Source organism: Geotrypetes seraphini, chromosome 10 (assembly GCF_902459505.1).
Source record: "Geotrypetes seraphini chromosome 10, aGeoSer1.1, whole genome shotgun sequence".
NCBI classification, from domain to species: domain Eukaryota; kingdom Metazoa; phylum Chordata; class Amphibia; order Gymnophiona; family Dermophiidae; genus Geotrypetes; species Geotrypetes seraphini.
This window is the reverse complement of record NC_047093.1, coordinates 18,848,331-19,417,590: the sequence shown is the minus strand read 5'-3', so window position 1 is coordinate 19,417,590 and position 569,260 is coordinate 18,848,331. Positions and strand designations below refer to the sequence as shown.

Sequence of the window (569,260 nt, the reverse complement as noted above, 5' to 3'; positions counted from 1 at the left end):
TGCCCACGGAGGGATTCCCCAAACCGCCGACGGTCGGGTTTTAGAGGATTCCCTCTCAGCTGATTTTTTGACAGCTGATGCCGGCTTGCCTGCTTTAGCGGCTGAGACTATTCAGGTTTCTCAGCCGCTTCAGGCTATGGAGGGAGCTTTTTTGGCGGGAAAACCGCCATCTTCTCTGTCTGGCCCCTCCATTTTGTCTTCCACCTCAGGTGACCTTCCCCCTGTTTTGACTATGCAGGGGCAAGGTTCTGCTGGGTCCCCTGCTGTGGCAGGGAGTCCCTTGGGACCCTCGGGGGGTTTTTTCTCCTGAATTTTTCTTTTCTTTATGCAGAGCCTATTTTCAGGCGGCTGGGGGTCCCGGTTGCGCCCAGGGGGTTTCGGGGGGTGGGTTTTCCTCCGCGCTCCCTGCGGCTTTGCCTCTCTCGTCTGGCGTGACGTCCCCTCCGCCGCCTCCCTTGTCCAAGCGTCCGCGGGTGTCGTGGGACGAGAATTTGTGGTCGGAGGAACGGGTCGGTCTGGAGGAGGACCTGGACCCTTCTGAGGAGTTCCAGGACTCTCTGGAGGGGACGGAAGCTGGCGGTGGGTTGTCGGATTTCCCGTTCTCCAGTGACGAGGCGTCCGTGGTGCGCCTTTTTCAGAAAGATGAGCTGCCTGACCTTATTCAGCAGGTTTCTTCGGTTTTGCGTTTTGAGGACGCGCCGCCGGAGACTCCGCGTGTGGGGGACCCCCTGTTACGGGGGATCCGTTCCGTTTCCCGCTCTTTTCCTATGCATCAGGATATTCGGGATATTATTCTGGAGCAGTGGAAAACGCCGGAGACGCCGTTTCGGCTGGCGCGCAGCATGGCTCGCCTGTATCCCATTCCTGAAGGGGATCGGGCTACGTTAGCTTCGCCAGTCGTGGATGCGGTGGTCTCGGCAATTTCCAAGCGGCATACCGTGCCTGTTGAGGGCGGTTCTGCCTTGCGGGACTCTGAGGAGCGCAAATTGGAGAGCATCCTTAAGCAAAATTTTCAGGTCTCTGCCTTTGGGGTCCAGGCGGCTATTTGTGGGGGACTGGTCGCTCGCGCCGTGTTTCGGTGGGCGGAGCGGGTCTTGGATCGAGAGTCTGACGACTGGTCTCTGGTGGATCAGGAGGTAGCGAAGATTGAGATGGCGGCTTCGTTCCTCTCAGATGCTCTATAGGACTTGGTGCGGATCTCGGCTAAGTCTATGGCTTTTGGCGTGGCCGCAAGGCGTGTGTTGTGGCTGCGCGCTTGGGCGGCGGATGCTGCGTCCAAAGCTAAGCTTACTAAATTTCCCTTTCGGGGGTCGTTTTTGTTTGGAGAGGACTTGGATAAGTTGATTCAGACTCTGTCGGACTCGAAAGTTCCCCATCTGCCGGAGGACCGTGCCCGCCCGGCGTCTCGGGGGGGTGCGGCCCGGGGGCGTTTGCGGGATTTTCGCAAGTATCGCCCTGGGCGTGGGGCTGCTTCTTTCCAGTCTCCGGGATTTTCCCGGGGTCGGTTCTTCCAGCGCATGCAGCCCTTTCGGGGGGCCCGTCGGGGGGCAGGGAATCCCTCCGCCGGTTCCCCCGCTTCCCGTCCTGCACAATGACGCCTTGCCGGCGCCCCCTTTGGTTCCGGTGGGGGCTCGGCTGCGCGAATTTTTCCCCAAATGGGCCGAGATCACGTCCGATCAGTGGGTCCTGGAGGTGGTGCGGGACGGTTATGCCCTGGAGTTCGCCCGCTGTCTGCCGGATTTTTTTCCTCGCTTCTCCATGTCAGACTCCGGGGAAGACGCAGGCTTTTCGCCAGACCCTTCAGCGCTTGCTAGATCTCAGGGCAGTTGTTCCGGTGCCCTCTCCAGAGTGGGGCACGGGCAGGTACTCCATTTACTTTGTGGTGCCCAAGAAGGAGGGGACTTTTCGGCCCATCCTCGATTTGAAAGGGGTCAACAGGGCTCTCAAGATTCCCTCTTTCCGTATGGAAACTCTGCGGTCGGTCATTCTGGCGGTTCAGCCGGGGGAGTTTCTCACTTCTCTCGATCTGACGGAGGCCTACTTGCATGTTCCCATTCGGGCCTCTCATCAGCGTTTCCTGCGCTTTGCGATCTTGGGTCGGCACTATCAATTCTGTGCGCTTCCCTTTGGGCTGGCCACGGCTCCTCGGACGTTCACCAAGGTGATGGTGGTCGTCGCGGCAGCCTTGCGGTCGGAGGGCATCCTGGTACACCCCTACCTGGACGACTGGTTAATTCGGGCAAAGTCGTTGCAGGAAAGCTCCCGGGTTACTGCTCGGGTGGTGGAGTTTCTCCGGTCGCTGGGCTGGGTGGTCAACCTTTCCAAGAGTCGGTTGGTCCCGGCTCAGCGTCTGGAGTACCTAGGGGTGCTGTTCGACACCTCCTTGGGGAGGGTCTTCCTCCCAGAGGGCCGGGTGAGCAAATTGCAATCTCAGATTCGCCTGCTTTTGGCGTCCAGGTGTCCTTGGGCGCGAGATTTCCTCCAGGTCTTGGGGTCGATGGCGGCGTCCCTGGACGTGGTGAGGTGGGCGCGGGCCCACATGCGTCCTCTCCAGTATGCTCTGCTCCGGAGGTGGTCTCCCCAGAGGCACGGGATGGATGTTCCGGTTCCCCTGCGAGGCTTGGCGCGCTGCAGTCTGCGTTGGTGGCTCCAGACCCCTCACCTGGTTCAGGGGGTGGGTCTGGATCTCCCGCAGTGGACGGTGCTCCTGTCGGATGCGAGTCTCCTGGGTTGGGGGGCTCAGTGTTTGGGTCACTCAGCTCAGGGCACCTGGTCCGCGGAGGAGGCCGCCTGGTCGATCAACGTGTTGGAGACCAGAGCGGTCCGTCTGGCGCTGTTGGCTTTCCACTCCCTGTTGCTGGGCAAGTCGGTCAGAGTGCTGTCGGACTATGCCACGGCGGTGGCTTATGTCAATCGTCAGGGGGGCACCAAGAGCACTCAGGTGGCGCAGGAGGCGGCTCTGCTCATGGTTTGGGCGGAGTCCCATCTGCTGGACCTCTCGGCCTCTCATATAGCCGGAGTAGAAAATGTTCAGGCAGACTTCCTCAGTCGTCACTTCCTAGATCCAGGAGAGTGGTGTCTCGGCGCCGAGGCGTTTCAGTTGATAGTGCAGGCTTGGGGGCAGCCCCTGATGGACCTGATGGCCACGGGTGGCAACGCCAAAGTGCCCCGCTTCTTCAGTCGTCGCAGGGACGGTCTGGCCGAGGGTCTGGATGCTCTGGTCCAGCAGTGGCCAACGGAGGGGCTGTTGTATGTGTTCCCTCCTTGGCCGCTGGTGGGCAGAGTGCTTCTTCGCATTGTTCACCATCCGGGTTTGGTGGTGCTGGTGGCGCCGGATTGGCCTCGCCGTCCGTGGTATGCGGATCCTCTTCCTCTGCCTCTCTCGGACGACCTTCTGATGCAGGGTCCCATTCCCATGTTCGACCCGTCTCCCTTCTGTCTTACGGCGTGGCTCTTGAAAGGGGTTGCCTTAGCAAGAAGGGATATTCAGACAAGGTGATCTCTACACTGTTGGGGTCCCGGAGGCTTTCTACCTCTCGGGCTTATGTGCGGGTTTGGCGTCTCTTTGAGGAATGGTGTCGGGCGCGGGGAGTGACCTCTTTTCGCGCTTATCTGCCTAACATTCTGGAGTTCTTGCAGGATGGCCTGGATAGAGGCCTGGCTTGGTCTTCTCTCCGGGTTCATCTTGCGGCCCTGTCGGCCTTTCGAGGGTTGGTGTCAGGTCAGCGTTTTATCGGCTCTTCCTGATGTGATTCGGTTTTTGCGGGCGGCCAAGTTGCTTAGGCCTCCCCTACGGCCCTCGGTTCCCTCTTGGGATCTTAATCTGGTTCTCTCTGTTTTGGTGCGTCCGCCTTTCGAGCCCTTGGACGTCTGTTCTTTGAAGGACCTTACTTTGAAGGCGGTCTTTTTGGTGGCCATTACTTCTGCTAGGCGTGTTTCTGAGCTGCAGGCTTTCTCTTGTAGGGCTCCCTTCTTGGAGTTTTCTAGGGAGCGGGTCGTCTTGCGGCCTGTTCCTTCCTTTCTGCCGAAGGTTGTTTCTCCTTTTCATGTCAATCAATCGGTGGTTCTCCCGGTCTTGGGTGGTCGGGAGGGCTCTTCTGAGCAACGGCAGCTGCGCAAGTTGGATGTCGGTCGGGTCCTTCGCTCTTATGTGCAGCGGACCCAGGAATTCCGGAAGTCCGATCATCTCTTTGTCCTCCTGGCGGGTCCTCGTCGGGGAGCTGGCGCTTCTAAGGCTATTATTGCGCGCTGGATCAAGGAGACGATTGCTTCCGCTTATCTTCTGAAACAGCAGCCTATTCCGGAGTTTCTCAAGGCTCATTCCACTCGGGGTCAGGCGGCTTCTTGGGCTGAGTCGTCGCTCGTGCCTCCAGTGGATATTTGTAAGGCTGCGGTTTGGTCCTCCTTACATTCCTTTGTTCGTCATTATCGGGTTGATGTGCAGGCGCGTCGGGACGCGGTGTTCGGTGAGCGTGTACTGGTATCGGCCCTTCGGGGGTCCCGCCCGTGAGAGGGACTGCTTTGGTACGTCCCATTCGTAAAGTTAACCTCTACTGGTCTGGAGAGTGCTAAAGAAGGAGAAATTAGGTTCTTACCTGCTAATTTACTTTCTTTTAGCTTCTCCAGACCAGTAGAGGTCCCCACCCTGTCTGTTGTTGTTGTTGTTGGGGCTGTTGCGCGGGCAGTTTTTGGTTTTTGCTGCGGGTTCTAGTATTTTTCTAGGGCCGGGGAGAATTGAAGAACAGCGGCTGTGGCTCGGCTGACTTAGCTGGCGAGCTGTGGGGACATTCTTCCTTCGGGAATTTCTCCTCTGCATTTTCCAACAGCATTTTGGGTATGTTATTTGTTACTCCTTTCGGAGTATTGTTTTTTCTCTCTGTTTTTTTCCAGTTCTTGGTTCTGCTTGGCTATTCGGCAGACTGAGGGAAATAGAGAGGAGGGGCTAGGATATACTGTCCCAAAGTTTTGTTTTCAGTCTCCACCTGCTGGTCATGATTAGATATATACCCATTCGTAAAGTTAACCTCTACTGGTCTGGAGAAGCTAAAAGAAAGTAAATTAGCAGGTAAGAACCTAATTTCTCCTTACTGACTCCCTGCGGGAGTTGCTGTTAGACTCCCAGCATGCTCCTTCTACTTGGTATTCTATCCTGATAATGAGTGTTTTCGTCATGTAGCACCAAGGGCTTTTTAAAGGTAGCAAAGACAGTGACTAGCTGTATCCTGTGGCACAGGAGTGTCAACAGATGTTTGCTCAGCCTAAGGTGGATTCCTTAGTTGCTCAGGTAACCAAGTGCATTCCCCTACCAAGTGAGGGAGATGTAGTATTAAAGGATACACAGGATCACAGAGTGGATATGGTACTAAAAAGGCAGTTTGAAGCTTTGGCCTTGGGGTCAAAGCAGCTGCAGCAGCCTCTTTAGTGGCATGCGCTTGTCATACCAAGATGAGCCTCATCATACAGGATGAGCCTTTGCCCCAGCTTATATTACCAGGGGTGGATTATGTGGTTGATGCTCTTTACGACATTGGTCATAAGCATAGTCTCAGCTTATTCCATTTCAGCTCGCAGAATGCTCTGGATCAAGCAATGGGCAGGAAATGCAAGGTCATGCACGTGGGGAAAAAGAACCCGATGTTCACATACAAAATGGGGGGAACATCACTAGGGGTCAGCAACCTGGAGAGAGACCTGGGAGTGATGGTAGATGAAACACTGAAGGCATCAGCACAATGCGCCACGGCCTCAAGGAAAGCAAACAGAATGTTGGGTATCATTAAGAAGGGTATTACAACCAGGACGAAAGAAGTCATCATGCCGCTATATCGTGCAATGGTGCGGCCGCACCTGGAGTACTGCGTCCAGTACTGGTCGCCGTACCTCAAGAAAGACATGGCGGTACTTGAGGGAGTACAAAGAAGAGCAACTAGACTGATAAAGGGAATGGAAAAACTTCCATATACCGAAAGATTGAAACAGTTGGGACTTTTCTCCCTGGAGAAACGAAGACTTAGAGGAGACATGATAGAAACCTTCAAGATCCTGAAGGGCATAGAAAAAGTAGACAGGGACAGATTTTTCAAATTAAGGGGCGCCACAAGTACAAGGGGGCACTCGGAGAAATTGAAAGGGGACAGGTTTAGAACAAACGCTAGGAAGTTCTTTTTCACTCAGAGGGTGGTGGATACGTGGAACGCGCTTCCAGAGGCTGTTGTAGACAAGAAAACATTAAATGGTTTCAAAGAAGGTTTGGATAGATTCCTAGAAGAAAAAGGGATTGAGGGGTATAGATAGGTATAGACCATTGCTCAGGAAATGGGCCTGATGGGCCGCCGCGGGAGCGGACCGCTGAGCAGGATGGACCTAAGGTCTGCCTCAGCGGAGGCAACTTCTTATGTTCTTATGATTCCACCTCCAAGGCTACTCTTAGTAGACTCCCTTTCAAGGGACACATGTTGTTTGGAAAGGGTATGGACGATCTAATGGCCAACGTGCAAGTTGCCTGACTGTAAGCAGACCGTGACCCTCTACAGGCTCTAGGCAGTCTAATCAGAAATATTTATGGTGCTCAAACATTCCTCCAATATGTTATAGCAATAGAATATTCTTCATATCCTTAAGGTCTGACATCAAAGTCAGTTTTGTCTCGAACTTGCTAACTGAGACAGGCAGAGAAATACTATCAAGGTGGGGTTTCAGAATGGCACAACTATCTACTAGAAAATATATTAGCATGATAAGAACCTAATTTCTTTTTTCTAGTACAATAGGTGTGTCATTCTGGATAGCAGGGATGTACAAAAGCAGACCCAGAAATCTAGAATGGGACTTCTGCGTCTGCTCGTAACACTGAGGACCCAAAGACGATGTCCTCTTGTGCTGCCATGTTCACTCTGTAGAACTTGGAGAATGCATGCATAGTGGATCAGGCCACTGCCCTACAAATCTCCTTGGGCAAAATGGCCCAAGCTTTACCCACAAAGAAACTATGCTTCTTGTAGAATATGCTTTCAAAGAGATTGGCGATTGCTCGCCACTAGCAATATACCGTATGCCTAGATGGCCATCCATATCCAGCTTGAAATGGCAGTCTACCACATCTAGCCTGATTGGTAAGCACAAATAAGATGATACAACGGTCGGAACACATTGGCGACCTCTAGCTAACATAGGACTCTTCTCACAACAGCTTCCTCAGAAACCAGTTCTTTTTCTTTGACCCTGTAGTCTAGAATGCTGGCAATCTTACCTCTTGATTGATATGAAACGTCAAAATGGACTTTGGCAAAAAGGATGGAACTGTACACAAGAAAACTCCCACCTCCATCACCTCCGTGATCTTGAGGAAGGGCTCCCTGCACTAGAGAATGACATGGGGACAAATTTGTCCCTGTCCTCTCAGGAACTCAATTTCCAACACTCTCCACACCTGAAATCGGCAGAGGGATGCTCACTCCCTCCTGCCTCACAACACTCTTCGACGCCCTCCATACCCAAAATCGACAGGAGGGATGCCCACTCCCTCCTGCCTAAAGGACCATGAACCCCCCTCCCCCCTTACCTTGACTGGAATCTGGAATGGAATGAAGACAGTCAAAAGTTGTAATTTACTTGGATTTCAGCAAAGCCTTTGATACAGTTCCTCATAGGAGGCTGTTGAACAAACTTGAAGGGCTGAAGTTAGGACCCAAAGTGGTGAACTGGGTCAGAAACTGGCTGTCGGACAGACGCCAGAGGGTGGTGGTTAATGGAAGTCGCTCGAAGGAAGGAAAGGTGACTAGTGGAGTCCCTCGGGGTTCGGTGCTGGGGCCAATCCTGTTCAATATGTATGTGAGTGACATTGCTGAAGGGTTAGAAGGAAAAGTGTGCCTTTTTGCAGATGATACCAAGATTTGTAACAGAGTAGACACCGAAGAGGGAGTGGAAAATATGAAAAAGGATCTGCAAAAGTTAGAGGAATGGTCTAATGCCTGGCAACTAAAATTCAATGCAAAGAAATGCAGAGTAATGCATTTGGGGATTAATAATAGGAAGGAACCGTATATGCTGGGAGGAGAGAAGCTGATATGCACGGACGGGGAGAGGGACCTTGGGGTGATAGTGTCCGAAGATCTAAAGGCGAAAAAAACAGTGTGACAAGGCAGTGGCTGCTGCCAGAAGGATGCTGGGCTGTATAAAGAGAGGCGTAGTCAGTAGAAGGAAGAAGGTGTTGATGCCCCTGAACAGGTCATTGGTGAGGCCCCACTTGGAGTATTGTGTTCAGTTTTGGAGACCGTATCTGGCGAAAGACGTAAGAAGACTTGAGGCGGTCCAGAGGAGGGCGACGAAAATGATAGGAGGCTTGCGCCAGAAGACGTATGAGGAGAGACTGGAAGCCCTGAATATGTATACCCTAGAGAAAAGGAGAGACAGGGGAGATATGATTCAGACGTTCAAATACTTGAAGGGTATTAACGTAGAACAAAATCTTTTCCAGAGAAAGGAAAATGGTAAAACCAGAGGACATAATTTGAGGTTGAGGGGTGGTAGATTCAGGGGCAATGTTAGGAAATTCTACTTTACGGAGAGGGTAGTGGATGTCTGGAATGCGCTCCCGAGAGAGGTGGTGGAGAATAAAACTGTGACTGAGTTCAAAGAAGCGTGGGATGAACACAGAAGATTTAGAATCAGAAAATAATATTAAATATTGAACTAGGCCAGTTACTGGGCAGACTTGCACGGTCTGTGTCTGGCCGTTTGGTGGAGGATGGGCAGGGGAGGGCTTCAATGGCTGGGAGGGTGTAGATAGGTTGGAGTAAGTCTTAACAGAGATTTTGGCAGTTGGAACCCAAGCACAGTACCGGGTAAAGCTTTGGATTCTTGCCCAGAAATAGCTAAGAAGAAAAATTTAAAAATTTAAATTGAATCAGGTTGGGCAGACTGGATGGACCATTCGGGTCTTTATCTGCCGTCATCTACTATGTTACTATGTAAAAGTGATGCCTTCTCTCTTGCCGGCAGGCCTGTCTTCCCCTTCCCAGTGCTAACTGGGAAGCACTGGGAGTGGTTTAAGGCCCTGATTAGCCTAGGAGGGGCCTTGGCCACCTGGGCCACCTCAGGGAAGGCAGGCCTGCCGGCGAAAAAGAAGGCATCACTCTTGACAGTCTTTGATCCATTCCAGATTTGAGACTCTAGTCAAGGTAAAGGGGGAGGGGGGTTCTGGGGTTTATGGTTGTCCAGGCAGGGGTGGGGTTTGGGGGATGTCCAGGCAGGAGGGAGTGGGCATCCCTGAGGGATGTTGTGAAGCAGATGCGAGTAGGGCATCCCTCCTGCCAGTCTTTTGTTGATCCTTTGAGGTGGAGGAGTAGGTAGGGGGATGTCGTTCAGGCATGAGGAAGTGGCATCCCTCCGGTCGATTTTGGGTGTGAATGGTGTCGGAGGGGTGTTGTGAGGCAAGAGGGAGTACTAGGGGAATATTGTTAAAGGACGATGGGGTGTTTCGCATTGTGGTGGCAAGGATAGTTACTGTTCTTGCGGGCAGTTTGAACTTTGATCACCGTTCCCAAGGAGAGGAGGGCATTAGCATTTCCATTGCGGATAACCTGCGGTCCACGTTCATCGTGGCATTCTCTTATTTTGAGTCTCTACAGTAATTAAAGCTGCAGTCTGAGCAACCTGTCGCTGCAGAATGTTTCCTCTTGAGTGAACAGAGGCCGCAAGCCGCCTCTTTTACTGATCATCCTGACCTCGTTTGGATCATTACGGACACATGTGAGACTCCTGAGTAGAGAATGACATGGGGACAGGTCGTCCTATAGGAACTGAATCCCCCTCCCCCGTCCTGCAGGAATTCAATTACCCCATCCCATCCCCGCGAGTTTTGTCCCTAACCATGCCCATGCCCCATTCTTGTAAGCTCTGCTTTAACTGCACGGATGTGCAGATGTGAGGAGAATGGGGCAGGGACAGGAAAATGAGTCCCCACGGAGACAGGGAAAAATTTGTCACCATGAGGGTCCCTTGAACTGTGCTCATGCCAAGATGCAGCATTATCCCATGACTGATGCCTTTAAGAAGTGCTTTGCTTCTCCAAAGGTGGGTTCCTCAATGGCACAGGTCACCAAGCGCACTTCTCTCCCCAGTGATGGGGGTGTAGTCCTGAAGGATGTTAAGGACCGACAGGTGGATTTTGTCCTTAAGCATCTGTTTGATTCAGTGGCCGCTAGTGTTAAGGTGGCATGACCTCTTCTTTCGTGGTAAGGGCATGCCATTCCAAACTGCGCCATGATCCTGACACTGTGGTGCTTCGTGACTTGGATTTTGTAATCTCGGGAGTGGATAACCATACTCATTTCTTACTCACTTTTAAAATGACAATCTCTTTTTGGTAAGATCTTTTTATAATATACTTCCTTGATAATTCTTTTGTAATCCGCCTTGAACTGCAAGGTAATGGCGGAATAGAAATCCCAAATGTAATGTAATTATATGGCTTGAGGCCTTGTATGAAACTATTGAAAACCATTTGCACAATATCAAAAATGGACACTACTTCTATATTCCAACTTATTAATTAGATTTACTACTTAAGTAATTGGATTTAATAGTATGACTGTTGACTTTTAATCACATTACATTAATTAACTTCTAATGGGGACAAGCCTCAGACTTAGGAGAACATGTTTCCCAAAATGGGATTACTTAAAGAGAGAAACACATTACTCTCTTATCTCCTTATAACATCACCGGCTATTACTCCACCTCCCTACCAATATAGATAAATTAACTATTTTATTCTAATTCTCTATTTTTTTTTAATACATTACATTAATTTTTATAAATAAAAAATTCTAAATACTATGTCTCCTCTTTTATTAATTTGAATCCTTAAAAACTTATTAAATTAAACTACAAAAACTATTTTGGTATGGGATATATATTACTTGAAATAGATCAGCATGCCATTTTTGAAACTCAGGACCACCTCATATCAAACCATATATATTACTTAATCAAATTCAATCAAGATATCTCATCTCAAATTCTTATTCAGTTTCACTGCAATTCATTTCCTCTTATTGTTAATTATAGTTCATCCCATTATTTTCATCAATTCATGTATCTTACATATTTCACTAATTACCACAAAATTTTAACAATGTTACTAATACTTAAAGTGCATAATATAAAGTTCTCAGTGAAAGTGCTTCAGTATTATACAATAAATACACTAAAATAATAGAGAATTAGAATAAAATAGTTAATTTATCTATATTGGTAGGGAGGTGGGGTAATAGCTGGTGATGTTATAAGGAGATAAGAGAGTAATGTGTTTCTCTCTTTAAGTAATCCCATTTTGGGAAACATGTTCTCCTAAGTCTGAGGCTTGTCCCCATTAGAAGTTAATTAATGTAATGTGATTAAAAGTCAACAGTCATACTATTAAATCCAATTACTTAAGTAGTAAATCTAATTAATAAGTTGGAATATAGAAGTAGTGTCCATTTTTGATATTGTGCAAATGGTTTTCAATAGTTTCATATTTTGTGTATATAATACCATCTGAAGTTTGTATTGTTTTGTTGATGCCTTGTATGACATCTTGAAAGTCTTTGCTAAGCTTTCCACCTATTCTGTTTTGGCTCACAGGATGCTCTGATACGGCAGTGGTCTGATTCATCTTCTAAAGTGACATTAAGCCGGTTGCCCTTTTAAGGGACAGCTGATGTTTGGCCAGGGTCTGGATGGCCACTCTGCAGGATCACAAGTCTAGGTCGTTGCCCATGAATAGATCCCGACCTTCCAGAGATTCAGAATGTTATAATTTACGTCCTTTTGGCACGCTCGTCCATACTCGGGCCCGTCTACGGGCTAGTGGTCCTCTTTGTCCGTCAGACCATGCTTTGGCAGTTCTCGATGTCGGCTATCCATGGGGAGTCGTACAGCGGCTCCCACAAAGAAGCAGTTCTGACGCTAGGCCGGTGCCCCCCAACACGCATAGGTTGTCGGCTTTTCTGGCGGAATAGCTGGCCATTACTTCCGACCGCTGGGTCTTGGAGGTTCTCAGGGAAACTGGAGTTTGTCTTCCCTCTGGAATCCCCTGCGGGTCACCACGAGAAGGCGGTTCGGTTGCAGTCTGTTGATTATTTGATATTGCGGCCATAGAACCCATTTTAGAGTGAGACCTAGGCTCTGGGAAATACTTGATATACTTCATTGTTCCAAAGAGAGGCTCCAACGATTGGAGACCGATTCTAGACCTCAAGGCAGTCAATGCGGTGCTGAAAGTACCTTGCTTCCGCATGGAGACGGTGTACTCAGTGATAGCATTGGTGGTGCCGGGGGAGTTTTTAGCCTCCCTGGATCTGATGGAGGCATGTCCACAGTCCCATTTTTCTGGACCATCGGAAGTATCCACGTCTTGGGGCAACATTTCCAGTTTACAGCGATGCCTTTTAGGTTGGCAATGGCACCCAAAACCTTCACCAAAGTGATGGTAGTGGCAGTGGCCCATCTTTGTATCCTGGGTGTCCTGATTCACTCATATCTGGATGACTGGTTGATCAGAGCTCCCTCGCAGTCTGAGGGGTGTCGGGCTGTTCATCAGGTGGTATAGTTGCTGCAGTGCCTGGGCTGGGTGATCAACTTCAGGAACAGTTGCCTCTAGCTGATGCAGGATTTGAAATACCTGGAAGTTCGATTTCACGCAGGGCAGAACAGTGTGTTTCTCCTTGTCTCCGATCAGGAGAAGCTTTGACAAGTTGTTGGGACCTTCTGGCCACTCCGGTCCCAATGGCAATGGCATGGCAATGCCTCCAGGTTTTGGGGACCATGGTGGCGGCGCAGAAAACGAGGATGGGAAACTGACAGGGATGTCCGGTCAGTCTAGAAGAGGTATGCAGGCAGGTTGATAAGCTTAAAAAAGATAAATCCACGGGACCGGATGGCATCCATCTGAGGGTAATTAAGGAACTGAAAGGGGCTATAGCTGAACTGCTACAACTAATAGCCAATCTGTTGATCAAATTGGGAAGGATTCCGGAAGACTGGAAGGTGGCAAATGTCACGCCGATCTTCAAGAAAGGTTCGAGGGGAGATCCAGGAAACTACAGACAGGTGAGTCTGACCTCAGTACCGGGAAAGATGGTAGAGGCGCTGATAAAGGACCGCATCATTGATCACCTTGACGGACACGAGCTGATGAGGACCAGCCAGCACAGCTTCAGCAAAGGAAGATCTTGCTTGACGAACTTGCTGCACTTCTTTGAGGGAGTAAACAGGCAATTATACAAGGGTGAGCCGGTCAACATTGTATATCTGGATTTTCAGAAGGCGTTTGACAAGATCTTGCATGAACGACTACTTCGAAAAATTGCGAGCCATGGAATCGAGGGCAAAATACTCATGTGGATGAAAAACTGGTTGGCGGATAGGAAACAGAAAGTAGGACAATACTCGGACTGGCAAAAAGCAAAGCACAAACTGCAGACTATGTACAGGATGCAGGTATTGTTTATTAAACCAATAAAAAATGCAGTGAATATGCAACCTTATTACCAACCAAGGTTGTATATTCACTGCACTTTTTATTGGTTTAATAAATAATGCCTGCATCCTGTACATAGTCTGCAGTTTGTGTTTTGTTTTTTGCCCGCTGCTTGGTTAACCGCAGACTACGTTGGATTCCCTTTTTGTGCAATACTCGGACTGGAAAAGCATCATGAGTGGAGTGCCACAGGGTTCAGTGCTTGGGCCTGTGCTCTTCGACCTATTTATAAACGACCTGGAAACTGGTACGACGAGCGAAGTGATTAAATTTGCAGACGATATGAAGTTATTCAGAGTGGTGAAGATGCAGATGGATTGCGAAGACCTGCAACGTGACCTAAACACACTCAAGAAATGAGCCGCCACATGGCAAATGAGGTTTAACATAGATAAGTGTAAGGTGATGCATATCGGTAACAAAAATCTTTATTCACGAATACAGGATGTCTGGTGCGATACTCGGAGAGATCCCCCAGGAAAGAGACCTGGGAGTACTGGTCGATGAAACAGCGGCGGCGAAAAGGGCAAACAGAATGCTAGGAATGATTAAGAAGGGTATTATGAGTAGATCGGAGAAGGTTATCATGCTGCTATACCGGGCCATGGTACGCCCCCCACCTGGAATACTGCATCCAGCACTTGTTGCCTTACATGAAGAAGCAAACAAACCAAAACTGCAGATATGTACAATGATGTAGGCAAACTTTATTGTGACAATCAAAATGTAATTAAAAACCTTTTTACCAAACAAGGGACCCAACACGGTCCGTGTTTTGGACAACCTTCATCAGGGGTCCATGGTAGAAAAGGGAAAAAACATATGTCACAAAAAATACAGTAGAAACAAACCCAAATTGGCTCGTGCCCTGTGCTCATATGGTGAAACAGGAGCTTGGTATAGCGTCCTGGGCTGGGGAACTGGAACTCTGGAACTGCCCCTTTGGCAAGTAGCTGCACTCTCTCCATTAGAGCCAGCTGACCCCCCTCCTTTTTTCCTTTGGGATTTGTTGCTTACATGAAGAAGGACACAGTACTACTCGAAAGGGTCCAGAAAAAAGCGACTAAAATAGTTAAAGGGCTGGAGAAGTTACCGTACAGTGAGAGATTAGAGAAACTGGGCCTCTTCTCCCTTGAAAAGAGGAGACTGAGAGGGGACATGATTGAAACATTCAAGATAATGAAGGAAATAGACTTAGTAGATAAAAACAGGTTGTTCACCCTCTCCAATGTAGAGAAAACAAGAGGGCACTCTCTAAAGTTAAAAGGGGATAGATTCTGTACAAACATAAGAAAGTTCTTTTTCACCCAGAGAGTGGTGGAAAACTGGAACGCTCTTCCGGAGGCTGTTATAGGCGAAAACATCCTCCAGGGATTCAAGACAAAGTTGGACAAGTTCCTGCTGAACCGCAACGTATGCAGGTAAGGCTAGTCTCAGTTGGGGCACTGTTCTTTCACCTAAGGGCCACCGTGGGAGCGGACTGCTGGGCACAATGGACCACTAGTCTGACCCAGCAGCGGCAATTCTTATGTTCTTATTCCTTGGGCCAGAGCCTGTCTGTGTCCGCTGCAGGATGCTCTGCTTTCGTTCTGAAATCTCCAGCGGGACCCGTGCACCCCTTACCTTGGATGACTGTGGCACGGAGTAGTCTTGCATGATGGTTGCGACCTCTCTCGCTGTCCAGGGGTCTTCCACTCCAGATCTTGGATTGGGTGATTCTATTTATGTGTGACTCTCAAAGGCTGGGGAGTGGGGTGTATGATCATCCCTGTTCAGGGCCTGTGGGTGCCCTTAAAGTGCAAGTGGTTGATCAATCGCTTGGAGCTTTGGGTGATTCAGCTGGCTCTTCTCCATTTCGAGAGTTGTCTTCAGCATCACACGGTTCATACATGCCTTCTCAGATAATGCCACGGCTCAGCTTTTCTTTTGGTGGGCGGAGAGACACCTTGAGGCACTGTCAGCGGCACAAATGGCAGGAATGGACAACGTTCAAGTGGATTTCCTTAGTCGTCATTCTGGATCCTTGAGAGTGGTCTCTGTCTCAAAGAGCATTCGATTGCATAGTAGATCAGTGGGGGCATTCCACATTCAGTCTCTTGGTGACTGCAGCCAACAAGAAAACAGATCAGTTCTTCAGTTGCCATTACGAGGCCAGCAACGAAGCCCTAGCCACAGGAAGGTCTCCTATATGTCTTTCCACCGTGGCCCATGATAGAACATCTGTTGAGACAGCCACCCACGGAGATCTGGTGATCCTAGTCTCAGATGATTGGCCAAGGCAGCCATGGTATGTCAACTTGGTTCAGCTCCAGCTGGATCGGGGGCTCCAGCTACTTTGTCATTCTCTCCTCTTCATGCAGAGTCTGATCTCGATGCAGGATCTGGACTGCTTTGGTCTTACGGCATGGCTCTTGAGCACACAGCCTTGACTAGCCAAGGCTATTCTTCAGCAGTGATTGGCACATTATACACAGCAAAAGGAAATCCACAGTGGCTGCCATGTGAAGTCTTGGAGATGTTATCGGGCATGGTGCGACTTGCAACAGGTGGACCCGTCTGTTCCGTCAATCTCTCGTGTCCTGGAGTTCCTTGCATGGGCCCTCCTCTGAGGGGCTCATTGGCATCTCATCCAGATGTGGCTCATGTTCTGAGGGGCGCTCTGCGGCTTAGGCCTTCGTTGCGACTTCCCTGTCCAACTTGGGATCTTAACCTTGTTTTCCATTCTCTGGCTTGCCCATCGTATGATCCTCTGGCCCTTATGGATCTCACAATCAAGATGATCTTCCTGGTGGCTATTACCCCAACCTGTAGGATTTCAGAGCTTCAGGCCCTTTCCTGCACACTGTTCCTTCCTTTCTTCCCAAAGTTGTTTCCACTTTCCATGTGAATCAGTAAGTCTGCCTTACTGCTTTTACTTCCTCTGGTTCAAGGGAGCAAGATCAAGTGTTGTAGTCCTTGAACGTGCACAGGATCTTGTTGTGGTACTTGGAGGTCACCAACAAGTTTTGCCTCTCTGACCACCTGTTTGTTTTGGTGGATCCTTCTTGCAAGGATAGGCCAGCTTCTAAGGCCACCATTTCCAGGTATATCCGTATGGCCATTTCCACAGCTTACGTGGCAGCTGACAAGAAGCCCTCCCTTGTGGTGCAGGCTCATTCTACAAGAGGTGTTTCGTCCTCTTGGGCAGAGTCGTCAACTATTTCTCTGGATGAGATTCACAGGGCTGCTACCTGGTCCTCCATGCATACTTTCACCAGGTTTTACAGGATCGATGTGGTGGCCAAGCAGGATTCTGTTTTGACAACGAGCTCATCGTTCCCACCCTGAATTTTTGGGACTGCTCTGTTAAGTCCCACTTATTCCAAAATAAAGTGGGATTGTACAAGAATGAAAGATTAGGTTCTTATCTTTGCTAATCTTCTTTCTTATATATCTACACTTTATTCCAGGAACCCGCGCTATACCTTGCTGATTTGCCGATTGTCTGCCTTTACGTGTACTGATAAACTGAATTTCTATTTTCTGAACAGCCTTTCTAAGAGTGCCATGGGTTTAGCACTTAGTTTTGGGGTGTCCATAGTTCAGGCGCCCTCTTCTTACAGTGCAGGCTGTGTCTCCTTGTTACATTATTTTGTTGTTTCCAAGTTTGTTAGATTTTTTTCTACCCCATTCCTTGGTGAGAACCTTCAGGGCGGCTTCAGGTTTTATGACCTGTTCTCTCGTGTTTCATTGTTGCATTTGTTGATATGAGCAGAATTGTTTGTCAGGGGGTGTCCCCATTCTCCTTTCTTATTCTTATCCCCTACAGAAGTTCCTGGCTGCTTTAAGACTAACTGATGTTCACAGGGACAGTGATGAGGTAAGGAGGGGGGGAAGGGTTTAAGCCTCTGAAGTTTGAGGCTTCCTACAAAGTCTTGGCAGTAGACGGAAATAACCCATTGGTCCCAGAATAAAGTGTGGATTTACAAGAAAGAAGATTAGCAAAGGTAAGAATCTAATCTTTTGATGTGTTATACTTTCAGAACAGATTTGTAGTTGGGGAGTCTCCCCATACCCCCTTCTTCATATTGGTTTCTTTATTAGGGCTGTTACCTGCTGTGGTACAAACTGAAGGAGGAGTTGTAGACCTAGAATGGATTCCTTTTGCATGGCTTATGAGCATGGGGAGAGTCCATAATGACTAAGGTAAGAACCTAATTTCTTTTTCTATAGCATCCTTGACAGGCACAGACGAATGGGTTTACGCACCTCTACCAGCAGGTGGAGACTGAGAACAAATGACCAGTAATAAGTATAAGTGGGGGTCTCTTCTCAGTCTCCAGTAGGTGGAGGTGGTAAGTCTGTGCAGTCCCCATCTGTGCCAGTCTGGTTAAAAATTAAAAAAGGCTTATAATTTTGTCTGTTAAATTTTTTCTTTAGCTGGACAGAGGCAGGGGCCCACAGGTGTCCTTTGGCCTCGGGGGTGCTACAGTCGGGTGGCCGAGTCTCTTCTCCCATTCCTCACCTCCACAATTCCTTAGAGGTACCTCAGTTCCTTGTATTTGTGTAGCCAATTTTTAAATAAGTTTATGAATGAGAGTTGTAACTCAGTAAAGTACAAATGTGCATAAATCCAGTACTTTTAAAATTGAGGATATTTAAACAATGAGATTGCTGAGGAGGTTTCTGTGTATTGGGGTTTTAAATAGAGGGTAGTCCTCTAACAAAACCACAGTTTTTAATGGTTTGTTGAACTTTTTTTATATTTAAGAAATATAGGTTTGGTTTTTGGGTTGGGTGTTTTTGTAAATTCATGTCCATCATAACTTGCCAACTGAGGGCATGGAAGTGGCACTGATACAAAATTCCATTATTAAACTTCAGAATATCTTATGTCGGGCACTTGCTGTTCTAATATTTGTACTGGTCTAACTGCTGTGTGATGAAATACAAGCCACTAGGCAAAGGGTGGATGTTTTAATGGCTGATTAGATTTAATTGGCATTGCTATAATACCTTTGGTCAGCTATGGAAACAGTGTCCAGAGACCATGAAACATTATTCCAGTGATCAAGTGGTAAACTGGGGATATTGCTGAAAAGCTTATTACAGGTTAGAAATGTTTGTTTTAAGTAACTATGTAGTTAGGATGGAACTAGAGAGCTTAAGTGGTTTGCTTGATCAGTGGAATTCATTTCAATGCATGTTTTTTAGTTGAGAATAATTGGGTTATGTTTTTCTAAAATTTAAATTTTTCTTCTTCCTATAGCCCTGCCATAGGACAGGCTGAGGCTGAGTCTCAGTGTTGCCCTGTTCAGTCTGAGGCAAGTGGGATTTATTTTATTCATTCTAGGGGCTTTCACAGCTTTAGGGCTGTTGGATATTTATGTCCCCAAACTTGCAGCAAGTTTGGTGAAAGCTCCTAACTTTTATATATAAATATATATAAATATTAGGGTATTTTTTTAAAATCTTGTTAAGAGTGGCTCTATATTAATATTTGTGCTATTCAAACGTGGCATTATGAAGTAAGCTTTGGTTTTTTTTTTAATTGATGGAACTGCTTGCCTATTTTTTTTCAACGCTTGTCTTTGAAGGCAATAAAAAAAAATCAAAAGTGTGTGTCTAAAAACACCCATGATGATTGTGTTTTATCAAAATCTTGTAATTTTTAAATATGCACTCTCCTTATTGGATGCAGCTATTTTTAAGGGTTTGGGCTGTGCCTCATATAATGGCATTATTTGGCAATAATATTAACCCACTTCCTTATCTTATAAATGTTATTTTGTTGCTTATCTGAGAATTTTTTTTTTTTTTAAATCATTAGTCTGATTGAATATAACTGATCTAAACAAACATGCCATGGATATAACTAAGTGCCATTGCCATTTTTTATTTTCTAGTGCCACTTAACTGATATGCTGTGCATGACATCCCTTAGAGAGAGGATGAATCTTTTTTGTTCTAATATATCTTATTTCATGCAACAAATTGCCACATTATAGCAGTGTTAATGTGGAGCCATGTTAACAGCAGAAAATGCAATTTAAGGACATGAGTTGATAAGTGCTTTTGGGTGGAGATAAAAATCTATGGAATTTGTAAATCTGTATGGGAAAATTTTACAGAACAAAATTAAATTGGTGCTGGTCAGTCAGAATCCCTCAAGTTCAGAGACTGTAATGGTAAAAGCTCACTGATTCCCGCTGCTGCCACCACTGATAAAAAATTAAAAATAAATTTAATATAAATGAGAAATTCTCAGTACCGATAAGTGCTTATGGTAACACAGTATTTGATCAAGTTTGCAATATTGTTGCATGACCTCACTGGCTCGGGACATCTGTGATCATGGGCAATTATCTTTTAAAATGCCATTTTTCATGGGCACTGCCTTTTCCTTGTGGCAGTGTTCAGATGCTCGCAAGTAAGAGGTCAACTTTTATTAATAAGGGTAAAGAACCACTAGAATGTTTTTATTTGTAAAAGTAGCCTTTCTTAGGAAAAAAGACATGGTTCCTGTTGAATTTAAGAAGGACTTGAAAATACAACTAGGAGACAGACCTACCTTCATCTTATGCCATGTCCTGAGTCATCATTTGGGAAACACTTCAAAAAGTATTGAATTTGTGGTCCAAAATAAATTAGTCGAGACAGATCCTGGACCTGCTGTATCTGTTTTCTGTGCTTCATAAAATATTTACACAGAAAGCTAAGGGGTCCTTTTACTAAGGTGCGCTAACAGATTTAGCATGTGCCAACTGTTAAAAAGCCCATAGATATAAAATGGGCTTCTCTTAGCATTTAGCATGTGGGAAATCTGCTAGTGTACCTTAGTAAAAGGACTCCAGGGAGATATTTATTTATTTATTTTTTTTAATTTGCAGCAAATTTGAAAATATGGGTGGGATACAGAGTTGCTTTCAAATTTCAGCCCCTTAGGATTTAGTGGATCTCCTTTGAAACAACAGGACCATCTAAGAAATAAGTGTTCTAAAGACGCACTGTTTATATGATTTTCTGGCTGACACTTTTCATATAATTTTTCCCCAGTAACAACTTTTTTTCATTATACCAATAATTGTAATTCTTAACGAACTAACGAGAAATGTTTCTTAAAATGTTTTGCTCACCTTGGGATATTAATATGGTTGACACATATGAATTTTCTTTTAATCCGTTGGTTTGTCACCTATAATATTGGGCTTGATGCCAGTCAGCTAAATGAATTAATGTGGACACATTCCCTTAATGTACAGAAAATTTAAATCTGTTTCCTTGTGATCATTTTTAAAATTTTACACTTCTGACTGATGCTTGCTTTAGCCTGTAGTCCTTGTGTGTGTGTTGTGTATTAAAGCCATTATTCAGCTTTTGTGTTTTTATACTCTTAATTCATTGCCTGCAGCATCTTTCTTTTGAGTTATGCCAGGATATTAACAGGGGTGACAATTATTTTCTTTAATATTGGTTCTATATTACACACACTTTCCCAAACCTGCTGCTATTTGATATTCTAACCAACAGTGAAGGATAAAATTAAGATGTTGTTCCATACATATTGTATAAAGACTATGTCTAGTAGAATGCTTAACTGGCATTTCACAAGATTTCACTTGCATTTATAAACACTGTATATTTTCCTTACATTTTCATGTATTTAAATGTGTATGTATATTTAGATGTTTAACTTCCTTTATCAGTTCTGCAAAGGTTGATACCTTTCATAGATCTATTTTCTTAAATTTCCTTCTGTTCTCCTCTTCCATTTCTTATTTTGGGGCTGATATCCACTGAGCATTCACATATCTAATCTTGACCTTTACTCAATTTTCTACAACTGCAATGCACCTTTTCCTTGAACAGAAAATGCCACAAAATAGCTAGCAGTCATACTTTGGATGACAGGAGGAATGGGTAGTCGATATTAGTATGTCTGTGTTGAAAGAAATGCTATCAAACCCTAGTGGTCACCATTAGTGATAGATAGCTCACCCTCTTTAAATGTAGCTTTTCATTTCTATAATGCTTTTGGGCCATAGGGTTGAAAATGCTTTGAAGAAACGTGTGTGTGTGGGGGGGGGTTTCCCCTGCTATTTGCAGACCAGTAGCCATGCATGAAGAAAGATCTGGTATTTTATGAAAATAACCAACAAGTTGGCCATTTGTAAACTGCTACAACTCTAGGTTAAACTGTTCTTTTATTGGAGTGACCTTTTTTTCCCCAAGGGCTACTTTTAAATTAATTCTTAAATATTTAATCCAGCAGAAATATAATTTATCAAAATATGGATCTTTTAGATATTTTAGAGTTAGTAGCAGAAGTAAACCTATAATTGGATCATAATGTTACAAAACAACCAAAATTTAAACTTGTCCTTTTCCACACAATAATCCCATAAGTGCATCTGTCCTTTTGCTTTGGTGTTACAAAACTGTTGAATGACTTTTAGAATAACTGTCAAGAGTTCTGATAAAACTGAGGGAAGAGGGGATATCTGGGATCTTAAAGGGCAAGCCATCATAGGTGATACAGAACAAAATAAGAAATGCCATTAGCCTCACCATTACTTATAAAATGTGATGTGCTTTGCAGGTGGATTTAACTAGAAACAAAGATTTTAATTGGTGTTGGGACAACAATGTACAAATGTTCTGTTTTGTGTTCTTTTAATTAAATCACATTTTTCATGGGAAGGTTTCTATAAAAGTCTGATTTATTGCACTGAGAAAAGATTTCCAGTTATTTGAACATTTCTTAAAACAATATCAAAGTAACTAAAGAACCATCCTAAATTAATGTATAAGTTCCACCTTCTGTTATTTTCTTAATGCAGTTGTTATAAACCCAGTCCTCAGGACACACCCTGCCAGTTAGGATTTTAGAATACCCCTAGTGAAATATGTATGAGACAAATTTATATGCAGTACCTTCTTAGTATGAAACTTATTGGATGCATATTCATTGAAAACCTGACTGACTGGATTTGTCCTGAGAACCCCTGCTTTAGTCGTACTTCTTTAAAGAACACTTGTGATGGTAATTTCCCCACTGGTGTTTAAATTGTATATGTGGGGGGGGGGTTTCTTTTCTGTAGTGAAACTCAAAACATTTTAACAGCAGTGTTAATATTAAGGCTAGTATGTTTGGGGAAGAGGGGAATAGATTTAAACATTTTCAGTCTAAACCTGTATGTACTTCCATGTAATTTTAGTATGGCCTATCCATACTTGAGTTCCAGATGATTTATGCGCTTCATAGTCCATGCTTTTTATAAAGTCCAACATCTGTTGTCCCTTATCCCTTACCCACGCACTTCACCCTTTCCTCTGCTGGATATTTCAGTAGACAATCCAGATGTCATGTAGATGTCATCTAATTATTGCCTGGCCATTCACCCTAATGCATGTGTATCTGATCTTAAAAACCTATTCACATCATAATGGCAAAAGCAAGTATGTCTCACACCCTCTCCATGTGCCTATCCAAAGCATTGGGCTTATCAAGAGTATTTGTGGGTTCTAGCATACACCACACTGAATGTACTCTCCTTAAAGGCCATTCTGAAATGCTTGGAGCAGAAATTGGGGGGGGGGAGGGGGGAAAGCTGCTTGGCAAGAAAACATGGCATGTAAACCCAACCCCTTCCCCCTCCCCCCAAAAAAGGAGTCATTGTACAATTTGCTTCACCAAGACAAAGATGGTCCTTTTCAATCAAGAGATCATTAGTATGAAACAGATTGGATCTTCCAGGCTCTGTGATACTTTGGAAAACATCTGGGGTAAGCCCAGTTGCTAACCTTCTAATGCCTGAATCTGAAGTCTTGCCCATACTGCAGCCCCCCAAAAAACTGGAAGGCAAGACCTATAGCCTCAAAGGGGAAGTGCAAGTAAAATAGGACGACTGTTTCCTGTCCTAAAGAGAAAATTTAATTCCCCCCAGCCTTGTGGAGACTCCCATTTTACCACAAGCATGACAAGGCTAAAAAGCCATCCTTACTCCTATGCAATCTGGCATACCTTAGCAAGGTCAATCCTTGCTGGTTATAATACCGCTCTCAGAAACCTGTGCTGTCCTCACACTACAGTGTTCGGAACCATATTCGCAGGTAAAGGATATCTTTCTTTGAGTCGGTATTTTTTATGCAAGAACCATAATCACGCAAGCTCGTATAAAGTGCTGAGTGCAATAAATAAATGACTTTAAAAATAGATATCAAAAAACTTTTTGCACTTATCTTATAAAGAGCTGGCTTGTAGTTCTTAGTTGTTCATTATATGGCTGAACGCCCTACGGGACCCGTTTCACCACAAATAAAGGGCTTCTTCAGGGGTCTTATATTATAATTAGAAATGTGCTACAGTATTAGTATTAACACAAAATGGCGCTGTGTTAATACTAATACTGTAGCACATTTCTAATTATAATATAAGACCCCTGAAGAAGCCCTTTATTTGTGGTGAAACGGGTCCCGTAGGACGTTCAGCCATATAATGAACAACTAAGAACTACAAGCCAGCTCTTTATAAGATAAGTGCAAAAAGTTTTTTGATATCTATTTTTAAAGTCATTTATTTATTGCACTCAGCACTTTATACGAGCTTGCGTGATTATGGTTCTTGCATAAAAAATACCGACTCAATGAAAGATATCCTTTACCTGCGAATATGGTTCCGAACACTGTAGTGTGAGGACAGCACAGGTTTCTGAGAGCGGTATTATAACCAGCAAGGATTGACCTCTGTTTTAGTCCTCCTCTGCGTTGGTTGGATTTGGTTTTCACATGAGGACTTGTTTGCCTAATATAGTGGTTGAGTATACCTTAGCAAGGGTCAGACACTTGCAGCTCCTGCAGAATATGGTACAGACCAGTCTTACAGCAGGGAGATACTATCCCAGGCTGCTTCAGCAATTCTCAACCATGTCAAAGCTTAGAGCCACACCTGATGTTGCCTACATTACACATACTCGCCAAAAGTGCCTCCTTAACTCTGAGGTAGCTAGAAATCTCTTATTGCAGCATCTGTTATGTTCTCGGAGGAGAGGAGGGACAGGGGATATATGATACAGACGTTTAAATACTTGAAAGGTATTAAAGAGCCAAATCTTTTTCAGAGAAGAGAAAATGGTAAAACTAGAGGGCATAATTTGAGGTTGCAGGAAGAAGACTCAGGAGAATTGTTAGGAAAGTATTTTTCATGGAGAGGGTGGTAGATGCCTAGAATGCCCTCCTGAGGGAAGTGGTGGAGAGGAAAACAGTGATGGAATTCAAAAAAGCGTGGGATAAACATAGAGGATCTCTAATTAGAAAACGAAGGATGTAAAGTAAAGAACTAAGGCCAAGATAAAAAACTTTAAATCAGCAATACAATGTCCTTTATCATACCAATGTTCAACGAACGGCGCAGACTGTACATTTCTGCTAATGCAACTCCTATGCTCAATTAGTCTAGTTTTGATCATACGTTTTGTTTTACCAATATACCATTTATTACAAGGACAAATGATAGCGTAGATGACTTGTGATGTCTGACAATCACTATATTCCTTTAGATTAATTTTAATTCCGGTGATTGGATGTTCATAACTCACTACCGTCATACTGTGTTTACAGACGGAACAATGTCCAACCGGAACATCGCTAATAGATGGAAATTCTGGTAAAGCAGATGGTACTAGAATATCTCTCATTTCTATTTCTAGAGTATGCTATTACTGGTTCAATTTTTCTAAAACAATCATGAGACTGTAGAATATGCCAGTTTTTTCTAATGGTACTTTGTATATCACTAGAGAGGTATGAAAACCTGAGAGTGCAAACTAATTCTGGTTTGGATATAACAGCAACTTGATGTAATAGTTAATCTCTATGTTTCATTTGTGCTTTCCGGTAACACTCGTCGACACAATCTTTGGGATATCCTCTGGCTATGAAATTATTACGCATTAGTGGGGCCTGTTTTTCAAATTCTTCAATATCTGTGCACAGTCTACGTAATCTTAAGAATTGTGAAAAAGGAAGGTTTTTTTTAAGACTCCTATTGTGAAAACTTGTAAAATGTAAATAGGAATTCCTATCAGTATCTTTCCTATAGATGGTAGTTTTTAGTCCATAGATGGTTTTAAAAATTTTAATGTCTAGAAAAGAGAGAGATTCTCTGTTGTATTCCATTTTAAAACTCAAATTCTCATCACAAGTATTTAACCACTGATGAAATATGTTAAGTTCTTCACTTGTTCCTCTCCATAGTATAAAAACGTCATCAATATATCTTTTGTATAGAACCACGTTATTCTGAAAGGGATGTGTTTGTAAAAAGACCTCCTCAAAATTTGCAACGTAAAGGTTAGCAATATCCGGAGCCATGGACGACCCCATAGCTGTACCCTTAATTTGTTGAAAAAATTGGCCTTGAAAGCAAAAATAATTATTCGTCAATGCTATACTCGCCAAAGTTAATATGAAATGATTTGGTATCCTTTTTTGTGTCTCTTTTTCTAAGTGTCCTTTCAATGATCTCCAATGCAGACAGTTGTGGAATATTTGTATACAATGATTCTATGTCCATAGTAACCAATATAGTATTTGACAAAATTCCTTCGTATTCTTCAATACATGATGGTGCTTCTGGGTCACATTGCCTCCACAGTACACATGACTCCTTTTGCCAGACTTCACCTCAGAATTCCTCAATGGAGCCTGGCATCTCAGTGGACGCAGGTTTGCGATCCTCTTTCTCAACACATTATAGTCACTTCTTCTTTGAAGAAGTCTCTCCGTTGGTGGATGTTCTCTTCCAATCTTTCCAGAGGCTTGCTTTTTCAAACGCCCCCTAATCAGAAGGTCCTCCCGACAGACTCGGCGACCTATGCTTGGGGCGCTTATCTCAATGGTCTCTGTACTCAAGGTTTCTGGACCAGTACGGATCGTCAGTGTCATATCAATCAGTTGGAACTCAGAGCGATCCTCAAAGCTCTCCATGCTTTTCAACATCTCCTTCACGAAACAGTAGTCCTCGTCCGCACGGACAACCAAGTTGCCATGTATTATGTCAACAAACAGGGAGGGACAGGATCTGCCTCCCTTTGTCAAGAAGCTCTGGAGGTTTGGGACTGGGCAATCCGTCACAACACCTGCCTCAAAGCAGTCTACATTCAAGGGGCTCAGAATTGCTTGGCGTAGAACTTGAGTCGTCTCCTGCAACCTCACTAATGGTCTCTCCATTCCTTATCTCTTCATCACATTTTCTCACAGTGGGAAATGCCTCAGATAGACCTCTTTGCAGCTCCCCACAACTACAAATTGCCTCAGTTCTGCTCCAGGATATACTCTCCTCACCACCTCGAGGCAGATGCTTTTCTTCTGGAATGGACAAATCTGTTCCTCTATGCTTTTCCTCCATTCCCTCTCATTCTCAAGACTCTAGTCAAATTGAAGAACGATCAGGATTCTAATCGCTCCCTGGTGGCCGAGACAACCATGGTACTCCCTTCTACTTCAACTCAGCAGCAGGGAGCCATACCTTCTACCAGTTTTTCCTTCTCTGCTTACACAGAGTCAAGGATCTCTGCTTCATCCTAACCTGCAGTCTCTGCACCTGACAGCCTGGTACCTCTCAACATAACACCTCTTCAGTTTTCTCGATCTGTAAAAGACGTTTTAGAAGCTTCTAGAAAGCTTACCACTCGACAATGCTATCACCAAAAATGGACTAGATTTTCTACATGGTGTTTTTCTCATCATAAGGAGCCTAAACATTCCTCCTTATCTTCTGTTTTAGATTATCTTTTGCACTTATCCAACTCTAGTTTCAAGTCTACATCCATACGAGTCCATCTCAGTGCAATTGCAGCTTTTCATCAGCCTATTGAAGGGAAACCCCTCTCTGCTCATCCGGTGGTTTCCAGATTCATGAAAGGACTTTTCAATGTTAAACCTCCTCTCAAACCGCCTCCTGTGGTTTGGGACCTCAATGTTGTCCTTTCTCAACTCATGAAGCCTCCATTTGAACCAATTGATAAGGCTCATCTGAAGTATCTCACTTGGAAAGTGGTATTTCTCATTGCCCTCACTTCTGCTCGACGAGTCAGTGAGCTACAAGCTTTAGTTACTGATCCACCATTCACTGTGTTCCATCATGACAAGGTGGTTCTTTGTACTCATCCGAAATTCCTACCTAAAGTGGTCTCAGAATTTCATCTCAACCAATCTATCATACTTCCATCTCACCCTGGAGAATCAGCTCTTCATACTCTGGACTGTAAACATGCTTTGGCCTTCTACTTGGAACGCACCAAACCTCACAGAACTGCTCCTCAACTTTTTGTCTCTTTCGATCCAAATAAGTTGGGACATCCAATTTCTAAATGCACCATCTCCAACTGGATGGCAGCTTGTATCTCTTTCTGCTATGCCCAGGCTGGATTACCACTTCACAGTAAAGGTCACAGCCTATAAAGTCAGAGCAATGGCAGCTTCTGTAGCTTTCCTCCGATCAACATCTATTGAGGAAATTTGCAAGGCTGCTATTTGGTCCTCGGTTCATACCTTCACTTCTAACTATTGTCTGGATACTTTCTCCAGACGGGATGGACAGTTTGGCCAAACAGTATTACAAAATTTATTCTCCTAAGTTGCCAACACTCTCACCATCCCATTCTGGTTAGCTTGGAGGTCACCTATACGTGAGAATACCTGCCTGCTTGTCCTGGGATAAAGCACAGTTACTTATCGTAACAGGTGTTATCCAGGGACAGCAGGCAGCTATTCTCACAACCCACCCACCTTCCCTGGTTGTCTTCTCTGCTAGCTATCTGAACTGAGGAGACGTGCACTGGGCGGGAAGGCACCTCACCATGTGCGGTGCGGGCGACTCGAAACTTCTAGTTTCTTCAAGCAAGTCTCCTTGTGAGGCGTCCGCATCGGGGCTCCATCAGATGAGGTCACTCATATGTGAGAATAGCTGCCTAGTGTCCCTGGATAACACCTGTTATGGCAAGTAACTGTGCTTTACCAAGTCCTGACAAGTTGCAACTGTTCATTACTTATAGTGGAAGTAGCCCTAAGAAGGGTAAAGAAAGGCCAAATCCCTTTCCAGCATTCTACCCAGAAAAGATCCAAAACTTGTTTGCTGTAAGGGTATACCAGGCAGTTTTATTGTACTCCAGAATTGCATCCCATTTGCATCACCAACATAACGAGGTGGAAGAAACACTGACACACACATCTCAGCCCATAACTCTTGGAAACTGATCCTTAGCTCACTCAAGTTCCACCATATGAGACCACTTTTCACCTTATTTGATCAATATATGATGGCTACAAAATCTCTACCGGGTTAGCTGTAGTAGCCATAAAGGCTAGATGAATAGTATAACTCAGGGCCTTCAGGAGCCCTTTCACAAGTGAACTAGCAGATACTGGGGATAATCTTGTCAGAGACCAAGAGCTAGATTCACTAAACTTACCGATCTTGTAACGATGATTGCAAAACCAGTTTTACTGACCCTGGCCCAATTCACTAAACTGCTGCCCGATCAATCTATTCGATCCAATCCAACCAATGCAAATTAGTAAAACCCCATGCAAAATAACCAAGCGATTGATTCACTAACAATTGCTTGGCTATTTTGAATCGGGTTTTACTATCCTAAAACCCGACTGCTGCAGACCTGTCGGTAACCTTTACCACAAGTACTACCTGGCTGTAAACTTTCAGTAATGTTCTTTCTTAAGGCTACATTCACATATGTCAGTCAGCCAGCCTTAAAGTGCCATACTCAAACCTCAGCGGTGCAGCTGGTATGAGTATTAAACTTTGTTCACATTCTGCAAATCAGCACAATATCATCATTGGTCTCATTTTTTTATTTTAAATAAATATGCTTTTAAATATATAATAATCTTTAAATAGTTTCAAGTAGAAAAAATACTTTTAGAGTAAATTTGTACTAATTTTAGTCTATGCGGATGGGGGGTTATCACTCCGACATTAAAAAAAAAAAAATATGAATAAAAGACAGGCAGACCTGTCAAAACAGTGCGCCCCCTGACAAACATGCCTCCCCCCAAGACACAGAAATGACAGGAGGGATGCAGACTCCCTCCTGCCTTCGGCGCTCCCCCAAACTGCAATCAAAAAAAATGGCAGGAGGGATTCTGAATCCCTCCTGTCAACGGCGCTTTCCCCCCAAAAACAAAAACGTGGACCTCATTTGTTTTGCCAGTCAGGGACTTCCTTCAGCTCAGCCCTAAGGAAATCCTTGATTGGCTCAGGCCCCTCCCAGTGGAGGAGCCCAAGGCACCTGAGCCAATCAGGGCCTTAGGCACCTCCCCGTGCATCGCATGATGTACTGGGGTGGGGCCTAAGGCCAGCAGTGCGTCAGGAGGAGGACTTTGCTGTTCTTCCTGCTCCCAAAGAATGCACTTGAGGCCTAAGGAGCAGGAGGGACTGAGCACCCCTCTTCCCAACTTTAGAGGTACGGGGAGTGAGGGTTCGTGGTTTTTTTTTTTTTTTTTTGGAGGGGGGAAACACCGATGGCAGGAGGGAGTCGGCATCCCTCCTGCCATTTTTTGGGGTTCAGGGAGGGGAAAGGGAGGGAGCATTTTGTTGGGGGGGTGTCTTCCCCCCATTTTGTTTATTGGCCAAATAATTTTGCATGTGTTATATACGCAAAATATCTGCCATTTAAAAAAAAAAAAAAACCCGGCAGAAGCAGTGACAGGAGGCTGCTTCTCCTGTCACTACTGTCAGGGCTCTCCCCAACTCAATCGCTCATTAAGCAATCGAGTCGGGAGTTTGCATGCAAATGATTTGCACCTCTGGGCAAATCATTTGCATGTAAAAAAGATAGTGAATCAATCGCTGTTTTCATATCAGCCAGGAATCAGTCAACAGCGATTAAATTGCTATCTTTAGTGAATCTGGGCCCAAGTCAAGAACAATGGACTAGATTCACTAAGGGTACGGATTGAATCCGATCCATGAGTGATCTGATCCGTGTCCGGGGGACTGATTCACAAATTGCCCTAATGTAAATGAGGGCAATCGGAATCACGTCCACCAACCGACTGCAGGCATTGCTGAATAGCGATCCCGACGCATGCGCAGACCATCTGTAGATGGACTGCACTGCGCATATGCTGGCCCTCTGGCCAGCAGAGCTTTTTACTTTTTTTTTTTTTCACGAGCCTATGGTTTTAACCCGCTTTAAACCCGTGGGTTAAAACCATGGGCTTGCACTGCGGGGCACAGAGCAGCACATCAGGCTGAGAGCAGAGAAGCGGAAGGCAGGGCAGTTGGAAAGGACCTGAGTGACTGGTCCTCAGCAGTCACTTATTTTTGGATCGGTCAGCCCAGTCGGTGTCCCTCTTTTTTTTTTTTTTTTTTAAAGTTAATCACTTCCTGCCTACATTTGAATACCATTCCCCTCATTTGCATGCATGGATCGGAGGATGATTGGGACAGAGGTTAGTGAATCGGGTCGTAAAGGGGTCGCTAAGTGGTTGGAACTTGATGGGTGGGCTTAGTGAATCTAGCCCAATGTATCCTTCATAAAGGAGCACTGCTCAGTACCGTACGGACAACACCCACCAGCATCATCAAATCTTTTATGTGTTTCTAAGGTGCTTTTGTCACCTCACTACCAATCATATTACCAGTGCCAAAGATATCAGCTCATCTCAATCACATGTAACAATTCAAAACTACTCAAAGGCAGAAACAGAGAGAAAAGAAACATTTATTGTCTTCCACAAGCACAGGCAGGTTTTTTTTTAATTTCCCCTCTAGATGGGGAGAGGAATGTCTCTTCAGAGCTGTGTGAAAAAAAGATGAATTCTATGGATCACCAATTGAGGCTACAAGATAGTTTCTAAATTTCTGCCTCTGTTGCCAGTCATCTTTCAATAATCAAGTATCTGTAGTTGTATGGGGAAATAGGAACTCTATTAAGGGGAAATCGCATAGAACAGGTACTGGATTATTTATTTATTTATTTTATATACTGTTCTCCCAGGGGAGCTCAGAGCGGTTTACATGCATTTATTCAGGTACTCAAGCAGTTTTCCCTCTCTGTCCCGGCGGGCTCACAATCCAACATACCTGGGGCAATGGGGGGATTAAGTAACTTGCCCAGGGTCACAAGGAGCAGCGTGGGTTTGAACCCACAACCTCAGGATGCTGAGGTTGTAGTTTTAACCACTGCACCACACTCTCCCCACTGAACAAAGGTGGTTACATATACTTCCTAAATCCTGGGGATTCTGGCCCATCTTTTGACCTCAGCGACCTGAATTTTTGTTTTTTCAGTAACACATTTAAGATTAACTTGTTCAATACCTTTCTTTCTGTCCTATTCTATGTTCCGATGTCTGGTTGGTGTCTCTGGACTTAAAGCAAACTACCTCTTTCTCTTCTCGGAATAGCAATCTGTAACTTGAGTAATCCCAAAGTCATAATTTTCTTTAGTGCATCCTTGTAATGTAATGTCTTCCTTATATTTCCTGCAATGTTCTAAACTGCTATCCTTGTCTTAATGTAAGTCTTCTTGAACCTTTATAGGCATAGTGTGATGCACAAAGATTAGATTCCAGTTCATCCCTTCACATTCTGGGGCGATCAGTTGGTACAATGTTCTCCCCTTGTAAAGGTGGATAAAGCAATGAGGCTGAGTCGTGTACGTGTGAGAATACTTAAGGAGTTAAGGGAAGTTCTGGCTGACCTTTTCAATGCTCCTCTAGTCTGGAGTGTACCGGAGAATTGGAGAAGGGCGGATGTGGTCCTTCTCCACAAAAGTGGAAGTAAGGAAGAGGTAGGGAACTAGAGGCCTGAAAGTCGACTTCTGTGGTAAGTAAATTTAATGGAAACACTTTTAAAACAGTGAATAGTAAAGTTTCTGCAATCCAGTGGATTATAGGACCTAAGGCAACATGAATTCATTAGAAGCAGGTCTTAGGCAAATCTGATCAATTTCTTTGACTGGATAACCAGAGAATTGGATAGAGCAGACATGGGCAACTCCGGTCCTCGAGGGCCAGAATCCAATCGGGTTTTCAGGATTTCCCCAATGAATATGCATTGAAAACAGTTCATGCAAATAGATCTCATTCATATTCATTGGGAAAATCCTGAAAATCCGATTGGATTCCGACCCTCGAGGACTGGAGTTGCCCATGTCTGGGATAGAGGGAGAGTGCTAGATGGTGTGTATTTAGATTTTAGCAAAGCCTTTGATAGTGTTCCACACAGGCATCTAACAAATAAACTGGGTGCCCTAAGTATGGGCCCCATAGTGATGGACTGGGTGAAGAACTAGTACAGTGGAAGGTGACAGTGGGTAGTAGTCAGTGGAGATCGCTCTGAGGAAGGGGGTGTTACCAGTAGTATGCATCAAGGTTATGTTCTTTGGCCTGTTCTTTTTAACATTTTTGTAAGTTGAAAAGGTAACGTCAAAAGCTAGAAGGATGCTAGGGTGCACAGGGCGAGGTATGGCCAGTAGGAAAAAGGAGGTATTGATGCCCCTAGAAGGATACTAGGGTGCATAGGGAGAGGTATGGCCTGTAGAAAAAAGGAGGTATTGATGCCCCTGTATAAGACTCTGGCGAGACCTCATTTAGAATACTGTGTATAATTCTGGAGACCGCACCTTCAAAAAGATATAAACAGGATGGAGTCGGTCCAGAGGAAGGCTACCAAAATGGTCGGTGGTCTTCAGCATAAGTAGTCAGACTTAAACATCTCAATATGTATACTTTGGAGGAAAGGTGAGAGGGGAGATATAATAGAGATATTAAAATATCTATGTGGCATAAACGCGCATGAAGTGAGTCAATTGAGAGGAAGCTCTGGAATGAGGGGACATAAGATGAAGGTGAAAGAAGATACATTCAGAAGTAACCTCGAAAAATACTTTTTCATGGAAAGGGAGGTGAATGCTTGGAATGGCTTCACAGTGGAAGAGATGGAGAGTATCTAAATTCAAGACAGCTTGGGATAAGTATGTTGGATCTCTAAGGGAGAGAAGGGGATCGTGGATGGATGGCATGGTTGGGCAGACTAGAAAGGCCATATGGTCTTTTATCTGCCTTCATTGTTCTGTTTTCCTGTATTTCATGCTGGTCTCCACCCATCTTTGCATATGAGGAGTCTGTTTTTCCTTATTTAGGCAACTAGCTGAACCTTCCGGATGAAATCATACATTCATTTAAGACATACCATGAATGCTCTATAATCACTAGGCTTCCTCATCAACAGAGAAATCATCTCGCTCTTAACGTAGTTCCTGAAATTCATTAGTGCACAATTTCTGACTCCCTAAGCAAAGGCATTCCTCCATGATGCCTATCTGCAGGCTGTCCTATTGCCTAGCTAGCAGCTGCACATCCTCTGTAGTTTTTACTACAACCAGAACAGTTCTTATGTTTGTGGGGCACATGGTGATGTTGTGGTGATCATCTCTATCAAAGCTGCAGATTACACCTTCAATGGCAACTCAGATTCTACTGGCATCTACTGCTGCTGCTGCTACTACTATGTATTTCTACTTCTAGGTGTATGATGTGTTGTGCACAAAACATGTAAAAGTCAAACCCTGCTTGACAGAGCATACAATCAGGACAAATAAGGGATTAAGTAAGAAGTCATTTGTTTTGGGAATGATTAAAACAAACATGGCTACAGAACAGGTGACTAGGGTGTTAAAAGTATGATGTACTGACTCAGGAAGTCTACCCCAGGCATATGGCTCAACAAGGTAAAAGGAATGAAGTCTGAAGTTGACAGTGGAGGAGAAGGGTACAGATAAGAATGACTTAACAGATGGCATTCTCATGGGGGAAGAGAGATACTGAGGAGCTGCAGAATGAGTATCACTCAACAGGCACTAGAATGGTGAATCCAAGTTGTGCTTTGCATAGGGCAAGCCTTATTTTGGGAGTAGCCTCAAATGAGAAGCAAGATTTTGTTGATCTTGGTACCAGCTGATACTTGCCACCGATGCATTCTCATGTTTGGTTATGCACCGAGAAGCACATTCACAAGAATCTGCTGAAGAGCCATCTATGCAATCTGGGCATTCAGAGCAAGGATCATATCCAAGATCCTCCTTTGAATTGAAATCCAATTTACTTAAGACAAATTTAACTCATACCCTTTGCCAAGAAGCAGCCAGAATATGAAATGTGGCATTTGCTGCCAGTCTCCTTTTAAGCTACCAACTTCATAGGGACTTATAATCAGTTAACAGCAACAGCTGAAAACCTGATTTGCATGAATTAGTCCCTTTGATACGAAGGTAATTCACAGCACCTTCAAATGCTGAGGTGCTCCAGCCATAGATTTGGGGGGGGGGACTATCAAACATAACACCAGTGCCCTGTGATCTGCTTTAGGAGATCACTATTTGGATTTAGTAAGCGCCTTGTTCAGTAGGAACTTAAGGGGAATTTTATATAGTTGTAGTAGTTATTTCCCAGCACTGGGGGAGCTTGCAATCTAAGCTTATACCTGAGGCTGTAGAAGCAGTTGCCCAATATCACAAGCAGCAACAGTGGGATTTGAATCAGTCTGGTGTTCTAACCACACTGACAATTCAGCTCCTGATGCTTTCTTCTTACCTTGGAGTTCTGACTTCTTAGATATTCTCCATCCATTCCTTTTGATTTATAAAATCATCCAAAGGATCCTGCTGGTCAGTGCCACTATCATACTGCTTGATCCCTACTGGCCTTGTTCATTTTAGTTCCCATAACTTTGCACCCTGGCACAGGGGCTAAATTCTTCCCTGGTCAAAGCTTGCACTTTCTTGTCCTTACAACTTGGAAATTAAAGGTAAATATTTGCCAATGTGCTACTATCATAGGATGTCCAAGAAATCTTAGTGGCTTCTCAAAAATTTGTTATAAAGTCTTAAGACTAGAAAGTACTTATTTTGTTCTCTATTGTGAATCATAGCTCTTTCTTCAGCTGTCTTTACTCTCTTTTTATATACCTGCTTTTAGTCTTTCACTTGGTTGTAAACTAACTCCATCAACTTCATCTCCATACCTTTCTGGCATACCACAATTTTGTGGAAGATGGACCATGTTATGCTTACACTTTTAGTATTCAAATTCATAAGGGGATTAATGAATACTTGATCTCCAATCTGACGCCCATCTCAGAATCTAAATGTTGTTCTAACACAGTTGATGTTGGCACCTTTTGAGCTGATTGTAGAAACACTTCTCAAACTCTAACCTGGAAGACTTTATTCTTAATTATGCATCATATCATCCAGAAGAGTCGGTGAGTTACAAGCACTTACTCAGTACTTACCCTGTATATATTTCTACCCAAATCTCGTCATCTGGGATGTAATTCTGGTGGTATTTGTGAAACTGCATACTCATTCCCAGGAAATTGCCCTACATTCCTAATACTGTAGGTGAGCTCTACTCTAGTCCCCACTGCATCAGAGATCAATTGATTTTCTTTCCACCCTTCCCATTACAGTGCTCAAGTCCCCAGGGTATGGCAATGGATGATGGACTGGATTGAATTCTTCCATCACTAAGCAGATATATATTCACTGAAGTGGCAACACTGCATCAGACACAATTTAAAACAACTTTATTGACAATCTTAGATTAGCTTTCTTAATTGATATACTGTATGTAAAGATGTTATATAGGCCTCCATCCATGCCTTTACAAAACACCATTGCCTTGATTGTGTCCAGGTTGAATAGCACCTTCAGCCATACCTATTCAAAGTCTACACAGAGCAAAACTGACCCTCAGCTTAGGTACCTAGTATGTGGCTGTATTCAGGCTATCTATGGAGAAAGTGAAGTTGCTAATCTGTAGTGGGTTCTTCATGGACAGCTATCCCACTCATCATTACCCTTAGTGCAGAGACTTGAATAAAGACTCCTGTCAATTACAAAGCTAGCTCAGTTTGGCAAGAGCTGTGGTAGTGGACATTAGAGAGGGAACCACGCATAATCAGTAAAGCCCTGAGAATGTTCTGAATTTTCAGAGGGTGAATCTCTGTCCAGGAAGCTGGTGGATAATGTCACCCACTCTGTGTGCATTGTCCTGCTGTCCATAGAGAGCCTCCATTACTGGTAGGCAACTTTGCTCACTGGTTGAAAAGTCTCAAACTACCATTTTAACATGTTAACATTATGTGGAGAATCTAGCACATGACCATACAAACACTGAAAATTCATGCCTGATATTTGAATATTTAATACAGCTAATAAAAATTTTTTAGTGTTTTGGAGGGATTCCATTTGAATTCTAAATGCTTTAAAGAAGCTATTTTCTTGCATTGGTAATAACTTTAGGTCTGTTGTATTTAGGAATAGTAACAGGATTTGATACAGTAGTTAATCCCAAATTATGAGCCATCTTTGTGGTTCAGTTGGAGTGCCAGGTCTGCCATATAGAGGACCTGGGTTCAGTTGCCAAGTCAAGACTCTCTCTCTTGGGATGATATGGAGTTAGACTTGACAAACCTGGTGGATAGAGATGAGGGATTCATTGTTATGGTGCCACCTAGGGTCCTGGTGCATGGTTGAGGATTGTCACTGCAGTGACCAGACTTATGTAAGTTCGGAGGAGAAATAAAATAGTAAGGAATTATTTAGTTGCAAATGAAAGTGTATGGCATCTGATTCTGACCTTTCCTTTGAGCTGGAGGAAATTGCTAGGCCAAGGAAATTGTAAAATGTCAGACTTTTGATGGAAATTATGCAAGATATAACATTTTATATAAAAAAAAAAAAAAAAAAAAGCATGGATGAAACTCTTTAGTTTAATATAATTTATGTTTCTGTTAACTAGCAGCAGAATTTCAGATACTTTCTGGTAGAGAAGAAAAATCCAACAGCACTGCCAGTACAGGTTAGTTTAATCTGTAAGTACCTGATGTTCCTGTTTCTCACTATTGTGACCGGGGTGTTTGAATGGAATAACTCCAGTTGCAAAACAGCTAATAGTGTAATGATTTAACAACTGGCTTATTTATGCCACAGCTGCTCTATTTTTTCTATAACAGTAGTTGAATGCAGTATATTAAAATAAATACAGCTGTTTAAGAAATATGCCAGAAGTGCCAAAGTGCTCTCAAGTTCAGGGGCAGTTGATCACCTATGATTACCCTTGCTTCTGATGTTGCATTTCTGCTTATATGGTGGTGGGGTTTTTTAAGGTATGTATGGCAAATATGCATGAAATGCATTTGCATGCACTGCCTTTATTTGTATACATGTGCATCTCATGCATACTCATTGTGGATACCCTAAAAACCCTTGTGGCTTGCAGCTCACAAGAACCAGATACCCACAACAAAATATGCATAAAATGCATTCACATACAGCAGAGGCAATCCATGCAAATGCATTTTGTACATATTTACTTTGGATGTCCTGCGCTTGCCTATTCTTCTCTAAAACAGTGTTTTCTAATCCTGTCTCAGATGCATCTAACCAATCTGATTTATTTATAGCAAAATATGCATATGAGAGTTGCTTACTTTGGTCTCTACTATATACAAAACATATGCATATTCATTGTGGCAATTCTGGAAACCTGATTAGATGGTGTGCCCCCAGGAGAGGGTTGAGAAACATTGCTTTAGATCTGCACGTTTTACTTATAATATTGGCCTCAAGTGAAACATGACCATGCAGGGTAAGGAACAGCAAATTTCAGAGACACAAGATGACAGCCTGCAGTCTTCAATTTGTGCATATGGGTCGCATGCTTGCTGGTGTGCTATGTGATATAAGAGTTTGCTCCTTCTGCAAGCTTCCTGTGTAGTAGACAATTGGTAGGAAGAGGGACACAATAGGGGGAAGAAAACAGAAAGGAAAGATGGCTTTGGGTTGGATAGAGAATAGGATGAAAAACTGGAAAGGACAAAAAGGGAGAATACTAGTGTTTTTATTCTGCTTCAGCTACTGCAGCCTGTGACCTGCCTGATTGCAGTTCTAATGAGATGAGAAGCTTTATCAATTTCTGTTAGCTGGGGCTTAGCTGCTGAAAAATTGGGAACCAGTGACACAATGCTGGAGAATTCTTGCCTCCAAAATTTGCTATACAGGAACACATTTAATCAGTTTCTTTAATGTCTTGTATTTAGTTTCTGTCCCTGTGGATGTTTGTCTTCTGTTTTCTTTATTTTCTTCATGCTTATGAACAGCATTTTCTTCCGTTGTAAAACCTCAGATTGATGTAGTTTGTTTTCATAGATATATTTATAAATATTAACAGTTTTATTTTGTAAAATATGCCCTTGTTTTAAGTATAGCATAGGGGTATGATGCCTAAGCAATACAAGGTAAGATAATGTTTTGTAGTCCTCCCTAAATCTGGATTAGTGAATGTTTTGCCGCCTTCAGAAAGAAAAAAGAATATATAAGCTGCCTTGTTTTGAGCTGCTTTTTTTTTTTAGTTGGGGTATGCAGCTTTTTAGTGGTATATCAAGTCCCATCCCCTTACATCTCTTCCTTTTACATTTTTTTGAGGGTGAGGATTTTGTTTTAATTTTTAAAATGTATTTTATTATGTGCTATTTTACACATTCACAAGCATTAAGGACAAGTAGTACAAGCCAAATACAAAGCTAAACAAAATAGGAAAATAGCAATATTTGTGAAGAAAAATTAATGAAAAGTTCATGTTTTTTTTATTAGCCTGACCCTGTGAGATTCAAAAGGGGAAAGAGCAATCCTCAGTTACTCTTACCCTGCTGTCTTCCAAAATTGTGCCAGCTGAACTAAACCCAGGACATTTTGGAACATGGCACTAAGAGGTCAGGAAAAACAGAATTGCTCTTGCCTGGAGCATCATTATCATTGGGCCCACAAAGCTGGTTCTCTGAATCTTATGTAAAGCACCCTTAATCTTGCCCATTCAGCCACCAAGCTGTGACATGAGAAGTGCAGGTGAAGATCCCCAGGTTCTGCCAGCTGCAAATCCAAGAAGGGTGCCTGAAGCCTTCCACTGGTTGTGGACTACATTGTCTGTGTAATTAGCAAGAGCTAGGTGGAGAGCAAATGTGGAGGTAAGGGGGGTTGAAGGAAGAGCATGGGAATTGAATAATAGAAGCAAGTGGGGGAGAGCATGGGAGCTTTAATGGAGTTCACAGGTGAGGGGTGAATAAGCAGGAAGTGAGGACAGAAGAGATCATGTAGGGCATTACCAAGTGGAAGAAGGTGGGAAAGATTGGGTGAGGTGAGAAGAATTTTAGAGAGGTGAAATGGATGTAGCTTTGTGGGATACTAGCATAATACATTTCAATCCATGAACACCTTCATACCTTTCACTCACCCCCACCCTCTTTACATAAACACCCACCCATCTAGGAGGAATTGCAAAATATACTCATGCTTGTCATAGTAAAGAGTATTCTTCAAGTTGTTGCTATGCTGCTGCCTTGTGCTGTGCTTGAGAGCCACATCTACCCCCCAGCCTATATGAAGCTGCTGCTGCTGAATTTCTTTCCACCCCTTCCTTGATGTTGCATCCTGCTGCTACTGAAAAGCCACAGGAGGTAGAAAAAGAGAATAATCATTTTTTGTTAGCCTGGGTGAAGTGACTAACATAAAGTAGCACTGTAAAACAAGGGAAGATGAGTGGGAATAGGGGGGAAGGATAAATTGAGCATTATAGATTGACTGACTGAAACCAGAATTCTCGGTTTTGACTGAAACTGAATCAACAGCTGAAATTTGCTCATTGATTTCAGCTGAAACCAAAAAGGGCACCTCCCTTCCCTACCCCCACCAGAGATTAGGTTCTGCCAGGCCAGCCCAGTCATCAAGCCCTGCCAGAAAAGAGCAGGTGACTCCTAGCCAGCTCCTATGACCTTCCTAAGGCTCTTTCCAGACCTAACTTTAATTGACCCGGTGATCTGATGGCCTCTTTGGGACAGGAGTTATCCCAGTTGTTCCTGCCCCTGCCAATTCCTCCATAATAATGGCTGGTGAGAGTTTCTACAGCAATCTTGTGAGCTTGCTGCTGGAACTCTTGGCATCCATTTTTATAGAGGAAATATGGGGGGGGCATAAGTGACTGGGATAGCTCCTGCCTGAAAGAGGTCACCAGAGTAGTTAAAGGTAGGTAGGGCCAGGGAGTGCCTTAGGCTGTTCATGGGAGCTGGCTCAGCTTCAACAAAGAAGTTTACCTAACTATCACTGCTGCTTCTAACTAAACCTGATTCCAAGAGAGAGAGAGAAACTTACAGGTATTTTGGTGACTGCAATAATGTCACTGTGGTATGATGGATAATCCAGCTCATTGGAAAAGCAAGATTTTACTTTATTCTCATAGCACAAAGATCAAGATATTTTTAACACAAAAATAATTATTCCCTGCTTCAGTTTATAGCATTTGCATGCTTTCTCTGAGGACAAGCAGGCATATTCTCTGGGTAACGTTATCCACACTGCCAGGTATACTGTCACTTTAAATCTTTGAGACCGTGCCCCTACCATGCATATGCAGGTGTCTTCCTGCCTGACAACATGCAGAACCATCAGTCTTTAGTTTTCTGTGGAGTTGTGTTTTTCAGTCTTAACATGTCACACTTAATATTTTTGTGCCTTCCCTGTACTTTTTTTTCCTTTATATCATCTTCGTTATTCTTGGGGGTTTTTCCTTTTATCAGTATTTTTTTTTTTTTTTAAATCGGTATTTTTCTTGAGTTTGACCAATTTTGACTTTTTGGGCCTTTGGTCAACTTGAAGCCTTTTTTTATGTCCAGGAAGCATTGATGGTTTTCAGTATACTTTTTACTCAAGTTCCCGGGCCATTGAGCCCTTTGGCTTTTTCTCCCTCCTTGTCAAAGAGTGCTGAGTAGCTTTAAGAAATGTGCTTGTTGCAAAAGAACCATTTCAGGCTCTGACCCCCCCCCTAACTCGTGTCTGGGCCCTGAGCATTGGAACATTCACTGTGAATTCTTGTGTATGCAAAATACATCACTTAAAAACCTATAGAGCCAGTGTGACAAATGTTTGGATCTGTATTGATATTGAGCATGAAGGGAAAGTCGGGACCCAATGCTCAGCCAGCATTAACAATGTGTGCACTGACATTAGGCTCACTTCAGAGACTGAACTCAATGTCCTCTTTGTCCATGTCTCGTGCATTGAGGGATGCTTCACATAAGGCTAAGAAGCACAAACATTTTTCTCCTTCTAGGCACTGGTGTCTTTCCGGGTGTCGGTGTCCTCGATGCATGGCAAGCATTGACACACTGAGGATTGTCACCATCGCTACAGATCATGTTTCTTACAGTCATGCCTCAATATTGAGGTCTCCCACACCCAGACAACCCTACTTCCATGCCAGTGTCTCATCAGGTACAGATGCTGACTTTCCAGGAGTAGCTCAAATTATCTTTCCCCTCACTAAAAGGCATTATCTACATTGGAAAATTAGGGAAATATCTTCACTTCAAAACTACAGAGCTTTGGATAATTTCCCTGCCCAGCTATGCAACCTGGGCTCTTTCCAACTATTCTGAAAACACCTGAAAAATTGGCTATTTTCAAAAGTAAATTTCTGCTTCTCCCTACCACCAACTCCCACTGTACTTCCCTTTTAATTTTTGTAAACTGTGTCTAGCTCTATATTTGTAGAGAAGATGTAGTATATAAACTTAAGGCTTAGTTTAGATCTTGGCTATGCTCAGACAAGAGCTTTTGGGTCTACTGCAGTCGCAGACTTTAAAGGCTATCACACCTAGCCTAAGGATATGTTGGAGCATTGATGAAAGTGATGGTTACACACACTTGCTTGATGTCTAGATGGATGCATCCGGCATGTGTGTCGTCATTGACAGAGGAGTTAACCTCCTGGGTCAAAGGCTTGATCCCTACCTTGATGCTCTTCCACATAGTCAGTACTCTTTCGATGCACTTTGCCTGACTCCCCTAGAAGAGGATACTTTGACACCTCAGACCAGGATCTGCCAGACTTTTCTGCTACAGCGTCCTATGGCATACCTGGCGTCTGTGTATGGCCGTTTGGAGGAGGATGGGCAGGGGAGGGCTTCAATGGCTGGGAGGGTGTAGATGGGCTGGAGTAAGTCTTAACAGTGATTTTGGCAGTTGGAACCCAAGCACAGTACCGGGTAAAGCTTTGGATTCTCGCCCAGAAATAGCTAAGAAGAAGAAAAAAAAAAAAAATTTAAATTGAATCAGGTTGGGCAGACTGGATGGACCATTCGGGTCTTTATCTGCCGTCATCTACTATGTTACCTTCTGATCCTTCTCCACCTCTGCCAGAAAATATATCTTTTACTGGCTTGTACATCAGCACAAACCATATCTTTCAAAATGAAGACGGTTGAAGAACCTTGCTCTAAACTTTTTGAGCTCCTTGGCTATGATTCTTCATTGGAATGTATAATAGTGCCTTTTATATTGGATCATGAAGGATGCTTTCAAAGAATTGGGGAGGACATGCCCCCTATCAATTCAGGTAGCTCCTAAAAATAAATTGACATGTTTAGGATACCAAAAGTGTCCAGGTTTTGATAGAACATAATTCCTTCAAGAACACCTTTCTGATGTTCCTTATAGGAGTGATAATTTATTTGGAGGCATGGTTGAAGTGGCCAACTTGATTTTAAAACATGCAGAAACCATTACAACTTTATCTAAGCTACAGACCTGCAAGTCTTCTTCACCTTATGATATACAGCTCCATCTAGATACTCATTACTGCACCTGTACAGTCTCCACAACCAGGGAGTATGGGCTTCACAGGAGAGAAATTTCCATCTTAGTTTCTTTGAGTTGCGTGCTAAAGGGAACGTGCTCAAGATGTCCCAGGATCATCTATTTCACTGGGTAGTACTCATATATGGCAAATTGTAACCTGTTAACTGTATATTATTTATATTAATCTGTGACCTATTCTGAGCTCTTTGGGGAGAGAGGGATAGAAAACAAATTGAATTAAATAAATTATTTCATTGGGTAGTACTCATCCATATGGACAACGAAGTTGCCATGTACTGTCTGAACAAGCAAGGGAGAGAAAAGTACCTTACTCTCTTTGCAAGGAAGCAATTCAGATTTAGTCTTGGGCCGCAGCTTGGGGAATATTTCTCAGATGATTGTTGGCATTCCTTTCCTACAGATGTGGTTGGTTTTATTTGTAAACCGTTTGTACTTCTTGCTAGTTAAAAAGCAGTATATCATAAGAATTGTTATACTGGTATAGACCAAAGGTCCATCAAGCCCAGTATGCTGTTTTCAATAGTGGCCAACCCCGGTCCCAACTAGTAAAGCAGATTTTTTTTGCTGCTTATCATAGGAATAAGCAGTGGATGTCCCCAAGCCATCTCAATAATGGCCTAAGGACTTTTCTTTCAGGAAATAATCCAAACCATTTTTAAACTCTGCTAACTAACTGATTTCACCACATTCTCCGTCAATGAATTAATTACACACTTATTTTCTACAGTTTGTTTTACATCTACTACTTAGTAGATTCATCGTGTGCCCCTCTATCCTAGTATTTTTGAAAAGCGCGTGCCCCTCTATCCTAGTATTTTTGAAAAGAGTAAACAAGTGATCACGTTTCCCTTTCCATTCCACTCAGTATTTTATAGACCTCTAGCACTCCTGAACTGTCTCTTCTCCAGGCTGAAGAGCCCTAGCCCCTTTAGCCTTTCCTCATAGAGAGGTCATCCCATCCCTTTTATCATATTCGTCGCTCTTCTCTGTACCTTTTCTAATTCTGCTATATCTTTTTTTGAGATACGGCAACCAGAATGGCACACAGTATTCAGAGGCACAGCCGAACCACAGAGTAATATACAAGCGCATTATAACATTTTCATCTTTATTTTCCATTCCTTTCCTGATAATTCCTAACATTCTATTTGCTTTCTTAGCAGCCGCTGCACATTGAGCCGAAGGTTTCAACGTAGCCTCAACGATGACACCTAGATCATTTCCTGGGCAGTGACTCCTAATGAGGAACCCTGCATCATGTGGTAATAATTCGGGTTCCTCTTTTCCACATGCATCACTTTGCACTTGCTCACATTAAACGTTTTCTGCCATTTTTGACACCCAATTTCCCTGTCTCGCACGGTCCTCTTGTAATTTTTCACAATCCTTGCGATTTAACAACTTTGTCATCATCAAATTTAATTCTCACTAGTTATCCCCATCTCTAGACCATTGATAAATATGTTAAAAAGCAGTGGTCCCAGCACAAACCCCTGGAGAACCCCACTTTTTACCCTTCTTCATTGAGAATATCGACCATTTAAATCTTTTTTTTTGTGTCTTTCAACCAGTTCTTAATTCATAATAAGACGCTGCCTCCTATCCTATGACTCTAATTTCCTCAGCCGTCTTTCATGAATTACTTTGTCAAATGCCTATTGAAAATCCAAATGCACTACTAGGGGCATTTTCTTTAAAAAAAAAAAAAATCTTTATTCGTTTTCATATCTTACAACAAGTGTGTAATATTCAATCAAAAATAAATTTTACAAATCACTTGACATTCTTACTTATAATCATCAAAGCATAAAAGAATCCCCCCCACCCATTAATAATAAACCAGTTAAAACAAATATCATATATCCCAATCCCACCCTACTTATAACCATATATAATTAAAAAAAAAGACAGCTCTCCATATTGATTTTCAAGGGAATAGATATCTTAAAATGAAACATCTGAGTTAATCTGTGCCAGGCATTCTATATAAAAAACTTTTTGGGAACATCCATGATATACCCTATTTGTTCTATACTATACAGTAGTTTGGTTTGGGTAGGATGACTATATGACAAAGAAGCTCTCTCCTTTTCTCTAGATCTGTGAAAAGCTTTCTTGGCAACAAGAAGGCAGACAGCTACACACAATTAGTAGAGGATATGCTCTTTCATTTCAACAGGCTGTTAAAATCCATTATCTGCACAGTCACTTAGATTGCTTTCCAGAGAACCTTGGTGACTCAAGCGAAGAACAATGCGAGAGATTTCACTGACATAAAAACAATGGAAGCCAGATACCAAGGAAGATGGGATGCATACATGATGGCAGTCTGTTGTTGGAATCTTATGTAGGATTGTCCTGGTAGATCCCACTCTCAGAAGTCTTACAAAAGGAGCTTCTGTATGTTGATTGATTGGAAAGGTTGTATCATAAACTTGTGCTTTTGGTATGAAATAAGTAGATTTTCATGTTGTACACTTTTCTTTTAATTTTTGATGTTTCCTTCATGCTTAAAAGATATCCTGATTTTTTTAAATGGGCGAGCAGAGTGAAGAGTTGCATATGGCACATGTTCTGTATCTCAAAAACTAGAGCTGATAGGAGAAAACCGGTACCATTTTTTGAATCGGCAGGTCAAATATACCCGGAAACAGGTCTAACATTTGAGGCACCAAAATGAGTGAGCAGAGATGGACATTAGTGGTTTAAGTATTGCATAATGGTCAGGTCATTTACCAGTCACTGGCTTATATCTTATGTACAGTGAATGGATTGTATATATTAAGATTAACTTTTAATTTTGTTAACCTGAAAACAAGACATGGATGCCTGCTTAGCATGCCATTTTTCCTCACCATAATTAGGTGGAGACCTAATTTAAAGACAATTTTGTCAAAGCTATTTGTGTAGATAAACTGACTGTTAGAAGATAGAGGGAGGGATGTGGAATGGTGTCTCACATCTTCAGTTCTTGGATATTTTCAAGAAAATCCTAGGACAAAACACATTCTGTTTCCTTTTGAAGGAAAAAGGCAGCATGGTATCTTAAGCCTACCCTTTGCAAACAGGTAGGCAAAAGGGGGAGAAGTTGGTACACCATACCTTCAACTTCTCTATTTTTCTAGTGTCTGGCTCCAACTCTTACTGATATTATGCTTTAAATTTTTTGTTCTAGATCTAAAGTACTGATAAATACAACTTTAGATCCAGGACAGAGATAATATATAATTTTATTTATATATTTATAATGTTCTTTATTGAGAGGCTGGAGTTGGTACATTTTTACCTTCTCTGCCTCCATAGCCCTAGTTTCATTGCAAATGCCAATATTGGCCCAATTAGACTGAAAGTTAATCATGCTCGATATTTGTTTTAGTTTTGAATATTAAGTTTTAATAAAAAGCAAAATTCATCTCAAACAGGTTCTGTTGTCCATGGCATGATGTGTGTTTGGAAAGCATTTTTTGTCAATAAAATAATTGAAATCACTGCTGTTTGAGTGTATTTTGTTAGTTTTAACAAAAACAGTGCTCAGTTGTTACTAATTATAGCAATTAAAGTCTTATCTCTATTGCTGGAGTCTAAAGTGGCACCCAGAGACACATAGCGAGGAGATCTTCAGGGGCAAAGTGATCCTATTTGCAATATGGTAGCCTCTGTACTGCCTTAGAGGAGTAAGGTCTCCTAGAAGAGCATCATCTTGGACCTAATTCTTTGTCAAGGATCTATTCCCACCCCCTAGGTGTACAGTATCCCACTGGGCATGTTCTCTATAGGGACTGGTTAGACCAGCCATTAATTTGACTATAACCGTGTAGACAGTGGGGTGGGCTATTGGATATAAGGATAGTTTGGTAACATGCCTGCTAGGGCCAAGGATGGCAGATCTCCGATGGCACTTGGCTGAGATTTTAGACAATGTTGGGAAAGATCCAGTTGGACTAATAATACAGGTGGGTACCAATAAAATATAGGAAGATTCTGGAAGCCAAATTTAAACTTGAAACCTAGAACCTTCAAGGTAGTATTTTCAGGCATAGCTTTTCATGGTGCAGGCAGAGCAATGGAATGTGTATGCATGGATGTAATGACAGTGAGAATTTGACTCTGCCCCCATAGATAACCATCCCGTGTCATTCTTTAGTGTCTGTCTCAACTTCAGTCCTACACCACCATTCTTCAATGCAAGTATGCGATGCTGTATGAGCGTTTTTTAATACAAATTTTGAGAATGTTTGAATTTTTATTTTCATATTTTAATTGTAATGCTGGATTGTGTATGTAATTTTGCTCCTCGCCTAGATTTGTGGATAGGCGGGTTATAAATAATTTTAAATAAGTCTTGAGGGTCAGTGGTTGTGCCCATTTATGCTCTGATTCTTCCCTCTTTCCTTAAATAATGACATGGTGATGGGGTTCCGTGGTTGTCCACGGGGATGGTGACAAATTCTGTAACTGTCATTCTCTATGAAACATTTGGTGTAAGGAAAAACTAGTTTGAAAAGGCTAGGCTGTGCAATAACAGAAGTTGAGCATGGCTGTAAACATTCATTTTTTTTTTTTTTTTAAATAAAAAAGGCCAGAGAGGAACTTTTAAAACCAGAAGCTGCGTCAGAGGAGAAGCTTCCACCCACACACACACGCGACTGCAGGCAGGCTCAGCCGGCTTTGAGCAAGTTACTTTATTAACGCTGCAACTCGCCACGAAGGTAAGAGGGAGGGAGATGGAGGAGGAAGGGGGCTGCGTGCGATCAGTGACTGCACACGTTCCCTTCCTAACTGTGGGGATAAGGCCATTCATTGCTCCACGGGGCAGTGGATGGCCTTGTCCCCGTGCCCGCAGTGAGCACTTTTTCCCTCTCTACCATTTTGGCGGGTTACCCGCGGCTACCTGTGGGGAATCCACCGTGTCATTCTCTAGTAGGAGGAGCCTGTTCTGCTTGTGTTTATATTTTCTTTAATTTTGGGGTTTTATCCAGTCAGGCATTTCAGTGCTGCTCGATTCAGGAAAAAAAATTTCGATTCGAGGGAGAGATGCTGGATGAAAGGATAGTTAAGAAAAGGAGAGAAGGTGGATCTGGGGTCCATCGCTGCAGCTGCAGGGATGGAAATGGGGAAAAAAAGAAAAGATGCCAGACATCTGGGGGAGGGGAGGGAAGGGAAGGACAGAGATGGTAGATGGATGGTTAGAATGGAGAAAGAAGGAGACCCTGGCAAGCGAGTTATCAGAAGAAAACCAGAGCCTGGGACCAACATGATTTGAATAATGACCAGACAACGAAAGGTAGAAAAAATAATTTCATTTTCTGTTTTATTATTCCAGTTAGTCAGATTTGAAATGTGTATCCTGCCAGAGCTGGTGTTACACTGTGAATGTGAGCTAGGATTTAACAGAGAGGAAAAGTCTTTTTTGTTTGTTTACACCACAGCGCCAGTGTGGGTAGGAGAGGGCAAAGGGGGTGGGATGGGTGAAGAGGCTATAAAATAAACCCACCAGGATGTTTGAAGAAGAAAAAAACAAACACACACTGAATTGGGTAGGAAAATCAAATCGAAAAATTGATTCAGTAGGCTAAATCGAATCAAAAAATTGTTTTCCCTGAAATTGGGCAGCACTACTCCACATCTTTTATACTGCTGGAGCTAGAGGGTAGGAAAGGAAGGTGCTGGACTAGGGAAGATGCCGGAGCAGAGTACAGAAATGCCAAGGGTGGCCCATTCCAAAGAGTGAGATTAAAGTCCAATGAGTTATGTTTTTCTTGTGCATTTAGGCTATTAGGCACACTGAGAAAGTTCTGCTGGCTACTTCTATTGAGAAGTAACACCTTCAATGTGAACCTAAAAATGTTTTTTCTCTATCATGACATGTTAACCTATGAATTCTGCAAGAAAAAGGAGAAGCAATAGTAAAAATTAGAACAACTGCTGCAAGAACTGGGACATCCACCACCATCTAATACAAAGGCAGAAGAAAAAGTTTCACAAGTCTTCTATAGAGATAACCACCTCAAGAGACATCAGATCCTTTGAAATGTTCTAAAATCCCACCTGAGTCACTAAACTTAATGTTTTGATGTCATCTCAGAAAGGCCAACAAAACACTGGACAAACATGCAAAAACATCAAAACCTTAACAGCACTACCAGGATTAAATCGTATTTACATATACCTATTAAGAAAAAAGATGGTCCTACACCAGAAGCAGAGGAGGTATTACCTCAAAAAGTAGATGACTCTTTAAATGTTACAGAATTATTAGAAACTACATTGTCTGAATCTACAGAGATGATGTAAATGCTATTATGAGATTGTATTTTTGTAACCCTCAAATTTTGTTCCATGGAAAAAAAGTTTAGATGTTCCCCAACGTCACAAGAACCACACAAGCGGAGAAAATTATTTCTCGCAATGAGAGCTGTGACATTAACTCTCGAGGCAACATTTCTTTTAGCATACCCATGCAAATGCTTGATAAAATACCTGGGATTAAAATATGTCTTCTATACACCAGATCAGTTATGGGCCTTTTTGGACTTGAAAAGTCTAGCAGCTGGGAAGGTTTAATGAACAGCAGTTAGATTAAGGGGTTATTGCTATTAAGCCTATTCTTTGGAGTTTTGCTTTTTTTTTTTTTTTTTAATTCTTTATTCATTTTTAAACTTTCAATAAGTGCAGTACAATAAAAAGAAACAATTTACACTTTAACATCACTTACTATACTACCAAATTCTGATGCACATGAAAATACCCCTCCCTCTCCCCTACCCATCTATTATTTTCAGGCATAAAGATTAGTAATAACTCACCCTCCCTACCCCCCACCCCCCCAACTTTGGAGTTTCTTTTCACTTTATACTTCTCTTGAGTTAGTAGTGGTCTAAGAAAGATTAACCTATTTTCTATTTTTTTTAGTTTAGCTGTAAAATTGCTGAACTGTATTTCAATGTTTTTTCTTGTACAAGAATACACTTGTGAATTATGTTAAAATTTCAATAAAGTTAAAAAAACAAAACAGCACTACCAGGACAAAAAGTAATAACCAAAAAGGCAGCGTTAAATATTACACCAGCCCTAAGATATCAATTCACCACTTAGTAAGAAAACAGAACAAATAGGACAACTACATGCTAACAGAATATTGTATCTTAGTCACAGGCACAAAACACAAATCCTTAACAAATTTAAAACAAAAGACCACAGATCAGTAATAGAAATAAGGGAGGGAGGGGGGGAAGGATCAGAACCTTAAGAAATCAGACTCTGCAAATACAGCAAACCGAGAAATAGAAACTGAAATGGAAGTTATCAGAGATGTCATTGTCAAAAACTAACCAAAAAGTGCCAAAACTGGTGAACTACAAAGAAAAAATTTGGCAAAACTTCAGATCCCCTCACAGAACAAACATGGCAATAACCATGCAGTTAATAAATAATAGGACAAATCAATACGGACCAAACGTTTAATGTGAGTACTGGAAGGGGAAAAAAGGAAAAATGACATCATTTTTCCTTCTTTCCCCTTCCAGTACTCACATTAAACGTTTGTTTCACTAGCAATTTTGATTGCAATTTTTGCATTGGACTAGATGTACATAAGAATTGCCGCTGCTGGGTCAGACCAGTGGTCCATCGTGCCCAGCAGTCCATTCACGCGGCAGCCCTTAGATCAAAGACCAGCGCCCTAACAGACCAGCCCTACCTAAGTACATTCTGGTTCAGCAGGCACTTGTCTAACTTTGTCTTGAATCCCTGGAGGGTGTTTTCCCCGGAAGAGTGTTCCAGTTTTCTACCATTCTCTGGGTGAAGAACTTCCTTATGTTCATTTTGAATCTATCCCCTTTTAACTTTAGAGAGTACCCTCTCGTTCTCCCTACCTTGGAGAGGGTGAACAACCTGTCTTTATCTATTAAGTCTATTCCCTTCATTATCTTGAATGTTTCGATCATGTCCCCTCTCAGTCTCCTCTTTTCAAGGGAGAAGAGGCCCAGTTTCTCTAATCTCTCACTGTACGGCAATTTCTCCAGCCCCTTAACCATTTTAGTTGCTCTTCTCTGGACCATTTCAAGTAGTATTGTGTCCTTCATGTATGGCGACCAGTGCTGGACGCAGTACTCCAGGTGAGGGCGCACTAAGGCCCGGTATAGCAGCATTATAACCTCCGATCTGTTCGTGATCCCCTTCTTTATCATTCCTAGCATTCTGTTCACCCTTTTCGTTGCAGGGCAGGACTTATTTAGGTTTATTAACCTGGTGCTGGTCACCTATAAGTTTCCTGCCTGGGGCCTTAAAAGTATTTATTTAACTTTCTGGCCCGTACTGATTTGTCCTATTATTAACTGCCTGGTTATTGCCATGTTTGTTCTGTGAGGGGATCTGAAGTTTTGCCAAATTGCCAAGAACTGACTTATTCCAATTAATAAATTCAAAATAAATTGTTTCCCTCTCCCCCTTTTTTCTACCTTTGTTGTTTGAGCATTTCATTTTTCTTTGTTTTTCTCCTGTCCTCCCCCATGTTCAGCATCTGCCTTTTCATGTCCCTAGCTCTCCTCCTGTGCCCAATATTACCTCTGTGTCCCTATTTATTTAAATTTCTTTTTGCCCACTTACACCTAAGCAGTTCACACAAATACAAACATAATTATCAAACAAAAAAAGAGACATATAGTTCAGATTCATCAAAGTTCTTCAATCATTTAAAAAAAGAAGCATCTACAAATAAAGTTGTCTTTAAGACCTTAAATTTCTATAAATCAGGTAACAACCAAAGAGATCCTGTCAAATACACCTCTTTCACCTCTTTTCCAGCATTGCCCCTCTGTGTCTCACTGTCCCTCCCTCCTCCCTGGCCAGCATCACTATCCCGCAAATTTTTTGGCATTGCGACACACTAAACCCAATGCTGCAGCTGGAAGGCATCCAGAAGTGTGCAGACATCAATGCGATGACATCACATGCAAGTGTGATGTCATCACATTGATGTCCATGCAAGAGCAGAGGCCCTCCGGATGTGACCCTGAACCTGCCACTTTGCAGGTGGGGGGATCATGGAGGAGGGAATATGCGGGAAGAGGAGAGACGCCGAAGAGGAGAGTTGGCGCCATCTGCCTACAGGACGTGCCTCTCGCTGCGAGAGGCACGTCTTGTAAGCAATGAGACAGCAACGGCACCTCTCCTTGCCGGCATCTAATGGCTCACCTGGAATCTGTCACACACAGTTTGCGATACACTGGTCTATATGATCCCTTCCTGCCCAGGAATCTCTTCTCAGTGGCAGTGATTAAGACAGGCTGCCTCCAGCCAGTGCTGGGGCTTTTCCTCTGTAGCATGCCTCCTACACAGAAACAGAAGTTACATCAGAGAAGGCAGGATGGTACAGACTGAGTGAAGGCCCTAATGCTGCCTTAATTGCTGCCAGTAACAGACGTATGGAGGACTACAGGGTGGGGGAGAGGAAGAGCAGGGAGAGGAGAAGAGAGAGAGAAATATCGGATACAGCCCAAATTTATCAATGAACAACAGGGCAGCCTTTATGTAGGGGTCCAGGGCAGCCACTTCCCTTTTTCATTAGTAAAAGCAGCTAGTAACCCAAGAGGGCATTTCATATGTTATTTATTTATTTAAAAAAACTTAATATACTGCCTGGAATCACAGTGGTTTCCAAATAAACATATATAGATCAAAAACAAAAGCAATACAAATCATTCATCAAAATAATATCAATACATGAAAACAAAACCTACAAATTCTTCAATAACATATTAAAATGGTACAGAAATGCCCAAACAATGTTAGGAAAGACAGATCATAAGTGCGCATCTACAAACAGCTTGGTTTTCAACAATTTCTTAAATTGCACATAATCTTAATTACCCAGTAAGCTTGTTCCATTATATTCCAGCAATGGAAAACATTTGAAGTTGAGTTGCCACATATCTTACATTATCCCAGGACAAGCAGGCAGCATATTCTTAACACATGGGTGACGTCACCGACGGAGCCCTCGGTACGGACCTTTTTAACTAGAAGTTTCTAGTTGGCCGCACCGCGCGTGCGCGAGTGCCTTCCCGCCCGACGGAGGAGTGCGTGGTCCCCAGTTTCTTCGTTTCCGCGGAGCGAAGAAGACGCGTGTGTTTTTTCAACGGCCGTTGAAACCACTTTTTTGCCTTCCCGCTCGCGCTTTTTTCCTTATTTTTTCTTCCTTTACCTTCGGGTTTATTTTTCTTTGATTTGCAAAAAAAAAAAAAAAAAAAACTTTGCTTTTTCCCTTTTTCTTTCGTTTTTGCCCCGGCGGGGCCTGTTGCCAGTATACAGGCCTCGGGCTTCGATTTTGCGGAGGCTATCTTCCCCTTCATGCCCCCGCAGGTCGGTTTTAAGAAGTGCCAGCGGTGTGCACGCCCGATCTCCATCACTGACCCACACAATTGGTGTTTGCAGTGTCTGGGTCCGGAGCATCGGGCGGACTCCTGCACCCGCTGTGCTACTCTTCAAAAAAGAACCCTTAAAAACCGAAGAATTCAGCAAACTCTCCTCTTCGGCACCGAGTCGGCGATGGACTCCTCACCTTCAACAGCGGTACCTCAAAAATCGGCACCGTCGTCCTCGACACCGACTGACCCCGCATCGGCGTCACTGGCGCCAGGTAAGCCGGCTAAGAAGCCTTCCTCTTCCCTCGAGCGCCCTCCGGCTACGGTGGCGACACCGTCCCTACCGGCATCGCACCGGTCCCGCAAACGCTCCGCCCCGATCTCGGTGAGTGCCTCGTCATCGGCCTCCTCATCGCCGGGGCGTGGAGCGGCATCTAAGGAACCGAAGAAAAAGAAAGCGGTTCCGATGCCACCCCTAGATGACCGTATCTCGGCCATCTTAAAGGCTCAACTCCAAGAACAGTTGAAGAAACAACTTGAACAACTGTTGCCCACTATCCTGGCACCGCTCCTTCCGGTACCAGACCGGCCCGAGCCCCGTACCGAGCCCCCGGTGTCCACCCCTTCGGTACCGGTGAACACATCCATGCCGATCCTTTCGGCCCAACAACTTCAAGGCGATCCGGTGGTTCATTCTCAGGCCACATTGGATCCTCCTCGGCACCAGGCGGTACGGCATTCTTCTCGGGACCGAGATAGACGCCGGTCGTCCTCCCCTGGTACCGTTTCGGTGCGCTCTGGAAAGTCCTTGTCCAAAACTCGACATACCGCGCCCTCCACCCCGGTGTCTCGACCAGAAGTCAGGGACCCTGACTTATGGGAGGAAACTCCTCTCGGTACCGAGGAGGATCCCTCCTCATCTGATGAGGAACCATCGGCACCCGATGCCACCTCTAAACCAGAGCAGTCCTCATTTTCTAAATTTTTGAAAGAAATGTCTGCTGCCCTATCCCTTCCTCTGGAATCGGACTCAAAAAAGTCTCAAGCCTTTCTAGAGGCTCTAGACTTTGAGCAACCTCCTAAGGAGTTCCTCAAGCTTCCCGTGCATGACATTCTACGGGAAACGTTCTACAAAAACTTGGAAAATCCCCTCACGGTACCAGGAGCCCCCCGTAAACTGGACAACCTTTACCGTGTCATTCCCATTCCTGGATTCGACAAATCTCAATTGCCCCATGAGTCCCTTCTGGTTGAATCCACCTTAAAAAAGACTCAGGGCTCCAGTGTCTATGCCTCTACCCCTCCTGGCAGAGAAGGTAAAACCATGGACAAGTTTGGCAAGAGGCTTTACCAGAATGCCATGCTTGCAAACAGGGCAAACAACTATTCCTTCCATTTTTCCTTCTATCTCAAACATTTGGTCCAACAACTGTCTGCCCTCCAAAAGTACCTTCCTGAGCGCAAGGTCCCGCTATTCCAACAGCACATCTCTGGCCTTCTCCAAATGCGCAAGTATATGGTCCGCTCGATATACGACTCCTTCGAGCTCACCTCTCGGGCCTCTGCCATGGCCGTAGCCATGCGTCGCTTGGCCTGGCTCAGAGTCTCCGACCTGGACATCAACCACCAGGATCGTCTGGCCAACGCCCCCTGTCTCGGGGATGAGCTTTTTGGAGAGTCACTGGATTCCACCACCCAGAAACTCTCTGCCCATGAGACCAGGTGGGACACCCTGATCAAGCCGAAAAAGAAGGCACCGCCTACCCGACCTTATCGGCCACAAACATCTTATCAACGGAGATTCTCAGCCAGGCCACTCAACCCGCCTCCCCAGCAATCTCGGCGGCCCCGTCAACAGCAACATCATGCTCAGGCTCGATCTCAGGCCACTCAACCCTCTAAGCCTTCTCAGCCTGCTAAACAAACTCAGCCCTTTTGACTCTTCTCTCCAGGGCATAGCCAGTCATCCACCCTTGCTACCTCTTCCACAACCCATCGGAGGTCGTCTCACCATTTTCTCCAGCCGTTGGGAAGTCATCACGTCGGACCAGTGGGTCCTCAACATCATCCGCCACGGCTACTCTCTCAACTTCCAGACTCTACCTCCGGACAACCTTCCCGTAGAGTCTGCTTCAAACTCATCTCAAACCCCCCTCCTCCTGAGGGAGGTTCAATCCCTCCTCCTTCTCAATGCCATCGAAGAAGTACCTCCAGATCAAAGGGGTCAGGGATTCTACTCCCGCTACTTCCTGGTCCCCAAAAAGACGGGAGACCTCCGTCCCATTCTCGATCTAAGGGACCTCAACAAGTGTCTAGTCAAGGAGAAGTTCAGAATGCTCTCCCTTGCCACGCTTTACCCTCTTCTTTCTCAACACGACTGGCTATGTTCCCTGGACCTCAAAGAGGCCTACACTCACATCTCCATCAACCAGAATTCTCGCCGCTACCTACGGTTCCAGGTACTGCACCACCACTATCAGTACAAGGTGCTACCGTTCGGCCTAGCTTCCTCACCCAGGGTCTTCACCAAGTGCCTTATAGTGGTAGCGGCCTTCCTCAGGTCTCACAACCTCCAGGTCTTCCCCTACTTGGACGATTGGTTGGTGAAAGCACCTTCATCTCAACTCGTGCTACAAGCCACTCATCACACCATCTCTCTCCTCCACCTCCTGGGGTTCGAGATCAACTACCCCAAGTCGCACTTGCTTCCCACCCAGCGACTTCAATTCATTGGAGCAGTTCTGGACACCACGCTAATGAGGGCCTTTCTCCCCTCCGATCGCCAGCGGACCCTGCTCCATCTCTGCCGTCAGGTACTCATGCACCCCTCCATCCCTGCCCGACAGATGATGGTCCTACTGGGTCACATGGCCTCGACGGTGCATGTCCTTCCTCTGGCACGCCTCCACCTTCGTACGCCTCAGTGGACTCTCGCCAACCAATGGTCACAGACTACGGACCTTCTTTCTCATCCCATCTCTGTGACATCATCTCTTTAGCAATCTCTCCAATGGTGGTTGAACTCCTCAAATCTTTCCAGGGGTCTGCTTTTTCATCTGCCCCCCCACTCTATGATCATCACCACAGATGCGTCCCCCTACGCGTGGGGAGCTCACCTAGGAGATCTGCGCACCCAGGGACTTTGGACCCCACAGGAGCGTCGTCATCACATCAATTTCCTGGAACTCAGAGCCATGTTCTATGCCCTCAAGGCTTTCCAACATCTCCTCTGCCCTCAAGTCCTCCTCCTTTGCACGGACAATCAAGTCGCCATGTACTACATAAACAAGCAAGGCGGCACCGGATCTCGCCCCCTTTGTTTGGAGGCTCTGCGCATCTGGACCTGGGCCACGGACCGCAATCTTTTTCTCAGGGCGGTCTATATCCAGGGCGACCAGAACTCTCTGGCCGACAATCTCAGTCGCATCCTTCAACCCCACGAGTGGACGTTGGACCCTCCGACTCTGCTCTCCGTCTTTGCTCGATGGGGCACTCCGCAGGTGGACCTCTTTGCAGCACCTCACAATCATCAGCTGCCCCAATTCTGCTCCAGACTCTTCTCTCCTCACCGTCTGGCCCCGGATGCATTCCTGCTCGATTGGAGGGATCGGTTCCTGTATGCCTTCCCTCCACTTCCTCTGATGTTGCGGACCTTGTCCAAACTCCGCAAAGACCACGCCACCATGATTCTTATCGCGCCTCGGTGGCCTCGCCAACACTGGTTCTCACTCCTGCTCCAGCTCAGCTCCAGGGAACCTATTCTACTTCCTGTGTTTCCTACTCTACTTACGCAACAGCATCAGTCTCTGCTACATCCCAATCTGTCTTCGCTCCACCTGACAGCTTGGTTTCTCTCGGGCTGACCTCTCCGGAGAATCTATCTCAACCGGTCCGCCTCATTTTGGACGCTTCCAGGAAACCGGCCACTCTCCAATGTTACCATCAGAAGTGGACCAGATTTTCCTCCTGGTGTCTCCGGCATCATCAAGAACCCACCTCCTTAGCGGTGGAAACTGTCTTGGAATATTTGCTTTCACTGTCCAACGCTGGCCTCAAAACTACCTCCATCAGAGTCCACCTCAGTGCCATCACTGCGTTTCATGAGCCTATTCTCGGAAAACCCCTCACGGCTCATCCTCTGGTTTCCAGATTCATGAGAGGACTCTTCAACATCAAACCGCCTCTCAAGCCTCCTCCTGTCGTCTGGGACCTGAATGTGGTTCTCTCAGCTCTCATGAAACCTCCGTTTGAGCCTCTTGCCACAACTTCTCTCAGGCTTCTTACCTGGAAGGTGCTTTTCCTAATTGCCATCACCTCTGCCAGGAGGGTTAGCGAACTGCATGCACTGGTTGCCGACCCACCTTTCACTGTTTTTCACCATGACAAGGTTGTTCTGCGTACCCACCCTAAATTCCTTCCCAAGGTGGTCTCAGCTTTTCACCTCAACCAGTCCATTGTGCTGCCCGTCTTCTTCCCTAAGCCTCACTCGCATCCTGGGGAACAGGCGTTGCACACGCTGGATTGTAAGCGTGCCCTTGCTTACTATCTTGATCGTACCAGAGCTCACCGAACAGCCCCTCAGCTCTTTTTGTCTTTCGACCCCAACCGTTTGGGTCGTCCTGTCTCCAAACGGACACTTTCAAATTGGCTTGCTGCCTGTATTGCTTTCTGCTACGCTCGGGCCGGTCTCTCACTGGAAGGAACTGTCACGGCCCACAGAGTCCGAGCTATGGCTGCTTCTGTGGCTTTCCTCCGCTCCACGCCCATCGAGGAAATCTGCAAGGCGGCCACTTGGTCCTCAGTTCACACGTTCACTACTCACTACTGTCTGGATGCGTTCTCCAGACGGGATGGACACTTCGGCCAATCTGTGTTACACAATTTATTTTCCTAATGGCCAACCATCCCACCTCCCTCTTTGTTAGCTTGGAGGTCACCCATGTGTTAAGAATATGCTGCCTGCTTGTCCTGGGATAAAGCACAGTTACTTACCGTAACAGGTGTTATCCAGGGACAGCAGGCAGATATTCTTACGTCCCACCCACCTCCCCGGGTTGGCTTCTTAGCTGGCTTATCCTAACTGGGGACCACGCACTCCTCCGTCGGGCGGGAAGGCACTCGCGCACGCGCGGTGCGGCCAACTAGAAACTTCTAGTTAAAAAGGTCCGTACCGAGGGCTCCGTCGGTGACGTCACCCATGTGTTAAGAATATCTGCCTGCTGTCCCTGGATAACACCTGTTACGGTAAGTAACTGTGCTTTATCAACTGTCAGTGCTACCAATTTCATTTTCCCCTCAGAGCGCAATGCCCTCGGAGGTTTTTAAATCTCCCAAAGAGATTGAAACCAAAGTTGTACAGTATGAAATACTATTTGATGTACCGGGGACAACACTTTAAATTGGATTCTTTGCTCTATCGGTAGCCAGTGTAGATTTTTCAATATTGGGGTTATATGGGCTGTCCTAATTCATATACACCTGCAAAACCTTCAATTTTGATTTTGGCATACCCAAGAACAAGGAATTACAGTAGTCCAATCTTGTCAAAAGCAAAGATTGGGCCACAGTTCGAAAATCATATTCAGAAATGGATTTAACCTATACAACTTATGAAGTTGAACATAGCCTTTCTGAATAATACACCCAAATTTGCTTCCCCATAGTCAAAGCCGAATCTAAGCAAACACCTTTATCTCTTCTCCCAAAATATGAATGTAGTTTTAGGGAATGGAGGCAGTTGTGCAAGCCTAACATCAATTTTTGTTTCACATTTGTTCAGCAAATGCAACTCTGTGAAGCCAAACAATAATATTCTTAACTAACTCTGACGTTTTTAATGCACTCATTTGTACATAGGACCTTTCTGTACTGTATAATTAGGGATTTGATTCCTAAGTGATTAGTTGTAGAATAAATGTACTATTTATAATTAGGTGTTTTTTTGAAGGAACCAAAAAAATGAATCCAGGTACTATTGCCTGGTATCTTTTTTTCTGGTGAGATCAAATATGTACATTTATATCTCTTAGAAGTCAGTATAGAAAAGGCATAAAAATTAAGTAGAGGCTATAAGACAAGCAAGGAAAGGGGTGCTTTTCTAGTTTATCCATTATAAAAAAAAATATATACAGTATATATATTACTTTTGCATCGAAGGTACTTAATTGGTTAAATCTAAAAATCCGAAGCCCTTTGTACAAGTTTGGCATTAGTTTGTATCTTTCTACAAGTTCACTTCTTAATTAAGGCAGATAGTTTTCCCTTAATACCTTGGAAAATACCAGAATTATGTGCAGCTTTGAGCGTAGAATCACAGGAAACGTGCTGCCCCACCTTTGTAAGGACTCTGTATGGAGTTCTTGATCTTATTTTTGCTCTGGGTGTCTCTTGCTCAGTTTGTAGGAAGCTTGGTCACCGCCTCTATCTCGATAGACAACCAAGCTCCCTACAAACCGGGAAAGAGACACCCAGACCAGAATCTGTAATCACTCGGTTCTTCTTACAATATCATCGCAGGAGACATAAACTTACACCTAGATGAAGAGGACAATACAAACGCGAAAGAATTTAAAAACTTTCTATCCCTACTCAATTACAACCTCCCTCTACCCACACAAACACATGAAAAAGGCCATCAGTTAGATATGGTAGCCATGTCCACAAAGGACATCCCAAACCCTGCCATCTCTATATGTAAAGGCACCTGGTGTCATGATATCTGGTCTGATCATTTTACTTATTATTTCAAGCTCATGTGGTCTTATTCTAAATCTAAAACACGCCCAATAATAAAAAGAGAACATCACACCAGAGGCTATATTAATCCAATAGATTTCTGGTCACAATATGAATTGCAATCAGAGATAGAAGAAGGAGTCGATTTCTGGGATCACTGGATGACAACCAGCACATCCATTTTAGATAAAATCGCCCCTATACGCAATAGCAAAAGCAATGCAAATAAATATAACAAATGGTTTGACACCGAACTTCTAAAACTGAAACAACTAGCTAGAAGACTAGAAAGAACTTGGGAAAAAACAGGAGAACTAACAGACCATAACAAATGGAGAGCTAACATAAAAATATACAAACAAATGATAAAAGACAAACGTAAAGCATTCTACTCAATTAAAATCAATTCATCTTGTAATGGTTCACAAGGAATCAATACAAAAGAGCTATTCAACCTGATCACAAATTTATTTGACACCGCTCACTACACCACACCCATACATAACTCTAAGTTACCCTCTGCAAATGACTTAGCACTACACTTTGATTCGAAAATTAAAAACCTTAGAATTCATTGTTCAACAAACGACCCTAGTGATCATCCGATACCTATCACCCAAGGAAATGATACACCGGCAGACATGATCTGGAGCTCCTTTCAAGATTTAGAGTGGAACAATTACAACAGACTATATAACAAATACTCTAAATCATATTGCGTTCTGGACTCATGCCCCCCAGAAATCATGAAAGCGGCACCTTTAGCATTTAAACTATCGTTGATGCAATATTTGGCTCATAACCTAAAAACTGGGAAGTTCCTCTCTAATAATGGTCGCATAATAATAACAACCCCAATTCTAAAAAATCGAAAAGAATCTTCAGCTATAATATCCAACTACAGACCAGTAGCATCCATTCCGTTTATTGTAAAAATTATGGAGGGATTGGTACACACCCAACTGATGGATTATCTGGATCAGTTCTCTCTCCTACATGAAACTCAATCCGGTTTTAGACCGTTATTCAGTACTGAGACAGTAATTGCGGCTATTTTAGACGATCTGCGCCTACTGTTTAGTAAGGGCCTTAATGCCCTGGTTATGCAATTCAATATGAGTTCTGCCTTTGATCTAGTAGACCATGGGAAATTGCTGCAATGCCTAGATGCCATTGGTATCAGGGACGAGGTGTTGAATTGGTTCTGTGGCTTCCTTATGTCCCGCACTTATCAAGTACGTTTTAATTATGAACTTTCAGATACCTGGAGCAATCCATCCGGTGTGCCACAAGGGTCTCCGCTATCTCCATTGCTCTTCAACGTCTACATGTCCTCACTAGGCACGCAGCTAACCCAGTTAGGGATAAAACTATTTAGTTATGCAGATGATTTTACGATCATCATCCCATTCGTTAATTCTATCTCTGAAACTATTCCTAAAGCTTCAGAAGCCATAAACGTGATGGAGCACTGGATGACAACCTATAGGCTCAAACTTAATTCAGAAAAGACAACTTTCTTCGTTGCTTCGCCACATCCGCTTGACACCAAATCACCACTATGTATCAATAATCTTAATTACCCTATCCAACCTACCATAAAGATACTAGGTGTAACTTTGGATCAGTGCCTAACCTTGAGAGACCAGGAGGACTCCTTGATCAGAAAGGGATTTTTCACTCTCTGGAAACTCAGATCCATTAAAGCTTATTTCGATACAGCGGCATTCAGAACCCTAGTCCAATCCCTCGTACTGAGTCTACTTGACTACTGCAACATCGCCTATTTAGCAATTTCCCAAAAGAACATGCAGCATTTATAATTGATGCAAAATGCAACGGTCAAACTGATCTTTGGGCTGAGGAAGTTTGGCCACGTGACACCCTACTACCGGCAGCTGCATTGGCTGCCAATGGAGGCGCGCGTAAAGTTTAAATTTGCCTGCTTCTACTTCAAAGCACTACACGGACTTGCCCCTAAATATATAACTGACCTTTTCGTCTTCTCAGCCAACAGACACAAGAGAAGCTCACATTCCAACTTTGTTTCCCCCCCAGTGAGAGGTTGTAAACTGAAAAAACACCATGAACATCTTCTCGCACCAAGCAGCATCATGGGGTAAAGACCTAGAACAATTGCTTTCGCCCACTACTTATGAGGAATTTAGGAAACGTCTGAAAACACACCTGTTCCTAAAGTATCTAGACAACTGATCCTCTCTTCTCTCTCCCCTCTATAGCGATTAACTTGTTCTATTGATCACTCTCTCCTCAAAAATGGATTTCCTGTCCTATTAACCCTCTTTCTTCCTCCCGTCTTAAAGTCAATCAATTTGTACCTTTGCTTAATCTTTATAAACCACATAGAACTTCACGGTATTGCGGTATATAAGCTGTTGTTATTATTATTATTATTATTATTATTAATATCAAGACTTGTTGTTGTTAGGTGCCATCGACTCGTGCTCCAGTCCTGGTGACTCGATGAATTGCGGATCTAAAAAGAAATTGGTTTTCTGCTAGTCCGGAAAGGTCCTCAAGACTATAATCCTAGATATAGCCAATCTTCTCTCCAAACTATATGCCATAATCATATCCATATATGTTAATACCGCATACACGTCCCAGATCCCTATGTTCGACCGATCAAAACCTTCTCTCTATACCCTCTTTAAAGATCATTGGAACCAGACATAATGAGATCTTTTCTGTCATCGCACCAGTTATGGAACTCACTTCCCGGCTAAATTAGAGATGCTTTCAGAAATTAAAACCATCATATTCAGATAATCTTACCATTGGAATAAGTATTCTTTATTTTATTTTAACAAAATTACCTACTGATTTTTTTTTTTCTTTCCCCACCTATCATATTATTACCCTCTTAATGTTGCCTCTTTCTGAAACCATTGTAGTTCAACTCCTTTTCCTCTTGTTTCCATGTGTTGGTCTTCAGAATTTGTCCTTGTCAGTATAATTATGAGTTTCTGTTACTCCTATTTTATTATACGTAATTCGCTTTTAAATTTTATTATAAGTGTTAGAATCAAATTTTAATAAACTTAAACCAAGTTATCTGTGTCATGAAACCTAATGAAATCCCTGGATATGACCAGGCTCTTCTAAATTGTAAATCACATTGAATTCCTTCTGGGGCATATTAGCAATCCAGAAATGCTAATGCCATAATGCCAGAAATGTACTTTTGTATAAATAACTCAGACAAAGTGAAGAGCCAATCGTAATTTGCAAAAACACATTCACAATGGCAGTGCAACAAAAGTCCATCGCTAAGCACGAGTTAGGAACAGACCCAAACGAGAGGAAAAAGCCTCGGAAAAGCCCTCCCACCGCCACAGCAGTGGCTTAAGGTGTTCAGGCGGGAAACCTCATAGGCACAAAAAACCTGCGGGTCTCTCAGGACTCTGTGCAATGTGATAAAACTGTGGGTCAAAAAAGTGATCAGTGATACGAGTGAAATTAACTCTGACTTATCTTAGTGAAGCTCGGTCGGAACACCAACGATGGCTAGCGTTTCACATCAAACTGCCTCAGGGCGTGCCTCCGATCATGAGCTTTCAAAACAGGACACGAACAAGTGTATTTCTCTACACATACAATTTTGTACAGGATTAAAGCCAAAATGGATTTATCTGATGCAAATCTTGCCTCATTTATTTATTTAATCATTTATTTAACCCATCCTCCTAAAGGAGCCCAGAACGGGTTACACGTGTACATTCACAGTAAAATGGAAGAAACTTATTATTTCAAAAGGGTAGATAAATGTGGGTACAGATAAGCCGGTTGATATTATGTATTTGGCTTTTCAAAAAACATTTGACAAATTACCTCGTGGATGACTCTTGAGGAAACAAACAAAAAAAGTAATTGGGATAGTAGGAAATGCCCTAGTGTGGATTAAAAAATGGTCACATAGAATAGGGTTAACTAGTCAATATTATCAATGGAGAAGGGTAACAAGTGGGTTCCCCAGGCATCAGTGCTTGAGACTGTTGCTTTTTATATATTTCTAAATGACCTGGAAACACAAAGTAATCAAATTTGCTGATGACATAAAATTATTAGACTTACGCTTAGACTTTGTCTTAGTGGGGATTGTTGAAGTAGAAGAGGGCTCTAGCTCAGAAATAATTTAATTTGTGCCTGGCTCCTTTTGCTGTCGAAGAGTAGCGGTGGGGGAGGACCGTGAAGCCGAAGCCTGACCTGTGGGGAGCCTTCCCTGACTGCTGAGGCTGCTTTTCCTTTTGAGAAGACCTCGAGTCCGCTGTACGCTGAGGGGCTGTTGAGGCGGAATGATCTTAACAAGTGCATTCACTCTGAAGCCCCCTGATATCTCTCTTCATTTATCTCCCCCTATGTTCCTCCCCGTGATCTCCATTCGTCAGGCAAGCCCCTCTTATCTGTACCCTTCTCTTCCACTGCCATCTCCAGATTCAGTCCCTTTTTTCTTGCGGCGCCATATGCCTAGAACAGGCTGCCTGAATCAATACATCGTGCTCCATCCCTGGCAGTGTTCAAATCCAAGCTAAAGGCCTACTTTTTTGAAACTGCTTTCAACTCTTAACTCCCCCTCACTGCTGTCAGATACCTATACCCACTATAACCTCCCCAACCCTGAAATGTCCTGTCTAAATTAGATTGTAAGCTCTTCTCAGCAGAGACTGTCTATTGTATGTTAAAATGTACAGCTCTGCATACGCTTTTCAGCACTATAGAAATAATAAATAGTAGTATTCAAACTTGTAAAATCATCGGGCTTGTAAGAAATTGCATAATCACCTTATAAGCCTAGGAGATGACATCCAAATGACAAATGTAAAGTGAGAAAATGCAAAGTGAAGAACAAGGAAGAGCAACCCAAACTATAGCTACATGATGGATTCCATATTAGGAGTCACTACCCATGAGAAGGAACTGTATGGGTGTCATCAATGGTGATATGTTGAAATCCTCCACCTCTTTCTTGGTGGCTAAGAAAGCAATTTGAATGGTAGGAATCATTAGGAAAGGAACAGAGAATAAAACAATATTATAATGCCTTTATAATCACTCTATGGTGCAACTGCACCTTGAAATTCTAGTCACCATGCCTCAAAAAATACAGAATGGAATTACAAAAGGTACGATATTTGTTTTGAAAACTGCTTTGATGTTTTTATGAGTTTGTCCACAAGTATGGTATATGTTGATAGAGAAGATGAAATGATTCCTTGTGTGAGTGATTGTAACAAAGTAGTAAAAACAAACAAACAAACAAATAGGAAATTTGGGTTCCCATGCTATTGTAGATCCCTCTTTGTGTCTCATGCAATGACACAGCTGGGCTGAGTTCAAATGAAATGGAGAGGGAGAAAAAGATTGTGTGGCTTAATAATCCTGATGCCTGCAAAGAACTTTAATTACAAATAAAAAACCTCATTTTTTCTATTAACAAGTGGTATAGATGCAACCACACAAATGGTGACCAGCAAGCTGAGGCTTTACCCTTAGTTGTGTCAAAAGTTCTTGGTAACTTGGGTATTAAAAACCATAACAAATACAAAACAAAGGACGGTCCTAGGTTAAATGAAGTAGAATTGCTCATACAAACAGATTCTGTAGAAAAGTCTTTCATAAGGCACCATCCAGCTTTGAAGTTAGTGGAAGCAGTAATGTTTAGTGAAGGTGTGAACCCAAGACACATGAGTGTAGGGGTTTGAACCCAGGGCCCTTTCTTCCAGAGACTGCTGACCTGCAGTGAGCCATAGCTGCTACAGTCTTGATCCATCTCAAACTTCTCCAGCCATGACCCCATATTTGCAGATGCAGAAATGCCCACAACCTTGCCAAGGCACATCATAAAGATGCACCTGCATAGGGCCTGCCAAGGTCACAACTCCAAAAATAGCAGGCATGCCCCGTTTGGTGTCTTGGCCCACAATTCAGGAAGCATTGGAATTGAGTGGAGGTAGTACAAAGTGATCCCCACTCTCAGACCACTGGACCAGCCAGGGGTATGTCCACCATATATAATGGAGAAGTCAGCCCACCATAGTCTAACTTGTATCCAGCTCTGCCTTTTCACTGTTACTAGCCGCTTAATACCTGCTTACTTACCTACTGTCCAACTGGCCCTTTTGTTCTTGCTTCCTGCTGTTTATCTTGCTAGTAATCGCTTTGCTTTTTGTCCTGGTTCTTGCTCCCACTCTACCTGCCATCCTTCTGCTTATCTGACCATCTTGACCTGCTTGGAAGTCTCTCTACATGCTCTGGCTCAAGCCCTGATAGGAAGCAGGATGGTTGCAGATGTCCTAGGAAGGCTGATTTGGCACACAGCTAGTGCAGCCTGACTTTGTGTGGGAATGGGGATGCAAACCTGCCTATAGCAGAAAAAAAAGCAGCTCGATATCCAGTTGGAAATGTCGCATTTTGTGGCCGATGTACTGAGTCTGTTAACATCAAATGAAATTAAATGGTAGGTAGTATTTTATGTGCGTAAACTGATAATAGAAATAATCCATGCAACAAAAACATTATAAAATTTGTTTATTTTGAATATAGTTTATATGTTTTTATATTTTAAAAAAATACACTGGAGGGAGTAGTTACAAATTTAAGTGCCGTAGAATTTCACAGTTCTCTACTTTACCACATGATCTACTCCTAAGCTACCACAAGAGAACAGCTCACTAGTAGCAGAACTAACCTGCGGGAATCCTGGGTTTAATTCCTGGATAGGGCTTTCACTCATCTCTTTGGCTATGACTGTGACAGAAGTAATGGTCGCAGCCCCCATGAGGTAGTATTCTTAGCTGAGTTCACAAAAGAAATGCCTATAATTTCTTAATGGGTTTCAAGAGCATCCTTGACTACAGTGATAGTTACAATTTTATTTACCACTAAGCTTAGGCTTATAAACTAGATGGGCCTTAGAATATGATAGCATATATAGAAAAGTAAAATAATAAAAAAGCAGAAGCTTTTGATCACAATAAAGTTATATTGAAAACACAAAAGCTCTTCCACAGCCCTTCTGGAAGCATCTGGCATAGTATTGTGAAGGCTGAACTTAGGATATGGACCAGTGAAATATGTATTTTATAAAAGGCAAGCTGTAAACTATTCAAATGGTGATGTGAATAGGACCCAACAAGGTCTGTGTTTTGGCACTTATTGCCTTCCTCAGAAGTCCTCCAAAGAACGATCTTCTAAAATATCACATCAAATACATTTGGAATATATGATTTCATGATAACAAAACAACATGCTACGAAGTGAATATCAAAACATCACTTATCATCATCTATTCTTGTGGACAGTGTGATAGCTAACATCAATTTTGATTTTTATAATAATCTTTTGTTAGTTCATCTGGAGACTTTGTTTTTATCCCACTTTATCTTGTGTGTCTTGACCTTAGTATGGGTACTCTTGTCCCTCCTTTTTTTTACTTGCTCTGTACATCATAAGCGACAGGGCCCCTGTAAGAAAATCCCAAGTAGAATGAGACATTCTCATTTCCCTGAGGTACTGAGGCATAATATAGAGGCAACACATCAATCTTACTTTTTTGACCATGGCCACGTACAAACACCTTCCCATCCTCTGTCCATCCATCAATTCGTTTCAGTGCTTGTTGAATACAGTGTGTTTTCCAGACCTCTCCATTTAGCCACTTCAATCGCCATTCATTTAAGGAGCCTTCACTTAGCTTATCAATCCTACTTCTGTGTATTATCTTTCTAAGCCCATAACCATTTCCCAAGAAGAACTGCGTATAAATTCTCTTTTTTCTAACAGGTACATTTTTAATTTTTTCGTCATGCTTTTGCTTCAGACTATCTAGTGCTACTTTTAAAATATCATCTTTATCAGGATCAGATCTCTTGTCTTCTGCATTATCAGGCCAGTAGAGTAAAATGAGTAAAAAATAGGCACTGGCTGGAAACAATTTTCTCTTCTGAAAAAAACTTTTGCTAAGTTCTCGAAGTTCTTGAAATGATAAAAGATTTGGAGATGATGGAGATACACACCCCAGAGAAATGTGGCATAGTATGTAGTTGATACGACTACTGACCTCAAGATTTGTTCTGTCTTTTGGGTAAAGGTTTATTATTGTTTCTAATTTTCGTGCTGATCTTTCATCTTTTAAATCCGACAGCAGTGAAAGAATCGTGGTAGGATTCCCACCGCCATGCTTATAAATATTCATTGATTTCATTAATTGTGTCATAGAGCTCTGATCTCTAGATCCTTCATTAGTTTCTCCAGAAAGGAATTTTGAAGAAAAAAATTTTGCAAATACTTCCGTCTTTCTTACCAGCCATTTTCTGGGATTGCATACTTTTTCTTCCACTTTACTCTTTTGTTCTTCATCTTCACTTTTATCAGTTTGAAAGTAACTCAGATCTTCTGAAATCCAATCTAGAGCATTGTAAATATTCTTGTGTAAGCCTTTTAAACGGCCATGAAGCTTACTCCAAGGTTTTTTAATGTCAGCTGGAATATAGTCTGTGATCAAATAACTCACTAGTTCACTGTTTACATTCTCCTCATTTTTATGAAATATTTCAAGTGAAGACAGCAGTTGTAGCAAACGACACCCAACATCTACTTCTCCAAAAAAGCCAGAATTGTTAATGTTGTCAGGCTCTGCTTTTGCAGCACTTTGGGCAGCTCTGAAGCACTCCATGGCCTTTAGGGCCATTTCTATCAATTCAATTATTTCTGAAGGTTTAAGGTCAACATTGCCTTTATTGTCCACTTGAACATTAAACCATTTTTTGTACACTTGCCCTTCAGTATCCAAAATGAAAGAATCACGTGGCAAATGTGATTTGGCTTTTTCTGCCCAGATTGTAGCATCTTCAAATTTTTCATACTTGCAAAGTAATCGGGCCAACAGTTGTGCAAAAAAAGCATCTTTTCCAAAGCATTCATATGCTTTTCTCAAGAGTTCAACAGCTTTATCACAGTGTTTTTCAACTTCACAAATGTGCTCGACAAGTGGCGAAAACAAGCTATCGACATTGTCTCCTTTACTCTTTTTAAAACGACGCAAGAACAGATCTCTAGTGAACCGTATAAACTCATCTCTTCCAAATCGATGCTGAAAAAGAACTGTTTCCTGTAGAAGATCCATAGCAATTTTGCTATGAAGTTGGTTTTCTGAAAGTTGATGTAAAATTTCCTTTGCAACAAGTGGATGTATTATAGACACCGAAGAAATCCATGTGGTATTTTCTCTTAATTCAATGAACATGAATCTTGCTTGTTCAGTTAAACAATTTTTAAAATTAGACTGTCGCAATATATTTTTTTCATTATCTGTATACGCTCCCAGTCCCAGAAAAGCCTCACAATGGGACAAGGAAATGTATGAATTTTGTACATAGAAATTTAGTAACGCAACATATTTCATTAAACTCGTCACACGAGATGAGCGGTCAATGCCTTGCAGCACATTATGTACAACGTCACGGACATACTGTTCGTTAAATTCTTTACTCATTAGAACAAATGTAATTATAAATTCTGGTGGGAACTGCTGTTCAAGCTCTTTAGCTTTACTTTCAAACAACACTTTCTCAGCATCTTTCAGTTTGTGAGTGACTGCAATTGTGTCTAATGGAGAAGCTTTACAAAGTTTTTCAGGTGTGTTCGATCGGTTACAACTCATGAGAATGAAACATGGCTTAGAGCAAGTAATGTTTTTAGCTGTAATGACAGTTGCTAATTCATGTTTTAAATCATCCAGATATTCTTCATCACAGTCTTCTACTAAGAGGAGGACTGAGAGACATTGACTGAAGTCTTTCTCTTCATATTCTCTAAATTTAATTGCATGATCACATACTGTTGAGACTGGACATGATAACTTCACAACTGCGCATCTTAATTCCTTTCTGGTTTTCCAAAGAACTTGTCGTGCAACAGTGCTTCCTCCACTGCCAGGCTGATGAACTATTTTTATTCTAGCTACGGGAAGTTTACATGTGTTTCTATGCAAAATCTCATTTAAAATTTGTCGAACCTCTTCACATGCCTCACGCTCAATAACTTCACCACACCGTTTCTTCTCAGCAAGCCAAAAATTTTTCCAGCTAACTTTTCCACCTCGATAAAATGTACTTTCTATTTCCTCTATTTGCTCTTTATTTATCAGATCCAATTTTATATCGTTGCATTCATCTACACATAAAATTTCAAGTGAAAACATTCTTTCTTTCTCAAGTGTTCTGAAAACACACTGTCCTTTAGTGGAAACGGGTATATGACTGGCATAATCTGTAAAAGGTAACATGTCTTGAACAGTGCCATCTACATGACTGAGTTTCATACCAACAATACTTATCTGATCGAGCTTTTCACGATTAGGACATGATAACTGAGCTCTATTTGCCCACTTCTCGTAATTTTCTTGAGACTCAGCAATACAAATGATATTTTCCATACCATTCATTTCTTCATAGAATTCATTGAAAGTATCCATAATTGGTTTCTCTACAGGTGACAACAATAAAAAAATTACAATAAAAGAATCTTTTGGAAGAATTTCATCACAAATAATAGAAACTGCTTTCTTTAAGGACTTTTTTTTTGTTCTGATCCAAGTGTCTTCATCACAAGGATCATCACTTCCTAGATAACCAGTACGTCCATTGCAGAATATCCAACTAGTTTGATCAAATAAATGCAACTGTTTTATCCAATCACTTGTGCTCATTGTCTGGTCCTTAGAATAACTTTTCAAGGAATGAAGGTTTGTAGCATGATGTTCTTTGTATTTAGAGCAAAGTCCCGAGCATTCAGAATTTGCATCAAAATCAAAAGCACAAAATATATTCATCCGCATTAAAAAATTACTGTGTTGCAATTCTTCTCTCCCGCATCCATTTGTGACAAGTATATACCACAGTGACTCATCAAAAGATTTTCTGCCATTTGTTAAAAGAACAGATAACTTTCTCCCCAAGTCTTCTGTAGTTTTTGTAATGGCTGTATTTCTTGATTCTGCCTCTTTTCTTTTTGCATCTCTACTTGCCATTTCATCAATAAAGGCTCTATACTCTTCATTTGTAACACTTTCAGACTTGGTTCCCACTCTTCGATAAATAGCTTGTTTTTCACGATAAACTTTATTGGAACGTTCATTAAATTTTGGAAGAGTTACTTCAAAATGCTTTCCATTGACATTGCTGTATAATGGAATAATGTCAATTTCAACAATAAAGTTCTTGTCTTCAGTGTCCTTCTCAATCACCTCAATAAATTGGGGAGGACGAATGCAGTGCCGTGCAAGTTCACATTCAGATGAAGCAAAACATGTTTCAATGTAATCTAATGCATCCACATACACAGATCTATCTTTTACTTTAATTCCAACAATTTGTCCATGTTCCCACTCCTTGTTTTCGACACTGTCCACCACACCAAAGTGTATGGTGCCATTTGTTCGAACATTCATGCAAGCAGAAGCAAATCGAATAACCTCGTAGGCGAATTTTGCTTGCAGCCTTGTTCTATCCAGTGCTGAAGCAGTAATAAAGGATTTGTATTCATGGCAAGGTATAATCAGGTCTTTCAATCCCGTCTCCGGTGGAAGGACAGTGTTTTTCACATACTTAAAATTATTATCTTCAATAGCAAATGGCCGAAATTTGCTCACAGTTGAAACTTCATCTCTATTTCTTTTGCTGTAAGGATGTGGTTTACTTAGACACTTGTTAACACTATCGACAGTCAAAACTGATTTCTCATTTCCTTGATGCTTGCTTTTTTCTGCCTGGCTCATGATCTCCTTATTTGGTGCTGCATTTATTTGAGAGTTTACTTCTTGCTTTGGTCCATCTTCTTGAGGCCTTTGTTTTCCACGCGTCAAAGCTTTGATTTCCTGGATTTCAGTCTCTGCTCCTGCACCCATAAGATCAGAAGTTGCTACATCTTCAGCAGAAGCAGCTGTTTTGCAATTTTCTGAGGACTGAAAGTTCAGTTGGGCAATTTCATTTCTTTTTTTTATAAGGAGTTGGATTTGCCCTTCTTTCATACCAATTTTTCTGAGAAAATTTTCATCGATCTCTTTAAGCGCAGGCCCAGTTACCTCCTCTTCAAATAATTTCTCTACATATTGTTTTTTAATTTGTATAGACTCTAACCAGCACCTCACATTGCTTTCATTCCATTCTTCCAAAGGCAGTTTTTGGTATTCTAAACAAAATAGAGAAGTATGTTTTAATATAAATGTCGAACACATGCAAACAAACTAAAAAAATGCCAAAAAAAGAAAGCTTACCCATTTTCACAAGACTGCAGTTTTGCTCCGACAGTGATAATCAGGTTCTAAAACAAATTATATGTATATTTATTGCAAATGTTCACATTTTCTATATTTACTGTCTAAAACAAGTTATGCTTTTTTAACATTTAAACCTACATTTGCAAGTCTACTTACACAATTCAATTTTTCTTACTGGTTAGTTAGTTATTACAAAACAGGATTAAGACCTCAAACTATCACTAGTGATGTTATAAGCAGTTATACTACTTTGGGGTTGGTTTTTTTTGATGTTATATTGTCTTAGGGGAGGGAGGTGTTATAAACAAAAATTTGCATATCAAGGAGGCAGTGTGTGCCTGGATTGTATAAATGGTGCCATGATCTGCAGGTGCCCACAAACGCAGTGCCAACTGTATGCCAATCATGTGGCAGCGCCATTCATAGAATTGCAGCTATGTCACAGGCTTCAGAAATGTAGGCCAGGGTTTTCAAGGACTATATTTCTGGCACCTATCTATGACAAGAATTGCAACTATGGAGGCACTTACCGAAACCTATGGATACTTCTGGCGTTAACCACGCCCATTTTACCCTTAGGCGCCAGTAGGTACTTCTGTAGTTGTGGTTCTGACACTGTTTGTGAAAGCGCCGTCTTGTTTTAATGATATTTTAATTGCTTTTGGGGCAATTGGGGTTAGACAGGTGGGTATAGGGTGTTTTGGGGGGGTTCACCATAACCTATAATGAGTTGTGGTGAGATGTTCACCCTGTAAGGTGCCCTGCTGCTCTGTTGCCATGTCTGGATGGCCAGTCCATCACAATGCTGGGCCCTCCCATGTCCAAATGGTCTTGTTCTGAGCGTTTGGGACTTGGACAAATTTTTGGTTGAAAATGTGGTATAAAGATAGACGTACTGGTGGTCTGGATGATCAACTGTCTGCATATCTAGATAGATGATTTAAAAAAAAAAAAAAAAAAATTCTAGATGTATTTTCCGAAAATGGACATTTTCCCCCTGCTGAGTTTAGGCGTCTAGTACCATACGTCTGAATCAGACTTAGATGTATCTTTTGATTTATGCCCCTCCATGTACAGTATAAAGTCTGGGGCATGGACCTGACATGGTCCTTATTTTGGTATAAAAGAGCCTTCTTCTGGGGTCCATTCTGGTTGAGCCACAACAAATAGAAATGCTAAAATGTATTCAAAAATACTGTGTGATAAAGATGGAACGCAGCCAACGCAGGAAGTCTAGTAATTGTACTACTTGGATTTGTCAAGTATTTGCTTCGCTTTTATTTGTGAAGACTTTTAATTGCTAACAATAAACCTTTTTTTGAGATCATCACTTCCACAGTTCTGTTTTGCTTGTAAGAACCCGTCAAACAATGCCGAAGCTGCAACCACCTGTAATTAAAAGACAAACCCAAATCATATTCCCTACTCAAATCCACAAAAGATTTAAAATCACCCCCACTCAAAAGCTGAGTACTCCAGATACCCTTATCCTGCCAATCAACCCAACTTATCATAGTTCCCTGGTTTCTTATATCAGGATTATGTCATATGGAAACAAACCATCTGCCATAAAGAAAAAGGTACCACCAGAAGAACCTGTATTGTATATGCAGCACCCAAAGGAATTGGGGATAGCAAAGCCCTCTCCATCTGTAGCCACCATATGTTCCCCCTCCAACAGAAACCAAGCCACTGCAGCTGCAACCAGATAAGCATAATGATATAACCTGAAATCTGGAAAATTAACACACCCTCCACCCTTAAGTTTACACAAAGCAATTGTTGGAGGTTTGTTCTGCTAAAGAAAGTGCATAATCTTAACCTCCAAACTTTTATTAAACAAATCCAACATGGCAATGGCATCATATTCAACATAGAATTTATTTTAGAGGTCAATACCATTTTAATCACTTCCAATCTACCCCACCATGACAAATATAGGGGAGACCAACGAGTAACTAGCTCATCTACAACTGCAAGTAACTCTTGTCGATTAAGCTCCAGAGTGGCCTCCATATTAAACCCCTAAACACTTCAATTTACTTGCAGCCCATACTAATGGAGGTTCCCCCATGTCCTCTACGAGTATGAACATTTAAGAGCATAGCCTCTGATTTTCCCCAATTCACTTTATACCCTGGCTGACACAGCGAATAATTTTTCCAACAAAGAAAATAAAGTGTGAGAGGTTGATGCTTTTAACCCCCCCCCCCCATCAGATTCATCTGCATATGCTGAGAGCTCACAAAGCACACCACCACACTGCACACCTGTCATACTACTCTACCTAACTGCAATAGCCAATGGTTCCAGGGCCAGATTAAACAACAGTAAAGATAAAGGACGCTCCCGTTTTGTACCACGGAAAAGCCAAAAATGCCAGACAAGCTTTAGGCATACTATACAGCAACTGTAATAATTTCACAAATGGTGCACCCACCTCAAACTTTTTCAACACCTAAAACAAGTATACCAACTCTATCCTGCTTTCTCTGCATCTAATGACAAAGCTAACAAAGGGTCAAGTAGTTGAGGAGCCATAGACAGAACTGTCCAAAATGTATGTGAATTATCCATAGTTAACTGCCCCTATGTAACATCACTCTGATCAGAATGAATCAGCAAGGGCAAAAACTTAGAAAGGCGCATTGAAAGAACCTTTGCATACATCTTACAATCTACATCAATCAAAGAAATAGGTCTGAAATTCTCTACCTAAGTAGAATCCAGTCCCGGCTTTGACAGTACTACAATCCGAGACTCTTCAAAGCAATCTGCACTCTTACCTCCACTGTCCAACAAGGGCTGATAATACAACACCAAATAAAACTCTATAGGTGACCCTCAGGGTCAGGAGTCTTTCCACTTGAAAGATTTAAGCACCTCCTAAATCTCTCCTGCCATCACACTACCACCCTAAACTTCCTGCTGCTGCAACATAAGCTCTGGATGTGATAAATTAGCTATCCAGAAGCCAGAGAAATCCACTTCAGACTTATATAGACAGTTATAGAAATCCTTAAATTCTTTAGCAAAATTGACATCACTAGTAAGACAAGCACCATTTCTACCCACATCCAACAGGACCTAACCTCTGCTCTTCCTTCCATGCAAATACTGTCCCAAAAAGTATAAAGTCCTACGCATAAAACTGAAGCGCCCCACTTCTTTACTTAATAAGGCATTAGAAGCATATCCCGCTGCACCCCCCCCACACCTGTTCCCTTTCCCCGTACCTTTTTAATTTTTCTGGCATGTGCAGCATGCCTATGTCGGTGTTGGCTTACCCTTTGATGTTATTTCCTAGGCACAGGTCCCGGAACTGACATCAGAGAGAGCACTGATGCCAATGCAGGCAATAATCTTGCGCCGGGGAAGTAAAAAAGGTATAGGGGAAAGTAAGGGGTGCAAGGAGAGGAGGAGGGGTGCCACGCCCATAGCAAGATGGTACCCAGACGGACCGCCCCCACCCCTTACTACACCACTGAGTATATCTAATTTTTTGTAACTTACCCAAATGATACCTTGAACCAGTATTCAGACAAACCCTTTCCGATTGCAAAATATTTCCTTCCAACCTGCTCAACTCTCTCCTCCTCTCATTTGCTTTACAACAGCAGCATAATTTATCACTGTGCCCCGAAGTGTCGCTTTTTATGCTTCGTACCACACAAAAAGGCGAATAAGCAGCCAACAGGTTATACAGGAAATAATCAGCCGTAGCAGTTTCAACTACCTCTTTGAAAGTGTCATCCTCAAGTAAAGCCACAGAAAAATCACCATCCATCTGAACCAAAACACCCGCATGATCTGAGACAATAATTCCACAAATCCGTGAATCCACCAAAAACTACAGAAGAACCTTGGGAGATTAAAAAGTAATGGACATGTGGATCGGTGAAAAAACACATGTATACTATCTCATACTGGGATGTTGTACACACCATGAATCTATTAGACCCAACTGTTGACTAATCGAAGCAATAGTCTTACCAGCCCTGGTTTGGGCCCTCCGACTTGTTGACTGCTTATCCAAAGAAAACCAAAAAAACTCTGTGGAGTGACAATGTTCCCAAATGGACTTTATTTGAAAGTATCAAAGTTCCAAAGGTACACTAAAATCATCCACATAAAATAATTCCATCCACATAAAAGTAAATCATCCACATAAGAGCCTTAAAGGACCTAGTCCGCTAGGGATACAGGATCCAACACGGTCCGCGTTTCGACAAAAAGTCTTCTTCAGGGGTCCCTGGGGGTCCTATAAAGGTGAGTACGTGGGAAACAATTGTGTGGTGAACCGGAAGTGAGACACAGAGTTTTTTTGGTGTTCTCTGGATTTTCTTCTTTGTGGATATTTTGGGGTCAATTCCTTTTGTTTTTTGCTTATCCAAAGAAACATTTTGAATTTCATTAAAATCCCCATCTAAAAGATAGTAAATGAGAGCAGATAAAGACCTGAACGGTCCATCTAGTCTGCCCAACAGTCACACTCATTATACTTTCATGTTTAAATTGTGTTTAATATTTCTGGGCAATAGACCATAGAAGTCCACTTGGTATTGTCGTTAGGTTCCCACTGCTGGAGTTTTAATTGAAGCCTACTCCAGCCTATCCTAACCATCCTGTCACTGGAGCTTCTATCAAAGCCCACCCCAGCTCATCCTAAACCAAATCACCATATACGGGACACGGACTGTGCAGGATTGCTTTAGTTTTATATCATTCATTTTCTAATTAGAGATCCTCTGTGTTTATCCCATGCTTTTTTGAATTCCGTCACCATTTTCATTTCCAGCACCTCCCTCAGGAGGGCATTCCAGGCATTCACCATTCTCGCTATGCAACCTTACTTCATGCCATACCATCTTACTTTCCCTGGAAAAGATTTGTCTCTATATTAATAACTTTCAAGCATTTAAACTTCTGCATCATATCTCCCCTGTCCTTCTTCTCTATAGTATATATATTCAGGTCTTCCAGTCTCTTCTTGTATGTCTTTTTGCGCAAGCCCCAAACCATTTTCATTGCTTTTCTCTGGACTACTTCAAGTCTTTTTACATCCTTAGCCAGAAACAGCCTCCAAAACTGAACACAGTACTCCAGGTGAGGCCTCACCAATGACCTGTACAGGGACATCAACACCTCCTTTCTTCTGCTGGTTATGCCTCTACAGCCACTGCCTTGTCACACTGTTTCATCACCTTCAAATCCTCAGACACTATCACCCCAAGGTCCCTCTCCCTGTCCGTGCATATCAGTCTTTCACCTCCTGCCATATATGGTCCCCTGGATGTCTACTCCCCAAGTGCATCACTCTGCAATTTGCATTGAATTTTAGTTGCCAGAAATTAGACCACTGTTCTAATCTAATCTAATCCTTAGGTTTGTATACTGCATCATCTCCACGTTCGTAGAGCTCAGCGCGGTTTACAGTGGAAGAAATAGGAAGGAACTACAACAGAGGGTTAGAGGTAGAAGTGTGAAGAAAATTTAGAGGACTTCGGATGCCAAGTTATAAGAGTTTCCTTGATTCCTAAATTGGAGGGAGATTTACATTTTTGTGAAAAGCCAGGTTTTCAAATGTTTGCGGAAAACTTGGAGGGAGCTCTTCTAACGTTTGCAGATCCTTTTTCATGTTTTCCACTCCCTCTGGGTGCCAACTCTGTTACAAATCTTGGTATCATCCACAAAAAGGCAAACCTTACCTTCGATCCCTTCAGCAGTGTCGCTCACAAATATATTGAACAGAATTGGCCCCAACACCGATCCTTGTGGCACTCGACTACTCACTTTTCCTTCCTCCGAGCAAATTCTATTAACCAACACCCTCTGGCTTCTGTCTGTCAACCAGTTTCTAATTCAGTTCACCACTTTGGGTCCTAAATTCTGACTGTCAATTTATTCAATAGCCTCCTATGTGGAACCATGTTAAAGGCTTTGCTGAAATCTAAGTAAATTACATCTAGTGCACGACCTCGATCCAATTCCCTGGTTGCCCAGTCAAAGAATTCAATCAGATTTGTTTGGCACGATTTACCTGTAGTAAAGTCATGTTGCCTTGGATCTTGTAACCCATTGGATTTTAGAAAGTTCATGATCCTTTCTTCAGCAACGCTTCCATTATTTTCCCAATAACTGAAGTGAGGCTTACTGGCCCTGTAGTTTCCCGCATCATCTCTGTGACCACTTTTGTGAAGAGGGATGATATGCACTCTTCTCCAATCTTACAGAACCTCTCCCATCTCAAAGGGGTTATTGAACAAATCTTTAAGAGTACCTGTCAGAACCTCTCTGAGCTCCCTCAATATTCTGGGATGGATGCCACCTGGTCCCATGGCTTTGTCCATCTTCAATTTTTCAAATGGTTCATAAATACTTTCTTGCATAAGCAGTGCAGTATCCACTCCATTCTCATGTGTAACTTTGCCAGTCAATCACAGTCCTTTTCCAGGATTTTCTTCTGTGAACAGAGAGCAGAAGTATTTGTTTAGGAAGTTAGCTTTTCCTCATCAGTTTCCACATAGCAGTTTACAGCTTCTTTCAGTCTCACAGTTCCATTTCTTGCCCTCCTCCTTTCATTAATAAACCTAAAAAAATTTTGTCACCTTTTTTTTACATTTTTAGTTATTTACTCTTCTGTTTTCAGCAGATTTCTCTCTCTCTCGGCTTCTTTCAATTTCATCCAGTATTCTTTCTGTGTGCCGCCTCTTGAGGTTTTTTTTGCATTTCACAAATGTCAACACTTTTGCCTTTATTTTCGCCATCACTTCTTTGGAAAACCATATTGGTTTCCTTTTTCTCTTGCTTTTATTTTCGTCATATAAAGGTCGGTGGCCAATTTTATTGCTCCTTTCAGCTTGGACCACTGTTTCTCCACTTCTCTTATATCCTCCCATCAGCTCTTTCTTCAGGAACACCCTCATTTTACTAAAGTTCGTACGTTTGAAATCCAGGACTTTGAGTTTTGTGTGGCTGCCCTCCAATTTAGCTGTTATATCAAACCAAATCGTTTGAAGATCACTACCGCCTAGGTGGGCACCAACTCAGATGCTAGAGACACTTTCCCCATTTGTGAGCACCAGTTCTAATCTAATCTAATCTTTGGTTTATATACCGGGTCATCTCCCAGTGGAGCTCGACTCGGTTCACATATAATTAAGACTAGAGTACATAGCAGAAAACATAGGTGAAGGAAGAACTAATTAAAAACTAAAGTACATAAGAAAAATAACTACAATATTATCATTTCATTGAGGCTGTAGTTAAACCATTTAAAAATTGCGAGAACAACAAAGTTTTCAGGAATTTATGAAATAATTGCAGCTGGCCTAAAAGCCTAATGGGGTCAGGAAGTTCATTCCAGATTAGAGAGTTGCACGGGGACAGAAATCCCACCCATCCCCGCCCGTCCCCACCAGGATCCTCTCCGTCCCCACCCATCCCTGCCAGGATCCTCTCCGTCCCCACCTGTCCCCGCAAGGAATTACCTCCATCCCTGCCCGTCCCCATAAAAAGCAGCAATTACTTCTGATAAGATCATCAATTCCACAGTTTCTTTTGTGTTTGCGCTACTGTTTTCCTTGTGGAATCTCTTTGGTGGAACCCTTTTTTTGTTTTCTGTTCAGGTAATTAACTTATAAACCCCCTCTTTTACTAAGGCCGACGTGTTCATTATATTATATGGACGAACCCTGCTTCCAAAGCCTTCCATCACCGTGGGAGTCCCTTTGGCTAGAAAGGGGCCCCGTGAGAGTCCCGTGGGCCAGAGGGGGGTCCCCGTGGGAGTCCCGTGGGCCAGAGGGGGGTCCCCGTGGGAGTCCCGTGGGTTGGGGGGATTCCCATGGGATTCCCGCGATCCCCGTTCCCGTGCAGACCTCTATTCCAGATCTCTACAAACTTGTAAACAAAAGATCGACTGAGCTTCCCAGCAGATTTAATTCCCTTAAAGGAAGGGAAGGCTAACTTATATATTTGTGTGTTTTTCAAATGGCAAAGTCTAAGGGTATTCCAACATAAGGGGACAAAAGGATCAAATATTCCATAGAGAAGCTTGAAGATTATGCATGCGCATTTAAACTGGATCCTAAAGCGAACTGGGAGCCGCTGCTATTTAATATATTCATAAATGATCTAGAAACAGGAACGAAGAGTGAGATAATAAAATTTGCGGACGACACCAAACTATTTAGTGGAGCTCGGACAAAGGAGGACTGCGAAAAATTGCAAAGGGACTTGGACAAATTAGGGGAATGGGCAGAGAGATGGCAGATGAAGTTCAATGTTGAGAAGTGTAAAAGTACTGCATGTGGGAATCAGAAACCTGAGGTACAGCTATACGATGGGAGGGATGTTATTGAATGAGAGTACCCAAGAAAGGGACTTGGGGTAATGGTGGACATGACAATGAAGCCGACGGCACAGTGCGCAGCGGCCGCTAAGAGAGCGAATAGAATGCTAGGTATAATCAAGAAGGGTATTACAACAAGAACGAAAGAAGTTATCCTGCCGCTGTACCAGGCAATGGTGCGTCTGCATCTTGAGTACTGCGTCCAGTATTGGTCACCATACCTTAAGAAGGATATGGCGTTACTCGAGAGAGTTCAGAGGAGAGCGACACGACTGATTAAGGGGATGGAAAGCCTTTCATACACTGAGATATTGGAGAAACTGAGTCTCTTTTCCCTGGAGAAGAGAAGACTTAGAGGGGATATGATAGAGACTTACAAGATCATGAAGGGCATAGAGAGAGTAGAGAGGGACAGATTCTTCAAACTTTCAGAAAATAAAAAAACGAGGGCATTCGGAAAAGTTGAAAGGGGACAGATTCAAAACGAATGCTAGGAAGTTCTTCTTTACCCAACGTGTGGTGGACACCTGGAATGCACTTCCAGAGGACGTTATAGGGCAGCGTACGGTACTGGGGTTTAAGAAAGGATTGGACAATTTCCTGCTGGAAAAGGGGATAGAGGGGTATAGATAGAGGATTATTGCACAGGTCCTAGACCTGGTGGGCCGCCGCGTGAGCGGACTGCTGGGCACGATGGACCTCAGGTCTGACCCAGCGGAGGCATTTCTTATGTTCTTATGTTCAGTGAAGCTTTATCAACAAAGGGGAAACAGGATCATACTTTCGTTTCCCAAAAAATGAGCTTAGCTGCAGTATTCTGTATTAACTGAAGTCGTTTTAGACTGCTCTTCTTAATGCCCAGATAAACTGAGTTACAATCATCTAGCTGAGACACCATTTGCCTGAGGAGAACATTTTGAAAGGCATCCATGATCTCTCTGCTTCTGATTCTACAGAAGGAACTTTCCAATCCACATCCGACAGGTTGAAATCACCCAGCAGTAGAACCTCCCATTTCTTTCCCAACTTCTGGATATCTGCAACCAAATCTTTATCAAGTTGCTCAGACTGTGTCGGACGTCTAACAACCATGTAGATAAAAGTTCCATCTTCTCTTTTCAAAGCGACCCTTATCGCTTCCCTAGGGCCCCCCACATTTGGCTATTATTCTTCACATTGTTCTTCACTCCTCCACCTTTTCAGCCATCTCTATCCTTCCTAAAAAGATTATAGCCCAGTATGCTAGCATTTTATCCATGGGAATCACTGAACCATGTCTCTGTGAAAGCAACAAAGATATTGTTGCCTCTAATATCAGGGGCTGGAGATCATGAACTTTGTTGCTTAGACTGCGAGCGTTTGTAGTCATTGCTTTCCAGCTACCTTTCATTTTTTGCATAGTTTTTTTGTCTAATCTCACTTCCTACTGCATTGCTAAGAAATTAATTGCTAAGATTGTTGTTTACACTGCTATCTTTACCACTGTAACATCTTGTCTTTTGCTTGGGGCCACCAGAAGTGACCTGCATCCATATACCACCCCCACCTTCTAATTTAAATGCCTGGAAACATCTTGTCTGAATTTCTCAGCAAGGATTCTTTTTCCTTCCATATTAAGATGCAATCTATCATTACAATAAAGGCTTTTGTTTTCCATGTATTGCCTCATCCTCCTATGTACCTAAAGCCTTCTTGATGATACTAGGCTCTGAGCCACCCATTGAAGTTCTCAGTATTTTGTAATCTTTCCTCGCCCTTTCCATAAGTAGCCAGCACTTCTGAAAAGGCTACAGTATTTACAAAAGGTTTTAACCCTTCTCCGAGCTCCCCCACACTGTTAGCTTTGACATGGAAAAACTCTGGTGAATTTATATTTGGTGCATAAACATTAACAAACACAAATATAACTAACTTCCCCTACTTGATAGAATAGGACAGTCTTCTTCAACCGCTGGTCCGTGGACCAGTGCCGGTCCACAGAAAATTAATGCCGGTCCGCGCATGGCCGGCGATCGGATTGGGGCCATCGGCAGCGTCTGGGCTGCAACGGCGATGAGTGGTATCGGCAGCCCCCCTACGACGCAATTCAAGTTCGGCAACGGGCCTCCTTCTCCCCCGGCATCAACAGCACTTCAGATCGGCAATGTGGTACTCAATCCAAAGCTTCCCGTTTCCGCCTAGGCAGTTCGAGTCAGAGGGAAGCTTTGGATTGAACACTGCGTTGCCGATCTGAAGTGCTGTTGATGCTGGGGGGGGGGGGGAGAGAAGGAGGGGTGTTACCGATCTTGTTGCCAAAATTGGAAAGAAAGGTGAGAGGAAGGGAGAGAGATGGGCCTGTGGTGGATGGAGAGATTGAGAGAAGGGGGAAGATGATGGAAGTGGGGGGAAAGAAGAGAGAAGGGGCAGATGATGGAAGTGGGGAGAAGGGAGAGCAAATGCTGAATGGAAGTGGAGAAAGAGAACACATACTGGATGGAAGGAGGGATAAAGAAAAAGGACATATGCTGGATGGGGGAAGAAGATAGAGTTAGTGAGATAGTGGAGGGGTGAAGGAAAAGAGTGGCATGCTGTGGGTAGACACAGTGAAAAGAGGGAAACTGAGGACTGCATAGTAAGAAAGAATTTAATTTAGACGGAGGCAGAAAATAAAGAAGGGAGACCAGAGAAGGAAAGGGAAGAGAGAGATGCCAGAGAATGGGGAAGGAGACAGAGATATCAGATCTGAGCGGAGGAAATGAGAAGAGAGAGATGCTAAAAACCACAGGGGGGAGTTAAAGAGAGATGAAAGGAGAAAGATGCCAGACCATGAGGGAACAGAGGGAAGATGATGGATGCCAGACCAAAGGGGAGGGGTCTAGAGGAGAGATGGCAGGGGGAGACAGACAGTTTCTGGAAGGGGCAAACAGTGGATGGAAAGGGCAGATGCTAGATTGAAGAGACAGGTCAGACGCTGGAAGGAAAAGAGTGAAAAGAAGATGAAAGCAGAAACCAGAGCAACAAAAGGTAGAAAAAAAATCATTTTATTTCTATTTTGTCATTAGAATATATCAGATTTGAAATATATATCCTGCTAGAGACATAACTGGGGACTGCAAAGCCCAGACAGTGCTTCTTTAGCTTCCAGCTGGCTTAGGGCTCTCTCTGACCAGGGGGCACTCCCCTAACACTATTCCTGTCATGTGTGACTGCAGTATTCTGTTAGCATGATATTTCTGTATAGCATTCCGTAATAACTTGGCTTGTTCAGTTTTCTTGATAATAGAAGGAATATATGTGAAGGGGAGGGGAGACTGGGGTTTTGTTGGCCCTTGCTCTGTATATTTGTATTTATAAAATGACAATTGTACAGAATATTGTTTCTTTTTATACTTTAATAAAATACGTTCAATATAAAATCATAACTGAGGCTTGTGCGGATGGGATCAGATGGTTTGCAGGGACTGAGCTCGCAGAGATGGGGCGGAAATGTTGTTTTTTTAAATTCCAGTCTTAATAGTTTGCCGGTCCACAAAATAATTCTTTTATTTCTGCCGGTCCACGGGTGTAAAAAGGTTGAAAAACATTGGAATAGGACACCCATCTACCCTCTCCATCAGAAGCATGTGCGAGCACCTCATATTCCATGCACCAATTAAAACCCCATCCCCCCCATGAAGGTGAAAAGGGCACAGTCTCATATGTAGAATCTCCAAAATTCTTCAAGTCCTGGTAGGACTACTGAGTTTCCTGAAAGAATGCAAAATCCACTTGTAAATGCTGAATGTACAGAAGTAATTTTGTCCCGTTATATGGATTATTCAGTTCCTTAGTGTTCAAACTAACCAGCCTTATATATACCCATACTCATCCTGAAATGTCCAGTCTAATAAGGTTTTCCAGAAAAGCCTAAAGTTGGAAAAACTGCCAGCTGAAGTTTTTCACATGAATTTGATAGTGCTTGATCAGAAAATAAGTTTTTAAAGCACATCCTGGAGTCCCTCAAAGCCCTGATTAAATAAAGCTCTATTTTTCTTAAAATTTGCTATTTTTTTTGCTTAACGGAGCAAATTGCTTGGTATTATAGCTATATAACTTTTATGTTTTCACACTCAGCAACGATACATTGATAAAAAAGACATTTTGTGCAAAAAAATCTAGCAGTATTTTATTTTACTAAATGAACCTCTGCACTTTATTGTGGAAAATAACAGAAATTTTACATACTTCACCAATAGCTAAACAAATACACTTTGGTGTAGTGATCTACCGATGGTATTCCAAACACTAAGGGCTCCTTTTACTAAGGTGCGCTAGCGTTTTTAGCGTACGCAAACCACACGCTAACCGAAAAATACAACGCAAGCTCTATGGAGGCGTTAGCGTTTAGCGCATGCGGCATTGTAGCGTGCGCTAAAACCGCTAGCGTACCTTGGTAAAAGGAGCCCTAAAGCATTCAATATCTTCTTGAGATAGTCAAGATGGAAATGACTTAGAAAAGTAATATAAGTCTGCATTTATGCCTTGCAGATCATTTTTATGTTCTGAAAAAAAAAAAAAATGATGAATTTGATAAGTGCAGAGCAGAGCTGTGGAGTCGGAGGAAATTTCGGGTACTTGGAGTCGGCGTCGGAGTTGCCAAACAATGCACCGACTCCGACTAAATTTAGATTGGAATTAAAAAAAAAGCAAGTTTAAATGTCCCAATTTACAAAAAATTATCATTAATGACTTCTCTACTGTAAGAATAAAGACCAATGCATGCAGTGCCTCACGTAACCGCAAAACGAACACGTGCTTCACTATATGGCACGCAACGCACAATTCGGAGCACCAATACTTATAAATGTATTCTCCCTTGTTGTTTACAACTTATTTCCAACGTTCAACAAGGTTTTCAATACCTCGTTGGTAGAAATCACCTGGTGTAGACTCGAAAAATTCATCCAACCAAGCTCTCCCACCATACGCACAACATCTTTTTACGCGGATGAAGATCTTGTTTCACGCGCGGGGTCGTTTGTTTACCGGAATCGGAGTCGGGGAGTCGGAGTCAGAAGTACAAAAAACTGAGGAGTCGGAGTCGGAACATTTATCTACCGACTCCACAGCCCTGGTGCAGAGCTTGAGAACTGAATCAGCCAGTTTCAGAAATGTCAAAATGGGTCACTTAAATTTACTAAGAAAACCTTGTATATTTTCTGGAGGGGAAGTTTTCCTGGTCTTTCTTATCTTTGAATTTCATTCAGGTTGAATGTTTATTATTAAAAATCCTTGCAATGGTCTTGGAGAATGAGATGTACAGTGTCAGCATCTATGAGCAAACTTGGTTCTTTTTGTTGCATAGAGCGTTTTGGTCCCCAGTTCGTTTACAAAAGTTAGATAGCTCTAAATCTAATAGATGCTGGCACTGTAATCTGGAACCAGGGACATTGGACCATCTACTTTATTAATGTCCCTGTATTAAGTTATTTTGGAATTCAATTTGGACTCAAGTAAATTCTTTATTGGAAAACCATGTTCAAGTTTCAAGTTTATTATTTTTCTTGATTAATCGCTTAATCGGAATTCTAAGCGATGTTGCGCTTTCCTATGATACTGTTTTATTTGGAATGGTTATGAGAAAAAAAGAGTCAAATATCATCACACAACAACAAACTTTTATTAATTATGACAGGGGTTGCCATTCAACATATTACCAATAACTGGAAAAATTACAAAAATCTTAATTACACATTCTGGTGGAATTCGTTATGTCATATTTTTAAGATGGAACGAGCAATAGCGTTGCAAAAAGGGAATTATAATAACTTCGTAAAGATTTGGGGGCCATTGGAAAAGTATTGTAATGAATAGGCATCATTTTTTTCTGCCTTTTTTAGATTTATTATATGCACACTCAGGGGGGAGGGAGGATTTAGGGAGGAAATTTTTATAACTATGTTTATAATAATAGTATAATATATTTTATATAGAATAATTGATGAAGGGTAGGTGGGTAGGGTTTTATCATTAATGGTATATTAAGATTTAATGTGTTAGATTTTATAGTGCTATATTGGAATCAGTTTATGATATATTTTTGTGCACTTGTTGTTTGATTTAAAATGAATAAAGAATAAAAAAAAAAAAAAAATCCTTGTAATGTAATGTGTTCTTAACTACTCTGGTCATAGAGGTGGTAGATCCAGCCCCTGCCAATTAGATGTTTCTTTTTTTACACTCTTTTCAACCTCTACTGACTTCAATGAGTCCCTGCACATGGCCCCACATCCTTTTGCACCCCCAGGACCATTTCTCAAAGCTGAGTAACTCGTGGCTACAAGGATGGCTCTGCCTAAGGCAGTGGTCTCAAACTCAAACCCTTTGCAGGGCCACATTTTGGATTTGTAGGTACTTGGAGGGCCGCAGAAAAAATAGTTAATGTCTCATTAAAGAAACGACAATTTTTGCATGAGGTAAAACTCTTTATAGTTTAGAAATCTTTTTTTTTCGGCTAAGTCTTAATAATAATATCATTTATAGCTAAAGAGACATATGATCAAGAAACTTTTATTTTACTTTTGTGATTATGATAAACATACCGAGGGCCTCAAAATAGGACCTGGCGGGCTACGAGTTTGAGACCACTGCTATAGGCTAAGGCTCTTTACACCTGCATTGTGAGGTCATAGAACTTTATGGCAGATAAAGGCCAAATGGCCCATCCACTATCTCCTCCTCTCCCTATTGGCTAAGGCTCTTAACATTTGCATTTCCTCTCCCTATTGGCTAAGGCTCTTTACACCTGCATTGTGATATCATAGAACTTTATGATTATAGAAACATGATGGCAGATAAAGACCAAATGGCTCATCCAGAGCATCCACTATCTCCTCCTTTCTCTATTGGCTAAGGCTCTTAACATTTGCATCTTCTCTTCCTATAGGGCAGTGGTCTCAAACTCAAACCCTTTGCAGGGCCACATTTTGGATCTGTAGGTACTTGGAGGGCAGCAGAAAAAATAGTTAATGTCTTATTAAAGAAACAACAATTTTTGCATGAGGTAAAACTCTTTATAGTTTATAAATCTTTTTTTTTTTTTTTGCTAAGTCTTAATAATAATATTGTCATTTATAGCTAAAGAGACATATGATTAAGAAATTGTTTTATTTTACTTTTGTGATTATGATAAACATACCGATGGCCTCAAAATAGGACCTGGCGGACCGTGAGTTTGAGACCACTGGCCTAAGGTGTGGTGGCAATTAGTGTCCGAGTCTGTCTGGCACAAAGGTACAAAAGAAGAACTGATGCTGGATCTGGGGAGGGTAACAGAGGGAAAAGAGAGAGAGAGACCTGGACCCAAAGGGGATGGGGCTGGAAAAAGAAAGATATTGTCACCATGGGCTGGATGACATGCCTTCTCCTTCCCTTGGCCCAAAACTCCAAGAAAGTGGTCCTTCTCTCCTCCATCTCACTTGGGGAAAAAAAAGATGACCTCAGATCTACCCGCCAAAATTCTGGTTCTCTTTATTCTAAATCTTAGTCTGGAGAAAAGACTGCGAGATCCGTCTTAGTAAGAGCAAAAATCTGAGCTGGGGAAACAGAAAGGTGTTTTATGGCCTAAATTCGGTTCTCCAGTTCCCCTCAGGGCTAGATTGCTAAAGGGTCCCCCTCCACCACCTAGTTCGCCAGCCTTTAATTAGTACGGGAAGGACTCAACAGGCGAGGCTTCTGTTCCATGCATTAGATTAAAAAAAAATAAACTAGAGATTTGATTCCATGTAGAACATCTGTAGAGCTATCGGGCACAGTTTTGTGACCACATCCATTATATAACATGACCCCCCCCCCCATGAAGCTAAATTAAAAGACTATGAAAGCGTCTGAACTCACCCGAATGCAGTCGACCTCGTCTGGGCTGGGTTTTGGCTCCTTCCTCTTTCCTTTCGGCAAAGAAACACGAAAGTGAAACTCTGTTTCGGAAAAGCCCGTTCTCGTTCGTCTGGGCTCTGGTTGGCTGAATGATGCTCTAATCAAGTCAAGAAGTGGATGGAGCCTGTTTGATGGAAGAAGCTGGGAGGCAGGGAGAAATGGAGAAACCCAGTGGCATGCGGCAGCCTAGCAAGGATCCAAAGCCATGCACCCCCATCCCCCCCCCAAAAAAAAAGGGGGGAGGGGAAACTCCGGTTCCCAAAGATCCCTGTGCACGGGGTTTGCTGGGAGCAATCAATATATGTCTGGTGAAAACTCCTGAGGATGTCTGAGGGCCCAGAAGAGCTGCCTAGAAATAGGGTGCAAGATGAAGGTGGGGGCAATGGAGCTTGTGAGTTTAGCAGAGAAAGAAGAGATGCAAAAATAGAAATAAGAAATTCGTATTTCTTTAAGATTGAAACAGAAATGCTTTCAATCAGATTACAAGTAGAGGTCTGCACGGGAACGGGGATCGCGGGTATCCCCCTAACCCACGGAGGTCCCCGATCCCCCTAACCCACGGGGGTCCCGCAGGGACCCCCCTTTGGCCCACAGGACTCCCACAGGGATGGAAGGCTTTGGAAGCAGGGTTCGTCCTTATAATATAATGGATATGTCAGCCTTAGTAAAAGAGGGGGTTTATAAGTTAATTACCTGAACAGAAAACAAAAAAAGGGTTCCACCAAAGAGATTCCACAAGGAAAACAGCAGCACAAACACAAAAGAAACTGGAATTGATGATCCTGTCAGAAGTAATTGCTGCTTTTTATGGGGACGGGCAGGGATGGAGGTAATTCCTTGCGGGGATGGGTGGGGACGGAGAGGATCCTGGCGGGGACGGGTGGGATTTCTGTCCCTGCACAACTCTCTAATTACAAGCCCAAAATACAGAATGCTTGAAATCAAGTTGCTGTGCTCTTGGCTTTGAGAATCAGCATTTTTATTTTTCCTGTTCTTTTATGTGTTTTATTGATTAATCATAGGGGGGAGGGGTTATGTATAATTGAGTTGAACGTGCTTTTGTTGATCAATTAAATGTAATATATTTGTGTAATGCACTTTTGAAGTTTGAAAATCGAATAAAGAATTTAAAAAATAAAAATGCAGTGGGTACTTATATATATGACACCTGGGACAATCATTTTCTAAACTCCCTCCTAAATGGGTTTTTTTTTCATTATTGATTTTATTAAACATATCAAAAGTGCAACAGAAATACATTCAAGAATTCAAAACAACAGCACTTACATACTTGCAAATTGCTTAAATCTCATTATCTATCCCACCCATCCTGGATGCATGGAACTAAAATCAAATCTGGAAGTAATATTAAAAAAAAAAAAAAAAAAAGATATTTAACAAATGATTCCAATGGACTCCAAATTTCCTTAAGTTTCCTAAGCTGCCCTGATTGGTCTGCTAACAATCTTTCATAACGCTAAATCAAAAGACTCCTTCTACGAAGGTGCGCTAGAAGTTTTAGCGCACGTACTGGATTAGCGTGCGCTAGCTGAAAATCTACCGCCTTCTCAAGAGGAGGCGGTAGCGGCCAGCGCACGGGGCAATTTAGCACGCGCCAGTCCGCGCTTTAAGGCCCTAGCGCACCGTTGTAAAAGGAGCCCAAAGTGTTTCCCAGCAAAAAGTAAAAATTCACCCTATCCCAATTCTTCCAGTTCCTGGTGATTAATTGTATGGCCACCCCAGTCATAATAATAATAAGTATATCTTTATTTTTGTCAATTGGACTTTTGGATTGTAACAATGTCCCAAATAAGCGGGATATCAACACCTAAGACACAATTAATTTTACTCCAAATAGTTTTCCAAAAAGTGAATATTAATGGACAGTAATATAAAAGATGATCCGTCCCCACTTCAAGATGGCAATGGTGTTATCTAATTTTTGTAATCTGACTGGTGTCCAAAATCGTCTATATAATAGAAAAAAACAGAGTTTGTCTCATAGATGCTGACACAGTGCAACACCGCTGTCGAGTCCAAACTAGAGAATGACATGGTGACAAAATTCATCACCGTTCCTGTCCCCGCGGATAACCGCGGGAAACCATCTTCATGTCATTCTTTAAAGAGAGAGGGAAGAATCAGAGTATAATTGGGCACAACCACTGACCCACAAGCTTTGCTTTGAAGAATGCTGGTGTAGAAGGATTGAAGTTGAGATAGGCACTACAGAATGACAATCTCTGGTATCCAGAGCAGATATTGTGATGTCATAATGCCTCATTCCACCAGTGCCTAAGAACCAATCACATCAGTAATATCACAATGGCTTCATTATCCTTGGCTCACATAAGAATGAGAGTATGAATGGCCACAACCACTGACCTGCAAGCTTTGCTTTGAAGAATGCTGAGATTGAGCAGCAACATTCCAGAGCAGATATTGTGATGTCATAATGCCTCATTCCACCAGTGCCTGAGAGCCAATCACATCAGTGATGTCACAATGACTTCATTATCCTTGGCTCCCATAAGAATCAGAGTATGAATGGCCACAACCACTGACCCGCAAGCTTTGCTTTGAAGAATGCTGGCGTAAAAGGACCGAGGTTGAAATAGACACTAGAAAATGACATGGGATTATTTCCCGCAGTTATCCGTGGGGACGGGAACGGTGATGAATTTTGTCACCATGTCATTCTCTAGTCCAAACCCGTGGCCATTGAGTAATAGAGATATTTTGCTGTATTTCCATAGACCAAATATCTCTCAAACTTGATTTTGGTTTCTTTGAAAGATATTCATATATGCCTGGTGACCATGAGCCTCCACTTGGAAACATATGGTCGGCAAGCTATGCTGATTTATTAAAGCACGCCATGCAGGGAACCCTTTCTGAATGGCCGGCCTTAACTGTGTCCATCTATATCCTTGAGATTTCAAAATTCCAAACGATTGTTGTAATTGAAAAAAAGAAGCCATTTTATCATCCTTAATGACATCACTTGGGGCTCCTTTTACTAAGCTGCGCTAGCATTTTTAGCGTGCGCTAACCCCCGCGCTACGCAGAAAATATCAATGCCAGCTCTATGGAGGCGTTAGCGTGTAGCGTGCGCTGAAAACGCTAGCGCAGCTCAGTAAAAGGAGCCCTTAATGTTCAAATGCCTGCTTTTAACCAACGCTTCCATAGGATTTTAGAATTGCCTACTAATATCTTGGAATTCAACCATAGGGACTGACCGGTGGTTTTATGTATTGGGACTGGAATTAACTGATCAATAAATTCTAGGGTTTTTAGCGCATGCACAAAATTACCGCGTGCTATAGTGTGCGGTAGCTGAAATCTACCGCCTTCTAAAAAGGAGGCGGTAGTGGTTAGCATGCTCAGGAATTTAACACGCGCTATTGCGCACCTTTGTAAAAGGAGCCCTCAGTGTTTTCCATGTTGACTGAAAAATCATATTATTGTTATAGTCCGGGAAGCTTGATACTCAACACATGGTTGAGATGAAGTGGGGCTATAAGATGGACTTTCCAGAGTCAACCAATCCGGCAGATGTTCCATAAGTTCAGGAAGAATCCAATACATACCCTGACGCAAAATAAAAGCTTGATGATATCTATAAAATTTTGGAAAATTTACCCCTCCCAATGATTTAGATTTCTGTAGTGATACTAAGGCTATTCTAGGATTTTTACCAAGCCAAATAAATTTTAAAAGAATCCCAAAATAAATTGGTAACAAACTGCAGGCAAAATCATCATTTTGATAGTTTGGACTCTCCCCCGCCAAGAAAGATTTAATGGATTCCATTGCTCACACATTTCTTTGATCTTCAACAATAAAGATCTTTCATTTACCATCATTGTATCTTCCAGCGTCTTTTGAATCATTACCCCTAAATATTTTATTCTCTCTTCCTTCCAAAGGAAAGGAAAAGAGTCAAATAATACCTTTATACAATGAACATTCAATGGAAGCACCTCTGATTTATTCCAATTTATCTTATATCCAGAAAATTTTCCAAAACACTCTTATCAGTTGTAACAAATGAGGGATAGTTACTTCAGGATTCATCAAATGAAGCAAGATATCATCCGCATAAGCCGAGACTTTATAGAAATTCCCTGTATCTCCTCCGCCTCTGAATAGCTAACAACAAGAGTTCCAAAACAATATCAAAAAACAAAGGAGACAAAGGACAGCCTTGCCGAACATCCCTCTTTAAAGAAAATCTCTCCGAAAACGTATTATTAATATAAATTCTAGCTGAAAGGGAGCTATACAAGGTTTGAATCATTTGAATTAATCCATTCCATTGCTTGGTACATGAAAGACCATTCTACTCGATCAAAGGCCTTCTCTGCATCCAAGGATACAGAAAAGTCCGGATCATCTATTGTTATTGCCAAGTTGAGCATATGAAGTGCCAATCTAGTATTATTTGCAGAATATCTTTGAGCAACAAAACCCGTTTGGTGCATTCCAATAATATAAGGGAGAGCCTTAGCCAGCCTCAGGGCCAATAACTTAGTCAAAATTTTTCCATCCACATTAAGGGCTCCTTTTTACTAAGCTGTGATAGCAATTTTAGCGCACGGAGGATTTTAGCACGTGCTAAACCCGCGCTACGTGGCAATTCAATGTGTGCTTAAAACCGCTATCGCAGTTTAGTAAAAGGAGCCCTAAGTAAAGAGATTGGCCTGTAATTGTAAGAACCTCAGCCCTTGTACCTAATATTTGACCTTTCACCAATTGTGATTGATATAATTTGAAAAGATGAGGCAACAACAACTTTTGAAAAGATTTAAAGACCTCCACTATAAATCCGTCACTGCTTGGAGATGATCCTACTCTAAGAGACTTCAATGCTGTTTGGATTTCCGAAAAAGATATGGACACATCAAGAGATTCTTTTATATGCTCTGGAATTTTTAGGCCCCAGAATAGACCACAAGAAGTCTTCTCCTTCATTCCCATTATTTGAGTTTAGCTCAGAAAAGGATAAAGATTTATAATAATCCAAATATTGGATTAAAATATCAGTTGTATGGGCAAAAATCTTACCCTTATCATTTTTAATGGCCGCAATCTTTACTCTCCGTTTTTAGCTTTGAGATAATTTGCCAAAACTCTCCCCGCTTTATTCGAATTTCAATAATACACCGCTTGCTGAATAAAAAATTCTTTCCTAGCCAATTGTGAGCTGATGGCATTATATTATTTAGCCGTCATCAAGGCATTTAAAGTTACTTGATCCCACTTTAAAGCCAATTTTGATTCGAAATCAGAAATAATTTTTTCAAAATTGGAAAACTCCATTCTAAGCAATTTCTTAACATGAGCCGAATAGGATATAATCTGCCCTCTTAAAGTTGCCTTAAAGGCATCACAAAAATTTGTAGTAATAGGTATGCGCAACTCACAAATAGAAGATTAAATTAAATTAGATTAGATAATAATCCAGAGTCGCACAACAAGGGTGCACCTAGGAAAAGGCAGTATTTTAAACACTGTAGTGAGCACTAGAACTTCAATACACCCATTGTAAAAAATAAACAGGACAGATGAGTATAGATCATGCTGCACAGTCAATGCTAACAGAATTCATATCTTTTATCTACACATAGAACACAGATACTCCCTTCTCCAGTATGGAATAAGTAATCACAAACTAAATATAGAAAATTGAAGACAAAAGTTATTCTAAACCACCAAGAAGCCAGACTCTACATATAATGCAACGCAAGAGAAACAGTGAAGCCGTCTGCGCAATGCTACTGCGGTGGCGAAAAGGGCAAACAGAATGCTAGGAATGATTAAGAAGGGGATCACGAACAGATCGGAGAAGGTTATCATGCCGCTGTACCAGGCCATGGTACGTCCCCACCTGGAATAATGCGTCCAGCACTGGTCGCCGTACATGAAGGAGGACATGGTACTACTCGAAAGGGTCCAGAGAAGAGAGACCAAAATGGTTAAGGGGCTGGAGGAATTGCCGTACAGTGAGCAATTAGAGAAGTTGGGCCTATTCTCCTCTTTGAAAAGAGGAGACTGAGAGGGGACATGATCGAAACATTCAAGATAATGAAGGGAATAGACTTAGTAGATAAAGACAGGTTGTTCACCCTCTCCAAGGTAGGGAGAACGAGAGGGCACTCTAAAATTGAAAGGGGGTATGTTTCTTTACAAACATAAGGAAGTTCTTCTTCACCCAGAGAGTGGTGGAAAACTGGAACGCTCTTCCGGAGGCTGTTATAAGGGAAAACACCTTTCAGAGATTCAAGACAAGGTTAGACAAGTTCCTGCTGAACCAGAATGAACGCAGGTAGGGCTGGTCTCAGTTAGGGCACTGGTCTTTGACCTGGGGGGCCACCGCGTGAGTGGACTGCTGGGCAATATGAACCATTGGTCTGACCCAGCAGCGGCAATTCTTATGTTCTTATAAGTCTAATATTGTACAAAATATAAAGAAAGCAGATGTAAATTTGAAAAAAACTGATAATCATCACTTTACAAATTAACAAAACAGAAATAAAAAATGGAAACTAAGAAAATGCAATTTTATTGGACTAATACAGTACATTTTTCAATTAGCTTTCAGAGGCCAAAACCGCATTCCTCAAGTCAGTACAAGTATACTGCTGTTATGGTATCCTATCCTACGATTTAGTGACTCATCAAACTTTTAATAAAACTTGAAACTTGAGGAGGATGTTGGTCTCCAAAAGTTAGTAAAAATTGTATTAAAATTAATCCAATGAAAATATAACTTTATTTCTATTTATAAACATTTATCAATACAAAACAAAAAAAATTGTTTCTACCTTTTGTTATCTCTGGTTTCTGCTTTCCTCATCTTCTCTTCGCTCTCTTTCCATCCAGCCTCTGCACTCTTTCTCTGTCTCTTCCATTTACTGTCCACTCTCTTTATCCCCTTCCATATGGCATCTTCCATCTTTCTATGCCCCTTCCATAAACTATCTACCCTCTCCCCTTCCATCCAGCCTGTGCCCCTTATCTCCTTTATGCATAATTCATTTCAGCTTCACTTCCTCCATTATTTTCTCTCCTGTCTCCACACTTCCCCCATGCCCTGGCATCTCTCGCTTCTCCTTTCCTTCCTTCCTTCTACCCCACCCCATGGTCTGGCATCTGCCTCCTTTCTCCCCCCCCCCATGCCCTGGCATCTCTCTCCATGGTCTGGCATCTCCAATCTTTCCTTCCCCATGGTCTGGCACCTCTCTCTCCTCCCTCCCCTAGTCTTTCTTTTCCTCTCCGCCCCACTTGTAACGCGTTCTGAGCTTATGGGAGAACGGGATAGAAATCGAAATAAATAAATAAAGTTAGAAGGGAAAAGATTCTATACAAATGTAAGGACGTTCTTCTTCACCCAGAGTGTGGTAGAAATCTGGAACGCTCTTCCGGAGGCTGTTACGTATAGGGGAAAACACCCTGCAGGGATTCAAGACAAGGTTAGATAAGTTCCTACTGGAATAGTACATATGCAAATAAGGCTAGATTTAAATAGGGCACGATGAGTGGATTGCTGGGCACGATGGACCACTGGTCTGACCCAGCAGCGGCAAATAGTATGTTCTTATATAAAACCTATATTCAGACAATATACAATTGATGAGCTATAATCTTCAGATTTAGCAAGGAATTATTTTAAACCTTTTTCCTTTGGTGTCTAATGCCCTTCCCTAGAGGACCATATACATGAGCTCTAGATGATTTACTTTGCTTTAGTGCTGCTTCCAAAATTACTGACTAGTAGGAAAGCCAATGTTGATCATGCCCAGGTGCTGCTAACATCTTGTATCTGAGTTCTGGATGTGTGCTATATGGAAAAAGAAGCTCGTGCCCTGGCAGGCTACGGACTTTAGTCACAGTGCAAGATTGAAGAATAAATTTGAAGCCTGTTTTATTATCTAGAGCTTTAAGGTGGTCCCAGGAAAACCGCTTTGAAAATTTTTGAAAATAAATTATTCAGAAGGAAGAATGCTCAGGGCTCAGATGTAACTGGAAAGCACAGTTACTTACCGTAACAGGTGTTATCCAGGGACAGCAGGCAGATATTCTTAACGCATGGGTGATGTCACCGACGGAGCCCCGGTATGGACCTTTTTAACTAGAAAGTTCTAGTTGGCCGCACCGCGCAGGCGCGAGTGCCTTCCTGCCCGACGGAGAAGTGCGTGGTCCCCAGTTAAGATAAGCCAGCTAAGAAGCCAACCCGGGGAGGAGGGTGGGACGTAAGAATATCTGCCTGCTGTCCCTGGATAACACCTGTTACGGTAAGTAACTGTGCTTTATCCCAGGACAAGCAGGCAGCATATTCTTAACGCATGGGTGACCTCCAAGCTAACAGAGAGGGAGGAGGGATGGTTGGCCATTAGGAAAATAAATTTTGTAGCACAGATTGGCCGAAGTGTCCATCCCGTCTGGAGAAGGCATCCAGACAGTAGTGAGTAGTGAACGTGTGAACTGAGGACCAAGTGGCAGCCTTGCAGATTTCCTCGATGGGTGTGGAACGGAGGAAAGCCACAGAAGCAGCCATAGCTCTGACCCTGTGGGCCGTGACAGCACCTTCCAGTGAGAGACCGGCCCGAGCATAACAGAACGCAATACAGGCAGCAAGCCAGTTGGAAAGCGTCCGTTTAGAGACAGGATGACCTAGACGGTTAGGATCGAAGGTCAGAAAGAGCTGAGGGGACGAGCGGTGAGCCCTGGTACGGTCAAGGTAGTATGCGAGGGCACGCTTACAATCCAGCGTGTGCAACGCCTGTTCCCCAGGATGAGAATGGGGTTTAGGGAAAAAGACAGGCAACACAATGGACTGGTTGAGGTGAAAAGCCGAGACCACCTTGGGAAGGAATTTAGGATGGGTACGCAGAACCACCTTGTCATGGTGAAAAACAGTGAACGGTGGATCGGCGACCAGTGCATGCATCTCACTAACCCTCCTGGCAGAGGTGATGGCAATGAGGAAAAGCACCTTCCATGTTAGAAGTTTGAGCGAAGTTGTGGCAAGAGGCTCAAAAGGAGGTTTCATGAGGGCTGATAAAACCACATTCAGGTCCCAGACGACAGGAGGAGGCTTCAGAGGTGGTTTGACATTGAAGAGGCCTCTCATGAACCGGGAAACCAGTGAATGAGCCGTGAGAGGTTTTCCGAGGATAGGCTCATGAAACGCAATGATGGCACTGAGGTGGACTCTGATTGAGGTAGACTTGAGGCCAGCGTCGGACAGAGAGAGTAAATAGTCCAGTACAGTTTCCACCGCCAATGAGGTGGGATCGTGATAATGCAGTAGACACCAAGAGGAGAACCTGGTCCACTTCTGATGGTAACATTGGAGGGTGGCCGGTTTCCTGGAGGCATCCAAAATGCGACGGATAGGCTGAGACAGATTCTCTGGAGAGGTCATCCCGAGAGAAACCAAGCTGTCAGGTGGAGCGAAGACAGATTGGGATGTAGTAGAGACTGATGCTGCTGCGTAAGTAGAGTAGGAAACACAGGAAGAGGAATGGGCTCCTTGGAGCTGAGCTGAAGCAGGAGGGAGAACCAGTGTTGGCGGGGCCACCGAGGAGCGATGAGAATCATGGTGGCCCTGTCCCTGCGGAGTTTGGATAACGTCCACAACATCAGAGGTAGTGGAGGAAAGGCATAGAGGAACCGATCCGTCCAGTCGAGCAGGAATGCATCTGGGGTCAGACGATCAGGAGAGAAGAGTCTGGAACAGAACTGGGGCAGCTGATGGTTGTGAGGAGCTGCAAAGAGGTCCACCTGCGGAGTGCCCCAGCGAGCAAAGATGGAGTGGAGTGTGGAAGGGTCCAGAGTCCACTCGTGAGGTTGAAGGATGCGGCTGAGATTGTCGGCCAGGGAGTTCTGTTCGCCCTGGATATAGACAGCCTTGAGGAAGAGATTGCGGGCTGTGGCCCAGGTCCAGATGCTGAGAGCCTCCTGACAAAGGAGGCGAGATCCGGTGCCGCCTTGCTTGTTTATGTAGTACATGGCGACTTGATTGTCTGTGCACAGGAGAAGAACCTGAGGGCAGAGAAGGTGCTGGAAGGCCTTGAGAGCATAGAACATGGCTCTGAGTTCCAGGAAATTGATGTGATGTTGACGCTCCTGAGGGGTCCAGAGTCCCTGGGTGCGTAGATCTCCCAGGTGAGCTCCCCATGCATAGGGGGAGGCATCCGTGGTTATGATCATGGAGTGAGGGGGTAGATGAAAGAGTAGACCCCTGGAAAGATTTGAGGAGTTCAACCACCATTGAAGAGATTGCTGAAGAGACGATGTCACAGAGATGGGATGAGAAAGAAGATCCGTGGTCTGTGACCATTGGTTGGCAAGAGTCCATTGAGGTGTCCTGAGGTGGAGTCGCGCCAGAGGAAGCACATGGACCGTCGAGGCCATGTGGCCCAGGAGGACCATCATCTGTCGGGCTGGAACGGAGTGATGAAGGAGCACCTGACGACAGAGGTGGAGCAGGTCAGTTGACGGTCGGAGGGGAGAAACGCCCTCATCAGTGTGGTGTCGAGAACTGCTCCAATGAACTGAAGTCGCTGTGTGGGAAGCAGATGCGACTTGGGGTAGTTGATCTCGAACCCCAGGAGATGGAGGAAAGAGATGGTGTGATGAGTGGCTTGTAGCGCAAGTGGAGACGTAGGTGCTTTCACCAACCAATCGTCCAAGTAGGGGAACACCTGGAGGTTGTGAGACCTGAGGAAGGCCGCCACCACAATAAGGCACTTGGTGAACACCCTGGGCGATGAAGCGAGGCCAAAAGGTAGCACTTTGTACTGATAGTGACGGTGCTGTATCTGAAACCATAGGTAGCGACGTGAAGTCGGATTGATTGGGATGTGAGTGTAGGCCTCTTTGAGGTCCAGGGAACATAGCCAGTCGTGCTGAGAGAGAAGAGGGTAAAGCATGGCAAGGGAGAGCATTCTGAACTTCTCCTTGACCAGACACTTGTTGAGGTCCCTGAGATTGAGGATGGGACGGAGGTCTCCTGTCTTTTTGGGAACCAGGAAGTAGCGGGAGTAGAATCCCTGACCCCTTTGGTCCGGAGGCACTTCTTCGATGGCATTGAGAAGAAGGAGAGAGTGGACCTCCCTCAGGAGGAGGGGGGTTTGGGAGGAGTGAGAAGCAGACTCTACGGGAGGATTGTCTGGTGGAAGAGTCTGGAAGTTGAGAGAGTAGCCGTGGCGAATGATGCTGAGGACCCATTGGTCTGATGTGATGACCTCCCAACGGCTGAGGAAGATTTGGAGGCGACCTCCGATAGGCTGAGGAAGAGGCAGTGATGGTGGGAGACTGGCTATGCCCTGGACGAAAAAGTCAAAAGGGCTGAGATGGTTTTGACGGAGGTAGAGGCTTGGCAGGTTGGTGAGACTGTGAGCGAGCCTGAGATTGATGCTGTTGACGAGGTCGGCGAGGCTGCTGTTGAGGCGGGTTGAGAGGTCTGGCCGAGAACCTGCGCTGGTAGGAAGACTGCTGTCTGTAGGGGCGAGCAGGTGGAGTCTTCTTTTTAGGTTTGATCAGAGTGTCCCACCTGGTCTCATGTGCTGAGAGCTTCTGGGTTGTTGAGTCCAGGGACTCTCCGAAGAGTTCATCACCCAGACAAGGTGCGTTCGCCAGGCGGTCCTGGTGGTTAATGTCTAGGTCAGAGACTCTCAGGCATGCCAAACGGCGCATGGCCACCGCCATGGCAGATGCGCGAGAGGTCAGCTCAAATGAGTCGTAGATGGAGCGAACCATAAATTTCCTGAGTTGGAGGAGGCTAGAAATATGTTGCTGGAAAAGAGGGACCTTACGTTCAGGAAGATATTTCTGTAAGGAGGAGAGTTGTTGCACCAGATGCTTCATGTAGAAGGAGAAGTGGAAGGTGTAGTTGTTGGCTCTATTGGCTAACATGGAATTTTGGAAAAGGCGCTTACCAAATTTATCCATGGTTTTTCCCTCTCTGCCAGGAGGGGTGGAGGCATATACACTGGAACCCTGAGATTTTTTCAAAGTAGATTCCACCAGGAGGGACTCGTGGGGCAATTGAGGTTTGTCAAACCCTGGGATTGGAATAACCCGGTACAAGCTATCCAATTTACGAGGGGCTCCAGGAACAGTGACGGGAGCCTCCCAGTTTTTATAGAAAGTTTCCCGTAAGATGTCGTGGACGGGCAACTTCAGAAATTCTTTGGGAGGTTGCTCAAAGTCTAGGGCGTCGAGGAAAGCCTGAGACTTTTTAGAGTCGGACTCTAAGGGAATGGAAAGAGCTGCTGACATCTCCCTAAGGAATTTGGAGAAAGAGGATTGCTCTGGTTTTGATACAGTGTCAGTCATGGAGGGTTCTTCGTCAGTTGACGAAGCGTCCTCCTCGGTACCGTGAGGGGAGTCTTCCCATAAGTCCGGGTCCCTAATGTCGGGGTGCATACGTTTGGACATCAGTGTGGAGGGCTCGGCATGGGGGGTCTTTGAAAGAGATTTGCCTGAGCGCACCGAGGCGGTACCGGGTGAGGAAGACCGATGTCGTTCCTGGGACCAGACAGGGTCGGCAGCATCACGGGTATGCACTGTAGGTGTTTCTGCCAAGAGCACCGGCATGGAGGTATTAATCGGTACTGAGGGGGTCGACACCGATGGGACAGTGTGAGGCTCGGACCGATCCTGTACCGGAAGGTGCAGTGCCAGCAACGCCGGCAACAGTTGCTGGAGCTGTTGTTGCAGCTGCTCCTGTAACTATGTTTGGAGTATGGCCGCGATGCGGTCATCCAGGGGAGGCACCGGTACCGCTTTTTTCTTCTTCGGTACCATAGGTGCCGCTCTACGCTCCGGCGATGAGGAGGCCGATGATGAGGCACTCACCGAGATCGGAGCGGAGCGTTTGTGGGGCCGGTGCGGTGCCGGGAGGGCCGGTGTCGCAACCGTGGCAGGAGGGCGCTCAAGGGAAGTGGGAGGCTTCTTAGCCAGCTTACCTGGGCCCAACGACCCCGAGGAAGGGTCCGGTGGTGTCGATGTTGTCGGTGCCGACTTTTGGGGTGCCGTCGACGTCGCAGCCGGTTCCATGGCAGATCCGGTACCAAACAAAATATTTTGCTGGATTTGCCTATTTTTTAAAGTACGCTTTTTAAGCGTAGCACAGCGGGTGCAGGTGTCAGCCCGATGCTCTGGACCCAAGCACTGGAGGAACCAATTGTGCGGGTCGGTGAGGGAGATCGGGCGTGCACACCGCTGGCACTTCTTAAAGCCCGGTTGAGGGGGTATGAAGGGAAACACGGCCTCCGCAAAATCAAAGCCGGAGGCCTGTATGGTGGCAACAGGCCCCGCCGGGGCCGGCCCGAAAAAATAAAGAAAACTCGACGAGTTTTTTTTTTTTAAAGAAAAGTAACGGGATCCGAAAGGAAAAAAACTGAAAAAATGAAAAAAGTACGCGAGCGGGAAGGCAGAAAATAGTTTTTCAACGGCCGTTGAAAACACATGCGTCTTCTTCGCTCCGCGGAAACGAAGAAACTGGGGACCACGCACTCCTCCGTCGGGCGGGAAGGCACTTGCGCATGCGCGGTGCGGCCAACTAGAACTTTCTAGTTAAAAAGGTCCGTACCGGGGCTCCGTCGGTGACGTCACCCATGCGTTAAGAATATGCTGCCTGCTTGTCCTGGGATAATAGATCTACCTGAGAATATTGTAGTAGAAATGGTGGATTCTCTGAGGCTTGGAGCTTCAGTCTGTAATGAAGAAAAATCTAGAGACGAGGTTCTCAACTTTTGTTCAGTTGAATTTAAAAAATCCCTGTTTCCCATCAACATACACATTTCTCCACAGAAGTTTAGTTTAGATGCCATCGACTCGTGCTCGAGTTCTAATGACTTGATGAATTTACAGATCTGAAAAGAGATCAGTTCTGTGCTAGTTCGGTAAGGTCCTCCAGCGTCATCCCTATGGTTGTTTTCAACATGTCCAGCCATCTGATTGCAGGTCGCCCTCTTCTCCTGGTTCCTTCAATCTTCCCACACATAATGTCCTTCTCCAATGATCTTTCTCTTCCAACAGCGTGGAAGCTACTATACAAAATTACCATGGAAGTTTTTGCTGATAGGTGCCATCGACTTGTGCTCTAGTCCTAGTGGCTTGATGAATTGTGGATCTAAAAAGAAATCGGTTTTGTGCTAGTCTGGAAAGGTCCTCCAGCATCCTCCCCATGGTTGTTTTCAACCTGTCCAGCCATCTGATTGCAGGTCACCCTCTTTGCCTGGTTCTTTTGATCTTCCTAAACATGATGTCCTTCTCATGTTAACTGATGAATAACATAAATCTCACTATTATCAGACACACTGTGAAATATAAAACCTAAAAAATAACCTAGCTCAACATACATGTAGCTGGAGTTTTTCACCTACAGTCTTGCCAGTGGGGGGTGCTGTTTCACTATCATAATTTTCAATAATGAGGGACAGGAAAGTTCTGCAGGACACCAGGGAACCTGCCTTTCTCTAGCGATTGGAAACACAATATTGAAGCATCGCCCCCCCCCCCCACACACTAGCAGTAATACAGTTGGAGGTCTCCTGATCAGCTTATAGGAACATAAGAATAGCCTTACTGGGTCAGACCAATGGTCCATCAAGCCCAGTAGCCCGTTCTCATGGTGGCCTATCCAGGTCACTAGTATCTGGCCAAAACCCAAAGAGTAGCAACTTTCCATACAGAATCTCAAAGAATAGCAAGATTACAGAACTCCAATGAGAGCAACATTCCAGAGCTGAGATTGTGATGTCATAATGCCTCATTCCACAGTGCCTCAGAGCCAACCTCAACAGTGATGCTACAAAGGCTTAATTGTCCTATACTTGGCTCACGTAAGAACATAAGAATAGCCTTACTGGGTCAGACCAATGGTCCATCAAGCCCAGTAGCCCGTTCTCATGGTGGCCTATCCAGGTCACTAGTACCTGGCCAAAACCCAAAGAGTAGCAACTTTCCATACAGAATCTCAAAGAATAGCAAGATTCCGGAATCCCAGAGAGTAACAAGATTCTAGAATCCTAAAGAGTAGCAACATTCCATGCTACCGATCCAGGCAGTGGCTTCCCCCATGTCTTTCTCAATAACAGACTATGAACTTTTCCTCCAGGAAATTGTCCAAACCTGTCTTAAAACCAGCCACGCTATCCGCTCTCACCACAACCTCTAGCAATGTGATCCAGAGTTTAACTATTCTCCGAGTGAAAAAAATATTTCCTCCTATTGGTTTTAAAAGTATTTCCCTGTAACTTTGTCGAGTGTCCCCTAATCTCCTATTAGTTTTAAAAGGGAACAGTAACATGTAGCAAACCTAACATAAAAATGCCTCTGCGCACTGGAAGTAAAAGCCTGCTAAGTGGGACATTCCTATTTATGTAAATTTTAATAGATAAAATTTTAATAGATAAAAATGATGTAACTTTTCCCTCCTTTCCTACCCAGTCATGTTATTTTTTGACTGTTTCTTAAAATTTTGACTATGCTTTGTATTGTCTGTAATAAGTCTAATCTGTCAAAATTATATGTGAAACCACTATCTGTGGCTTTTAGAGTGTACATCGCCTAGATATTACGATAGGCGATTCATAAAATGCTAATAAACTTGAAACTTAATAATAATAAACTTGACATGGGGGTTGTGGTTCTTGTAGCAGTGTCTCCTGCCACTGAGTTGCGTTTCCTGCTGCTGCTTTCCCCACCTACACTTTGCTGTTTGTGCTGGTTGGCCCTGCGACAAACCTCCTGGGTAGAGAATGACACAGGGACAAAGATGTCCTAGTCCCACCCCGCCCTATACCCTTGAGCTCTGTCCCTGCCTCTCACCCTGTTGACTCTGTCCTCATTTGCACAAGCCTCAAACACTTATGATTTTATATTTAAATCTTTTTATTAAAGTATAAAAAAGGACAATATTCTGTACAACTATTTATAAATCACCAAGATTCCCAAAAATTCAGTTGCCTATGTTTTCAGATCATCTGGGAAGGTAATTGGATTATCTTTTAGACATGGGTGTAGAAAAGAACCTAAACTGTGAACTGGATGAACAGGAAAATAAGGCTCGGATTCTATAAACAGCGCACTAAGTTAGGCGGTGGTAGGTGCCATACCACTGCCTAACTTAATTGGCTTAATTGATTTTAATCGGGACATTAATTGACCGCATCATTTCAAATCAATTTTCTCATTTAAAAAAATGGAGGCGCCTCCAGCAGTGAAGCCATTATTCTGACTACTGAGGCGCTTATGGATGCCTAAGGTCATAGAAGGCGTGGTTACCTCCACAAGTGACCCTCACAGTTGCGATTCCCTTCAAAGATAGGCGCCAGAAATGTAGACTTTTAAAACCCTGGTCTACATCTCCGGCACCTAGTTCTGCTGTGGACGCAATTCTCGAAACGGCATCATTGCGTGACTGACACGTGATCGGTGCTGCTTTTTTAGGCAGCCATCGTGAATGGCGCCATTTTGAGAATCTGGCACTATGTGTCTATTAATTGTTAGAAATGTTCCTTCATACCAGCAATGATAGATGAATCCGTTGCAGTAACCGTGAGATGCTTAAGCAGCTGGGCACATGATGGAAGGACGTTGCAGATTACAGAAAAAACACAAATGATGTCATTTAACAGTAGTTCATTGAAATTCAAAAGCAGTTTTGCAGGGGTTTTTTTAATCGTTGAATTCAGTTGCCAATTGTCTAAGACGTGTTAAGTTTTTACATATTGTTACTAGTCTCAAGGTTTTAGAGAATGACACAGGGACAAAGTTTGTCCCTCTCCCCATCCCGTCCCTGATGTACCCGTCCCCATGTCATTCTCTACTCTTAGGTGCTAGCAACTCACCAGTTGAGAACTTGATCTAGAAAAAAAACAAGCAAACTTGAAGAGGACTCTGGATTCTGCGGATAACCAGTGGAGTTTCTGATAATAAGGGGAAATGTGTTCCCATTTTATTAAAACCGTGGATTAGTCGGATCGCGGTGTTCTGAATTAATCTCAGCTTGTTGAGGTTCTTTTTATAAGGGAATTATTCTCTTTATCATACATTATAAATAAAATATTATAATAGATGATATTCTTACATGAAAATAACGTAATAAAGGGAGGGGGAAAAGGTTCATATTTAAATAATAATTGATAAAATCATTACAATATATATATTGTATAACTTTATAAGAAAAATAATTACAATTATATGATATATAAAACCATAAGAAAAATAAGACAAGAAATGTTATATATAAAATATATTATAAAAATATCAAGTGTATTGTTAAGATAATTGTATGAAAATTTATGACACTTGTTGTTAAATGGAAAAAAAATTCAATAAAAAACTTAAACAGAGAACTTGATCTAGAGACTTTCAAGTTCATAATTTTCCTATAATTTTAGAGTTTGCCAAGGGAAGTGCACCAAATACTGCTCCAACACCTTCGACAAACTCCATTTAACCTATCCGAAACTCGTATTTGAAGTACAAGTGGATAAAACGCGCTCTGCTGTTTGTTTTTTACATAACTTATACAAAAAAGCTGGCCGGATGTAACAAACTGCATTCCACTGCACCACTACCCTCAACACGCCTTTAACACCTTCCTCTGCTTATGGCAACCGAACGCATGCTGCGTTTTATTTGCATAAGTTCCAAGCATGACTTTGTCTCATGATGCCTCCTGGATGAGACAGTTTCAGCTTTATGGGAAAGAAGAGAAAATAAAAATGTCCTATAGAGTTACTTTTATTTATTTTGGTACACGATATCATACTTTAGCTGAATTAGAAAAACTGTACATTGTAGGTAGAAAAATAAGAAATATGTTTTGAATTACCTTTAGGAAATCTTAAAATCATTCTCAAGACATCAAATGTACAAACTGTAACTTACACAATTAGACAGCTTGCCTTCATTATTGACTCTCAAACCATTTAAAACAAGAAAAAGTGATAAAATAATGCTTCTATAAAGACCATGACATCAGACATCTAAATTGGCAAAGACTTTAAGTTATTACTGTAAAACAGACATTTCCATAACCTTCTAGGCTTTCCCTGGATGAAAGGATTTATCTGCTAAGCAGATGAATGGCAAATGCCAGATTACCAAAAAAAACTCTGTGGAGTGACGATGTTCCTAAATGGACTTTATTTGAAAGTATCAAAGTTCCAAAAGTACACTGAAATTATCCACATAAAATAATTCCATCCACATAAAAGTAAATCATCCACATAAGAGCCTTAAAGGACCTAGTCCGCTAGGGATACAGGACCCAACACGGTCCGTGTTTCGACAAAAAGTCTTCTTAAGGGGTCCCTGGGGGTCCTATAAAGGTGAGTACGTGGGAAACAATTGTGTGATGAGCCGGAAGTGAGACACTGCTTGCATTTGCAATGGAAAGGTGGACCGTGTTGGGTCCTGTATCCCTAGCGGACTAGGTCCTTTAAGGCTTTTATGTGTCCCATGTATTCACCTTTATAGGACCTCCAGGGACCCCTGAAGAAGACTTTTTGTCGAAACGCGGACCGTGTTGGGTCCTGTATCCCTAGCGGACTAGGTCCTTTAAGGCTCTTATGTGGATGATTTACTTTTATGTGGATGGAATTATTTTATGTGGATGATTTTAGTGTACCTTTGGAACTTTGATACTTTCAAATAAAGTCCATTTGGGAACATCGTCACTCCACAGAGTTTTTTTGGTTTTCTCTGGATTTTCTTCTTTGTGGATATTTTGGGGTCAATTCCTTTTGTTTTTTGCTAAATGCCAGATTACCTTCACTCAGAGATGCAGGATAACTTTCCTCTTTTCCAGTTATAAAGATGGCGAGGAATACAAAACACATGATGGCCTCAGATTTGGCATTCTTTTTTTTTTTTTTAAACAATTTATATTTGGTAAAAGATTAATTTGTAAAATATTAAATAACAAATAAATATTTAAAATAAATAAATTGCAAAAGAAGTAAAAGCTAACCCCCTCTTTTAGTAAGGTGCGCTAGCTGATTTAGCACGCGCTAATCGCTTGAGTGTGCGCTAATCAATTTAGCGCACGCTAAATGCTAACGCGCCCATTATATTCTATGGATACGTTAGCATTTAGCTCACGCTAAATCAGCACGCGCTAAATCGGTTAGCACGCCTTAGTAAAAGGACCCCTAAGGGCTCCTTTTACGGAAGGCGCGTTAGCGGTTTAACGCGCGTAATAGCGCTCGCTAAACCGTCGGCCGCGCTAGCCGCTACCGCCTCCTCTTGAGCAGGCAGTAGTTTTCCGGCTAGCGCGGGGGGTTAGCGTGTGATGAAAAGTCACGCACGTTAAACCCGCTAACGGCCTTCGTAAAAGGAGCCCTAAGTGTTATAACTGTACCTGGCTTTTTTTTTTTTTTTTTATAATTAATGCTTCAAGAAGAGTAATTACTCTTGTCACATTTTTAAATAAACCGAAAAGGAATACTTGCATCCTTGTAAAAAGAAATAAAAAGGTTCAGTTTTAAACCCACACTAGGTGGGCTCTGTCTCTGCTCCTTATGCTTACATGTCACTGACAAGATGCCAACAAGAAATCCAATTTCATTATTTTTTACCCTGTCTTGTAACCCAGAATTAGTGATAAAATGTTCCATTCAGTAATAAGAATTAAATTGCGATTTGAAAAATGGCTAATAATAATTCCCCCCCCCCAAAAAAAACTGATAAGTCTCACCAGGATAGCTCATTGCTTCCTTTCGAATAACCTCCAGTTTGGAGCCTCAAATCAACCACTTCCCCCCACTACAACATATATCAGAACTAAGAGAAAATTCCACAAACAGGACGTTACACAATCCCCAGAAAAATATCCCTCACAATGAACTGCTGTACTGCGCACTTGTACAGACTCAACATTAAGATAAGCCCAAAACATTTGTCTAATGTTACTACATCAGCCAAATACTGGAATTGCATTACAATAAATACATTTGGTTGAAATTTTCCATTTGTATCTAATACTGTATTCTACCAACTTGCAGCTCACTGAGATATGGTGGTTTCACAAACGCAAACTATGACGTTTCAAAAAGCCACCTGTTTTAGGAAGGGACAGCCCTGCACTTGACTTCTTTAAAGTGCCTCTGAAACCGTGTCCCCTCCTTCTTTTGCCAAATGTTTCTTTGACTCATCAGGCAAAAAAACAAACTATGCTCACCTCTGTTTGAAGAAACTGCAAACCACCTGTATACATTCTGTTAATGCTTTGGCTTCTTTCTTTATTTTTCCCTTTGGAACTAGGTTTTAAGAAAACTTTCTAAAATTCAAAATGGCAGTACCAGACGAAAAAGACCGGAAACTGCTGAAAATATTCCTTGCGGGAGCAACAGATGGGAAAAACAGTAAATGCTACATGTGTTTCTGTTCAATGTCATCACCATTCCCATGATTTAAAAACATTTAAAAATAATTTAGTAAAAACGCAAATATGTCCGACAGTAAAGCGAGGCGCCCACACACGTCTTCCTATTTCAGCTTCACTTTTCACTCTGTGTAGCAGCTTCACAAACGATTATAAGCTATTTTTTTTTTTCAGGCCTTCACAAGTGCCTCTGGGGGGGGGGGGGGGCTCAAGGCTACCGTTTGTCACAAAACCCGCAGCAGGCAGTACAAGGCACTTGGTCGGAATTCTCGCGCTCCCCCCTTCGTCACACTGTTCATGCTGCTGCATTTTGCTAAGCCCTGCTAGCTTTCAGCCCTGCGGCTGGAATGTTTTGCCTTGGAGAATGGAGATCCCTCTGTCAGACCTCATCACGGGGCATTTGGAGAGTTGCATGTCTTGGCTCTGCCGATTCCTGACAATAGTAAGGCTGGAATAGTCTTTCCTGGCTGCAGATTTGCATAGCTTTGTAGGTGTGCAGTAAGAGGCGGGGGAAGCGGGATGTGAAATAAAGCACAAAATCGTCTGGCACGGACCCTAGTGTCTCTTGTACGTCCTGCGGCAGTTCTCTGTAGTGATGCTTCTGAGAATGAGAAACAAAATAACCAGTTAGCATTAAATCCTTTTTAATAAAATGTATTAAATAGTTGAAATATAACGGTATTAAATATAAAACTGTATAGAAATAAGAAGACTCCAGATAGTACAGAATACTGCAATAAAAATTATATTTAACGCAAAAAAAATACGATCATGTTATTCCCCTCATACACAAAGCACCCTGGTTACCGGGAGAACATAGAATCACCTATAAAATCCTTTTACTAACATTCAAAACCCGACAAAACAACCAACCAGAATTCACTGATAGACTTCTTATTCCATATAACCCCTCTAAGACCCTTCGATCTTCGGCTCAGAATCTTCTTTCTATCCCGTCCGTTAAAGTATATAAACACAATGAGGTCGGCCATCTTTACGGTGACTGCTCCCTCACTATGGAATCTTATCCCGGCTTATTTACGCGAAGAATCAATTCTTAGGGCTCCTTTTACTAAAGTGCGCTAACGTTTTTAGCACGCGCTGCAGATTAGCGCGCGCTGCCCCCTCACGCTTGCGTAAAAATTGACGCCAGCTCAATAGCGGCGTTAGTGTCTAGCGTGTGCGGCAACGCAAGGCACACTAAAACTACTAAGCGCAGCTTAGTAAAAGGAGCCCTTAGTCAATTCGAGACACAGCTAAAAACATTTTTATTTCTTGACGCCTTTGAGACCTAACTGCCCTTGTAAGGGTGACCCAATAGGATTTTACCTTCAGCAAACCTTCCTACTGTTTTTCCCCTATTTATTCCCTTTTACTTTGAAAGATAGAAACTGACGGCAGAAAAGGGCCACGGCCCATCCAGTCTGCCCACACTAATGACCCATCCCCTAACTTCCTCCGTGAAGAGATCCCACGTGCCAATCCCATTTTTTCTCGCCTTCTTACCCTCTGTTCCTGTTTGTCAAGGTTTTAATGTCTTTGAATGTACACTTCCCCCTCCATATTTGCAAATTCCATATTTATAAATTTGTTTATTCGCGGTTTTAAACCAAAATATGCATTTTCATTTTTCAGGCTATTTTAAGCCCTGTAAGCCCCCTCCCCCCCCCCTCTTAAGCCTTACCTGGTGATCTACGGGAGCTCAAGGCAGCCATTTCCTGTGAGCGATCTGCAGGAGTGTGGGAAGATCGCTCCTGCCTGAAAACCCGCTAGACCACCAGGTAAGGCTTAAGGGGGGGCTTACGGGACTTAAAATAGCCGGGGAAGCGGGGGTTAGGGGCAGAACCAGCCCGAATATTATTCAAGGTTTTTTATATTCGCAGGCCGGCTCTGCCCCTAAGCCCCGCAAATACGGAGGGGGAAGTGTAGTAGTCATCCCTAGCGATACCTTGTCATTTTAAGTTTGTATTGTAGCCAATCTATGTTTTTATGATTTTGTACACCACTTAGAACTTTGATGAGGTGATATAAGAAATTTTAAATAAACTTGAAACTTAATAGTTTTTTACAAACTGTATTAAACAAAAAAATTAAAAAAAAATCAAATTAACAGACTCACACTGGAACGTCATGATGAGAAGTCATGATTGCATAGTTGCAACCCCTAATGATAACCCTACCATATATATAGTAACACTGTGAATGTTAAACTGTGTAACCTGGTCTGGGCCCTCTGGGGCGGACGGGATGCAAGATCAAATAGATAAAAGAAATGTAAGGCTGGTATACTGAATAAGATGCAAGGGGTACGTTGGAGTGCGTGGAGTTGGAATCGTATATGTTCTTATGGTGGATTTTCAGGGCACAGTCCTTTAGCTTAAGCAACCTCTGATGTGATAAGACTGCCACCTACTGGACGTTTTTGCCCCCAAGGCAGGCACTAATGCCGAAACACGGACCATGTAGAGACTGTTTTAATGGGTCTACAACACAGTTTAATTTGATATACAACAGGGACTGTTTTATTGGTTCTTAGTAAATATTGATTCATTGGTTTTATCTCTGACGTGTACAATTCCAGCCCTACTTTGTCATTTTCTGTTTGTACTCCGTGGAATTTATTTCCTTGTTTTCTGTTTTGTATTTTTTTATTTGTATTTATTCAATTTTTCTATCCCGTTCTCCCAGAGGAGCTCAGAATGGTTTACATGCATTTATTCAGGTACTCAAGCAGTTTTCCCTCTCTGTCCCGGTGGGCTTACAATCTATCTAATGTACCTGGGGCAATGGAGGGATTAAGTGACTTGCCCAGGGTCACAAGGAGCAGCGTGGGTTTGAACCCACAACCTCAGGGTGCTGAGGCTGTAGCTTTAACCACTGTGCCACACCCTCCCTTGTATGTTGTGAACGCACTTTTATTCTGGACAGCATTTCCCCGAAGAAGCATTCCGTGAAATGGAGGACCCCACTGGGATTTTTCTCAAAGCTAAGTACTATCTTATTTTGTGAGATTGTTCTGACTCAGATCAAGTGAACTATTCATTTAAGCCAGGGGTGTCCAATGTCGGTCCTCGAGGGCCGCAGTACAGTCAGGTTTTCAGGATTTCCCCAATGAATATGCATGAGATCTATTTGCATGCACTGCTTTCAATGCATATTCATTGGGGAAATCCTGAAAACCTGACTGGATTGCGGCCCTCGAGGACCGACATTGGACACCCCTGATTTAAGCGATTTATCCAGAACTAGCAAGACGTTTTCATATAAGGAGATTTTTGTGGTTTGAGAAGTTGAATTAAAAGAGAGGTGGTGGAGAGGAAAACGGTGACGGAGTTCTTCAAAGAAGCGTGGGATGAACACAGAGGATCTAGAATCAGAAAATAATATTAAATATTGAACTAAGGCCAGTACTGGGCAGACTTGCACAGTCTGTGTCTGTATATGGCCATTTGGGGGAGGATGGGCTGGAGAGGGCTTCAGTGGCTGGGAGGGTGTAGATGGGCTGGAGTAGGATTTGACAGAGATTTCAGCAGATGGAACCCAAGCACAGTACCGGGCAGAGCTTTGGATTCTTGCCCAGAAATAGCTAAGAAGAAAAAATTTAAAAAAAATCTAAATTGAATCAGGTTGGGCAGACTGGATGGACCATTTGGGTCTTTATTTGCCGTCATCTACTATATTACATTATTTTGGGGGGAGATTTTGACTAAGGATTGAGGATGTGGGATGTTTTGAGTACTAGATAACTAGCCCCGCTGAGGTCTTTTTCTCCCAATTAATTTTGATCCTACAGCCACTTCATTCCACACCTCTGGAACCAACTCCCCCCCCCAACTTAGACAACAGAACTCATTATTAACATTCCGTAAATCGGTAAAGACCCTCCTCTTCAACTAAAGATCTCCTCTGTCTTCTCCCCCCCTTACGCCCCACCCCTCCACTCTCCTATCACCCTCCCGAACTCCAGTATAACCCTCTCTTACTCTCTCCACTAACAAATTGTACCTAAACGCATATAACTTTCCTTAAACTAAACTACTGTATTTCCCCCTTCTCTCTTTCTGCTATACTCTCCCTGAATTTAATTCTCTCCCAAATCTATAAATCCAGTCACTAAACCTGTTGTACTACTTATATGTCTAGTTACTCCCCACTGTGTATGTTCATTTGTAGACCGTTCTGAGCTACTGGGAGGACGGGATAAAAATCCAAATAAATAAATAAATAAATTATATATTTATTCATAATTTGAACAGTATTTCACTACTTTTGATTTTCTTTTTAAGATCTGAGTAGTAGTGGAAGTTTCACACTTTCAGATTTTGGTTATTTATAACCCCAGAGGGGAGAGTGTGACGCAATGGTTAAAAGTTACAGCCTCAGTACCCTGGGGTTGTGGGTTCAAACCCACGCTGTTCCTTGTGACCCTGGGCAAGTCACTTAATCCCCCCATTGCCCCAGGTACATTAGATAGATTATGAGCCCACCAGGACAGACAGGGAAAAATACTTGAGTGCCTGAATAAACTCATGTAAACCATTCTGGGCTCTCCTGGAAGAACAGTATAGAAAATTGAATAAATAAATATCACTTATTTGTCCCAATAAAATATTCAGCTGTAGCCCTTTCAATCTGGATAAAGTTACTTAGAGCTTACAAAAGGTTACATAAATTTGTCCATAGTTCTATTAACTCTATATAAAAATTATAGGGGTTGAAAACGTTTGGCTGACCGCTGCAGCATTATTCCCAGATATCCAATGCTGGTCCATGTCCTGGATTTGGCATTGAAGCCAGTTAAGTCAATGTTCAGAATGTAAGCAGTTCTGGGTTAGCACGTAAAGACAGGACTGTGATTTATGCGGTACCATATACCTGGTTACCTTGGCCGGTAAGTGATCAATATTTGCACTTACCTGACCGACCGTCGACTACTTCTGAAAGGCCCCCCCCCCCCACCCAAAAAAAAACCCACAACAAATAGCCCAGATTTTCTTTGGCAATGCTAATTTTCAGTGGTGAGAACCAGTTAAGTACCACTGAAAATTAGCAGATACCCCCAAGCAAATGATTTAAATCATCAATGGCTGTTTGTAGCCGGTTAAATTGTTTTGAATTTCAACCCAATAGTGTCCATTCCCAAAGTGAGAACATCCTATGCTCAGCATAGATATGAGACGCTGGCAGTCCTGCAAGCTGATGAAAGGACCTGGGGGCCTTCAGCAAGGCAGACATGGGACCCCAGACCCCAGGGAAGGCGCTTGGCTCAAACACACACGAGAGGAATAATGGACGAGGCAGAGGAGGCGGTTGTAAATCGCTTCCTTCCACTGGTTTCTAAACCGAACAATAACAGCAAAGAGAAAATCCCCCATTTTTCTGTTGGCTTGCCTCTCGTTATTTACCTTATTTCTCAAAGCACGGAGAAGATCTCTTACGGAACCTCCTTTGTAGCTTCTGAATTTACGAAGATCTGCAGACATAAAGAATGAAATGAATACATCAGCCTGTGGGGACTTCTCTGCTCATACAGGGACATCCTTCAGTTTCACGAACGATGCAATGCATTCACCTGGCCGAACATCCCTACTGTTCTCTCACCCCCACTAAGGTTATAGAAAGGTAGCATACCTGTCTGAAGTGGGACCGTGATGTGTTCCCTCCAGTCCATTTTCACTACTTGTCTTCCTCCTTTCTCTAACTGTTTTACCACTGGACCGTCAAGCGATTCCTTTTCTATTCTGTCGCTCACATCCTGCAAAAGAAAGTCAAATGGTTTTCAAATCCTGGCGCGGCATTTCAGGAGTGCCGGAGCATGAATCCGCACATCATTCCTGAACAAGTCCCCGCTTTCCAACTTCTTTGCTTTTTACTTTCAAGTGTGCATCTCGGCACCTAAAGCCGTTTTGTGCTGTGCCTATAAATTCCTTGTTAAGCAGTCATGGTGGATGGAAACCCCAGCCCCAGGTGTAGGTACAGTTATAACACTTAGGGGTCCTTTTACTAAGGCGTGCTAACTGATTTAGCGTGTGCTAACCGATTTAGCATGCGCTAAATGCTAACGCATCCATAAAATATAATGAGTGCATTAGCATTTAGCGCGCGCTAATCGTGGCCCACGAATCAAAAAGTTTGCTCACCCCTGGTCTATACGCTGTATTACAGAAAAGCATTAGCGTCATAACTATGTTATTTGAATGTTCTTCATAAATTTTATGTCTCCTTTTTAGTATGTATGTATTATACAGTAAAGGCAGTTCCTGTTTTGCGAACATCTAACTTACGTCAGACTCATAGTTACGAATGGGGGGGGGTCCTGTTCTAACTTCAGTGTCCCAATGCACCCCCCTCGCTCCCGAGATCCAACGTGACCCTCTCCCTCCCTCCCTCCCGCCATTCTTTGCCCCAAGCTTCCTCAGACATCAGAGGGAAGGCTTCTGGCTCAGCCGCAGGACACATGTAGGAGCTGCCGCTCACGGCTTTGTGCAGAGAAACAACTACGGTTGGAAGGAGGAGGGAGCAGGCCAGAAGAAGGTAAACACCCACTGGAGGGAGGCACAAAATGAAGGGCGGGAGAGAGAGGGGCGCACTGGGACTCGGGAGGGAGCACAAACATCAGCAAAAGATGGAAGGAAGGAGGGAGGGGGCATGAACTTGGGACATAGAATGGAGGGAGGGGAGCATGAGCCATAGGATGGAAGAATGAGGGAGGGAAAGAGATGCTGAGGTGGGGGAGGGAATAGAAAAGCACACTTGGGTGTCTGAGTGAGAGGGAAAGAGAGATGGTGCACATGGGGAAATGAAGAAAGAGGAGAATTGCTGGGCATAGGGAGGGAGAGAGAATTATTGGACACGTTGGTGGGAGAGGAGCGAGGTAGAGATGCATGGGGAAGAGAGAGATGAGAGGGAGTAATGTTGGTTGTGGTGGTGGAAAGGGAACAGTGGGATGAATGGAAAGGAATATAAGAGGGGCCTCAAGGAGGTGGAGAAGGTGGGAAGAATACTAGGGTACAGGTTACATACAAATTCAACTTAAGAACGGTTTAAAAAAATGGAACCCATTCTTAATCCGGGGACTGTCTGTATTTATGTTTATAGTTGGTCTTTTTACTACTGTTTTGCTGTTAACAAAATTGTAAGTTTTATGTTGAAGAGAGAAAGGATAGGGAAATTGAAGAGGTTACGTCAGAACCTGATTATCTATTATCTGATCCACAGTTTTAAAATTAGGATTTTTTTGATGATACTAGGAGAAGACTTGTAGATACTAGACCAGGGGTGGGCAACTCCGGTCCCCGAGGGCCGGAATCCAGTTGGTTTTTGGGATTTCCCCAATGAATATGCATTGAAAGCAGTGCATGCAAATAGATCTCATGCATATTCATTGGGGAAATCCCGAAAACCTGACTGGATTCCGGCCCTCGAGGACTGGAGTTGCCCACCCCTGCACTAGACCTCAGTTAAGGATAAATCTATCCAGTGTGGTGCTGCTAAAAATAATGTACGCCTGGCATCAAATACACATTGTATATTTTATGTTGCCCCAGTTCCTCTATTGTGGAAGGTATTTTATAAGACAAACGAGTGCCTGACATCAAATATATTAAAAAAATAAATAAATAAAATGCATGAAAGAACAAACCTGAAAAAACTGGAGCTGTTTTTCTAAATTCCAAAAGAACGGATGCTTCAGCACACATTTGGCTGACGGACGCTTCTGAGGATCCATATTTATCATCTGCTCTATTAGTTCATGAGAAACTATGTCCTCTATAGTAAAATGAAAAAAATCATCACTGTGTTAATTATAAATTCCCAAATCAATTCATCTAGATTTTTAATTGCTCTGAATGTTTTGAAGAAGCCATTTAGATGCGTTCAGAGTTGTCTTCAAAAACACTCAACACACATAGTAGTAGTAGTTTTGAAAATGAGATAAATAAAATTAGAACGTAACACAAATTCTAACCAGTGTAATAAAATTACATACACCCACAATGTCAGGTCCCTGAAGTTAAACTGTGTTCTCTCAGTTTCCAGCACTGTCATTAAATCAGGGAAGAAACAATATGACAGCCATTTTAATGCTTCAAAGTAAATAGAGAAGACACAGGGATAAATTTTTCCCTGTCTGCACGGGAACTTATTTTCCTGTCCCATCCCCGCAAGTTCTTTTCCTGTCCCTGCTCCATTTCTGTAAGCTCCGCCCTCATCTGCACAAGCCTCAAACCCTTTAAAATCCTAAGTAGCGACATTCTAGAGCTCAGATTGTGATGTCATAATGCCTCATTCCACCAATGCCTGAGCTCTGTCCTCAAATTCACAAACCTCAAAAACTTTAAAATCATAAGTGTTCGTGGCTTGTGCGGTTAAGGCAGAGCTCGCAGGAATGGGGCAACGACAAAACTCACGGGGACAGGATGGGGAAATTGAGTTCCTGTGGGGACGGAAAAAAATTTGTCTCCGTGCCATTCGCTATACTGCACCACTCTAGAAATCAAAATGTAGTAAAAGTGAGCCAAGTAAAGGACAATCAAGCCATTGTGACATCACTGATGAGGTTGGTTCTTATTGGTGGAATGAGGCATTATGACATCACAATACCTGCTCTGCTTAGCAGAGGCTGAAGCTTTTCACAATATTTATTTATTCAGTTTTCTATACTTTTCTCCCAAGCAGAGAAAGACACGGGGAAAAATTTTTCCTTGACCCCATGAGTTCTTTTCCTGTCCCTGCACCATTCCTTCAAGCTCCGTCCTCATCTGCACAAGCCTCAAACACTTTAAAATCATAACTGTCCAAGGTTTGTGTGGTTAAGGCAGAGCTTACTGGAATGGGGCAGGGACAATGACAAAACTTACAGGGATGGGACGGAGAAATTGAGTTCTTGCGGAGATGGGGAAAAATTTGTCCACATGTCATTCTCTAAAAGCAAACTCAATTTTATGTAACAAACGCCTGTCACTTGGCTCTATAAACATTTGTCATCCAAAACAGAAACATAATTCAGTGATATCAGTAAGAGGCAGATTTTAGAACATGGAGGGGGGGTTCACACCTCCAGGTTGAGTGGTGGAGAATTCCCATAGTAGTTAACAAGAGGCACCATACCATCAATCGACAAAAAATACATATATAAAAAAAATAATAATAATAATAAATAAAAAAAAAACAAAAAAAAAACCTGGAACCTAATTCACCCTACCGAAACCGATCCCTACCAACGTATGGAAACAGAATATTTGATATGTATAGTAATGTAACCTGATTTATCTTCCATTGTTATTATGTCTACACACTCTCTCTGTCATTAGTCTATACCCTCAATCTGTATTCTCCAATGTCATGTACCCTCCTGGAAATGTCCAGCTCTCTTCTTATGTAATCCGCTTTGAACCGCAAGGCACAAGCGGAATAAAAATCACTAATGTAATGTAATGTAATGATTTGTGAAACGCAGGGGCATATATCTCCACATCCCGTGGGACACTGATTTTGAAAAGCTGTATGGGGGAGGAGAAAGAACCAGACATAATCCTCACACATGTAGGAACAGTTTTTCCCTGCTCCCATATAGCCCTAGCTAGTGGCACTAGTTCCTCCACCCCAACTGTTTTCCACCCCATGTGCCACTTCTGAAGCATCAGTTCTTTCTCCCCTCCCTCTCCCCCCCCCCCCTGACCCAATCCCCATCCCTGGCTTTTCCTTGGTCCCTGATATTTAGTGGGAGCAGAAACAATGCTTAGTCCCTCCTGCTTCTCCAGCTCATTCTTTCATGAGGGCAACTGTGACACCTAGTGGTTATCCTGTGGTATTACCATTAGAGGTCTAGGTGCCAAATAAGGACATTACTCCTGATCCAACTATATCAGTCTCTCTCAAACTGTGTGTCAAGGCACAGTGGTGTGCCTTGAAGAGATTCCGGGTATGCCACAACAGGTTCCAGAATTTTACTTTAATTTTAAAAATTCCCTTCATAAGTATACACTAGAATAGATGACATATACGTCGTGTATGCAAGAGTCTGTCAATGTTATGAGCATCTGTGTGTGTAAGGATACAACATAAGAACATAAGAATTGCCGCTGCTGGGTCAGACCAGTGGTCCATCATGCCCAGCAGTCTGCTCACACAGCGGCCCTTTGGTCAAAGACCAGCGCCCTAACTGAGACTAGCCCTACCAGCGTACGTCCTTGTTCAGCAGGAACTTGTCTAACTTTGTCTTGAATCCCTGGAGGGTGTTTTCCCCTATAACAGACTCCAGAAGAGCGTTCCAGTTTTCCACCACTCTCTGGGTGAAGAAGAACTTCCTTACGTTCGGAATCTATCCCCTTTCAACTTTAGAGAGTGCCCTCTTGTTTTCCCTACCTTGGAGAGGGTGAACAACCTGTCCTTATCTACTAAGTCTATCCCCTTCAGTATCTTGAATGTTTCGATCATGTTCCCTTTCAATCTCCTCTGTTCAAGGAAGAAGAGGCCCAGTTTCTCTAATCTTTCGCTGTACGGCAGCTCCTCCAACCCCTTAACCATCTTAGTTGTTCTTCTCTGGACCCTTTCGAGTAGTACCATGTCCTTCTTCATGTGCGGCGACCAGTGCTGTACGTAGTACTCCAGGTGAGGGTACACCATGGCCCCCGTACAGCGGCATGATAACCTTCTCCAACCGCCCAGACAAGCATCATTCTTTGACATGACTGGTCCTTCAAGACAAACTATTTTTTAAGCAGTAGCTATCCTAACTTGAGCAACAAAGCAATCAAGACTTTGTTACCATTTGAATCTTCTTATCTTTGCGAACTTGGATTTTCAGCTCTGACAGAAATTAAATCGAAAAGAGAGCGACTACAGATGGTGGATGATGAAATGCGTGTTTGCTTGTCAACTATCGAGCCACATTTTGAGTTACAATAATTTGCACTCAAAAACAAGCATATCCATCGCACTGATTAGCAATTCTATTCTATTTACTTTAGTTCTACCATTGTTACAATTACCCATACATAGCTTAAAGAACTTTAAATAAATAACTCTCAAATTTAATTTTTTATTGGTTTTGCAATTTTATAATTTCAATTATAAAGTGCTGTGAAAAATATTTGCTCCATTTAGTGTGCCAGAGCTAAAATAGTTTGAGAGACACTGCACTAAATTCATGGACGAGGGGGGAGGTGTCTGATGTTTTGGGGGTTCGGTGTGGGGCAGCCAAGACCTCAGCCTTTACGCCTGCCTTCCATGTAGACACTTATGCGGACCCTGGGGTGGGTATAAATGCTGATGTCTAGCTTTTTCACATTAACATGTATTCCTCTTGTATGATGGGGATTCCACACCAATGTGTTAGGTCTATGCAAAACACTCCATATCCCCATCTCTATCATGCCTCTTGCTACTATTTGGGTTTCTGCTAGGTACTTGTCACCTGGATTGTCCTCACCACCTATAAATGAGTTTCAAGTTTATTTAAAATAAGGGAGGGGGTAATATTTTATATTATGATGATCAATTATAGGATTTCAAGTGTTTGAATGCTTAATTGATAAATTTCAATATTGTACTTGATTTAAGATTTGAAATGAATAAAGATTTAAAAAAATAAAATAAAATAAAATTTGATAAACCACTTATCAGATATCTAAGCGGTGTACGTACTAAAAATTATATAAATATGGGTTAACAAATATTAACTGATAAAGAAAACAAATTATTCACACAAGCGGGAAAAAGGGAAGAAATACAAAATTCGATAGGACGGAGATACACAAAAGGAATGAACAGTAGGTGGACAATTAAATCTGATTAGTAGTAATCATATCTGAATTAAAAGGACTTGGTCTTATCAGGATGATTAGGAGTTAGTCAATATTCACAAATCAAATGCATCTTTTTTTTAAAGTATTTATATACACACTCTATCTAATGTACCTGGGGCAACAGGGGATTAAGTGACCTGCCCAGGGTCACAAGGAGAAGCACGGGGTTTGAACCCACAACCTCAGGGTGCTGAGGCTGTAGCTCTAACCACTTTGCCACACACTCTTCAAATAAAAATGTTTTAAAGCTTGATTTAAATTTGTTTATAGAGCCCTTCAAAGTCCAAGCCGGCCATGTCCATTTTTTGCATTATTTCAGCTATGCACCGATTCATAGCCTCTACGGCCTAGAGACTTAGAAGAGAAATGTCCACACTTCCCTATATACATATTAAACCAATTCAGGCACACCTTGTTCTTTTTATTGAAATGGGTACCTCCCAATATAGAAAGTAGACTTGGCCCACTTTTGTTTGCATGAGCTCAAATGGCCCCCATTCTGAAACAGCATTTACATATGTAGTCCATCCATGTGTGGATACTATCAGTTCTTATTTCTGTAGCGCTGTACATGAAACTTGTAAGAGCCAATCCCTGCTCGATAGAGCTTACAATCTAACCCAGACAGACAAACAGGACAAATAGGAGTTAGGGATTTGGGCAAAGAGGGAATGATTAAACAGACGTCGGTAAGAGTTAGGAGTTAAAAGCAGCCTCGAAACCAATGCTGGTGGTCAGTGGATGTGCCCGACTTCTCTTCTGAAAGCACTTTGAAAAGTCCAAATACTCATTAGCTAATCAATATTGTCTTATCGATAGTTTTATGAAATTTTTATGAATGCATTTGATATTGGAAACAGCCTCGATTCTATGCGCTATATTAATGTGTTACTTTGTTGAGGAATTGGACTTTATTTGTTTGATGCTTTTAAATATGGACGTCTACAACATTTCCATACTATTTGGGACATTTATCAACAATGGAGAGATTCATCATTTTTATTTCCCTCTTAGCGGGGATTCTTTTTGTGAACAATATCTGTAGCCGTGCCCCTTGGACCTAATGCATTCTTTTATAGGTGATGCTATAGTGGGGTTTTCTTTTGGGGATTTTTTTCCCATGCTTTTGGTTTGGGGATTTAAGTTCTTTGCACTGTTGTAATACTATAATTGTGATATTTGATTGTTTGAGTGAAGAGCTTATGTGCATGACAGAAGAGCGGGACTTGGGTATGATTGTATGCGATGACCTTAAGGTGGCCAAACAGGTTGAAAAGATGACAGTGAAAGCTAGAAGGATGCTAGGGTGCATAGGGAGAGGTATGGCCAGTAGGAAAAAGGAGGTATTGATGCCCCTGTATAAGACTTTGGTGAGACCTCATTTAGACTATTGTGTACAATTCTGGAGGCCCCACCTTCAAAAAGATATAAAAAGGATGGAGTCGGTCCAGAGGAAGGCTACTATTTTTATTAATGTTGTATCTCGCTTAGTAAAACTAAATAAGCGATTTATCAAACTAAAATAAAACTTGAAACTACTAAAATGGTATGTGGTCTTCATCATAAGGCATATGGGGACAGACTTAAAGATCTCAATCTGTAAACTTTGGAGGAAAGGCAGGATAGGGGAGATTTGATAGAGACGTTTAAATACCTATGTAATGTAAATGCGCATGAGTCGAGTCTCTTTCATTTGAAAGGAAACTCTGCAATGAGAGGGCATAGGATGAAGTTAAGGGGTGATAGGCTCAGGAGTAATCTAAGGAAATACTTTTTTACAGAAAGGGTGATAGATGCAGGGAACAGTCTCCTGAAAGAGGTGGTGGAGACAGATTCTGTGTCTGAATTCAAAAGGGCCTGGGATAGGCACATGGGATCTCTCGGCAAGAGAAAGAGATAATGGTTACTGTGGATGGGCAGACTGGATGGGCCGTTTGGCCTTTATCTGCCATCATGTTACTATATTTCTATGATTGTAATGTGCTCAGTTTCCTTTTTGCAAACATAAAATAAAACAATTTATAAATGTGTGTTAAATAAATAAAAACGGCCTCTACTGCTCCTTCTTCTATTTAGAAAGAGAAAAAGCAAGATGGATTACATGTCCCTTTTCAGCTAACATAGTGCATGACTGACAAGTGGGAAAGCCTGGAATATAAAAGGTTTTGTTTTGGAAGGGGAAGGTTCAGAGGGTTTTCAAGTAATGGGGCTCATAATCAAAGAAAAAAACATCTAAAAAGTGGCCTAAATGGGTACTTGGACAATCAAAAAAACATGATCGTCCAAGTACCCATAACCAAAGCTGGTTTTAGACGTATCTAAAACCAGCTTAGGCCTTTCCCCTGCCTCTAAACGCATAGAGCGAAAAGAGGTGTTTTTAGAGGAGGGGAAAAGGCGGGAGGTGGGCCGACCTACACATAGTCGTACAGCAGGTATAACCAAAACCAAAAACAGGCCCGTATCTTAGTGGGGGTGGAGGGTAGGGGGTTTCAGCTGTGCAGGAGGGGTTGGCCTCTCTCCTGTCCCAATCGTTTCCAGGGGTGGTGGTGGTGTCACTGGGGCAGGACCGATTCGATCGGGGAGGGGGGGGTTAGATCATGGCAGAAGAGATTGGCTACCTCTCCTGCCACGATCGTTGCTGGGGGGTGGGGATTCTGTAACCAGCGTTCTTTTTGACAGACACCGGTTACAGAATCCAGCTTTTAGACGAAGGACCGGCTCCTCCTTTGCCTAAAAGCTCTTGTGTTGGGCGTTTGGGACTTAGGCTTTTTTTGTTGATTATATGTTGTTAGTGTAGACGTAGTGGTGGTCTGGGCGTTTAAACAGCTGAATGTAGAGGTAGGTCATTATAAAAAACAAACAAACCTCCTTTTGGACGTTTTTTTTTGAGAATGGACATTTTCCCTGCTTCTACTTTTAGCGTTTAGGGCCTAGGCCAAAAGGGGACTTAGACTTTTTTTTTTTTATTATGCCCCTCCACATGTTTACCTACTTTAGCACTTACCATGCTTATCTAGGTTTAGACAGTCAAGGCTGTAAGAGCCCAAAAGTATGTTGGCTTGCCGCTGCAGGGACTTGCCAAACGGATGGCTGCCTTCTGATACCACATAGTAGAACATGCAACCAGCTGAAAAAATGTCCACTGTGTATGTCTGCAAAAATAAAGATAAAAACACAGCTGCAGTGATCAAGTCTACTGTATGTAAATTTCCAAAAGAGATCTAGGGCTCTTTTTACTAAGCTGCGGTAGCATTTTTAGCGTGTGCTAACCCGCCTCGCTATGTGGAAAAACTAACGCCAGCTCAATGGAGGCGTTAGCGTCTAGCACGTGTGCTAAAACCACTAACGCAGCTTAGTAAAAGGAGCCCCTAATCTAATCTGGATTTTTATATACTGTTAATTATCCCCAAAATGGGTTCTAGAGACTATAATCAATATCATATAACAAATTCATTATCAAAATTTACAGAAAATCACAATGATAAAAATATCAAGCTAAAAATCTCTGAGATAATTCTGTCTTAAGACTCTTATGGAACATTTCATAACATAAAAATTTAATTTAAGAAATAAAAATAATTTTACGTTACTACAATAGCTGTACAATACTTTGGATCGAAAAAAAATTCATATGTTCTGTTAAATATTTTTATATAAATTTCTATACTTCCTTCCTGTTCTAGTCATTCAAAGTGATTTACATCCATAAAAACACTATCCGCAATTATTCAGTCTCTCAAAATAGGCTTCCTGGTACCCCAATTCCTGTTGTACTTCCCGAATAAACAGGGTAGAAAATAAAGTCTAGCTTCTTGCTGAAAATCAGGATGTTTCCTGTCTTAGGTCCAAGGGAAGGTGCTCCACAGCCAAGATACCACTAGCAAAAACACTTTAGAGCTCAATCGTTCCTTCCAAATCAGTGTTCTAGAGGGACTGACCAGAAGGTGGCTGCCAGATGAGACCACTCCAATATACTAGTCAGACAGATAAAGATGCTGTTTCTCGTTACCTTAAAAGGCCATAAGTAGACATTTTTATTTCATTCATTATAGTTTTATGAGAGAGAGTCTAGCATTTCTGCAGCCTCTCAAACTACCCTCTTCAGATGGTTCATATATAAATCGTTACGATAACCTAGTGTACTCTGAATCAAAGCCTACATAGTGGATTGCGAAAAGGAGAAGATGTCAATTACTTTACCAGCTGCAGATAACATTTGTACTTTGTGATACTCATCTAAGTCTCCACAGCACCAGTAGACGATCCAGTGCTACTCCCAGATCATACACTTCCCCCTTTGATTTCTGTCCTATTGACGGCAACTACAAACCAGCTGCTGATCCAGCTCCCCAAACTTTGCTTTCTAAAGGTTGAAAACCACTCCTTGCTATCTAACTGTCATCCAAGTATCTGATTTCCTAGTGCTTAAGTCAGGGTTTATACCCATGGCACCAATGTTTGCATCTTGTCAGCATATAAATAGGAAGGCCAGAGGATCAATCCGCCCTAGCAGTTGTGAGCACACCCTATAGGGATAGCAACAACCCTTGTAGTTACCATTTGAGGCTGATGAGGAGAGGACAAAGCAGCTCCAGACTGGGATCTAACCTTGTTCAGCCATTCTGAAGAGGCGGGTCTGCCGGCTGGAGGGAGTAGGCATCCCTCCAGCTCAACTTTCTTCAAAAAGGTATGGGATGGGTGTTGCAGAGGGCTTAGGAGTGCCGGGGTGGGGGGTCTTGAGGTTTGGGAGGGTATCAGGGTGAGATTTTGAGGCTTAGGGAGGTGTTGGAGGTTGGGAGGGGATGTCAGTAGTTTGGGGGGGATGTTGGTAGGGAGTGGGATCCCTCCTGCCAGGCTACAATGGGGGATGTCAGCACTTTGGGGGGTCGGCAGGAGGAAGGAGTGTGCATCCCTCCTACCGATTCTGGGGTATGTGTCGGGGGAAATTCTGCCGCAGCCGGCTCAACTGATCGTGAAAGTTTATGCAAAGAGATCCCTAATTCAGAGAAGCATATATCAGCCCAACCAACCTCTCCCAAAACTCCTCAGCATCCTTCTTAAACCAATCTAGATTCTATGGGTGATATTTTTTTAAGGAACTTAGAGGCCACTCAAGTATCTTGTCAGAAACATGACAGGACTAGAGCAGCCGAGTTCATTAACTTACAGGATTCTCTTTGCAATCTTCGCTCAGGATCTCCGGTGCAATCCATCCTTCTGTACCTGGCACGCCTGACCGACGGCTAAAGCTGTGCCTTCCCACAGCCAGCTTCTTGCACAAACCAAAGTCAGAAATCATGGCTTTTACTTTACCATGAGCATTTGGCATGGAAATGAGAATATTGTGGGGCTTCAGATCCCTGTGAACTAGAGCAGAAGACACAAACATTTGGCTTTTAGCAGGGGCTGTTTTCTCTAGGAGGATGCTAAAATGCATAGGAAGAGATATGGTCAGTAGGAAAAAGGAGGTATTGATGGCTCTGTATAAGACTCTGGTGAGACCTCATTTAGAATATTGTGTACAATTCTGGAGGCTGTATCTTCAAAAAGATATAAATAGGATAGATCGGTCCAAGTGTAGGTTGATCTCTGGTCAATCTCTCCTACAGAAAACTGCACGTAAACACTCCTATACCCAATTCCTCCCCAAGCTACGGAACTCACTGCTCACACAGATCTGGTCTCTGGAAAGCCTGATGGACTTCCTCTTCCACTGACCAACCATTTTTCAGAGTTCTCCATAAGAGTGTCCCCTGAGCAAGGTGTCTCGATTGGGACATTTCTTAGCAAAGACTCTGGCCTTGGCTGAATAAAGACTCTTATCATTGGTTGAAAAAGACATCTCCCTTGCCTTTTGTTGGACTGTCTGTATCTTAAGGTGAGGTGTTTTTCTTTTGCCTGTCAGGTGTCATTAGAAAATTAACAAGCTTCAGATGCCTGTAAGGAGAAGTGGGAAGGTACGTGGAGAAGCATAAGAAGCTATCACTCTTTCATTAAAGGCAAGTAAGAAGCCCAGCTGCTGGCTCTTAAGCCCTGCACAATGAAACATTTAAATATCGCTTTGGAAATGGATTCTTACCAATATTAAGAGAGTGCAGATAAGCGAGACCAGACATAGTCTGCTGCAGTAAAGTAATAGGCTCTAGCCCATGACGATCAAAGTCCTTTTCTTCCACATACTGTAGAACACGAAAAATAATCTACATTATACACAAGATTTTACAGTATCTTCCTTATTTTAGCATATTACTATAATTAAGGAAATTTAAACAAAGTCATATCGGAAAAAAAAAACACTGCAACTTATTTCATAACTTTGCTACACAGGGGAGAATAATCAAGTCGCCTGCATTAATTCCACCACCAACACAGGTATTTATTTTATTGGTGCAAAGCGCAAGGGCAATCAAGGAAAAACTAGGTATGCATTTGGGGGTTCTTTTTTTGCGCTGGAAAAATGATTCTACAGAGATCTGCGCCTGATTTTTCCGAGAGCACTTTTTCTAGGCAAAACTACACACCCTGTCGTCTCCTCCAATCTAATTCTTCCCCCAGGACTGCCACAGCACTGTGGGGGGCAGAAGTGAACACAACCAGATTCACCTACAGAGTTGGGCAGTTCCAAAAAGTCAATTTTCCTGGTAGAATGATCTTTTACTTGTGGAGATCGCTTTCAATTTCACCTTCTCTTTTCTCATTATACTGCGCTTGGTCACTCTGTAGGTGAGATCCCCCCCAAAAAAGGGAACAAAGATAAACCCTACATATATCAACATGAGTCCAAAAAATAGGACTGAAGAGATGATTCCATTCCTGGGTGCAACGTACAACAAATCCAATTTATTATATCAATTTAAGCAGACAACTAACCCAACATAGTACCATGTTTTGGCATCAAGGATGCCTTCTTCAGGGGTTAATGATTGTAATCCAATGCTGTTAATATTTTGCAGTTCCATCAGACATCCTGTATTTGTTTATCGTCATACAATATTGGATTACAATCAGTAACCCCTGAAGGCGGCATCCTTGATGCCGAAACATGGTACAGTAAAACCTTGGTTTGCGAACATAATTCATTCCGGAAACATGCTTGTAATCCAAAACACTCATATATCAAACTGAATTTCCCCATAAGAAATAAAGGAAACTCGACGATTCGTTCTACAACCCAAAAACTTTAATACAAAATACTGTACGTACTTGTATTGCAAGACCTCCCTTGTTTGGAACAGTCACTACACTCCCGTAGTGTCAGAGAGAGAAGAACCATCGTCTCAGTTGTGATGACATGACCCACGTATACTGTACGTACTCGTATTACAAGACTTCACTCATTTATGAAGTTAAAATTTAAAATGTTTTGCTCATCTTGCAAAACTCTCGCACACCAAGTTACTCGCAATCCATGGTTTTAATGTACTATGTTAGGTTGGTCGTCTACGTAAGCTGATATAATAAATTGGATTTGTTGTACGTTGCACTCAGGAATGGAGTCATTTCTTCAATCCTACTTTTCTTAGACTCTCAGGGCCGGATTCTGTATAGGACGGCCTAGGAGAGGCGTCCTATACAGAATCGGGCCTACACTAAACCCCAATTCTATAACCGGCGTCCATGTTACAGACGCCGGTTATAGAATCGGGTTAGTTAGAGTAGACGCGGCCACTATACTTATCGCGGCAAGGGATCTCTCTGCCGCTATAAGTATAGCGGTCGCGGCTGCTTGTCCGATTGCCGGCAGGAGGGTGCCCAACCCCTCCTGCCGGAAGATGCCCTCACTCCCCCCGACACTACCTACATTGTAAGCGTCTCTTCCTCTACTAGGGAGACGCATAGGGCCGTCTAGGTTCGCCTAAAGCCCTTAGGCGCGCTTAGGCGTCTTGCGGGCTTCCCTAGGCTCCCAGAGGCGCCTTCAATATAGGCGGCCTTCCTGGGGAGCATTTTTTTTTAAAACGTGCATCCCGATTGGCTGATTAGACAGCTGTAGGACGCCTACAGCTGCCTAAAATCGGGACGCACTTTGTAGAATCAGGGCCTCACTCTGTAGGAGAATCAAGCCAAAGTTGTTGTTTTTTTTAAAAAGCTCTCTGTGCAGAAGTAGCAAGCCAGGCCTGCCTTTTCTTTACCTCCTGTAAGGTGGCTGCACAGAGTTCTATGGCAATATACTGGAACTGCCGGTCCTTTTCGGTGCAGAAATAGCGAATCACGTTGGGATATTCATCTGATTCTCTCAGCAGCTGCACCTCTCTGTCCGCAAAGCTGAAGCATTCAGGGAGAATTCTTTTCACGGCAACATCTCGGTTATCAAACTTTCCTCTGCAAAAGAAATCCGGCCCAGAAGAAAAAATATATATATTGTATGGTACATATCTTTAAACTTAACAAAAAAAGTGAATTAAATTATTTAAAGTAAATCTTATAGTATTAAAAATAATTTATAGAGTGCTCAGTGTGATATCTTATTCAAAACCAACAGGTTAATAGAATAAAGATGTATTAACATTACATCATTGCACTCACCTACCTACCAGCCCTAAACATTTAGTTAAATTTAAGTTGTTCAAACAGAATAATAATGGTGAAGATGTATAGATGAATACTTAGCTGAATATGATTGATGAAAAACATATGCAGATCTTCACTATCAAGTGTGTCATCTCAAGATAAACAAAAGTGTCCTTGAGATCTGCTCGTTGGTACTGGGAGTTGATGACACACTTGATAGTGAAGATCTGCATATGTTTTTCATCAATCATATTCAGCTAAGTATTCATCTATACATCTTCACCATTATTATTCTGTTTGAACAACTTAAATTTAACTAAATGTTTAGGGCTGGTAGGTAGGTGAGTGCAATGATGTAATGTTAATACATCTTTATTCTATTAACCTGTTGGTTTTGAATAAGATATCACACTGAGCACTCTATAAATTATTTTTAATACTATAAGATATACTTTAAATAATTTAATTCACTTTTTTTGTTAAATTATTTAATAGGTGAATAGATTTATAAAATATTTTTTCTCCCATTTATTTAACACATCTTTAAACACCACATGAAATAGACAGAATTTGTCTAGACAAATTTAGAAGACAACTGTGTTTTGGTTATTTTTTCCACCCTTAGACAGAACCACCGCCCAAGGTGGTTTATAATTATCAAGAATACAATATGTCATTACATCAAAGAACACCGTTTGCAATAAATAAACAATAAGAAAGAGAATGCATCGGGTAAATCCACTAAATCCATAAAATAGCTCTGGAAGCCTAATTTGTGGCCTCTTTTACAAAGCCGTGCTAGCGGCTGCCGCGTGGTAACAGCCCCGAAGCCCTTTAAATCTCTATTGGCTTTGGGGCCATTAGCACAGCGCAGCGGCTTGCACAGCTTTGTAAAAGAGGCCGTTGGTCTTATCTAGACTTACTAGGGCTGGGCAAACCATAACTGCAACAATCCGATCTAACATCATGTGGGTCTGAGGTTTCACAATAAATAAATGAAGAAACATACAGAAAAGAAAACCAGCTGTACCTTGTAACTGGTATTGAGGGATATTTACCTACCCAAACTGCCAGTCATGGTCATGAAGGGGTTAATTAATACTACAACAGAGAACCTAGATAGCGCATTTACGGAACAACATATGACACTTTTTAAGTGCATAATGGGTGCAAAAATGTTACAGAAAATTCACCCCAAAGAAGATAATTTTGTAACGGCTGCTTAGGTGTGAATGACTATTTCTTGCCCATTTTGTGCTTTTATAAAAATACTAGGGGTAAGAAGACATTGCAGTTACACTGAAGCTGCAAACACGTAAGGGAGCAGTGTAAATGTCAGTACACCTCCCCCTCCGGTATTCGCGGTTTCGTCATCCACAGTTTTTTGTGCGCAGGCTCCGCCCCCCACATTTACATCACAGGAAGTCACTGCTCCCAGCGATGCACGGAGAAAATCACTGCACTTTCTTCACAGGAACAGGTAATGTTATTCGCGGTTTTGTGTCTTTTTACAGAAAAACCACGAATAACGTACAAAAAATTATTTGCAGTTTTTCTGTATCCGCGGCCATGCTGATCCCCTATCTCCGCAAATACAGAGGGGGAAGTGGTATGTAGCTGGCATTACTACACACAGAAGTGGACATCTTAGGGTTCATAGACAAAACCGCCGAAGACAAAGGCACGCGCCGACAACTGAGCGCAAGATAGAAGCACGCGCTGAAGAAAAAGAGTGTTTTTAGGGGCTCCGACGGGGTGTTTTGTTGGGGAACCCCCCAATTTACTTAATACAGATCGTGGCGGGGGGGTTGTAACCTCCCTCATTATATTGGAAACTTAACTGTTTCCCTGTTTTTTAGGGAAAAAGTGAAGTTTTCAGTAAAATATGGGGGGTTACAACCCCCCAAACCCCCCACAACGCGGCGCTATCTGTATAAAGTAAAGTGGGGGGGTTCCCCCCCACCCACCCCCGTCGGAGCCCTTTAAAACAGTCATTTTCTTCAGCGCGTGCCTCCACGCTGCGCTCAGTTGTCTGCACGCGCCTTTGTCCCGGCGCGCTTTTGACCTGACACCCATCTTAGTGGCACCCTGCTACTTTTATACCTGTTACCCCCCCTCCCCAGGGGATTATTTCCAAATGAAGTCATTTTCACACCATCTACACTGACACTGTGGGCTAGATTCACTAAACCTTCCGATGTTCCAGTTTTATTGGTTTTGCGATCGTTCCCCCAACCCCGATCCGATTCACTAAACTTCTGCCCGATCAATCTCCTACCCGATCCGATCTGCCCATGCAAATGAGGGCAAATGGCATGCAAAAGTAGGAAGCGATCGATTCACTAAGCAGAAGAAGAAGAAACACCAACTGGGTTTGCCGATCTGAAAAGAAGCGACTGCTGAGGACCAGTCGCTTACTATCCTTGCCGACTCTCCTGCCCTCTTCCGCCCTGAAATATCAGTATCGAGGTTACAATCCCATATAAAACCACCATCAAAATAAAAAATAACTGTAAATTAACTTTACATATGTGTAAGAATTCCTTTTTTATATATTCTGTAAAAAGCGCATTGCGAGCCCGTGGTTTTAACCCGCAGGTTTAAAGTGTGTTCTGTTCGATAATCTGGATTCACTGCGTCAGTCACAAATCATTCCTGCAGGGCGCGCGTCTGATCAGATTATTTGCTTGTAGAATCTGTTGTGAATCGGTCACTCGGCAGAAATCGGCCAAGAATCGCCCAACACCGATCCAGATCGGTAAATTTAGTGAATCTAGCCCTAATTCTCAAAGGGGAAGAATGTGCAAGATTACCCTGGGGAAAATTTACACCTTGTCAGGAGCAGGGCAGACATTGAGATCTGATTTTTCTGGATATACTTTATCCATAGAAAACCTAACAGGTTTGGATGTGAAAATGCGATCTACACGTACTATTCCCCCCCCCCCCCCCCCCAATTGTTGGAAAAGCCTCCTCTGAATATGAGTAAACATAGGCACACTGTGGAACATGACCAGCTTTATTTACACAGACCCCTCTTTTGCCAAGGTATTGGAAGGCTGAGGCCCGGATGCACTAAAATCATTGCTAAACTCTGGTGGGTCGCTGTGGGGCCAACAATTGTCCAATTTTATTAACAGCGATCGATGTTCAACTGACTTTGCATGAAAAATAGGTTTGCAGAGGTCAGCTGAAATCTCACCCTATCAGTCATAGGAAAAGCGACTTTCACACATGCACAGAGCTGGCAGGGAAAGCCCCATAGGAGGGGTCTTAGGAACCTGGGCCAATCAGGGCCTTAGGCCCCCTTCACAGTGCATCCTGAGATACACTGGGAGGGGCCTGATAGTTTCAGATATTTTACCCATGGGGGAGGGGTAGGTTTTTGTGTGTGGGGGGGGTTTGTTTGAAAGATCAGTTGATTTCTTTCCACCATTGGTTTAATTCCTGTCACTCTAACCATCCAGTTTAGTTTTTCTTACCATTCAAACAGGATTTATTTTTTGGATGTTTAAGTAATTAGGGATGGAGATAAATCTGCCATACAATATTTCCTAGTAAATTTTTATTGCTCAACTTGAATATATTAGAAGTGGGTAACATGGTGACTTACATATATAAATACATTTGAATGCAAAAAGTATACCTTAGAGTAGACTTTCAATATAATCATTATCACTTCTTTTTGGGGAAAAGGTTATTAAAGACTTGCTTATGAGCTTACTTGTAAACTATTGTTCCTTCCGCTCCATGTCCAAGAACATCTTTTGGACTGAATGAGATCTTTCCAACATGGACTATATTTGGGTCTTCATCTAAAAACAAAACAAAACACAAATTGTACCGAATAAATAAATCAGAACAGGATGAAAAGAAGTTATTAAGGCTCATCTGAAGTGTTTCCGCAAGAGCATTCATCAATGAAAACACTCTGAAAGAGGTCATTTGCTGAAGGATGGAATAAATCCCACAAGCCAAGACTTCAGACAGTCTGAATCAACTTGAATGCCAAGACTCAAAGGTAAATCCCCCCAAGAACATAAGAATCGCCGCTGTTGGGTCAGACCAGTGGTCCATCGTGCCCAGCAGTCCGCTCCTGCGGCAGCCCCTAGGTCAAGGACCTGAGCCCTAACTGAGACTAGCCCTACCTGCGTATGTTCTGGTTCAGCAGGAACTTATCTAACTTTGTCTTGAATCCCTGGAGGGTGTTTTCCCCTATAACAGCCTCAGGAAGAGCGTTCCAGTTTTCCACCACTCTCTGGGTGAAGAAGAACTTCCTTATGTTTGTACGGAATCTATCCCCTTTCAATTTTAGAGAGTGCCCTCTCGTTCTCTCTACCTTGCAGAAGGTGAACAACCTGTCCTTATCTACTAAGTCTATTCCCTTCAGTACCTTGTACACCTGTAAAGCAAAGTTCATATCCGTTTCAGATATTTTGAAGCAAGCAGGGTATTGGAACTCGCAAGTGGAGTGCCATCACCCAACAGAGTGCTCAACTGAGCATGTGCAGACCAATGCGCCCTCTAAGGACTGACCGGGTACGAGCAAATTTTCTCTCATGTAACTGACAAGTTCTAAAACCCCCAAATTTTAGAGATTTGCAAGTATATTTTGTGAGTGACGCTCCTAGAATGTTATAAGCAATTGCTCATGTGCTCTGCTCAAAGGGAAAATGGGCGTAGACCCACTTTAGTGCGTTCATGGGGGACAACCTTATATTTTATACAACTATAACAAGGATCGGTCAAATGGGAGGCTTTGGTGAAGATTGACGTGCTGCAGGTCTCAGAGAACACCTGTTACAGGCCAGCAGCTTTGGCTCATTGGTTGAGCTGCTGCCTATGCACCAGATCAAATCCCGGTGCTGCTCCTTGTGACCCCGGGAAAGTCACTTAATCCTCCAGTGCCCACTGCTTTGAAATGCCAAAGCAACAAAAAAGGCAGTATACAAGACCCCGTTCCCTTTCATCAAGCCCAGTATCCTGTTTCCAACAGTGGACAACCCAGGTCCCAAGTACCTGAAAGAATCCTAAAGAATAGCAACATTCCAGAGCTGAGATTGTGATGTCACAATGCCTCATTCCACCAATGCCTAAGAGCCAACCTCAGCAATGATGTCACAATGGCTTCATTGTCTTATACTTGGCTCACATAAGAATTGCTGCTCTGGGACAGACCAAAGGTATGGCTCACTGGTAGAGCTGCTGCCTCTGCATCCAGAGGTTGTGAGATCAAATCCCGGTACTGCTTCTTGTGACCCTGGGCAAGTCACTTAATCCTCCAGTGCCCACCGCTTTGAAATGCCAAAGCAACAAAAAAGGCAGTATACAAGACCCCATTCCCTTTCATCAAGCCCAGTATCCTGTTTCCAACCCAGGTCCCAAGTACCTGGAAGATAGAGATGAGCTGGTTGTTATTGTGTATTTGGATTTTCAAAAGGCATTTGACAAAGTACCTCATCAAAGATTTCTAAGGAACTTTGAAAATCATGACATAGGAGGTAATGGCCTATTATGGTTGAAAGACAGAAAATAGAGAGTAGGTTTAAATGGTCAATATTCTCAATGGAGAAAGGTAAATAGTGGGGTTCCCCTGGGGGTCTGTGCTGGGACCGCTGCTTTTTAACATATTTATCAATGATCTAGAGATGGGAATAACTAGTGAGATAATTAAATTTGCTGATGACACAAAGTTGTTAATTCACAAGAGGACTGTGAAAAATTGCAAGAGGACCTTGCGAGACTGGAAGTCTGGGCGTCCAAATGGCAGATGGCGTTTAATGTGAGCAAGTGCAAAACAATGCATGTGGGAAAGAGGAACCCGAACTATAGCTACGTGATGCTGGGTTCCGTGTTAGGAGTCACTGCCCAGGAAAAGGATCTGGGTGTCAGTGTTGAGGATAGGTTGAAACCCTCAGCTCAATGTGCGTCGGCAGCTAAGAGAGCAAATAGAATGTTAGGAATTATCAGGAAAGGAATGGAAAACAAGGCTGAAAATGTTATCATGTTTCCAAGTTTCTTTATTCTTTGATATACCGTTTATCAACAGGTATCTATATGGTTTACAAGGAAAACGAACTAAAATGAAAATGTACCAAATACAGGTAGAATAAAAAAAATAATAATATGAGAGGAAAACGTAACAAGTGGACATAGTGGAAACAAAAGGATGGAGGGACGTGGTAAGTAAAGAAATACATTGAGATAGGAAATAAAAATAAAGGGAGAGGGGGAAAGTACAATGGGGTAGGGTTCGCTTCAAGAGAAGCGTTTTTGGAGATGGCCATGTGCAGTTCTGGCCGCTGCATCTCAAAAAAGATATAGCGGAATTGGAAAAGGTACAGAGAAGGGTGACGAAAATGATAAAAGGGATGGGACGACATCCCTATGAGGAAAGGCTAAAGTGGCTCAGGGGTGATATGACAGAGGTCTATAAAATACTGAGTGGAGTGGAAAGGACAGATAGTAACATAGTAACATAGTAGATGACGGCAGATAAAGACCCAAATGGTCCGTCCAGTCTGCCCAACCTGATTCAATTTAAATTTTTTTATTTTTTCTTCTTAGCTTTACCCAGTACTGTGCTTGGGTTCCAACTGCCGAAATCTCTGTTAAGACTTACTCCAGCCCATCTACACCCTCCCAGCCATTGAAGCCCTCCCCAGCCCATCCTCCACCAAACGGCCATACACAGACACAGACCGTGCAAGTCTGCCCAGTAACTGGCCTAGTTCAATATTTAATATTATTTTCTGATTCTAAATCTTCTGTGTTCATCCCACGCTTCTTTGAACTCAGTCACCGTTTTACTCTCCACCACCTGTCTCGGGAGCGCATTCCAGGCATCCGCTACCCTCTCCATAAAGTAGAATTTCCTAACATTGCCCCTGAATCTACCTCAAATTATGTCCTCTGGTTTTACCATTTTCCTTTCTCTGGAAAAGATTTTGTTCTACGTTAATACCCTTCAAGTATTTGAACGTCTGAATCATATCTCCCCTGTCTCTCCTTTCCAGATGTGAATTACTTGTTTACGTTTTCCAAAAATACTAGGAATAGGGGGTATGTGATGAAGTTACTAAGTAGTAGAGTTAAAACAAACTGGAGAAAATATTTTAAGAATATAAGAATTGCCGCTGCGGGCTCAACCAGTGGTCCATCGTGCCCAGCACTCCACTCATGCGGCGGCACTTAGGTCAAAGCCCAGTGCCCTGAGTCTAGCTTTAGCTGTGTACGTTCTGGTTCAGCAGGAATTTGTCCAACTTGTCTTGAATCCCTGGAGGGTGTTTTCCCCTATAACAGCCTCAACTCGTAATTAAACTCTGCTGCCAGAGAATGTGGTGAAATCAGTTAGCTAAGCAGGGTTTAAAAAAAAAGTTTAGATACTGGGCAGCCATTTCCAAAAGCTGGCCTGTGGAATTTGGAGTACGTGAATCAGAATGAGCAATGAATCTCATGATACTGCATTAGCATTTTCGGTTGGCCTAACCAATATCAGCAGAGGCCTATGGGACATTATATCAATCTGAATCTGGAATGTTGATGCAGATAGACCCTAAATGCTCCTGCACAGAATTCATATACATTAAGCATCCAGCCAGACTGGATTGTTTATCAAGGAGATATGTTACTTGAATGGGACAAAGAAGCCAGAGACTACCTAATCTCATCTACAATGGGCAGATATAAGATGAACCTAAGCTTTTTAATCTGGAAATTCAAGTAGAATTTTCTGTACCTGTGCCTCCTATTCTGCTATTACCATCTGTACTAGAGAATGACACAGGGAAAAATTCTATCCCCGTCAATACCCCGTCTCCGGACCACCATCCTCTTCACCGCCCCGTCCCCGCCGTCCCCTTCACCACCCCGTCCCCGTCTCTGCTGTCCCCTTCACTGCCCCGTCACCGTCCCTGCTGTCCCTTTCACCGCCCCGTCCCTGTCTTCAGCATCTTCTCCTCTCCATCCCCCCACCCCCAGCACCCTTCACGCGGTCCAGCAGCTCCCTCCCACCGGCCAGCCATGCATTTCTCTCCCTCCCTCTTACCTTCTCTTGTGGCAAAACTGGCAATTTGTATAAGGCTATGCGCTGTATTACAGCCGAAGCCTTGAAGTCGCGTCGGGTTGCCTGCTAGAAAAGTCTCATCCGATGCAACCGGAAACAGGAAGTTGCATCAGAGGAGATTTTTCCAGCAGGCAACATAATGCAACTTCAAGGCTCCAGCTGTAATACAGCTCATAGCCTTATAGAAATCACCAGTTTCAACAAGAAAAGGTAAGGGAAAAGGAGGGAGGGAGGGAGATGCATGGCCGGCGGGAGAGAGGGAGCTGCCAGATCGAACGCTCATTTACCGCGCGTGCTAACCATTCACTGCTCCACGGGGCGGTGAATGGCCTTGTCCCCGTTCTCGTGGTAACCTTTTTTTTTTTGGTCACTGTTTTGGTGGGTTACCGCGGATAGCCGCAGGTAACAACCACCGTGTCATTCTCTAATCTGTACAAGAGGCTATGTCTAACATCCAGATTCTAGCCAAAGCAAATCTCTGTTACAACATTGTATTGATACAGAATTTTTAGCCAATCATTTGCACATCGTAGCGGACCACATAGAAGCTACTACAGCCCATCATAGGTGGAATGCATTTTCAGGGTGGAGTGCTACTGGTCTTAAGGTCTTTTTACATCCCCTTCTTTTCATATTATTAGGAATTTTATTACTTACCTTTTTGAATTGTGGCTTCACCTGGTGCACTTATAACTTTGACATTCTCAATAAAGTCCATCTAAGGAATATTGTCACTCCACAGTGCTTTTTTGGTTTCTCTTGCACTTATAAATGAACCACTACCTCTGTATGAATTACCTCCTATCAATCTGTTGCAGACTCCTGAGAAGGAGATATACTAAGATGGAAAGGCAAATGGCTGGAGAACAGAAGGCAGAGAGTGGGCATAAATGGGAAGTTCTCAGACTGGGAAAATGTGACTAGTGCCCCAGGGCTCGGTACTTGGGCCCATCTTATTTAATATTTTCATCAACAACCTAGAGGATGGAACATCCAGTGAGATCATCAAGTTTGCAGATGACACAAAGCTATGTCGGGCCATCAAATCGCAGAAGGACAGTGAGGAACTCCAGAGTGACTTGAGCCGATTGGAGAATTGGATAGATAAATGGCAGATGAAGTTTAATGTGAAAAAATGCAAAGTGATGCACTTAGGCAGAAAGAATAAGGAACACAAGTATAGTATGTCAGGTGCAACTCTGGGAAAAACCGAACAGGAAAAGGACCTGGGAGTATTAATCGATAGGACTCTGAAGCTGTTGGCGCAATGCGCGGCAGCAGCGAAGAACGCGAATAGAATGCTAGGCATGATAAAGAAGGGAATCACGAGTAGATCGGAGAAAGTTATAATGCCGCTTTTTAGAGCGATGGTCAGACCACACGTGGAATACTGCGTCCAGCATTGGTCTCCATATCTAAAGAAGGACATAAAACTGCTGGAGAGGGTGCAGAGACGAGAAACAAAGCTGGTGAAAGGTATGGAGAACCTGGATTACGAGGAACGACTTAAGAGACTGGGGTTGTTCTCCCTTGAGAAAAGGAGACTGTGAGGGGATATGATCGAGACTTTCAAAATACTGAAAGGAATCGACAAAATAGAGCAGGAAAAAACATTATTTACAATGTCCAATGTGATACGGACAAGAGGACTGAAGCTAAGGGGGGACAAGTTCAGGACAAATATCAGGAAGTTCTGCTTCACGCAACGAGTGGTGGACACCTAGAATGCTCTCCTAGAAGAGGTAATAGCGGAATCCACCGTTCTAGGATTTAAGGGTAAGTTAGATGTACATCTCATTATGAGTGGCATAGAGTGACATGGGTAAGGGTAAGCTAGATGCACTTCTCTTTACGAGAAGCTTAAAGTGATATGGGGACTAAAACTATGCCAGGGTAACCTGGAAGGGCCTCCGCGTGTGCCGATCGCCGGACTTGATGGACCTAGGGTCTGTTCCGGAGATGGCACTTCTTATGTTCTTATGATTCAAGGGTGGAATGTGCAGTCATTTCCAAAAGCTGGCTTGTGGAATTTGGTGTAATCAGCATGAGCAATGAACAATGAATCTCAGGATACTTCATTAGGGGGTTGGAGGCTGGAATCTTATCTTGGCTTAATAAATATCCCAGCCTGCCGTATACTGCAGAAACACAGGGGAGAGCATAATAGTAGGCACATAGCAAGTAATGTGAAGTTAGTCACGTAGCAAAACTTGATAAAAGAGGGAGCAAGCGTGGGACTTTCCTCGGAATCCATCAGCGAGCTGTAAAGGGAGAGTTCCACGATTGACCCGGTCCAATTTCTGCCTGATAAGGGGGAATTCACGGCCATGAGGAGGGTTGTTGCTGCAGTCATGGTGAAGTTGTTCTAAATCGTTTGTGTATTACTGCTATGCAATTTATGTAACGATTAAATTAGTATAATAAGCATTACCTTGTGTATGTCTTTTTGTATGCCGTGAAGTGCTGACTACCTAATGAACTTGGCATTAGATACTTTCCTAAAAGAGAAGTCCATAGGCCATTACTCAGATGGTCTGGGGAAACCACTGCTTATTCCTAGAATAAGCAGCATAAAATCTGTTTTACTAGTTGGGATCTAGCTAGATACTTGGGACCTGGGTTACCACTGTTGGAAACAGGATACTGGCTTTGATGGACCTTTGGTCTGTCCCAGTAGGACAATTCTTATGTTATGTTCTAATGCAAAACTGTTGATGGAAGGATAGTAAATAAATGTTTTTGAGAGGATAATATCAGTTCAATACACAAAGGAGATGGTATACTGTAAACCAACACCAATGAATCCACTCAAATAAATTAGTCTTCAGACCCTCAGAAATGCCACCAATATATATTAGATGGATGAATACAATTAATGTGAATTTACAGTTTACAGCCACGTATAACATCATGCAAATTGAATTTTTGGACATTTTAGTATTCAGAGAGGGAAATCAGTTGAGTACTAAGCTTTTTAGAAAGCCAGTGGCCCGCAACACCCTGTTGCATTTTTCAAGCTTTCACCCACACAAACTCAAGTTTAACCTTCCGGTGAGCCAATTTTTAAGAGCCAGAAGGATTTGTTCCGATTTGGGGGGGGGGGGGGGGAGTTCAAAATTGCTGCCAAGGATATGAAAGATCATTTCCGTCAAAGGGGCTATCCGAGTAAAGCTATCCAGCAAGCTTATTTGCGAGCCCGGTTTGCTAACCGGGATTTGCTCCTAAAAGAAAAGGATAACCATTCAGAGGTTGAGAAATCTAAACTTGTTTGTGTTTTACCTTTTTCAGATGCAACTAAGACCCTGGTAGGCTACATTAGATCTTATTGGCCTATTTTGGGGACTCTGCGGGGTCTGGTAGAATTCCCTGTGATAGCATACACAAGGGGGAAAACTATAGGGCAAATGTTAGAGAGACATGAAAACCTCTATTGAGAAATCAGGTACTCATACTCAATGTTCTCGATGCCAATGGTGTCAGAATACCATCGTAGGAGATAGTTGGCAGGACCCCCAAACTGGCTGGAAAATCCAAGCCAGGGAGAATACCAACTGCAGATCAGATTGGGTTGTCTATATAATAATTTGTCCATGCCCCCTTGTTTATGTCGGTCGCACTAAACGCCCGGTATACTTGCGTTTGAATGAACATAAGTCCCGCATCAATACCCAGTCGTTGACAGCCCCTCTGGTCCACCATTGGATTTCTAAAAAAACATGGAGTGGATCATCTCAAATGGAGGGTGATTGATCATTTGACAGTTGAGGGGGTGGAGGGGAACCTAGAGGCCAAACTAAATTTTCTGGAACAGAGGTGGATATATAGACTGAACACGGTTACCCCTAAGGGGTTGAACCTTGAACTAGAATGGTCATCTCTCCTATGAGTTCCTGCTGGGGGTTTGAAATCTTTATAATCTCTCAATCTTTCATCTTCAAGATGGGAGTGTTTGAAAATATACTTTTGAATAGTTAGTTTAACAGCTATCCCTCCCGTGTGATGTGTTTGGTTTGCCCCTGGGAGGTTGCTTCGCATTGGCCCAGAGACAGCCAGCACACCCACACAGGGAGATACTTAAACCAAGCTTGAGCACGCCGTGGCCATTTTAAAATTCATGAGTGGTCGCGTTGTGGGTAACCAATTCAAACTTAGAGGTAAGCACTCTATTTCTAATGAACGGTTTTGGTGTTTGGTAAAGGTTTTAATAGCAACAGTAGTTATTTATATTATTTATTGTTATTTATAGGGATCGGAGCCCTGATGAAACCCAGTATAGGGTGAAACATGTTGGTGATAGATCCAATAATCTTATTATAAAGTATTAGCTTTATAATAAGATTATTGGCAAAAGAGTCGGAGCAAAGTTCTTTCTTCACAATAGATTATAAGTGACCCGGTGAGGATATAATGTGTAAATCCAACCACTTTTGAAACTAAAATGGAGTGGATGGTGGTATTTCTGAGGGTCTGAAGACTAATTTATTTGAGTGGATTAACTGATGTTGGTTTACAGTATACCATCTCCTTTGTGTATTGAACTAATGCAAAACTGGCCATATCTGGGGGCATTCCTGGGACAGAATCAGTTCTTGGCCATTTAAGTACTGATATTCACTACTTAACCAACCAAGGTAGTCGAATAAGTAGAACCACATAAAAGTCAGTGCCTTACAGCTGGATATTGCGCTTAACCAGTTATGTTTACACCATCAGCATATACCCAAAAACCCAACGCTGGAGCCTGGACATGGCCTGGTATTGAATTTCTGGGTATAACACTGGCAGTGGTCAGCAAAATTGCTGTTGCGCCACCAGCTGAATTTCGGGCCAAAATGATCACTTTCGGGTGGCCCCGTGCAATTGCATAGATTCCAGGCATTCTGCACGTGCTCAGCTGAACATTCCTGAACGTTCCAGTGCTTTGTAAGCCTTGCTCTGCCTTCAGGCTCTGCTGGATGTTACCCCATCTGCAAGGACTACATATCCTATCTGTGCTCAGAGAAGCTCGTCTTCATTACTAGGAACCCAATGTACTTTATTTGATATTCTGGACATAATAAAACAATTTTTTAAGTATACAGAGGAACCTTGGTTTGCGAGCATAATTCGTTCCAGAAGCATGCTCATAAACCAAAGTGCATGTATAATCAAAGCAACTTTCCCCATAGCAGTTAGTAGAAACACAGGCAATTTGTTCCACATCTCCAAAAGACCCTCCCCCACCCCCGAGGCTACTGGCGCGCTTCCACCCCACTCCTATAAACCAGCTTCGTCCACCCCACCCCACCCCCGAGAAACGGCATCGCCCCCCCTCCCCCCAAACCCTTACCGTGATCGGGCACCGGCACGCAGCACCAACCCACAGGATGTGCCGGTGCCGAAGGAGCCTGCTGCCTACCAGTGATCTCTGCTGGGCCTTGAACATCTGCTCATGCTCAAGGCCTTCTGGCTTTCACTCTCCCCGAGATTCTCTGAGAAACCCGAAAATCTCATTGGAATCTCAGAGAGAGCAGGAGCCAGGGCCTTGAGCATGTGCAGATGCTCAAGGCCCAACAGAGATCACCGGCAGGTGGCAGGCTCCTTCGGCACCGGCACATCCTGTGGGTTGGTGCTGCATGCCAGTGCCCGATCGCAGTAAGGGTTTGGGCGGGCGATGTCAGTTCTTGGGGGTGGGGGCTCACAGATCGAGTCAATGCTCGGTTTGCGAGGCAAGATTTGCAAGAATATTTTGCTCATCTTGCAAAACACTTGCAAACCGCATTACTCGCAAAACGAGGTTTGACTGTACTTAAGTCAGAGATTTTGTAACAGTTTGTCATATTGTTATACCTCACCAGTGGATAGGAAACCCTTCTCCTGCACAAAATGGATCACAACAGTGGCGTAGTAAGGGGAGGTGGGGGGAGGGGCAGTCCGCCCTAGGTGCCATCATGGTGGAGGCGCAGGCAACCCCCCTCCTCACCGCTCCCGTCTCTTCCCCCCACCGTATGCGTGCCCCTCTTCCCTTCCCCCATACTAGTTGTTCACTGCGGTGAGTGACAACTTCCAACGCACTCCTCGCAATGGCTCACTTTTGGGGGCCGCGCCTAGGAAAGGACGTTCGAGGGAGAGCAGGCATGGTTTAAAAGAACACGTCGAAGCTACAGCACCTCTCCGCCACCCTTGCCTTTTACCACTCCTCCCCTCGCCGAACACGCATTCCCCCTTCCCTTCCCCCGTACCTCTAATTGTTCACTGACATGAGCGACAACTTCCACCGTGCTCCTCACGACTGCATTGGCTCCTGCCGTCACGTCCACGTGCTGCGCACTGGAAGTGATGTCAGACGGAGAAAACACGGTCGCAAAGAGCACATTTAAGTCGTTTGGTCACGGCACTGAACAACTAAAGGTACGGGGACAGGGGGCGCGTGTGTGGCGGGGGGAAGGGTCGGAGACGAGGCCTCTCACCCTCGCTACGCCACTGGGTCACAACACAGACGACGTAGGTCAGTGGCTTCAAAACAAAAGGGTCAATTTACCTCCCTCAAGCTCCGTGGAGACGGTACTTCCCACGTCAGACACAGATAAGTTTGACGGCACCGAGTGGTTCGACGCCTTCGGAGATATGTTTGGCGTGCTGGTGGCGGAGCCCTCTGCTCGGACGCAGGTGGCATCCAGGAACTCTGCATCCTGCGTCATGTCGCCAGGTGAAGGGAAAGTGGTGTTCTGCTGCTGTAACAGCTGGATCTTCTCCTCCAGCTGTTTCTGGAACTGCTGATGCTGCAGCTGCTGCTGATGGTGGACAGTCTTTAAAAGCAAGAAGATATTTATAGTCAGTAAAATGAATTCAGTTCTCCAAGCAGTAGAGGGAATGTCACGGCGCGGAAAGCCGTGAAGCAGCCCGTTCGGAGCACTGCCAGCGCTGTTACTTTAGGAGGCCTTGGAGCGGAGGTATGTCAGGTCTCACCAGGGTGGGGGTGGGGGGTCTCTGAATCAACGAGTTCGATTTTTTGGGGGCGAATCGGACAGCACTAGTGTCAGGGATGGAGTCAGAGAGTATCGGGGACATTCGGGGGTGGGGGGGCTTCAGGGGTCTATCTTAACTAGGGCTTAATTTTGGGGTAGGGCTTATATTAGGAGCATCTTTAAAAATCATGCTAGGCCTTATTTTCAGGGAAACACAGTAGTTCTATACGGAAGAAGATGATAGAGTGAGACATCCATCAGGTCTCTTAAATTACCAAAGAACATGCTCGCCTTTTCGTGCTGAGCCCTAACTTACATGACCAGAGATCTCAATTATTTATCCAATGCATTTATTTAATTGGATTTAGCTCATGCCTTTTTTTTTTTTCTTCAGTAGCTATTTAAGGCAAGTTTTACTTTTGGGTGCAGCACTTCTCCGTCCCCAGAAGATGAGCAATCAATCAAAGTACGCATCTGAGGCATCGGAAGGCTTGTTGGCTTGCCCAAGATCGCAAGGAGCCGCCACGGGATTCCCTGGTTGTCATCCTGCTGTCCTAACCACTGAGCTACTCCTCCCAAACGTTTTCTAGAAACATAGAAACATAGAAAGATGACGGCAGATAAGGGCTACAGCCCATCGAGTCTGCCCACCCTATTGACCCTCCCTATTAAGTCTAATGACCCCCTTGAGTATGATTGTAATTATACTTCCACTCTACTGACCCGCTCTTTCAAGTCTATACCCTAGTGACCCTATCCCTTGGCATGACCCTCGTAGGGATCCCACATAGGTATCCCATTTTTTCTTGAAGTCTGAGATGCTGCGTGCCTCAATCACCTGCACTGGAAGCTTGTTCCAATGCTCAATCACTCTTTCCGTGAAGAAGTATTTCCTGGCGTCTCCACGAAACTTCCCTCCCCTGAGTTTGAGCGGATGTCCTCTTGTGGTCGAGGGTCCCCTGAGAAGAAAGATATCATCTTCCACCTCGACCCGTCCCGTGATGTACTTAAATGTCTCAATCATGTCTCCCCTCTCCCTACGCTCTTCGAGAGTGTAGAGTTGCAATTTGCTCAGTCTTTCTTCGTACGGAAGACCCATTAGCCCCGAGACCATCCTGGTGGCCATCCGCTGAACCGATTCAATTCTGAGCACATCTTTACGGTAATGTGGCCTCTCTTTACGGTAATACGGTAAAGGACACCTCCCAAGAAATCATGTATATAAAAATCAGAAGTGTGGGCATTTGCTGCAGTAATATAATCTGTAAGCATAACGAAAGGCTAAGTAACAGCTTGTTCAGTCAGAGGCACCATGTCCCAGCTCAACAGCTGTCCAAGCAACAGAAGGCAAGTAATGGGGGCTGGTCCGTCTGCCTGGAGGCTATGAGCGCTGCCCAACTCCACAGAGACTGCATGCATCTTCCTCCAAAGGTCTGGAAAAAAACATTTTAGGTCACTTTAAGGGGGCCTTTATGATGCTTTTGCCAACATGGAAACTCAGCAAACACCGACTCGGGTTATCAAGCTTACGTTTTCCACATTTTGGTTTACGGCAAAAATATTTATAGGATAGGGAGAAAATGCATGCTGTTAAAATGGTAATGTTTAGCTAGCGAAGTTGGTCTGTAAGCCAAAACCCTGCCATTGTAGATGATTGAAAGGCTTGTTTTTCTGATATAACCCCCCTTTCACAAAACCGTAGTGCGTTTTTTAGCGTCAGCCACTCCAGTAACAGCTCCGACACTCGTAGGAATTCTATGAACTAAAAACCGCGCTACGGTTTTGTGAAAGGGTGGGGTGGGGAGATAAGAGATTAAATACAAAATGCAAACAAATTTGATCATCTATGTAAACAAATAGCATATTTTAAACAGAAATATTCTGCCACCATGGAGAACAGCTACAGAGTACCAAACATGCCCCCCCCCCAAATTCCATTAAATGCAACACTATGAGCTAGAAGTAAGCTCCCAGGCATGGCATGCGTGCCCCTTCCTTAAATTGCCGCTGGTTTTATAGATTGTGGATGAAAGGCCCTTGCCTCGGGTCTAGACTTGCCAAGCTGAGGGGTTGATCCAGTCCTGCTTCTGCCTTACGGGATGCATGCAGGTACTCGCAAGTCTTGCCTTTTTAGGGAATGCAACCGCAAAACCAGGAGCCCCAAGTCCAGGAAAAATGAAACGCGAGAATAGAGTGGAATTTGCCGAAATCATCTCTGAAGCTCTTTCCTAACGATCTTTATCGTTTTTGCACAATGTGTTGGTGTAATTCTCCTAGCAAAGCCCTTCTGCATGAAGGAGAAGTTTTACAGTTACCATCGTTGTTTACTGAGCTTCTTGACTGCTACTAATGACTGGGATGCCATTTCAGAGCGGTTTGCATGAGCTTCTGTAGAGGTGTTACAATACAGAGTTACAAAGAGCTTCTGCAAGGTGTTACAATACACGGGCTCTATACAGGGTTACAGGGGCTTCTGTAGTGGGATTACAATACAGAGTTATTAAGACCAGCATGAATATGGCATAATAAGTCATCCTTCAGTGACACCACTGCTGAGGTTGGCTCTTAGGCATTGGTGAAATGAGGCATTATGACATCACGATCTCAGCTCTAGAATGTTGCTGCTCTCAGGTACTTGGGACCTGGGTTGGCCACTGTTGAAAACAGGCAATTCTTATGTTTTTATGTGAATCAAGTATAGGACAATGAAGCCATAATGAGATCACTGCTGAGGTTGGCTCTTAGGCATTGGTGAAATGAGGCATTATGACATCACAATCTCAGCTCTAGAATGTTGATGCTCTCAGGTACTTGGGTCCTGGGTTGGCCACTGTTGAAAACAGGATACTGGGCTTGATGGACCTTTGGTCTGCCCAGTATGGCAATTCTTATGTTTTTATGTGAATCAAGTATAGGACAATGAAGCCATTGTGACATCACTGCTGAGGTTGGCTCTTAGGCATTGGTGGAATGAAACATTATGACATCACAATCTCAGCTCTAGAATGTTGCTGCTCTCAGGTACTTGGGACCTGGGTTGGCCACTGTTGAAAACAGGATACTGGGCTAGATGGACCTTTGATCTGTCCCAGTATGGCAATTCTTATGTGAGCCAAGTATAGGACAATCAAACCAGTGTGACATCACAGATTAGGTTGGCTCTTAGGCATTGGTAGAATGAGGCATTATGACATCACAATCTCATCTCTGGAATGTTGCTATTCTTTGCGTTTCTCTCAGGTACTTGGGACCTGGGTTGGCCACTGTTGGAAGCAGGGTACTGGGCATGATGGACCTTCGGTCTGTCCCAATATGGCAATTCTTATGTTCTTTAGTGAGCCAAATATGGGATAATGTTTATGTTTATTGAGAGCGTCTATACCGCTACTAATGACTGGGGAGTCAATTCAGAGCAGTTTACATGAGCTTCTGTAGCAGTGTTACAATACAGAGTTATTAAGACCGGCATAATTATGGCACAAGAAGAGAAGATATAATCTAACTGGTGCAAACAACATATTACCTTGGGATAAGTGATAACAAAAGCTACCCATCCTGCTAAAAGAAACGTGCTGAATATGATCGTGGCCATATCTTTCAGCATCGAGTCAACGGGCGCTTCAGGCTTGGGCAGAAATCTTCCAGGCGTTTCTTTAATATCATTTGGAATGGTCGCGTGTATGTCTTCCGAAGGCTTATCAGCAATATCAATCACCTGTAATAAAAAAATAAAAAGCACACAATTCCAGTGAAGAGAAAGAGGTTACATTACATAGGCAGTAGCTCAACTAGTCTGTTTTCAGGAGTCCGAATGCCTTTTACCCGTTTAAAGTGATATAGTAGACTCTCAGTTAACCGACACCCATGGGGATTGGTAGATGCTGGATAAATGGAGTTTCTGGTTGCTTGAGAGCTACTATTAAAAATAGGCCTAACTACCAGTAGCGACAGGGGTCTTCGGGGAGACTCAAATATAAACTGAGATTTCTGGCCCCAAAATGGGGGTCTCCTGAAGATCACTGTTGCTTCTGTCTTCCCACTCCAAACTCTCCCCACCTCCCTCGAGGCCACTGGTGCTGCTACCCTCCACTTCAACTCCCCTATCCCCAAGGACACTGGCGCTGCTATCTTCCACTGCAACCTCCCCCTCCCCCCAAAGTCACCAGCACTGCTCTCCTCCCTTTGCGCCCAAGACGACTGGCCCTGCTGTCCAACTCCTCCTACCACTGACCGGCACTGAACTTACCATACACATGCTGGTGCTGAAAGAGCCTGCTGCTGATGTCCTACGCTGGACCGCTGCGGGCCCTTGAGCATCTGTGCATGCTCAAGGCCTTCCAGCTCCCACCCTCTCTGAGAATCTTATGAGAATCCCGGAAGGCCTTGAGCATGTGTAGATGCTCAAGGCTCTGCATCGGCATAGAACATCGGCAGCAGGCTCTTTCAGCACCAGCATGCGTATGGTAAGTACAGTGCTCGTCAAGGGGGGTAGAGAATGACACAGTCCTAGGCTTCAAGGGCAAACTAGATGCATATCTCCTTGAGAGAGGCATATAGAGATATGGTTGGCTATAGGGTAAGCCAGGTGTATACCTGGCAGGGCCTCCGCGTGTGCGGATCACCGGACTTGATGGACCGAAGGTCTGATCCGGAGATGGCGCTTCTTATGTTCTTATGACAAATTTTTCCCAGTCCCCGTGGGAACTCATTTTCCCATCCTGTTCCTGCAAGATATTTTACTGTCCCTGCCATTCCTGCAAACTCTGTCCTCATCTGCACAAACCTCAGACACTTTAAAATCCTAAGTAGCAACATTCTAGAGCTCAGACTGTGATGTCATAATGCCTCATTCCACCAATGCCTAAGCTCCGACCTCATCTGCACAAGCCCCAGACACTTTAAAATCCTAAGTAGCAACATTCTAGAGCTCAGATTGTGATGTCATAATGCCTCATTCCACCAATGCCTAAGCTCCGACCTCATCTGCACAAGCCCCAGACACTTTAAAATCCTAAGTAGCAACATTCTAGAGCTCAGATTGTGATGTCATAATGCCTCATTCCACCAATGCCTAAGCTCTGTTGTCCTCATCTGCACAAGCCTCAGACACTTTAAAATCATAAGTGTTCTAGACTTGTGCAGTTAAGGCACAGCTTACAGGAGTGGGGCAGGAACAGGGACCGCGACAAAACCCGCAGGGACGGGATGGGGAAATTGAGTTCCTGTGGGGATGGGGAAAATTTGGCCCTGTCTCATTCTCTACACTGCACCACTCTAGAAATCAAGATGTAGCAAAAGTGAGCCAAGTATAGGACAGTCCAGCCATTGTGACATCACTGATAAGGTTGGCCCATAGGCATTGGTAGAATGAGGCATAATGACATCATAATACCTGCTCTGGTTATCAGAAGCTGTAACTTTTTACACTATTTATTCAATTTTCTATACTGCTCTCCCAAGTAGAAAATGACAAGGGGACAAAATTTTCCCCGTCCCCGTGGGAATTTATTTTCCCTTCCCGTCCCCACGAGTTTTGTCCCTGTCCTTGCCCCATTCCTGCTAGCTCTTTCTTCATCTGCACAAGCCTCACAAACCTTAAAATCATAAGTGTTCGAGGCTTGTGCAGTTAAGACAGAGCTTACAGGAATGGGGCAGTGACAGTGACAAAACTTGTGGGGACGGGACGGGGAAAAATTTGTCCCCGTGTCATTCTCTAAATGGGGAGAGTGTGTAAGTTGACCAGCTGAAAATTCATGTATAAATCTAAACTAACATATCTAATTAAATATATACCTGTTATTTTTTGTGATTGGAGACAAAACACAAGCTATCCATTCAGTGGCTGAATTTCAACCATGACAGAAAATTTTGGATGCTATACCTCAGGGGTGTCCAATGTCGGTCCTTGAGGGCCGCAGTCCAGTCGGGTTTTCAGGATTTCCCCAATGAATATGCATGAGATCTATGTGCATGCACTGCTTTCAATGCATATTCATTGAGGAAATCCTGAAAACCCGACTGGACTGCGGCCCTCGAGGACCGACATTGGACACCCCTGCTATACCTGGTCTTCCCTGACCTCGATAGCTTTTATCTACATGGGAAGGAGTGGTGCAAAATTCCCTTTCTGCTTATACCCACAGAGACGATGATGGCACCACACCCACACTCTTTCCATCTCCAAGCACTGCTCTGCATATTTCTTGATGATAGTCACAGATTTGCCAATTCCTCCAAGCACCAAAACTGTTATCGATAGGGATGTACAGTTGTTAAAATCAGTGTGTGCAAAATTCAGTAAATATGCGTAGAGTCAATTTGCATATGATTAAATTCTAACATGGGTTAAAAATTCTTTTGAAAGGAGCCAAGAAAGACGATGCATTTTCCCCCATGCAAACCAACCTTTTCAAAGCTCTTTTTTTCAGTACCAGCCGTTATCACATTTTCTTGTCCCTTTGGAAGATTGCTAGGAAATTTCTCAAGGATCTTTGTTGGTGCCGATAATGGAAGTTCATGATGTCCTTTGAAAAATAAAAGAAAATATTTTCATTTTTTTTTTTTCTTTAAAGAAGAAATTGTTTCAGGTTTAAAAACAGATCTATTATATCACAGGAAAGCAAAAGCAAAGGCTTCTGTGAAAAGTACAATAGAAATTTCTGTTCAGTTTCTGATTAAGGAACCAAAGGAGCCCAGGAATGCCTCATAATCTCTGGTGGTCTACCAATAATTCAAATGATTTATTATTTTATTAGAAAACATATGCTTTATTTTGTTTGAATTTTATCATGAGCCACAGCCAGAAACACATGCCTGAGATGTGATTTTCACAGTACTGACACCTCTGGAACAGTCGGTGATTTTTGCTCGCCAAAAAGCTGGCACCGCGCTTGGGAAATAGAGAATGGCCCAGAGTGCTCCTTTGAATATTCATGAGCCCATTTTACTACCTTTTTAATATTAATGACCTCATTGTACAACATTTGCATGGCAGAGTCAAAGACTGCTAGAGAGCTCGGAAAAGACCAGGGCGAGCCGTTTTCATAACCGGCCGCTAAAATACTGGCACGCCAAACCAGCTGGAAAAGGTTCAGCGACCATGGTTAGGGCACGGTAAGTTTTGAGAGCTCTGTTCTCGGCATCGGGTCAGTGAGGAATTGACATTGTTCCTTCACTACAGTTCAGTAAACAAAAAGGGTGGAGCACGAGGGAAGTTTGGCAGAGATGACTGTGCTAGAGGCTGACCAAAACAGCCACCAACTGTCTGAACGCTTTCAGCTGAAACAAAAGCTAAGTTTCGTTTTATTTATTTATTCAATTTTCTATACCATTCTCCCAGGGGAGCTCAGAACGGTTTACATGAATTTATTCAGGTACTCAAGCATTTTTTCCTGTCTGTCCCGGTGGGCTCACCATCTCTCTAATGTACCTGGAGCAATGAGGGGATTAAGTGACTTGCCCAGGGTCACAAGGAGCAGCGTGGGTTTGAACCCACAACCTCAGGGTGCTGAGGCTGTAGCTTTAACCACTGCACCACTCTAGAAATCAAAATGTAGCAAAAGTGATCCAAGTGTAGGACAATCCAGCCATTGTGACATCACTGATGAGGTTGGCTCTTATTGGTGGAATGAGGCATTATGACATCACAATACCTGCTCTGGTGATCAGAGGCTGAAACTTTTCACACTATTTATTTATTCAATTTTCTATACTGTTCTCCCAGATGAGCTCAGAATGGTTTACATGAATTTATTCAGGTACTCAAGCATTTTTCTCCTTGTCAGTCCTGGTGGGCTCACAATCTATCTAATCTACATGGGGCAATGGGGGGATTAAGTGATTTGCCCAGGGTCCATAAGGAGCAGCATGGGTTTGAACCCACAACCTCAGGGTGCTGAGGCTGTAGCTTTAACCACTGCACCACTCTAGAAATCAAAATGTAGCAAAAGTGATCCAAGTGTAGGACAATCCAGTCATTGTGACATCACTGACTCTTATTGGTGGAATGAATCATTATGACATCACAATACCTGCTCTGGTTATCAGAGGCTGAAACTTTTCATACTATTTATTCATTCAGTTTTCTATACTGTTCTCCCAGGGGAGCTCAGAACAGTTTAAATGAATTTATTCAGGTACTTAAGCATTTTTCCCTCTCTGTCCTGTGTGTGTGGGGGGGGAGGGGGGGGAGAAGCGCTCACAATCTATCTAATGTACCTGGGGCAATGGGGGGATTAAGTGACTTGCCCAGGGTCACAAGGAGCTGTGTGGGCTTGAAACCACAATCTCAGGGTGCTAAGGCTGTAGCTTTGCCACTGCACCACACTCTCCCCCAGTGAGGGCTGCTGGGGATTGTCAGAGCTTGCAGTCTGCATCCCTCTGTTAAACCTACAGAATCCAAGCCAGAATATAATTTAAATAATGAAAGACTGCATTTTTCTTCCACAGAAAACAGTAGGACGAAGATATACTGGATGCTTCATAAAACGAGGGAGGTTTTTATGACTAATGATGGCTCATTAGGTCAGGAATGTTTTTCTGTTCCAACTTTCTACCTCTCTGAGCTCTTGAAGTCATTTCCTCCACCCAATACAAAGTAATGTAATGTAATGTAATTTATTTCTTATATACCGCTAAACTCCGTTAGGATTCTAAGCGATTTACAGAAAAAAACAGGCAATAGGGTGCATTAAAATTATAAGTAAAATAGGTACTTAGATATTCCCTGACTGTCCCGAAGGCTCACAATCTAACTAAAGTACCTAGAAAAATGACAATTAGTAGAGTAATGAAAAAATTAAAATAGAGATAGATGAGAAAAAATGAGAAAATAAACATTCTAATAAGACTACAATGGTCTAAAGGACTTTGAAAGGTTGAAAAAAGAGGGGAGATAGGAAATAGAAGTAGGAGGGAGAACCGTTGAAACTATAGAATACTTGGTAAATTTAAATGAAATTTAAATAATAAAGTAGGAAACTAAAACCAAGTGGCAAAACAATGAATGAGATTTAAAAATAAAATATCATAAACTAAAAAAGAAAGTGAAAAAAAAAACAACAAACAGTCAAGACTACTACTATTAATTATTTCTATAGCGCTACCAGACGCGCACAGCACTGTACAGAGTCACAAAGAGTAAGAAAACAGTCCCTGCTCGAAAGAGCTTACAATCTAAACAGCCAAGACGGACAAACAGGATGTCATGGATACAGTTAAGGGGAAGTTGTTACATCTTATATCTCAGATGGATACAATTTAACCGCTTTCCACCTATATGGTTATTCTGGGTCTTTTGTAGACATTTTCTTTCCATTAGCCATTTAGGCCGAGGTAGATTATATGAAATTCTGGAAACTGCTTAAAATGTGGGTTGCTTTATTGGGGTGTAAAGATCCTGCTGGCCTTGTGTCATGGGTTTGATGGTAATGAAAATTTGTTTTAGTACACTTCCCCCTCTGTATTCGCGAATTCCATATCTACGGATTCGCTTATTTGCTGTTTTAAACCTAAAAATACTTTTTCTTTTTTCAGGCTATTTTAAGCCCTGAAAGCCCCCCCTTAAGCCTTACCTGGTGGTCTAGCGGGTTTTCGGGACATGAGTGATCTTCCCACGCTCCTGCCCCTTGCAGATCGCTCACAGGAAATGGCTTGAGAGACTACGGGAGCTCATGGCAGCCATTTCATGTGAGCGATCTGCATGGGGCAGGAGCGTGGGAAGATCGCTCCTGCCCCGAAAACCCGCAAGACCACCAGGTAAGGCTTAAGGGGGGCTTACAGGGCTTAAAATAGCCGGGGGAAGCGGGGGTTAGGGGCAGAACCGGCCCGAATATTATTTGCATTTTTTAAAATATTCGCGGGCCGGCTCTGCCCCTAACCCCCACGAGTATGGAGGGGGAAATGTATGTGGATGGGATAACTAGACTTTCTTTTATGCGATGGTAATGAATGGTTGGATGAACTTATAAAGGTACAGTAATTGAGTTTTTTACATTTTTAAATTATATTTTACTAAGGGCTCCTTTTACTAAGGTGCGTTAGGGCCTTAATGCGTGGAATAGCGCGCGCTAAATTGCCACGCACACTAGATTTAACGCCAGCATTGTGCTGGCGTTATTCTAGAAGCGTACCGCACGGTTTAGTACGCAGTAATTTTGTGCGTGCGCTAAAAATACTAGCATACCTAAGTGTACCGCATTTTCAGCAATTTAACGGGGCATGCTATCAAATCAATTCAATAACTTAATAAAAGGTCTTCCTTACCAATCAAAAGCCAATGGTTGCGCCAAAAGTTGAGTTTGTCCTTTTCCTTTAGACCAGATGGAAATTTTAAATCGGTGCTGGGGGTTATCACACATTCCCCGCCATCTTCAATCGTTACACCTTTGGTTTTCGGGCCTTCCAGAAGAGGGATGGCTCTGCCCCTCGGCTGCCAACACAATTAGAAGAGCTATCAGAAAAATGTCTCCCAAAATGATGTGCTTTAAGCACTTTGGAGTTTTCTTTTCTTGGTTAAAAAAAAAACAAAAAAAAACACATTTACACTTTATCCAAAAATCCCATATTAACGTTTGATTACATAATAATTTTCCCATCTCCCAGCTGCATTTCTGTCACTAGTACTAGTTGTGGGCATTAAACAGAAAACTACACCTCAAATTGGACTCCTAGATTTCCCAAAGGCATTCTCGTCACTAATTTTGATGCAGAAATTTGGTTTGGCTGTACCCATAGAAAGGCAATATATCAAATCCATGATTCTTTAAGTTCTAAAGGCACTCAGTTCTATTTTTTATGGGCGTACATTCAGCAATAGCTGCTAAGAACATAAGCCTTACTGGGTCAGACCAAAGGCCCATCAAGCCCAGTAGCCTGTTCTCAGGGTGGCCAATCCAGGTCACTAGTACCTGGCCAAAACCCAACGAGTAGCAACATTCCATTCAGAATATTAAAGAATAGCAAGATTCCAAAATCCCAGAGAGTAACAAGATTCTAGAATCCCAAAGAGTAGAAACATTCCATGCTACCGATCCAGGGCAAGCAGTGGCTTCCCCCATGTCTTTCTCAATAACAGACTAGGGACTTTTCCTCCGGGAACTTATCCAAACCTTTCTTAAAACCAGCTACGCTATCCGCTCTTACCACAGCCTCTGGCAATGCGTTCCAGAGCTTAACTATTCTCTGAGAGAAAAAATATTTCCTCCTCTTGGTTTTAAAAGTATTTCCCTGTAACTTCATCGAGTGTCCCCTAGTCTTTGTAATTTATGACGGAGTGAAAAATTGATCCACTTGTACCCGTTCTACTCCACTCAGGATTTTGTAGACTTCAGTCATATCTCCCCTCAGCCATTTTTTTTCCAAGCTCAAGAGCCCTAACCTTTTTAGTCTTTCCTCATATGAGAGGAGTTCCATCCCCTTTACCACCCTGGTCGCTCTTCTTTGAACCTTTTCTAACGCCACTATATTTTTCTTCAGATAAAAAGACCAGAATTGAACGTAATATTCCAGATGAGGTCACACCATGGAGTGATACAGGGGCATTATAATATAAAATCAAAACACACAATCCTAGTTAAACCACTTAGCTACACGAATGGTTCATAGACAGCCCCGCGAAAGACAAAGGCGCGCGCTGACAACTGAGCGCAAGACGGAGGCGCGCGCCAAAGAAAATTACAGTTTTTAGGGGATCCGACGGGGGTTTTTGTTGGGGAGCCCCCCCAGTTTACTTAATAGAGATCGCGCTGGCGTTATGGGGGGTTTGGGGGGTTGTAACCCCCCACATTTTACTGTAAACTTAACTTTTTCCCTAAAAACAGGGAAAAAGTGAAGTTTTCAGTAAAATGTAGGGGGTTACAACCCCCCAAACCCCCCCCAACGCCCCCACAATGCAGCGCGATCTCTATTAAGTAAAGTGGGGGGATTCCCCCCACGCCCCTCCGTCGGAGCCCTAAAAACAGTAATTTTCTGTGGCGCGCACCCCCGCGCTGCGCTCAATTGTCTGGGCGCGCCTTTATCCCGGCGCGCTTTTGACCTGACACCACACAAATAGCAGCTAAATATCACCCCTATACATACAGGAAGTGAGGAGCACGTCCTACATATACTCGATACCACCTTCTATTCAGATTAACACTGCTGAATATGCATTTAATTAAAGCACTGTGGCCAGCATTTTAGAAAAAATGCTTACAGCCGGGTGCAAATATTGATTCCATTTGCCCGTATTCTTTTTTTTTTGTTTGTTTGTTTCAATCATTTTTTTATTTTAATTATTAATTTTTATTTATTTCTTTTTAATTTATTTATTAATATTTTAATTAAAAGTAGAAACAAGATGTTAAAGTCCATCTTGAAGAAATTCAAGCACAATGGCAGAGAGAGGAAATGTATGCAATATTTCTCGTCTAGGATCTCAAAAGGTGAAAACAAGAAATAACACAGAAACATCCCCCATCCCAAGAAGCTTCTTCTTAAACGTATTTTCCCAACCTCCCCCCCAGCCCCCTCGGTTTTTCCCAGCAGACAGATTTAGGTGTTACATATAGCATCAGCTTTGATTACTTTGTAGCATCTACACATGATGATCGGAAAGTGAAACATACCACGACAGCCACGCCTTCGTGCACCAAGGACGCTGAGGCATACAAACTGGTGGAATATTTTCCCACGTAGAGCGTTGGCCTAGAAGGATAACATTTTAATTATTGCTTTTACCACTCCAATTACAAACACATCTATAATCTGATTTGAAAGATAGTCTATTATTGTTTCCCCGAAAATAAGACCTATCCCGAAAATAAGCCCTAGTTAAGATCGAACCCCGAAAACCCTCCTGAATGTCCCTGACACTCTCCGACTCCATCCCTGACACTAGTGCTGCCCGATTTGCCGGTGGCAGTGCTTTCTCCCCTCCCCCATGTGCAGCATCTTTCTATCCCTCCTTCCCATCCCTCCCTTACCAACCCTCCCACTGTGAGACTGATGATGTCATCAGTGATGCGGCAGAGGGAAGGGCCCCGGTGGGGAAGACTGCGAAGCAGCTTGTTCAGAGCTGTTTCTGGAGGCCTTGGAGTGGAGGTATAACAGTCTCATGGTGGGAGGGTTGGCAGGGTTCTGCTGCACAAGGGGATGGGTGAGAGGGGAGGAAAGATGCTGCACATGGGGGGGGGAGGGAGGAAAGAGGAGGAATTGGAGTGGAGGAGGAAGGGAGAGATGATTGACATCCCTGAAAAGAAGCCCTAGTGTGTTTTTTTGGACCCAAAATTAATATGACACTGTCTTATTTTCAGGGAAATACGGTAGTTATGCATTTCTATAGAAGATCAATAATTTGAAGTAACAGGGTGGATGTATTTGTACCATGTCTGGTTATTCTGGAACAGTATTGCTGGTTATTTAACAGATTCAGCTGCAGTCACAGTAATATTGTTGGGAGCAGGAGTGGTGCTCGCTCCTTCCTGCTCCACGCCTCCTCCGCCGACGATGCGCAGGGAGAGGCCTAAGGCCCTGATTGGCTGAGGAGCCCAACTACTGCAGACTCTCCTGCCTGCCCTGCTCCGCCCCGATCTCTCCTGCCTGCTCGTCCCTACTCTCCTGCTCTCTGCCACAGTGCAAGCCTGCTTTAAAAACACGGGCTTGCATTGCGGGGAAGGGCGGCAGAAAGCAGGAGAGATCAGGGCAGAGCCCAGACAGCAGTGACAGGAGGCTGCTTCTCCTGTCACTACTGTCAGGATCTGCGCATGAGTGGGAATCGCACATTTGCGATCCCTGCTCACAAATGGGGTTGTTCCTCTGATCGCCCCCATTTGAATATTCTTCCTTAGTGAATCCCTCGGATCTGCCCGAATCAGAAACGGATTGGTCCGATTGGGGCAGGTTAGTGAATCTAGCCCTTAGCCGGGTAGTTTACTATTCCCTTCCTTAGGCATTTTTACTCCCCCACCCCCCAGGTACTCTTTTACCAACCATAGGTGGAAGAATGGCTGAGTTGGCCAGATGTTGACTATCTAACAGAAATACCAGTGTTGGATTCAAACTCAGGCTGTGGGTGCAGTAAGCAAGAAACCTACCAATTGCACCAAGAGGCCTCCTGGTAGTTTCCTTGAGATTAAAAACAAAACAAAACAAGAACAACAAAAAAGAATTGTACTTTCAAGTCTAGGCACAAGGAACATTTTGACTATCAAAGACAAAAATTGTGCATCTATCTTTAGCTACTAGGAAATGATAAAAGATTTGGGACGACTTCCCCATGAGGAAAGGCTAAAGCGGCTAGGGCTCTTCAGCTTGGAGAAGAGGCAGCTCAGCGGTGCTATGACAGAGGTCTATAAAATACTGAGTGGAGTGGAAAGGGTAGATGTGAATCGCTTGTTCACTCCTTCCAAAAATACTAAGACTAGAGACATGCGATGAAGCTACTAAATACAGTACTCTCCCAAAATTCATGGGGGTTGTGTTCCAGGAGCACCCGCAAATTTTGAAAAACCGCAATAATTGGAGGCGGTTTAGGAGCGGAGATCAGAGGCGGGAGAGGGCTGCAGGGGCGGCTGCAGCGAGTGCCAATGTGGGTGGTGGTGCTGGTTCGGCAAAATGGATCGGGGGCCAGAGGAAGCACACGGCAGTGTCCCGAGTCGCGGAAGAAGTGGACAGAGGATATTTTTCCAAAGGGATAAAAAATTGAATAACGGGACGCGAACACTGAACCGCGAATTCGCGGGGGAGTACTGTAGTAGATTTAAAACAAACTGGAGAAAATATTTCTTCACACAATGTGTGATTAAATTCTGGAATTCGATGTCAGAGAATGTGATTAAATTAGTTAGCTTAGCAGGGTTTAAAAAAGGTTTGAATAATTGCCTAAAATGGAAGTCCATAGGCCATTATTGAGAAGGCTTGGGGAAATGCCGTACTTATTCCTAGGATAAGCAGCAGAAAATCTGTTTTACTCTCTGGGATCTTACTAGGTACTTGGAATGTGGGTTGGCCACTGTTGGAAACAGGATATTGGGCTTGATGGACCTTCAGTCTGTCCCAGTATGGCTGTTCTTATGTCAAGAAGCTAAGGGTCCTTTTACTAAGGCGCACTAATTGATTTATCGCGCGTTACATGCTAAGGCGCCCATAATATTCTATGGGCGTCTTAGCATTCAGCACACGCTAATCTTTAGCGCATGGTAAATCAATTAACGCACCTTAGTAAAAGGCCCCCTTTCTTTTTTGAAGTTGTTGGGCAAAAGGTCTGGGCTCGCGAGCAGAAAATAATGGTGTTTTATTTCTAGCTGGTCTTCACTCTATATTTTGCTTTGTTGAGAGAGGAATTACAGCAGACCCTCAATATTCGCGGGGGTTAGGGGCAGAGCCGGCCCACGAATAGGGAAAAATCGCCAATAATTTTTTGGGGCCGGCTCTGACCCAGCCCCGCTTCCCTCCTGTCTACGTCCCCGACCTTACCTGGTGGTCTAGTGGTGACGCGGGGCAGGAGCCGATCTTCCTATATGCTGCAAGTTCTCGTGGTCTCACGAGACGACAACGGAAGCTCCCGGGACCACGGGAACTCACGGCACGGGTGCAAGGCACGGCTCTGTGCGGGGCAGGGGCGTAGGAAGATCGCGCCTGCCCCGCGTCGCCGCTAGACCACCAGGTAAGGTCTGGGGGGATGTCCGGGGCAGCGCTTCTGAATTAAAAATCAAGGCGCAAAAAAAAAAAAAATTGTAAATAACCGAATTCGCGATTGAGGAAACCGCGAATCGGGAGGGGGAGCTGTACATTGAAAGAAATAAAGAGAACTTCAGGAAAATCTAAATAGCAATAAGAAATAGATTAAGAACTGCATCTTAAGCATAACAGGAGTGAGGGGGTGGGGGGTTGGCCACTACTAGCCATGAATGGATGCCCAAGACACCTTAGTTTCAGATCCTGGTTATAAATGGCAGTAGGCAGGACTGGGACGAGTTCCAACTGGGCTGGAAGCTAAGCCAGGTTAAAAAGAAAAAGCTCCTCCCTGGAAATGTCAGAAAATAAAGCAGACAAATAATTTAGGATCCATTAATAAAATCTAGCAGCAGGTGCCAACTCTCTTAAAAAGTGCAACACAATCATTCAAACTACCTGTCCAATGGCCCAGTGATGCCAATACACTCAAAGCACAGCTTTACCTGAAAGCCCTGGTTGACTATCCTCATACTCACGTCAGTTTGCTCTTCGTCTTGGTTTCCTTGGGGAAGGGATACTTCCACTTGGTTATGCGTCCGACCTCTCCAGACATGAACGTAAGGTAACGGAGCGTCTCGACACCCACGTTGGTATGTATGACCTTCCTCAGCCCTTCCCGCTGCCAGATGTACAGAGCTACCACAGGAGAGGCGTAGTTCTGAATCCAGAGCACATCGCCGGACTCGCTGTCCACGGTGACTACCAACCCGTCTCCGCTAGACACAAAGTGGGACATCTCTAGGATAACGGGGGGAAAAAAAAAAAGATGTTTGAAAATGACAGGGTCAGGCTTTCCTCCTAATTCAACCAATTCAACAGCCGGAGCTATTCTTAAGACTATATCCAAGGAAAGTTCGCTTTAGTCAAACTGTTCTGCAGAAGAAGTCCAAAAGGCCAGATGCCAGAAATCCAGACCCTTCAAAACTGTGAGATCTGGACCGCCCGAGAATCCAAACTACAAGTGCTGTGCTTGGTCCGGCATCTCTCTCTCTCTCCCCTCCCAGCCTTGCCTGTGGAGCTCTCTCGCTCGTCTTTCTTCTGCTGATTCAGCCTCTTGCTATGCATTCTAACACCCTCTCAGCTTTGGTCACCAATCATTTTCCAAATTTGGCTGCATTTATTGCAGAATCATAACTGGTTAAGCACCCTCATACCTTTTGGAGGTACCGCATTTCCCCGCATAGAGGCTGCCCCTCTGCATAGGCCGCACCCATGTACAGGCCGCAGAAAAGGGCAGCCTATGTTTAAAAACCGGAAGATAAGCCGCCCCATGGTATTAGCCGCAGCCTATCTTCCGGTACCTCCCCTGTCTTTTACGTTCATTCCACCCCGGTACCTTTTTAGGAAGCCCCCTCGCTGGCGCGTGGCTCGGGTCTCCAGCAGTGAAGGGCAGCCCGTGATCTCTTTGGCATCTGTCCTGCCCCCGCACCGCCCACTGAATAGCCGACGTCAGCTCTTGCGAGATCCGACCTCAGCCACTCAGCAAGCGGTGTGGGGGCAGGCCGGATGCCAAAGATATAAAAAATTATTCATGTACAGCAATGTGATTTGTTTATAGCTCTTTCTTTCAAAGTAGAGAATGACACGGTGACAAAATTCATCACCGTTCCCATCCCCGCGGATAACCGCGGGAAACCATCTTCATGTCATTCTTTAAGGAGAGAGGGAAGAATCAGAGTATGAATGGCCACAACCACTGACCCAAAAGCTTTGCTCTGAAGAATGCTGGTGTAGAAGGACCGAGGTTGAAACAGACGCTACAGAATGACAGTCTCTGGTATCCAGAGCAGAGATTGTGATGTCATAATGCCTCATTCCACCAGTGCCTAAGAGCCAATCACATCAGTGATGTCACAATGGCTTCATTATCCTTGGCTCACATAAGAATCAGAGTATGAATGGCCACAACCACTGACCCACAAGCTTTGCTTTGAAGAATGCTGGCGTAGAAGGACCGAGGTTGAAATAGACACTAGAAAATGACATGGGATTATTTAACGCGGTTATCTGCGGGGATGGGGACGGTGATGAATTTTGTCACCGTGTCATTCTCTATTTCAAAGGATAGGGATTGGGACTTGTTTAGCGCCTTTTTGTAGTTATACAACCACAGTCAAAGTGGTTTACATCAGGTACTTCAAGCATTTTTCCCTGTCTGTCTCAGTGGGCTCATAATCTATTTTATGCACCTGGGGCAAGGGAGGGATTAAGTGACTTGCCCAGGGTCACAGGGAACAGTGTGGGAATTGAACCCGCAACCTCAGGGTGCCGAGGCTGTAGCTCTAACCACTACGGCACACTCTCCTCCTTTCAACCAATGTAAAAGTACTACTATTTCACTGGCCTGAACACATTTGCAACTGCATTTTGAAGGCTGTGTCCCTTTCCTCAGGAGAAGGCCAAGCTCTTAAAAGCCAGTCATAAATGTACCAAGTAAATCCAATGTGTGTTGGTTTCTTTTTTTTTTTTTTTAGATTTAATAATTTTTTTTATTGATGATAAGAAACCAACAGAAATTGTACAAACAGTCCACCAGAAACTGAGAAAAAGTACAAACTGAAGCAAAATATCCAAGGGGGAAAAAAACCTCCATGATCATCAAATTTTGGGGATTAATAATAGGAAGGAACCGTATATGCTGGGAGGAGAGAAGCTGATATGCACGGACGGGGAGAGGGATCTTGGGGTGATAGTGTCCGAAGATCTAAAGGTGAAAAAACAGTGTGACAAGGCAGTGGTTGCTGCCAGAAGGATTCTGGGCTGTATAAAGAGAGGCGTAGTCAGTAGAAGGAAGAAGGTGTTGATGCCCCTGTACAGGTCATTGGTGAGGCCCCACTTGGAGTATTGTGTTCAGTTTTGGAGACCGTATCTGGCGAAAGACGTAAGAAGACTTGAAGTGGTCCAGAGGAGGGCGACGAAAATGATAAGAGGCTTGTGCCAGAAGACGTATGAGGAGAGACTGGAAGCCCTGAATATATATACCCTAGAGGAAAGGAGAGACAGGGGAGATATGATTCAGACGTTCAAATACTTGAAGGGTATTAACGTAGAACGAAATCTTTTCTAGAGAAAGGAAAATGGTAAAACCAGAGGACATAATTTGAGGTTGAGGGGTGGTAGATTCAGGGGCAATGTTAGGAAATTCTACTTTACGGAGAGGGTAGTGGATGCCTTGAATGCGCTCCCGAGAGAGGTGGTGGAGAGTAAAACTGTGACTGAGTTCAAAGAAGCGTGAGATGAACACAGAGGATTTAGAATCAGAAAATAATATTAAATATTGAACTAAGGCCAGTACTGGGCACACTTGCATGGTCTGTGCCTGTATATGACCGTTTGGTGGAGGATGGGCTGGGGAGGGCTTCAATGCCTGGGAGGGTGTAGATGGGCTGGAGTAAGTCTTAACAGAGATTTCGGCAGTTGGAACCCAAGCACAGTACAGGGTAAAGCTAAGAAGAAAAAATAAAAAAATTTAAATTGAATCAGGTTGGGCAGACTGGATGGTCCATTCGGGTCTTTATCTGCCGTCATCTACTATGTTACTATGTTAACAAAGACACTATTAGGACACAATCATCCCCAGCCCAACTACAAAGCAAGAGTACTATCACTGCCTTCTCAGGACCCTGGACTCTGTAATGCTATCCTTTAAAGTGGACTCATTTGGTAATGACATGTCCTTATTCAAACTGGCTTAAAATACTAGTCAAGAGAGGTCCCTGGATAACGCTTAAAGAATATTAACTTTTCAGATCATTACACAATCCATAAAACAACATCAGTCAAAGGAAAAGTTAGTAACAAAATAAAAGGAAAATCCATCTAGTCCTCTTCAAGGAAGGAGTCTTTCAGATTCAATCAAATAATAACTGGACCAAACAATCCTAAATTTTATGAGCGTTCTATACATTCTCATGGTCTTTCAGAAATCTTTCTAATTGCAGTGGATTCCAGAATATAAAATCATTATTCTGAACATTCAATACACATTTGCATGGAAATTTTAAAAAAAGAACGTGGCTTTCAGGGCAATCGCTCTAGGCTTCAAGGCCAAGAAGGACTTTCGCCTAAGTTGAGCCGCCCTGGCCACGTGCGTAAAGAATATTTTCTAATGTGGCGCAAAAAAAAAGGTACCAACGCCACAAATTCCAAAGTGTTCCTTACACATTACATCAAATGTGGCACTGCCACAAGTCCTTACTGTATTCCGTGTCATCATCGGGCAGTGTGGCAGCGTAATCAAAGTAGGTGGCATTCCAGCGAAGTTCTTTGTTTTTGGTGTCATACATTGTGATTGTATATTCTGCCCAAAAAAAAATATGACATATTACTTTTTTGATCTGTTCTTACGGCGGTTAAAAGCGCCTAGGGCTCCTTTACTGAGGTGCGCTAACGATCAGCGTGCACTAAATTCTAAAAAGCCCGTAGGAATAAAATGGACATCGCAGCATTTAGGGGCAGAATCTGTAAATGGCGGCTACAAAAACCGCACCGTTCGCATGTCAGTCACCTATAGGCGCCCTTTACAGAATCGCGCTACGGTAAAACTTAGGCGCCGGTAACGTAGGCGAGGATTTTAAAGGCCTACATTAACGGCGCCTAGGTTTGACCGAGAATCACGGCCAGCGGCACCTAAGGTCATCTCTGGCCCCTAACCATGCCTACTTTGATCTACGGGCACTGTTAGGCGCCATGCTTAGACACGATTACAGCACCTACTTTTTTTTAACGAGGTTTTAATAGTTGGTTGTTTTTTTTTTAACAGCACGGTCAATGACTGCGCCGATTAACCTTTTCCTATCGTAATAAGTTTTACGTTACGCTGGTTCCAATCGTAATTATTTTAGCAAAGTTTTGTATTATTCACCGTTATCATTTACGGCTATTGTAAACATAATGTAAATAAGTCATAAGTCTGTAAATTCAAATATTTTGTGTTCCTGTCGTGTACTGTATGTCTCATGCCATGGGACATATAAGATGGCAACAACATTTTTGGAATGTCCCGTCAGCCGGGACACACGATAGGAAAAGGTTAAAACAATTAAGTTGGGTTGCGATTGGGGTGGTTTGGGGATAGAGGTCAGGAACAGTTGCTGGGGTGGGGGTTGTTTGATTGGGGGGGTTGGTAGCGTTTGCTATGTATTAATGATACTGCATTCGTGGGTTTCCTTGTGATTCTTAGCAAGAGCCTTGTGAGCTATTCTGTTTGTTTGCTTAAGGAATTACATTAGCTACCATTGTACCTTAGAATCCAATTCAAGTGCATTTGTATCGCATTTAAGATCCTATTCGGCATCTTTATCACTGTGGTCCCTTTATTTATTTAAAAAATCTATATACCGCATACAGCTATGCGGTTTCCATATCACAGACATGAAATCTTGTTTCCCTACAATTATCACATATAACACAGACATCATTAATCGTCCCTGTTATAAACAGGGATAGGGTGCAAATTCAATCAGTTCAGAAATACAAGCATAACCGAAGATTTTAGGATGTATAGTTTGGTCTTTCTTAGACAGGATGCTTGCATTTCAAGCAAGTAAAACAACATTCCTGGTTGGGTAACTATATTAGCGGAGCCATGTTGTCTTACGGCGGCTTCCGAAAAAAAAATTAAGACAGTACTATCTGATACATTTATCTCTTAATTCGATGTTTTATTCTCAAAATAATAATTTTACTACATTAACTTAAAAATTTTTTTAGCGACCTTTTAGTTAATATGCTCTATTCTTACTATTAATATTTTATATTTCGCTGATTGTCCAGTTTTTCTCTTTTGTGTAAACTGCCTAGAATTCTTTAGATTGAGGCGGTATAGAAAAATAAAGTTATGTTATGTTATGTTACAAGCAAGCTTTAAATCATACATTGCTGTCAAAACAATTGTAAAAGGCGATTATCAGGCGATTATCAACTGAATTATACCTTAGCATAAGAAGGCATTGGCAAATAATTGAGTTTAGACTGGAATGTGCACAGATCTCATCTTGCTAGAAGCTCTCAAAAATTAAAACTCATATTTCCTTCCCTTAGGGGTAAAAAGAGAATTTTCAAGAGACTCAGGGTTCCTTTAAGAACATAAGAAGGGGAAGGGATAAAATTTATGTAATGTACCAATGATTGTTTTTAAGTGATGTATTTATTGTTAATGTGTATGATTATATTTAACACTTAATGTAATTTTGAAAATGAATAAAGAATTAAAAAAAAAAAAAAAAAGAACATAAGAAGTGCCTCTGCTGGGTCAGACCAGAGGTCCATCCTGCCCTGCAGCCAGCTCACGCGGCAGCCCACCAGGTCCAAGACCTGTAATAGTAATCCTCTATCTATACCCTCCTTTCCCCTTTTCCTTCAAAAAAATTGTCCAATCCCTTCTTGAACTCCAATACCGTACCTTGTCCTGTCACGCCCTCTGGAAGTGCATTCCAGGTGTCCACCACCCATTGGGTGAAGAAGAACTTCCTAGCGTTAGTTCTAAATCTGTCTCCTTTTAATTTTGCCGAATGCCCCCTCATTCTTTCAGATTTCGAAAGTCTGACGAATCTGTCCCTCTCCACTTTCTCTATGCCCTTCATGATCTTGTAAGTCTCTATCATATCCCCTCTAAGTCTCCGCGTTAGCGGCTTTTTAGTGCGCGCTAACCCCCGCGCTAGCCGAAAAACTACTGCCTGCTCAAGAGGAGGCGGTAGCGGCCAGCGCGCGCTATTACACGCGTTAAACCGCTAATGCGGCTTCGTAAAAGGAGCCCCCGGTCATACTTTCGCCTTCCAAACTAACTGAGCTCTGGAATGAGTTACCGCTTACACTGAGAAGTTTAGGCCCCTTTGTCGTATTCCGGAAAGCTCTGAAAACTTTCTCGTTTTCCAAACATTTTGGAAATTAAGCCATTTTAGTTACATTCTTTTTTTTTTAAGTTTATGCATTTTGTTCACGTTATTGTTAACCGAGTCGAGCTCCTTTTGGTTGAAGACCCGGTCTATAAAACTAAACTTTAGTTTAGCTTTGCTGGTAAGAATTCGGTACTCGATCTGTTGATTTTTTTTTTTTTTTAATTGTTTTCTTATTTAACGCTTACTGCCTTGCTTCAGGGCTCCTTTTTAGCGCACGCAGCAGATTAGCGCACGCTCACTCAATGCTGGCATTAGCGTCTAGCGTGTGCGGCATTGTAACGCGTGCTATTCCACACGTTAATGCCCTAACGTAGCTTAGTAAAAGGAGCCCTCTGTATTTGTTAGTATCAAAGTACAGTTCTCAATTTAAAAAAAAATTGTTGATCTATTGTCCTTTGATCCTCAACTTTTGGAAGTCGATATGGGGACAGATTAATGTTATACTTGAGTCATCAATTCCATTGACTTATGAAGTAGTCATATGTGGAACATTATTACATATTAAGTCCCCCCCCATGGACCGCTATAAATGTCGGCTCTTCCTAATTATGACTGAGGTAGCTATGCAGATGATAACACATAATTGGAAAAATTATGATCGCCTCAATTTTCCTTTCTGGTGGGCGAATTTATGCTCCAATTATAGGTATGAAAAAATGAATGCTGAAATGCTGGGGCATTGTAATGTATTTAAAACTGGCTTGGGGCCCGTTGACATCTTTTATTACTTCTCTATAGTTGTCTTTAATTTCTGGTTTATTTCCTTAAACATCCAGGGTGGGATTGTATTAACATTTTAAATAAGGGTAAGTTATTGAAAGAATATGCGCATTTGTGTCGTTACTGATTAATCAATGGGTGGGTGGTTGGGATAAATGGTTGCTTACGTATCTTTGTAAGATGAATGTGCTTTTCTTGATTTGTTATACGTTCCTATACCTGTGTATTATTTGAAAATCAATAAAGATTAAAAAAAAAAAAAAATTGTTGAATCATAAAACAATTAAGTTAGGCAGCGGTGGGACACCTATCACCGTCTTAACTTACGGTGCTGTTTCTAGAATCCGGGCCTTGGTGCAGCTCGGTAAAAGCAGCCCTTCATTAAAAGCACAGCGAGAGAACGAGTGGAGATCAGAGGTACCTGTCCGTCCGAGATACAAAAGAGAGGTAGAGGGACAGAGGCTTTCTGCGAACGAAGACGTCAAGGTCTGTTGCTTTTCCCCAGTCATCAGATCAACCACATACCAGATGTCTTGCTTCTTTCCTGGAAGGGCAGAAGCAACATGAATAATCACTTCCACGCCAGATGATTTCAATATTACAAATAGTTTCAGTACGAAACCTTCTGCTTGCCTAATGTTTCTCATGAAGTATAAAATAAGCAGATTAGGGATTAACTGTTTTTATAATGTGCCATTTACCGATTTCAAAAACATGCTGTTCTGTTCCAACTGCACCTGAAATTGAAATCCTTCAAAAAGCACAAGCTTTCCACTTCCCTTACCGCACTAATGCGACACAGTATGACCTTGGATGAGACATTGCATCTTGTCTTTCTCTCTCGCTCTCTCTGTCCTTGCAAAGTTTGATTCATCCTGGATTTATGCTCTCTGTTCCGATGACTAAAGCCCTTTGCAACATTTTTGCTCCCTACTGTGTTTCCCCGAAAATAAGACACTGTCTTGTATTCATTTTGGGCCCAAAAAGGCACTAGGTCTTATTTTCGGGGAAGTGTTATTTTTTTCATGTACAATGATTATCTTTCCCTTCCTCTCCTTCACCCCAATTCTTCCTATTTCCTTTCTCTCCCCCACATATGCAGAATATTTCCTCCCCTCTCACCCATCCCCTTGTACAGTATCTTTCTAACCCTCCCCCCTCCCTCCCATCCCCCTGTGCAGCAGAACCCTTGCAGCTTCTATCCCTCCCTCCTTCCCATCCCTTGTGCAGCAGAACCCTTGCAGCTTATATCCCTCCCTTCCTCCCATCTCCTTGTGGAGCATTTTTTAAATTCCTCCCTTCCCCCCTCCACCTCTGCGCACCCTCCCTCTCCCTGCTGACCCTTTCATCTCTCCCATCCATCTGAACCCTGACCGCGAGACTGAAATACAGTACCTTATAACAAACCGCATCGTTGGCAGCACTGGCCACATCACAGCTTTCTCACACCTGGGCGTTCCTCTGCCGCATTGCTAATGACATCATCAGCAACGCGGCAGAGGAACGCCCGGGCATGAGAAAGCCATGATGGGGCCTGTGCTGCCAACGATGCGGTTTGTTATAAGTAAGGTACTGTATTTCGGTCTCACAGTCGGGGTTCGGATGAGTGGGAGAGAGGGAAGGGTTGCGGGGACAGCGCTGCTGCCGCCGGCAATTAAGGCTTATTTTCAGGGGTAGGGCTTATATTAAAACTTACCCCTAAAATCATGCTAAGGCTTATTTTTAGGGAAACACGGTAGCAATCGCTACTCTCTTGATCATTCCCGCTGCTACATATGACTTTGTACCTTCTTTTATAGGGGGGGGGGGGGTGAGGGACAGTTGCATAGTGAGGGTGAGCAGCATGCCCGGGTCAGTGTCGGCTCACCCTTTGACGTCACTTCCTTGGCGAGGGTCGCAGAAGTGACATCAAAGAGAGCGCCGATGCCAATGCGGGCAGCAAGGAGAAGGCAAGGGGCGCGTGAGGATGGCAAAAAGAGGAGCGGGGGGGGGAGGGGGTGCCGTGCCCATAGGCACTGGTGAGGGGTAAATGCTTATTTCTGAATAAAGTGCAGAAAAACCCCAATCCCCAAAAAGCACACACGGGGTTATTCAGTTTGCAGCAGTCAGCAGATTTAAATCCGATAAGAGCCCTGGGCGGAATCAGACCTGGATATTCAATGCAGAGCCACGTTTGGGCACCAGCGGACTGGAAAACACAGGAGAGTCAAATCCACAGTATCAATACTCAGACTCGAAGGAGTGGATAAGTCCAGGAAAGACTGGTGAACTCCAAGTATTCCGCCGCATGCCGTTTGCAAGTGGTGGCGTTTTTGCAGCGTGTATCACTGATGCTTAATGATCATTGGATTTTTTTTAGACTCATACACAGACCTGTGAGACTCCTGAGGCAGACCATTTGGGCCAAAACATGCGCATGTCGAGTCGACGTATGTTGCATTAAAGGAATAAAGGATTTTGTGGAATACTTAGAGTTCACCAGTCTTTCCTGGACTTATCCACTCCTTCGTGTCTGGGCACCAGCGGACCCAGAAGTTATTAGAATGCTGGCACCGAGCAATGTTTGGGCTGTTTTTTTTTTAATATAGATCCATCTCTCTGGTTAGGTTAAAGGGGCACCAGCAGTGAATTTTCATGGTTTGCCCTGACTCTGCCTAGAAACTAACTGGGTGCCCCATGGCAGTCAGAGGAGACAATGGCACTGCTCAGTTAAATGCTAATGAACATCCCCTCCTAGCCCAGTGATCAGGGCTTAAGAAGGCAGAAACCTCTAAAACAGTGGTTTTCAACCCTGTCCTGGGGACCCCCCAGCCACCTGGGTTTTCAAGATATCCCTAATGAATATGCATGAGAGACATTTGCATATAATGGAAGTGACAGGTATGCAAATCTCTCTCATGCATATTCATTAGGGATATCTTGAAAACCTGACTGGCTGGGAGGTCCCCAGGACAGGGTTGAGAACCACTGCTCTAAAATACCTTTCAATCCCTACCTCAAATTAATATAATCGTTTTGGACAGGCACAGTTATAGGATTACACAAGGCAACAAATATTTTTTTTTTTCAGACTCGGCTGACAACACAGCACATTTTTCTAAATCAGTTTTTCACACTGATTTCGGATCTGTTATTTTTTTTTTTTTTCCAGTCACGTAAACTTTTAAAGTTATGACCAATGTTAGTTTATTCACTACGTGGCACTTAATTTTATCACTTCAGTGGAGAAGATGCGGTATATAAACCTAAGGCTTAGTTTAGTTTAGTTTAGTATCACCAATCTCAAACTCACCCAGATATGCACCATAACTTAGTACATATCTCAAAATTCCTCAGATCCAATATGTAATCCCCAGCTCCTCAGAAGTACCATAAAAACATGCTGCTGCTGGGTCAGACCTGTGGTCCATCGTGCCCAGCAGTCCGCTCACATGGCGGCCCTCTGGTCAAAGACAAGCACCCTAACTGATAATGTAAGTCTCATAACCAGGTTTTTGGGATACTTCTTGCCTTTATCACTATATGGGAGGAGCTAGCAAGACCACAGGAGAAGGTTAGATGCGGGATGTTTGGTCTTCCTTCAACTTTCCCACTGAAATGATTACTGGCCACCCTGTCACTGTCCAGATAATGAGGGGGGGGGGGGAGAACATGGACAGTCTTGGAAGTTATCCACCTAGGAATGATGTTAAGTTCACTTTCTGGAACAGCACAAGGGTTGACCTAAATTATCCAGAGAAGCCATCTGAATATCACTGCTATTTGGAGCATGTCGACGGGCAGTGCTCTGTCTGGATCAGGGGTCTCAAAGTCCCTCCTTGAGGGCCGCAATCCAGTCGGGTTTTCAGGAATTCCCCAATGAATATGCATTGAAAGCAGTGCATGCACATAGATCTCATGCATATTCACTGGGGAAATCCTGAAAACCCGCCTGGATTGCGGCCCTCAAGGAGGGACTTTGAGACCCCTGGTCTGGATATTTAGCCCCGCTCATTATCCAGACAGAAAAATAAATCTGGCTTAAAATAAAGCTGGCCTTAAAAAAAACACTGACCGCAGCAGCTAAATACTGGCCCATTAGATCTTCTGTAGAATTTCTAATCCTGGAATAAACTCAGTTGCGCTCTTTGAACTGAGACTAACCCTATCAACGTACGTTCTGGTTCAACAGGAACTTTTCTAACTTTGTCTTGAATCCCTGGAGGGTGTTTTCCCCTATGACAGACTCCGGAAAAGCGTTCGTTTTCTACCACTCTCTGGGTGAAGAAGAACTTCTTACATTTGTACGGAATCTATCCCCTTTCAACTTTAGCGAGTGCCCTCTCGTTCTCTCTACCTTGGAGAGGGTGAACAACCTGTCCTTATCTACTAAGTCTATTCTCTTCAGTATCTTGAATGTTTTGATCATGTCCCCTCTCAATCTCCTCTGTTTTCATTGCCCTAAGCTGCCTCACTGGAGCTAATTTTTCATTTATAAATAAGTTTTACTTTTCACTTTTAGATTATTTTCTAAAACACCAGTTTAGTGTACTTGTATTCTTCAAACTGTGGTCTTCCTTTCAGGGATCTAGGAGCCAACATGTTTCAGCCAAGAGGTTTTTTTTCAAGTCTTATCATCCCTATCAAAAAAGAAACAAACCATTTCTATCTGTTATGTTTTATCATTTATCGTGATATAATCTGTAATTTTCAATATTCCCCACATTTAAGGTGGTAAAAATCATAAAGTGTGGAATTAAACCAACTCCCTCTAACCTTATTAAGCTTTACACTGCCATACCAGACCACTGAATATAATTCAACATGTCCGTGGCGTCTTTCTCTCCCTTTAAAAAAACCCGCCCAACCCGGTCAGCTGACGATTACATCATTTCTACTAACGTCAGTGGCTGGGGCTGGAGAGTCCCCAAAGGGATATATTTTTATACAAATATTAATTCAAAAACCACTAACTGAAGATTTGTAGAACACTTCCTATAAAAAATATAGCAACCCCCCCCCCCCCCCGACTGCAACCCCTCACACCAGAGTGGCCCATTCAAGCTCCAGATTTAGTCCGTTTGGCATAACTGTATTTAAACGGTAATTCCATCTTTGTTCAGCAAACTTTAACAGTTTGGGTTTTTTTTGATAGGGATGATAAGCCTTGAAAAAACCTCTTGGGTGAAACATTTTTTTAGTATAGTTTTTGAGTATCTGCACATGACACCAGAGAAACAGTTTTTTGGCTCTGTAGCCGTGCTACCCCCAAGGGACTGAGGAGGCTGCTTCAGGCCTTTTTGTAAATGTTGCACACACGCGTACAGTGCCGAAGAGCAGTAACGGAGTCTACACACGATTCCTGTCACCTGCTTGCTCAAAACTCCCTAGTTTCAAAATTAGGATATTTATAACCGTGCAAGATGTTTCGAGTCACCTGAACGTTTACAATTTCAATTCGATCCGAAAGACACAGCGCAGACTGGTCTCTCCAGGCTTGCAGCCCTTCTGAGCTCCAACTCTTACACCACATCACCCGCTTCCCTTTTAGAGACCAAGGCATGAGACACCTAAATCCTTCATTTAAATCCTGGCCAGCAGCCCCTTCCTCCGGGACAAGTGTGGTGGTGATTTTCCAGTTTTGCTTTTGCTGCAAAAGCTAAAACTTTTCCCGCAGTCAAAATTCAGAGCACAAAGTTCAGGGCTCCTTTTACTAAGCTGCGATAGCGTTTTTTAGCACGCGCAAAACCCACGCTACGCGGCTAGAACTAACGCTGGCTCAATGCTGACGTTAGTGTCTAGCGCGCGAGACAATTTAGCTAAGCGCACGCTAGACACTAACATCAGCATTGAGCCAGCGTTAGTTCTAGCCGCGTAGCGTGGGTTTTGCGCGTGCTAAAAAACGCTATCGCAGCTTAGTAAAAGGAGCCCCTAATGGTATGTTGATTGAGAAAATATATTATTTTATCACTTCAAATAAGACTTACGGTAAGTGTGTAGCACAAATCATTATTACCCTCCAAAATGGACAGAACAAACAATTTAGCTGATTGGATTATAAACTCTGAGGAGCAGGGACTCTTAGGTTTAATTGTACAGCATTACAGTACAGTAGGTCACATGTCACTACCAATTGTTCTGCTTAAGGTCCCTCTCAAGTTAAGTTTTCTTAATTACTTAAAGGAGACATGTCATACTTGCATTACCAACTCTTAATAGCCAGACATACTATTTTGGGTGGGCCTGAGCCTAAAGTGGGTGGGCACACAATTGCATCAGCAACCCCCCAACAAATAATAAATACATGAGCTGGTGGGGGATCCCAAACCAGCTGAAGAGGGCCTCTGTTAGCCAAAACAGGACAGTCCCTTAGTTGCTGCAGCTGGCGGTACTGTCCACAGGCGGCAGTCATGCAAGCCTCTCCCCTCCTGCGCTTGTGCACAAATGGAGCACGCCCCGGGGGAGGGGATGGCGCACGGCAACATATGGACAGTGCCGATGGCTGTCACAAGTAGGGAAGTGATCTGTTCTGGCTGGAGGACCTTTTCGGCTTGCGGATCCCTGCCAGCTATAAAAAGGGTGCCAGAATTTTAGGTGGGCCTGAACTCACAGTGGGTGTGTCCAGTCCCACCTGTGGTTACACCACTCCCCAGTATACACACGCACTTCTTCCCACATACAGGTTGGGGTTTTTTTCACATTTTATAAAAGACATGACAGGGTTTCAAAGCTGGTTTAAGGCTATCAGCTGGCATCTTCCTGGACCCCCTACCCGATTGCGCCTTTCTCCCGTCCCGCTCCCATTTATCTTGCACTGTAGCGTGGGAAGGTGAAACAGCCAGAAAAAAACAGCGACATCTTAACTCATCATATCCTCAGCAACTATGAAGAATGGACCAGAGAGCTCTGCCTATGTGAGAAATACGCAACTCGTGAGCATAGCCAGTGCAGCTGTCTTGTAGAACGGGGTTAAGAATCACTGCTCTTAAACGTATCTTGCCACTGGGAGCGTGTGACATAGTGGTTAGTGCTACAGCCTCAGCACCCTGAGTTTGTGGGTTCTGCTCCTTGTGACCCTGGGCAAGTCACTTAATCCTCCACTGCCCCAGGTACATTAGATAGTTTGTGAGCCATTGGGACAGACAGGGAAAATGCTATGCCCTCCCCCCTCTCTCCGTGATCTCCGCTCGTCGGGCAAGCCCCTATTATTTCTACCTGCATTTCACTCCCTTCCGAGATATGCTGAACAAATTCAAGTCTTGATACATTGTTGCTCTCTGACATAAAAGGACCCTTTCTTACAAGATGCAGTAATAATTTTATGGAGAGAGAGAGAGACATGGTAGATGACGGTAGTACAGTAACTGATTAGAATAGACTGCTCCCCTTTAGATAACATGCATGGAGATAAAACATGTTGTTACCCATGTACAGAATGCCATCCGAACTGCGACACGGAGACGCCTGCACAAGCTCAGGGATGGTGAACGGCAGCTTCTGAAAGACAAAAGCAGTCACCTTGAAATTACCACAAAAGAACTCTACCAGCACAAAATAAACTTGACCAGCTCTGTACCGCCGAAATTCCTGCCGCTGACAGGAAAAAGGATGCACCGAGGTGCAGAAAGCTCTCACACCGTTCCTTTGTTTACCAATGGCAAATATTGAAACAAGGCAGTGCCCTACACAACTGTAGCTCGAACTGAACGGCACTGTCCTTGTTGATCCTCTAAACACACACTTGGAACTCCACCAGTCAGGATCTGAAAACGGCCAGTTCCTCAGGTATGAAGATCACTTGCAGCCAAGAGAGAAAGCATTAAAAATTTTTTTAAAAAAGCACGCCCCAGAAGCAAGAAGAGTTCCTTATAAGCATTTCCTTCCTTAAAATAGAAAGGATAGCAATGCCTCCAGTTGAAGCATATTTTTTTTAGGTTGAATCGTTCTTATTAAATTTCAAATAAATTCCATACAACCTAATAACATGAAAACATCATCAGGATGAGAAACACTAGGACACCCCCCCCATTCCCCCACTAACCCTACAGAGAAATGATTATCGATATCGTACAACAGTAATACACCAACCAGTGGCACAAACAGAAGATATACAACGATGAGCATTGTTTTGTGTCTTATCAACTAGGACTAGTAACGCTCCCCACCCCCCCATGAGCTCTAAAAACACCAAAACTTTAAGAACCACAACCACCAAGCATCCATCCACCCAAACCAATGAATACCTATCCCCCCCACCCAGTTCCCCATTCCCCTCCCCCCCTCCCAGTATCATCTGAAAATGTACTCCATCATCCTGATTACAAACGCAAAGAATTCAAGAGGGTTGCATATTTTTTATTTACTTTTTTAATGTATTTTCCTTAGTGACACATGATGGTGAGAGCATGCGCAGAACAGAACAGGGTCTTCCATTTCCAGGACTCAGTGGTTCACCGATTGAAACACGCTCACGGCGTCTTCCATCTTGAAGAACTGGGTGGCTCGGTGCCTGGAAAAAGGGATATGGAATTCTTCCTCTCCAATACCAGTCCAAAACTGGTCTACTTCAGAAGCCACTTTCAGTAGACATTAAGTAAATCTTTAACTGGGCACCAATACATTAGGCACTTAGATAATCCCTCCATAGAATTCTAGCGTAAATTAGAGAACTGCATGGGAATGGGGCTGACGGGAATCCCGCGGAACCCATGGGTATCATGTAGCGTTCCCCCCCTGGGTCTGGCGGGATCCTACGGGGATGGATGCACCTCGAGGGGCTCAAACATGTCACCTCAGCACGCAGTGTTCCCTCTAAGCTGCGCTGGCGTGCGCTGGCGCACAAAATATTGCATCGCAGCGCACATGTTTACGTCACAGCGCACGGCGTACGGAGATGGCAGGGCGGCGAGAGGAGAATCGGGCGAGTTGGCGCTGGCGCCCGATATTTGTAGCGCACAGCGAAAAAAATTTTGCCCACAACACCCGCCCGCTTAGAGGGAGCACTGCTCAGCAGCGCACCTCCTTCTTACTGCCCTCCAGCCACAGTTGCTCCTCCACAGGCAGTGTGCAGTGCTCCCAGCGTGCCACCCACCGCCGACCCAGACGCCTTCCCTCCGACGTCATGAGGGAAGGCCTCTGGGTCAGCCACGTGCAGGAACCGCTGCCCGCAGCCCTGCCAAAAAGCAAGTGTGGCTGGAAGGCATGAAGGAGGCGGCCCACCTAGATGGTTCTGGTACAGTTCATGGGAGGGGGGGGGCAAGAAGTAGTTGGGCAACGGAAGGGAAGGAATGAGCGAGTGAGCGCATTGGGACAAGGAAGGGAGAGAGAGGGGGTACGAACTTGGGACACAAAAGGTCTGAGGGTTGAAAGAGGGAGAAATGTTGGATGTGGCAGTAGAAGGGGTGGGAGAGATGCACCCTGGATTAGAGAATGACACGGGGAAAAAAATTTGTCCCTGTCACTGCACCGTCCCCACGACCACTGTCCCCACAGCATCCATACAAGCCTCAGTACTGCGATATTTAGCTTATTCCTTATATATCAAAATTCTGGCTGCTGAACTAGAGAAAGAGATGTTCAGCTGGCAACTAATATACTAATTTATCCTAAAGCAAAAAGAAAATAAATAAATATAAATTATTTTTACTACTTTTGTTGTCTGGTTTTTGCTTTCCTCATCTTCTCATTCAATTCCTTCCATCCACTGTCTGTCTTCTCTCTGCATCTTCCATTTGCTCTGTTACTATTTCTCTCCCTTCACCCCCCCCCCCCAATTGGTCTGGCACCCATCTTCTTCCTTCCGCTCCCCCCATAGTCTGGCATCTCTGTCTTCTTCCCTTCCAGCGTCTTCTCCCCACTCTCTGTTCCCCACTTCCCTTCAGCGTCTTCTGCCCACACTCTCGGTTCCCCATTTCCTTTCAGCGTCTGTTCCTCTCCACCTCCCCTTCCACGTCTGTTCCTTTCTTTTCCACCACCACCCTTCCCTCTCACTACCTCACCGCCCTTCAGCACCCCTCGTGCGGCCCAAGAATCTCTCTCTCTCCCCCTTGCCTTTGCGGTGCGTTTAAGTTACTCTCCAGAATAACTTGCTCAAGCCAGCCGAGCCTACCTGCAGTCACGTGCGTCTGTTGGCGGAAGCTTCTCCTCTGACGCAACCATATTGTAACTGTATTGATAAAAGTTTATAAATAGGAAATGGAAATAAGGCAATTTTTTGGACTAAACCCCTTTCCTCAGGACAGGATACCATAACAGCAGTATACTGTACTGTTCTGAAGAAAGATTTGGCCTCTGAAAGCTAATTGAAAAATGGATTAGTCCAATAAAATTGTATTTTTTTATTTCTCATTATTTGTTTTATTTGTTAATTTGTAAAGTGGTGATTGTTATGTATCAGTTTTTTCAAATTTACATCTATCGTCTTTATATTTTGCACAGTATTAGGGGACATGTGTCACTGTTTTTGTGGTGTTGTGGTGTTGCATTGTATGCAGAGTCTGGTTTCTTGGCGGTTCAGTTTAACTTTTGTCTACATATTTCTATTTTTATTTTGTGATTATTCCATATTGGGTGAGGGTATATCTCTGTTTGTGTGTATGAAAAGAACATAGTTTTTAAGTTGGCATTGACTGTAGGATCAATTGACTGTGCAGGATCTGGCTTGTTTAGTTTTACAATGTATGTGTTGGTGTTCTAGTGCTCACTGCAGTGTTTAAGATGCTGCCTTTTCCTAGGTACACTCTTGTTGTGCGATATGTGGATTGTTACTAAAAATCATATTTTTGATATAGATGGGGGGGGGGTCAAAAAATGATGGGCCCCAGGTGTCATATATGCTAGGTACGCCTCTATCAGCAAGCAACGTGGGTAAGATCAGCATCAGTAACCGCAATTTTGCAAGTGGTGCTCAGCCCAAAGCTCCCCCTCTGGATGGTTCGTGTCAGAACAGCACCGCTCTGCTTTTTTCCCTCTAACGCTTTACGTTTTGCTGCCTAATTGACCTTGTCTGGCACACATTAACAAGCTTGCTTTTGATCTCACTATAAAGGCCTCTTTTACAAAGGCGCGCTAAGTGTTTTAGCCAGGGCTGTGGAGTCGATAGATAAATGTTCCGACTCCTCAGTTTTTTGTACTTCAGACTCCGACTCCGACTCCAGGTACCCGAAATTTCCTCCTACTCCTCGACTCCGACTCCACAGCACTGGTTAATTTTCATATCATTAAAATGGAATGTCAAGTTGAGAGAAATGAGCATTTTCGACACCACCTTCTTTTTGCTTTTAATCAAGGTTCTAAGGCCGCAGAAGCTGCTCGCAACATTTGTGCTGTGTATATAGTGGGTGCTATAGCTGAAAGAATCGCTCGTGATTGGTATGCCAAGTTCAAAAATGGAGTCGGTAGATAAATGTTCCGACTCCGACTCCTCAGTTTTTTGTACTTCTGACTCCGACTCTGACTCCAGGTACCCGAAATTTCCTCCGACTCCTCGACTCCGACTCCACAGCCCTGGTTTTAGCACGGATTTAGCGCGCGTTGAATCAATGCGTCCATAGGATAACATGCAGGTGTTAGCGTTTAGCGCGCGATATTTCTCTGGCGCTAAAAAGCATAGTGCTTGTAAAAAAGGGGGGTAAGTGTTACAGGCCTCTGTTTTGGCGTGTCCACAGTGCGAAGGCTCGTCACTGCGCTCAGTGAACCTTATGTACAAGGTATTTCTTTTTTGGTTACTCACTGTCCCTTATTGTTTTCACAGTGATAGCATTAGGATCTATTTAGCTCATGGTGTTCCGGCTTCTCAACTCATTTTGGTCCCTTTTGGCACAAGTGTGTTTCTATATATCTTTTGTACATATTTCCTTTACATGCTTTAATGCATTACATTTAATGAGTTCTCATCATTTGGGCTTCTTCTTGGTCTATAATTTCATGGATTCAGCTGCTTTCCCTTGGATTTGTGTTTTCTGAACTTCTGAAACTTTATATACATTCCTTTAATTAAGATACTTTAGATTTTAAATCTATACAATTTCTTCTTCTTTTATTTTAAGGGATTCCGTTGTTTTTTATTGGCTTCCTTTAATTTGCACCTCTGATGTTTCATTTATTTGATATACATTTCTTTGATTAATATATATTGTTTCCCTATAGATATGCTATGATGGAATATGAATGTATTTCCGTATGGGCAATTGATATGTCTTTTAATTATGATGGTCTTTATAGTGATTTATTATCTATGTATATTGTGGATTCCACATGTTTATATTCATGATGTTTTTCAATGTATTTATACCCATGAAATCTTTTTAATGTACAGTACTCCCCTGATATTCACGGGGTTCCGTTCTAGGAACCCCCACGAAACTTAAAAAACCGCGAATACGTTTTTCAGCGGGGGAGACAGGAGAGGGCAGCTGGAGAGAGCAGCCGGAGCGCCAGCGAGTGAAGGAAATCACTTGCGGTATGCTCCGACCGCCTCTTCCTGCACTAAAATTGGGCCTCACCAATCAGGAGCTGCTTTGACACGCAGCTCCCGATTGGTACGGAAGAGGCGGTCGGAGCATACCGCAAGTGATTTCCTTCACTCGCTGGTGCTCTGGCCGCCCTCTCCTGCCCGGTCATTCGTGGTTGGAAAATACCGCGAATGACTGGGACCACGAATCGCCGACCACGAATGAACGGGGGAGCACTGCATTCTTTTAAGTATACTCGTATTTGCATGTCTTTCACTGTACATCGCTTTGAAGTATGATTAAGCGATTAATCAAATTCTAAATAAAACTTGGAAACTTTCAATGTATGGTTTTCACGTAAGCATTTGTTCTACATTTTGCATTTATATTCTATTATGCCATGATTTTACATATAACCATACAAGCAACACGGATCACTTCTTCAGATATCTAACCCACAAAGATCATGGCATCAAAAAAGGGTTGTTGTTTTTTTTTTGGATAATAAGTCAATTATTAAAACGACTATTTTTGCATATATAGGGCTCCTTTTACGAAGCCGCGCTAGCGGCTTTATCGCAAGCATATTTTTAGCGCGCGCTAACCCCCGTGCTAGCCGAAAAACTATTGCCTGCTCAAGAGGAGGCGGTAGCGGCTAGTGCGGCCGGCAAATTAGCGCGCCCTATTACACACGTTAAACCGCTAACGCGGCTTCGTAAAAGGAGCCCATAGTGTCACAGTCTCTAAATATTTAAGTGACAAATATAGCTAATCAACTATTTGGGCTGGTGACACCGCACTCCGACCTATCATATCAACTTTCCCAAGTAATAGAAAAATAAACTAGGAGGATGAAATATCATACAAAGGCCACAAGCTCAGTGCATTGAACCTCTTATAACATACGTGTTATTTCAAGTCCTTATTCCGACTTAGGGTTCCTTTTACGAAGGTGCGTTAGGACCATGACGCGCAGAATAGCACGCACTAAATTGCTGCGAGCGCTAGCTGCTACCGCCTCCTTTTAAGCAGGCGGTAGATTTTCGGCTAGTGCACGCTAATCTTCTGCGTGCGCTAAAACCAGTGGCGCACCTTCGTAAAAGCTACCATATAATCATCTACGTCGATTCTCCATCCCACCCTTAAATCTCCCTCGCTCTATTTATTTGTTTATATCTAGGATAAAAAAAATTTTACTTCACGATTTACTTAATTTCATAATACCCTGTTTCCCCGATGGTAAGACACTGTCTTATTTTTTTTGGAAGGCCAAAATATGCTCTAGGGCTTATTTTCGGGGGGGATGCCTTATTTACCCATGAAGAAGACTACAGTACACAGTTATTGTTGAAAAAAAAACAGAATTTTATTACGTTCGCGATAGGTACGTTCGCAATGCGTTCGTTGGAGGAAGAAAACGGTCGGCTGAAGAATCGGTCGGCCGAAAAATCGTACCGTGTATGGCCAGCTTTATCCATCATACCATATATTGTACCATTTAATGTCCCCAATGTTCTCCATCAGGGAAATACAGTAAAGAGATTATTCTGTAGTGCAGCATCAGAGGGGACTTGACAATGTGAAACCATTGTTTATATACCGTATGCATTTTAAACAGGCTTTATATACAGTAAGTGGTATTGCTCGCAGCAAAAGAAACCTGTCTGCGTGTCTCACTTTTGGATGTTCTGGCCGTGAACAAACTCCTGCAGTCTCCGTTAGGGAGGGATGAGGGAAGCTGCCTGCGTTTCCTGGCGCGGAGTCACGTGCGCGCGCTGCAGTCCTGTCACTTCCTCCTCTTCACTTCATGACGAGGCGCGGCACGCAGCCATGGAGGCAAATACGGTAGACGGAGGGACCACACGGAGTCACCCACCGTACCACCCGATTCGGGTAAGCGCAGGTATCGGTGGGTGGCTTATTTGCGGGGGGGTGCCTTATTTTACATTTTTTTCTAAAAAGGGGGGGCTGTCTTATTTGATGGCCCTGCCTTATCATCGGGGAAACAGGGTAGTAAAGAACGAATACGAGAAATATATTTATCTACAAAAATTCTGAATGAAAGAAACAGCGACACTTACCTATCTTGGCTCTGCTGCTTCTTTCATTCAGAATTTTTGTAGATAAATATATTTCTCATATTCTTTCTTTACTATTATGAAATTAAGTAAATCGTGAAATAAAATTTTGCTGACTGTCCACAACAAATTGTGCTAAAAAGAATTAAAAGGAAAACACAAATGTACCCCTACCGTCAACCCTTCACTATTTTTGCCTCCAAGTGTGTATAAAGTGCCATCATTGGGATCCGGAAGAAATGCCGGCCTACAAACAAAAAAGACCAAATTAATATTCTGGCATATGAATATGTTAGCTCATGAGAAATGTCACTAGCTCAAGTTCAATTTATTTAATATAAAACCAGAAGAAAAATCTAAGCGGTTTACAATAAAAAGTTAAAAATTAAAAAAAAACAAAAAACCCAAACCCCATAACAAATTAAACAGGGTAAGAACCAAAGGAAGACAAAACATAAAGAAAACCAATTGAGAACTATTGATGAAACGTTTGAGTTCTTGCAAGCATTATGCATAACGCAGTCGGAGCTGTGCAGGAATAAAACACTGGATTCAGACTTCGTTTCCAACAGACTACACGCTTAACAATTGCGAACAGATTTGCAGACACCTAGGTGGGTCCTGATACAGCAGTGTCTCCTTGAATCTTACCATGGCTTTTGATTTCATAAACCCTTAGATCCTATCAGTTGCAAGTCATGGGGGTGGGACTATATGTGAACCGTTTAGGTCTCTCTTTTTTTTTTTTTTTGAAGAACAGATTTCAGGGGACCAGGGTCGATCATGTTAGCTCAACACCCTGGGTTATGAAGTCTAATGTTCTCCAGGGCTCTATTTTAGTTTCATGTTAGTGATGACATGAATGATGTAATATCAATTATATTACATACGTTTTATGTTTGTAACCCGCCTAGGCCTTAGGCAGGCTAGAAATTTTAAAAATAAGAACATAAGAATAGCCTTACTGGGTCAGACCAGTGGTCCATCAAGCCCAGTAGCCTGTTCTCATGGTGGCCAATCCAGGTCACTGGTGCCTGGCCAAAACCCAAGGAGTAGCAACATTCCATACAGAATCTCAAAGAATAACAAGATTCCGGAATCCCAGAGAGTAACAAGATTCTAGAATCCCAAAGAATGCAACATTCCATGTGGAATCCCCAAAGAGTAGCAAGATTCTAGAATCCCAAAGAGTAGCAACATTCTATGCTACCGATTCAGGGCAAGCAGTGATTTCCCCCATGTCTGTCTCAATAACAGACTATGGACTTTTCCTCCAGGAACTTGTCCAAACCTTTCTTAAAACCAGCTATGCTATCCACTCTTACCACAACATCTGGCAATGCATTCCACAAGCAAATACAGACAGAATCATTAGGCACTGAGGATTTAAATGTCAGTTATACACAGAAGATATCTAGATGTACAGTGACCATGCTATGGTAATAATAAACTCCTGGATGCATCATTTTGTTTATGTTTTTCATTAATGGATACAAATACAGTGGTACCTTGGTTTACGAGCATAATTCGTTCCAGAAGCATGCTCGTAATCCAAACGTATATCAAAGCAAAGTTCCCCATTGGCCATAATGTAAACTCAGACGATTCGTTCCACAATCAAGGTTTGCTATGGTGGACCAGGGGTGGGTACCTGCTTGTGGGTGCTGCAACCCCTTCAGCTTGGTGACTTCATCCCCTCGGGGTCCCCGTACAGCTGCCCTCCCGCTTCAAGCGAAGCCTCTGCCACCCGCCAGCGCCTCTCAGCTTCTGATTTAAGCCGTCCTGTGTAAGCACGAGCTCCCAGCTCCCAAATTAAGCCGTCCGCTGTCCCGATAACACGCGCGTCACATGTAAGCATGCACATCGACGTTGTGCGTGCTTACACATGATGCGCGCATTACCGGGATGGCAGGCGGCTTAATTCGGGAGCTGAGAGCTTGTGCATATGCTTACGCAGGACGGCGGACAGCTTAAATTGAGAGCTGAGAGCTCGTTCTGCAAGTCAATGCTCGTTTTGCGGGGTAAGATTTGCGGGAGTGTTTTGCTCATCTTGCAAAACACTTGCAAACCGAGGTTTTGACTGTATAGATAGACGCGAGACAACATAAACCATAAATAGCTTTATCTTAAACTCTTAATAAGTCATCAGATGTGCTTTCCGTATTTGATCACTTTTAACCAACAGAAATACATGTACAGCTTAGGCAACGATTTAATGAACTTTAGTTGTTATCAAAAGCACTTCTCAATGACTATGTTTTATTATTAAATAGTTTCAAAAATTCCCATTTTCATAGGGGTACTAAAAAGTGCTGATCTTCGCACTCCAGGTTTACTATGTCGGCTGGGGACCGTTTCGCCCAGTGGCTTTATCGAGGTCGTGCCCTCCTCACTGCCTTCAGTGCAGTTTAATGGATAAGCATCAGTAGGTTCTCACTGAACCCGCAGAAAAACAGAGTTCTTTTGGATTAACAGGCCTGTTCTGAAATACCCACCCCTTCTCCCCCGTCACCCTCCAGGAGTAAACCAGAACCTCCATGCTCCACATGCAAATGCATAAAATCGACAGCACGGCTCGGACCTGCTTTGCCCAATTGCTAGATATGATTCATCTATGGTCTTATCTATCTTTGGATTAGCTTGTACCAGTAATTCAGGGCCTTCTGTTGGGATGATTTGCTTTATTTAGGTTTACTTAAAAAATCAACTCGATACAATTCAGCAGAATGCTCTTGACTAACAGCTGAGCTGGCCCTGGAGGTGATGGCATGGAAAATCATTCAACCTTCCCATAGGGGCACGATTTCAGAAATGGTCCACCTCCAATATTATCTGATTTGCGAAACACACACATGTAGTCCAGAAATTGAAACCAAAACTTACTCTTCAACGTGCGTTGGGACTTGAAGTACAGGATCTACCCAAAAAGAACAAGAAAGTAGGTTAAATTTACTGTGTAAAATGAAATGCCCTGAAGGCTACACTAGGACTAACTCTAGAATTGTGTTTCCTTTACTGTTTCTACTAATGGCACACACCCAAGAGTCAAGCATTGAAAGGAGAATTTGATCCTGATTTTCAGAGCATTATAAATAGCACAACAGTCTGCAAATACTGAACTCAAACTGTAAAGCAATCCAGGAAACACAGGTTGCAAATTGTCAATTTTAAATCTTTAATATTTAACATTCCATTAGACCAGGGCTGTGAATTTCTGCTGACACTGCCAGCTATGATGCAATCCAGATCCTGGAAGCTTAGTCTTCCCCCTTTACTGCATGTACATCACATTGAATGGTTTTGGATCTTTAAACAAAATGTAATATTACACATAACGAACCTGAGTAAACATATAGAAACATAGAAACATAGAAAAAAGTGGCAGAAAAGGGCTATAGCCCACCAAGTCTGCCCATTCCAAGTATCCCCTCTCCTGAATTTACTCCCTTAAAGATCCCATGTGAGTATCCCATTTTCTCTTAAAATCCGTCACGCTGCTGGCCTTTATCACCTGGAGTGGGAGTCTGTTTCTATAACCATAAAGCCCTATGACCTCACAATGCAGATGTAAAGAGCTTTAGCCAATAGGAAGAGGAGATGCAAATGTTAAGAGCCTTAGCCAATAGGGAGAGGAGGAGATAGTGGATGCTGTGGCCATTTGGCCTTTATCTGCCATCATAGAAACATAGAAAAAAGCAGCAGAAAAGGGCTATAGCCCACCAAGTCTGCCCATTCCAAGTATCCCCTCCCCTGAATTTACTCCCTTAAAGATCCCACGTGAGTATCCCATTTTCTCTTAAAATCCGTCACGCTGCTGGCCTTTATCACCTGGAGTGGGAGTCTGTTCCAATGATCCACTACTCTTTCGGTGAAGAAGTACTTCCTGGAGTCGCCATGAAACTTCCCTCCCCTGATTTTCAGCGGATGCCCTCTGGTGGTCGAGGGTCCCATGAGCCAGAAGATATCATATACTGGTTCTTTCTTCACCATACATGGCTCGTTTAGAATCTATTTGGCAGTGTACATTTTTCATTGCATCATCAGTTCTTTGGAATTCACCTCCACCAGTTATTCGATCTGAATTATCACTTAGAAACATTAAAGTGGCAATCAAGATTTGGCTGTTTAAACAGGCCTTCCCGGGATGACTGATGCGGCTTGCCACTTGTCCCTCTCGGCCCTTTGTTCCTGCCTCCTCCCTTTTTCCCCCTATGCGAGGGGCCGCCGAAAAGTTCTCAGCCCAACCAACAAAGTTGGGGCAGTCTCCATCGAGCACTTAGTCCAGCGATTTTCCACTTTTTTCATTCCATATTTTTCAGATGGAACAAAAAAAAGTGGAAAATCGCTGGGCTAAGTGTATAGCCCTCGATGGAGGCTGCCCCAACTTTGTTGGTTGGGCTGAGAACTTTTCGGCGGCCCCTCGTACTACCCCAGACTCTGGTCTGTTGACTTGGGGTATTTTCAATATGATGCCTAAATCCGAGTTTAGATGTTTGGATATTTTGCGGATCACACACAAAAATCCAGTACCGATCGTGGCCATTTTCAAAACTGCAAAATGTCTGTCTTGGGGTTTTGTTTTGTTTTTTCCGAAAATGGCCATTTTTCAGATGTGTGTCTATCTTTTTGAACCATTTTCGAAAAACACACATCCAAAAGAATAATGCACAAAACAAGCCATTGAGATGTAGGACAAACCAGCATTTTTAGTAGACTGGCCACATAAACATCTCAGATTAGCAGTGGGACACCTTAGAGGGCCCTGTAGTGAATGTCACATAAAAAGTCCAGGACCACATCTCACCATAACCCCTTTATAGTGTAAGTTGAGACCTCCATAAGCCACCCAAAACCTACTGGACCCAACAATAGCCTTTATGCCTGCACATATATGATGGTCCAGTAGGTTTTGGTGCACTCACATATTCTACCATAAGTTAGAGTGGGATATGGGCCTGAGTCCCCATCTCTATGGTTGACTACATCGCCTACTAGGCTACTCCAGAGACCTTCTGGCTGCTAGGCAAGTATGTACTGTTTCATTCACATTTTGATGGGGTAGGGGGGTCAGTGACCACTGAGGGAGTATTGGGGGGGGGGGGGGTCATGTTTTTACATCCCTGCAGTGGTAATCTGGTCAATTTGGGCACCTTTCTGGAACTTATTCATTATAAGAACAGCCTTACTGAGTCAGACCAATGGTCCATCTGGCCCAGTATCCCGTCTTCACAGTGGCCAATCCAGGTCACAAGTACCTGGCAGAAACCCAAAGAGTAACAACAATCCAGAGCTGAGATTGTGATGTCATAATGCCTCACTCCACCAATGCTTAAGAGCCAACCTCATCAGTGATGTCACATTGACTATACTTGGCTCACATAAGAATAGCCATACTGGGTCAGACCAATGGACCATCTGGCCTAGTATCCCATCTTCACAGTGTCCAATCCAAGTCACAAGTACCTGGCAAAAACCCAAATTATGCACTGGACGTATTCTTAAATGTTCGATTATAGCAGAAAAATGTCCAAATCATAAGCCCGGCCTAGATGAACTGCTGATCAATAGCATAGTTTCCAAGCTGTATTTAAATTTGATATATCGCCTAAAATAATTGTCAAAGCAGTTGACAAGTTTATATTACAAAATTTCTAAAATTTAGGGGAGACAAAATTTAGACAGAACAATAATAAGACTCACGGAAACGAGCGAGAAAGGGGGGAGGGGAAAAAATCCAATGTGTAATAGGACAGTCCAAAAAAGGTCAGTACATTAGGGGAGGGGGGAATGCCCTTCCTTCGTCTGTATCAGTCAGCGGAGAGAAGTTACATATCGTAGGCATCCTTAAATAAGAATGTTTTTAAGTTCGTTTTGAATCTGTCCATAGATATCAGTTTAGAAGACAGGTTTCAAAAATAGCGGATCGGAAGGGTTTAGCGAGAAAAATGTCCATCTGCCCCTTTTTGCTACTTTTTGGATGGTTGTCACTTTTGAAAATGAGCCCCATAGTGTGGCTGTTTCTGTCTTATCACATTATTGCAGTTCTTGTACCGTACCGTAACTAAAGCACGCTGACAATCCCACGCAGGACTCATGCGCGTGGCCTTAAAACAGTTCCTGTTAGCACTCTGAGGGGGTTTGGAAGGGGAACCCCCCCCAGTAAACTTACAATTGTTCGTGCTTCCGTTGAGGGGAGGTGTGGGGGAGGGAACCCCCACCCCTTCCCCACCCCTCACCCATTACAGTGGAAACTGACGTTTTCCTTCGAGTTTTGGGTATTCGGCAGTTTTCAGTGTGATAGGGGGGGCACCCCCCCTGCCAACGGAAGCACCAACACTTGTAAGTTTAGTGAGGGGGTTCCTTCCCCACGCACCCTCCTCAGAGCGCTAACAGGAACTGTTTTAAAGTGGAGCGCATAAGTCTTGTGCGGGATTGTCGGCGCGTTTTTGTCAGGTCACCGTTGACTGCCTCGCTCTGCCTGTGCAGTTAAAAACGGTATAGAAAATTCTAATAAATAAATACATATAACGACATCTTGGATTGTTGGTTCAACATTGTCTTGATAACGAATGTGACTGTTCGGCCGATTGGATGGACCGCACAGGTCTCTTTATCTGCCGTCATTTACTATTTTAGTATGCCAGTTTTAGTGTATGAATCTGAAAAGGGGGTGTGGCCAGAGGAGAGCATGGGCATTCCTAAAATTTATGTGCGCCGTTATAGAATATGCCCAGGGTGTGCAAAAGTTTCAAGTTTTATGCAAATTTGATTGAATGCTTTTCAGTAATTTTAAGTGATTTACAAGTCAAATAGGGGATCCAATATTATAGAAATAAATAAAATCACACGGACACAAAATAACTAACCAAAAACAAAAGGAAAGAGGGAGGAAGTAGAATTCATAATAGGATCAAAGAATAACATTGGGCTTGGATTTCCCTGGCCTAAATGGGCAAACCCAAAATTTAGGCAACGCACTGGAACAGCGCAATTCTATAAGGTGCATGTATCCTTTCTAGAATCGCGCAGTGCGCCATTCTAGTCTGTGCCAATTTGGGGGGCACCATATTGAGAATATGATCCCGAACATATGGTATTCTATAGGTTACGTGCATAAATGTGAACCCCACCCAACCTCTAGCTATGCACTTGCCTACCTATAAAATACGGCTAAGTGGGACAGGCCCAGACTGACCCCAACACATTGCAGTATTACGCTCTCACGTGACCCCCACATTGTTGTATTACCGCCTCATGTGACCCCCCCACACACATACACTGCTGTAATATCCCCTCACGTGACCCCCCCCCCACTCATTGCTGTATTACCCCCTCATGTAACCCCCACACACATTGCTATATTACCACATCACATGACCCCCACAAACACACGGTTATATTAACCCTTCATGTGACCTCCCCACACTGCTGCATTACCCCCTCATGTTACCCCCCACACACACTGCTATATTACCCCATCACATGACCCCCCTCAAGCACATGGTTATATTACCCCATCACGTGATCCCCAAAACACAGTTATATTAACCCCTCACATGACCCCCACATTGTTGTATTACCCCTCATGTGACCCCCCCCACACTGCTGTATTACCCCTTATGTGACCTCCAATACACTGCTATATTACCCCTTCATGTGACCCCAACACATTTCAGTATTACCCTCTTACGTGACTCCCCACACTGCTCTATTACCCCCTCACACTGCTGTATTACTTCCTCATGTGACACCCCTCAAATAAAAACACTGCTTTATTACCCCCTCACGTAACCCCCCCACACTGCTCTATTATCCCCCTCACACTGCTGTATTACTTCCTCATGTGACACCCCCAAATAAAAACACTGCTTTATTAGCCCCTCATGTAAGCTCCCCACACACTGCTGCATGAATCCTCGAAGCTGATATACTGGTATCACCATCAGGAAAGTGTTTTCTAGTAACCCCAATAAATACAATTCATTTGGGAGAACTGAAATAGGTAGAGCTAAATTAAGCTGCAATTGCAAACTAACTCTTGTTTGTCTTTCACATGAATCTTTTCTAGTCACACATGTGTTACACGGGCAACGATGATGCAAGAGGAAGGAAAGAGCCAGTCTCACAAACACAGGCTCCGGCTCCAATTGCACATAACAGGGTTCAAATATCAGACAGGAAAGAGCAGGGAGAGAAGCAGCCACCAGTCCAACTGTCTGCAGATGCTTGCTTTTTTAGAGAAATCTCTAAGCGGACCTTTCTTAAGACTTTGAAATGTCTTTGGGGTTCTTTACCTTTGTCAGTCCCCACTGACCAAGCATGTATTTGGAGCCTGAAGAAAAACAGAGGTGACCCACTCTGACCTTTCAGATTCTCTATTGTAAGGGCAGGATTAATTCTTCAGTGGGCCCTAGGCACTCAAGTACACTGGGCTCCCTGGACCCACCCCTCCATGGCCCTGCTCTCTCCCTATTCGCCCTCCTTCGAGAGTGTACGTCTTGGCCCAGCTCCAGAAGTCCAAGTAGCACCTTCTCCCTTCTTCATTATTCAGTGCAGCCAAATTCAGTCTTCAAAAAGCCACGGGCAGCGGTTCCAACACGCTGCCCACCACTGACCCGGAAGCCTTCCCTCTAATGCAAAATCCCAGTGTCAGAGGAAAGGCTTCTGGGTCAGCCGCAGGCGGCGTGTAGGAGCCGCTGCCCGCGGCCTTTTGGAGACTGCAAGGCCGGCTGCACTGAATAATGAAGAAGGCGGAATGAGGCAATACTTGGACACCTGGAGCCTGACCCAGAGGCAGGTACACTGACGTCATCAGAGCAGGCAGCATTCTGGGCCTCCCTGAACTCTTCGGGTCCGAGGCCTACCCTTTAATCCTGCCCTGTCTATTGTGTGTGTGTCACCTTCTCCTCTGCCCGGTCCTTCTCGCTAGAGATGCATCACACAGGCTGTCAGGTTTGTCTGTTGACCTTTCTTACGAGACACCCTATAGCAGTGGTCTCAAACTCAAACCCTTTGCAGAGCCACATTTGGGATTTGTAGGTACTTGGAGAGCCTCAGAAAAAAATAGTTAATGTCTTATTAAAGAAATGACAATTTTGCCTGAGGTAAAACTCTTTCTAGTTTATAAATCTTTCCTTTTGGCTAAGTCTTAATAATAATATTGACATTTATAGCTAAAGAGACAGATGATCAAGAAACTGTTTTATTTTACTTTTGTGATTATGATAAACAGACCGAGGGCCTCAAAATAGGACCTGGCGGGCTACAAGTTTGAGACCACTGCTATAGGCTAAGGCTCTTTATACCTGCATTGTGATGTCATAGAACTTTATGGCAGATAAAGGCCAAATGGCCCATCCACTATCTCTTCCTCTCCCTATTGGCTAAGGCTCTTAACATTTGCATCTCCTCTCCCTATTGGCTAAGGCTCTTTACACCTGCATTGTGATATCATAGAACTTTATGATTATAGAAACATGATGGCAGATAAAGGCCAAATGGCTCATCTAGAGCACAGTTCTTCAACCGCCGGTCCGCAGAAAATTTCTGCCGGTCTGCGCAGGGCCGGCAAGATCAAGTCGGCAGTTAAATTTCCTGCCGACTGCGGTTCCTCCCGACTGCGGTTCCTGCTGATTAATGTTCCTCCCAGCCTCAGGCGATCAAGATAGGCTGCCAACGTCAGGGCCTTCACTCTGTGAGTCTCGCCTGTTCAGAAACAGGAAGTTGAAACAAAATAGGCGGGACTCAGAGAGTGAAGGTCCCGACGTCGGCAGAGTGTCTTGATCGCCACCCCTGCCGAGTTGCTGAAGAGGGCCGCGGGGAAGTTGCGATTAGACCGGAGAGAGCTGCAGATTCAGGTGCAGGTGGAGGGACATGGTCAGCGTGTGTGAACAAGATCCTGCGAAGCCTTCACAGTGGCTGTCTCCCCTCCCACCAGCTCTCCTATTTGCCAGGGCAGTGATTTACCGGCAACTTCCTGCAGGCACGTACCGAGAGCTGCTGGAAGGGGAGGAAGCCACTGTAGGAGGCTGGGAAGGTGCTGGAAAAGGGAGAGCTGTTACTGGACTTGAAGGGAGTTAGAAGGAGAGATGCTGCTGGGAGGGGAGGAGGGAAAGGGATGGGAAGAAAGTTACTGTTGGATAGAGGGAGGAGGGAAGGGAGAAGAAAGAGAGATGCTGCTGGGAGGGGAGGGGGGAAAGGGATGGGAAGAGAGTTAATGTTGGATAGAGGGAGGAGGGAAGGGAGAAGGAGAGATGCTGCTGGGAGGGAGGAGGGAAAGGGATGGGAAGAGAGTTAATGTTGGATAGAGGGAGGAGGGAAGGGAGAAGGAGAGATGCTGCTGGGAGGGAGGAGGGAAAGGGATGGGAAGAGAGTTAATGTTGGATAGAGGGAGGAGGGAAGGGAGAAGAAGGAGAGATGCTGCTGGGAGGGAGGAGGGAAAGGGATGGGAAGAGAGTTAATGTTGGATAGAGGGAGGAGATAAGGAAAAAAAGGAAGGAGGTTAGGGAGAAAGAAAAAAGGAAGGAAACAGCTGGCAGGGAGATTACAGGAGGGGAAGGGGGTCAGGGTGGAATGGAGAGATCAGATGAGAGAAAGGGGAGAGAGAGGAATGAGAAAGTAGAGAGACATTGATGCTGGAAAGGGAGTCAGCAGAGAAATGAGAGAGGGATAAAGATGCTAGATCTGGTGTAGGAGAGATAAAAATGAAGAAGGCAGTGAAGCTGGAATGAATGATGTAAAAAGGAGAGAGGAGGATGGACAAGGAAGAGGGGCATAGAAAGAAGTCAGATACATATGGAAGGGGGAGAGGGCAGACATTGGATGGAACGGGCAGATGCTGGAAGGAAAAGAGTGAACAGAAGATGAAAGCAGAAACCAGAGACAACAAAAGGTAGAAAAAAATAATTTTATTTCTATTTTGTCATTATAATATATCAGATTTGAATTATATATCCTGCTAGAGACATAACTGGGGACTGCAGTATTCTGTTAGCATGATATTTCTATGTAGCATTCTATAATAACTTGGTTTGTTCAGTTTTCTTGATAGTAGAGGGGATATATGTGAAGGGGAAGGGAGACAGGAGTTTTGTTGGTCCGTGCTCTATATATTTGTATTTATAAAATTACAATTGTTCAGAATATTGTTTCTTTTTATACTTTAATAAAATACGTTCAATATAAAATCATAATTGCGGCTTGTGCAGATGGGATCAGATGTTTTGCGGGGACCGAGCTCGCGGAGACTAAATTTTAGTCCTAGTAGTTTGCCGGTCCACAAAATAATTATTTTATTTCTGCCGGTCCACGGGTGTAAAAAGGTTGAAGAACACTGATCTAGAGCATCCACTGTCTCCTCCTCTCTCTATTGGCTAAGGCTCTTAACATTTGCATCTCCTCTTCCTATAGGGCAGTGGTCTCAAACTCAAACCCTTTGCAGGGCCACATTTGGGATCTGTAGGTACTTGGAGGGCCTCAGAAAAAATAGTTAATGTCTTATTAAAGAAATGACAGTTTTGCATGAGGTAAAACTCTTTATAGTTTATAAATCTTTCCTTTTGGCTACATCTTAATAATAATATTGTCATTTATAGCTAAAGAGACATTTGATCAAGAAACTTTTATTTTACTTTTGTGATTATGATAAACATATCGAGGGCCTCAAAATAGGACCTGGCAGGCCACAAGTTTGAGACCACTGAGTTAAGGGGAAGGGTTAATCAGCTGGCTGGGTTGGACGGCAGAGGGGAGAACAGGACAATCAAGCCATTGTGACATCACTGATGAGGCTGGCTCTTATTGGTGGAATGAGGCATAATGATGTCACAATCTCAGCTCTGCTTCCCAAAGACAAACAGGATGTCATGGTTACAGTTAAGCCAGTGGTCTCAAACTCAAACCCTTTGATGGCCACATTTTGGATTTGTAGGTACTTGGAGGGCCTCAGAAAAAAATAGTTAATGTCTTATTAAAGAAATGACAGTTTTGCATGAGGTGAAACTCTTTATAGTTTATAAATCTTTCCTTTTGGCTACGTCTTAATAATAATATTGTCATTTATAGCTAAAGAGACACATGATCAAGAAACTGTTTTATTTTACTTTTGTGATTACGATAAACATACTGAGGGCCTGAAAATAGTATCTGGCGGGCTGCATGTGGCCCCCAGGCTGCGAGTTTGAGAGCACTGCCCTATAGCAACTTTCTAAATGGACACTGACCAATCAGTTCACAATAAAAAAGCAAAAGGGAAAGAAAACCAAACAAAAAAAGGAGGTTTTAATGAATTCTGTTTATCGCAAGCAATTGGTCCTATAAGAGTCCCAACCCCATCCTCTTAGGTGAAAAACAAAACAAAAAAGTTACAGAAGTTCAGAAATATAAAATCTGCAACTTTAGTCACCTTTTCCCAGAGAGGCGTCTGTCTGTGTTCCTGCCCCAGAATTTTCACATCTTCCCACCTTTTTCTTATACTTACCTCCCTCTTTTTTTTTTTCAGTTCAAAAAAATTTTTTTTTTTAATTGGTTTTGTGATAAAGCAAAAAGGCATACAACAAGATCAAGGCATGCAAACTGATTTAATCCAATCTAATATTTGTGTGTTGCGCACACCTAAAACGGGCTCTAGGCGACTTGAAAGGAAGGGAGGGAAATGGGATAGGGTGGGAGGAAGGAGCGGAAGGGGGACAGGAAACCTCAAACTTAGGCGAATTAAGTCAAGGTCAGGTGCTTATGAAGATCAGGGAAGAATTAATTGTCGAAGAGTGAGGTTTTCAGTTTCTTTCGGAATAGGGTATGGTTGGTTTCCGTTCTTATAGTCTCATTTAGCGCGTGCAAAATGCTAACACGTCCACAGAATATAATGGGCGCGTTAGCATTTGTTTAAGCGTGCTAAATCGGTTTGCGCGCCTTAGTAAAAGGACCCCTTGGCTTCTTCAGCATTCTGTGGTACATTTTCATAAATTTGGCTTTCATTTTCACCTTTTGCAAAAATATTTCTACTATTTCTTCTGTGCCCGGCTAATTTATTTGCTCATTTTTTGTGTGGGGGTGTGGTGGGGGGGGGGAAGGTCTTATCGATTACTGCTAGAGAAAGGGAGGAAAGGAGCTAAATGATAAAGGCAGAAGAAAAGAGAATATCAGTCAAGGGAGTGCAGTTTTCAGAGAGGAATATTAGGCAACCAGGGGGAGGGGAGGGGAGGGGGGGGGGGAAAGCACCAAGATTGCACCGGATGAGAAGCAGGAGAGTCACGGGAAGAACCGACCCCTATGGGGTTGATCCTGATCTCTCCTGACCTTTTTCTCTTGTTGGTCTTTTAAGTTATTTTCCAGGATCCCATTTCCATTTGCGATTTCTTTACTCTGTATCTTTTCCATTCCTCCCCTACATCTATCTTTGACATTAAAATCCTCACTCTTTTTTTTTTTTCCTCCATGTCTCTGGTCTACCTTTTTATCCTTTATCCTTTTTAACCTCCACTTAAATAATCTCTTCCTCCCCAAAACACCAACCAAGTATTCAGATCCCTGAAATATAACGTAATCTTATTTGTACTCTAACTGTAATCTATTTGTTATATCACACAGTAACGTACAGTCAATTTAATATCCAATTTGCAAGTTCTTCCGGAATTAATCCAGCTACCTCTCCTCCCTTGTAACAAAAAAAACAAAAACAAAAACACCCCAAAACTGTTGTAACCTCACTGGAAATGTCCAGTTAGGCTCTTTTGTAATCCGCCTTGAACTGCAAGGTATAGGCGGAATAGAAGTCCCTAATGTAATGTAATCTATTTCCAGATTTAATTCCTTCTCGTCTTCCCTCTTCTCCCCTCCCATTCTTATTTCTCTAGTTTTCCCAGTTTCCACCTGTCTCAATCCTTCTCCAGCTTCAAATTGCTCTCCCCCCCCCCTCCCCCATCTTTCATGGGCTCTCTAGCCCCTCATTTCCACCCTTGAGACTAGGGAGCAGGGAAAGCAACATCTACTGTACCTTCCTTCTGCTACTTGTTCTCTTACTACTCCCAGATCCTTCACTGTTCCTCAGTTCCTCTTTTTTATGCTTTAGCCCCTTCCAGAGACTCCAATTCCCCCTTTTCTACCCTCTCTCACCCCTTCAAATATGCGGCAAGAAAGGGACATTTCACCTTCTCTGTAGTCTTGTCCCTTTCAATTTCCTCCCAACCCCTTTCACTAGTTTTCTTCACTCGGTCTTATAGTTAGTCATACCATCACCCAATCACATTGTCCTCACTGTCCTCCCTAACCTCTGTTCAGTTTCCTAGGCCACACCATCTTTCCACCTAATCTATAAGTCCCCAATGTTCCATCCTACCCAATACCTGAGTCCTCATTCACAATCCCACCCAAGCCTTGAATGCTACACCCAGTACTCAGCCAGTCTTAGAATAGATCTTCTTCTGGTCTTCCACCCAATCCTAGATTTCTGCCTAAAGGCCATATTCTCTAAAGTTACCGTGCAACGCTAAACCATCGTTACCTCACAGCGTAAAACGGAAGGCCTCAAAAGCGGCAGCGTGCATTTGTCCTGCGCTCAAAATGTCAGCGTGGGATTGTCAGCACACCATTGTCCTCCGCGCTGTTGACGGTGTACCTCGTTAAGTGCATTTATTTTACTGCCCGATTACTAAAAGAGCTCACTGTGGTCTTTTCCATGCTTTCTAACAGCCTTCAATCGAGCATGGAAAAGACCATGGTGAGCCGTTTTAGTAATCGGGCAGTATTATGCAAATGAGGTCATTAATATTAAAAAAAAATACCTCTCCAGGCAATTCTCTATAAGGAACGCCCCTCCGTTTATGAGGAATCTGTCATAGCCTTACTTTCCTGTCAGTGTCTGAGCTCAGACCTGCCACCACGAATGGCCCCGATTCCTCCTAATTAGAGCCCAAAAACAAGCCTGGTGGTCTAATGGTCTAGTGTCCCCCAATCCCATGTGGAAGATCAGCAAGCTCCCCCTGACAACCCAGCACCACACCAAGACTGGTGGTCTAATGTGCTATCCACTCCTCCCCCCCCCCCCCCAGTGCCTATTTTAGAAGACTGGATGGAGGGATGCTCACTTACTCCCGCCAGCAGGCCCACCTCTTCAAAATGGTAGGCCTTCCCCTTCATGGTGCATCCAGGAACTTGTCCAAACCTTTTTTAAAAACCAGCTACATTAACTGCTCTTACCACATCCTCTGGCAACGCGTTCCAGAGCTTAACTATTCTCCGAGTGAAAAAATATTTCCTCCTATTGGTTTTAAGAGCTTAAAATAAGTTTGGACCTGAGACAATGACGGGGGTCAAGCAACTTATCTGGTCAAAAGCACAGGACAAGAAGGGCATCATGCACCAAAGGGCACCTCTGAGAGCCCCAACCATGCACAAATGAGGAAAGCCACAATGCCCATCTCTTACCCACTAATTTCCCCCTCTCGTATCCCCCTTCTCCCCTAGCAGACAATATCCCCGATTCCACGCCACGCTATATTCTCTTTCTCTTCCAGTTAAGGCAAGTACAGTAATTAAGGGCTCCTTTTACAAAGCTGCGCTAGCGTTTTTAGCGCACGCTACACGGCTAGAACCAACGCCAGCTCAACGCTGGCGTTGAGCGTCTAGCGTGCGCTAAAACCGCTAGCACGGCTTTGTAAAAGGAGCCCTAAATCTAAAGAGAGAGAGAAAAAAAAAAAAAATCTCAAAGCAGCAGAATCCTACACAAAATGAAACAAAATGTTCCTGACCGCACTTGCAACACTGGTTTTTGAGCTCTTTGAACAGTGCCTAGTGCTTGAGCCCCAAAGTGTTTGTTTTTTTTTTCCTGCTGGTCACAACCCGTGTTGGCCATTTCAATGAATGCAAACAGCACAGGATTAAAGTTTGAATACGAAGCTAGCCCTTCCTGCAGAACCTGATGATCGAGTTTGGTACTGCTGGAACAAATAGTGGTCTAGTGCAATAAATGAAAGGCATGAGCCACAGGTTTTAACAATTGCAAGCAGTGTATTAGAGCTCTGGCATGTCCTATGTACAGAACTTTCTTTCCCCTTGCTTTCCTTTCCTGTCTGGAATGGTTTTCTGGTCACTGTTCTCCTGGATTTTTCTCTTGGTTTAAAATACAACTGTGCAACAGCCTACCTCACTTTATAAAACTACAACTGGGCAATCTAAATATACCTTGCTGGCAGGGTGTCAGGTCAAAAGCGCACCGGGACAAAGGCGCGCCCAGACAATTGAGCGCAGTGCGGAGGCGTGCGCCGCTCAAAATTACTGTTTTTAGGGCTCCGACAGGGGGGGCGTGGGGGGGAACCCCCCCACTTTACTTAATAGACATCGCACCGCGTTGTGGGGGGTTTGGGGGGTTGTAACCCCCCACATTTTACTGAAAACTTCACTTTTTCCCTGTTTTTAGGGAAAAAGTTAAGTTTATAGTAAAATGTGGAGGGTTACAACCCCCCAAACCCCCCATAATGCCGGCGCGATGTCTATTAAGTAAAGTGGGGAGGTTCCCCAACAAAACCCCCCATCGGAGCCCCTAAAAACAGTAATTTTGAGCGGCGCGCGCCTCTGCGCTGTGCTCAGTTGTCCGGGCGCGCCTTTGTCTTTCGCGCCGTTGTCTATGAATCTGCTGGCAGTAGCAGGTTTCAAGCTGCTTAAGCCCAAAGGATACGAGTGGTTTTCTTCAAGTCTACCTTGTTAATAACAATTTTTGGACTTTTCTTCCAGGAACGTGTTCAAATAATTTTTTTTAACCCGCCTATGCCAACTGCTTTAATTCCACAGCATTGTAATTTCAGTAAAAGGTTGGTCAGAAGGAAGACAAAAGGATACCAGTCTGGTAAATACATTACATTAATGTCTTTTAACCCGCCAATACCTTTCAGTTCTAGGCGGTTTACAACAAGAAATTACCCTGGGCATTCCCAGGGAGATTACAAGGTTGATAGCTATAGTAATAATAATAATAATAATAACAGTTTATATACCGCAGGACCGTGAAGTTCTATGCGGTTTACAATGATTATAAAAAAAAAAAAAATGTTAAAAATTGAATAGAATTGACATAGTTAATATCTATTGTTTAGCAGTTCTAGAGATCTGGTATTCAGAGAGAGATTGTGCGAATCAGTTTCCTATGTACTTTAAGAACAGGTATATTTTCATTTGTCTCCTAAATTCCCTATATGTATTGGCAAGCGTAAGTAGTTGTTTCAGATCATTGCCCCATAATGCTGCTTGATAAGAGAGAAGATATTGGTGATGGATTTTGAATTTACATCCTCTAACCAGGGGGGGGGGGGAAAAACAAAATTCAAGTTTGAGCTTCTTTTATGTCTATTGGTTGAAAAGGAGAATAGGTCGGTCGAATAGAACCTTGAAGCAAAAGCAGCCGAACTTAAACCTCACACACGCCTCCATCGGCAACCAATGCAGGAGTCGGTAGGAGGGAGTTATGTGATCGAACTTCTTCAACCCGACGATCAGCCTGACTGCTGCATTCTGGATCAGTTGCAATCGCCGCATATTCTTCTGGGAAATCGCCAGATAGGCGATGTTGCAGTAATCCAGTTGGCTCAGTATGAGGGATTGTACCAGGATTGTAAATGATGGTGTGTCAAAATATGCTCTAATAGACCGAAGCTTCCAGAGAATTTAAAAAAAACTTTTTTGACCAAAGAGTCTACCTGGTCTTTCATGGTTAGGCCTTGATCCAGCGTTACGCCCAGAACCTTCAGAGTGGGTTGAATGGGGTAACTAAGATTGTTGATGCGTAGTGGAGTTATAGTATCTAGTGGGTGTGGCGAAGATATGAAGAATTTTGTTTTATCTGAATTGAGCTTCAGTCTAAACCAGTGGTCTCAAACTCAAACACTTTGCAGGGCCACGTTTTGGATTTGTAGGTACTTGGAGGGCCTCAGAAAAAATAGTTAATGTCTTATTAAAGAAATGACAATTTTGCATGAGCTAAAACTCTTTATAGTTTATAAATCTTTCTGTTTGGCTAAGTCTTAATAATAATATTATAATTTATAGCTAAAGAGACAGATGATCAAGAAACTGTTTTATTTTACTTTTCTGATTATGATAAACATACCGAGGGCCTCAAAATAGTACCTGGGCCGCATGTGGCCCACGGGCCACAAGTTTGAGACCACTGGTCTAAATAGTATGCGTCAGGATCTGGGAATGGTGGATACGGTTTGTTTAGATCATTTGACAAATTTCTTGAATAGTAGGTTTTTCAGTTCTTTCCTGAATGTTTTGTAGTTGGGCATCGTGGTCAGCAGATTTGAGAGGTGGTGGTCTATTTTCGCTGCTCTGGTGGCTAGTAGACCATCATGTATTTTTTTTTTTTTTGCTTTGTATGCCTTTGATTGGGGGGTGGGTAAAGTGTGTTTGAGTTCTCCTTGGTCTGGATGTGTTTTTCCTGATTAGGCGGTTGTTCAGATCGCTTGGTCCATTTCCATTTAGAGCAGGGGTATCCAACTTTAGGCTTCCCTGGACCGCATTGGCCGAAAAAAAATGTTTCTGGGGCCGCACAAACGCTGCAGCAAGATAGAGGAGGGAGCCGGCAAGACGGTAAACACCCGGGGGCAGCAGAGGAAAACACTGCTTCGCCCTCGACCGGGGCCGCACAAAATACTTCACTGGGCCGCGGGTTGGACACCCCCGATTTAGAGCTTTGAATAGGGTGCAATAGAATTTGTGTTGCATGCGAGCTTGTACTGGGAGCCAGTGTGAGTCTTGGAAAGCTGAGGTAAATACCCCAAGATTGCTTCAAGAACAGTAATCCTGAAAGCAAAGAAGGTACATAGAAGAAAGCGCGCGAGACAAAGATGCGCCCACAATGCCACGTGCAGACAATCGCACACAGCCCTTTTCCCTCTTTTTAGGGAAAAATTAAGTTTTCTTTGTAATGGGGGAAGGTTCGAAGGTTCCCCCCACCCCCTTCCCCAAAGGAAGCGCCTGCCAACAGTTCTAAGTAAAGGTTTCCCCCCTTGCACCCCCTCGGAGCGCTTTAAAATACTGCTTATGTTTGAATATTTTAATTGAAACTTTTCAATGAACATACAACCAAACACTTCAAGAACAGCATGAAAAATTACACAAAGCAAGTACAGAGCATTTAAAATACTGTTTAAATCCAGCGCCATGACCTCCTGTGCGCGGTTGTCTGAGCGGTACTGTCGGCGCGTCTTTTTCTCACTTGCGATTGACCTGTCGCCGCAAAGAATGGTCGAGTTCCACACTCACAGAATAATCTCCTGTCATATCTGGATGTGTATAACAATCTTTCACGAATCAAAGGGTAATAAAGTTAATAATTCAGATTCAAATCTTACAATATTTTGTTAACGGGCCCCAAATTTCCTTAAATTTGCTATGGTGTCCCAGCTGTAAAGAATTAATATTTTCAAACTTATAAATCTGGCATAAGAATTCCCACCAGAAACTATAATTTAAGTTATCCCAACTTTTCATTATAAGCTGCATCACCACTCTTGTCATGATGAGAAGCAATTTATTTTGGTTTGCATTGATTGGTCTCTTGGGGAATAATATCGTTTCAAATAATATTATAACATATGACAACGATAATGGAACTTCCAATATCATAATAATTTGACCCCAAATGGATTTCCAGAATTTAAGTATCAAGGGACAATAGTACAGCAAATGATCCAGTGTCCCTACAATGAGATAACAGTGCCAGCATCTATTAGACTTAGAACTATCCAATTTCTGTAATCGAACAGGGGTCCAATAACTTCCTTAGTAAAAGGAGCCCCTAGTCTGCCTGGTAGGTTTGTGTCTCTGCTATTTTTGCCAGAAATACGACTGACATATTTTCTGCGGTTCCAAAACCTACGAGACTAATCAGCAACCACTTTGCTTCACCGTGAAATAAGATGCCATGTGACTGCCAAAACAGAGCGGCGTGCGTACAGACAGGCAACGTGGCTCTGACACATCTCGCTCTGTTATTTGGGCAAATAATGCTACCCTTTATCATCTCGGGTACATCTTAAACTAGGAGCCCACTTGGACAAGGAAATAACCTACATAAGCATGAATGCAATCTGCCTTATGGCTGATTTGGGGGGAAAAAATAGATGCGTCTAAAATAAAAACCATACCTTCTTTTAATGTCCATATAATTGATCCTGTCCTCTTACTGACGGCATGCATGCTTCCATCAAGAGTTGAAACAAACAGCAGGGTTTCTGGCAGAGTCACTGTGCTGCAACTTCCAAAACTCTGGGGGGGGAAAAAAATGTCTCCGTATTAAAACAAAATCATTTTCCATCTTCCATAAGTGTCAGTATATCAACATAAGCCAGAAAAAAAAACCAAAAAAAAAATCATGAAAATACAAAACCAAAATTCCATATACATTAAAAAAATTTAGCTTCAATTGGACAGGGGAGATATAATACAGACGTTTAAATACTTGAAAGGTATTAATATAGAACCAAATCTTTTACAGAAAGGGGAAAATGGTAAAACTAGAGGACATAAATTGAGGTTGCAGGGAGAAAGACTTAGGAAGAAGTGATGGAGAGGAAAACGGTGATGAAATTCAAAAAGGTGTGGGATAAACACAGAGGATCTCTAATTAGAAAACGAAGAATCTAAATTGAAGAGCTAAGGCCGCTATTGTTCCATATGTGATGATTAGGTGTAGGATTGGGCTGGGGAGGGTATCAATGGGAACTCCACTAACTTGGAACAGGAGGATGTTACTGGCCAGACTTTATGGTAAATATCCTGTAAACAGGATGGTTGGATAGGCTGGAGTGAGCTTGGATGGTAACTTCAACAGTTGGAACCTAGGACAATAGCAGGTGGACTTTACAGTCTATGACCCAGAAAATCAAAGAAGAGACGAGTTAATTTAACCATGTCGTGACCTGTTGGGCTGCCGCGGGAGCGGACTGCTGGGCGAGATGGACCTGTGGTCTGACCTAGCGGTGGCACTGCTTATGTTCTTATGTATTTTTAATGGGTATAACTAATGGGAAGACTGGATCTTCCCATTTGGGTTTGGGTCTTTATCTGCCATCATTTACTATGTTACCTGGCAGAAACCCAAAGAGTAGCAACATTCCAGAGCTTAGACTGTGATGTCATAATGCCTCATTCCACCAATGCCTAAGAGCCAACCTTAGCAGTGATGTCACAATGGCTTTATTAGATGGAAACTTCAGCATTTGGAACCTAGGACAATACCAGGTGGACTTTACAGTCTATGACCCAGAAATATTATAGAAGAAACAAGTTAAATTAATCATGTATTTAATGGGTATAACTAATGGGCAGACTGGATGGACCGTTCAGGTCTTTATCTGCCGTCATTTACTATGTTACCTGGCAGAAACCCAAAGAGTAGCAACATTCCAGAGCTGAGATTGTGATGTCATAATGCCTCATTTCACCAATGCCTAAGAGCCAACCTTAGCAGTGATGTCACAATGGCTTGATTAGATGGAAACTTCAGCATTTGGAACCTAGGACAATATCAGGTGGACTTTACAGTCTATGACCCAGAAATATTATAGAAGAAACAAGTTAAATTAATCATGTATTTAATGGTTATAACTAATGGGCAGACTGGATGGACCGGGAAAGATGATGGAAGCACTGGTTAAAGACACAATCTGCGAACACATAGAAAACAATGGACAGCTGAAGGCGAGCCAGCATGGTTTCTGCAGGGGAAGGTCATGCCTCACGAACTTGCTGTACTTCTTTGAGGGAATAAACAGCCAGATGGATAAGGGGGAATCCATAGACATCATTTACCTTGACTTCCAAAAAGCCTTTGACAAGGTACCTCACGAAAGGCTACTTAAAAAGCTGTGGAACCACGGGGTGCAAGGGGATATCTACAGATGGATCAAACACTGGTTGGCAGGCAGGAAACAGAGGGTTGGAGTAAAGGGCCAATACTCAGAATGGCAACAGGTCACGAGCGGAGTTCCACAGGGGTCGGTGCTGGGACCTCTCCTGTTCAACATATTTATTAACGACCTGGAGACGGGGACGAAATGTGAGGTTATCAAATTTGCTGATGACACCAAACTCTGCAACAGGGTTAGAAGCACGAAAGACTGTGAAGACCTGCAAAGGGACCTAACGAGACTGGAAGAATGGGCAAAAAAGTGGCAAATGAGTTTTAACGTAGAGAAATACAAGGTCATGCATATAGGGAAAAAGAACCCGATATTCAGCTACAAAATGGGGGGGAAAATGCTAGGGGTGAGCAACCTTGAAAGAGACCTGGGGGTGATGGTGGACACAACATTGAAACCTTCGGCGCAGTGTGCGACAGCCTCAAAGAAAGCAAACAGAATGCTGGGCATCATCAAAAAGGGTATCGCAACCAGGACGAAGGAAGTCATCATGCCGCTGTATCGCGCAATGGTGCGCCCGCACCTGGAGTACTGTGTCCAGTACTGGTCGCCGTACCTCAAAAAGGACATGGCGGTACTTGAGGGGGTCCAGAGAAGAGCGACTAAACTGATAAGGGGTATGGAAAATTTCGCATACGCTGACAGGTTGAAAATGCTGGGGCTGTTCTCCCTGGAGAAGAGGAGACTTAGAGGGGACATGATAGAAACCTTCAAAATCCTAAAGGGCATTGAGAAGGTGAATTAGGACAGATTCTTCAAACTGTGGGGAGCCACAAGCACTAGGGGTCACTCGGAGAAATTGAAAGGGGACAGGTTTAGAACAAATGCTAGGAAGTTCTTTTTTACCCAGAGGGTGGTGGACACATGGAACGCGCTTCCAGAGGATGTGATAGGCCAGAGCACTTTACAGGGGTTCAAGGAAGGTTTGGATAGGTTCCTGGAGGATAAGGGGATTGAGGGGTACAGATAGAACTAGAGATAGGTCATAGAAGGGGGTCAGAAACCACTTCACAGGTCATAGACCTGATGGGCCACCGCGGGAGCGGACCGCTGGCCGAGATGGACCTCTGATCTGACCCAGTGGAGGCAACTTCTTATGTTCTTAGTAGCAACATTCCAGAGCTTAGACTGTGATGTCATAATGCCTCATTTCATCAATGCCTAAGAGCCAACCTCAGCAGTGATGTCACAATGGCTTGATTGTCCTATACTTAAGAACACAAGAATAGCCTTATTGGATCAGACCAATGGTTTCCAACAGTGGCCAATCAAGGTCACAAGTACCTGGCAGAAACGAAATTATTAGCAACATTCCATGCCTTGCTTTGTAAATATTTGTTTCTGTTTCAATTAGTAGTGGGCCTTCCAGAGTCTGGCAAAGATCTGGACGGCTTCCCTGTGATCAAAACTCAGATTTTGAGATTTGTGAAGAACCACCACTGGTACATAATAGAAACAGAAGCTACTGTAGCTGTCATACAGTCCACCCACGGATTAACACCAGCTGTAGCAAAAGGTGCTTATTCACATTTACCCCCTCCCCCCCTTTTTAAAATTTTTTTTACAAAATCGCTAAATCAATTTTTAACGCAGGCCGGCGCGCTGAACGCTCTGCGCTGCTCCTGACACTCATAGAGTTCCTATGAGCATTGGGGGCAGCGCAAAGCATTCAGTGCGCCGACCTGCGCTAAAAAAACGCTTCTGTGGTTTCGTAAAAAGGGGGGGGGGGGTTAAGTAGCTGATATCATTTTTATGGACCTTTTCTGTCTTCATGTGCAATTTTTCTCTAAGGCTCCCTTTTACTAAGCCACAGTAGAGGTTTCTATCGCGGGCCAGGGCGCTAAACGCTCCAACGCTGCTCCAACACTCATAGGAATTCTATGAGCGCTGGCGCAGCTTCGGAGAATTTAGCATTCCGGGCCTTGGTAGAAACCTCTATAGCAGTTTAGTAAAGGTGGGGGAGGGGATAAGTTGTTACCTTTATTTTCTGAACTGCTGTTAATCTAGCTCCTCTATATATCCCACCTTCATTTGATCCCTCTGCTATGAAAACAGTTTAATCTATTCATTTAATTTTTTATACCATTCTCCCAGGGAAGTTCATGGATTTATTCAGGTATTCAAGCGTTTTTCCCTTTCTGTCCTGGCGGGCTCACAATCTATCTAATGTACCTTGGGCAATGGAGGGGAACAGGTGACTTGCCCAGGGTCACAAGGAGCAGCGTGGGTTGAAATCTACAACCCACAGTTCTAACCACTGTGCCACATTTTCAGACATAATCTGGTATCTTATGTAAATTCAGATCAATGGTTAAGACGCATCTTTTTGGTTTAGCATTCTTATGAGAGGATCAGTGACTTAGGATTCTGTTTCTTTTTTTGCAACTATTTAAACAACATTTTTTTAAAAATGGTTTTGGTTTTTTAGATTAATAGAGGTGGTGGAGAGTAAAACTGTGACTGAGTTCAAAGAAGCGTGGGATGAACACAGAATCAGAAAATAATATTAAATATTGTACTAGGCTAGTTACTGGGCAGACTTGCACGGTCTGTGTCTGTGTATGGCCGTTTGGTGGAGGATGGGCAGGGGAGGGCTTCAATGGCTGGGAGGGTGTAGATGGGCTGGAGTAAGTCTTAACAGAGATTTCGGCAGTTGGAACCCAAGCACAGTACCGGGTAGAGCTTTGGATTCTTGCCCAGAAATAGCTAAGAAGAAAAAAAAAAAAAAATTAAATTGAATCAGGTTGGGCAGACTGGATGGACCATTCGGGTCTTTATCTGCCGTCATCTACTATGTTACTATGTTACTATGTTACTTGGATTTAATTTTAAATTTTTTTTTTTTGGGGGGGGGCTTTGTCTTTTCTTTGCTTTCCTATTTTAAATGGCGTTCTTTTCGTTTCTTGTTTTTATATATTATGTACACCGTGCTGTTGATACATTGCAATCGGTTGAAACTTTTAATAAACATAACCAAAAACATAAAAGATGGCATTGCAAATATTGTCTGACAAAGATGGCAAACCAGAGTCAAGAAAGCATGGTAACAAAATATAGCAAAACATGGTGAGCATAGCTCTGCAAACATAGGATTCCAAAACATGGCTAACATGACTTGGCAAAAATGGTAAGGCAACCGTGCATGATGGAACATAGGGTTACCAGACTTCCCCGGACATGTCCGGGGGTCTGGACAGCGTTTCAAACCCCGGCACTTTGAAAGGGTTTTGAAAAATCTCCTGCCAAAATTGCGTCGGGAAGGGACATCCGCGCATGCATGTGCACGTAACGTCATCGTGTCCGCGCACGCGTGGATGCTATCTGGGGCGGGACAGGGGGACAGAGGAGGGTGTGATGGAGGCGGAACTGGGCAGTCCTGGGGGCGTGGCCAATGGGTCCGGATTTTCAGAAGGAAAAATCTGGTAACCCTAACGAAACATAGCATGGAAAACATGGAGTGGCAATGTACATTTTAATGTGTATTTTATTGACATTGTAAGAATTCAAATATTTTTATTGCTGTAATTTTTTTATTGCCTATGCTTGGCTTATTCTTGTTATACGCTTCCTTGAGTGAATTTTTTCATAAAGATGGTAAATAAATCCTAATCCTAAAAACTCATTCCAAGAAACATAGGAAAAATAAAGTTGGCTGAAATTAGTGAAATAGGAGGGCTCCCAGTCATAGATAGCATTGTACACTTAAAACTGTAGCTAAGAAGAAGAAAAAAAAAAATTTAAATTGAATCAGGTTGGGCAGACTGGATGAACCATTTAAGTTTTTATCTGCCGTCATCTACTATGTTAATTAATGGAGAGGAGCAAGCCTGGGTCTGCTTTCCAGTGCATGTAGGGGCCTGTGTAGGTTATGCATCCAACAGATGAAAAATGTCTGCTCCATCAAGGCAAAGTCCTGAGAACTGGGTGATTCTTGTCCAAACTGCTGTTAAGAAAGATTTGTTAACCTGCGGAGGGACACTGGTCTTTATGCCCACCACTTGATTATCTAAAGCGGTCTAGTTACTAGCAGAAGATTTGGGGGAAGGGGGGGGTGGAGGTTTCATAAGAACTAAAGCAACAGATCCGAAATTATGCCGTGGCTTCGGGATCTACACGCCAACGTCTTTGTCCTTATATGGAGAAGGAACAGAACATGCTGAAACATTAAAAAAGCCAGAGGGCTTGGAAAAGATATGAGTAATTAAATAACAATCTTAACACATTTCCAGATATTGTATAGGGAAGTCTCTACGCTCACTTCACCCTGGCGATCATCCAGGAATAATGTGGCAAGTTAATTCCAAGTTCAATTTTATTTTGATACACACTTCTCCCTCCGTATTCGCTGTGATAGGGGATTAACAGTCCCGTGAATACGGAAAAACCGCGAATAACTTTTTCATATGTTATTCGCTGTTTTCTATTAAAAACCATCGAGAATATGGTGAAACCGCGAATAACATGGTGGGAGACCTGGCCTGTTCCTGAAGGAGAAGCAAAACACGGTGAAGAAAGTGCTGGGAATCAGCGATTTCTCCATGCAAGCTGATGTCATTTGGGGGCAGGAGCCAGCAAGCTAAAAACTGCGATTGCTGAAACCGCGAATATGGAGGGAGAAGTGTACTTGCTATCATAAGTACAGAGGTTGAGATGATAAAGATAGATAACAAAGAGATGCGCGGTAGAACATTGCAAAGTGTGGCGTTGCCAGAGGACCAGCGTCCCAGACTTCACTTAATAGGTTTTATTGAAAAAGTAGGTTTTAAGGATGCTTTAAAATTTGAGAGATTATTCCATTGGTAGACATTGGTGGGGGGAGGGAGAAGCTGTTCATCATAATAGTTTGATAGCCTTCATACATAATCTGACGCTACCGCAGGGGTGTCAAGGTCCCTCCTCGAGGGCCGCAATCCAGTCGGGTTTTCAGGATTTCCCCAATGAATATGCATGAGATCTATTAGCATACAACGAAAGCAGTGCATGCAAATAGATCTCATGCATATTCATTGGGGAAATCCTGAAAACCCGACTGGACTGCGGCCTTCAAGGAGGGACTTTGACATCCCTGATCTAAGGTAAGAGCTACCGTTACCAAGAGAGTTGCGGACTTAGCTTCTTCTGTTATTGAGGTCTCCAACAATGCTGTAACATTTAATTGTTGAACCTAGTCAGAGTCTTGTTGCTTATTAATTTTACTAAAGTGCTTTCAGGGATATAGAGTTTATAAACACGAAGCCAGAAAAACTATAGTAAACACCAAAAAGGAACTGGCCTGTATGAATGGTAAACCTATGAAGGGTGATCAAACAAGTTTATAAAAAAGCTCAGAGATTCGAAACTCTGAAGGGAAGGTTGTGAGACCTCCCTTAGGGAAAGAGTTTACCTTCCAGTCATAGTCCTTTTATGAAAAATCTTTGATGAAAAATCTTTGATCACTTCCTTCAAAGGTATATGCAAAAAACCATTTCTAAAAACTTCAAAAAATGTCCAAACAAGGCACTGCCTTTAAAATTGCAAATGTCACTGCCCCTGTGGCAAATTCTAAAAGGTTTACTTAGCTTATAGGCAGGATTGAGGGGGTCCCAACGTGGCCCCGTTTCGATCCCTGCTTCAGGGGACTCGATTATAGATTCTCTAAACAGGTTCCTATAGACAATTTTATGCTGGTAAAGTTTGCTGCCGTGACATGCAGCTGAAGACTCGCTGCTGAAACATAAATCTTCAAACTTCCCTTCAGCGTTTCGAATCTCTGAGCTTTTTTTTTTTTTTAAGTTCAATATTTTTTATTGAGTTTTTTGAAAAAATATGAGAAACAGTTCAAGTACATGGTATCAAAATATAAAACAAAACATTTAGAATAACAAATATTCAGTTACATTGAGCAATGTAGAATTGAATCGTTTTAAAAGATCTAAAGTACTAGGACTGTTCATGAAAAAATAATAAAAGAAAAGATAAGAGGAAAGAGAAATTGAAGGAAGAAAGAAAAAGAATAAAATGAGGAAAAAGATGAAGGTAAAGAAAAAGAAGAGGAAGAGGAAGAAGAAGAAGAGAGGAGTGTCTATGAAATAGATTGAACATATGAGTCTAGGAATTTCCAGGGTGATTTACATTGTATCAAATTTTTGGAAAGTCGAATTATATTTTTCTTTTCATATTTTTCGACTTTCTCTGAGCTTTTTTATAAACTTGTTTGATCACCCTTCATAGGTTTACCATTCATACAGGCCAGTTCCTTTTTGGTGTTTATTAATTTTACTAGGCAAAGTTAGGCGTTACTTTTATGCTAGCCTATCCCAGTAAATATATTGTTAAGTACAGTGGTGCCTCACACAACGAACTTAATTCGTTCCAGGAGCAAGTTTGTTATGCGAAAAGTTCGTTATGTGAAACGCGTTTTCCCATAAAAATACATGTTAAAAAAAATAATTCGTTCTGCAGCATAAAATATGCTAAGATGACATAAAAAAAGATAAATTTGTCAAAATGGTGGTCTTGCTGAGGCCAAACTCTTTGACGAGGTCACACTGTTTTACCCCACATTCACTCCTTCTAATTATTTCCCGTTTCATTTCAACAGAAATCACCTTCCTGCTTTTTTTAGAAGCCATGATCTATAAAAAATATTGAGTTTATCTTAAAAGGACGACTGTATACAGTGAGAGAGGGCAGTTAAGCGCAGTGACTAACGACTGCCTGCAGTGCCTGAGCGGAAGGATGCAATACATCGGCAGCTCGGGCGACTTCGTTGTGTGAAACGAAGTTCGTTGTGTGAAACGAAGTTCGTTGTGTGAAACGAAGTTCGTTGTGTGAAACGAAGTTCGTTGTGTGCAGCGTTCGTTGTGCGAGGCGTTCGTTATGCGAGGCACCACTGTATATGGGTCTGGGAAAAAGGAAAGAAGGCACCAAGCCTCGAACAACGGCAGAGCAAACAACAGAAAGAGGCCCTGGAGATGTCAGATCCAACTTGTGATCACAATGTCTTTTATTAACATGCCATATAATAATGATGAGTCCTAAAAATATGAAAACAAAGTCCCGACTAGGATCCAAGTTTCGGCGACTCCGTCGCCTTCCTCAGGGGACAACAGTAAACTTGTAACGTACTGCAAACAGCGTGTGAACGTGTCGCCGTCTCAACTTCACAAAAGAAGCGCCAACAGTGTTTTGTTTTCGCACTTTTAGGACTCGTCATTATTATATGGTATAAACTGTTAATAAAAGACATTGGGCTCCTTTTACTAAGGTGCGCTAGCGTTTTTAGCACACGCAGGAAATTACCACGCGTTACGCTTCTAGAACTAACGCCAACTCGAGGCTGTAGCGCACGCTATTTTGCACGTTAAAGCCCTAATGCGGCTTAGTAAAAGGAGCCCATTGTGACCACAAGTTAGATCTGACATCTCCAAGGCCTCTTTCTGTTGTTTGCTCTAAGTATATGGGTTTAAAACATGTCTTCTTCATACCTAAGATCTTTTTGGACCTTAAGGGGTTAACCAGTGATGGGGATGCAGCTCTAAAATGATATGACCAGGGCTTATCAGATGTTTAAATCTTTTTCTTTTGGCTTCTTTGTCACATATCGCCCTTTAATTTCTATGTTTTTCTCTCTCCAAGAAATTTGTGGTCTGCGGAAGAGTTAAGTTCCATTTATTTTCTTTTTCTTGTTAATTCAAGTTATTCATTGCAATTTATTTTGGAAAAGGACTCTAATTTCTAGAGCAAGTAGTTTTTACTTGTAAAATTTTGTTAAGCTAATAAAAATAATATTAAAAAAAAGAACTGAATTCTCTAACTAGCACCTACAAAAATAACATCCAGCGCTATTCTATAAATGGTGCGCAAATTAACACTTAGCACCAGGAACTGCGAATAACTTTGACCTGACAAAGAAAAATGGGGAGACCCAATGATCCACAGTGAAAACAATCCACCGATTAAAACAAAAGCAAAAAACTGTGGATACAGATATTCTGGAGATAATTTATTATATACTGACATATAAAAACCTGAAAATACAATGATAAAAAATACTGTGATAAAAATCCAACCGGACCCTACACGGTCCATGTTTCGGCGAACACGCCTTCCTCAGGGGTCCAATGGTTTGCAAACTCACATATAAAGAATTGGACTGAAAACAGTCTATTGTCTTTAAAACTGTGAGCAAAGAACACCGCAGACAAGCTGAAGAAGCAAAATCACTGACCTGGCCATTTACACCAACTGGAATGCGGTGCAGTTCCTCAACCTAAATTAGGCACTGATCCCTATTATTCTATAGCTACACATGTAAATTCAAGGATACCCCTGATCTGTCCATAACCCTTCCATTTTCACGCCCTTTTTTTAAAAAAATTTTTTGACGTGCATGTAAAATTTAGGAATGGATTCTGCTTGTACTATATCTGCCAGCGTTTAATAAACATTTTTAAGAAAAAAATATTGACGCGCTCTGTCAGCCTTTGCACCCAGCCTCCTCCCTGCCAGGCACTGCTCAAAGCCCCCTTCTCTCCCAGGCTTTCCACCCTGTCCCCCCCCCCCCACCCTGTCTGTCCATCCTACCTCTTCTGCCGCTGGAATCCCTGGTGGTCCAGAGGTGCAGCAGAGCAGGAGTGAGCATTCTGCGCTCCTGTCCCGCTGCTAACCCGGTCGGTCACAAGAATTTTCAGGAGCCATTCAGGAAGCTGCTCAGTGCCAAAGTGTGCCCTTACTCGGTTCCACTCAGCGGCTGAAGAAACCAGAATTTGGGGCAGACACAGCAGCAACCAATCGGGTTAGCAGCGGGGCAGGAATGTGGAAAGCTCGCTCCTGCCCGCTGCACCTCTGGACCACCAGGGATTCCAGCGGTAGAGGAGGTAGGACGGAGAGGGTGCAGAGCTCATAATTTTGATTATCAGCACATAAGACGCACCCCATATTTTAAGTATATTTTGAGGGGGAAAAAGTGCGTCCTATACGTCGGCAAATACGGTAAATTTAAATTAGCTTTAATAATTCCAAGATCCCATTTATCAGTGCTAATTGGTTCGTTATTGAATTAAATTGTGCACACAATTTTTAGCGCTTTTTAGTGCTGGATTCCTGTGCATCACAATTTTTAGCGCTGGATTCCTGTGCATCACAGAATCTTGGATCGAAAAAGATTATTTATTCACACAAAATGAACTCTGCCTCTATGGTTACCATGGCCTCTACTCTCCCAGAATAAACCGGAAAGGCAGAGGCCTGGCTCTCCTCTATAAATCATTCTTCGATGTCCAGCTCCTTGAAAAGGGCAGTAATATCTCACTAGCAGTAATACATGTCAGCTTCAATCAACGACGAATTCCACCCCTACCCACTAGGCATCTTGTTACTATACCGGCCACCTATCCCCTGGAACAAATCCTCCGAACTTGTCCTCGATACCATATCGAGGTGCCTTCCTAAAATTTTAGAGACTACTGATCATTGGCGATATTAATCTCCACCTAGAAGATAACACCAGCAAGAATGTAACTGAATTCAACAATTTCCTCACCTTTCTAGGTTTCCCCTCTCATACTCTCTCCCCAACCCACGAAAAGGGGCATACACTAGACATCATTAGCTTCCTTGACCTGACCGAGCACAAAACTTCTGCCGAAGTTGCCCGTTGGGAACATGTCCCTTGGTCCGATCACTTTTTAGGTTCTTTCTGCCTCCCCATCTTCATGTCTCACCTTGGATCTCCTCCTCGGGCCACAAAATCGATTACCTACCGCAAAAAAATTGCGCGCAAACTGTACTGGACCCAATTTCTCAACCAACTTACCTCTTATCCTAAACCTGTTGACCTGGAATCCAATTGGCATAACTGGGTAAACCTTTCCAAGGCTACCTATTGTGACCTTGCCCCTTTATCTACTAAATCTATCTCCTACTCCCGCAAGGCCCCTTGGTATCTTCCGTACCACAGAGAACTGAAGCAGAAATGTCGAGTACGGGAGCGTAAATGGAAAAAATCAAAATCCCCTTCTGACGGACAATCCTGGAGAAACAATATCAAGTTCTATAACACAATATTTAAAAAAGCAAGGAAGAATTTCTATGGTGACAAAATTTCCAGATTCAACAACCAAAGCAGTACACTGTTTAACATCTGGCGCACCTTAACTTCCAAAAATGATTCCACCATTCCCCCCTCCTCCCCATCAGCAGACGACCTAGCAAAATTTTTCAACGAAAAGATCACTACCATAAGGAGCTCCTTCCCTCCAGCAGTCTCTTACATTTCTCTGGCCCCCAACGACTCTTACCCTATCCCAGCAGACAGATCCTGGACTGCCTTTGAACTCGTTTCCGAACCCCAGATTTCTAAACTCTGTCTCAAACAGAAATCCTGCAAATGTGCCCTGGAACCATTCCCTTCCTACCTATATGAGAATATTCCCGCGCAGGCCATTTCATCCCTCACCAGTCTTATCAACTCTGCTTTACTATCGGGCCTATTCTCCGCTGCCATGGGACATATTGCCTTGTCCCCATTACTGAAAAAAGCTGATCTCGATCCCTCTTTACCATCTAACTACCGTCCCATAGCAAATATCCCTCTCTTGACTAAAATGCTTGAGGCCATTATATCTGCCCAGCTCTCTTCTTATCTAGAGAGATTCTCCATTCTCTTACCCTACCAATACGACTTCAGACCCAACTTCAGCACCAAAACCCTACTGATCTCCTTAATTTCAAAGGTGCAACAATTGCATTCTCGCAACAAGTTTGCTGTCCTATTACAATTCGATCTCTCTGCAGCCTTTGACGTAGTCCACCACGACATTCTTATCTATCAACTTTTCGAGATAGGCATTGACTCCACAGTTCTAGAGTGGTTCTCAAACTTCCTACGCTCCTGTTCCTATACTGTCAACACTAACAGTACCATGTCCGCTCCTTGGAAGCCGACTTGTGAAGTCCCACAGGGATCACCCTTATCCCCTATTCTCTTCAACATCTACATGTCTTCCCTGAAACTCTTCCATCTATCTCCCCTTGAAACTATCTATTCATACGCTGATGACATCCTTGTCCTTCTCGAGACAGACTCAAACCTCACCAACCTCTTTGGGAACATAACAGCTTGCATTATGAAACTCCAATCCTGGTCCCTCTCAGTTCAAATGAAACTGAACAAATCCAAAACGAAACTACTCTGGCTCGGCCCAAAATTAGTACAGCTGCCCACCCTCTTCTCACTGCCCTCTGGCCCCCACACTGCAGCTTGAGCTCTCAAGCAAGGTTCTAGGCATCATTATCGATTCTTCCCTCTCCTTCAACGACCACCTCAACTCCGTGGTTAAATCATGCTTTTTTAGCCTCCAGATATTGAGGAAAGTAAGATCCTCCTTCCGCCGACAACATTTTGCCGTCCTTGTTCAATCTATCATCCTCTCCAGACTAGACTACTGTAATGCCATCTATCTTAGTCTAACTAAAAAAAAGCCTTCAAAAACTTCAGCTAATCCAGAACACTGCGGCCAAGTTGATCTTTGGAAAATGGAAATTTGATCATGTTTCCCCACTTCTGGCCAAACTCCACTGGCTCCCAGTAATTTCCAGGGTCCACTTCAAATGCACCTGCCTGGCTTTTAAGATCCTTCACGGCATTCTCCCTTGCCTAATTCCACTATCTTGTAACTCTTTTAGTCCTGATACCACCAGGCCCACACAAAAACTTAAACTTTCCTTCCCCTCGCTACAAGGTATTCTCCATGCAGGAAAACTAGGAAAATCTCTCCTCTTCAGAATCACAGGACTTTTGAATAATCTTACTGTTCCGCTATAGAACTTGGCCTCCTTCCAACTATTCCGTAAGCACCTGAAAACTTGGCTTTTCACAAAATTGTAATGCTCTTTTCCCCCTGCACTCAACCTCCTACCCCTTTATTCTATTCCTTCTTATTTTAAGTTCTTGTAAACCATGCCGAGCTCTATATTTTATGGAGAGGATGCGGTATATAAACTTAAGGTTTAGTTTAGTTTATGGAATTCAGGGGTAAACGCTCAATGCTATTTTTAAAAAAACGTGACCTTATAACTGCTGCCCAATACGCTGGAAATGGCTCTAAGTAGTTGTGGATTCTTAAAGTATACCGAAAAGGACAACTTGATTAGTCATATTTTCTTCAATATTCCATCTTCTACTAAAACACATCCTGTGCTCCAACTTAAAAAGAATATGATGTCTCGTTATCAACCACAAAGATCCCTGCGTTCTGCAGGTGCTGCATTGCTGAAAATAAAGGCCAGCCCTAAACATGTAGATACAAAAGCCATGACTTTCACATGTGCAGGAGTCAAGCTATGGAATGGCCTCGAAAATGTGGAGAGAGGAATTCTTTTAGGAAAATGCTGGAGACCCAACTGTTTGTTGATGCATTTTTCTGAGCAATTTATTTTATGCTAGACTGAATATGTCTGTTTTATTTTTTATTTTGCATTGACTTTTAACATTTTATGTATGTAACTCCTTGTAAACCGGTTTGGATAAAAACGGTATAGAAATTTTAAAAATAAATAAATAAATACTTTCATTAGCTTGGGTAGATGGAAATATTCTTGTCAGCATTATCAGTAATATCAGTTTATCAGAAAATTTTAGATGGTTGCAATTGAAGCATAAAGCAACAAAACAAAAAGAAGAGTTCCAACCTAAACTGCAGTAAAGAAACAACCAAGAGCAAACAAGACAAAACTGCAGATCTGTACAAGACGCAGGCAAAATTTATTTGTGACAAAAAAATATATATAAAAAATTAAAACCCTTTACCAATCTTGTTTGCTTGTTTGCAATTGAAGCATGCCATTCAGGCGGGGTTCCCTGATTGGAAAAACCTTAATAATCATTATAGCATGGAGTTTCTTTGTTTTCAGACAGACTTCTTGGGTCACCAGGCCGCCCAGTGGTATAAATTATTAAATGGATTTACTAAGAAGAAATTAAAAACTGGTTTAAGAGATATTTGGAGCATTGAGATTAAGCATGAAATTACTGCATCTCAATGGCCACGAATTTGGTCTTGGAGGATGAAATGTACGGTGTCAGCATCTATGAGACAAACTTGGTTTTTTCTGTTACATAGAGCGTTGTGGACCCCTGTTAGGTTGCAAAAAATAGATAGTTCTTTGTCTCATAGATGTTGGCATTGTCACCTGGAAGCAGGAACTTTAGATCATTTACTGTTTCATTGCCCATTTTTTATGAATTTTTGGAAATCAATTTGGGACCAAATTAATAATTTATTAGAGAACCCAGTGGCATTATCCTATGATACTGTGATATTTGGTATGGATATGAGAGCAAAAAGTCAGATTTCTGCGAACAACAATAAATTGCTACTTATAATGACAGGGGTTGACATTCAACAAATCACATATAATTGGAGGAGATTAAATTATAACTTTTGGTGGAATTCTTTATGCCATATCTATAAAATGGAAAGATTTACTGCGTTACAAAAGGGATATTTTAAGAAATTTCAGGATGTATGGAAACCATTAACAAAATATTGTCAGGATTAAGTAAAATTATTTCCCTTATGTTTATTAGTTTATGAGGTAGGGAGGGGGTATTTTATTATTACATATATCATACAATAATGGAGTATATGGTTGGGGGGGATGGGCGAGGGATAGGAATAAGAATATATGTAATATACCAATGATTGTTTATAAGTGATGTATTTATTGTTACTGTGAATGACAATATTAACACTTAATGTAATTTGTGAAAATGAATAAAGAATTATTAAAAAAAAAAAAGTAATATCAGTTTATGGGCGAGAGGAAAAGCTAGACAAACAAAATCCAGGTGGCGTTTAGAGTCTCGCCTTTTTTTTGCATTCTAATAAAAGGTGATGCTTTTCCTTACAAGTTACGGTAAACAGTTAGGGAGTGGCTGGAGTTATTAGATGAAAACAAGTCACCACAGGCTAATGTATAAATGCAGTAAGACAGAAAAGTGCATTGAAATGATAGGGGCACACATCTAAAATAAAATGTACAGTGTCTCGTTTTGGGAGTCATCCCTCTCTTGTCTGAACACATAGGAACATAAACGTGATCATCCAAAGAACAAACACCCAATATAATCTTTATCTGTATTTTAGAACATTGTACTAGCTTTTATAAAGGGCATCACCTACTGTAGGAAAATGGCAGACTAATATTTTAGTCTATGCTTTACATAAGAACATAAGAATTGCCATCTCCGGATCAGACCCTGGGTCCATCAAGTCCGGTGATCCGCACACGCAGAGACCCCGCCAGGTGTACCCTGGCATAGTTTTAGTCACCATATCACTGCATGCTTCTCAAGGGAGATGGGCATCTAATTTACCCTTTCTATGTTTCTATAACCATAAGGCTCTATGACATCATAATGCAGGTGTAAAGAGCCTTAGCCTATAGGGAGAGGACATGCAAATATTAAGAACATAAGAATTGCCGTCTTTGGATCAGACCCTGGGTCCATCAAGTCCGGCGATCCGCACACACGGAGGCCCCGCCAGGTGTACCCTGGCATAGATTTAGTCACCATATCACTGTATGCTTCTCAAGGGAGATGTGCATCTAATTTACCCTTTCTATGTTTCTATAACCATAAGGCTCTATGACATCATAATGCAGGTGTAAAGAGCCCTAGCCTTTAGGGAGAGGACATGCAAATATTAAGAACATAAGAATTGCCATCTCCGGATCAGACCCTGGGTCCATCAAGTCTGATGATCTGCAAACGCGGAGGCCCCACCAGGTGTACCCTGGCATAGTTTTAGTCACCATATCACTGCATGCTTCTCAAGGGAGATGAGCACAAAAAAAATCCAACGAAAACTGCAGTGAAAAAAAAGCAGCAAGCAAAAACCAAAACAAAAACTGCAGACCATGTACAAGATGCAGGCACTGTTTATTACAACATTAATGCAGTATGGTAAATATACATTCTTATTACCAACTGAGGGACCCAACACGGTCCGTGTTTCGGACAACACCTTCCTCAGGGGTCCTAATAAACATAAATGATGATGCAGTAATAGTGAATACATGACAATGCAATATATAAAACAATAGTAATTGAGTGATGGTGTGATAAGATTGAAGAATAATCAAATAAAAGTGTGATAATAATACATGTGAGAAAAATGTGTAAAAGAGAAAATCATGATGTGATTATGACAAACAAATGAGAATGAAGAAAAGAAAAGGAAAGGAAAATTTGAAGATATGGAATGGAAAACCAAATGATAAAAAGATAATAATAAAAGGAAAGTGACATTGTGACTAAAATAATAAGATAATGTAATGGCCTTGTGATATTACAGTGACATATAAAAGTGATAGATAAATGCAACAAAAAAAATAACATACTGTGGTGGATAAAGTATATAACAGACTGCTATGAACGAGCCAAACTGATATGTAGAAAACATAAAACCAGGTTTAATGCCTCAAGATTAACCAAGTAAACAACGCATCCCCAAAATATGAGCTGAATAATTTATCCTGAGCAAGGAACTACTTAGGAACTAATACTTTTTGGAAGAGGCTCATTTAGCATGCTATAGAGAAATATAAAATATAAATAGAGGTCTGACGGTGCTAGAAAAATGAGATTTAAGTCAGGAGGGTAACCCTTTGTGTGATGCTTGTCATAGAACTCAAGAGGGACTGAGCCGTACGTCTTTCCTTTCATAGCAGAAACTGATTATTGACCACAGAGACAGATATAACCCAAATCTGAGGAGACTAAACTAAACCTTAGGTTTGTATACCGCGCCATCTCCGCAAGCGCAGAGCTCGGCACGGTTTACAGAGTTAAGAGGAAAGGAACTACAATAAGGGATAAAGGAGAGGGACTAAGAGGAAAGAGAGGGACAGAATACTGGAGAATGGGAGGTGACTAGATTTTTGCAAAGAGCCAAGTTTTCAAGTGTTTGCGGAAGGATTGGAAGGAACTTGAGTTTCTGAGTGGGGATGAGAGGTTGTTCCAGAGTTCTGTGGTTCTAAAGGGGAGAGATGTTCCAAGTTTTCCTGCGCGGGATATACCTTTTATAGAGGGGAATGATAGTTTCAGTTTTTGGGACGGAGTCAATATAAAGCACGTCCAGAGGTAAAAGGGGTCCATTTTTATTTTCTTTGCTTTTAAGTACGATTCTCATCGTTCCTGACAATGCACCATCTCACACGGCGTGTGGGACGCGAGGGTTTTTAGCCAGAAAACAAATAACTGTATTAGAACACCCTCCCTACTCACCTGGTCTGGCCCCCAGTGACTTTTTTCTTTACCCGAAGATAAAGGAAATATTGAAAGGAAGACATTTTGATGATCTTCAGAACATCAAGGGTAATATGACGACAGCTCTGTTCCAGAAAGAGTTCCATAATTGCTTTGAAGGGTGGACTAGATGCTGGTGTCGGAGCTTAGCTTCCCAAGGGGAGAACTATTAAAGGTGACAAAGTGATATTCAGCAACGAAGTAGGTAGTAGAGAATGACATGGGGACACATTTTTCCACGTCCCCGCGGGAACTCATTTTCCCCTCCCATCCCGATGAGCTCTTTTCCTGTCCCTGCCCCATTCCTGCAAGTTCTGTCCTCATCTGCACGGTTCATAGTCAAATGCGCACAAATACGCGCAGACATTTGACCACAAGATAATGAAGCGCAGGATAAAGCATGCAGGTCTATATCACGCAAGAGAAATGCATGCAGGCTATTATCGCGCTAGACAATAGCTTGCAAGACAAATGCACGCGGACACATGCACGCAGGTCTATATTGTGCAGGACAAATGCGCGGTCTATATTCAGTATTGTGTTTCCATTTCCTTATATTGTGGTCCTTTGCCCCTACTGCCTAGACAATAGCACGCAAGACAAACGCGCATAAGATTTCTGAGGCACGACATAAGTACAACGTGCGTGCAATTGTCTTGCGCATGCATGCAATTGACTTCCATGCGAATGTTTATCGTTTTATTGTCTCGTGCTCATTTATCCTGCGTGTGATTGTTTTGCACGCGATTGTGTCGCGCTCAGTTATCGTGTGCGGGATTGTAGTTGTGCGCAATTGCCCTGCGCATCATTATCTTGCGCTCAAATGTCTGCACATATTTGACTGCACGCATTTGTCATGCATGGATTTGACTTGCCACCCATCTGCACAAGCCTCAAACACTTTAAAATCATAACTGGCAACATTCTAGAGCTGAGATTGTGATGTCATAATGCCTCATTCCACCAATGCCTAAGCTCCGTCCTCATCTGCACAAGCCTCAAACACTTTAAAATCCTACGTAGCAATATTGTAGAGCTGAGATTGTGATGTCATAATTGCCTCATTCCACCAGTGCCTAAGCTCAATCCTCATCTGCACAAGCCTCAGACACTTTAAAATCCTAAGTAGCAACATTCGAGAGCTGAGATTGTGATGTCATAATTGCCTCATTCAACCAATGCCTAAGCTCAATCCTTATCTACACAAGCCTCAGACACTTTAAAATCATAAGTGTTTGAGGCTTGTTCGGTTTAGGCAGAGCTTACAGGAATGGGACAGGGACAGGGACAGCGACAAAACTCGCAGTGACGGGACGGGGAAATTGAGTTCTTGCAGGGTTGGGGGGAAATTTGACCCCCGTGTCATTCTCTAGTATGTAGCACTTTTTCTAGGATGAGTTCCTGAACTTAATTGTCAGACCTCATATCTCGCCCCTCCAATATTAGAGGATTGTGATCTGCCCTGTCTTTTTCTAACTGTGGATTTTATTATTCTAAAATGCCTAGACGTGCCCATCACATTAGGCAGTATACCAAATTCCAAATAAAGATACCCATAGTCGTAGATGTTTATAGACTAAAGACACACCTACTGCTCTATACATCTTAATCACTGGAGAAAGGTTATGAAACTCTGGAAGTGAAATATTGTTATATATATATCATACACACACATTAATTACACTCTTTTTGTGTTGTTTTTTTAAATCTTTATTCATTTTTAAACTTATAATAAGTGTAATAACATATCCATACAAATAACCCTAAATATATCACTTAATAATCAACAATGATACATATAATATTCTCTTATCTCCCCCCTCCCCACCCTTATCTATCATATAATCAATACTTATACAACATGTAACAATAAAAATACCCTCCCTCCCATCCCATAATTTTCAGGCTCTATAAGAAAAAAAGAAAGAGTCACAGCACAGCCAATGACATAAGTTTCTCTTTTTGGGGCATTGGTTTTTAAACACTGCAGCAGTGTCATCAGTTATTGAACAATTCAAATCTTTTAGGGAAAAGCTTTCAGTGGTGTACTTTAAAAACAATTTTCCAAATATAAATATGATTCCACAAAGAGTGGGGTGGCCTAGATTTCTTTTATTATTTCTGTATTTGTTATTTCATTATTCTTGTATTATTTGCTATTATATATAAAATGAATACATACTATTAGTTTTTATCATGGCGGTGAAGCTCCCCCCTCTCCCCCCCCATACACTTCTTATGTTCAGGATAACAGAGGCGCGTGTTAATTTTCTCTACACTGCACCTCCTCCTGTGTAATGGAAACAGATGCTATAACTCCCAGGCCCCATGAACTTATCTGCCACCTCCTTGTGAGATAAATTGCCAGAAGGCAGAACAAGAGTAACTCAAGAGCACCTGAGCTGTTTGTTTTGCCAGATGCCTGACAAATGATGACAGTGCCAAGGCTATAGGAGGCCCATGCAAATGCCCTCACACAAAGGTGAGCAGAATATGCAGCGTTCTAACCATCCTCAGAATTAATCAGATAACACTATATTGAAACTCTGCAATGAGAGGGCATAGGATGAAGTTAAGAGGTGATAGGCTCAGGAGTAATCTAAGGAAATCGTTTTTTACAGAAAGGGTGGTAGATGTGTGGAACAGTCTCCTGGAAGGGGTGGTAGAGACAGAGACTGTGTCTGAATTCAACAGGGCCTAGGATAGGCGTGTGGGAAAGACATAATGGTGACTGCGGATGGGCAGACTAGATGGGCCATATGGCTTTTATCTGCCATCATGTTTCTATAACCAAAAAGCTCTATGACCTTACAATGCAGGTGTAAAGAGCCTTAGCCAATAGGAAGAGGAGATGCAAATGTTACGAGCCTTAGCCAATAGGGAGAGGAAGAGATAATGGATGTTGCAGATGAGCAGATTGGATGGGTCATTTGGCCTTTATCTGCCATCATGTTGCTACGAACCAGATCACTGGGGTCACAATTTAAAAGCATGCCAAGACTTCAGGTATATGAGGACTAAACACAAAAGACCACATGTTATAAATGGTGCCTACCGGTTGTCAATCTGCTAGGCGCAATTTATAGAATCCCGCCTAGTGGCGATTAGGTTGGCTTACCAGATTTTCCATCTGGTAAAAGAGGACGTGAGGCCCTGCCCCGTTATACCCACCGGGCCTGCCCCATTCTACCCCTGAGTCTGCCCCATAGGGGTTTTTTTTTTGCCAGAAATGGTGGTATTCGCGCCAACGCTCATAGGAATTCCATGAGCGTCGGAGCCAATACTGCCACAGCTAGCGATAAAAACGCCTAAAGTGGCTTTGTAAAAGAAGCCCTTAATTGGCAAAATACCCTTAACAGCGCCAATAATTGGTAAAAAAAAAAATTAATTAATTGGGTGATAGGCGCCTGATTCTATAAAAGATATCCTAAGAGTGAACAAGCGATTCACATCGGTCTTTTCCACTCCACTCAGTATTTTATAGACCTCTATCATATCCATCCGTAAAAGGTTGTAAACAAAAAAAAAAAAAAATCACCAACCTCTTTTGTCGTACCAGGCGGCTTTATGGGGCAAGGGAAAAAGTGAAGTTTTCAGTAAAATGTGGGGGGTTACAACCCCCCACAATGCCCCCACAACGCGGCGCAATGTCTATTAAGTAAAGTGGGAGGGTTCCCCCCACACACCCCCATCGGAGCCCTAAAAAACAGTAATTTTGTGCGGCGAGCACCTCCACGCTGCGCTCAATTGTCTGGGCGCGCCTTTGTCCCGGTGCGCTTTTGACCTGACACCTGCAAGTTCTGGTCTTTTAGGGGTCTCTTTGTGCCAAAGCAACAACCCCCCCCCCCCTCCTCTCAACAACTATTTATCATTTCTATAACACTGAAAGATATTATTATGAATAAAACAATCCTTAAAGCAGTTACAAAAGTGAAAATTCTGGGAGTTACGTTAGATCAAAAATTGAACTACCATGAACAAATTAGCACACTAGTAAGAGCCTGTTTTTATAGGTTAAGAATGATTAGATCACTATCAGCTTTTCTCAATGAATCAGCGCTAAATATTTTAACACATTCACTGGTAATATCAAAAATTGATTATTGCAATGCCCTATATAAAGGAGCCTCTGTAAAAGAAATACGTAGAATCCAGATCATTCAAAATACTGCAATAATAATAATTATGAAAAAGAAAAAATTTGATCACGTAACACCACTTTTATAGGAAAAACACTGGCTACCAGTAATCCATAGAATCACTTATAAGATAGATCTACTTACTCATAAAATACTCATAAATAAAGCCCCGGCATTTCTAGAAAGATATTTAATACCATACTCCCCATTAAAATCTTTAAGATCAGAAGACTAAGCCCTATTAACAGTCCCTTCTTTAAAAGTTATATACTCTAGGAGAGAGACATGATTTTTTCCATTTCGGTCCCCCAAATCTGGAACTTTCTTCCACTTAATCTAAGAGAAGAAAAACTATTGAACAAATTTAAAAGTCTCCTAAAGAGCTGGCTTTTTAAAGATGCTTTTTAATAGATCAGTCTTACTATATTTTAGGGTAGGATGAGGAGGTTACTGAAATATGTGGGTATGGGTCTCCCATCTTGTGTGTACTTAACCTATACCCGATTCTATTTTTGGTTTTATTTTTTTAATATTGTAATTTAAGTTGCCCTTTTCCCTAATGTTTTAATGTCAATTAGCAGTAACATAGAAACATAGAAATTGACGGCAGAAAAGGGCCATAGCCCATCGAGTCTGCCCATACCAATGACCCACTCCCTGACTTTTACTCCCCTATAGATCCCACGTGAATATCCCATTTTCTCTTAAAATCTGACACGCTGTTGGCCTCAATCACCTGCTGAGGCAGCTCGTTCCAATGATCGACCACCCTTTCGGTGAAGAAGTACTTCCTAGCATCACCTTGAAATTTCCCTCCCCTGTTTTTCAGCGAGTGTCCTCTGGTTACCGAGGGCCCTGTAAGACTGAAGATATCATCTTTCACCTCTATACGCCCCGTCTATACTTAAAGGTCTCAATCATGTCCCCCCTCTCTCTTCGCTCCTCCAGTGAGTACATCCGCAGTTTTTTTTAGCCTTTCTTCATACGTGAGATCCCTGAGCCCCAAGACCATCCTGGTAGCCATTCGCTGAACCGACTCAATTCTCAACACATCTTTCCGATAGTGTGGTCTCCAGAATTGAACACAATACTCGAGATGAGGTCTCACCATGGATCTGTACAGTGGCATTATGACTTCAGGTTTTCTGCTGACAAAACCCCTACGGATGCAGCCCATCATTTGTCTTGCCCTGGACAAAGCCTTCTCCACCTGATTGGCAGCCTTCATATCATCGCTAATGATCACTCCTAAATCACGTTCCACCGTGGTCCTGGACAAGGTTTCACCATTTAGTGTGTAAGTTCTGTGTGGATTTTTTTGCCTAGGTGCATTACTTTACATTTTTTAGCATTGAAGCCTAGCTGCCAAGTTGATGACCACTGTTCCAGCTGTCTTAGGTCCTGCGTCATAAAGTCAGGCACACTGCTTTTGCCAACTATGTTGCATAGTTTGGCATCATCGGCAAACAGTGATACTTTTCCTCTAAGCCCTTGGGTCAAATCTCCTATGAATAAATTGAATAGAATCGGCCCTAAGACGGAGCCCTGAGGTACTCCACTCGTCACTGCTGACGTTTTGGAGTATATGTGATATATGTGGATTTTATTATTTTATCTGATTTTTATCTGATGTAAGTCGCATTGAAATGAGATTTTGCGATCTAATCAAAGAATTTATTAAACTTGAAACTTGTAACATACAATAGCCAGTCCCTGCTCAGAAGAGCTTACAATCTAATTTTGATAGAGAGGACATCTCGGGGTTGGGGAGATTATGGGAGAAGACATGATGCAGTGGGTCTAGGTATCTGACAGCAGTGAGTGGGAATTAAAAGTTGAAAGCAGTTTTTTTTAAAAACTGGGCTTTTAGCTTAGATCGAAACACTGTTAGGGATGGAGCACAATGTATTGGGTTTGTTTGGTTTTTTTTTTAAAAAACTTTACTATTTTCCAATATGAACACGACTATTGATTCAGGCAGCCTGTTCCAGGTATACGGGGCGGCAAGAAAGAAGGGACGAAGTCTGGAGTTGGCAGTGGAAGAGAAGGGTACAGATAAGACGGGCTTGCTCTTAATCACCAGTAAGCTGTACAGAGTTTGTGTGTGTTAATTGCATGTAAGTGAACAGGATCCCCATTTGCCAGATGCTTCCAAGCCTTCTGAAGTAGGTTAGCTAATAGGAGATATCCATGCAAGAGCAGTTTGCACTGGCCAGCATGAAGACCATTAAATTGCCCGTTTCAAATCATTTGCTATCTTTGTAATTCAGGTAACTTCGTCACCCTAGTCCACAAAAGCATGGCTCCCATGTGCCAGCTGGTGTTGTTTGAACATTTTTATTTGATACTTCTTTGCGGCCTGTTCAAATAAAGGTTTTATCAAGATCATCAGTTCCACAGTTTTTGGAGATTGAGAAAGTCCTTAAGTGCCAAGTAATTCAGGCCAAAATCAAGAAAACTGTGGCAGAAAGATAGCACAAATGTTTCCCATTGTTTCAGGTTCCACAGGCTTGATCACAGCACTTCCAATGACCCCTGGCTAGGTTGCCTATACATGCTGAAACTTATGAGCTTCAGAGGGAAGCTCTCTTTTGGTACAATGAAAGTTCCATGGTAGGGTTACCATATTTCGGGCTGCAATACCCCGGATACATGGCCCTACCCTGTTCCGCCTTTGGCTCTGCCCCGCTCCCCCCCCAAACTTCCTCTCTTCTTTCCCGACAAGCTCCAGCCGCGTCTGGAGGGCCTGGAGCATGTGCGGATGTGTGTGACGTCATCTGCTCAGAGGCCTTCCAGATGCACTTGGAGCTCATCGGGGCTTTCCAAACCCCAGACAAACTGCTGGGTTTTGGAAAGTCCGTCCAAGCACCTAGACCAGGAGTGCCCGCAGTTTTTGGGCTTGCGAGCTACTTTTAAAATGACCAAGTCAAAATGATTTACCAACAACAAAATTTTAAAAAACACAAAGCACACTGTATGCAGAGAAAATGTTCATTATCATTTATATTCCGGGTTTTTTTTCAAAGAGGCCAAGGCAGATGACTCTATGCAATGTCACCTCAGTAACAACTAAACAAAAATAGACAAATATACCCCCTCCCCTTTTACTAAACTGTGATAGCGTTTTTTAGAGCAGGGAGCTGCGCTGAATGCCCCTCGCAGCTCCCGATGCTCATAGGCTCCCTGCACTAAAAACCACTATCGCGGTTTAGTAAATGGGGACCATAGTGCAAAATATAGACAGCAGATATAAATTCTCAAAACGGACACATTTTAATCACTAAATTGAAAATAAAATCATTTTTCCTACCTTTTCATCTGGTGATTTCATGAGTCTCTAGTTGCACTTCCTTCTTCTGTAAATCCAATATTTCTTTCTTTCTGCCCCTCCCTTTTTCTTTCTGTCTCTTTCTTTCTCTCTCCTCCTGCCCTCCCCTTTATTTCTGTCTTTCTCTCTCCCCCTGCCTGCCTTTCTTTCTCTTTCCGCCCTGACCCTCTTTATTTCTGTCTTTCATTCTTTCTTTCTCTCCCTGTCTCTTTTTCTCTCTCTCCCTGCCCCCCAAGCCATCATGCTGATTTCTCCCTGCATCCCTGAGCCAGACCTGGCACGTACAAGTGCCGGGCCCACAAGCCTCCCCCCAACATCAATTCGGATGTCAGAGAGGAAGTTCCAGGCCAGCCAGGCAGCGATTGGCTGGCCCAGAACTTCCTCTCCAACGTCAGAATTGACGTCGGAGGTGAAGGCTTGTGGGTCCGGCGCTTGTACGTGCCTGGCCTGGCTCAGTGAGGCAGGAAGAACAAGATCGCAAAGGCAACGCAATCGACTCGCGTTGCCTTTGCGATCTACTGGTCGATCGCGATCGACCATTTGAGCACCCCTGACCTAGACTATCCTCTAAAAAAAGAGGACATATTCAGGTTTTCCCAGACGTCTGGTGACCCTATTTTATGGTGAACATTAGCAGTAAATTTGAGAGACTGAATCATATTCCTCATACCCTAGGCTTAGGAGCAAGGTTCATTCCTGTCTAAACTAAACTAAACTAAACCTTAAGTTTGTATACCGCATCATCTCCACGTTCATAGAGCTCGGCACGGTTTACAGGAGATGGGATAGAAAGGAACTACAATGGAAGGTAGAGGTTTACAGGAGGAGGAGAGAAAGGAACTAAAATGAAGGTTAGAGGACCAAGTATGAAGCGTTTTTTGAGGGCTTGGATGCCAGAGATGGAAGAGTGTCAGATTTTAGAGAATAGCCAGGTCTTCAGATGTTTGCGGAAAAGTTGGAGAGAGCTCATGTTTCGTAGAGGGGAGGAAAGGTTGTTCCAGAGCTCGGTGATTCTGAAGGGAAGGGAGGTCCCTAGTTTTCCTTTATGAGAGATGCCTCTTAATGAGGGGAAGGATAGTTTTAATTTTTGGGTGGATCTGGTGGTATTAGGGTTTGAGGAGTTCCAAGAGAGAGGGATACATGGAGGGAGGATCCCATGTAGGATTTTGAAAGCTAGGCAGGCGCATTTGAAATGGACCCTGGCGATTATCGGTAGCCAGTGGAGCTTGGATAGAAGCGGAGAAACATGGTCAAATTTACTTTTTGCGAAAATCAGCTTGGCCGCAGCATTCTGAATCCGCTGGAGTCTATGAAGGTTTTTCTTAGTTAGGCTTAGATAGATGGAGTTGCAATAGTCCAATCTGGAAAGGATGATGGATTGGACCAGGACGGTAAAGTGATTTTGATGGAAATAGGATCTAACTTTCCTCAGCATGTGAAGGCTGAAAATACATTTTTTTACCAAAGAATTGAGGTGGTCGTTGAAGGACAGAGTAGAATCAATAATGATGTCCAGAACATTGCTTGAGAATTCAAGCTGCAGAGTGGAGCCAGAGAGAAGGAGGAGGGTAGTTGTTTAAGTTTTGGACCAAGCCAAAGGAGTCTTGTTTTGGACTCGTTTAGTTTCATTTGAACAGTACGGGCCCAGGATTGGAGGTTCGTTATACTGGAGGCTATGTTCTCAGAAAGGTTTGTGAGGTTCGAATCAGTCTCCAGGAGGACGAGGATGTCATTGTATATACAACATTAAATCCAATATAAAAGGTAAGAAAAACTAATGCCACAGCTATATTAAATTGTTACCAAGCCAGGCAGTGGACAGAACCTACAGAGCATCCGGCAGACACAAACATGTGGAGGAAGAAGCCATAAACTTAAGTAGTAGCCTAAATACAGAAACTTCTAAGCTGCCTTCAATCTGATCACTGGCATATAAAAAAAATCCACAGAATTATGAAGAATTATGATCGTCTCAACTTCTCTTTTTGGTGGGCAAATTTATGCTCCACATATAGGAATGAGAGGATAAATGCGGATATATTGGGACATGGTAATGTATTTAAATTGGTTCGGGACCCATTGACATCTTATATTACATCAGGATAGTTTAATTTGGTTATTTCTATGCACATCCAGGGTGGGAGGGGAGAAAATGTTTGTTATTTATTGGAAGGGAGGGTGGGATAAATGATTCTGGTAAGTTGTATGTGCTTTCACGCTTTACTGTCTGTTATTAACCTGTACATTGCACTGTTAAATTTTTGAAACTTAATAAAAATATTTAAACATGAAAAAATCCACAGAGAACTTGCTTATCTCAGAAAGGTCCAAACCACTGTCTGTGCACAGGAAAGAGAAAAAAAAAACACACATATTTAGCTGGAGAATCAAACACTCAGTGATGAGGCAAGATTAGGAGGAGATTGCATCAGCAAGAACAGAAAGATTTTTTTTTTCTTTCAATACGATATGGCCACAGGGTTTAAAATCAAAAAGTGGAATGGTTTGTATTTTTCTAACTTAGTCCCAATTGAAAATTATTATAGTGAACTCAAGTGATCTTCTTATATATCTCACATCTCTTTTTTTTTTTTTTTTCAAATCTTTATTCATTTTAACATATACATCGAGTGTATATTAAAATATGAACACAACATATTACATTATCACTTGATAATTCCATAACAATATATAACTAAAAGATTTATATCCCACCCCCATCTCATATCTATACATGAATAATATAATTCCTATGTATATTAATCAATTAAATTATGCACATATATAATGAATTATCATAACCCACCCATCCCCCATCCCCCCCCCATTCTTTCAATTATCATATAAGGAAAAAGAATAATAAATTAACATTAATCATTATGATAATTTATTATTGGCCTCCACACATCTTTAAAAACATCTCTTATTGCTTGTTATATTTTAGCTGGTGCCTTTTCTGTGTATCGAAGAGTAGAGGTGGGCGGAGTATGGGACTCCTCCCACTTTCAGGGAGGGTGTCTAGAATATAGGTCCAGTGGTAGATGAAGTAGTAAAAGGGTGGGAGGTCCCTTTAAACGTCATCACGTCCCTCGTTATCAGGTGTATTTAACGCTGCCTTGCTCCTGAGGCAGTTTTTGGCCCGATATGCTGTCAATCTGTTCGGGCGTGGGTGGACCATCCCAGGGTAAGCCGTTAATATAGTGAAACAAACATTTATTTAAAAGTGGGTAATAAGAGAAAATGTTGTGAGTTTTGCACACATATATTCACATTTTAGGAAGAGTTCATTCTAACACGGTTTTGAGTATAGAAATAAAAGGATAATGATAATTTTATGGTTGTTACAGTGTCTCCTCCTGATGAAGCTCCAATTCGTGAAACTCGAGTTGGGGGAGTCAAAGGAAATGTGAGATAGCAATCATTTAATCTAATATAATAAAACTCTAAGCGCGCATGCGCACTCTCACCTGCGTGTTCCGTTTTCCATGCGCTGTAGGGCACCGCAGGTAGGAGTGCACATGCGTGCAAATCTCTCTCTCTGTCTCTCTCTCTCTCCCCCGAGTCGGAGCCAGTGTAGATGGCTGAAGCTTGGCTGAAGGAGGACGAGGAGGAGCTGCGAGAGCTCCGCAGAGGCAGGAGGTGATGGATTCAGGGGAGGGAGTGGGAGAAGGGAGAGATGTTGGACTCAAGTGAGGAAAGGAGAGACAGATGGATGAGAAGGACAGAGGGGCTACTAGGGGGACCAGGAGAGATAGTAGGAGATAGGGAGAGATAGACTTCAGGGAGTGTGGGGGGCAGGAGAGAGAGATGGTCTTGGGGAAGGATAGAGGGGGATAGGAAAGGGAAAGATGGCAAAAGGGGTGAAACAGGGCCAGAGAGAGATGGTAGAGGGTGTTAAAGGGGGAAAGGGAGATATGGAAATGGTAGGACCACTGCTGCTTTGGGGCACTGAGGGAGGAAAGGTTGGTACGTCAGGACTGCTGCTGCCGCCTTGGGTAAGTAAAGACCCTGTCAGGTGATAAATTCAATGGAGGATCTATGAGGGCCAAAAGGGTACAAAGGAAATGGTGAAAGGTGAGGTGGTGGGACTGGGATCAGTGGGAGGCAGGGTACGGGCATGATAGAGCTGGGGCATGGGTGGGGTCAGAGTCAGGATCAGGTGGGGCTATTCTAGCACCCGTTACTGTAACAAATGTAATGGGCTAAAACACTAGTTGTTTTATAAATGATCCGGAGCAGTTGTGGAGAAAATCACAGCTGAATCACCGCAAAACATAAGTGACCCATGGTGGCAATAGAGTGTAAGATCGTATCCAAGTAGCGGTGGTATGAGACAGTGAAGCGCTATGATGGTCTCATTCACAACTGCCTCCGTGTTTTTCACTTGAGGTGGGTTGTTGGGTCTGAGCTTTTCACATAACATCAATTTTACACTGGAAATAATTTTCATATTGAAAATTAGTACCTAATTGTATTTTTCTAAGGCATGATGCATTTTGGGAACTTTTGACTGCGGGGGGGGGGGGGGGGGGGTTGCCTTGGAAATACTTCCTCTGGAAACCGGGAAATTGGACTGTGATGGTGTTCTGGAAATAGTTCCCCCAGCGTTCTTTTTAGGGCTTGCCATGTTGAGATCCAACAGTGCACGGATTTGAAGGACTTCCTCCGATGCAGCCAGGTGATCTAGCAACACAAGGATCCTTTTCGGGAATTATGAATTCTTCGGCTCGAGCAGTAAAACTTCTGGAACTGCCACAGTGTTTGAAGATTTAAAGAATTGACGATTTTGTGAACAATTGTAGACTATGAATTGAGTGTTACATGTTAAACCTTCTTTGAATCTCTCCAAATAATGCAAAATGCCGCGGTCAGACTTATCTTCGGGCTGAAGAAATTCGACCATGTGACACCCTACTATCGGCAACTGCATTGGCTACCAATGGAAGCCTGAGTAAGATTTAAATTCGCCTGCCTCTGCTTCAAAGTACTATAAGGCCTGACCCCCAAGTACATAACGGACCTTTTCGCATTTTCTAATAACAAACTCAAGCGAAACACACACTCAAAACTCATTTCCCCTCCAGTCAGAGGCTGCAAAATGAAAAAACACCATGAACACCTTCTCTCTCACCAAGCAGCCTTATGGGGCAAAGACCTTGACCAACTACTCTTGCCCACTACTTACGGAAAATTTAGAAAACGCCTAAAAACATACCTATTCCAGAAATACCTAAACAATTGACCCGATCTCCCCCCTCTCCCCCTCCATAATCCCCCTAAATTTACTGCACTGTTATAAATATAATATATTTATCTTCATCTTGTCGTAATTGTACGTTGCCATTTATTCCAAACAGGTCCTGTCGGAAATTACCTACCAAAATGTATATCTTATATTTTTGCTCAGCAAATTGCATTTCTGTACTATTGCCTCTTAAGGTCTCTGCTCTCTGTATTTCGCTGTATATCCAGCTCTCCTGTATGTCGCAGTGTATCCAACTCTCCTTACTGTAAACCGCCTAGAAGTAGCAAGATTGTGGCGGTATAGAAGAATAAAGTTATTATTATTATTATAAGCCGATTTTTCTTAATAATGACGGGAATAGCCATCCAGATGATAACACTCAACTGGAAGAGTTATGATTGACTTAATTATACTTTCTGGTGGGCAAACTTATGTTCTAGCTACAAATATGAAAGAATGAACGCTGAAATTTGAGGATATAGTAGTGCATTTGAAAAGGGGTGGAGCTCATTGACATCATTCATTGAGTCACAATAGCTGTCATGTACCTTTTCTTTTTATCTGTCCTCCTTACACATTCAGGGTGGGAGGGAGGGAGATTGGAAAACATTATAATTGTTATTCATTAAATCTATTTTATTGAAATTATACATGTAGTCTTATTTTCATTAGTTAAGGGGATGAGGAGGGGGTGAAAATGTTTGTTGTTGAAATATTTGTATATTCAAAGTACTTTTGTTTGATTCGTTTATGTTTAAATTCACTGTATTGCACTGTTAATAATTGAAAACTAATAAAGATTTACACACAAAAAAAAAAAGTGTTTGATTCTCCAGCTACATAGAAGTGTTTTTCTAACTTTCCTGTGCAAAGACAGTGGTTTGGACCTTTTTGAGATATTATGGAGCAAGTTCTCTGTGGAGTTTTATTTTTTATGCCAGTGATCAGATTGAACTTTTAATCACCTGGACTCTAAATAGTTGATATCATTAATGAATCTCAAAGGGAAGCCTCAGCCCCACCACTCCACCGCACAGCCATTTTTCAAATTGCGGGAAGCTTTATGTGGCGCTTCATCATTGGCTGTCCGCTTTTTTGTAGTGACGTTTTCTTTGTTCTAATTGAGCTGGCGTTATTCTAGAAGCGTACCGCGCAGCGTAGCACGCGATAATTTTGTGTGTGCGCTAAAAACGCTAGCATACCTTAGTAAAAGGAGCCCCAACCCATTTTGACAAATTGCTCCCAGAGCTGTGGAGACAGAAAAAAAATACACCGACTCAGACCAAATGTAAATATAGTAATGCATTTATTCTAATTTCACAGATGCTAATTTGATTAACCTATTTTTTTTCCAATAGATACAATGTTTCTTTAATAAATTTTGTAATGATAAACTTTACTAGCTCCCGAAAAAGGAAAAAAAAAAAAAATCTTTCATAATTGACCCCCCCCTCTTCTACGAAACCGCGATAGCCGTTTTTAGCACGGTGAGCCACGCTGAATGGCCTGCGCTGCTCCCGATGCTCATAGAGTTCCTATGAGCGTTGGGAGCAGCGCGGGCCATTCAGCGCAGCTCTCTGCGCTACAAACTGCTAACGCAGTTTCGCAGAAGAGGGGGTGAGTTTATTTCTTTTAAATTTGGCTTTCTTTTTTTTTTTACGTCCTAAAGAATTCTTACCCTACTTTTTAATTTTGTAAGTTTTATCTTCGGTTTAATGTTACTTAATCATATTTATAACTTCTTTATGAGTAATAATAATAAGAAAAAGCTACAACTGCATAGCTAGAGCCTTTAAACCCAAACTTTAACGGGCCAGGGTGCTACAAAGTAGCTTGATGATCCACGTTGAAATGCCTTGTATGTTGTGTGCTTTCAATCAGTATAGGAAATCTTTAATTAAATAAATTACCCTAATTATACATAGAATTACGATAGAGGAACCATAAATTAAGGAGTTGGAGTCGAACATTTTGTGTACCAATGCCCTTCTTGACCCAAGCGTTAAATCTACTTATTACAGTCTCAGTTATGCTCAAATTTGATCACATTATGATCACTGTTTCCCAGCGGACCCAACACAGTTAACTCCTACCAGTACCGAGGGCTGATGTGAAGAGGCAGTCGGAACTACAATCAATTAATGCGTGGATGAGGAGATGGTGCAAAGAGGAGGGTTTTCACTTTGTGAAGAACTGGACAACGTTTTGGGGCAAGAACAAGCTCTTCAGGAATGATGGACTACACCTGAGCATGGCGGGAATTAGACTATTAGCAAACAACGTCAGGAGAGGAATAGAACAAGCTTTAAACTAAGAAGAAGGGGAAATCTATAGGTTGACCAGGCGTTGATGATTCGGAAGACAGTATCCCAAAAGGATACTGGGTGGGGAAAGTGCTGGGAAGACACCAAGGACACAAAACAGGTGATGAAATACCAACAGAACCAGATGAATCATGAGGAGGCTAAGAGGAGTCTACTACAAGGGGAGGACGAAAAGAAACAAGAGGAAGGGAAGGAACAAAAGGAGGAAAATGAGAACGTATCACAGGGGGATAACATAAGTGACAATGAACAGGAGTCTGCAGGACAGGAAGGGGATGGCAAGGACAACAAACCGCAAGGGAAAGTAACAAAAAAACAAAACTATCAAGACTTAAATTGTATGTACACCAACGCAAAAAGTCTGAAGAACAAAATGGACGAACTAGAAATCATGGCCAAAGATGAGAACCTAGACGTCATAGCAATCACGGAAACGTGGTGGAATGAAGCAAACAAATGGGACATAGTACTTCCAGGGTACAAGCTCTACCGAAGAGACAGGACGCATCAGAAAGGGGGAGGAGTAGCACTCTATATAAAGGATACCATTCACTCGACCTGAACAAACTGAGTGAATGGGCAGATAAATGGCAAATGTGCTTCAATGTAGAGAAATTCAGTCTTGCACATGGGGAAAGGAAACCCGATGCACAACTACACGATGGGGGGGATGGTATTGGGGAAGAGCAACCTAGAAAGGGACTTGGGAGTTTTGGTGGACCAAGCAATGAAGCTGGGGGTGCAATGCGCAGCGGCCTCAAAGAAGGCGAACAGAATGTTGGGCATTATCAAAAAAGGAATCACTACCAGAACCAAAGAAGTTATCCTGCCACTATATCGGGCGATGGTGCGCCCGCATCTGGAATACTGTGTTCAATACTGGTCGCCGTACCATAAGAAGGATATGGCGACACTCGAGAGGGTCCAGAGAAGAGCAACAAAAATGATAAAGGGCATGGAAAACCTTTCATATGCTGAGAGGCTGGAAAAACTGGGGCTCTTTCCCTGGAAAAACGGAGACTTAGAGGTGACATGGTAGAAACTTATAAGATCATAAAGGGTATAGAGAAGATATAGAGGGACAGATTCTTTAGACTGGCGGAGGAAACAAAAACGAGAGGGCACTCAAGAAAATTGAAGGGAGACAGATTCAGAACAAATGCTAGGAAGTTCTTCTTCACTCAGAGGCTGGTGGATACCTGGAATGCGCTTCCAGAGGAGGTGGTAGAGCAGAGTACGATTTTGGGTTTCAAAAAGAGGTTGGACAAGTTCCTGAAGGAAAAGGAGATTGAGGGATATAGTTAGAGAGGTACTATACAGGATAAAATGTCTTAAGTAAAGGATCACATACAGGTGACGGACCTGGGGGGCCTCCATGGGAGCAGACTGCTGGGCACGATGGACCTATGGTCTGACTCGGCAGAGGCGATGCTTATGTTCTTATGTCTTGCATTCCACTAAGGACCAAATCTAAAATAGCCCCCCTACCCCCCTCTTGTCAGTTCCTGGACCAGTTGCTCCAACAAGCAGTCATTTATGACGTCTAGGAATTTTACCTCCCTAGCACTCCACAATGTAACATTTAACCAGTCAATGTTGGGGTAATTGAAATCACCAATTATTATATTGTCACCCAATTCTCCAGCTTTCCTAATCTCTGAAACATTTCTTCATCTTTCTGCTCATATAGTCCCGGGAGATAGTAATATAACCCTACCTTTATATTCCTTCCCTTCACACATGGAATATCTATCCATAAGGATTCCACACTGCTATCTATGTCATAAAGAATGTTTATTTGATTCAATTCTCTCTTTAACATATAACGCAACCCCCCCCCCTCCAATTTGATCTACTCTATCCTTGTAATATAATTTGTACCCAGGTAACACAGTGTCCCATTGACTGTCCTCCTTCCACCAGGTCTCCGAGATGCCTATTATATTTATCTCATCATTCAGTGCTATATACTCTAACTGTGTAATAATAGTTTGTGATCAAAAGATCAAATACACTTGAGAGATAAAATTGAATAAGTATTGCAGTTTGACCTAAACTCAAAATAGATCTGCCTCTTGCTACTAAAGAGCGAAGCAATGTTTCCGTACTATAACCCGCTCTAAAGCCAGATTGGATGGGGCGGAGCAAGTTATACTGTTCTAAATATTCAATCAATTTGGTTGAAACCTAATCTTCCATAAGTTTTGCAAATAACATAATAGCTGCAACAGGCCTATAATTTGTAGCATCCTATATGACACACACATGCTCTCTCTCTCTCTCTCACTATCAGATGATCAGTTAATTCTAGGCTCCCCCTGCATTACACGGTATTAAACAGACCTTTTTCACTTCCTGTTCTTTTCTGAGAAATCAGCCCTATTCATCTCCCTTAAAGAAACTGCAAAGCCAATCCCACCATCTTGCAAGCATGAAAAAAGGGTTGATGCAGACACTGCTTCTGAATTTCAGGGACTGGTTTCCCTGCTCAGAAAGCATCCCAACTTAATTCCTCGGACAGGTCATAAGAATAGCGTTCCTGGGCCAGACCAATGGTCCATCAAGCCCAGTAGCCCGTTCTCACGGTAGCCAATCCAGGTCACTAGAACCTGGCAAAAACCCAAAGAGCAGCAACATTCCAAATAGAATCCCAAAAGAATAGCAAGATTCCGGAACCTCAAACAGTAGCAACATTCCAAATAGAATCCCAAAAGAATAGCAAGATTCTGGAACCTCAAACAGTAGCAACATTCCAAATAGAATCCCAAAGAATAGCAAGATTCTGGAACCTCAAACAGTAGCAACATTCCAAATAGAATCCCAAAGAATAGCAAGATTCTGGAATCCCAAATAGTAGCAACATTCCAAATAGAATCCCAAAGAATAGCAAGATTCTGGAACCTCAAACAGTAGCAACATTCCAAATAGAATTCCAAAGAATAGCAAGATTCCAGAACCTCAAACAGTAGCAACATTCCAAATAGAATCCCAAAGAATAGCAAGATTCTGGAACCTCAAACAGTAGCAACATTCCAAATAGAATCCCAAAAGAATAGCAAGATTCTGGAATCCCAAATAGTAGCAACATTCCAAATAGAATCCCAAAGAATAGCAAGATTCCGGAACCTCAAAGAGTTGCAACATTCCATGCTACTGATCCAGGTCTTTCTCAATAATAGACCAGGTCCTGCTTCTTATGGGTAGGGGTGTGGGGTGTGCAGGTACAGTGCAGTGTCATGGAGTTCTTTGGAGGATCCTCTTGCGACAGAGACCTGTTGGAACATGCCAATCTAGGGCAACCAGACGTCCGGATTTACCCAGACATGTCCTCTTTGTAGAGGACATATCCAGGCATCTGAATGACTTTCCAAAACCCGGCACTTTGTCCTCGTTTTGAAAAGCTTCCAGCTCGGGACCTTGTCGGGACAGCATCTGCACATGTGTGGATGCAACGCAGTGATGTCATGTGCATGCATCATACCTGCGTCATGTGCATGCGTCACACCTACGCATGCACAGATGCCTTCCCGACATAGTTCCGAGCATGAGAACAGGTTGAAGGGGCGGGGATGGGTGGAAAAGGGCGGGCCTGGGGGTGGCAGGGCCATGGGGTCGGATTTTACCATAGTAAAATCTGGTAACCCTATGCCTATCCCCTAGGCTCAGTTCTAGAACAGGGTACTACTTGCACGCACAAATGTACAGGGTGCATTGGATAAAACTATCCTTTTTAGGACTAAATCAACTAAAGTTTCAAGTTTCAAGTTTCAAGTTTATTATTTTTCTTGATTAATCGCTTAATCAAATTCTAAGCGATGAACATGTTAAATATAGTCTAATAAGGACAATACAATACAAAACAAACTTTAAATAATAACATTGGGTAAAAACTAATACATAATATTTTATACTTATGACATAGGGTAAGATAAGGGTTAGAAATACAATTGATAAAGAAAAGTAAAACAAAGGAAAAATACATTAGGGGAATCAATTAACACATAGCATAACACAGTAAAATAACATCACCAAATTAAGAACTATTTAATTAAATATTAAAAGCATCTTTAAAAAGAAATGTTTTCAAATTGCTTTTAAATTTTCCTAAATCCTGCTCATTCCGCAGGTAAATGGGAAGATCGTTCCAAGTTTGAGGAGCAGTTACAGAAAAAATAAATTGACGTCTAGTGTTAATAATTTTAAGTGATGGAATGGTTAATAGGTTTTGCTCATTAGACCTCAAAGTTCTATTTGAATGATAAGGAATTAAATGTTTAAATATGAATGCTGGGGTCTTATGAAGAAGAGATTTAAAAACAAGCAGACAGAGTTTGTACGTTATCCGATAATTAACTGGAAGCCAATGTGCATCTATCAAAAGGGGTGTAACATGGTCATATTTTCTAGACTTAGTGATGAGTTTAATGGATATGTTATGAATAATTTGAAGTCGCTTAATTTCGTTTAGCGATATCCCCTTAAATAGGGCATTACAATAGTCCAATTTAGAAATCACTAAAGAATGGATAAGAATGTTTATTGATTTAGGACATAGGAATTTTGCAATAGATCGTATCCTACGTAATCTGTAAAATGTAGATTTAATTATAGTGCTAATATGATCATGGAAATTAAGTTTTGAATCAAAAGTTACCCCTAAGATTTTTATATTGTTAACTATTTGCAATGGTGTGTTTTTTATTGTAATGGGAGCAATAAGAGTAGGATTGTCTTTCCAAGGAAAGAGCATCACGTTGGTTTTTTTAATATTAAGAGAAAGTTTATTTCTATTTAACCAGTGGTGAATTTGGTCGAGTTTTTCACTAATTTCTTGAATATCTGTTGTTTTGTTTAAATCCATTGGATGCAGAAGCTGAATGTCGTCTGCGTAAGCGAACACCTGAAAACCCACGGACTGACATAGAGTGATCAGAGGAGCCAGGAAGATATTAAATAGTAATGGAGAGAGGATAGATCCTTGGGGAATCCCATAAGTAGTTGATAAAGAGGTAGATATTGAGTCATTGAAGAAAACAGTAGAAGTGCGGTTAGTTATATATGACACGAACCAGGAAAGAATTTGGTCAGTGATACCGATAGAATGAAGTCTGTTAAGAAGAAGCTGATGGTCAATCGTGTCAAAAGCCGCAGAAAGGTCAAGAGAAATTAACAAAGTCGTTTGATGGTGATCCAGATAATATTGAATTGAGTTGGTCAGACCTATCAATGAAAGTTCGGTATTATGATGTTGCCTAAAACCAGTTTGGTTGGGATGCAGAACATTGGTCTTTTCCACAAAATCAGAGAGTTGGTTGAAAACTATTTTTTCTGTTAATTTTGCCAAAAAAGGAATATTGGCTATTGGTCTATAATTTGATGGATCTATGGAACTTGCATTTTTATCTTTAATGATGGGACGAATAATTGATTTTTTCCACATAGTTGGAACAGTACTTTGGTTTAAACTCTCGGAAATTAAAGTGTGAATAAATGGTCCAAAAATATGAAAATAATGCTTTAAAAGAAAAGGAGGAAATGGATCAGCTTTTGAGCCTCTAATATTAATGGTTTTTATAATAAGTTCAATATCTTTTGAGTAGGTAATTTAAATCTTGAACACTTTGAGATTAAAGATTCCAAGTTTATTTGATCATAATCATTTATTATTTGTTGGGATATAGTGAAAGTTTTCCTAATGTTATTGATTTTCTCAGTAAAGTAATCTGCAAATTTTTGAGCTGAGAGAGTATTTCCAATTTCATCTACTGTTTCTTTGCAATTTGTTATTGTTATTCTATTTAATATTTTATATAGTATGGATGAGTTTTTAGCTTTGAGTATTTTATCAGAGTAGTATTTCATTTTTACTTGATTTATTTTTGTTTTATAATATGTAGATTGTTCATTAAATAATACTAGATTAGTTTGAGTTTTGTTTTTTCTCCATTTACGCTCTAAAGATCTTACTTGTTGTTTAATGAGAGAAAGTTCGGCCGTAAACCATGGATTTCGAATTTTTTGAGCGGATATTACCTTGGATTGTACGGGTGCTATTTCGTCTAAGAATGATTTTAAAGCCATATTCCATAAATCAGATAATTCATCTAGAGAGTTAGTACTAGATTTAGAAAAATCTAGTTTAAATGAAGAAAGAATTGAATCGACAGAGATATTATCATAGTTTCGAAAATTAATTGTTTGTTGTTTTTTGTGATTTGAATTATGTGCAGATAAATATGTTAAGGAAATTAGAAAATGATCAGACCACGGAACTGGTAAGCAGTGATTTAATAGTAAATTTTTCTTTGTAGTAGATGTTATTAGGGCCATATCTATAGTATGGCCCGCCTGATGAGTTGGAAGGGTTATGAATGGATATAAGTCTAGTTGCTTTATGTATGAAAGAAAATTTTTTGTATAATTATTACTCAGATCATCAAAGTGAATATTGAAATCACCTAGAATTAGGGGATTTAAAGTAGAGCTACCAAAGTCAAAAATTAAAGAATGTAATTGTGTAATAATATCAGAGGAAATTGGTGGAGGTATATATATCATGAGTATATCAGTTTTCGGTTTGGTTAATAATGAAAATTGCAGAAATCCAATAGGAAAGTTTGATGAAGAGTTATCAGTATGTATTAATAGAGGTTCTCGGAAAATCACTGCTAATCCGCCTCCTCTCTTATTAGTACGGTGGTTATAGAAATATGAAAATCCTTGAGGACAAATGTAGGAAAGATAGGCCTCTTCACCATTAGAAAGCCATGTTTCAGATAAACATAAGATATCAAATGATTGTTGAATAATTACATCTTTAATTAAATGATATTTAGATTTAATAGAGCGAGCATTAACGAGTCCTATGTTAATATGAGTATTTGAAGAAGCATGAGATGTCGGTAAGGGTTTAATATTCAATCGTTCAGAGGAGCGCAAAAAATTATGGTTATAATCAGATTTGGGTGGCCTATTTCCCCTTTATAACCGAAATAGGTGAAGAAGAGTTGTCCATAATTAAAGAATGATCAATTGAAATAAGTATTGAGTTGGTAAGAGCAGCTGGAAACAGAAAAAGCAAATCAAAAATAAAACTAACTGAAACTTCTAATAGCTGTAAAACAATTTAAAACAATTAAAAACAGGTAGAATGGTTAAAACTAAAGTGCCATGCAAACAACAAGATACTGTGACAAAGTCCCTCCCCTACCTATTGTTTTATCCCTAAGTGTGCTTTATTTAAAAACTTTCCCAATGGTTTGTAGTCTGTATATGTGTTTTTTGTTAATATCGATTAAGCTAACATTGTCTTGCATATTTTAATTTTAATTTGTTTTGTCTCTTTTAAAGATATCTCTTTTTTTTTTTTAAAAAAAATCTATTTTATTCATTTTCACATCAAAGATCACAAAAAGCACTTTGATACATGTAACTAAATACATTCAAGAAATATTATCAAATCATAAATTCCAGTACAATGATTATAGTCCACATTAAAGGAGAGTGAAACCATACACAATCAAGGGTAGTTGAATTAAAGAAAACTAAACTCGGTCATATTTGCATATGCCACAAATGTACAGGGTTAAGATATCTCTTTTATTATTGCTGTACACCGCCTAGAAATCTGAATAAGCGGTATTAAAATTTTTTTAATAAACTTGAAAACACGTTAGTGGCGTAGTGTGCGAATACAAAAGGGTGTGGGTCTCTCCTGCAGATAACTCGCAGGCCACACGACTATCATGCCCACCCTTCATAACTCACCACTGACAAATAATACAAAATACTGCAATAAAAAGTATCACAGGAAAAAGAAAATTTGATCCTGTCACACTACTATTATGTTAAAACTGCAAGGGAACTCACTTATCCAAGGTGATAACTTATATCAAACTCTTTCACTGATCACCTTATTTCTTTATATGAAACAATGTTAACTTAAATCAACTAACAGCTGATGTTGTTTAGTGAACACTCAGACCCACAGCTAAGGTCCCAGTGAAAAAATCACGGAGCAGCTGTATGAGAGACCATCATAGCTATTCACAGTCTCACCCACCATACAAAGACTAAATAACATAAAATAAAATAAAACAAAAAACCAACTTAGCTTTGAATGATGTGGGTTGTCAGTAGCGTGTCTGTGTGCAGTATGGAGTGTCTGTGCTGCACCCCTCCTGAAGAAGCCAGCGGGTGAAACCTAGGTTGGGGGGTCGGCAATGTATGTGCATGTGCATGCAGTAATATGAATAAAGGAGGAGCCCGGAGCAGTTATGTTAACTACCCACATACCCACAACCTAGTTGGTTTTTTGTTTTATTTTATTTTATGTTATTTAGTCTTTGTATGGTGGGTGAGACTGTGAATAACTATGATGGTCTCTCATACAGCTGCTCCGTGATTTTTTCACTGGGACCTTAGCTGTGGGTCTGAGTGTTCACTAAACAACATCAGCTGTTAGTTGATTTAAGTTAACATTGTTTCATATAAAGAAATAAGGTGAAAGAGTGAAAGAGTTTGACACTACTATTATGGCCACACTTTGTAATCTATGAAAAAAGCAATTTTATCAAATCCCAATTAAACTTGACCTGAATGGAACCTCCAAAACACTTAGGTGTTGGTCTTAGACCAGGGTTCTCAACTCAATCCTAGGGACAACACCTAGCCAGTTAGGAGTTCAGAGACAGACTTGCAGAGAATGGAGGCTTCCCATGCACATTTATCTCATCTATATTCATTGTCGATAACCCAAAAACCTGACCGGTTAAGTGTGTCCTGAGACTGGGCCGAGAACCCCCATCAGACTCTCCAGTTTCCCTTAACTCTCAGGTTTCTTCTGCCTCTACCTAGATCAAGATGCCTGTGTGAACCTTCTTTACAACCTTATGACATAAAAAAATGGATTACTGCAATAAGAAGAGACTGCGGTGCAGTGGTTTCAGCACCCTGAGGTTGTGGGTTCAAACCCACGCTGCTCCTTGTGACCCTGGGCAAGTCACTTAATCCCCCCATTGCCCCAGGTACGTTGATAGATTGTGAGCCCGCAGGGACAGATAGGGAAAAATGCTTGAATACCGGAATAAATTCAAGTAAAACGTCCTGAGCTCCCCTGGAAAATGGTATAGAAAACTGAATGAATAAAGAGTGTGAAAAGTTACAGCCTCTGATCACCAAAGCAGGTATTGTGATGTCATAATGCCTTATTCCACCAATAAGAACCAACCTCATCAGTGATGTCACAATGGCTGGATTGTCCTACACTTGGATCACTTTTGCTACATTCTGATTTCTAGAGTGGTGCAGTGGTTAAAGCTACAGCCTCAGCACCCTGAGGTTGTGGGTTCAAACCCACGCTTCTCCTTGTGACCCTGAGCAAGTCACTTAATCCCCTCATTGCTCCAGGTACATTAGATAGATTGTGAGCCCACCGGGACAGGCAGGGAAAAATGCTTGAGTACCTGAATAAATTTAAGGAAACTGTTCTGAGTCCCCTGGGAGAACAGTTTAGAAAACTAAATAAATATATGCCGGTCTCCCAAACCTCTACTTAAAAACTAGAACTATTTCAGAATACAGTACATCCATTTTCTTGCTTCCACACACAAACTGCAATGGTCATATCACTCCCTTGCTCATTCATCACCATTGGCTCCCTGTTCATCAATTGGTCCAGTACAAAAGCCTCACATAAGCAGATCAAACTTCATATACAGGTAAATCCACTATTTCCTTTTTCCTTTATTACCCACTATAGACCAGCATAGAGAACGACACGGGGACAGAATTTGTCCCTTTCCCTGCGGATAACCATGGGAAATCATCTTATGTTATTCTTTATGGTCTATCTCAGGGGTAGGCAATTCCGGTCCTTGAGAGCCACAGGCAGGTCAGGTTTTCGGGATATCTACAATGAATATGTACGAGATGGATTTGCATGCACTGCCTCCTTGAGTCTATCTCATGCATATTTATTGTGGACATCCTGAAAACCTGATCTGGCTGTGGCTCTCGATGACCGGAATTGCCTACCCTGGTCTATCTCAACCTCAGTCCTTCTACGCCAGCATTCTTCAATGCAAGGCTTGAGGGTCAGTGGCTGGGCCCATTCATAATCTGATTTTTACGTGAACCAAGTATAGGACAATGAAGCCATTGTGACATCACTGATGAGGTTGGCTCTTAGGCATTGGTGGAATAAGACATTATGACATCACAATATCTGCTCTGGATACCAGAGACTGTCATTCTTTAGTATCTGTCTCAACCTCAGTCCTTCTACATCAGCATTCTTCAATGCAAGGCTTGAGGGTCAGTGGTTGTGGCCATTCTTCCCTCTCTCCTTAAAGAATGACACAGGGATGGTTTCCCGGATCTATTTTGGCAAGGCAGAATGCATAGCTTTTCTGAAGGAATTCAGAAGTACAAGTGAGGAGGATAAACCCAGGACGGCATCGATATGAGCTGAAAAACAAATGCAGCCAGTTGAAAGCACTAGCCTCGAAGCAGGCTGCTGAAAAGTTTACAAACAGGGAGTGCCATAATGTGCTCTTCCTGGTCTAATCAGGATGCCGCCCTGGTATTCAGATTTACATCTGAAAAGGAACCCTGCACTGTTATTAATTAAATTTTACTACATTTTGCTTCTCTGTTGGTTTTTTGTTTGTTTTTTTTTAAATTTTAAGCAAACAAAAGATCTAGCCCACAATGTTATCAGTTGTACTGGAAATTAACACACAACCCCCCCCCCCCCCCACACACACACACACACACACACAACAGCTAATAAATGGTAAGATTTGGTTTAGATCAGTGTTTTTCAACCTTTTTACACCTATGGACCGGCAGAAATAAAAAAAATTATTCTGTGGACCGGCATCAGTCTGTGGACCGGCGGTTGAAGAACACTGGGCTAAGTCATGGGCCAGACCCGGCCCATTTCTACCCAATCGCCACCCCAGACCCCGCCCCCATAATAGTACTAATTGCACTTTGCACGTCCCGTGCCTCATCTGGAAGCCTTCCCTCTGATGTTGCAACGTCAGTGAGAAGGCTTCCGGTTCAGACGCAGGATGCCCGTAGGAGCCACTGCCCGTGGCTTTGCGCACTGATTCAGTTAGGAAGAGGGAGCTGGCTCGAAGATAACGCCGCATCGATCGTACTGTGGACCGGCGGTTGAAGAACACTGTTTTGGGCCTGATGCACGTGCTGGCCCTGTGGACCGGCAGGAAATTTCTGTGGACCGGCACTGGTCCATGGACCGGTGGTTGAAGAACACTGGTTTAGATAAGGTTTGGTTCAGGTTGCTCGTGATGGTATATTTGTGCTCGAATGGTTTGGCTCCTGCAAGTTTGGTGGGTGCTATTTATGCTTATGTCCCTCTGTCGAAATTGCGCTCTGTCCATCATGGCGATTTGTCTGTGCCATCTGTAAGGGACCCGAGACTGAATTCCTCACGTGTGACTATGTTCTCCTGTAGGGGACCCCAGGAATGGAATCTCCTACCTTTGTATATCAGAAAGCAATGTAATCTCGCTGGGTTTAAGACGTTCTCGAAGAGACACTTATTTTGCAATATGAAATATGGGCATTAAGACAGCTGTTTAGGTTGCTTATTTGAGTGACTGTTTTTATATGCATTTTATGTACAATACTCCCCCGATATTTGCGGGGGTTTCGTTCCAGGAACCCCCCGCGAATATCGAAAAACTGCAAATACGGAGGCAGGAGAGGGCAGCTGGAGTGCCGGCGAGTGAAGGAAATCACTCAAGGTATGCTCCGACCGCCTCTTCCTGCACTAAAGTCAGGCTTCACCAATCAGGAGCTGCTTTGACATGCAGCTCCTGATTGGTGAAGCCCGACTTTAGCACAGGAAGTCCCAGTCAGAGAATACCGCGAACGACTGGGGGAACACTGTACTTTTTATTATGTATGTTAATACTTGTGAGCTGCTTTGGAAAATAAAAGAAAGCAAAAAGAAAACTCAGCTAAATAAAGTTTTCCTTCAAAAGGAAGAATGTCTCTGCCTAAAACTTATCCATTTTGTTTCTTTTCTTGAGCTTGGGATGCAGTCCTGGTGTCTGCTATCACTTCTCCAATGTTTGAGGCGCAGAATCATTTTATGTGGTTTCTTTTTCTTATCGTTTAATCTTTCTCCGTTTGGTTGGCTGAGGAATAGCTGGACTGAGTCTAAAACCTGAAAGCAAACGAGACCCATTCCTGTGATGCTGGGTAACTCAGTACTTCTCGACCCGATGATCACGAGGCATCCGGCCAGTCAGGTTCTCAAAATATCCACCGTGAAAATGCAGAGACAGCAACACATGCGGATTTTCTCTCGTGAATATTCACTATGGATAGAGTCACCCAATTTTCCCGAAGGAAAATCCAGACCCATGGCCACGTCCACAGGCCCGCCCAATTCTGCCCCCAGCCCTGCCCCCAAACGGCATCCGTGCATGCACAGATGCCATTTTCTACTTGAGATTCAGTTTTACTTTCCATGTCTCCATGCTCCTCTTTACAACTCTGAGAAGTTCAGTGCCATCACTCATGAGGAAGGAGGTCTCTGATCCTCCGAAACAGAGCTCTGTAGAGCCATTGAATTTGCAGCACAAATGATGGACTATCCATTATAACCAGTGCTGTGGAGTCGGAGTTGGAGGAAATTTCGGGTACCTGGAGTCGGAATTGCCAAACAATGCACCGACTCCGACTAAATTTAGATTGGAATTAAAAAAAAAGCAAGTTTAAATGTCCCAATTCACAAAAAGTTCTAATTAATGACTTCTCTACTGTAAGAATAAAGACCAATGCACACAGTGCCTCACGTAACCGCAAAACGAACACGTGCTTCACTATATGGCACGCAACGCACAATTCGGAGCACCAATACTTATAAATGTATTCTCCCTTGTTGTTGTTTACAACTTATTTCCAACGTTCAACAAGGTTTTCAATACCTCGTTGGTAGAAATCACCTGGTGTAGACTCCAAAAATTCATCCAACCAAGCTCTCCCACCATACGCGCAACATCTTTTTACGCGGATGAAGATCTTGTTTCACGCGCGGGGTCGTTTGTTTACCGGAGTCGGAGTCAGAAGTACAAAAAACGTTGGAGTCGGAGTCGGAACATTTATCTACCGACTCCACAGCCCTGGTTATAACATCAACGCTACTGTTCGAGAGTACTTAAAACCTTGAATTTTGGGATGCAAAGGGGAGAACATTTTGGGAAGTTGGACCCTCTTAACTGAATATGGAACACTGTAGAAATTAATGATTGCACAAAGAGCATACTTGAGAGATCGTATTTATTATTTCGAGTGTGAATTTTCACTTTAGTTTGAGCACGTTTTGTGCACATAAGGTCCAGGGATGTTTCACGCTTAAAAAACCCTTTTGGGTTCATATAACTTTCAACTCTATCATACAGGCTTGTGAGTTATGCAAACTGAGGACCTATCACAAAATTTATTAGGTTATTGTTAAAATATTTGTTGAGATCTCCCAGTATACTCTTCAGTGTAGGAAGAATCTTTTTATCAGCTATATATTAAGATATTCTTCCCGATTGGGTTTTTTGGCTTTACAAGTGTTTTCATTTGATAACATGGGGTGTGTTTGTTTTTAAATCTTTATTAATTCCATTAATAACAATGCAGAAAATAAATATCCCTCCCCTCCCCTCCCATCCAACAATTTAATCAAGAAATGAACCAGAAAGATATCCCCCCCACCCCCCACCGTCCTGGATAGGTATAAAAATAAACAAAAAATTTTAACTATGTTGAAGTAACAAAGGATGTCAACGGATCCCAAACCAAATCAAATAATTTGCTATTCCCTAACATATCTGCATTCATCTTTTCGTATTTGTAACCTGAACATAAACTGGCCCACCAAAACGGAAAGTTGAGGCGGTCGCAATTTTTCCAGTGTTGTCGACACTTCCCATATCATTGCAAACCAATACCTATCCCTACTAGACACTGGTCACAGTGGACATCCAGAGAGGGGCGCACCTCCCCCATTTCTGGCTCACCTTTAGAGTCACAATCCACTGTTTGGGATCGATCACACTGGGCTTTCAAGCTGATGGGATCATTCCTACTACTACTATCGTACTATTTATCACGTATATAGTGCTGAAAGGCGTATGCCACACTGTACATTTTGACATTTAATAGACAGACCCTACTCAAAAGAGCTTACACTCTAACTTGGACAGACAGACTTGGCATATAGGGTTAAGGATACGAGGAGTTGAAAGCCTTCTTGACGAGGTGGGCTTTTAACTGGATCTTGAATACTGCCAAAGATAGAGCCCGCCGCAGGGATTTGGGCAGCTTGTTCCAAGCATACAACGCAGTAAGGTAGAAGAGACAGAGTCTGGAGTTGGTGGAGGAAGAGAAGGGCACAGGGACTTACTAGCTGAGTGGAGCTCACGGGGGGGGGGGGGAGGAAGGAGGAACACAGAGAGAGATAAATGAAGATATATCGTGAAGGGCAGCTGAGTGAGTACATTTGTAGGTCATTATAAGGAGCTTGAATTGTATTCAGAAACGGATGGGAAGCCAATGAAGTGACTTTAAGGGGTAATGTGGGTATAGCGGTTCTCAAGGAATATGAGTTGTGCATCCAAATTCTGGACAGATTGGAGAGAGCGAGATAGCTAAGTGGAAGGCCTGAGAGGAGCGAGTTGCAGTAGTGAGGTGAGGTGACGAGGGCATGGATAACGGTTTTGGCAATGTGCTCAGAGAGGAAGGGTTGGATTTTGGTAATGTTAGAGGAAGAAGCGGGAGGGTTTAGAGATATGTTGTATCTGGGTGGTGAAGGAATGAGAGGCGTCAAAGATGACCCCAAGATTGTGAGCAGATAAGACAAGGAGGATGAGAGTATTGTCCACAGAGACAAGAGAAGGGAGGAAGCGGAAGTGGGAAGGTGGGTTTTGGCAGGAAGATGAGCAGTTTTAGATGGCGGTGAGACATCCAGGCAGCAATGTCGGACATGCAAGCTGAGACTCTGGTCTGGGTTTCAGTAGAGATATCTGGGGCAGAGAGGTAGATCTGGGAATCATTAGCACAGAGATGATACTGGAAACAATGGGAGGAGATCAGCGTTCCAAGTGAGTAAGTGTAGATTGAGAAAAGGAGTGGTCCCAGGACAGAGCCTTGAGGTACACCAATTGATAACGGGAAGGTTGTGAAGGAGGAACCACCCTTGCATACACTGAAGGTGCGACGGGAGAGATAGGAAGAAAACCAGGAGAGAGCAGAACCCTGTAATCCCATCAAGGACAGTGTATCAAGGAGTAGGTGGTGATCAACAGTACTGAAGGCGGCAGATCAATTGAGAAAGATGAGGATGGAGTAGAGGCCTTTGAATCTCGCCAGGAACAGGTTATTGGAAACCTTGGTAAGTGCAGTTTCCATGGAATGCAGTGGGGAAAAAAATCTGATTGAAGCAGATCCAGAATTGCTTGGGAGGAGAGGAAGTCCAGGCAATGACGGTGAACAGCACATTCGAGTAACTTGGATAAGAAGGGAAGGAGGGAGATGGGGCATATGGGGTCCAGTGAGGGTTTTTTTGAGAAGGGGTGTGACAACGGTATGTTTGAAGGCATCAGGGACAGTTGCAGTGGAGAGCAACAGGTTGAGGAAGTGACAGATAGGAGGGATGACAATGGGCGAGATAGCACTGAGAAGGTGAGTGGAAACTAGATCGGAGGAGCAGGTAGTGGATTTGGAGGATGAGAGAAGATGTGTGGTTTCCTCCTCCGTGATTACGGAGAAGGAGGAAAAGGGGAGGTTAGCAAAAGGGACATGTGGAGGGAAGGTAGGAGGAGACAGCCTGGTTGAGAGCTCAAGGTGAATCTTCATATTATTGCAGAAGAACTCTGCCATAGTTTGGAGAGAAATTGAGGGGGGATAGGGGGTGAGGGTGCTTTGAGTAGGGAGTTAAGTATGGTAAAGAGGATGGCAAGGGTTGCAGCTAAGTGAAGTGGTTAAGTGTATATAGTGTTGTTTGGCCAGCGAGAGGGCAGCCTGGAGTGATGTCAGCCAGAATTTGAAATGTACGAAATCGGAGTGTCACGGGATTTAAGCTAGAGACGTTCGACGGAACGGGCACATGAGCATCGTGGCGGATGCGGGATGCCAGCCAAGGTTGGAGTTCAGCATGCGTAACAGGATGTGAAATTGTCCCAGGCTGAGGACAAATCACCACCATGGACTAGGTAAATTGAAAGAAGAGATAAAATAGCGGGGGGGGGGGGGGAATCCTCAACTAGTCGCGAGCGAAAGCTCACGGTGCTATCTTCCAACTGAAATGAAAGCTCCAAAATGCAGGAAGAGACATCGCTGAGTTCCACCCCCAAATATGGTGTGGTAGCCGTGTTAGTCCACCGTTTGAGAATTACGTATAGAATTAAAAGAAAAACAACAAAAGGGATAAAGGTAATACCTTTTTTATTGGGCTAACTTACCCCCCCCCTCACACAGACACCTTTTACTAAACCGCGATAGTAGTTATTAGCACAGGGAGCCGCGCTGCAACCAACGCTCACAGAGTTCCCATGAGCGTCGGGAGCAGCACGGAGTATTCAGCGTAGCTCCCTGCGCTAACAACCGCTATCGCCCGCCTTCGTAGTTCATCTGCTTACTTATAAATTGTCATTTTGATTTCAAATCCCAGGAACCTTTTCGATAGTAACAGACAATGCGTTTCCTGTTGTCTGTGATAAATACAGCTTTTGAATTTTTAAATTTTTTTTTAACCTAGTTTAACGTGAGTATATCGATTATACACACCTGGGGTCAACATTGTCAGAATTCTTTATTTTTGCTCGGGTAAGTTCATGTTTTACTTTACAAACTGTGTTTACAAGAAGCATTCAAGATACTGAAGGGGATAGACTTAGTAGATAAGGACAGGTTGTTCACCCTCTCCAAGGTAGAGAGAACGAGAGGGCACTCTCTAAAGTTAAAAGGGGATAGATTCCGTACAAACGTAAGGAAGTTCTTCTTCACCCAGAGAGTGGTGGAAAACTGGAACGCTCTTCCGGAGGCTGTTATAGGGGAAAACACCCTCCAGGGACTCAAGACAAAGTAGATAAAGACAGGTTGTTCACCCTCTCCAAGGTAGGGAGAACGACAGGGCACTCTCTAAAGTTGAAAGGGGATAGATTCCGTACAAACGTAAGGAAGTTCTTCTTCACCCAGAGAGTGGTAGAAAACTGGAACGCTCTTCCGGAGGCTGTTATAGGGGAAAACACCCTCCAGGGATTCAAGTCAAAGTTAGACAAGTTCCTGCTGAACCAGAACGTACGCAGGTAAGGCTAGACTCAAATAGGACACTAGTCTTTGACCTAAGGGCCGCCGCATGAGCGGACTGCTGGGCGCGATGGACCACTGATCTGACCCAGCGGCGGCAATCCTTATGTTCTTAAGTACAATTTTATAAACTTTGTCTGTATAAACTGACAATAAGACAACAAAATTTTGCCAACACTGTAGCAGAGCTGCATGCTCTGAGCATTGTCAGTTTGTGTGCAGTGACTGTGCTGAATAAGAGAAGAAACATTATTGAAACATTACCGGAACGTCACCTGTTGTGCTGTAGGCCTAAAAAGAAACATTTAATAAACACATGAACGTTGACTTGAGTGCCGTGAAAGTGAGAATTTTCTAAATTATTAAGCTGAAGCAACTTTCAGCGCTTATAAGCGATGGGGTAAAAATGACCCCCAGGTGTGTAAAGTTGTCGATAATTTAACGTATGCATGGAAGGGTTAAAAAAAAAAAAAAAAAGAGAGTTTGCATAATGATAGTTTTCTTGCTTTAAAACAATCGTGAAAAGTGTACTTGAAAGAGGAACGAGAAAACTTACGACAACAGAAAGAAAATGCCCTCACAAATATAATCCATGCACGATGTTCTCGGAGGACAAGACAGTTTAATGGGGTGTTTGTGCTGGAAAATTCTTCAGAAAAGCCCCTCCCTCACTACCATTGCAATGCACCGCAGACAAATGACAACAGTGAATTTCTAACTCTGAGCTCAGGCTGAGAGGCAAACATCCAGACCTCTGTACTTACGAGCAGGGGTAATTCTCTCCTCTCTTAGCAGATACTCATTTCTGGGATAGTCTCCGTCTAACAGAGAGACTGGAGCAAAAGTCCCAAGTCCATGCTGGCCTTAATCAGATACATAGTAGCAACTCCCATTGACATTTATCTGCATTCCACATGAACAATTCCATATACATTGACATTTTATGCTTGTCTTCCTGATATGTACATTTACTACGAGCTTGACTAATTATTATTATTTTGTGAACTGTAATTGTTACTAAATGTTTTTCTTCCTCAGTTATTCTTCAATAAAAAGATTGAACTAAAAAAATAAACCCTAAAAAAAAAGATACATAGTAGCATTTCAGTGACTGCTCCTAGGTATTTAGTATTTCAAAGCTATCATTTCTTGCTGTAAAGACATCACACGTCCTATCACCTTCAACTACCCAGTGTCATATGCAAGACATAGGCTCTTGCTGCTAGGAATGCTGGGATATGTAGTTCTACTTTGCCCTGTAAGCGAGCAGATGACTCAAGGCTTCAATCCCTGTAATACCTGACAATATAATTTAAAACGCAGAGAAAATTTTATACGAGGCAGTCTTCAGAGATGCAGCAATCCCTATCTACTTGAAGTTAGTCCAGTGGCAAAAAAGACGCTGAAGGGAAAGGAAAAAAAAAAAAAAAAATCTTGCAACTTCCAAGTGAGGAATTACATCTATTGAGAGAAATGCTTCAGAATTGGGCCTACATGCTTCTGCTCAGGGTTTAGCAACCAAGATAGCACCTGAATGTTATTTTGACCAGCCTAGCAGACTTAGTGAGTTTTACCTCATGCAAAACTGTCATTTCTTTAATAAGACATTAACTATTTTTTTTCTGAGGCCCTCCAAGTACCTACAAATCCCAAATGTGGCCCTGCAAAGGGTTTGAGTTTGAGACCACTGGCTTAACATGTGGCCACCACACGAGGAGACATTTCCTCCTCTGGCCCCTAGCAAAACCCTGAATGCCACTTTAGAATTAATACTTTAACAAGGGATAATAAATTACCCAGTACAACCAGTAAAGAACTGTTCAGTCTAGTCTAGTGTATCTCAAACTGTGTGCTGCGGCACACTTGGGAGGAGGAGAAGCACCGGCGCCAGCTGACTGCCCAGAGGATGTATCTCTCGCAGCAAGATGCACGTTCTATAAGCAATCAGCGGGCACTAGAACCTCTCCGGCCTCTCATCTGACCAACTTAAGTAGATGGTTATGCCAATGCCATTATGCTAGGGCATCGGCCACCATCCAACTTTGCAGGATACATTTGTGAGCGAGCAAACACATTTTAAGACACATCAAACGCTGTCCTCTAGGCATTCTTCCATATGCGGGAGGTGTATCCAATACCAGCTGATATACCTATACAAATATTTAAATATCTCCAAAGTATAAATGAACACGAGGCTGGTCTTTTTCAACAGGAAGAAAAAATGGAACATGGGGTCATAGAAAAGGGTGAAAGGGGTAGACTAGCGTTTCTCAGGCCTATCCAGGGGGCTCCATGGCCAACCGGATTTTCAGGATGTCCACAGTGGATATGTATGAGATAAATCAGTATGCATGAGGACTCACTCACATGCAGATTTCTCGTGCATATTCATTGTGGATATTCTGGGTGCCTGGCTTGTTGTGTGGTCCCAGGAACAGATTTGGAAAGCCTTGAAATGAAGACTCAGGAGTACTCGTAAGGAAAAATAATATTTATTTATAAACATGAAGGGTATTAGATGTTTGGAACAGTCTCCTAATGAAGATAGTTGAGATGAGGGGACGGAATCAATGCAAAACTCGAATGACCTTCACCACTCTGGCCACCTTGCTGGGCAGACCGGATGGGTCATACAGATCTTATCTTTCTCTTCTGTCATCTACTATGTCACCATTATCTAACACCTTTTTCACTAGGAACTCTACATGCTGAGTGGGGCAGTGTAGCCGACTTCTGTGATCTCCGTCCCATATATGGCAAGACGTTCATACCACATTCATATCATCTGAGTACAAGCCTTGCCAATCTTGGGGAGAGGGGAAGACATTTACAGTGGAAGTTAGCAAGTAAAATGAATAATTACTAGATTGTTGTGTCTGAATTCAAGAAAGCATGGGATAGGCATGTGGGATCTCTTAGGAAGAGATAATGGTTAGTGCGGATGGGCAGACTGGCTGGGCCATTTGGCCTTTATCTGCCTTCATGCTTCTATGTTTCTGTAACCATAAAGCTCTATGACCTCACAATGCAAGTGTAAAGAGCCTTAGTCTATAGGAAGAGGAGATGCAAATGTTAAGAGCCTTAGCCAATAGGGAGAGGAGGAGATAGTGGATGTTGTGAATGGGCCATTTGGCCTTTATCTGCCACCATGTTTCTATGTTTCTATAATGAATGTGAGAGTTGGGCAGACAGGATGGTCCATGCGGGTCTTTATCTACTCCAATAGCTGAAGTGCGACCACAGAAAACAAATGCAAATAGGGATGGAGATACAGTAGACCCTGATCAATTTTCAGAGGATTGTGTTCATGAGGAGCTAGCTAAAAAATAAGGTGGACAACACAATAGGGCCAGATGGTATGCATCCAAGTGTACTGAAGGAGCTTAGGGAAGTTCTGGTGGCTCTACTGGCTGACCCTTTCAATGCTTCTCTAGAGTCGTCAGTGGTACCAGAGGACTGGAGAGGGGCAGATGTGGTCCCTCTTCACAAAGTGGAAGTAAGGAAGAAGTAGGGAACTACGGGCCAGTAAGTCTGACTTCTGTGATAAGTAAATTAATAGAAACGCTTGTAAAACAGAGATTAGTGACGTTTCTGGAGAAAGGAAGCTCCAGAAATAGAAGGCATAGGATGAAGTTAAGAGGAGTAATCTAAAGAAATACTTTCTTTTACAGACAGGGTGGTAGATACATGGAATAGTGGTGGAGACAGAGACACTGTCTGAATTCAAGAAAGCGTGGGACAGGCATGTGGCATCTCTTAAGGAGAAGGTATTCTTGGTGTGAATGGTCTGATAAATGGAGGACTTTTCTCGTTTGATATCCTTGCTGTCATCATAACTGAAACATGTGGGAAGTGACTGTATGTCTATCCAACACAATCACATATAGCAAAGAAGAAAAAATTTAAAAAAACATAAATTGAATCAGGTTGGGCAGACTGGATGGACCATTCGGGTCGTTATCTGCCGTCATCTACTATGTTACTATGAGAGGAGGAGATAATGGATGCTGTGGATGGACCATTTGGCCTGTATCTGCCATCGTGTTTCTATGGATATTCAGATTACTACACAGCCGTCGCAGCATGCGCTGGAGGGAAACTCAACTCTTTATCGCCAGGATGGTAGAAAACCAAAGGAAGACGACAAAAAAGATATTCCTGGATGGGGAGAAATTTAGCAGATGTCCACACTCTGTGGCTAGCAGCTGTGTGGTATCCTCATCCGTGAGATCAGAATAAGTGGATGGGTTGGAAGGTCTCTCTCTGCCATCATTTGCTACGATAATATATGGAGGACGGGGGAAATAAGCACCGTAAACAGAACTGCTCATTGCTGCCAAATCATTAGGGAAAATTATATCCACTGGCCCTTATCCAGGGTATTAAGCTTTCCTTCCACAATTTATTGGTGTCAACAAAGTCCCTAGAAGAGTGTTTAGCCTTTCTCTTTATGAAAAAGATGTGCATAACAGATCACTTTCTTCTCATAAGCTCTACAACTATTTATAATTTTATTTTGTATACAAGTCCCGAAATCAAGGACGTCGGCCAACATTCAACTGAGCATGAATGCACCAGTGATACCTTGGCCAAGGTGTAGTGTTATCGCATCATTAAGTGAAAAGAAAAACTTTATTCTCTTAGAGAAACTTCATTATTTATTTTGAATTCTGCTCATGAGGAGGTAGACTGTTTAATTACTTGTTACCTAATACTGTGGGTTTAAGGCACATCCACATTTCAAAATCTGTCCCTTGTAGAGATAAATTTCAACAAAAGGTTCTTTAAACAGTAAATGCCAACGGAAAGATTAACTCACCGAAGGGCTGCACACCACGGAAACGCTTCCGCCTGCCACTAATTCAAACGGCCATCTCATTCCGTCATATGTACAATTTCTTTAAGGTCTAGAAAAATGATTTGTTTTCTTTGCAAAACAAACAAGGAGATGAATCAGAAGCAAACTGAAAAACAACATTGATGTAGGAAATGAACTGGAAGATGAAGTTGAGTTGCGGGTATTATTCATGACTGCGGTAATATATTACTACACTTCTCGGGAGGGCTGTGGAGTCGGAGTCGAGGAGTCGGAGACATTTTGGGTACCTGGAGTCAGAGTCGTGGGTACCAGAAACTGAGGAGTCGGAGTCAAAGGATTTATCTATCGACTCCACAGCCCTGCTTCTCGGGAACCTGTGAAATGCCATACTGGGTCAGACGAAAACATTCATCTAAGCCCAGTATCCTGTTTCCGACAATGACCCTTCCAGGCTGTGGCATAGTAAGAGGGGGGGGGGGGGACCGCCCTGATTGCCGTCTTGGTGGGGGTGCTCTCTGGCCTCCTCTCTGGCCCCACCTCCCCCGTTCCTTTCCACTCCACGTGCACCTTCAATTTACCCTCACCATACGTCTGGCTCTTTGCTGGCGCAAGCAGCAGCTCCAACCTGCTTCCTGGCGCCGGCCTTGGCATTCCCCTCCGACGTCGCTTCTGGGTCCCGTGAACTAGGAAGTGATGTCAGGAGGAGAGCCGATGCCAGTGCGGGGAGCAAGTTAGAGATGCTGCTCGCTCCAGGGAAGCTAAACAGGTAAGAGGGAAGGGGAACGCGGCAGGGAGGAGCCTCCCACCCTCGTTACGCCATTGCGTCCAGGTCACGAGTAGCGGGCAGGATTCCAGAAAGTACAGTTGTAAGATTCCATGGTACCGATCCCAGGTCTGTCTTAACGATTCATGGACTTCACCTCCAGGAATTCATCCAAACCTTTTTTAAACCCAGTTATACTAACTGCTTTGACCACATCCTCCAGAGCTTAAGTACACACCGAGTGAAAAGAATATACATATTTTCTCAGATTTGTTTTAATGTACTGCTTAGTGACTGCATGACCTGCCCCTAGTACTTGTGGGGGGTTTTAAAAGTAAAGAAATCAATTCACATTTACCCATTCCTCTCTACTCAGGATTTCATAGACCTTTTATCATATCCCCTTCAGCCATCTCTTCTGCAAACTGAAGAGCCCCATCATCTGTGTTAGTAAAGCAGCCCGATGGTCTCTTGATCATATTTAATTCTACTTGGAAAATCTTGGGGGTATATTCTCAACAATCCACGCGTGATTATTCCTTTAACTTTGCAATTAATTTGGGTTTAGTTTTCAATGCACTGTGTGTACAGAATTACTTGAAAACCCATCGATCAAAATGAAAGAATCTGATGGTTAAATTAAGGCAAAAAAGCAAGGGGATTTTTGTGTGCGTCTGTTTCTTTTGGAGTTCTTTTTCAGATAAGTTAGTGAGAAACGAAAATGGAAGGGAGGGACTGAGAGCATGGTCGCAGACCGAGAAGAGACGGAGGAAGATAGTACAGAAGGTGATTAGAAAAAAGCAGAAATACCAAATGTAGTAGCAGGTGGGGAGAGACCACAGAAGCACATGTGAAGAGTCACGGATTCCAGGTCTTTCACAGCCCAGAAAAGGAGAGAAATCAGGAACAACAAAGTGGCAGTTCTCTCATTACCAATCTTTTGCTGGACTTCAGCTCTGCCCCGGTCCAAGGCTGCCAGTTTTTTCAGCTTGGCGGCATCGGACCAGACAGGAGAGAAGGGTGAGAAGGGGAAGCTCTCAGACCATGACTCCAAGATCATGGTCATGCCGGGGTGGTCCCCCCCCCCCCCAATTTGGTAAGCCACTACTTCAGCTCCAATACTTCCCCCAATTACAATGGCTGCATCTCCAGAAGGAAAGATGCAGAGCCAGGGCGATCTAAGAGCAGATAACTAAGAATCTGTACTATAAGCTCTATAAGGTTCAATTTTAACTTTACATTTTCTTACTCGATTTGATCAGCTAGACAATCCAAGGTGCAACACGGACCAATATAAATCACACGACTCATTCATACAGCATAAAATTATACAAACACGATATGGCTCTCGCTGATTTTAAGTTCTAAACCTCCGTGGGCCGAGTAAATAACGCTATTTTTCTAAAACTAGGGTAATTTTTCAGCGTGGACATCAATAGCACCGCTACTCTCCACTCTTGAAACAGAAAGTCTAGACCAGTGCCGCTCCACAGAAATTTCCTGCTGGTCCACAGGGCCAGCACGTGCATCAGGCCCAAAACAGTGTTCTTCGACCGCCGGTCCACGGTGCGATCGATGCGGCGTTATCTTCGAGCCAGCTCCCTCTTCCTAACTGATTCAGTGCACAAAGCCACGGGCCGTGGCTCCTGCGGGCATCCTGTGCCTGAACCGGAAGCCTTCTCTTTGACGTTGCAACGTCAGAGGGAAGGCTTCCAGATGAGGCCCAGGACGTGCAAGGTGCAATTAGTACTATTATGGGGGCAGGGTCTGGGGTGCAGATTGGGTAGAGATGGGCGGGGTCTGGCTCACGACTTAGCCCAGTGTTCTTCAACCGCTGGTCCACAGAATAATTATTTTATTTCTGCCGGTCCATAGGTGTAAAAAGGTTGAAAAACACTGCCAAATGTGACATGAGTTTGACACCCCTGTTCTAGACATACGAGGTCTGACAATTAAGTTCATGAACAAGCGATTCACATCTATCCTTTCCACTCCACTCAGTATTTTATAGACCTCTATCGTGAGCCGTCTCTTCTCCAAGCTGAAGAGCCCAAACTGCTTTAGCCTTGTGCCATCCCTTTTATCATTTTCATCCCCCTTATCTGTATCTTTTCTAATTGCGCTACATCTTTTTTGAGATACGGCGACCAGAATTGCACACAGTATTTGAGGTGCAGCCATACCATAGAGCAGGGGTGTCAAAGTCCCTCCTCGAGGGCCGCAATCCAGTCAGGTTTTCAGGATTTCCCCAATGAATATGCATGAGATCTATTAGCATACAATGAAAGCAGTGCATGCAACTAGATCTCATGCATATTCATTGGGGGGAAATCCTGAAAACCAGACTGGATTGCGGCCCTCAAGGAAGCACTTTGACATCCCTGTACTAGGGTATATATCAGGAGTGGACAACTGCGGTCCTCGAGGGCCGTAATCCAGTCGGGTTTTCAGGATTTCCCCCAATGAATATGCATGAGATCTATTAGCATGCAATGAAAGCAGTGCATGCTAATAGATCTCATGCATATTCATTGGGGAAATCCTGAAAACCCAACTGGATTCTGGCCCTCGAGGACCGGAGTTGCCCACCCCTGTTCTAGATCCTTGTTATGGTATTTAGAAGCCGCCTCCCCTCTGCCCACGCCTATATCAACAACCTTATTCCTTACACCTCCTTTCACAGTCTTTATTCATCCAACAATCTATTCTCTCACTCTCTTCTCTTTACCTCAGGGGTGTCAAAGTCCCTCCTCGAGGGCTGCAGTCCAGTCGGGTTTTCAGGATTTCCCCAATGAATATGCATGAGATCTATTAGCATGCAATGAAAGCAGTGCATGCTAATAGATCTCATGCATATTCATTGAGGAAATCCTGAAAACCCAACTGGATTGAGGTCCTTGAGGAGGGGCTTTGACACCCCTGCCACAGCGCGATACAAGGACATTACAACATATTTATTTTTGCTTTCCATTCCTATCCTGGCAATTCTTAACATTCTATTTGTTTTCTTAGCCGCCGCCACAAGCATCCTCAATGACAACACCTAGATCCTTTTCTTGGACAGCTTCTCCTAACGTGGAACCCTCTTTCCCACATGCAACACTTTGCATTTGCTCACATTCAACGTCAACTGCCATTTTGACACCCAGCCTCACAACGTCCTCTTGCAATTTTTCACGGTTCATAGACAACCCCGTGAAAGACAAAGGCGCGCGCCGACAACTGAGCGCAAGACGGAGGCGCTCACTGAAGAAAATTACAGTTTTTAGGGGCTCCGACGGGGGTTTTTTTTGGGGAGCCCTCCCAGTTTACTTAATAGAGATCGCGCCGGCGTTGTGGGGGGTGTGGGGGGTTGTAACCCCCCACATTTTACTGTAAACTTAACTTTTTCCCTAAAAACAGGGAAAAAGTGAAGTTTTCAGTAAAATGTGGGGGGTTACAACCAGTGCTCCCTCTAAGCGGGCGGGTGTTGTGAGCAAACTTTTTTCGCTGTGAGCTAAAAATATCGGGCGCCAGCAAGTTATGAGCCAACTCGCCCGATTCTCCTCTCGCCGCCCTGCCATCTGCCGTACGCCGTGCGCTGTGACGAGAAACTTGTGCGCTGCGATGTAATATTTTGTGCGCCAGCGCACGCCAGCGCAGCTTAGCGGGAACACTGGTTACAACCCCCCACAACGCAGCGCGATCTCTATTAAGTAAAGTGGGGGGTTCCCCCCCATGCCCTCCCCCATCGGAGCCGTAAAAACAGTAATTTTCTGCGGCGCGCACCTCCGCGCTGTGCGCGCCTTTGTCCCGGCGCGCTCTTGACCTGACACCATTTTTCACAATCCGCTTGCAATGTAACACATTTGAACAATTTTGTGTCGTCAGCAAATTTACCCCCTCCTGTACAAAGCCGTGTTAATCTTCAATGCAGTGCCCAAGAGGGCCGACACCAGTGCAAGTCGATCGTAGCATTTAGATTGCCCATCAGTATAGGTGGAACTGGAGCAGGGAAAGGTCCCCTTGGCCAGTGTTTCCCAGGTCAGTCTTGGAGTATCCCTTTTAACCAGCCAGGTTTTCAGGTTATCCAGAATGACTATGCACGAGATTGATTTGCATACCCTGCCTCCATTGACCACACTGTGGTTTTATAAATGGAATACTGCATTGTGCTTTCTTAACTGTTGCTTTGTTTTATCACCGAAATGTTCAGTCCTCTTATTTTGTGAACCGCCCAGAACTCTTCGGGTGTTGGCGGTATAGAAAAATTAAGTTATTATATTTACTGCGGATATCCTGAAAACCCGACTGGTAACGGGACTCTAGGACTGATCTGGGAAACAGCCCTTGGCAATTCTTCTACCGCCTAACACTTCTATAGCGCTGAAGGGCGTTCGCGGTGCTGTACATTTTGAGTTTGGGCCCCCTCATTCCCTCCTCAATCAGTGTTTAGGTAGCTGGTTCCCTCCCCTGTGATTCTAATAATAAAGATCACCCTAATGCCACCTCTCCCAGAAGAATCCTGTAACTGGACCGCTCACTTTTAAATAATAAACACTGTTTTGTGTGCATATAAATGTGTCTATGAAAGCAATTTTGAATCATAAACAGTCTCTGTGAAAACTGCCCACCTTCATGGCCGTCAGAGGCTGCTACCCTAGGCGACCACCTCATTTATCTAATGTTTCGGCCGGCCCTGAGTATAAAGTATAGCACACATTCCATGGATTCTCTCCCGGGCCAGAGTACAGACCTGGAATGCTCTGCCCTTTGCATTACATCAGGCTAACAGAAAGTAAAAAAACCTGCTTGTTCAGAATGGATTTTCCCAAACAATGTTAATAATTAGAAGTCTATGATCCCTGGTACAGATAACTGCAAGAATTGTGTAGATATCGTGTCTCTCTGTAGTGTCTGTAAGTTTTATGTTGATTGTTCCCTGCTTAGGATTGTGGAGATAAGCAGAATACGAGTAAAATAAATGAAAGTTTGCCTCTATAAATTGGAGTTTAAAACTAGGTCTTTGTTCCAGAGTCAAGTGCTGCACTCAAACCTTCCTTGTACTCAAGGAACATTAAGACTATTGTGTTTGTTAGCATGGCATGAAATTTCAGATTACATTATACAAATATACGTTAGCTACTAAAAAAGACCTAATAGCAGGATATTGCTTACTACATTTTTTTTAACTGTTACTGTACCGTAAGCAGGGCAGCTCAGCACAAATTTGAACAATTCTAGGTCATCAGTATTTTCCCCAGAGGCAGGACACCATAAAACAACAAGGTTCCTCTTTGCACAGAACTAGACCAAAGACACACAAAAACACAATGAAGCTCTGTAGAATGTGAATTGCTCATTTACTCTTTCCAAAAATACTAGGACTGGGGGGGGAAGGTGGCGTGCAATGAAGCTGCTAAGTAGTAGATTTAAAACAAACCGGAGAAAATGTTTCTTCACACAACATTGCCGGAGAATGTGGTGAAATCAATTAGCTTAGCAGGGTTTAAAAAACAGGTTTGGATAATTTCCTAAAATAGAAGTCCATAGGCCATTACGAGGTCTGTTCAGAAAGTTCCAGGACAGATTGAAGAGCATGCCAATGGGAAGCTCTTTTGAGACGAGCTAGGAGACGTCGAGTAGCTTGAAACCTCACGAGTAACCTTCTTTTCTCCATTTGTTGATATCTGTTGTCGTCTCTGAGATACAGCAGTTTTTGTGAAAGTTTGTTTTCGTGATCAGCTATTTTTCATCACGTGCGACCTCAATGAGCAGCGCTACAGCATGAAGTTCTGTTTAAAATTGGGGAGGAAGGGGGGGGGAAATGTTTTGATCGTTTGTAAATGCTGTCTTGAAGTCAATTGTATGTTTATTTTAATGCAGTTTTCGAATGGAAAAGTAAAGATTTAAATATTAAAAAAAAAAAAAAATCGGGTAAGACCGCTACAAAAACTTATGAAATGTTGAAACATGGAGAACATGTATAAGGGGAGTACTCTGAAAGGGACCCGATGGAATAAGTTGTAAGACTGTTTAATACATTTTTAAAAAATCAGTCCTGAGAATATGAGTCATGCAGCCAAATTCACATGTACCTGCTGAAACACACATGTGAATTTTTTTCACCAGCCGTCACGGAACCTGAAATCCCTTGCCCGCAATGCTCTCAGAAACGGTCAAAAACATTGAGAGACTAATGGTACCATCACCCTTCTTCCTCCAATAAAGCGCTACAGCAGGGGTAGGGAACTCCAGTCCTCGAGAGCCGTATTCCAGTCGGGTTTTCAGGATTTCCCCAATGAATATGCATTGAAAGCAGTGCATTCAAATAGATCTCATGCATACTCATTGGGGAAATCCTAAAAACCCGACTGGAATACGGCTCTCGAGAACCGGAGTTCCCTACCCCTGTGCTACACAAAATAAGCAACTTTCTAAAGTTTAGACGTCTCTGGGAGCAGGTGTAAATCCCAATATTTTATGTCAGCAGACAAACGTGTATTCCCTTTTTGAAACAGGGAAATGCGCCTACCAGCATATCCTTTTGCCCTACCTAAAACACACCCAGACCAAGCCCCCTTGCCAGACACATTTTACAGATTTAGATAACTTGCACTTCTAAGATAGTCAAGCACATAACATGGGTCGCATAATTTTAAAACAGTCTCTTCCACAGGAGCAATAGGTAAAATCAAATTATTTACTATTTTGTTCTCAACTGGACACGTGATTCTTTGCTTCATTCACCTGGGGACTGAAGCACAAGCTCAGATGGATAATACAAAGGCTTAATTATATTGTGTTGTTTTACGTCCAATTTGTTTTGTTGATTGTATGAGTTTTAACCCGATTTAACATTTTACTTACTGTATATGAACTCAATGCAATTTTAAAACGTAATCTGCTTTATACAGTCAGAAGACCTCAGTAAGATCTGCCTATAAGTCCTTAAATTAAAGTTTAGATGAAAGGACCACTTTTCTGCATTCCAGAAGGAACCTTCTTGTGCTTTGGAACCAACTCCGCCCCCCTCCCTCCCTCCCTCCAATCAGATCACAAAACTCATTGATGACCTTCCAGAGAGCAGTGAAGGCCTTTCTCTTCAACTGAAGGTCCCCTCTGATCTCTCTCCTGCCAACAACCACCAGCTGGCGACCCCCCCCCCCCGGTTCAATTATCTGTAATGCCCCTCCCTATGAATGCCCTCAAAGTACTGTACTGCCCAGCCTTGCCATTTTGTGACTGTATTGTGTTGGCTTGTAACCCGTTCTAAGTTCCCAGGAGGACGGGACAGAAATCAAATTTATTTAATTAATTAAATTGAGGGGTTTTGTTGCACTGACAGAAAAATATAACATAGAGTTCTGAATGAAGGCTAGTACAGTCTAAGCGGAGAAACCCAAGCAGGAAAAAATTGCTTTCCCAAATGCACTTGTTTCGTAAGCTAAGTTTCTGTTGCAAAGGCACTTCCCATTGCTACCTGGATGCAGTGGGGAAGAAGGGGGTGGAGAGGAGTGCAGGCTGCAAACAGCCCGTGGAGTTGAGGGGGGAGAAGCGGAGGGGCAGAAGTTGCAAATCCTTGGAGGAACATGAAAAGGTGGTGGTGGGGAGGGTTAAAGCTCCAAACCCTCCAAGGGGGGGGGGGAGAGAGGGTTGAGTGCAGGCTGCAAGCGCTCTGAGGATAGCGTAGCTGGTTTTAAGAAAGGTTTGGACAAGTTTCTGGAGGAAAAGTCCATAGTCTGTTATTGAGAAAGACATGAGGGAAGCCACTGCTTTACCCGGATCGGTAGCATGGAATATTGCTATTTTTTGGGATTCTAGAATCTTGTTACTCTCTGGGATTCTGGAATCTTGCTATTCTTTGAGATTCTGTATGGAATGTTGCTACTCTTTGGGTTCTAGAATCTTGTTACTCTCTGGGATTCTAGAATCTTGTTACTCTCTGGGATTCTGGAATCTTGCTATTCTTTGAGATTCTGTATGGAATGTTGCTACTCTTTGGATTTTGGCCAGGTACTAGTGACCTGGATTGGCCACCGTGAGTACGGGCTACTGGGCTTGATGGACCATTGGTCCGACACAGTAAGACTATTCTTATGTTCTTACCCCTCCACCCTCCCCTCCCCCCATTTACAAAACCACGCTAGTGTTTTTAGCGCTGGCTGTGGGGGTAACAGCCCCGACGCTCATAGAATTCTATCGGCACTAAAACAGCGCTATGGTTTTGTAAAATGGGGAGGGGGGTCAGTGCTGGTTGACTCAATCACTAAAGGGCGCTGACTTTGACTCTCAGGAACTACTGTCATGGCTGCATATCACGGTGCCTCCATGTAAACATAGAAACATAGGGCTCCTTTTACAAAGGTGTGTTAGGGCTTTAACACATGGAATAGCGCATGCTGAACTGCCACGCGTGCTAGACCTTAACACCAGCACTGAGCTGGCGTTAGTTCTAGAAGCGTAGTGTGGGTTTAGCGCACTGTAATTTGGTGCATGCGCTAATTTCTTTAGTGCGCCTTAGTACAAGGAGCCCATAGTAGACGACAGCAGATGAAGACTTGCACAATCCATCCTGGTAGATGATATGATAATATATGCTTACTTGATCTTAATAACGATAATAAAATTTATTTATAACCCGTACTACCTTGCAGTTCAGCGCGGTTTACATCAAGAGAAACTGCCAAGCGCAGTAGAATGCATATATAAACATATTCAATACATAGTTGAAATTTCAGAATACAGCAGCCAAACTGATCTTTGCAAAACGTAAATCTGACCACGTCTCCCCACTCCTGGCCAATCTTCACTGGCTCCCAGTGATTTCCAGAATCCAATTCAAATGCTCTTGCGTAGCTTTTAAGATTATTCACGTCATCCTTCCTTCCCTAATCCCACTTTCCTTCAACTCCTCGTGCCCTGACTCCACCAGGACCGCCCACAAATTAAAACTATCCTTCCCCTCCCTACATGGTATTCTCCACGCAGGTAAACCGGGAAAATCACTTCTATTCAAAATCACAGGTCTCTGGAATGACCTTACCATCCCGCTGCGGAACCTGAGCTCCCTCCATTTATTCCGCAAGCAACTAAAAACCTGGCTCTTCTCTAACATGTAATTTCTTTTTTTCCCTTACTTTTCTACTCAACTTATAAACTTATGTAAACCTTTTCCTACCCTTTCTCATTTTTAAGTTCTTGTAAACCGTGCCGAGCTCTACTTCCGTGGCTTCCAGTAACCCATAGAATAACATATAAAATATGTCTATTGACTTTTAAAGCAATGTTGTTTAAAACTCCTGCTTTTATCTATAAAACCCTGATTCCCTATTCCACAAAGCACAGTTACTTACCGTAACAGGTGTTATCCAGGGACAGCAGGCAGATATTCTCACATGTGGGTGACGTCATCCACGGAGCCCCAGCGCGGACAGCTTTTCAAGCAAACTTGATTGAAGTTTCAAGTTTGCACACTGCACCACGCATGTGTGTGCCTTCCTGATCCACTAGAGGGCGCATACCCTCCTCATGGTCCTCAGTTCAGATAGCTAGCAAAGAAGCCAACCTCGGGGAGGCGGGCGGGTTGTGAGAATATCTGCCTGCTGTCCCTGGATAACACCTGTTACGGTAAGTAACTGTGCTTTATCCCAGGACAAGCAGGCAGCATATTCTCACATGTGGGTGACCTCCAAGCTAACCAAAAAAGGGATGGAGGGAAGTTGGCAATTCAAGAAAACAGATTACTCAAAACCGACTGGCCAAACCGGCCATCGCTCCTGGACAGAGTATCCAGGCAGTAGTGGGAGGTGAAAGTATGAACCGAAGACCAAGGGGCAGCCTTGCAAATCTCCTCGATAGGCGTCGACCTGAGGAAAGCTACAGAAGCCGCCATCGCTCGGACATATGTCCCGCAACTTGACCATGCAGCTCGAGAGCAGCCTGAGCGTAGCAAAAGGAAACACAAGCAGCCAACCAGTTGGACAAGTTGCGCTTGGAACTGGGCGTCCCAACCAATTAGGGTCGAGGGACAAAAACAATTGAGGAACCGTCTGAGGAGACTGAGCGCGTTGAAGATAAAAAGTCAACGCCCTCTTACAGTCAAGTGTGTAAAGCGCCACCTCGCCCGGAGGCGAGTGGGGCTACAGGAAAGAGACCAGAAGAACAATGAAATGAGGGAGCGGAAAGTCCGAAACCACCTTGGGCAAGAACTGGGGTTGAGTACACAGAACCACCGTGCATGAAAAAATACAGGAAAAGACGGGTCCGCAAGCAAAGCTGTTCATTTTTTCTGTTACTGCTCCACAAATGTGGAACTCCTTGCCAATCTTCCTAAGAAAAGAGCACGATATTGATAAATTTAAGATTAATTTAAAAACGTTCCTTTTCAAAGACGCTTTTGATTAATAACTTTTAATCTGGAACACAATGATTCAATATTTAAAGAAAATAAATTCCTACCTTATGTTTTTGCCCAACCTCCTTTTAATTATATTTTGTAGTTCTTATCCCTTTTTTCCCTAAATTCATGTCATGTCATGTTTTTTTGTCTCTTTTACATTTATTTTTACTATTATGTATAATTAATGTTTTAATTTTTGTTTTTAAGATTGTAATGTTAACTAATTCTATTTATATATATGTATGTTCATCGCTTTGAAAAATGACAAAGCGATTAATCAAAAATTTTAATAAACTTGAAACTTGAAACTTGAGATGATGCGGTATATAAACTTAAGGTTCAGTTTAGTTCATTGGACAATTTTATCAAACAAGCAAGTCTTCAAGGATTTTCTAAATGTTTGATAGGAAATTGCGTTCAAAAACAGATCACTTATGGTTTTACTCCAGACACTGGCCTGATAGGATAACATTTAATCCAAAAATCTTTTGAAAGTGCAACCTTTCAGCACTGGCAACGAGAACAAAGAATTCATACGTGTGTTTCGAAAGTTCACTGGGAAACCTACCAATGTCTTAGAACATAGGGCTCCTTTTACAAAGGCACACTAGGGCCTTAACGCACGGAATGGCCTGCGCTAGCCGCTACCGCCTCCTTTAGAGCAGGCGGTAGATTTTTGGCTAGCGTGCGGTAAAACCCGTAGCGCACCTTCGTAAAAGGAGCCCATAGACATAAAAATTTAAAGATTATTCTAGCCTTGATCTGGGTTTGCCATTTTCAGGGCACAGACTGTAGAAGTCTAACCGACAATGCTTCAAGTTTCATTAAAATTTGATATAACGCTAATAATAATAATAATAACAGTTTATATACCGCAATACCGTTAAGTTCTAGGCGGTTTACAATAGATTAAGCGAGGTACAAATTGATTGAATTTAAGAGGGGGGAAGAGGAGAGTTAATAGGACCGGAAATGCGTTGTTGAGGAGAAAGAGGTTAATAGGACAGAGGACAGACATTCTAAGCGTTTGACAATTAAAATGGGGAACAATTAACAAACTTATTAGTGACACTACAGTACTTACATGAAAACAACAGGATGGTAGGGAGAAATGCAATTTTAAAAGAAAAGAGAACAATTAAGGTTAAAAACAAGAGGGAAATGAGAGGAATCATATCAGCGTTGGCAGAATTTGGCGTGGAAGGACCCAGAGATCATTTAGCAAATCATAAGAAGCTTTTAAGACCGCCCTTAAATTTATCTAAATTTTTCTCAGATCTTAGATGTGATGGTAACGAAGTCCATATTGTAGAGGGGCTATTGTGGCGAATGAAGTTACCCTACCTGTATTAATGATTTTTTTTTATTTTTATTTTATTTATTCATTTTTGAATTCTTACAACAAGTGAATTATAATCAATTATCATATGACACTTGTATTTACAAACAAATCTTCTTATAATATAGAATAAATCCCCCCCTTTTGTCAAAATTCCTATTTCCATATGATATACATTCCCCATCCCCCCCTATATATCTACTACCCATGTGCTAAGATATCTGATCATTAGAATAATTAGTCAATGGTTCCCAAATTTTTTTGAAATTATGAAGATTCCCTTGTTGTAACGCTAACACCTTTTCCATTTTATATATATGACAAACAGAGTTCCACCAAAATGTATAATTTAATTTAGTATAATCCTTCCAATTTTGAGTAACGATTTTTAAGGATGGGACATGAAGAAGGTGCCGAGAGGCAGATCTTAAAGTTCTGGGGTTGTCGTTGAAGCCTGCTTCAGCCCAACCAGATTTGTTTAGCTATAATCGGGACACAGACCATAGGCGTCTGCCCAGCACTGGCCCTACCCCCCCCAAAAGTGTTGTGTGGTTTTTAGCGCCGGCTGCAGCGGTAACACCTCGGGCATTCGTAGAATTCCTATGCGTGTAGGAGCTGCTACCACTTCGGCCGGTGTTAAAATCCGCGCTATGCTTTTCTAAAAGGGGGGGCCTTTTAGAAAAGCATAGCGCGGATTTTAACACCGGCCGAAGTGGTAGCAGCTCCTACATGCATAGGAATTCTACGAATGCCCGAGGTGTTACCGCTGCAGCCGGCGCTAAAAACCACACAACACTTTTGTGTTGTTTACGGCTTAAGCACGGCTAAGTTTTGCGGTTCATAGACAACCCCGCGAAAGACAAAGGCGCGCGCCGACAACTGAGCGCAAGACGGAGGCGCACGCCGAAGAAAATTACAGTTTTTAGGGGCTCCGACGGGGGGTTTTGTTGGGAGCCCCCCCCCCAGTTTACTTAATAGAGATCACGCCGGCGTTGTGGGGGGTTTGGGGGGTTGTAACCCTCCACATTTTACTGTAAACTTAACTTTTTCCCTAAAAACAGGGAAAAAGTGAAGTTTTCAGTAGAATGTTGGGGGTTACAACACCCAAACCCCCCACAATGCCCCCACAACGCGGCGCGATCTCTATTAAGTAAAGTGGGGGGTTCCCCCCATGCCCCCCCCCGTCGGAGCCCTAAAAACAGTAATTTTCTGCGGCGCACGCCTCCACGCTGCGCTACGCTCAATTGTCTGCGAGCACCTTTGTCCCGGCGTGCTTTTGACCTGACACCAAGTTTTGCTTTGATTCCATCCTCTTTCTATATAATATGGAGAAATAAAACAAAACAAAAATCATCCAAGTGATACTTTGAGTTAGTCCAATCAAAAAGGTATCACTTGGCTTCTTTTCGTTTCTACATATTATCTTTAAGAGTGGGCTAACATAGGAATCCTTTATGTTTATCACACACATTATTTCATTCCGTTACCATTTTTGCCTCCACTTTTCTGAAAGCACCGTGAAATCCAAAATACAGCTCTTTTTTATTTTTTAATAGCAAAAAAAAAAATTCAAGTATGTCTATAAACTTTTTTTTTAAATCCCTTTCTTCGCTTTTTAAGTTGCATTAAGTCTCTTCGGCGCCCACAAACTTCAGTGAATGAGCTTATTAGTGTGAAAAGCAACAATCCTAGTTTAGAAAACAATTTTTTACAACCCCTCCCTCATCCCTATTTGAGAACAGAGTGAAAACTAGAATGTTTTGTAAATCTTGTTTTAATACTAAATCCAGGCTTGGAATTAAGCCCCGCCTGAAGTCCTCCCTGAAATACCAGCACCAGAAGGCTGTTTGGAGACCAGGCAAAGTCAAATGCACCCACCTAGGTCTCAACAGGTGCGGAAGACTGAATGGGGCAGAGGGGACCTGGTCCTCCACCCCCCCTCAAGGAACGGTTCAAGGCAACAGACAGGGAACGGCACATTTCCTTACGTCCCCCTCCTTGCCTCCCACTCGCTCAGAATGTTCAGATTCCAGGGGGGGTGGGGAGAGAGGAGTTGCTGATTGAGGACAGAGGGGACCTGGACCTAGTCCTCCCCTCCCAGAAGGGTTTAAGGAAACAGATAGGGTACAGCACATATCCTGACAGCAGCTCCCCCCCTCACAAATCTGATGGGGGGGAGGGTTGCTGAAGGCAGACTGGGGACAGAGGGGAACTGATCCCCCCCCTCCCCCCGGAAGAGTTTAAACTGCAACAGATAGGGTACAGCACATATCCTGACAGCAGCCCCCCCCCTCACAATTCTGATGGGGGGAGGGTTGCTGAAGGCAGACTGGGGACAGAGGGGACCTGATCCCCCCCTCCCCTAGGAAGAGTTTAAACTGCAACCAGATTCCAGTACCAGTTTCAAAGGGGTCACTGGTAAACTGGCAGCGGCCTCGCAGTTTTTAGGAGAGAGATTCCCTCCCAAGTGCCCCGTTGAGAAACGCCTCAACAGAACAGGGCAGGACCCCCCCCCCCCCCCCCCCGAAATTAATGCTCTTTCAGGGACCTGGGCCTGCTTCGGGTCCGGCCCACCCACCCTGCCCCTGCTGAAGCCGGAGTCTCCGGACCGGAACCTCAGCCGCACCGGCTATGTGCAATCCACCCACCCCGGAACTCACCGTCCAGTCGGTTCCCAGCAAGAGGAAGAGGAGGAGGAGGAGCGGCGGGGAACCCGGCAGCTCCGGGAAACGGCACCGGGACCGCCGCCGCCGCCGCCACCCCATGCTGCCAGTCCGCGCCGCAGCTCGGTGCCCGTCGCTCTGCCCCGCCGCCGTCAGCGGCCTGTGCCGTGCCCGCCTACGGGGGGGCAGGGCAGGGCGGTCCCGGCTCCAGCCTCGGGGCGGAGCTCGTCGCCCGCCTCTAAGCGAATGTACGCCGTGCGGTACAAACGGTGCAGCCCCCCCCCCCCCCCGGGGGTGCCCGACAGGATCCCCACGCCGACTAGGCATGGCATAAGTTGGCAGGCTAGAGATCCCGAAAAGTTGGCACCTAGGCTGGCAGCACTTACAGGTCCAGAGCTTTTGCAATTTATAGTATTCTCTAAGGTGCTTAAAGAATTCTTATATGTCTTTGGAAAATGCACCACTGGTCGATGCTCTGCTGTGCTTTGAAGTTGTCCTGGCTCGTCAAAGCCCACGTTTGCAAAGCAGCCTTAAGTCCTAAATCACCATATTTGACTGCCACGGCCTCCGTAGTCTTCTACCCTCTCATCCCTTTGAAGTGCCCTAAATAAGCAGCAGATATTGAGTCATCATTTTTGTCCAATGTGTCTTCCATCATTAGATTGTAAGCTTTTCAAGCATGTTTAATGTACAGTGCTGCATGCATTAGCACTATATAAATGACTAGTCTTTTAAGCCCCTTACATTAAAGGGTGCTAGAATAGATGTGTCTGTCTTTCTCAATCTCTCCTTGGCCACTTTCTATCTGTCTGTCTTTCTTTCTGTCTCTCTCTCCTTGGCCATTGTCTGTCTTTCTTTCTCTCTCCTGGGCTGTCTACCACCACCACCCCTGGCCTGCTTCTCCCTTCCTTTTACCTCCCCCCTGCTAGCAGCACCCTTTCCCTGCACCCCCTGTCCAACAGCAGCCCTTCTCCCTTCCTTTTACCTCCCCCCTGTCCAGCAGCAGCTCTTCTCCCTTCTTTTTACCTCCCCCCTGTCCAGCATCACCCCTTCCCTGCTCCCCCTGTCTAGCAGCAGCCCATCCCCCTTCCTTTTACCTCCTCCCTGTCCAGCAGCAGCTCTATTCCCTTTTTACCTCCCTCCTGTCCAGCATCACCCCTTCCCTGCTCCCCCTGTCCAGCAGCAGCCCTTCTCCCTTCCTTTTACCTCCCCCCTGTCCAGCAGCACCCCTTCCCTGCTCCCTCTGTCCAGCAGTAGCCCTTGTGTGTGTGTCTTTCACACCCATCTACCTGTCTTTCAATGTGTGTCTCTGTTTATCATGCCCCTTTTCCCACCTTCCTTTTTTTTTATTCCGGGCAACCACTACACGCGCTGAACCCACACTAACATTTCTCTGCTGGTCACGGAGCTACTGATAACAAACAAACCAAAAACTGCAGGCTTTGTACACGGTGCAGGCAAACTTTATTGGTGACAAATAAATCTTTATGTAAAAACCTTTTACCAGGCAAAGGACCCAACACGGTCCGTGTTTCGGACAACCTTCATCAGGGGTCCTAATAGGTACAAATACAATATTAAAACCAACATATATATGAAAATACAATATTATAAATTTTGATTACTATGATGATCCTATTTGTGCTTAAAGATGGATGTGTGGAGAACAGAAACAATATGAAAAAGAGAAAAAAGAAGAGGGAGAGAAGACTTTATTTAAAAAGATTATTATTAAAGTTATTAAAATTATATATTAGTAAATATTCATATTTAATATATATATATAAATAAACTAAATAAGTCTAGTAAGAAACTCTATTAAACCAAAAGGGGACCAGAAATGAAATGAAAATATAGGAAATCATGCGTATAGAAAAAGTAATTAACCTAAAATGTGATAAAGCTAAGAATAAAAGAGTGAAAGAAAAGAAGAATAAGATAAAGTATAAATAAATGATACATACCATGGTGATAAAGGAGAAAAGGAAAATGTAAAAAGGAACCTGGGAAAAATAGCTATCAAGGGACATAGAAGAAAAACATAAAATAACAAAACCAGAAACACAAAAGAGATAATATATTTACTAATGAAGTATAAATTAAAATATAGAATAGTAGTGAATAAACAGTCATCATAAGTTATCATAAAAATTTCTGATAAACGATGTTAGGCCTAAACTAAACAACAGTGATTTTAATGCCAATAAATACATGTAAAATGATATATAAACTGAACGATTGAAAACAACACAGCCATTAAACAATTTATAAATACTAATCACATTTTGTTAAATATATAGAAACAACCCAAAAGGGTAATGAGTAGGCAGTCATCATAAATTATCATAAAAATTTATCATAAAAAATTAAAATATAAAATAAAATAAACTAAACACTTAAAAAAACGGTTGAAAACAAAACAGCCATTATGCAATTAATGATTGCACACCACATTTCATTAAATATACCTATTCAACGATCCTGTTTGCCTAAAACTATAGTTAGCTGTGCCTCAAGGATGTTTATTATAATTGAGGACTATGAGTGCTCTAAAATGAGGTGTACCAAAAGAATAACCCAATACCTACTATATATACTTGAATATAAACTGAGATTTTTGGGCCTAAAAAATGGCCCAAAAATGGAGGTCTGTGAAATCGGGTGGTCCAGCAGTAGCCGGGATCCCTTCCGCCAATGTATGTGACACCTGGGGCCATTGTATTTTTGACACTCCTGCCATCATTTTTGACACCCTCCCCCCCCCATGTAAAAAAAATATTTTTAGTAATGTTCCCCCAGGTGCAAGCCAAGAGGAGGGGGGGGGGGTTCCTGACCTGGGAGTCATGGTCTGGGAACTTCCCTTCTCACAGCCCGATGCCAAGGCTCTGGATAGTCCCCGTGGCCCAGAATGTTCCCAACCTTCTCTCCTGTCCGATGGCCCTTTACCTTCCGTGAAGCTGAAAAAAATGCTGGCCTCGGCTGCGATTCAGCTACGTTGTCTGCGGCTCCCCTTCCTGCTTTCCGTGTCTGCCTCAATCCACCCGGGCAGAAACAGGAAGTTGCATCATTGGCAGACACAGAAAGGGAAGCCGCGGGCGATGTAGCTGAATCACTACTGAGGTCGGCAGATTTTTCAGTTTCACAGAAGGTAAAGGGCCATCGGACAGGAGAAAAGGCTGGGAACATGCTGGGCCACGAGGACTACCCAGAGCCTTGGGACCAGGCCGTGAGAAAGGAAGTTCCCGGACCATGACTCCAAGGCCAGGAACACCCACCTCATGGCTTGCACCCGGGGTGGACTGCCCCCCCCCCCCTTGGTACGCCACTGCCTTCCGCCTCCTGTCCCAGCCGATTCTAATTATTATCTCTCTCCCGCCTCCCACATGTATCTTTAGTTTCCCTAGTGGTCCAGCAGTGAATTGTGATAGGAGCAACCCTGGGGAGGGAGGTAGTGAGGGGGCTGTATGCAGAGCAGGAAGGGAGGGGGAATAGGGTGGAGGCCTGGCAGGGCAAGGCAAGGTACTGCACTTGAATATTAAACACCTCCACCCCAGTTTATATTAGAGTCAACCTTTTTTCCTCCTTTTTTTTGAGGGGGGGGAAGGTTACCTCAATTTATATTCAAGTATACGGTATATAACAATGTAACACTGTATGCTGACATGAACCAAGTGTCTCATGACAGAGGAGTTTGTGTCTCTCGTTTAAGAGCTATAGGCCATCTGTCTTGATTTACAGCGTGGGTACAGAACAGAGGCTTGAACCAAACACCATAAACTATTAAATAAAACAACAGAGCTATACTATGACACTAAAGATAATGCATCAGCTTTGGGCCTTTCATCCTTGGATTAACACCTCCACCTTTTTCTAACTATTTGTTTTTGCAAGCTTGGATTTTTCAAACAAATCCAAAAGAAAGCTTAAAAAAAAGCTAGCAGGTCTCGACACACTTATTCTTTATTGCTTGGAGATGAGTAGCACATGATGAATTTGCGAGAACAGGGGTCTCGATAAGAAAGATGAGCAGTCAGGTGCCCCACCCTCTCAATTTTCAGGCCACTAGGCCTCTTACCCTGAGATTTTGATAACCATCAAAATTACTCACTCAACTACTAACCCTCCAACAATGCTGTAAAAATGCCTACTCGACCCTTCCCCCCCCCCCCCTATACAGGTATAGTGATAAACGAGGAAAGCAAATTCTAAGTCACTTACCTGGGTAAATATACCATATGAAAAATTACCCAACTTCCCTGCGTGAAACTGATGTTTGAGTTTGTGTGACACTTACAGGAAAGTAACTTCGCACTCCTGAATACAAGTTTGCCATGGACAGTGGGTAAGTCAGACGCACTCGAGTACTCTCATACGAGAGAAAACAAGTGAAAAATTAAACAAGTGTTTGAGGACATTGTTGCATGTCTTGCTGTAAGCCTGGTCCCCACTGATAAGGGAGACAGTGAGTTGGTACTGATTAGAATCAGTGTGAATTTCACAAAGGGTAGGCTTGGTATCTCAAGAGGGCTCTACGACATCACCGAAGGGGGTCCTTTGGAGGGGCTTGGTCAGGGAAGCTGCTAGTCTGCTTGAGAGTAGTAGATAGAGGGAGATGATCAGCAAGAGGTGGCAGCTTGCTATTGCTGTGGTGGTCTTGATAGGGTTGTTGAAGTTTTACTCTCTATCCCTTTGTCAGACACAATTCCTATTGCTATCAGGTTCACATCCCAATGCAGGTAGCATCTCTAGCTCGTAGCACTGAAGCTCCTTACCCTTAACATGAATGAACAGGCTCACTCTGTCTAAGCTGGATCCTAACATCAGATTCCCATGATTTGGATTATTCTTTCCAAGCTGCATCACTTTGCATTGTCCATATTAAATTTCCTCTACTATTTGGATGCCCAGTCTTCCTGCAGTTTTTCACAGTCCACATGTGTTAACAACTTTGAGTAGTTTTGTGTGATCTGTAGATTCATTTACCTCGCTTGGTACTACTTCTAGAAAAGAAAATTCCCAAATCTTTCTACATATGACCCCCCTTTCCTTTAAAAAAAAAAAAAAAACCCCAAAACAACTATATCCCCTATAGGTAGAGCAAATGGACAACACATAACTGAGCCCTCATCCCGAGCCCACTAAGATTACCAAGGCCTGGCTGAAAACTTTACTTTTGACCAGTGGTGTAGCCACAGGGAGACATGAGCCCCTAGTCTCCCTCTCAAAATGTAGTCCCCTAATTAACTGGTGGAGATGCCCGAACCCTGCCAGCCAAAGAGCTTCATGGCCTGAACCTCACCTAGTGTAAGGAAAGCAGTGGCATGTTTTCCAGCCATTGACACGAATGCTCCTTGCACAGGTTCAGTTCATGAGTGTGCAAGGATCGACAGCTAGCAACTTCTTCACGCTTGGGCCAGTGCAAGGCTTGGGTATGTCCACCGGCAAAGGTTAAATTTTAAGGGGTTGGGAAGTGGGAGAGAGTAGACATAAATGGGTGCCTCCAACAAAAAATTAAGCTGCTGCCTATGCCCCTGCTTTTGACTGACTGCTGATGAGGGAGGGGAGATCCTTCAGATTGTTTGACCTGATCCCAGCTTTGTTTCTCTGCTGCCCTGTCTGATCTAGGCACAGTCTACGTACGCTCTGCACCATTGACTCAGGAGACCTCTATCCAGCCTTCTAAGCCATATATAAAAAAAGGTGCATGGAGCTACTGATGAAAGACACTGTCATGTGATTTCAGTTAAAACTTTTAACTGACTGAAAAAAACTTTTAACTGAAATCACATGACAGTGTCTTTCATCAGTAGCTCCATGCACCTTTTTTTATATATGGCTTAGAAGACTGGATAGAGGTCTCCTGAGTCAATCAACACAGATTATTTTAATGAAGGACAAATTGCTATTAGTAAGGAAAGTAGAGAACTTGGAAAATTATATTAAAATGTTGAACTTGAGATTACTTAACTTTCCTAAAACTTTAGCAATGACACCTAAAGACTTATTTTATAAATTTCTGAAAGAGTTATTTAAATACCCTGAGAATGGTTTTCCTCCATTACACCTTCCAGCTTCAAAGAAGGCTTCTAAAACTGAGGCTTCAACTAATTTAAGTCCTATGGATGTTACGAAAATCTTGGAAACCTCAGAGGATGAAGTCATTTCATATTCTACACTCTTGGTGACATTTGTCTTTCAGCAAGATAAAGAGGCATGTCTTAGGCTGTTCTTTAGGCTTAAAGAGGTGACCTTTATGGACCCTAAGATTTCTATGTTTTCAGATGTATCTAAATTAACTCAATCCCGAAGGAAAGAGTTCCTGGAAATGAGACAATATGTACTATCTTTGGGGGCTAAGTTTCAACTTAGATATCCTTGTAAATGTTTGATCTTGTTGGATCAACATTCATATATTTTCTTTGATCCCCCGCAGTTGCGATTTTTTCTTGAGGCTAAAGGAGTAATCCTGTCCAGGGCTCCCACAGTGGAATAAGGTCTAGTTTTCATTTATTCGAAGAAGTAACACTGCATTTATTATAGTTTTTCAAATTTCTGTATAATATAAGGCCCTACCAATGTAAATTGCTTTTCCTATAATGTGGACTTTCATTTGAGAGATGATTGATATTGTAATGGAATTTGTTTAGTTTTTTTTCTTCTTCTTTTTAATTAATATGTTAAATCTCTCTTTCCTATATACATACTGTATGAATGTATATTTATAAAAATTTAAATAAAAAAAATAAAAAAAGAGCAGATAGCGTAGCTGGTTTTAAGAAAGCTTTGGACAAATTCCTGGAGAAAAAGTCCATAGTCTATTATTAAAACATTGGGAAACCTCTGCTTGCCCTGGATCGAAAGCATGGAATGTTGCTACTCTTTGGGTTTTGGCCAGGTACTAGTGACTTGGATTGGCCACCGTGAGAACGGGCTACTGGACATTGGTCTGACCCAGTAAGGCTATTCTTATGTTCTTATTTTCCTAGTCCAAAAGCACCTCTGTTTATAGCTATTTGTAAAGGAAGGGATGTATTTTATCTGCACAGTCTCTCATCTTAGCCTATTTACCCATGTTCTTTGGATATACAAAATCCTTTCTATTCTCCCAAAACGTGGTATAACTTGAAATATCCCACATCACAGATCATGTCTCAGGCTGAATCTCACATCAACAGGCCTTTCTGTACTTGGTGATGAGCTACTCTTGGCTGTCACCAGGGAGGGGAAAGGCTTCAACCAGAGCAATTGTCCTATGCCCCCCACACCTATGCAAAGCTGATGGAGCCATGGCCTACAGCAAGGTTTGCAGCCTCTTCCCAAATTTCTGCCTTAGGCTACAGCATGTTTAACAGTGGCCCTGTCATTCACGAAATCAACTCATTCTAGTGTGGTATTAAAATAGGGAGAAATAGGCTACAAAAACCCTCTGTGTAGGAAAATACTTCTCTAACAATTTATCACAGAGTGTACATTACAAGATACAGCTCAGGAGAGGAAAGGCCCCTTCCTTGGCCTGGGTCTGGCCTGTTGTCATTCCCTGTTTATGCAGTCTCTCAGAGGTATTATTAAGCTGACATTCTTCTTTGTTATTTTTCATATATATGTTTTGAATGTTTTAAGGTTTGATAATTTGAGGTATCTCAGTGGCACTTGAATATTGTATCATTTAGATATTTACTGTTATTGTTTTGTGTGTTTTCAGTTTCCCCACCTGATGAAGCATGTTACAAAATCCAGATCGATCAGGGGATTACTTCACAGGGGGCATCTAACAAGCTGTAATAGCATACAAGGGGTAGCAAGAAATGGAATAACACTGCCGATAAGGCAAAGATAAGTACTTTGGCTTTATTTACAGTTTCTGGATGGTATGGGACTTTTTAAAGTGCTGTGATGGTCCATGTGCCATTATTGCTTGAACCCACTGAGCACATAGGTGGTTGGTCTGAGCACTTCATAAACAATTAAAATTTTTTTAAATATATTTGATGACTGTGTTTTATAATGTAAACTCTGTGATAAATTGTTAGAGAATTAATTAGAACAGATCATGAACTAAGAATAAAACAGGGTTCAAAACATATTATGTCAAATGTGCACAGAGCTTCATTTAATTATAGTTCCTTTGCAGCACAGGTCCCTTTAAAATATATTTAAATAATTATTCCATGCAAGTCTTAGGAGGCACCTTGACTTTAATACCAGAGCCAGTCCTTTCAAGACTTGGTTTGCTGTTGATAGCATTCACAGAAGAACAAACTGTAATAATGTTCACTTAAAGAAGCCTAAAAATTGAAGGCAGATTCCCACAGATTAAATCCATACACAAATGAGATTTCTTTTTCATAGAAAAACACTTAGGGCTCCTTTTACAAAGCCATGCTACTGATTCCCCCACGGCAAATGCAGCAAAGCCCATTCAATTCCTATGGGCTTCATTGTATTTGTCAGGTGGGAATTGCAAGCACAGCTTCGTAAAAGGAGCCCTTAGAGAGTCAATTTTATATTTTCATGAAATCAGTGGCAGAAAAACAGCTTTGAACTGAATCTGCCCATAAAGAACTAATATATAACTCCTCTTTAACCATTCATCCAAAAATATTTCTAGGAGTAACCATGCTGTACCCAGGGTCAGACAAGTGTTAAATTTATTTAATAAAACAAGGCAAATGGATTGTAATTTCCCACATTTTTAATTATGATTAAGCAGCACACAATGGCGGCTGTGTAATAGATCTGTATATTGGAAAACACGTTAGTGCATCTGGTTTTTGAACTTATTGCACACAAATGAAATCATATAGAGACCTGTGTACAACACATGCAGACTTCATGAAAAGCCAAGTGCCTTCAGATTTAGAAAATCAGCCTATGCACAATAGTTCTGATGGTGAAATACAAGTTCAACATATATTGATACTGCAATTAAAAGTAAATAAACATCTTAAAATAATTTGTAAATATATTAAATGTTTGCAGAGACAAAGTGCCACTTCAAAGGAAAAAATAAGTTTTCACTTGTTTTGCCAGACACAATACACAAATTATATTCATTTTGCATCATGTGGCACTTTAAATACAAATTATACAACAAATTTGAGAGGTTAATTCTCAACAAAAATATATTATATTTGTAAACTAAATTAATATTGACAGCCAATAAAAAACAAAACAAAAACGGTTGGCAACATTAAGTACTGGAACCGACTTGACAGTTGAAACACATCAGATACGGTAGTGTTCAGTTACTGATTTTAACAAAACTAATTAGAAGTCACCTTCTTTTGCACAATATGGCTATTTAAACAGAGAAGGGAAAATATTCTTAGCTATGTAATCTGTCTATGATCAACTTTATTTCAAATGCTTAACATACATTTCATGTAGAAAACTTACTCAAATTTGTAAAGCTTTTGTTAAGTATGTATTGGCATTTGGGTTAGATCATTAACTGGAAATCGTCTATGAGAAATGCACAGTTTATCAAGGCTCTCCATATTCAAGGCAAGATAATTAAATATATTTCTGGTCAGTAAGCACAGTGTTAAAATAATTTTTACATGTGCAGAGCGCTCTCTTTACTGAGCATTACAGTGAAGGGAAAAGTCCTTGTTAAGCCTATCTACTTTGATAAAGAGACCACCATTTTATTTTTGTCAACTGTTCATGGTGAATGTCCCTCACTATACAAAGACTTGCTCTGGTTTGATCTCATGGCTTTTCCTAAACTTCTTCAGGACACACAATTCCCAAACCTTTTACCAGGGTCCACAGAATATATTTTTTACATGGAAGGAGAAAGAGGGGCAAATAAATCAAGCTTTGTGCCTGCCTCCCCTCTGCTCCAGCTCCCTAGTGGCCAATTCCATTCCACTGTTTATGCCCCTCTCCCCCATTCTCAAAGCATATATGTTTTATGGCTACTTGCTTCCAACAATGTCATTTTATATTTTGCAAGCTAATAATTTAAAATACCTACTCCACACTCAGTTCATAAAGTTACTTGCATGTTTTTTGATCCTGCAAATGTGCTATGTTTGATGGCTTACTGGGAGCAAGTCATGGACTACATAAGAAAAGACAAAAATAAAAACTGAACTAGGTATCTTCTGTATCAGAGTTTAGGAATAAGTTTCTCCTATAGTAAGAGCCTTTTTTTCATGAGGTTGTCATTTAGTCACACAGACATCCGTTCTATGTATTGTACGCATAACCATACTGTAAAAACAAACAAAAAACCCACAACACAAGCTTCCATATCTAGCATACCAACTAGTATAGGACAAATTCTCCAGTGTCCCACTGTAAAGTCTTTTCAGCAGTCATACATAATTAAAAAACAAATGGAATGTAATACACAGTATATTAAAAAAAAAAAAAAACACACACACACACACACAGTCGAAGGGAACAACAATCATAAACCAGGCAAACTGAGCAAAGAGCTGTAATCTTAAAAAAGGTGACAAGCCAGGAATCAACCACAGCACAGTTAAACAAGAAAAAAAAAGTCTTAATACTGTAAACTAAGTCTTCACATTCAGGTTTAGCCAGCAGCCTCCATGATGGTATCCTTTGAAGGGCATGTAGAGGAGCGAGGATCCATGGCCGAGTGCATTATAGGGATATAAACATCATCCATGTTTGGCATCACAAAAATTTTCTAGGGAACATACATACAAAAATGTTATAAACATCAGTGGTAAATTCCTGAGCTGGTATAAATACAAATAAATTACTTTCTAAAACAGGAATATGTTCTCTGCATCTCACAGTAAGGCCTAAACAATTCCAACTTCCCACCTACACATATACTTGGCTTTTAAAACTTTTACTGTTTATTAGGTTCTTGGCACTGTGGAAATAGGAATGAAGGTTTTAACAGCATTGGGACATACTACAGCACTTCATCAATGCGAGCCATCTCAGTCATGCAACTTCCTTTCCTTCCTAACCAGAAACCTATAATGAAAGTTGGTTGGGAATTCCAAATGTAAAAAAAACCAAAAAAAAAAAAAAACCATTTAAAGTACTCAGTAATTCAAACCTTTTCCTATCTACAAAAAACTTCTGCCTTTCATGATATTCTGAAAGCATCACCCAGGTTTAATATTTAGAAAGTAATCCTGAGTACAAAGTTAGCTTGCCCCTCATCTTTTAATGTTAATCTGTTTATGATCAAGAAAACAAGACTGCACTGCCAAGAGCAAGACATTATATATATATTAGCTTTATATCTCCACCCACTTTCCCTACTCCCTCTATTCTCTTTTTTTAATTCTTTATTTTAATAATTTTAACAAAAAGAATATAAATTACAATGATCTCATTGCAAGACAAATTACATTTTAACATGATTCATAACCTTGATAAACAGTAAAATAACACGTCTTGTCATGCAAACAATTAAAAGAATCCCACTCCCTCCCCTCTCAGGAGGCCTGGGCTCTCTCTTCATTAGGATAATATACAATTTAAATCTTTCAAAAATCCTCTTTTTCCAATTCAATATATTTCTCCCATATGTCTTTAAACTTCACCCATTGATTTGATAGAAGGGCCGACAGTCTATATTTTTCACATACTAAGTCTTCACATTCAGGTTTAGCCAGCAGCCTCCATGATGGGATCCTTTGAAGGGCATGTAGAGGAGCCATATATCTGGAGTACGCCATTGCTGGGCCAATATTAATCGAGCAGCTATAAATGCCAAATCTATAAGTTTAAATTCCCAAGAGTGCCCTTTCAGCACTCATAGCAAGAGGAATCTGGATTAACTTACTCTCAATATTTCTGGACCTTTTCACATTCCCACCACATATGAAAGAAGTAACTCTTTCCCCACATCCTTTCCAACAAGCATCATTTCTCTCCTTGGTACATTTACTAATTAGAACCGGAGTAATATACCATCGTACTAAAAGTTTAATAGCATTTTCCACCAAAGTGGCTGCTCTGGCTATATGGAAAAGATGTGATACAATTGCCCCCCACTCATCAGTTGACCAATCCTTCCCCCAATCTTTTTCCCACGCTTTCATATAAGATGTTTTCATATTCTTATCATCATGTATAATTTTATATAACCAAGAAATATATCCTTTAGCAACTGGAATCCCTAATCCATTTTCAAATTCAGATTTCTTTAAAATTTCTTTTCCCCTCCCCTTACATGTCATAATATAATTTTTCACCTGTAAATAGGGGGAAAAAAAATCTCTCGCTTCCAGTTGATATTGATCCTGAAGATCTACAAATGCTGTAACCTCCCCTTCCTCAATAAGTTGACCAAAACACCTCAAACATTTTGCCTCTCACTTCTTAAAAATTCCCCCTCCCTACCTGGTATAAAATCTTGTACATACAATATAGGAGAAAAATAAATACTTTTTTCTTTTCACAGGAGTTTTTTTGCTATATTTTTCCATATTCCCATAGAACATCTACTAAAAGGATTACCTATATTTATTATCCCCTACTCCCTCTATTCTCAATACAGAACAGACTACAGTACTGGGTAATACAGACTGGTGCGCACAGCAGTGTTCCTTCTTGCTTTGGATGGATCTTTACATTTAAAAGGATCTAGAGTTCTAAATACACTTCTCCCTCCATATTCTCCCTCCATCTGAAAACCTGGTTATTCTCAAAAACGTAACTCCTCCTCCCTCTCTGGTCATTTTAGTCCTCTAATTCTTTTCTCCTCTTTTTGCCCCCAATGGAGTTCCTTTCTACCCTAACTCTTGTTAACCGTGTCGAGCTTTACGAATGTAGAGATGATGCGGTATACAAACCTAAGGTTTAGATTAGATTAGATTAGATATTCGCTGTGATAGGGGATTATAACTTTTTCATATGTTATTCGCTGTTTTCTATTAAAAACCATCGTGAATATGGTGAAGCCGCGAATAACATGGTGGGAGACCTGGCCTGTTCCTGAAGGAGAGGCAAAACACGATAAAGAAAGTCCTGGGAGTCAGAGATTTTCTCTGTAAAAGCCTGGAATCAGCGATTTCTCTATGCAAGCTGACGTAATTTGGGGGGGAGGAGCCAGCAAGCTAGAAACCGCGATTGCTGAAACCGCGAATATGGAGGGAGAAGTGTATTTATCATGTTTCACAGTTTCTGAAGAATTGCATCACAGTCAGACTCATGTTTACTGTAATCCATAGGTTTACATCCTACAGCACACAGTGAGATAGACATGTGGATCACAGCAAAAATCATAAAGAGCATCCTAACATGACCATTTATTTTTTTCATCAAAAGGGGACATCTATTAATTGTCAGTCCCGCTCCCAATCCCACCTTAACCCTGCCCCCAATTTCTTCCATTCATTTTTCATGTACACATATCTTATTAATTCATAATGGCAACCATAAAATTTTAAAAACACTACAAAGCACACTATACGCAGAGAAAATGTTAATTATTTATATTTGGGGGGTTTTCAATGATGTCACCTCAGTAACTATAGAAAAATAGACAAATATAGTGCAAAATATAGACAGCAGATATAAATTCTCAAAACTGACACATTTTGATCACTAAATTGAAAATAAAATCATTTTTCCTATCTTTGCTGTCTGGTGATTTCATGAGTCTCTGGTTGCGTTTCCTTCTGTCTGTGTATCCTTTCTTTCTTTCTGCACTCAGGCACAACAATTGTCCCTGTCTATTCCCCTCCCCCTCCTTCCTTTTCATGTCCTCCGTGCCCCCAGTGCCTCCTTCCCATGTCCTTAGTGCCCCCAGTGCCTCCTTCCTATCTCTTTAGTGCCCCCAGTGCCTCCTTCCTATGTCCCTCTCACTGCCTTCCACACTTTGTCCCACCCCCACCCCCGAAGCCAGCCTGCCTGCCTGTCCACCTCTTTCCCTCCCTCCTTGGCCAAAGCCAGTCTGCTTGCTTGCCTACCTCCTTCCCTCCCTGCTGCAAAAAAAAAAAAAAATAAAAAAAGGCAAGCCTCCCTCCTTCCTTTCCCCCGGTCCACTACTACTAAAGCCGACACGAAGTCTTCTTTCCGACGTCAGAATTGACATCGGAAAGAACACTTCCTGTCAGCTTTAGCAGCAGCAGCAGGGCGGTAAGAGAGCAGTGGACCAGGGGAAAGGAAGGAGGGAGGCTTTTTTTTTTTGCGCAGCAGGTAGGGATAGGAAGTGATCGCCTGTCCCGTTGTCCCCGAGCACAGCTTCGGGACGCTGTTCCTGAAAACGTGACATTTCTGCGTCCTGAAGCTGTGTGTGGGGACAACGGGACAGGAGGTCTGAAAATGGGACGGTCCCATTCAAAACGGGACGTATGGTCACCTTAAGCATGCCTCACTGGACCATGACAAAATGCTTTTAGTCAGAAATGAGCTCAGTGAATAAAGGGCTCAAAAACATTGTAATGTCCAAGTACAACATGACCTGGAATGTCTTACAAGTGTTCTAAATTTGCCTATTTAAAGACTTGTAATATAATCTCTTTGCTTATGCCTCCCTGAATTAACAGATACAAGAACTTCTTTCAGTCAAAATGCCATTTTCCGTCATCTTATGCAGTATGGCATTCTGGATTGCATGGTATTGGCAAAGTTCAAGTGTGGTTTATCCTTTAAAGCACTGATCACCTTGCAAAGAACACCTGAAGAGAAGCCACGATACTGGCAGCTGTTATTGCAACCCTACAAACAAGAATGTAGGCTGTGAATGAACAATGGCAACTATTATTGCTGGTCTAATATGAAAAAAAACCCCAAACAAAACGAAAGAAAAGTTATATTCATACTTAATTTTGCAAAGGTTATTTAAAAAGCCTTTACCAGAAATTCCTGTTCCAGTTTTCTCTCTATCCAGTCGGTCACATGAACTAGCGTTACTTCTCGCTCTCCAAGTTTAGGACGAGCTTTTAACTCCAGGAAAGGTGGTTTTCTGAAGCCGTACCTTTGAAAATAATGGGAGAAAACAGCTGTAGAAGTTGTAGTAAAATATATCTGCTAAAATGCAGAAAGGAAATCACAGCAAAAGGTCTAAGTAATCTAAGTAATATTTTGCTGCTGACATTTTCATGCCCAAACCTATTAATGTGTATTATCTTTTGGATCAGATGTAGTTCTGCATATCTCATAGGATCTTATTCATCTATAAAATTATATTACAGGAAATCTCACAAAAAAAAAAAAAAAAAAAAGATTCTTTAGAGAAATGTTTGCAGTTTAAATAAAGATTATTAATGACAATCAAATTAAAAATACATTCTCTACTTCCCAAGGCTTTATGGTGCTGTTCAATATTTATTCTAACAGACAGAGGGAGCCATTAGCTTTACTAACGACACTATAGTAGTCCTACACTCATGGGATCAGCAGGATTCTTTTCCATCTCTGATGCATGCATGCCATTTAAAGGAAGAACATCAGCAAGAGTGCAAAGCAAAATGCTTTAATGTGCCACCTCATCAAAAGTTACAATTTCTCTACGTTTCCTAGATTTAAACATATAGTTTAAAAATTGAAAATTAGCTTGATAATACACTTCCCCCTACGTATTCGCGGTGGTTAGGGGACAGCCGGCCCGTGAATATTTAAAAAACGTGAATAATATTCGGGCTGGTTCTGCTCCTAACCCCCGCTTCCCTCCAGCTATTTTAAGCCCTGTAAGCCACCCCTTAAGCCTTACCTGGTGGTCTAGCGGGTTTTCGGGACAAGAGTGATCTTCCCATGCTCCTGCCCAGTGCAGATCGCTCATAGGAAATGGCTGCCTTGAGCTCCCGTCATAGTCTCGAGAGACGACGGGAGCTCAAGGCAGCCATTTCTTGTGAGCGATCTGCACAGGGTAGGAGTGTGGGAAGATTGCTCCTGCCCCAAAACCCGCTAGAATACCAGGTAAGGCTTAAGGGGGGTTTACAGGGTTTAAAATAGCCTGAAAAATTAAAAAGCATTTTTTGTTTTAAAACCGCGAATAATCGAATCCGTAGATACGGAAATTGCCAATACAGAGGGGGAAGTGTAGTTATTTTACTGGCTTGGTATTATGCACCAAAAAGCACAGTTACTTACCGTAACAGGTGTTATCCAGGGACAGCAGGCAGATATTCTTGACTGATGGGTGACGGCACCGACGGAGCCCCGGTACGGACAATTTTAGAGTGATTGCACTCTAAGAACTTGGAAAGTTCTAGTAGGCCGCACCGCGCACGCGTGAGTGCCTTCCCGCCCAACAGAGGCGCGCGGTCCCCAGTTAGGATAAGCCAGCTAAGAAGCCAACACGGGGAGGTGGGTGGGACGCAAGAATATCTGCCTGCTGTCCCTGGATAACACCTGTTACGGTAAGTAACTGTGCTTTATCCCAGGACAAGCAGGCAGCATATTCTTGACTGATGGGTGACCTCCAAGCTAACAAAAAGAGGGATGGAGGGAAGGTTGGCCATTAGGAAAACAAATTTTGCAAAACAGATTGGCCGAAGTGTCCATCCCGTCTGGAGAATGCATCCAGACAATAATGAGATGTAAAAGTATGAACTGAGGACCAAGTAGCAGCTTTGCAGATTTCCTCAAGGGGAGTGGAACGGAGGAAAGCCACAGATGCTGCCATAGCTCTAACTCTATGGGCCGTGACAGAATCTTCCAGTGTCAGTCCGGACTGAGAATAACAAAATGAGATGCACGCTGCAAGCCAATTTGACAACGTACGTTTAGAAACAGGACGTCCCAATTTATTCGGATCAAAGGACAGAAAAAGTTGGGGAGATGATCTGTGGGGCTTGGTACGCTCTAAATAGTAAGCTAGAGCCCGCTTACAGTCCAAAGTATGCAGAGCCTGTTCTCCAGAATGAGAGTGAGGTTTCGGAAAGAAGACAGGCAGAACAATGGATTGGTTGAGATGGAATTCCGAGACAACCTTAGGGAGAAACTTTGGATGTGTACGCAGAACCACCTTGTCATGATGAAAGACTGTAAAAGGTGGATCCGCAACTAGTGCATGTAGCTCACTGACCCTCCTGGCAGAGGTTAGAGCAATAAGGAAGACCACTTTCCAAGTGAGAAACTTGAAAGGAGTCGTAGCCAAAGGTTCAACAGAGGCTTCATTAAGGCGGAGAGAACCACATTGAGATCCCAGACTACAGGGGGTGCTTTAAGAGGTGGTTTCACATTGAAAAGACCCCGCATGAATCGGGAAACCAAGGGATGAGCTGAAAGGAGTTTCCCATGAACTGGCTCATGAAAAGCAGCAATAGCACTGAGGTGGACTCTGATGGAAGTAGACTTGAGGCCAGAGTCAGACAAAGAAAGAAGGTAATCTAACAAAGTCTCAACTGCAAGAGACGTAGGATTATGATGAAGAAGACAGCAGGAAGAAAATCTTGTCCACTTCTGATGGTAACATTGCAGAGTTGCAGGTTTCTTGGAGGCATCCAGAATAGAACGAACGGCTGAGATAATAGAGTATCATTCGAAGTTAGCCCGAGAGATACCAAGCTGTCAGGTGCAGAGACTGGAGGTTGGGATGCAGAAGGGTCTCCTGATGCTGTGTAAGCAGAGAAGGAAACAATGGAAGAAGAATAGGCTCCCTGGAACTGAGTTGAAGTAGAAGGGAGAACCAATGTTGCCTGGGCCATCGTGGAGCGATGAGAATCATGGTGGCCTGTTCCCTCTTGAGCTTGAACAAGGTTCGCAACATGAGAGGTAGCGGAGGGAAAGCATACAGGAACAGATTGGACCAATCCAGGAGAAATGCATCCGCTGCCAGACGGTGAGGAGAGTAGAGTCTGGAGCAGAAGAGGGGCAGCTGGTGATTGTGAGGAGCTGCAAAGAGGTCTATCTGAGGAGTGCCCCACTGAGCGAAGATGGACTGTAGAGTTAAAGGATCGAGAGTCCACTCGTGAGGCTGAAGAATTCTGCTGAGTTTGTCCGCCAAGGAATTCTGTTCTCCCTGAATGTAGATCGCTTTCAGGAAGAGTTGGTGATCTGTGGCCCAAGCCCAAATCTTCTGGGCTTCCTGACACAAGAGGCGAGAGCCTGTCCCACCCTGCTTGTTGATGTAGTACATTGCATAATAGGGACAAGTGGAATTGTCCAATAAGAAAAGGTGCAATAAATAAAGATGTCTTTCAACTCATCTGGACAATCAGGTTATCCTTTATTCTTCCAAAAAAACTCGACCCGACATGTACATGTTTCGGCCCTACGGCCTGCGTCAGGAGTCTTAGAGATCTTTGGGTATAAAATAACCTCGTGTATGGACCACTCTAGAAAGCTGTATTTATCAAAACGCCGTCGTGTGAATGCTGGCTGTACTCTAAGACTCCTGACGCAGGCCGTAGGGCCGAAACATGTACATGTCGGGTCGAGTTTTTTTGGAAGAATAAAGGATAACCTGATTGTCCAGATGAGTTGAAAGACATCTTTATTTATTGCACCTTTTCTTATTGGACAATTCCACTTGTCCCTATTATTCTATCTGTTGTGGATTTGTTTCCCCTGTGTTTTGCGCGGATGTAGTACATTGCAACTTGATTGTCTGTGCACAGCAGGAGGAGTTGAGGAAAGAGAAGATGTTGGAAGGCCTTGAGGGCATAAAACATCGCTCTGAGTTCCAGGAAATTGATGTGATGTTTCATTTCCTGGGCTGTCCAAAGACCTTGAGTTTGGAATTCGTTCAAATGAGCTCCCCAGGCGTAAGGGGAGGCGTCGGTGGTGATAAGTTGATGAGGAGGTAGATGGAGCAGAAGACCTCTGGAGAGATTTGAGGATATCAACCACCATTGCAGAGACTGACGAAGAGACGTTGTCAGAGATATGTGTCGTGAGCAGGGATCCGTCGCTTGGGACCACTGGGTAGCTAGGGTCCATTGAGGAGTGCGCAGGTGAAGACATGCGAAGGGTGTGACATGAACTGTGGAGGCCATGTGACCTAAGAGTATCATCATTTGCTTGGCAGAGATGGAACGTTGTGGAAGTACCTGCTGACATAGAGACTGAAGAGTTTGAAGACGGTTGGACGGCAGGAACGCTCTCATGAGGACTGTGTCTAGCACCGCTCCAATGAATTGAAGTCTCTGAGTGGGGATGAGATGAGATTTGGGTAGATTGATCTCGAACCCCAGAAGTTGTAGAAACAGGATGGTTTGGTTGGTGGCCAGAAGTACTGTCTGAGATGAATTGGCCTTGATTAACCAATCGTCCAGGTAAGGAAAGACTTGAAGGTGGTGAGAGCATAGAAAGGCAGCCACCACAATCAGACATTTGGTGAATACTCTTGGAGAGGAGGCAAGACCGAAGGGCAGCACCTTGTATTGGTAATGACAATGATGGATCATGAAGCGGAGGTACTGTCTGGAGGCCAGATTGACCGGTATGTGAGTATATGCCTCTTTGAGATCGAGGGAGCATAGCCAGTCGCCTTGATTGAGAAGAGGGTAAAGAGTGGCCAGAGAAAGCATTCTGAATTTCTCTTTGACCAAGCATTTGTTGAGATCGCGAAGATCTAGGATGGGTCTGAGATCTCCTGTTTTTTGGGGGACTAGAAAATAACAAGAGTAGAATCCCTGTCCCTGCTGATCTAGAGGAACCTCCTCTATGGCGTTCAGAAGGAGGAGGGATTGAACCTCTTGAAGAAGGAGGGAAGACTGAGGAGTGTTCAAAGCAGACTCTTTTGGCAGACTTTGGGTAGGCAGAGTCTGAAAGTTGAGAGAGTAGCCGTGGCGGATGATGTTGAGGACCCACTGATCCGAGGTGATATTTTCCCAACAGCTTATGTAATGAGCAAGGCGTCCTCCTATGGGCTGCGGAAGATGGGCAGATGGTAGAATACTGGCTATGTCCTGGAGAACCAAGTCAAAAGGGTTGGGAGGACTTTTGTGGAGGAGGAGGCTTCACCTGTTGCTGCTGTTGTGCTGGTCTAGGGTTTTGCCTCTGTTGTTGCCGCTGATGCCGGGGCTGTTGAGGGGCCGGTGGCAAAGGACGAGCCACAAATCAGCATTGGTAGGCCGATTGCTGCCGAAAAGGCCTAGTAGGTGGGGTCTTCTTTTTTGTTTTGAGGAGAGTATCCCACTTAGTCTCATGAGCTGAGAGCTTTTAGGTAGTGGAGTCCATGGATTCTCCAAACAGCTCATCACCCAGGCAAGGCACATTAGCCAGTTGATCTTGATGATTGACATCAAGTTCTGAAACCCTGAGCCATGCCAGACGACGCATGGCCACCGACATAGCCGTGGCTCGAAAGGTCTGCTCAAAGGTGTCATAGATCAACCTGACCATGAATTTACGAAGTTGTAAAAGTGATGAAGAAGTTTGGCGAAAGGCAGATCTTTTGCGGTCAGGGAGGTACTTTTCAAAAGCTGACAAATTCTGAATGAGATGCTTAAGATAAAGAAAAATGGAAAGCATAATTCCCTGATCTATTAGCTAGCATCGCATTCTGATACAACCTCTTGCCAAACTTATCCATGGCCTTACCTTCTCTGCCAGGAGGGACCGAGGCATACACACTAGCTCCCGTGGATTTCTTTAAAGTGGATTCCACTAAGAGAGACTCATGAGGGAGTTGTGGTTTGTCAAAGCCAGGAATGGGGATGACCTTATATAAGGAGTCCAGTTTGCGAGAGGCTCCTGGGATGGTCAAAGGCGTCTCCAGATTTTTGTAAAAAGTCTCTCTTAATATATCATGGAGAGGCAATTTTAGAAATTCCCTTGGAGGCTGTTCAAAATCCAGTGCATCGAGAAACACCTTGGATTTTTTGGATTCAGCCTCCAAGGGAATAGAGAGAGAGTCACACATCTCTTTGAGAAAAGAGGTGAAAGAGGTTGCATCTGGCTTAGAGGACGGATCTAAAACAGAAGGATCCTCGTCCGCCGATGAACACTCCCCCTCAGAGAGAAGAGGCTCTTCGGAGTCACCCCACAGATCAGGATCCCTTACTTGGAAGCTGCGGTCTCGGGACTCCGGTGTGGAGGGTTCCAGGTGTCGAGTTTTGTGTGTCGACTTACCCGACCTCTGGGAAACGGTACCGGGAGATGTTATGGGTTGTGCCGGTGCCGAAGTTTGCACAGCCTGGTGTAAGGACCTCGGTTCCAGCGCTAAGATCGGCATGGATACCGACGAAGCCGAATGTACTGGTACCGACAGAGTGGATGCAGATAAAAGAGGTTGCTCCACTGCCGGTACCGGTGGCTCAGACCGGACCGGGACTGAAAGGTTCGGTTTCAAAAGAGCAGGAAGGAGCTGCTGTAATTGCTCCTTGAGCTGCACCTGCAGGACGGCGGCAATTCGCTCGTCCAGCGAAGGCACCGGCACCGCTTTTTTCTTCTGCGGTACCTTCGGTGCCGCTCTACACTCCGAAGAGGAACCCGAGGTCGAGGGGCTCACCTCAATCGGTGCGGAGCGCTTCCGCGGGCGCCTCGAGGTCGGTAGGACTGGGCTCGCTGCTACTGAGACCGGAGGACACTCCAGCGGGGAAGGCTTCTTAGCTGGCTTACCTGGAGGATGCGACGCCGGCACGGTGTCGACGAGGTAGGTGCCGACTGCGTCGGGACCGATGTCGGGGCCGGTGCCGCCGAATCCGACATATCGGTACCAAACAATAACCGCTGCTGGATCTGTCGGTTTTTTAAGGTTCTCTTTTTTAGAGTGGCACAGCGGGTGCAGGTAGACGCCCGATGGTCAGGACCCAGGCACTGTAAGCACCAGTTGTGCGGGTCGGTGAGAGAAATGGGCCTTGCGCACCGCTGGCACTTCTTAAACCCGGGTTGGGGGGGGCATGAACGTAAAAACGGCTTCTGCCAAATCGAAGGCCGAGGCCTCGATGGTGGCAGCAGGCCCCACCGGGGCAAAACCGAAAAAAGAAGAAAAAAGAAAATTCTTTTTTTTTTTAATAAGAAAAAAGAAAAAAAGGAAATACAATTTCCAGAAAGGTTTACGCGAGCGGGAAGGCGAATGAGGAAAAAATTTTCAACAGCCGTTGAAAGTGCGTCTTCTTAGCTCCGCGGAAACTAAGAAACTGGGGACCGCGCGCCTCTGTTGGGCGGGAAGGCACTCGCGTGTGCGCGGTGCGGCCTACTAGAACTTTCCAAGCTCTTAGAGTGCAATCACTCTAAAATTGTCAGTACCGGGGCTCCATCGGTGCCGTCACCCATCAGTCAAGAATATGCTGCCTGCTTGTCCTGGGATAATATTAATACATTAACTTAGGAGCCCCTTAGACCAGTGTTTCTCAACTCGCTTGTTGGGGATACGCGGCCTGGCCACCGGGGAGGATATTTTTGCCCATCCGTAGAAGCCTCTGCCACAGGGGATCTCACCTTCCTGCCCACCCCTTGCTGCTGCTGAGGATCCCTCCCTCCCTGCCCGCCATTTACAGCTAATACAGAACAAGGCCATCAGACTAATCACTGGTGTTCACAAATTTGATCACATCACTCCTCTGTTAATATCCTTGCACTGGCTCCCTATTATACATCGTTTTTATCTATAAAATCATCCTACTTGTATTTAAGATCAAACAGACTCATACCCCCTCATATTTAGACCATTATTTCATCCCTTATTTACCATCATGGACCCTATGTTCCTTTCAGGAAAATCTACTAACTATTCTTAATATCCATCATATTTCTTGTACCACTGTCCACCATAGGATCTTTTCAGTCACAGGTCCTTCACTTTGGAATACTCTCCCCTTATCCATCTACGACTAGAAACTAGAAGGCCCAACTTAAAATCTTTCTATTCAATGATACCTACAGCCAATCTCCATCCTATGCCTCCTAAAGATTTTGTTTTCTCTTTTCCTCCTTTCATCCAACTAATCAGGTCTTCCAGATGGTGACTGGGGACACAACAAAAGCTAGTGCCTTATTTCCCTACCCCGCCCTAATGTCCTATCTTAATCTGTAGTTCCTCTTTACCCTTTTCTTTCTTTTATCTTTCCACCTCCCACTTTTTTTTCTATATTTTGCTATCTTTTCTATTATTAATTGTCGCTCAGAAGTATTTCTATGGGCGGTATATCAAACACTAATACACTTGGAAACTTTGACATCCTAAAGTATGTCTGCACTAGTTTTAACATGTGTGTGCGCTAACAGCACACTAAATATTTTTTTGTATTGTTTTTGAGGGAGTATATCAAGGGTATAGCTACATTTCTGTGTGCTAATGGTTAGTGAATGGATAACGTGGGAGCCCTTACTGCATACAAAATAGGTGATGGTAAGTGCTCCCGCAGTAATTTTATTTTAGAAATGAGCATGCACTAATGGTAACATTAGGCACAACCATTAATGAAAAACAAAAGAATTGCGGTGAAAATGGCCTTATGGGGTGAGAAAGATTCATGTAAGGGCATGCTACGGTCATTTTATACTGCAGATTAGTAAAGGACCCCTTAAAGAAGCAAACTATATAAAGGCAGTACAGTAGAATCTCAGTTAACTGGCAATCTCACCGAACCGGCAAAATAATCACCAGTGAAAAAATTAAAAATGTCCTCCAAAGCACAAGCATCGACATGTCAGAGGAAAGGCCCTGCCAGGGGCTTGCTGTGAGCAGCCTATTTTGAGACTGCCTTCTGCTGACAGGCTGCACTTCAAGTACGGGAGGGAGCGAGCGAAGGGGGTTCGTGACTCAGGACCACCACCTGCTTCTGCCACTTTAGGGCTGGAGGGAGGGAAGGAGGAGGGCTTTGCGGCTCAGGACTGCTGCTGCGCTGGTGCTTCAGGGCGGGATGGAACAGGGGATTGAGAGCTGTGTTCTAACACAGCACTCCCAATCAACTGGGAAAACAGTTATCCAGCATCCACCAATCCCCGTAGGTGCCTGATAACTGAGATTCTACTATATCATTTATATAAAAAGGTGCAACTCTGAACTTTCATGCTATAGGAAAGCTCCATCATGCCCTGTACTTACCATATCCTGTCTGTAGGAGGTGGTGGAATGTTTACCGCTAGTGTTCCTTTAAACTCTTGCACTTCTACTGTGAGCAGCAATGGCGTATTTGACACTTCTTCAATCTTCTTTTTAATGAATTCCGTCTCGGTGGCCTTCTGAAAATATTTGGACTTGGTAATTTTATCTACAAACCTCATGATTTTGCTTGTTCTGTGTGGTCCGACATAGCTACAAAATTTGAAATGAGAAAATATGTCAACACACATACAACTGTAGTATTATATCATGTTTATCTTTATGCTATGTGATATTCTACCTCTTGACAGAGCAAGGAGGTAGTTCACAAATTTTAAAAATAAAGTTAAAAAAGGCATACCATTCACAAAAAAAAAACAGAGAAAAGACAAAATATTCAAATTAAGTGGGAGATAATAATACAGCATGTCAGGTTGGCATAGTGAAAGAGGTTAACACTGAGCTGCATAAGTCTCTCTCTCTCACACACACCTACCTTATATATCCATGCACAGAACAGGAAATGTGATAATTTTAATCTAATCTGTAATTAAATTGATTTTAAGACATAGAATCTTATGTTTCTGCATAACACATCAAAATCTTTTTTTTTTAAATATCTTTATTCATTTTTACATTATACAATCAAGTGTAAAAGAAATCAAGTTATACTGTACATTCTTCACTTGAAACTCTGCAATCATTTTATACCATAGACTATCTCCCCTCCCTCCCTTTTCATATATTACCCCTCATAATGTCATAAAACCCACTCATCCCCCTTCCCTCTACACATATTTAATGGGGATAAATACAATTATTTATTATAATACTCAATTAATGGTCCCCACACCACTTTAAATTTCTTATAATAACCTCTCTTGATTGCCAATGTTTTTTCCATTTCATACACCTGACAAACCGAACTCCACCAAAAACAGTAATTCAATCCCCTATAGTCTTTCCAATTATGTGTTATATGTTGGATGGCAACTCCTGTTAAAATCATTAAAAGTTTATTATTATTCGATGAAATTTGACTTTTGGCCCTCATAGACATTCCAAACAAAACTGTGTCATATGATAGGGCCACAGGATTCTCTAACATACAATTTATTTGACCCCAGATCAATTTCCAAAAATTATTAATAAAAGGACAATAAAATAATAAATGATCTAGAGTTCCAGCCTCAAGATGACAATGCCAACATCTATTAGACTTAGAGCAATCCAATTTTTGTAAACGAACAGGGGTCCAGAGTGCTCTATGCAACAGGAAAAACCATGTTTGCCTCATAGACGCAGACATTGTACATCTTATCCTCCAAGACCAAATACGTGGCCATTGAGATGCATTAATTTGATGCTTAATCTCAATGCTCCAAATATCTTTAAGTACAGTCCTTGGTTTTTTATTTAAATATCCAGATAATGTTTTGTACCACTGCGCAGCCTGGTGACCCATAAAATCTGCCTGGAAGCATAACAATTCTAGAGTAAAATGAGTATTTAAAGATTTCCATTCAGGGAACCCTGCCTGAATGGCCTGCTTCAATTGCAACCATTTATAACTTTGTTTTTTATTAAGTCCAAATTTATGTTGTAATTGTGAAAACTCCAGCAGCTTACCATCATTAATAACATCATTTAAAGTACGTATTCCTGCTTCAATCCAATCCTTCCAGACAATCATAAAACCGCCTATTTGTATCTTGGAGTTCAGCCATATATTTTGACAAGTAGATTTTTGAATAGTAATAGGAGTTAAGTTGTTAACATACTTTAATGTTGTCCATGTGTCCATTAATATCCTATTACTTTTTCTTATTCTAGGCATTTTAATACTAATCAAATGACGAAGCCTAATAGGAGACATGAGCTGCCACTTCAACCATAACCAATCTGGAAGCTTCTCCATGAGTTCTGGGAGGACCCAATACATACCTTGGCGCAAGATATAGGATTGATGAAACCTATAAAAATTTGGAAAATTTACCCCTCCCTCCTCAATTGGTTTTTGTAAAGTCACTAGAGCAATTCTTACAGCTTTACCCAGCCAAATAAATTTACTAAGAATATTATTTAACTTTTTGTAAAAAGACCCCTGAAAAAAAACTGGTATCATTCCCATTTGATAACAAACCATAGGCAATATCATCATTTTGACTGTTTGTACTCTTCCCCACCAAGATAAATGTAACTCTAACCCTAACTCTAACCCTAAACATAACTCTGTTACTTTTTGCAATAAACTTTTTTCATTATAATTGTCTCATCAAGCGTGTTTTTTATCCATATACCTAAATATTTTATTCCTTCTTCTTTCCATATACAAGGGAATGAATCAAATAATCCTTTTGTGCAAACACATCAAAATCTTGTTAAGAGTCCAACTGTAAAAAAGGCAATTCAAAATGCATCCATGAATCTTACCCTTCAGCTCCTGGGACTTGTGGTTTGTCTCCCAATAATTCAGGAGCATTATCTTCATCTGAAGACCCTGCACTGGAGGACTCCTCATCACTGTCAGCAAGACAATAAGCTCTTGGCCTAACCCTAACCAAGAGAATTAAATTTTGAAGTCAATCATGATTAAATGATGAAAGCACGCCACTGTTCTGAATGAGTCACAATGAATGATACATCTAGGGTACATCCTTATTCTCAAATATCTTTCTTGAAACTGGTAACCCATAAGCAACATCACAACTCCCAGACTTACTATACAACTTTAAAACATCTTTAGCCAAATTTAAAGAAGTTTGGGGGCCATTGACAAATTATTGTAATGAATAGATACCATTTTTCCCTTAATAGTACAAATGTAAGAGTTAGGGAGGGGGGAGGGTAGTGGGTTTTTTTTGGTCTTTCATTAATAGTAGGATTGGTAAGAGAGAATTCAATATATGATATACATGTTTTGTATGTGTAAAGATAAGGGTAGGAGGAAGAGAGGGGGGTAAACATTATTAATTTGATTATTGCAGAATATCAAGTGTTGTATCCAAGTTAAAATGTTGTTTTTTATGATGCACTTGTTATACGATATAAAAATGAATAAAGAATTTTTTTTAAAAAACCCTCTTTAGCCAGCTTTATAAGAAAGTTTCACAATTTCTTAAGCATGAGCATGCAAATAATTTATCAATGGCATGGCTTTGTACAGGGAAATGCTATAGTAATGATTCTAAAATATTCAATTTACAGAATTATAACATTTTCCTCCTACTCCAATATAATCTAAAACTAACAAAACATGAAAGATACACAGAAGATGGGCTACTCCGATGCTTAAAAGCCAAAAATGCAAAATACCAAAACATGCAAATTAATGGTTCTTGAAACAAATGCATTTAATGAATATTTTTGCTCGGGAGTTTCTGAAATCCAGATCTGTATCCTTCCAGGCCTGAACATGCAAAATATTTGGGTTTTCTTTCATATTATATATATATATATATATATAAAAATATAAATAAATAACAGTGACTAGGAACACTCTGCTAGATGGCGACACCAAGAAAAAAAAAAGTCAAAATATTCCAGAACCACTCTTCTCTCTATCTTGGTTTTACCAGTTGGGCAAAGATATAACAATTGTGCTAGTGGGTTGAAAAAAGTGATCTAGACTAACCCCCCCCCCCCTTTTTTTTTTTTTTTTTTTTAAATTAAGCCGCGATAGAGGTTTCAACTGCGGCTTGGAGCACTAACACATATTCATAGGAATTCAATGAGCTACTGACACATATTCATAGGAATTCAATGAGCGGAGCAGCATTTAGTGCTCCAGAAAGCACTAGAAACCTCTACCACTGCTTAGTAAAGGGGGGGCGGGGGAGTAAATTTGTTTTCAACAAGCTCCTAGTCCAAGAAAGGTGATTATATTCTTGTTATTTTCCTGGATTGTATCTCTTCAAGCCATAGATTTTTGCCCAATAAAAGAGTAAACCCCATACATGGTTTATTATTTTACCAAATGGAACCAACTCCACACATAAATGAAATGCTAATTTAATATTTTGTCAAATGCCACTCACCAAATAAATACACATCCACAAATTGATGAAGCCAAACACAAAGGAAAAGCAAAGGAAAAAAGTTAAAATTAGTGCACAAAAAGTACAGTACTGTAAGTTCCCTCTCCTCAAATATCTTTCCTTAATAGAAAATATAATTAATTCAGTAGAGTAGACAATATTAAATCTATGTACAAGAACATTTTGTTTTAGAAATTAACTCCCTTCTTTACAAAGCCGCACTAGTGATTTTAGCACTGACCACAGCGGTAACAACTCGGAGGCTCATAGGTGGCTGGCATTAAAAATGCTAGCGTGGCTTTGTAAGGATGGGGTAAGAAACAAACCCTATGATAGAAAAGTTGATTGCCAACAACTACATGCAACTGACATTAGAAGCCCTCAGCATATGGCTAGGGCGCTATTATTTGAAAAAGATGATTTTATATATTATTGAATTGGGAGGGAGGGATGGGGGATTATTATATTTAATAAGAATGATATAAATTTAGATTTCTTACAGAATATTTAACATTATAGAATACTAATTTCCTAATGAAATGTTAAATTTGATGCTAATATGTGAGTTAATCAAGTGCGCATCTTTAAGTTTTATATGGGTTTAATTGATACACTTGTAACATACAAAAATGAATAAAGAATTTAAAAAAATTGTTGTAACATACAAAAATGAATAAAGAATTAAAAAAAAAAAAGAAAATATATATATTTTTTAAATTTCACATGGATTTTAAAGTTATTATTAATATTGTTAATCTCTCAACAAGAGCAGTATAATCTTGTGGTTAGTTCACTGGATGATGATTTAAAAGGAATCATAGAACCTGAGTTCAAGCCTCCTCTCTGCTTATTGTTCCAGGGCAATATGAATGTTAACATACCAGTCAGTCACTGCTACTTTCATTCTGCCATCTCAGCAGCCTACCCACAGGACTTCAATCTCTGCACTAATCAAGCAATTTCTTCTATAGCTTAACCCTTAAAGTGAGATCTGTCCCAATGTGATGGCCAGCAGCAGAAAGAGGTTCAAGACTTTATTAAAATGCTCTACTATGCCTCGGTCATAAAATAGAAACTCAGAAAATGGCAGCAAATAAGACCATACAACCTATCCATTCCCCTCATCCATACCAATTGCTCAGTTCTACATCCTTTCCTCTTCCCTCAGAGATCATCTGTGCTTGTCCAATGCTTTCTTGAATTCAGTTACCATAAGAGTAAAGGACATTTAAAGATATAAAATTTCCCTAAATAGTGTATCTTGTTAATTCTTCCAAATGTACTTATCTTTAACATCTGTGCTATTACAGAAATCATACTCAACACAGAGAATTCATTTATCTTAAGCTCATAAATCAGAACATTTGCTTTTCTTAGTAATATGTATAAACTAGTTTTTTAGCCCATTGAATAAAAGGGTGCTAGAATAGATGTGTAGACTTAGGCATGTCTTTATTTCTTTCCATATGTCTGTCTTTCTTTCTCTCTCCCTACCCCCCTTTCTTTCTTTATGTCTGTCTTTATTTCTGTCTCTCTCTCTCACTGGCCCCCTGTCTGTTTGTATTTCTTTTTTTCTGTCTCTCTCTCTGCCCGCTCTCTGTCTTTCTTGCTGCCTCTCCCCCCTGTCCAGTAGAAACCCTTCCCTGCTCCCCCTGTCCAGCAGTAGCCCTTTTCCCTTCCTTTTACCTCCCCCCCTGTCCAGCAGCACCCCTTCTCCCTTCCTTTTAACTCCCCCCTGTTTAGCAGCACCCTTTCCCTGCTCTCCCTGTCCAGCAGTAGCCCTTCCCCCTTCCTTTTACCTCCCCCCCTGTCCAGCAGCACCCCTTCCCTGTTCCCCCTGTCCAGCAGTAGCCCTTCTCCCTTCCTTTTACCTCCCCCCATCCAGCAGCACTCCTGTGCTCACCCTGTCCAGCATCAGCTAGGCCGGCTCGGTGCTGCAGCTTCTTCACCCATCCTAAAGAACACTAGTGGATAGTCTCACTAATCGGAACACGTGAAGTGAGGGTAAGGAGAGGAAGTGTTGTGTGAGCCAATCAACAGAGTTGGAGGATTTGTTGCCAGGCCTATATTGGCACGGCTGGGAGGCGGGCCTTGGAAATGCCCGGTGGGTGACAGAAGCAGAAGTTTGATCTGAAGGCTTAATGTGCCAGCGCCAGGGGAGGATCCGGAAAGTGATGTAAGATGGGATCACGATAGGAGACGGCTCAGTACTCAGACTCCACCACTGTTAGGTCAGCACAATCGCTGGTATTGGGGTTATTGCTGGGAGTTCAACCAGTCAGGGATGCCCTCGCCGTTTCAGCTTCATCAGGCTCCGAACAGGAGCAGCAGAGCACAGTATCCAGCAGCACAACACGACCGAGGCTACCGCATTGGTCAGAAGGCAGGAAGTAAACCGGCGTCGGAGATCGGGGCAGGGAATCAACTGAGGCAGGCTCCACGCATGTGCGGGCACGGCACCACATATCCACCAAGTTTGAGGTGCGCATGTGCGCTAAGAGTTTTATTTTAGCGGATATATTCACAGTTAGTTTATTCTAAATTTGATATACCGCTATTAGGAACTACCGACACAGCAATATACAATGATCTAAAATTTAAAAATAGTCTATCTAGCAAAGAAAAGAAAATGAAAATACAAATCATTTATAGTGTATTCTAATGAACAAGTATCTTACCCTTCCTTGCCAACTTCTCCAACCTTCAGAACTTCACTAAGTGGTTCTTTACCAAGTTTGGTCAAATTCATTTTGGTCTCAAGGGTCATCAGAAAAGACCCATTGTAGGATATTTCCAAATCAACCCAGAGCCCTAGAAACAATAAAATCAAGCTTCAGTAGAGCTTTTCATTAGCATTCCAAGATCACATTCTGACCAATCTCACCTTCAGCTCCTCACCAACACCTTATAACCTAAAAAAAGACACCTTTTTAAAAAGTTCATACTCTTGTGATTTTTGAAAGAATCATTAGGAAGTATATAGTCCAATATGGCTGTAGCATTTGAAAAATGTATGGGACACACTAAGCTGTATCTTGGCCTAAATTATCATTTCTCTATTGTTGAAGTATTATAGGGCAACAATTAGTAGGTGTTAGTGTTATATCAATCCTGTAAACCCCCCCAACAAAAAAGAACCCCAGAGGGTATATATCCATTACTACTGCTTTTTTGTATATTTCAACTACCCATGTATAGCATATATAATTAATAATAAATTATGTTTAACAATTACTCAACGCAAATACAATATAAATTGCCAGACATTTTTCATTCTTTCTCATAATTCAAATCTCATTCCAATTACAATTCTAGTTCCCCCACCTACACAAGTAGATAAGCATGCACCAATATCCACATATAATTCTAAAAGGAGCCGCCTTCTTTTTGGCAGGAAGAATGCACGTAAATACCAGTATTGTAGTTATCTACATACAGGCATAATGATCCTTTTCAGGTTATACACTATTCTGTAAGTATGCCCTGATATTCAATGGTGCACTCTTTTCAGGTGATGTTTACATGGGCAGGACTTGGCCATAGCATAGGCCAAGCAGGAGAGCCCATCGTCTTGGAATATAGGCAAAAAACAATAAGGAAAGACAAGGGGGATGTTTTAAACAACCAAGATAAGTTGTTATTCAAAACAATAAGTTTTGAATAAAGATTTATCTTGGTTGTTTAAGACATCTCCCTTGTCATAGCATAGGCCAAGCACGCATTTATGAACACTGAGTACAGACTATAATCTAAGCACTCTTAGAATACACTAGCTATATGATTGATGCAAGTGCTTGTGCCTAAAATATAGATGTGTATTTGACAAATTAGGCTAGTATAGGCACCTACTTTACTTTATAGGAGAGACTCCAAATAAATGCATTCTTGGCTCCTAAAATAGGCATTCCTTTATAAAACTACAAATCAGAGGAAGGGGAAGGAGGGTGGAGGAATCAAATGGCTTTCATACATACAAGTGAGATTTCTTGAACCATGTGCAAATAAAAACGTGACATAGGAATGATTAGAGACAAGTTGACTTAATTATAATTTGATTTTAAAATACAATCCTACAAGTCCACTGCTTTCATGTAAAAATAACTGCATAGTACAGATAACACACACACACATGTAATTCTCACCCCAAACCCTCCCCTCATTAACTATTCACACCTACCCCTTATCCTCTAACCTTAAAACTAAATCTAAATAGATATTTATTTTAGGGGGGGGGGTTGTTACTTATTGTTTTAATTGAATTGAATAGATTTTATGATTGATTGTTATATCTTTCCTATTATTATTGGCACTCTTTTCTATATGTTTCTTTTTAAATTTTGTAAACTATTTTCACCTTTTGCATTAAGCAGGATGTCAAATGTACAATAAACAAACATATTAAAATTATCTGACATCATTTAAAATATTAGACAAAAAAACAAAATCCAACAGGTCTGCAGAAAAGGAACAGTGAAACCAAAACGACTGCAAAACACAGTACAAGACTGCAGAACGCAGGCAATGTTTATTCCAATAAACAATTTGTTGTGCACAAATAAACCACCTTAAAGAGGTAAAGGGACCCAACATGGTCTGTGTTTCGAACAACACGTCTTTATCAGGGGTCCTATAGAATGGAGAAAGTAATGTGTCACTGAGGTGTATGAATGTTACTGTAATGGTATATATCGTGCAAAAAGTGTGCCAAGAACTATAAGAAAGTGGTGACTGATTTGAATGAATAGATTGTTGAGAGCTCCATGCAGGATTGTGGATTGGTGCACATCATGTGTACATTGAAGGTGCTAAATTTGAACCCAGATATATGTAATAAATGGAGTATAAGGTGAAAGAAATAAAGATGCATGAGATTGGTGGGAAAAAGAGAACTGTGGTAAAATACCAGGAGAATAAACTGCAGAGCTAAAAATAAAGAAAGAACTGTGGCGATACCAAGAAAGTAAATTAAATCACATACCCTAAGATGGTGGTGAAAAAAGTTTATACGCAACAAATTTGCTAAAAAAAAGAAAAGAAAGAACACAAATGAGTAATCAAAAAACAAAACTAATAGATAATGATTTTAGAAAAGACAATATACAGTAGGCATGAAGAGAAAAGATCCCATGCATATGATAAAATTAACAGGCATAAAAAGTGCCCGAAGCCAGAAGGGATGGCATTTGAACGAATTAAAAACTCAAGATTGAATTGAAAATAAAATAGAGAAAAGGTAGAAGAATTGACTAAATAACAAATGATAAACCATACTATGATAAAACAGCAACCACATAGATAATGTGTGTGGATTAAAGTAAAATTAAAACTCAGTCAAAACACAGGACAACCATGTGATGCAGACAGCGGGAAAGAAGAATCACAATGACCAAAAAGGCGGTAATGCAAAAGATGAAAAAAATGGGGGTCAAATAAATAGATTAATCATTTAAAAAGAATAAATGTAGCATGATTAAAAACATGTTTGTGTCACACCCTATAAGCAGACGCAATACGGAGCAAAAGAAAACTTAAAATCATGAGTGCGCAAAAAGCCACATATGAAAATTTGTGCCCTTATTGCTTAAAAGACTTATTGCTAAGTCTGTAAACTGCTTTCTAAAATTTAAGTACTCACTAGAATTCCCTAAATCCTCTTGTAATTTATTCCACAGCCCTTGTTTTGCCTGTGTCTTCATAGTCCCATCAAAGCACAACAATCTCTTTGGGACATAGGCTTTCAACTTACTATATATTTTATTATGTATGTTTTTCTGTGCTCCACTTTGCAGGTAGCATTGTGGCAGTCATATCCAGTATTTAGTAGCCAGTTAAGTGCTGGTAAATACTGGTTACCATCCCACTCAGTGTGGTTTAAGCGAGCAGAAGCCTTTCCTGCCTGCTAAAACCATGCTGAATATTGATCCCATTATTATTTGACTGTATCACAGCATATGAGCAGAAATTTCTACTTGCACTAAAATTAGATGATAGAAATTCCAAAAAGTACTTCTGATATTCTGGGACACCTTCTCACCCTTTTAATGTCACTGTTAAATCTCATGTAATTACATTGAACAAACTATACATTTAGCAGCACTGCTAGACAAAAGACTTTAAAACAAAAAAAAAATCATTAAGTCTCCTTCTTGTTTCTCATTGTTAATTCATCAAAGAGAAGGATCAATACTAAAAAGTTCTAAAAGCTACATGTACTGAATGCTGTTATCATAGGTTTAGGACACATTTTAGACCCATCCTAGTGGTTTGTTTACTTCAGAGGTCCAAACCAGTGAGATAAATAGTCTTATGAAGTAATTCCATCCCATGTTTCCAAGCCTTTGTTATCATGAGACTTATGAAACAAAATGAAAAACATTAACAGTGATTTAACTACTATACTTATTGATCTCTCTCATTACATATGGCTTTCCTGTATACTCAAGATTCATTAAGCTCTTGAATCAGATGCTTAACTAAATGATAAATATTTTATGCAAAGGACGACTCATGGAATAAAGGGAATGCTAAAGGAGGACAAAGCCATTACCGACAAACTGAACATTTTTTGCGTCTGTATTTACCAAAGAGGATATACACAACATACCGGAAGCAGACAGGCTATACGCAGGAAACGAAGATGGGAAACTGACAGGGTTGACGTCAGTCTAGAAGAGGTATGCAGGCAGACTGATAGGCTTAAAAATGATAAATCCCTGGGACCGGATGGCATCCATCTGAGGGTAATCAAGGAACTGAAATGGGTTATAGCTGAACTGCTCCAACTAATAGCCAATCTGTCAATCAAATCAGGAAGGATTCCGGAAGACTTTAAAGTGGCGAATGTTGCGCCGATCTTCCAGAAAGGTTTGAGGGGAGATCCAGGAAACTACAGACTGGTAAGTCTGACCTCGGTACCGGGAAAGATGGTAGAGGCGCTGATAAAGGACCGCATCATTGATCACCTTGACGGACACGATCTGATGAGGACCAGCCAGCACGACTTCAGCAAAGGAAGATCTTGCTTGACGAACTTGCTACACTTTTTCGAGGGAGTAAACAGGCAGATAGACAAGGGTGACCTAGTCGACATTGTATATCTGGATTTTCAGAAGGCGTTCGTCAAGGTCCCGCATGAACGACTATTTCAAAAAAATTGCGAGCCATGGAATCGAGGGTGAAATACTCATATGGATTAAAAACTGGTTGGCGGATAAGAAACAGAGAGTGGGTTAGGGTTATGGACAATACTCGGACTGGAAAAGCATCATGAGTGGAGTGCCACAGGGATCGATGCTTGGACCCATGCTCTTCAACATATTTATAAATGACCTGGAAATTGGTATGACGAGTGAAGTGATTAAATTTGCAGATGATACAAAGTTGTTCAGAGTAGTGAAGACACAGGATTGCGAAGACCTGCAATGTGACATAAACATGCTCGAGAAATGAGCCGTAACATGGCAAATGAGGTTTAATGTGCATAAGTGCAAGGTGATGCATGTCAGTAACAAAAATCTTATTGTGAAACACTTTCACGAGAAAAAACAATGAATGATGTCAAGTACTACGTGTAGACAGAGCTGCTTTAGTCATAGGGAGAAAGTTCAAGCTGATATTCACAATAATATTGATTTTTTCACGAATCCGAGTATTTGTGCTGAGTAACAAAAATCTTATACATAAATACAGGATTTCCGGTGCAGTACTTGGAGAGACCCCCCCCCAGGAAAGAGACTTGGGAGTACTGGTTGACAAGTCAATGAAGCTGTTTGCGCAATGTGTGGCAGCGGCGAAAAGGGCGAACAGAATGCTAGGAATGATTAAAAAGGAGATCACAAAGAGATCGGAGAAGATTATCATGCCTCTGTACCGGGCCATGGTACGCCCCCACCTGAATACTGCATCCAGCACTGGTCGTCGTACATGAAGAAGGACACAGTACTACTCCAAAGGGCCCAGAGAACAGTGACCAAAATGGTTAAGGGGCTGGAGGAGTTGCCGCACAGTGAGAGAAAGCAATGTTACTTACCGTAACAGTTGTTATCCAGGGACAGCAGGCAGCTATTCTCACTAGTGGGTGATGTCATCCGACAGAGCCCCGATACGGACATCTTGCAAGCATGTCTTGCTTGAAGAAACTCAGAAGTTTCGAGATGCCCGCACCGCGCATGCGCCAGTGCCTTCCCGCCCGATGTACCGGGCGCGTCTCCTCAGTTCAGGTAGCTAGCCTGAGAAGCCAACCCAGGGGAGGTGGGTGGGACGTGAGAATAGCTGCCTGCTGTCCCTGGATAACAACTGTTACGGTAAGTAACATTGCTTTATCCCAGGACAAGCAGGCAGGTATTCTCACTAGTGGGTGACCTCCAAGCTAACCCCAATGGGATGGTGGGAGAGTTGGCAACTTAAGAGAACAAATTTTGTAACACTGTTTGGCCAAACTGTCCATCCCGTCTGGAGAAAGTATCCAGACAATAATGAGAGGTGAATGTATGAACCGAGGACCAAGTGGCAGCCTTACAAATCTCCTCAATCGGTGTCGATCTGAGGAAGGCTACAGAGGCTGCCATTGCTCTGACCTTATGGGCTGTGACCTTACAGGGAAGGGATAATCCAGCCTGGGCATAGCAGGAAGAGATACAAGCCGCCATCCAGTTGGAGATGGTGCGCTTCGATACCGGTCGTCCCAACTTGTTTGGATCAAAGGAGACGAAAAGTTGAGGAGCAGTTCTGTGTGGCTTTGTGCGATCCAAGTAGAAAGCTAGAGCACGTTTACAGTCCAGAGTGTGCAAAGCAGATTCCCCAGGATGAGAATGAGGCTTTGGAAAGAACACCGGAAGCACGATGGATTGGTTGATGTGAAATTCAGAGACCACTTTAGGTAAGAATTTTGGATGAGTACGGAGAACCACCTTGTCATGATGGAATACGGTGAACGGTGGATCCGCCACTAGGGCCTGAAGCTCACTGACCCGACGAGCTGACGTGAGGGCCACTAGAAAAACCACCTTCCAGGTGAGATACTTGAGTGGAGCCGTGTTGAGAGGTTCAAACGGAGGCTTCATAAGATGAGACAGGACAACATTGAGATCCCAAACCACAGGAGGAGGTTTGAGAGGAGGGTTGACATGAAAAAGTCCTTTCATAAATTTGGAAACCACAGGATGAGCAGACAAAGGTTTCCCTTGTAGAGGCTGATGGAAAGCCGCAATAGCACTCAGGTGGACTCGTATAGAGGTAGACTTGAGGCCAGACTGGGACAGGTGTAGAAGATAATCCAATACAGAAGATAGGGAAGCTCGCTGAGGTTCCGTGGCATTGGAAATACACCAGGAAGAGAATCTAGTCCATTTTTGGGAATAGCATTGTCGAGTAGCAGGCTTCCTGGAAGCCTCCAAGACCTCCCTCACTGCTTGAGAGAACTGGTGAGGAGTTATGTTGAAAGGAACCAAGCTGTCAGGTGGAGGGACTGCAGATTGGGATGAAGTAGTGAACCTTGATGTTGAGTGAGTAGTGAAGGAAACACTGGAAGAAGTACTGGCTCCCTGCTGCTGAGTTGAAGTAGAAGGGAGAACCAAGGTTGTCTGGGCCACCGAGGAGCAATCAGAATCATGGTGGCATGGTCTAATCTCAATTTGACTAGAGTCTTTTGAATGAGAGGAAAAGGAGGAAACGCATATAGGAAACGTTTGCTCCAATCCAGCAGAAAAGCATCTGCCTCTAGGCGATGAGGAGTGTAGATCCTGGAGCAAAATTGAGGCAGCTTGAAGTTGTGGGGGGCTGCAAAGAGGTCTATCTGAGGTGTCCCCCACTGAGCAAAGATCTGATGAAGGGGGTCGGAGTGGAGCGTCCATTCGTGAGGTTGAAGTAGACGACTCAATTTGTCTGCCAAGACGTTGTCCTTCCCCTGAATGTAGACTGCTCTGAGGAAGGTGTTGTGGCGAACCGCCCAATCCCAGACTCGAAGAGCTTCCTGACAAAGAGGGGCCGAGCCCGTGCCCCCTTGTTTGTTGACATAATACATGGCGACCTGATTGCCTGTGCGAATAAGGACCACCATGTCGTGAAGCAGATGTTGAAAAGCTTGGAGAGCATTGAAGATGGCCCTGAGCTCCAGAAGATTGATTTGATGGAGTCGTTCCGCACTGGTCCAGAACCCCTGAGTGCGAAGACCATCCAGATGGGCCCCCCATGCATAGTTCGATGAATCGGTCGTTAGAACTTTCTGATGGGGAGGAGAATGAAACAGCAAACCTCTGGATAGATTCGAAGAGGTCATCCACCAGAGAAGAGACTGCCGTAGAGCAGGAGTGACCACAATGTGACGAGATAACGGGTCGGACACCTGAGTCCACTGAGATGCCAGAGTCCATTGAGGGATCCTGAGATGTAGTCTGGCAAAAGGCGTCACATGAACTGTAGATGCCATGTGGCCTAAAAGGACCATCATGTGTCTCGCTGAGATGGATTGGCGAGAAGACACTGACTGGCAGAGTAGAAGAAGAGCATGTAAGCGTGGAGGAGGAAGGAATGCTCGAAGTTGAATGGTATCCAGGACAGCCCCTATGAAGGGGAGAGACTGGGTGGGCTGAAGATGGGACTTTGGAAAGTTGATCTCGAAGCCCAAGCTCTGCAGAAAACAAATGGTAGTCAAGGTCGCCGAAATGACCTTGGGAGCGGACGGGGCCTTGATGAGCCAGTCGTCGAGGTATGGGAACACCTGGAGACCCATGTTCCGGAGTGCAGCGGCCACCACTACCAGACACTTCGTGAAGACTCTGGGCGACGAAGAGAGGCCGAAGGGAAGCACTCGATACTGCAGATGCAGATGTCCCACCCGGAATCTGAGGAACTTGCGGGAGGCCGGATGAATCGGGATGTGAGTGTAGGCCTCCTTGAGGTCCAGAGAGCATAACCAATCGTTCTGCTCGATGAGGGGATAAAGAGAGGCAAGGGTCAGCATGCGGAACCGTTCCCTGACCAAAAACTTGTTGAGGACCCGAAGGTCCAAAATGGGACGCAGATCGCCCGTCTTCTTCGGGACCAGAAAGTACCGGGAGTAAAACCCCTGGTTTCGTTGATCTACCGGTACCGGCTCGACGGCCCGAAGCCGGAGCAAAGCCTGAGCTTCCTGGAGAAGAAGAGCGGTCTGTGTGGAGTTGGAAGGATACTCTCTTGGAGGATGGTCCGGGGGAACCCGTTGGAAATGAAGAGAGTATCCCTCTCTTACGATGGAGAGGACCCAGAGGTCCGTGGTGATCGCCTCCCATCGATGACAAAAATGATGGAGGCGACCCCCTATGGGAAAATATGGGGTAGACAGAACGAGATCGGTTATGCTCCCTGGAGGAGAGTCAAAAAGGCTGAGTAGCCTTGGGAGCAGCCGGCATCTGAGGCTTTTGCTGAGTCTTCTGAGGCGGCTGTCGCTTTGCAGGCTGTCTCGCAGGAGGGGCCTGCCTCGGTTGATAACGCCTTTGGTAGATTATAGGCGGTCTAGAAGGACGAGACTGTTGTGGTTTAGGCTTAGGCCTCATGATAGACTGGAAAGATTTTTCGTGGTCTGACAGTTTTTTAGTACGAACAGATCCGCTCCCGCACAAGGCACATTTGCAAGTCTGTCTTGGAGATTCGGATCCATATCAATGGTGCGAAGCCAAGCCAGTCGACGCATGGCGACCGAGCAGGCCACAGCACGAGCCGAGAGCTCGAAAGCATCATAGGAGGATTGCATCAATTGGAGGCGCAACTGGGACAGGGTCGCCACCACCTCCTCAAACTCAAACCGAGCCTCAGCATCGATGAAAGGTGTGAACTTGCGGAGTACCGGCAAGAAAAAATCCAAATAGGACGAGAAGAAAAAATTGTAATTGAGCACTCGAGTCGCCATCATTGAATTTTGATAGATACGTCTACCAAACTTATCCATCGTTCTCCCTTCCCTGCCAGGAGGCACGGAAGCGTAGACTTGGGAGGGGTGCGAACGTTTAAGGGAAGACTCGACTAGGAGGGACTGATGAGAGAGTTGAGCTCCCTCAAACCCCTTGTGGTGCACGATGCGGTATCGAGCATCCAACTTGCTAGGTACCGCAGGTATGGAATACGGTGTCTCCAAACACCGCATGAGAGTCTGGTCAAGTAACTTATGCAGGGGAAGCCGAAGTGTCTCCGCCGGAGGATGAGGTAAATGCATGGTGTCCAGATACTCCTTAGAGTACTTCGACCCAGTATCTAAGGTCACATCCAAGTCATCCGCCATCTGTCTGAGAAAGGATGAAAAGGAAAGTTGGTCCGCCAAGGCCGGCCGGCGAGACGGACTAGAAGACGTGGAAGCCTCCGGTTCCAGGGAGAGCTGGGAGCGGCATGGAGAGTATGAGGTAGATGGTTCTTCATACTCCGGTTCCTCTGGCTGGGATAAATCTGAGGATGAGTATCCCATACGCTGCATTTTCTTCTGTGGAGACACCTCCGAATGACGCGAGGAGTGTCTAGAAGAATGTCGAGATCGATGCCCCTCCCGATGCCGGGATGGGGAACGTGATCTTCGATGCATCGATCGATCCCTTGAAGCCTCGAAGGAATGGATTGGACTCGATGCAGTGGAGCGCATGGGAGGCAACGATGCCGACTCACGCAGTGCCACCCAAGTCTGGTATGGAGTGCGAAAGAACTCCTCCTGCGATGCAGTATGCCCAGGACTCCGATTATCAGGGGCCGATGTAGTACCCTGGTGACGTGGAGGTGTAATGGGCTCTAAAGGCGGCATGTCAGAAAGGGAAGCCCGCCTAGTGGGTTCCGCCGCCCTCCGCCGCTCCCCCTCGTCGAGCAGGGAAATCGAACGACGAGGAGGAGGAGGAGGGGGCGGACCGCTCTCCGGGACCGGGACCGTAGTATCGCCCTGAATATTAGCGATAAGCCTCGGTCCCATCGTCCGCATGAGCTCAACAAATTGAGCTTCGAGCAGGGATTTAAGCGATGCCGATATGGAGGGATCCGCACCGAAAGGGGGTCCTCCTGCACGGTCATCGCGTTCCTTCGTGGTCGAGTGCTTCTGCTTGGTAGCTTTGGGCACTTTTATGACCACGGGAGGAACAGTGGAAGGCGGTACCTGAACCGAGGAGACGGGAGCAGGAACCGATGCTGAACTCGATGCAGAAGCCGGTGTGAACGATGCTGGCTTCACGATGCTCGATGCATGAGTCGCAGATGCAGGCTTCGAACAGACCGGTGAAACATCTGTCGAGGTCGAAGCAGATGGCTCCTTAGAAGACTCCATCTTAAACATGGACTCCCAAAGTAAGCAGCGTCGTTTAAAAGAGCGCGCTGTGAGCGTGGAACAAGGCCGGCACGATTTCGGAACGTGTTCTGGACCAAGACACTGAAGACAGCGCCGGTGTGGGTCCGTCAACGAAATCGCACGCTGGCACTTGCTGCACTTTTTAAAACCGGTGATAGGCCGGGACATAGGCCGGAAAAGTGACGTTGCTAGGTCGAAGGAGCTAGGTCGCAGCCACGAGGCCGGCCCGGCCGAACCGCCGGACGAAATAATTGTAACTTTTTTTTTTTTTTTTTTAAATAGAAATAAAAGTCAAAGAAAGTAAGTAAAACAATAAAACGCGGGGAAAGAAGGCAAAATACTGAAATTTCAGTCAGCGCAGAATTGAAGAGAACTTCTCAGCTCCGCGGAAAGAAAAGAACTGAGGAGACGCGCCCGGTACATCGGGCGGGAAGGCACTGGCGCATGCGCGGTGCGGGCATCTCGAAACTTCTGAGTTTCTTCAAGCAAGACATGCTTGCAAGATGTCCGTATCGGGGCTCTGTCGGATGACATCACCCACTAGTGAGAATACCTGCCTGCTTGTCCTGGGATAATAGAGAAACTGGGTCTCTTCTCCCTTGAAAAGTGGAGACTGAGAGGGGACATGATCGAAACATTCAAGATAATGAAGGGAACAGACTTAGTAGATAAAGACAGGTTGTTCACCCTCTCCAAGGTAGAGAGAACAAGAGGGCACTCTCTAAAGTTAAAAGGGAATAGATTTGTAATACGTACAAACGAAAGGAAGTTCTTCTTCACCCAGAGAGTGGTAGAAAACTGGAACGCTCTTCCGGAGGCTGTTATAGGGGAAAACACCCTTCAGGGATTCAAGTCAAAGTTAGACAAGTTCCTGCTGAACCAGAACGTACGCAGGTAAGGCTAGACTCAGTTAGGGCACTGGTCTTGACCTGAGGGCCGCCGTGGGAGCGGACTGCTGGGCACGATGGACCACTGGTCTGATCCAGCAGCGGCAATTCTTATGTTCTTATTGCAATCTTAAGGACTGTTCTATATAAAATGTATAAAATGTGGTATTTATTGTTACACTTACTGTAAGTTTTGAAAATAATAAAGATTTTGAGAAAAAAAAAAAAAAAGAGGACTGTTCTGACCCCAGGGAAAAACATGGATCATTTACCATTTCACATTTATATTGGTAAATAAAGATCTCAACTTAAGAACATAAGAATTGCCCCTGTCGGGTCAGACCGGAGGTCCATCGTGCCTGGCAGTCCGCTCACGTGTCGGCCCCTCAGGTCCAGGACCTGATAGTGTTCATACCCTAAAACTGTCATACGCTTTTCGCTTATGTCCTGTAGAGTAACCTTCTATCTATACCCTGTAATCCCCTTCACTTCCAGGAAGATATCCAGTCCCATTTTGAAACCCAGTATTGTACTCTGTCCTATTACCTCATTTGGAAGCGTGTTCCAGGTGTCCACCACCCTCTGAGTGAAGAAAAACTTCCTTGCATTCGTTATGAATCTGTCCCCTCTCAGTTTTTCGAAATGACTTCTTGTTTTTGTTGTCCCCGCTAGTCTGAAGAATCTGCCCCTCTCCACCTTCTCTATGCCTTTCATGATTTTATACGTCTGTATCATGTCTCCTCTCAGTCTCCGCTTTTCCAGGGTAAAGAGCCCCAGTTTGTCTAACCTTTCGGAATATGAAAGGTTCTCCATTCCTTTTATCATCCTAGTTGCTCTCCTCTGGACTCTCTCAAGCATCGCCATGTCTTTCTTAAGGTACGGTGACCAGTATTGGACACAGTATTCCAGATGTGGTCGCATCATTGCTCGATACAATGGCAGGATAACTTCCTTCGTTCTGGTAGTGATACCTTTTTTGATAATGCCCAGCATTCTGTTTGCTTTCTTTGAGGCCGCTGCACATTGCGCCGCTGGCTTCATTGTTATATCCACCAATACCCCCAGGTCTTTTTCTAGGGTGCCTTTCCCCAGCACCCTTCCTCCCATCGTATAGCTGTACATGGGGTTCCCTTTCCCCATGTGCAAGACCTTACATTTCTCCACATTGAAGCTCATCTGCCATCTTTTTGCCCATTCACACAGTTTGTTCAGGTCGCTCTGTAATTCTTTGCATTCCTCAACAGTTTCGACTCTGTTGGAGAGTTTTGTATCGTCCGCGAACTTGATAACTTCACACTTCGTGCCCGTTTCCAGATCATTAATGAATATATTGAACAGCAGCGGTCCCAGCACAGACTCCTGTGGGACACCACTCGTGACCCCTTTCCAGTCAGAGTAGTGTCCTTTTACTACTACCCTCTGCTTCCTATCCGCCAGCCAATTTTGGATCCATCTGTGGATGTCCCCTTCCACCCCGTGGTTCCACAGTTTCTTCAGCAGGCGCTCATGGGGTACCTTGTCAAAGGCTTTTTGGAAATCCAGATATACTATGTCAATGGGGTTACCTTGGTCCAAATGTTTGCTTATCCCCTCAAAGAAATGCAGTAGATTCCTTTGCGAATTCGCGGTCCATGGTCCTGGTCATTCGTGGTATTATACGACAACGAAGGGGAGGCAGGAGAGGGCAGCTGGAGAGGCAAGAGAGGGCAGCTGGAGCGCCAGCAAGTGAAGGAAATCACTCGCGGAATGATCTGACCGCCTCTTCCTGTACTAAAGTCGGGCCTTACTAATCAGGAGCTGCATATCAAAGCAGCTCCTGATGGTGAGGCCCGACTTTAGTATAGGAAGAGGCGGTTGGAATATACAGCGAGTGATTTCCTTCACTTGCCGGCACTCCAGCTGCCCTCTCTTGTCTCCCCTGCCTAAAAAACATATTTGCGGTTTTTCAACATCCGTGGGGGTTCCTGGAATGGAACCCCTGCAAATATCGGGGGAGTACTGTATAGTCCGGAAAGCAGTTTTCTCAATTTTTTTTAAAATAACGTGGTTCAGCGATTGCCAAGTCTGCTTTAAGAAGCTATTAATATCCATATAAACAATATAGAACTACTGTATTTTTTGCTCCATAAGATATACTTTTTTCCTCAAAAAAAGTGGGTGGAAATGTAGGTGTGTCTTATGGAGCGAATACCCCCCTCCCCTTTGGTACCTTTTTTTTTTTTTAATTCCGGTGGTCCAGTGCTGTATCAGCAGGAGTTTTCCGCATTCCTGCCCCTCCCTCACTGGACAGCTGCCCCAGAGTCCTGATCTCTTTCAGCAGAGCGGCGCACAAGACAGGCGCAAGTTTTTTGTGCTCCTGCCTGGTCCCGCACCGCTCCCTGAATGGCTGCCGTCAGTTCTCGTGAGTTCCACAAGAACTGACGGCAGCCATTCAGGAAGCAGCGAGGGCCAGACAGGATCGCGAAAAGTTTGCGCCCATCTTGTACACCGCTCTGTTGCAAGAGATCAGGACTCTGTGGCAGCTGTCCAGTGAGGGAGGGGCAGGAGTGCAGAAAACTCGTGCCAATACAGCGCTGGACCGCCGGAATTATAAAAAGGTATCTGGGGGGGGGGGGGGGGGTCCTGCATGTCTGCCACTAGGCCTGCCCTGTACCCTGTCCCAGCCTACCACTAGACCACCAGAAGGGGGACAGGGTACAGGGCAGGGTGGTGGGACGGGGTACACCATTTGGTTCAGAATTTTTTTTCTTGGTTTTTCCTCCTCTACAGGTAGGTGCGTCTTCTAGAGCGAAAATAATTATTTTTTTACAGGTAATTATTACAGGTAATTTTTACAGGTAATTATTTTTTTACAGGTAAAACCTTCAGCAGAGCACTCTAATCAATACATCCTGTATTAAAATCTAGGTGCCCAATCAAAGGTACACTGAGTTTGTTCTTTTTATTGCTTAAATCCAACAGTTAATTTGTACTTGTGTTTCCCCAACCACAGCATAGACATTTGAAGTTGGTGACCAAAGCTCATGAACAGTATCTCTAAATAATTGCATTGGTCTATCACAGCCCACAAAAAATCCATATCATCCCAAGTTCCCAAAGGGATGTTAGCAATTTGCATCAGACATCACTTAGCACAAAAAATTAAGTTTTCAGTCACAGCACAACAGTCAGTTTTAAATTTCATTTATATCTTGTATGGATTTGTTTTTACTTTAACAGTATCCACTTTTCCCTCAATTAGAAAAAAAATGCACATAAATCACCTGTTATTGTCAACTGGAGACTACAGCATTGTACAAAGAATGAATGAACAGATTAGATGGAGCCATGATATTTGTCATAAATTGTATGCTGCAATAGTTTAATAAAAGCCTGCTGACAACTGTGAAAAATCTAGTTACGAGGATAAGGCGGCCTTTTAAATTAGGGTTACCTTTATGGTCAATGGTAGGTTTGTAGGACTGGAGGATTTTCGGCAGAGCAACTCCCATGTCAAGTTCGGTTAATGTCAGTTCATTCATAAAATATGGCAGCTGTAAATAAAGTTGCAGAATATACAACTTATTCTGTAAGGTATAAAAACTGCATGTTCATGTAATATTGAAGGCCATTAAAATAAAATGTGCAGATATGCTCTATATAAAAGGAGTAAATCAAAACACTCTCAGAAAAATATACCCCCTCAAAAATAAAAATGTAATTGAAGACTCAGCTCACTTTCCCACAAAACATTAATTCATTCTAACAAGTTCATCCTACTGGTTATATCTATTGAAGTAGGATGAACTTGTTAGAATGAATGTTTTTTGGGAAAGTGAGCTGAGTCTAATTAAATTTTTTGAGGGACTATATTTTCCTGAGTGTGTTTTGATTTATTGTTGAATTTTCTCGGGTTAAAGATTTATTTTTGCCGTTAGATAGTGATCTATATAAAAGGAGGACATTTCTCAATGAAAAACTTGGCCATTTTAATATTTAAATATGTATTAAAAATCCATGGCTGACTAGTTTATATTTGCCTTTTCGTTTTCATACTTGTTTGGATTTCTCTCACACTCTTTCCATAGTAGTTCAAGATAAATTTTATTCAGGTACAGTAGGTATTTCCTTGTCCCTGGAGGGCTTACAATCTAACATTGAATCCAAGGTAACAGAGTACTTAACTGACTTATCTAGGGACACAAGGCGCTTCAGTGGACTCTGAACCTTCAGTTCCTTTGCTTGCAGCCCACTGTTTTAACCATCAGATCGCTCCTCCACTCAAATTAACAAAAAAGAAACTCCCTCCCCTCAGTGAACTTTGCATTTTTTCCTTCACATGTGGATCATAAGTCTCTACTTATAACATCACAACCAAGAAGAAAGTATAAGGACAAATTCATGTTTGCCATCATGGTTTCCAGTTCTTCAGCCATACTATATCAACAGAAACTAACCTTCTGACTCTTCAACTTCAAAGAATAATGGTATCTCTCTAGTTAACTGTAGGTTATAGGAGATTCCTACCTATTGTAACTTGATAGTTTATTCCATGACAAATACAGGAACAAATGTAGTCTGGCAGGTTTATTTATAGGATGCCTTACAAAAAAACTCAAAATAAAACAAGACAAAAAAAAAAAAAAAATCACACCCGAATTACTTTAGATAAAACTTAAAGATTACAGTTTTATGCAAAACCTTATTTGAAAGAATACAAGGGAAGCCTTCACCCCCTAAAAATATATTATACAATAATAAAATTGTACAGTGTGGTCTAGTGGTTAGAACTGAAGCCTCAGTACCCACAGGTTGAGAGTTCAAGCCCAGCTTGCTCCTTGTGACTCTGGGCAAGTCACTTAACTCACTGTTGCCCCAGGTACCATAGTTAGATTATAAGCTTGCCGGGACAGATAGGAAAAATACTTGCGAGTACCTGATTACTATTCAGTGTATTATAATCCACTTTGGGTGAAAAAGGCAGTAAATAAATCCCAATAAATAAATATATTTTGTGCTATTTTAATATTTAGGACCAGAGGGTTTGAACATTCCCCTTTTCCCTAGATACAAAATTAACAAAAAAAACAAAACAAAAAAACTCCTCTCTAGTATGTTTGGCCCTTACCCAAGAATCTTTAGCTTGCTAAGGCAAAATTATGTCTTACCTGATAATTTTCTTTCCTTTATTCAGAACAGATGAATCCAGAAATTATGGGTTATGTTTATCGACCAGCAGGTGAAGATAGAGGGCACTGAGCTGAACTCCGACATATACAAGATGGTCCTTAGGCCATTTAGTCAGTACACCACTAGCAAAGCAGAAAAGAAAACATCCAACTCCACAAACTTCTCCTTTCTCATGAAAAACTATGAAGTACAGTGGTACCTTGGTTTACGAGCATAATTCGTTCCAGAAGCATGCTCGTAAACCAAAATACTCGTATATCAAAGCGAGTTTCCCCATAGAAAATAATGGAAACTCGCTTTGATACGTTCCCCCCCCCACCCGAGGCCAGCGGCGCTGCTCTATCCCCCCCCATGAGAACCGGCATTACTCCCCCCGAAGGCCCCCCCCGCGATCTGAAGTCCCCCAGACCCACCTGAACCCGCTTCTTACTTTCATCTCGGCCTCGGCACCAGCACCAGCATGTCCTGTACATTGGTGCCGGTGCCCGAAGATCGGCCTCCTCCTCTTGCTTGGCCTTGAGCATCTGTGCATGCTCAAGGCCTGCGAGTTCACGCTCTCTCTGAGATCTCTCTGTCAGAGATCTCGGAGAGAGCATGAACTCGCAGGTCTTGAGCATGCGCAGATGCTCAAGGCCCAGCAAGAAGAGGAGGCCGATCTTCGGACACCGGCACCAATGCACAGGACATGCCGGTGCCGAGGCCAAGATGAAAATAAGAAGCAGGTTCGGGTGGGTCTGGGGACTTCAAATCGCGGCCGGGGGGACGCTCGTAAATCGAGGCACGCTCGGTTTCCGAGGCACCGATTTTGCGAATGTTTTGTTCATCTTGCAAAACACTCGCAAACCGGTGCACTCGGAAACCGAGGTACCACTGTACAAGGCAATGAACAAAATCTAATGAACAAATTCCCAACAACTGGAAGAAACATACCTTGAAAAGACCCAGGCAGGGAGGGATTTCTGGATTCGTCTGTTCTGATTAAAGGAAAGAAAATTATCAGCAGGTAATTTTACCTTTCACTACATCAGGAACAGATAAATACATAAATTGTGGGATGAGGCAAAGCAGTCTAGGTAGGATGGGACCCAAAAATGTGGCCAAGATAACTGATGCCCCAAATGAAGCAGTCCACCTAGCAGAAACATCCAAGTGTTAATGTTTTTAAAAGGTATGATGACCAGGTGGCAGAGCAACAAAGCTCCTCAAGGAGAAAACCTGAAAATCCATCTTGGAAATAATCAGCACCCTAGTGGAATGAGCACTCTGTGACAACAGCGGGCCTTGTGTGCCAGCACATATGCCAAATTTACGGCTTCCTTGAGCCATCATGCAATCGTAACCTTAAAACCAAGGCACCCTGATTGGGGCCCATGAATAAGACAAAAAGATAGTAATGACATCCTCTGGGTATCTCTTCTTTCTCAACTTTGACCACTCAAGAGCCAGGCCATAAGACCAAAGAGTCCTGAATGAGGAAACCCCAGACCAGAAGAAGATAAAGGGGGCCTGGGCCTGGTGGACAACCAGGAGATGAACCTAGTCCATACACCATGACCTCAAAGGCCAATCTGGGGCCACCATAATTACCCAATCGGGATGAAGCATGATGCAATGCAGCACTCTGTCAATCACAGGCAAGGAGAGGCTGCGTTAACACGTCCAGGCCTTTAGAACCAAACTCTTTCCTTCTGAAGTACCACTCCTTTGGATTGCACTGAGATGCCATTCAACACAAGCGTTCCCCATTTCCCAGTGATTCAGATCAAGAGAAACACTTTTATTTTATTTATTCTTTTGATTTTTTTTGCCCATCCTCCCAAAGGAGCTCAGAATGGGTTACAATCAGGTTCTCAAGCATTTTCTCCATCTGTCCCAGCGGGCTCACAGTCTAATGTACCTGGGGCAGTAGAGGATTAAGTGACTTGCCCAGGGTCACAAGGATCAGCTGTAGCTCTAACCACTATGCCTCACTCTACAAAAGTTTCCACACGCCTGAGTCCAGAGAATTCCAGCTCAGAAAGTCCACCTGGACATTCAGCGACCCCTCAATATAAAAGTCACCGAAAAGCAGGACGTGCTGCTCTGCTGACTGAAACAGCAAGCTGGCTTTCAGAGCCAGAGAAGCACTCTGCATCCCTCCTTGCCCATTCATGAAAGCCACTGTTATCATGTTTTATAACATGATCCTCACTGGATGCCCCAGAAGGGACATCCGAAAGGCCAACAGAACCAGACAAACCACCAGGCAGTTAATAATACACTGACCTTCAGAGCAGGACTATAAGTCCTGTCCAATGAGATGGAGGCATCAGGCCCCAAGCCAGACTTGTTGTCTGTGGTCACCACCACTCAAAAGCGATATGCCAACAGGAGGTCCTTGCGTAGATTGTTCATGCATAGCTACCGAAACAAGCCAAGGCATGGCCCAAAAAATGGAATGCACTGATCATACTCCTGAGACACAGGAGACCAATGGAACAGAAAGGTATGTCAGAGAGCACATATAGACCCTTGCCTACGGAACCACCTTCAGTGTGACCGCCATGGAGCTTAAAACCTGAATGTAATTCCAGGTCTTTACTTCATCCCAAAGTTTCTCCTGCAGAACATCTTGAAGAACACCTTCCCCTGATGGGTGTCAAACCAAATCCCCCCCAATATTCCTAGACCTGGGAAGGAATCAGCTGACTCTCTGGAAAGTTGATGTTCCAGCCCAAGGACTGCAGCAGCTCGATCACCCTAGCTATCATTAGAGTGCTCTCCTGAATGGAAAAGGCCTGGATCAACCAGTCATCCAGGTAGGGGTTACTACTACTACTATTTATCACTTCTATAGAGCTGAAGGGCGTACACAGCGCTGTACATTTTGACATTAAATAGATGGTCCCTGCTTGGAAGAGTTTACAATCTAACTTAGACAGACAGACATGACATACATGGTTGGGGAAGCAGAACCCAAGATGAGAATAGTTAGGAGTTGAAAGCAGTCTTGAAGAGGTGGGCTTTTAACTTGGACTCGAACATTGCCAGAGATGGAGCCCGCCGTAGGGATTCGGGCAGTTTGTTCTAGGCATACCTGGCGCAGCAAAACAGAAAGGACAGAGCTGCAGTTGGCATAGGAGGAGAAGAGCACATATAGGATGGACTTACCACCTGAGTGAAGCTTGTGGGGAGGGGGGATATAGGGGGAGGTAAGTGAAAAGAAATAATGTGGGGAAGCCGAGTGAATGCATTTGTAGATCAGTAAGAAGAGTGAATTGTATTTGGAAAAGGATGGGAAGCCAATGAAGTGACTTTAGGAGAGAGGTAATGCGAGTATAGCGCTCTCATGGAATATGAGTTGTGCAGCCAAATTCTGGATGGATTGAATGGGAGAAAGATGGCTGAGCAGAAGACCTGAGAGCAGCAAGTTGCAGTAATCTAAGCATAAGGTGATGAGGGCATGGATAAGGGGTTTTTGGTAGTATGCTCGGAGAGGAAAGGTCGGATTTTGGTAGTATTATAGAGGAAGAAGTGGCAGGTTTTAGCAATATATTGTATTTGGGTGGAGGAGATGAGATAGGAGTCAAAGATGACCCTGAGATTGCGAACAGACAAGACAAGAGTTGTCCACAGAAAGAGAACTTGGGGAGGTGGGTTTAGGCAAGAAGATGGGCAGCTCCGTTTTAGCTATATTCAATTAACCTGTATGCCTCTGTGATGCAGATAGGCTGCCACTATCACTATGACCTTGGTTTAAGAAGGTCCTGAAGGTCGTAGCCAGTCCAAAGGGTGGCCAGATAGTAATGTGAAAATAAGTTTCCTTGAGGTCCAGGGAAGTCAGGAACTCCCTGGACACAAGGCCACTATGAAAGAACATACAGTCGGAGTGACCTGAGGCGGCATTTAAGGTCCAACCTCAGACCGAGGGATCTCCCTCTCTTCTAAGGCCTCTGTGTTCAGAGACCGCAAAAAAAGAAGCCTCCTCCTCATCCAACCCCTCCTATCCAATCTAGGAGGGGAGGAAAGGGAACCAGAGTAGAACTGGAACCTGGTTCCCCCTCCACCTGTTGCCTCTTAGCTACTAAATTCATTGTCAGGAGTGGGGTTCTGTACATGGAGAGTTGGTGCAGCGACAAAGCACTGGGAGCAGATTCCTGATGTTTTCCATGCCATGCAGCACAAAGAGCACTTAGCCACTTCAGCCATCACAAAAAAGAAAACCATGGCACAGCAGGGATTGTCTATTAAATGTCAAAATATACAAAACTGCGTACGCCTTTCAGCGCTATATAAGTGATGAATAGTAGTAGTAGCAGCAGCAGGGGACCCAACAGCGATGAGAAATTTAAAGTAGTACTCACCCAGTCTGAGGAAGATTTATCTCTCAAAGTCCCTACTGCCAGCTGGTGCTCTGCAAGAGATTCTCCAATGCTGCAAGGGCCAAGGCAATTCCACTGGCCCCCAAGCACTTCAGGACTTTTTTTTTTTTCTGAGAAAGGAGAAAGCAGCTGGTAAAGGGTGGAGGAGGGATCTGGCATCACCAGATGTACTCCATGTAGGAACTAGCACTAGCCTAACACCCCCAGGACTAACTGAACTGGGAGACCAGGACAGGAGCATGCCCATGGATGAGAGCAGAAATTGTGCTGGCAGACTAGAGAGGGTACTGTTGGCAGGCCTAAGGACCACTCCTTTATATGTCAGAGATCAGCTCAGTGCCCTCTTTCTCCACCCGCTGATAGGCGGACATAATCCACAATTTATGGATTCAACTGGTCCTGATGTAATGGAATGAATTAATTGTGCAAAAGAGAAATCTTGTTCAGACAGCACACCCAGACACTTTATAGACACGAACAGGAGAATTACGCCTTTTTTATTTATTTATTTTTTTTAGATTACTACTGTAACAAATAGAAGGCTGTGATTTTTTATTTTTTTTATTAACCTCACAGTATAATAGTTACACTTTGGATGGAGATGATCTCTTCAATAGCCTTTTAGCTTAGATTAATAACCTCTATACTATGGGTAGTTAATGCCCTGCCATTTAATGCCTCTGGGCATGAGAAATCTTTGGCCCCTGCTAAACTGGGAGAATTAAAGCTGACCAGAAAAAAAAGTAAAATGTAATCTTTTGAAAAAGTATCCACTTTAAAAACAGAGAAAAGAACAACCTGAGTTTTAATATGGTGCTACTGCAAGAGTGAGACCTTGCGGTGATTTGACATTTAAAAAGATTTATTAAAGAGCAAATGTTCAGCAGACTTCTTAACTACTATAATGTCAAAAGAAAAATATACATAATTATTAATATGTTGCATCTGCATCTTATGTTAGTACTGAAAGAATACAATGGAATGGAATAAACTAAATCTTTTTAAAAAGAATTTACCATCTTACACAATTTGTAAATACTTGAACTTATCCCATAAATATAATTCTGGCATTTACTTAAAAAAAAAACCAAAAAAACACACACAACAAAAACCCAGAAGCATGAAGTTAAGCCTGCTTTTCCTTAAAAAAATGGTAAGGTGAAACTTCCTAAAATGTTCAGCAAGTGAAATATGTACCTTTATTTTACTCAGTTTCATTTGGATCTTCTTGGACACCAGGTCAGACCAGTACTTTTCTCCTAAGAAATCCCAAAACATTCTACCCACCAAAGCATTCACCCAGGCCTCTGGCTCCTCTGCTTCTAATGTCTCATTACTTGGCAACTGCAGAAAGAAAAGAATAGGTTTTTGTCACCCTAATTGGATCCTGCACCCCCCAAAAAAGGCTATATCCAAGAATATTCTTCCTGCACACCACTTTGGATAAATTTCTTCAAAAAAGTGGCAAAAAAAATCCAAATAAATGAAGGGCCAAATATTCAAAGTGATTTAAGCATGCAAGAGAGCTTCTATTTGCTTAAACTATGCTCAGTGGGTCAGATGCCAATATTCAGTGGCAATAATCAGTCAGTGCTGCTAAATATCAGCATTAATTGGCTATCTACATTCTTGGCAAAGGAGGGCAGTCCAGGGATGGAATCTGAGAGGAGTTGGCAATGACATGGGTACCAGAAATATTCATGCCAGTGCCTGCAGAGCTAGCAGGGAGGATAAGACTACACAAAATGCAGTCCTAACTATTCTGGATTAGCTAAGTGGATGCAGGCACTTCCTTAGCTTCTGGGAACCAGCCTAAGTCCATGTGTTCCCCTCCTAACATAATCTAACCCCCTTCCTTCACCACAAGACCCTATCCTCTCAGACCTCTCAACTGCCCCCAAACCACAGGACCTGCCTCCACCTTCTCACCAAGTCCCTCCCTGAGGTTCTGTTTATTCCCTCTGAATCCAGTTGTTTTTGTCTTAAATGTTAAAGATTAGCCAATCTACTGCATGACAAAAAAAACCCGGCTCTATAAAGTTGCAGGCCCAATCTTATGGAATGAGATATCTGGAATACAATTCTGCAAAAATGTGTTACAATATAGGAAATTACTTAAAAACACATTTCTTTGTTCAAGCTTTTGGTTGATGTAAAAAAAAAAAAAAAAACCCAAAAACTTCTTGATAGTCAAGTAATGGTGGAGTAAGACCTTGGAGAAGAGATTATGATCAAATTGGATAGAATAATTTTTATTGATGTTGCTTATTTTGATAGTTGTGTTTTGTTTTATTATTATATATGTTTTATTGCGGGATTATAAATATTTTAAATAATTAATCAGTTAAGTGCAATGCAGAAATGTAAATACAATCTTACTTTTTTTGTAGCAGTAGGGCTGCTGTCTGTACTGTGAACTGGGCTAACTGTTGGGCTCCTCTCTTCTAGTCGAACAAATTTTGCCATGTAGGCACAGTAGTCCAAAAGCATCTTTTGTCGAATGCTTCCTGACAGATCTTTTTGTTTAGATTGTGGCAGAACTTCTTCTAGGCTTCCTTTACTGCTGCTCCGACTGTGAGTGAAGATTCCAGATTGGCTATTTTGCCTACTATGTGTTGCTAAGAACCCTACAAACAGGACATAGATCAAGTTAAAACAAAGATAACTAAAGAATATACAGTGCTTTACACTCTGGTACATTTTTCACATTGTATCCAAAATAAAATTCAAAATGTTTTTCACTAATCTATACAACACTCCACATTATCAACATGAAAGAATTATAGAAATATTTTAAAAAGGAACTGAAGATGAACCAAAAGACTTTATGTACAAGCCTTCACACTCCTTTACTAAAAACTTGCTGCAGGCTCCTTTTGCAACTTAACAGTCAAAAGTTGCTTATGATAAGAATCTCTCAACTTTTCAGTGTGGGATGGTTATGCCTTTTCCTCTTAGCAGAATAGCTCAAGCTTTTTCAAACTGCGGACTGCAATATAGCACAGTTACTTACCGTAACAGGTGTTATCCAGGGACAGCAGGCAGATATTCTTGACTGATGGGTGACGGCACCGATGGAGCCCCGGTACGGACAATTTTAGAGTGATTGCACTCTAAGAACTTGGAAAGTTCTGGTAGGCCGCACCGCGCACGTGCCTTCCCGCCCGACAGAGGCGCGCGGTCCCCAGTTAGGATAAGCCAGCTAAGAAGCCAACCCGGGGAGGTGGGAGGGACGCAAGAATATCTGCCTGCTGTCCCTGGATAACACCTGTTACGGTAAGTAACTGTGCTTTATCCCAGGACAAGCAGGCAGCATATTCTTGACTGAAGGGTGACCTCCAAGCTAACAAAAAGAGGGATGGAGGGAAGGTTGGCCATTAGGAAAACAAATTTTGCAAAACAGATTGGCCGAAGTGTCCATCCCGTCTGGAGAATGCATCCAGACAATAATGAGATGTAAAAGTATGAACTGAGGACCAAGTAGCAGCCTTGCAGATTTCCTCAATAGGAGTGGAACGGAGGAAAGCTACAGATGCTGCCATCGCTCGGACTCTATGGGCCGTGACAGACCCTTCCAGTGTCAGTCCGGTCTGAGCATAACAGAATGAAATGCACACTGCCAGCCAATTAGACAACGTACGTTTAGAAACAGGACGTCCCAATTTATTCGGATCAAAGGACAGAAAGAGTTGGGGAACTGATCTATGGGGTTTCGTACACTCTAGATAGTAAGCTAGAGCCCGTTTACAATCCAAAGTATGCAGAGCCTGTTCCCCAGAATGAGAGTGAGGTTTCGGAAAGAAGACAGGCAGAACAATGGATTGGTTGAGATGGAATTCAGAGACAACCTTAGGGAGAAACTTTGGATGTGTACGCAGAACCACCTTGTCATGATGAAAGACCGTAAAAGGTGGATCTGCAACTAGTGCATGTAGCTCACTGACCCTCCTGGCAGAGGTAAGAGCAATAAGGAAAAGTACCTTCCAAGTGAGAAACTTGAAAGGAGTGGTAGCCAAAGGTTCAAATGGAGGCTTCATTAAGGCGGAAAGAACCACATTGAGATCCCAGATAACAGGAGGGGCTTTAAGAGGTGGTTTCACATTGAAAAGACCTCGCATGAACCTGGACACCAGGGGATGAGCTGAGAGAAGTTTTCCATGAACCGGCTCATGGAAGGCAGCAATGGCACTGAGATGGACTCTGATGGAAGAAGACTTAAGGCCAGAGTCAGACAAAGAAAGCAAATAATCCAACAATGTCTCCACTGCCAGGGAAGTGGGATCAAGATGGTGAAGAAGACAGCAGGAAGAAAATCTTGTCCACTTCTGATGGTAACATTGCAGAGTGGCTGGTTTCCTGGAGGCATCTAGAATGGAACGAACGGGCTGAGACAAAAGAGTATCATGAGAAGTCAGCCCGAGAGATACCAAGCTGTCAGGTGCAGAGACTGGAGGTTGGGATGTAGAAGGGTCTCCTGATGCTGTGTAAGCAGAGAAGGAAACAGTGGAAGAAGAAAAGGTTCCCTGGAACTGAGTTGAAGTAGAAGGGAGAACCAATGTTGCCTGGGCCATCTCGGAGCAATCAGAATCATGGTGGCTCGTTCCCTCTTGAGCTTGAACAAGGTTCTCAACATGAGAGGCAGAGGAGGGAAAGCGTACAGGAACAGATTGGACCAGTCGAGGAGAAATGCATCCGCTGCCAGACGGTGAGGAGAGTAGAGTCTGGAGCAGAATAGGGGCAGCTGGTGATTGTGAGGAGCTGCAAAGAGGTCTATCTGAGGAGTGCCCCATTGAGCGAAGATGGATTGTAGAGTGAAAGGATCGAGTGTCCACTCGTGAGACTGGAGAATTCTGCTGAGCTTGTCCTCTAAGGAATTCTTTTCTCCCTGAATGTAGATAGCTTTCAGGAATAGATGGTGATTTATGGCCCAAGTCCAGATCTTCTGGGCTTCCTGGCACAAGAGGCGAGAGCCCGTCCCACCCTGTTTGTTGATGTAGTACAGCGCAACTTGATTGTCTGTGCACAGCAGGAGAACTTGAGGGAAGAGAAGATGTTGGAAGGCCTTGAGGGCATAAAACATCGCTCTGAGTTCCAGGAAATTGATGTGATGCTTCTTTTCCTGGGCTGTCCAAAGGCCTTGAGTTTGGAACTCGTTCAAATGAGCTCCCCAGGCATAAGGGGAGGCGTCGGTGGTGATGACTAGATGAGGAGGTAGATGGAGCAGAAGACCTCTGGATAGATTTGAGGATATCAACCACCATTGTAGAGACTGACGAAGAGATGATGTGACAGATATGTGACGTGAGCAAGGATCCATCGCTTGGGACCACTGGGTAGCTAGGGTCCATTGAGGAGTGCGCAGGTGAAGACGTGCGAAGGGTGTGACATGAACTGTGGAGGCCATGTGACCCAAGAGTATCATCATTTGCTTGGCAGAGATGGAAAGTTGTAGAAGCACCTGCTGACACAGAGATTGAAGCGCTTGAAGACGGTTGGATGGCAGGAACGCTCTCATGAGGACTGTGTCCAAGACAGCTCCGATGAATTAAAGTCTCTGAGTGGGGATGAGATGAGATTTGGGTAGATTGATCTCGAACCCCAGAAGTTGAAGAAACATGATGGTTTGGTTGGTGGCCAGGAGAACAGTCTGAGATGAATTGGCCTTGATTAACCAGTCGTCCAGGTAAGGAAAGACCTGAAGGTGGTGAGATCGTAGAAAGGCAGCCACCACAATCAGACATTTGGTGAACACTCTTGGAGAGGAGGCAAGACCGAAGGGCAGCACCTTGTATTGGTAATGACAACGATTGATCATGAAGCGTAGGTACTGTCTGGAGGCCAGATTGACCGGTATATGAGTGTATGCTTCTTTGAGATCGAGTGAACATAGCCAGTCGCCTTGATTGAGAAGAGGGTAAAGAGTGGCCAGAGAAAGCATTTTGAATTTCTCCTTGACCAAGCATTTGTTTAGATCGCGAAGATCTGGAATGGGTCTTAGATCTCCTGTCTTTTTGGGGACTAGAAAATAACGGGAGTAGAATCCCTGCCCTCTCTGTTCTAGAGGAACTTCCTCTATAGCGTTCAGAAGGAGGAGGGATTGAACCTCTTGAAGAAGGAGGGAATACCGAGGAGTGTTGAAAGCAGACTCTCTTGGCAGACTTTGGGCAGGAGGAGTCTGAAAGTTGAGAGAGTAGCCGTGGCGGATGATGTTGAGGACCCACAGGTCCGAGGTGATGATTTCCCAACGGCTTATGAAATGTATAAGGCGTCCTCCTATGGGCTGTGGAAGATGAGTAGAAGGAGGAAGATTGGCTATGTCCCGGAGAACCAAGTCAAAAGGGCTGAATTGACTTTTGAGAAGGAGGAGGTTTCATTTGCTGTTGCTGCTGGGCAGGTCGAGCAGGTTTCCTCTTTTGCTGCCTCTGACGCCTGGGTTGTTGCTGTGTTTGAGGTAATGGACGAGCCACAAACCTTCGTTGGTAGGCCGATTGTTGACGAAAAGGCCTAGAAGGTGGGGTCTTTTTCTTTGTCTTAAGGAGAGTATCCCATCGAGTCTCATGAGCTGAAAGTTTCTGAGTAGTAGAGTCCATGGATTCTCCGAACAGCTCATCCCCTAGGCAAGGTGCATTGGCCAGTCGATCTTGGTGATTGACATCGAGTTCGGACACTCTGAGCCAGGCCAGTCGTCGCATAGCCACTGACATAGCCGTGGCTCTAGAGGTCAGCTCAAAAGTATCATAGATTGATCTGACCATGAACTTGTGCAGTTGCAAGAGCGATGAAGAAGTTTGGCGAAAGGCTGATTTCTTACGGTCAGGGAGATATTTCTCAAAAGATGACAAACTTTGAATAAGATGCTTAAGATAAAAGGAAAAATGGAAAGCATAGTTTCCTGACCTGTTCGCTAGCATTGCATTTTGATACAGCCTTTTACCAAACTTATCCATGGCCTTACCTTCCCTGCCAGGAGGGACAGAAGCATATACACTAGCCCCCGTGGATTTCTTTAAAGTAGACTCTACTAATAAAGACTCATGGGGGAGTTGAGGCTTGTCAAAGCCTGGAATTGGTATAACCTTATATAAGGAGTCCAGTTTACAGGGAGCTCCTGGAATGGTCAAGGGTGTCTCTAGATTTTTGTAAAATGTCTCTCTTAAAATGTCATGGAGAGGCAGCTTGAGAAATTCCCTTGGAGGCTGGTCAAAGTCAAGAGCATCTAAAAATGCCTTGGATTTTTTGGATTCAGCCTCCAAGGGAATAGATAAAGAGTCACACATCTCTTTAAGAAAAGAGGTGAAAGAAGTTGCATCAGGTTTGGAAGATGGATCAAAACCAGAAGGATCCTCGTCTCCTGATGAACACTCTCCCTCAGAGAGGAAAGGCTCTTCTGAATCACCCCACAGATCAGGGTCCCTCACCTGAAAACTGCGGTCTCGTGATTCCGGTATGGAGGGTTCTAGGTGCCGAGTTTTATGAGTCGACTTACCAGACCTCTGTGAACCGGTACCGGGAGATGTCAAGGGTTGTGCCGGTGCCGATGTTTGAACAGCCTGGTGTCTCGGTTCTGGTGCCAAGACTGGCATTGATACCGAAGAAGTGATGTGCCCCGGTACCGACAAAGTGGATGCCGATAAAGGGGGCTGCTGCACCGTCGGTACCGGCGGCTCAGACCGGACCGGGACTGGAAGGCTCGGAGTCAAAAGAGCAGGGAGTAGCTGTTGGAGTTGTTCCTTTAGCTGGACCTGCAGGACTGCGGCAATGCGCTCGTCCAATGAAGGCACCGGTACCGCTTTTTTCTTCTGCGGTACCTTGAGTGCCGCTCTACACTCCAAAGAGGAACCCGATGTCGAGGGGCTCACCTCAATCGGAGCGGAGTGCTTCCGTGGGCGTCTCGTGGTCGGCAGGATTGGACTCGCTGCTACTGAGACCGGAGGACGCTCCAACGGGGAAGGCTTCTTAGCCGGCTTACCTGCGGGGTGCGACGCCGGCGCGGTGTCGACGAAGTAGGTGCCGACTGAGATGGAGCCGACGTCGGTGCCGGTGGTGTGGAATCAGACATCTCGGCGCCGAACAATAACTGCTGCTGTATCTGGCGGTTTTTAAGTGTTCTCTTCTTTAAAGTCGCACAGCGGGAGCAGGTAGACGCTCGATGGTCAGGACCAAGACACTGCAGACACCAGTTGTGTGGTTCTGTCAGTGAAATTGGTCGAGCGCACCGCTGGCACTTTTTAAACCCGGGTTGAGGGGGCATGAAAGTGAACACGGCTTCTGCCAAATCGAAGGCCGAGGCCTCGATGATGGCAATAGGCCCCACTGGGGCTAACCGAAAACTGAAGAAAAAAATTAAGTTTTTTTTTTTTTTTTTTTTTTTAAAGAAAAGAAAAGAAACAACGGAAATAAAATTTCCAAAAGGGTTTACACGAGCGGGAAGGCGATATTAAGTAGAAAAAAGAACTTTCAACAGCCGTTGAAAGAAACGCGTCTTCTTAGCTCCGAGGAAACTAAGAAACTGGAGACCGCGCGCCTCTGTCGGGCGGGAAGGCGCGTGCGCGGTGCGGCCTACCAGAACTTTCCAAGTTCTTAGAGTGCAATCACTCTAAAATTGTCCGTACCGGGGCTCCGTCGGTGCCGTCACCCATCAGTCAAGAATATGCTGCCTGCTTGTCCTGGGATAATTAAGTTTTTGCATTGGGTTCAGGTCTGAGCTTTGCTAGGCTACTCAAGGATGTTCACTTTCTTCTTGCTGAACAACTCCATTGTTGTTCTTGTTTTGTGCTTAAGTCTACTGTCCCACTAAAAGGTGAAATCTTCTCCCCAGTTCTAGAACCGTTTTCCCTTCAAAATCTACCTGTACTTTGCACCATCCATCTCTCCCCTCAATCTTCATAAGCTTTCTTATGCTCACTATAGGCAGCATTATGATAGGAAGATGCTTTGCACCATCACGTTTTACTATAACATAAACCGTAGAACCTTGCAGTTCTATGCAGTTTAACAAACTAAGAAGACTGAACCAATCTCAGTGATTAACAAGTCAATTCTCCAGGAATTTTGCAAATAAACTAGATTCTAATAATTTTCTAAAATGCATATAAGATGGAGAAAGAAATAAGAAGTCTGCAAAACTCTGTATCCCCACTAGCTGCGTGGTAAGACACTATAGGGATAGTGCTAGCAAGATAATGTGATGAATTTGCCTTATATCACTTAGAATAAAGACTAAAAATGTCCCCATTGATTTCAGACCACAAAACCTCCCACATGCATGCAGTCTCTTTCTTTGCAAACACTAAGCAGCATATATGGCTTTTCTTCATCAGTGGCTTCCTTATTGCCATCTTTACATACAGGTTATATTTGTAACAGAACCCTGAACTCATTGAGCAGTCAGTTTCCTCAATGTCAGCCAGAGACCTCTGTAGATGTTTCAAAAGTAGTCTCAGTTTCCTCATTAGTAACCTATAGCAATGGACTATGAAGGGACAGCTCAATTATGAAAGGTCTTGGTGGTGCCAAACTGTTTCCATTTTTCAATGATGGTCTCAGTGATATCCTAAGGGATATGCAAACACTTTTTTGTACAACTTTCCTCCAGTCTATACATTTGAATAATTTTATCTCTTGAGTTTTAGCAGCTCCACGTTTGACATGTCTAGACCTTTGCTGCAAAACAACTTCAAACAACAGACGCAGCTTAATTCTTCATTCAGATATGCATGAATCAGTCTAACTAGAATTGAAGGGAGCTTATTATAGTCCCTGTTAAGGCAATTTTTGAAACCAGAGCTACTTTGGATTTGCTGTGACAAAGATGTGAAGACTTAAGGCTAGATTCACTAAGCCCACCGATCAAGTCCTGACCACTTTGCAACCACTTAGCGACCCAATTCACTAACCTCGTGGCCAATCATCCTCCAATCCGATCCAATATGCACATGCAAATGAGGGGAAATGGCATATAAAGTAGACAGGCAGCGATTCACTAACAAAAAACTTGAACACCAACTGGGCTGGCCGATCAACAAACAAGCAACTGCTGGGGACCAGTCGCTCATGTCGTTTCAAATTGCATCTCCTGCTCTCTCTGCCCCCGGGGACTCTCTTGCTCTCTGCTAGCCCAAAGAGGGAAGGTTTTGGGGCTGGGCTAGCACTTACCTGCCCAAAAAAACAAACAAACCAGGGAGCAAGCATGCACCAGGCGAAGTAGAGGACAGGGAGTGCAATAAAGTAAAAAGGAAACAAATCTCTCAGCGGTCATCCCTATTATTTTCTCTCTTTGAAATGCATGAGGAGCGAACGACAGGAGTGGGAAGCACAGGCTGAGAGAGGGTTAGAAAGGGATACATGCACGCTTGGACACTGGCACTTTTCACTAGCTGTACGCTGGTAGAAAGCGGCAGAACACAGTGGACTGCTCCTCTGAAACAACTGATGCTGCACGTAATGCATACTTTCCTTCGCATGAGGACGCTTCGTATCAGCCTCCCGCCCACGGATCGGATCGGATCCGTGGGCTTAGTGAATCTAGCCCTTATTTTCTTAAGTCTTAATTATCATTTGAATACTTTAATTGTTCTTTCACACTGAAAGTGCAACACATGTTATATAGATCAGTGAAGCAAACTGACTTTCTTGCATTTTAAATTGCAGGCCTTAGACAGCAGAATGTAAAAAAATATATATGTATATGTTTGCATAATAAGGTACATTGGCTTTCAAGAGGAAGCATTTTAAAAACATTTTGCTTCCTTATTATTAGAAATTAAAGCTTTTCTCCTTGAGAAGGGTGTTGACTATCCTGAACTAACAGACAATCAATGGATCCAAAAATTTTATTTCATGGTAGATGTTACGTCTCATCTAAATAATCTTAATCGTACACTACAGGAGAAAGGAAACAATTTTTTCGATGTTGGAAGAAGTCATTTCATTTGAAAACAAATTATCCCTTTTTGCTCAAGATTTTGAAAGAGAAACATTAATTCATTTTCCGAGCCTGCTGAAACATCGCCAAGAAAATAACTCGGTAATTGACATTTACTATTTCAAAAGAGCAATTTTAAATGAGGGAAGCTTTTCTATGGAGGTTTCAGGAATTCAGAAATAGCATGGATACGTTAGCCTTTGTTAAAAAACCTCTCAGTGCTGACGTAACAGAATTGAATTTTTCTCTTTTTAATATTGACATTGGCGCTTTTGAAATGCAATTACTGGAGTTAAAAAAACAAAGAATTTCCTGGATTCCATTTTATTCAGATGGGTCTCTTGAATGTAATAAACATCAGCATTCTGCTTTTTCAGAAAGGCTAAAAAATTTTTCCTTTTGTTGGTGATTTAGACCATTTACGTTAAGTGAAAAAACTTTAAAAGCCATCGTGATAAATATAAATAATCATATTATTGGAGTTTAAACTACTGAAAAAATACTGAATCATATAAGCAGACATCATCTTCTTAAACTGATACCCTTGAAATTGAACACAAACCCCTATTAACCCTCCATATCCCCCCCCTTCCCCCCACCTTTCCCCCCCATAAGTTCACTAAATGTGTAAACTTGAAAACACACATAGATAATCAGGTAAAGAGAATTCCCCCCATAGAACATTCAAAAACAAAAAAATCTATAATCATAAGTTACACAAAGAATATTTGAACAAATAAACCCTTTCCCCAAATCCCTAATATCCAAACCAAACCCCTTAAAATAATTTTCTTTAATAAAAACCAAATAAAAATTTTATGTAGAATCCCAATCAATATTATAAGAATAAAGTAACTCATAACAAAAATCTTTTTTTCATTCCAATAATCCTGAAGAAATAAATAAATAGAATTTAAAAAGATGTCATTAGGCAAATCAAATTAACCAAAAATGGAAAAGAGATACCTGTGACATAAAAGCATATTATTATATAAGTAATACCATATGAAGTTACTCATCAAAACTACATTAGCATCAAAAATAAACAGCCTGTAAGTGATTCCATAACTCCATAAAAGGATAAGATTCCAAATATGAAACCATTTCAATTCTAAAGCCAGTAAACTGTACTAACTGTATTAATGACTGTATTAAAAGCTCCAAATATATAATACATTGAAATGCATCTTCTAAAGAAATTGAAATGCAAAACAGAGCATCTAAAAAGTAAATAATAAAGTACATGACTCTATGTAATCATAAGTTCCTCTTGCTTCTGCAAAAAATTCTGCAACTCTTCTGGTTCCTTGAAATTCGTTGTTTTATTCTTAAAAGTCATTCTCATCATCGCTGGATAAATCAGCCCATATTTTGCTCCAAGACTTCTGAGCTGTGGTCTCATATCAAGAATTTTTTTCCTCTTTGCTGCAGTGGCAGGAGCAAAATCTGGTACAAAGTGTATGCGAGAGTCCTGAAACTTTAAGTTCTTATTTTCTTTAGCCAGTCGAATAATATCCAATACTTGCTGAGGTCTTAAGAGCTTGAATATTATTGGACGAGGTCCCCTTTGAGTATCATTTCTCCTGACTGGTATTCTGTGAGCTCTATACATTTTGGTGGAACTCATTATGCCATATTTATAAGATGGAACGCGCTCTTGCTACGCAGAAAGGGACTTACAATAAGTTTATAAAGATCTGGGGGCCAATGGAAAAATATTGTAATGAGTAGACATCACTTTTTATGGGAGATTATATTTTACATATTGGGGGGTGGGGGGTGATATATTTTCCATTGAGAGTTTGTTTTTATTTCTTTAGGTAGGGCGGGAGGGAGGGGATTAATATTTTTATTTAGATGATTTGGAAAGATGTTTAAGTGTTGTATTGAAAGTATAATGATTGTATTTCTGTACACTTTTTGTCTGTTTGAAAATGATTCATGAATTTTAATTTCAGTAGGGTGGGGGGTGGTGATATATTCTTTTGTTCTTGATGATATAAGAACATAAGAACATAAGAAATGCCTCTACTGGGTCAGACCTGAGGTCCATCGTGCCCAGCAGTCCGCTCACGCGGTGGCCCAACAGGTCCAGGACCTGTGCAGTAATCCTCTATCTATACCCCTCTATTCCCTTTTCCAGCAGAAAGTTGTCCAATTCCCTCTTGAACCCCAGTACCGTACTCTGCCCTATCACGCCCTCTGGAAGCGCATTCCAGGTGTCCACCACACGCTGGGTAAAGAAGAACTTCCTAGCATTCGTTCTGAATCTGTCCCCTTTCAACTTTTCTGAATGCCCTCTTGTTCTTTTATTTTTTGAAAGTGTGAAGAATCTGTCCCTCTCTACTCTCTCTATGCCCTTCATGATCTTGTAAGTCTCTATCATATCCCCTCTAAGTCTTCTCTTCTCCAGGGAAAAAAGTCCCAGTTTTTCCAATCTCTCAGCGTATGAAAGGTTTTCCATCCCTTTTATCAGACGTGTCGCTCTCTTCTGAACCCTCTCGAGTATCGCCATATCCTTCTTAAGGTACGGCGACCAATATTGGACGCAGTACTCCAGATGCGGACGCACCATCGCTCGATACAATGGCAAGATAACTTCTTTCGTTCTGGTTGTAATACCCTTTTTGATGATGCCTAGCATTCTATTTGCCTTCTTAGCAGCCGCTGCGCACTGTGCTGACGACTTCATTGTCAAGTCCACCATCACCCCCAGGTCCCTTTCTTGGGTACTCTCATTTAAAAACATCCCTCCCATCGTATAGTTGTACCTCGGGTTTCTGTTTCCCACATGTAATACTTTACATTTCTCAACATTGAACTTCATCTGCCATCTTGTTGCCCATTCCCCTAGTTTGTTCAAGTCCCTTTGCAGTTTTTCACAGTCTTCTTTAGTCCGAGCTCTACTAAATAGTTTAGTGTCATCTGCAAATTTTATTATCTCACACTTCGTCCCTGTTTCCAGATCATTTATGAATACATTAAATAGCAGCGGCCCTAGTACTGAGTGTTACATTGAAATTTAATGGATATATTATTGCACACTTGTTTATGATTTAAAATGAATAAATAATTTATAAAAAAAAACAAAAACAAAGAATTATGGAGCTCGAAATTTGAATGCCTTAATGCTGATCTGGAAAAATTGGAGAAAAATAAATGTGATTTTAGCTCACAGCACAAGTGGTCTGCTTTGAAAGACCTGGAGAAGGAAGACATGTATTCCTGACTCATATGATCACTTAAAAAAAAACTAGCATTTGCTGTTCTTTCACTCTTTGGCTCTACATATTCATGTGAACAATCTTTTTCAAGCGTGAACCTTATCAAAAAGTACATTGAGAAATCATCTTATTGATGAGAACCTGGAATCCTGCTTGAAATTAAAAACAACGACATACAAACCTGACTTATCCAAACTTTCCAAGGAAATGCAAGGTCATTGTTCACATTAAATGCGTGTTTTGTCATATGTTTATTTTAATGTAAAAAATATTTTTTGTCAATAAATAAGATTATTATTATTATTATGATATCTGGTTTTATGTAATGTTAGTAGCTAGTTTAAACTGACTCCTAAAAACATGGTTCTTGAAAAGAAATTTGGCTCTCAAAAGAAATCTTAATCGTTGTACTGCTGATCTTTGACTCTTTTGAATAAAGAGTTTGCCTACCATTGCTTTAAACAATTATTCACCAAAGTGCCTAAGTAGCAATGAAAACCAATTGGACACAGCAGAATACAAATATCTTCTGCAATACCATTAATCAATTAGTAAACAAAGAGGCAGAGAATTAGGTAGAGATCCTTCCTATATAGTTGAAAACACTGAAGATTTCTAGTTCCTATAACTTGCATTGGTTGTTTACTGTAAACCACTTTAAATTTTTATTTCAAAGTATTACTGTGCACTAACTGGACAGCACTGGGTTAAAATATGGGAACATGTAGTACCTCCTAAATAAGAGGCGCTAATTGCTCCTGCATCATTAGCACATGACCTAAAGAAAAGGCCAGCTTTAATGCCACAGTAAATCTGGGCTTAGCGTGCAGGAAAGTTTTGCACTAGAACACACTAAACCCAGATTTCACCATACCTTACTTAGTAAAGGGCTCCTTATTATGGTAAATAGGTGAGTAAAAAAAAATAAATGAACCTCTAGGTGAATGAGTGATTTCTACCAACTTTTGTACATGAAAACCTTTAAAATGTATAATTCTTAAGAGCAAAATAAATGTTAGAACCGATAATCTCAGACTCGTGTATTTTTTGCATTTTAATTATTAAATCAAAAACTTGCAAATAAAATAAAAAAGGAAAGTATGACAATATGGCTAATTGAATGCACAGAGTTATAAAAAAGGTCACCAGCACCTTTCTCCCCATCACCAAATGTCCTCTGCTCTTTTTAACTTCTTCCATTGCCAGATCATATTACCTGGTTTGCTTCCAGATAGGCTCAGTGGTTTCTTAGACTCAGTTTTGAGCTTGGAAGCCATTAGGAATCTTCGAAACCATTCCTCCTTTTCTCTGCCTGTCCTTCCAAAGAGATAGAGAATTTGATCCTTCTGACTAGCAGATTTTCCTCCTTCTTGAAGAGAATTTGATTTCTTGGAGTCTTCAATAGCTATATCTCCTTTTTCTACAGAGAGTCTCTCTTCTAAGTTCTCTTTGTCTGCCTGAGCCTTTGACATAAAATCCTCTTGTCTAGCAAGTTCAATACAAATAGGATACTTTTTATTCCATACCCGCTTTCGAGCCAAGCTTCTGGGAACAAGACAGATCTGCAGAAGAAAAATGTAATACTTTAAAAATGTCTTAGTAAGCTATCTTCACAATCTTTGAAAAAATGTAAGAAAAAATGCAATATACCAAATAGTGGAAAAAGGAAAACAGCACAATGTGTCTCAATGAACAGGGACAAAACTTTATCGACCCAACACGAGCCATGTTCTTGGTACACAGCACCCGCAACAGGGTCAAACAGCATTCTGTAAAGACAAATTGTCACCAACAGACTAAATGCAACATTCAAAAGCACTCAATTTCCAAAATAAAGTGAATATGCATTAGAGATTGACAAGGAGACAAATTTGTCCCCATCACTTTCCTCATCCTGTCCCTGTTCCATTCCTGTAAACTCTGCCTTAACCACACAAGCCTCAAACACTTATGATTTTAAAGTTTTGAGAATTATGCAGATGAAGATGGAGCTTGCAGGAATGGGGCAGGGACAGGAAAAGAACTCGTGGGGACGGGAAAATGAGTTCCCATGGGAACAGGGAAAAATTTGTCCCCGTGTCATTCTCTTATATGAATGAGAGAAAAAGATTTGCATACAATGGAGGAAGTGCATGCAATCTCTCATGCAAATTCACTGTGGATATCCTGAAAATATCACTAGATGGGTAGGGCCCAAGGACCAGGTTGAAAACCCCCGATTTAAAGCAAACCGTTTACAGAACAAAGCTGTACTTACCTTGCTGTCTGAAAGATCATAAATTTTCTGGCTGATATAAGTGACATCAGGTGTACTTTCATTGTAAATAGCCCTTCTGGAAACATTTTTATTGGGCTTCGACAGTCTTAATGTGTCCCCTTCCAGCCGTACAAAAACAGAATGAGTCAATGTAGCATGGTAAGTTTCAGGGTCGTAACTACAAATTTCGTTCATCCATCCCTGGAGAAAAATACATTTGAATAAATTGTGTTCTAATAACTTAGAAGCTAGAATTTAAATGGCTATTTCTAGACAGTCTTTTTCAACATGGATCCTATAAGTCAATCTACTCCTCAGAGACATTCCTTAGTGCAACAGGCCTGTATAGTTTGTCTTTCAGAATCCTTTGATCTTGTAGTCTACAATAATATACACAGTCTAATGCCTGATCTACAAGGAAGGGACTGAGGCAAAATTGAAAACACTTGCAGGGTTACATTACATGCACTTAAGAGGTAAATTTTAGCAGGACAGTATTGAACTGAAAATATTAATACAATAAATTCTGCTTTATAATTCCTAAGATCACCTTGGTGCTCTTTTTTTTCTTTTAAAGATTTAAGCATGCACTGTATTCATTTTTTTGGGTGAATCTGAACATTAGAAGTCACTAAGAGGGTCTTTTACTAAGGTACGCTAAATGCTAACATGTCCATAGAATATAATGGGTGTGTTAGCATTTAGCACACCTTAGTAAAAGACCCCCTAAATAAGAACATAAAAATTGCCGCTGCTGGCTTGAACTTCACTATTCTGCCTAGAACAAAATACCCCCCACCCAACACAAACAAACACATCGATTCAATCTGCAGTTTTTGCAGGAAATCAAGTGCTTTCTTTCAGATCTCTTATACATAATGAGTGATTTTTAATATGTAAATTAAGATACATCACTGCATATTTTTGAAGCCACCCTCAAATTCAAGGAATCAAGAAATCACCTTTACATCTTAATAACAAAATACAATATGTTCCTATTCATGGTAAAAAGTACTGAAGATAGGGGCTCACCACATGAAAGTATATACCTCTATGAGTGTATGTTTCATAGAAAACTGTGGTGTTAGGTCAGCCCTATGGCCAGGCTGTATAATACAGTAGCAATATAAGGGATAAGGGCTGAAGTCCAGATCTCCAAACCATGTAAGCTGGTTGAGCCTGGGTAACACTCAGGCAACATAATTGCAGATTACCTGGATAGGCAAAATTTGGTTGCTCTTCTCTCAAAAGTCTTCATTGGTGCTCAAATCCATTTTTTCTTACTGCATCTCCTCCCTCTCCTAAGATCACACAAAACCTTTATAGGCAGTGTCTCAGCTGTGGGGCCTACTTAGAATTTTAAATAGGCTGTATTTATGTTTAAATAGATAAACAGCAAATCCAGTCCTAAACACAGGATTTAAGTCCCTATTGTAGCCCCTCCTCTTCTTTGTAACAAAACGGTAAGTAATCCTGCACCAGTGGTGATAAGGTGCTGCGTAGTATTTTGAGGGGATAGCACAAGGACATAGAAACACTATTCAAATAGTTCTCTCACATTAGCGTGTGCTATCCGAACAACACAGGGTTAACAAAGGATCCCTTAGTGCTTCCTAAATAGAATGCAGCAAATGTTCCCACATTGATTGCAGCTTCAACACTGACTAAGGGCTCCTTTTACGAAGCTGGGTTAAGGCATTAATGCGTGGAATAGCACGCGCTACATTGCCACGCACGCTAGACGCTAACGCCAGCTTTAAGCTGGTGTTAGTTCTAGCCACGTAGCTTGCAGTAATATCCTGCGTGTGCTAAAAACGCTAGGGCACCTTAGTAAGAGGAGCCCTAAATGACATTAGCACACAATCTGCAAATTAAAAAAGAATTTAAAAAAAAAACAAAACACACCCCCCAAACTAAAAAATGTCCTATTTTATGAGCATGCTAGAAATGACTCGGCATGCAGGAAGTTCCACTTTAGGACACACTGAAAGGGCCCTCAATATTCCTTAACATCACCTGAAATAAGGCACCCATATCACTTTTGCAGCACAGAGCAATCAGTCCTGTCATTCCTCAGTAAAAGATTTCAGTCAGTCTTAAAAACCCCCAATTCAAACAATCCAATAAAGCAGATCATACACTATTACCTTCCTCAGACATTCAATAGTATAGAATTGCCAATTTTTTCTTATGCATCTGATGGAACGTCTAATGACTTAGATTAGTGTTATAATCAATTTCTCCAATTGTGTGAGGTATGATGGGTTGCTATAATTAGGTAGGGAGTAGCTCAAATGATCTTTCCCCTCATTAAAAGTGTTACCTACATTGGAAAATTAGGGAAATCTCTTCACTTCAAAACTAAAGCTTTGGATAATTTCCCTGTCCAGCTGCGCAACTATTCCAAAGACACTCGAAAACTTGGCTATTTTCAAAAGTAAATTTCTGCTTCCCCCTACCACCAACTCCCACTGTACTTCCCTTTTAATTTTTGTAAACCATGTCGAGCTCTATATTTGTAGAGAAGATGCGGTATATAATCTTAATTTAGTTTAATTAGTAATTACAGGGATTCGATAGAAGGGGATTTGGGGGTTTTTTTTCATCTAACTTTGTGTTTTCTTTTCTTTCTTCTTATTTCATGTACTCCTCTCTCATATGACCTTATTTTCAAGGACATGGATTGTTTGTAAATTGGCGCTGCTGAATTTTCCAGTGGGGGTTGTTTTTTTTGTTGGTTTTTTTTTCTTGACTAATTTGAATCTATGTCAGTAGGATTGCAGCACTTTTCTTAAATTGTATTTTGAAAATTCTTAATAAAAAAAAAACCAAAAACAAAACCAAGCCAATGAAAAAAAGGTTAATTTGTAAAAGTAAAACTTCCAGCTTTCCATTCAAGACAAATATTGCTAACACAAATTTTAAAAATTTTCCTAAGAGCTGTGGTGTTATAGCAGTTAGTTTTCCATGTAGCAATCCTTTGGCGTAAGGATACATTTTATGAATAGCAGGAGTCTTGCTACACCAAATTCAATTTCCTCGTAAAGGAATCTGATATCTATGGCTTAACTACTGCACTTCATAATTAAGAGTACCAAAAATGTTTCCAAAGAAAAGAAATGTATTTGCCAATCTCCTTAAACATCGGGTACCTTGTAGAAAAACTATAATGAACCCGATATTCAGCTGGCAGTGATCAGTGTTTTGCTGACAACCGCCATCATCATCCCTGGAAATTAAATGCTGGGTCAGGTCCAGGCCTCTGTCCCTGAATTTCCAGATAAAGGGTCAGGCATAATCAGAACTGACTATCCCCTTCTTTTACGAACGGATAGCGCGAGTTTTAGCGCTGGCAGTGGCGGTAACTGCTCCGACGCTCATAGGAATTCTATGAGCGTTGGAGCAGTTACCGCAACTGCCAGCACTACAACCCACGCTATCTGTTCGTAAAAGAGGGGGTCTATGCGGTATTCAGCACTTAACTGGCTATGGCAAGCTGCATCAAATAGGACTGACTTTTATGCTGTCCTATTTATGTAGTTACTTTGGCTGGTTAAATGTTGTGTATCAGCACTGACTCCACCCCCAGAACACTCTGAAAATACCAATTTTGCATTGGGAACTATCCAATTTAGGTTCATCCATGCTATGCATGCGTGAACAGCAAAGCAGGGAGCTAGGCCAGGGACAGAAGGGCACTGAACAGTAACCTACCACCTGGTGAAGGGAGAGTAAACTACTGGAATCTTCCAGAGGGCACCACTGCTTATCCAGTGATGTCACCGGCAGAACTCATTTTTTTATCTCTACCTCCACCTACTGATAGAAGGGATAACCTATTTGTGTAGAACAGAGAGCTGACATTAAGAAATTCAATTTTGGGGCTCCAGGGGATATCTACAGACCTCAAGAACAGCACTGCAGAACCTTGTGGCACTTTATGTGAGGGTGCAACAGAGTTTTATTACTAATCACCGAGTACACAACATACTGAAGTAAACCCTGAAATTTCTAAGCAAAATGCATACATTATGAAATTATTATTTGTCTTTCTTTAGGGGATGGGGGATACTATTAAATTTTAGAATTATAAACCCTCAGACTGATCAATTTGGCTAGCTGTAAGATGTTTCTTAAATATTGAGGGTCAAGAGTTCCTCCCTATAAAAAATCATTAGTACTGAATAGAAATAAAGTAAACTAATTAGTTTTATCCATCTTAAAAATTCTATTCAGTAGTTTATAATTTTATGTTCTCCAATATCATCCAAATGATAAATCTAAATCTAAAGTATAAGACAGATTTCTCTGATAACAAAAAATTCCCCATTTAACCTTGGGAAGGGATATTATACCTGTATGCTTTGTATGTTTTGCATTGTACCAAAGAACTATAGTATGACTATTATTGTTTTGTTATTACCTGAAAGACCAATGCCAAAAAGGCAATGTGTAGCTTAGATTATACAGTATATGGTAAAAAAGGATCAGGAAATCTGCTTAGAAGACCAGAAGCATCACTAAGAACTGAAACCAAGACCGGGCACGTGGGAAGTTATAAATTACTTAACATTTACAAACACAGGAACATAGTGATTTGCATCAGAAGATCCGACGCAGACTGTTGAATGCAACCAAATACAATGATGCTCAGTGCTCTCTCTGCCAATGAAAATAGACTATTTCAAAACTGATCACCTGTTATGCAGGTTAAAGGTAGGTGCAATTTTACTCTACATATAAATGGAGGCATTTTTGGGAGCAGGGATTGCAACACATACTATTAAAGCAGATATGCTATTTTAGTAGTAAAAGTACAAGTACTTTTTCCCAAAGCAATTTTCATTTGACATTTCCATCGTGAGTGTAATAGGACAGGAATATGGCAAGAAAAATAGTAAGTAAACAAACAAAAGAACATGCCAAGTCTGTAGCATTGGAGAGGTATAGCATGGACTTTGTTTTTGTTTGCAAAGAACAGGCTGAATGAGAAAAACACCGACTTACTAAAAATGCTTAGACATCTCATGTTTCTGGTGACTGGACACACAATGAGAGACTTTTAGGCCCTCTTTTACTAAGGTGCGCTAACTATTTAGAGCGTTAATGTGTGCATGTTAGTCTATGGATGCGTTAATGTTTAGTGCATGCTAATCGGTTAGTGCACCTTAGTAAAAGAGGGGGTTAGTTGTAGTTGTAATTTGATGTTTTTACTGTTTTGTTTTAGCCTTTTCCTATCTGGTTATGATTGTGCCTCTTTCCTATTTTATTTTTGGAGTTTCTCTCTTAATTCTATGGTTTTTATCTTGTAAACTGCTTCGACCTGTGTGTTGGACTAAGTGGTATATCAAACACCAACAAACAATCAAAGACAGGGCCAGAAGCAGCCCTGTCAATGTCTTTCCTATTATTATTTTAAATACATAAACAATAGATATTTGGGAAAATGTGCCAAAGATCAACCTACTAGTGCTCTAGAAATAAGTAGTAGTGGACAAAACATTCAGAACAGAAAGAATGATTAAACAGATCATGTGGTGCATTATCTTCAGAAGAGATTGTATGTAATGATCATGTTTCTATGAAATGCTTACTTTATATATACATGAAATATATCTATATATCTATATCTATATATCTATATATATGAAATGTTTGTTTACAACTATTTTAATTAGTTCTAATTTGTATTTAAAATTTTTAAAAATCCACAAAGCATAATAAGTAAAGTTAAATAAAATAATAAAATCTCATCTATCAGTAATACTGTACTGACCTCAGGGAAAACTATTTACAAACACCCCCCCCCCCCTTACCTTCATTATTTCAGGCTCTTCGATGTCCAGAGCAGCTTCCATCCAGTGTTTTGGGGTTTTATTCCATGTATCATATCCACGAGTACTTGATGGTGTAAGCAGCCAAATTACAGAGAGAGCAACAACAAATCCAATGGCAATTCCCAAAAGAAGTCCATTTACATAACTAGAGAGGGGGAGTACAAAGAAACCATATACAAGCATAACAAAGAAATATAATGATGTTAAAGGTGGGACTGGTTGTTCCACACATATATCTGCTTCATCTTCGCTACTGAGTGCTGTACCGTTTTTATCCTGTGTCTTAGGTTCAAGACAGGCTTCTAGAAATTGCTCAGATTTATTTTCTTCTTCTGTGTCCAAATCAAAATCTTCAGGGTACAGTTCACAAAACTCCTCATCCTCTTTGCTTGCCAAAGCAGACAAAGAACATTTCTCTAAAACCAGCAATGGGGTCTTCACATTAGTTTCTTTTGTGCTTCCAGACTGCATGTTTTTAGAATCCAAGTCTGTTGCTTGCTCTCCAGGAGATTTAGATTTGTCACTTTTACTTATACAGATCTCGTTTCCAGAAAAGTCACCTTCAGAATCACATTCCTCTTCTTTAATGCTGTAATTATTACTTTCCAAATGACCATTCAAACTGGAAAGACTTGAGAGTTCTGAAGCACTCGAAGATAAGGCTTTGGGCCTGTAGTTATTAGATTCATCACTAATTATTTTGCTAAGAAGTTGAAAAGGTTCATATATAACTTCTGACAGGCGTCTTTTAGTGTCCTCAATTTTAGCCTCCACTTCAGTTACTTTAAAAAATGAGCGACTATCCAAAGGAGAGGTCAGTGGGGATGATGGAGCAGTTTTAGAATCCCCACCTGTGACTCGAGGCTGGGTAAACTGTTTAAACAGATGTAAATTCAATTTAGAATCAGGTGGCTTATATGACACAGTTTCAGATTCCTGTTTAGAAGTGTCTGTTGACAAAGACTTCACTAAAGTTTTCATCAAATGTCTGTGTCTCAGAGGTGGGGTTGACTCTTTTGGTTCTATGTCTGTTGAAAGAGATTTTACTAAACTTATGAAAGGTTTTGCACCAGAAATAGGGGATGCCGATACACTAGACGACAATACAAGAGACTTAGATGAGGAGGCAGCAGTGGAAGATGAGTCTGTTGTGTGTTCCAGGGGGAAAGAAACAGTGGATGAGCTGGCAACGGGTGATGGCTGTAATGAGGATGACGGAGCTAATGGCACTGCACTAAATACTTGAGATTCTGGGGAAGATTCTAAAAACTTGATAGTATTTTCAGTTGGCATAACAGGAAATGATGATGATGATGATGATAATGATGTAGAACGTGTGACTGCAATGCCTGATGAGGTAGCAGGACCTGAAATATCATGGCCACCATATCCAAAAGAAAGGTCTTCCTTGGCTTCAAGTGCTGTTATAATGCTTTGGTTGCCCAGTTCGTTAAAGGAAAGATCCTTGAACTCTTCTTCCTCCTCCTCTTCCTCCTTCCCAAATGCCGAGAAATGAATGGTGATTGTTTCTCGGGAAACCGATCGCTGAACCTGCACTTTTGGTGTGGATTGTTTTGAAGACGCTGGACCTGTTTTCTCTTCATGGCTGCTATTCAGACTTGTCATTGCAGTCTTAAGGGTTTAACAGATCTGAAAAAGAAATACTGAAAATGAAAAGCAATATCAAAATATAAAGTCACAGTAATTCTAGGCAAGCTGCTAAAAAATAACATCAAACAAAACACTACTACTACTACTATTACTATTTATTATTTCTATAGCGCTGAAATGCGGCTGTACATTTTAACATACAATAGACAGTCCCTGCTCAGAAGAGCTTACAATCCAATTTAGACAGGACATTTCAGGGTTGGGGAGATTATAGCGGATCTAGGTATCTGACAGCAGTGAGGGGGAGTTAAGAGTTGAAAGCAGTTTCAAAAAAGTGGGCTGGGATTTGAATCCTGCCAGGGATGGACTTGTCACACATGAAGAGACAAATGTGTTATTCCTTTAGTTAGTAACTACCTCTTAATGCAATACAGTAAAGAAGAACTAGTTTGTTCAAAGTTGTAGGTCAAAGAACTTAAGTAAACATAAATGTATATTTTAATACTTGAGTACAGTGAAGAACACATTAAATATTTCCTTAAGTAAAAAGTTTTTGCCTAATATGAAATTTTTTTGAGTAAAAAAGTAAAAGTATCACAACTACAATGTCTGATCACCAAGAATTGCTACAAGTTTCAGCTTCATTTCTGCTTTAAAGTGATTCAACTTATCACTGTTCTGTTTACTTGGAGACAAGTTCAGATACAGGCAACTCCACTGTTCTTATAGGCTATACTCACTGAACAGCAAAATTTAAGATGAGAAGTTGCACTGTTTGCGTGACGAGGTTTGCAATAGCAAAACTCTGTTTCCAGTTTTGCTGTTTCATTTGGTTTACTGAGGAATTGTCATTTATATCTCCCTTCCACTTTTTACTTTTAAACTACAAGTATCTCTAAACTGTCTAATGCAATCCTGGGACAAAACAAAGAGGCAACGATGATCTACTTGTACTTGTAACTATGCATTTGTAATAATGACCTAATTATATTAACAGTTGTACTGATCTACCTGTACTAGCAACCCTATTGAATGTCAGTGTTAAACTGTCCATTGTAACTTCCTGGATAACTGACCCAACCTCTTGTAATATAATCAAACCTTGAACTGAATAGGTAAAGGCAGAACAGAAAATCTGATTAACAACATCAGATGTAGTTAAATAAAAGTAGTAACTCCCCCCCCCCAAAAAAAAAACAACAAACCCTGGTGAATTACATCAGTAAAAGTAAAACAAATGTTACCCTGTACTTCTTTACAAGTAACTGGTTACATTTAGAGATACAAGGCCTACAGATACAACACAATGAAATACAAAATGACTTATTATGTACACTGAATAATGTAGCTTGCAATCAATTTTATAAGCTGCATTATTCGTGACCAGGGCATCGAAGCTGCCTCTCTTAAAGGGTTCAGCATGGTAAAACAGAAGCCTGATCCAAGATTGTATGGTAACCCCTTTACTCTCACCTTTCTAAATATACTACCCAACCATCTCAAACCCTCCCCCATACATAAAAGAGAGATATTAGTTATTAACCTTTCACGTTCTACCCCACACACCCCTACTGTTCTCCCCAATAAAGACACCCCCCCAACATATACCTCACGTAATCACTGGTTGTCTAGGGGTACTGGGCAGAAGCAATGCTCAGTCACTCCTGCCTCTCTGGTGCCAGATTGTGACCCTTAGCAGTGGTACTATAAACTACTTTTAAGGGGCTTTGTGTACCTGCTGGAAAGTACAGAAATGACTGGGAATGCTCCTGCATCATGCTCCTAGACTACCAGTGATTGCATGAGGTAGGCTGGTGTGCAGGCTTAAAAGGTTAACCCCTAAATGTGTTTTGGAGTGATTTCCATATAAAATGCCATTTTGCCCAAGCTTACTAACTTCATCCCTAAATCTGATTTAATTAAAAAATAATTAAAATATTCTTGTTTAATGTTCTATTTTATGTATTTTTTTTGCTAACATAAGTCAATACCAATATTCTGAAATTGGATATAAAAAGAAACTATCAAAACAATTTGATTACTGATCCAGGTGCAAGCTTATCAAAAATAGGAGATTGATCTATACTAATTTTTCTGAAGCCCATTTAATGAAAGTCTAAGCGTTTGTTATTAAAGTGCTTTTGGAGCTTTGACAGGTACAATGCATTCAAATGTACAAGTTATACAAGGGAATCACCTGATCAGTTCCCAGCTCCTGTTTTGCTGTAAAGCACAGTTACTTACCGTAACAGGTGTTATCCAGGGACAGCAGGCAGCTATTCTCACATATGGGTGACGTCATCCGACGGAGCCCCGATGCGGACGCCTCACAAGCAGACTTGCTTGAAAAAACTAGAAGTTTCGAGTCGCCCGCACCGCGCATGCGCGAGTGCCTTCACGCCCAGCACAGAGTGCGTCTCCTCAGTTCAGATAGCTAGCAGAGAAAGCCAACCAGGGGAGGTGGGTGGATTGTGAGAATAGCTGTCTGCTGTTCCTAGATAACACCTGTTACGATAAGTAACTGTGCTTTATCCCAGGACAAGCAGGCAGGTATTCTCATGTATGGGTGACCTCCAAGCTAACCAGAATGGGATGGTGGGAGTGTTGGTAACTTAGGAGAATAAATTTTGTAATACTGTTTGGCCAAACTGTCCATCCCGTCTGGAGAAAGTATCCAGACAATAGTGAGAAGTGAAGGTATGAACCGAGGACCAAGTGGCAGCCTTGCAAATTTCCTCAATAGGTGTACATCTGAGGAAAGCTACTGAAGCTGCCATATCTCTGACTTTATGGGCTGTGACTTTACTGTGAAGGGGTAATCCAGCCTGGGCATAGCAGAAAGAGATACAAGCCGCCATCCAGTTGGACATGATACACTTAGAATAGGATGTCCCAATTTATTTGGATCGAAGGAGACAAAAAGTTGAGGAGCAGATCTGTGTGGTTTGGTGTGTTCCAAGTAGAAGGCCAAAGCATGTTTGCAGTCCAGATTATGAAGAGTTGATTCTCCAGGGTGAGAATGAGGCTTTGGAAAAAACACTGGAAGTACAATGGATTGGTTGAGATGAAATTCTGAGACCACGTTAGGTAGGAATTTCGGATGAGTACAAAGAACCACCTTATCATGATGGAACACAGTGAATGGTGGGTCAGTAACTAAAGCTTGCAGCTCACTGACTCATCGAGCAGAAGTGAGGGCAATGAGAAATACCACTTTCCAAGTGAGATACTTCAGATGAGCCTTATCAATTGGTTCAAATGGAGTTTTCTTGAGTTGAGAAAGGACAACATTGAGGTCCCAAATCACAGGAGGCAGTTTGAGAGGAGGATTGACATTGAAAAGTCCTTTCATGAATCTGGAAACCACTGGATGAGCAGAGAGGGGTTTCCCTTCAATAGGCTGATGAAAAGCCACAAATGCACTGAGATGGACTCGTATAGATGTAGACTTGAGGCCAGAATTGGATAAGTGCAAAAGATAGTCCAAAACAGAAGATAAGAAGGAATGCTGAGGCTCCTTATGATGAGAAAAATACCATGTAGAAAATCTAGTCCATTTTTGGTGATAGCCTTGTCTAGTTGTGAGCTTTCTAGAAGCTTCTAAAATGTCTCTTACAGATTGAGAAAACTGAAGAGGGGTTATGTTGAGAGGTACCAGGCTGTCAGGTATAGAGACTGCAGGTTGGGATGAAGTAGAGATCCCTGAATCTGTGTAAGCAGAGAAGGAAAAATTGGTAGAAAGTATGGCTCCCTGCTGCTGAGTTGAAGTAGAAGGAGTACCAGGGTTGTCTCGGCCACTGAGGAGCTATTAGAATCATGGTGGCATGATCGTTCTTCAATTTGACCAGTCTTGAGAATGAGAGGGAAAGCAATGTTACTTACCGTAACAGTTGTTATCCAGGGACAGCAGGCAGCTATTCTCACTAGTGGGTGATGTCATCCGACAGAGCCCCGATACGGACATCTTGCAAGCATGTCTTGCTTGAAGAAACTCAGAAGTTTCGAGATGCCCGCACCGCGCATGCGCCAGTGCCTTCCCGCCCGATGTACCGGGCGTGTCTCCTCAGTTCAGGTAGCTAGCCTGAGAAGCCAACCCAGGGGAGGTGGGTGGGACGTGAGAATAGCTGCCTGCTGTCCCTGGATAACAACTGTTACGGTAAGTAACATTGCTTTATCCCAGGACAAGCAGGCAGGTATTCTCACTAGTGGGTGACCTCCAAGCTAACCCCAATGGGATGGTGGGAGAGTTGGCAACTTAAGAGAACAAATTTTGTAATACTGTTTGGCCAAACTGTCCATCCCGTCTGGAGAAAGTATCCAGACAATAATGAGAGGTGAATGTGTGAACCGAGGACCAAGTGGCAGCTTTACATATCTCCTCAATCGGTGTCGATCTGAGGAAGGCTACAGAGGCTGCCATTGCTCTGACCTTATGGGCTGTGACCTTACAGGGAAGGGATAATCCAGCCTGGGCATAGCAGGAAGAGATACAAGCCGCCATCCAGTTAGAGATGGTGCGCTTCGATACAGGTCGTCCCAACTTGTTCGGATCAAAGGAGACGAAAAGTTGAGGAGCAGTTCTGTGAGGCTTTGTGCGAACCAAGTAGAAAGCTAAAGCACGTTTACAGTCCAGAGTGTGCAAAGCAGCTTCCCCAGGATGAGAATGAGGCTTTGGAAAGAACACTGGAAGCACGATGGATTGGTTGATGTGAAATTCAGAGACCACTTTAGGCAGGAATTTCGGATGAGTACGAAGAACCACCTTGTCATGATGGAATACAGTGAACGGTGGATCCGCAACGAGGGCCTGAAGCTCACTGACCCGGCGAGCAGACGTGAGGGCCACTAGAAAAACCACCTTCCAGGTGAGATACTTAAGTGGAGCCTTGTTGATTGGTTCAAACGGAGGCTTCATGAGATGAGACAGGACAACATTGAGATCCCAAACCACAGGTGGAGGTTTGATAGGAGGGTTGACATGAAAAAGACCTTTCATAAATCTGGAAACCACAGGATGAGCAGACAAAGGTTTCCCCTGTAGAGGCTGATGGAAAGCCGCAATAGCACTCAGGTGGACTCGTATGGAGGTAGATTTGAGACCAGACTGAGACAGGTGTAGAAGATAGTCCAATACAGAAGAAAGGGAAGCTCGTTGAGGTTCCGTGGCATTGGAAATACACCAAGAAGAGAATCTAGTCCATTTTTGGGAATAGCATTGTCGAGTAGCAGGCTTCCTGGAAGCCTCCAAGATCTTCCTCACTGCTTGAGAAAATTGGTGAGGAGTTATGTTGAAAGGAACCAAGCTGTCAGGTGGAGGGACTGCAGGTTGGGATGAAGTAGTGAACCTTGATGTTGAGTGAGTAGTGAAGGAAACACTGGAAGAAGTACTGGCTCCCTGCTGCTGAGTTGAAGTAGAAGGGAGTACCAAGGTTGTCTGGGCCACCGAGGAGCAATCAGAATCATGGTGGCATGGTCTGTTCTCAACTTGACCAGAGTCTTCTGAATGAGAGGAAAAGGAGGGAACGCATATAGGAAGCGATTCCCCCAATCCAGAAGAAAGGCGTCTGCCTCGAGGCGATGAGGAGTGTAGATCCTGGAGCAAAACTGAGACAGTTTGAAGTTGTGGGGGGCTGCAAAGAGGTCTATCTGAGGCGTCCCCCACTGTGCAAAGACCTGATGAAGGGGGTCGGAGTGGAGCGTCCATTCGTGAGGCTGGAGAAGACGACTCAATTTGTCTGCCAAGACGTTGTCCTTCCCCTGAATGTAGACAGCTCTGAGGAAGGTGTTGTGGCGGACCGCCCAATCCCAGACTCGAAGAGCTTCCTGGCAAAGAGGGGCCGAGCCCGTGCCCCCTTGTTTGTTAACATAATACATGGCGACCTGATTGTCTGTGCGAATAAGGACCACCATGTCGTGAAGCAGATGTTGAAAAGCTTGGAGAGCATTGAAGATGGCTCTGAGCTCCAGAAGATTGATTTGATGGAGTCGTTCCGCACTGGTCCAGAACCCCTGAGTGCGAAGACCATCCAGATGAGCTCCCCATGCATAGTTCGATGAATCGGTCGTGAGAACTTTCTGGTGGGGAGGAGAGTGAAACAACAAACCTCTGGATAGATTCGAAGAGGTCATCCACCAGAGAAGAGACTGCCGTAGAGCAGGAGTGACTACAATGTGGCGGGACAACGGGTCGGACACCTGAGTCCACTGAGATGCCAAGGTCCATTGAGGAATTCTGAGATGTAGTCTGGCAAAAGGCGTCACATGAACTGTGGATGCCATGTGACCCAAGAGGACCATCATGTGTCTCGCTGAGATGGATTGGCGAGAAGACACCGACTGGCAGAGTAGAAGAAGAGCATCCATGCGTTGAGGAGGAAGGAACGCTCGAAGTTGGATGGTATCCAGGACAGCCCCGATAAAGGGGAGAGACTGGGTGGGCTGAAGATGTGACTTGGGAAAGTTGATCTCGAAGCCCAAGTTCTGCAGGAAACAAATTGTAGTCAAGGTCGCCGAAATGACCTCTGGAGCCGACGGTGCCTTGATGAGCCAGTCGTCGAGGTATGGAAACACCTGGAGACCCATGTTCCGGAGTGCAGCGGCCACCACCACCAGACACTTCGTGAAGACTCTGGGCGATGAGGAAAGGCCGAATGGAAGCACTCGATACTGCAGATGTAGATGTCCCACCCGAAATCTGAGGAACTTGCGGGAGGCCGGATGAATCGGGATGTGAGTGTAGGCCTCCTTGAGGTCCAGAGAGCATAACCAATCGTTCTGCTCGAGGAGGGGGTAGAGAGAGGCAAGGGTCAGCATACGGAACCGCTCCTTGACCAAAAACTTGTTGAGGACACGAAGGTCCAAAATGGGCCGCAGATCGCCCGTCTTCTTCGGGACCAGGATGTACCGGGAGTAAAATCCTCGGTTTTGCTGATCCAACGGGACCGGCTCGACGGACCGAAGCCGAAGCAAAGCTTGGGCCTCCTGGAGAAGAAGAGCGGTCTGCGTTAAGTTGGAAGGATACTCTCTTGGAGGATGGTCCGGGGGGACCCGTTGGAAATGAAGAGAGTATCCCTCTCTTACGATGGTAAGAACCCAAAGGTCCGTGGTGATTGACTCCCATCGATGACAAAAATGATGGAGACGACCCCCTATGGGAAAAACAGGGGAAGACAGAACGTCGGTTATGCTCCCTGGAAGAGAGTCAAAAAGGCTGAGTAGCCTTAGGTGCAGCCGGCATCTGAGGCTTCTGCTGAGTCTTCTGGGGAGGCTGTCTCTTCGCAGGCTGTCTCGCCGGAGGAGTCTGCCTTGGTTGATAACGCCGCTGGTAAATTTGAGGCGGTCTAGAGGGACGAGACTGCTGGGGCTTCGGCTTAGGACGCAGAATAGACTGAAAAGACTTTTCATGATCCGAAAGCTTTTTAGTCACAGTTTCTATAGACTCATCAAATAGATCCGCTCCTGCACAAGGTACATTTGCAAGTCTGTCTTGTAGGTTCGGATCCATATCAATGGTACGAAGCCACGCCAGGCGACGCATGGCGACCGAACAGGCCGCAGCCCGAGCCGAGAGCTCGAAGGCATCGTAGGAGGATTGCATCAGTTGAAGACGTAACTGGGACAGGGTCGCCACCAGCTCTTCAAACTGGAAACGAGCCTGAGCATCGATGAAAGGGATGAACTTGCGGAGCACCGGCAAGAAGAAATCCAAGTATGAAGAGAAGAAAAAGTTGTAATTGAGCACACGAGTCGCCATAATCGAGTTTTGATAGATACGTCTACCAAACTTATCCATCGTTCTCCCCTCCCTGCCCGGAGGCACGGAAGCGTAGACTTGGGAGGGATGAGAACGTTTGAGAGAGGACTCTACTAGAAGGGACTGATGAGAAAGTTGAGCTCCCTCAAACCCCTTGTGGTGAACGATGCGGTATCGAGCATCTAGCTTACTGGGAACTGCAGGAATGGAATACGGTGTCTCAAAACAGCGCATGAAAGTCTGGTCCAGCAGTTTATGCAGAGGAAGCCGAAGTGTCTCTGCCGGAGGGTGAGGCAAATGCATGGTGTCCAAATACTCTTTAGAATATTTAGATCCAGTGTCCAAAGTCACATCCAAGTCATCCGCCATCTGTCGGAGAAAGGATGAGAAAGACAGTTGGTCTGCCAAAGCCGGCCGACGAGACGGACTAGAAGAAGTGGAAGCCTCCGGGTCTAGGGAGAGCTGAGATCGGCATGGAGAATAGGAGGTAGATGGTTCCTCATACTCTGGTCCCTCCGGCTGGGATAAATCCGACGAGGAGTATCCCAAACGCTGCATTTTCTTCTGCGGCGACACCTCCGAATGACGTGAGGAGTGTCGAGAAGAGTGCCGAGATCGATGCCCCTCCCGGTGACGGGACGGGGAACGAGATCTTCTATGCATCGATCGATCCTTCGAAGACTCGAAGGAATGGATAGGACTAGATGCAGTGGATCGCAAAGGTGGCAGAGACGCGGACTCACGCAGCGCCACCCAAGTCTGGTATGGAGTGCGGAAGAACTCCTCCTGCGATGCAGTATGCCCAGGACTCCGATTATCAGGGGCCGATCGAGCACCCTGTTGTCGTGGAGGTGTGATGGGCTCCAAAGGCGGCATATCAGGAAGGGAAGTCCTCTTGGAGGCTTCCGCCGCCCTCCACCGATCCCCCTCGTCGAGCAGGGAGATCGAACGACGAGGAGGAGGGGGAGGGGGCGGACCGCCCCCTGGCACCGGGGCCGGGACGTCACCCTGAATGTTGGCGATAAGCCGGGGTCCCATAGTTTGCAGAAGCTCGACAAACTGAGCTTCTAGCAGGGATCGAAGCGAAGCCGATATGGAGGGATCCGCACCGAAAGGGGGTCCTCCTGCACGGTCTTCGCGTTCTTTCGTGGCCAAGTGCTTCTGCTTGCCAGCTTTAGGCACTTTGATGACCACGGGAGGGACAGTGGAAGGCGGTACCTGAACCGAGGAGACGGAGGCAGGCGCCGATGCTGAACTTGATGCTGAAGCCGGTGCAAACGATGCGGGCTTCACGATGCTCGATGCAGGAGTCGCAGATGCAGGTTTCAAATGGACCGGCGAAACCTCAACAGCCGCAGCAGCAGAGATGTCCTTGGCAGTCTCCATCTTGAACATCGACTCCCAGAGCAAGCAGCGCCGTTTAAACGAGCGCGCAGTGAGCGTGGAACAAGGCCGGCACGATTTCGGAACGTGTTCCGGACCAAGACACTGAAGGCAGCGTCGATGCGGGTCCGTCAACGAAATCGCACGCTGGCACTTGCTGCACTTTTTAAAACCGGTGATTGGTCGGGACATAGGCCGGAAAATCGACGCTGCAAGGTCGAAGGCGCTAGGCCGCAGCCACGAGGCCGGCCCGGCCGAACCGCCGGAAGAAATAATTTTAACTTTTTTTTTTTTTTTTTTTTAGAAAAATAAACTAAAAGTGAAATAAATTCAAAGAAATAAACAAAAACGCGGGTTAAAGAAGGCAAAAAACTGAAATTCAGTCAGCGCAGAATGAAGATAAACTTCTCAGCTCCGCGGAAAGAAAAGAACTGAGGAGACACGCCCGGTACATCGGGCGGGAAGGCACTGGCGCATGCGCGGTGCGGGCATCTCGAAACTTCTGAGTTTCTTCAAGCAAGACATGCTTGCAAGATGTCCGTATCGGGGCTCTGTCGGATGACATCACCCACTAGTGAGAATACCTGCCTGCTTGTCCTGGGATAATGGAGGATATATGTAGAGGAAAAGATTCGTCCATTCCAGAAGAAAAGCACCTGCCTCAAGGTGGTGAGGAGAGTATATCCTGGAGCAGAACTGAGGCAGTTTGTAGTTGTGGGAAGCTGCAAAGAGGTCTATCCGAGGCGTTCCCCACTGTGAAAAAATGTGAAGAAGAAGAGACGAGGAATGGAGAGTCCATTTGTGAGGTTGCAGGAGACGACTCAAGTTGTCCGCCAAGCAATTCTGTGCCCCTTGAATGTAGACAGCTTTGAGGAAGGTGTTGTGATGGATTGCCCAGTCCCAAACTTCCAGAGCTTCTTGACAAAGGGAGGCAGACCCTGTCCCTCCCTGTTTGTTGGCATCTGTTGCTTCTGAGGTTGCTGTTTTTTCAGAGGAGGGCGAGTATAAGGAGCCAGCTTTGGAGCAAAACGCCCTTGATAGATAACAGCAGGGCGTGCAGGCTTGTCAGGAGCTGGCTTTGGTTTGGGTCTGATGATTGAAGCAAATGATTTCTCATGGTCAGATAATTTCTTGGTGACTGCCTCAATGGATTCATCAAAGAGGTCGTTGCCCTGATAAGGAATGTTAGCCAGGCGGTCTTGAAGGTTAGGGTTAGGGTCCACGTCAATGGGACGAAGCTATGCAAGACGACGCATAGCCACAGAGCAAGCAGCCGCTCGGGCAGATAACTCAAAGGCATCGTAAGATGATTGCAGGAGATGGAGCTAAACAAAAGAAAACAGCAATTCGTGAAGAAAAAACACCAACCGCGGTTGAGAGAAGGCACAAAGTGAACGAAGTTAAATGCAGAGAGTCAAAGACGGACTTCTCGGCTCCGCGGAAAACTAAGAACTGAGAAGACGCGCCCTGTGCTGGGTGGGAAGGCACTCGCGCATGTGTGGTGCGGGCGACTCAAAACTTCTAGTTTCTTCAAGCAAGTCTGCTTGTGAGGCGTCCACATCGGGGCTCCGTCGGATAACGTCACCCATATGTGAGAATACCTGCCTGCTTGTCCTGGGATAAAAGGATATTTCTCTCAAACACATGGTCTGATCCCCTTTCAAAACTACAATATTTAAATAACATAATACTTTTTCCTTATAATTCATATTCATGACCATTCAAAAAAGGCAGACATCAAGATGCAAATGAAAATGTATGTTTGAAAGGAGATTTTTTAATAATCTATAAATCTTGCCTGTAGTTTGTTACCAAACGAGTATGCTACCTGTTTATTTTCAGGGGTCCTTTTACAAGAAATTAAATAGTATTCTTACTAAATTTATTTGGCTGGGGAAAGCTGCGAGAATTGCTTTAGTATCTTTACAAAAACCAATTGCAGCGGGAGGGGTAAATTCTCCCAATTTTTATAGGTACCATCAATCCTATATTATGCATCAGGGTACGTATTGGATCCTTCCTGATCTCATGGAAAATCTTCCAGATTGGCTATGACTAGAATGGTAGCTCCTGTCTCCATTGAGATTGTGTCACGTTCTGAGTATCAAGTTACCTCGGTTGTATAGGGACAAATTCAATAGAATCTTAGTAGATACCTGGCAAACACTAAAATTTATTAATAATTTAACACCTATTCTAATTCATAAATTAACTTGTCAGTCCATTTGGATGAACTCCAAGATTCAAATTGACAGGTTTAAGGTCATCTGGAAGCATTGAATGAAGGTAGGTATACGCACTTTGGATGATGTAATATCAGATGGTAAGCTGCTTGACTTTTCACGATTGCAACACACATTTGGTCTTAATAAATCACAAAATTATAGATGGTTGCAGTTGAAGCAGGCTATTCAGGAGGGGTTCTCTGATTGGCAAAATCTTTAAAAACCAGTATAGTTTGCCGGTCCTATGCTTCCAGACAGATTTCCTGGGACACCAGGCCGCTCAGTGGTACAAATTAATATCTGAATTTTTGAATAAAAAAAAAAAAAATTGGTGTTTGTGACATTTGGAGCATTGAGATAAAGCAGCAGATTTCTGCATCTCAATGGCCACGATTTTGGTCTTGGGGAATGAGATGTACGTCATCTCAGAGGAGAGCGACATGTTTGATAAAGGGTATGGAAAACCTTTCATACACTGAGAGACTAGAGAAACGGGCTCTTTTCCCTGGAGAAGAGGAGAATTAGAAGGGATATGATAGAGACTTACAAGATCATGAAGGGCATAGAGAAAGTGGAGAGGGACAGATTCTTCCAACTTTCGAAAACTACAAGAACGAGAGGGCATTCAGAAAAGCTGAAAGGGGACAGATTCAAAACCAATGCTAGGAAGTTTTTCTTCACCCAGCGGGTGGTGGACACCTGGAATGAGCTTCCAGAGGGCGTGATAGGACAGAGTACGGTATTAAGGTTTAAGAAGGAATTGGATAATTTTCTGAAGGAAAAGGAGATAGAGGGGTATAGATAGAAGACTACTACACAGGTCCTGGACCTGTTGGGCCGCTGCGTGAGCAGACTGCTGAGCACAATGGACCACTGGTCTGACCCAGCAGAGACACTTCTTATGTTTATGTTATCTGCATCTATGAGACAAATTTGGTTTTTCTTATTACATAGAGCATTTTGGACCCCATTTCGTTTACAGAAATTAGATAGTTCCAAGTTTAATAGATGTTGGCACTGTCATCTAGAAGTAGGGACATTGGATCATCTACTAGTCTATTGTCCCTTGATACTTAGCTTTTGGAGATCCATTTGGGGTCAAGTGAATAATTTACTAGAAAATCTGGTGGAGCGCATGATACTGTGTTATTTGGCACGTCAATGAGGGCTAAGAGCCAAATATCTTCTAGTAATAATAAACTTCTATTTATTATGACAGGGGTTGTCATACAGCATATTATGAAGAATTGAAAAAATTGGGATCAACTGAATTATAATTTTTGGTGGTATTCTTTATGCTACATTTTTAAAATGGAGCGTGTGATAGCCATACAGCAAGGGCATTTTAAGAAATTTAAGGATGTTTGGAAGCCATTAATAAAAATTTGTAAAGAATGATTATTACTTTTCCCTTTGAATATACACATCCAAATTGGGGGGGTGGGTGGGGACACTTTGTTTTTACATATGGTTGAGGATAATTGTTGGGTATACTGGGGGAAGGGATATAAATATTTGATATGAATTATATTTTGATAGAATATTAAGTGATGTTAAAGTGTAAAATGTTATTATGTAATGTTACACTTATTGAAGGTTTTAAAATGAATAAAGAATTTTTTTAAAAAAATCTATAAATCTCTACCTGAAAATTAAATATTAACAAAAGTCTGAGATGAATTAGTCTGTTCTCAAGCTATAGTGCAAAATTATCTCAGATGTATACAAAAATGTATCTCCATCCTGTGTTCCCTTTTTGTCATTATCTCATTGCTGAGCTTGCTGCCAGGGAAATTCCTCATTTCCATGTGTAACTGATTTTATATATATATTTATCAAAATGATTATAGATTTGACTAATGTTTTATTGTGTTCCTCTATCAACAAGGAGATAACACAGTGTTGATGTGGGGATACTTTTATGCAGATTGTGTGGTGGTGGAGTGAGTGGCAAAGTGCTAGAATGGTTTCACACACTCTTAATGGGGTTTACCTTTGTGGTGAAGAGTTATGTCATTATGGAAGGGGGTATCTCAAGGATCAGTCTTATCTTTCTTGTATATATACAGTATATATACCATGTTCCCCAAAAATAAGCCCTAGCATGATTTTCAGGGTAGGTCCTAATAAAAGTCCTACCCCAAAAATAAGCCCTAGTTGGATCGACCCCTGAAGCCTCTCCTGAATGTCCCCTACACTCCGCGATTTGCTTGCAGCGATGCTTTCTCCCCCCCCAAAGCGCAGCATCTTTCCTCCCCTCTCACCTATCCCCTTGATCAAGCATCTTTCCATCCTTCCTTCCCATCCTGCGCAGCAGAACCCCACCGACCCTCCTACTGCGAGGCCAACATACCTCTGTTTTAAACAGCAGTGGCAGCAGCACTGATCAGGCTGCTTCACGGCCTTCCTAACCAGGGCCTTCCAATCCCTCTTATCACTTCTTAGATTGACAGAGACTGGACTAATAATCCATATCCAAGCCATGACTGAAATCATTAACACCTTCAGATCATTAACACCTTCACATCCTTTCACATTATAAATAAAATGAATTTTGACTGAAATAATTTTTATTTAAAAAAAGAATAATGTGTTATAGTTGCATATTAAATGAGAGAATTCAAGCAGCTTTCAAGCTACTACTGACTTTTACAAACAGATGTTATATACTAATAAATGTTGAAAAGCAAACAAATGTTAGACTTTGGCCATATGTTGTGCATGGAACAATATATCAAATAGTAACAAAAGCCCCATATCGTAAGATAAATAAGTCAACACAAGGATTTGTAAAAGCCTTTAAAAAAAAAATTAAAAATCACCACATTTCTAACCCCTAAGAACTTGAACTAGAAGTTAATCTCCATGAAATACAAATCTTTAGTGGAGGTACACACTGCATGTAGTGAAGATTCAATGAACAGGTACACACAGTACTCCTGGCAGAATTCTTGTACATTTTTGGTGCAAATTGTTAGTTTTGCTAATTATTATCCAGTATTTCAGTATAATCCAGTAATTTCATTAAATTACACTAGACAAAATAAAGAGCCTTCAAATTTTTCTTACTTAGTGCAAACTGGATGCCAATATAGAATGGGGATTGGCGATATTGGCCCTTCCTCATCCATCCCCTCCTCCCTCTTTACATTTTCATTTCAGAATGTTCCCAATATAAAGGGGAAAGTACTGGACAGGGAATGCACTGGGACAGACTCAGAGTAAGTCAGCTCTAACCTCTTCAGCAGTACAGATGCCATGAGGTCTGCTGGCAGATGAATATTACTCTTTCCGTCCGAGCACTACTTGTTAAGCAAAGAGGTGTCATAGGCATACACCAGTGGATCATGTGACCTCTACTACAAAAGGCCCATGAGTGCTTCTTCAGCCCAAGGGGGTCAATACTTATGTGGGATTGCCTATAGGCTTGTCACCCATATTTGCCTACTCTTCCACTGCGGTCCTCTAGATCAGTGGTTCCCAACCCTGTCCTAGAAGACCACCAGGCCAATCGGGTTTACGGGATAGCAGATTTGCATGCCTGTCACTTTCGTTATATGCAAATCTCTCTCATGCATATTCATTAGGGCTAGCCTGAAAACACGATTGGCCTGGTGGTCCTCAAGGACAGGGTTGGGAACCACTGCTCTAGATCTTGCACACAAAAAGGTACAATTCTACAAGGCTGGGGAATTCTGCACAAATTGTGTGTTGCATAGCTGCACAGAATTCCACCAGGAGTAACACAGACAGATCTAAGCTATCAGTCTTTAGTCTGCATCCATAAGATGGTTGTATGCTGTTTATTAATATATTCTTAATCAGCTTTAAGTTTAGGACCTTAAATCCGCTCTTCAGTTTCCCTAACCAGAACGCATATAATACTTTGAGCTTCTTAAAATGCCAGTGAAAATAAACATTCATGAACTGTCAACTTAATCTTTCCATGTGATTGAATGCCTATGGCACTTAATTAAAATGTGTAAAGAATGCATGTCATAATTTACTGGCTTCAAATATTTTATTCTGGGTGACTGATTATTTTCTGATTTCATTTCTGGTGGAGGAGATAGCCCTAACACATCTAATAAATGTTTCTGCAGGCAACATAAATCCAGTAAAACCTTGGATTGCAAGTGACTTGGTTTTGCAAGTGTTTTGCAAGACAAGCAAAACATTTTATTAAATTTAACTTGATATACAAGCAATGTCTTGCAATACAAGTACTTACAGTATACACACATCACAACTGAGCCGATGATTCGTCTCTCTCTGACACTGCAAGAGTGTATGTAATGACTGTTCTAAACAAGCAAAGTCTTGCAATATGAATACATACAGCATACACAAGTCACAGCATCACAGCTGAGCTGATAGTTCTTCTCTCTGAGGCTACAGGAGTGTAGTGACTGTTCTAAATGAGTGAGGTCGTGCAATACAAGTATCTATAGTATTTTTTATTAAAGATTTTGGGTTGTGGAACAAATCATCTGAGTTTCCATTATTTCCTATTGGGAAAATTTGCTTTTACTGTATATACATAACATAAGAACTGCCATCACCGGATCAGACCCTAGGTCCATCAAGTCCGGCGATCCGCTCAAGCAGAGGCCCAGCCAGGTGTAACCTGGCGAAAAAAAAAAAAATACTCACCCGTATCCTTCTATGCATCTTTCGAGGAGATGTGCATCTAAATTGTCCTTAAAACCAAGAACAGTGGGTTCCACAGCAACTTCCACCGGAGAGCGTTCCAGGTGTCCACCACACACTGCGCGAAGCAGAACTTACTGGCATTTGTCCGGGGCTTGTCTCCCCTCAGCTTCAGTCCATGACCTCTTGTCCTGGTCACATTTGACATTGTAAATAACTTTTTATCCTGCTCTATCTTGTCGATTCCTTTTATTATCTTAAAAGTCTCAATCAGATCCCCTCGCAGACTCCTCTTCTCAAGGGAGAATAGTCCCAGTTTAAGTCATTCTTTGTAGTTCAAGTTTTCCATACCTTTAACTAGCTTCGCTGCTCACCTCTGCACCCTCTCCAGCAGTTTTATATCCTTCTTTAGGTAGAGAGACCAGTGTTGGACACAGTACTCCAAATGTTGTCTGACCATTGCTCTATAAAGCGGCATTATGACCCTCTCCGATCTACTAGCGATTCCCTTCTTTATCATGCCCAACATTCTATTTGCTTTCTTTGCCGCTGCTGCGCATTGTGCCGACGGTTTCAGGGTCCTATCTATCAGTACCCCCAGGTCCTTCTCTTGTTCACTCTTACCCAGAGTTGCACCTGACATTCTATACTCGTATTCCTTATTCTTTCTGCCCAAGTGCATTACCTTGCATTTTTCCACATTAAACTTCATCTGCCATTTCTTCACCCATTTCTCTAGCTGGCTCAAATCTCTGTAGTTCCTCACTATCCTTTTCTGATCCGATTGCCCGACATAACTTTGTGTCATCTGCAAACTTGATGACCTCACTGGATGTTCCTTCTTCTAGGTCATTGATGAAAATAAGATGGGCCCAAGAACCGAACCCTGGGGCACACCGCTAGTCACTTTCCTCCAGTCTGAGAGCTTCCCATTTAAGCCCACCCTCTGCATTCTGTTTTCCAGCCATTTGCCTATCCACCCAAGTATGTCTCCCTCTATTCCGTGGCTTTGTAATTTCCTGAGAAGTCTTTCATGTGGAACTTTGTTGAACGCTTTCTGGAAGTCCAAGTATATTATATCCACTGGTTCTCCGTTATCAATTTGCTTGTTTACTGTTTCAAAGAATTGTAGTAAATTCGTCAAGCATGACTTTCCTTTCCTGAAGCCATGTTGACTGGCTCTCATCAGGTCGTGTGTATCCAAGTGCCGAACTATGCTACCTTTAATCAGAGCATAGACCATCTTTCCAGGGACAGATGTAAGACTCGCAGGTCTGTAGTTGCCCGGTTCTCCTCTTGATCCTTTTTTGAAAATTGGGGTGACGTTTGCTATCTTCCAGTCATCCGGTATCTGTCCAGTTCTAATTGACAGGTTAGCAAGGTTTTGCAGTAGTTCTCCGATTTCTACCTTCAGTTCCTTTAATACTCTCGGGTGAATTCCATCAGGTCCAGGGAATTTGTCACTTTTAAGTTTGTCGATCTGGTAGTATATCTGGTCCAAATCCACTTCTACTGTGGTGAGGCTGTCCTCTATTTCTCCATTGAACACTCTCACTGCTTCAGATATTGATGTAATGTCATCCTTTGTAAAGACAGATGCAAAGAAGGAGTTCAATCTGTCTGCAATTTGTTTGTCTTCTTTGATGTACCCTTTTCTTTCCTGGCCTCTTTTGCAAGTTTTTTCCCTTTAATGTATCTAAAAAAGGGCATGCTTCTGGAATGAATTATGCTCACAAACCAAGGTTTTACTGTACTTAGAAAATGAATTACATCAGGTGCAGTACAATCTAAGGGCTACATTTACTAAACCGTGCTACCACATTAGCATACGCTAACACATATTAATGCACTTTACTTACCACAGTCCCATTCTAAGCAATGGAAATTGCAATTACTAATGTGCGCTAACGAAGGAGCGCTCTTAAGTAAAGTTTGAACCTCAAACAATGGACTTGTTCATGGTCGCAAGGAGTGTTGAAAAGATTTGGAAATGTACACTGCCTTGGCCTGTGCGCCAGATAAGGTAGTCTAGAAAATCCTAATAAATGAATTTTAAACTTGAACCTTGGTTTCCCTGGTTCTCCAGCTAATACTCCTCCGCTCTAATAAGATGTGAAACTTGTTCAGTGTTTATTAAAATTTTCTACATCACACTGACACACAGGTCTAGGGCCCAGATGCACTAAAGCCAGCTTTAGCAATTATTACATTTGCCGACCTGATGCAGAAAACGGCTCATCACCTAGTTTTCTGCATGATCGCTCATTCCACAATCTGACCATGCAAATAAGCTGATTAATATTAAAATGCCATGTAAACTAGTAGAGCGACTGATACTCTAACAGGGCTTCCTGATTCACTAAAAAAAAAGTGATCGCTTTTAGCGATCCCTCCTCCCCAAAATAAAGCAACCAGTCGCTTATCTGTTTAATCTTTTTTTTTTTTTTAATGGACACAAATGCTGTGCCATATTACACATGCACAATATCTTCCCCATTAGAAAAAAAAAATAAAAATACACCCCCCCCGCACCACTGAAAATGGCAGGAGGAATGCCCACTTCCTACTGCCATGCTGAATCCACCCACCCCCGTGAAAGAAAATTGGCAGGAGGATGCCCACTTCCCCTCCTCCCCAAAAAAGGAAGGAAGGATGCCCACTCCCTCCTTCGACCAGAAGTACCCCAAACTAGAGAGCTGCACGGGAACGGGGACGACGGGAATCCCGCGGGACCCGTGGGCATCCCGCGGATTCCCCCTTCGGGTCACGGGGATCCCGTGGGGACGCCTCCGAGGGTCGCGGGGTTCCTGCGGGGCTGGATGTACTCAGTCGCGTGGCTCTTTTTCTCCCTACCTGCTCTGCTTGCAGCACAGAGCCAAACGGAAGTCTTCCCGACGTCAGCGCTGAAGTCGGAGGAGAGGGAGGGCTTAAACAAAGCCCTTCCTCCCTCCGACGTCAGCGCTGATGTCGGGAAGACTTCCGTTCGGCTCTGTGCTGCAGGCAGGGCAGGTAAGGAGGAGGAGAGTAGCCTCACGGCTCGAGTGGCTACCAAGGGAGGGGGACGGTCCGCTCTGGGTGCAGCACAGCCGGCCAGGTCCCCTTACTTTTGTGGTGCTTCCCCGACCGACCGACCGATAACAGCCCCGGTCCGACAAACCTCCCTGCACTGTAGCCGCAAATCTAAATTACCTTCTTATAGCAGCTGTAAGAAGGTAATTTAGATTCGCGGTTAAGGGCAGGGAGGTTTGTCGGACCGGGGCTGTTGTCGGTCGGTCGGTCGGGGAAGCGCCACAAAAGTAAGGGGACCTGGCCGGCTGTGCTGCACCCGGGGCGGGAGAGAAGGCGGGGAGAAGGACGCTGAAAGCACATGGGGAAGACAAAGGGGTGGAGAAGGACGCTGAAAGGACATGGGGAAGACGGGGGGGGTGTGGAGAAGGACGCTGAAAGGCCATGGGGAAGACAGAGAGGGAGAAGGACGCTGAAAGGAAATGTGGAAGACAGAGGGGGAGAAGGACACTGAAAGCACATGTGGAAGACAGAGGGGGGAGAAGGACGCTGACAGGACATGGGGAAGATGGGGGGGGAGAAGGACGCTGAAAGGAAATGGAGAAGAGAGAGTGGGGAGAAGACACTGGCAGGGAAGAAGACAGAGATGCCAGACTATGGGGGGGAGCAGAGGGAAGAAGATGGGTGCCAGAACAATTTGGAAGGGGGAAAAAAGGGAGAGGCACAGTAACAGAGCAAATGGAAGACGCAGAAGGAAGAGAGACAGTGGATGGAAGGAATTGAATGAGAACTTGAGGAAAGCAGAAACCAGGCAACAAAGGTAGGAAAAGAATTCTATTTCTTTTTTTTTTTTTTTGCTTCAGGATAAAGTAGTATATTAGTTGTGTTGATAAAAATTTATAAACATTAGGGGCTCTGGTAGAAACCCGTTTACAAAGTATGTATTCTTCCCAATTAATATTTCAAAATTAATAAAGTCTTTTTGCTTATTTGTAAATGGGTTTCTACCAGAGCCTTTAATTCAGTAGCATAATTAAATGAAATAACTATTTCTGAAGTTTATAGGGACGGGCGGGGACGGAGGGGATTCCTCGCAGGGACGGGTGGGGACGGGTGGGATTCCTCACGGGGACGGGTGGGACTTTGGTGGGGACAGGTGGGATTCCTGTCCCCGTGCAACTCTCTACCCCAAACCAATCAGGGCCTTAAGCTCCTCCATCTGTATCCCAGAATACAAGGGGGAGGAGTCTAATGCCCTGATTGGCTTGACTGTATCCTGGGATACAGAGAGAGGAGCCTAAAGCCCTGATTAGGGGGGGGGCCTTAGATGTTTGAGCCAATCAGGGCCTTAGGGCCCTTCCCGTGCATCGCATGATGCACCAGGGAGGGAAAAGGCCAGCCATTTTGAATTGGCGGACCTATGAGTGGGATGGACTAAGCTTCATTCCTGCTCCAACTTCTCTAAAAAGGTACGGGGAGGTTCAGAGGATAGGGGTTTGGGGGACATCTCTCCTGCCTTTTTTTTCAGGGAGATCCTTCAGTGGTAGGAGGGAGTGGGCATACCTCCTGCTGTTTCGCTGCCAGGGGGAGGTCATCACCATGGTAGGAGGGAATGAGCATCTCCCCTGCCAATTTTCTTTCGCTGTCGCGGGGGGGGGGGGCAGTTCATGATGTCAGTTTGTCGGGGAGAGCGTTTTTTTTCCTTCTTTCTTTTCTTTTAATGGGACAGATATCGTGTGTGTGTGTGTAACAAGAAAAAAAAACCCAGATATTATTGTCTAACCCATTGTTTTCGGCCTTGCTGAGATGATGTTCCAGCATAACTCTGGAACACACATGGAGAGATTTCAACCAAACTTAGTATACATATGACTTACTATCTGGGAAAAAATACTGTGGGGTGGGAAAGGGGTGACATGTAAAAATTATCAAAAATGACAGATGATTGGGATAAATAAATATCCGGGCAACACCGGCTAATCAGCTAGTATTATATAAAATACATGTGCATATGCACACGTTTATATCTTCCTCAGAGCAGGGGTAAATTTTTAAACAGGTGGAATCATTGTAGAAGTCTATTCTATAAAATGCTGCCTTTATAAACAGACAGCATTGGCAGTTTTTTTTAACTTTCACCTCCTTTCACATCATAATTGCAATAAGAATTTCAGACTCATGAGAAGAGATCCTCTGGTCTGGAAACTATATCCCATAATTTCCTAAAGTTTTATTCATTTATTTAGTTCTATTTGTGTATCACGTATCTGAAAAAGTATCAAAGGCAGCTAACATATGAACAGTCTGAAGGTCTAATTGCTTTATTAGTTTGTTACATCAGGAACAAGAATGAACAATGAAAGACCTGTTATTTCAATTAAATACAGATTAAATGTGAATTTGAGGGAATAACATTGCCTTCTTATTTAAATGGTACAAAACCCACAATGTCAAAATGACAGAAAGGCCTTTTTTGTGGTTAGATCTTTTGCTACTTCTATGTAGATATAAAATTTACACTATTGTAGGCCAACCTGGAAAAGTTAATGGGACCATCAAAATACAAGCAAAGAGCAAAAATTTTGTTGAGGAGCAAATAAAGACAGATATTTTCTCAACTGCTCAGGATAAGTGTTTATAGAGACCCCTCATATTTCCATTATGCCTCCCACTAGCAGACTGAAAGGTTAACAGCAGAGTGTTACTTTCAGCTAATATATTCCATATTTAAGGCTTAATTCTGTTGCCTTTCACTTGCCAGTCATTATTTTTAGATGAAGTACACAGCAAATATATGTAATTACCAGCACATCACAGGACAAAGTAATGAAAAGCCTATCCTGTTACCACTGTCCAGAAAATACTCCTCAGATCACTTACCTATTCTGCATAAAGAATTAAGTTCAGGTTTCTCATCACAGCTAGTGCAACAAAACCTTTTGTTTAAAGGTCAAAATGAAGAGTATCGAATTGCAACAATAAATGAAGATGAGACACACACATAAACAAAGGACATCTTCACAAATCCAGAGCAGCATCCCAATTTAAACCTCATCAGAGAACAGAACGTGATTTACCCACATTTATCAAAATATTGAGATGTCTCAAAAAAAAAAAAAAAAAAAAAAGAACATGCACTACTAATCTGGTTTGCTGTAATACTGCAGGAACAAAGTTAGCATTATGTCACTGGCCATTTCAGATGGTGGTCAGAATGGATCGTTAACCAAATGTTCTGCAAAATGGGGGTAAAAGTAACCACAACAAAAAGTGGGAACAATACGGGATGATACGGGTAAAAATAATAAAAATATAAAGTATTTCTTGACAAACCAAAAATATATTTTTTAAAAACCCCAAAACAATATTAGGTTTATTACATAATATTCAAAATATTATAGAATATTAATTTGTAATGAAATGTTATAAAGTGTTATATGAGAGTTAATCAAGTGTATATTTATAAGTTCATATGAATTTATCAGCTACACTTGTTGTAATGTGCAAAAATGAATAAAGAATTTAAAACAAAACCCCAAAACAAACCTCTCCAGAATAAAAACAGGTCACAATGTACGGTGTATGTAAACTATGTAACCCGTTTAGTTTTAAATGGTATATAAATTTTTTAAATAAATAAAATATAGCCTTCCTAGCTGAGTGGAGTTTGGGCTTATGCTGAATCTCTGTGCTTCTACTTTCGGGTAATCAAATAAGCTGCTACTGTCACATTTGCTGTATAAAGCAACGTATGACTCCTGAAGAAGGCTATAATCTGCTGAAACACTCTGGTAGGACATAGTGTGAAGCTGCAATAGGTTTATTACCACACAGATTATCCATATCATTTCCTTCAGGTTTATCCATGGACCTATGAATGGGAGACCGTGGCTGGTGAAAATATAGCTAGTAGGATAAAGATCATATTTCCCAGATAACTGTAGTTTCTGCTTGCTTGAGAGTTACTATTAAAAACAGGCCTAACAAATACCATATCCCATACTATGTCATACTATAAACTGTTCCAGACAAACTACCGGACATGTGGTAGGCAAAGCATGGCTGTATTCAAGTGTGGCATGCCAAGTTTACACTTAAATTTCTGTCAAAATTGATTTTATTTTTATTTAAAGTATTACAGTATCTCTGATTCATTTTTTTTAGACTGCTTGAGTTCTGGTTAACAGAGCCTATGGTAGTGCTCTTAACTGGTTTTGTTTGAGATGGTGTGTGCTTTGCATCTCACTATTTTATAGTCAGCTTATAATATTATAATCTTATTAGAACACACATACCATTGACGGACACAATCTGATAAGGGCCAGCCAGCACGGCTTCAGCAAAGGAAGATCTTGCTTGACAAACTTGCTGTACTTCTTCAGCATCACAGAAACATGGTGGAACGAGGAAAACGTCTGGGACACTGTGCTACCGGGATACAAGATATACCGCAGAGACAGAGTGGCTCAAAAAGGTGGGGGCATTGCCCTATACGTCAAAGAGGGAATTGAATCTACCAGAGAGAACACGAAGAATAAGTTAGAGTCTCTATGGGTCAAAATTCCGGGAATGAATGGAAACGAAGATCGGCATCTACTACCAACCCCCAGGGCAGTCCTAAGAAATTGATGGAGACATGATAGACGAGATTAAATGTAACTGCAAGGGAGGCAATGTAGTTATCATGGGTGACTTCAATTATCCGGGGATAGACTGGAACCTAGGCACCTCCAGCTGTGGTAGGGAGACCAAGTTCCTGGATGCTGTAGGCGATTGCTTACTGGAACAACTTGTCAAGGAAAATACGAGAGGAAAACACAATTTTGGACTTAATTCTAAATGGACTATGAGGACCGGTGCAAGGTGTAGAAGTAGAGGGGACACTGGGAACCAGTGATCACAATATGACCACTTCGACCTGGACACAGGGGCGAAACATCAATCCAGAACGACGGGCACAGCGCTGAACTTCTGAAAAGGGAATTACGAAGGGATGAGACTCACAGTGGGGAAAAAGATTAAGAAAAGGATAAGCACTGTAAAGACGCTAGAACAAGCATGGTCCCTTTTTAAGGACACAGTTACCTGGCTACACTTCTTGAAGCCCGTGACCGGCCGGGACACAGAAGGAAAGCTAGCTGCCGCAAAGTCGAAGCCCGCAGGCTGAGAGCGTGCGACAGGCCCCACCATCACTTGACGAAAAAAATTCAACTTTTTTTTTTTTTTTAAACAATGACTGAAAGAAAAGCACAGCGACATGGTAATAAACAAATGAAACACGAGCCGCGGTGAGAGAAGGCACGAAGTGAACTAAGTTCAGCGCAGAGTGTCAAAGACGGACTTCTCGGCTCCGCTGAAAACTGAGAACCGAGGAGACGCGCCCTATGCTGGGTGGGAAGGTGCTCGTGCATGCACGGTGTGGAAGACTCGAAACTTCTGAGTTTCTTCAAGCAAGTCTGCTTGCAAGGCTGTCTGCATCCGGGCTCCGTGGATGCCGTCACCCACATGTGAGAATAGGCTGCCTGCTTATCCTGGGATAAAATACAGAATGTATGGGAGCGGTAGGAAGAGGTGTTATGTTAGGAGTAAGGTGCTAAATCATGCCCACTGAATTTTTTTTATGTCAACTTTCCTGTCAGTGCATGGGCCAATAGCAGCTCCTGCATTGGCAAGCAAGTTTGACATTTGGTGCCGAGCCAGATTACTGCTGTGATTTTAATACGGCAGTAAATCTGCATGCCCATTTGTTTGAGTATGCCACAGCAATTTGTATGATAATTTCTTTATACATGAAGACTTGCCACAGCTATATTTAAATTGTTACCAAGCCAAGCAGTGGAAGGAACCTACAGAGTATCTGGCAGTCACAAATATGAAAAAAGCCTCAGACTTAAGCAGCAACATAAATACTGAAACTTCTAGCTGTCTTCAATCTTATCACTGGCATTAAAAAAAAAAAAAAAAACAAACTCCACAGAGAACTTGCTCCTGGAGTACTGTGTCCAGTTCTGGAGGCCGCATTATCGAAAAGATGTAAAGAGGCTGGAATCGATCCAGAGAATGGCCACTAGGATGGTCTCGGGACTTAGGGATCTCCCTTAAGAGGAACGTCTGACCAGACTACGCCTATATTCTCTCGAGGAGCGCAGAGAAAGAGGGGACATGATTGAAACATTTAAATACATCACGGGCCACATCGAGGTGGAGGAAGACATCTTTTTTCTTAGGGGTCCACGGCAACAAGAGGACATCCGCTAAAACTTAAAGGGGGAAGATTTCATGGAGACACCAGGAAGTACTTCTTCACCGAAAGGGTGATTGATCGATGGAATGGCCTTCTATGACAAGTGGTAGAGGCCAGCGGCGTGCTCGACTTTAAAAGATGTTGGGACAGACAAGTGGGGTCGCTACAGAGTCATGCTTAAAAGACGGACTCATGGAGAGGAGGCTCTAGAGAGGGCATTTTAGCTGAGGGGTTCTGGAGTGGGCAGACTTGTTGGGCCCTTTTCTGCCGTCATATTCTATGTTTCTATGCTCCATATCTCAAAAAGATCCAAACCACTGTGTGTACAGGAGAATTAGAAAAACACTTATCTTTAGCTAGAGAATCAAACACGCAGATGAAGATTCTCAAAACTTAAATGTGCCTTTAACATGCATGTATTTTAGTGGCAGATTATCAAAACAGCTTATCATGGTCTTTTCCAAGTTTCCTAGCAGTCTCCTATTCTGCCATGCAAATGCAGTACAAGGTCATTAATATTAGGATGAGCACTCTTGAGTGATTATCATCGCCAAGTGATTCCCTAACCTCATTGTTCCATATTTATGGCCAAAATTTGCTGACAAGTCTAATCTGTCGTAGCCTTACTTTCTGATCAGTGCCTGAGCACCGATTGGCTCGAGCACTGACAGGAAAGTAAGGTTTAACAGCTCAGTCAAACCCCCCCCCCCCCCCACCACCATCACGCAAATTTAAAAGAAAACAAAAAATAAATAAAAGACTGGCAGGATAGATACCCACTCCCTCCCGCCACGTTCACACAATCTCCGGACACCCACCCCTGGCAGCGGGAGGGATGCCCACCAATGTTCCCTCTAATTTTTCATAGGCTGAGTGCGCAAAAAATTTCATCTGTGCGCATTTTAAAGAAAAACTAAATTTGTGTGCGCTATAAAAATGATTGCCAGAGGGCCCGGAGTTCAGTTATGGGCAGGTCTTTGAGTTTAGTCTGAATTAACAAAAATACAATATAATTTTAGTTACACTTTATGTTAGTTACACTTTATGTAACTTACACTTTATGTAACATAAAGTCTCATTTCAATAAACATAAATTATGTTTCATTGAAATGTTTCATTGAGCACTACCTATAAATAAGGTATCATTGTACTGTATACTTAACAGCAATTTAGTTTTCAAAGTTTTTCCCTGCGATCTTTCATATTTATCCAGTCCGAATAAATTTTGTCAAGATCTGTTGAGCCTCCTTCTTGAAGGTAACTCTTAACATGCATCAGCATTTCCAAATGCTCTAAATGTAAACGATTCCTTTGTTTAGTCTTCAAATTGTTCATTAGACTAAAACCACGCTCACAATCTGAACTAGATGCTAAGAATGTGGCACCAATGTCCATCAATTTTGCTAAATCTGCAAATTGATCATTCTGAAATGCAAATTTCGTCATATCTGGAAAGCTGTTTATCAGATTGCTTTTGATTTTTTCTGCAACAAGGAATTTAAAGTCATTGTATTGCTGAATAATAACACTTTTCTCCGGAAGAAATTGTTTATACTTTAAACAAAGAGATCTGATATGTCCATTTCTGAAGTCACAGTCGCATTGTGATATTGCTGTACAGTCAAAAGCAGACCATTCTTCAACTTCATTTTCAGGAAATCTTTCACCCAGATGCAAACATAGGATGTTGATGAAGGTTAATATGTAATTAGTATCCACTGAAACTTTTTCTCCAGACCTCATCCTGTTGTCAAGAAGACTGTTGACTTTATCAATCCACTTAACCTTGTCGCCTAAGTATTGCATTCGAAGTATGTTCAATTTACCCTGTGCAAGATAAGCTTCCAATGGTGTCAAACCACGTTTTTGAAATGCCATGGTTAAGGAAGCCAGTTCTGATAAGACATCATTCAAAACTTCAAGTGTAATATGAAATTGTTCACTGTTCAGCTTCTTATAGCAGTACTTTGCAATAGGATCATTATCTTTGTCTTCTTCAAAATATTTTAATAGGGGATCATAATTTCAAATAATTGCTTTAAGTGCAAAGTGTCTAGATAACCAGCGCACTTCACTCAGAGGTCTGAAAGCAATTGATTCACATTCAGATGCATCTGCTATTTCTTGAAATTTGCATCGTTTAGTAGAAGACCGACAGAACACCGTGTACACAGTTCTCATTACAGTTTCTACTTCTTTTATCAATTTTACTTCTTTCCATGAATCAGAAAGTCCCAAATCTTCCCAATGTGCAACACAATGTTGCTGCACTAAATGTGGAATGTCTTTTCTCAGCTGTGCTGCAACACCATCTATTTTGCCCAACATAACAGAGGCACCATCAGAGGTGAACATAACCATTTTAGTCAGGTCAAGTTCATGTTTCCTATAGAATTCCCTAATTGCTGTTACTATTCATGTAGCATCACATGCTTCCAACTGTAGCATCCCACCAAATGATGTCCTATACTCATTTGAATTGACTGGCCGATACTTAAAGCAGAGTATTAAGTACTTGTTGACAGAAATGTCTGTGCTTTCATCAACAGTTAACGTATGATACGTTGCTAATTTAATGTCTGCCATACGATCATCTTGCGTAATGCCATTGATAATTCCAAGAAATTCAAACGCATAGTTTTTGCTTCTCCAGCTATCAGGTATACTAACATACTTCACCATGTGCTCATTGATAACTTGAACAGAGAGCATTGAGATATTCATCTTAATGGCCAGCACAACACTGTCGACAAGAACCTTAATTTCATCAGGACTGGAACGCTTCTGCTCATTACTAATTTGCCTGTTTTCTTTTTTGGTTGGGCTTTCAAGCAACATGTTAACCAGTCCCCCTCTTAAATTTGGAATTTTACTTCTGAGTTTCCTAATACTGTCGGTATGAGATTTACTTGATAGATGGCATTTCAGAAAGTCCAGTTTCCAAACATCATCCCATATTTTTCCAGTAGAGAATTTTCCAGTTGCTTTGGCATCTTGACAATAACAACACACAACTCCATTGTCTTCGTCATAGGTAAATATTTCACAGTCGAACACGCATTGTATTTCGAGATTCCGGTGTCTCCGTAACAATTTCTTCAAGCCATTCAGACCTAAAAGCTGTTGCAGCTCTCTTGCGTTTTACATAAGAACATAAGCAATGCCTCTGCTGGGTCAGACCTGAGGTCAATTGTGCCCAGCAGCAAGCTCACGCGGCGGCCCAACAGGTCCAGGACCTGTGCAGTAATCCTCTATCTATACCCCTCTATCCCCTTTTCCAGCAGGAAATTGTCCAATCCTTTCTTAAACCCCAGTACCGTACTCTGCCCTATTACGTCCTCTGGAAGCGCATTCCAGGTATCCACCACACACTGGGTAAAGAAGAACTTCCTAGCATTTATTTTGAATCTGTCCCCTTTCAGTTTTTCCGAATGCCCTCTTGTTCTTATATTTTTTGAAAGTTTGAAGAATCTGTCTCTCTCTACTCTCTCTATGCCCCTCATGATCTTATAAGTCTCTATCATATCCCCTCTAAGTCTCCTCTTCTCCAGGGAAAAGAGACCCAGTTTCTCCAATCTCTCAGCGTATGAAAGGTTTTCCATCCCTTTTATCAGACGTGTCGCTCTCCTCTGAACCCTCTCGAGTAACGCCATATCCTTCTTAAGGTACGGCGACCAATACTGGATGCAGTATTCCAGATGTGGGCGTACCATCGCCTGATACAGCGGCAGGATAACTTCTTTCGTCCTGGTTGTAATACCCTTCTTGATTATACCTAGCATGCTATTCGCACTCTTAGCGGCCGCTGCGCACTGTGCCGTCAGCTTCATTGTCATGTCCACCATTACCCCCAAGTCCCTTTCTTGGGTACTCTCGTTCACTAACGTCCCTCCCATTGTATAGTTGTACCTCGGGTTTCTGCTTCCCAGATGCAATACTTTACATTTCTCAACATTGAACTTCATCTGCCATCTCTTTGCCCATTCCCCTAATTTGCTCAAGTCCCTTTGCAATTCTTCGCAGTCCTCTTTAGTCTGAGCTCCACTAAATAGTTTGGTGTCGTCCGCAAATTTTATTCACTTATTCTCACACTTCGTCCCTGTTTCTAGATCATTTATGAATATATTAAATAGCAGCGGCCTGAGCACCGAGCCCTGCGGAACACCACTTATGACCCTCCTCCAGTCCGAGTAGTGGCCCTTCACCCCTACCCTCTGTTTCCTACCCGCCAACCATTCGCGGTTTAGACATTTTAAGAGTTATATCTGGTTGCAATTTAATAAACAAATACAGTTATACAACCGCAGTACCACGCTGCACACTACGATTCCACAAAATAAACAATATGGCGGAACTTCAGGAAGTCAATGAATCGGAAGTGTTTCATATCCTATGGGCCATAGGCTATGGCCCTAAGGGGCACGTGACGTGTCAAGTTCAACTGCCAAAGATAACAGAATCACGTGAATGACTTAAAATTTATATTATAGCGCTTCAATAAATGTGATAAATGGGAAATCGGAACAGCTGGTCTTTGGCAACATTTCATTTTAGCAGTGAAAATCATTTTAGACAAAAATTTATTTTTTTGTGCGCGCTATTTTAATTTATGTGCGCGTGCAGAAGCGCATAGCTTAGAGGGAACAATGATGCCCACTCCCTTTCACCGCATCACACAACCCCCCCTGGCAGCAGAAGGGATACCCACTCCCTTCCGGCACCATCGCACAACCCCCCTCCCCCAACACCCTTCCCTGGCAGGAGAGATGCCCACCCCCTCCCGTCGCATTGCATAATCCCCAACACTTCTACCCCCTTCCACTGTCACCCAATCCCCCCCAACAAGTTGCATAATCCCCCAATACTACTATCCCCATACACACACCCACAGAGGGAGAGATGCTCACTCCTGTCGTCGCCCAACCCCCCTGTGCCTCTGACGACGCTCCCTACCCCTCGTTACCTTACTGATGAAGTCTGGCCGAAGGGAAACCTACCTGCTCTGGCTGGCAGGCCCGCTTCTTACAAAAATGGAGAGCCTTAGGCCCCTCACCGGAGCATTCCAGGATGCACCGAGAAGGGGCAGGCCCGCCATTTTGTAAGAGGTGAGCCTACCAGCCAGATTGGGTAGGCATCCCTCTGGCTGTACTTTATCAATAAAGTAGGGAGACCGGGGGAGGGGGTTTTGGGGGGTGACAACGGGAGGTAGTGGGCATCCCTTCCACTGTCAGTTACGGAAGGTATCGGGGGGGCTGTGCGATGTGGTGGGAAAGAGTATGCATCCCTCCCACTGCCAGGGTGGGCGACCAGAGGTTGTGCGAGCGCAATGGGAGAGAGTGTGTGTTTGGGGGTTTTAATATGCGGGTGTATTCTGCACATGTGCTGAATGTTACCACCACCAATGACTTATCTCAAGTAAATTTAGCAAGCCTAATTGAACATCCACAAACCTCATGCGGGGTTTTTTGAGAATGACTCGCCATTTTCAATTGTTCCACTCAAGCGGGCATTTAAGTGATTTTGAGCACAGTATTTAGCAGCTGGTTCCTGAGGAAGGGGGCCTTTTGTACCCCCGAAACGGAGTTCCGTCGGATCTAAGTGGACAAGCCTTTGTGCTGCCTCGCACTTTTGACTACGGAGAAGCTAAGTACTTTTAACCTGCTTGCTGCATATGTTGCCTGCGCCTTGTGGCTGATTTTGGTCGCTTCTGCACCTTCGGATCAGAGGCACAGACAGCTCCAACCATTTTTGTTGGTTACGTTGATTGATTGTTATTATTTTGCACTATTAGCACATTGGTTTGTGCACTAGGTACACGCTTTATCACTTACGGGTGAGCCCAGGGATTTAACACAGGTTAACACCCCTGTGGGTGTATGCATGTGACAGCGGACACATTAGGGGTTTCTGTCCCCATTGTGAGCTGTGTTGACTGAGGGCTCCCCATACACCACAACTATTTAATAATAATTTTTTCCACACTATTTCAGTAGTTTGTTGGTTTCAGCTGTCTCTTCCTCTCTCCTCTCACCCCTGTGTTAGGGTCAGGGAGGATCTTTCTTTTCTTCTGATTGTACTAAGACATTACAGCCAAGTACTGTTGACTTTAAATCTAAAGAGGAGACTTATTTTCTTCTCTATATTCGATTTCACATCATCAATTTACAATCCATTCATACAAGCTAGAAGGCAGAGCTATAACAATGTAGTGGGAATCATGTATCACAGTAAAGTCTACCTTTCAAGCCTGCTGCTTGTCTGTCAAACAATAGACCTTAAAGCTTAATCATGCTGTTGATTTTAGTGTCCTAAGAACAGCCTTGGATCACTCATTTTGCTTGTACAGCTCTATAAAGAAAACAGTCACTAAAAGTAAAAAAATAATAATAATAAAAATGTATTGCACTTTTATTTTGTCTATTACAATATACATACATAATCTAAAACCACAATACATTAAACCAAAATTTCAGCATCTTAGGCTATCACAGTAGCTACTCTGATCCAGTAGGAACAGCCAACTTCACTCTGGAATAAGCCCAGCCAAACAAATTGAACATTTCTTAAACTGGCCACAACACTACTTAACCTGAGATTCGCAGGCAGCTTATTCCACAAAGAAGGACCCTTTATTGAAAAAGCCATTGCTCTCATATCTGTATAATGAACAACCATAGAACAGTTGCATATTTTTCCCAGATCTCAAAGGTTACTGTGGATGATAATGCTGAATCACTTGAGACAATTGTTCTGGTAATTTCTTGTACACCAATTGATGAAGAAGCACAAGACCTTGAATTCAATCCAGAAAGGTATTGGCAGCCAGAGAAGTCATTTCGAAATTGGAGTCGTATGCATTAGTCTAGCACACCTCACCAACAGCCGAGCTTGCTGTATTTGGTCCAAAAGTACTTGCAATGCCTTGATCCTGGTCTGTGTCATTCCTAGGAACAATGCATTGCAGTAGTCAATCTTTACCAACACTACAGACTGCAGCGCCTGTCTAAAAATCATAAGCTGACAACAGCAGACTCAAACAGCCTAACAGAAACTTGTTCCTACATATTTAAACTATAATCCAGAATCAACCTCAGAACTTTCATGCAATGTTCTACCTGCAATACTACCTAATTAAGCATCACAGAATCTGGCAACCATTCTGCCATCTGTTGCTCAACAAGCATAATATCAGTCTTCTGCACATTCAACTCAGTTTATGAGAAAGCATCCAGGCATCCACTTTTGACAAAAAAATCCAACACCTATACTAAACAAGCTTCAAATCCAACAGGGAAAAAACCTGGATATCATCCATGTTAATAACTGATCCCCATATCACAAAATATTTTACCAAGAGGAGCCAAATGAGATATTAAAAATCAGCATTGAAAGTGGCGATCCTTATATCTCCAGAGATAGGGGTACTGCTATGGGTCTTTGGGAGGATGCCACTTGTTCCCATTGTCAGAAAGCTGTGGGTACCCTGGTTCATATGTTCTTGGAATGCCCTAACGTGGCCGTTTGGCTGCGGGTTCTCCCATTTTTGGATGAATTGGTTGGGCAACGAGTGCCCTGGGATTATGGCCTGCTGCTCTTGGGGGATCAGCAGGGGTTTTCTTTCCCGTACAGGAAATTCATCTACACGGCACTTCTGCTGACAAAAAAAAACTCTTGTTATAGCATTGGGTGAGTCAGATGCCACCCTCCTTTATGCAATGGATCCATCGGATGAGGGAGCTTGCTTCCTTTGAGATGGCACTCATCATTCCGCTTCCTCTATTGATAAACGCCTTTATGTTTCCCTGTGGAGGGCATTTCGTAATGCCGCCAAGGGGGCTGAGTCTGCTACTTCGCCCCGAGTTTGATCTGTGATCTCCAGAAAACTTACTCCAGTCTCTGCGCTCTTTTGGTCCGTTGTATGGCTGAGGTGTGTGTGGCTGGTGCGCTTGGGGGGGTTTGATTGGAGTATGGCTGGTGAGGTTGGTATGGTATGGTGTCTTCTTGGATTGTATGTGTTGGAAGAATGATTGACATGTCTGGGAAGTAGAGTCCATTTATCTTCAAATGTTAAGCAGCCTTGCTTTGTTTCCTGAGGAGGTTTCCTCATCGACTTTGGTTAGTACCTATGCGGGGGAAGACGACTTCATGTCCATATCAGCTTGGATATTGCTTGTTTGTTTGTACTGTTCCTGCACCACTTATTCTTGTTGGGGTTCCTGTATTGGGCCTTTTCATGGTTGAGCGTTACCGCTGTCCTCCTAGGAATGTTTATTTTGCTGTTCTTCGTTCTCTCATACTGTTATGTTGTGACTTATGATTCTTTGTTATGGTGTTAGCTGCTTTTCCAATTAAAATTATAAAAAAAAAAAAAAAGGAAGTGCCAATCCTTGGGGCACTCCTCCTGTCACCTCAACAACAGATAACACTGCACCATGACTCTTAACCTGCATCGATCTACCACTGAAATAAAATACAAACCACACATATTTTCAATTTCGCAAGCATCACGTCTGTTGCTATCAAGTTGAAAATGGAAGCAATGGCACTGAACTATATTTTCCTCAACGGAATCAACTGTGAAGTACCGAAAGTTGGACTTTGAAATGAATCTATTACTGGAATGAGTAGGTTACCTAAAGTATGTTTCAGGTAGAGATCAATCATCTACTACTACTACTACTATTTATCATTTATATAGCGCTGAAAGGCGTACGCGGCGCTGTACATCTCGACTTCCCTTAAAAGCTTTTTGTTCAAGGACGCTTACAATGTATAGAAAATATTACCTACAAGTACTAAATCCCAGTTTTTAATGAGTGTTATGTGTAGGTCGCCAAAATACTCTTTATTTTACTTTATATCCTGGATTTGAGATCCTATCATATAAGTTTTATATGATCCCTCCATATGTGTTTTTTCCTTAAATGTTTCTCTTTCTTTTCTTAAAAATTGTAGTTCACCCCCTTTGCCTTTTGTACCAGTTTGTAATAGAATGCCAAAATTTGTCTATATTATCTTGTTTGTTATTTGTTAATTGTTATTTTAAAAACTGTTATACGCACTGAAATATATGATATTGCATAGATAACAAATTCCAATAAACTTGAAACTTGAACTTGACTTCAGTTCTAAAATATAAATACTTATTCACTGAAATCTTTCTAAACATGCTTTATCTCCCCATTTTAACTAAGTAGCTTTTCTCTCTGTTTTAACAAAATAGTGGAGGAGCATACAAAAACAAAACACCTTAAAGGCATTTTAAAGCCAAATGTTTATGTGTAATAGCACTTTAGGCAGTAATTTCAAAAGTCTTTTAGCAATTAACCCAAAATGTAAATATTTTTTAAAAAACAGCAAGTAAGGGAAGCAGAATGCTATAGTTCATCGCTCAAACAGTCTGGAAATAAGAGTAAAACAAGGGCTTGCACACATTCATTTCTCTTCAAAACAAGTGACCGGTAAACAGGCCTCACTGACAATAAAAGCTTGTGTAAATGGAACATTTAAAAAAAAAAAAAAAAATTTAGGGCTAGATATACTAAATATTGAACCACCTAATATGCACTAGACTCTAAAGGTTGCTGTAGGTAACAGTAAAATCCAACTGAGTGATTTAAAGTTTTCACTAGTAGAAGTTTCATGAGCAACTAAACTAAAAATAGATTTCTCACCAGCATCATGGCAGAGCTCTTGACTTGAAGTCAGTGTGTCACATAAAGAGCCTACTGTTTCACTGTTTTATAACATGCAAATAAAAGCAGCTAGAAGATCCAAAAAATTAGGCAGCGAAGATGTTTTTGTAAATCTAATAAATATGTAATGTTGAAATATTTCAGGGTCCTTTCCTCAAGCATTTTTATTTTATATTTGACAAGGTAACATTGTATTTTCTTGACAAACTCAACGTGCTCATATGAGTACTTGGAATATTTTCAATTGTATATTATGAAAAGAGGGTTGGTTAAAATTGTGAGCTCCAGAACAGCAGCATTACTCAGATGAAAATCACAGAAATATGGAATTCTATGACCAGAGAAAACAAGATAAACTAATACTTGAAAAGAGAGATAGCTAAAACACTTAACACGTCATCTAAAAAACACATCAAACAAATATTTTGCCGTACAAATCACAAGACAGATAGCAAGTTACACTTGCCAAATGTTTTCAGGATCTAAGGAACATTTAAAACCTACATCCTGGAAGGCAAACTAGAAAAAGGCAGAACAGCTACTACAAGTAGTCTGACTTACAGTTTTGAGCATTTTCTAACATTAAATACATCATTTCTAAATACATACCTACCCTGAAGCAATTTCTTTTTCCATTCCATTACCAGCAAGAATTTTCACAAGAGGTAAAAGGTTTTTGAGAGTTCTGCTTTAGTCATATTACATGCTGAAACCTTCAGCCCAATGTGCGGCCAAAAAAGCAAACAAGATGCTAGGAATTATTAGAAAAGGGATGGTAAACAAGACTAAAAATGTTATGCCTCTATACCGCTCAATGGTGCGACCTCACCTCGATTATTACATTCAGTTCTGGTCTCCTTATGTCAAAAAAGATATAGTGGCACCAGAAACGGTTCAAAGAAGAGCGACCAAGATGATAAAAAGGATGGAACTCCTCTCATATGAGGAAAGACTAAAGAGGTTACGGCTCTGCAGCTTGGAAAAGAGACGGTTAAGGGGAGATATGATTGAAATCTACAAAATCCTGAGTGTTGTAAAATGGGTACAAGTGAATCGATTTTTTATTGCATCAAGATTTACAAAGACTACGGGACACTCAAAGTTACAGAGCAATACTTTAAAAACCAATAGGAGAAAATATTTTTTCACTCACAAAATAATTACGCTCTGGAATGCGCTGCCAGAGGATGTGGTAAGAACTGTTAATGTAGCTAGTTTTATAAAAGGTTTGGACAAGTTCCTAGAGGAAAAGTCCATAATGTGGGGAGAGTGTGGTGCAGTGCTTAAAGCTACAGCCGCAGACCTTGAGGTTGTGAATTCAAATCTATGCTGCTCCTTGTGACCCTGGGCAAGTCACTTAATCCCCCCCATTGCCCCGGGTACATTAGATTGTGAGCCCGCCGGGGCAATCAGGGAAACGTGCTTCAGTACCTGAATAAATTTATGTAAACCATTCTGAGCTTGGTATAGAAAACTGAATAAATAAATAATCTGCTGTTGAGACAGACATGGGGGAAGCTACTACTTGCCCTGGATCGGTAGCATGGAATGGGTTTTTGCCAGGTACTTGTGATGTGGACTGGCCTCTGTGAAGATGGGACACTGGGCTGGATGGACCATTGGTCTGACCTAATAAGGCTATTCTTATGTTCTTATATAAGCATATTAAATCTCTATCTATACATGAAACCTTGCTTTATACACATACAAGGAGTTTTACAAAAATATGTAATTTACATGATCTGCATATTTACAACCTGTGTGTATAGTTTTTGAAGTCTGCATACTCTAATATTTATATACTGCTCCTTAGCAGATATTAATGTGCAGCTTCATCCTAGCCTTTATTTCTGCTGTGTTGTCCCTAGTATTTTATAAAGGCAAATAGGGTGCCTATCGAGCCAGGCAACTTTGTTATATTATTCTCTAAATGAAATTCTAGAATTTAAACTAAGATGTCTCAAAATAGAAACTCACACATCTGTACTGCAGTCAGAAAAAAGTTTGATGAATTAAGCATGTACGGTAATACAAAAGCAGAGCTGTTTTGCCCAGTGGCGTACCAAGGGGGGGCGGTCCACCCCGTGTGCAGCCTTAGGGGGGATGCACAGCCGGACAGGTCCGGAAAATTCCTGGGCTGCGATGGCACTGAACGGCATCGGCGCCCCCCCTTTCCGCAATGGCACTGAGCGGCATCGGCACCCCCCTGCCCCACAACAGCACTCAAGTTCGGCCTCCTTCTCCCGGCATCAGCAGAACTTCAGATCGGCAACAGGTGCTCAGTCTAAAGCTTCCCCTGACTCAGCTTCCTGTTTCTGCCCAGGCAGTTCAATCAGGAGAAGCTTTTGACTGAGCACCTGTTGCCGGAAGTTCTGCTGATGCCGGGAGGAGGCTGAACTTGAGTGCTGTCGCAGGACAGGGGGGGCGCCGATGCCGCTGAGTGCCGTCGTGGAGGGGGGGTGCCGATGCCACTCAGTGCCATCACGGGGGGGGGCTCCAATGCCGCTGAGTGCCGTCGCAGAGGGGGGGCGCCGATGCCGCTCAGTGCCATCGCGAAGGGGGGGAGCCTTGCCGATCTTGTTGCCAAAATCAAAAAGGTGAGGGAGAAAGATGGGCCTGTGGTGAATGGAGAGATTGAGAGAAGGGGACAGATGATGGAAGTGGGGGAAAGAGAGAGAAGGGGCAGATTATGGAAGTGAGGAGAGAGAAGAGGGCAGATGATGGAAGGAGGGGGAAGAGAGAGAAGGGGCAGATGATGGAAGTGGAGAGAATGGGGAGAGAGAAGAGGGCAGATGACGGAAGTGGGGGGAAAGAGAGAGAAGGGGCAGATGATGGAAGTGGGGAGAGAGAAGAGGGCAGATGATGGAAGGAGGGGGAAAGAGAGAGAAGGGGCAGATGATGTAAGTGGAGAGAAGGGGGAGAGAGAAGGGGCAGATGATGGAAGTTGAGATAAGGGAGAGAGAGAAGGGGCAGATGATGGAAGTTGAGATAAGGGAGAGAGAGAAGAGGGCAGAGGCTAGAAGGAGGGGATAAATAAAAGGAGGGCACATGATGGGGGGAAAGGATTGAGTTAGGGAAATACTGGAGAGGGTGAGGGAAAGAGGTGGCGAGCTGTAGGTAGACAGTAAAAAAGGAAACTGATGAGAGGGTAGTAAGAACGTAATCTAGATGGATGCAGAAAATAAATTGAAAAGGAAAATGAGGGAAAAAAGGGATTGCAGAAGTGAGGTGTGAGAGAGGGAAGGAGAGGAGAGAGATGCCAGAGCAATGGGGGTGAAAGGAGAGATGGAAGGGGGAGGCATACAGTTTCTGGAAGGGGCATAGGAGAGAAGATGCCATATAGGGGCAGAGAGATGGCAGACAGTGGATGGAAGGAAGAGTAACAAGATAAGGAAAGCAGAAACCAGAGAAGACAAAGGTAGAACAAAAATTTTCTATTTATTTGTTGCTTTAGGAGACATGTGTCACTGTTTCTGTGGTTTTGCATTGTATGCAGAGTCCAGCTTCTTGCTGGTTCAATTTAACCTTTGCTAATGTATTTCTATTTTATCCCCCCTTTTACAAAACTGTGGAGTGTTTTTTAGCGCCAGCCATGGTAGTAGCAGCTCTGATGTTCAGAATTCTATGAGCGTCAGAGCTGTTACCACCATGGCTAAAATCCACACTACAGTTTTGTAAAAGAGGAAGGGGTTAGTTTATGATGGCATATTCCATACTAGGCGAAGGTGTTTTCTGTGTTCTGTGTGTTCGAAAGACTTGGTTTTCTGTTAGGATTGACGGTGTAAGATTGATCTGTACTAGTCTGGCTTGTTTAGTTTAACAGTGGGTGTATATGTATATGTAAGATGCTGCATTTTCCTAGGTACTCATGTGTGACGTGTGGCTTGTTACTAAAAATCAAGTTTTTCGTACAGATTGATGGGCCCAGGATGTCACATATGCTAGGTACGCCACTGGTTTTGCCAACTGGTTCATTGTTAACTAATGTCAGGACTATAGTATATAAATCAGTAAACCTACAAAAATATAAAATCATACATTTCTCTTGTGAACCAACACAATGGTTCTAATTGACTTTAGCCTTCTACATTTTAACCTCTCCTAGTTCTACATTGTCTGTGTCAGAACAGCTTGTCTCTTCTCTCTTCTATTTTGTCTTAACTTCATCCCTTACCCAATCCACTCTAAACATAAAAACATTTCTTACCACAAGATTCAGTCACTCCTTCTCTTGTTCTTCGCATCCATTACTCTTCTTATTGCCTTTATATAATATATTATCCTCTCTTTTTCAGCTGATAGCATTTCCCCATCCAGCTCTCTCCCCATTGTATAGTACTAAAATACACAATATTTACCATATCTTCTCCATTCATCCTACTATGTAAGCCTGGTTATGTCCTGCTAGATTAATAACTCTTGCACTCTCTCTCAAGTTACTTATTACCACTTACCATATCCTTTTTCTAAATCCTAATCTAATTTCTGGTCTAAATGCATTTAGAATATTCACTTTGCTTATTACAAAAGGTAAGCACTTAACCATACCTTGTTTCTCATTTATTCTCTTTCAGAGTAACTGTTTCACAATATTCTCCTGTACATGCATAACAAGCCATACACTGCCTTCCTCTACTGCACCTTTTACTTTGCATTTCCTGTTATGCTACTTTACATAAAAGTTGTCATCCTGGGTCAGACTGAAGATCCATAAAGTCCAGTATCCTGTTTCCATCAGCAGCCAATCCAGGTCACAAGTGCCTGGCAAGATCCCTGAGCAAAACAGCTTTTATGCTGCTTATCCTACAAATAAGCAATGGATTTTCCCAAATCCATCTTAATACCGGTAGCAGCTTATGTTTTCTTTAAGGAAATGATCCAAACCTTTTCAAAACCCTGCTAAGCTAACTCTTTCACTACATTCTCGGCAATGAATTCCAGAATTTAAGTTACACACTTGAAAATCGAGAACTAGTTATACATCCAATATTATCTTCCGCAGAGCATTTCTCTAGAATTTCCCCAAATGTCCCATGTCCTTTAAAAAACTGCTATTCCTGTTCATACTGAACAACAAAGCGTTCAAAGCAGTACCTGCAACACACGTCCTAAAGACAAATGATCATAAAATAAAGGGTTAATAGCTATTAAACATATTTAATTAAACTATACCATCCTGAACACATGAGTTTATGCCACCTTTTTGAAACTGTTGCATCGCCGCTGCTTTTTGCGAAGTTTAGCATCGTTTCACCCTAAAGAAAAAAGGATTAAACAAAAACACAGGCGACCAGGTGTCCTCGGCAAAGAAAAGGGGGGGACGGGACTCTAAATGCACCGTTAGGGCGATGGAGGGCGGGAACACCACGCGCCACGCCGCCCTAGGGCATCTATACACATTGGCCCCCAGGGGGCGCCCAAGGGTACGCCCAACCCCGCCCCCCTCTCAGCGCCCCTCCACTGCTAACCAGGGGGAAGAAGAGGCAGAGGAGAACGAATGTCACGGACCGGGAGGGAGCAAAACCCAACCCCCACCCCGAAAAAAAAAAAACCCCGCGCCTCGAGCAACTGCCGCTGGGGCTCTGTCCCGCGCGCGCGCGCACCGCCCCCCCCCCCCCGAGGCTCCTGTCACAGGTGTAAAATAAACAAATTAATCAATAAAAGCCCTGACGGCTCCCGCCGCCTCTCCTCATCCCCTCCCCCGTGGGATACGGTAAAGAGGGGGGGTAGGGAGGGTGCTGGGCCCAGTTCCCGCCGCCCTATCCAGCCCCGTGACGGGACGGCAACTGCTCCGCCCCGGGCCCGTATTACCGTGTCTGTCGCTCATGTCACTGCCTCCCCCCGCCGCCGCCTCGCCGTCTCCGGCTCCAGCCCGCCCCGCCGACCATCGAAGTGCGGAGCAACGGCGGCGAAAGCCGCGCTCCCAGGCAGAGCCAATCGCGCCTCGAGGAGCTCCGGAGCGCGCTCGGCCGCCCGATTAGCCGTCCTGTTAAAGGGACCAACGGCTCTTTCCCTTTCTCGCTCACGCGCTCTGACTACTGGCTTCCTGGGGGAGGGGCTTTGATGGTTGCTTGCTGTTTTTACCCATCACACTTGAAAAATATGTGCCAGCAATCTCTTTCTTAACCCTCAAGCTTCAAAAGCTCTTGAGCTACTGGGTCAGAGGGCAAATTTAGGGGCTTTAAGATAGAATATCTTCCTTATGAAAAGGCTGAACAGGTAAAGGCTCTTCTGTATGGGGGATGGGGGCCAGAGATGCACAAGGAAGATATGATACAAGTTGGTAAAGAACAAAAGATAAACTGCAGACAGTATGTACAAGAGGCAGGCTGTGTTTATTAAACCAAATTTAAAAGGCGGTAACTATTGTCACCCTTTTTACAAACCCAGGGACCCGACACGGTCCGTGTTTCGGAAAACACACCTTCTTCAGGGGTCCTAATGAATATATGCTTCATAAATGGACAGGTGGTATGCATAAAGTGACTAAGAAACAGCATGTATAGAAAAAATGAAACGGTAAAAGGAAAAATGGATAAATGTGTAAATGACAAATATATAATTATGGAATGATTATAGAAAGAAGTAAAACATAAAACAGAGAGTGAACATGGATACAAAAGAAACAAATGAAAAGGTGAAGAGAAAAAAATAAATGAATAAATGAAAAAATTGAAGAGTCCAAATGTGAGTTGGACAGAATCAAAACTGGGAGAACTAAAAACAATGGGACAAAAATACCACCAGAAGTGCATAAAGGTACCACAAGCTTTTCTAAATCCACACCAAAGGGTCCTTTAATCAAGCTGCGGTAGGGGGTTTAACTCGCGTAATACACTGCATTGAGCAGGTGTTTTTTAGCCGGCCGTGGGGGTTAGCGCGTGATGAAATGTCTGACGCGCTAACCCCTCTAGCGCGGCTTGATAAAAGGAGCCCCATGTGTAACATAAACATGGTGAAGTGAGCATAAAGGAACCTACTGTTGGTTGTAGGGGTTAAACCAAACCTCAATGTAAATTGGTATTAAGCTTATTGTTGGATTTTCTTGTTGTTTGCCGATGGTTGGTAACGTCTTTAAGTTAATTAACTTTTCAAACAGCACAAAAACAAGAGAACCCTCCATGAAGATCATGACCTACATATTGAAAACAAAGGGACCCTTTTACTAAAGCTTAACATGCGCTATGTACCATGTGACCTATAGGTATAAAATATGATGTGCAGCATTTAGGGGGAAATTCTATAAAACATGCTCCTAACTTAATTAGCAAATTTAGTTCAATAATGAGCTTTTTAACAAGATCATAACTGGAAAAAAACCCCATTTAATTGGGAGAGAGGCGCCTATCGTTTTAGGTGAGATTCTACAAAAGATAGGAGCCTATCAGTGCCTAACACCAAAGTAGTTTTCTTTAGGGTGGAGAAAGGACTTAGGTGTCTATAATGTAGGCCTTAGGCGCTGCTAAGTGTGATTCTGTAATGGACACCTAAGTGTGATTGAAATTTAGGCACCGATTACATAATCTGGCCCTTAGGGATAAATTCTGTAAAGGACGTCTACATTTAGGCATCGTTTAGAAGTCCAGCTAAGTGCCATTCTATAATGCATAGACGCACTATAGAGCAGGGGTGTTAAACTCAATCACATAAGGGGCCGGAATCTAAAACACAGGCTAAGTCGCGGGCCGAATTTTTAAATAAAAATTACTTAGTATTAATAAAAGATACTTAGTATTAGTAGAAGTATAGATCCTTCCTCACTCTCAAACACCTGTGGCACTTGTGTGGAGCGCCCTGCTTTAACCTAGTTGTTACACTGGGACTGGGGCCTGAAAATTTTAACTGAGGCAGTGTAGTGAGGAGCTTGGATCACTGCTGGGACTGGGGCTGCACAGTCAGGCGCTTAGATGCGGCACAGTCACCGCGGGCCACATAAAATGGCCAGGCAGGCTGGATTCGGCCCCCGGGCCTTGTGTTTGACATGTGTGCTATAGAGAATCACGCTCAGTGCCGCTAGATGCATCTAAATAGTTAGGCATCCTTTATAGCATCAGATCTAGATAGACGTCCTTTACAGAATTGCCTTTTAGGCATCACATAGACGTTTACTAAAAGTCTACAACATCACATCTCATTATTATGATGACATTAGAATGGTAATTTTATGCTTTTTTCATTAAAATTGTATGCAGTGAAATGCTGGTACAACTATTATATTTTACTTCTGTGACGGAGCAGAGTAGGATTTAAACCAGCAACATCAAGCTGTTAAAAGGCTGTAGCTTTTAACCATTGCACCACACACAGATAGTAAAGTGCATGTCAGTTCCAAAGCCAAGCTTATATTCTCTTGATTTAGAAGCAGTCATATCTCTAGGATAAATAATATGTATAATTATATTTATTGATTTTCAAATCAAACAATCAAGAAAAAAAACTTGTACAGAAAGCAAAATTAGCAATTATGTACATCAAGAAAATCATACCATAATAACACAAAGATAATTTATAGTTAATGTGCTCAAGTCCTCAAATTGTAAGATCCAATGTATTCTTTTAGCGAGAACAAAAGAAAAAGAATTGAACATAATGTACATCCTTATACATAAGAATGACTATAAGACTAAGTGCAGGAGTTATTCTATAATAATCCTAGGGCTTAAGATTTTTCTGCCTCTAAACGGGATAACGCTATAAAAGAAGTCAATTGATTAGGCTCAAAGAAAACATATTTAACTGTACGGTGGTGCACCATACATTTACATCTCTAGGATAAATATTAAACATGTATCTTCAATACTTGTCTAATTCCTATTTTGGCCTCTATGTTCCTCAAAGTAAATGAAAAATTATATATATATTGCACACTAAATCCTGCATTTTTTTATTTTATTTTTTTTTTACTAAGAAGACTGCAAAATCAGGCTTCAGTTAAGTGGATGTGACTTAGGCATCCCTTAGGTGTGCTTGAGGCATAGGTAAATGGGGCTTCTATTTTCTGATGTTTAGTAAGCAAAGCACATGAAAATATATATATGTAGTATACTAAAGCTTCTATTTTTATGTACTAAAGAGGACTCCAGGTTGATATAAATGTCAAAATATGTTTAATAATGCACTAATCAATCAAAGCACATGAAAAATATATATATATACTATAAGCTTCTATTTTTGAGCTAAAGTGGACTCCTATTTAATAATAATAGAAAAAAATGTTTAACAATGGATTAGTGAATCAAAGCACATGAATATATATATTGTATATTGCATACGAAACCTAATTTCCAAAAGGTTAAAAACATAAAAGGAAATACACTAATCACACAATAGCTATCCTTCAGAGCAAATGGACATGTCTGGTTCCTACCATGATAGCTTAGGAGATCCTACCAATCTCAAGGTAAAAAAAAGTGCTGATGAAAATGGCAAAGTCCACCATCCATACTCTCTTATGAGAGCAAATACGAAGCTGCAAAGGTACTGGAGATGGGTGGATTTGAACCCATGACCTTCAGAAGATGGACAAATGCCTTTAAACACTTAGCCACAGGTGCTTTCACCTAGGTAAAGGCTCCTAAGGGTTTTTTCCTTTTTTGTGACAGTCTACCTTGTAGGTGCATGTTGATGATGTCACAATGATGTCAAAATTATGCATCAGACATGTTAACTTGCTCTGAACTACAAGCCATTTTCTGTGAGTAGTGTACTTCTTTTAATGTTCTTAACCTGTTGGAAATTAGGTTTAGTATGCAATCTATATATTTTTTTTCATATGCTTTGCTTCAGTAATGCATTAATTAATATCTTTTGCTATTAGTAGTAAAGAAGAGTCCTCTTTAGGCTAAAAAATAGAAAGTGAAGTATGCAATATATATATATATATATATATTTCATGTGCTTTGTTTAACTGATACATTATTAAACATATTTTGAACTTAATATCAACCTGGAGTCCTCTAAAACCACAAAATAAAAGTCCCATTCACCTTTAAACAGACGCCTAACAGATGCCTATGTCCCGTCCACCTAACTCGCATCTAGCTGGCACCCAACTCACACTCAAAAGTAGACCTGGTTTTGCAATGCCTACATTTTAGGCGTTAGGTAGACACGTTCAAACGCTGAGCAGCTTACGATTCTGAAAATGGATGCCTACATCAAAGCCACTCTCATGCCATGCCTTTGCTAAGCCTATTGTTTAGGCGCTGCTTTTTCCGATGGGTGTCCATGAAATTGTGGACATCTATTTGTAGAATCGCATCCAGCATTTGGACATTTACATTCCAATTAATGCTTGTTAAAGTCATTAATTGGGCTTATCATCCACTTTATTTGGACGCCTAAGTCGATGGCTGTCCAGATTGTAGACAGCTAAAGTTAGACGTCCTTTACAGAATCTACCCCTTAGTGTGTACTAATGTCTATGTATTAACCATGGAATCTGTTACCAAAGGAAGTAAGCAATGGAAATAGGTAAAAACCGGATCTTAGGCTTTCTATCTTAAAAGTCATCAGAGCTGCTGGATCCTCCAGATCACAGCCTCATCAGCTTTTAAAATGTAAAGCATTGGATCTGGAGTACAAGGCTTCCTTTTCTTTACCTCCAAATTCTATATTTTAGCTTTAAAACGTTGGCCAGAATTTCAATTCTATTATCTGAATGCTAAATAAAGATATGAAATTCAGCATATTACTTTGCTTCCTCTATCCCCCTTCTACTTCCTCCTCCTCCTCTCTTCCCCTTCTCCCTACGTTATATTGACAACTGTTCCCTCTTTATAACTATCAACTTCTGTTTCCACTACTGTGGTCTAGAACCGAAGAGGTTCATTATCCACTTTGTACTGTTCTGCTACTATATACCGTCTAGAACTGAAAAGATATGACGGAATATAAATAAAGCTTTATTATTAAGTTGCATTGTGCCTGCATGTTGTTTGTTGACTACAGATTTGATCAAATACCTCAACATTTGTAGATGTCAAGTGGCATTTTAAACAGGATGTATAAATGGGGACTGACAAGTGAAGTTCCACTGGTGTCTGTTCTAAGATACATGGAGAAGTGGATGTTTTATGGCCAGCTACTAGTGGTGTAGCCTTTGGTGGACACAGGTGGGCATAGGCCCACCTAGCAGTGGTGCATCTTTGATCTGGCTGGCAGGAATCCCTTCCCTCCCCTGTAGGTGTTCCAGCTTCTCATCTCCATCCCAAACACCTCCCCCCCCCCACACACACACACACATATTTTTGAAAGTGTTAGGGAAAATGCTTGAGTACCTGTATGCAAACCACTTCCAATGTGGTTATGTAACTACAAAAAGGTGGTATACAAGTCCCTTTCTCTTATCCTTTTTATTTCTTTATTAGCATCAACTCACACCTGTTGCTCATGCAGACCAAGAGCCGCCTTCTGCTGCAACTTCCTGTTTCTGTGTGGGTGGTAGAGAATGACACGGGGAAAATCCGAATAACCGCGGTAAACCATCCCATGTCATTCTGTAGTGTCTGTCTCAACCTCAGTCCTTCTATACCAGCATTCTTCAATGCAAGGCTTGAGGGTCAGTGGCTGGGCCCATTCATAATCTGATTCTTCCCTCTCTCCTTGAAGAACGGCACAGGGGTGGTTTCCTGTGGTTAACCGCAGGGACAGGGACAAATTCTGTCATCCTTGTTATTCTGTGCTGCCAGCAAAGAAATTAAGGATTTCAAAAAGTACAGAGGAAGAGAGTTGAGAAATTCCTGGAGGTAAGGGAGGGAGAGATGCCTGGTTGGAGGGGGCATGGTTTTTGTGTCCATCCACTTTGGGCTCAGGCCCACCAAAATTAGGTGTCTGGTTATGCCCCTGCTTTTCTATAAAATGATATGCATTATAAACTTTTAAAACTGGTTTATGGAAACCTAAACCATTGATAGTGCTTCATAAATGAGCCCCATATTGTAATAAAATGGTGTAGCATAGAACCTCAATTAAAGCTGTTTATTCAATTAGATTTAGCATGTATTTTCTTTTTGTGTAATCTGAGATGATTTGGGTGGGGTCTTACATTTTTTTTTTTTTTTTTTTCATAGGTCCTTGGGAGATTCCTAGCCTTTAGGGACTTGTCCTATTCTGCTCAGTGGATAATCCTGTCCTACCGGCTGACAAAACAGAAAAGAAATTCAAAAAATTCAGGGCATGGGGTGAGTATGCAGAAAGGAGGAGTAGAAGAACTGTGGGTAATGAATAGAAAAAGAGTTAGTGAGGGCAGGACTGTACCAAGCTACAGTTGTACACAGTATGACTCACCCACTGGCATCCTACCTGCTTTATCACTGCAAATGAGAGGAGATAGTGAGCTGGGACAATTTTTGCACCGTACCATATGTGCGCCCTGTGTGGTTACATTGCTCGCACAGCCCTTGGTACAGCACTGGTGAGCCAATGCTCAGAACCTAAGATTGGCACTAGATCCGATTAGCATTGGACTATTGCCAGCGCTAATCTGTCAGAATATTTAGAGCAGGGTTGTCCAACCTGCAGCCTCGTGAAGTATTTTGTGCGGCCCTGGTCAAGGGCAATGCAGTGTTTTCCTCTGCTGCCTCCGGGTGTTTACCTTCTTGCCAGCTCCCTCCTCTGTGTTGCTGCAGCGTTTGCGCAGCCCCAGAAAAAAAATTTTCAGCCAATGTGACCCAGGGAAACCAAAAGGTTGGACACCCCTGATTTAGAGGGCTCTAGCATTGGAAACAACATATGTGTCAAGGATTAGTGCAAATAAAGGTCCTTTTACTAGGAGCTCCTTTTACTAAAGTGCGTTAGGACTTTAACGTGTATAATTGCACGCGCTAAATTGTACACGCTAGACCTTAGCGCTGGACCTTAACGCCAGCATTGAGCTGGCGTTATTCTAGAAGCGTACCGCGCGGTGTAGCGCGTGGTAATTTTGTGCTTGTGCTAAAAACGCTAGCGCACCTTAGTAAAAGGACCCCATAGTATTTAAATGTAGCCAAATGGATGTTAATGACATCATTTCCTCTTCCTGCCCAATGCTCAGAGAATAGCGCAGAAAATCAAGCCACCTTTACTGCTGAAAACCTAACGCCAGCTAGGAGCTGGTGTTGAGGTGTTTGAACAGAGGATTTCCCACGATTTTTTTCTTTAAAATCTGCCCGTTTTTATTTAATTTGGAAACAGAAGGACACCCATGCAAGCCCTCAGCACTGATAGTGGGAGACGAATGTGTGTGAGTCAGAGCAAACCTGAACACGAAAGAACACATTGGCAACTGTTTTCTGCACTTAAATATAAACTTTTTCAGGCAAAAGAAATTTAAAAAGCTTAGATTTAGAGGCACAGAAGAATGGTATCAATGTGTGCTTTGCATCCAGGTTTGCCTGGTGTATGTGTATAAGAGCTCTGCTTACTGTGAAACTCATGTGCACATGTATCAGGCATGTTCCTCCCCTTGCTTTCAGTCAAACAGTATAAGAACATAAGAATTGCCGCTGCTGGGTCAGACCAGTGGTCCATCGTGCCCAACAGTCAGCTAACGCGGCAGCCCCCAGGTCAAAGAGCAGTGCTCTAAATGAGTCCAGCCTCACCTGCGTACGTTCCAGTTTAGTAGGAACTTGTACAACTTTGTCTTGAATCTCTGGAGGGTGTTTTTCCCTATAACAGACTCCGGAAGAGCGTTCCAGTTTTCTACCACATCATAGGCAGAGGAATGCTGATTGGTTGGGAGGGGGGTGCCCAGGAGCTCCGTCCTAGCCCCAGCGGAATCCTGTGGTACGACCAGTCACCAGCTCCCGACTCCAGCTACCTCCTCCTAGCAGTGGCGTACCTAGCATATGTGACACCTGGGGCCTATCATATTTTGGCACCCCCCCATCTGTACGAAAAACATAATTTTTAGTAACAAGCCATACGTCACACATGAGTACCTAGGAAAAGGCAGCATCTTACATATGCAGTGAGCAGTACAACATCAGTACACCCATTGTAAAACTAAACAAGCCAGACTAGTACAGATCAATCCTACACCGTCAATCCTAACAGAAAACCATGTCTTTCGAACACAACAAAACACCTTCGCCTAGTATGGAATATGTAATCACAAACTAACCCCTCCCCCTTTTACAAAACTGTAGTGTATATTTTAGCCATGGTGATAACAGCTCTGACGCTCATAGAATTCTGAGCATCTACCACCATGTCTGGCACTAAAAAATGCTCCACAGTTTTGTAAAAGGGGGGATAAAATAGAAATACATAGACAAAGGTTAAATTGAACCAGCAAGAAGCTGGACTCTGCATATAATGCAACACCACAGAAACAGTGACACATGTCTCCTAAAGCAATAAATAAATAGAAAACTTTTGTTCTACCTTTGTCTTCTCTGGTTTCTGCTTTCCTCGTCTTCTTGTTACTCTCTTCCTTCCATCCACTGTCTGCCATCTCTCTGCCCCTATATGGCATCTTCTCTCCTTCTATGCCCCTTCCAGAAACTGTATGCCTCCCCCTTCCATCTCCTTTCACCCCCATTGGTCTGACATCTCTCTCCTCTCCTTCCCTCTCCCACACCTCTCTTCTGCAATCCCTTTCTTCCCTCATTTTCCTTTTCAATTTATTTTCTGCATCCATCTAGATTACGTTCTTACTACCCTCTCATCAATTTCCTTTTCTACTGTCTACCTACAGCTCGCCACCTCTTTCCCTCACCCCCTCCAGTATTTCTCTAACTCAATCCTTTTCCCCCCATCATGTGCCCTCCTTTTATTTATCCCCTCCTTCCATCATGTGCCCTCTTTCTCTACCCCTTCCATCTAATACTTTCTCCTCTCTCTATCCACTTCCATCATCTACTCCCCTCTTTCTTTCCTCCCATTTCCTTCCTGCATTTGCTCCCTTATCTCTCCCATCTGCACTTCCATCCAGCATAGGCTCCCCCTCTACCCGCCACACTACCATCCAATGTCTGCCCTTTCTCTCTCCATCCACCCCTCTTCAATCAGCATCTGCCCCCTTTCTTTCCCTCCAATCCAATTCCATCCAGTATCCATCTCCCTTATGTCTCTCTCCCCTTTCTCTGTACATCAATTCCATCAACACCACCCTTCCATACCACCCTGCCCCCTTTCTCTCCCTGCACCACTCTTTCATTCCAGCAGTCCTGCTCCTTTCTCGCGATGACTATAGCTGCCGGCTGCCCATCCACCCCACTCTGACGTACTAGCTCTGGAGCAGAGTCAGCAGCCACGTGCTGGAAGGTCCCGCGATGACTCCAGGCTTTGCTCCGGAAGAAGTAAGTTACATCAGAGGGGGTTGACCCGGCAGACACAGGAAGTTGCAGCAAGGACCCGCGATGACTGCGTCTGCTGGGTCCACCCCCTCCAACGTAACTTACTTCTTCCAGAGCAAAGCCGGCAGACGAGTCATCGGGGGACCTTCCTGCACCTCAGCGCAGCTGCCAACTCTGTTCTAGAGCAGCGTTTTTCAACCTTTTTACACCCGTGGACCGGCAGAAATAAAAAAATAATTATTTTGTGGACCGGCAAACTACTAAGAGTGAAATTAAAAAATCACATTTCCGCCCTGTCTCCGCAAGCTCAGTCCCCGCAAACCATCTGATCCCATCCGCACAAGTCTCAGTTATGATTTTATATTGAACGTATTTTATTAAAGTATAAAAAGAAACAATATTCTGTACAATTGTCATTTTATATAAATATACAGAGCATGGACCAACAAAACCCCTGTCTCCCCTCCACATATATCTCCTCTACTATCAAGAAAACTGAACAAGCCAAATTATTATAGAATGCTAACAGAATACTGCACTCACACATGACAGGAATAGTGTTAGGGGAGTGCAACTAGGGCAACTGCCCCCTGGTCCGAGAGAGCCCTAAGCCAGCTAGAAGCTAAAGAACACTGCCTGGGCTTTGCAGTCCCCAGTTATGTCTCTAGCAGGATATATATTTCAAATCTGATATATTCTAATGACAAAATAGAAATAAAGTGATTTTTTTCTACCTTGAGGACCAGTCACTCACTTCCTTCCGGGTTGGCTCCCTGTCATGGTACAGTATTGCTTTAAAAAGTTTTCTGAACCTGAGATAGTGGTCACAAGATCGTAGTGTAAGTGGTAGTTCTAGCATTTTGCTAATTGATATTGGATGGATAAGGTCATTTGCTTGGTAGACTTTATATTGCTGCATGCTGGGAATTTTAAGTAGAAAAGATGTCTGGTGGAATATCTGTTGGAGGAACCCTGGAGTAGGATGGCCAACTTTATTAGGTAGTCAGGGGTCATTCCCTCTCAGGATCTTAAAGGCAGTGATGCCTAATTTAACCTTGATCCTTGCGGTTATGGTCAGCCAACGTAATTTCATGTAGTAGGGTTGTAGGTGTTCCAATTTCCACAGTCCAAATATGAGTCTTACTTCTGCATTTTGAACTAGTTGTAGACGCGCTAGCAATGTTTTAGAGCAAAGAACTAGTGTTACATTACAATCGTCTAGTCGAGATAGGATTAGGGATTGCACTAAAATTCAGAAAGGCTCTGTTTCAAATTATTGTCAAGGCTACTAAACAATGTGACAAAGCGGTGGCCCCCAGAAGAATGCTGGGCTGCATGGAGAGGGGAATCACCAGTAGGAAAAGGGTGGTGTTGATGCTCCTGTGCAAGTTTTTGGTGAGGCCCCACCTGGAATATTGTGCTCAGTTTTGGCGGCTGTATCTTGCTAAGGATGTGAGAAGGCTTGAAGCAGTTCAGAGGAAGGCAACAAAAATGATATCAGAATTGTGACGATAGACATCTGAGAAGAGGCTTGAATACCCTAGAAGAAAGAAGGGATAGAGGCGATATGATACAGGCGTTAAATACTTAAAGGGTATAAATCTACAAACAAATCTGTTCCAGAGATGGAGAAACGGTAACACTAGAGGACATAAGATGAGATTGCGGGGTGGTAGACTCAGGAGGAATGTCGGGAGATACTTTTTCATGGAGAGGGTGGTGGATGACTGGAATGCCTTCCACGGAGAGGTGGTAGAGGCAACAACAGTGACGGAGTTCAAAAATATATGGGATAGACATATGGGATCCCTGAATAAAAAGAGGATAGTATTGACACCACACTCTATATATCAAGAGCTATAACTTAATTTATGATGAGCAGGAGTGGTGCAGTGAAGCCAATGCCAAATGGATTTCTATGGTCTGGGTCCAGAATGTAGTAAGATGGATTGGAATAGGCTGGAGATCGCTTGGACAGCAGCTCCAGCGGTAGGCCAGTGTGGCCGATGCCGGGCAGACTTCTACGGCCTATGTCCCGTGTGCGGCAGTATGGATCAGGAGCAAGAAAGCACATTTGTACCATATTCCTATAGTCTGAGTACAGGTCTTTCTTATCTTAGGAAAGAGGGGGGAAACATCTTATAGTGAAACTTAGCAAGTCAAATTAATAATTATGTTTAGCATTGCCTCAAAAATGAATGTGACTGTTGAGCAGATTGGATGGACCACACAGGTCTTTTATCTGTGGTCATTTACTACAGGGTCCGATTTAGCACGCGCTAAATGCTAAGATGCCCATAGGAATATACCGTATGTTTTGCTCCATAAAACACACCTGACCATAAGACGCACCCTAGATTTATAGGAGGAAAACAAGAAAAAAAACATTCTGAACCAAATTCTCCCTGCCAGGCTTTGCACCCAACCCCACACTCCTTGTCAGGCTGTGCACCCTGTCCCCCCCTCCCTGCCAGGCTCTGTACCCTGTCCCCCCTCTGGTGGTCTAGTGGAGGCCTGGTGGTCTGGTGGTAGGCCTGGACAGGGCACAGAGCTAGATTCACTAAGCCCACCGATCAAGTCCTGACCAATTAGCGACCCCTTTGCGACACGATTTTCCTCCGACCTGATTCACTAACCTCTGTCTCGATCATCCTCTGATCCAATCCGATCTGCGCATGCAAATGAGGGGGAACGGCATGCAAATATAGGCAGGCAGCGATTCACTAAAAAAACATGAAGCACACCGACTGGGCTGGCCGATCCCCAAACAAGCGACTGCTGGGGACCAGTCACTCACGTCTTTCCGACTGCATCTCCTGCTCTCTCCCACCGACTTTCCACCTCTCTGTCTTCCCTGATCGCCACCCTGCTTCTGCCCCGACTCTCCTGCTCTCTCCCCCAACGTTCCAGCTGTCTGCCTCAATCACCGCCCTGCTTCTGCCCTGACTCTCCTTGCCTTCCCTGCAGTGCAAGCCCATGGTTTTAACCCGCAGGTCTGTGCATGCGTCGGGATCACTGGAGAGCGATCTGAGCAGTCGGTTGGGGGCATGATTCCAAACGCCCTCTTTTGCATGAAGGCGCTTCATGAATCAGCCCCCCGGCCATGGATTGGATCGGATTGCTCACGGATCGGATTCAATCAATAGCCTGAATACCACATTTGATCCAAGTGGTAGATAATTCTGATATGATGTCTCTTAGAACAATGGAAGTCTTAATAGTTTATGGATTTTCAGAATATTTTGCAAACTTGCCTACTAAAACCCAACTTTTCAACCGAAAAGATCTTCCAAAATGCAAAAATATATACAAGATCACAGTGAAAACCACTTCTACCATTGGGACATTGGTACTCACCCCGCAGTTGTCCTCCGGGCTCCTCAGCATTAGGGCCGCTGCTGTCTCCCCATCAAGCTCGACATCACTACCTGTGAAGTCCTTTGACTCGTCGAAGAAAGAAGCAGAGGACAACCCAGCCGAGGAGGAACTGGAGAGCTTACGAAGGAAGAATGTGGGCAGAGGTGGCCACAGCCGCTGTCCAAACATGGAGACTCCTCGCTCCCTTCCTCCAGCCCAGCGGCTAGAAGATTGGGCACCACCACCACCTCCTCCTCTTCCTGACTCAGGCTGGGCTCCTGAGTGACGAACAGGCATGGACCGGGGCCAGTGAAGCTCAGGGGCGGGCCACCTTCGGCCTCCATCTCTGGGTCCTCCGAGTCATGGCCCTGCTCTGGGCCAGTGCCGCTCCTCCAATCTCCCATGGTTTCCTCCTGCAAACACAGATGGCGGACACAGAGCACGGGGGCAGCGGCCACAACGGCGCTGTCCCATATGGCTCATTGCAGCAGCAGCACGGGCAGCTCTGGGGCGCCACTTGAAGCGCCATGGATCCTCATTCACCGTCACTGCTTTAGATGTGCAGCAGACTTTAGTTGCGAAGCTGCCTCTGCCATCCCCAAACCCAGCGAGTAGGAATCAGGAAGCGCTGGCGCCGTACCATGTAGGCAAGTCAGCCGTACAAACCCCGAAGCAGGGTCCTTGGTTGTTTTGTAAAGGGAGTGTGGGAGAAACGCCCTGAGAGAAGGAAGCGTGTCATATGCTAGGGAGAACACTGGCGCTGGACCGCTGAAGGAATTAAAGTAAGGGGGAGGGGATTCGCTCCATAAGACGCACCCTTATTTCCACCCACTTTTGGGGGGGGAAAAGTGCGTCTTATGGAGCAAAAAAATACGGTAATGGATGTTTTAGCATTTAGCGCATGCCAAATTGTACCTTAATAAAAGGATCTCTATGTTAGAAGAAAATCAGGACAGAATCACTGCAGACAGAGGTATGCTCAGCTGCCAGCTGTTCAATTAGAACTGGTCAGTGATGCCATCCCTTGATGATACATTGCAACAAATGTAAAGCAGGTCATCTACATTTATAATAAAATTATAATGCAGACTGTGGCCTAGATGTCAGGATCTTGCCAGCATTTTACCAACAAATCTACGGAGAAAAGAACAGTGGCACATGACAGATTTTATAACAAGAAAGGTTATTCTAACATGCACCCATTGTATTGTTTCATAGATTTTGCTTTCATTTTCATTTACAGGGTAAAAACAGTAAAAAAAAGGAAGTCAGGAAGGGAAAGTTCATACATTCTAATGCGTGAGCCTTCCATTGCTGCCTTCCACCTCCCCCACTAAAAAAATGGCTCTCCTCCTAGGTTTCACATTTTGAATGCTATTTAGGGCCAACGGGAATTTTTTTTTTTTTTTTATGTTCTTGCAGCCAGTTTAGCAACTCATAAATTATGTACAAATCGGCTTCTGATAATGATTTTGCGCTGTCTCAGTACTGAATGGGAAACTGATCCTTGCAAGACTCAGAGAATGAAAGATAGCCATCGCTTCTCAAAAATGGCATGTTTCTCTTCATTTCTACATACTGTATATGTATTGATTTATTTTTAAAAAATGTCTTACTCGCTTAAACCTAGGAGGTTTATGAAATACAATGATAAATATGACATGGTAACTACACAGTCAGACAGTACATTTTCAAAGTTCTCTTACAACATCATTCAGTTAGCGAAGGCCTCCGTAAACAAGGTTGTTTTGAGTATCTTCTTGTATTTTTGCATATCCATAAGTAATCTCAGAGATCCCTCCAGATTATTCCACAGAGATAACCCCCTGCTGGGAGGGGGGCTGGAGGGAAGAGAGAGAGGTGCTAGTCCAGGAGAGAGAAGGGAAGGGAAAAGAGATGCTGAACCAAGGGGATGAAGGAAGAGGGGGAGAAATATTGAACATAATGGAAAGAGGGATGAAAGAGACACATTGGTGTAAGGGAGTAAGAGAGGGGAAAAGATAGACACAGGGAGATATACTAAAAGAGGAGAGATGGTAGGTATGGATGGGAGTATAGAAAGAGGGATACAAAAAGGAATGCTGCATGGAGGTGATATATGGACACTGAGGGAATATGGCTAGAAATGGGGGAGAATATGAAGGCAGAAGGGAGATGTTGGACTTAAGGGGGCATAGGGATATAGAGGAGTAATAGGAACATTAAATGGTGATGATGATGAAGGCACATGGGAAATACTAGCAAGGAAAGTATAGGAGACACCAATGTAATGTCTTATGGAAACTTATATAATTGACTGTCACACCCCTGCAGACATGGTTGACCTAAACAGGTTAATGAAATCATTAGTTTGGGGAGAGGTTGTACTTGTGAACTTTCTTGGCAAACGCTCTGCCATTTCATAACCTATATCTCCATATCTTCTAGAGTTTCCCTGTGTCATAAGTCGGTTGGTCTGTGGTGGTGCCACCCTATGCCTGCCAGGTAAATTCCATTTATTTTGTCTCATCCTTTTACTTGTCATGTTCCAAATACGCCTTTAGATTCTACCTGCACTATAACAATTTGTTCTTCAGCCTGGACATGATAAGGTAAATAATAAGGGGTAATTTTTTTATAACAGGGCATATGATTGAGATCTATAAAATACTGAGTGGAGTGGAAAGAGTAGATGTGAATTGCTTGTTCACTCTTTCAAAAAGTACTAGGATAAGGGGATAAGCGATGAAGCTACTAAGTAGTAGATTTAAAACAAACTGGAGAACATATTTCTTCACACAACATGTAATTAAATTCTGGAATTCATTGCCAGAGAATGTGGTGGAATCAGTTAGCTTAGCGGGGTTAAAAAAAAAAAAAAAAGGCTTGGATAATTTCCTAAAATAATAATAATAATAATAATTTTATTCTTATATACCGCCAAAGCCGTAGTAGTTCGAGGTGGTTTACGACAAAGAAAGGCTGGACAATCATCGAATAGGTACAATCAGCAAATATAGATATAGGTAAGCAGGATACAGGTACAATATATATAGGAGAGCAGGATACAAAGGAAGGCATAAGAGATCTTGGGAAACAAGAAGTTGGGCATAAGAGGTCTTAAGATACAAATCGGTTAAATAGGTTTGTTTTTAATAATTTTCTGAAATTTAGGTAGGATGAGGAGCGCGAGATAATATTGCCCAGCCAATAATTTAGTTGACCTGCTTCGAAGGCAAGTGTTCTGTTCAGGTATCTTTTGTAACGGCAGGCCTTTAGAGTTGGATGGTTAAACAGATGGACTCTGCGTGTGGGTCTGGATGAACAATCTAGGATAAAATGGGGAACCAAGTATATGGGGGCCAAGCCAAGAATGGATTTGAAGCAGAGACAGGCAAACTTGAACTGCACTCGTGCTTCCAAGGGCAGCCAGTGGAGTTTTTAGTAGTAGAGAAGTCCTTAGGCCATCATTGAGATGGCTTGGGGAAATCCTCTGTTTATTCCTAGGATAAGCAGCATCAAATCTGTTTTTCTGCTTGGGATCTCGCTAGGTATTTGGGATCTGGGTTGGCCACTGTTGAAAACAGAATCCTGGGCTTGATGGACCTTCGGTCTGTCCCAATATGCAATTCTTATGTTCTTAAGTTACATCGGCTTAGAAAACATGTCTATTTTATGCTTACTTTACAGTATAAAGAGCATCAAAATGAGACAGAAAACTAGTCCTCCTTTGAGTATCCATAAGAATCTCATAGGACTTATCCAGCAGTCCCTTTCACAAAGCCACACTGCCGAGCAGCTCTTTTCCTATGTGTGGCTCAGCATTTAGCTTGTGCGGCTTTGTAAAAAGAGGTAGGGGGTACCGTATTTTCACGCATATAACGCGCGCGTTATACGCGTTTTTACCTACCGCGCATACCCCTCGCGCGTTATACGCGTGAGCGCGGTATACAAAAATTTTTTTACATAGTTCCCACCCCGCCCGACGCCCGATTCACCCCCCCCAGCAGGACCGCTCGCACCCCCACCCCGAACGACCGCTCGCACGCGCTCCCACCCGCATCCACGATCGGAGCAAGAGGGAGCCCAAGCCCTCTTGCCCGGCCGACTCCCCAACTCCCCGACAATATCGGGCCAGGAGGGAGCCCAAACCCTCCTGGCCACGGCGACCCCCTACCCCCACACCGCACTACATTACGGGCTGGAGGGATCCCAGGCCCTCCTGCCCTCGACGCAAACCCCCCTCCCTCCAACGACCGCCCCCCCCAAGAACCTCCGACCGCCCCCCCAGCCGACCCGCGACCCCCCTGGCCGACCCCCACGACCCCCCCACCCCCCTTCCCTGTACCTTTGGTAGTTGGCCGGACAGACGGGAGCCAAACCCGCCTGTCCGGCAGGCAGCCAACGACGGAATGAGGCCGGATTGGCCCATCCGTCCCAAAGCTCCGCCTACTGGTGGGGCCTAAGGCGCGTGGGCCAATCAGAATAGGCCCTGGAGCCTTAGGTCCCACCTGGGGGCGCGGCCTGAGGCAGTGCACGGAAAGTCAGGGAGGGTGAACGGAGAGTCAGGACAGCGCACGGAGAGGCGGGGCAGTGCACGGAAAGTCAGGGAGGGTGAACGGATAGTCGGGACAGCGCACGGAGAGTCGGGGAGGGCGAAAGGAGAGTCGGGGTGGCCAGAGGAGAGTCGGGGCGGGCGAAAGGACAGTCGGGCTGCATGCACGGTATACCCGTGAGCGCGGTATACAAAAGTTTTTGTACATAAAATCGTGGTTTCTGCGCGCTATACCCGTGTGCGCGTTTTACACGGGTGCGCGTTATCTGCGTGAAAATACGGTAATTCAAAATATCTGAAAAAATTACACCATCAGCAGAGAATTTTAAAAAATGAGATTAATGTAGAAAGATGCTGTCCCAAAATCTCTCAGATTTCATTCATCAAGACCCATTCCCAATTTTTTTTTTTTTTTTTTTAGTTCATTAGTTTTTATTGAATATTATAAGAAATTTACAGAAAGCAGTTCAAACACACAAAATCTGAATAAGATACAGTGGTGTAGAAAAAGTCCATATCTACAATCATTTACATACAACCAGATTAATAAAAAGAATCCAGGGTATGTGTAACTGCTAATAGAAGATATATGAAAGGCAGAAAAGCAGGGAGAGTGAAATAAGAGAGAGGGAGAAAAAGAAAAAGAGAGAGATAGATAGATAGAGAGGCAGAAGTGTCTACTGGTTAGAATGAACAAATGAATCTAAGAATGACCAAGGTGATTTATTTCGCACCATGTTTGTGGAGAGTCGAGAAATCATGTTTTTCTCATATGCATAAGATTCAAATTTGTGATACATGCTCAGAGAGTTCCACCAAAAGGTGTAGTCAAGTAGCGAGGATGATTTCCAATTTTTCAGAATATGCATAAGAGCTGTTACAAACATGGCATCAATGAGTTTAGGTGGGCAGTTTGTTTGTGCGAAACAAGGGTGTTGAGAACGAAGAATTACAATGTCCATGGAAATCTCTTCTGAACATTTAGTAATAGATTTTATAGTGTCCCAAATACGAATCCAGAAGGAGTGAACTATAGTGCAATGAAAAAGCATGTGATCAAGAGTTCCAGACTCTTTCAAACAATTCCAGCAGGTGGAGTCTTGTTTTAGCTTCGCTTTCCACATGCGAAATGGGGTCCATATTGCATTCCACATAACGAAGAACATTGATTGCAAGACTCTGGAAGATAGAAGAGGACCCATTCCCAATTAATAACATTCAAGATATTATTCAATATTCTTAGAAATATCAGAGAGACTTATCTGATTTGTTTTGGATTCCACCCTTTCTATGACAAACCAAATTAATAACATATTTTTAAAAATGGTTTTTTTAGTTTACGGATGCTAAGGAGGGTTCATTGTTTTTTTCATCAACATCACTTTGCTATATTGGTCCAGGCTATAATATTGGCTTATCTGGACTATGCCAATTCCCTTTATATTGGTTTAAGTAAATGTAACTTGAAGAGATTACAGTATATTCAGAATATGACGGCCAAAATGATTTTTGGTAAAAACAAATACGATCATGTTACTCCATTTTTGAGGGCATTGCATTGGCTTCCAATATATTGGAGGGTTCAGTTTAAGTGTGCGAATGTTGTTTTTAAGAGTTTATATGGGATTTTTTCCCCCACTATGTCCTCTTTCTTTTAATTCTTATCGTCTTTGGTGTACTAGGAATATACATAAATTTAAATTAATATTCCCTTCTATTAGAGGGATTCAAACTTTAGGTAGGCTCTCACACTCTTTCGTATTTACTATGGTGAAAATTTGGAATGATCTTCCTTCAGATATTAGAACTCTTTCTTCGTTGACTTGCTTTAGAAAAACCTTGAAAACATATCTGTTTAAGAAATATCTAACTGATAACTGAAAGAACTTTCTAGCTGATGTTGATATTTACTGATTTTTCCTCTCCTATTATTGTTCATTAATGTTTCTTAAGATTAAGTTTTGTTAACTAGTTCGAGTCCCTCAGGGGAATGACCCGGTATATAAGACTAAAGATTAGATTAGATTATTGAAGATCCCCCCCCCAAATCTGCTGGATCTTTACCAAAATTCCTCAAAAGTTCAGTTCCGACAATCACATTTCGGTACCAACCTTATACCATGTTTCCCCCAAAATAAGACAGTGTCTTATATTAATTTTGGGTCCAAAAAATGCATTAGAGCTTATTTTCGGGGGATGTCTTACTTTCTTCATGTACAACAATCGTCTCTCCCTCTCCTCCACCCCATTTCTTCCTCTTTTCTTTCTCCCCATCCCCCATACACAGCATCTTTCCTCCCCTCTCACCCATCCCCTTGTGCAAAATCTTTCTATCCCTCCCTCCCATCCGCCAAACCTCCCACCGTGAAACTGCCATACCTCCGCTCCGAGGCCTCCTAAAGCAGCAGGGGTGGGGGGTTGCTGAATCGATGAGTCCATTTTTTTCAGCAAATCAGGCAGCACTAGTGTCAGGGATGGAGTCACGGACATTTGGGAGGGGGGGATGAGGCTTCAGGGGTTGATCTTAACTAGGACTTATTTTGGGGGTAGGGCTTATATTAGGATCATCTTTATTTTCAGGATAGGTCTTATTTTCGGGGAAACAGGGTATTAGGGAAAATGTCAAAATTAGCATTAAAAAACACTCTGTATTCCATCACATGTAAGTACAGCTGGTACTCTCTTTGGGTCACTTTTATCAAACCAGGGTAGAGGTTCTTACAGTGGGTCGGCGAGGTAAATGCTCCAACGCTCATTCATTTCCTTGCCGGCCCACGGTAAGAAAAAACCTCTATCGCAACTTGATAAAAGGGGACCTTTATTAACTGATGGACAAATCCCATGAGATTCTTTTAAATGAGGCACTTGTAGCTTGTGTTGTATAAAGGCAACATATTTTAGGGAACACACCAACTAACTAATAAGTCTAGATTTTCACCACTATTTAACAAACCCAGTACAAGGAGGAAGAGACTTCAGTGGCACTATATGAAATACTATAAGGAAATCAAGTTTCAATGCACCAAATAAAACACAATTTAAACAGAAACAGACCAGGGGAAATGACAATATTTAAAGACATTGAAGAACGGGAACAAAAGGAAAGAAGGGTTAGAACTACAATCGATAGAGAGAAAGAGAACACATAAGGGAAAGAATGACGAAGGGATGGGGAAGTGAAGGTAAAACCTTTCTTGAATCTAAGACGTCCTTAAAAGGACCGTTTAAGTTGCAAAAGCATCAAGGAAGAGAAATGTCTTTAACTTTACCTTAAAATTGGCAAGAGTTGTTTATTTGCGTAACAATTTGGGATTCTGTTCCAAAGAGAGGGGGCGCTAACGGAGAAAATTGTAGTCCTCATTGTGCTGATATGTTTCAATGAGGGGATGATAAGAAGGTTGTGAGCTGTAGATCTTAAGGTCCTAGTTTGGTTATATGGGACAAGTAAGTTATTAATAAATTCTGGCTGGTTATTTACTCTGGTTTTAAAAGTTAGTAGAAGAATCTTATAGGTGATCCTCTGTTCTATTGGTAACCAATGAGCTTTATGTAGAAGAGGAGTAACATGGTCATATTTTTTTGCATTAAATATAATTTTTACTGCTGTATTTTGTACTATTTGGAGTCTTCTTATTTCCTGTTTTGTTATGCCTTTGAGGAGGGCGTTGCAGTAATCTATGCTTTAAATAACAAGGGAGAGGATTAAAATGTTCAGGGACATGAGCTCTAACAATTTTGCTAAAGCTTTAATCCTCCTAAATTAACTTAAACAGTATATTTTTCATACAGTTCTTCACTGTCAGTTTAATTTCCATCCTATAAGTTCACATAGAATTTTTCTTTTTTCAACTATCTTTATTTTCTCTTCTTTATTAATTTCCAGGTACTTTAGTTAGATTGTGAGTCTTCGGGACAGTAAGGGAATTTTTTAAGTACCTTCTTACTTCTCATTTATAATCTTAATGTATATTTTCTTCAAACCGCTTAGAACCTAACGGATGTAGCGGTATATAAGAAATAAATTACATTACATTACATATAATATTCCACATGCAATTTTTTCATGCTTTTTAAAAATGTCTCTCGTAAGTCATGTTTAAAATCTCTTGCATTGTACACCAAGCACTTAAATATCAACTCACCTCAGCAGATAATCCACCTGTTCTCCAACTCCATCTTCACCTCAACCAGGATCAACAATACCTACCAACTGATCATCCCCTCATCCAAGGGAGTGAACCATAAGAGAACATTCAACATCCTTTTCATGTACGTCGCAGCTAGAACCTGAAACGCTCTTCCAATGAACAGGAGAACAGAACTACCACACCTTCTAAAAAGACTGAAAACACACCTATTTGATAAAATCCTTTCAGCTCAATGACTCCACCCCCTCTCAACGACAATAGATCATGGCTGTCTGGAATGGGGCGGGCCTGGAGGCGGGGCCATGGGTCTGGACATTCTGTTTGGAAAATCTGGTAACCCTAGTCTCAGGCCCATAATCCACTCTAATCACTAACCCTTGTAGTGGAACATGTGAGCCTTCCGAGCCCCATCCTAATCCTACTGTACCCACATATAGATGTCGCCTGCAGGCAGAAGGGCTACTGGTGTGGTGTATAGTTGGGTACAGTGGGTTTTGGAGAGCTCATCATACAATACAATCACACTGACTTCCTCTAAATCAGGGGTGTCCAACCTGCGGCCCCGTGAAGTATTTTCTGCGGCCCTGGTCGAGGGCGATGCAGTGTTTTCCTCTGCTGCCCCCGGGTGTTTACAGTCTTGCCGGCTCCCTCCTCTGTCTTGCATCAGCATTTGCGTGTTTGTGCGGCCCCAGAAATTTTTTTTTTTCGGCCGATGCGGCCCAGGGAAGCCAAAAGGTTGGACACCCCTGCTCTAAATCAAAGAGTGCAATATAAAGCAATGTCTACGGTACATCAGGTTTTGTACAGATTTAGCCCCCCTGTATGTTTTCAAACTCTATGGGAGATCTCTCAACCAGGAAAGGTGTTGAGGTCAGAGGGAGGAATGAAGCTCACAGCAACCAGGGAACTAGGAGTGCATTATGTTGCGACGGAGGCTAAAATGTTTTCGATTGCTGGTGTGAAATTGTGCAACGCTTTACCTGGGAACCGGAGACTCTGTATTGATCGTGTAAATGTGAAAAGATTATTAAAAACACAGCTTTTTGTTGACGCCTAGGTGTAATATGTTGGAGGCAGACAATAAAATGTTACAGTTAGTAACTTTGCAAAATGCTACAAGTGGATAGATACTGTCTGTGTAGATATCTGTTTTATTATATGTATGGTTTGGGGTTAAAAAACAAAAAACGCTTAGATTTAGGCGGTATATACATTTTTTAAATAAATAGATAAAGATATAAGGGCGCTATGGTGAGATGTGTGCCTAGGACTTTTTATGTGAGGTTCACTGCAGTGCCCCCTAGGGTTTCCCCACTGCTCTGCTGGGATGTCTGTGTGGCCAGTCTACTAAAAATGCTGACATAACATAGAAAGAAACCAACCAAGAGGCAGATGGACCACAAGGTTCAAAGAGTGGCAACTTAATGACCAAACCAGCTGTGCCCACACGCTAAAGAGCGTGAATAATTTAAAGATATAATAGAATTTAGTGTTGGGGGTACCCTCAGTGTGACAGAGCAGCGAGGGGAGAAATTCTCCAGCACTTTACAACACGAGACAGAGACCAACAAGTCCCTGCCCCCACACCATCATAGGGTACCTCCTTGTGTGCAATAAATCAAAATTTAAAGTGAAAAAAATAAATCACCAGACCAGTGAACACAGATGAGGTCAATGAAGGAGCCACTCTGAGAACCTCCCCCCAAACAACTCCCAAAATCAAAAAGCCGACTTAACTGAAGATGTTCTTAAACAGTTGTCACGGAAGCGGCTGCCCACAATGAGGGACCGCTAAATACCAGGTCTTAAATTATTCACGCTCTTTAGCGTGTGGGCACAGCTGGTTTGGTCATTAAGTTGCCACTCTTTGAACCGTGTGATCCATCTGCCTCTTGGTTGGTTTCTTTCTAAGGTTCTCGGGCAAACCTTTGGAATATCTATATTCTGACATAGCATAGAAACATGATGGCAGATAAAGGCCAAATGGCCCATCCGCAGCATCCACGATCTCCTCCTCTCCCTATTGGCTAAGGCTCTTAACATTTGCATCTCCTCTTCCTATAGGCTAAGGCTCCTTACACCTGCATTGTGAGGTCATAGAGCTTTATGGTTATAGAAACATGATGGCAGATAAAGGCCAAATGGCCCATCCGCAGCATCCACGATCTCCTCCTCTCCCTATTGGCTAAGGCTCTTAACATTTGCATCTCCTCTTCCTATAGGCTAAGGCTCCTTACACCTGCATTGTGAGGTCATAGAGCTTTATGGTTATAGAAACATGATGGCAGATAAAGGTCAAATGGCCCATCCGCAGCATCCACAATCTCCTCCTCTCCCTATTGGCTAAGGCTCTTTACCCTGCATTGTGATGTCATAGAACTTTATGGTTATAGAAACATTGTATTACTCAATCTACAATAGTGTTGTGGAGAATTGTATATCATACACAGCAACAAAAGTGCTCCACTCTTTTAACTAAGAGTAATGTCTTAAACAGAAGAAAAAGCCTCAGGTCTATTTTAGGCTGAGCAAACGTGCTCAAACCTCCTCCACCCACATCATTGGCTCCAAGAAACATCCGTACAGACTTTGCTCTTGCCGCTAGGCTAATAAGTTTCAGCGTGGGGCAAAAATCGCTAATGTAGCAATGCTCTTATAAGTATTGAAGTCTAAACGTGGCGTCACTTTAAAGCTAACGTTTCACGGATCACTACCGCAGAAGAAATTGCATAAGCAAAAGGCATAATAGTGTGAAGAAGAGGGGTGTCAGGAAGCCCTGAAGAAGCGGTAGTGATCCGTGAAACGTTGGCTTTAAAGCGACGCCACGTTTAGTCTCCACCACCTGAATACCATAAAATCCGTTTCTAGACCGCATCACCTTTAAGTTTTACATCAGAAGACCCCACCACCTTTAGGAGGTTTATGACAAAAGACGTATGAAGAGAGACTGGAAGCCCTGAATATGTGTACCCTAGGAAAAGGATGACAGGAGAGATATGATTCAGACATTCAAATACTTGAAAGGTATTAACGTAGAAGAAAATATTTTCCAGAGAAAGGAAAATGGTAAAACCAGAGGACATAATTTGAGGTTCAGGGGTGGGAGACTCAAGAGCAATGTAAGGAAATTATTCTTTACGGAGAGGGTGGTGGATGCCTGGAATGCGCTCCAGAGAAAGGTGGTGGAGAGTAAAACGGTGACAGAGTTAAAAATAAAAATAAAAAAGCGTGAGATGAACACAGAGGATCTAGAATCGGAAAATAATGGTGAATAATGAAGAACTGGGGTCGGTGCTGGGCAGACTTGCATGGTCTGTGTCTGTATATGGCCGTTTGGTTGAGGATGGGCTGGGGAGGGCTTTGACGGCTGGGATGATGGGCTGGAGTGGGCTTTGACAGAGACTTCAGTAATTGGAACCTAAGAACATCGAGTCATTGAGGTTTTTTTTTGGATGAATAAAGGATTCTCTAAGAAAGATTAAGTTAGAAACATAGAAACTGACGGCAGAAAAGGGCCACGGCCCATCTAGTCTGCCCACACCAATGGCCCACCCCCTAACTCCTTCCGCGAAGAGATCCCACGTGCCAATTAAATTTTTTCTTAAAATCTGGCACGCTGCTGGCCTCAATGACCTGTAGTGGAAGACTATTCCAGCGATCAACCACCCTTTCGGTGAAGAAATATTTTCTGGTGTCACCATGAAATTTCCCACCCCTGAGTTTCAACGGAGTGGGAAATTTCATGGTGACACCAGAAAATGTTTCTTCACCGAAAGGGTGGCTGATCGCTGGAATAGTCTTCCACTACAGGTAATTGAGGCCAGTTTTATTGGACAGCTCCACTTCTTACTTCACATCTCTTTGGGGCACACCAGAGACACTGTCCTAGATGAATTTTGCCTACATTATGTATCTTCCCCCCCCCCTTTTTTTTTCTTTCAAATTGATGTATTTATTACCTTAGCATGTCCCTCCTCCCATCCTGTTTCCAATATGTCAGTCCGTCTGCTCCCTCCATTCTATTTAATTAAGCCATTACTTTTTATTTGTTATTACGCTTCGTGTAACTTTTATTTTTTTTATTTTGATTGAACTTTTTACATATTGAATCCAATGTAAACCGTGTAGGTACCAATTTGATAAACGGTATGTCAAAGAATAAAGAAACTCGGGGAACTTGAAAATGGTCCAAAAAGACAGAACGCAAACACATCCGTTTTCGAAAAAGCAAGACAGACGTTCTGCGGTTTTGAAAACAGACATGTTGGGTACCTACTTTTTGTGTGCGTTCTGCAGAAGTTTCAAGTTTTATTCAACTTTTGGGTGTATGGCAATATCATAATTCAAAGCGATTTACAATTATAAACAGGGTCTCAGTTACTAGCTACAGCAAACACACAAACATTACATGGGGGAAGTGGGGAGAACTACAAAAAGCATAGTAAAGTAAACAAGAAAGGTAAGTACAATGGGGGGTGTAATAAAAAAAAAATTAAAAAGGAAAATTAAACGCGGGTTTAGCCATATTGAAAAGGGCCCTCCACATTACTATGAACTTAGAGATTTATAAATTAAGCTCATAAATCAAGTAAAATGAAGGAAAGGCCACATGTATAAGTCTACCTTTTAAGCTCCTAAGAATTTTCAGCTGACAACTTAGATTCCTAATAGAGAATGACATGGTGACAAAATTCATCACCGTTCCCGTCCCCGCGGATAACCACGGGAAATAATCCCATGTCATTTTCTAGTGTCTATTTCAACCTTGGTCCTTCTACACAAGCATTCTTCAAAGCAAAGCTTGCGGGTCAGTGGTTGTGGCCATTCATACTCTGATTTTTCCCTCTCTCCTTAAAGAATGACTAGAAGATGGTTTCCCGCGGTTATCCGCAGGGACGGGGACGGTGATGAATTTTGTCACCGTGTCATTCTCTAATTCCTAAGTTCTGCTGAAAATAGGGCATACATTTAGGAGGTCTGTGGAGAATATTGGCTTTCACTAGGAATCAATCCGGCCCAGATTCCTGCTCAGAGCCTCTCATGGCAGCAATAAGTTGCACGCAGTCTCGCAAAATCCCAATCGCTCTGACCTTGACGCCTGGCCTCCTCGATAAGAAAAACCAGACATTCTTGAGCTTCTTCGCTGTAGTCAGTCCACCAAACCGCAGACCTGCGTCAGTTGAGAGTATCATAACTCTGTCAGCTCTGATTTCATGGTTTTCTGTGCGTGGAGAGTCATATATCACCATTAAGGAGCAATTCCGTAAGTGGGCACCTTTTGAGACACCCTGATACTGTGTGATCAGAGCCAAATTCCATTATTTAAATTCCAAATTCAAGGCCCAGTTATGTTCAAATGATTTTTATTATTTCTACCAGAACATACAAATAGAAATTGCATACATATCCAAAGAATAACAGTGCAAGCTCACCCCCTTCCCTCTCATCCCTCCCTTCCCTCCCCATCCCGAAAGTCCAATGCCACTACCAAGACTGAGAATGTGAGATAGTCCTAACGATTCAACAGTCTACTGTGAGCATACGGTGTGAGGTCCTGCCAGAAGCATTCCCAGGTCTGACAGAATTTGCGGCCCGGTCCACGATCTAAATCTCCCACTAGTCTCCGCTCCAGCATCGCATGAACAATCATCAACGCTCTCCATTGAGCGTAGGAAGGTGGATCTCGGGACAGCCAGTTAGTAAGAATTGCTTTCTTCCCCATCAATAGCACTCTAGTGACAAAAGCTGACATTCCTTTGGGTTTGGGCGCAGCTATATTATAATGTCCAAATAAGGCTCTCGGTTGTGTGAGCCAACGCCTCCGCCTCCGCCAAAGCTGCGTAATATAGTGCCCTAAATGTCGCCAGAACTGTTGAATTTTGGGGCAATTCCAAAGCATATGCCCCAATGAAGCGTGAGCTTAAACATAGAAACATAGAAATAGACGGCAGATAAGGGCCCACGGCCCATCTAGTCTGCCCACCTTAATGTCCCTCCCCTACCTTTGCCCTGTGAATAGATCCCATGTGCCGATCCCATTTGGCCTTAAAATCAGGCACGCTGCTGGCCTCAATCACCTGTAGTGGAAGACTATTCCAGCGATCAACCACTCTTTCAGTGAAAAAGAATTTCCTGGTGTCACCTCGTAGTTTCCCGCCCCTGATTTTCAACGGATGCCCTCTTGTTGTCGTGGGACCCTTGAAAAAGAAGATATCTTCCTCCGCCTCGATGCGGCCCGTAAGATACTTGAACGTCTCGATCATGTCCCCCCTCTCTCTGCGCTCCTCAAGCGAGTATAGCTGTAATTTGTCAAGCCGTTTTTCGTATGGTAGATCCTTGAGTCCCGAGACCATCCGGGTGGCCATTCTTTGCACCGACTCCAGTCTCAGCACATCCTTGCGATAATGCGGCCTCCAGAATTGCACACAGTATTCCAGGTGGGGCCTCACCATGGATCTATACAATGGCATAATGACTTCCGCCTTACGACTGACGAAACCCCTTCGTATGCAGCCCATGATTTGTCTTGCCTTGGACGAAGCCTGCTCCACTTGATTGGCAGACTTCATGTCCTCACTGACGATTACCCCCAAGTCTCGTTCTGCTACCGTTTTTGCTAGGATCTCGCCATTAAGGGTATAAGACTTGCATGGATTCTGGCTGCCCAGGTGCATAACTTTGCATTTTTTTGGCATTGAAGTTGAGTTGCCATGTCCTAGACCATCGCTCCAGTAGGAGTAGGTCGTGCATCATGTTGTCGGGCACTGAATCTTCGTCTGTTGTGCATTTGCCCACTACATTACTCAGTTTGGCATCATCGGCGAATAATGTTATTTTACCTCGAAGCCCTTCTGCCAAGTCTCTTATAAAGATGTTGAATAGGATTGGGCCCAAGACTGAGCCCTGTGGTACTCCACTAATCACCTCCGTCATTTCGGAAGGGGTGCCGTTCACCACCACCCTTTGGAGCCTACCTCCAAGCCAGCTCCCAACCCATTTCGTCAATGTGTTACCTAATCTTGAGCACATTTCGGGCAAGAGTGAGTTGTAGTAATCCCCATCCGGACTGCCCGTTCTGGCGGGATATAAAGTCTCAAAACAATTTTTAAATGCAGTTCCCAGTGGAAAATATTAGGAGACACCTTCTGAATATTCTTCAGCGTCCTCTGTAGCTGTTGGGCCGTTAGCGTGCAGTGCAAGTCCTCAGCCCATGTTGCCACTAAAATGGCCAAATTGGGGCCCGAGTGACCATCCCGGGTCCCCACTCAAGGCCCAGTTAAAAGCCCGCCTCTTTGACAGTGCTTTCGACTCCTAACTCCATTCACCTTGGGTTCTGCATCATTCATTCCCCAACGCTACATTTTATTTATTTATTTTTAAAATTTCTATACTGTCTAAATCCTAGGCAGCTTACAATATAACCACATGCGTGTAAAACAGTACAAAAAAAGACAAAACATCAGAATTTAAATTCACAGCGAATCTTCGATCAAGACAAGTCAGACCCTATTAAAAAAAAAAAAAAAAAAAAGCATTGACAAACAATTGTGTTTTAAGGATTTTTTTGTAAGTTCCTCTGTCGGCACATTTCCTTAACTGCCCTGCCAACGAACTCCATAATTTCACCCCAGCACAACAAAAGGTCATCGCACTGGTGCCTATATATTTCGGCTTAACATTGGCCTCTAACAAAGCAGAGTTTTCAGAGCGCAACGACCTTTTGGGCTGACAAATGGTCATCGTACTCTTGAAAAACTCTGGAATCGTACCATACAAAAGCTGATGACAAATAGATTGTACTCTAAGTGCCACTGGCAGTCAATGTAGTTGTTGAAGACAAGGTATAATATAATGTAATGTAATTTAATTTATTTCTTATATACCGCTACATCCGTTAGGTTCTAAGCGGTTTGAAGAAAATATACATTAAGATTATAAATGAGAAGTAAGAAGGTACTTAAAAAATTCCCTTACTGTCCCGAAGGCTCACAATCTAACTAAAGTACCTGGAAATTAATAAAGAAGAGAAAATAAAGATGGTTGAAAAAAGAAAAATTCTATGTGAACTTATAGGATGGAAATTAAACTGACAGTGAAGAACTGTATGAAAAATACATATGGAATTCAGTTAGAGAGGGTAGGTTACAATCTATTTATGGTATTTGTTTAATTGGAAGGTGTTAAGGTGGGTAATATGAGCATATTGTGATGTCTGTCTGTCCAAGTTAGACTGTAAACTCTTCTGAGAAGGAACCGTCTATAAATGTCAAAATGTACAGCGCTATACTGTATAATGATAAGTAGTACCAAGTTTCCCCGAAAATAAGACAATGTCATATTAATTTTAGGCCCAAAAATACACTAGGTCTTATTTTCGGGGTATGTACATGATCATCTTTCCCTTCCTCTCCTTCACCCCAATTCTTCCTCTTTCCTTTTTCTCCTCCACATGTGCAGCATCTTTCCTCCCCTCCCTCGTGCAGCAGGACCCTTGCCCAGCTCCCCTTCCCTACCATCCCTTGTGCAGCAGAACCCTTGAGCGAACCCTCCCCCGAGCACCCGCCCCTATAGCCGAACCCCCAACATTCCCCATCATCAGTAACACGGCAGAGTGAATTCATGGGCATACAAGGCCGAAGCAGCCCATTTAGAGTGCTGCCGGCCTGATGCTGCTTAGGGAGCTATGTTCTAGGGCTCGCTCACGGTCGGCAGGGTTCGGATGGGAGGGAGGGAAGGATGGGGGTTCGAGGCTATGTGGCGGGAGCAGGTGCTCGGGGGGGGGCGGTGTTCGCTCAAGGGTTCTGCTGCACAAGGAATGGGAGGGAGGGAAGGGGAAATGTCGGTGAATCCTGGGACTAGGGCCTATTTTGGGGGTAGGGCTTATATTAAGACCTACCCTGAAAATCCTGCTAAGGCCTATTTTCAGGGTAGGTCTTATTTTGGGGGAAACACTGTGGTAGTATAGCATACAAGAATGACCTAGTATCACTGGGCTTAAAATTTAGATGGCCGTGGTTATTCCAGCCATAGACCTGACCTAACTGTGAGTGCCTAAATGTGGCATCCTGACCCCTCCCATGCTCCACTCAAGTAGGATTACCAGACATCCAGGAAAGCCCAGACATATCCTCTGTGTAGAGGACTGTCCAGATTCCCGAACAGACTTTCCAAAACCCGGCAGTTTGTCCAGGTTTTAGAAAGCCCCAAGCTCCAGCCACATCTGGAGGGCCTTCAACAAGCATGTTCATGTCACACGCACCCGTGCATGCTGGAGATGAGGCTTTTTGGGGGCGGGACTGAAGGGAGAATAGGGCGGGGCTGGGGGCGGAATGGGGCAGGGCCATGCATCTGGGTTTGTCCATCATTAAATACGGTAACCCTACACTCGTGTGAACATCACCCTGCACTTACATGCTATGCCACTTACGGCAGTGGCGTATCAAGGGGGGGGGGGCAGTCCGCCCCGGGTGCACGCCGTATGAGGTGTAGATGCCCACTGCTTTGAGCAGGGGAACTGGCCAGATATCCTGGGCAGGGAAGAGATGTTGCTGCTGCACAGGGAAGGGGGGAGAGAAATGCTGCTGCTGCACAGGGAAGGGGGGGAGAGAAATGCTGCTGTTGAACAGGGGAAGGGGGGGAGAAATGCTGCTGCTGCTGCACCCAATTAGGGAGAGAGAGGGAAGAAGGGAGAAGGAAGACAAGGGAGAGGAACCAGAGATGCCAAGTCCATGGGAGAGAGGGAAAGTAAAAAAGGAAAGGAGATACCAGACCATGGAGGGGGAGGTAGAGATGCCATGGCATGAGGGAAGGGAAGGAGATAGAGATACCACACCATGGTGTGGAGTGGGAAGGAAGGAAGGAAAGGAGAAGAGAAAGAGAGAGATGCCAAAGCATAGGGGAAGGGCTGGAGACAGAAAAATGGAGAGAGGGTGAAGCTGAAATGAATCATGTGCAAAGGAGAGAAAGGACCCCAGATATACAGTTTATTAAAGGGACATAGAAAGAGGGAAGATGCCATATGGAAGAGAGAGAGGGTGGACAGTAGATGGAAGGGGCAGAGAGAGTGTGGGCAGTAGATGGAAGTGGTAGAGAGAGAGGGCAGAAGCTGGGTGGAAGGGGCAAAGAGGGCAGATGTTGCATGGAAGGGAGAGAGGACAAACGCTGTACAGAAAGAAGAGAGCAAAGAAGATGATTAAAGCAGAAACGACAAAAGTTAGAAAGATTTTTTGTTGCTTTACTTAGAATCAAGTAGTATTATAACTGTATTGATAAAAGTTTATAAATAGGAAATGGAAATAAGGCAATTTTTTGGACTAAACCCCTTTCCTCAGGACAGGATACCATAACAGCAGCATATTGTATTGTTCTGAAGAAAGATTTGGTCTCTGAAAGCTAATTGAAAAATGGATTAGTCCAATAAAATAGTATTTTCTTATTTCTCATTATTTGTTTTATTTTTATTTGTTAATTTGTAAAGTGGTGATTGTTATGTATCAGTTTTTTCAAATTTACATCTACTGTCTTTATATTTTGTACAGTATTTGGGGACATGTGTCACTATTTTTGTGGTGTTGTGGTGTTACATTGTACGCAGAGTCTGGTTTCTTGACGGTTCAGTTTAACTTTTGTCTACATATTTCTATTTTTAGTTTGCAATTATTCCATATTGGGCGAGGGTGTATCTCTGTTCTGTGTGTATGAAAAGAACACAGTTTTCATTGACTGCGGGATCTGGCTTGTTTAGTTTTACAATGTATGTGTTGGTGTTCTAGTGCTCACTGCAGTGTTTAAGATGCTGCCTTTTTCTAGGTACACTCTTGTTGTGCGATATGTGGATTGTTACAAAAAATCATATTTTTGATATAGATGGGGGAGGGGGGTATCAAAAAATGATGGGCCCCGAGTGTCACATATGCTAGGTACGCCACTGACTTACGGTGCATCTTACGGAATAGCATTTCATTGCTTTCCTGCCACGTGTGCGTGAAACTCATCTGTAAGCTGATTTTCACAGGACATAGGTGTGTGATTTGATCAGACCAGCATTTTGATTTGGGGTATTTCAAAAGGCTTGTTTTACTGAATGTTTCTAATTGCCATTAATTGCTAACATGCAAAATTATAATCAGTTTTTAGCGGAGCCAGTACAGGGTCATCATTTTATTTTAATTAGACTAGATCAGGGGTGTCCAAACTTTTGGCTTCCCTGAGCTGCATTGGCCGAAAAAAATGTTTCTGGGGCCGCGCAAACACTGCAACAAAACAGAAGAGGGAGCCGGCAAGACGGTAAACACCCGGGGGGCAGCAGAGGAAAACACTGCATTGCCCTCGACCGGGGCCGCACAAAATACTTCACAGGGCTGCATGTGGCTCTTGGGCCGCAGGTTGGACCCCCTGGACTAGATAGTTGCGGTTGCTGTGGGAGAGCTTAAGAATTTCGGGTTTCTCTCTGAAACATTCACCATCTACTCCATTTATACAGGACATCGGGAGCAGCGTGGAGCATTCAGCTTGGCCCCCTCGGGGGATAGAATCCGAGTTGTTACCGCGGCAGCCTGAGTTAAAAATCAAGTTTCAAGTGTATTTAAAATTTCTTATACCGCCCAATCGAGCCTTCTGGGCGATGTACAAAAACATCAAAAATGCTAGAGCAGATGACTTCCCCTCCCCACCTCATGGGGCTGCGCACTCAGCCTTCTGATCCAGCGCTATGCCACAAGAAGCTCCAGCGAGCCCTTTCAGCACAACACTGACAGGAGTTGATTGTCTAAAAAAAAAAATAAAAATGCTATTATTGTCCCGGTTCAGATATCTCAGGAGTAACCACGACTCTTGCCTTGGTAGCACCAGGGCCTTCCAACAGCGCAATCCAGGTCAAATAAACAAACTTCAGCAGAGCCAACGAAATACAGAGCAAAGGGGTTTATTGCATGCTGTCTGCCTCAAGTCAGAAACCTTGAAACAGCTGCTGGGCTGCTGAGGGCACGAGACATAGCAATCTCTGAACTTTCCCCAAAACGTTCTGATATGGGCAGGAAAAAGGGTGCGAGTCTAATGTTTCAGTTCTTGTTAATGACCTGGAATCTTTCACTTGGTTTGTTTGGGTTTTCTTTTACTGGCAGGGCAGAAGTATGGTATAGACCAGGGGTAGGCGATTCCGGTCCTCAGAGCCACAGGCAGGTCAGGTATTCAGGATATCCACAATGAATATGTATGAGATGGATTTACATGCACTGCCTTCTTGAGATGCAAATCTATCTCATGCATATTTATTGTGGATATCCTGAAAACCTGACCTGCCTGTGGCTCTCGAGGACTGGAATCGCCTACCGCTGGTATAGACAAACTAGGCACATACTCAGGGCCTTAATATTTAGGAAAGGCCTCAGATGTGCTATTTTAGTGGCTCCCAAGACATAGTAAATTATAGTAAATGATAGCAGATTAAAGACCTGAATGGTCCATCTAGTTTTCAAGTCTGTCCAACCACACATGCATTCAAATTCATGATATCAATTAAATTGTTGGGATAGAGACCTAGAGGTCTACCCATTTCTGTGCTTAGGCTCCAACTATTGGAGTCTCCACTGAAGCTCACTCTAGCCTATCTAAACCATCTCAGCTGTCAAAGCCCTCCCCAGTCCATCCTCAACCGAATGGCCATATACGGGACACAGACCAAAAAATTCTGCCCAGTACCGGCCTTAGTTCTTCAATAAATACCCATTATTTTCTTATTAGAGATCTTCTGTGTTCGTCCCATGCTTTTTTGAACTCTGCCCCTGTTTTTCTCTCCACTACCTCTCTCGGGAGGGCCTTCCAGCCGTCAACTACCCTCTCCGTAAAGAAGAATTTCCTAACGTTACTCGTAAGTCCCCCAAGGGAAATGGCTAGATGCAAGCACACGCTTTCTAAATATGTAGTATGTTATGATTTGGGGGGGGGGGTGTTTCTGGGTGACTTGAATCTGCTTGAAGAGTACGTCATCTTTTTTTTTCAGCAACATTTTGCAGTTTTGGTTCAGGCCATTATTTTATCTCAGTTGGACTATGGCAACTCGCTTTACGCTTGTTTAAGTAAATGTAATTTGAGGAGGCTACAATTTATCCAGAATATGGCGGCTAAATTGATAAACGAAAACCAAAGCAAAAACTGCAGACTATGTACAGAATGCAGGCTTTGTTTATTATACCGTCAAAAAAATGCAGTAAATCTACAACCTTATTACCAACCAAGGGACCCGACACAGTCCGTGTTTCGGACAGCACGCCTTCATCAGGGGTCCATGGTGGATAAGGTATTGAAACAAACCGCAATGAAAAAGAGTCAAACAAGTGCCTGTATGAATCCGACACTAAAAATAGATGTGCCTTGTAGTCGCGATACAAGGCATATCTATTCTTAGTGTCGGATTCATACAGGCACTTGTTGACTCTTTTTCATTGCGGTTTGTTTTAATACCTTATCCACCATGGACCCCTGATGAAGGCGTGTTATCCGAAACACGGACCGTGTCGGGTCCCTTGGTTTGTAATAATAATAAACTATAATAATAATAACAGTTTATATAACGCAGTACCGTTAAGTTCTATGCGGTTTACAAAAGATTAATGAAGTACAAGTTGAGAGAACTTAGGGGATGGGAAAACAAGAGGGGGATAGTGTAATAGAACCGTTATAGAGGAGAAAGAGAGGAACGGGTCAGCTGTCTAGATACTTCAGGAACAGGTGAGTTTTGAGGCGCATCCTGAATAGCTCGTAAGTGGTGGGCGAGAGCAGTTGTTCTAGATCTTTACCCCATAAAGCTGCTTGATGTGAGAGAAGGTGTTCGTGGTGTTTTTTTAGTCTGCAACCTCTAACCGGGGGAGGAACGAAGTGCAAGTGGGAGCTTCTCTTGTGTCTGTTGGCTGAGAAGGAGAAGAGGTCAGTTATGTATTTAAGGGCTAGTCCGTAAAGAACTTTAAAGCAGAGGCAGGCGAACTTAAACTTCACACGAGCTTCCAACGGCAGCCAGTGTAGCTGTTTGTAGTATGGCATCACGTGGTCAAATTTCTTTAGACCGAAGATAAGTCTGACCGCAGCGTTTTGCATTAATTGTAAGCGTCACATATTCTTTTGGGAGGTTGCTAAATAGACGATGTTACAGTAGTCGAGTTGAAAATTTGAGCTACAAAGAACGACTCGGAAGACTGGGACTGTTCACCCTCGAGAGGAGGAGACTGCGAGGGGATATGATTGAGACGTTTAAAATACTGAAAGGATTCGACAAAATAGAGCAAGAATCATCATTGTTCACATTGTCAAAAGTGAAAAGGACAAGAGGTCATGGATTAAAGCTGAAGGGTAGCAGGCTCAGGACAAATGTCAGGAAGTTCTATTTCACACAGCGAGTGGTGGACGCTTGGAATGCTCTCCCGGAGGAGGTGGTGACGGAGACTACCATTCTGGGTTTCAAGCGTAAGTTGGATGCACACCTCCTTGCAAATCACATTGAGGGATACGGGTGATCAGGGTCTCCATCTGGGAGCACCTGGCTTGGCCTCCGCGTGTGCGGGTCGCCGGAATAGATGGACCTAGGGTCTGATCTGGCGAAGGCGTTTCTTATGTTTCTTATGTACAAGGGATTGTACCAGGATTCTGAATGCAGAGTTGTCAAAATATGATTTACACTTCTCCCTCTGAATCCGCGGATTCGGTTATTCACGATTTAAAAATTTTTTTAAATAAAGCTGCATTCCGGACCTTCCCCGCCGTGAGCTCCCATCGTAGTCTCAAGAGACTACGGGAACTCACGGCAGCCATTTCCTATGAGTGATCTGCACGGGGCAGGAGCATAGGAAGATCGCTCCTGCCCCGAAAGCCCGCTAGACCACCAGGTAAGGTCCGGGATGACGGGGGGAAGGCGGGAGGGAGGCGGGGTGGGTCAGAGCTGGCCAAAAAGTTATTCGCGAATTTTCAACATTCGTGGGCCGGCTCTGCCCCTAACCCCTACAAATACTGAGGGAGAAGTGTACAGTAAACATAAATATGACCATGTCACACCTTTACTGAGATCCTTTCACTGGCTTCCCGTTTACTGGAGGATCCAATTTTAATGTGCAACTGTCATTTTCAAAATCCTATATGGTATTTCTTCTCCTTTGGTTCCTGTCTCATTTAATTCACAAGAAATCTCTAATTCTAGGAGCTCTCAGAAATATAAACTTGGCTTTCCCACTGTTAAAGGAATAAAAACTATGGCCAATTTTTGTCGATCATTTTCTTTTTTATTCGTAAAAGTTTGGAATGACCTTCTTGGAGTGTTCTCTCATTTACCCACTTTTCGTAAAGTACTGAAGACATATTTATTTCAGAAATTAACTAATGATCCTTCTTTTTCAAATAATCAATCATAAAAGATAAAATTCTGGCCTAAAAGATATAGGCCCTCTTTTACAAAGGTAGGCTAGCGTTTTTAGCGTGCGCTAGCCGAAAAATTACCGCCTGCTTAAAAGGAGATGGTCAGCTGGGCTGGTGTGAGTGAGGGACAGAGACGCTTTATTTATTTATTTTTGCAGTTATATAGCAATTTGGGGGTGAGAGAGTTAAGGAATGCAGTAAATTTTTCTTTCTTTCCTCCTTCCCCCCCAGATGTCAATAATCAAAATTTTGGCTTTCTGGAATATGTTAATCAAAACTGTGCCAGTGGTTGAATTGTTATTTGTGGCGTTATAATGTGCTCTGGACCTAAGTAGAAAAAAGATCCCTTTTATGTTAAACATTATTTTCTCTTTGGTTTATGAGTGAGGGAGTAGCCTAATGGCTGTGATCATGGAGAACTGGGTTCAGTTCCCACTGCAGCTCCTTGTGACTCTGGGCAAGTCACTTAACCCTCTATCACCTCGGGTACAAAAACTTAGATTATGAGCCCATTAGGGACAGAGGAAGTACCTGCATATAATGTGTACAGCTAGTGCTATATGAGAGTTGGCCACCAGATGGCACCATATGAGCATTTCCCTATTTCTCTGGCAGATGAAGCGTGTTGGAACACCATGGGATACATATTCAAAGAATTTATGCTCCTAGTTTAGAAAGTTATGCTTCTAAATTGGCCTCTTTGTTTGATAACTGTTTATTAAAATTTAAGAATCAATCAGCATGATGAACAAGAAATACTATATGGATATATCCAAATCCTATCCATATAGTCACGGCTAGGGTTACCAGACGTCTGGGAAAACCCAGCATTTGTCCAGGTTTTGGAAAGCTCCTACAAGCTCCGGCCGCATCTGGAGGGTCTCTGAGCATGTGCAGATGACGTCACACGCATCCGCGCTTGCTCCAGGTTCTCCAGACACTGCCGGAGCTCATCGCAAAGAGAGGAGGTTTCTGGGGGCGTGGCTGTAGGTGGAGGCAACACAGGGCAGGGTCATGTGTCAGGGGGTTTCTTTTTTAAATATGTTTCAGATTTCAGATTTATTAAAAAATTTGATATACTGCCTTATCAAAATTCAAAGCGGTTTTACATAATATGAGAACAAAGAATAAAAAGGACAAGTTAAAAACAAATTACAATTAATATTACAAACAATCAAAACGCACTGACAAACATTAACATACCGATACAAGATGGAAAAGGGCAGAAATACATTTTAAATCAAGACAAAGAGAGGGAGAAGGATCAAAACAAAAGGGAGGGGAACGAAAAAATAAATAGTCAGGTACTTGTAAAATAGGTTAAAATGACTAAAAGATGGCAAGGAACAGGTTTCCATTACCGTCCTTAGAAGGACTATTGTACTCCAAATTCATCTTTAAAAAGAAAGGCCTTCAAGCTACTTTTAAATTTATCAAGTGATGAAATTTCTCTTATATAATTTGATGCTGAGTTCCAGCTGGTAGGGGCCGTAACAGAAAAGATATTAGATAGCAGGTTTTGATTAGATGAACGTAGTGTACGATGGGGGTGTGGGGGATTAATAACCTGTTGATGAAATCCGGTTGGCCGGAAGTTATGGTCTTATGTGTCAGTAACTTTATTTTATAGGAAATTCAATGATCTATAGCAGGGATGTCAAAGTCCCTCCTTGAGGGCCGCAATCCAGTCGGGTTTTCAGGATTTCCCCAATGAATATGCATTGAAAGCAGTGCATGCACATAGATCTCATGCATATTCATTGGGGAAATCCTGAAAACCCGACTGGATTGCGGCCCTCAAGGAGGGACTTTGAGACCCCTGATCTATAGGACGCCAATGGCGTTGATCAAAAGTGGTGTGACATGATCGTATTTTCGAGCTTTTGAAATGATTTTAATGGCAGTTATTTTGAATAATTTGAAGACGTTTTAATTCTTTCTTAGTGATTCCTTTATATAATGCATTGCTGTAGTCTAAACATGAAATGACAAGCGAATGAATAAGAATATTCAATGAGGATTGATCTAATAAGGCGGCAAGTAACCCTAGTTGTGGCCGACCCTTGGATACTCTGTAGGCCACTCCTCGCCATGCTTCCCTGTTTTCCACAGCTTCTTTCAATTGCTTCCAGTTCATTCCCGCGTCATTCTTGATGGTATCCAGCCAACGAACCTTTGATCTCCCCCTGCTTCCTTTTACCACTGGCCATTCCAAGTAGCATCTCCTTTCCTAATGAATTCGCTCTCATCACATGTCCAAAATGGTGACGGGACAAAAGCGTGCAAGACATCAGCGTGCCGACATTCAAGCGCAGACAATTCGACGCAAGACACCAGCGCGCCGCAGAAAAACTAAATTTTAAAGAGCTCTGACAGGGGGTGTGGGGGGAACCCCCCCACTTTACTTCTCCTTCGCACTGCCATTGGTGGAGGTGTCTGGGGGGGGTGCAACCCCCCAAATTATAGAGAAAACTTAACTTTTCCCCAAAAAATTTGGAAAAAGTTAAGTTTTCTCTATAATGGAGGGTTCCAAACAACCCCCCCACCCCCGAACGGCAGCGCGAAGACTATGAAGTAAACTGGGGGGGGGGGGTTCCCCACTCACACCCCGCGTCGGAGCTCTTTAAAAATAAGTTTTTTGCCGACACGCTGGTGTCTTGCGCCGAATTGTCTGCGCTCACTGATGTCTCACGCACAACTGACTATGAACCATCCAAAATAGGTCAGTTTCTTTCTGGTAATCTTGCCTTCCAGGGACAACTCTGGGTTCATATGATCAAGAGCATCTTTGTTGGTGATCCTAGCTGTCTATGGAATTTGTAGAAATCTTTTCCAGCACAAGAGCTCAAAGGCGTCAATTTTTCTTCTATCTACTTTCCTGAGTGTCCATGTCTCACAGCCCTATGTCATGATTGGAAGCACAATGGTGACTGAAACGTCCTTGCACTTCCATTTTTGGTCCATGCTCACCATGGCAGCACCCCCCAGTGCTTATCGACGCATGATCTCTGCTTTTGAACCGCCGCTGTGATCAATGAGGGACACAAGGAAAACGAAGCTGTCAACCACTTCTATTTCTTCATTGTTGATCTTTATGTGGACTTTCTTGTTGGTGGTAGTCATGGAAAAAAGAATAGGCGAGACAGAGACAGAAACACCCTAAATCAAGCAGGAGGGAGAGAGACAGAGAGAGACCATGGATCAAAGTGGGAGGATAAAAGAGAGAGAAACTGGATGAAGGCTGAAGGGAAGCTTAAGTTTTAGACACAGGGCCGGGCGCCTAATTCATATTTTTTTGGCACTGATTTTTTTGGCAACATAAATAGAATCCCCCCCCCCCTTTGTTTTCAGAGGGCCGATAGTCATACCGCAGAAAGCAGCCTGGTTACCTCCTGCAGTTGGCAGCAAACCCGGAAATTCAGTGCCGGAGCCATATCTTGCCACCAGCATTGAATTTCTGGACCAAGGCCCAATCGTTCAAGTACAGTATTTTGGAACTCTGTGGAAAATCATTGGCACAGCTGTTCGGGTTTTCGAAGAGCGCTGAGCTCAGGGCTGCTTCTGGAGACCACACCTTCAAAAAGCATAAACAAGATGGAGTCGATCCAGAAGAAGGCTACTAAAAGGGTCAGTGGTCTTCATCATAAGGCGTACAGGGACAGACTTAAAAATCTCAATATGCATACTTTGGAGGAAAAGCGGGAGAGTGGAGATATGATAGAGACATTTAAATACCTACGTGGCATAAATGTGCATGAGTCGAGTCTCTTTCAATTGAAAGGAAGCTCTGGAATGAGAAGGCATAGGATGAAATGAAAAGGTGATAGGCCCATATATTATGAATTTTTGGAAATCAATTTGGGACCAAATTAATAATTTATTAGAGAACCCAGTGGCATTATCCTATGATACTGTGATATTTGGTATGGATATGAGAGCAAAAAGTCAGATTTCTGCGAATAACAATAAATTATTACTAATAATGACAGGGGTTGCCATTCAACAAATCACATAAGAACATAAGCAGTGCCTCTGTCGGGTCAGACCACAGGTCCATCCTGCCCAGCAGTCCGCTCCCGCGGTGGCCCAAAAACAGGTCAAGACCTGTCTGAATCATCAGAAGGGGCTCCCCTGCCACCTTGGTTTCCCATTTAAGCCCTGCCTTCCTATGGAAGTCCTAGCCCTCCGGTCTACACATGCACGACCAGGTTGGTTTACTTGTTTCCTGGTTAACTTCCTACACCCGTGTTACATCCCAGCTCCTCCCTCAGTATCCCACGATCCCTCTATCCCTCAGGAATCCATCCAATCCCTGCTTGAATCCCTGTACCGTACTCTGCCTGATCACTTCCTCCGGTAGCGCATTCCAAGTGTCCACGACCCTTTGGGTGAAAAAAAACTTCCTTGGAAATTGGAAAGACTGGAGGAGATTAAATTATAACTTTTGGTGGAATTCTTTATGCCATATCTGTAAAATGGAAAGATTTATTGCTTTACAAAAGGGATATTTTAAGAAATTTCAGGATGTGTGGAAACCATTAACAAAATATTGTCAGGATTAAGTAAAATTATTTCCCTTATGTTTATCAGTTTATGAGGTAGGGAGGGGGGTATTTTATTATTACATATATCATACAATAATGGAGTATATGGTTGGGAGGGATGGGCGAGGGGTAGGGATAAGAATCTATGTAATATACCAATGATTGTTTATAAGTGATGTATTTATTGTTACTGTGAATGAAAATATTTAACACTTAATGTAATTTTTGAAAATGAATAAAGAATTATAAAAAAAAAAAGAAAAGGTGATAGGCTCAGGAGTAATCTAAGAAATACTTCTTTTTATAGAACGGGTGGTAGATGCGTGGAATAGGCTCCCAGTAGAGATGGCAGAGACAAAGATTGTGTCTGGATTCAAGAAAGTGTGGGACAGGCAGGTGAGATCTCTTGGGGAGAGGGGGAGAGATAGTGGAAGGGCAGACTGGATGGGTCATTTGGCCATTATCTGCCATCATATTTCTAGGGAATGCTTCTGAGCATGCGCCTACGTGACTTGACGTCATCACATCACATCGGTGCATGCTCGGAAGCCCTCCAGACGTGGCCCCGAACTCGACGAGAGAGAGAAGAGGTTTGTGTGGAGGCGGGGCCAGGGCAGAATTGGGGGCGGGGCCATATGTCCGATTTTTGGCTCCATGAAATCTGGTAACTGGTTAGTGGTAATCAGAGAATGGGTGTTTTATGAGTATTGGGAGGCTCCCACATTCTGGAATGGGTTGCTGGTGGAATTGCGGGAAGAACCATCAGTAGATAGTTGACCCCCTACTGTTCATTCCTTTTTTTGTATCTCTGTCCCATCGGATTTTGCATTTCTTCCCTTTTTCTGCCTGTGTGAATAATTAATTTTGGGGTCCTTTTACTAAGGCGCGCTAACCGATTTAGCGCGCATTAAATGCTAAGGCGCCCATAGAATATAATGGGCGCTTTAGCATTTAGAGTGTGCTAATCTTTAGCATGCCCTAAATTGGTTAGTACGCCTTTGTAAAAGGACCCCTTTGTTTGTCAGTTAGTATTTGATAGCCCATATTAAAATAATTTTTATTATGTACACCACTTAGATATCTGATAAGCGGTTTATCAAATGATAAATAAACTTGAAACTTTAAAAGATGTTGAAAACCCACCTTTTTGAGAAGGTAATTAGTAGGAGGCAACCGTCCTCTCTGCTTTCCTCTGTCTTTTTATTACTGCATTTTTAAAATTGTATAATGATTTTTATGTAATACAAATATATTTGATTGATGTTTTATTTTTTTTTGTATATCACTCTGATATTGTTGTGAAAGGTGATATATATAAAGGCCTCATTTTGAAAGCACTTGAACACACAAAGTACCTTAGGTTTCTGTGGTACTTTGTGTGACTAAGTGCTTTCGAAATGAGCCCCTAAATGTAATAACCTATTAAACATACATTTCCAAATCAAATCTATGTGCTCAATGTCATCCTCTGAGCAAAACATGCTCACAGCTAAATGGTCCCATTCTACGGAAGCTGAGCATGCTTTTAGCTGTTATTTGATGAGGGTAATTTTCAGTCTGGCTATTTTGCCCAGGGGGAGTGTGTGGTGCAGTGGTTAAAGCTACAGCCCCAGCCCCAGCACCCTGAGGTTGTGGGTTCAAACCCATGTTGCTCCTTGTAACCTTGGGCAAGTCACTTAATCCCCCCCCCCCCCCAATGCCCCAGGTACATTAGATAGATTGTGAGCCCACAAGGACAGACAGGGAAAAATTTATTGTAAACCATTCTGAGCTCCCTTGGGAGGATTAATAAATAATGTGAAAAGTTACAGCTTCTGAGCACCAGAACAGGTTGGTTACCAATTGAAGCACGAATTCTATTCAAATTCTCCTGCCTCTGCTATAAACTAATCTGGGGACTGGCCCCCAGCTACCTACTACCTCACTTCGAATTCCACTCCTCTATTAGGCCTACCAGAAACCGTAACCTCTTTACCTACCCAAATATCATAGGCTGTAGATATCGCACCTTCTTTGATAGAACATTCAAATTCCAAGCAGGTAGACTGCAAACTTGGACAGGCTACTTCACTGCTGCCGCCAGAGAATCATATAGTATCTTTAGGAAAGAACTAAAAACCACCTCGTTTAAGAAATTTATGTTTGAATCATTTTTATTAAACAGAATTTGCAGAACAACAGGCACAGCAAAACATTTTTCAAAACATACCAGAAATCCAATCCCCACCCACCCAACCAAACCCCCCACCCTCCCACCCACCCCCCCCCCCCACCCCGGCAGCAGCGGTGTAATCAAAAAACAAATGAATCTAAGGAATTCAAACAGGCCAAAGTTGGGATTGAACATAAGCAGTAAAAGTCAAACTAAATAGGTGCCAGCATTGATAATAGAGACGTCCAGATTTGGACGACAAATCCAGTATCTCACGGCGTTCCAACAGCATTTGTTGTAGCATTAAGGCTCTCCATTGTGAGATAGTCGGGGGTTGAGGCGAGAGCCATTGCAGTAATATACATTTCCGTCCCAGAAGCACCGTTTTTCGAATAAAAGCTGCACAGCCTGGTATGGGCGGATGAAATCGAATCTGCAGGGTAAAGAGAAAACTGGGGTGTAGTCTCCAAGAGCAATTCCAGAGCCGTGCCACCCAAGTCACCACTTGCATCCAAAAGGAAGATATCATGGGGCAGGACCAAAACATGTGTCCAAACGAAGCAATAGGACTGGTGCATTTACTACAACAATGTCCCACACTAAGTCCCATGGTATGTGCCCTTTTCGGTGTATAGAAGGCTCGGAGGAGGAACTTATAATTCCGATCTCTCTCAACAGCACAGATAGTAGCAGTCCTGCCGGCACGCAAGCCCTTTCGAAGTACATCAGCCGATATAGGTAGTTGAAGATCTACAGTCCATTTCCGTGCCAAAGAAGAAAAGTCCAATTCACCAGCACGCCCCTGTAACCACTTATGATAGAACCGAAGTGGCACAGACTCTTGTGTTGTAAGAGAAAGCGCTTCTTGAAAATTGTCCTGAATCTCCTCACAGAGCCCCAGTGGGGTCAAAGCATGCAAGTAATGTTGAAGCTGCCGGTAGGCCAACCAATCCGTGGATAAGAGGTGATATTTCTCTTGTAGGTCGCCAAAGGACAATGGAGAACCAGTAGGCTGAATGGCCTGAAACACATAAGTAAGGCCGGCACGTGACCAACGTCGAATCACTGGAGAGTCCAGACCAGGCAGAAAGTCCCCATTACCCACTATGGGCAAATAAGGTGTAATGTGCGAAGTAGTCCCAAGTGTCTTACAGAACAATTTCCAGGCTTTGCGCATTGCAGGTAGAAGTGGGTGAGAGAGCAACTGGGGCACATCTGGCAACCTAGATGTATGGAGGAGATAGCTAAAATGGAAGGGCTGAAAAAAGAAACATTCAATCACAGGCAATGAGAAATCAGTAGTATTACAAAACCAATCGTGTATGTGACGTAGCTGACAAGCCAGATTTAGTCTAGCTACACATAATAATCCTAACCCCCCTTTAGTGAGTGGCAGCGTTAGTTTGGTCAAGGCTATCCTCGCTCGTTTACCCTGCCACAAGAATTGTGACAAATGAGACCTATGGAGCGCTAAATGTTTTTTAGACAGCATGACTGGTAACATTTGTAGTATATATGTCCATTGTGGTAGCACCATCATGTTATAAAGGGCTATACGGCCAGACAGTGAAAGGGGGAGGTGTCGCCATCCCTGCAGTGTGTGAGAGGATTTACGGAGTAAGGGCAAGACATTAGCAATGTATAGTGTATTTAGATTCCTGGGAATAATCACACCTAAGTATGTCAGGTGAGAGGAGGCCCACTGCAAAGGAAATTCACCCGGCCAAGTCTGTTGTACTTCCAATAGTGTAGGGAGAGCTAGAGATTTCTGCCTATTTAATTCCAGGCCCGAATAGAGGTGAAATTCATCTAATATTTCCAACGCTCGTGGTAAGGAAGTATGCGGGTCCCCCAGTGCAAGTAAGAGGTCATCCGCGAAGGCCAGCACTCGCAATTGGGACTCACCTTCCGAAAGACCTGTAAGAACATCATCTCTGAGAATGGTACGCAACAATGGGTCTAAGTATAATAAAAATAATAAGGGAGATAATGGGCATCCCTGTCGGGTCCCCCTACCTATCTCAAACGGGGAGGAACGTATCCCGTTGACCAACACCGAGGCCGTCGGACTAGTATAGAGAGCTTGGAGGCAGGACATAAATCCAGGTGGGAGCCCTACATAGTGAAGGACCTGGAACAGATAGTGCCAGTGTACTTTATCAAAGGCCTTAGCTGCATCAAGGCCAGCCAACAAACCCGGGCGTTGTTCCAGTTGCGCACGAGAATAAGCTAAAAGTATACGGCGAACATTCACCGTAGATTGTCGGCCTCTAACAAAACCCACTTGTTCAGGAATAATAATGGAGGGCAAAATATGGGCTAGGCGGTCCGCCAATATTCGAGCCAGTATTTTGACATCCACATTCAGCAGAGAGATGGGGCGATATGAATCCATACTGTCCGTTGGTTTAGAAGGCTTTGGAATTAATGTAATCAAGGCTACATTACAATGTCTAGGGAAAGCCCCACTATCCTGAATAGAAACATAATAATTTAAAAGAGATGTGTGTATAACCGGGGATAAAATTTTGTAAAATTCAGGGGAATAGCCATCCGGACCTGGAGCAGTACAAGATTTTAAATTGTGTATGGCCTGGGTCACTTCAAGTGCATGTAGCGGACGATCTAACCTAGCTATCTGAGCAGCTGTCAGGCGAGGTAACCCCGCATCTGCCAGATAGTCATATACCTCAGGACCTGTGTAGGGGCCAGGGGATGCATAGAATTGTTCAAAATATTTCTGGAATCCCTCCGAGATATCACCTGGAGCAGTTAAAAATTTTCCAGAACCATCTCGGATTGCGGGGACATAACGAGATCCCTTCCAACTCTTGGTTATGGAGGCCAATAACTTCCCAGCTTTATTACCATGTTTGTAAAAATGAAATTTACGGTAGAACAGGAGTTTTTTAGTACGTTCATGAATTAACGCATTTAAGGTCGTGAGCACCGCCCTATATTCCTCATGATTGGCGTCAGAGGGGTCTTGCAATAAAGTTCGTTTCAGCGCTCTTAATTTACTCTCTAGGCGTACTATGCGACATGCTATTCGACGGGTTCTAGTCGCAACATATGCGATAATATCGCCACGCAATACCGCCTTAGCCGCATCCCAAAACAAAGTTGGCTGGTGTATGTGTTGGGCATTATGTGTACAGTAGGTCTCCCACTTTTCCAGCAAATATGAGGTGAAGTGTGTATCAGTATGCAAGTAAGAGGGAAAACGCCAACCTGACCCAGGACCTGCAGGACCCCCCAATGTTACGTCAAGCCAAATCATATTATGATCCGATATTTCTAGGGGACCTATTGTGGCCTCAGTGACTTTAGGAAACAATGCCTCTGAAAGCAGTATGTAGTCAATTCTGGAAAAGGAGCCATGTGCTCTGGATTGGTGTGTATAATCCCGTTCGGTCGGATGGAGCAATCTCCAGGGGTCCACCAACCCCAGAGCTCGACACAGGTATGGAATGCCCCTGGCCTGACTCTCCCCCTTCCCACCGGCGAACCCTGAGCGATCCATGGCCGAATTATGTACTTGATTCAGATCACCCACCAATAGTAAAGGGCCATCCTGATCCTGCACACATATATTCACCAAATTCTGGAAAAATGCATGCTGATAATTATTCGGACCATAGCCCACCAATAATCGAAATGTCCCACTAGGCCCCTCCACTTTCACTAACAAATACCTGCCCAGAGGGTCACGTCGTAGAACCCGTATTACCCCTAAAAAGCCCTTACGAAATAGTATTGCCACCCCAGCTTTTTTCCCCGGGGAGGAGGCAAAGAATATCTCTCCAACCCAGCCTCTCCGAAGTTTCAAGTGTTCACTATCAGTCAGCCTGGTCTCCTGTAGGCAAGCTATATCTGCCGAGTGATGTTTCAGTTGATTCAATATTTTAGTACGCTTAACCGGCGAAGTTATCCCCGACACATTCCATGAAAGTATGCGTAATTTCCGATCACCCATAATATATGATAGGGCGATTGGAAAAACATCTATGCCCACCATAACCATAAGTCCCAGGGCGCCCAGCCTCACCCCGAGGACCGTCACTCAACTCCCAATCCGTCCCTCTATTGGTCAGTATGTGTACCTGGCAAACAGAAAAAATATAACTGTAAGGAAAAATATACCACACCGCTGCTGCCCCAGAACAAATCCCAACCCCCACATCCCTGGTAATACACCCAAAACCTCCCATTTAGGAGATCTAGAGTCACAGAAAATGACCTCCCCGGGACAGCCCCTACAAATAATTGTCAGCCCCAAAGTTAACCTTCCTGAAGCGTGCAGTCTTCAAATGTAATGTAGCCCAAGTATCCATGTCAGCCACCACTCGCAGCCATATCCATCCTGCCAGTCACTCATTCGGGACCGCTAGCTGTTTGATGTAGTCATCTGCGGCCTCCGGGGTCTGGAAGGATTTCCAAAGGCCATTACATTGAATCTTCAGATGAGCCGGGTAAGTAAATTGGAAACGCTGCTTCAAGTCCACCAGGCGGGAGCACAAAGGGTAATAGGGTCTCCGCCGTTCCTGCAGAGCCACAGAAAAATCCTGGCTAATGCGGACCGGATTTCCATCAAATTTCAGAGTATCTTTCATCAGTCTGTATTGTCGCAGCAATTCAACCTTGTGTTGGTAATTCAGGAGTTTGAGGATCACCACGCGCGGGCGCGCCTCCAGGCCAGGTCTAAGGCCTAAACGATGCGCCCGCTCAATGTGCAGGGGACCCATCGAAGGGCGCAGATCAAATTCTGTCTTAAACCAGCTCTCCAATCGCTCCGGCAGAGAGCGGTCCGGCAGCGTCTCGGGGATGCCCATCAGACGCAGGTTAGAGCGACGAGACCTGTTTTCCAGGTCATCGAGTTTGTCTGCCTGAGCTCTAACCTGCGCCTGCAGCGTGTCCATAGCAGAGTCCCGTGTTGTAGTGGAGTCTTCGAGGTCTGACACCCTCTGTTCAAGCTCCGTCGTGCGGGCTGCAGCTGTGGCTAACAAGGATTCAATGCTGGAGATCCGGGCAGTCAGCGTCTCCATTTGGGGCCCCAGGACCTGTTCCAAAGCCGTTTTGATGTCTCTCAGGGCCGATTCAGTCAGGCCAGAGACTGCCGTCGCGGGGCTCGCCGCCATTTTAGGGTCCACGGGCCGGGCACGTTCTTTTTCTTTTTTCGTGAATTTCGGCGGCATAGAGTCGGGCGACCGGGCAAGATACCGGTCCATGCAACGGCGATGCGCTTCGGAGAATTTACAAGCTGCGGTGGAAGGCAGATGGGCAAGAAATCAGGCACGATTTTGCAGGGCTGCCCCGGAGCGAACGAGGAGACGTCCTCACTCGCTCATATCATCACGTGACCTCATCTCGTTTAAGAAATTTATAACCTAACCAGACTTCTCCCCTAAAATCGGAGCCTCCTCCCATCCCAAGGAGTCCGTCTACCCTCTTCTGTCAAAATTTCTATCTTTAATTGTTACCAGTTTTTCCCACTGGTGCCCGTCCTTCGTTCAAATGTACCAAGTTAACAACTTACTTCTCATCAACATCTTATGTTATCTTTTTCACCTTCGCAGTCTTGTAACTCAAAGCGCAATCTCCTTTCTCTTCTCCTACTTATGCTCTGAATATCGTCGACTGTATAATGCTACTCATTGTGAAACCGTGTAATACACAGACCCTGTAACTCTCCTGTTACTATCACTTGATGTTCAATGCTATACTCTGTAATTCGCTGTCTGTACAGTTTCTCTTCATTGTAAACCGCCTAGAAGTCGCAAGATTGTTGGCGGTATATAAGAATAAAGTTATTATTATTATTATTATAATGACTCATCCCACCAATGCCTAAGAAGAGCCGGCCTCATCAGTGATGTCACAAAGGCTGGATTGTCCTTCACTTGGATTACTTTTACTACATTTTGATTTCTAGAGTGGTGCAGTGGTTAACGCTAAGGCCTTGGCACCCTGAGGTTGTGGGTTCAAACCCACGCTGCTCCTTGTGACCCTGGGCAAATCACTTAATCCCCCCCCCAATGCCCCAGGTACATTAGATAGATTGTGAGCCCCCTGGACAGATAGGGGAAAATGCTTGAGTACCTGAATAAATTCATGTAAACCGTTCTGAGCTACCCCAGGAGAACAGTATAGAGAACTGAACAAATACATAAACTTTGAAAATGGATCTTTAGATCCAGTGACTGTTATCTGTCACTGGCTGAGGAGAATCTGAAGTGCTCACGGACAATTTCATATTGCGGGTATCCATTTAGATAAGTCTCAAAAACCAGCACTCCACCAGGCTCCTTCCTGTCCGCTTCTTAGGAGGATGTGAGCTCTCTTTCCTCTCGGCATCCAAAGTATGGAGTGCTGCTTTAAGAACATTAGAATCCACTTCCTTCTCACTGACTCTAGTGGCAGCTCAAGTTTATGGCTCTCAAGATTCCATCTGGATTGTCCCCTCTGTTTCTTTTCCTTCACTTGCCCCTGGGGAGTCCCATCTGAATCCCTGCCAGATTCTTTATACTTGTGCCTAAGGAAAAAAGTACTATTAGCAGCTAATTATCTTATTTCCTGATTATTTATCTCTATGGTTACCAGCACTACTATGAATATTTCAGTGAGTGCTGGTGGGAGATGCCAGCGTTCCTGAACGAGTGGGACTTTCCTATTTCCTGTTCTGAAATGCACAGCTAAGCTCCAGTTGGGAAAGGCAATTTTCAAAGCGATCTTGCTGCCTTAAGAAGGATTAAAACTGTCCTCTTCAAATTAGGCAAGACTACATATGAGCTTCCATAGCGTACATACTGGTTAAGGCAGTTAGCATCGCTGGTTTATAAAGCGTTAATACAAATTCCCGGAGGAAAAATCCATAAACTATTATTAGCCGCCACTTGTCCTATGAAGGGAGCAACCAGGAGCAGATCTAGTCTTCAGTTCTGGTCTCCTTATCTCAAGAAATATATAGTGGCACTAGAAAATGTTCAAAGAGTGACCAAGATTAAAAAGGGGATGGAACTCCTCTCGTATGAGGAAAGACTAAAACGGTTAGGGCTCTTCAGCTTGGAAAAGAGACAGCCGAGGGGAGATATGATTGAAGTCTACAAAATCCTGAGTGGAGTAGAACGGGTACAAGTGGATTGATTTTTTCACTCCATCAAAAATTACAAAGACTAGTGGACACTCAATGAAGTTACAGGGAAATACCAATAGGAGGAAATATTTTTTCACTCAGAGAATAGTTAAGCTCTGGAATGCATTGCCAGAGGTTGTGGTAAGAGCGGATAGCGTAGCTGGTTTTAAGAAAGGTTTGGACAAGTTCCTGGAGGAAAAATCTATAGTCCATTATTGACAAAAACAGGGGGGACGCCACTGCTTACCCTGGATTGGTAGTATGGAATATTGCTACTCCTTGGGTTTTGGCCAGGTACTAGTGACCTGGATTAGTCACCATGAGAACGGGCTACTGGGCTTGATGAACCATTGGTCTGACCCCACCGACCCTCCCACTGTGAGCCTGACATACCTCCACTATGAAAGCCTCCAAAACAGCAGCGGAAGCAGCGCTCTGAACAGGCAGCTTCGTGGCCTTCCCCACTGGGGGCTTCCCTGTGCCGCTTTGCTTCCTTCTGCTGCATCACTGATGATGTCATCAGTGACGCGGCAGAGGGAAGGCCCTGGTGGAGGCCTTGAGAGCTGATGCTCAAGGGGATGGGTGAGAGGCGAGGAAAGATGCTGCACATGGTGGGGGGGAGAGAAAGGAAAGAGGAAGAATTGGGCTGGAGGAGAGGATGGGAGAGATGATTGGCAAATCGGGCAGCACTAGTGTCAGGGATGGAGTCGGGGAGTGTCGGAGTGGCTTCGGGGGTCGATCATAACTAGGGCTTATTTTCGGGGAAACACTGTATGTATTCCTTTCTTCTTGGCCTCATGTTAGTTAAGCCTAGTCTGTGAAATCCCTATAGTTTTAATAGTTTCAATTATATGTTTTTATTAGTGATTTTATTGTAAACTGTTTAGATAGACAGTATATGAAGTATCCAATAAACTTGAAACTGGAAGCCATTTGAACATCGATCGCTGTTTAGAAATCGGCCCTCAGCGACCTGCACGGTCGTAAACGACCTTTTTTTTTTTTAGTGCTCTGGCTTTAAGACGGGCCCCTAAATGACTTTCCCAGGAACCCAAGAAGCTTCAGTGGGAACTGAATTCATTTCCCCAGGTAAAGAAAGAAAGGGAAAGAGCGAACAAGAAAAAGACCTGGGGGTACTGATAGACAGGACCCTGAAGCTGTCGGCTCAATGCGCAGCGGCGGCAAAGAAAGCTAACAGGATGTTAGGCATGATAAGGGAATCACGAGTAGATCAAGGGAGGTCATAATGCCGCTTTATAGAGCAATGGTCAGACCACACTTGGAATACTGTGTCCAACACTGGTCTCCATACCTGAAGAAGGATATAACACTGCTGGAGAGGGTGCAGAGGAGAGCGACGAAGCTAGTAAAAGGTATGGAGAACTTGAGCTACAATGATCGCCTCAGAAAACTGGGATTATTCACCCTTGAGAAGAGAAGACTGAGAGGGGATCTGATAGAGACTTTTAAATTGCTAAAAGGAATCGACAAAATGGAGCAAGCTCACTCACCAGCAGGGGGAAAGGATGGTGAGCAAGAAACAGCGTTATTCACATTGGCAAATGTGACCCAGACTCGGACCAGAGGTCCGGCCAGGACAAATGTCAGAAAGTTCTGCTTCACACAGCGAGTGGTGAACGCCTGGAACTCTCTCCTGGAAGAGATGGTGGAGGAAACCACCATTCTAGGATTTAAGGGAAAATTGGACGCACATCTTCTTGCAGGACACATTGAGGGATACGAGTGACTAATGTATTCGCCAGGGTACGCCTGGCTGAGCCTCCGCGGGTGCGGATCACCGGACTGGATGGACCCCAGGTCTGATCCGGTGCAGGCATTTCTTATGTTCTTATGCTCTTATGTTTTTATGTTCTCAACGTACTGCCCTGACCAGTGGGCTACTCCTCCTAGCCGCACCAAATTTTTATTTTTAAGCATGTGTTAGGAGAGTGTGTGCTGAGCTTTAGTGCTCTCTGCATCGAGGTCGGAGAAAACCCCACAGTAAATCAAGCGCTTTTGTTCGGATTAGATCTACCAGGGCCACCACCCTTTCCTGTGGCAAAGAGAGCCTGACAATACAATAGCCAGAAAGCAGACAGGATGTTGACTAAACATCTCAAAGAACAGCACGTCAACGAGTGCGCCATCACAGCTCCAGGACAGATTGTACCACAGCGGAATCTGACTTGACACAGAGACATGATCTTCTTCGGGTCCATAAAGTTAAGCTCACCTCAAAGAACGCTGTATCCACTGTCAGTCCTACAGGTTGCTACCATTTGGGGATTTGCCAGGCACTTGCAACCTGGATTGGCCTCCGTGAAAATGGGATACTGGGCTAGATGGACCATTGGTTTGATCCAGTAAGGCTTTTCTTATGTGAGCCAAGTATAGGACAATCAAGGCATTGTGACATCACTGATGAGGCTGGCTCTTAGGCATTGATGGAATGAGGCTTTATGACATCACAATCTCAGTTCTGGAATGTTGCTGCTCTTTGGGTTTCTGCCAGGTACTTGGGACCTGGGTTGACCACTGTTGGAAACAGGATAATGGGCTTTATGGACCTGAAGTTTGTCCCAGTATGGCAGCTCTTATGTGAGCCAAGTATAGGGCAATCAAGCCATTGTGACATCAGTGATGAGGTTGGCTCTTAGGCATTGGTGGAATGAGGCTTTATGACATAACAATCAGAGCTTTGGAATGTTGCTACTCTTTGGGTTTTTGCCAGGTACTTGTAACCTGGATTGGCCACCGTGAAGATGGGAGAGTGGGCTAGATGAATCACTTATGTGACCCACTAAGGCTATTCTTATGTTCTTATAAAGTAATTGTACACGGATTTTTTGTTTGGGTGGCAAATGTAGAGTTTACCGTGAACTTTTATTATGAGTTGTATTTTATTTTGTTAAATTGATGTTTTGTACGTATTGATGGAACCCATATTGATATAAGCGGGCTATAAGTCTGATCAATAAATAATAAATTAAATATGTTGCAGAAATACCAGGTTAGATATTTAAAATGTGGCAGTCACCATTTTTATAAGCCTTGGGCTTTATTTACTCCAGCATTTCAACGCTGGGCTGTATCCAGACTCCAGCCTTGAAGAGCCAGGCAGTGGCGTACCTGCATGGATTGCCATGCAGGGCGGAGTGCCCCCTCCTCCAAGCAGTGGGTGGCGAGTGGAGCAGTCATGGGGCCACGGTCTGGTGGGCACGGCTGTCAGCTCAGCCAGCCCTCTGCCCCGAAACAGGAAGGTGATGTTAGAGGGTGCAGGGGCCAGCAGAGTGGACCACTGTGCTCACCGGCCTGCAGCCGTGCAACTTTTCCCTGCACCACCTTCCTGGCTGCACCTGGGGCGGACCTCTCCCACCACCCTGTCCTCGATATGTCACTGTATCCAGGTATCCTTTTGAGGACATGTCCGGGGGGTCCGGACCGGGTTTTGAAAAGCTGTGTCGGGCATGAAGGAAGTTCGCGCATGCACGGGCTTCTTCTTGCCCAACACAGCTTTTCAAAAACCGGACAAAGTGGCGAGTTTTGAAAAGCCATCTGGACCCCCAGACATGTCCGGGGAAATCCGGACGTCTGGTAGCTCTACTCCTACAAGTTTAATCAAATTTGATAAATCGCTTATTACATACTAAGCGAGTAACAATAAAATATACTTTATACAGCTTTAAAAGGGAAGAAAAACAATCTGACAAAACAGACAGACTCAGATACATAAGGGAAGGAAAAAGAGCGGGAAAAAGTTACAAAATTACTATTCTTCAGACGAGAAGAAAAGAAAAGCCAAAAAGGGATAAAAACATAAGGATTGGGATCAAATTGTTAAAATGGATTTGTTTAAAGATTAAAAGAAGCTTTAAAAAGAAAAGTTTTCAAGTTGGTTTTAAATATATTGAGGTCTTTAACTTCTCTTATGTATAAAGGCAGGGCATTCCAGGTAAGAGGGGCCATTACTGAAAATATGTCATGACGTCTGGTTCCAATAATTTTCAGGGAAGGAACCGTAAGCAACCCTTGACTACACCACTGACTAGATATAAAGCTTTGAAGCGTGTACTAGAGAATGACACGGTGACAAAATTCATCACCGTTCCCGTCCCCACGGATAACCGCAGGAAATAATCCCATGTCATTTTCTTGTGTCTATTTCAACTTCAGTCCTTCTACACCAGCATTCTTCAAAGCAAAGCTTGTGGGTCAGTGGTTGTGGCCATTCATACTCTGATTCTTCCCTCTCTCCATAAAGAATGACATGAAGATGGTTTCCCGCGGTTATCCACGGGGACAGGAACGGTGATGAATTTTGTCATCGTGTCATTCTCTAGCGTGTACCATATTCCAGTGACCAATGCAAGGTTTGGCTGTCTGCGGCGGAAACATTTGCTGACAAATGTTGAGCTCCATAAACAGAATATGCAAAACACTGAATACAGACAGCCCAAGCAAATCTGTCTTGGCCCAGGTACATGGCTGTGGAATGCAACACACGCATCCGCCACTAGGTCATATCCACTCAAAGGTTGCAAGCTCTGTGTCCTTCAGACTTATTGTACTTGAATTCAAATAGTGCTGTGAGCTTCCTTGAACATCACTTGAAGAGGGGACCCAACGTCCAAAAGTTATTAATTTGTTATGATGCATTAGGTTGTGGCATCGCAGGGTACCACACTCTGCTCTGGAACAACCTTGGAGACAAGCACACACTTTTGCATGGAGGAAAATGGCCAGCATAGGTTACTACTGCTATTTATCACTTCTAAAGCGCTGAAAGGCTTACACGGCGCTGTACATTTGACATTTAATAGACGGTCCCTGCCCAGAAGAGCTTACAATCTAACTTGGACAGACAGACATGACATATCTGGTTGCGGATGTAGAACCCAAGGTGAGAGGAGTTAAGAGCTGAAATCAGTCTCGAAGAGGTGGGCTTTTAAAGTGGACTTACACACTGTCAGAGATGGAGCCCGCTGTAGGGATTCGGGCAGTTGGTTCCAAGCATAGAAGGGACGGAGTCTGGAGCTGGCAGTGGAGGAGAACTGGGGAAATGCTGTCTCTGAATAGGGAGCTTTTTCTTTATTATTTTTCCACAAACCTGAAGGTAGGAGGGAATGTGTTCAGAGCTGGGCATATGTGTTACTATGTATGTAAATAGTATATTTGCTGGCAAGAGGAGAAAAAAAAAAAATGGAAATGTAACTCACTCTCTCTCTTCACTTCTCTCCCCCTCTGTTCCCCCCCTGGGAGCTCCACTCAGCTGGTGGGTCCCTTCTCCTCCACTGCCAGCTCCAGACTCCGTCCCTTCTATCTTGCTTGGAACCAACTGCCCGAGAGCTGTAGAAAATCCCACCGATGGGAACGGGCGGAGACTAAAGACTGGGGATTAGGGGGAAGCAGAAGGAAATGGGTAGAGCTCGGGCATGCCCGGTGGGGCCCCGGGCACTGCACGTGCTCAGAGAGAGAGAGAGAGAGAAAAAAAAATCTCTCTGAGCTATTGGAGAACTTATCTGCAAATGGGAGCTGATGGGACATCACCTATATGTGGCTGACTCATCCTGCTTGTCCTAGGAGAAGGGACCTACCAGCTAAGCGGAGCTCCCGGGAGGGGGGGGGGGAGAACAGAGGGGGAGACAAGTGAAGAGAGAGAGTGAGTTACATTTCCATTTTTTTTTTCTCCTCTTGCCAGCAAATATACTATTTACATACATAGTAACACATATGCCCAGCTCTGAACACATTCCCTCCTACCTTCAGGTTTGTGGAAAAATAATAAAGAAAAAGCTCCCTATTCAGAGACAGCATTTCCCCAGTTACTGAAACCAGAGAACTGAAACTGGGTATCCAGTGATCTCAGCATTTCCTCTTCTCTCTCGCCAGGGCCGGTATCTCACTGTTGGTTTATCAAAACAAACCTATTGGAAGGCAGGAAACGTCGTACTTGCTTATTTTTGGACTCGATATAAATGAATTTTTCAGAAAACAATAATCAGACTGACTTTTGACATTTTTACATGTCATGTGATTATGGAGTCCAGGTATGTAGAAACATGGCTAAAGGCAGAACAAGCAACTCGCAGGGGCCCCGACGGTCCATGCGAAGTTAAACAAATGTTTTCTTTGGGGCCACTTCTTAGCAGGGGTTTGGAATCAATAGCAGAGGTCAAGGCATATTTCCTTAACTGAAGTCACTTTTTCCACTTAACGGCCTGCGAGCTTCGCTGAATCTGACCCGTTCTTCAATTCTTGCAGCCTCTGACTTGGTTCCGGGAAGAGGAATCTCAGCTGCTTCTGGCTTTTCTCTATTAAGCATCTCCTCCCCTGCCTCAAGGAAGAAGCAGGAGAGATACTTCAGTATATTGTTCTAGAATGCAAGGTGATCTCTCTCCGAAAAGAGAGGCAGTTTCCATTCTGTAGGCAAGTTTGGGAAGGGGGGTGCATTGTCAGTGTGGGATGAATGCTTTGAAGCAAAAGATGGCTTTTAAACTTCTTTGTCGGGGTACAAAATGGGAACCCCTGAAGGTTGCAGGTGGATGCCGCAACACCCAAATCGCTAGTTTCAAAACCCGTTCTGTAGACTCCTTTCTGTGCTGTTCGTCTAAACCTCAATGAGGCATGTTGGCGAGCTGGTTTGGGTGGGACTAGGGCGGACTTATGATCTGGACATTTTTCTGCAATAATGGAACATTTGAGGCTACTTTTGGTGACAAATAAGTGACAAAAAGGTGACCAGGCGGACTAGATGACCACTGGAGGGATTGACAAGGGAGGTGTCTTTTCAACCAATGATCGAGTCTTTATTCAGAATAAATTGTCCCAACAAGGATCCCAGTTTCGGTGTATGGTAGTCGACTTCCTCAGGGGACACTTGGGTGGTAAACGAGGATTTCAAAACACGCTTTTGGAGACCATCTGCAGCGCTCTGAGCAGTGCAGGTGTACCCTGAGGAAGGCATCTAGCATATGCCGAAACTGGGATCCTTGTGGGACAATTTATTTTGAACTAGCTGATCACCTGGTGTTGCCCGGATATTTATTTATCCCAATCTTCCGGTATCGATAGACTTGTATTCAGTAATTACGCTTGTTAAAATGGGAAGTATTGGATTGTTTATTTTGTGCACATCTTCGTTTTTAGCAGCAAGAATGGCCCTCTGTATGGAGCTGAACTTGGACTTACACGGCATCGGGAGTGTCAGTATTCATCTCAGCGAGCCCGAAAACTATGGGTTAGAGTACACACTAATAGCTGTCTTTTTGATAATTTTTACATGTCACACTCTTCAAACCCCCACAGTATTTTTTCCCCAGATAGTAAAAAGAAACAAAAAACGAAGTGGAGAAATGATGTTCCTGAGATGGACTTTATTAATATTAGAATAATATTAAAACTTGGCAAACCACATAAAAACCTCTAGGACGCAGTCCGCTGAAAAGCTTTGGACCCTGGACCCAACGCGGTCCGTGTTTCGACAGAATGTCTTCTTCAGGAGTCCTATGAATAATATTATAATGAGTTTCATGCCATAGTTCCTGTGTGTGTAAAGGCATGACAATTATCATGTACTATCTAGTTCAGGGATCTCAAAGTCCCTCCTTGAGGGCCGCAATCCAGTCGAGTTTTCACAATTTCCCCAATGAATATGCATGAGATCTATGTTCATGCCCTGCTTTCAATGCATATTCATTGGGGAAATCCTGAAAACCCGACTGGATTGTGACCCTCAAGGAGGGACTTTGACACCCCTGAATTACAGAATTTGAGCGAAGGTCCCCATATTCGGTCAGATCTCTTCAAATTGCCACACTTAACTGTTCATATTTAGCAAATCGACACACCAATTGTTGTATTCCAAAAGTCTCAAAGTCCCTCCTTGAGGGCCGCAATCCAGTCGGGTTTTCACAATTTCCCCAATGAATATGCATGAGATCTATGTTCATGCACTGCTTTCAATGCATATTCATTGGGGAAATCCTGAAAACCTGACTGGATTGCGGCCCTCAAGGAGGGACTTTGAGATCCCTGATCTAGTGATACCCTCTGCTCTGCTGGGATGTCTGTGTAGCCAGCCTAGTACAAACGCTGGCCCCTCCTACTTCCCGATGGCTTCTTTTTCTGGGTGTCAGGTCAAAAGCGCGCCAGGACAAAGGCGCGCCCAGACAATTGAGCGCAGCGCGGAGGTGCGCACCGCTCAAAATTACTGTTTTTAGGGCTCTGACGGGGGGGGCATGGGGGGGGAACCCCCCTCACTTTACTTAATAGACATCGCACCGTGTTGTGGGGGGTGTGGGGGGTTGTAACCCCCCACATTTTACTGAAAACTTAACTTTTTCCCTGTTTTTAGGGAAAAAGTTAAGTTTACAGTAAAATGTGGAGGGTTACAACCCCCCAAACCCCCCATAACACCGGCGCGATGTCTATTAAGTAAAGTGGGGGTTCCCCAACAAAAACCCCCGTCAGAGCCCCTAAAAACTGTAATTTTCTTTGGCGCGCACCTCCGTTTTGCGTTCAGTTGTCGGCACGCACCTTTGTCTTTCGCGCCGTTGTCTATGAACCCTTTTCTGTGTTTTTCTTTTGGACTCTTTGTTGTTGTTTTTTTTTAATGGTTCAAAAAGATAGATGCACTGTGCACAAACACAATTAAGAAATGGCCATTTTCAAAACAAAAAGATACATTGTTTTCCTGTTTTTGAAAATGGTCGTGCGTGTTCCTGGGAACTAATTTTTGAAAATGCCCCTCCACATTACTTTGCTATTCAAACTCACTTAAATAATTTGGAAAAGAATTTTGTAGCACTTTCATTTTTGTGTGTGATCGGCACAAAATCAAGGATTTTGTCACAAACATATTTCACCCACAATTTTAGGGTCCTTTTATCAAGCAGCTGTAGAGCCTTTTGCCATGGGCCAGTGAGGTCGATGCTCTGACGCTCATAGGAATTGAATGAGCGTCGGAGCACTTGTCTTGCCAACCCGCCTTAAAAGGCTCTACTACTGCTTGACCTTTATTAGTGCAGAATCACTACTGAGCTGTTGCACCTGATTTTTCAGCTTTTGGCAATATATCCTAAATTTTGCAAACCCCAAAATACACATTTTAAAATGATAAATAGCACATGCGTTCCCATGACTGTTTTGATTTTATTTTCACTTCTTTTTAGTTTATGATATATTTTTTAATCTCACTTATTGTTTTACCACTTATTTTGTTATCATTCAAATTTCATTTAAATTTCCCCAGAATTCTATTGCTTCAATGGTTTTCCCTCTGCATCTATTCTTATCTCCCCTCTTTTTAACCTTTCAAATTCCTTTAGATCATTGTAATCTTATTAGTATGTTTATTTTCTTATTTTTCTCCTCTATCTCTATTTTCTTTCTTTATTACTCTTCTAATTGTCATTTTTCCTGGTACTTTAGTTAGATTGTGAGCCTTCAGGTCAGAAAGGGAATTTCTAAGTACCTATCTTACTTATAATTTTAATATATTCATTGTAACCCGTTCTGGGCTCTTTTGGGAGGACGGGCTAAAAAATCGAATAAATAAATAAAAAAATAAACATGATCATGAACATTTGAAATGCATTAGAATATAAGAATTGCCATACTGGGACAGACCGAAGGTCCATCAAGCCCAGTATCCTGTTTCTAACAGTGGCCAACCCAGGTCCCAAATATCTGGCAGAAACCAAAAGAGCAGCAACATTCCAGAGCTGAGACTGTGATGTCATAATGCCTCATTCCACCAGTACCTAAGAGCCAGCCTCATTAATGATGTCACAATAGCTTGATTGACCTATACTTGGCTCACATAAGAACATAATTGCCGTTCTGGGACAGACCGAAGCTGTTCGTGGCTTAATACAGGAGAGAAATATAAAGAAATATAGAATATAGATATGAGGTTCAGGATGTGAGATAATGGGTAATAATGTTCTATGAGCATGAGGACATGATTTGTCAGAAGAATCCATTAGAAATGTGTACAGGGAAAAAATCATGCTTTGTCTTGGGATTTTTGGCTTCTCCTCCCTCCCCCACCCCCCCCCCCACCCCGCACCATTTGAGGCTTTTTCATTTTATTCATAAATTCATGTGAATAAAATGAAATAAGTGTGATTACAGGGGCGATTATTGATGGATATCTTTTATTCTCTCTGTCATTTTCTGATCATGGTGGCTGACAATTCAAATTTTTAAACGCACATTACAATATTCACAAACCAAGTTTACACTTGTTTACAGTTTACAGTTGTTTGGCTATCATGCATTAAATCGATTTTATATGAACCAAATGAATGGACATCCCTAGAATTCATGACTGATTCTTCCGTAGACACTGCTGACCAGGAAAGGGCTAATATATTGCACATAAGAACATAAGAATAGTCTTACTGGGTCAGACCAATGGTCCATCAATCCCAGTAGCCTGTTCTCAAGATGGCCAATCCAGGTCACTAGTACCTGGCCAAAACCTGAGTAGCAATATTCCATGCAAGCAGCGGCTTCCTCCATGTCTTTCTCAATAACAGACTATGGACTTTTCCTCCAGGAACTTGTCCAAACCTTTCTTAAAACCAGCTACTCTATCCGCAACGCGTTCCAGAACTTAACTATTCTCTGAGTGAAAAAAAATTTCCTCCTATTAGTTTTAAAAGTATTTTCCTGTAACTTTATCGAGTGTCCCCTGGTCTTTGTAATTTTTGACGGCGTGAAAAATCGATCCGCTTGTACCTGTTCTACTTCACTCAGGATTTTGTAGACTTCAGTCCTATCTCCCCTCAGCTGTCTCTTTTCCAAGCTGAACAGCCCTAACCGTTTTAGTCTTCCCTCATACGAGAGGAGTTCCATCCCCTTTACCATCTTGGTTGCTCTTCTTTGAACCTTTTCTAGCGCCACTATATCTTTCTTGAGATAAGGAGACCAGAAATGAAAGCAATACTCCAGATGAGGTCACACCTTAGAGTGGTACAGGGGCATTATAACATTCTTAGTCTTGTTAATCATCGCTTTTTTTTTTTTTGTAATTCTTTATTTAAACACTGCGAGACAGGTACAACATGCACCATGATGGCAAAACCACACACTCAGAAATACAGTGTATACATTAATATACCCCCCCCCCCCCCACACAACATGTCCCCTTCCCATCCCACCCCTCCCCTTCCCCCCCCCCCCGCCCCCCCCCCTCGACCCTCTGAATTGCTCATCCCCCGGTATCTTCTATACCCCCCCCCACACATGAAATAACAGAAAGGAAGAAGTAACAGGACATAATCCTAAGATTAAAACGAAGCAATGAATGTCCCTCTTCAGAAAAGCACCATCTAAGAATGCAATACAAATTACTCAGATTTTCCCTCCATCTCTATGAAACTCCCCCATAGGTCCTCAAATTGTTGCCTCTGGCGTGTAAGTAGAGCAGAAAGCCTAAATTTCTCACATACCCATCCCAATTTCACTCGCATCATCGCCACCGTAGGAATCGTGTGGCTCTTCCAAAGAGATGCCAGTACCAGTCTAGCAGCTGTAAAAGCCAGTCTAGCCAACCTGTCCTGCGTGGCCTCCACTGTCCCAGGGAGTACCCCCAGCAACGCCGCCCCCGCTCCAAACGGTAATTGACATTGCAAGAGACACCCCACATAGCGGAACACCTGAGTCCAATAGTCCACAAGACGAGGACACTCCCACCACATATGAAAGAATGTACCCCTCAGACCACACCCTCTCCAACATTCCCCCGTACATGAGGCATTCATCCTTGCAAGCACCACAGGAGTAACATACCATCTCACAAGGAGCTTAAGAGCATTTTCAACCAGTTGTGGAGCCACCGCCACATGATGTATGCGCAGTGCTGTTAATCATCGCTTTTAAAATAATTCCTAGCATCCTGTTTGCTTTTTTGGCCGCTGCTGCACATTGGGCGGAATGCTTCATCAAATTGTCTACGATGGCACCCAGATCTTTTTCTCGGGCGCTAATCCCCAAGGTGGACCCTGGCATCTGGTAACTGTGATTCGGGTTATTCTTCCCAATGTGCATCACTTTGCATTTGTCCACATTAAGGGCTCCTTTTACTAAGCTTCGCTAGCGGTTTTAGCACGTGATGCATTGCCGCGCGTGCTAGACGCTAACGCCAGCATTGAGCTGGCGTTAGTTCTTGGTGCGTAGCGCAGGGTTAGCGCGCGTGGCAATGCAGCGCGCGCTAAGAACACTAGCGTGCCTTAGTAAAAGGAACCCTAAATTTCATCTGCCACTCGGACGCCCAGTCTTCCAATTTCCTAAGGTCTGCCTGCAATGTTTCACAATCGGCATGCGTTTTAACAACTGAGCAAAGCTTTCAACGTACTTTCACAGTCAGTTTTCTTCCAGAGAAGTTTAAATAGATCTAGCTTAAAAGCCAGAGAACATAGTAACATAGTAACATAGTAGATGATGGCAGATAAAGACCCGAATGGTCCATCCAGTTTGCCCAACCTGATTCAATTTAAATTTTTTTTTTTTTTTTTTTCTTCTTAGCTATTTCTGGGCGAGAATCCAAAGCTTTACCCAGTACTGTGCTTGGGTTCCAACTGCCAAAATCTCTGTTAAGACTTACTCTAGCCCATCTACACCCTCCCAGCCATTGAAGCCCTCCCCTGCCCATCCTCCTCCAAACGGCCATACACAGACACAGACCGTACAAGTCTGCCCAGTACTGGCCTAGTTCAATATTTAATATTATTTTCTGATTCTAAATCTTCTGTGTTCATCCCACGCTTCTTTGAACTCAGTCACAGTTTTACTCTCCACCACCTCTCTCGGGAGCGCATTCCAGGCATCCACTACCCTCTCCATAAAGTAGAATTTCCTAACATTGCCCCTGAATCTACCACCCCTCAACCTCAAATTATGTCCTCTGGTTTTACCATTTTCCTTTCTCTGGAAAAGATTTTGTTCTACGTTAATACCCTTTAAGTATTTGAACGTCTGAATCATATCTCCCCTGTCTCTCCTTTCCTCTAGGGTATACATATTCAGGGCTTCCAGTCTCTCCTCATACGTCTTCTGGCGCAAGCCTCCTATCATTTTCGTCGCCCTCCTCTGGACCGCCTCAAGTCTTCTTACGTCTTTCGCCAGATACGGTCTCCAAAACTGAACACAATACTCCAAGTGGGGCCTCACCAATGACCTGTACAGGGGCATCAACACCTTCTTCCTTCTACTGACTACGCCTCTCTTTATACAGCCCAGAATCCTTCTGGCAGCAGCCACTGCCTTGTCACACTGTTTTTTCGCCTTCAGAACCTCTGGCAGCTGAGAATCGCCAGGCCCATTCACGTGCTCTTCACACTGCATGATCTTAGACTTCCCCACTGCCAAGGCCTGTTAGCATCCTCTTTGAGTGCCACGTTTAACACAATGGGAAACTACATCCATTACCCCATCTTTTTTTTTTTTTTTAAATAAAATCTTTATTCGTTTTAAAACTTACAATAAGTGTGACAGTGAGTTAAAACATTTTAACATTAAATAGAACACTTAATAAGAACATAGAATATAAGAACATAAGAGCTGCCTCCGCTGAGGCAGACCATAGGTCCATCTCGCCCAGTGGTCCGCACCCGCAGCGGCCCATCAGGCCCATTGTCTGAAACAGTGGTCCCTGACTAATTTTATAACGTACCTCTACCTCTATTCTTATCTGTACCCTTCTATCCCTTTGTCCTCCAAGCACCTATCCAAAGATTCTTTGAAGCCCTGTAGCGTGCTCCTGCTTACTACATCCTCCGGCAGCGCATTTCATATATCCACCACCCTCTGTGTGAAGAAGAACTTCCTGGCGTTTGTTCTAAACCTCTCCCCTTTCAATTTCTCTGAGTGCCCCCTTGTACTTGTGGTTCCCCTTAATTTGAAAAGTCTGTCCCTGTCTATTTTTTCTATACCCTTCATGATCTTGAAGGTTTCTATCATGTCTCCTCTAAGTCTCCGCTTTTCCAGGGAGAAAAGCCCAAACTTTTTCAGTCTGTCAGTATATGAGAGGTCCTCCATGCCCTTTATTAGTTTAGTTGCTCTTCTCTGGACTTTCTCAAGTACTGCCATGTCCTTTTTGAGGTGCGGCAACCAGTACTGAACACAGTACTCCAGGTGCGGTCGCACCATTGCGCGATACAGTGGCAGGATGACTTCCTTCGTCCTGGTCGTGATACCTTTTTTAATGATACCCAACATTCTGTTTGCTTTCCTTGAGGCTGTGGCGCACTGCGCCGACGCCTTTAATGTTGTGTCCACCATCACTCCCAGGTCACTTTCAAGGTTGCTCACCCCTAGTGGTGAACTCCCCATTTTGTAAGTGAACATCGGGTTCTTTTTCCCTATATGCATGACCTTGCATTTCCCTATGTTGAAGCTCATTTGCCACTTTTTGGCCCATTTTTCCAGTGTTGTCAGATCCTTTTGGAGATCTTCGCAGTCCTCCATGTTATTGACCTTGCTATATAGCTTGGTGTCATCTGCAATTTTAATAACCTCACATTTTGTTCCTGCCTCCAGGTCGTCAATAAAAATGTTGAACAGGAGCGGTCCCAGTATCAGCAATAATCCAAATCATATAATTTATCTCCCTCCCTCCCCATTCTTCCATAGCAAATGTAAAACATATGTATCATATGATAAAATTTCCCCTTATCATTCTTATATTGTTAAATAATAAACTAAAAATTACCCCCCCCCCCAGTATTGAATTTGTAAATTTACACAGATGAGGTATTTAAGGAAGTTTCAAGATGTATGGGAGCCGTTAACAAAATATTGTACTGAATAGATATCATTTTTCCCTTAAATTTACAAGTTCATTACCCCATCTTTATTTTCAATATTTCAGTTTGGATAAGAAATTTTTTTTTCTCTGCTTCTCAGATTAATAATCCCACTGGTTATTAGAGGAATGATACACTGGGGCGGAGGTGGGGGGAAATGCCTCTTTCTAGCCTCTTTCAAGAAGTGAGAGGAAATATTTCTAAATGTCTACTGGATCAAATCATTAGTAAGTTATTTTAATTTGTAAAATTGGACCCACTACATTAAAAATAAAAATAATAATAATAATGACTGCATTTGTGCTCATGAAGTAGGTTCTCATTCACTTTTACCATTATATCTTGAAAAAAAGTGAGTAAGAAGTGGTATTCTGAGGAACAGTGTCACTTCCTGAATTCTAGGCTGCCTGCAGTCCGGAGATAGTCCGCTCAGTGCTTCCTTCCAGCTTCCAGTGGCAGCAACAATGACTGGACTGGAAGCAACAGCACATTTGGGAACTGCGTAGGATTTGATGCTAGCGGTCCATATTTCGCAAGAAAGCTCTCTCGCCCCCTATTACCCCCTCCATTTGAAGGCTGAATTGGGGAGGGGTGAATTTTTCTGTGTTCTGTCAAGAGGAACTCCTGAGGCAGGTGGAAAAGCCGGCCACTCTCTTGGAGTGAAGGATTTCTCCCCCCCCCCACCCCCCAAACCAAGATGCATTTTCTGCTCTGGGTGACTCTCCTTCACTGTAAGCGGCAAGTTAATAAGGGGCTCTGAGGGTGTCTAAGAATGACTGAACCCCGGCCAATAATTAATGGTGTCTTGTCTTCCTTTTTCCAGCTGGAGTTCCTGCAATCCAAAGTGAACACCCAGGTAAAGACACAATTCTATTTCCCTTCCTTTACTTTTCAACAGTTCTTCAGGAACAGAGGCTTTCTTAACATTTAAAATAACTATAATGCTGCATGGTTGAACGTAAAATGCAGGAAGTCCTTTGAATCACTGTATACTGATTTTTTTAATGTGCAAAAATAAATTAAATCCTAGAATAGCTGGCATAGGGACGGAGTTATCAACATTGGCTACCATTACCCCATCCCTCCTGCCTTTTTCTTTGGGGGGGAGGGGCTGTGGGGCCGCGTTTGTCTCCGGGGGGGGGGGCATTGGAAGCAGTAGGGGGGGGGTCTTTTTTTTTTTTTTTTTAAATGGGCAGATATTTTGGGCTCCTTTAACTAAGGTGCGATTAGCGCGTGCTAGCTGAAAAAATTACCGCCTGCTTAAAAGGAGGCGGTAGCGGCTAGCGCGCGGGGCATTTTAGCGTGCGCTATTCTACACGTTAAGGTCCCTAACGCACCTTTGTAAAAGGAGCCCTCTGTTTGTGTAACACACGCAAAATATCTGTGCCATTTAAAAAAATGAAAAAGAACCCCGGCAGACCTGTCGGTAACACAGTTACCAATCAAAAAAGGGGGTATTTAAGATAGTCAAAGAAAAATTTTTGAAACAATTTTTATACCACTAGTGTCACAATTGATCAGTAACTCAATATAACATATAACTCCTGCTTCATTTAAGGCCGTTCAGATGGTACCCCCAATTAATAAGCAAACTCTCCCAAGTGAAAAATAAACTAGGCGTTTGAAGTATCATATAAGGGCTATAAACTCAGTACATAGAACCTCTTATAACATATATGTTATTTCAGGTCCTTATTCTGGATTGATGAGGTGCCATATAGGGCTCCTTTTATTAAGCTGCACTAGCGGGGTTAACGCGCGCGACTTTTCATCACGCGCTAACCCCCGCGCTGGCCTAAAATCAACCGCCTGCTCAAGAGGAGGCGGTAGCGGCTAGCGCGGCCGGCGGTTTAGCATGCGATATTACACGCGTAAAACCGCTAGCGCGCCTTTGTAAAAGGAGCCCATAATCATAGACGTCAAACCTCCTTCCCACCTTTAAATACGAACTTTATTTCTATCCAACTTGGGTTAAAACAGTTTTAATTTATTTAATTTTCATATCCAACACAAGAAACTCAAAAACAAACAAAAAAAAAAAACCCAGAAAAAAAGGAAACTAAAATTGTGTATGTCCAAAATCAATTGGAGAAGAAACAGCAACAGTTCTCAATAGCTCTTTGCCAATGCCAACGTTGGTTAACATTCCAATGCCCGACGCTCTACTTTGTCCGGAGCGTTTCAGCTCTAAATCAGCCTTCATCGGGGGGTAATATAGCCGCTGCTGAAATTCACGCTCTAAAGTCCAACGCGCTGCTGCCGTAAACAAATCGATCACAAAAAAATGGCAGTTACCGACAGGTCTGCAGCAGTCGGGTTTTACGATTGTAAAACCCGATTCAAAATACCCAAGCAATTGTTAGTGAATCAATCGCTTGGCTATTTTGCTTGGGGTTTTTACTAATTTGGCATGGGTGGATCAGATCGGAGAGGAGATTCATCGGCAGCAGTTTAGTAAATCGGGTTGGGGAACACGAACGATCGCGAAACCAGTAGAACTGGTTTTGCGGCCATCGTTACAGGATCGTTAAGTTTAGTGAATCCAGGCCTAAGACAGGTTATTTTAACACAGGTCCCATGTTATGCAATGAAATCTAGTTAATAGTAACTGGGGTTAACAGCAAAATAACCCGTCTTAATGGGTAACCCGCACTGATATCATCCACATCCTTCCCCCACTTAATTACAGAATAAAGAAATGTCTTTAGAAATCGAAATTGTTGTTATATGTGATAAAAGAGAGCCAAGAACAATCAAACCTCATTTGGAGTATTGCATTCAATTCTGGTCTCCTTATCTTAAGAAAGATATAGTGGAACTAGAAAAGGTTCAAAGAAGAGCGACCAGGATGGTAAAGGGGATGGAACTCCTCTCGTATGAGGAAAGACTTAAACGGTTAGGGCTCTTCAGCTTGGAAAAGAGACGGCTGAGGGGAGATAGGATTGAAGTCTACAAAATCCTGGGTGGAGTAGAACGGGTACAAGTGGATCAATTTTTCACTCCGACAAAAATTACAAAGACTAAGGGTCACTCGATGAAGTTACAGGGAAATACTCTTAAAACCAACAGGAGGAATTTTTTTTCACTCAGAGAATAGTTAAGTTCTGGAATACATTGCCAGAGGATGTGGTAAGAGTGGATAGCGTAGCTGGTTTTAAGAAAGGTTTGGACAAGTTCCTGGAGGAAAAGTCCATAGTCTGTTATTGAGAAAGACATGAAGAAGCCACTGCTTGCCCTGAATTGGTAGCATGGAATGTTGCTACTCCTTGGGTTTTGGCCAGGTACGAGTGACCTGGATTGGTCACTGTGAGAACAGGCTATTGGGCTTGATGGACCATTGGTCTGACCCAGTAAGGCTATTCTTATGTTCTTATATTGTGACATCACTGATGAGGGGTTGGCTCTTACTGGTGGAATGAGGCATTATGACATCACAATATCAACTCTGGTTATCAGAGACTGAAAGTCTTCACACTATGAGGGGTTGCTGAAAAGTTCTCAGCCCAACCAAGAAGAGAATGGCATGGATATGGTTCAATCAATGATCTGAAACAATGTCAAAACGTAGAATTTCATTTCTGCAAATTGGCACTTAACAAAATAACACTCTTTTCAGCTACAGTGGCAAAATAACACTCAGAATTTATGAATGTCTGGTTGGTTGGGCTGAGAACTTTTCAGCATCCCCTCGTATGCAATAAAAGTGAGCCAAGTATAGGACAATCAAGCCATTGTGACATCACTGATGAGGTTGGCTATTATTGGTGGAATGAGGCATTATGACATCACAATATCAACTCTGAAACTCATCACACCAAGGGGGGGGGGGAGTTATCAACCTCGGCTACTGTCGAGATGGATTATTTTATTACTAACTTCTGCTATTTTCACAAAGGTCCTATTTTATGCAATCAGACCTAGTTACTAATAACTGGGGTCAAAAGTATATTGACATATCTTAATGGCAGCCCATATTGATAACTTACCTTATAATTGGCTCTGCAGCCAACATGAGCATAAGGTACTACAGCAGAATCATGTAACCGAATAGAAGACGTGTTAGCAATCATTAGTAACAGGGAGAACATCATCCAGAAAACACAGCAAGCAAATCATAACATTTTGGTGCCCCTCAGTGTCTGATTGTACAATGTTATTCAAGTGACGCAAACCAGGAAGTTGACCCTTGTAGTCCACAGCTGAAACAAAAATCCAAAGAAAACCAAAAGAACTGTGGAGAACGATGTTCCTGATTAAGACTTTTCTTCAAGTAGAAGAATCAATCAAATATATCCACAACTTGAAATAAAGAACCCAACACGGTCCGTGTTTCGACCTAAGGGGTCAAAGTGTGGTCTCAAGGAGACTAATAAAAATCCAAGCGTTAGTGATCGTTTCCTCTGGCGTTGCCGCTGAGAAATTGATTTGTCTACTTGAACAAACGTAATCAAGAACATCATTCTCCACAATTCTTTTAGTTTGCTGTACAATGTTATTCTGGGTTTAGAGCAGAACAATCTATTTTTAAGAGGCTAAAAGCAATCTTCCAGGGCAGTGTCACCCAATTTCTCAAGCCCTTGACACACCTATGTGAACAAAGATGTGAGACACACAAGCCTCTGTGGTGGAAGCTGCACAAACAGGGAGAGAGCATAAATTTCTTCCTCCCATCATCTGGGAATGTTTTTCCTCCCTACCCCACTATTTCTATGTAGTGGCGTACCAAAGGGGGGGCGGTCTGCCCCAGGTGCTAAGGGCGTGCGCAGATGGCACACCAAGACCTCTTGCCCTTCTCTGCCACTGCCGCTGCTACTTTCCTGACCCAGCAGCAGTAAAATTCAAATGCAGCCATTATGGCACCTTTATCCAGCACCAACTGCTGGTCCACCTCCTCCGATGTCACTTCCTTGTTCTAGAGCAAAACCAGCAGCCATGGGAAGGTGCCCGAAGGTCCTGCGGTGGCTGCATTTAAGTTTACTGCCATTGCTGCTGGTTCAGAAAATCAGCAATAGTGGTGGGGAGAAGAGGGGCAGAATACTGGATGGAATTGGGGTGGAGGGAGAGAGAAGGGAGCAGGATACTGTATGGAAGTGGGGTGGAAGGAGAGAGAGAGCGAGAGAGGGGAGCAGATCCTGATGGAAGTGGGGAAGAGAGAGGGGGAAGATGCTGGATGAAAGGGGATAGAGAAAGAGGGCACATACTGGATGGAAGGAGGAGGGATAAAGAAAAAAAGGGCACATGATAGATGGGGGAAGAGAATAGAGTTAGTGAGATACTGGAGGGCTGAGGAAAGGAGGAGGCATGTTGTAGGTAAACACAGTGAAAAGAGAGAAATTGAGGACTGGATAGTAAGAGAGAATTTAATCTAGAAAGATGCAAAAAATAAATTGAGAAGACCAGGGAAGAAAAGAAAGGGAAGGGAGAGGATAAAGACAGATGCCAGAATGTGTATGGTGGTGGTGGGGGGAGAGAGAAGGAGAGGAGAGAGATACCAGTGCACAAGGGGAGAAGGAAGGAGACAGAGATACCAGATTTGGGGGGAGGAAATGAGGAGAGAGAAGCTACAAACCACAGTGGAGGGGGGAGGGAGAGATGTAAAGGAAGGAGACAGAGATACCAGATCATGGGGGGAAGGGCAGGGAAGAAGATGGATACCAGACCAATTGGGGGTGGGAGGGAGAGATGGAAGGTGGAGGCAGACCGTTTCTGAAAGGGACATAGAAAAAGGGCAGATGCCATATGGAAGGGGCAGAGAGAGGGCAGACAGTGGATGTATGGAAAGACAGTGATGAGAAAATGAGGACAGCAGAACCCAGAGATGAGAAAGGTAGAAAAAAAATCTATTTCTTCTATTTATTTTTTTATTTTGCTTTAGGATAAAATAGTATTGTAGCTGTGTTGATAAAAGTTTATAAACAGAAAATGGAAATAAGGTGATCCTTTTATTGGACTAATTTTAATACATTTCGGACTAACTTTCAGAGAGCAAAAACCCCTTTCTTCAGGTCAGGACAAGATACTATAACAGCAGTATACTTTACTGACCTGAGGAAGGAAGTTTTGGCCTCTGAAAGCTAATTGAAAATGTATATGTCTAATAACATGAGGGTCCATTTACTAAGGTGCACTATCCGTTTTAGTGCATGCTAAATGTTAGCGCACACTAAACACTAATGTGTCCATTATAGTCTATGGGCGCGTTAGCGTTTAGTTTTATCTTATTTGCCTTATATTGTTTTATTTTTATTTATTAATTTGTAAAGTGATGATTATCAGTTTTTTCAAATTTAAATCTGCTATCTTTATATTTTGCACAATATTAGGGGACATGTTTCACCGTTTCTGTTTCTCTGGTGTTGCATTGTATGCAGAGTCTGGCTTCACAATGGTTCCGTTTAACTTTTGTATATATATTTTTATATTTAGTTGGTGATTACTTATTCCATCCTGGTTGAGGATGTTTCTGTGTTCTGTTTGTATGAAAGACATGGTTTTCTGTTAGCACTGACTATTCAGGATAGAACTGTACAAATCTGGCTTGTTTAGTTTCACAATGGTGTATTTATGGTCTAGTGCCCACTGCAGTACGTAAGAGGCCTGCCTTTCCTAGGTACACTCTTGTTGTGCGACTCCTAGATTATTACTAAAAATCATGTTTTTCATATAGAGGAGGGGGTGCTAGAAAATGATTGGCCCAGGGTGTCACATATGCTAGGTACCCCACTGTTTCCATGGCTCCTCCGGCACAGCAGGTTGAAGTTCAAATTGAATCTGTGGGCTTATCGTACTTTTTCCAGTAGCATTTCTCCGAGCTTCAGGCACAGTTTAACCCTGTTGCTGTGGATAGGGCTTTGATGGAAACGCCAGTGGGATGGTCTAGATGGGCTGGAGTGAGCTTCGACGGCAACTCCAGTAGTTGGAACCTAAGCATGTTACTGGACAGACCTCTGCGGTCTATGTCCCAGAAATATCAGTGAACAAAGTCAATTGGGCAGACTGGATGGACCATTCAGGTCTTTATCTGCTCTCATTTACTGTGTTACTGTGTTAACACAGGACCAGCTCTTGTCTGATTTTGTTTCTCTCTGCTTCACTTTCAGCTGGTTGTTGTTTTTTTTTACCTGTACACATCACCCATCTGCCCTGCCCTTAACTACTTAAGATCATAAGAATAGCCTTACTGGGTCAGACCAATGGTCCATCAAGCCCAGTAGCCTGTTCTCACGGTGGCCATTCCAGGTCTAGTACCTGGCCAAAACCCAAAGGGTAGCAACATTCCATACAGAATCTCAAAGAATAGCAAGATTCCGGAATCCCAGAGTGTAACAAGATTCTAGAACCCCAAAGAGTAGCAACATTCCATATAGAATCCCAAAGAATAGCAAGATTCCGGAATCCCAGAGTGTAACAAGATTCTAGAACCCCAAAGAGTAGCAACATTCCATATAGAATCCCAAAGAATAGCAAGATTCCGGAATCCCAGAGTGTAACAAGATTCTAGAATCCCAAAGAGTAGCAACATTCCATGCTACTGATCCAGGGCAAGCAGTGGCTTCCCCTATGTCTTTTTCAATAATAGACTCTGGAATTTTCCTCCAGGAAATTGTCCAAACCTTTCTTAAAACCAGCTACGCTATCCATTCTTGCCACAACCTCTGGCAACGCACTCTAGAGCTTAACTATTCTGTGAGTGAAAAAATATTTCCTCCTATTGGTTTCCCTGTAACTTTATCGAGTGTCCCCTAGCTTACACGGACACCTCTCCTCACCCCCCTCCCTTCCTTTAGGTTTCTCAGCATGAACAGATTTTCCCAATCTTCAATTCTGACTCCTTCTGTACACAGGAGAAAACAGAACTGTGTGTGGTGCAGGAAGCCAGCCTTTCCTGCCACTGCTCTGGCTCCTCCACTTTCAGAGAGGGTCATAATCCCCCCCCCCATCTCACTCAGCCTGGGGATAAGACAGACTGAAAGGATTCTCCAGGAGAAGGAAGGGGTGGGCGGAGGGGAAGGAGCTGATTGTACACTTCTCCCTCTGAATCTGCGGTTTCAGTATCCGTGGATTCGGTTATTCGCGATCTTTTTACCAAAAAAAAAACTATTTTCATTTTTTTGTCTATTTGTAAGCCGTCCAAGCCTCCCTGGAACCTTACCTGGTGGTCTAATGGTGAAGTGGGGCAGGAGCGATCTTCCTACGCTCCTGCCCCGTGCAGAGCCGTCATCAGAATAGTACAATGGAAACTCAAGGCAGCCATTCTGATGACGGCTCTGCACGGGGCAGGAGCGTAGGAAGATCGCTCCTGCCCCGCTTCACCGCTAGACCACCAGGTAAGGTTCCGGGGACGCAGGAGGGAGACGGGGGTGGATCAGAGCCAGCCGAGAAGTTATTCGCGATTTTTCACATTTCGCGGTCCAGCTCTGCACCTAACCCCCCGCGAATACCGAGGGAGAAGTGTAATGTGTGATTTCACAAGGCAAGACTGGCTATCTGTGCCCGACATGGTATCTCCTAGGGGGGGAAATAAAAAAAAAGTCCCCAAAATGAAACACCAGGAAGATTTGTGGTAAGATAGTATACTGAAAAGAGTGTGTGCCTTTTATAGACTATTAGCTTAGCGCAGATATCACGCCACACTTATGCCTGCTACCTGGTGTAAATAATGGCACCGGCTAATAGCAGTTGAGTGTGTAAATGACCCTATTCTATAATACCCGAAGCACATTTAAAGATGTCATGAGGTATTTAGGACTGTAACACTCTGTCCCACTGAAACATTGGGCTAGATTCACTAAGGGCACGGATCGGATCCGATCCATGAGGGATCCGATCAGATCCGTGTCCTAGGGGACTGATTCACGAATTGCCCTCGTGCAAATGAAGGCGATCAGAATCACGCCCCCAATCGACTGCAGGGATCGCTGAATAGCGATCCCGATGCATGGGCAGACCATCAGTAGATGGTCTGCGCATGCGCTGGCCCTCTGTGCCCGGCAGAGCTTTTTACTTTTTTTTTCGCAAGCCCGTGGTTTTAACCCGGTTTAGACCCGCGGGTTAAAACCACGGGCTTGCACTGCAGGGAAGAGAACAGATGGAGCAGAGAGCAGGAGATTGGGGCAGAGAGCAGAGAAGCAGGGTGGCAGAAGGCAGGGCAGTCAGTCAGCCCAGTCGGTCAGCCCAGTCGGTGTCCCTCTTTTTTTTTTTTTTTTTTTTAGTGAATCGCTTCCTGCCTACATTTGAATGCCTTTCTCCCTCATTTGCATGCGCAGATAGGAAGATGATCGGGACAGAGGTTAGTGAATCGGATCGGAGGGAAATCAGGTCGTAAAGGGGTCGTTGAGTGGTCGGAACTTGATCGGTGGGCTTAGTGAATCAAGTCCTTTATCTTTATCTAGAGAGGATCGTCAGATTGCTATTAGGGTAGCTTAACCCCACATTGGCTGCCGTGGTCATCGATCCTCATGCAGATTTAATTATAGATTTTTTTTTTTAGATTTTCTTTATAACTTATAGCTCTAATGCAGTATCATCTTAATCAATAAAAGAGAGAATGAACTTATCTTGCAGCAAACACTTCTTCCGACGCGAATCACGTTTCAATACTTCCTTCAGGGTCGAGGTGCAATATATAGCCGAATGCTATCGGTTTTATAACACGCTCCACCCCCACCCCCTCTTACTACGCCAATGTATGCGTATAAATCCAAGGGATGATGCCGATCCACCCATGACCTTCCCATCTTTTTGTGCCTCCTTTGTTGATTCACTTGTAAGCTAAATTTATGCATATAAAATGTTATTAAAGCTTATTAGCATCAATAATTGCTTGCTAATATCCCAACTGTTAGCGCTAATTGGCTCATTATTCAATTAGTTTAAACGTAGCAGCTTGTAATACAGAAATGAGCAGGTTACACAACCGATAACATTCGGCTATATATTGCACCTCGACCCTGAAGGAAGTATTGAAACGTGATTCGCATCGGAAGAGGTGTTTGCTGCAAGATAAGTTCATTCTCTCTTTTATTGGTTAAGATGATACTGCATTAGAGCTATAAGTTATAAAGAAAATTTTAAAAAAGCATAAATCTTAAAAAAAAACCTGCATGAGGATCAATGACAACTGCAGCCAATGTGGGGTTAAACCAGTGGTTCCCAACCCTGTCCTGGAGGACCACCAGGCCAATCGGGTTTTCAGGCTAGCCCTAATGAATATGCATGAGAGAGATTTGCATATAATGGACGTGACAGGCATGCAAATCTGCTCCATGCATATTCATTAGGGCTAGCCTGAAAACCCGATTGGCCTGGTGGTCCTCCAGGACAGGGTTGGGAACCACTGGGTTAAACTACCCTAATGGCAATCTGAGGATCCTCTAGATCAGTGGTTCCCAACCCTGTCCTGGAGGACCACCAGGCCAATCAGGTTTTCAGGCTAGCCCTAATGAATATGCATGGAGCAGATTTGCATGCCTGTCACATCCATTATATGCAAATCTCTCTCATGCATATTCATTAGGGCAAGCCTGAAAACCCGATTGGCCTGGTGGTCCTCCAGGACAGGGTTGGGAATCACTGCTCTAGATAACAATAAAGTTTCATCGGGACAGAGTGTTACATTCCTAAATACCTCACGGTATTTTTAAATGTGCTTCGAGTTTGGTTGGCTGATCTTCTAAGGAGCCACAATACAATTTATGAGTATTGACTAGTCGGAAGATTTGGCCTATACTTTGACATCACACCTAACTTCTGGCCTATTCTATGACATCACACCTAACTTCTTGACCCAGCCCAGCTCCTGCCATAGTCACACCCTTTTTGAGTTGCACGCTATAAAATTCAGACGCATAGAACACAGGGCAGATCTACTCTTAAACCCAAATGTGCCAGTTGACGCCATAACTTATTAACCAATTAGTTAGATCTGTGCCCAAACTTTGCAAGCTGTAGAGCAGGAGTGTCAAAGTCCCTCCTTGAGGGCCGAAATCCAGTCAGATTTTCAGGATTTCCCCAATGAATATGCATGAGATCTATTTGCACTGTTACTTATGATGGCTTGATTTTATATAGAATCTTAGTAATGGTGGAGGGGGGTGTACCTGAGGCCACATTCATAAAATTGATACTTATTTAAATCAATTATTATGATATGAGTGGTGATGAAAATATATAGAATACGCAGGTACCAACAGCAAACAATTTTGGCATTGGGGAATACAGTGGAGATTGAGATCTATTTCAGTGATTCCCAACCCTGTCCTGGAGGAACACCAGGCCAATCGGGTTTTCAGGATAGCCCTAATGAATATGCATGAGAGAGATTTGCAAATGATGGAAGTGATAGGCATGCAAATTTGCTTCATGCATATTCATTAGGGCTAGCCTGAAAACCCAATTGGCCTGGTGTTCCTCCAGGACAGGGTTGGGAACCACTGATCTATTTGCATGCACTGCTTTCATTGTATGCTAATAGATCTCATGCATATTCATTGGGGAAATCCTGAAAACCCGACTGGACTGCAGCCCTCGAGGAGGGACTTTGACACCCCTGAGGTAAAGAGAAGAGAGTGAGAGAATAGATTGTTGGATGAATGAAGACTGTGAAAGGAGGTGTAAGGAATAAGGTTGTTGATATAGGTGTGGGCAGAGGGGAGGCGGCTTCTAAATACCATAACAAGGATCTAGAACAGTGGTGGGCAACTCTGGTCCTCGAGGGCCAGAATCCAGTCGGGTTTTCAGGATTTCCCCAATGAATATGCATGAGATCTATTTGCATGCACTACTTTCATTGTATGCTAATAGATCTCATGCATATTCATTGGGAAAATCCTGAAAATCCGAATGGACTGCGGCCCTCGAGGAGAGACTTTGTCACCCCTGCTGTAGAGAATCCAAGGTTAATTCCTCCACTCCGAGATTTTATTGCAAGTAGAATGGGCAAGCATATGTAACTGCCTATTTGCTAAGACTGGAGCTCCTGCATGCTTAAGAACTGCTGTGAGATAACTTTCTACAGCACACCTAATCAGGGCGAAGTGGGGGGCGGTCCACCCCTGGTGAAGTTTTCTTCGGGGCACTGGCACCCCTCCTGCTCCCCGCCCACTCCTCCCCCTGCCATGTGCGCGCCGCTTCCCTTCCCCCGTACCTTTTTTATCTTAGATGCGAGCAGCCACAAACTGGCTGCTCGCGTTGGCTTTGGCGTTCTCTCTAACGTCACTTCCGGGACCCGCGCCTAGGAAGTGATGTCGGACAGTTCGTGGCTGCTGGCGCCGAAGATGAAAAGATACGGGGAAGATGCACGTGCACACGGCAGGAGGGAGGGGCGCCGCTCACCCCTGCTACGCCACTGCTGAAGCCACATTGGGTGGGGGGATGCTATTCTAGTGAAGGTTGTAAGGCAGGAGGTGAAAGTCTGAACAAGAGCTGTGAAGTCAGAGCCACATCAAAGTGCAGAGGCGAGCCACGAAACTTGTCAAAGGAATGGAGCATTTGAGCTACAAAGAACGACTCAGGAAACTGGGACTGTTTACCCTCGAGAAGAGAAGACTGAGAGGGGATTTGATAGAGACTTTTAAAATATTAAAAGGATTTGATAAAATAGACCAAGAAGCAGCATTGCTAACATTTTCAGATGTGACACAGACAAGAGGTCATAGCCTGAAACTGAGTGGCAGCAGGTTCAGGACAAATGTCAGGAAGTTCTGTTTCACACAGCGAGTGGTGGGCGCTTGGAACGCACTCCCGGAGGAGGTTGTGGCGGAGACTACGGTATTGGGATTCAAGCGCAAGTTGGATGCACACCTTCTTGCATATCAAATTGAGGGATACGGTAAAGTCGGGTCTCCAAAAAGGAGTATCTAAATGGGCCGCCGCGTGTGCGGAGCACCGGACTAGATGGACCTCGGTCTGATCCGGTGAAGGCGTTTCTTATGTTCTTAGGTGATACGATGGGGTGAAAGGATTTTGCTATTTACAGCATTTATAAATCTTCTGTCCACCAGAATAAATAAGCAGGGCAAAATAGAGCATCAAAGTAATTTCATTACGCATCAAACAATAATATAGAAAAAAAAAAAATGCTAACATAAGATCACAAAATACTAAATAAATAACAAATGTGAACTACAGTCAGATTTAAATCCTAGGAGTGGCCTAGTGGTTAGAACTGCTACCTCCACACTCTGAGGTTGCAGGTTTGATCCCAGAGCTACTCCTTGTGACCCTGCGTGTGTGAGCCTGCCAAGACAGATAGGAAAAATAGAGTAAAACACTTCTCCCTCCGTATTCACGGTTTCAGCAGTTGTGGTTTCGATTATTCACGGCTTTTAGCTTGCTGGCTCCTCCCCCAAATTACATCAGCTTCCATAAAGAAATCGCTGATTCCAAGCGTTTACAGAGAAAATCGTTGATTCCCGGCACTTTCTTCATCGTGTTTTGCCTCTCCTTCAGGAACAGGCCAGGTCACCCACCATGTTATTCGCGGTTTCACCGTATTCACGATGATTTTTAATAGGAAACAGCAAACAACATATGAAAAAGTTATTCACGGTTTTTCTGTATTTGCGACTCTGTTAATCCCCTATCACAGCGGATACGGAGGGAGAAGTGTATTTGATTAGATTGTGAATCGCTCATCATAAATAAATAAAAACCCTCATCCCAATTATCCAGAGGGAAAAAAAACTCCACGACAGTTCCTAAAACAACAAAAAATAAACACAGGGGTCATTAATTAATCATAGTAACATAGTAGATGACGGCAGATGAAGACCCGAATGGTCCATCCAGTCTGCCCAACCTGATTCAATCTAAAAATTTGTTTGGGTTTTTTTCTTCTTCTTAGCTATTTCTGGGCAAGAATCCAAAGCTCTGCCTGGTACTGTTCTTAGGTTCCATCTACACCATTCCGGCCATTGAAGCCCTCCCCCAGCCCATCCTCCACCAAACGGCCACATACAGACAGTGCAAATCTGCCCAGTACTGGCCTTAGTTCTTCACTATTTGCTATTATTTTCTGGTTCTAGATCCTCTGTGTTCATCCCACACTTTTTTTTTAACTCTGTCACCGTTTTCCTCTCCACCACCTCTTTTTACTACTGTTATGCTGTTAACAAATTTGTAACTTTTATGTCGAATTATACCAGCTGTTCACCAGCTTGGGTGAATCTCTTCAAAAAGGCAGTTAATAAACCCCAATAAGCAAATAAACAAATTCTCAGGTGTGTCACCACAGAAGAAAACTTAATTTAAGAATGATCCAATCAAGCTACTGATGACCATCAACGACTGTAACCTCCATAAAAGTGTTGCTATGTAGAGAAATTTGTCCCCGTCCCTGCGTAACATTGGTGGCGGGGAAGCAAAGGGGTAAAGTCTAAGATCATGCAAGGCCTGTGATGCTGCAGCTTGAAGAGAAGGCGGATGGGCCTAGTGATTCTTATTTGCCGGAGGTTCTAAACTAAACTAAACCTTAAGTTTGTATACCGCATCATCTCCATAAAGATAGAGCTCGACACGTTTTACAGGTAATTCAATAAATGAGGGAAGGACATAATAAGAAATTAGAGGTTATGAAGAGGATAGCTAGCTTTACATTTTAAATAGATAGCTTTACGTTTTGGAGAAAAGCCAGGTTTTCAGATGCTTTCGGAATAACTGGAATGAGCCTAGGTTCAGCAGCGGGGCAGGGAGGTTGTTCCTAAGCTTTTTCTTTTTTTCTCTTTCTTTCTCTCTTTCTCTTTCACACCCTCTTTCTTTCTTTCTTTTTTTCTTTCTTTCTCTTTTTTCTTTCTTTCTTTTTCTCTTTCTCTTTCTTTTTCTGGTTTTCTCTTTCTTTCTTTTTAAACTAAACTAAACTAAACCTTAAGTTTGTATACCGCATCATCTCCATAATGATAGAGCTCGGCACGGTTTACAGGTAAATTCAGTAAATGAGGAAGGACATAATAAGAAATTAGAGGTTATGAAGAGGATAGCTAGCTTTACATTTTAAATAGATAGCTTTATGTTTTGGAGAAAAGCCAAGTTTTCAGATGCTTTTGGAATAATTGGAATGAGCCTAGGTTCCGCAGCGGGGCAGGGAGGTTATTCCAAAGCTCAGTGAATTTGAAGAAAAGGGATTTCCCTAATTTACCTGCATACATGGCACCATTTAACGAGGGGAAAGATAGTTTGAGTATGTCCATCCATCTGGCTTTTAAGCTAGATCAGGGGTGTCAAAGTCCCTCCTTGAGGGCCGCAATCCAGTCGGGTTTTCAGAATTTCCCCAATGAATATGCATGAGATCTCTTTGCATGCACTGCTTTCATTGTATGCTAATAGATCTCATGCATATTCATTGGGGAAATCCTGAAAACCCGACTGGATTGCGACCCTCGAGGAGGGACTTTGACATCCCTGAGCTAGATTGTCTCAAAGTTATCTGGAAGAGAACTGACTGTATATTTTGCCACATGCTCCTCACGACCCCATCGGCTCTCCCAATGACTTCACTTCCTATACGTGGCACCCGGAAGTGATGTCAGCGGGAGAGCCGACGGGGTCGTGAGGAGCACGTGGTTGACTGCCATGAGCAACAAATTCAACTAGAGCTACGGGAGAAGGGAAGGGGGTGTATAGGAAGGACTTTAATAAACAGTGTTTGTCATTTTATTTGTATTCAACATTTGGCCCATGTTTGGCCATCTCTGCTCCTTGTGATTTTCTTGCAATTGTTTGCAGGATTTTCTTCCTTTTCCTTGTTGGTATGTGGTTAGAGCACTACCTCTGCATCCTGAGGCTGTGAGTTTCATTTCCACTGCAGCCACTTCTGACTAAGTGTGATGCAGAGGTTAAAACTACAGCTTGAGATTGTGGGTTCAAACCTACGCTGCTCCTTGTGACTCTGGGCAAGTCACTTAATCCCCCCATTGCCCCAGGAACTTTAAATAGATTGTAAGCTTGCCGGGAGAATCAGGGAAAATGCTAGAGTACCACAATAAATTCATGTAAACCATTCTGAGCTCATCTGGGAGAACAGTATAGAAAATTGAATAAAAAAATAGTGTGGAAAGTTTCAAACTCTGATAACCAGAGCAGGTATTGTGATGTCATAATGCCTCATTCCACCAATGCTTAAGAGCCAACCTCATCAGTGATCAAGTTTCAAGTTTTATTAGGATTTTATATACCGCCTATCAAGGTTATCTAAGCAGTTTTACAATCAGGTACTCAAGTATTTTCCCTATCTGTCCCGGTGGGCTCACAATCTATCTAACGTACCTGGGGCTATGGAGGATTAAGTGACTTGCCCAGGGTCACAAGGGGCAGTGCGGGGTTTGAACCCACAACCTCAGGGTGCTGAGGCTGTAGCTTCAACCACTGCACCACACACTCCACATGGCTGGATTGTCCTACACTTGGATCCCCCGTTGCCCTAGGTACATTAGATAGATTGTGAGCCCACCAGGACAGACAGGGAAATAATTCATCTAAACCATTCTGAGATCCCTTGGGAGAACGGTATTGAAAATTAAATAAAAAGTGTGAAAAGTTACAGCCTCTGATAAACAGAGCAGGTATTGTGATGTCATAATGCCTCAGTCCACCAATAAGAACCAACTTCATCAGTGATGTCACAATGGCTGGATTGTCCTACACTTGGACCACTTTCGCTACATTTTGATTTCTAGAGTGGTGCAGTGGTTAAAGCCCCAGCACCCTGGGATTGTGGGTTCAAACTCACGCTGCTCCCTGTGACCCTGGGCAAGTCACTTAATCTCCCCATTGCCGCAGGTACATTAGATAGATTTTAAGCTTGTCGGGGAAAATCAGGGGAAAATGCTTGAGTACCTGAATAAATTCTGAGCTCCCTGGGACAACAGTATAGAAAATTGAATAAATAAACTAACTTCATTACTGTCTAAAATACGTAAACTGCTTTGATTGTAACCACACAGAAAAAGTGGTATATCATGTCCCATCCCCTTTAAATGACACTGTGTTACCTTAGGACTGACTTCTATGCTGCCCATTATGGCCACTTAACTTAGGTGGTTAATATCTGAATGTCAGCACTTAGCCGACCCACCCATGGACCTCCCACAAAGTAACTGGCTTTCAGTTTGGCAGTCAGTGCTGAAATTCAGCGGCATTAACCAGTTAATTGCCACTGAGAATCAGTGGATACCCCGCAAAAGTGATTTAAGCAGCCAGAAGCTGTTTCTAGTTGATTAAATCGCTTTGAATATTGACCCCTATATTCTCATCAGAGTAACACTAACAGCAGAAATAATAGAATATATATATTTTTAATGTTTCAAGCTTTTACCATCAACAAGGTTGTGCTGAAAGCGGAGCCAGCCAAGATCTGGAATGGAAACAACCTCACGCTCACGTGCGTAGCGGAAATCAGCAAAGCGCCGGACACAGAACCGCTACAGCCCTCCTTTGTATTTTACAAAGACGACAAGCAGTGTTACAACACCACGTCGCAAAAGGACGAGGCGCACTACGTCATATCCCCAGCCCGCTTTTCACACTGGGGTCAATACAGCTGCGCCGTGTACGTCAATCGGAAGAATCGGAAAAGCGAAGACTTGCCTGTTAGGATCCAAGGTATGGTATGAGCAACACGTGCACATTTCAGGTTGCTCGTGATGGTATATTTGTGCTCGAATGGTTTGGCTCCTGCAAGTTTGGTGGGTGCTATTTATGCTTATGTCCCTCTGTCGAAATTGCGCTCTGTCCATCATGGCGATTTGTCTGTGCCATCTGTAAGGGACCCGAGACTGAATTCCTCACGTGTGACTATGTTCTCCTGTAGGGGACCCCAGGAATGGAATCATCTACCTTTGTATATCAGAAAGCAATGTAATCTCGCTGGGTTTAAGACGTTCTCGAAGAGACACTTATTTTGCAATATGAAATATGGGCATTGAGACAGCTGTTTAGGAGGAAGCTTTGGGAAAAGCGGGTTATAAATTAAATAAAAACGTGGATTATGGTCCACGTGAACCAGATAAGAGGTCAGAAGTGCAGATTGGGGCGGGGTGGGAACTGTGAACCATAGTTTGATTTGCTGGGACCTGATTGACGAATGGGTCCGTATCAAAGGAGAGAGAAGGGGGGTTAAATAAATGAACCAAAGGGTACCTGAGGGTAAAGCAGGGCAGTGCAGCTTTCTGACCTCCCCCAGGCCCTAGTTCTGAAATAACTAATCAAATTAGTAGATTCATGATTTCCAACGTGTCTTTTACCTAGGGTAACCAGACGTCTGGATTTCCTCGGACATCTCCTCCTTTTCGAGGACATATCCGGGGGTCCGGACGGCTTTTCAGATCCCAGGACATCCACGCGCACAGATGCGACACAATGAGGTCGCACGCGTGCCCGTGACGTCATCGCGTGGTATCGCGGGTGCTCTCCTACCCGAAGGAAAGCTTTTCAAAACCCGGACAAAGTGCCGGGTTTTGAAAAGCCGTCCGGACCCCCGGACATGTCCTCAAAAGTAGGACATGTCCACGGAAATCCAGACGTCTGGTAACCCTAGCTGTGGTATAAATGTGTCTGTATTGTAACACCATTACAGAAGCTCATGCAGACCACTCTGAATTGATTCCCCAGTCATTAGTAGAATATAGAAGCTTTGAAGAATCATAAACATAAACATTCAGGTTCCTACTGGATGTTATATCAAATACCTAACAAACTTGAAACTTGATCAAATAAAGAGTCTGACCTCCATTGTACACTGATTATCTGGCTCCTAGGATAGTTCATCCTACAGAGCTATGTATTGATTGGTTAATAAATTTGTCTGTTGACTTTTTTAATAGGGGTGTCTACTCCAAAAGTTTCTGTTTCAAAAAAGGAAGTGAAAGAAGGGGAGGAAGTAACTATCCGATGCGAAGCGACAGAGGAGACAGCGCCGATCATTTTCCAGTTCTTCAAGATCAAAGGCAATGATAAGCAGTCAAAGATCAGGCCTGCGTTGACCATCAATTCCGCAGAAGTCAATTTCCTGGTAGAAGAAGGAGACAAGAATTTATTCTTCGAGTGCACCGCCGAAATGTCTTCAATGTTTGCCAAGGAAACGTCAGAGGCCAGCGAGAGGCTGCTGGTTACAGTGTCAGGTAAAGACCCTTTTACTTCGAATTCTTGCTACCAGTACTAGTTAATGCTGGTTCAACATCTTTGCTTTGCCTCTAGGTTTTGTTTCCTGTTGCTTTAATATTGTTCTCGTCCAGTTGTGCCCTAAAATAATTTGTGAAAAATAAGACCAAAATATATGTAATGGGGGGGGGGGGGTTATATTTAGTAGGTAGTCGCCTACTGTGTGCCCAGAATGTGAGTAACTGCTGTACCTAAAAAAACAAAATAAGGAAGTGGGGCGGGACACTGGTCAGACCACTGTGTGGACAATCACGTTTATTCACAATATAGAATCACAGTTAAAATTTGCACGAGTATACATATAAATAAAACAAACTGTGGCAGGCATGTGAAGTCCTTTGTAAAAGAGCATATACTGGACCCCAACATGGTCCGTGTTTCGGCCACAGGAGCCTTCCTCAGGGGTGTAAAAGTATCCCAGTAAATGGCGCCAAATCATAAATAAAGCCAAAGTGAGTTAACCTCCAGAAAGGCGCGCAGGGGTGCCTGCCACCTAGTGCAATGTTTCATCACGGTTCACGGCTATCGCAACGTTTTTTTCTTCAAATCGTGATTTAAACATTGCAGTAGGCGGCAGGCACCCTTTCTGCAAGTTAACTCAGTTTAGCTTTATTTATCATCATAACACATCTTAGACAATTAGCAACTGAATTTAATGATTAAAAAAAACCAGAACACAAAAACCTGCAGAAGCTGCTTTTGAATTTCAATGAACTACACTTCCCCCCTCTGTATTCGCGAATTCTGTATCTACGGATTCGGTTATTTGTGATTTTTGACCAGAAAAAATTTTTTTTTTTCATTTTTCGAGCTATTTTTAGCCCTGTAAGCCCCCCCCCCCCTCCCTTAAGCCTTACCTAGTGGTCTAGTGGGTTTTCAGGCAGGAGCAATCTTCCCACGCTCCTGCCCCGTGCAGATTGCTCACAGGCAGCCATTTCCTGTGAGCGATCTGCACGGGGCAGGAGCGTGGGAAGATCGCCCCTGCCTGAAAACCCGCTAGACCACCAGGTAAGGCTTAAGGGGGGGGGTGCTTTCAGGGTTATAAATAGCTGGGGGAAGCGTGGGATAAGGGCAGAACTGGCCCGAATATTATTCGCGAGCCGGCTCCGCCCCTAACCCCGCGAATACGGAGGGGGAAGTGTATTGTTAAATGACATCATTTATGTCTTGTCTGCCATCTGCAGTGTCCTTCCATTATGTGCCCAGCTGCTCAAGCATCTTACTGTTACTGCAACAGATTCATCCATCGTTGCTGGCATCTCTGAATATGTCTAACATTTAATAGAGACTTATTTTCCTGTTCATCCTCTACACAGTTTAGATTCTCTTCTACACCCATGTTTGAAAGACAGTCCAATTACCTTCCCAGATGTTTATTTAAGATTTGATCTACCACTCCTATATTTTACTGACCTAAGCGGTTTACAATGTATCAAACTAAAATGAAATTAGGTACTTGAGAAAAACGACCCTCTCTGTCCCGAAGGTTCACAATTTAGCTAAAGTATCTGATTAAAATAAAAAAATATGTAATACATTTCCAAGATCAAAAATCAAAGAAATAGAAAATAGAAAGAATGAAAGAAGATTAAAAAAATTAAAAATAAAATAAATCAACCTTAAGAGATAGAAAAGTCTCTGAGGCAGCCTGATAGCAAGTTCAGTCTGCAGAACCAGGTCAACCTGCCGCCACCAAAGAAGCAGGACCAGGATGATGTGAAAACATAGACAACTGAATCTTTGGTACCATGTTTTGCCGATAGCAAGTGGAAACAATGTCGTGCCTCTTTATTTTCAGAACCGTTTTCTACTCCATCAATCCAAGTGCATCCATCTACAAACATCACAGAAGGAGATCGCTTGAAAGTAGACTGCAAGGTAGTAGCTTCACCCAGATTTAAAGAACCACGCATTGAGATTTTAATCCAGAAAGACAAAACCATTCTGGCCACTCAGAAGGACGAAACGTCTGCTTCTTTCTCCAAAGACTTGGCCGTGATAGCTGACGAGGGGAATTACACTTGCAAAGCAGAATCAGGCTTGGCATCAAAAACGAACAGCGTGTACATTCATGTGACAGGTATTGATTTCTGAATTATCTATTTATTAGGTATGAGCAATGTTTGATTGGTTTTATTTCATTATGGTGGATCAGAACATGGGTTTGCTCTTAATGTACCTGGGCTTTTGATATTTGAAAGAGTTTCTCTGAGTTTAGTTCAATCCGAGACTTCAAGAGCTCAGGGTTTTAATGAGATGGTTCTGGTACCTAAGAATTCCGGAAGCTCAAAGGACCCAAGAAAAGGTGTGCGTTAGAGAATGACACGGTGACAAAATTAATCACCGTTCCCGTCCCCACGGATAACCGCAGGAAATAATCCCATGTCATTTTCTAGTGTCTAATTCAATCTCAATCCTTCTACACCAGCCTTCTTCAAAGCAAAGCTTGCGGGTCAGTGGTTGTGGCCATTCATACTCTGATTCTTATGTGAGCCAAGGATAATGAAGCCATTGTGACATCACTGATGTGATTGGCTCTTAGGCACTGGTGGAATGAGGCATTATGACATCACAATATCTGCTCTGGATACCAGAGACTGTCATTCTGTAGTGTCTGTTTCAACCTCAGTCCTTCTACACCAGCATTCTTCGAAGCAAAGCTTGCGGGTCAGTGGTTGTGGCCATTCATACTCTGATTCTTCTCTCTCTCCTTAAAGAAATACATGAAAATGGTTTCCCACGGTTATTCGCGGGGACGGGAACAGTGATGAATTTTGTCGCCGTGTCATTCTCTAGTGTGCATCTGATACAGTTGTGGTATATTTTCCCTTTAATTAAAAAACAGCCATGAATTCCTAGGAGATTTTGATAATGAATCAAGAATAAGAAAACTTTTGACTGTTCTCCTAAAAAGCGTTAAGTTTGGGGCTTAACGCACTAAAATAAATAAATAACGCAGAAATTTAATGTGCAAGAAACCCAAAACTAATTGCATTCAAGAAGGCGCATTCCCATTAATTTTTTATTGCAGGTCATGCATTAACATTTTGACTGTCTCCCAGTTTAGGAGGCAGTCACTGTTCCCTCTAAGCCAGTGGTCTCAAACTCGCGGCCCGCCGGTATGTTTATCATAATCCCAAAAGTAAAATAAAACAGTTACTTGATCATCTGTCTCTTTAGCTATAAATGACAATATTATTATTAAGACGTAGCCAAAAAGAAAGATTTATAAACTATAGTTTTACCTCATGCAAAATTGTCATTTCTTTAATAAGACATTCATTATTTTTTCTGAGGCCCTCCAAGTACCTACAGATCCAAAATGTGGCCCTGCAAAGGGTTTGAGTTTGAGACCACTGCTCTAAGCTGAGTGGGTGTCCTCCAACTGCATTGCTACCAGTAGGGGGTATATTTATATACCGCATAAGTCTTGCAAGCGTGGTTCAGTGTGTTTTATATAACAGGAACAGGACTGTTCATCCAAAATTACATCATTTACAAATGCCCAATTACATTTAAAAAAATGCTTTGAGTGGCTCTTTGAGGCGATGTAAAGAATTGAAGTCCTTCAAAAAAATCTTTGAAAACACTTTTATTTGTTACAGCATTATTTTAGATTACTCAGTTTGTCTGAGTTCTTGTATAGATGTATTATGTTGTTTTATCCTATATTTGTGTACGTGAATATTGTAAGCCGCTTAGGTTAGAAGCGGTACAGAAAAGTTTAAAATAAATAAATAAAAAGGAGAAATAAAGAATCACTATCCAATTTACAGAACATTTTCCTGAAACAAATGGCAGTTAGCTTAGCAGGGTTTAAAAAGGGTTGGCTAATTTTCTAGAAGAAGAGTCCATAAGCCATTATTAAGATGGTTTTGGCAAGCTCCAGTGCTTATTTCTAGGATAAGTAACATACAATCTGTTTTTACTCTTTTGGGATCTTGCCAGGGATATTTTGAGATCATGACCTGGGATATTGGGCTTGATAGACCTTCGGTCTGACCCGGTATGGCAACTCTCATGTTCTTAAGTTTCAAGGATCTCCTAAACATTCTTTAATTTGTTAGTGACATGATTTGAGATGGTTCGAGTTTTCGGTGCATCTGTTTTGTAAACTGAGAGCCTGACTTCTCGCAACTGCAAAATGGGAGGAACATGGGCTTGTCAGGAGTATTCTATTTGTGCAAACTGTATAGAATTGTTGCATATACCGGTTCCCCAAAAATAAGACACTGTTTTATATTAATTTTGCACCCAAAGAAGAACTAGGTCTTATTTTTTTCATGTACTGATCATCTCTCCCTTCCTCTCCTCCACCCCAGTTCTTCCTATTTCCTTTCTCTCCCCCACATGTGCAGCATCTTTCCTCCCCTCTCACCCATCCCCTTGTGCAGTGTCTTTCTATCCCTCTCATCCCTTGTGCAGCAGAACCCTTGCAGCTTGTATCCCTCCCTCCCCCCGCCGCTGTGCCCACCCACTGACCCTTCCATCTCTCCCACCAACCGCAAGACCAAACTACTATACTGTACCTTGTAACATACGGAAGCATCACAGCAATGTAGACAGGCTGCTTCGTGGCCTTCTCCTGCCCAGGCACGTGTGCCGTGTTGCTGATCACATCATCAGTGATGCGGCAGAGGAACGCCGCAAAGCAGCCTGTCTACATTGCTGCGATGCTGCTGTTTGTTACAAGGTACAGTATTTCAGTCTCGCAGTCGGCGGGAGAGATGGAAGGGTCGGCAGGGGGGTGGGTATGCACGTGAAAGCGCCGCTGCTGGCGGCTAGGGCTTATTTTCGGGGATGTCTTTATTTTTCCCATGTACAATGATCATCTCTCCCTTCCTCTCCTCCACCCCAATTCTTCCTATTTCTTTTCTCTCCCCCACATGTGCAGAATCTTTCCTCCACTCCCTCCCATCCCTTGTGCAGCAGAACCCTTGCAGCTTGTATCCCTCCCATCCCCCGTGTAGCATCTTTCTATCCCCTCCACCGCCACAATGCACCCCCGACCCATCTCTCCCTCCCATCCGAACTGCGAGAATAAATGTACCTTATAACAACCAGTAGCGTCGGCAGCAATGTAGACAGGCTCCATCGCGTCCTGGGCCGTTCCTCTGCTGCGTTGCTGATGATGTCATCAGTGATGCGGCAGAGGAACGGCCCAGGCCACAAAGGAGCCTCTCTATATTGCTGCCGATGCTGCCGGTTTGTTATAAGGTACATTTAGTCTCATGGTTCGGATGGGAGGGAGAGATGGGTCGGGGGGTGCATGGTGGCGGTGGAGGGGATAGAAAGATGCTACACGGGGGATGGGAGGGATACAAGCTGCAAGGGTTCTGCTGCACAAGGGATGGGAGGGAGTGGAGGAAAGATGCTGCACATGTGGGGGAGAGAAAAGAAATAGGAAGAATTGGGGTGGAGGAGAGGAAGGGAGAGATGATCATTGTACATGGGAGCCGCCAGCATCTCTCCTTCTCTCTACACACCCACTCCTTCCCACCCCTCTCCTGCCACACACCTTCCCTTCCCCCCCCAGTACCTTTAGCTCATCGTTGGCGCGAGCAGCATCTCCGACCTGCTGTTCGCGCCAGACTCGGCTCTCCCTCTGACATCACTTCCGGGTTGTGGAAGCAGGAAGTGACATCAGAGGGACAGCTGAGGTTGGCACGGGCAGCAAATTGGAGATGCTGCTCGTGCCGGGGAAGTTATAGAGGCATGGGGAAGGGAAAGGGCATGAGCGGCAGGGGGGAGGGTTGCGGAGAAGAGGGCAAGGGGTGGCACCAGCCCAGGTGCCTCTCACCCTAGACCAGTGTCTCATAAACTTTCCGGCCAGCGGCACACTAAATCTAGTGCCCCGGCCAGAAGGCGCCCGGAAGTGTGCGGACATTGATGCGACCAGCTTCGGTGGAGGGATCTGGGAGGTGCAGCAAGAGGAGGAGAGACACCAGCCAGGAGGAGAGTCACCTGCGCCGGCTGACTTCCCACAGGATGTGCCTCTTGCTGCGTGGACGACTCTCCTCCTCTCCAGTGTGGCGCGGCATGCCTGAAATCTCAGGAGGCACACTGGCGTGCCGCAGCTCACAGTTTGCGATACGCTGGTCTAGACATTCAAGTTCCCTTGCTGGCTGAGGGTAAGAGGGGAAATCTCCCCCTTGACTGGAACCTTCAGTGGTGCTGTCCTGCTATTAAAGGGCCACTTCAGCATCTCTTGGCTCTGTCTCAGAGCTCAAGGGCCACTGGAACGCTCTTCTGGAGGAAGTGAGAGGGGAAAACACCCTCCAGGGATTCAAGACAAAATTAGACAAGTTCTTGTTGAACCGGAACGTACGCAGGTAGGGCTAGTCTCAGTTAGGGCACTGGTCTTTGACCTAGGGGACGCCGTGGGAGCGGACTGCTGGGCGCGATGGACCACTGGTCTGACCCAGCAGCGGCAATTCTTATGTTCTTTCGCTCTGCACAGAGTTCTCCTGCTCTCCACCAACCAAGAGACTCAAACCTCCACTTGTCTTTGTATTGTAAAGTGCACAAACTAACCCCTTCTACTCAAAAAAACCCCAACAAAACACACTCCAAAGAAAACAGAGAATAAAGTGGAAGCAAATAATCAACTTTCGGTCAATGCAAAGGCTTTACGGACATCTAAGCCAACCAATGTGAGAGGTTACAAAGGAAAAAGCCTCAGAGCCCCTCCCACAAACAGCGTAATGAGTGAAACATAGGCATGAAGTAATTTTCTCTTGTTCTTCCTGCATTGCCTAAGGCTTATAACATCTCCCAATGTATAAGGTTTTTGATGCCTATGACGAGTTTTACCCCTGAAATATTTTCCCACTTATGTTTCACTCATTACGGTGTTTATGGGAGGGGCTCTAAGGCTTTTTCCTTTGTAACCTCTCACATTGGTTGGCTTAGATGTCTGTAAAGCCTTTGCATTGACAGAAACTTGATTGCTTGCTTCCACTTTATTCTCTGTTTTCTTTGGAGTGTGATTTTTTTTTTTTAGTAGAAGGAGGTAGTTTGTGTATTATATGATCCTTCCACACTTGGGTTTGGTGATATAATATTTTGTATTGTGAAGTGCCAAAACTGAGTCCGAAGCTGGCCCAGTATATACTGTTCCTTTTCATTTCATATTGCAATTGTTTTCTTCTTTCGTAGAGCTGTTTCCAAGACCAACCCTGTACGTTGGGAAAGAAATCAGTGAAGGGGATTTCTTATCATTTTCATGCTTCGTCAACGGTTTCAAAGCTGACAATCTCTCTTTCTTCCTGGAGAAGATCAATGGCACTTTGAACACACGCATGAAACCTGGTGGAAAATACAGCAAGAGCGGTACGGAGCTAGACAGCGGATTGTACATGTGCAAAGTTACCATCCGGAACATTACCAAAAAGAGTGAGCCCAACATGGTAACGGTTTATGGTAAGGACTGAGGATATTTGTTTAACTAAAGGATTATGTGATGCCTAGATTTAAAAAAAAAAAAAAGTAAGCCCACTATTTTCCAAGTTTATTTCATGCTCGATATACCATCTATCAATGGTTACCTAGCCGATTTACAATGCTAAATTTTTTTTTAAAAAGGGGGGCATTTCATAGTTAAAAATATCAAGGACAGACAAAGACTCTACAAAAACCTGCACTGGCTGCCTATGGAGGCGAGGATTATCTTCAAATTTGCTTGCCTCTGCTTCAAAACCCTAACAGGCTCGTCCCCATTCTACCTATCAGATCACTTTGTCCGTCCTGGCCCCACCCGCACACGTAATGCCCACTTGTTTGCCTTCCCGTCCCTAAAGTGCTGCATCTACAAGAGATTCCTCGACAGATCCCTGGCGTTCCAGGCATGCAAATGGAACAAATGTCTATCCACTCTCATCTCTAATTCTCCGTCCTACCAAACTTTCAGGAAGTCAATCAAAAACTTATCTCTTTGACAAATATCTCTGACTCCCGCCCTCCTTGTAACTCTACTTTTAACTATGCCTTGTACCTCCCACCTTCCTGCACCTCCCACCTACCTGCCTTCTCCCTACCTGCACCTCCCACCTACCTGCACCCGACTTCCTAAGCCACGCCGATTGACTTGTTTATAACCTCTCTATCTCCTTCTTGCCTGCTCCCGACTCGCTAAGTTATATTGATTGATTGACTTATTTGTAAATTTCGCTGTAGATGTACAGTCTCTTGTCATGTAAACCGCTCTGAACTATTCTGGTACTGCGGTATACAAAAATAAAGTTATTATTATTGTTGTTATTATTATTATTACCTTCTGATCCTGTCCCAACAATCCCCGACCATGACCCGATTCACTAAACTTCTGCCCGATCAATCTCCTACCCGATCCGATCTGCCCATGCAAATGAGGGCAAATGGCATGCAAAAGTAGGAAGCGATCGATTCACTAAGCAGAAGAAGAAGAAACACCGACTGGGTTTGCCGATCTGAAAAGAAGCGACTGCTGAGGACCAGTCGCTTACTATCCTTGCCGACTCTCCTGCCCTCTTCCGCCCTGAAATATCAGTATCGAGGTTACAACCCCATATAAAGCCACCATCAAAATAAAAAATATTACTGTAAATTAACTTTCATATGCGTAAGAATTCCTTTTTTATATAATCTGTAAAATGAGCATTGCGAGCCCATGGTTTTAACCGGCGGGTTTAAAGTGTGTTCTGTTTGATAATCTGGCTCCACTACATCGGTCACAAATCATTCATAAGAACATAAGACGTTGCCTCCGCTGGGTCAGACCCGAGGTCCATCGTGCCCAGCAGTCCGCACCCGCGGCGGTCCATCAGGCCCATGACCTGTAATGTGATCCTTCTCTAAGCCCTTTGATCCCTTATATCCTTCTATCCATACTCTGTCTAAAACCTATCTCTACCTCTATCTGTATCCCTCAATCCCCCTATCGTTCAGGAATTTATCCAATCCTTCTTTGAAACCCCGTAGTGTACTCTGTCCTATCACAACCTCCGGAAGCGCATTCCAGGTGTCCACCACCCTCTGTGTAAAAAAGAACTTCCTAGCATTGGTTCTAAAATTGTCCCCCTTCAGCTTCTCTGAGTGCCCCCTTGTGCTTGTGGTTCCCAATAATCTGAAGAATCTGTCCCTTTCTACCTTTTCAAAAATGTCCAACTCGCAGGACCAGCAAAAGTAAACTGCGGCCACCTCTCCCCCTTTCTTTTGAGCTCGCTTGTGTTTTGCGGGCGGCGCATTCGACGCCCGCCGATGACATGTGGGAATAAACCCCACCCACTAACTGTGTGATAAAGGGCGAAGAGCAAGCGCATGCGTAAATTGTATAAATAACAAATAAGGATACTCTGCGTATGCGTTTCGATCGCTCAGATCCAGGCGATTGCGGAGCCCATCCCGGGCTCCGTGATAGACTCACTTTGCCTTGGTGATCGACCATTTTCCGAACCTGGCCGGCTGTGCACCCCCCTAAGGCTGCCATCGGAGAGGAAGTTCGGGCCAGCCAATCGCTGCCTGTGTGGGCGGAACTTCCTCTCCGACAGCAGAATTGACGTCGGGGAGAGGAATGCTGGTCAGCCCGACGCAGGGAAGCAGAGAGAGCTTGGATCAGCTTTGGGGCCTGTTCCCCTATGGTGGCAGCAGTGGCTTGGTAGAGGGCAGGGAAAAAGAAAGAAAGGGAGTAGGCAGGGAGACAGGAGAGAAACAGAAAAAAAGAAAGGAGGCATGAAGAGAGAAAAAAGAAAGGGAGGCAGGGAGAAAGAAAGGGCAGGAAGAGAGGAAGAAAAAGTTGGGGGAGGGAATGAGGTCTGGAGGAGAGGAAGCATACAGACTGAAAGAAGGGAAGAAAGATTGAATGCATAGTCAGAAGAAGAAAGTGCAACCAGAGATTCATGAAATCACCAGACAAGGTAGGAAAAATGATTTTATTTTCAATTTATGAACTAAATGTGTCTGAATTTATATCTGCTGTCTATATTTTGCACTATGGCCCCCTTTTACTAAACCACAATAGCGTTTTTTAGCGCAGGGAGCCTATGAGCGTCGAGAGCAGCCCTGGGCATTCGGCGCAGCTCCCTATGCTAAAAACTGCTATTGTGGTTTAGTAAAAAGGGAGGGGGTATATTTGTCTATTTTTGTATGGTTGTTACTGAGATGACAATGCATAGAGTCATCTGCCTTGACCTCTTTGAAAAAAAAACAGAATAGGAATGATAATTAACATTTTCTCAGCGTACAGTGTGCTTTGTGTTTTTTTTTAAATTTAATTGTTGGTAGATCATTTTGACTTGGTCATTTTAAAAGTAGCTCGCAAGCCCAAAAAGTGTGGGCACCCCTGAGCTAAAGCGTTGAAGCTGCATGTGACTGCCGTAAAGGTCATCTCTGACACAACCGGAAGTTGCATCAGAGACGACCTTTACGGCAGCCATATGCAACTACAACACTCCAGCTGCTGTAAGAAGGCAGTTTAGACATCATCGGCCACAGGGCAGGGAGGTTTGTCGGACCGGGCCTGTTGTCCAGGGGGGTGGGGGTGGGGGCGTTGCAGATCTTGTTGCCAAAATCGGAAAGGTGAGGAAGGGAGAAAGATAGGCCTGTGGTGGATGGAGAGATTGAGAGAAGAGGGCAGATGATGGAAGTGGGTAGAAAGGGGAGAGAGAAGAGGTCAGATGATGGAAGTGGGGAGAAGGGAGAGCAAATGCTGAATGGAAGTGGAGAAAGAGAACACATACTGGATGGAAAGAGGGATAAAGAAAAAGGACATATGCTGGATGGGAGAAGAAGATAGAGTTGGTGAGATAGTGGAGGGGTGAAGGAAAGGGGTGGATTGCTGTGGGTAGACATAGTGAAAAGAGGGAAACTGAGGACTGCATAGTAAGAAAGAATTTAATTTAAACGGAGGCAGAAAATAAAGAAGGAAGACCAGAGAAGGAAAGGGGAGAGAGGAGAGAGAGATGCCAGAGAACGGGGAAGGAGATAGAGATATCAGATCTGAGCGGAGGAAATGAGAAGAGAGAGATGCTATAAACCACAGGGGGGAGGGAAAGAGAGATGAAAGGAGAAAGATGCCAGACCATAAGGGAACAGAGGGAAGATGATGGATGCCAGACCAAAGGGGGGGGTCTAGAGGAGAGATGGAAGGGGGAGGCATACAGTTTCTGGAAGGGGCATAGAAGGAGAGAAGATGCCATATAGGGAGGGGCAGAGAGATGGCAGACAGTGGATGAAAGGAAGAGAGTAACAAGAAGATGAGGAAAGCAGAAGCCAGAGAAGACAAAGGTAGAACAAAAATTTTCTATTTATTTGTTGCTTTAGGAGACATGTGTCTCTGTTTCCAAGGTGTTGCATTGTATGCAGACTCCAGCTTCTTGCTGGTTCAATTTAACCTTTGTCTATGTATTTCTATTTTATTCCCCCTTTTACAAAACTGTGGAGCGTTTTTTAGCGCCAGCCGTGATGGTAGCAGCTCTGATACTCAGAATTCTATGAGCGTCAGAGCTGTTACCACCATGGCTAAAATCCACACTACAGTTTTGTAAAAGGGGGAGGGGTTAGTTTGTGATGACATATTCCATACTAGGCGAAGGTGTTTTCTGTGTTCTTTGTGTTCGAAAGACATGGTTTTCTGTTAGGATTGACGATGTAGGATTGATCTGTGCTGGTCTGGCTTGTTTAGTTTTACAATGGGTGTATTGATGTATTGCTCACTGCAATATATAAGATGCTGCCTTTTCCTAGATACTCATGTGTGACGTGTGGCTCGTTACTAATAATCATGTTTTTCGTACAGATGGGGGGGGGTGCCAAAAAATGATGGGCCCCGGGTGTCACATATGCTAGGTACGCCACTGGTCAGATCGTTTCCATGTAGAATCTGTTGTGGATCGGTTGCTCGGCAGAATCCCCCAACAACGATCCTGATCGATAAGTTTAGTGAATCCAGGCCATGGTAACAAAGGAGTCCGTGGATAAGGAGGAGTGAAGAACATTGAGATAACATAAATTAAGAGGGAGTGGAGAGAACAATAGGGTGGGGATATTGTTTCGTAAAAGGGCTTCTTAGTTGTTTCTCTGTTTGGCCATGTGTGTGGATAGTGCGTTCCTTTTTTCATATCTGGTAGGCTTCCCTAAAAAGGAAGGTTTTAGTTTGCATTTGAATTTGTCAAGGGATTCTTCAAGTCTAACGTCTGATGGTAGTGCATTCCACAGGGAGGGGGCTGTGACAGAGAATATAGTGTTACGTGTGTACAATAGTTCTCTTATGGATTGGACGTTAAGTAAGTTTTGATTGTTGGATCGTAAGGCTCGTGATGGGGCATAAGGGATAAGGAGTTTGTCGAGAAAGGCTGGAGAATTTGTTTCTTTAATCTTGAAAACAAGTAAGAGAATTTTGTAAGTTGTATGATGCGATAAGGGAAGCCAGCGAGCTTCACGGAGTGAAGGGGTGACGTGATCATATTTTCTTGCCCAATAATGGCTGTGTTTTGAATGAGCTGAAGTCTGCGGGTTTCCTTTTGTGTGATTTTCTACCTATCTGCCCTGGTTCACAAAGACAGAGACATGGAAACTGAAGTCAGATAACCACAAAGTCCCTCCCAGATCTCAAAGTTGCCCTCAAGACGATCCTCTCCAGCACTGACTCTGCATGCCTGTTTAGATTATCAGCTTCCTCAGGATACTGTACAATAATAGGTATCATATAAATATGGAGAGGCTGATATTCCTGAAAGTGACCTAAGTCATCTCTGTTAAAAAACATCATATAAATACGGAGGTTGATATTGCTTAAAGTTGAGCTAAATTGGGTGTATAAGTTAGGCCTATGTCCAGCTCTTCTTATTGTAAACCGCCTCGAACTACTTTGGCTTTGGCGGTATATAAAAATAAAATTATTATTATTATTATTATAAAAGGCTTCATATAAATACAGAAAGTTAAGTTGGATGTTTAAGTTAGGCCTCACTATAAAAGCCATCATAAACATACTGAGAGGTTTATATTTCTGAAAGTTAAGCTAAGTTGGGTGTTTAAGTTAGGCCTTTTTTATAAAAAGTAACATATAAATGCAGAGAAGTTTTTAAATTCCTGAACGTTGAACTGAGTTGGGTGTATAAGTTAAGCCTCTGTATAAACCGCGTCAGGGGGTGGGTAAGCAGAGTGGGCAGACTTGATGGGCTGTAGCTCTTTTCTGCCGTCATCTTCTATGTTTCTATATATACAGAGAGGTTAATAATCCTGAAAGCTGAGCTAAGTCAGGTGTATACATTAGGCTTTTAGTTTCAGCTGAACGTAGCTGAAACTTCACCTAAATTGAAAATCCTAAAATTTCTGATGCTGATTTTATGGCTAAAGTTTTGGTTGGTAAATTGAGTGTCTCCTACTGAAAATCAGCACTATTCTCCTCATGTTTTTTCCACCTTGGACTCACTTTATATTATCCCAAAATTTAGGCTCATGGTGAAACTAGGGTCCTAAATTAGACCCTTCATCAGTTTTCAAAGGGGACAGTTTAGGATCCCAAAGTTAGACATCTAAACTAGAGAATGACACGGTGACAAAATTCATCACCGTTCCCGTCCCCGCGGATAACCACGGGAAACCATCTTCATGTATTTCTTTAAGGAGAGAGAGAAGAATCAGAGTATGAATGGCCACAACCACTGACCCGCAAGCTTTGCTTTGAAGAATGCTGGTGTAGAAGGACCGAGGCTGAAACAGACACTACAGAATGACAGTCTCTGGTATCCAGAGCAGATATTGTGATGTCATAATGCCTCATTCCACCACTGCCTAAGAGCCAATCACATCAGTGATGTCACAATGGCTTCATTATCCTTGGCTCACATAAGAATCAGATGGTCACAACCACTGACCCGCAAGCTTTGCTTTGAAGAATGCTGGTGTAGAAGGACTGAAGTTGAGATAGACACTAGAAAATGACATGGGATTATTTCCTGCAGTTATCCACGGGAACGGTAACGGTGATGAATTTTGTCACCGTGTCATTCTCTAATCTAAACTTTTAGAAACTTGGTGTAAGAAAGTCCAGGTCTGCTTTTGATATTATTGTTCAAATTTATTTGATTGAATGTAGGGTTACCAGATGTCCAGAATTCCACGGACATGTCCTCCTTTTCAAGTGTCCAGGGGTCTGGCCGGGTTTTGAAAAGCCTCCTCTAAATCGTAACAGGCAGGAGGAAATCCATGCATACGTGGATGCCATGCAGTGATGTCATATGCACGCATGTGCGCGCGTGACATCATCGCATGGCATCCACACATGCGTGAACTTCCTCCTGCCCGATGAGAGCAGGCAGCGGGAGGTAGGGCTGGGGTGGGGCTAGGGTGGAATTGGAGGCGGAACTGGGGCATAACGGGGCGGGGATGGATGGAACTGAACGGGCCTAGGGGGCAGGTCTTGGTGGTCCGGATTTTACTATAGTAAAATCTGGCAACCCTAAGTATAACATAACATATCAGTCAGCTTATATACCGCAGGACCGTGACGTTCTATGCGGTTAACAAAAGATTATAATACCGTATTTCCCCGAAAATAAGACAGTGTCTTATATTCGTTTGGGGCCTAAAAAAGGCACTAGGTCTTATTTTCGGGTGGGGCTTATTTTTTTCATGTACATGATCATGTCTCCCTTCCTCTCCTACACCCCATTTCTTCCTCTTTCCTTTCCCCCACATGTGCAACATCTCTCCTCCCCTCTCACCTATCCCCTTGTGCCTTCCCTCTGCAGTATCTTTCTATCCCTCTATCCCTCCCATCCCCCTGTGCAGCAGAACCCTTGCCCAGCTTCCATCCTTCCCTCCCTCCCATCCCTCGTGCAGCAGAACCCTTTGCTCAGCTTCTACCCTTCCCTCCCATCCCTCGTGCAGAAGAAGCCTTGAGCACCCGCCGCGCAGCCAAACCCCTGAACCCCCACTGACCCTCCATCCTTCCCTCCCAATCGATCCACGCCAACCGTGACCATAAATACCTTCCGTCAGAGGAGCGTCGGGCCAGCAGCACTCACAGGCTGCTTCGCGGCCTTCTTCCTGGGGCCTTCTGTGTGCCATGTTACTGATGATGTCATCAGTGCACAGAAGGCCCCAGCGAGAAGGCCACAAAGCAGCCTGTGAGTGCTGCTGGCCCGACGCTTCTCTGCCAGAAGGAATTTATGGTCGCGGTCAGCGAGGATCGGTTGGGATGGAAGGATGGAGGGTCAGCGGGGGTTTGGCAGTTTGGCAGTGGGGGTGAAAGCATGGCTGCCTACAACTAGGGCTTATTTTCGGGGTAGGTCTTATTTTCGAGGAAACACGGTAGTGTATACAATTGAATAGATTGGAAATTATGTAACTTAAAAAAGTAAAACTAACAGAATAAATTACTAAAGTATGATGTGCGTAAGCATGGAAATTAATTACCCAGATATTTAAGAAACAAGTATGTCTTTAGGTTTCTTCTAAATTTCACATACGAACTCGGAGACACGATCAGATTTTCCAAATCCTTGCCCCATAATGCTGCCTGATATGACAAAAGGTGCTGATGATGTTTCTTAAGTTTGCAACCTTTGACGGGCGGAAAGACAAATGTTCAGGTGCGAACTTCTCCTGCATTTCTTATTTGAAAAAGTAAAGAGGTCAATCAGATATTTGGGAGAAAGTCCGAACAGAACTTTGAAACAGAAACAACCAAATTTAAACTTCACACGTGCCTCCAATGGCAACCAGTGCAACTTCTGGTAAAATGGCGTTATATGATCATAATTCTTCAGCTGAAAGATCAATCTAATAGCTGAATTCTGAACCATCCACAGTCGCAGCATATTTCTCTGAGATATTCCTAGATAAGCAATATTGCAGTAATTGAGCTGACCGAGCACAAGAGACTGTACCAAAATTCTACATCAAAATAGGCCCTAATAGATTGCAATTTCTAAAGGGTGAAAAAACTTTTTCTACACCAGGAATCCACCTGGTTCTTCATAGTTAAACCCTGATCCAATATTACATCCAGAATCTTTATAGTTGTTTGAACAGGGTAGCTGTGATTGTTTCATATCAAAGGTGTATCAGTATCTTATGGGCGTGGAGAGGCCACAAAGAACTTTGTTTTTTCTGAATCTAGTCATCCACTGTAGAGGTCTGCAAGGGAACGGGGATCGCGGGAATTCTGCGGGGTTCCTGCGGGAATCCCCCCCTAATCCACGGGACTCCCACGAGGACCCCCCTCTGGCCCACGGGATTCCCACAGGGACCCCCCTCTGGCCAATGGGACTCCCACGGGGATGGAAGGCTTTGGAAGCAGGGTTCATCCATATAATATAATGGACACGTCAGCCTTAGTAAAAGAGGGGTTTTTATAAGTTAATTACCTGAACAGAAAACAAAAAAAGGGTTCCACCAAAGAGATTCCACAAGGAAAACAACAGCGCAAACACAAAAGAAACTGTGGAATTGATGATCCTGTCAGAAGTAATTGCTGCTTTTTATGGGGACGGGCGGGGATGGAGGTAATTCCCTGCGGGGACGGGTAGGGACAGAGAGGATCCTGGCGGGGACAGGTGGGACGGAGAGGATCCTGGCGGGGACGGAGAGGATCCTGGCGGGGATGGGTGGGATTTCTGTCCCCGTGCAACTCTCTAATCCACTGTTCCATTAGGCCTAATGCTTTGGTTGCCATGGGAATTATTTCTGAAAGCGATTTAGCAAATGGGATGACGGTATAATTTACTGCCCTGTGCTGATTATAGCGATGTACCAACTCTGTAAAAATTGCATGAAATAAACGCAAGCTATATGTGTTTTTGTCTTCTAGCTCCCATCTCAATGCCAGTTCTTTTCCCTATCACTAAAATTCCGGAGGTGGTGGTGGGCCAAAATTTGACACTGATTTGCAAGTCAGAAAGAGGAACGCCCCCCATCACATATACACTGTTTAGAGGAGCTGAACGGCTACGCAACATTACAGTGAAGGCCAAGGGGGGGAACGCAACGTTTACCTTAAATGTATCAACGTTATCTCATTTGAGTGGCTATCGGTGTAAGGCTAACAACAAGAATAAGAGGCCGAGTCCTTTCAGCAATGCGCTGAATTTCACCATGATAGGTAAGCAAGGATTTTCTATCAGTAGAAATGCTGGGGCTGCTAATTTTTTTTAAAAGGAAGAATATTAATTTAAAGCTTTGAAATCCAGCCAGGATTGTGCTGACTCAGCAGAACAGCATGGTACACCCTCTCCGCAACGTAAGGCTCGGCTAAGAACCACTTGGTGGATGTGAATCTGGGGAACTGGGTTCAAATTCCACTGCAGCTCCTTCTGATTCCGGGCAAGTCACTTCACCCTCCATTGCCCCAAGTATAAAAAAAAATGTGAACCCAAGGAATGCTGCAATGCCTTATGGTAATGATTTTCACTGACATTACACGGACTCTTGATGCGAGCTGTAGAGTGGAAACACAGGCCAGTGTCGAGCCTTTAAGATGCCACCATCTTCTCTACTGTTTTTGGTTTCTAATTTGAGATCTGGGCTTTGCTAGCACGGTGGACGATGCAACAGGAAAACACCTTCCTATGATATACGTTAGCCTTCCCTTCCTTTAAGGGAATTAAATCTGCTGGGAAGCTCAGTTGATCTTTTGTTTTCAAGTTTATAGAGATCTGGAATGAACTTCCTGACTCCATTAAGCTTTTAGGCCAGCTGCAATTATTTCGTGAATTCCTGAAAACTTTGTTGTTCTCGCAATTTTTAAATGGTTTAACTACATCCTCAACGAAATGATAAGATTATAGTTATTTTTCTTATGTACTTTAATTTTTAATTAGTTCTTCCTTCTCCTATGTTTTCTGCTATGTACTTTATATGTGAACTGAGTCGAGCTCCACTGGGAGATGACCCGGTATATAAACCAAAGATTAGATTAGATTAAATAATGTAGCGAGTGATCATGTCCTGTCATTGTTACACGACATCTGCAACTGTGGTTTACCTCAGGCTTTTCATTTTCCCCCAGCTCCGATCCAAAAGGTCGTCCTAGAGAAGATTCCTACCGATGGAAAAGTGGAGAATGGCAAGGACCTCTCGCTGTTATGTCGGATAATTGAAGGCTCTTGGCCCTTTGAATTTAAATTTTATCGCAAAGATAAATCTGATCACTTCCATTGGGTAATCGTAAACCAATCTATTGCCATTTGGCACCAGAAAAACTTTAACAAGGAGCAAGAAGGGTCATATTATTGTACAGCTTCAAACAGAGCCAGCTACATCCAGAGTAACATTGTAGACATAAAAGGTAAGTTATGGGCAATAGATTTGCAGAAATAATTTCAGAAAGGAAAGTTTCTCTCTTGTGGATACTGGGTAGCGGCTCTAATTCTTCTCTATCTATCCATCTATTACAGCAGAAAGTTCTCATAAAAAATATAAGTTTGTTGAAAACATCTTACTTTGCTCTAGCATTTGGTTTAGAAGATTTAAGGGCAAATTCTATAAGAAGCGCCCAAAAGTGTAGGCACCGAAATAGGCACCGTTCAGCGCGATTCAAGTCAAATTGGGTGCTGTTTAGTGAATCACACTGAGCGGCACCGAGTTTGGAGGCGCCCAATAAATAGGCCAGCTCTAGGCGCAAATGAAAGTCAGGCGGCCATGTGAGCGCTTAAGCACGCTCAAGAGCAGTGATTCTGTAACAAAGCGCCTACCACGAAGCCACGCCCATGCCTATTTTTTTCAAGGCCGCCTACATTTTTAGAGGCGCCTTGTTACAGAATCGCTCTTTCTTGCTAGGCGCCTACGTTTCAATCAGTGCTGATTAAAAAGCTTAATTGAGCTTATTATTCAATTTAGATAGGCGCCTATAGGTACCTAACATTAGACGCTGGTTACAGAATTTGGGCCTAAGCTTCTATGCCTCTCGCTTTCCAGAGTTGAAGATGCATTTCCTGGGGAGTTTGTATTGAAAATTATATGGGAAAGATATTTTTGACTATCGTACGCAATGATAAATTGGTTTGAAGATTATTTTGTCTTTGGTACGTCATGATCTGCTGCCTTTGCTGTCCATCTGGAACCTTGCAGATTCAAGCCTTTTTTTCTTTTCAATGTACTATCTTCAGGCCACCTGTCCACTGGCTTTGCCAACCATTAAATGAACTTTCAATATCTGCTAACACGTACACTTTGGTGTAGTCATCTACCAAAGGCATTCCAAACACTCAAGTGTTCAATGTCTTCTTGAGATAGTCACTGGGAGACTTTGGTTGGACCTGAATCACGTTTCCTGTTTCACGCTCTTGGTAGTACCAATGAATGGTTGGCAAAGCCAGTGGACAGGTGGTCTGAAGATCCAAACTTCCATACTGTTGAACAGTTTGTCAACACAGTGAAGGAGGTTAACGAAACAGCCGAGCGAGGTGTTAAACTGATAACTGACTTTGCCATTGGCATCATCACAGACCCAGTGCAGTGTGAGGCCTTGTTGGAAGGAGTTGAACATCATCGCAGGCTTTATCCTGACTATCTCAAAGAAGACATCGAATGCTTCTTGGTAGATGACTACACCAAAGTATACGTGTTTAGCTATTAGCGAAGTATGTTAGATTTCTGTTGTTTTCCACTATAAAGTATAGATATTAAAGGTTCATTTAATAAAATACTGCTAGATGGTTTTGCATAAAATATCTTTTTATCAATGTATCATTGCTGAGTGTGAAAAAATAAAAATTATAACTATACTCGTAACATAAGAAATTTACTCCATTAGGTAAAGACAATAGCAAGTTTTAAGAAAACCAGAGCTTTATGTATCAGTAACTTTGAGAGACCCCAGGATGAACTTAAAAAAAATTTTTAAAAATTATTTTCTGATCAAGCACAATCAGGTTCATGGGAAAAACCTCAATTCACACAGGTTTTCCAACTTTAGGTTTTTCTGGACAACCCTAATGGACAAGTAGGATACAATCAGCTACATCTGAGTGACTCCCCAGCTAAGGATGCCAGGGCAAAAAGTATTTATGTTGTTAATAAGCAGGCTTTGCACCTCGGTGCCTTACTGCGGTAGGCTGATCTGTAGGGGAAACCCATGGAAGGCGGGGTTGTGATATCAATAATGGGGGGAAGAGAGGAGGTTTGTTGGTAACATGGTATTCAACCTCAGGCCACTATAAGCCACAGAAAACTTGGAGATGAAAACACTATAACAAAATACAAAGACAGCTTGGGTGAACAGTCCAGCAAAACTACTGTAAGTGGCCTCATAAGGTAGGGATAGTAAAAGTGCTCACATGAATCGATGGACACTTCCCAGGATGCATGCTGCAGCAGAGGCATTCATCAAAAAGGATGAAAGTTTAAAAAAAAAAAAACAACTTTTCTCCAACTAGCCTGGAGATCAAGAAATGTATTGATTGGTGGTCACTGGTTTATCATGCATGTTGGTTCACCATTCAGGTGTGGAGCACAGATGGAGTTGAAGTTTAGCCTTGGGAGATTGACCCAGAAAAGGGGAATCATAAGAACAGCCTTACTGGGTTAGCTTAGTAATCTCGTCTTCACGGTGACCATTCCAAGTCACAAGTACCTGGCAAAAACCCAAATAGTAGCAACATTCCAGAATCTCAAATAGCAGCAGCATTCCAAATAGAATTCCAAAGAATAACAAGATTCCAGAACTCCAAATAGTAGCACGTTCCAAATAGAATCCCAAAGAATAGCAAGATTCCAGAACTCCAAATAGTAGCAACGTTCCAAATAGAATCCCAAAGAATAGCAAGATTCTGGAACTCCAAATAGCAGCAACGTTCCAAATAGAATCACAAAGAATAGCAAGATTCCAGAACTCCAAATAGCAGCAACGTTCCAAATAGAATCCCAAAGAATAGCAAGATTCCGGAACTCCAAATAGTAGCTACTGATGAATTAGATAATGAAACAGGGTCCAGATCTGTAGATGATTCTTCCACTGACAATTCAAACACACTGGATACAAAAGGAAATAAGCAAAGTTTTTGCTTTTGTTTCGGGATTTTCTTGCATTATTCATGGTGTGGTAGACGCTGTTGGTTGATGAAAGAAAACATTCCTTGAGCAATTTGATGCAGTCCAGTGGCTAAGGAAGGCCAGAACAGACTTAATCACTTTGAGGAGTCGCTACGGTCATGTTTTTAAAATTGTGTAGGCAAATTATGTAAACTGTTTATTTTTTAAATAAATGAACAATTGCCGTGACCACAGTGGGAACATTCTCCTACACTCTAGGACTACTCCCTTGTATGTTATAGAAGAGATATTGCAGTGCGCAGAACATTATCATAGTAAGGGGGAATGGGAGGGGCAGTTTACCCCGGGCACAGTCTTACTCAAGACACAACACCCCCCTCCTCCTCTCTGCCCCCTCCCCTTGCTCCTCTCCTTGCCTTCCCCCGTACCATTTTTACTTCCCCAGTGTAATGCTGTTGCCCGCGTTGGCATCGCTTTCTCACGACACTTCCAGGACCCACGCCTAGCAAGTGACATCAGAGGGCAAGCAGACACCGATGTGGGCATGCCGCTTGTGCTGGAGAAGTTAAAAAGGTATGGGGAATGGGAAGGGGGCGCGTGCATGGTGGGGGAGGGGCACCAGTGCCCCTGGCGCCTCTCACCCTTACTTCACCACTGGCATAAAAATAGAAAGGTAAAAGAGCCCTTTGTTCACTTGGATTTTAACTGATGCCTTTTCAGTAGAAGCTCAGGGGTAAGATGCATCCAGGAATATTAATAACATAACTTAGTAAATGACAGCAGATAAAGACCCAGGTGGTCCAACCATACATGCTCCATAAATTAATTTAGTTTAAATCAGTGGTTCCCAACCCTGTCCTGGAGGACCACCAGACCAATCGGGTTTTCAGGCTAGCCCTAATGAATATGCATAAGAGAAATTTGCATATAGTGGAGGTGACAAGCATGCAAATCTGCTCCATGCATATTCATTAGGGCTAGCCTGAAAACTCGATTGGCCTGGTGGTCCTCCAGGACAGGGTTGGGAACCACTGGTTTAAATGGTCCTTTTTCTTAGATTTTTCTGAGCCAGAAACCCAGAGCCCTGCCCAGTAGTGTGCTTAGGTTCCATCAAAGCTCACTCCAGCCCATCTTAACCATCCCAGCCATCGAAACCCTCCCCAGCCCGTCCTCAACTAAATAGTCCATATACGGGACACAGGCCGTGCAAGCCTGCCCAGTACTGGCCTTAGTTCCTTCAAAGTATACCCATTATTTTCTGATTAGAGATCAACAGATCTATAAATTAGCACCATATTTTAAGCATCAGAAGGGGTGAATTTCATGGTGATGCTCTAAGAGCTTAAACACACATCAAAGCTATTACAGATATATGTTTTATATTTATTAAAATTTGATATACACTTCTCCCTCCGTATCTGCGGTTTCCGTATATGCAGACTCGCTTATTCACGATTTTTCGGATGCTGACTCCGCCCCCCAAAATTACATCATCATTAAAGTTCTTTTTCCTTTTACTGTATCAATAAAAAAGTGTATTGCTTACCATTCACTCTGAAAATCGCTGCTACCATATTTTCTCCCACAAATTCGCTGCCTCCATGCTTCCCAGTGTGCACTGAGAAAAACACTGCTTCCCAGCATCCATAGAGAGAAAGGCTTCTTCCCAGCATGCCTGCCCTGAAATCGCTGTAGAAAAGTTATTTGGGGTTCCAATAATAAAAACGGAAGGCTTTTTCTAAAAACTGTGAATAACATTAAAATAGTTATTTGCGGTTTTTCCGTATTCACGTCTACAACGAACTGGCAAGGCTAAAGGTAAACAAGGCCATGGGACTGGACAATTTACACCCAAGAGTGCTCAGAGAATAGAGAGATGTTCTGGCGGAACCGTTGGCAGTGCTCTTCAATCTCTCACTAAGTACGGGGATAGTTCCGTTGGACTGGAAAACAGCCAACGTCGTTCCTCTACATAAAAAGGGTTGCAAGGCTGAGGCTGCGAACTATAGACCGGTAAGCCTCACCTCAATAGTGTGCAAACTCATGGAAACACTAATTAAATATAAATTAGATACGATCCTGAACGAGGGAAATCTCCGGGATCCCAGCCAACATGGATTCACCAAGGGTAGGTCATGCCAGTCCAATCTAATCAGCTTCTTTGACTGGGTAACAAGAATACTGGACTCAAGAGAGTCCTTGGACGTCGTGTACCTGGACTTCAGCAAAGCGTTTGACAGCGTCCCACACCGCAGGCTGCTGAACAAGATGAAATTGATGGGATTAGGAGAGACTCTAACTGCATGGGTTAAAGATTGGCTTAGTAGCAGACTTCAGAGGGTGGTGGTTAATGGTACCTTCTCTAAAATGTCGGAGGTGACTAGCGGAGTGCCACAGGGTTCAGTCCTGGGCCCACTCCTCTTCAACATATTCATTGGGGATCTGACTCAAGGGCTTCAAGGCAAGGTAACCTTATTCGCTGATGACGCCAAACTATGCAATATAGTAAACGGCTATAATCTACAGGATGCTATGGAGCAAGACCTGCGTACTTTAGAAAGATGGTCCTTGATCTGGCAGCTGGGCTTCAACGCCAAGAAATGTAAGGTCATGCATCTCGTTAACGGAAATCCTTGCAGAACCTACACCCTGAATGGAGAAACTTTAACCAGGACTACGGAAGAACGAGACTTAGGAGTAATCATCAGTGCTGACATGAAAGCAGCCACTCAAGTGGAGAAGGCTTCATCTAAAGCACGGCAGATGATAGGTTGAATCAAGAGAAGCTTCGTCAACAGGAAACCTGAAGTCATGATGCCATTGTACAGAGCCATGGTGAGACCTCATCTGGAATACTGTGTGCAATTCTGGAGGCCACATTACCGTAAGGATGTGCTCAGAATTGAATCGGTTCAGCGGATGGCCACCAGGTTGGTCTCGGGGCTAAAGGGTCTCCCGTACGAAGAAAGACTGAGCAAATTGCAGCTCTACACTCTCGAAAAGCGTAGGGAGAGGGGAGACATGATTGAGACATTTAAGTACATCACGGGACGGGTCGAGGTGGAAGATGATATCTTTCTTCTCAAGGGACCCTCGACCACAAGAGGACATCTGCTCAAACTCAAGGGAGGGAAGTTTCGTGGAGACGCCAGGAAGTACTTCTTCACGGAGAGAGTGATTGAGCATTGGAACAAGCTTCCAGTACAGGTGGTCGAGGCACGCAGCATCCCAGACTTCAAGAACAAATGGGATACCTATGTGGGATCCCTACGAGGTCATGCCAAGGGATAGGGTCACTAGGACTTGAATGAGCGGGTCAGTAGAGTGACAGTATAATTACAATTGTACTTTAGGGGGTCAGTAGACTTAAGAGGGTGGGTAAATGGTGTGGGCAGACTTGAAGGGCTATAGCCCTTATCTGCTGTCATCTTTCTATGTTTCTATGTTTATGGTCCACCTGCATCCCCCGCGAATATGGATGGAGAATTATACCACTATTCATAGCGGTTTACAATAAAATACAGCATAGGAAAGAACCTTAATATATAGAAACAGATCGATCTAAAACCTGCACAATCATTGGGTACAATTTTATATTACATGTCTCCCTTTGTATTCGCTGTGATAGGGGATTAACTTTTTCATATGTTATTTGCTGTTTTCTATTAAAAACCATTGTGAATATGGTGAAACTGCAAATAACATGGTGGGGAGATCTGGCCTGTTCCTGAAGGAGAGGCAAAACATGATGAAGGAAGTGCCGGGAATCGGCGATTTTCTCTGTAAACGCTTGGAATCAGCGATTTCTCTATGCAAGCTGACGTAATTGGGGGGGGGGGAAGCCATCAAGCTAAAAAACGCGAATAATTGAAACCGCGAGTTCTGAAACCGCGAATACGGAAGGAGAAGTGTACTGTTTTTTTGTAAGTCAATCCTTGATCGTCTCCTTGTACTTCAGTAAATGTGAGCATCCTGCGTGATATCTTGTCCGAATGCTAAATTAAACAAATAGGTCTTCAGAAGTTTCTTATTAGTGCAAAGTCCCATTGGTACACCAAATGTGCTGATGTACGTGAACCAGCCTAAGTGCATTGTGCAACACGAGCACCTGATGGTATTTTGCAAGTTGCACCTGTAGCCTGGTGACATTGCATGCCCATGACACGCTCATACTCTACCCACAGATATGCCCCCCTGGTAGTTGCATGCTAAGCGATTTTGTGCACTGTTTTTAGAATAGCGCTTAGCACTTGCGCATGTGCCGACCGATTATGGATGACAAGGAAGCATGTAAGCACCTCTATAGGCAGTGGCGTAAGGAGGGGCAGGGGGGATGGAAGCTTCTCTCCTCCTCTCCTTCCCCCCCCTTCTACCTCTTTAAATGTTCACCCAAAAAAAAACCAAAAATGTGGAAACAAACAATGTTCAAAATCTTTGTTTTATTTCTTTAGAGAAAGCTTAAAACACTATCCACATTTGTATTGAACGAACCCAACACGGGCCGTGTTTCAGTAAAACACCTTCCTCAGGGGTCCAATGATAAAGGATGTTATAAAATAGCATTGCTAGCCAAGTGTGAAGAGGTCTAGGCGCTGCAGCACATCAACTCACTGAAAAATGTTCTTCCACGTGCTGCTTGCGCAGACCTTGGCTCCCTTCTGACGTCACTTTCTGGTCATGGGACAGGACGTGATGTCAGAAGGGAGCCATGTGGCTGATTGTATCCTGCTTATTCATGGAGAAACACTGTAGACATATTTTGCAAAAGCTCAAGATGGTGAAGACATTTGGGGTGTGGCAAAGAAAGCCTATATTTGTTCGTGGGAGACTCTGAATAGTCATTTTTTTTTCTCTTAATTTGCAGTGGTCCTTGCTTCCTGGAAGAAGGCTGTCATTGTTGTTTTCGTTGTGTTAATTGCCGCTGCTATCCTTGCAACAGCGATCTGGTGGTATTTTCAGAAGAAGAGAAAGGGTACCAGGATTTTTTCTCAGCTCTTTGTCTCATTTCTTCTCTAGATGCCCTGTAGGAGGGAGACGGGAGGAGGGGGGTGTTTGAGAGAGGCTTATACCTGGGGGGTTGATATGCAGATGATGATGATGGTGAACATTTTCTTAATCCCTCAGGGGCGTTAATCCTGGATAGTCAATGCCATGTCGGGTTTTATATGGCCAGCAGTCTCTTAGGCCAGTGGTTTTCAGCCTTGTCCTGGGAGACCCCCAGGCAGTCAGGTTTTCAGGAAGTCCCTAATAAATATGCATGAGATCTTTGCATATAATAGAGGAGACAGGCATGCAAATATGTCTCATGCAAAATCATTAGTTCAGTTTAGAAAAAAAGAAGGTACTTGATCTACTCATGAAATTGCAACCTCTGCGTCTCCGCCTCCTCCTCTTCCTCGCAGTCCACATACCCACATTCTGCACTCACTGTGTCCTCTGCCCTGCTGTCCCATCACATGGCTGTACTGATTGTTCCGCGTGTTATGTAATTGTCAATTGTTGCAAATCCTGGAAATGGATATTGTCTTCCACTGTGAACTTACAGTACAAGTGTACTATAAATACTGCCATTATTATTATGACAGACTTGCCCATGCATCTGGTCCTCATTCTGTTCGCTGTCTCTGCTGTTCAGCTCCCCCTCGATACCTCCACCTGTCTCTTCTCACCATGCCAACACACATATCTAATCTAATTCTTAGTCTTACATACCGAATCATCTCCTAAAAATAGGAGCTCGATTTGGATTACCGGTACATAATTAGATCACAAAGAAAGATCCATTAACATTCGTTGGAGCTATAACCTAAAAAGCAATGAAACACAGTGGTTTTTTAAGGTTTTGCGAAAGATCTGAAGAGATAAACACGATCTAATTTGAGGAGGTCGTCCATTCCATATCGCAGTTAGTTAAGTATGGAAAGGAGCGTGAAATTTTACTAATGAATTTGATTCCTCTCAGTGATGGAAGAGAGATCTTTATTCATACGAGTTGTTCTCATGCCCGACAATCTCATGGTGTTTAGAGATAAAGGCATCAGAGGAATCCACGTAAAATTTTAAAAACGATACAGGCCCATTTGAATTGAACTCTCAATTGAAACGGAAGCCAATGTAGTTTCCTCAGCAGAGGTGACATATCTTTAGCCTAGCATGGCATTAGTGTGGCGTTAATGCTACGAGTGACAGGAGTCAGGCATTCAGGCAGCATCTGCCCTAAACCACTGTTGCCCGTCAGAAGAAATCCGCCACCAGTAAAGTCCCCTGAAAATGTGGCAACAGCTGATAGAATCGACTTGCCATTGGTTGGGTGATAATCCGCTGCCCTGCACATCACCCCTCAAAAATTTCTGCAAAATCTATCTGGCCGTTTTCTCACAGCAAGGGGCTCAAAAGAGGACAGGACAGACAAATGGACAGATGCAGCTCAAACATTAGGAATACCTTTTTTTCTTTTTCTGAAAGAATTGTTATAAAGCAGTGGTCTCCAACCCTGACCACTAGGCCAGTTGGGTTTTGTTTTGTTTTTTAATTTTATTATTTTAAAAACTACAACAGTGTAATACATTTGATTGAATACAGAAAAATATTACAGAGATTACACCATTTTATACAATTAGTACATAGAACATAACTTTACCTATCTATTCTTCTATCAATTATTAATAATAGAAGACAACTTTATTACATTGATACGAAGAATTAATATCAATTTTCAATTACTTCTCCATCTCTTACCCCCCCTACCCCCACCCCCAGATGTGTAAGGAAAAACTTAGGGAAAAATACATAAACCATTAATGTGAAGCAGCAAATAAAGCCAATGGATTCCATACTTTATTAAATATTTTGTGATTCTTCCTTTAGAACAGTGGTCCCCAACCCTGTTCTGGAGGACCACCAGGCCAGTCGGGTTTTCAAGATAGCCCTAATAAATATGCATGGGAGAAATCTGCATATAAGGGAGGTGCCAGGCATGCAAATGTGACCCATGCATATTCATTAGGGCTGTCCTGAAAACCCAACTGACCTGGTGGTCCTCCAGGACAGGGTTGGGGACCAATGTTCTAAAGGAAGAATCACAAAATATCACAGAAGAAGGTATTCCGTGAAAATATTTGACGTGCTGTTCTTGTGAATTGATGTAGAAACTGGTCTAACCCAGTGTGTTTTACTTTGCTCCTTCTAGCCAAGCAAATGACCATGGAAATGTCTAGGTAAGGATCTTTTTAAACAACAAACTGCTGAACACTTATAGCTCTGATGCTAAATGTGAGACCTATGTACTAAACTGAATAATGCATGCTAACAGTTACATTTAAGTCGCATTGAACCAAATTCAGTAAATGGTGGTCAGAGAAAGGTGAGGAAAAAAAACAAACAAGCAGAGATAACCCCAGTGATCAAGAGTGTAAATAAATGTATTAAAGTCTATCAAAGGTATAAAAGTAGAACAGGGCCCCGACATGAGCTGTGTTTCGTTAAAAACCTGCATCAGGGGTCCATATGGATCTATGAAAACATAAATCAAAGCCATACACAATCCGGACCTCTAGACCCGCCCTCCCGGTTCCAGCCATCCCCACCCCCAATTCCACCCAAGCCCCCCCCCCCCCGCTCTCGTTGGGCAGGAGGGCATCGGCACATGTGTCCGACGCGATTTCGAGGAAGCTTTTCAAAACCTAGACAAAATGCCGGGTTTTAAAAGCCGTCCGGACCCCCGGACAGTCCTCGAAAAGGTGAAATCTGGAAGTCTGGTAACCCTGATTACAGAACTTATGCTCAGCACCCATACTTGAGACACCTAATAGTCAACCTGTACAGAATTCCCCCCATTTGAAGGGCGGTGCTGCTTCTGCCAATTAATTTAAACATCAGCATTTGAGCATTTCTGTGTTTGTTTTCATTCTAGACCTGTAACAGTGATAAATTCTCACAACGAGAAGCCGTTGCCGGGGCAGAACAATGAAACTGAATCACACTATCGTAAGACACCTTTCTTAGTTCATTTACTTGCAGGATCTTGTTTCGCAGTAGGGGAAAAATACATTTTTTTTCTTCATTTAGGGGACAAATGATCAAGTGGCCCTTTTATCACAGCAATGGCAGCCAGTGGTATCTCAGTACTGCAGGTTTGCTGACTCCTGTGGTTCATGAATGATGCTGACTTCAGCCTGGGAGCAGCGGGTCACCAAGCCTTGGTCCAGTGTCCCTAGGCCACATGTTAAAGGAGCTCACTACTGAATAAATGAGTAGTGTCCAGAGCTTCTCGCTGTCCGCAGGCTGAATCATCCTCTTATTCAACCCCCCCTCCCCAAAAATCAAGTACCCCCCTTGTGCTCTCCAGTGGTATACTCCCACAACCAGAAGTTTTCCCTCTCACACCAGAAGAACCCGCTCCTAGGCATTATACCCTTCCCAGGCCCCCACTTCCCAAAGATCCCCTTGGTCCTGTCTTCATAAAATCCCCGGACTCTAGTGGTACAGGCAAGAGAGATCCCCTGTCCTTGCTGCCCTTGCCAGCGCTTTCATCCAAAATGGCACTGATGATCACCTAGCCGAGTCTCACGTTACCACCATTAGGGATCACCAGAGCCATATTAATTGAAGGTGCCAAAGAGGGGCATGGCCAGAATTGGGGGTAGCCTGGGAGCATTTCCTCTCAGTGCCTCTCCCCTCCGTGAGAATTGACTGAGTTGCTCATTCTGTGCTTCAATGTTCAATTTTAGCGCAAGGGTTTAACGAAGATGGTGAGAATCACAGTGTAAAGCCAGAAGAGAAAAAAGGTAAGAAACTGCATTAAGTTGGTGATCAGTAGATTTTTTATTGCTATTAAGTAAGTTTGCTGGGAATTTATGAGATTTATACTAGAGAAATATACGGGGACAAATTTGTCCCTGAGCCCGCAGGAACTCAACTTCCCCACCCCATCCCCACGAGTTATGTCGCTGTCCCTGTCCCTTTCCTGTAAGCTCTGCCTTAACCGCACAAGCCTCGAACACATATGATTTTAAAGTGTTTGAGGCTTGTGCAGATGAGGGCGGAGCCGGCAGGGACCAGAAAAGAACTCGCGGGGACATAATGGGAAAATGAGCTCCCACGGGGACGGGGAAAAATTTGTCCCCCGTGTCATTTTCTATACCTTTATTTTGTAAGGATGAAGGGCAAATTGTTGGCATAACTCAGGGCTCAGTAGTTAAAGGCTGATCCCCCCATTGGCTGAATTTTGGATTCTAGATTTTTACTGGCTGCTTGTCATGCCTGTGTCATGTGCCACAAACTGTGTCCAGCCGGGGGGTTTTGTGTTACTGAACTTTTGGAAAACTTCCGTAACAGTCTGAAAATTCAAGTAAAGGAATAGCACAAGAGAAGGCAAATCCCATCCATTTTCTTATATATTGGGCCTAAAATTGTGTAGATTGGTTAATATCAACTGAATTTGATCCTACTTCATTTCTTGAAGATTCTCAGCATTTGATACAGACTCGATCCACCCTTTTGGTTGATTGTTTGAATAAGAATGATAAATCCTTAATCATGAAAACATATTTTAAGAATAGAGACGTTTTCTTTTTGTGCTAGAGCCTATATATGGATTTTGCAAGCCTGTCCAGTGGATGCAGCTTGCATAACTGGGCAACCTATACTGTTTTTTAAAAATCATCGCCCCCTTACCTCCCTCGCTGGACGGCGGACGGCTGCCTCCTCGAATCTCGCAGCCAGTGGTACAGAGCAGGAGCGATCTTTCAATCTCCAGTCCGACCCCGCGAGTCCTGCAAGAACTGACAGCAAAGCCATGCTGGATGCAGCGTGGGGCCGGGCTGGAGATTGAAAAGATTGCTCCTGCCCTGCACTGCTGGCCGTGAGATTCGAGGAGGCAGCCATCTGCCATCCAGCGAGGGAGGTAAGGGGAGGATGATTTTAAAAAACAGTATGGGCTGCCCCAGTTGTTGGTAGATAAGCCGTGAGTAATACAACGGGGTGGCTTATCTACCAGTTTTAAAACTTGAATCAGGCATTTTCTGCGGCCTATATAACGGTACAGACGTAAAGTCTTTTTGGCATTGAAATCTAGGGCTGTTGCTCTGGGGAGTACATACTTTTAAAAATTTCCTTGATAATGTTTGCTGAATTTTAAAAATAGGGATTTTGGTTTTTTGGGATCCAGTACAATTGGAACGATTTCTGAACCTTCATGAGAAATGGCTGGTTTGTTTTTGAGGCAAATTTAAATTAAATTAGTGCTGCATTTATTATCCTTGTTTTCTTATATTATTTTCTTCTCTTGATCTGAACTAGATGGAATGACCTTAACTGTTAATTGCTATTGAATATGTGTGGTGGTGTTTGATTTATTCCATATCTTGTATCTCGTAGTAGATATATATTTTTGAAAAATTGCAATAAAAAATATTAGGCCAAAAATATGAATGTGATCCATGGTCCTAATCAGAAACTCTACCTAGAATTTAGGAATTGTCTGTAGGTGGCATTTATTTTCAAGGACTTCTTCAATTTTATGCCTAAGACAAAGTTCTCAACCCAGGATACACCTAGCCAGTCAGTTTTCCAGGATACCCACCATGAATAGGCATAAGATAAATTTGCATGCAATTCATGACAACTGAGCCGATGGTTCTTCTCTCTTTGACGCTGCAAGAGTGTAGTGACTGTTCTAATCGAGCAAGGTCTTGCAATACGAGCACATTCAGTATACACGTGTCACATCACCACAGCTAAACCAATGGTTCTTCTCTCTCTGACGCTCCGAGAGTGGAGTGACTGTTCTAAACGAGCGAGGTCTTGCAATACAAGTACATACAGTATACACACATCACAACCAAGTCAATGGTTCTTCTCTCTCTGACACTGCGGGAGTGTAATGACTGTTCTAAATGAGCGAGATCTTGCAATACGAGCACATACAGTATACACGCGTCACATCATCACAACTGAGCCGATGGTTCTTCTCTCTCTGACGCTCCGAGAGTGAAGTGACTGTTCTAAACGAGCGAGGTCTTGCAATACAAGTACATACAGTATACACACATCACAATTGAGCCGATGGTTCTTCTCTCTCTGACGCTGCGGGAGTGTAGTGACCGTTCTAAACGAATGAGGTCTTGCAATACGAGTACATACATTATACACGCGTCACATGACCACAGCTAAACCGACGGTTCTTCTCGCTCTGACGCTGCACGAGTGTAGTGACTGTTCTAAATGAGTGAGGTCTTGCAATACGAGTACGTATAGTATTTTGTATTAAAGTTTTTGGGTTTTAGAACGAATCGTCGGAGTTTCCATGATTTCTTATGAGGAAATTTGCTTTGATATATGAGTGTTTTGGATTACAAGCATGCTTCTGGAACAAATTATGCTCCTAAACCAAGGTTTTCATTTATTGTTTATTTATTTTAAATATTTATATACTGTTTAAAACTGAACGGTTTAAAAGGCTTACATACATAATATTTAAAATGGACACACAGTAAAACAGACAAATAGTTGAAAACATAATAAAATAAACATAAAAACAATCTTCAAGAGATACCATAATGTAGGTAAAAAGATCATGGTTAGTTCACCAACTTTGTCAAAAATTCCTAAAATAATATTAATAATAAGAATTTATTTTTTATATATCACCTAACCAGCAGTTCATAGCGGTTTACACAATAGGTACTCAGCATACAATGTAATAATAACATCACACATAATAAGATTCTAAGTAACCCCCCTCCCCCACAATATAAACTAAAATAAGTATAGATAAAAATATTAAAAGTACATTATAACTACATGATAATATGAAAATCAGTCATGTATATTAGATTGTTTAAATAAGTGAGTTTTAAGATCTTTTCGAAATTGATAGTGGTAAGAAATGGAGAAACAAGAAGATTCAAACATGAATTTATTAATCCTGCTTGGAATACTAAGGTCCTATCCAAAATTTTTTTTGTAACGACCTGCATTTGCTGAAGGAAAATGAAACCAACCAGGTCTACGAATATTTTTCTTAGAAATAAAAAAAACTAAAACGAGAAACAAGGTAAGCCGGCGCTAAGCCAAATAAAACTTTAAAATATATGCATCCAAATTTAAATAGCACTCTAGCCTCAAACGGTAACCAGTGAAGCTTTTGATAATACACCCTGATATGATCGTGTTTTTTCAGATTTAAAAAAAAAAAAAAAAAAAAAGGCATCAACAAATAGCTGCGTCTTTAGTAATCCTCAAGACCATAACAGTCGTGTGTTGACCGAGAGGATCAGGCGCAGGTGCATCCATTCATTGTGATCATAGGAAGCATCTTAGCTGAGGTCGTTTAACCGAGGTTTCCTGCCACTGCAATGAAATGGATGCATCTGTTTCGTTTCAACAATGTGTGACTCTTGCTAGCATCACCTTTCTTAGTATGAGCGTGTGTTGCTTTTCTTGAAGATACTTATTTATTTTAACTTGATTACATACCTTATCAAAATACTCTCAGGGTGAGTTACACTATCAGATTCTTTTACAAAGCCGCGCTAACGGCTAGCCTGCGCTAATGGCCCCGAAGCCAATAGACATTTAAAGGACTTTGGGGCTTTTGCCGCACGGCAGCCTCTAGCTGGGCTCCTTTTACTAAGCTGCAATAGCATTTTTAGCACACGCTAAACCTGCGCTACATGGCTAGAACTAACGCCGGCTCAGTAAAAGGAGCCCCATAAGTCAGCACATATTTAAAAAGAGCATTATTTCATCATAAAATGGGTTTATTCGGCACAATAATTACCCACAAAAATGATTATAAAGCCTGTTTTGAAGAAAGAAGTAAGTACACTGAATGGTAACTCATACATATATTTATTTATTTTTCTATATTGTTCTCCCCAAGAGAGCTCAGAATGGTTTACATGAATTTATTCAGGTACTCAAGCATTTTTCCCTGTTGGGCTCCCAATCTCTCTAATGTACCTGAAGCAATGGGGGGATTAAGTGACTTGCCCAGGGTCACAAGGAGCAGCATGGGTTTGAACCCACAACCTCAGGGTGCTGAGGCTGTAGCTTTAACCACTGCACCACTCTAGAAATTAAGACGTAGCAAAAGTGATCCAAGTGTAGGACAATCCAGCCATTGTGACATCACTGATGAGGTTGACTCTTATTGGTGGAATGAGGCATTATGACATCACAATACCTGATCTGCTGATCAGAGGCTGAAACTTTGCACACTATTTATTTATTCAACTTTCTAAACTATTCTCCCAGGGGTGCTCAGAATGGTGTACATTAATTTATTCAGGTACTCAAGCATTTTTCCCTGTCTGTCCTGGCAGGCTCACAATTTCTCTAATGTACCTGGGGCAATGGAGGGATTAAGTGACTTGCCCAGGGTCACAAGGAGCAGCATGGGTTTGAATCCACAACCTCAGGGTGCCAAGGCTGTAGCTTTAACCACTGCACCACACTCTCCCCTTAAATCTGTAATTTATTTCCATTGTGAAGTCTACGTTATAGGTTTCTGTAGGCACAATAAGCAAACCTTTTTTCACAGGGAAGAATGCCCTAGAAAAAGAGGTCAGGTGTGAGGCTCCTGCAGCAATCCATAGAACCTAGGTCACAGTGGATCCTCTGTTCTGTTTTGAATTCCATTACTGATTTTGGGTCCACCCACCTCTGCTGGGAGGTTTTTTTGTGCTCTCACCATCTCTTTTTAATGATGCTTCTGATTCAAATCCTGGTGCTGCTCCTTGTGACCCTGGGCAAGTCACTTAATCCTCCAGTCCCCTTGCCCCATGTTGCTGTGTCAGTGGAAGATCAGAACAGTAGTCAAAAACATTTCGTGATGTGTTCCCTAGGTGTGAAATACCTTGTTCCTCTAAATCCATAGAACTTAGTTGATCTCGTGCTCTTGACTTCTTGGTCATGGTGGATCCTCTGTTCTGTTTTGAATTCCATTTAATTATGGGCAGACTGGATGGACCGTTCAGGTCTTTATCTGCCGTCATTTACTATGTTACTATGTACCAGAAAACACTGCTGGAATCATTGTAAATATTGTAATATCACTGTATCAGAAAACACAGTCAGAAACCATGGGGGTGAGCATTTTGTTTCTCCTTAACTCCCCTCTCTCTATCCAATCCACTTCTGTCCTCTCAGTGTCGGTCCATAATCCTTGCATCTTCTGGAACTTGGCGTGCATGTCATAGGAGACAACTTTTCCAAATGATTGGGGGTGCTAAACCCAATGGAAATGACCCCTCCCCGGACCCAGCCAAGCAATTTCTTTATTTTTGGTGGTGCAAAAGCACCCAGAGGACCCACAGAGCTGGCTACTATGATGCATGCACCCTGCATCGGGCCACAGAATACAGCACACCCAGGCTTTCCCACTAACAGTTTCGGTGATGAGCAAACTCTCCTCCTTCAGAGCAGGGGCGATGCCACCTCAGCATCCGTCACGTCAACCCTACACATCTCCCTTGCTACCCATCTCCCTACAGTATATTGTTTCTTTTGCATTGTCAAGACTCTGCACATAGAATTAGACTTTCCTGTTGCACGCTTCTCAGAGGTTTTAATCTGGGAGGATTTCCTGATTCTTCCCATCAGGAAAATAAGGTGAAGAGCTTGTTGTTGACATTTTCTCTCAGCTCTGCTTTCTCTCTCCTTCCATTTCTATTGATGAGTTTCAAGTCTGTGCCTTGTCTTTTTGTATAAAATGTGTTGTTTGCATAATTTATCTGACAAATGCAGAACTTCTTTTATTAATTTTTTATTTGATATTTATTTCTCAGATATGGATTAGAGAATGACACGGGGACAAATTTTTCCTCGTCCCCACAGGAACTCATTTTCCCATCCCATCCCGGCGAGTTCTTTTCCTGTCCCTGCCCCAGCCCTGCAAGCTCCGTCCTCATCTGCACAAGCCTCAAACACTTTAACATCCTAAGTAGCAACATTCTAGAGCTCAGATTGTGATGTCATAATGCCTCATTCCACCAATGCCTAAGCTCCGTCCTCATCTGCACAAGCCTCAAACACTTTAACATCCTAAGTAGCAACATTCTAGAGCTCAGATTGTGATGTCATAATGCCTCATTCCACCAATGCCTAAGCTCCGTCCTCATCTGCACAAGCCTCAAACACTTTAACATCCTAAGTAGCAACATTCTAGAGCTCAGATTGTGATGTCATAATGCCTCATTCCACCAATGCCTAAGCTCCGTCCTCATCTGCACAAGCCTCAAACACTTTAACATCCTAAGTAGCAACATTCTAGAGCTCAGATTGTGATGTCATAATGCCTCATTCCACCAATGCCTAAGCTCCGTCCTCATCTGCACAAGCCTCAAACACTTTAACATCCTAAGTAGCAACATTCTAGAGCTCAGATTGTGATGTCATAATGCCTCATTCCACCAATGCCTAAGCTCCGTCCTCATCTGCACAAGCCTCAAACACTTTAACATCCTAAGTAGCAACATTCTAGAGCTCAGATTGTGATGTCATAATTGCCTCATTCCACCAATGCCTAAGCTCCGTCCTCATCTGCACAAGCCTCAAACACTTTAACATCCTAAGTAGCAACATTCTAGAGCTCAGATTGTGATGTCATAATGCCTCATTCCACCAATGCCTAAGCTCCGTCCTCATCTGCACAAGCCTCAAACACTTTAACATCCTAAGTAGCAACATTCTAGAGCTCAGATTGTGATGTCATAATGCCTCATTCCACCAATGCCTAAGCTCCGTCCTCATCTGCACAAGCCTCAAACACTTTAACATCCTAAGTAGCAACATTCTAGAGCTCAGATTGTGATGTCATAATGCCTCATTCCACCAATGCCTAAGCTCCGTCCTCATCTGCACAAGCCTCAAACACTTTAACATCCTAAGTAGCAACATTCTAGAGCTCAGATTGTGATGTCATAATGCCTCATTCCACCAATGCCTAAGCTCCGTCCTCATCTGCACAAGCCTCAAACACTTTAACATCCTAAGTAGCAACATTCTAGAGCTCAGATTGTGATGTCATAATGCCTCATTCCACCAATGCCTAAGCTCCGTCCTCATCTGCACAAGCCTCAAACACTTTAACATCCTAAGTAGCAACATTCTAGAGCTCAGATTGTGATGTCATAATTGCCTCATTCCACCAATGCCTAAGCTCCGTCCTCATCTGCACAAGCCTCAGACACTTTATAATCATAAGTGTTTGAGGCTTGTTCGGTTAAGGCAGAGATTACAGGAACGGGACAGGGACAGCAACAAAGCTCACGGAGACGGGACGGGGAAATTGAGTTCCTGCGGGGACAGGGAAAAATTTGGCCTCGTGTCATTCTCTAATCTGGATTTCTGTAGGGTAACCAAAATATTTTAGTGTTTGTCTTCATATTTGCTCTATAGTCAGAGTAAATGTCCTAAAATTCAGACTGGATGGCTAAGGCATCTTGAAATCTGGGGGAAAAAAAAACAACAACTCTGGTGCCCCCCCCCCCCCCCAAATCTCCTTTTCAGAAATCAGCAGTGCATCAGGGATCTTTCCCAGTAAATTCATCCCACTTTGATGGAGTTGCAAAAACTCACCCCCTCTCCTTTATTAACTAGCATGGGATTTAGCGCCGGCAGTGGCGGTAACTGCTCCCAGGAATTCTACGAGCGTCTGAGCAGTTACCGCCGCTGCTAGCGCTAAAACCCAACGCTAGGCATTAGTAAAGGAGAGGGGGTGAGTTTTTACATTCATGAAAGCACAAATGGGATTCAGAAAAATAGAATATTAGTAGTTTAAAAAAATCCAGTTCTAGAATTTACTCCCTTTATCTATGTGGAATCAAACTGGCATCTCAACAGATCTGACCAAAGTTATATTAAAATACCAAGCCACAGAATTATTTGAAAAATATAAAAGCATTGTACGCTGAAGAGCCCTCTGCCCTTTTTATCTAGTCAATTTTTTTTTTTTTTAATTAAATGCAGGTTGTCCGACAAGATTTTTGATTGTCTAATGTAAATTGAGCACTTATTTGAGCCAAAGAAGAGTCTCCTGGAGATTCAAGTGCTTAACAGAACATGGCAGAGGGTTGTACAAATTGGTCATCAGATCCCAGCCAACTGGGCTTTTATCGTATTCCTTTCTGCCTAAATATTGTCTGCCACTTCCCTTGGAGAACCATATTAAGTAGAGAATGACATGGGGACAAATTTTTCCCCATCCCTGCAGGAACTCAATTTCCCGTCCTGTCCCCGCATTTGGGGGGTTCTGTCCCTGTCTCTGCCCCATTCCCGCAAGCTCCGTCCACTTCTGCACAAGTCTTAAACGCTTCAAAATCATAACTGGCCGAGGCTTGTGCATTTAAGTTTCTTTATTTTTGATATACCATCTATCAAAATACATGTCTAGACGGTGTACATTATAAAAGATTATAGGAAACAATTAAAATAGGTAAATAAAAACAATAATTTATCAAATATTAAAAATACTGGACAAATTCAGATTAACATACATGAAACGAAAGGAAAGTATGGGAGGGAGAGGTTGTTTAAAATAGATTGAAGTAAAATTAATAAAAAGGACGGTAAGTGGGGAGTGGTAAAGACATTAGGAGGGGAATCACTTCAAAAGAAGTATTAGATGTTTCAAAGCTACACACGAATCAGGGAATTAAGAGGCAGAGGCTGATGCTAAAGAGTAAAAGCATCTTTAAAGAGGAAAGTTTTAAGTTTGGTTTTAAATTTTCCGAGTGAGTTCTCTAATCGAATGTCAAGTGCAGGGGTAGGGAACTCCGGTCCTCGAGAGCCGTATTCCAGTCAAGTTTTCAGGATTTCCCCAATGAATATGCATTGAAAGCAGTGCATGCAAATAGATCTCATGCATATTCATTGGGGAAATCCTGAAAACCCGACTGGAATACGGCTCTCGAGGACCGGAGTTCCCTACTCCTGGTCTAGTGGAAGGGCATTCCACAGAGAGGGGGCGGTAACTGAAAAGATGGATTTGCGAATAGTGTCGTAAAACAATTCCCGTATTGCACCAAACTGCAGCTTGAGCACTCAAGCAAAGTTCTGGGAATCATCATTGACTCTACACTGTCCTTCAACGATCACCTCAACTCCTTAGTAAAAAAATGCTTCTTCAACCTTCACATGCTAAGGAAAGTCAGATCCTGCTTCCACCAACAACACTTCGCTGTCCTCGTTCAATCCATTATTCTATCTAGACTGGATTACTGCAACTCCATCTACTTAAGCCTAACAAAGAAAAATCTTCTCAGACTCCAGCGGATTCAGAACACCGCGGCTAAATTAATTTTCGCAAAAAGCAAATTCGACCACGTCTCCCCGCTTCTATCTAAGCTTCACTGGCTCCCAGTTCTCCTCAGGGTTCACTACAAATGCGCCTGCCTAACCTTCAAATCTCTACACGGCATCCTTCCTCCCCTGTTTCCACTATCTTGGCTCTCCGCGAATCCTAACTCCACTAGATCCACTCAAAAATTCATACTATCATTCCCCTCTTTAAAAGGCATATCCCATACAGGAAAACTTGGAACATCCCTCCTCTTCAAGATCACCGAGCTGTGGAACAGCTTCGGAATGCGACCTCCCTCCAACGCTTCAGAAAACATTTGAAAACTTGGCTTTTCTCTAAAATGTAACCACTCCCTCCCTCTCCTCTTTATTAAATCCCCCCTTTCTTTCCTTTTTACCAAGCCCTTCTTCTTCCCATTGGAGTTCCTTTCTTTAGTAATTCCTGTAAACCGTGTCGAGCTCTACTTCTGTGGAGATGATGCGGTATACAAACTTAAGGTTTAGTTTAGTTTAGTATTGACAGTATAGAGAATAAATTTTGATTATTTGATCGGAGGGCCCTTGCGGGAATGGTGCAGGGACAGCGACAAAACTCACGGGGACGGGGACAAATTTGGCCCTGTGTCATTCTCTAATATTAAGCAGCTTTCTTTTCTTGCTTTAATTTACTTTCCTAAATGAATGCGCCCGTTCTGAATTAGTCCATCAAAGGATCCAATGTGGTCAAGCAGAGAAATTCTTCCAGAATGTGTTTTCTTTCAGGGAGGAGCCCCGACCCAAGTGTTGAGTCAGAACCCTGATAAGCAACAACCTTTAATCTCGAATCCCACCAGTTCATACAGTATAGTGTACTGTGCTAAGGCCTCACTTATAGTTGGGAAATTACTAGCTGAGTATTGTTCCAGTGGCTTCTGGTTTTCCTGCGTGATACACAGGAAAAGTGTTCTGAGCAGATAAGCAGCGGATCAGACACTGGAAATTGGCTTCACTGAACACAGAGGCAAGCTCTGTGTTTATAGATGAGGTGGGTGATAGCACAGTGGCAAGGCAAAAATTCAGCTTTCTCTATCCATTGGTTATAAAGACTTCACATTCTGGAGATAGTAAGTGAACATAAGAACATATGAAATGCCGCTGCTGGGTCAGACCAGTGGTCCATCCTGCCCAGCAGTCCGCTCACGCGGCGGACCTCAGGTCAAAGACCAGTGCTCTAAATGAGCCCAGCCTCACCTGCGTGCGTTCCAGTTTAGCAGAAAGTTGTCCAACTTTGTCTTGAAACCCTGGAGGGTGTTTTCCCCTATAACAGACTCAGGAAAAGCGTTCCAGCTTTCCACCACTCTCTGGGTGAAGAAGAATTTCCTTACGTTTCTACGGAATCTATCCCCTTTCAACTTTAGAGAGTGCCCTCTCGTTCTCCCTACCTTTGAGAGGGTGAGCAGTCTGTCTTTCTCTACTAAGTCTATTCCCTTCAGTATTTTGAACATTTCGATCAAGTCCCCTCTTAGTCTCCTCTTATCAAAGGAGAAGAGGCCCAGTTTCTCCAATCTCTCACTGTACGGCAACTCCTCCAGCCCCTTAAACATTTTAGTCGCTCTTCTCTGGACCCTTTCGTGTAGTACCGTGTCCTTCTTCATGTACGTTGACCAGTGATGGACACAGTATTCCAGGTGAGGGCGTACCATGGCCCGGTACAGCAGCATGATAACCTTCTCTGATCTGTTCTTGATCCCCCTTCTTAATCATTCCTAGCATTCTGTTTGCCCTTTTTGTCTCCGCCACGCATTGTGCATGTGGAGCATTTCAGAATAATGAGAGCAAGTTTAAATGGCTCTGTATTCAGACTGCGGGATGCAGGCAGGCTAACTCGCACAGTTGGTACTGACTACAGCTATTCAATCCCGGGCTGAATATCCATTTCCAACATTGAAGGCGTTGGCACAGTGTGCCACAGCCTCAAGGAAAGCAAACAAAATGTTGGGTATCATTAAAAAGGGTATCACGACCAGAACGAAGGAAGTCATCCTGCCACTGTATCGTGCAATGGTGCGCCCGCATCTGGAATACTGTGTCCAGTACTGGTTGCCGTACCTCAAGAAGGACATGGCAGTACTTGAGGGAGTCCAGAGAAGAGCAACTAAGCTGATAAAGGGTATGGAAAATCTCTCATATACTGACAGACTAAAAAAGTTGGGGCTGTTCTCCCTGGAGAAGCGGAGACTTAGAGGAGACATGATAGAAACCTTCAAGATCCTGAAGGGCATAGAAAAAGTAGACAGGGACAGATTTTTCAGATTATGGGGAACCACAAGTACAAGGGGGCACTCGGAGAAATTGAAAGGGGACAGGTTTAGAACAAACGCTAGGAAGTTCTTTTTCACCCAGAGGGTGGTGGATACATGGAATGAGCTTCCGGAGGCTGTGGTAGGCAGGAGCACGTTACAGGGCTTCAAAGAAGGTTTGGATAGGTTCCTAGAGGACAAAGGGATTGAGGGGTACAGATAGGAGTAGAGGTAGGTTATAGAAATAGTCAGGGACCACTGCTCAGGCAATAGGCCTGATGGGCCGCCGCGGGAGCGGACCGCTGGGCGAGATGGACCTCTGGTCTGCCTCAGCGGAGGCAACTTCTTATGTTCTTATGTTCTGTTGGCCGGCATAAGCTTAACGGACTAAGTCAATATTCAGCACTGACCAGCTAAGTTTATAGCGAACAAGGATAGGACTGTTATTAGAGCGGCTCGATTTGGCTACTAAACTTGACTGGTCAGTGCTAAAAATTGCCAATATAGATGGTTAGCATTTGGCTGCTAACTCCGAATAATTAGAGGAGATAACCAGTTATCTCGCGCTGAATATATGCATTTAGCCAGTGTCATTTCTGGCCGGTTAATAGCGTTGAGTGTCGGCTGGACCCTCTTGCTACATCACAAACCACAAAAGACAGAAATAGAGCAGAATTCAATTTTTATCCATATACTGTATATTTCTTGGTCAGCTAAGAATTGGGGGGTGTTGAATAATTTTGTGCTTTCGTGTTTTGCAGATAATGGTGAAAACAACGATGCGGTGAGTAAGTGATTTACCAAAGAAATGCATTTAAGAGGGGTCTGGACCCAGAGCAGTGTCATCAGTGCCTTCAGGGGATTCACTGAGTCCCCTGAAGGCCCTGACGGCACTACTCTGAATTTGATTGGTTGAGCAGGCAGCAGACAGAAGCTACTGTAGAGTCATGCTTTTTTTTTTTTTTTTACTTTTTGCTCAATGTGGTTTGATTGTATTAATGTTATTATTATTTATTTGATATATTTTGATATACCAATTAAGGACCTAAGTGCTGAACATAATTACTAAAAACAAACCACAGAAAGGAAAGTTTTGCCAATATCAAAAGAAAAGTTCCAGAGATAACACCATTCAATCTTTAAAAAAAACAAAACCAGTCACTACAAACAAATAGAATTAATATCTTAATTTGTCTCTCCAGGGGACCCATTCCTGCCCTCAACCAGCTTTATTTAGTTGGGAGAAAAAGTGTGTTTTTAATAGTCTTGAAATGGGGAAAAGATTGTTTAGCTCTGATGACATTGGGTAGAGCATTCCAAAGAGCTGGGGCCATGAAACAGAATGCTGAATGACCAGAGAATAAAGTCCTCTAGGGGGAGCACAGACCTTCATGCAACCTTCTAGGGGGAGCATTGACCTTCCTGCGGCCCTCTAGGGAGAGCACTGACCTTCATGTGACCTTCTAGGGGGAGCACTGATCTTCATGCAGCCCTCTAGGGGGAGCACTGACCTTCATGCTGCCCTCTAGGGGGAGCATTGACCTTCATGCAGCCCTCTAGGGGGAGCACTGACCTTCATGTGACCTTCTAGGGGGAGCACTAACTTTATGCGGCTCTCTGTATATACAGATTGCCCACCCCTGCTTTAAGTTCTCTGACTACTGACTTTTTGTTGGTCACTTAAGTTTATTTTATCTTGCTGTGTACAATCAAGAGTTTTGGCATATGCTTTTGACCAAACTTCATAAATAACTGAGGGGGGGGGGAGGGAACATGATGTAGAGTTAATGGTAACTCTGCTTTCTTCGAAATACCATCCTTCATTCACAGTACTGAAGACAATAATGGCCCCTAGAGAAATTCCCAGCATGGTTTGTCACGCACTTTCCTTAACCACCGCCCTCACATAACATGACTCCCGATTGTTTATAAGGCAGTCCCTCTAACATCAGTGTAGTACAATAAACAGTCATATTTCAACGGTGTCATGTTCTGTCGTTGTTTAGAGTAAAATTACTGTGATTTTCTATACACAGCATTTCCTCTTTACCTTGGGCTGCTGTGTTCAAAAAATGAATGTTATTCGGTTTTAAAAAATAAACATAGTAACAAGGTAGATGACGGCAGATAAAGACCCAAATGGTCCATCCAATCTGCCCAACTTGATTACATTTAAATTTTTCCTTCTTAGCTATTTCTGGGCTATTTCTCCTCTCTCCCGCCTTTCCTCCAAAGTATACAGGTTGAGATCTTTAAGTCTGTCCCCATACACCTTATGATGAAGACCATACACCATTTTAATAGCCTTCCTCTGGATTGACTCCATCCTTTTTATATCTTTTTGAATTGGACACAATATTCTAAATGAGGTCTTGCCAGTATCTTGTAAACTGCTTTGGGTGAATCTCTTCATGAAAAAGGCAGTTAATAAATCCCAATAAATAAATTAGTATCAGTGGCATAATAAGAGGGGTGGGGGGAGGGGTACACCCTGGGTGCCGTCTTGGTGGTGGCGCCAGCACCCACCCTCCTCTCCGCTCTCCCACTACCATGTGTGTGCTGCTGCTTCCTTTCCCCCGTACCTCTTTAACGTTCATGGCATGAGCAGCGACCCCCGACCTGCTGTTTGTGCCAGCATCAGCTTTTCCTCTTGACATCATTTCCTGAATCCGCGCTTAGGAAGTGACATCAGAGGAAGAGCCGACACAGGTGCGAGCAGCAATATGGGGTCGCTGTTCACGCCGCAAATGTTAAAGAGGTACAGGGGAACCAGCCTCTCGTGGCATCTGCTACTTCTCCTACTAGTAATTATTTCTATAGCACTACCAGACGAACGCAGCGCTATACAGAGTCACAAAGAGTAAGAAAACAGTCCCTGTTCGAAAAAGCTTACAATCTAAACAGCCAAGAGAGACAAACAGGATGTCATGGATACAGTCAAGGGGAACAGCTAATCTGCTGGCAGAGTTGGAGAGCAGAGGGAAGAACAGAACAATCAAGCCATTGTGACATCACTGATGAGGTTGGCTCTTAATGGTGGAATGAGGCATTATGACATCACAAGCTCAACTCTGCTTCTCAAAGACTGAAACTCTTCACACTAATACTATGAATTATTTCTATAGCGCTACCAGACGTACGCAGTGCTGTACAGTCACAAAGAAGACAGTCCCTGCTCCAAAGAGCTTAAAATCTAAACAGACAAGACAAACAGCCAAAGAGCTTAAAATCTAAACAGACAAGACAAACAGGATGTCATGGATACAGTTAAGAGGAACAGTTAATCTGCTGGCTGGGTTGGAGGGCAGAGGGGAGTACAGGACAATCAAGCCATTGTGACATCACTGATGAGGTTGGCTCTTAATGGTGGAATGAGGCATTATGACATCACAAGCTCAACTCTGCTTCCCAAAGACTGAAACTCTTCACACTACTACTATGAATTATTTCTATAGCACTACCAGACACACACAGCCCTGCACAGAGTCACAAAGAAGAAAACAGTCCCTGATTGAAAGAGCTTACAATCTAAACAGGCAAGACAAACAAGATTTGGATTTTCTGTTGGATGTTCTCATGCATAGGGATGGGTATGAGAGGACATGGGGAGTCAGAGACGGGTTCTTAGTGAGGGGGGATTATTGGGGGTTATGGTTTTTTGTATGGTTCTTATTGTTGGTGCTGCATATTGCCAGTTGTATGTTTTCTTGTTTATCAATATAAAAAATTGTTTCAAATTTTTAAAAAGAGGTACGGGGGAGGGAAGGAGCATGTGGAGGTTGGGGGGCTTAAGAAGAGGGTGGGGGAGGGGCGCCACCACCCTGGACGCCACTTACCCTCGCTACGCCACTGAGTAGAATTACTTGGGAGATTGGTTTTCCAAAAAAACAAGACAATTGGCATAGAAATTTGCATTTTGATATCCTCACTACTTTTCTTTTCCATTGATGGGTGAGCGTAATGACATGTCCTTCCTAGCTTTGAAAATTAAACACTTTTTCATTTGATATCGTTCTCTAAACCCCTTCAGCCATCCCCTTCTGAAGTTTTCCTCAAGCCTGGCAGCAGCCAAGCTCAGAACCGAATCCAAACTAACCAGAGAATGGCATCTGATTGGTTTATGGAGCTTGCATGATGTCATTTGTGATGTCATATGCTGTATAGACTAGTCAGTGAGAGTACCAAAGCGATTTCATATTTAAGTTCACCGACATGGGGGTTCTGAAATGGTTAGGAAGTCACAGTACAGCTCCTTGAATTATCATATCGATAATCGTTTTAATTCATACTGCCTGCCAGAAGTGCTTTAAAATCACTGTACCAGACACAGGGAGTGCTGCGTTCTTTTAAGCTAAATAGGCAGGAAAGCTGTCTCCCGAGAAAGCTAAGACACAGGAACCTGATTTTGCGTAAAATCGGCTCAGAAGAGAAAAAGAATTAGGGACAAATTGATTGAAATGACTCAGAAGGGAAGTGGGAGGTGGTTTCCTCCCTGGAATCAGAGTTGGCAATCTTTCTAAATCGTTAATGGCAGCGGCCTTTGAAAACATATTGAAGGAAATTTCCTAACAATGAAATAGCTCCTTAGCCAAAAAATACTTAAGTTTGTATTGTGTTTCACTTGCTTCAGCTCCACAGCCTGACTTAATTTTTCCCAGTGATAATATTTTGCCCAATGGCGTTCTGTTTGTTACCAAAGAGCAAAGTGTAGAAGGAATGGCGGTATAAGGGAGAATTTAAAAAAAAGGTTTGGAGGGGAATAACCCGAACAGACTGTAACTTTTTGCCTCAGCCCTCCTCTGATTTTCGTCCCCCCTTTCACCTTTGTTAAAAAGTGTGGAGTAACTAGTCATTCTCCTTATGGGAACAGCTTAACTTTTTGCAACAATGCAATCTCAAATGGTTTTTTTGTGGAAAATGTGAAATTTGCATTATGGTTGAATTTATATGGAGCAACACCTTTTACATTAACCCGGTGTAAAAGGAGCTCAAGTCATATTCCTAAAGTGGGCTATTTGTTATGGCCGTCCAATATTGGTTCAACAAACATGTGATTGTTATATTTTCCACATTAGGGGCTTTGACATTGTGTGACCGGCACTGTGGGCTGCGTCTGTGCCACATAACAATTTATGACTGCTTCCGGAAGCATTCGGAGAACTGCCCTAATGGAATTTTCAGAGAAAGATTTACTAGTGCTGTTTAGCTTCTGGGAAAATCGTAGTGCTATAGAGATGGGAATTCCCACCAGAGATTTCCAAGGATAATATAGTCCTTTCGTTCCAAGAGCAACAGTTTTAAGATTACTTTGACTTGAGATTGGTGCAACATTTCTTTTCCTCACACGGTCTGTGAAGGGGATGTTCAGTTGATAACGTCGGTTGAAATTCTGCTCTTAAGCAAACAGTACTGCACCCATGGTCCGAGTCTGAATCCCACACTGGGATTTTGATGACCCGGCTAGCTTCTGGCCAACTCACCTACCCATCCAGCCCAGGGCCGGCTGATGAAATGATGGTGCCCCGCCCTACCCCGCTCCTCGGCTAGTTCCCTCCTCTGATGCTACTGCCCGTCTTAGCAGGATGCGGCTTCATAGGCCAGCATTAGTATCAAGCAGTGGCATCAGAGGAGAAAGGGAAGGACGGTAATGTAGCACTTCCCACTTCTGATGCTGGCCCTCCCTCACAGCAGCTAAGTCAGCTATGGTGTTTTTAAAATATTAGCCCCCAGGTTCTACAAATACTGTGCAAATTTACATGTTCAGAATTGTGCATTATTCTCAGATATGCACGCAACTAAATTGACAAAACCAGCCAATTGGCGCCAAGAATTGGGCACTAGCAATTGATTATTGGTGCTACATGGCAACCAATTGGATTTGCGTGGCCATCTTGCTAAGCGCTATTCTACGAGGTTGCCTTATATGGATACGAAGCGCTGTCACCTATCCATCTGGCATTGAGAGGAAACAAATTTAAATCAGTTCAAATCCAAATTAAAAACCTTTCTGTTTAAAGATGCTTTCGAGTAATAACTAGTCTTTTCAAGACGCTGTTGAACAGCAATTGTCCTTATAAGGACAATTCGACACCCTTTCTCTTGGACTTACCCCCACCTCTTGTCCTTTCCCTCAGTGTTTCTTTCCTTTATAATTTTGTAGTTCGACTCCTCTTTTCCTTTTGTTCAAATTTGTCCGTCTGGTTAATTATTCCCCAATTATGTTTACTTTATTAACTTAATTGGTTTTAGTGATTAATGTACCACATCTAGATGCCTGATTTGGTGGTATATTAAATTTTTAAATAAACTTGAAACTTGATAAACTTGACATATGTGTGTTTTTAAAACACTGCATCCTGGATTTAAATAATAACATAGTAACATAGTAGATGACGGCAGATAAAGACCTGAATGGTCCATCCAGTCTGCCCAACCTGATTCAATTTAAATTTTTTTTTTTTTTTTCTTCTTAGCTATTTCTGGGCGAGAATCCAAAGCTTTACCCGGTACTGTGCTTGGGTTCCAACTGCCGAAATCTCTGTTAAGACTTACTCCAGCCCATCTACACCCTCCCAGCCATTGAAGCCCTCCCCAGCCCATCCTCCACCAAACGGCCATACACAGACACAGAACGTGCAAGTCTGCCCAGTACTGGCCTTAGTTCAATATTTAATCTTATTTTCTGATTCTAAATCCTCTGTGTTCATCCCACGCTTCTTTGAACCCAGTCACAGTTTTACTCTCCACCACCTCTCTCGGGAGCGCATTCCAGGCATCCACCACCCTCTCCGTAAAGTAGAATTTCCTAACATTGCCCCTGAATCTACCACCCCTCAACCTCAAATTATGTCCTCTGGTTTTACCATTTTCCTTTCTCTGGAAAAGATTTTGTTCTACGTTAATACCCTTTAAGTATTTGAACGTCTGAATCATATCTCCCCTGTCTCTCCTTTCCTCTAGTGTATACATATTCAGGGCTTCCAGTCTCTCCTCATAATAGGCTCACTGTTGCTGGTATACAATTGTCGGGCTATATCCACTACACACTATCACTTTTAAGTCTTTGACATTTAAAACCCCTGCTTTTATTTATAAAGTTTTAATCCCTTATACTTCATCTAGATTATTGAGGTCATCCCCTCTCTTAAAATTATTAACACGCGGCGGCAGTCTATTTTTTCAGTCACGGCTCCCCAATCCTGGACTGCCCTTCCAATTTATCTGAGATGAAAAGAATTTCGAAAAATTTAAGAGCAAACTCAAGAGTCTTCTTTTTAAAGATGCATTCAATGATTAAATGAATTGCTTATGGTTCTTAATCCATTTTTGATTTTTCTGATAGTTTTCATTAACCCTAATTGTTTTTCTTTATAACCAGATTGTATTTCATTCCTAGTTTTCCCTGTGTTTTTGATTGTATGTGCAAGTTGACATTAATATGTTTTAGTAGATTTAGCACTTGTCAGTTATGTTTGTCTTCCTTAACTTTGTAACTTTTATCAATTTGTACATCGCTTAGAATTCAGAATAGGCGATTAATCAAATTTTATAATAAACTTGAAACAATATCTGGTATCCCATGTCCACCCCTCCTGAAGAAGAGGTCTTCTGCCCAAGCCCCCTGCGCCACTTGAGCAGCAAAGGCGGCACCATGCTTCCAGCCACTGGACACCCCCTTATTGCCTGTTGCTAGGATGGACCTTCTCCTGCTGCCACCCCTTTGGTATTCCACTGCTTCTGAGATTCCCCTCTAACCCACTGGGCCAGACCAGTCAGGATGCTTAGGAAGTAGAAAAAGTTCACTTTAAAAGGGTTATCTGGTCATTTTTTTATCTTCTATTTTCTGCTTTCTCTATTTTTCATACATGGAAAAAAAATAAATAAATCTTGAGTTGTACCGGTTCTCACTCACTGTTTTTTGTCACCAGTAGAGAATAGAAAGATGCCTTGATGCAACCTAGAGAACAGTTCGGCAGCGTCCGCTACTGATGAAGATGATCAGAGAGCCTGCAGAAAGCAGATGTTCCACAAGTTCCAGATGATGCAGAACTTATAAAATTATTTATTCGTCTACGATGAGCGATTCCAAATCTGTCCCGGCGGCTACCCAGCCAGCCAAGGTTTTCAGGATATCCACAATGAATATTCGTGAGAAATTTGCATGCACTGCCTCTACTGCATGCAAATCTCTTCATGAATATTCATTGTGGATATCCTGAAGACCTGACTGGCTAGGGAGCCCCCGGGACAGGTTTGGGAACGCTGGTCTACATTCTTATCGTTTTACTTGGAGTGACAAATGTCCACAGAAATAAAGTGTCTAGGCTTTCTTTTTTTTTTTTTTTTAAATAAAAGGGGAAAAGTGACTCAAACACTTTTAGAAGAGTATGGTTGCAAGAAAATGTCCATAATTTATATCAGGAATGTTGGTGAGCGTGTGCAAACCCAGAATTGTTTTTTTGCGATAGAGCAACAGACTGATGCTTTCTGGAATATTATAAAAACTTGAATATTTGTACAAATATCAACATATATAAACATACGTCTTTTTTTTAACTCTGTCAGGCAATTTATTGGAATTAAAGGTTCAGTTGCTTTATCTAATGTCCCCTGCTGATTCTCACCTGGGGGTCAAGGAAAGGGGCGATACAACTCTTCAACATTCCTCAGCTACTGAGGCATCCTGTACGAAAAGACAGAAAACACTTTGATGATATTTATTTTTAAAAAAATATCTAAATGCAAAAAAGGCCCTCCTTTACAAAGCCGGGCTAGCGTTTGCAGCGCCGGCCGCAGTGGTAAGAACTCCGACGCTCACAGGAATTCTATGAGCGTCTGAGTTCTCACCGCTTCGGCTGGCGCTAAAAACGCTAGCCCGGCTTTGTAAAGGAGGGGGAAAGTCTCAAAAGAGGCTAGTTCTAGGACCTTTGTGTAGTTCAGTCAGACCCTCGCCTCTTGACATGGAATAAAATCTCTCATGTTCCATCCCTAAAAACAACACAACATTATGCCATGCCAAAAGTCTCAGCAATCTTGGCTATCATGGGTTTTCTAAGACCACTGCATGTTCTTTCCCAGAAGCACAAAATGAGAGAGAAATATACGAGAAATACACGATGGGCCAAAACAATGGCCAATCAGGGACTTCCTTAGGCTCCTCCCTAAGGAAATCCCTGATTGGCTCAGGTGCCATTTAAAAAAAAACCAAACAAACAAACAAAAAAAAACCCCAGGCAGTCGGGCTATTTTGCATGGGTGGATCAGATCGGATAGGAGATTCATCAGCCAGCAGTTTAGTGAATCGGGTTGGGGAACAGGAACGATTGCAAAACCAGTAAAACTGGTTTTGTGACCATCCTTAGAGGATCGGTAAGTTTAGTGAATCTTGGCCTAAGAACTTCCCTGTCTGCCCCAAAGGCTCACAATCTAGCTAAAGTACCTGAATAAACAATTATTAAAATAGAAAAGATATAACAAAATTCCAAGAATTCTCCAGGCTTTAGATTAGGAGAGGGGACTTGGAGGGGCCTAAATGTTGAAAGTAGAAGCAGGGAAAATGTCCATTCTTAAAAAAAACATCCAAAAGGAAGTTTTTTTTTATAATGGCCTGCCTCTACATTCAGCTGTTTAAACGCCCAGACCACCACTACTTCTAAACTTACACCATATAATCAACCTAAAAAAGCCTAAGTCCCAAACGCCCAAAGCCAGGCCTTTTAGGCAAAGTAGGAGCCAGTCCTTCGCCTAAAAGCTGGATTCTGTAACCGGTGTCTGTCAAAAACAACACCGGTTACAAAATCCCACCCCTCTCCCAGCAACTATCGCGGCAGGAGAGATGGCTCATCTCTCCTGCCACGATAGCGATACCACCAAGTACCGCCAAACCTAGCACTTGGGATCGCTATCGTGGCAGGAAAGATGAGCCATCTCTCCTGCCGCGATGGTGATCGCCGAACCACAGCACTTCGGGGCGAGCATTGTGGCAGGGCATTTCCCCTGCCAGCGATCCTCACCCCGAAGTGCCGCGGTTCGGGGGGGGGGGGCGAACACCATCGCGGCAGGGGAGATGAGCCATCTCTCCGGCCACAATGGTTGCAGTGGGTGATGGGTAGATTGCCATGTTGCTGAGCTGATAGTGGCAGCCGCCATCAGCTCAGCGGACCCTTTTTCGGCACTTATACCTGTTTTGACTTGGTCTAAGTCAAACCGTATAAGTACCGACTAGGCAACCTGTTAACACTTTTGGTTATACCTGCTGTACGCCTAGGTCTAGGTCGGCCCACCTCCCTCCCTTTCCCCTCCTCTAAAAACGCCCCTTTTCGCTCTATGCGTTTAGAGGCAGGGGAAAGGCCTAAGCTGGTTTTAGATACGTCTACAACCAGCTTTGGTTATAGGCACTTGGACGATCAGGCTTTTTGATCGTCCAAGTACCCATTTAGGCCACTTTTTAAATGTTGGGGTTGTTTTTTTTTTTTAATTATGATCCCCATATTGTATCAATTCTTTTTCTCGGTTATGTTTACAAATAGGTAACCCCCAACCATGTCTTGTCAAATTCCCATGACTATTCAGACCAAGGGCCAAAAAAAAAAAAAAAGTTAAAAGCAAATGGTCTACAATTGTGTCACCTAGGCAACTTTTGTGTTTATACACATATGCCTAATCTGTTTCCTTCAGCTCCATTCTCATGCAGTCAAGGGAGCAGAGAGCAGAGATGCAAAAACCTCATTTATAGCTGCAGGCTACTTCCCTTTCTCAGTCTCCCCAGTTATAACTCAGACATTTTGGCCGCAGCCATCTAGGCAAAAGGCACAAACAACAGCTCCTCCCAGAGCCTGTTCATTTAGGCCAGTGTCTCAAACTTTTTTTTAGTTCCGGCACACTAAACAGAGCAAATTCTAATTGAAGTGATAAAATTGCAAAACCAACAAAAAATTAAATTTGAGAGTTATTTATTTAAAGTTCTTTAAACTATGTATTGGCAATTGTAACAATGGTGAAACTAAAGTAGATAGAATAAAATAGCTAATCAATGCGATGGATGGGCTTGTTTTTGTGTATAAATTAAAACGCGGCTCGATAGTCGCTAAGCAAACACGCATTTCGTCATCCACCATCTGCAGTCGCTCTCTTTTCGATTTAATTTCTATCAGAGCTGAAAATCCAAGTTTGTAAAGATAAGAAGATTCAAATGGTAACAAAACCTTGATTGCGTTGTTGCTCAAGTTAGAATAACGACTGCATAAAAAAATAAAATGACTTGCCATTAGTTTCCAAGGACCAATCATGTCGAAGAATGATGCTTGTCTGGGTGGTTGTATCCATATGCGCACAGATGCTCATAACATTAACAGACTCTTGTGTATGTGACTTACACGTCATCTATTCTAGTGTATACTTATGAAGGGAATTTTAAAAAATAAAGTACAATTCTGGAATCTCTCGAGGCACACCTCAAATCTCTTAGGGCACACCACTGTGCCATGACACACAGTTTGAGAGACACTAAAACATAGAAACATGATGGCAGATAAAGACCAAATGGCCCATCTAGTCTGCCCATCCGCAGTAACTATTATCTCTTTCTCCGAGAGATCCCACGTGCCTATCCAAGACCCAGACAGTCTCTGTCTCCATCACCTCTTCCAGGAGATTGTTCCATGCATCTACCACCCTTTCTGTAAATACGTATTTCCTCCGGAGCCTATCACCTCTTAACCTCATCCTATGCCCTCTCTTTTCAGAATTTCCTTTCAAATGAAAGAGACTCGACTCATGCGCATTTACATTAGGTAGATATTTAAACATTTCTATCATATCTCCCCTCTCCCGCCTTTCCTCCAAAGTATACAGATTGAGATCTTTACATCTGTCCCCATACGCCTTATGATGAAGACCACGTACCATTTTAGTAGCCTTCCTCTGGACCGACTCCATCCTTTTTATATCTTTTTGGAGGTGCGGCTCCAGAATTGGACATAATATTCTAAATGAGGTCTCACCATCTCTTTCGTCTAGAGGCGAGCAAAATGAAATGGATTTCTCCACTGGTATCTTCTGGGTAACTCCAAATGATCCAGAATGGCCACTGTTGAACAAGGGATGCTGGGATCAATTGGGTTATGCTCTTATATTCTTACATACACTCCCCTCCACCAAGTGGCATACTAAAGGGGGGGCGGTCCACCCCGGGCACCATCTTGGCGGGGGTGCTCCCATTACTGCACGCTCCTTTCCTTCCTCCATGCCTTTTTAATGTTACCAGAACGAGCGGCATCCCCAACCTGCTGCTCGCGCCAGTGTCGGCTCTTCCTCGGGTGTCACGTTTTGGACCCGCACCTAAGAAGTGATGTCACAGGAAGAGCCCACGCTGCAGGTTGAGGTTGCTGCTCGCGCCAGGAATGTTAAAAGAGGTATGGAGGAAGGGAAGGGGTGTGCGCACAGCAGGAAGGAGGGGATGGGGGGTGAGGGATGGAGAAGAGGTCAGGGGAAGGGCGCTACCTCTCACCCTCGCTATGCCACTGCCTCCACCCTTCGCTGTTGCACCAGGATAGTGTATGTTGGGTCTCCCGTGCCCAGTCAGCTGGCTCCGAAGAGGACCCCCTCAATCTTAATTTTCAGTAATCTGACCTCTCCCCCAAGGGCTGCAGTCCTCCACCTCAAAAGGGTTCCCCATCCCTGGTCTACAGCACAAGGACTTACTGTGCTTTCTCACAACACATATATATGGTAACTAATCATAATTAGTCATTTGTCAGTGACATACAACCTACTTAAAGACTTTAAAAACAATTTTGAGCTTCAAGGAGCAAGATATTAATATTTGCAGGGGAATCCACCATCTTGATTGCTTAAATACATCTCTCTCTCTCTTTCACCTTCTGCTGATTTATAAGAGTAATGATCTCTGTGCATAGGGCATTTCCTGTTATTTCATCAGGCCCTTGGCTGCTCCAACAGGGTGTTAACCAAGAAATGCCATTTCCCTGCGGATCACCCTGATATAAATAAAGATGAGAGCAGACTAATGCTTGGAAGACCTATTGTTCACATCGTCAACACGGCCTTAGGCTTAAACAGTGTGTGCAGGTCCTGGTAGGATTTATTAGGATCTACTGTATTTACTGCCTTTTTGAAGGAATTTACTCAATTAATAAATTAGAAGTGGTTAAAAGCTACAGCCTCAGCACCCTTAGGTAGTGGGTTCAAACCCACGCTGCTCCTTGTGACCCTGGGCAAGTCACTTAATTCAATCTATACGCTACTCCCTCAAACCTATTCTTATATTGTTCTTGTATGAACTGCTTTACACAATTTATAGTGTGGGTGAAAACATCAACCCTTCAATGTTCAAATCCCGGACAGACATATTCAAAAGGCCCAGAATGCATTCGTGTAAATAGGAAAACCTCAGATCCCCGGCTTGCCGCCAGTCATAAACTTTGCCAGCAAATTTGAAAGGGATAATCCACATCGGTAAAAAACCCTCCAACTCCCTAAACTCTTCCCTAAACTACTTAAATGCTCATAAGTGCTCATGAATGCAAGTTTTTACTTCTTAAATGCTCATAAGTGCAAATGCAAACAGTACGTTAGTACTTAGCTTTTCATTGGGTTCATAAAGTCACCGCCAACAAAGGTTAAGCCATTTGTGTGCAGAAAGTTGGCTGCCAATTTGAATTGCTTAAGTGTCCTATGCCCTGACGTAGCGGAAGCGCAACTTATGGGCTTGCCTTCGTTGGCGATGGACAACAGATATCTTTGAGCACTGAGAGCTTAAGGACCTGAACGTAATACTCAAGATGAGGTCGCACTATTGAGTAATACAAGGCATTATAACATTCTTAGTCTTGCTAACCATCCCTTTTTTAATAATTCCTAGCTTCTTGTTTGCTTTCTTGGCCACCATTGCACATTGGGCAGAAGGTTTCAGTGTATTGTCCATGATGACACCCAGATCTTTTTCTTGAGTGCCGACTCCCATGGTGGATCCTAGCATCTGGTAACGATGATTTGGATTATTCTTCCATCTCCATTTCACAAACCCAATCCCCCTTCAAGTATTTAAAAAGAAATACCCTGCTGGTCTAATAGCCCCCTCCCAATCTGACCCGGCAGATCTCAAGTAAATCTGTTTTTATAAATGGTGCCGATCACAGACGAACCATTATAGAATACCATTCAGTGCTGAATGCTGATCACAGATTATCCCCCTAAATGTGTGTTCTTGTCATACTGCCTCTGTTTACAACTAGTTTATGTTCCAGCTGTTTCACATCTGCCTTTATCGTTTGCTGTTTATCGCCTCTGGGTTCCATGGTTATGGTGAATCAGCTCTTTAGGAGGTCGTCTGGGATCTGGCATGAGATGGCAATATCTGTTTCTTCTTTTTGCCTCTTAACACTCGTTGCTCTCCCTCTCTGGGTGGCATCCCACTTCTCTTTCTTCTTGTAACAATATTGATTTTCTTTTGTACTTTAATTGAATTGTTTGTGTCCTCCATTCAAGTCTTTCTTTGCCTGTTGCTCCATCATCTTGGCCTAAGAGCACTGGAGGGGGCAGCAGGGTTCTCTTCACACACTTATGTTCTTCAAAAGATGACCTTTGCCACAACCACTTTATAAAAGATGTTTTCAATGCATGCCCTGATGACCAAGTGTCTCCCTCAGTTCTTCCCTGTGCCCAGACATAAAAAGATGACCTGGTGGTTGAATGGCCCCCCCAGCTCTCCTCCTCCCTTCCCTTCCCCCAGTCTAAAAAAAAAAAAGTCCTGGTGGTCAAGTAGCTTCTGTGGCCCCCTTCCCTCCCTCTAATAACAAACAAAAGCCCTAGTGGTCTAGCAGAAGCCCACCCTCCACTGCCATAACTCACATGAGGTAGAAGCAGTGCCAGGAGAGCCACTTGACCGCCAGGGCACTTTTTTTTAGAGAGAAGGGGGGACAGGTCAGGAAGAGGATAGTAGGGGGGGGTGAGGTGGGAATACTGCATGTTTTAGAGGGGGTCAAGGACTGATGCATGCTTGTGGGGTTTTTTTGTTAATGTCGACTGTTCTGTAAGTGCCTGAGCCAATCAGCGCAGATGACTAGTCTGCCACAATTTTAACACAGCGGTAATTTGCATGCTCGTTAATTTGAGCATACTGTGGCAATTTGTTTGGTGCTGATTTCGTAGTAGAGTTTTCATGCCACCAAGAGGTTTCGAGCACTGGCCCCAGAATTAAAAGAGAGGAAGCTGATGGCACTATAGGTAATGACAGATGACCTGTTGAAAAGGCAAAATCCTCTAATTGTTACTGAAATGCTCCAGGGATAAAATCAGTAACCAAAAGTTTATTTCAAACCATCTAGATGTTTATAAACCACACCAGTGTATTGTTCGTTAGAAATTAGCAGGGAATTAAGAAGCCAAGAATCTGTCTTCAAAGTAAACACAAATCTGAATGTTTTCGATGGAATAAGGCGTTTAAAAAAAAAATTAAAACTAGAAAGGAAACATAAATCCCGGTTAAGCTGAAGCACGCATGCATTGAAAACATCTTTTATAAAGTGGTTGTGGCAAAGGTCATCCTTTGAAGAACATAAGTGTGTGAAGAGAACCCTGCTGCCCCCTCCAGTGCTCGTAGGCCAAGATGATGGAGCAACAGGCAAAGAAGGACTTGAATGGAGGACACAAACAATTCAATTAAAGTACAAAAGAAAATCAATATTGCTACATGAAAAAAGAGAAGTGGGATGCCACCCAGAGAGGGAGAGCAACGAGTGTTAAGAGGCAAAAAGAAAAAAACAGATATTGCCATTTCATGCCAGATCCCAGACGACCTCCTAAAGAGCTGATTCACCATAACCACGGAACCCAGAGGCGATAAACAGCAAACGATAAAGGCAGATGTGAAACAGCTGGAACATAAACTAGTTGTAAACAGAGGCAGTATGACAAGAACACACATTTAGGGGGGAAATCTGTGATCAGCATTCAGCACTGAATGGTATTCTATAATGGTTGGTCTGTGATCGGCACCATTTATAAAAACAGATTTACTTGAGATCTGCCGGGTGCTTATGATCCAGACGGACCACTGTCTGAGACAGAATACTGGGCTCAGTGGACTTTGGTCCAATTCAGCAAGACTCTCAAACTTTTTTTTTAGCTCCGACACACTAAGCGTCACATTCTAATTGAAATGATAAAATTGCAAAACCAACAGAAAATTAAATTTGAGAGGTATTTATTTAAAGTTCTTTACACTATATATTGGTAATTGTAACAATGGTGAAACTAAAGTAGATAGAATAGAATTGCTAATCAATGCAATTTGATCGATCTCAAAATTTTTATGTCCAAAATCGTTAAACATTCTTATTCACTCTTTAGTGATTTCTAAATTAGATTACTGTAATGCTCTCTTTAAAGGTATATCACTAAACGAACTCAAACGCCTACAAATTATTCAAAATGTTTCCATAAAACTCATTACTAAATCCAGAAAATTTGATCACGTTACACCCCTTTTAAAAAACGCACATTGGCTTCCTGTTATCCATCGGATAACATACAAACTTTGTTTGCTTATCTTTAAGTCTCTCTTCTACAAGACTCCAGCATTCATATACAAGCTATTAAAACCATATCACCCAAGCAGAACCTTAAGATCTAATGAGCAAAATTTATTGACCATTCCTTCCTTGAAGATTATTAATACCAGACGGCAGTTTATCTTTTCGGTAACCGCTCCACAGACTTGGAACGCTCTTCCAATTTATTTAAGAATGGAGCAGGATTTAGGAAAATTTAAAAGTAATCTAAAAACATTTCTTTTTAACGATGCTTTTAATATTTAATTCAATAATTTTAAGACCAGCGATTTTATTATTCTATGTTTTAGCGTTATATGTTTCCCTATTGTGCTTTTCCTTTGTTTTGCTTTTCTTTAATCAATTGTATTTCCAAACTCTATCTTACCTTATGTTATGAGAACATGTATTAACTAATTACCTGATGTTATTATTTAAGTTTGTATTGTTTGTCTCTCATTGAATGTATTTTAAAATGTTCATCGCTTAGAATTTGATTAAGCGATTAATCAAGAGAAATAATAAACTTGAAACTTGATATACTTGTTTTTGAGTGCAAATTTACTCAAAATGCAGCTCGACAATCAACAAGGAAACACGCATTTCATCATCTACCATTTGCAGTCACTCTTTTTTTTTTTTTTTTCAATTTAATTTCTGTCAAAGCTGAAAACCCAAGTTCGCAAAGATATGAAGATCCAAACGGTAACAAAGCCTTGATTGCTTCATTGCTCAAGGACCAATCACGTCAAAGAACGATGCTTGTCTGGGCAGTTGTATCCTTGTGCACACAGACGCTCACAACATTGACAGACTCTTGCATACACGACGTACATGCCATCTATTCTAGTGTATACTTATGAAGGCAATTTTTAAAAATAAAGTACAATTGTGGAATCTCTCGTGACACAGTTTGAGAGACACTGACATAGAGACAATTTCTATCAAGAATAAATCTTGTCCATTTATTTCTGATCAATGGTGGCCTGTTTTCATTTATGTTAGCGCCATCTAATGGCAAAGTACTGACAAGGTGGATTAGAATAGCACTTGCCAATTTTTCCCCTTTGATGACTCGTTCCTACCCTCTTCTTTCTAATTATTGCCTCACTAGGTGCTACTTTGGCTGCTTGCACACAACGCTGGCCCTTGAGGGCTGGTTTTAGGAAATCAAATGTGCAATCTGAGTGCCTGGCTTGGTGTAGCTCAATTATCCTGAAAGCCATACAACTGGCACCCCTCAAGAATAGAGCAGTGCACCCCTGCTAAAGTAGAACCTGATTTAACCACATGATACTGCATTAGAAAGGGAGAATTTGGCATTTTATATAATGTATGTATTTCTTGCAATGGCGTAGAGAGGGCATATCACACGTTCTGGAGCTCTCTTTTCTGTAAATACATATATGAAAGAAAAGTCAATTTTCCTGGGGTTGATGGAAATATATCAATTCAGGGGTAGTACCAAAGGAGCTGAGCCAGCAGCTCTCGGGGGGAGGGACATGAGTTTGTGTGCAATTTAAAAAAAAACAAATTGTGAGGATATTTACAAAGACAAGGGGACACTCAATGAAGTTACAGGGAAATACTTTTAAAACCAATAGGAGGAAATATTTTTTCACTCAGAGAACGTGTTGCCAGAGGTTGTGGTAAGAGCGTATAGCGTAGCTGGTTTTAAGAAAGGTTTGGACAAGTTCCTGGAGGAAAAGCCCATAGTCTGAGAAAGACATGGAGGAAGCCACTGTTTGCCCTGGATCTGTAACATGAAATGTTGCTACTCTTTGGAGGTTTCACATGGAATGTTGCTACTATTAGGGTTCTGGAATCTTGCTTCTCTGCGAGATTCTATGTGGAATGTTGCTACTCTTTGGGTTTTGGCCAGGTACTACCTGGTAGACCAGGACATCCTACTACAAATACTATATACAATAGGAATTACAGGCAAAGTTCAAGGATTCCTATAATCCAGGACCTACAGAGTAAAGACAAACAATGAAAAATCAGAGCCATGGTCCAACCGCTGTGGCGTACCCCAAGGATCGCCATTATCCCCAACACTCTTCAATCTCTACATTACATCCCTCGGCACCTTCTGGGAATGACGATAGACAGAGGCTGCACCATGCAACCACAAATCAACAAAACAATACAGAAATCATTCATGGTCATGAGAAACCTAAGGCAAGTTCAAAAATTCTTTGACAGAAAACAATTCCAGCTCATGGTCCAGTCCCTAGTCATAGGTCTCCTCAACTACTGCAACATCCTCTATCTCCCCTGCCCCACAACAATGATAAAACAATTAGAAACAGTACAAAACACAGCCCTGAGACTAATCTATTCACTATGAAAACACGACCACATCACCAAGGCATACCTCGACTCACACAGGCTCCCAATTCAAGCAAGAATGCTATTTAAATTCTACTTGCAGTGTTCTTCCCAGGGCCTTTTAGCTGGGCGCACCGCCCAGCTAATTTAGATGGGCGCACCGCCCAGCTAATTTAGATGACCGCCCGGCGAATCCTTCTGCTGCCGCCGATGCTCCTTCCCGGGCTGACTCTCTGCCGAAAATTTTGTTTGACACCTGCCTTTTTTTTTTTTTGCCAGCATGCTTTTACTTGCTTTGGGCCTTTCTCATTGCCGGGTCCTGCCTACTTTGTTTCCGCGAAGGCAGGACCCGGCAATGAGGAAGGCCCAAAGCAAGTAAAAGCAACTTCCGGTTTCGGAGGGAAGAGAAGGGAAGCCGGCACACACACAGAGCCCCGGAGGGAAGCTTACAACTTGCTGCTTTTACTTACTTCGGGCCTTCCTCGCTGCCGGGTCCTGCCTTCGCGGAAACAGAAAGTGGGCAGGACCCGGCAACGAGGAAGGCCCGAAGCAAGTAAAAGCAGCAAGTTGTAAGCTTCCCTCCGTCGCTGATCTATGAAAGATAGGTCAGCGATGGAGGGAAGCTTATAACTTCCATAGCGACTCTACCAACAGGTTTGTGAGCTGGGAGGGATGGGAAGAGAAATGCTGCTGCTGCACCAAATAGGGGAGGGGAGGGGGAAGAGAAATATTCTGCTGCACCCATTTTGGGGAGAAGGGAAGAGAAATGTTGCTGCTGCACCCAATTTTTTGGGGGGAGGGGGAAGAGAAAAGCTGGTGCACCCAATGGGGGAGAAGAGAAAAGCTGCTGCTGCACCCAATTGGGGAGGGGAAGGGGAAGAGTTGCTGCAGGAGCAGCACCCAATTGGGGAGGGGGGAGGGGAAGAGAAGTGCTGCAGCAGCACCCAATTGGGGAGGAGGAGGGGGTTGAGAAGTGCTGCTGCAGCAGTATCCAATTGGGGAGAGAGAGGGGAGAAGGAAGACCAGGGAAGGGAGAGGAGAGGCAAGAGACACCAAGACTATGGGAGGGAGGGAAAGGAAAGGAGCTACCAGACCATGGATTACTGCAATCTACTCCAAACTGGTATCCCTCAGTGTCACCTCTCTCCCCCTTGCAATCTGTGCAAAAACTCTGCTACACGACTGATCTTCTACCAACCTTGCTATACTCATGTCACCCCTCTCCTTAAGTCACTTCACTGGCTCCCTATCTGCCATCGCATACAGTTCAAGATCTTATTGCTGACCTACAAGTGTGTTCATTCTGCTGCCCCTCAATATCTCTCCTCTCTTCTCTCTCCTTATACACTTCCCAGAGAACTCCATTCCTCAGATAAGCTGCTCTTAGCTTTACCCTTCTCCTCCACGCCAATTCCAAACTTCGATCCTTTCATCTAGCTGCCCCCTATGCCTGGAATAAATTACCTGAGTTTGTCCATCAAGCCCCTTCCTTGTTTAAAAGCAGACTGAAAACCCACCTTTTTGATATAGCTTTCAATCCTTAACCCTACTCCTCTGTCCTCCAATCCAGCCAGCAGATTAACTGTTCTCCTTAACTGTATCCATGACATCTTGTTTGTCTGTCTTGGCTGTTTAGATTGTCAGCTCTTTCGAGCAGGGACTGTTTTCTTTGTAACTCTGTACAGCGCTGTGTGCGTCTGGTAGCGGTATAGAAATAATTAATAGTAGTAGTAATCAGATTGTACTGGTAATGTAGCTCCAGTAACTGATTGATGCTTCCTATTTGCTGGTTAAGCTGTCTGGGTATGTTCCTTCTTTCTCCCCCACCCTGCATTAGGAAGAAGGTGTCTAAAGCATTCTGGGGAAGTCGGCATTCTAGGGAAGCAATTCTAGAGAATTCAGCCTTAGTCTTTGAGAAACTATAGTCCCTTTTTTTGCTTTCTTTGTCCCTGACATTTTTTAAAGCAATTATAATCTGCTCATCCATAGTTCTTGGCAGATAACAAACAGCATAATCATTAGAAAATCATAGAACAAGAACAAAACTAAAATAAGCTACCAGAATCCTACCCTTCCTCATAGCACACATTGCAAAATCACCGTCCAGCCGTCTTTTCTACAACCCACAATATGGGGGCATTTTTGCTTGCACAACCAAAGATACATTTTCAGAGATAAGTAAGGAAATGAAGCAAGACTTTATGCTAATTTTGTCATGGTCCACTATTTCTGCATTCCTCCTTTGGAGCCAGTGCTGGCATTCTGTTGCCATAAACGTTCACTCACAATGGCCTGGGGATTTTTCACCCCTGATTTTTAAAAATTAATTTTTAATTTTAAGCAGGCTGGTGATCCCAAAATAAAAAAGCAGAAAAAAAAGGTGCAGAAGAAAAGGACATGCACAGTAACATCATACGCAGTTCTAGCATTCAAACAACATATTCCCAGTACCGTATTTGTCAAAAAATGTTTAATAGAAACATGATGGCAGAGAAAGGCCAAATGGCCCATCTGCAGCATCCACTATCTCTGCCTCTCCCTGTTGGCTAAGGCTCTTAACATTTGCATCTCCTCTCCCTATTGGCTAAGGCTCCGGAGCCTATCTCAACTTCATCCTATGCCCTCTCATTCCAGAGCTGCCTTTCAAATGAAAGAGACTCGACTCGTGCGCATTTACATTATGTATTTAAATGTCTATCATATCTCCCCTCTCCCGCCTTTCCTCCAAAGTATACAGATTGAGATCTTTAAATCTGTCCTCATACACCTTATGACGAAGACCACGCACCATTTTAGTAGCCTTCCTCTGGACCGACTCCATCCTTTTTATATCTTTTTGAAGGTGCGGCCTCCAGAATTGTACACAATATTCCAAATGAGGTCTCATCAAAGTCTTATACAAGGGCATCAATACCTCCTTTTTCCTATTGGCCAGATGCAGATATCATTCCTCGCCATAAAGGTCAGCGGCTCAGACAGATCATAGTAACATAGTAGATGATGGCAGATAAAGACCCAAATGGTCCATCCAGTCTGCCCAACCTCATTCAATTTAAATTTTTTCTTCTTAGCTATTTCTGGGCAAGAATCCAAAGCTCTACCCGGTACTGTGCTTGGGTTCCAACTGCCGAAATCTCAGTCAAAACCTACTCCAGCCCATCTACACCCTCCCAGCCATTGAAGCTCTCTCCAGCCCATCCTCCCCCAAACGGCCATATACAGACCATCAAGTCTGCCCAGTACTGGCCTTAGTTCAATATTTAATATTATTTTCTGATTCTAGATCCTTTGTGTTCATCCCATGCTTCTTTGAACTCTGTCACCATTTTCTTCTCCACCACCTCTCTTGGGAGCACATTCCAGGCATCCACCACCCTCTCCGTAAAGCAGAATTTCCTAACATTGCTCTTGAATCTACCACCCCTCAACCTCAAATTATGCCCTCTGGTTTTACCATTTTCCTTTCTCTTGAAAAAATTTTGTTCTATGTTAATACCTTCAAGTATTTGAACGTCTGAATCATATCCTTTCCTGTCCCTCCTTTCCTCTAGGGTATACATATTCAGGGCTTCCAGTCTCTCCTCATATGTCTTCTGCTGCAAGCCTCCTATCATTTTCGTCGCCCTCCTCTGGACCGCTTCAAGTCTTCTTACGTTCTTCGCCAGATACGGTCTCCAAAACTGAACACAATACTCCAAGTGGGGCCTCACCAACAACCTGTACGTGAGCATCAACCCCTTCTTCCTTCTACTGGCTACGCCTCTCTTTCTACAGCCCAGAATCCTTCTGGCAACAGCCACTGCCTTGGTCACACTGTTTTTTCACCTTTAGATCTTTGGACACTATCACCCCAAGGTCCCTCTCCCCGTCCGTGCATATCAGCTTCTCACCTCCCAGCATATACGGTTCCTTCTGATTATTAATCTCCAAATGCATTACTCTGCATTTCTTTGCATTGAATTTTAGTTGCCAGGCATTAGACCATTACTCTAACTTTTGCAGATCCTTTTTCATATTTTCCACTCCCTCTTCGGTGTCTACTCTGTTACAAATCTTGGTATCATCTGCAAAAAGGCACACTTTTCCTTCTAACCCTTCAGCAATGTCACTCACAAACATTTGAACAGGATTGGCCCCAGCACCGAACCCTGAGGGACTCCACCACTCACCTTTCCTTCCTCCGAGCGACTTCCATTAACCACCACATTCTGGTGTCTGTCCGACAGCCAATTTCTAACCAGTTCACCACTTTGGGTCCTAACTTCAGCCCTTCAAGTTTGTTCAACAGCCTCCTATGAGGAACTGTATCAAAGGCTTTGCTGAAATCTAAGTAAATTACATCTAGCATATGTCCTCGATCCAGCTCTTTGGTCACCCAATCAAAAAATTCAATCAGGTTCGTTTGGCACGATTTACCTTTTGTAAAGCCATGTTGCCTCGGATCCTGTAACCCATTAGATTCAAGGAAGTACACTATCCTTTCTTTCAGCAGCACTTCCATTATTTTTCCAACAACTGAAGTGAGGCTCACTGGCCTGTAGTTTCCCGCTTCATCCCTGTGACCACTTTTGTGAATAGGGACCACATCCGCTCTCCTCCAATCCCTGGGAACCACTCCCATCTCCAGAGATTTGTTGAACAAGTCTTTAATAGGACCCGCCATAATCTCTCTGAGCTCCCTCAGTATCCTGGAATGGATCCCGACTGGTCCCATCGCTTTGTCCACCTTCAGTTTTTCAAGTTGCTCATAAACACTCTCCTCCGTGAACGGCGCAGAATCTACTCCATTTTCTCGTGTAACTTTGCCAGACAATCTCGGTCCTTCTCCAGGATTTTCTTCTGTGAACACAGAACAGAAGTACAGTGGTACCTCGGTTTGCGAGTGTTTTGCAAGACGAGCAAAACACTCAGCAAACTTTTGTCTCGTAAACTGAGCACTGCCCTGATAAACGAGCACTCAGCAATGGTGGCCCAGGGGTGAGTACCTGCCTGCGGGTGCTGCACAGCGATTCGAAAGTGGTGCCTTCCTTGCCTCGGGACCCCATGCGGCTGCCCTCCTGCTTCGGCGATGCCTCTGCCATCCGTCAGCGCTCTCCCAGCTCCCATCTAAACCGGCCGCCATCCTGAATGAGCATGCACCTCTCTCCTCTCCTAAGTCAGACGCTGCCCCGACAACATACTCACCACATACAGGCACACAGGACTTGGTGAGCGTGCTTGTACGTGGTGAGCGTGTTGTTGGGGCAGCGTCTGACTTAGGAGAGGAGAGAGGTGAAGTCGCGCATGCTCATTCAGGATGGCGGCCGGTTTAGATGGGAGCCGGGAGAGCGCTGATGGACGGCAGAGGCATCACCGAAGCAGGAGGGCAGCCGCATGGGGACCCCGAGGCAAGGAAGGCACCAATTTTGAATCGCTGTGAAGCACCTTCAGGCAGGTACTCACCCCTGGGCCACCATTGCAAACTTCGGTTGTGGAACGAATCTTCTGAGTTTGCATTAAAGCCTATGGGGAACTTTGCTTTGCAAAACGAGCATTTTGGATTACGAGCATGATCCTGGAACAGATTGTGCTCGTAAACCAAGGTACCACTGTATTTGTTTAGCACATTTGCTTTTTCCTCATCACTCTCTACCTATCGGTTCCCAGGATCTTTTAGTTTAGCAATTCCATTTTTCATCTTCCTCTTTTCACTAATATATCTGGAAAAAATTTTTGTCTCCCTTCTTTACATTTTTAGCCATTTGTTCTTCCGCCTGTGCTTTCACCAGACATATCTCTCACTTGGCTTCTTTCGGTTTCACCCTGTAGTCCTTTCTGCCCTCCTCTTCTTGGTTTTTTTAAATATTTCACGCACGTCAACTCTTTCGCCTATATTTTCTCCGCCACTAGTTTGGAGAACCATATCGGCTTCCTTTTTCTCTTGTTTTTATTTATTTTCTTCACATAAAAGTCCGTAGCCATTTTTATTGCTCCTTTCAGCTTAGACCACTGTCTTTCAACTTCTCTTATGTCCTCCCATCCTAACAGCTCTCTCTTCAGGTACTCTCCCATTTCATTAAAGTCCGTACTTTTGAAATCTAGGACTTTAAGTATTGTGCGGCCGCTCTCCACTTTAGCCGTTATATCAAACCAAACCGTTTGATAATCGGTGCTTCCCAGGTGAGCACCCACTCCAACGATTTGTGAGGACCACATCCAATATCGCTTTTTCCCTCATGGGTTCCGTCACCGCATGAACGACTACTTTGAAAATTTGCGAGCCATGGAATCAAGGGTGAATACTCATGTGGATTAAAAACTGGTTGGCGGATAGGAAACGGAGAGTGGGAGTAAATGGACAATACTCAGACTGGAAAAGCATCACAAGTGGAGTGCCGCAGGGTTCGGTGTTTGTACCCATGCTCTTCAACATATTTATAAACGACCTGGAAATTGATACGATGAGTGAGGTGATTAAATTTGCAGATGATATGAAGTTATTCATAGTAGTGAAGACGCAGGAGGATTGTGAAGTCCTGCAACGTGACATAAACACGCTCGAGAAATAGGCTGTAACATGGCAAATGAGGTTTAACATGGATAAGTGTAAGGTGATGCATGTCAGTAATAAAAATCTTATACACGAATACAGGATGTCCGGTGTGGTACTTGGAGAGACCCCCCAAGAAAAAGACTCGGGAGTACTGGTCGACAAGTCAATGAAGCCATCTGCGCGGTGGCAGCATAAAGGGTGAACAGAATGCTGGGAATGATTAAGAAGGGGATCATGAACAGATCGGAGAAGGTTATCATGCTGCTGTACTGGGCCATGGTACACCCTCACCTGGAATACTGTGTCCAGCACTGGTCATCATACATGAAGGAGGACACGGTACTACTCGAAAGGATCCAGAGAAGAGCGACTAAAATGGTTAAGGGGCTGGAGAAGTTGCCGTAAAGTGAGAGATTAGAGAAACTGGGCCTCTTCTCCCTTGAAAGAGGGGGGGAGGTAAAACGAAGGGAGAAGGGCTGCTGCTGGACAGGGGGAGCAGGGAAGAGATGCTGCTAGACAGGGGGAGGTAAAAGGAAGGGAGAAGGCCTACTGATCGACAGGGGGAACAGGCAAGGGGTGGTGGTGGACAGCCGAGGAAAGAGGCAGAAAGAAAGACAGAAAGCGGCCAAGGAGAGATAGAAAAAGAAGAAAGAAAGAAACACACATCTATTCTAGCACCCGTTAATGTAACGGCCTTAAAGACTAGTTAAAGATATAAAACACCAGTCCTACGAGTCTCTGTGAGTTCTGTCATTATTACTGTAGTCTACTGTAAAGTCATTCAGGACCTAAGAAAATCTATCTTCCCTATGGTCTCCAACTGTTCCTAAGTAGGGCTTGTTCCTGCTGTATTTGCACTCTGAAAACTCACTGAGCTCCTTTCAGCCACTTCCTATTACAATCACACTTGCAGAAAGATGTGAAATCTTGAAAATTTCTGACTTCCTCAAGCTAATGTTGGAAATGCAGAACAAACGCACTGTTCCGACAGCCTTTCCATCAAATTTGGTTTTCTAAGATCCAAGATGTTTGCACTGCTGATCTTCCTTCTATTTCTGTTAAAACGTACGAGAGTAATTAACCCTGTGAACATGATCTCCAATCACTTGTCTTCTTACCATAATAATTCTCTCTCAAATTTTTTTTTTCATGTAGATCAAGCTACCCAGAATCAGCAAGTCACTGGTAAGTTGCTTTTTTGAATTTTCTATGTTGTATTAGGCCAGGACAAAGGTTTATGATCTAATCCTTACCCTTATATACCAAATCATCTCCTAAAAATAGGAGCTCGATTTGATTTACATAATTGGATCACAAAGAAAGATCCATTAACATTCATTGGAACTATAGCCTAAAAAGAGATGAAACAGTGGTTTTTAAGGTTTTGCGAAAGATCTAAAGAGAGAAACACAATTTTATTTGAGGAGGTCGTGAAAGGAGTGTGAAATTTTACTAATGGACTTGATTCCTCTTAATTACATTACATTAGTGAGTTTTATTCCACCATTACCTTGCGGTTCGAGGCGGATTACAGAAGAGGATTTCTGGACATGTCCAGAGGTGTTACAGAGTAGAGCGGGTTGCTTCAGAGTATTGAAATATTTCATTTGGTGTTAGTCTTCATGGATTTCTTGAATAGCAGGGTTTTTATTTCTTTTCTGAAAGTTTTGTAGTCTGGGGTCGCGATTAGTAGATTGGAAAGTTGGTGGTCTAGTTTTGCTGCCTGTGTGGCTAGAAGGCCATCGTACAGTTTTTTCCATTTGGTGTCTCTGATTGGAGGGTATGTGAATAGTGTCTGGATTCTCCTGTGTCTGTTGTGGTAGTTTGGATTAGGCGGTTGTTCAAGTAGGCTGGGCTGTCACCATTTATGGATTTAAATAGTAGACAGTAGAATTTAAATAGCATTTTTGCTTGAGTTGGGAACCTGCATGAGTCGAGGTATGCCTTGGTGATGTGGTAGTGTTTTCATAGTGAATAGATTAGTCTCAGTGCTGTGAGCCAAAATTTATAAATTACTTTGATATTTGGTGAAATGAATGTTTATTTCTAAGTTTGTTCTAATTGTGATTTTAATGTAGGGGTAAAGGTTTCGCCTTCTGGTGAAACTCAGATCTGCATTAAGGGGAGCTGGAACTAGTAATTTATAAATTTTGGCTCACAATGGTGGATGTTTATCAAGGATAAAGACTATAAAGTCTTGGCTGACAAGTGGATGTGCAAACAAATGGCCACTTACCAGATAAGTGACATTATGTATTTCTAATCCTGGTGATGGTGGCGCAGGCACCAAAGAGTTGCAATTTTGGTTCCTGAATCCTCTTGCTGTGTAATGTGAGAGTTTTAAGGTGCTGAGCACTCTTTTTACCAATCGGTGGAAGATAGATGATATTTATAATCATTTAATGAAGATCTTAATAGTCCTGGTTAAGCAAAAGTTCCTGCAACCTGCACATTATCACTCCACGCACATCTTTAAATATTGTTAACCTGAAAAGATTCAGGGCACAGAGAAAAGCAGCCTGCTCTCTCTTGACTTCTTGCTTCCATCGTTATTACCCCTTTCAATCTCGCTCTCTGTTCCAAAGCCCCTCTCCTCCCTTGACATCACCTTCCCCAATTCCACCATCTACTTTCCCCTCATAGCCTTGCCCCTTCCCAGTTCCATTAACTCTCACACAGCCCTCCCCAGTTCTATTCCCTCTTGCTCCGTCACTCGTCCCACCCCTTTCCATAGTTTCATCAATTTCTGTCCTGACTCCATCCCCACATTCCTGCCTATTCTCCACCAATTCAAACCTCAGCTCTCCATGTCCCCCTTCCTCACTTCTTCCCCAACAATTTATGCACACAAATCTTTGCCAAGCTTAAACAAGAATTTTGTCACTTGCTCTTGTTTCTCAATCCACAAGCAGGATGAATCAGAAACACACTGGTGACGTTATCTGATTGCAACATACCATACCATAGTTTCTTCTATACCGCAAATTTCAACTGGGACTCAGTGCAGTTTACAATAACATTGACGAGATTTACAATAAGTTAGATACAGTTTACAATAAGATGGGTGAGATTCACAATAGATGGTGGTTTCCTGACAAGTCTTACTGAAGGCATGAAGAGATTAGCTCTCCTAGTGATCAGAGAAGTTTAGAAAGATCTAGACCATAGAAGAGATGTTCTCTCCTACAGTCTAGGATCATTTTAACATAATTTGTGAGACTGAGGAGAGTCTGCTTAGTTGAATAATAAGGCCTTAAGCCAATTTGGTATAGATGACATGCATTGGTGTGTTCAAGGTAATCAGAGAGTTCAGTTTAGGGTTACCAGATTTTACTTTAGTAAAATCTGGACCCCCTAGACCTACCCCCAGGCCCGCCCAGTCCTACCCATCCCTGCCCATTATGCCCCAGTCCCCACCCCCTGCTCTCATGTGGTAGGCAAAGCGTGGACGTACTCAAGTGCGGCGTGCCAAGTTCACACTTAAATTTCCACCAGGCATTGATTTTATTTTCATTTAAAGAATTACAGTATTTCTTTGATTTTTTTTTCTGGTTGCTTGAGAGTTCCGGTTAACTGTATCTTCATTCATCTGTTGTTGGGCCTAACATACTTATTATACTATTTTGCTACTTGACTGCCCACTTTTCATCCATAATGGCTCTCAAAATGCAGGTACATTTCTTCCAAGTCCAAGGTTACATACGCCAGACCATAGAGGAGCTTTCTTCTTCCTTTTAATCACCCTCTTTATCAATTTACTTCTAAATGGATTTATTTCTCAAGCTTCTGTGGCTGGCCTCATGCTTGGTGCAGTTTTCCAGGTCTCACTGTGTCTGGTCCCTAATGCATATTTATTTATTTATTTGGAAGTGCACGGCAAGACTAAGCCAAACATCGGAAACAGACAATGCGGCAATAAACACACTCAAATAACAATACGCATTATAGCAGAGTATTCATTTTACAGTATCGACACACTATACCATTACACCACCTCAGTGGCGTAGCGAGAGTGAGAGGCACCCGGGGCGGTGGCACTCCTTCCCTGATCCGCCTGCCACGCGCACTCCCCCCCCCCTGCTCCTTGAAGTTGTTGCTCGCAGTGGTCAACTACATACTCCCCGTGACCCCGTCAGCTCTCCCTCTGACGTCACTTCCTATGTGTGGCACCCGGAAGTGACCGCAGCAGGCAAGCCCATGGGGGTCGTGAAGAGCACGTTGTTGATCGTCATGAACAATTTCAACTAGAGGTATGGGGGGAACGGGGGACGTTGAGGAGGAGGAGGGGTGGTGCCAGCGCCCCCATCAACATGGTGACCGCACTCCTCACCCCCCCCTTCCTATGCCACTCAACCACCTTACTAGACAGCATTGGTGGAAATGAAGGTAGAGCATATACAGTAGACAGATAAGACAGAGTGACAGGGGATAGATAGAAATAATAGTAACAACTTTATTTTCTATACCGCCAACACCCAAAGAGTTCTAGGTGGTTTACAGACAAGAACTGGACAATCAGTGAGCAAATACAAGTAAGCAACAGGCACATATATAGTTACATAGTTCTTAGTCACATAAGAATGTCTTAAACAAGTAGGAAGAGCTGCACAGGAACACAGTAAAGATAAAGGAAAACGATCCCAGCTAGAGTAGGAGAGGATAAGCAACTCCTGCGACCATATGTAAAGCTGATGTTAGCCTTTGTATATGGAACTAGCCAATCAGTTGCTTCTTCCAGGCTTTCACTCGCTTCCCGAAGTCGAGTTTTGTATTAAGCAAAGCCTTTCTGGGAGTATGTTCTAGAGCAGGATTGTCCAATGTTGGTTCTTGAGGGCTGCAATCCAGTCGGGTTTTCAGGATTTCCCCAATGAATTTGTATGAGATCTATTTGCATGCACTGCTTCCACTGGGATATCCTGAAAACCTGATCTGCCAAGGGCCAAGGTTGGATGCCCCCTGCTCTACGATGGGGTGCTGAAAAGTTCTCAGTCCAATCAACCAACTTCCTAAATTCTGAGCGGTATTTTGCCACTTTAACTAAAAATTGCCACTGTAAAGAGTGATATTTTGTTAAGTGCCAATTTGCAGAAATGAAATTCTCTGTTTTGATGTTGTTTCAGATCATTGGTTGAACCATATCTAAGTCATTCTCTTCTTGGTTGGGCTGAGAACTTTTCAGTACTCACTCGTAGAGTGTGGAACCAACTCAGATGATGGCTTATTGTCAGGTATCACACTGCGTGATTTCCTTTTTATAAGGTGTGATTGAGGATATTCCTTGGTAGAACCTTAGGGGCCTTGGAGATGCATAGGGGGAGATTCTGTTCTTCAAATACTCTGGCCCATTTCCCTTAAGGGCCTTGAAGATCAGAGTTTTAAATTTAGTCCTCTATTGTACTGGTAGCCAGTGAACATTTTTGAGGACTCTTCCATCATTCCCATAGCACTTTACACGAGCTCTAAAGGTTAAACATCCACTCTACAGAACAGCCCCCTACTTAGGAGTCACCAGTGTGTAGCTGACTCATCCTGCTTATCTATGGGGGAATCAAAGTTCCTTACCTGTAATGAGGTGTGTGCGTGGGGGGGGGGATTCTTTGTGGCTAGTAGGATGTCAGCCACACAAACCCATCTCCTTTATTCTCATGGCTGAATCGGCCTATAGCTAGAGAACACCCTGGCAGATGCTGTGGGGTTAGTGGTAACCCCCCCCCCCCCAGATATTCAATGGTGGTTGCCAGAAACAACCCAGTGCTGAATATCCATGTTGAATGTTGGTGGCTGATTATCAGGTCCATTATTCTTGGATAATGGATAAGGAGAAATTAGGTTCTTACCTGCTAATTTACTTTCTTTTAGCTTCTCCAGACCAGTAGAGGTTAACTTTACGAATGGGTATATATCTAATCATGACCAGCAGGTGGAGACTGAAAACAAAACTTTGGGACAGTATATACTATCCTCCCTTCTCTATTTCCCTCAGTCTGCCGAATAGCCAAGCAGAACCAAGAACTGGAAAACAGGAAGAAAACAATACTCCGAACAGGAGTAACAAATAACATACCCAAATGCTGTTGGAAAATGCAGAGGAGAAATACCCGAAGGAAAATGTCCCCACAGCTCGCCAGCTAAGCCAGCCGAGCCACAGCCGCTGTTCTTTAATTCTCCCCGGCCCTAGAAAAATACTAGAACCCGCAGCAAAAAACAAAAACTGCCCGCGAAAACAGCCCCAACAACAACAACAACAACAGACAGGGTGGGGACCTCTACTGGTCTGGAGAAGCTAAAAGAAAGTAAATTAGCAGGTAAGAACCTAATTTCTCCTTCTTTAGCACTCTCCAGACCAGTAGAGGTTAACTTTACGAATGGGACGTACCAAAGCAGTCCCTCTCACGGGCGGGACCCCCGAAGGGCCGATACCAGAACACGCTCACCGAACACCGCGTCCCGACGCGCCTGAACATCTACCCGATAATGTCTAACAAAAGAATACAAGGAGGACCAAACCGCAGCCTTACAAATATCCACCGGAGGCACGAGCGACGACTCAGCCCAAGAAGCCGCCTGACCCCGAGTGGAATGAGCCTTGAGAAACTCCGGAACAGGCTGCTGTTTCAGAAGATAAGCGGAAGCAATCGTCTCCTTGATCCAGCGCGCAATAGTAGCCTTAGAAGCGCCAGCTCCCCGACGAGGACCAGCCAGGAGGACAAAGAGATGATCGGACTTCCGGAATTCCTGGGTCCGCTGCACATCAGAGCGAAGGACCCGACCGACATCCAACTTGCGCAGCTGCCGTTGCTCAGAAGAGCCCTCCCGACCACCCAAGACCGGGAGAACCACCGATTGATTGACATGAAAAGGAGAAACAACCTTCGGCAGAAAGGAAGGAACAGGCCGCAAGACGACCCGCTCCCTAGACAACTCCAAGAAGGGAGCCCTACAAGAGAAAGCCTGCAGCTCAGAAATACTCCTAGCAGAAGTAATGGCCACCAAAAAGACCGCCTTCAAAGTAAGGTCCTTCAAAGAACAGTCGTCCAAGGGCTCGAAAGGCGGGCGCACCAAAACAGAGAGAACCAGATTAAGATCCCAAGAGGGAACCGAGGGCCGTAGGGGAGGCCTAAGCAACTTGGCCGCCCGCAGAAACCGAATCACATCAGGAAGAGCCGATAAACGCTGACCTGACACCAACCCTCGAAAGGTCGACAGGGCCGCAAGATGAACCCGGAGAGAAGACCAAGCCAGGCCTCTATCCAGGCCATCCTGCAAGAACTCTAGAATGTTAGGCAGAGAAGCGCGAAAAGAGGTCACTCCCCGCGCCCGACACCATTCCTCAAAGAGACGCCAAACCCGCACATAAGCCCGAGAGGTAGAAAGCCTCCGGGACCCCAACAGTGTAGCGATCACCTTGTCTGAATATCCCTTCTTGCTAAGGCGACCCCTTTCAAGAGCCACGCCGTAAGACAGAAGAGAGACGGGTCGAACAAGGGAATGGGACCCTGCATCAGAAGGTCGTCCGAGAGAGGCAGAGGAAGAGGAACCGCCACCAGGTGTCTCACCAGATCCGCATACCACGGACGTCGAGGCCAATCCGGAGCCACCAGCACCACCAAACCCGGATGGTGAACAATGCGAAGAAGCACTCTGCCCACCAGCGGCTAAGGAGGGAACACATACAACAGCCCCTCCGTTGGCCACGGCTGGACCAGAGCATCCAGACCCTCGGCCAGCCCTTCCCTGCGACGACTGAAGAAGCGGGGCACTTTGGCGTTGCCACTCGTGGCCATCAGGTCCATCAGGGGCTGCCCCCAATCTTGCACTATCAACCGAAACGCTCCGGCGCCGAGAAACCACTCTCCTGGATCCAGGAAGTGACGACTGAGGAAGTCTGCCTGAACATTTTCTACCCCGGCTATATGAGAAGCCGAGAGGTCCAGAAGATGGGACTCCGCCCAAACCATGAGCCGAGCCGCCTCCTGCGCCACAGGAGTGCTCTTGGTGCCCCCCTGACGATTGACATAAGCCACCGCCGTGGCATTGTCCGACAGGACTCTGACCGACTTGCCCAGCAAAAGGGAGTGGAAAGCTAACAGCGCCAGCCTGACCGCTCTGGTCTCCAACTCGTTGATCGACCAGGAGGCCTCCTCCGCGGACCAGGTGCCCCGAGCTGAGTGGCCCATAAACTGAGCCCCCCAACCGAGGAGACTCGCATCCGTAAGGAGCACCGTCCACTGCGGGAGATCCAGACCCACCCCCTGAACCAGGTGAGGGGTCCGGAGCCACCAGCGCAGACTGCAGCGCGCCAAGCCTCGCAGGGGAACCGGAACATCCAAATCTTGCCTCCGGGGAGACCACCTCCGGAGCAGAGCATACTGAAGAGGACGCATGTGGGCCCGCGCCCACCTCACCACGTCCAGGGACGCCGCCATTGACCCCAGGACTTGGAGGAAATCTCGCGCCCGAGGACCCCGGGACGCCAAAAGCAGGCGAATCTGAGATTGCAATTTGCTCACCCGGGCCTCTGGAAGGAAGACCTTCCCCAAGGAGATGTCGAACATAACCCCAAGGCACTCCAGACGCTGAGCCGGGACCAACCGACTCTTGGAAAGGTTGACCACCCAGCCCAGCGACCGGAGAAACTCCACCACCCGAGCCGTAACCCGGGAGCTCTCCTGCAACGACTTTGCCCGAATCAACCAGTCGTCCAGGTAGGGGAGAACCAGGATGCCCACCGACCGCAAGGCTGCCGCGACGACCACCATTACCGTGGTGAACGTCCGAGGAGCCGTGGCCAGACCAAAGGGAAGCGCACAGAACTGAAAGTGCCGCCCCAAGATCGCAAAGCGAAGGAAGTGCTGATGAGAGGCCCGAATTGGAACCTGCAAGTAGGCCTCCGTCAGATCGAGAGACATCCAGGATGGGCCGAAAGGTCCCCTCCTTTATGGCCACCACAAAGTAAATGGAGTACCTGCCGGTGCCCCACTCCGTAGGGGACACCGGCACCACTGCCTCGAGATCTAGCAAACGCTGAAGGGTCTGACGAAAAGCCTGCGTCTTCCATGGAGTCTGACATGGAGAAGCGAGGAAAAGGTCCGGCAGAGAGCGGGTAAACTCCAGAGCGTAACCGTCCCGCACCACCTCAAGGACCCACTGATCGGACGCGATCTCGGCCCATTTGGGGAAAAATTTGCGCAGCCGGGCCCCCACCGGAACCAAAGGGGGCGCCGGCAAGGAGTCATTGCGCAGGACGGGAAGCGGGGGAACCGGCGGAGGGATTCCCTGCCCCCCGACGGGCCCCCCGAAAGGGCTGCATGCGCTGGAAGAACCGACCCCGGGAAAAACCCTGAGCCGGGAAAGAAGCAGCCCCACGCCCCGGGCGATACTTGCGAAATTCCCGCAAACGCCCCCGGGCAGCCCCACACCCAGACGCAGGGCGGGCACGGTCCTCAGGCAGACGGGGCACCTTCGAGTCCGTCAGAGTCTGAATCAACTCATCTAATTCCTCTCCAAACAAAAAGACCCCCTAAAGGGAACTTTAGTAAACTTAGCTTTGGACGCAGAATCCGCCGCCCAAGCGCGCAGCCACAAAATACGCCGCGCGGCCATGCCATAGACTTAGCCGAAATCCGCACCAAGTCATAAAGAGCATCTGAGAGGAACGAGGCAGCCATCGCAATCTTCGCTACCTCCTGATCCACTAGAGACCAGTCATCAGACTCCCGATCCAGGACACGCTCAGCCCACCGAAACACGGCGCGAGCGACTAGCTCCCCACAAACAGCCGCCTGGACCCCAAAGGCAGAGACATCAAAATCATACTTAAGAAGAGTCTCTAACGCACGCGCCTCCGAGACCCTAAGAGCAGAACCGTCCATAACAGGCACGGTATGCCGCTTAGGAAGTGCCGAGACCACCGCGTTCCCCATTGGCGAAATTAAGGTAGCCCTACCTCCCTCCGGGACGGGATACCCAAGAGCCAAGGCGCACACCAAACGAAACTGCGCCCATAGGCCACTGCGCCAACACAAAATCCCGCAAATCCTGACGCACAGGAAAAGAGCGGGAACCAGGACAGACCCCCTGAAGCAGAGGGGCCCCCATACGCGGGGTCTCCGGCGGCGCCACTGCAAAAATGCAGCACCAAGGAGACCTGCTACACAGGTCTAAAAGCTCATCCCTCTGAATAAAAAAGCGCACCACGGACGCATCTGCTCTGGAAGACGGGAAACCCGCCGCCCCGCTGCCAACAGGCGTCCCCTCTAGAGGATCCTGGAAGCCCGCCAAAGCAGCCAGGTCCTCAACCAGGCCAACACGCTCCTCCGCCCACCAATTCGCAATCCAAGCCCCCCCGCGGATGAGGGAGGAGGAAGAGGGGACGCCAAACGAAAAGAGGGAGGCAAAGCCATAGGGGGCGCGGAGGGAAACCCCCCCCGAAACCCCCCAGGCGCACGTGGGACCCCCAAAAGTCCGCACAAAGAAAGAAAATAAATTGGGGGCAAAAAACCCCTGGGGGTCCCCAGGGACTCCCTGCCCCAGCAGGGGTCCATGCTGAAACCTGCCCCTGTGTTCGCCATACAGGGGGAAGGTCACCTGAGGTTGCAGACAAAATGGAGGGGCCAGACAAAGAAAATGGCGAAGTTCCCGCCAAAAATGCTCCCTCCATGGCCTGTAGCGGCTGAGAAGACTGAACAGTCCCAGCCGCTAAGACAGGCAAGTCGGCATCAGCTGTCAAAAAATCAGCTGAGAGGGAATCCTTCGGGGAATCCCTCCGTGGGCGGTTGTGGAAGACCGGGCTTCCCCACTGCTCCAAGCCGACTCGCGAGGCACCATCGGCGGGGAGCTCTGGGCGCCTGCAGCCGCTGCCGACGGAGCTCCACCACCTCACTGACCCAAACCGCCGAGTTCAGGCCGGCCGCGAGTGCCTCGCGGCTGGACTAAAATTGCTCCAGACGCGACCTAGCTATAAAAAAGTGCTGGTTACATGAAAAAATACAGTAAAATACAGTTTTCTTAAAGGGAAACAACCCTTCAGACCAGCACTACCTCAGGATTTTTTTTTTTTTTTTTTTTACAGAACAGACTCCACAGGCTCTCGAAGCAATATGCCTTGCTTGACTTAGGGGGCAAGGCTTACTGCTGAGGCTCCTCTAAAAAAATGTGGGGAGGTGGAGGAAGTGGGGGGAGGGACCCCGCTCGTGACCCGCCGGGTTTGACACCCCCGAGGTCGGACGGACCCCCAAACAGGGCCCGACCAAGCTCCGTCCGGCCAAAAACAGGGACAATAAACCCCTAAACAAATTCCAACAGCCCTACCAAGAGAGATGGGTACAGATCACTCAACACCTGCTGGAGACTGAAAGAAGACTGAGGGAAATAGAGAAGGGAGGATAGTATATACTGTCCCAAAGTTTTGTTTTCAGTCTCCACCTGCTGGTCATGATTAGATATATACCCATTCGTAAAGTTAACCTCTACTGGTCTGGAGAGTGCTAAAGAATTTATTTTACTCAATCTCTTATCTCTTAATCTATTAATTTTTTTGCTGGGTTTGTTTTAATTTTCCCTTTATATCTTTTATTTTCATTCTTCTATTTTTGCTTGATTTACATATTAATTTTGTAATGTTATATGTTTTTATTCCTTTTAAATTTGTAAAGCCGCTTTGATCTTTTGCATTAAGCAGGATATCAAATGTACAATAAACATGAACACTTGCCCAAAAAGACCTCAGAGATGTCTGAAAAGATCTAGGCCTTCTTCTTCGTCCATGGTGCCATCAGATAATGTTATCCCATTGTCCACAGAGAACCCCTGCTTTATTTGCTCATGTTCAGGGTGCCAGAAACTCATCTTTCTGTCCCACTAACATTCTGTTCTACCTTTGCTTTTAGGATCAGCATCAGAACCTATACTGGATTTTAACATCACCTACACAATCCCAACGAGAACTCCAATTAACATGACTTGCTCTGCTAATTTTTCCCTATCACATGACACTAGGAATGCCACACTCACCATTTATAAGGATGGGAATCTATTAGAACGTACAATGGTCAATTTGACAAAAGGAGGCTCTGTTAACTACAGAAAGCAGAAGGCAGAATTTTCAGATTCTGGTCAATACAGCTGCAAACTTGAGAATGAGGATAACAATAACTCCAAAGATATAACTAAAAATGTCAGCGTATTGGGTAAGAAGATCATGTTCTACTTATTAGGGTAAACAAAAGCCCAAAAAAGGTGGGAATAACCACAGCAAGATAGTCATAAAGGTCTTTATTAAAACTGTGGAGTATCAAAACATAGAGCAGGATCACAAATATGGACCCAACATTGGCCGTGTTTTGGCCTAAGGCCTTCCTCAGGAGGCTCCCACATTGGCCGTGTTTCGGCCTAAGGCCTTTCTCAGGAGGCTCCCACATTGGCTGTGTTTCAACCTAAGGCCTTCCCTCAGGAGGCTCATCAATCTAGGGGCCTAACAGCAGGCACTTTTTATAGAATCAGGGCCTAAGTGCTCCCAATACTAATTATGAAAAAAAAAATTTAAACCCTAAATACTACGACATAAAGGGACCCTTTTACTAAAACTTAACACAAGCTAACAGAATTAGCACATACTAAATGCTAAGAAGCCTAGTTTATATCTAAGGGCAACAAAATTTGGGTTTAGAAATATAGAAGCAGAGAAAATAAAGGCAGATAAAGACCACACGGCCCATGCAGTCTGATACAAGCCACAGAGAGGAACTGCACTTGAAAATGTAGGACTTAAACAACTGCAATTTGGTTACAGATTTCTAATTCAAATAAAAGAATAAAGTAGCTTATTAAGAAATGTGTTTTTAAGCAAATCAGGCTGGAAGAGAACATAATGAGTATGCATTAATTTTACTCTGACATCTTTCAAAACAAATTCAAACTCACGTGTTTAATTCTTGCGTTACTCACCGACAATTTTTCTTTCAGAGCCTGTATCAAAGCCAAAGCTAACCTCCAATACCACCACCACATCCATAGGTCACAACGTAACGTTGTCGTGTCTCTCAAATGGATCTCTGCCTATTAACTACACATTTTTCAGACAAATAACAACATTATCGCATCAAATGCTTAATGAGAGTAAAGCTGCAAAGGTAACTGTGCACATTAAGTCCACCGAGGACACAGGACCATACAAATGCAAAGCTGCGAACAGACTTCCTCATTCGATGCAAAAATATAGCCGTGAGCTCAATCTAACCATAGCAGGTTTGTATTTTCTTTGAAATACTTTTACAACATAGATTCTATACTGTTGGAATTTTGCAGGGCATTTTTTGTAGCGGTATGAGCTGGTAGAATCTACTGGCACCTAGAGCTGCACATTTAATACATTAACCCTCCCATTTACAAAGCGATGCGGCAAATGCCCCAAAGCCTAGTCAATACCCATGGGTGTCGGAGTATTTACCGCGCTGGCCCGAACTGTCGGCTTTAGTAAAAGGACCCATAAATCTTTAACATGCACCAAAATTTTTAATCGCAATTAATGCAGAGGCAGACATACAACCCGGCATCTAGGTCTTCAGCTCCTCCCTACCCCACAAACCTTGCCTGTCTGCCTAAATTGCACTGATAATGCTCCTTCCAGCTGACGCAGGGCTCCTTTCTTCTGCCACGGCCTACCCACCAGAAACAGAAAGTTACATCAGAGGAGATAGTCCATGTTAGAAGGAAGAAGGCCTGCACCAGCTAGTAGGAGCGTGTCAACGCTGCCAGGAAAAGCTAGGTTCACGGGGCAAGCATGGGGAGGGAGGTTGGAGACAGAGACACCAAGCTGTATGTCTGTGTAGAATTTCCCTCAAGGGGGATGAAGTCCTGGTTCAAGGGCTGCCGTCACCACCGAGACTTTTCTACATGGGCCTACTTTTCCAGCTTGCAATCAATGTGGTGCCGGAAATCCTGTGCTGTTCTCACAAGACTTGAAAACAGGGCAGGATTTTAAAGACCACGTTGATCGCATGCTTCACAGCAGAACTGTAGAAAAAAGCTGCAAAAGCAGGAAGAACCCTTCCAACAATGTTCTTTGTTGGCTAGAAGAGACGGAGTTCAGGGACAGAAGGTAAGGTAAAAAAGGTACTGGGAGAACAAGGGGCTAAGAAAAATGGAAGAGGGAGGAGTGGTTAAATCAGTGGTCTCAAACTCGCGGCCCGGGAGCCACATGCGGCTCGCCAGGTACTATTTTGAGGCCTTCGGTATGTTTATCATAATCACAAAAGTAAAATAAAACAGTTTCTCGATCATATGCCTCTTTAGCTATAAATTACAATATTATTATTAAGACTTAACCAAAAGGAAAGATTTATAAACTATAAAGAGTTTTACCTTATGCAAAATTGTCATTTCTTTAATAAGACATTAACTATTTTTTTCTGAGGCCCTCCAAGTACCTACAAATCCAAAATGTGGCCCTGCAAAGGGTTTGAGTTTGAGACCACTGGGTTAAATGAAGCTTGCACAGAACAGGAGATAATCTAGAGGTGACAAGAGGTAAGGGATTTGTGTGTGTTGCGGGGGGGGGGGGGGGGAGAGAAGATCTGGGGTTATCAGAGGAAAGGAGATTTTGTAAGGAAGAGGGAGCTGGAGACAACATGGGAAACTATATGGGAAGAACTGAGAGAGGTATGTACCGTGGCTGGAAGGGGCTGAGCCTCAGTGACCCCCCCATCCCTAAGATTGCCCTGTATGAGTGTCAGTACCTCCAAAAAGCACTGGAATTTTGAAAACAGCATAGAATAGATCTTGAAGGATCTTCCAAAAGGAGACCCAGGCTACAGTTCCTGAGCCCTCTTCCTGCCTCTTGGGTCAGTGAAGAGGAAATGTTCACAACCCCTGACGAATTGTGCTCACAAAGTGGGGTGTTGGGCAGCCTGCACCTCGGCTTCCCTTTCCTACTTCACTGCCTGTGTCAGGAGCAGCTCTTCGCAGCAAAGACAACGGATTCCCACTTACACATGTAACTTATATATTACTGTATGTTAAGATGCATCTCTGCCACCTTTACTTGACTGCGGTTACACTAGGTCTATGGTGGATCTACTTGTGGGTGCATGAAGTGACGCTCTATCTTATTATGCTTCTCGTAAACTGATTTAAAGGCAATTTTATTTCGACAATATTATGGATCAGTGAATTACTGATTAAGACAATTTTATTTCAGTGAATCTGTGGCCTACTGATGGGAAGATCTCTAGCGGTGTTGATTATATATTTGTGGTTTTGTTTTTTTTGTTATTATATTGTTTTTATAGTTATGTTATTGTAATTATTATATTGATATTTACAATTGTTAACCACAATACTTATGTCATATTGGTATATCAAGAACAACAAATGCAATCCAATCCACTGATACTAGGTTACACTCGGTGGCATAGTAAGGTACTGTGGACCGTCCCGAGTCAGTGAGAGTGCTGGCAAGTCTCTGCCCCACCCCGCTCGCACCATCCCTTCCCTCACCCCCATCCCTTTGCGTTATCTTCGCTAGCGCAAGCGACTTCTGTCTGTTACTCGCGCCAGCCTGGTTCCCCTCTGAATCACTTCCGGGTCAGGGGGCCAGGAAGTGATGTCGGAGGGAAATCCAATGCTGGCGCGAGGAGGATGCTTGCAGAAGTCACTCGCGCTGGCGAAGATTAAGAGGTATGGGGCGGGAAGGAGCCGGGGGTGGGGGCGCAGGGGCGCCACAGCCCCAGGCGCCTCCTACCCCACTGGTTACACTAGTATTTGATAAAGGATTGTGGGCACCTCAAAAGCTGTTACAGAACAGTTTCTCACCGTGTGGCATCGGGGCACCAACTTACTGAACTACTCCCTCAATTATGAGATGCCAATTTAACTAAACAAGTATTAAAATACTCCTCCTTGTATTGTACCTTGAAAAGGCAAGACCATGTCAAATTGTCTGATGAACACAAAAAAGGAGTGGGGAAGGGACACGGAGTCAAACCGCTGTGAGGACAATCAATTTATTAAAACATCATATATTCGTATCATGTATATATGTCATGTACATAAAATACGGCAGGCATAAAAATATAAATGTATAAACTGGACCCCAACACGGTCTGTGTTTCGGTTAGGATAGCCTTCCTCAGGGGTGTATAGAATGGAAGCCCAGTAGATGGCGCCAGATTACTACTAATCAAAAAGGACTGCTCTCAAAGTCTGCTGTCAGACACTGTGCCAATGTAGAAAAGAACACTGCAAAATACAGAATATCACTGATGAAAACAGATATTTTATTTTACTCATATATTTATACAGCACCCAGGGCATTTCATTGTAAGTGTCATCCTGGTAAAATTAGTCCTTTTCACAGAGAGCTTATAGTCTAGTCCAGTGGTTCTCAACCCTGTCCTGGGGGACCCCCAGCTAGTCCAGTTTTCAGGATATCCGTAATGAATACGCATGAGACATATTTCTATGCCTGTCTCCTCCATTATATGCCTATTCATTAGGGATATCCTGAAAACCAACTGGCTGGGGGATGGGGGGTCCTTCAGGTCAGGGTTAAGAACAAATGGTCCTAGTGCAGTGTTCCGCAAACTTTCTGAAGCCGCGGCACACTAAACTCAGTGCCGTAGCTGGAGGGCATCCGGAAATGTGCAGACCTTGATGCAATGATGTCATGCGCAGGTGTGACATCATCATATCGATGTCCGCACATGCACAGAGCCTGCTATTACTATGCCAGTGGGGAGGGGGTGCTGGAGGGGGGAGGTACTGACGAGAAGATGCGCTGGCATCAGCTGACTGCCTACATGTTCTATAAGTAGTCAGCCAGCGCCTGTGCCTCTCTTTACCGGGGTCTCACGGCACACCCGAAACCTCACTGCGGCACAGTATGCAATATACTGGTCTAATGGATGTCGGAGGCAATGGATGATACTCAGGTTGGGCAGACTGGATGGACCATTCGGGTCTTTATCTGCCGTCATCTATTATGCTACTATGTAAGATCATTAGGGGCTGTAGGAGAAACGAGACTGGAACCCAGTCTACATGGCTTTTAGTACATTATTCTAACCATGAGACCACAAATGAATAATACTAAGACAGCAAATCATGCCCAACAAAAAATTTACAGTAATGCAAAATGTTTCTTGGAATGGTGAGGTAGAGAACCTGTAAGTTTCCTTTCTAAACATTAATTCAGGATAAAATGATACTCGCATTCTTTTTTTTACAGAAAAGAGTACATCTTATACTACATTGACGGCTTGCATTGTTACAGCTCTGCTTTTGATTGCAATAGCATTGAGTGTAGTAGTGGCACGACTGATTCTCCGAAAGCGCAAAGCACGTAAGCTCTTTTCTCACATCATGGAAAAGGCCTTGGTTAATATATATTTACTAGTTTTTTAGCCTGTTATATTAACGGGTACTAGAATAGATGTGTAGACTTAGGCATTTCTTTCTTTCTCTCCCCCTGCCCCCTTTCTTTCTTTACGTCTCTTTCCCTGGCCCCCTGTCTGTCATTCTTTCTTTATGTCTCTATCCCTAGCCCCGTCTGTCTTTCTGTCTCTCCCCCTGTTCAACAGCACCCCTTCCCTGCTCCCCCTGTCCAGCAGTAGCCCTTGTCCCTTACTTTTACCTCTCCTTGTCCAGCAGAACCACTTCCCTGCTCCCCCTGTCCAGCAGCACCCCTTCCCTGCTCCCCCCTATCCAGCAGCACCCCTTCCCTGCTCCCCCTGTCCAGCAGTAGCCCTTCTCCCTTCTTTTTACCTCCTCTGTCCAGCAGCACCCCTTCCCTGCTCCCCCCCTGTCCAGCAGTAGCCCTTGTCCCTTACTTTTACCTACCCCTGTCCAGAAGCACCCCTTTCCCTGCTCCCCCCTGTCCAGCAGCACCCCTTCCCTGCTCTCCCCTGTCCAGCAGCACTCCTTCCCTGCTCCCCATGTCCAGTAGTAGCCCTTCTCCCTTCCTTTTACCTCCCCCCTGTCCAGCAGCACCCCTTCCCTGCTCCCCCCTGTCCAGCAGCACCCCTTGTCCCTTACTTTTACCTCCCCCTGTACAGCAGCACCCCTTCCCTGCTCCCCCTGTCCGGTAGTACCCCTTCTCCCTTCCCTGCTCCCCCTGTCCAGCAGCACCTCTTCCCTGCTCCCCCCTGTCCAGCAGTAGCCCTTGTCCCTTACTTTTATCTCCCCCCTGTCCAGCAGAACCCCTTCCCTGCTCCCCTCTGTCCAGCAGTAGCCCTTGTCCCTTACTTTTACCTCCCCTCTGTCCAGCAGTACCCCTTCCCTGCTCCCCCCTGTCCAGCAGCACCCCTTCCCTGCTCCCCCCTGTCCAGCAGTAGCCCTTACTTTTACCTCCCCCTGTCCAGCAGCACCCCTTCCCTGCTCCCCCTGTCCAGTAGTACCCCTTCTCCCTTCCCTGCTTCCCCTGTCCAGCAGCACCTCTTCCCTGCTCCCTCCTGTCCAGCAGTAGCCCTTGTCCCTTACTTTTACCTCTCCCTGTCCAGCAGAACCCCTTCCCTGCTCCCCCTGTCCAGCAGTAGCCCTTGTCCCTTACTTTTACCAACCCTGTCCAGCAGCACCCCTTTCCTGCTCCCTATCCAGCAGCACCCCTTCCCTGCTCCCCCTGTCCAGCATCCGCTAGCCCGGGCAGCCTTGGGGCTTTTGCTAGGCTGGCCCGCCTCGCATTATCGAAGTGGGCTGGCCTAGCAAATGCCCTGCAGCTGCTTGATGAAACCGTGGCTGCTGCCTTTGCTGGTCTGGGGTGAGAAGAGGCAGCTCTGGAAGTCAGCCAGCGTTGGAGATCAGGGCATAAAGCAGGCACTGTGCATGTGCGGCACAGATCATGAACGCAGGGCGCACGGAGATTGAAGTGCGCATGCGCGCTAAGGGTTTTATTATAGTGGATTAAACGCAGGTACCTTTAAAGAAGGAAATCCATTTCAGATGAGGGCTCGGAGAACCGCATGCAGTGTTGTTCCCAGATATTTTTAATTTGCTTTGAGCTGGCAGCCTCTTCTTTCTGCACTCTTTGAGCTTTCATGGGGTCCTAGAAATTGTTCCATCTCCCTTTCCTCCCCTCACCTCAAGCAATGGAGAGAAGCTAACTTAAGCCATAATAAGCTTTAAGTCAGGACTGCCAGAAATGTCATATTTGTCTATTCAGGGCTGGGTCTACTGTTTACTATATGGCAGCATAAGGCACTGCCACTGGGCCCGATGGCCCTTCTCTTTCTAAAATCAGCCTTTGCCATTTTAGTAAAAAAAATAAGTTCAGCATAAGTGTCATGAGGAGTTGGGGGATGGGTTGTTTTCCATGCTGTCCTGTTAAAATGTGGACTACCCCAAGGTTCTACATCAGGGGTTCTTAACCCAGTTCTCAGGACACATGCAGACAGTCAGGTTTTTAGTATACCCAAAGGGAATAGGCACGAGATAGATTTGTATATAATAGAGGGAGTGCTTTAGAAATAATAGTAGTAGTAGCAGCTTAGAAACCCACTTCATCAAACCAAATGTCTGCCGGGTTAGCTGAAGAGGTGCTATGAAAGAGGTAGCCTTTAAAACACATATGCACTTTTTCAAACTTCATTGCAGGAGGCTCCAGGGCTGATCCAGGAAACAACAAACCAAAGAGTCTACAGACGTCAGAGCCAGGTAATTCGGTGGAAGCTTCTGGTAAGGTCAGAATTAATGGACATATGGCTAACCAGAAGTTAATGGAGAGCAGGTAGCTTACACAGATGCAGCGACAGAAAGCCACAGTTTACTAAGCTGTAGAATTCATTAGTGCTGATAATCCGATTCTAACTTGCATTGTACGTTTATTTCTGTGTAGTGATAGTGCTGTTGTAACCCACCTCAAACTCCACTTCGGAAGATTGAGCGGGATATAAGACCACATATAAAACTTAAACATCTGGATTGTCAGAAATAAACCGATATGGTTCCTTGTGTCACTGGACACAAGGCAAAATCCTGGTTTTAAAACAGGAAAGAGAGAGGTTTCCAAAATGGAGACCCTTGGGGTACAAGCAGAGGGAGAAAAGTAAGGGGTAAATTGGAGATGAGCAGGAGGAACAGTAGATGCTGTGGAGAGTGGGGGGGGGGGAAAGAGCGGAGGTACTGTGGAAGAGGTGAATAGAAGACAACAGGTACCTGTGGATGAGAAGGGGGAAGGTCGATGGCAGTTCTGGAATCCTGCCCCTCCAGCATACAGTACTCCGAGGGACCCATCCTCCATCCAATTCAGCTCTTAAAATAATCCACATCGATTTCTTGTGAAAAAGATTTGGGGAATTCCGTTTCTTCTCTATAGCGCAGAGACGAACAAGATAGCCAGCGCAATCTTTAATTCACTAGGCCCAGTGAAGCGAATGATGTAAAATTTCAGAACCTTGTTAACATTGCAAACTGCATTAACATGCTGCCCAAATTTCTGTCTATTCGATTTAGCGTACGATTCACCAACAGAGTTGCAGTATGCCATGATGCTATTTAACGACACGGAAACAGGTAAAAGTTTCAGAAAGGACCTAAAGATCCCCTGGATTCTCTGCATAGATATAGTTGCAAATCTCAGGATAGAAATGAGTGTGACAAAAATCAACCTGCAGTCTAAGAGTGACTGATCCCTGTAATTCATTAAGGCACACGCTAAATGCTAAGGCATCCATTATATTCTAAGGGCGCTTTAGTGCACCTTCATAAAAGGACCCCTAAGAGAGTATCACATGGAAATAATTCAGCCTCAACCTTCTCTGGACTAATGGCACCACAGGAGAGAGTGGAATGCTCATAAGCAGTCTATAGAAGACGCCTACAGTTAGGCACTTAGGTCGTCAAGCCTAGTTGATGTACCGTGTTTCCTCGAAAATAAGACATGATCTTATATTAATTTTGAGTCCAAAAAACGCATTAGGGCTTATTTTCAGGGAATATCTTATTTTTTTCATGTACAACAATCATCTCTCCCTTCCTCCCCCCACCCATGTGCATTTTTCCTCCCCTCTCACTCATATCCTTGTGCAGCATCTATCTATCCCTCCCTCCCAAACTCTTGTGCAGCAGAACCCCACCGACCCTCCCACTGTGAGACTGACACATATACCTCTGCTCCAAGGCCACCTAAAGCAGCAGGGGTGGGGGTTGCTGAATCAATGAATCCATTTTTTTTTTGGGGCAAATCAGACAGTACTAGTGTCGGGGATAGTCAGGGAGTGTCGAGGACATTCAGGGGGGGGGGCTTTGGGGGTCGATATTAACTAGGGTTTATTTGTGGGGTAGGGCTTATATTAGGAGCATCTTTAAAAATTATGCTAGGGCTTATTTTCGGGATAAGTCTTATTTTCGGGAAACAGGGCAGGTGCTTAACTTGTCAGTAGACGCCTACCACTTAGTAGACGTCTATACCGAGGCACCTACACAACAAACAATAATTAGGGTTGGACTCGGGGTGAAGTTTGGGTATGGATTGAGTTAGGCGCTGGTAGGGGCATACCTTAGGCGCACTCAAAATTCCTGGCCTAAATGGCAGTGCACCTAAGGATTTAGGGGGATAGTCTACAAACAGCGCCGAATCAGGTGCCAGCACCTAAGTTGAGAAATGCTGTTTTGAAATGGCGAGAAACGATAAAATTAAAGTGCCTAAATAAAAAAGGGACTGGAATCACACCCATGTAGGCACGGTGTTTAACGCCTCTATGGGTATGGCTAAGGCCAGAAGTGGTGTTCGGCGCAATTCACAACAAAGACGGGTACCGGAAATGTAGGTTTGGAAAACCCAGGCCTACATTCCCCACACCTATCTTGCCCGGAGCCACAATTCTCTCTATGGCATGACTGACACGTGATTGGCAGTTAATATCGGTGCCATATAGAGAATCTGGCACTAGAGAATGACACGGGGATAAATTTTTCCCCATCCCCTTGGGAACTCATTTTCCCATCCCGTCCCCACGAGTTCTTTTCCTGTCCCTGCCCCATTCTGGTTTGTGTTTTTCTGCTATTACTGTCAAGGCCAGTTTTCTGCTTTTCTAGCTTCCCATTCCATCGCATATTAACAGATTTTATCATGTAAGCAACTGAAAATACATGGAGAGGCGAGGCATTTGCTGTACCTGCTGGCAAAAGCCTAGCTTAAGTTGAATATCTGCCCCTAGTTAATAAGGCAATGAGATGAGTTTCTGTGCTATAGGTCACGTGCACTTTAGTGTCTATGGTAAGTGTGCCACATGTTTCTCATTAACAATGGTCATTAATATAAAGGTCCTTTTACTAACCTGGAATAGTAAGTGGCCTTACTCGGGTTTTTCCCACACCCTAAGGCCATTTTTACTAGAACAGTAAAATGGCCAACTTTTTATTTGTGGTATTATTGGCCATGCGGTAATGTTGCCTTTAGTTCACAGCCTTTAAAAACAATTACCACATGCGCGCTTACCACTACCCACTGTGAAGGCAGTAAGGGTTCACCCGGTATTCCCGCGCATGGTATAGATGCAGTAACTGATTTGCACAGACACGCTCACTCTCCACCCCCCAATGACACCCCGTCAACAAAAAAAAAAAGGAAAATATTTTTTTCTAGTGAGCAGGTAGCGCATGCAAATTTGGAAATTTACCAAGGGATGCCTGAACACGTCACAAAGTAAGCAGCAGGAAATAAAAGCTAAGAGATGAGTCCTTTTGAATCTCTGGAGCCAACTGGGACTTGCTCAGCCAGCTTCAAACTTAGATCTCTGGGGTGTTTTGACACAAACAAAAACACTCTCTTACTGGAGTAAGCAAATTTTCTACTAGCATAATATTTATTTTAATAAAGTTTAGCTCTAGGGCTTACAATATGCAAACAGCTCTGTGATTATGGTCAGAGCTTATGGTCTCTGGTACCTCCTACAACACATAGGTTTTCTATAAGAGATCCCTACACAGAGATACTGTACCAACCAAACAGTAAACAGGGGATGTTTACATTTAGGGTCTGTCTCTTGCTCAGTATTTTCAATATTATTATTATTATAATTTCAGTGCCTACAAGGAAAGACACGTCAGTCGAATATGCAGAAATCCTGGTCAAAAACCACCATCAAAAGGTATTCATTCACGAGTAACTCAGAGGATTAGTATTTATTTTTAAATATTGTAATTGCCAATAACCTGAGAATGCATTTAAAAGAAGTTAAGAACCGGTTCAAACAAATATTTTAACGTCATAAGCAACTGGCAGGAGCTGCAGAATAAGTTTCCTCACACCTGCCAGATTCGGTAGCCAATGCCGACTGTCATACAATGACGTCACATACACAAATCCAATTGGGTCTTACAAAGGGTTAATGACTTCCTTTTTCCAAGCTCAAGATAAGCTACAACTCAGGCATTATTGTTCTTTCCCTGCCACAGTGAGCTTACAGTCTAAGTTGTACCTGGGCAATGGTGGGCAAAGTAACTTACCCAGAGTCACAAGGACCACCAGTCGGAAATGCAAGATTTGAGCCTCATCTTCCCTGGGTTTCAGTTCACTGCCCCCCCCCCACCTGTCCCCGACTATAGCCCAGTCCATTCAATTTAGTCTGTGCTTGTTCTGAACATGGGAAATTACAAGAAACTAGCTTCAAGAATAAGCAGACAATGGCAGTTCCCAAACTGGGATCTTAAGACTTATACGGGGGCTTGCTGAGGCATCTCTAAATAAGAATTGGGAAGGCAAGGGATGCGGCTTCCCCGAGTGCGACACACCTGAAGTTTAACGGGTCATCTGTGGGTCCCAAGCTCAATCCTAGGGAATGACATAGGGACAAATTTTTCCCCGTCCCCACAGCAACTCATTTTCTCAACAGGTTCTTTCCCTGCCCTATTCCTGAAAGCTCTGTCCTCATCTACACAAGCCTCAGACACTTTAAAATCATAAGTGTTTGAGGCTTGTGCGGTTAAGGCAGAGCTTACAGGAATGGAACAGGGATGGGGAAAAAATTGTCCCCATGTCATTCTCTATTCAATCCGGGCAATAAAAAGGCCAGAAAAGACCCCTGCCCATCCTCTCCAATAGTCCCTAAGGCATGGCCTAGAAAACAGAACTGAACTGAACAGGCTTATCACATCCACATGCTGGAGATTGAGAACAGACTGATTCTATGAGGGACTGCACAGCCCACTTGTACTACCGACAGAATTCAGAAATCCATGAAGACTAACACCATATGAAACATTTCAATCCTCTGAAGCAACCTGCTCTACTCTGTAACACCTCTGGACATGTCCAGAAATCCTCTTCTGTAATCCGCCTTGAATCGCAAGGTAATGGTGGAATAAAAATCACTAATGTAATTCAGTGTTCTCTTAGTCTCCACCTGCTGGTAGAGGAGTGTAAACCCATCTGTCTGTGCCAGTCTGCAGGGATACTAAAGAATGGTGGTTCCCAAATTGGGATCTTAAGACTGTCAGCCATGTTACAAGGGGTGCACCAGATTTGCTGACTAGGCACATTGAGCAATACTGCTGTCAGTGACGGCTGTGCAAGAGCCAAAGGTATTCTGAAAGCCGGGGAGGAAGTGACGTCATCTTACTGAATGGCAGCGTAAAGCAGAAGCTCTGTCGGGCTTTTGTTTATTCTTGAGCTTGGCGCTTCCAAAGTGAATTTTCTTCGCCACTATTTTGGGCTGCCAGGGCTCCCCTTTCTATGGCGACTCGCAAACGCCTGGAAAAATTCAAGTTTTTTGGCGATCCGCCGGAGAAATCGGGCCCGGAGGCGACGGGCGGCATGGGGGAGAAAAAGAAGATGGCGGCCGGACCGGCGACTCATTCTGAGTCGTAAGACGAAGGCATACCGGATCAGCTGGGGGAGGTTGGAGATGTGCCTCAGAAGTCCATGACGGACTGGTTTAAAGAATTAAAAGCCGAAATTATTGGTGTGCGGGGGGATATGAGAGCGGCGATTGCGGAGCTTCGGTCGGAGGTCAGTGAGTTGGGAGCCCGCGTCTCGGCTTCTGAAAACCATGTGGCCACCCTTACTACGGCTGTGTCCACTACCATTGATGTTACGGGCCACCTATCTACTGAGCTCCGGGATCTTCAAATATTCTGAAAGCCAGGGTCGTTATAAGAGAAAAAAAAGGTTAAGAACCATCAATAATAACATTTCAAATTCACACAGATTTGGAGCTGTTTTGCACTGATGTGATGCAGCTTGTAAATATCCTAGCACATGTGTGATTTAATGTTCTGAGCATGATTAACCACAGTAAAAGAAGTTTGAAAAAAAGATGTCCACGGTCAGGGTTCTACTGCTTTCTGTCTATGCTGAACAAAACATAGCATGAGATATAGTGTAGATTATTTTCTAGACTGATCGCTCACTTGCATAAAGACCTTGGAACTGCAGGCATCACACAGATAATTAAACTCTGGAATTCGTTGCCGGAGAATGTACATTACATTAGCGATTTCTATTCCGCTATTACCTTGCGGTTCAAGCAGGTTACATAAGAATTGTCATGAAGTCACAAGATATATATAGGCGGATTATATAAGAATTGTCGAGAAATTAAGGTAATACATGTTGGGTAATTTGAACATTTTAGATTTGATAGGAGTAGACAGTGTGGTAGGTGGAGCTTGGGAAGGAACTGGTCGTGTTAAATAGGTTTTATGTATTTTTTTGAAGAGTAGAGTTTTTGTTTCTTTTTTGAAGGTTTTGTAGTCTGTGGTCGAAGACAGCAGATTGGTGATTCGACAAGTAAATATATTTGTCTGAAGCCTTTGATGAGTAACGGCCGCTTTTACAAAGCCGCACTAGCGACTGCTGCGCGGCAACGGCCCCGAAGCCCTTTAAATCTCTGTGGGCTTCGGGGGCCATTAGCGCAGCACAGCCGCTAGCGTGGCTTTGTAAAAAGTTCACTCAAGCCTAATAGTATTCATATTCTTTTTTTTTTTTTTTTTGATGTTATAAGGTTGACTTTTATTGTACAGGAGAAGCATTTCCTTCAAAATATACTATGCAACACAATGACTGTCAAATATATTTATTTAAATTGCTCAATTATGAAGGGAGGAGCTTCCATACATACATTCTTGAAAAATCCTACCTTTGCTTAAGTTTCATGAAAATCTTTATCTACTGGGCAACCATCATACATTTAGTTATTGTACATCATGATTTTATAATGCTTTTCTATGTGTAAATAAAACCTAGGATTGTTACCCTGAGAACAGCTCCCACAAATGTTTACCTCGCTCCTGAAGAAAAGTTTCTAGTTGAAACATGCATGTCGGGAGAGGTGCAGGAGGAACTGTCTACTGTTAAGATAAGTGACGGGTTCCCTATCATTGTAGCGGCTAATAGGAATATGAATAGTATTAGGCTTGAGTGAACTTTTTAAAATAAATAAACCAATAGATACATCGTTTTTTAAATGAAAAAATAAAGAATGAAATAAAGTTGTTAATAAATCTGGACTGATGCAGAATAAAGTAACCGGCAGTGTGGTGCCCAGTTACAAACAGAAGGTCCATACAAATGTCATGAACTGATATAAATAAGATTGGTTGAAGAGAAATATTTTTGAATTATCTTTGGAAGGAAAACTTGATATAGGACTAAATATTTGAGTAATCAACAGGTGATTTTCATTGGGTTGTATTTGTAAAAAAAGAGGCCATAAATCTTTTGATTATGCAGGAACCAAGTTTGGAATGATCTTCCTACAGAATTAAGGGCTCCTTTTACGAAGGTGTGCTAGTGGTTTTATCGCACGCACCAGATTAGGACACGCTATAGCGCGCGGTAAGCCCCTAGCGCACCTTTGTAAATGGAACCCTGAGTTTCTTCATATTATATCTTTCAAAAATTTTAAAAAAACCAAAAACACCTCATTATTTTAATTGATTTATTGTAAATTTGTTGAGAATTTTGATGTATTATTTTTAAATACTGTTGTCCATCTAGAAGTATCTTTTTTAAAATATTGTTGTTATCTGCCTAGAATCTGATTGGAGAATAGAGTGAGCTATAAATGTTATATAGAATGGAACAGAACGCATTCCAAGAGGTACAAAACACGGCTTATCTCCTGACCATTATTGTGCATTTTAGGACTTGGTTACTTTTGCTCACTGTACATTATTTGGAGAGGGCTCAAAACATTTTAGGAAACTAGTGAAGGCAGCAGAGGGTTTTTGGGAGATTCTCACAAAAAAAGGCTAGGAGACAGAAAAATACTTGGTTAAGAGCTTGTGAAATGGTTTGGCCAGGATTTTACACACAGGGGGTGGTGGAGTGCTTATGTTGTTGTTTGCCTGATTTGGGGTTTCATTGGGTTGAAACACAAGCCTCCCAAACCTCATGATAAATGACAAAAAGTTTTTAGGCACATTTTGGCTAAGCAACTGCACTTATTTGGGAGGCTCCACACTTCTGTCCATCTGTGCGTGCATGCACAGACGCACACACAGCTCATACAGCCTTTGTCACCCTAACAAGACACACTTTACTATGTGTTCTCACACAAAGTCCCCAAATAAATGGAGTAAGGGGAAGCACTCCATCCAAGTAAACTTGTTTTGTGTTGTGAATGCTTCTTTCACTGTTAAGAACATAAGAAAAGCCTTACTGGGTCAGACCAATGCCACATCAAGCCCAGTAGCCTGTTCTCACAGTGGCCAATCCAGGTCACTGGTAAAAACCCAAAGAGTAGCAACATTCCATACAGAATCTCAAAGAACAGCAAGATTCCGGAATCCCAGAGAGGAACAAGATTCCAGAATCCCAGAGAATAGCAACATTCCATGCAGAATCTCAAAGAATAGCAAGACTCCAGAATCCCAGAGAGTAGCAACATTCCATACAGAATCTCAAAGAACAGCAAGATTCCGGAATCCCAGAGAGGAACAAGATTCCAGAATCCCAGAGAATAGCAACATTCCATGCAGAATCTCAAAGAATAGCAAGACTCCGGAATCCCAGAGAGTAGCAACATTCCATGCAGAATCTCAAAGAATAGCAAGACTCCGGAATCCCAGAGAGTAGCAACATTCCATGCAGAATCTCAAAGAATAGCAAGACTCCGGAATCCCAGAGAGTAGCAACATTCCATGCAGAATCTCAAAGAATAGCAAGACTCCGGAATCCCAGAGAGTAGCAACATTCCATGCAGAATCTCAAAGAATAGCAAGACTCCGGAATCCCAGAGAGTAGCAACATTCCATGCAGAATCTCAAAGAATAGCAAGACTCCAGAATCCCAAAGAGTAGCAACATTTCATGCAGAATCTCAAAGAATAGCAAGATTCCGGAATCCCAGAGAGTAGCAACATTCCATGCAGA

General features: G+C 43.3%; 4 protein-coding genes across 9 annotated transcripts; 1 reads left to right on the top strand and 3 right to left on the bottom strand.

Annotated features, from left to right (window-relative positions):
• Positions 1-48,964: 48,964 nt before the first annotated feature.
• On the bottom strand, positions 48,965-88,954 carry LOC117367780 (sterile alpha motif domain-containing protein 9-like). Of its 3 annotated transcripts, none has more exons than XM_033960707.1 (6): positions 88,847-88,954; positions 73,955-74,031; positions 72,640-72,686; positions 67,914-72,554; positions 52,441-52,576; positions 48,965-49,127 (listed from the first exon to the last, which is right to left on the bottom strand). In XM_033960707.1, the coding sequence occupies exons 3-6, from the start codon at positions 72,641-72,643 to the stop codon at positions 49,073-49,075; spliced, it is 4,836 nt and encodes a 1,611-aa protein (XP_033816598.1). In that variant the 5' UTR covers positions 72,644-72,686; positions 73,955-74,031; positions 88,847-88,954; the 3' UTR covers positions 48,965-49,072. The 3 variants fall into 3 exon arrangements, with proteins under 3 accessions (XP_033816598.1, XP_033816599.1, XP_033816597.1); XM_033960708.1 differs by lacking the exon at positions 88,847-88,954 and adding an exon at positions 78,923-79,047; XM_033960706.1 differs by lacking the exons at positions 72,640-72,686; positions 73,955-74,031; positions 88,847-88,954 and having other exon boundaries at positions 67,914-72,613.
• Positions 88,955-108,280: 19,326 nt separating this feature from the next.
• On the bottom strand, positions 108,281-273,211 carry ERN1 (endoplasmic reticulum to nucleus signaling 1). Of its 2 annotated transcripts, XM_033960709.1 has the most exons (22): positions 273,017-273,211; positions 202,612-202,732; positions 185,354-185,387; positions 182,645-182,717; positions 175,365-175,437; positions 168,383-168,505; positions 164,541-164,642; positions 160,819-161,080; positions 157,234-157,312; positions 154,892-155,057; positions 151,034-151,152; positions 148,152-148,343; positions 144,202-144,469; positions 133,341-133,431; positions 129,238-129,427; positions 127,188-127,287; positions 126,276-126,475; positions 124,113-124,260; positions 116,941-117,068; positions 114,930-115,053; positions 114,704-114,771; positions 108,281-109,899 (listed from the first exon to the last, which is right to left on the bottom strand). In XM_033960709.1, the coding sequence occupies exons 1-22, from the start codon at positions 273,119-273,121 to the stop codon at positions 109,678-109,680; spliced, it is 2,988 nt and encodes a 995-aa protein (XP_033816600.1). In that variant the 5' UTR covers positions 273,122-273,211; the 3' UTR covers positions 108,281-109,677. The 2 variants fall into 2 exon arrangements, with proteins under 2 accessions (XP_033816600.1, XP_033816601.1); XM_033960710.1 differs by lacking the exons at positions 164,541-164,642; positions 168,383-168,505.
• Positions 273,212-281,650: 8,439 nt separating this feature from the next.
• Positions 281,651-389,494, bottom strand: TEX2 (testis expressed 2). Of its 3 annotated transcripts, none has more exons than XM_033962113.1 (12): positions 389,269-389,494; positions 346,870-348,540; positions 341,054-341,254; positions 340,013-340,358; positions 327,028-327,275; positions 325,846-325,992; positions 318,552-318,651; positions 303,619-303,751; positions 299,337-299,453; positions 296,907-297,116; positions 287,822-287,942; positions 281,651-283,682 (listed from the first exon to the last, which is right to left on the bottom strand). In XM_033962113.1, exons 2-12 carry the CDS (start codon positions 348,514-348,516, stop codon positions 283,566-283,568), a joined length of 3,387 nt encoding a protein of 1,128 aa, XP_033818004.1. In that variant the 5' UTR covers positions 348,517-348,540; positions 389,269-389,494; the 3' UTR covers positions 281,651-283,565. The 3 variants fall into 3 exon arrangements, with proteins under 3 accessions (XP_033818004.1, XP_033818002.1, XP_033818003.1); XM_033962111.1 differs by having other exon boundaries at positions 299,337-299,459; positions 389,269-389,493; XM_033962112.1 differs by lacking the exon at positions 389,269-389,494 and adding an exon at positions 388,657-388,879 and having other exon boundaries at positions 299,337-299,459.
• A 4,397-nt stretch (positions 389,495-393,891) lies between these two features.
• Positions 393,892-524,120, top strand: LOC117367897 (platelet endothelial cell adhesion molecule-like). The gene is made up of 16 exons (XM_033960975.1): positions 393,892-393,913; positions 395,577-395,639; positions 404,520-404,576; positions 455,635-455,667; positions 472,113-472,406; positions 473,627-473,923; positions 475,762-476,043; positions 481,122-481,385; positions 490,759-491,049; positions 491,956-492,234; positions 499,804-499,911; positions 502,129-502,156; positions 502,852-502,925; positions 503,669-503,725; positions 516,283-516,305; positions 523,453-524,120. The coding sequence occupies exons 1-16, from the start codon at positions 393,892-393,894 to the stop codon at positions 523,480-523,482; spliced, it is 2,202 nt and encodes a 733-aa protein (XP_033816866.1). The 3' UTR covers positions 523,483-524,120.
• The last annotated feature ends 45,140 nt before the right edge of the window (positions 524,121-569,260 follow it).

Coding starts and splice junctions, on each gene's coding strand:
- LOC117367897 (XM_033960975.1), top strand. CDS start 393,892: ATGGAATCTGTTACCAAAGGAA. Junction 481,386..490,758: donor CAACATGGTAACGGTTTATG/GTAAGGACTGAG, acceptor TTTGTCTTCTAG/CTCCCATCTCAATGCCAGTT. Junction 491,050..491,955: donor GCTGAATTTCACCATGATAG/GTAAGCAAGGAT, acceptor ATTTTCCCCCAG/CTCCGATCCAAAAGGTCGTC.
- LOC117367780 (XM_033960706.1), bottom strand. CDS start 72,600: ATGTGTTCGACATTTATATTAAAACATACTTCTCTATTTTGTTTAGAA. Junction 52,577..67,913: donor ACGTGGCCATGGTCAAAAAA/GTAAGATTGATG, acceptor GTTTCTGTGTAG/GAGGCATGCTACAGAGGAAA. Junction 49,128..52,440: donor CTGTGTGTGACAGATTCCAG/GTGAGCCATTAG, acceptor TTTTTCTTGCAG/AATTCATAGGTTAACATGTC.
- TEX2 (XM_033962111.1), bottom strand. CDS start 348,516: ATGACAAGTCTGAATAGCAGCCATGAAGAGAAAACAGGTCCAGCGTCT. Junction 303,752..318,551: donor ACCTACCATTGACCATAAAG/GTAACCCTAATT, acceptor TATTGTTTCTAG/GGCTCTGGGTTGATTTGGAA. Junction 299,460..303,618: donor GGAGAAGTTGGCAAGGAAGG/GTAAGATACTTG, acceptor TCTCTTGGTTAG/GGTTAGGCCAAGAGCTTATT.
- ERN1 (XM_033960709.1), bottom strand. CDS start 273,121: ATGGGGTGGCGGCGGCGGCGGCGGTCCCGGTGCCGTTTCCCGGAGCTG. Junction 161,081..164,540: donor CGATGATGACACGGAATACA/GTAAGGACTTGT, acceptor CCGTTATCCTAG/AGATGTCCCACTTTGTGTCT. Junction 115,054..116,940: donor AACAGCTCCAGTTTTTTCAG/GTTTGTTCTTTC, acceptor TTTCTTTTGCAG/GATGTGAGCGACAGAATAGA.